The sequence below is a fragment of the Ranitomeya imitator genome, chromosome 1, assembly GCF_032444005.1.
Source record: "Ranitomeya imitator isolate aRanImi1 chromosome 1, aRanImi1.pri, whole genome shotgun sequence".
In the NCBI taxonomy this organism is placed as follows: domain Eukaryota; kingdom Metazoa; phylum Chordata; class Amphibia; order Anura; family Dendrobatidae; genus Ranitomeya; species Ranitomeya imitator.
Genome location: NC_091282.1, coordinates 447,327,922 through 447,857,529, shown reverse-complemented (window position 1 = coordinate 447,857,529; position 529,608 = coordinate 447,327,922). Strand labels below are relative to the sequence as shown.

The window sequence follows — 529,608 nt, the reverse complement described above, 5'->3', positions numbered from 1 at the left end:
GTTTAGACAAATTACCACCTCTGATGTTAATATTAAGGGCATCCATACTGCGTACTCGCACCAATGTACCATCACAGTGATGGAAATCTTTAAAATTACGTATTGTTTTGAAGGTGGAAGTGTCCGTGTGGGTAGCAGCAGCCTGAATGCCCAATACATGCTCTCTTATGCGGACTTTCAGTTGCTACGTAGTCAAGCTAACATATATCAGTCAGCATGGGCGGGTGGCATAATATACCACATACCTAGTGGTGCATGTGATCCGTTGCTTGATCTTAAACGTCTTTGTGCCACTAGAGTTAGTAAAAGAATCAGAGCGTTCTACATTGGGACAGGCCACACATCTACCACACGGAACACAACCACCCTCACATGGGAAGTTGTCCAAGAAGGTTCTTGTTTGTTGTGCAGTTTAATGGCTCCGGGTAAGGTAATCTCGTAAATTTTGAGCACATCTATAGGTGATGAAAGGTCTATCTGGAAGGAACTTACTAATAACGGGGTCAACTTTCAATATAGGCCATGTTTTTTCCAGTGCTTGATGCACTCTATCAGAGTAGGAAAAATAGGATGTAATGAACCTCAATTGTCTATCAATTTTGGGTTTGGTATGGGACCTAATTTTTTAAAGCAGGTCATTATGGGAAGAGAATTTGGCCCTATGATAGGCTTTTTTAATTAAACGCCTGCTGTATCCGTGTGCCAAAAAAACGTGCCTTCAGTTCCTCAGCCCTAATCTCAAAGTCACTGTCAGTTGAACAGATGCGACGCAGGCGGAGGAACTGCCAAACAGGGATTGACTTGATCATGTGCTTTGGAACAGAATCTAGATTACTACATTGATACAGCACCAGAACCAAGGTTACTGCTTACATATGGTACCATAACGGAGCTTACTTACAAACATACATACATCTCCAGAAACACGGACATGTAAATACACAGTACGGCAGGGACATTGCTAGGGTCATAAAAGATCAGGGGCCCATGCCCCAAAGTGCATGTCTCCCCATACGACCCCCTATAGCTATTTAAAATAGCATCTATACATGTATAATTATAGTATACCACTGTTGCTAACCAAAAACACACAATGCAATGACCAATATTATAAAATTATTGCTAAAGGCCCAAATAATATGGCTACACAATGTCCACTACCATCACCACTACACAGCGAATACATAATATTATATGTTACAATTACCTCTACATAACAAAACACTTTATACAAAGACCAATGATACCACCATACACCTTCTACTACATAAAGACTGAAATACATTAAACTGTAACTAAAGAAATTTAAAAAAAAAAAAGCGCTACTAAAGAGCAATAATACCGCCTTATAGTAATGGTATATAGATACCAGCCCTGCACATACATATGATTACAGTACAGTCATATATAGTAACTTACAGATGACGTTCTTTCTGATTCGCGTGCCCCTATGAAAACTAATAATGTCCTCATTTATAACAAATAATGTCCTCTGAGTGCCCACCCAGCTCTGTATACAGTGGGTACGGAAAGTATTCAGACCCCTATAAATTTTTCACTCTTTGTTTCATTGCAGCCATTTGGTAAATTCAAAAAAGTTTATTTTTTTTCTCATTAATGTACACTCTGCACCCCATCTTGACTGAAAAAAAAATAGAAATATTAAGATTTTTGCAAATTTGTTAAAAAATAAAAACTGAAATATCACATTGTCATAAGTATTCACACCCTTTGCTCAGTATTGAGTAGAAGCACCCTTTTAAGCTAGTACAGTCATGAGTCTTCTTGGGAACGATGCAAAAAGTTCTTCACACCTGGATTTGGGGATCCTCTGCCATTCTTCCTTGCAGATCCTCTCTAGGTCCATCAGGTTGGATGGTGAGCGTTGGTAGACAGCCATTTTCAGGTCTCCAGAGATGCTCAATTTGGTTTAGGTCAGGACTCTGGCTGGGACAGTCAAGGAATGGTCACAGAGTTGTTCTGAAGCCACTCCTTTGTTATTTTAGTGTGTGCTTAGGGGTCATTGTGTTGTTGGAAGGTAAACCAAGTCTGAGGTCCAGAGCACTCTGGAAGAGGTTTTCATCTAGGATATCTCTGTACTTCTATTCATGTTTCCTTCAATGACAACCAGTCGTCCTGTCCCTGCAGCTGAAAAACACCCTCATAGCATGATGCTGCCACCACCATGTTTCACTGTTGGGATTGTATTGGGCAGGTGATGAGCAGTGCCTGGTTTTCTCCACACATACCACTTAGAATTATCACCAAAAAGGTCTATCTTGGTCTCATCAGACCAGAGAATCTCATGTCTCATAGTTTGGGAGTCCTTCATGTGTTTTTTAGCAAACTCTATGCGGGCTTGTACTGAGGAGAGGCTTCCGTCGGGCCACTCTGCCATAAAGGCCCAACTGGTGGAGGGATGCAGTGATAGTTGACTTTGTGGAACTTTCTCCCATCTCCCTACTGCATCTCTGGAGCTCAGCCACAGTGATCTTGGGGTTCTTTACCTCTCTCACCAAGGCTCTTCTTCCACGATTGCTCAGATTGGCTTGACGGCCATGTCTAGGAAGACTTCTGGTGGTCCCAAACTTCTTACATTTAAGGATTATGGAGGCCACTGTGCTCTTGGGAACCTTGAGTACTGCAGAAATTCTTTTGTGACCTTGGCCAGATCTGTGACTTGCCACAATTCTGTCTCTGAGCTCCTTGGCCAGTTCCTTTGACCTCATGATTCTCATTTGGTCTGACATTCTCTGTGAGCTGTGAGGTCTTCTATAGACAGATCAGTTTAAACACAGCTGGACTCCAGTGAAGGAGTGGAACCATCTCAAGAAGTATCACAAGGAAATGGACAGCATGTGACTTAAATATGAGTGTCTGAGCAAAGGGTCTGAATACTTATGACCATGTTATATTTCAGTTTTCCCTATTTAATAAATTTGCAAAAATTTCTACATTTCTGTTTTTTTTCAGTCAAGATGGGGTGCAGAGTGTACATTAAAGAGGAAAAAATGAACTTTTTTGAATTTACCAAATGGCTGCAACGAAACAAAGAGTGGAAAATTTAAAGAGGTCTGAATGCTTTCCGTATCCACTGTATATACAGGATAATATGTGACTGGTGTATATTATACAACGACTACAGACATCAGATATTACACCAGTAACATATCCAATATATAACATCAGATATCTGTGCATGTAGTATATTACATACAGTATACAGGATATGTGACTGGTGTGTGATATGTCTACAAACATCAGATGTCATATACAGTATAGTATGTGACTGGTATATATTATACTATGAGTACAGACGTCAGGTATTAGACCATCACATACGGTATTATCTACTAAATAACATCTGATGTCTGTACACACAGTATAACACATACAGGAGAATATATTACTTGCATATCAAACACTGTTATACAAACATCAGATGTTATACAGTATACACATGTGTATGTGTGTATATACGTATACATGACAGTGTGTATACTGTATAACATCTCGTGTCTGTACACAAAGTATAAGTCCGTGTTCACACTTGCGCGTTTTTGCCATGTTTTTTTCTGTGCGGATTAGTTAACAAAACCTGAAGCAAAACCTGATGCCAGCAAAGTGAACGAGAAACCTGAAGTGTCATGCAGATGTTGAGTATTTTTGACTTGGGCTAAGCTCACACTAGGCGTTTTTGCAGCGTATTTTGATGTGGTTTTTTTATGCAAGTTTTCAGCTGTGTTTTACAGTACCAGCAAAGTCAATGAGATTTCAGAAATCTCATGCACACACATTGGTTTTTTTTGTCATCAGGATTTTGTGCCTTGCATGTTTTTTTGCACAATGGAGCATGTCACTTCTCTCAGCGTTTGTTCACCCACTGAAATGAATTGGTGGTGAAAAAACACTGACAAAACACAACAAAAACTCAAGAATCAGGTTTTGCTGTTTTTTTTTTTTTGCCAAACCCTGATTCTACAGAATAGGGCATTTTTTCAACACTAAACTTTATCAGCATGCACGAGAGAGAAATCCAGCATGCCAAAACCACAGCAAAAACCTCATAAAAAACACAGCAAAAAATGCAAGAAAGACATGCTTTTTTCTGCAGCTTCTTTCCTGCCAAAAGATCAGGTTTTGCTGCAGAAAAAAACACCTAGTGAGAACTTAACCTTTTAGACTTCAGGCAGAGAATAATCGGCAGCATGTCAATTCTCCGTGCATTTTTCCCTGCGTTTTTCACCATTGACTTCACTCAAATCAGTCAAAAACGCAGGGAAAAAAATTACCGATTTTGTAGCGGCATTTTTCCTGCCGAGAAAGGCAGAAATGGTGCAGAAGTTTGGGGGGGGGGGTGTCGTCCTCTGACAAACAGGACCGGCCCTGGACTTATCAGCGTCCACCTCCTCACCGCACAGAGAGCTCAAGCTCTACAGTACTCACTGCATATCCATATGGGGTATCGGTGAACTCAGGAGAAATTGCACAACAAATTTTGGGGTACATTTTTTCTTGTTACCCTTGTGAAAATACAAAATTTTGGGCTAATAAACATTTTTGTAGGTAAAATGTGATTTTTTTAATTTTCATAGCTCAACGTTATAAACTTCTGTGAAGTACCTGGGGTTTCAAGGTGCTCAGTACACATCAAGATAAGTTCCCTGAGGGGTCTAGTTTCCAAAATGGTGTCACTTGTGGGGGGTTCCTCAGTTTAGGCACATCAGGGGCTCTCCAAACACGACATGGCATCCGCTAAATATGACAGCAAATTTTACATTCAAAAAGTCAAATGGCACTCTTTCCCTTCCAAGCCCTGCCGTGCACCCAAATAGTGTTTTTCCCCCACATATGGGGTATCGGAATGCTCTGGAGAAATTGTATAACAAATTGTGTGGTCCATTTTCTCCTGTTACCCTTGTGAAAGTAAAAAATCTCTCATGGAAAACGTTTGTGAAAAAAGTTAAAGGTTTATTTTTTCCTACCACATTTCATTAATTCATGTGAAGCACCTGAAGGGTCCATAAACTCCTTGAATATGGTTTTGAGCACCTTGAGGGGTGCAGTTTTTAGAATGGTGTCACTTTTGGGTATTTTCTGTCATACAGGCCCCTCAAAATCACTTCAAATGTAATGTGGTCCCTAAAAAAAAGTGGTTTTGTAAATGTTGTTGTAAAAATGAGAAATCACTGGTCAACTTTTTGTTCATAAACTAGTTACAACATTTCTAAATACAACCAAATAGGAAGTTTTTATCATAGTGGTACAGACTAGAGTTGAGCGACCTTGACCTTTTTAGAGTCGAGCCGGGTTTCGCGAAACCCGACTATCTCAAAAGTCGGGTCGAGTGAAATCGGCCGATTATGACGTAAAGTCGGGATCGACCGAAACACGAAACCCAATGCAAGTCAATGGGGCAGCATAGTCGGCAGTGAGTGGGGGCCAGGAAAACACCTAGAGTGCCCATTTTAATGTCAAAACCATCCATTCTTCTTAATGAAGCTTGTCAAGCGTAATTTACCTTATAATAATTGGAAGGCATTTGAAATTGGGGGTCATTTGGCTAAAGTTGTGGTGGGTAGGGCTGGTTCAAGTAATTAGTGGGCCCAGGAAATCTGGACCACGTCACGGCAGTGGAGCAGGGAGAGGTAAGTATTTCAACTTTGCAAGTGCTGTGAACCTGAGCAAGCAGGGGGGGCCCACTCGTTGGCATTGGCACTGGCACAGGGCCCCTCAAAGTACAGCGGTGTGTTTGCACGGCGGGGGCGCCTCCCACCGGCAGCAACACTTTTGCGTACTATGAGAGGCCCTGTGCCAGTGACGTCGCCAACTAGTATTCCTCCCCCCACCTGATGAAGGAACCTGCACTTTCATCTGCACCTTCCTCTTTGTCCCCGTGTAAGGTGGTATGGTATGCGGGAAGAGCAACCTGACTTTCAGCAGGGTCACAATGTTGTTGTGTAGCGTGCACGGGGAATGTTGCGTTATGGGTCAATGTACCAGCAGACTCATCTATCACTGGCTGGGCAATGGGCAGGATGAGGAGGAAACACAGATATAGGCCCAAATAATAAAGTGGGCTAAATGCAGTTCAAAATTGGTAACACAGGAATAACCAGGGGGCATTGCAGTGGAGGACAACTGGAATGAGAGGCTGACACAGAGAGTAGGCCCAAATCAGTAAGTAGTCGAAATGCAGTTCAAAATTGGCAACCGTAGTAAACAGGAGGCACAGCTTTGTTCAGTGGAGGAGAACAGCAAGGAGTGGCAGACACCGATAGTAGGCCCCAACCCAACTAGTAGGCCAAATGCAGTCTAACATTAACAACTACTTAACGAGCGCCTGAAAATGGAATTTCAGGACAGGAAACCAGGAGAACAGCAAGGAGCGGCAGACACTGTTAGTAGGCCCCAAACCAACTAGTACGCCAAATGCAGTTGTTCAATTTAACCACAATTTAACGAGAGCCTGAAGATAGAAGCTCAGGAAAGGCAACCTGGAGAACACCTTGGAGTGGAACACACCATCTCTCTCCACCCCATACCCATTTTGTAGGCCTAATGCTGTGTAGTTTTCTACAACTACTAAACGAGAGTCGGAAGACCGAAGCAATGGCAAGGCAACCTGGGGAACACCTTGGAGTGTAACACACCATCTCTCTCCACCCGATACCCATTTTGTAGGCCTAATGCAGTGTAGTTTTCTACAACTACTAAACGAGAGTCGGAAGATCGAAGCAATGGCGAGGAAACCTGGAGAACACCTTGGAGTGTAACACACCATCTCTCTCCACCCCATACCCATTTTGTAGGCCTAATGCTGTGTAGTTTTCTACAACTACTAAACGAGAGTCGGAAGACCGAAGCAATGGCAAGGCAACCTGGGGAACACCTTGGAGTGTAACACACCATCTCTCTCCACCCGATACCCATTTTGTAGGCCTAATGCAGTGTAGTTTTCTACAACTACTAAACGAGAGTCGGAAGACCGAAGCAATGGCAAGGCAACCTGGGGAACACCTTGGAGTGTAACACACCATCTCTCTCCACCCGATACCCATTTTGTAGGCCTAATGCAGCCTACTTTCCGACAACTACTAAACGAGAGCATGAAGATCGAAGCTCAGGAAAGGCAACCTGGGGAACACCTTGGAGTGTAACACACCCTCTCTCTACACCACGGAAGGGCTGATTCTTAGGAAGGAAGGCTGTCGGAAAGAAGCAGGGCGCGTCCGAGGGTGATTATATTCTTATTAGGTATATACTCACCCTCGGACGCGCCCTGCTTCTTTATTTGTAATGAATGTTTATTTGCAATGTGGTTTTGACTTACTCTATTTTTTTGGTAAATAATGATTTTATTATTTTCATTGTTTTGCATCTTCTTGGCAATAATATAAAGAAGACGCGACAGGACAACACTCGGTGGATGCCATATCTGTGTTTTAAATTGAAAAAAACTTTCAGTTAACTACTTGCAGGAGAAAATTATTGTAGCTGGTGGCCATTTTTAGTACTGTACCAGATTTTTGTTGTATGTGTTTGTTTTTAATGTTAAAATGTCTGCATTTGATATCTCTCCAGTATTTTCTTTTTTATAAGCAAAATACTTATTTTTATATTTTCTGATGTTGGTTCAAGGGGTACACGGGCAGCAGTAGACAGGTCAGTGGAGGCCTAGTGGAAGGAGGGACCGCAGACAGGCTTCGAAGCCCTAACATAATAAATTGGGCTGGCTGTAGGCAATTTAAAATTGGTTCCAGGGGAACCCGGGCAGCAGTAGACAGGTCAGTGGAGGCCTAGTGGAAGGAGGGACCGCAGACAGGCTTCGAAGCCCTAACATAATAAATTGGGCTGGCTGTAGGCAATTTAAAATTGGTTCCAGGGGAACCCGGGCAGCAGTAGACAGGTCAGTGGAGGCCTAGTGGAAGGAGGGACCGCAGACAGGCTTCGAAGCCCTAACATAATAAATTGGGCTGGCTGTAGGCAATTTAAAATTGGTTCCAGGGGAACCCGGGCAGCAGTAGACAGGTCAGTGGAGGCCTAGTGGAAGGAGGGACCGCAGACAGGCTTCGAAGCCCTAACATAATAAATTGGGCTGGCTGTAGGCAATTTAAAATTGGTTCCAGGGGAACCCGGGCAGCAGTAGACAGGTCAGTGGAGGCCTAGTGGAAGGAGGGACCGCAGACAGGCTTCGAAGCCCTAACATAATAAATTGGCCTGGCTATAGGCAATTTACAATTGGTTCCAGGGGAACACGGGCGGCAGTAGACAGGTCAGTGGAGGCCTAGTGGAAGGAGGGACCGCAGACAGGCTTCGAAGCCCTAACATAATAAATTGGGCTGGCTGTAGGCAATTTAAAATTGGTTCCAGGGGAACCCGGGCAGCAGTAGACAGGTCAGTGGAGGCCTAGTGGAAGGAGGGACCGCAGACAGGCTTCGAAGCCCTAACATAATAAATTGGGCTGGCTGTAGGCAATTTAAAATTGGTTCCAGGGGAACCCGGGCATCAGTAGACAGGTCAGTGGAGGCCTAGTGGAAGGAGGGACCGCAGACAGGCTTCGAAGCCCTAACATAATAAATTGGGCTGGCTGTAGGCAATTTAAAATTGGTTCCAGGGGAACCCGGGCAGCAGTAGACAGGTCAGTGGAGGCCTAGTGGAAGGAGGGACCGCAGACAGGCTTCGAAGCCCTAACATAATAAATTGGCCTGGCTGTAGGCAATTTACAATTGGTTCCAGGGGAACACGGGCGGCAGTAGACAGGTCAGTGGAGGCCTAGTGGAAGGAGGGACCGCAGACAGGCTTCGAAGCCCTAATATAATAAATTGGGCTGGCTGTAGGCAATTTAAAATTGGTTCCAGGGGAGCCCGGGCAGCAGTAGACAGGTCAGTGGAGGCCTAGTGGAAGGAGGGACCGCAGACAGGCTTCGAAGCCCTAACATAATAAATTGGGCTGGCTGTAGGCAATTTAAAATTGGTTCCAGGGGAACCCGGGCAGCAGTAGACAGGTCAGTGGAGGCCTAGTGGAAGGAGGGACCGCAGACAGGCTTCGAAGCCCTAACATAATAAATTGGGCTGGCTGTAGGCAATTTAAAATTGGTTCCAGGGGAACCCGGGCAGCAGTAGACAGGTCAGTGGAGGCCTAGTGGAAGGAGGGACCGCAGACAGGCTTCGAAGCCCTAACATAATAAATTGGGCGGGCTGTAGGCAATTTAAAATTGGTTCCAGGGGAACCCGGGCAGCAGTAGACAGGTCAGTGGAGGCCTAGTGGAAGGAGGGACCGCAGACAGGCTTCGAAGCCCTAACATAATAAATTGGGCGGGCTGTAGGCAATTTACAATTGGTTCCAGGGGAACCCGGGCAGCAGTAGACAGGTCAGTGGAGGCCTAGTGGAAGGAGGGACCGCAGACAGGCTTCGAAGCCCTAACATAATAAATTGGGCTGGCTGTAGGCAATTTAAAATTGGTTCCAGGGGAACCCGGGCAGCAGTAGACAGGTCAGTGGAGGCCTAGTGGAAGGAGGGACCGCAGACAGGCTTCGAAGCCCTAACATAATAAATTGGGCGGGCTGTAGGCAATTTAAAATTGGTTCCAGGGGAACCCGGGCAGCAGTAGACAGGTCAGTGGAGGCCTAGTGGAAGGAGGGACCGCAGACAGGCTTCGAAGCCCTAACATAATAAATTGGGCTGGCTGTAGGCAATTTAAAATTGGTTCCAGGGGAACCCGGGCAGCAGTAGACAGGTCAGTGGAGGCCTAGTGGAAGGAGTGACCGCAGACAGGCTTCGAAGGCCTAACTTAAGAAAAATGTCAATACAATGGTATTGACAGTGCCAGGCATTGAAGGATGTCAGCGCATAGACTAAACATTGGTGGAGCTGTGAGAGAAAATTTTGCAAGTGGTAGAGCACTGTTTGACCTGGGGGGGGACTGTCTTGTGGCCGGCGGTACAGGCCCAGGGCCCCTCATATTACAACGGTGTGTCTGACGTTGGGTGCGCACCACCACCGCCAGACACTTTATTGTACTATGAGGGACCTAGTGGCAGTGCCGTCGACCAAAAGCGGGAACACCCACCTCTTCAGACAAACAGTACTCTCACGGGTGCTGGCGCCAAGTGGCGATACCACGGCCCCGTGTGGGGACTTTGGCCATTTAGGGAGGTGTTAACATGTCGGATGCTGGACAATCAGGTGCTGCAAATTACGAGATTGGAAAAGTCGTTCAGAATAGTCCACAGGCAAGACCTTTACATAGGAAAGCTAGGTGTCAGCCGGGCAAGGTGGGGCAAAAGATTTCGAAATCCAGTTGTGGTTCATTTTAATGAAGGTTAGATCATCTACATTTTGGGTAGCCAGACGAGTCCTTTTTTCTGTTAGTATTGAACCTGCAGCACTGAATACTCTTTCTGATAGGACACTAGCTGCCGGGCAAGCAAGCTCCTGCAATGCATATTCTGCCAATTCTGGCCAGGTGTCTAATTTTGATGCCCAGTAATCAAATGGGAATGACGGTTGAGGGAGAACGTCGATAAGGGATGAAAAATAGTTAGTAACCATACTGGACAAATGTTGTCTCCTGTCACTTTGAATTGATGCTGCAGTACCTGTCCTGTCTGCGGTCATAGCAAAATCACTCCACAACCTGGTCAGAAAACCCCTCTGGCCAACGACACTTCTGATTTCTGCCCCTCTAACACCTCTGGTCTGTTGGCCCCTGCAGCTCGTGTTAGAACGATCACGGGCGCTGTGTGCAGGGAATGCCAGAAGCAAACGGTCAACAAGAGTTGATTGTTTGGTTGCTAATATTAGTTCCAAGTTCTCATGTGGCATTATATTTTGCAATTTGCCTTTATAGCGAGGATCAAGGAGGCAGGCCAACCAGTAATCGTCATCGTTCATCATTTTTGTTATGCGTGTGTCCCTTTTGAGGATACGTAAGGCATAATCCGCCATGTGGGCCAAAGTTCCAGTTCTCAAATCTGTGGTTGTGCTTGGTTGAGGGGCAGTTTCAGGCAAATCCACGTCACTTGTGTCCCTCCAAAAACCAGAACCCGGCCTTGCCGCGCCAACAATTTCCACTGGCCCCGGAAAAGCTTCCTCATTAAAAATATAGTCATCCCCATCATCCTCCTCGTCCTCCTCCTCCTCTTCGCCCGCTACCTCGTCCTGTACACTGCCCTGGCCAGACAATGGCTGACTGTCATCAAGGTTTTCCTCTTCCTCAGCTGCAGACGCCTGATCCTTTATGTGCGTCAAACTTTGCATCAGCAGACGCATTAGGGGGATGCTCATGCTTATTATGGCGTTGTCTGCACTAACCAGCCGTGTGCATTCCTCAAAACACTGAAGGACTTGACACATGTCTTGAATCTTCGACCACTGCACACCTGACAACTCCATGTCTGCCATCCTACTGCCTGCCCGTGTATGTGTATCCTCCCACAAAAACATAACAGCCCGCCTCTGTTCACACAGTCTCTGAAGCATGTGCAGTGTTGAGTTCCACCTTGTTGCAACGTCTATGATTAGGCGATGCTGGGGAAGGTTCAAAGAACGCTGATAGGTCTGCATACGGCTGGAGTGTACGGGCGAACGGCGGATATGTGAGCAAAGTCCACGCACTTTGAGGAGCAGGTCGGATAACCCCGGATAACTTTTCAGGAAGCACTGCACCACCAGGTTTAAGGTGTGAGCCAGGCAAGGAATGTGTTTCAGTTGGGAAATGGAGATGGCAGCCATGAAATTCCTTCCGTTATCACTCACTACCTTGCCTGCCTCAAGATCTACAGTGCCCAGCCACGACTGCGTTTCTTTCTGCAAGAACTCGGACAGAACTTCAGCGGTGTGTCTGTTGTCGCCCAAACACTTCATAGCCAATACAGCCTGCTGACGTTTGCCAGTAGCTGCCCCATAATGGGAGACCTGGTGTGCAACAGTGGCAGCTGCGGATGGAGTGGTTGTGCGACTGCGGTCTGTGGACGAGGTCTCGCTTCTGCAGGAGGACGAGGAGGAGGGGGTGCGAATGGCTACAGCCAACTGTTTCCTAGACCGTGGGCTAGGCAGAACTGTCCCAAACTTGCTGTCCCCTGTGGACCCTGCATCCACCACATTTACCCAGTGTGCCGTGATGGACACGTAACGTCCCTGGCCATGCCTACTGGTCCATGCATCTGTTGTCAGGTGCACCTTTGTGCTCACAGATTGCCTGAGTGCATGGACGATGCGCTCTTTAACATGCTGGTGGAGGGCTAGGATGGCTTTTCTGGAAAAAAAAGTGTCGACTGGGTAGCTCGTAGCGTGGTACAGCGTAGTCCATCAGGGCTTTGAAAGCTTCGCTTTCAACTAACCGGTAGGGCATCATCTCTAACGAGATTAGTCTAGCTATGTGGGCGTTCAAACCCTGTGTACGCGGATGCGAGGCTAAGTACTTCCTTTTTCTAACCATAGTCTCATGTAGGGTGAGCTGGACTGGAGAGCTGGAGATCGTGGAACTAGCGGGGGTGCCGGTGGACATGGCAGACTGAGAGACGGTGGGAGATGGTATTGTTGCCGCCGGTGCCCTAGATGCAGTGTTTCCTACTACGAAACTGGTGATTCCCTGACCCTAACTTCTTTGGCCTGGCAAAGAAACCTGCACAGATACTGCAGGTGGTGCAGAAAATGGTGGCCCTACACTGCCGGAAGGGATGTTGCGTTGATGACTAGCTTAATTGGCCGAGGGTGCTACAACCTTAAGGGACGTTTGGTAGTTAGTCCAAGCTTGCAAATGCATGGTGGTTAAATGTCTATGCATGCAACTTGTATTGAGACTTTTCAGATTCTGCCCTCTGCTTAAGGTAGTTGAACATTTTTGACAGATGACTTTGCGCTGATCAATTGGATGTTGTTTAAAAAAATGCCAGACTGCACTCTTTCTAGCATCGGATACCTTTTCAGGCATTGCAGACTGAGCTTTAACCGGATGGCCACGCTGTCCTCCAACAGGTTTTGACTTTGCCACGCGTTTTGGGCAAGATACGGGCCCGGCAGATGGAACCTGTTGCGATGTTGATGCCTGCTGCGGCCCCTCCTCCGCCGCTTCAGAACTGCTGCCGCCTGCACCCTGTTCCCCCAATGGCTGCCAATCGGGGTCAAGAACTGGGTCATCTATTACCTCTTCTTGTAGCTCGTGTGCAACTTCGTCTGTGTCACCTTGTCGGTCGGTGGTATAGCGTTCGTGATGGGGCAACATAGTCTCATCAGGGTCTGATTCTTGATCAGCACCCTGCGAGGGCAATGTTGTGGTCTGAGTCAAAGGACCAGCGTAGTAGTCTGGCTGTGGCTGTGCATCAGTGCACTCCATGTCAGATTCAACTTGTAATGGGCATGGACTGTTAACTGCTTCACTTTCTAAGCCAGGGACGGTATGTGTAAAGAGCTCCATGGAGTAACCCGTTGTGTCGCCTGCTGCATTCTTCTCTGTTGTTGTTTTTGCTGAAGAGGACAAGGAAGCGACTTGTCCCTGACCGTGAACATCCACTAACGACGCGCTGCTTTTACTTTTACCAGTTTCACGAGAGGAGGCAAAAGAGCTAGAGGCAGAGTCAGCAAGATAAGCCAAAACTTGCTCTTGCTGCTCCGGCTTTAAAAGCGGTTTTCCTACTCCCAGAAAAGGGAGCGTTCGAGGCCTTGTGTAGCCAGACGACGAACCTGGCTCCACAGCTCCAGACTTAGGTGCAATATTTTTTTTCCCACGACCACCTGATGCTCCACCACTACCACTACCCTCATTACCAGCTGACAATGAACGCCCGCGGCCACGACCTCTTCCACCAGACTTCCTCATTGTTTTAAAAACGTTACCAAACTAACGGTATTTGTTGCAGTCACACAACTTACACGGTGAGCTATAACTTCAGTATGATTTAGCTACCCCTTTACAGGTGGGTGAGACCACAACGAAAATCAGGCACAATGTTACACACTCTGTTGTTGGTGGCAACAAATGAGAGAGATGCCACACGCAGGACTGTCACTGAAGCGCAAATGTAAATATTAATCTCCCACTGATTTGTGTTTTTTTTTTTTTTAAAAAGGAGACTTTAGAAAAAAAAAAAAAAATGATTTTTTAAGGAAGAATTTATAAACCAAATAAAACATAAAATAGCCTTTCTAGGGCCCAGTGAGTGAGAGAGGACGCACACAGGAGTCAGGAGTGGCACACAAGCCCAGAGGCCAATATTTATCTCCCACTGATTGATTTAGTGATTTTTTCAGGTAGATTTTGGAACCCAAATCAAGCAAAAAAAATTAATAGGCTTTCTATGGCCCACAATTGGAGAGAGAGAGATGGCACACCCAGGAGTCAAGACTGGCACACAAGCAGAAAGGGCAATATTAATCTCCCACTGATTTGATTTTTTTTTTTTTTTTCAGGGAGACTTTAGAAAAAAAAAAATACAAAAAAAATGATTTTTTTCAGGAATAATTTAGAAACCAAATAAAATAAAATGATTTTTTCAGGGAGAATTTAGAAAACAAATAAAACAAAAAATAGGCTTTCTAGGGCCCACTGAGTGAGAGAGGACGCACACAGGAGTCAGGAGTGGCACACAAGCCCAGAGGCCAATATTTATCTCCCACTGATTGATTAAGTGATTTTTTCAGGTAGATTTTGGAACCCAAATCAAGCAAAAAAATTAATAGGCTTTCTACGGCCCACAATTGGAGAGAGAGAGATGGCACACCCAGGAGTCAAGACTGGCACACAAGCAGAAAGGGCAATATTAATCTCCCACTAATTTGTTTTTTTTTTTGTTTTTTTTCAGGGAGACTTTAGAAAAAAAAAATACAAAAAAAATGATTTTTTTCAGGAATAATTTAGAAACCAAATAAAATAAAATGATTTTTTTCAGGGAGAATTTAGAAAACAAATAAAACAAAAAATAGGCTTTCTAGGGCCCACTGAGTGAGAGAGGACGCACACAGGAGTCAGGAGTGGCACACAAGCCCAGAGGCCAATATTTATCTCCCACTGATTGATTTAGTGATTTTTTCAGGTAGATTTTGGAACCCAAATCAAGCAAAAAAATTAATAGGCTTTCTATGGCCCACAATTGGAGAGAGAGAGATGGCACACCCAGGAGTCAAGACTGGCACACAAGCAGAAAGGGCAATATTAATCTCCCACTGATTTGATTTTTTTTTTTTTTTTCAGGGAGACTTTAGAAAAAAAAAATACAAAAAAAATGATTTTTTTCAGGAATAATTTAGAAACCAAATAAAATAAAATGATTTTTTCAGGGAGAATTTAGAAAACAAATAAAACAAAAAATAGGCTTTCTAGGGCCCACTGAGTGAGAGAGGACGCACACAGGAGTCAGGAGTGGCACACAAGCCCAGAGGCCAATATTTATCTCCCACTGATTGATTAAGTGATTTTTTCAGGTAGATTTTGGAACCCAAATCAAGCAAAAAAATTAATAGGCTTTCTATGGCCCACAATTGGAGAGAGAGAGATGGCACACCCAGGAGTCAAGACTGGCACACAAGCAGAAAGGGCAATATTAATCTCCCACTGATTTGGTTTTTTTTTTTTTTTTTCAGGGAGACTTTAGAAAAAAAAAATACAAAAAAAATGATTTTTTTCAGGAATAATTTAGAAACCAAATAAAATAAAATGATTTTTTCAGGGAGAATTTAGAAAACAAATAAAACAAAAAATAGGCTTTCTAGGGCCCACTGAGTGAGAGAGGACGCACACAGGAGTCAGGAGTGGCACACAAGCCCAGAGGCCAATATTTATCTCCCACTGATTGATTTATTGATTTTTTCAGGTAGAATTTAGAACCCAAATCAACCAAAAAAATAAATAGGCTTTCTATGGCCCACTATTTGTGAGAGAGATGGCACGCTCAGGACTGGCACACAAGCCCAGAGGCCAATATTAATCTCCCACTTTTTTTTTTTTTTCCAGGAAAAATTTATAAACCCAATAAAAAAAATAATAAATAGGCTTTCTATGGCCCACTATCTGAGAGAGAGAGATGGCACGCTTAGGACTAGCACACAAGCCCAAAGGCCAATATTAATCTCCCACTGATTGATTTATTGATTTTTTCAGGTAGATTTTGGAACCCAAATCAAGCAAAAAAATAAATAGGCTTTCTATGGCCCACTGAGAGATGGCACACACAGGAGTAAGGAGTGGCACACAAGCCCTGAGGCCAATATTTTTCTCCCACTGATTGATGTAGTGATTTTTTCAGGTAGATTTTAGAACCCAAATCAAGCAAAAAAATAAATAGGCTTTCTATGGCCCACTGAGTGAGAGATGACACAGACAGGGATGGCACTCTAGCAGAAATGCCAATCTTAATCTCCCACAAAAAAAAAAAAAAAAAAAGGAACTGTCCTTCAATTACTATCTCCCTGCAGTAATCTCAGCCAGGTATGGCAGGCAGCAATAAGGAGTGGACTGATGCACAAATTAAATAAAAAGTGTGGACAAACAAACAAGATAGCTGTGCAGAAAGGAAGGAACAAGAGGATTTGTGCTTTGAAAAAAGCAGTTGGTTTGCACAGCGGCGTACACACAGCAATGCAGCTATCAGGGAGCCTTCTAGGGCAGCCCAATGAGCTACAGCGCTGAGGGGAAAAAAAAAAAAATGTAGCTTCCACTGTCACTGCACACCGAAGGTGGTGTTGGGCAGTGGAAATCGCTACAGCACAAGCGGTTTGGTGGTTAATGGACCCTGCCTAACGCTATCCCTGCTTCTGACGAAGCGGCAGCAACCTCTCCCTAGGCTCAGATCAGCAGCAGTAACATGGCGGTCGGCGGGAACGCCCCTTTATAGCCCCTGTGACGCCGCGGACAGCAAGCCAATCACTGCAATGCCCTTCTCTAAGATGGTGGGGACCAGCACCTATGTCATCACGCTGCCCACACTCTGCGTTTACCTTCATTGGCTGAGAAATGGCGCTTTTCGCGTCATTGAATCGCGACTTTGGCGCGAAAGTCGCGTACCGCATGGCCGACCCCGCACAGGGGTTGGATCGGGTTTCATGAAACCCGACTTTGTCAAAAGTCGGCGACTTTTGAAAATGTTCGACCCGTTTCGCTCAACCCTAGTACAGACCATAGTGATACTGTCAAAAGTTTTCAAAAATATCAAGATAATATGTTAACGTCAAATCACATATCAGAATAGCCAACTTTGAGGAATTGAAGCACCTGATGGTGAAGAACAAAGTTCTGCATCTTTGCCCTGTGGAGGTCCAACATTTCGTGATGGACTGGGAACTAAAGTAGGCTGCCACAGCAGCACAAATTGCCGATTATCTATGAGGCCAACCATGAACCGACAACTTCCTCCACTTTATCTGGCAGTCGATCCACAGGCCATCTTGCTCCATCTTCCATCATCTAACCTGCTTCTGATTCCGGCAGTGCTTTACCTACAACCAAACTGACCACATCAGCAATGAATGCCCAGAGAGACAAAAAAAGAACTCCAGTGGTGAGAAAGTGTCACCCCCAGCCTGTCAGGATGTTGGGAAAGTGGTGCCCACATACTGTCGGGATGGTGGAAAAGTGTCACCCACAGCCTTTCAGGATGGTGGGAAAGTGTTATCCCCAGCCTGTCAGGATGGCAGGAAACTGTTATACCCAGCCTGTCATGATGCTGGGAAAGTGTTATCGACAGACTGTCAGGATAGCTGGAAAGTGATAACCACAGCCTTTCAAAATAGCAGGAAAGTGTTATCCGAAGCTTGTCAGTCTGATGGGAAAGTATTACCCACTTTCAGTCAGGACGATGGAAAAGTGTTACACACAGCCTGTCAGGATGGTGGGAAAGTGTTATCCACAGCCTGTCGGGATGATAGGAAAGTTTTGATATTCCCAAGAATACAGCCTACATAGCCCTTGCATGTAATGTGCCACCTTATGGACCCTCATTATCCACAGGGATAACTGGAACAGTTACAGACACGGAACAGGTCCCAGGGGGTTCTAGTGAGGTTGAGGCCTTAACGTTGCTTCTGGCTACTTCTAACCAGGAATTTCAGGCGGCATTACACACATAACCAGTCTAGAGGCATTGAGCGACCTCGAGCAGAAGCGCACCATCGAGTCCAAGAAGGAGAGGGTATTGTAGGATCCAAGAAGTTTCTGGAGGAAGATGGGCTTGGGAGGCAATCGGTAAATCAGTCTCCCATGCCATCTCTAAAAATGGGGGATTGTCATAGATGTAATAGTAAAATCTATAAAGCCATCTCTTTAGAGGGGACATGTCACCGTCATATTGAAAATATTCAATTACCGGTAATTATACAACCCCTGGCGAAAATTATGGAATCACCTTGGAGGATGTTCATTCAGTTGTTTAATTTTGTAGAAAATAAAGTAGATCACAGACATGGCACAAAACGAAAGTCATTTCAAATGGCAACTTTCTGACTTTAAGAAACACTAAAAGAAATCAAGAACAAAAAGTGTGGTAGTCAGTAATGGTTACTTTTTTTAACCAAGCATAGCGGAAAAATTATGGAATCACTCAATTCTGAGGAAAAAATCATGGAATCACCCTGTAAATTTTCATACCCAAAAATAACACCTGCATCAAATTAGATCTGCTCGTTAGTCTGCATCTAAAAAGGAGTAATCACACCTTGGAGAGCTGTTGCATCAAGTGGACTGACATGAATCATGGCTCCAACACAATAGATGTCAATTGAAACAAAGGAGAGGATTATCAAACTCTTAAAAGAGGGTAAATCATCACGCAATGTTGCAAAAGAGTTTGGTTGTTCACAGTCAGCGGTGTCTAAAATCTGGACCAAATACAAACAACATGGGAAGGATGTTAAAGGCAAACATACTGGTTGACCAAGGAAGACATCAAAGTGTCATGGCCTGCAAATAGTCCGGATCTCAAACCAATTGAAAATCTTTGGTGGAAGTTGAAGAAAATGGTCCATGACAAGGCTCCAACCTGCAAAGCTGATCTGGCAACAGCAATCAGAGAAAGATGGAGCCACATTGATGAAGAGTACTGTTTGACACTCATTAAGTCCACGCCTCAGAGACTGCAAGCTGTTATAAGAGCCAGAGGTGGTGCAACAAAATGCTACTGATGTGTTGGGAGTGTTTTTTTGTTTGTTTGTTTTTCATGATTACATAATTTTTTCCTCAGAATTTAGTGATTCCATAATTTTTTCCCTATGCTTGGTTAAAAAAGTAACCATTACTGACTACCACATTTTTTTGTTCTTGATTTCTTTTAGTGTTTGTTAAAACCAGAAAGTTTCCATTTGAAATGACTTTAGTCTGTGATCTGCTTTTTTTCTACAAAATTAAACAACTGAATGAACATCCTCCAAGGCTGGTGATTCCATAATTTTTGCCAGGGGTTGTAACTTGGGAAGTGAAGAAGAGCTTGCACTTAACTCCAATCCTTATTGAACTAGGACCTCCTGCCATGAATAGGTAATTAATAGTGATGAGCGAATATACTCGTTACTCGAGATTTCCCGACCACGCTTGGGTGACCTCCAAGTATTTTTTAATGCTCGGAGATTTAGTTTTCGCTGCCACAGCTGAATGATTTACATATCTGCCCTTCCACCTAGTCGCAAGCCGATGACAATCACGCCTCACAATCCTGGGCCCCAACAGTTCCGACCACGACCTGGGGGTACCACAGAGACAAGATGTTATGGGTGTGGGCAACCTGGACATTTGCAGTCTTGCTGTTCCTCAAGGATTCTGATTGTGCACTCTATGTTGCCTGAGGAAGAGCTACCACCAACGCCACCTGAGTGGACCACCGACCACAGCACAATAGATACCCCTCCTGGAGTGTACGGACTCTGGCCTTTGTCCTTTAGCTACCCAGAGCAACGGCAACGCCACCTGCAGGATGTCTTAATTGATGGATACAAAGTGTCAGGATTTAGAGACACGGGAGCATTCCTGACTATCGCTGCCCCCCGTGTGGTTCGACCCGAGACAATTCACCAGGGTCTGGGAATTCCCATTGTCCTTGCGGAGGGTGCCCGCAAATTTACAACGAGCTTCTGTGCGTTTGCATTATGGTTGTGGAGAAAAACTGTTGGATTGGAGTTATGGGAGGACTTCCTGCAGATATCCTCCTTGGAAACGACATTGGGGAGTTACAGTGCCAATTTGTTGGAGCAGTCACCCGACTACAGGCACTTCAAGCACTACGTCATCCGGACCTCACCGGGGAGCAACCACAACGAACCGCATCAGAGTTGGTAAGCAATACGTTTGCTGCTACTACATTGGGAGAGTCTTGGGAGACAGAGGAGTTTAGGAGAGAAATGGAGGGTGACACTACCTTAGCAGCCCTTAGGCTAAGGGCAGAAACTGGGCACATGGGAGATAATGGGGATGGCTTCACTGGAGAAAACGGACTGTATTATTGTGTAACAAAGGTCAGTGAGAAGGGTAACCCTGAGGCAAAGACCAGGCAACTCATTGTCCCTCAGAAGTACAGGGCACAGCTACTCCAACTGGCTCATGACATCCCCTTGGTTGGGCATCAAGGGAGGAAAAGGACTGAAAAGAGACTCGCCCAAAGTTTTTACTGGCCTGGCATCTCGCAGTCGGTAACCCATTAGTGCCGCACCTGCGATGTGTGCCAGCGAATGTGGCATCCAGTAGCTCGACATAAGGTACACCTGCAATCCCTGCCCATAATTGAAGAACCATTTCAATGGGTAGCTGTCAACATCATAGGTCCTCTGGCCCACCCCAGCCGGTCGGGGAAAAAATATATTCTGACAGTGGTGGGCTATGCCATTCGGTATCCTGAAGCTGTGGCCCTGTCCAGTATTACAGCAAGAAAGGTAGCCGAGGCCCTTGTTACCATCTTTACCCGGATAGGGTTTCCTAGTGAAATATTATCGGATCAAGGCACTCAGTTCATGTCAGATCTGGTCCAGTCCCTATGGCATACCTGTGGTGTTCGAGCCATTTGCACAACCCCATACCACCCGCAGACCAACGGTCTATGTGAACGCTTTAATGGAATCCTAAAAAATAAGCTGAGGGCTTTTGTTGACGTTGAAAAAGACTGGGGAAAATACCTGCTACATCTCCTCCTCGCCTATTGGAAGGTTCCCCAAGAGTCCACAGGGTTCTCTCCCTTTGAACTACTGTTTAGCTGGAAAGTCCGTGGGCCTCTCACTCTTCTGATAGAACATTTGGAGGGAGATATCTCAGACACCGGAATGCCCATCATTCGCTATGTTCTAGAGATCAGAGACCGTCTCGCCCAGCTAGCTACCTTGGCTAAAGAACATCAGCGAATGGCCCAGTCAAGAGAAAAAACCGGGTAAGACGGTAATGCCAGGACCTGGGAATTTATGAAAGGACAATAAGTGCTCATGCTTACTGCTTTCCCTGCTAACAAGCTTCAAGCAGTGTGGGAAGGCCCTTATCAGGTTGTCAAGAAAATTAATGACACTAATTACGTTATTGCCCTGAACTATTGTGGTCGACGACAGAAAACTGTCCACATTAACATGCTGAAAGACTACCACGACCGATCTCTGCCTGGTCTAGCCGTCTGCCACCCCCCCTAGTGATACCGCCGATGACGAGTATCTCCCCAATCTTCTCCAGGTCGCCCAAGCGGGAAGATCACTGGAATAAGTGCCCCTGGGCTCCCATTTATGGGATATACAAAAGGACTATATTTTTGCTGTTCTAAGGTCGAGGGCTGCTGCTTTCTCCTCAAAGCCGGGGAAGACTACTCTCACCAGCCACCATGTGGAAAACCCTGGACAGTGCCCCATCCAGCAGGCTGCCTACCGGGTTCCAGAGGCTGTTCAAGGCATGATAAAGAATGAACTGGAGGAGATGAAACGACTGGGAGTTGTTCAGCCATCTCACAGTTCTTGGGCCTCTGCTGTCGTCCTGGTCCCCAAGAAGGATGGTACAACAGGATTCTGCCTTGATTACTGACGATTAAATGATGCCACCAAGAGTGATGCTTACCCCATGCCCAGGTTTGATGATCTATTGGATCATCTGACCAGTGCCCAATTTGTGACCACGATAGACTTGAGCGAGGGGTACTGGTAGATACCCCTAACGGAGAACGCTCGGGAGCGCTCGGCCTTCAGTTGGGATTAGGGTTAGAAGTGTGTTGGGGTTAGGGTTGGGATAAAGGCTGTGTTAGGGTTGGAGTTAGAATTGGGGGGTTTCCACTGTTTAGGTACATCAGGGGGTCTCCAAACGTGACATGGTGCCCGCCATTGATTCCAGACAATTTTGTGTTCAAAAAGTCAAATGTGCTCCCTCCCTTCTGAGCCCTGCCATGTGCCCAAACAGAGGCTTTCCCCCATATACAGGGTATTTCCGTACTCAGGAGACATAGCACAACAAATTTTTTGGTCCATTTTCTCCTGATACCCTTGTAAAAATAAAAAAGTTTTGTTCCAAAGTAATTTTTTTGTGAAAAAAGTGCAATATACAAATTGCCTCTTCAAAGAAAAAGAGGACTTGAACTCTATAGCGCCACCTGTTGGAAGTAGCGATCCTACAAGTCACCATCAACCCTTTAACGAGTCTTGCAATATGACTTAAGATAAGAGCCAAATCAGTATCTCAATTCGCAGACACAGTGTTTCGGGCTGTTGGCCATCGTCAGTGCAAAGCATGAGAACTGATTTGGCTAGGTGAGAGGCTCTGGACTGACATCTAAGGGTAAGCTTTCTCCTTATGGAAAGTGACATACCAGCTCTGGCTTGTCAAGGCTAGGTTCACATTACGTTATGTGAACCCGTTAAACGGTCTACGTTACACCGCGGCATAACGTGGTGTAACGTAGTACGTTGACGCCGCCATTGCTTGTAATGGTGAACGCAACGCTAGCGCACGCCCACATTGGGCGTGCGCTAGCGATGTGCCATCATTTGAGTGACGGACCTCGAACGCTGCTTGCAGTGTTCGCGGTCCGTTCCTCGCTAGCGCAGATCGGACATCTGCGCTAGCGGGATCGGCAAACGCGATCCCTTTTGGGACATTGCGTTAGCGGAGTCCGTAGCGCTATGCACTAAGCGGACTGCCCTAACGCAATGTGAACCTAGCCTAAGGAGGCTTATTCGCCGTGCAATGCTCCTCTGGGAAATTTAATTTGCAAATTGCCCCTTCAGAGAAAAAGAGGACTTGACCTCTATCGCGCCACCTGTTGGAAGTAGCGATCCTACAAGTCACAATTAACCCTTTAACGAGTCTTGCAATATGACTTAGGATAAGAGCCAAATCAGTATCTCAATTCGCAGACACGGTGTTTCGGCTGTTGGTCCTCGTCAGTGTGAAGCATGAGAACTGATTTTACTAGGTGAGAGGCTATGGACTGAGGTCTAAAGGATTCAGTTTCTCCTTGTGGAGAGTGACATACCAGCCACAAGGAGAAACCTTACCCCTTAAACCTTTGTGAAAAAAGTAAAATGTTCATTTTTTCCTTCCACATTGCTTTAGTTCTCGTGAAGCACCTGAAGGGTTAATAAAGTTCTTGAATGTGGTTTTGCACACCTTGAAGGGTGCAGTTTTTAGAATGGTGTCACTTTTGGGTATTTTCTGTTATATTGACCCCCAAACTCACTTCAAACGTTATGTGAATCGCTGGTCAACTTTTAACCCTTTTAACTTCCTAATGAAAAAAAGTTGTTTTAAAAAATTGTGCTGATGTAAAGTAGACATGCGGGAAATGTTATTTATTAAGTATTTTGTGTGACATATCACTCTGAATTAAGGGCATAAAAAATCAGTTTGAACATTTCAAAATTTTCTAAATTTTTGCCAAATTTCAATTTTTTACACAAATAAACGTAAGTCATATCGAAGAAATTTTATCAGTCTTGAAGTACAATATGTCATGAAAAAACAATCTCAGAATCAGCAGGATGCCTTACAGCTTTCCAGAGTTATAACCACATAAAGTGACAGTGGTCAGAATTATAAAAATTGGCATGGTAATTAAGTACCAAATTGGCTCTGTCACTAAGGGGTTAAGAACTTTCTTAGTAACTGCCTGGAAACAGGAACTCAGTTCCTAATGCCCACTGAACTCCTCCCCACCTGGGTTGTCACAAATAGATAACCCTGTCAAAAAAAGATCAAAAAGACAGCGCCTCACAAAATGGTGAAAGATCAATCTTACATTTTATTCTACCCCTTGTGGCGATGTTTCGGTCAGGAGACCTTTTTCAAGCAGGTCTCCTGACCGAAACGTCGCCACAAGGGGCAGAATAAAATGTAAGACTGATGTTTCACCATTTTGTGAGGAGCTGTCTTTTTGATCTTTTTTTGACATGGAATACACTCTGGCATGGACTCCCTGGTTTTGACGTGCGCTTTTTGTCCTTTAAAGGATATGGCTTTATTGTGGGATGCGGTTTAACTGTTTTTTTTGGACATAATAGATAAGACTGTCATGTCATTTGTTATTGGCAAGGAAAACTGCAGCTCACAAAAAAATCAGACAAGTAAAAGCAGCAGGTCAGACACCCATACATAAAAAGTCTTCAGACAAGATATCGAGGCGAGTTCTCCACCTTTACATAACTACAATATACACAAACTACAAACTGGATTTGTGTAGTAGAGAAGGCATGGTTATTGTGCTGCATGAATGGTGGCTGCTTTATCAAGGGCATAGTCTTGCTTTGTTCAGTAATTTGTACTATATTGCAAATACTGGTGTTTGCTTTGTGGGGAAATACTGAGAACCATAACATTACTAATAGATTATAGGATTAGTAAATGAGCCCCAATTAACAAAGAATCAGGTTTTGGTGTAGTGACAATATAACCAGTACGCCATGTTTTTACCACTCATAACATGACTGGCACCAGCCATCAAAAAACCTAATAAAACACATCACGTCTTTACAAGGCAAAAACTGCCAGTGACTGAAACAGTAGTGTTTGCCATGTGGGGTAATACTGAGCACCCTACATTACTAATGTATGAGAGGATTAGTAAATGAGCCGCAACTAAAAAGGCAACAGGTCTATAGGTGTTGTGACAATCTATGACCAGTGCATAACATATACGCCATTACTTAACAGACTGCAAAGAGAATTTCAGGGACATTTCAAGAGGAGCTAGTTATTGGGACATAAAGGGCTGGCTATGGGGAAATTTCAAGAGGGGCTGGCAATGGGGACATAAGGGACTGTGGGGACATTCAAGAGGGCCTGGCTATGGGGACAATTCAAGAGAGGCTGGCTGTGGGGACACTACAAGAGGGACTGAATGTGGGGACATTACAAGATAGGGTTGACAATGCGGACAGTACAAGAAGGGTTTTCTATGGGAAAATAAGGGGCTGGCTATGGGGACCAGGGCTGTAGATTTGGTAAGCCAAACCTCCGACTCCAAAATTTCCCTGGCTCCCGTCTGACTCCACAGCACTGCGTCACTACTTAGCATGTACATAAAGTGCACAGATTCATCTCAACTAAAAGCCGAGATCCTTAAATCAGGAACAGAACAGACATTTTTAAAACATTTCATAACTTTCCCAAATTCTTATGAAAAAATTCACAGCACATCCTGCATTGTACTACTGTACCCAGAGTATTATATATTTTAGGAGTTGGTCCATTTGATACCAACTCCGACTCCACCAGAATGCACACCGACTCCTTGATGACTCCACAGCCCTAATGAGGACAATTCAAGAGAGACTGGCAATGGGGACATAAGCGGCTGGCTATTGGGACATTGCAAGAGAGGATAGCTGTTGTCATGATCCAGTCTGGGTTTTTGAGTCCTGTCTGCCCTTTTCCCAGACTGATCATGTTAAGGGTTAACTTTGCTCAGCCTCATTCTGGGTTCAGGTTTGCTATTTAGCCCCGCTGCATCCTGTAGGCAGTGTCAGTTATATTTTCTGCCTATAGCATGTGTATCTAACTCTGGTAGCACCCTGATTGGTCCTGCTGCGCTTTCTGACCTTGACCGTGTCTATTCCTCCTTCCCTGCACATCCTGTCTTAGTGTTTCCTGATTGCTGTTGGTTTTCCCGGTGTTTGACTGAGCTTTGACTCTGACTTGACTTTGTCTCTGGTCCCTGGTACTTCTGCTTTTTGTCTGCTATTGACCCTTTGGCTCTCCACTGACTGTGCTTGTTTTTCCCCTTTGTACTGCGTGACGGTCTAAGTTTTGAGTCGGCTTGTTTGACTATTCTGCTGCCACCTGGTGGTAGCTTTGCTACAGCACGGCAGGTCTGCTCTTGCAGACTTGTTACTATCCTTTCACTCTATTGCCACCTAGTGGAAATTGCAGTTACCCGCATAGCTGCAGCGTGACGTTATAACTGACCATTGACAGTTTTTTTTTTTTTTTCTCCTCTCTATGGATCCGCTTCGCACACTGGCGGATCAGATGTCTAGCCTAACTCAAATGATGCAGGATTTGTCTGTTGAACAATTTCCCAATCTGCCTGTAGGCATTCTGACCCCATAGATGTCTCGTTCCACGCTCCTGAACCTACAGTCAGACTCCCTGACACTTTTTCTGCAGAGGTGAAATTCCATACATTCAGGGAGAGTTGTCAGTTACTTTTCTCCCTGAGACCCCGATCCTCTGGGGATGAGTCAACGGGTGGGGATAATTATTTTGTTGGTCTGGCAGGGTCCCCAGACATGGGCTTTTTCGTTTTAATCCAACAAGGAAAATATCCCAAAGTAATAGCAAATAAGCTTCAAGCAGATAAACAACCTATTAACCAATCAAAAAACTACTTGAAATAAATAATTAGAAAAGATCATATCAAAATTCAAAATATTTTATTTGACACCAATAGAACAATACACAAAATAAGTTTAAAAACAAGAGGAGCAGTTTTTAACACTCATAATATCACCAAATATATATGGATTTGTAAAGATATGTTTCTTCCGTGATATTTAGGTACTGGTAGTAAGAGAAGAAAATTTATAGCTGCAATACCACATTGGTATACATCCACAATGGGACACAAGTGAGGAAAAGTACACACCAATATATATGCCAGAAAAAAATAAATATAAATGGCATTTCATGTGTAACACATGAAATGCCATTTATATTTATTTACTACCAGTACTTAAATATCACGGAAGACCTTATCACTGGGAGGAGAAGGAGCATGCTTTTTCATACTAATGCAAGACCTCTCAAGCGCATCCTTGGTCTCTTCCCAAATGTTAGAAAATTCCAAGGACAGGGAGTCGGCAGCAGGCACACCCGAAACGGGAAAAAGGAAGAGGAAGGTTGGGATGTTGCCCAGAGGCAATGAAGAATGGGGACTTAGTAGATGACTCCCCGGAGTGATTGTTATATGCAAACTCGGCCCAAGGGAGGAGGTCAACCCAATCTTCCTGGTGGGCATTAGAAAAATGTCGGAGATACGAGGTCAAGACCTGGTTAATCCGCTCTACCTGACTGTTGGACTGGGGATGATAGGCGGAAGAGAAGTCTAGAGTCACGTTCGAAAGTTTGCAGAGAACTCTCCAAAACTGGGAGATGAATTGGACTCCCCTGTCTGACACGATGTGTTGCAGGAAACCATGGAATTTGAAGGCGTGATGGATAAACATTCTTGCCAACTCGGGAGCTGAAAGCAAGCCAGGCAGCGGGACAAAGTGGGCTATTTTAGAAAATTGATCCACAACCACCAGAATAGTTGTGCAACCCAAGAAGCAAGGAAGATCGGTCACAAAGTCCATGGCAATATGCTGCCAGGGAACCGAAGGCACAGAAGGAGGATGCAGGGCCCCTGAGGGCAGTTATCTTGAAATCTTGTTCCATGTACAGGAAGGACAGGAGGCTGAAAATTCTTTGACGTCCTGGAGCAGTGGCAGCCACCAGTAGTGGCGAGAGATAAGGAAGTAAGTCTTCTTAGTTCCAGCATGACCGGCAATTTTAGAAGAGTGTCCCCAGCGCAGCACCCTCTCCCTGTCATTTTCTGAGACGAATGTAAGGTAGTAAACCTCAGGGGTGCCACCATGATGATCTTGTAGGGATCAATAATGTGGGATGGTTCCTCTTCTATATCAGCCAACTGGAAGGACCTTGATAGCGCATCAGCCTTAACATTCTTTTTGCCAGGCTGGAAGTGAAGCTCAAAATCAAAACGGGTGAAAAACAGGGACCACCGTGCTTGCCGAGGTTTGATTCTTTGGGTCGACTGAATGTAAGCCAGATTCTTGTGGTCGGTGAAAATTATGAAGGGATGTACTGCGACTTCCAGAAGATACCGCCACTCCTCCAACGCTAACTTAATGGCCAGTAGTTCTCTGTCACCGATGGAATAATTGCGTTCCGAAGTAGAGAATGCCTTGCAGAAGAATCCACAAGTGATCAATTGACTGGACAATGACCTTTGGGAGAGCAAAGCCCCCGTGGAGAAGGCATCCACCTCGAGAATGAATGGTCTATTAGCGTCTGGGCAATGAAGTACCGGCGGCACTCGTGCAAAGGCTTGCTTCAGAGCCAGAAAGGCGTCCTGGGCCTCCATAGACCAAACACTGGGATCAGCTCCCTTGTGGATAAGTGACGAGAGGTGCATGGTCAATGAGAAGTGGGGCACGAACTGCCTGTAATAGTTTGCGAAACCAAGGAATCTTTGGATGGCCTTCACCCCGAGGGGTCGCAGCCAGTTGAGGATGGTGGACACCTTCTCTGGTTCCATCTTTAAACTGGAGTAAGAGATGACGTACCCCAAAAAAGGCAGGGATGTCTGCTCGAAGATACACTTTTCGAACTTGGCATAGAGACGGTTCTCTCTCAGACGAAGTAACACTTGATGAACGTTCCATCTATGGGAAGGCAGATCCGGAGAAAAAAACGAGAATGTCATCGAGGTACACCACGCAGGAATACAAAAGATCCTGCAAGATGTCATTTATGAACTCCCGAAACACTGTAGGAGCATTGCAGAGACCGAAGGGCATGACCAAATATTCATAGTGCCCATCCCGCGTGTTGAATGCGGTCTTCCACTCATCTACGGCATGGATGCGGGCCAAGTTGTAGGCCCCACGGAGGACAAGCTTAGTAAAGACTCTTGCTCCTCGGAGGTGATCAAAGAGCTCAGGGATGAGCGGCAGTGGGTACCTGTTCTTGATGGTAATTTCATTGAGCCCTTTGTAGTCAATGCAAGGACGAAGTGAGCCATCTTTCTTTTTGACAAAGAAGAATCCAGTGCCTGCGTGAGAAGAGGACTTTCATATAAAGCCTTTGACTAGATTCTCCTTAATATACTCCGACATGGCTTGCGACTCAACTGGAGAGAGCAGATAGATTCTACCCCTGGGAGGAGTAGAGCCAGGAATGAGTTTAATCGGGCAGTCATATGGCCAATGCGGGGTAAGACTCTCCGCCTCCCTCTTGCGAAAGACATCTGTGAAGGACCAATAAGCAACTGGTAATCCGGCCAGAGCGAAGATGGGTCGATAAATTTTGACAGGGCGAACTGATAACAGGCATCGATCATGGCAGTGCTGACCCCAACAAAGAACATTCTCCGAGCGCCAGTCAAGGATAGGTTCATGCGCCCTCAGCCAAGGTAGTCCGAGAAGAATTGCATGGGACAAATTGGGCAGGACGTAGAACGCAATTCTCTTGTGATGCAGAGCCCCAACCTGCAACTCCACCTCTTCTGTAACCCTTCTGATGGTCTCTTGTAAAGGCCTTCCATCCACAGACAAAGAATCTGATGCTTCTTGACCTCCTCAAGACTAATGAAGTTGCCTGCCGTGGCCGAATCCAAATACGCCAACTCCGAGTAGCGACTTTTCACATAAATTATCTGGACAGACATAGTTAAGGCTAGAGAGGAGTCACACACACACCCAGAGATGCCTCTCCTTCCTGACCTAGGTGGAGGAGTTTTCACGGGGCAGGAAAGAAGTAAATGAGAGGCACTACCACAATAAAAACAAAGCTCTTGTGCAACCCTCTCTCTCCGACGCTGATCCACCATCTTGACCAGATCCACCTGCATAGGTTCAGGCATGGGAACAGAAGAGGATGCCATAGACAGCGGGCTGAGAGATCTATTGATGGATGAAATCGGACGATTGTACCTCCTCTCCCGGACTCCCGGGAGCATTCCTGGAAGTGTAGGTCAATACGTGTAGCCAGAGAGATTAAATCCTCTAGGGAGGTTGGAGTATCCCACCCCACCAGTTCGTCCTTAATTCGACTCGACAACCCACACCAGAATTCCAACCAGTACCTCATTATTCCACCTCAGCTCCGAGGACAGAGTACGAAAACGAAAAGCATATTGCCCACCCGTAAGAGAGCCTAGGTGGAGATTAAAGAGAGCCTTCGTGACCTGGCTTGTCAAACACTTTGCGGAAGGTCTCCAAAAAGGTTGACAATTGAGAGGTTATTGGATCATCACGTTCCCACAAAGGATTTACCCAGGTCAGAGCCTCGCCCTCCAAATGTGAAACCACGAACACCACTTTAACCCAATCGGTGGGATATTGGTGCGGCAATAATTCAAAGTGTAGGCGGCATTGATTCAAAACACCCCGACACAGCTTGGGGTCACCATTATACTGGGGTGGTTTACCAAAGCAGGGTGGGGGGTGCAGAGTGGGATCAGAGTTACGAGACTGAGCTTGTGCAGAGGCTGCGACGGCAGACTGAAGAGAGAGCAGATGGTCATCCACTGAAGCCATATAGCTTAATATGTGTGCCTGAGTGCCACGCTGCTGAACAAGCTCCAGTTGAAGACTGGCGAGCTGGCAGGTATTCCCTGAGTCTGAGGCCTGTAAAGCGGACAACCGAGACTCCATGGACTTCATGAATGACATTATACGAGTCTGATTCTCCTGCAAGTACACCAACTCCTTGTGAGCAGCAGCTGAGGCACCAGCAAGGTCCATGGCCTGATTATTCTGTTATGATTCCTGGAGTGGACCCACTGGATCACGGTGACGACCAATCCCAGGCGAGCTGGCCAGGTGGAACCGGCCCCTATACAGGGACCATTAGGCACAGGCCTAGGAGGATGGTCAGACTGAGTATGAAATTGAACGGATTGTCGATTCTTGGAGGGTTCGCAGTTCGCTTCAGTACTTGGTCCATTGGAGGGGTTACGGTCCTGAGGAGCGATCTTGGGTTCCGGCGCTTTCTGTCCATACTGAGCGTCTGGTACGGACGTTTCACACATGATATCCTGGAAAACCTGGGGGTCCTGTAGCTCCCCTTGAGAGGAGAGTACTGTCTTGATCCAGTCTGGGTTTTTGAGTCCTGTCTGCCCTATTCCCAGACTGGTCATGTCAAGGGTTAACTTTGCTCTGCCTCATTCTGGGTTCAAGTTTACTATTTAGCCCCGCTGCATCGTGCAGGCAGTGTTATATTTTCTGCCTAAGGCGTGTGTATCTGACCTTGCCTGTGTCTATTCCTCCTTACCTGCCCGTCCTGTCTTAGTGATTGCTGCTGGATTTCCCAGTATATGACTCGGCTTTGACTCTGACTTGGCTTTGTCTCTGGTCCCTGGTACTTCTGCCGTTTGTCTGGTATTGACCCTTTGGCTCTCCACTGACTCTGTGCTTGTTTTTCCCCTTTGTACTGCATGACGGTCTAGGTTTTGACTCGGCTTGTTTGACTATTCTGCGGCCGCATGGTGGTAGCTTCGCTGCAGCAGGCAGGTCTGCTCTTGCAGACTTGTTACTATCCTTTAACTCTATTGCCATCCATCTAGTAGAAGTTGCAGTTACCTGTATATCTGCAGCGTGACAGCTGTGAGGACATTACAAAAGGGTGACCATACTGTATAGGGGGCTGTGCGGGACATTATACTGTTTATTGGGTGCCTGTGATGGATATCATACTGTGTGGGGTGCTGTGGGGTATACTATATTGCATATAAGAGGCTGTGTGGCCATTATAGTGTATTGTGACTGGGGGGCCATAATACTTTGTAGGGTGCTGTGGGGACCATCATACTATATAATTCTTTGACCACTACACCACCTGGCTACTTCATTTCCTTTCCACGGACATCCCCACTATCATCATGGGGACTTCAACATTCCCACTGACACTTCCCTCTCAGCTGCCACTAAACTTCTATCTCTCACTTCCTCCTTCAGCCTCGCTCAATGGTCTTCTACAGCCACTCACAAAGATGGCCACACATTGGACCTCATCTTCACCCGCCTCTGCTCCCTACCTAACCTCTCTAACTCGCCTCTCCCTCTTTCGGACCACAACCTACTCACATTCTCTTCCCTCTCCACTCCTTGTCCACAATCCCCACCCCACACTCGCACACCCTTGCAGAAATCTTAAACACCTCAATCTACACTCACTGTCTGAATCCCTTCTCCCTCTTACAGGCATAAGTTCGCTACACAGTGTGGATGTCGCTGCCGCTTTGTATAACACCACAATAGCTGTAGCTCTGGAATCGGTTGCCCCTCTCACACATATCAAAGCTCGCAAAATCAACAGACAGCCTTGGCACACCAGCTTGAACAAAGAACTGAGGCGAGCTTCCAGGGCTGCTGAGCGGAGATGGAAAAGATCCCACACTACTTTCAAGGCCTCACTCGCTGCAGCAAAAAAAACCTACTTCTCATCTCTCATATCCTCCCTGTCTCACAACCCTAAACAGTTATTCAACACTTTCAATTCTCTCCTCCGTCCCCCAGCACCTCCTCCTTCCCCACTCATCTCAGCTGAAGACTTTGCCTCATTTTTCAAGCAGAAGATTGATAACATCACAGACAGTTTTGGTCAACAACTCCCAGAGTCATTTTTCCTAACTGCCCAGCCCTCCTCCTCCAAAACCAACTTCTCCACCATTACAGAAGATCGACTGTCCACTCTACTCTCAAGATTGCTTCTCACCACCTGTGCATTTGACCCAATCCCATCCCACTTCATCTCAAACCTCACCACAGTCTTCATCCCAACCCATCTCTTCAACCTATCACTAACAACTGTTGTCTTCCCCTCAAGTTTTAAACATGCCTCAATCACACCTATCCTCAAAAAGCCCTATCTTGACCCATCCTCTGTATTTAGCTATCGCCCTATATCACTTCTCCCCTATGCCTCAAAACTAATGGAACAACACGTCCATATTGAGCTGTCCTCCCACTTCTCTTCTTGCTGCCTCTTCGACAGCTTACAATCTGGCTTCCGGTCACACCACTCCACTGAAACTGCCTTAACTTAGGTCACCAGATGACCTATTAACTGCCAAGGCCAAGCAACACTACTCTGTCCTCCTCCTCCTGGAACTGTCCTCTGCCTTTGACACAGTGGACCATTCCCTATTACTACAGACACTCTCATCTCTTGACATCACTGACTTGGCCCTATCTTGGATTTCATCATACCTAACAGACCGGACATTCAGCGTCTCCCACTCACATATCACCTCCTCACCTCGCCCCCTATCTGTCGGAGTCCCGCAAGTTTTAGTTCTAGGGCCCCTGCTCTTAGAATCTCACGGCTTTCAGTATCATCTCTATGACGACGACACACAGATCTACAACTCTGGACCAAATATCACCACCCTGCTAACCAGAATCCCACAATGTGTGTTGCTATTTTGTCCTTCTTCTCCGCTAGATTTCTAAAACTTAACATGGACAAAACAGAATTCATCATCTTCCCCCATCTCACTTGACTCCCCCAACAGACTTATCCATTAAAGTAACATAGTAACATAGTTAGTAAGGCCGAAAAAAGACATTTGTCCATCCAGTTCAGCCTATATTCCATCATAATAAATCGGAAACAGCTAGAAGAGTATAACCCAATAAATATTTGGGGGAGAAGATACTATACTATTGTGGTGGGGGGAGTCCATAGTAGGGTATATTTGGGCCTGTCCTTGTAAGGACAGGAGTTATTGCTGGGGCACGACAGGGGTGTAGTAAGAAGGTCCCCCGTCCCTCTTGTTGTTACACCCTACATCTATTGGACCCTCCCAGGGACCTTTCTTCATCGGTATGGTACCCGGTGTCCATAATTGGTGAGATCAAACCAGTTTTTTAATAGAGCACAGTTTTCGGCGTGAGCACTATTGTTTGTTGTATTGTTTTGTCCATGTTTTATTAGTATTAGTAAAAGTTACGTTTTATTTTATTGGGTTATACTCTTCTAGCTGTTTCCTATTACCTACCTCAAGAGTTGTGCAACAGCTTGGTATTCTAAGCTGTAGCTGCTATATTATTATTATTATTATTATTATTTATTGTTATAGCGCCATTTATTCCATGGCGCTTTACATGTGAGGAGGGGTATACATAATGAAAACAAGTACAATAATCTTAAACAATACAAGTCATAACTGGTACAGGAGGAATGAGGACCCTGCCCGCGAGGGCTCACAATCTACAAGGGATGGGTGAGAATACAGTAGGTCAGGGTAGAGATGGTCATGCAGCGGTTTGGTCGATCGGTGGTAGCTGCAGGTTGTAGGCTTGTCTGAAGAGGTGGGTCTTCAGGTTCTTTTTGAAGGTTTCGATGGTAGGCGAGAGTCTGATGTGTTGTGGTAGAGGGTTCCAGAGTAGGGGTGATACGCGAGAGAAATCTTGTATACGATTGTGGGAAGAGGAGATAAGAGGGGAGTAGAGTAGGAGATCTTGTGAGGATCGGAGGTTGCGGGTAGGTAAGTAACGGGAGACGAGGTCACAGATGTATGGAGGAGACAGGTTGTGGATGGCTTTGTACGTCATGGTTAGGGTTTTGTAGTGGAGTCTCTGGGCAATGGGGAGCCAGTGAAGGGATTGACAGAGGGGAGAGGCCGGGGAATAGCGGGGGGACAGGTGGATTAGTCGGGCAGCAGAGTTTAGAATAGATTGGAGGGGTGCGAGAGTGTTAGCGGGGAGGCCACAGAGCAGGAGGTTGCAGTAGTCAAGGCGAGAGATGATGAGGGCATGGACTAGGGTTTTTGCAGATTCATGGTTGAGGAATGAACGGATTCGTGAAATATTTTTGAGTTGCAGTCGGCAGGAAGTGGAAAGGGCTTGGATATGTGGTTTGAAGGAGAGATCAGCGTCAAGGATTACCCCGAGGCAGCGAGCTTGTGGGACTGGGGAGAGTGGGCAGCCATTTACTGTAATTGATAGGTTCGTTGGGGGGGTCGCGTGAGATGGGGGAAAGATGATGAATTCTGTTTTGTCCATGTTAAGTTTCAAAAATCTAGCGGAGAAGAAGGATGAAATAGTGGACAGACATTGAGGGATTCTGGTTAGAAGGGAGGTGATATCTGGTCCAGAGATGTAGATCTGTGTGTCGTCAGCATAGAGGTGATACTGAAAGCCATGAGATTCTATGAGCTGTCCCAGGCCAAAGGTGTAAATGGAGAAGAGCAAGGGCCCAAGGACTGAACCTTGTGGGACTCCGACAGATAGAGGGCGAGGTGAGGAGGTGGTGTGTGAGTGGGAGACGCTGAATGTCCGGTCTGTTAGGTATGATGAGATCCAGGATAGGGCCAAGTCTGCGATGCCAAGGGATGAGAGGGCCTGTAATAATAGGGAATGGTCCACTGTGTCAAAGGCAGCCGACAGGTCGAGGAGGAGGAGGACAGAGTAGTGTCGCTTGCTCTTATATCATCATAATAAATCCCCAGATCTACGTCCTTCTACAGAACCTAATAATTGTATGATACAATATTGTTCTGCTCCAGGAAGACATCCAGGCCTCTCTTGAACCCCTCGACTGAGTTCGCCATCACCACCTCCTCAGGCAAGCAATTCCAGATTCTCACCGCCCTAACAGTAAAGAATCCTCTTCTATGTTGGTGGAAAAACCTTCTATCCTCCAGACGCAAAGAATGCCCCTTTGTGCCCGTCACCTTCCTTGGTATAAACAGATCCTCAGCGAGATATTTGTATTGTCCCCTTATATACTTATACATGGTTATTAGATCGCCCCTCAGTCGTCTTTTTTCGAGACTAAATAATCCTAATTTTGCTAATCTATCTGGGTATTGTAGTTCTCCCATTCCCATGATGGATCAGGCTTGAGAACCACCCTGTCCTGGAATATCATTAAGAAAGGAGGGTCTATGGAGAGAGCTTGGATGTCCCCTACTGTTCTGGCCGAGGTCAAGGCTATCAATAAGGCTACCTTATACGTGAGATTTTTTAGAGGAATAGAATGTAAGGGCTCAAAAGGGGGCACTATAGAAGGCTCCTAAAGCGGACACCTGAACCCTTAACGTATTGACTGATAAACCCAATGCATGGCCTTTTTGTAGAAACTCTAGGATGGCTTTAATAGGAACCTTGCTAGAGAAGGGTTTTGTATAAAAAGTCAGGAACTTTTTCAATACTCTACTGTATATTAAAGTTGTAGATCTCTTTATGCTTAACAGTAAGGTGTTAATTAGTTCTTGAGAAAACCCTCTTAGGGTACCGTCACACAGTGCCATTTTGATCGCTACGACGGTACGATTCGTGACGTTCCAGCGATATCGTTACGATATCGCTGTGTCTGACACGCAGCAGCGATCAGGGATCCTGCTGAGAATCGTACGTCATAGCAGATCGTTTGGAACATTCTTTCGTCGCTGGATCTCCCGCTGTCATCGCTAGATCGGTGTGTGTGACACCGATCTAGAGATGCGTTCGCTTGTAACCAGGGTAAACATCGGGTTACTAAGCGCAGGGCCGCGCTTAGTAACCCGATGTTTACCCTGGTTACCAGCTTAAATGTAAAAAAAAACAAACAGTACATACTTACATTCCGGTGTCCGTCAGGTCCCTTGCCGTCTGCTTCCCGCACTGTGACTGCCGGCCGTAAAGTGAAAGCAGAGCACAGCGGTGACGTCACCGCTGTGCTGTGCTTTCACTTTACGGCCGGCAGTCAGTGAGTGTGGGAAGCAGACGGCAAGGGACCTGATGGACACCGGAATGTAAGTATGTACTGTTTTTTTTTTTTACATTTACGCTGGTAACCAGGGTAAACATCGGGTTACTAAGCGCGGCCCTGCGCTTAATAACCCGATGTTTACCCTGGTTACCCGGGGACCTCGGCATCGTTGGTCGCTGGAGAGCTGTCTGTGTGACAGCTCTCCAGCGACCACACTACGACTTACCAACGATCACGGCCAGGTCGTATCGCTGGTCGTGATCGTTGGTAAATCGTATAGTGTGACGGTACCCTTAATGTCAGTATTTGCCTCTCCAGTTCCACGCCGTTAGGTGAAGACCTTTCACTTGTGGATGGTAAAACGGACCCTGATACACTAGGTCTGGGATCACTGGCAGAATCCAGGGATCGCAAACTGACATCGCTCGAAGACAAGAGAACCAAGGCCTTTTTGGCCAGAATGGTGCTATCAGAATGATCCTGGCCTTTTCTTCTCTTATCTTCTTGATGACCAACGGAATCAGCATCATTGGAGGAAAGGCATAGGCTAGGTCGTAGTTCCACGGGTACTGGAGCGAGTCTATTATGTCTGGATGATCTACTACATTTAAGGAGGCGAACATCTGCACTTGTCTGTTTTTTCTGGTGGTGAACAAGTCTATTTGTGGAAGACCCCATATTTTCACTATGCTCCTGAATATTTGAGGATTGAGAGTCCATTCTCCTTGGCGGAGTGCATGGCGACTTAGGAAGTCGGCTTTTAAATTTTCTACTCCTCTGATATGGAGAGCTGTGACAGAAAATTGGGTTCTGCTAGGTTGAAAATGTTTGCCGCTGAAGACATTAGACTTCCCGATCGCGTTCCGCCTTTACGATTTAATTATGCGACGGTTGTTGTGTTTTCTGATAGTATCCTGATATGGGATCCTTGGAGCTGAGGAAGGAAAGCATTTAAGGCATAATTAATCGCTTTAAGTTCCTTCCAGTTGGAGGACTGCTGAATCTCTAACGTATTGCAGCGACCCCGAGCTATATTTTTACCAAAATGGGCTCCCCACCCCTCTGGGCCTGCGTCAGTGGTGACTATTTTAGAGGGGATTATTGTCCATGAGACACCTCTGGACAAATGATTTTTATCTAACCACCAATGCAGTGAATTAATGACGTCTTTTGATAGGGTAATTTTTGTATTTAAATGACCCTGACAATGTGATTGTGCATACAGAATCTCATGTTGCAAGGCCGTAGTATGATATTGGGCCCATTGAACCGCAGGGATGCAGGAGGAGAGTGAGCCTAAGGGTACCGTCACACTATACGATTTACCTACGATCACGACCAGCGATATGACCTGGCCGTGATCGTAGGTAAATCGTAGTGTGGTCGCTGGGGAGCTGTCACACAGACAGCTCTCCAGCGACCAACGATGCCGAGGTCCCCGGGTAACCAGGGTAAACATCGGGTAACTAAGCGCAGGACCGCGCTTAGTTACCCGATGTTTACCCTGGTTACAAGCGTTAAACTAAAAAAAAACAAACAGCACATACTTACATTCTGGTGTCCGTCAGGTCCCTTGCAGTCTGCTTCCCGCATTCACTGACTGCCGGCCGTAAAGTGAAAGTGAAAGCACAGCCGTTGTGCTCTGCTTTCACTTTACGGCCGGCAGTCACAGTGCGGGAAGCAGACTGCAAGGGACCTGACGGACACCAGAATGTAAGTATGTGCTGTTTGTTTTTTTTTAGTTTAACGCTTGTAACCAGGGTAAACATCGGGTAACTAAGCGCGGTCCTGCGCTTAGTTACCCGATGTTTACCCTGGTTACAAGCGAACGCATCGCTGGATCGCATCGCTAGATCGGTGTCACACACACCGATCTAGCGATGACAGCGGGAGATCCAGCGATGAAAGAAAGTTCTAAACGATCTGCTACGACGTACGATTCTCAGCAGGATCCCTGATCGCTGCTGCGTGTCAGACACAGCGATATTGTAACGATATCGCTGGAACGTCACGAATCGTACCGTCGTAGCGATCGAAATGTTATAGTGTGACGGTACCCTAAAAGAGACATGGCATCTCTTAGGGACATTTGAGGATTAGACCTTGCCATAGTGACTTTTGAAGCTATGGTTAATTTTTTGGATTCTGGTAAGAAACATTTTTGACTTACAGAGTCCAAGATTAGTCCTAGAAAGGACTGAAGTGTTTCTGGATGAAGCCTGGATTTTTTGAAGTTCACAATCCAACCTAAAACCTGTAAAGATTAAATGGTATTAGCCAAACGTTCTTTACATTGCGAGGCTGAATTTCCAATTATTAAAAAATCATCTAGGTAAGGTACGATTAACGTGTCCTGATGACGCAGATAAGCCATCACCTCAAGCATGACTTTTGTGAAAACCCGAGGAGCCATGGAAAGGCCGAATGGCATAGCCGTAAATTGGAAGTGACAGATCCGGCCCTGTAGGTTGACCACCACTCTGAGGTATTGTTGATACATAGATCATAGATGGGAAGATGATAGTACGCATCCTTCAAATCAAGACCCGTCATGAAACATCTAGGAAAAAAAAGTTTAATAGTGGACCTTATTGACTCCATCTTGAAGGTGTGGTCATGCAAAAAGGAATTTAATATTTTTAGGTTAATTATAGTATGAAAAGAACCATCTGGTTTAGGCACCAGAAACAAAGAGGAATAAAATCCTCTCCCTTCCTGATCCTTTGGTACTTCTATAAGAATGTTTAAAGCAGGGTGTGACCAATAAAAATAAAAGATAACCTTTAATAAATTTTAGCTAAAAAATTGGTATAACCAACTACATAAGAACATGAAAGACTCACAAGAAAAATTCCCATACAAGGGGAATAACCCAATAATCAGATCCCCGAGACCTTCTGGACCACACAAATATGTCGGTCTCTTCAGGGGAAAACAAAAAATGCACTCCTATCAGGGAGTATTTAACACATATACATCACAAACCGCATATCATCTATCCCCATCAATCATATGGAGATGCAGTAGTTGCGATTAATGCATAATAATTGGAACGATTTCACCTCGGGACTTCCTTTTTGATGTGGGTAAGACCGCTCATATCCACAGCATCTGGAGGGGGAAGCCTACGATTCTGGCCACACACATGCCCATCCACCTGGATTCAGGTATAGAAACTCTAGCTTGAGCGAGCAGTGGGAAAAGGAAGCCACTTTAAGCTCCCTAAGGTTTATGAACCTTCTCCTGGAGGAAGAGAAAAAAACACTAACTAATTTGAATGAGAGTCTCAGAGAACAAATAAATATCACCAAAAAGTTCTCTGCTGAACCAGATTTTGCCTCCAAGGAGACAGTTCTACAAAATTCCGTGGAACGATACCAGTTCCATTTAAAAGAGAGGAAGCACCGGAATTTTGTGAGGGACTTACAAGAGTTCAAAGATAATAAGACATACCAACTCCCACAAAATAGACAACCGATCAGGACATTTGAAACTGACATTTCATCCACGGACACAGATTTGTCACCGAAACACGAGAGGTAGACATAGGGGAAGAGGTAACCAAAGGGGGCATCCTAACGACAGATCAGGAGGGGCTCATTTTTTAGACCGAGAATACTTCCTGAGGAACCGGTCCAACCCCAACGGGAACTAACTCAACCCCTAGCCCCACAAGTGATTAACCTCTCAGCTAGGAGCCTTAATGATTTAGAAGTTGGGGTCCTGAATAAAGGTTTAAATTTCATACCCACATCCAATTTTCAAACGTTTTTCAAACTTTTTTTTGTTTTCCCCTGAAGAGACCGACATATTTGTGTGGTCCAGAAGGTTTCGGGGATCTGATTATTGGGTTATTCCCCTTGTATGGGAATTTTTCTTGTGAGTCTTTCATGTTCTTATGTAGTTGGTTATACCAATTTTTTAGCTAAAATTTATTAAAGGTTATCTTTTATTTTTATTGGTCACACCCTGCTTTAAACATTGTTTCGGACTGGTATATATCACGTTTGATTGTTACTTCTATAACAACATTCTTAGCCAAAAGACTCAGAATTTCTGACTGAAGCGCTTCTTGCTGTTCCGGCGTTCTCAGTGATGTTACAATAAAATTATCCCTTGGTAGTTGGGAAAATTCTAATTTTAGTCCGGATTTTACTAGACAGAGGATCCACTGGTTTGAAGTTATGTGTTCCCATTTGTGGTGAAAATATTTCAGTCTTCCACCCACTGGGATTACTGATGGTATCTACCACATCTGGATGTTTCGGGATTACTAAATAAGGCACCTTTCTGTTTTGTTTCCTTTGTTTCCCAGCGATCCCTTTGTGGCTCATACGGCTTTCTCCTGTTAAATGGCCGTCTCCTAAACGCTCTCCTATAAGAAGGAAGAAACTGTTTAGGAAATCCCTTCCTTCTTTCTCCTGCTTTATTGAGTAGGTCGTCAAGAACTTTTCCAAACAGGAACTCACCCTGGCACGGGATTGAACATAGTCTGGATTTTGACTGTGCATCCCCCTTCCATCCTTTCAGTCAGAGGGCTCGACGAGCCGCGTTGACCAGACCTGCTGATCTCGCTGCCAGACGGAGAGAATCCGCTGAAGCGTCCGCTAAAAATGCCACAGCACTTCTGATCAGTGGATCTGTCTGGAGAATTTTTTCTCTTGTGATCTTGCCTTTTACCTGTTGCTCCAGCTGGTCTATCCAAACTAATAGTGACGTAGCTGTGCATGTGCCTGATATGGCCGGTTTAAAGGCTCCTGTGTTCGTCTCTCAAGATCTTTTAAGGAGAGCTTCAGTCTTACAATCTAGTGGATCTAGTAAGATTCCTGCGTCTTCTACCAGAAGGGAAGATTGCTTTGAGGTGGATGCTACCGCCGCATCCACCTTAGGGACTTTAGACCACACTGCTAATTCCTCATCACTAAAAGGGTAACGCCTTTGCCCTGTTTGTCCCATTTTTTTTTTTTTTGACAAAGTCTTTAATAGCGGAAATCACTGGGAAGGCACGCCGTTTTTTCTGGCCTAGTCCTGCAAACATGATATCCTGAGCCGACCTGAGCTCCTTAGTATCTGGACACCCCTTAAGGTACCGTCACACTGAACGATATCGTTAACGATATCGTTGCTTTTTGTGACGTAGCAACGATATTGTTAACTAAATCGTTATGTGTGACAGCGACCAACGATCAGGCCCCTACGGGGAGATCGTTGGTCGCTGGGGAAAGTCCAGCACTTTATTTTGTCGCTGGATCACCCGCTGACATCACTGAATCGGCGTGTGTGACGCCGATTCAGCGATGTCTTCACTGGTAACCAGGGTAAATACCGGGTTACTAAGCGCAGGGCCGCGCTTAGTAACCCGATGTTTACCCTGGTTACCGTTGTAAATGTAAAAAAACAAACACTACATACTTACATTCCGGTGTCTGGTCAGGTCCCTCGCTCTCAGCTTCCCGCACTGGTGAGCGCCGGCCAGCCGTAAAGCAAAGCACAGCGGTGACGTCACCGCTGTACTTTACGGCCGGCGCTCAGTCAGTGCTGGAAGCTGAAGGCGAGGGACCTGACCAGACACCGGGAATGTAAGTATGTAGTGTTTGTTTTTTTACATTTACAATGGTAACCAGGGTAAACATCGGGTTACTAAGCGCGGCCCTGCGCTTAGTAACCCGATGTTTACCCTGGTTACCCGGGGACTTCAGGATCGTTGGTCGCTGGAGAGCTGTCTGTGTGACAGCTCTCCAGCGTCCAAACAGCGACGCTGCAGCGATCGACATCGTTGTCAGTATCGCTGCAGCGTCGCTTAGTGTGACGGTACCTATAGTGTTCCTAACGGATTTTATAAGGTTGTCTATACTGTCGACTGGAAAACATGCTCCACCTTCATCCTCAGAAGAGCTGGGAGATGATCCTGAGGTTTTGGAGGATCGGATTAAGCCCTCTTCAGACTCTGAACTGGGGACGGGAGAAAGGCGCTTACTTCCATGTTTCTTTAGGGATTTTGATCCCAGAGACTGGATCTCCTGCCTTATTATGGCTCAGATATTTGTGGGCGTAACAGCCGCCTCATCTTGTAAGGTCTGATTTATACAGCTTTGACACAACCTTTTAAGATATGTGTCGGGCAGGGGTTGCATACACAGGGCACACTGCTTTTGCTTAGATTTACTGGTCTTCTTAGCCTAAGGGGAGAGGCAGAGAAGGAAGGGATCAGCTTATAGGTAGAGGATCATAAGCTCTCACCCAGTGAAGCTATCATCATCATCATACCGGTTTTGGAGGTGGAGACGCTGTGTGGGGTCTGAGTAGATGTGCATTTCTACTCCTTGTTTTACTTCTCATGTGAGTGTCAGATCCTTCCATGGAACGACCACTCCTTTTTGCCAATGATTTTGAGCAATTAGCACTGCTTTTGTCAGCGCTATCATGCTCCACAGCTGGTGGATGCTCGTCATGCGCCGGGGACAGCATACTGAGCGATTAGCTCTGTGCCTGCCATTTGAATTGCGCAGTCATCTTCAGCACACCGCCCGCCGTGAACCGGAAGTGCTCCGACCATTTCCGGTTCAATGAAGCAGTGCGGACTTACCCGCGCGACGCAGCAGCCGCTGCCTCCTAGCAGCGCACTCCACCATTGGTAACCGGAATATCGGGCCCACACACATGGCTCCTCCATAGGCCGGGCTTTGTCACCCGGAACCTGCGGATGGTGACTAGACGAGGGGGGAGGCTGCATGCAGTGGCTCCCCCACCGCTGCTACTGATGCCACAGCCCCTGCTGTCATCGAGAGGATCACACAGGCGGGTGCACAGGCTCAGGTAATCTGGAGGTGCTCCAACCACCTCCATCTGTAGGAATCCCGGGAATTCCGATAGGAACAGGAAACCAACTGAGGAGGAGAGGGGGACCGCCCTTTTTATCTCTGTAGGTTTCCTGTTCCTATGGGCGGGGCCCTCTCTCAAGTGGGTGCTGTCGTGGCGAAGGATAAAAAAAAAGTTATGACTGTGGGAAGAAAGGGAGCAAAAAACGAAAAAGCAAAAACGAAAATACCTCTTGTCGTGAAAGGGTTAATTCAGCACCAGAACAACCATCACAAGAAGGTGTCACTATAACCACCATCAGTACATGAATATACCAACAGAACCACTATCCCTACAGGTATATGGCACCAGAACCACCATCAGTTTTGTTGAAAACTGTATTTGACGGTATTTGTTGGTATGAAACAGGTAACAATTCTAGTGGAAGTGGTCATCCGAGCTTGTTACCTGACCCTTTGAAGGGGCATGGGGGATGTGTTAGGTGTCCTGTCGCCTTAGTCTCTGATCCATTCCTTTACATGGGGGCTGAGGGTTCATGTGGTAGGGCGCCATTGGCTTCATCTGCCTAGGGTATCAAAATACATTGTCCTGGCCCTGATTACATGACTGGAACCAGCCATTGCTAAAACTAAGAATATACCTCACGGCATTACACAACTAAAACTGATGAAGTATGTCATTACATTACTAAAGCCGGCCATATCTAAGGCTGCTTCCACATATCAGTTTTTTGCAGTCAGGCTCAATCTGGCGAATTCTGAAAAAAACAGATCAGGCAAAAGTTGCTGCCGGATCCGTTTTTTTCTCATAGACTTGTATTATTATTATTATTATTATTTATTTATATAGAACAATTGATTCCATGGTGCTGTACATGAGAAGGGGTTACATACAAATTACAGATATCACTTACAGTAAGCAAACTAACAATTACAGACTGATACAGAGGGGTGACGACCCTGCCCTTGCGGGCTTACATTCTACAGGATGGTGGGGATAGAGACAATAGGTTGAGGGTTGTAGGAGCTCTGGTGTTGGTGAGGCGGTAGCTTCGGTAGTGGTGAGGAGGCAGCAGGGTCAGTGCAGGCTGTAGGCTTGTTGGAAGAGGAGAGTCTTCAGGTTCTTTTTGAAGGATTCTATGGTAGGTGAGAGTCTGATGTGTTGGGGTAGAGAGTTTCAGAGTAAGGGGGAAGCATGGGAGAAGTCTTGGATGCGGTTGTGGGAAGAAGAGATGAGAGGGGAGTAGAGAAGGAGCTCTTGAGAGGATCAGAGGTTGCGTGTAGGTAGGTACCGGAAGACTATGTCACAGATGTATGGAGGAGATAGGTTGTAGATGGCTTTGTATGTCATCGTGAGGGTTCTGAACTGGAGTCTCTGGGCGATAGGAAGCCAGTGAAGGGCTTGGCATAGGGGAGAGGCTGGAGAATAGCGGGGAGACAGGTAGATTAGTCGGCAGGCAGAGTGTAGGATGGATTGGAGTGGTGCCAGAGTGCTAGAGGGGAGTCCAGAGAGTAGGAGATTGCAGTAGTCAAGGCTGGAGATGATAAGGGAATGCACTGTGGAGGTCAAGGAATGCGCGGATTTGGGAAATATTTTTGAGTTTGAGACGGCAGGAAGAGGCAAGGGCTTGGATATTTGGCTTAAAAGAGAGGGCAGAGTCGAGGATCACCCCGAGGCACCGGGCGTGTGGGACTGTGGAAAGTGAGCAGCTATTGACATTGATGGATAGGTCTGGTGGAGGGGTAGAGTGAGATGGGGGAAAGATGAATTCTGTTTTGTCCATGTTCAGTTTTAGAAAGCGAGCAGAAAAGAAGGCCGAGATAGCAGACAGTGCGGGATTTTGGTAAGGAGGTGAGGTCAGGTCCGGATAGGTAGATCTGTGTGTCATCGGCGTAGAGATGGTACTGCATACCGTGGGATTCTATGAGCTGTCCAAGGCCGAAGGTGTAGATGGAGAAGAGTAGGGGTCCTAGAACAGAGCCTTGAGGAACACCGACTGACAAGGGGCGAAGTGAGGAGGTGGTATGGGGGTGGGAGACACTGAGTATTGGTCTGTCAGATATGACGAGATCCAGGATAGGGCCAAGTCTGTGATGCCAAGAGATGAGAGGATCTGTAGCAGAAGCAGGGCCGGATTTAAGAGGTGGGTGGCCCAGGGCCCATTTTGGAGGGAGGCCCATTTTTCAAGGTGCTGCAATATGTAATGCAAAAACACAAAATGAAACGAACGCTAGTTTATTTACAAAAATCATTTACACTGAGTAATTCAAGTAAAACCATTCATTTTTTACAATTCGGGCACTTTCCTTGATTTTCGTCCTACAAAATCACTAATGATGTCACTAAAGTCCAATTCACGTAGTATATCTGACCTTGTCAACCCTTGAAGTCTTGAAAGGGCGTTAGAGATTAAAATATGTACATATGTATGTACAGTATGTATGTATATTGTAGAAATTTGGGCTGTCTATATCAAAGACTGCTGCTGGGCTCTATATGTCTGAATGTGTATGAGAGGCTTCTGCTGGACTGAATATGTATGAGAGGCTTCTGCTGGTCTGTATATATATGAGAGGCTTCTGCTGAGCTGTATATATATGAGGGGTTTCTGCTGGGCTGTATATATATGAGGGGCTACTGCTGAGCTGTGTATATATATGAGGGGCTTCTGCTGGGCTGTATATATATATATATATATATATGAGGGGCCTCTGCTGGGCTGTATATATATGAGGGGTTTCTGCTGGGCTGTATATATATATATGAGGGGCTTCTGCTGGGCTGTGTGTATATATATATATATATATATATATATAGATTCAAGATTCAAAGAAGCTTTATTGGCAGGACCAAATACACATCAGTTTTGCCAAAGCAAGTGTATAGAGGCAATAGGGATAGGGACTGAGGGGATGTTGGGTAGGAGCTGTGGGGGGAGGTGGATGGGGCAGATCCAGGGTGGGGGCTATAGTCCATGGCATAGGGGAGATGGATGGGGCAGATCCAGGGTGGGGGCTATAGTCCATGGCATAGGGGAGGTGGATGGGGCAGGTCCAGGTTGGGGGCTATAGTCCATGGCATCATAGTTCTCTTTCTCGTAGTCTATGACATTCGCTCACATACCGCGCTGCTATCTCCACCGCTCTCTCTTCTTCTCCCAGCAAGATATAGGTTTTCTCTTCCTCCTTCATGGTGATGAAGTCTGGGAAGAGATGTGAGAGTCTCCTGAAGTGAGTGTCCCTCACTGCTGAGTATTTGGAGCAGTGTAGCAGGAAGTGGGTTTCGTCCTCTATGGCCTCCTGATCACAGTGTTGGCACAGTCTTTCCTCCCTGGGCTTGTAGCTCTGCCTGTGTCGGCCACATTCGATGGCCAGACTGTGGGCACTGAGTCTATATCGGCTCAGGATCTGGCGGTCTCTGGGGTCCGGGAGTTTCTCCAGATATGGGGCCAGTCTGTAGTCTCTCTGTAGGCTCCGGTACATGGTCAGTTTCTGTGAGCTGATGATATAATTCTTCCAGTCACTGACATACCTCTCCTGGCCTTCATCTGCCATCTTCCTAATTCCGGCTTTTGTCAGGTTGTTGTGATTGGTGTTCTGCTCCGGTTGGGTTTGGCTGGGCTGTTCCGGGGGTTTTGGTTTTTCTGTTTCACCTTCATGTATCAGGGCTTTATGGTGGTGGGAGCTTGGATTGCTCCTATGCAGGTGAGCCCGGAATGACAGCGCCCTCTTTAGAACTGTTAGGTGTAGAGGGAATCTGCCCAGCTCGGCCCGACAAGCACTGTTGGAGGTGCTCCGATGGACCTGGAGAAGGTGCTTGCAGAATTCCAGGTGGAATATTTCTGTTGGACTGGAGTCCCACTTTGACCAGTCTGGGTAGGTGTGAGGACCCCAGACTTCGCTGCCATACAGGAGGATTGGGGCGATGATGGAGTCGAAGATTTTTAGCCAGACCCTCACTGGTGGCTTCAGATGGTAGAGTGTCCTTCGGATGGCATAGAAGGTTTTGCAGGCCTTGTCTTTCAGGGTCTCTATGGCTTGTTTGAAGTTCCCTGACCGGTGAATCTCTAGGCCCAGGTAGGTATATTTGTCCGTTCCTGTGAGGTCGCAGTTGTTGAGGATAAATGATGGGTGTTGGTCTGATCTTCTCTTTCTCCTCTGGAACACCATGGTGTTGGTTTTCTTTAGGTTGACCGGTAGGGCCCAGGTGGAGCTGAATTTCTCTAGGATTTTCAGGTTCTCCTGGAGGCCTTTCTCGGTTGGTGACAGCAGCAGCAGGTCATCTGCATACAGCAGGAATTTCACCTGGGCGTCGTGGAGGGTGAGACCTGGTGCTGAGGAGGATTCCAGGGCGGTAGCCAGCTCGTTGATGTAGATGTTGAAGAGCGTTGGGCTTAGGCTGCAGCCTTGTCTTACTCCGCGGCTCTGCTGGAAAAAAGCCGTTCTTTTGCCGCTCACACTCACGCTGCAGCTGTTCTCGGTGTAGGAGCTTTTGATGACATCGTAGGTCTTTCCTCCTATTCCACTCTCCAGCAGTTTCAGGAATAAGCCCGGGTACCACACTGAATCAAAAGCCTTTTTAAAGTCCACAAAGCAGGCGTATATCTTCCCATTCTTTGTATTGTAGACGTGTCTCTGAATGAGGCTGTGCAAAGTATAGATGTGGTCAGTGGTGCGGTGGTTCGGCATGAACCCTGCTTGGCTCTTGTTGAGGACGTTGTGCTCGGTGAGGAAGGTGAGGATCCTCTTGTTCAGGATACTGTTGAACAGTTTTCCCAGGTTGCTGCTGACGCATATGCCTCTGTAGTTAGCTGGGTCATACCTGTCCCCACTCTTGTGGATGGGTGTGATGAGGCCTTGGTTCCAGGTACGAGGGAAGTAGCCGGCACTCAGTACAATATTGAAGAGTTTAACCATTGCAGCCTGTATTTCTGGTGGGCTGTACTTCAGCATTTCTGGTAGGATTCCATCTAGGCCACCGGCTTTTCTACATCTTATGGAGGAGAGTCTCTCGGTTACTTCCTGTAGTGTTATAGGTGTATCCACCGGGTTTTGGAAGTTTTTGATTTTTTCCTCCATTGCTTTTAGTTTCGCCATTATGTTTTCCTGTTCTTGGCTTAGTCCTTCCTTTGGAATGTCTTTATAGAGGTCTCTGAAGTATTGGAGCCAGAGGTTGCCATTTTGGATATGGTTGTTGTTTTTCTTGTCTTTGGTGCCCATGTGGTTCCATAGTTCCCAGAAGGAGTTGTCTTGGAGGGCGTCTTGGAGTTGATTGAGCTTGGTAGAGATGTAACTCTGCTTCTTCCTCCTGAGGATGGTTTTGTACTGCTTTTGTATGGAGTCATAGGCTTCCCTCAGACCCAGGTGGTTGGGGTCTCTGTGTTTCTTGTTGGAGGCTGTTCTCAGGGTCTTCCGTACAGCTTTACATTCTCTGTCAAACCAGCCATTGACCTGTGTTTCTTTTGGTCTCTTGTAGTCAACTTTTTTAAGGTCAGACAGTCTGGCCATTGCGTAGAATATATTGTTGAGGTCCTTTGCTGCTTGGTTCACTCCCTCTGGGTTTGGCATGTACTCAAGGTTGTAGAAGTGTTGGAGCATCCGCTGTATTTCAGGTCTGCTGGAAGCTTCTTTATATCTTGGTGCCGACATTTTGGACCATTTATAGGATGGAGGCCGGGTGAAGAGGCCGCTCTGCTGTGGCTTCTGAGTGGATGGTTTCTCTGTAGATTTTATGTACAGAAGAAGTTGGCTGTGGTCTGACAGGTGCGTTTGTGGGGTGACTATGAAGGCGCTGACATCTGCCAGGTTCAGGTCTGTAATGGCGTAATCAACTACACTCCTCCCTACATGGGAGTTTAGTGTATACCTTCCTAAGGAGTCACCCTTGCTTCGTCCATTAAGGATATGAAGTCCTAAACTTTTACATACGTTCAGGAGCTTTCTGCCACTTTTGTTGACTGTACTGTCATAGCTGTTTCTCTCAGTGTGTACAGGGTCTTGGCCGTCATTCTCTGCTCCAAGTATGTAGATGTTTCCATCCGTGGTCAGGAAGTCTCTCTCTCTCCCTGTTCTTGCATTGAGGTCTCCAAAGATGAGAACTTTGCCCAGGGCCTGATAATGGGCGGCTTCTCTTTGTAAGATCTCGAAGCAGTCTGGATTGAAGTAGGGGGACTCTGGCGGTGGTATATAGGTGGCACAGAGGTGGACATCAGACTGGCAGGTGAGGATGGAGCTGCTGATTCTGATCCATATGTGGCTGTCTCCTTTCTTCACCGGTTTGATGTACTGGTGGAGCTCCTCTTTATACCAGATCGCTACTCCTCCTGAGCCCCGGCCCTGTTTGATGTTTTTATTTTTCTGGGCATGGACCAAGAATTCCTTGTATCCAATAGGCACCAGGGATTCGTTTTCGGCTCTGGTCCATGTTTCCAGGAGGATCTGAATGTCTATATTTTTCATACTTTGTATAAAATCAGGGTCCTTTGTTTTAGATCAAAAGGTTGAGGCGTTGAGACCCTGGATATTCCAGCTGCTGATTGTAAGTGAAGACATTCTTCTGTGTGGTTTGTGTGTATATATCTTGTAATGAGTATGGCTGTGTGGGACAAACTGGATTTCTGACAGTTTTATAGCGGTGCTTGGTTCCATCCAGTCACATTATTATTCTGCGCAGTGCATTGAGCAGGTTTATTATCTCATCCCTATCTCTGCTCTGCATGTATCTGTGTGGGCTTGGTGGTCTCCTCGGTGGAGGTCTCCACCTCCGATGGTCTGACACTGGGTGAAGAGCTTTGTTTCCAGCTTCAGGAGGTAGCCTTGGGGTTTTCTGCTTTATCGTTCTCGGGGGTCTTTCAGTGTGATTATGGCCACTGTTGAATCCAGGCCCGGGGTCTCTGTTTAGCACGATGTCCTTCAGCTCTTTGGCCAGGAGGCTGACCCCTTGTTTGTTGAGGTGTTTATCATCGTGCAGGTGACTGTTGTTTATGGAGAGGTGTTGTGCCAGGGTCACGTTTGGCACAGTCTTGATCTTTTCAGTCAGTTCTGCATTGATGGCTTGGGTGGTTTGCCTGGGTATGTCCTTTCTTGGAAGCAGCGATGACAGAATGATTTTACTGTCCCGGAATTTTAGTTTTGCCATCTTTGCCAGGTTGATCAGTTGTTCTGCGATCTGCTGGTCTGGCCGATTGTTTGTACCCGTGTGTATAATAATGTGCTTTGGGTTGGTAAACCGTGGTCTACTGATGACCTCTGTCACCTGTTCAATACTTGCACAGCGGATTGTACGGACCTGTTTTCCTGGGAATAGCCGCTGTGTATTTAGGTACTTCCCATTTGAGTCCATTATTAGGACAATATCAGGACTTTGTGATGTCTTGGGTGGGCTACGGTGCTGCTGACGAGGGTCTGTGGTGCTGGCTTTGCTGGTGGCTGGTTCTGTTCTCTCTTCCATCTCTCTGGTTTCAGGATTTGAGTCCATTATTAGGACAGTATCAGGACTTTGTGATGTCTTGGGTGGGCTACGGTGCTGCTGACGAGGGTCTGTGGTGCTGGCTTTGCTGGTGGCTGGTTCTGTTCTCTCTTCCATCTCTCTGGTTTCAGGATTTGAGTCCATTATTAGGACAGTATCAGGACTTTGTGATGTCTTGGGTGGGCTACGGTGCTGCTGATGGGGGTCTGTGGTGCTGGCTTTGCTGGTGGCTGGTTCTTTTCTCTCTTCCATCATATTGTTGGTTATTATTTTAATGCTGTTTGGTGTCTCTACATTCTGTTCAGTGGTGGCCATGTTGTCTGTTCTCTGGCTTGTTTTCGTTGCCCCCTGCTGGTTCAGATGACCAGGGCTATGGGCTTTTAATTCTCTAATCTCCTTTCGGAGTTGATCATTGTCTTTTTTCAGTTCCCCCATTTCCTGTAGTGCTGCCTTGTATTTACACTTCATTTCACATATTTCCTCCCTTATTTTCTGTGTGGCTGTGTCATTTGCTGCTTGGTAATTTGCGTTGCTTTGTGAGTTTCTTTCACATGCTAATTTCAGTTGGACCAAGTCTCTTTCTAGTTGAGATAAGAAGTCTCTGATGTTATCGGGCGAGAGGTGTGAAGTGTCGGGGGTTAGGCGGCTCTGTCTGGGAATCCCTATGTGAGCATTAGAGGTAGCTGCTGGGGCTTGTAGTCCTTTATAGGTTTGTGCCTGCTCTTTGATATCGGAGAAACAATTTTCAAATTGCTGCAGAATCTCCTCCGTGCCCTGCGCCATGACTGTGCCATTTTTGTATAGGAGTATGGTGAGCGCATTGGTGTCCTCTGCTTGGCTGGTAATTTTAATCTGCTGGACACCTTTATCGTTGGTTTTAGATACATGTTTGTATCGTTTGCACAGCGCAGTGCGCCAGGCTGAGGGTTGTTCTGTATAGAATAATACGTTGGTTTTTCTTTTTGGTTCTTTCTTTGTGAAATCTGCATAAAGAGTCTCTGGATTCTCTCTAACGTAGTCCATCTTGGATTTATTGCCCCCCTGTGTTATCTCCTGATCTGGCCCCCAGCATTCCTGTGTCTCTGGCTCTGGGCTTTGTTCATTTACATGTTCTAAATTTGTGTTTTCCATTTTGTAGTTATATGTTAATTATAATCCTTGTTTCTAAGAAGATTAATTTGTAGCACGTCTATAGGTTGTGTTGTAGTTAAAGAATTCTCCTACCTTCTATAGGTCCAGGTATCAGGATGTCAGATGTATGATGTCGGCTGCTTCCAGTCTGTGTCCTCCAGGAGATTCTTGTTTTGTCCTTTAAATCCTCCAATTCTTCCTTTTTTCATAAAATGTAAAGTCCAGTTCAGTCCAGATCACTTTTATGTTCCACGGAGTTGAGTTTTTCCAGGTTTTGTCTTACAGTTGACTCATTACAAGGTATAAAGTGATGGAAATTCAGGAGCTCATGTTCATTGCTTCTTACTCCTAGGAATGGTGGTATATATATATATATATATATATATATATATATATATACAGTGGGGCAAAAAAGTATTTAGTCAGTCAGCAATAGTGCAAGTTCCACCACTTAAAAAGATGAGAGGCGTCTGTAATTTACATCATAGGTAGACCTCAACTATGGGAGACAAACTGAGAAAAAAAAATCCACAAAATCACATTGTCTGTTTTTTGAACATTTTATTTGCATATTATGGTGGAAAATAAGTATTTGGTCAGAAACAAAATTTCATCTCAATACTTTGTAATATATCCTTTGTTGGAAATGACAGAGGTCAAACGTTTTCTGTAAGTCTTCACAAGGTTGCCACACACGGTTGTTGGTATGTTGGCCCATTCCTCCATGCAGATCTCCTCTAGAGCAGTGATGTTTTTGGCTTTTCGCTTGGCAACACGGACTTTCAACTCTCTCCAAAGGTTTTCTATAGGGTTGAGATCTGGAGACTGGCTAGGCCACTCCAGGACCTTGAAATGCTTCTTATGAAGCCACTCCTTCGTTGCCCTGGCGGTGTGCTTTGGATCATTGTCATGTTGAAAGACCCAGCCACGTTTCATCTTCAATGCCCTTGCTGATGGAAGGAGGTTTGCACTCAAAATCCCACGATACATGGCCCCATTCATTCTTTCATGTACCCGGATCAGTTGTCCTGGCCCCTTTGCAGAGAAACAGCCCCAAAGCATGATGTTTCCACCACCATGCTTTACAGTAGGTATGGTGTTTGATGGATGCAACTCAGTATTCTTTTTCCTCCAAACACGACAAGTTGTGTTTCTACCAAACAGTTCTAGTTTGGTTTCATCAGACCATAGGACATTCTCCCAAAACTCCTCTGGATCATCCAAATGCTCTCTAGCAAACTTCAGACGGGCCCGGACATGTACTGGCTTAAGCAGTGGGACACGTCTGGCACTGCAGGATCTGAGTCCATGGTGGTGTAGTGTGTTACTTATGGTAGGCCTTGTTACATTGGTCCCAGCTCTCTGCAGTTCATTCACTAGGTCCCCCCGCGTGGTTCTGGGATTTTTGCTCACCGTTCTTGTGATCATTCTGACCCCACGGGGTGGGATTTTGCGTGGAGCCCCAGATCGAGGGAGATTATCAGTGGTCTTGTATGTCTTCCATTTTCTAATTATTGCTCCCACTGTTGATTTCTTCACTCCAAGCTGGTTGGCTATTGCATATTCAGTCTTCCCAGCCTGTGCAGGGCTACAATTTTGTTTCTGGTGTCCTTTGACAGCTCTTTGGTCTTCACCATAGTGGAGTTTGGAGTCAGACTGTTTGAGGGTGTGCACAGGTGTCTTTTTATACTGATAACAAGTTTAAACAGGTGCCATTACTACAGGTAATGAGTGGAGGAAAGAGGAGACTCTTAAAGAAGAAGTTACAGGTCTGTGAGAGCCAGAAATCTTGATTGTTTGTTTCTGACCAAATACTTATTTTCCACCATAAAATGCAAAAAAATGATAAAAAAACAGACAATGTGATTTTCTGGATTTTTTTTTCTCAGTTTGTCTCCCATAGTTGAGGTCTACCTATGATGTAAATTACAGACGCCTCTCATCTTTTTAAGTGGTGGAACTTGCACTATTGCTGACTGACTAAATACTTTTTTGCCCCACTGTATATATATATATATATATATCTATAATATAACGCTGGGAGCGTCACTCTGTCCGAAGCCTTTATAGACTGCGCAGGCGCGACGCTCCTAGCGTTACATTACAGAGTGTCAGGAAAAAAAAAATGTCGCCGGAAGGCGCGGACTGCCGGGAGCAGGGGGTCGGGAGCAGGGGGACACCGTGCACATATTTGCACCCTGATTACGCTGTGGCACTTCATGCCACAGCAATTTGTTACTTACGCCATTCCTCTCCGCCGGCATTTTCTTCGTCCTCCTGCTGCCGGAATCGGCGCCTGCGCAGTCCGCGCTTTCCGGCGCCATTTTCTTGAACACACACTGCAGTGTGTCTTCAAGAAAATGGCGCCGGAAAGCGCGGACTGCGCATGCGCCGATCCCGGGAGCAGGAGGACGAAGAAAATGGCGGCGGAAAGGAATCAGGTGGCGCAAGTAACAAATTGCTGTGGCATGAAGCTGTGGCACTTCATGCCACAGCTATTTATTACTTACGCCACCTGATTCCTTTCCGCTGCCATTTTCTTGGTCCTGCTCCCGGAATCGGCGCCATGAATTTCTCCCTGCTCCTGCAATCGGCGCATGCGCAGTCCACGCTTTCCAGCGCCATTTTGTTGGAAACCTCAGTGTGTCTTCAAGAAAATGGCGCCGGAAAGCGCAGACTGCGCAGGCGCCGATTCCTGCAGTGTGTCTTCAAGAAAATGGCGCCGGAAAGCGCGGACTGCGCATGCGCCGATTGCAGGAGCAGGGAGAAATTCATGGCCCGGAGTCAGGGGGCCTAAAAGTAAGAAATCGCTGTGGCATGAAGTGCCACAGCATAATGAGGGCGGGATCCTGTACACACGCTACCTGATTCCGTTCCGCCGCCATTTTCGTGGTCCTCCTGCTGCCGGAATCGGCGCCTGCGCAGTCCGTGCTTTCCGGCGCCATTTTCTTGAAGACACAGTGCAGTGTGTGCAGGAGGACCAAGTAAATGGCGGCGGAAAGGAATCAGAATCTTTCCAAAAATTGTATGTAGATGGGCTTCTATTGCAAAAAAACATCATATATACCCAGGAGAAATCTTTATTGAGTTAGATTAAAAATGCCACCAACCTGTGGCTGCACCAAGAAAAATTCAAAAACAAAAACACACAAAAATACACCGTGGTATGGTCTAGGGATTTGTTTTTTTCACGGTGTATTTTTGTGTGTTTTTGAATTTTTCTTGGTGCAGCCACAGGTTGGTGGCATTTTTAATCTAACTCAATAAAGATTTCTCCTGGGTATAACGGAAAGGAATCAGGTAGCGTGTGCACAGGATCCGCACATGACAGGATGGGGATGCAGGATGGAGCAGCACATGACAGGATGGGGACGCAGGATGGAGCAGCACATGACAGGATGGGGACGCAGGATGGAGCAGCACATGACAGGATGGGGACGCAGGATGGAGCAGCACATGACAGGATGGGGACGCAGGATGGAGCAGCACATGACAGGATGGGGACGCAGGATGGAGCAGCACATGACAGGATGGGGGCGCATGATGGAGCAGCACATGACAGGATGGGGGATGCAGGATGGAGCAGCACATGACAGGATGGGGACGCAGGATGGAGCAGCACATAACAGGATGGGGGCGCATGATGGAGCAGCACATAACAGGATGGGGGCGCATGATGGAGCAGCACATGACAGGATGGGGGCGCAGGATGGAGCAACTCATGACAGGATGGGGACGCAGGATGGAGCAGCTCCTGGCAGGATGGGGATGCAGGATGGAGCAGTTCATGACAGGATGGGGACGCAGGATGGAGCAGCTCATGACAGGATGGAGACCATATACCAATGTAAATGCTCGCCACCCGGGCGTAGAACGGGTTCAATAGCTAGTATATATATATGAGGGGCTGCTGCTGGGCTGTATATATCAGAGGCTGTTTACCTGTATATATCAGAGGCTGTTGCTGTGCTGGTTTCTATATGTCAGAGGCTTCTGCTGGGCTGTTTATGTATGAGAGGCTTCTGCTGGGCTGTATATGTATGAGAGGCTTCTGCTGGGCTGTATATGTATGAGAGGCTTCTGCTGGGCTGCATATGCATGAGAGGCTTCTGCTGGGCTGTATATATGAGGGGCTTCTGCTGGGCTGTATATGTATGAGAGGCTTCTGCTGGGCTGTATATGTATGAGAAGCTTCTGCTGGGCTGTATATATATGAGGGGCTTCTGCTGGGCTCTATATGTCAGAGGCTTCTGCTGGGCTGTATATGTATGAGAGGCTTCTGCTGGGCTGTGTTTATATTAGGGGCTTCTGCTGGGCTGTATATATCAGAGGCTGTTTACCTGTATATATCAGAGGCTGTTGCTGTGCTGGCTGTATATGTATGAGAGGCTTCTGCTGGGCTGTATATGTATGAGAGGCTTCTGCTGGGCTGTATATATATGAGGGGCTTCTGCTGAGCTGTATATATATATGAGGGGCTGCTGCTGGGCTGTATATATCAGAGGCTGTTGCTGTGCTGGCTGTATATAGAATAGAGGCTGAGGGGCTGTATAAAGTGTATACACAGCACTATACTGTAAACAGGTCCACACTATATACATACAGTATACACAGACACTGTAATGCAGGATATAGTGTGGACTTGTATATACAGTATGGTACTGTGTAGGACAGGAGCTGCAAGAAAGGTACACAGACAGACAGGCACACATAGACACACGCACAGACAGACACACAGACAGACAGAGATCATACTCACCCACCACGACACTGTGAAGACTGAACCACTTCACTTCTGGATCTTCAGTGACTGAAGATCCAGAGTGAAGTCCTGCCGCGCTCCGCGGTGGAGAATCCTCTTCTCGCGCCGACATCGTGGCTCCACCTCCTTCTTCAAAGGTAGCTCAGCAAACTCTCATCTGGTCTAATCTGAGGGAGCGATCATATAGTTGAATAGGTAGCGCCTAGAAGCTTCTGTTGGGATCGGAGAAGGCTGCCACATGCCATAAGCTAAGCATTAGGTACAGGGAGGGTACTGGAAGTCTGGCTAGGCTAGCGAGGTCAGTGGATGCTGACGCAGGTCAGGTGCCATGACTCTGCCGCTCTGCGCCAGCCACTGAGATGTAGGACTGTAGCCAGGTCCCTACACTTTCAATAGTTTCTCTTTTGTTAAATGTTCCTTATCATTAGAAACGGTTCACAGCAAAGAGACGTGTATTTTACATGTTTTGAGATATTTATCCCTATATTGGTGGGAGGCCCCCCACTCCTGAGCAGAAGGGAGTGGTCCAGTGTCGAAGGCAGAAGACAGGTCCAGGAGAAGAAGGACAGAGTAGTGTCGCTTGCTCCTTACAGTTAGTAGGTCGTTGGTGACTTTTGTTAGGGCAGTTTCAGTTGAGTGATGGGGTTGGAAGCCAGATTGTAACCGATCAAAGAGGGAGCAGGAGGAGAGGTGGGAGGACAGTTCAAGATGGACGTGTTGCTCCAGTAATTTGGAGGCATAAGGGAGAAGAGATATGGGGCGATAGCTAGACACAGAGGATGGGTCGAGGGAGGGCTTTTTGAGGATGGGGGTGATCTTGGCATGCTTGAAGGATGAGGGGAAGACACCTGTTGTGAGTGAGAGGTTGAAGAGGTGCGTTAGGGTTGGGATGAAGACATTGGAAATGTTAGGGATGAGGTGGGACGAGAGCATGCTCCGATTTTTTTTGGATCCAATTAGCTGGATCAGCTAGTCGGATCCGTCGAAAAAACGGATCCATCGCATCAGTTTTTCACAATCTGTGCCGGATCCATTTTTGTGAACATTCAACGAATTGTGACTGATGGCAAAAAACTGATGTGTGAAAGCAGCCTAAGGCTACTTTCACACTTGCGTCCTGTGATGTCCATTGCAATGCGTCGTTTTGGGGAAAAAACGGATCCTGCAAATGTGCCCGCAGGATGCGTTTTTTGCCCATAGACTTGTATTGCCGACGGATCGCGATGTATGGCCATACATTGCGTCCGTTGTGCACTGGATGCGTCGTGTTTTGGCGAACCGTCGGCACGGAAAAACGTTCAAGGAAACGTTTTTTCGTACGTCGCAGCCGGAACTCCGCCCCCTCCTCCCCGGACTTTAGAATGGGCAGTGGATGCGTTGAAAAACTGCATCTGCTGCCCACGTCGTGCCAAATTTTCACAATATAAACTACCATAGAAAACAAACGATCAAACACCCAAACACTGTATAGTAGAAAATAATACTTTATTAAATACACATAAAACAGGGTATTCAGGAAAGGCCAGGGAGGGAAGAATGAAAACACTCAGGTCACAATGTGCAACATGAAACGGCCAGGGGTACAGGCATGTGGACCATGTAAAATAGAGCTAATCAACGACTAGGCTCCAAAAGAGGACTCCTAAGAATCGCCATGGCAGGAATAATAATCTCAAATGAAGAAAAAACATAGTTACCTGCACAGGCACAAAAATCGACCACGGTCCACAGCGTGCACCCACCCCAACGCACGTTTCGGCGTAATGAGCCTTTTTCAAGAGGTGATGGGTAAGGGGAAATGGGAGACATAAAATAGCAAACACCCACCAATTACCGCTCAGGGTATCAGCTGAATATCATCATCACAATCAGAAGATGCCGGAAAAGTGATGTAATAGAGGCGCACATTAAAGTCATAGTAGTCACTCATACTACACTGCGCTGCCATTACCACATGTCAGGGTATCGCCGCCATGATAATATCACGTCACCAGCCCAACTCAAATGGTAACCGCCCACCTCTAGTGACGCATGCGTCACCGTAGCAACCTGGGACGCCAAGTGGTGCCGGCGTCTAGCGTCAGAAGGGAGGAGGCACGTGGGCATGTCGTAACCAGCCCATAACCACTAATACCCGCCCACCTCTAGTGACGTGTACGTCACTGAGGCAACCCAGGACGCCGAGCGGCGCCGGCGTCTAAAGCTGGGAGGGAGGAAAAACTCATCACTCCACGACATACAAGACGCCGGAAGCCGGACGGCGGACCAGGCGCCGCAGTGCGCACGCGTCTAGGTGACAGGCAGTGGGGGCAGAAACATGACAACGGCAGCGCAGGAAGTGTGTAAAGCATACATAAGCGTGCCATCTATTGAAGCCAAACTATAAAAATACATACATAAGCATGCCATATATAAGAGCCAAACTGTAGAAATACAAAAAAGAGAGAGACCACCTCCAAAATACAGTTAGGGCCAGAAATATTTGGACAGTGACACAAGTTTTGTTATTTTAGCTGTTTACAAAAACATGTTCAGAAATACAATTATATATATAATATGGGCTGAAAGTGCACACTCCCAGCTGCAATATGATAGTTTCCACATCCAAATCGGAGAAAGGGTTTAGGAATCATAGCTCTGTAATGCATAGCGTTCTCTTTTTCAAGGGACCAAAAGTAATTGGACAATGGACTCTAAGGGCTGCAATTAACTCTGAAGGCGTCTCCCTCGTTAACCTGTAATCAATGAAGTAGTTAAAAGGTCAGGGGTGGATTCCAGGTGTGTGGTTTTGCATTTGGAAGCTGTTGCTGTGAGCAGACAACATGCGGTCAAAGGAACTCTCAATTGAGGTGAAGCAGAACATCCTGAGGCTAAAAAAAAAGAAAAAATCCATCAGAGAGATAGCAGACATGCTTGGAGTAGCAAAATCAACAGTTGGGTACATTCTGAGAAAAAAGGAATTGACTGGTGAGCTTGGGAACTCAAAAAGGCCTGGGCGTCCACGGATGACAACAGTGGTGGATGATCGCCGCATACTTAATTTGGTGAAGAAGAACCCGTTCACAACATCAACTGAAGTCCAGAACACTCTCAGTGAAGTAGGTGTATCTGTCTCTAAGTCAACAGTAAAGAGAAGACTCCATGACAGTAAATACAAAGGGTTCACATCTAGATGCAAACCATTCATCAATACCAAAAATAGACAGGCCAGAGTTAAATTTGCAGAAAAACACCTCAAGAAGCCAGCTCAGTTCTGGAAAAGTATTCTATGGACAGATGAGACAAAGATCAACCTGTACCAGAATGATGGGAAGAAAAAAGTTTGGAGAAGAAAGGGAACGGCACATGATCCAAGGCACACCACATCCTCTGTAAAACATGGTGGAGGCAACGTGATGGCATGGGCATGCATGGCTTTCAATGGCACTGGGTCACTTGTGTTTATTGATGACATAAGAGCAGACAAGAGTAGCCGGATGAATTCTGAAGTGTACCGGGATATACTTTCAGCCCAGATTCAGCCAAATGCTGCAAACTTGATTGGACGGCGCTTCATAGTACAGATGGACAATGACCCCAAGCATACATCCGAAGCTACCCAGGAGTTCATGAGTGCCAAAAAGTGGGACATTCTGCAATGGCCAAGTCAATCTCCAGATCTAAACCCAATTGAGCATGCATTTCACTTGCTCAAATCCAGACTTAAGACGGAAAGACCCACAAACAAGCAAGACCTGAAGGCTGCGGCTGTAAAGGCCTGGCAAAGCATTAAGAAGGAGGAAACCCAGCGTTTGGTGATGTCCATGGGTTCCAGACTTAAGGCAGTGATTGCCTCCAAAGGATTTGCAACAAAATATTGAAAATAAAAATATTTTGTTTGGGTTATGTTTATTTGTCCAATTACTTTTGACCTCCTAAAATGTGGAGTGTTTGTAAAGAAATGTGTACAATTCCTACATTTTCTATCAGATATTTTTGTTCAACCCTTCAAATTAAACGTTACAATCTGCACTTGAATTCTGTTGTAGAGGTTTCATTTCAAATCCAATGTGGTGGCATGCAGAGCCCAACTCGCGAAAATTGTGTCACTGTCCAAATATTTCTGGCCCTAACTGTACATATCAATACTGCGAAGTAACATGACTGTTCCCATAAATCACATATATTCCAACTATAATAGTATATGACAAAAAATAAAATATACCAACACATCATGTTAACATACACAAAAAACAATATGGTATGGATATAGAAGATGGTAGGAAGTAAATCCAGATGTTATTACAGCCGCATATGTTCAATCAACGTGATGTCACATCACTCCAGCATAATCCAGAATATCCAGGTATTATCAGCAATACATAAGCTGAGCAGAAGAGAAGCGGATGATTGCTAAATAAAAAGATAAAAAAGTTAAAAACAAAAGAACCGCCTAACTGTGCACAAAACAGAGGAAACCATACATATCATAATATAGTTAAATTTGATTCAGGCCCGGAGAGAGAAGACTACCTCATAGAAAGGAAACAAAACTAATTGTCTCATTTAGCCCCTTGGGCTGGACAGTGTCCAAAGCCCAAATTGTTGTGAATTCTGTGGCAGAGCTCCCTCCTGTGGTCACAAGTGGTACTTCGGCTGATTCTCTCTATGAGCTTCCGTTGGTGGAGGAGAGTGGTACTGCGGCTTCTGAGTTTCCTTCCTCAGGTGATGTGGGGAAGTCGTTAGGTGCTGCTCTATTTAACTCCACCTAGTGCTTTGATCCTGGCTTCCAGTCAATGTTCTAGTATAGGACTTGCTTCCTCCTGGATCGTTCCTGTGGCCTGCTGCTCTGCATAGCTAAGTTCCGCTTTTGTTATTTTGTGTGCTGTTTTTTTCTGTCCAGCTTGCTTATTTGGTTTTTCTTGCTTGCTGGAAGCTCTGGGATGCAGAGGGTGTACCTCCGTGCCGTTAGTCGGTACGGAGGGTCTTTTTGCCCCCTTTGCGTGGTTGTTTGTAGGGTTTTGTGTTGACCGCAAAGTTACCTTTCCTATTCTTGCTCTGTTCAGAAAGTCGGGCCTCACTTTGCTAAATCTATTTCATCTCTACGTTTGTCTTTTCATCTTAACTCACAGTCATTATATGTGGGGGCTGCCTTTTCCTTTGGGGTATTTCTCTGAGGCAAGGTAGGCTTATTTTCTATCTTCAGGCTAGCTAGTTTCTCAGGCTGTGCCGAGTTGCATAGGGAGCGTTAGGCGCAATCCACGGCTGCCTCTAGTGTGGTTGGAGAGGATTAGGGATTGCGGTCAGCAGAGTTCCCACGTCTCAGAGCTCGTTCTATGTTTTTGGGTTATTGTCAGGTCACTGTATGTGCTCTGACTTCTATGTCCATTGTGGTACTGAATTACCAGATCATAACAGTACTGGAGGCCCAAAGTACTAATGATTCTCAATAGAGGGAAAAAAGAAGTTCTGAGACCATTTTTTTTTCTCTGCACTGTGTTTTGCCTTTGTGGTTCAGGACACAGGTGTAGCGATGGACATTAAAGGTCTGTCTTCATGTGTGGATCAGCTCACGGCAAGAGTACAAAATATTCAAGACTTTGTGGTTCAGAATTCTATGTTAGAACCGAGAATTCCTATTCCTGATTTGTTTTTTGGAGATAGAACTAAATTTCTGAGTTTCAAAAATAATTGTAAACTATTTCTGGCTTTGAAAACCTCGCTCCTCTGGTGACCCAGTTCAACAAGTTAGGATCATTATTTCTTTTTTACGTGGCGACCCTCAGGACTGGGCATTTTCTCTTGCACCAGGAGATCCTGCATTAAGTAATATTGATGCGTTTTTCCTGGCGCTCGGATTGCTGTACGATGAACCTAATTCAGTGGATCAGGCAGAGAAAAATTTGCTGGCTCTGTGTCAGGGTCAGGATGAGATAGAGGTATATTGTCAGAAATTTAGAAAGTGGTCCGTACTCACTCAATGGAATGAAGGTGCGCTCGCAGCTATTTTCAGAAAGGGTATCTCTGAAGCCCTTAAGGATGTCATGGTGGGATTTCCTATGCCTGCTGGTCTGAATGAGTCTATGTCTTTGGCCATTCAGATCGGTCGACGCTTGCGTGAGCGTAAATCTGTGCACCATTTGGCGGTATTATCTCAGCATAAACCTGAGCCTATGCAGTGCGATAGGACTTTGACCAGAGTTGAACGGCAAGAACACAGACGTCTGAATGGGCTGTGTTTCTACTGTGGTGATTCCACTCATGCTATCTCTGATTGTCCTAAGCGCACTAAGCGGTTCGCTAGGTCTGCCACCATTGGTACGGTACAGTCAAAATTTCTTTTGTCCGTTACCTTGATCTGCTCTTTGTCATCTTATTCTGTCATGGCATTTGTGGATTCAGGCGCTGCCCTGAATTTGATGGACTTGGAGTATGCTAGGCGTTGTGGGTTTTTCTTGGAGCCCTTGCAGTGTCCTATTCCATTGAAAGGAATTGATGCTACGCCTTTGGCCAAGAATAAGCCTCAGTACTGGACCCAGCTGACCATGTGCATGGCTCCTGCACATCAGGAGGTTATTCGCTTTCTGGTGTTGCATAATCTGCATGATGTGGTCGTGTTGGGGTTGCCATGGCTACAAGGCCATAATCCAGTGTTAGATTGGAAATCCATGTCTGTGTCCAGCTGGGGTTGTCAGGGGGTACATGGTGATGTCCCATTTCTGTCTATTTCGTCATCCACCCCTTCTGAGGTTCCAGAGTTCTTGTCTGATTACCGGGATGTATTTGATGAGCCCAAGTCCGATACACTACCTCCGCATAGGGATTGTGATTGTGCTATCGATTTGATTCCTGGTAGTAAATTCCCAAAAGGTCGACTGTTTAATTTATCTGTGCCTGAGCACGCCGCTATGCGGAGTTACGTGAAGGAGTCCTTGGAGAAGGGGCATATTCGCCCGTCATCGTCGCCATTAGGAGCGGGGTTCTTTTTTGTGGCCAAGAAGGATGGTTCGCTGAGACCTTGTATAGATTACCGCCTTCTAAATAAGATCACGGTTAAATTTCAGTACCCCTTGCCGCTGTTATCTGATTTGTTTGCTCGGATTAAAGGGGCTAGTTGGTTCACCAAGATAGATCTTCGTGGTGCGTATAATCTTGTGCGTATTAAGCGAGGCGATGAATGGAAAACTGCATTTAATACGCCCGAGGGCCATTTTGAGTACCTAGTGATGCCATTCGGACTTGCCAATGCTCCATCAGTGTTTCAGTCCTTTATGCATGACATCTTTCGAGAGTACCTGGATAAATTCCTGATTGTATACTTGGATGATATTTTGATCTTCTCGGATGATTGGGAGTCACATGTGAAGCAGGTCAGAACGGTGTTTCAGGTCATGCGTGCTAATTCTTTGTTTGTGAAGGGATCAAAGTGTCTCTTTGGTGTTCAGAAGGTTTCATTTTTGGGGTTCATTTTTTCCCCTTCTACTATCGAGATGGACCCTGTTAAGGTCCAAGCCATCCATGATTGGACTCAGCCGACATCTCTGAAAAGTCTGCAAAAGTTTCTGGGCTTTGCTAATTTTTATCGTCGCTTCATCTGCAATTTTTCTAGTATTGCTAAACCATTGACCGATTTGACCAAGAAAGGTGCTGATGTGGTCAATTGGTCTTCTGCTGCTGTGGAAGCTTTTCAAGAGTTGAAGCGTCGTTTTTCTTCTGCCCCTGTGTTGTGTCAACCAGATGTTTCGCTTCCATTCCAGGTCGAGGTTGATGCTTCTGAGATTGGAGCAGGGGCTGTTTTGTCGCAGAGAAGTTCTGATTGCTCGGTGATGAAACCATGCGCCTTCTTTTCCAGGAAGTTTTCGCCTACTGAGCGAAATTATGATGTTGGCAATCGAGAGTTGCTGGCCATGAAGTGGGCATTCGAGGAGTGGCGTCATTGGCTTGAAGGAGCTAAGCATCGCGTGGTGGTCTTGACTGATCATAAGAACTTGACTTATCTCGAGTCTGCCAAGCGGTTGAATCCTAGACAGGCTCGTTGGTCGCTGTTTTTTGCCCGTTTTAATTTTGTGGTTTCGTACCTTCCGGGCTCTAAAAATGTGAAGGCGGATGCCCTGTCTAGGAGTTTTGTGCCCGACTCTCCGGGTTTATCTGAGCCGGCGGGTATTCTCAAAGAGGGAGTAATTGTGTCTGCCATCTCCCCTGATTTGCGGCGGGTGCTGCAAAAATTTCAGGCTAATAAACCTGATCGTTGCCCAGCGGAGAAACTGTTTGTCCCTGATAGGTGGACTAATAAAGTTATCTCTGAGGTTCATTGTTCGGTGTTGGCTGGTCATCCTGGAATCTTTGGTACCAGAGAGTTAGTGGCTAGATCCTTTTGGTGGCCATCTCTGTCGCGGGATGTGCGTTCTTTTGTGCAGTCCTGTGGGATTTGTGCTCGGGCTAAGCCCTGCTGTTCTCGTGCCAGTGGGTTGCTTTTGCCCTTGCCGGTCCCGAAGAGGCCTTGGACACATATCTCTATGGATTTTATTTCAGATCTTCCCGTCTCTCAAAAAATGTCAGTCATTTGGGTGGTTTGTGATCGCTTCTCTAAGATGGTCCATTTGGTGCCCTTGTCTAAATTACCTTCCTCCTCTGATTTGGTGCCATTGTTCTTCCAGCATGTGGTTCGTTTACATGGCATTCCAGAGAATATCGTTTCTGACAGAGGTTCCCAGTTTGTTTCGAGGTTTTGGCGAGCCTTTTGTGCTAGGATGGGCATTGACTTGTCTTTTTCCTCGGCTTTCCATCCTCAGACTAATGGCCAGACCGAACGAACCAATCAGACCTTGGAAACATATCTGAGATGCTTTGTTTCTGCTGATCAGGATGACTGGGTGTCCTTTTTGCCTTTGGCTGAGTTCGCCCTTAATAATCGGGCCAGCTCGGCTACCTTGGTTTCGCCGTTTTTCTGCAACTCTGGGTTCCATCCTCGTTTCTCTTCAGGGCAGGTTGAGTCTTCGGACTGTCCTGGTGTGGATACTGTGGTGGACAGGTTGCAGCAGATTTGGACTCATGTGGTGGACAATTTGACCTTGTCCCAGGAGAAGGCTCAACGTTTCGCTAATCGCAGACGCTGTGTGGGTCCCCGACTTCGTGTTGGGGATTTGGTTTGGTTGTCTTCTCGTCATATTCCTATGAAGGTTTCCTCTCCTAAGTTTAAACCTCGTTTCATTGGTCCGTATAGGATTTCTGAGGTTCTTAATCCTGTGTCTTTTCGTTTGACCCTTCCAGATTCTTTTTCCATCCATAACGTATTTCATAGGTCATTGTTGCGGAGATACGTGGCACCTATGGTTCCATCTGTTGATCCTCCTGCCCCGGTTTTGGTGGAGGGGGAGTTGGAGTATATTGTGGAGAAGATTTTGGATTCTCGTGTTTCAAGACGGAAACTCAGTATCTGGTTAAGTGGAAGGGTTATGCTCAGGAAGATCATTCCTGGGTCTTTGCCTCTGATGTCCATGCTCCCGATCTTGTTCGTGCCTTTCATATGGCTCATCCTGGTCGTCCTGGGGGCTCTGGTGAGGGTTCGGTGACCCCTCCTCAAGGGGAGGGGGTACTGTTGTGAATTCTGTGGCAGAGCTCCCTCCTGTGGTCACAAGTGGTACTTCGGCTGATTCTCTCTATGAGCTTCCGTTGGTGGAGGAGAGTGGTACTGCGGCTTCTGAGTTTCCTTCCTCAGGTGATGTGGGGAAGTCGTTAGGTGCTGCTCTATTTAACTCCACCTAGTGCTTTGATCCTGGCTTCCAGTCAATGTTCTAGTATAGGACTTGCTTCCTCCTGGATCGTTCCTGTGGCCTGCTGCTCTGCATAGCTAAGTTCCGCTTTTGTTATTTTGTTTGCTGTTTTTTTCTGTCCAGCTTGCTTATTTGGTTTTTCTTGCTTGGTGGAAGCTCTGGGACGCAGAGGGTGTACCTCCGTGCCGTTAGTCGGTACGGGGGGTCTTTTTGCCCCTTTGCGTGGTTGTTTGTAGGGTTTTGTGTTGACCGCAAAGTTACCTTTCCTATCCTCGCTCTGTTCAGAAAGTCGGGCCTCACTTTGCTAAATCTATTTCATCTCTACGTTTGTCTTTTCATCTTAACTCACAGTCATTATATGTGGGGGCTGCCTTTTCCTTTGGGGTATTTCTCTGAGGCAAGGTAGGCTTATTTTCTATCTTCAGGCTAGCTAGTTTCTCAGGCTGTGCCGAGTTGCATAGGGAGCGTTAGGCGCAATCCACGGCTGCCTCTAGTGTGGTTGGAGAGGATTAGGGATTGCGGTCAGCAGAGTTCCCACGTCTCAGAGCTCGTTCTATGTTTTTGGGTTATTGTCAGGTCACTGTATGTGCTCTGACTTCTATGTCCATTGTGGTACTGAATTACCTTATCATAACACCAAATCCACCTCGTCTCACAGCGGGCCAATTTCTGGCTCAAGTTACCACCACGGATTCCAGGAATAATAGTATCAATACCCCTAACCCTAAGGAGGGAACTGTCACAATCATGATGGAGTTTAAAATGACGTGGTAACGTCCTGAGCGTGGCTATGTCATCATGGCCGGCCGCCGCCCGTATCCCCAAAACATGCTCGAGCACCCGCACTTTAAGTTGGCGAGTAGTCATACCGACATAAATGAAATTACAAGGGCACGTAGCAAAGTACACCACATAACGTGAGGTACACGAGATGTGCCTCCTGATCTCATATGTCCTAGTACCAGCGGAATTAACAAAAGTGCGGATGCGCTCCACATTCGGGCAGGCGACGCACCGGCCACAAGGAACACAGCCACACACAGGGCGACCCACATCAAGAAACGTAGATTTAATTTCACCCTGATAGTGGCTGTGCACAAGGTGGTCTCTCAGATTACGTGAACGTCTCACCGTGATGCTAGGGGCAGCGGGCAGTAATTGGTTTAAAACCGGATCGGTTTGTAGGATCGGCCATGCTTTTTGGAGACAACTCCGCATCCGCGAAAATTGAGCGTGATAGTTCGTGATGAACCTGATCTTTTGGTTACTCTTCGGGGTTTTGTTCTTATAAAGCAAGGATTGCCTGGTTGTATGTAAAGCTCTATTGTATGCTCTCTTTATAGAGCGTCCACTATAGCCCCTTTCACAGACTCTCACGCTCAACTCATGAGCTTTAATTTTGAAATCACTCTCGTCAGAACAAATCCTGCGAAGACGCAGGAATTATCCGACCGGAATAGAATTGATGAGAGGCTTGGGGTGGGCAGAGGAAGCATGCAGCAACATGTTGGATGCAGTTTCTTTTCTAAAAATTGTAGTTTGCAAAGTATCCTCCAAATCCCTCCATACCTTAACATCAAGGAAATCAATGCTGGTAACATCATGATGATAGGTGATGTGGATGTTTTTATAATTTCGATTGACTGCCTCCATAAATTCTGATAATTGAATGTGATTCCCCTGCCAGATCAGGAAAATGTTGTCGATGTACCGTACCCAAAATGGGATACGGTCCATCGACACCCCCCGATCTGACAGGGGGAGGTCCCTCTCCCACAGCCCCAGGAACAGATTTGCATATGCCGGGGCAAAAGCCGCACCCATGGCAGTGCCCTGGAGCTGTAGGAAGAAGGACCCCTTAAAAATAAAAAAATTGTGAGTAAGAGCAAAATGGACGAGTTCCATAATCAGATGGATGATCCCCATATGTAAATTAGACATATCCAGAAAAAATTTGGTTGCGGCCAGACCATCCTCATGTTTAATATTTGTATACAGGGATTCAACATCACCTGTTACAAGTATGGTTTCTGGCCCAATATGGAGACCATCCACCCTTTTAAGGAACTCCCCAGTATCTAACAGGAATGAAGGGAGGCTTTCAACGAGAGGTTGAAGTTTAGAACCCAACCATACATTAACCTTTTCGAGGTAATTCCCTGAACCTGAGATGATCGGACGTCCAGGGGGAGCCTCACAGTTCTTGTGTATCTTTGGTAACAGATACATGGTGGAGATGGTTGGTTCATCCACCAGTAGTGCCAAAGCCAGCTCTTTCGTAATAACCTCCTTGTTGACAGCAGTTTTAAGAATCTTCTTAAGCTGGTCAGTAAAGGACAACAGAGGATTGAATGTCAACCGCCTGTAACATGTCCTATTCCCCAACTGGCGAAAGGCCTCAGCTTCATAGGAGGATTTGGGCCAAATAACAACATTACCGCCTTTATCGGCTGGCTTCAGCACTACGTCCGGAAGCTCTCGCAGGACCTCCAATCTCTCACGTTCAGTATGAGTAAGATTATCTCTACCAACCCCTCTAGGAATCCTATTAAATTCCCTTGTAACAACCTGCACAAATAGATCTATTGCTGCACATGTGGATAAAGGAGGGAATTTCTTAGACTTGACTCTGATGGATGGCGGGATCTTACCTCCTTCCCCGGTATGATGTTCCAAGGCCAATTCCTCTAGATCTTGTAGTGCTATTTGTTCCTTCTCTGTAGGAAACAAAGATTGCAAATGGGGATCAAAAAAGTGTCTTTTAAATATCAATGTTCTAGTGAACAAGTGCAAATCCTTGATTGCTGTGAACATATCAAACCTTGATTTTGGCGAGAAGGTAAGACCCCTACCCAACAAAGTCAAGTCAGTATCGGTAAGTAGGTGGGAACTAAGATTGATTACCTGGTTGTTATTCTTTTTACGTTCAGGCGATCTGTGTTGTATCCGTTTATATGGATGAAAATCCACATCTCTAGTTCTTTTATTTCTAGGCCCCGAGCGTGTCAACATAGAAGAAGTAGACCATTCTGATGAATCACTAATGTTAGACAGTGAGCTCTCAGATGGAGCGCCTGTCAAACGCGGGATATGAGAATTAGCCTTCCTCCAATGATAGATATTATTTGATGTAAAATCTCTTGTATCCCTCTGAAATTTGGAGGCTTGCAAGTCAAGAATCTTCTTGACACATGCATCCAGGCTTTTCTCAATCTTAGATTCATATCCGTTGATTTTATCAACAGGGCATGTTTTTTTTAAATTACCTTCAGCCTCATCAATAATCTTGTCAAGGCTAGAAATCGATTTCGTGTTCAACTCCACTAATAGTTGCATGAAGGTTAGTGAACATGTGCCGCATGCTTCCTCCCATTTGGTAACAAAGTCATCATCCTCCACAGGGAATGAAGGGATGACCCGCACCCGCAAGCCTCTCAGAAGAAGTTTGTTAGAAATATAGCGTTCCAAAAATACACGGTTCCACCAAATCTTTGTCCTTTTAACCCCTTAAGCCCCGAGGGTGGTTTGCACGTTAATGACCGGGCCAATTTTTACAATTCTGACCACTGTCCCTTTATGAGGTTATAACTCTGGAACGCTTCAACGGATCTTGGCGATTCTGACATTGTTTTCTCGTGACATATTGTACTTCATTTTAGTAGTAACATTTATTCGATATAACTTGCGTTTATTTGTGAAAAAAACGGAAATTTGGCGAAAATTTTGAAAATTTCGCAATTTTCCAACTTTAAATTTTTATGCCCTTAAATCACAGAGATACAGTGGGGCAAAAAAGTATTTAGTCAGTCAGTAATAGTGCAAGTTCCACCACTTAAAAACATGAGAGGCATCTGTAATTTACATCATAGGTAGACCTCAACTATGGGAGACAAACTGAGAAAAAAAAATCCAGAAAATCACATTGTCTGGTTTTTTTAACATTTTATTTGCATATTATGGTGGAAAATAAGTATTTGGTCAGAAACAAACAGTCAAGATTTCAGGCTCTCACAGACCTGTAACTTCTTCTTTAAGAGTCTCCTCTTTCCTCCACTCATTACCTGTAGTAATGGCACCTGTTTAAACTTGTTATCAGTATAAAAAGATACCTGTGCACACCCTCAAACAGTCTGACTCCAAACTCCACTATGGTGAAGACCAAAGAGCTGTCAAAGGACACCAGAAACAAAATTGTAGCCCTGCACCAGGCTGGGAAGACTGAATCTGCAATAGCCAACCAGCTTGGAGTGAAAAAATCAACAGTGGGAGCAATAATTAGAAAATGGAAGACATACAAGACCACTGATAATCTCCCTCGATCTGGGGCTCCACGCAAAATCCCACCCCGTGGGGTCAGAATGATCACAAGAACGGTGAGCAAAAATCCCAGAACCACGCGGGGGGACCTAGTGAATGAACTGCAGAGAGCTGGGACCAATGTAACAAGGCCTACCATAAGTAACACACTACGCCACCATGGACTCAGATCCTGCAGTGCCAGACGTGTCCCACTGCTTAAGCCAGTACATGTCCGGGCCCGTCTGAGGTTTGCTAGAGAGCATTTGGATGGTCCAGAGGAGTTTGGGGAGAATGTCCTATGGTCTGATGAAACCAAACTGGAACTGTTTGGTAGAAACACAACTTGTCGTGTTTGGAGGAAAAAGAATACTGAGTTGCATCCATCAAACACCATACCTACTGTAAAGCATGGTGGTGGAAACATCATGCTTTGGGGCTGTTTCTCTGCAAAGGGGCCAGGACGACTGATCCGGGTACATTAAAGAATGAATGGGGCCATGTATCGTGAGATTTTGAGTGCAAACCTCCTTCCATCAGCAAGGGCATTGAAGATGAAACGTGGCTGGGTCTTTCAACATGACAATGATCCAAAGCACACCGCCAGGACAACGAAGAAGTGGCTTCGTAAGAAGCATTTCAAGGTCCTGGAGTGGCCTAGCCAGTCTCCAGATCTCAACCCTATAGAAAACCTTTGGAGGGAGTTGAAAGTCCGTGTTGCCAAGCGAAAAGCCAAAAACATCACTGCTCTAGAGGAGATCTGCATGGAGGAATGGGCCAACATACCAACAACAGTGTGTGGCAACCTTGTGAAGACTTACAGAAAACGTTTGACCTCTGTCATTGCCAACAAAGGATATATTACAAAGTATTGAGATGAAATTTTGTTTCTGACCAAATACTTATTTTCCACCATAATATGCAAATAAAATGTTAAAAAAACAGACAATGTGATTTTCTGGATTTTTTTTTCTCAGTTTGTCTCCCATAGTTGAGGTCTACCTATGATGTAAATTACAGACGCCTCTCATCTTTTTAAGTGGTGGATCTTGCACTATTGCTGACTGACTAAATACTTTTTTGCCCCACTGTATGTCACGCAAAATACTTAATAAGTAACATTTCCCACATGTCTCCTTTACATCAGCACAATTTTGGAACCAAAATTTTTTTTTGTTAGGGAGTTATAAGGGTTCAAAGTTGACCAGCAATTTCTCATTTTTACAACACCATTTTTTTTTTAGGGACCACATCTCATTTGATGTCATTTTGAGGGGTCTATATGATAGAAAATACCCAAGTGTGACACCATTCTAAAAACTGCACCCCTCAAGGTGCTCAAAACCACATTCAAGAAGTTTATTAACCCTTCAGGGGTTTCACAGGAATTTTTGGAATGTTTAAATAAAAATGAATATTTAACTTTTTTTCACACAAAATTTATTTCAGCTCCAATTTGTTTTATTTTACCAAGGGTAACAGGATAAAATGGATGCCAAACATTGTTGTACAATCTGTACTGAGTACGCTGATACCCCATATGTGGGGGTAAACCACTGTTTGGGCGCATGGCAGAGCTCGGAAGGGAAGGAGCGCCATTTGACTTTTAAATGCAAAATTGACAGGAATTGAGATGGGACACCATGTTGCGTTTGGAGAGCCACTGATGTGCCTAAACATTGAAACCCCCCACAAGTGACACCATTTTGGAAAGTAGACACCCTAAGGAACTTATCTAGATGTGTGGTGACCACTTTGACCCACCAATTGCTTCACAGAAGTTTATAATGCAGAGCCGTAAAAATAAAAAATCATATTTTTTCACAAAAATGATCTTTTCGCCCCCAATTTTTTATTTTCCCAAGAGTAAGAGAAGAAATTGAACCTCAAAAATTGTTGGCCAATTTGTCCTGAGTACGCTGATACCCCGTATATGGGTGTAAACCATTGTTTGGGCGTATGGCAGAGCTCGGAAGGGAAGGAGCGCCATTTTACTTTTCAATGCAAAATTGACTGGAATTGAGATGGGATGCCATGTTGCGTTTGGAGAGCCCCTGATGTGCCTAAACATTGAAATCCCCACAAGTGACACCATTTTGGAAAGTAGACCCCTTAAGGAACTTATCTAGAGGTGTGGTGAGCACTTTGACCCAACAAGTGCTTCACAGAAGTTTATAATGCAGAGCCGTAAAAATAAAAAATCATATTTTTTCACAAAAATAATCTTTTCGCCACCAATTTTTTATTTTCCCAAGGGTAAGAGAAGAAATTAGACCACAAAAGTTGTTGTGCAATTTGTCCTGAGTGCGACGATACCCCATATGTGGGGGTAAACCACTGTTTGGGCGCATGGCAGAGCTCGGAAGGAAAGGAGCGCCATTTGACTTTTCAATGCAAAATTGACTGGAATTGAGATGGGACGCCATGTTGCGTTTGGAGAGCCCCTGATGTGCCTAAACATTGGAACCCCTCACAAGTGACACCATTTTGAAAAGTAGACCCCTTAAGGAACTTATCTAGATGTGTGGTGAGCACTTTGACCCAACAAGTGCTTCACAGAAGTTTATAATGCAGAGCCGTAAAAATAAAAAATCTTATTTTTTCACAAAAATGATCTTTTCGCCCCCAATTTTTTATTTTCCCAAGGGTAAGAGAAGAAATTAGACCACAAAAGTTGTTGTGCAATTTGTCCTGAGTGCGACGATACCCCATATGTGGGGGTAAACCACTTTTTGGGTGCATAGCAGAGCTCGGAAGGGAAGGAGCGCCATTTGACTTTTCAATGCAAAATTGACTGGAATTAAGATGGGACGCCATGTTGGTTTGGAGAGCCCCTGATGTGCCTAAACATTAAAAACCCCCACAAGTGACACCATTTTGGAAACTAGACCCTCTAAGGAACTTATCTAGATGTGTTTTGAGAGCTTTGAACCCCCAAGTGTTTCACTACAGTTTATAACGCAGAGCCGTTAAAATAAATTTATTTTTTTTTCGCAAAAATTTTTTAGCCCCCAGTTTTGTATTTTCACAAGGGTAACATAATAAATTGGACCCCAAAAGTTGTTGTCCAATTTGTCCTGAGTACGCTGATACCCCATATGTGGGGGGGAACCACTGTTTGGGCGCATGGCAGAGCTCGGAAGGGAAGGAGCGCCATTTGGAATGCAGACTTAGATGGATTGGTCTGCAGGAGTCACGTTGCATTTGCAGAGCCCCTGATGTACCCAAACAGTACAAACCCCCCACAAGTGACCCCATATTAGAAACTAGACCTCCCATGGAACTTATCTAGATGTGTTGTGAGAACTTTGAACCCCTAAGTGTTTCACTACAGTTTATAACGCAGACCCGTGAAAATAAAAATTCTTTTTTTTTTCACAAAAATGATTTTTTAGCCCCCAGCTTTGTATTTTTACAAGGGTAACAGAATAAATTGGACCCCAAAAGTTGTTGTTCAATTTGTCCTGAGTACGCTGATACCCCATATGTGGGGGGGAACCACTGTTTGGGCTCATGGCAGAGCTCGGAAGGGAAGGAGCGCCATTTGGAATGCAGACTTAGATGGATTGGTCTGCAGGCGTCACGGTGCATTTGCAGAGCCCCTGATGTACCCAAACAGTAGAAACCACCCACAAGTGACCCCATATTGGAAACTAGACCTCCCATGGAACTTATCTAGATGTGTTGTGAAAACTTTGAACCCCCAAGTGTTTCACTACAGTTTACAACGCAGAGCCGTGAAAATAAAAATCCTTTTTTTTCCCACAAAAATGATTTTTAGCCCCCCAAATTTTTATTTTCCCAAGGATAACAAGAGAACTTGGACCCAAAAAGTTGTTGTCCAATTTGTCTCGAGTACGCTGATACCCCATATGTTGGGGTAAACCCCTGTTTGGGCGCACGGGAGAGCTCGGAAGTGAAGGAGCACTGTTTTACTTTTTCAATGCAGAATTGGCTGGAATTGAGATCGGACGCCATGTCGCGTTTGGAGAGCCCCTGATGTGTCTAAACAGTGGAAACCCCCCAATTATAAATGAAACCCTAATCCAAACGCACCACTAACCCTAATCCCAACTGTAACCCTAACCACACACCTAACCCAGACACACCCCTAATTCTAATCCCAACCCTAATCCCAACCGTAAATGTAATCCAAACCCTAACCCTAGCCCCAACCCTAGCCCTAACCCTAACCCTAACCGGAAAATGGAAATAAATACATTTTTTTTAATTTTATTATTTTTCCCTAAGGCTAGGTTCACATTGCGTTAGGGAAATCCGTTTAGCACTAGCGGATTGCGCTAACACAATGTCTTTTTAGGTGTCGTGTTTAGTGGTCGCGTTAACGTCCCCGCTCTGGAAGATCGGGGATCGGACCTCGGGCGCGCCGCGGACGCTGCAAGCAGCGTCTGAGGCGCGCCACAAAAGAATGGCACCTTGCTAGCGCGAGCCGAAAATGGCACGCTCTAGCGATGCGCTACACCTGAAAATCACATTGCTGTCAATGGTTGTGCTAACGGACCCGTTGCACGGCGTTAATTGTGACATTTTCGCCGTGCAACGCTGTCCGTTAGCGTTAACCCATTAACGCAATGTGAACCTAGCCTAACTAAGGGGGTGATGAAGGGGGGTTTGATTTACTTTTATAGCGAGTTTTTTAGCGGATTTTTATGATTGGCAGCCGTCACACACTAAAAGACGCTTTTTATAGCAAAAAAGTTTTTGCGTCTCCACATTTTGAGACCTATAATTTTTCCATATTTTGGTCCACAGAGTCATGTGAGGTCTTGTTTTTTGCGGGACGAGTTGACGTTTTTATCGGTTACATTTTCGGACACGTGACAGTTTTTGATCGCTTTTTATTCCGATTTTTTTGTGAGGCAGAATGACCAAAAACCAGCTATTCATGAATTTCTTTTGGGGGAGGCGTTTATACCGTTCCGCGTTTGGTAAAATTGATGAAGCAGTTTTATTCTTCGGGTCAGTACGATTACAGCGACACCTCATTTATATCATTTTTTTTATGTTTTGGCGCTTTTATACGATAAAAGCTATTTTATAGAAAAAATAATTATTTTGGCATCGCTTTATTCAGAGGACTATAACTTTTTTATTTTTTTGGTTATGATGCTATATGGCGGCTCGTTTTTTGCGGGACAAGATGACGTTTTCAGAGGTAACATGGTTATTTATATCCGTCTTTTTGATCGCGTGTTATTCCACTCTTTGTTCAGCGTTATGATAATAAAGCGTTGTTTTTTGGCTCGTTTTTTTTTTTTTTTTCTTACGGTGTTCACTGAAGGGGTTAACTAGTGGGCCAGTTTTATAGGTCGGGTCGTTACGGACGCGGCGATACTAAATATGTGTACTTTATTTGTTTTTTTGTTTTTTTTTTATGTAAAGAAATGTATTTATGGGAATAATATTTTTTTTTTTCTGCTTTATTTAGGAATTTTTTTTTTATTTTTTTTTTTACAAGTGTGGAAATTTTTTTTTTTACTTTTTCACTTTGTCCCAGGGGGGGACATCACAGATCACCGATCTGACAGTGTGCACAGCACTCTATCAGATCGGTGATCTGACATACAGCCGGGCAGGATTAGAGCTGCAGCTGCAGCCTGATCCTGACCCGGAAGTGCTCCCTGCAGGACCCGGATGCAGCCCGGCGGCCATTTTGGATCCGGGGACTGCAGGGAGAAGACGCTCGGTACACGGTGAGCACATCACCGTGTACCGATCGTCTCAGGGAAGCCCGCAGGGAGCCCCCTCCCTGCGCGATGCTTCCCTGCACCGCCGGCACACCGCGATCATCTTTGATCGCGGTGTGCCGGGGGTTAATGTGCCGGGAGCGGTCCGTGACCGCTCCTGGCACATAGTGCCGGATGTCAGCTGCGATAGGCAGCTGACACCCGGCCGCGATCGGCCGCGCTCCCCCCGTGAGCGCGGCCGATCGCATATGACGTACTATCCCGTCCATGGGAATTAAGTCCCAGGTCACCTGGACGGGATAGTACGTCATATGGGATTAAGGGGTTAATAAGTAGTCTCTCAATCTCACGGGCCTGATTTTCCACTGATTGATCCAATGGTGGCTGAGGATCCACACCACTGGCCCCGAATACCTGATCAATTTGGCCAAGCCAGGTCTTATCTTTGGCTCGGAAATCCATATCCCAGAAGGATAAAGCACCTGTGCAAAACACAGCAACAAAACATGAGAACCACAACTTCATGAGAAGCATGCCCATATAACAGTAATAACAAAGTTAAATGTAATCAAAATTAATAATGGGCCATAGAGGATAAACTATGGGATAATCGTTATCCGAAGATAAACTACCATAGAAAACAAACGATCAAACACCCAAACACTGTGTAGTAGAAAATAATACTTTATTAAATACACATAAAACAGGGTATTCAGAAAAGGCCAGGGAGGGAAGAATGAAAACACTCAGGTCACAATGTGCAACATGAAACGGCCAGGGGTACAGGCATGTGGACCATGTAAAATAGAGCTAATCAACGACTAGGTTCCAAAAGAGGACTCCTAAGAATCGCCATGGCAGGAATAATAATCTCAAATGAAGAAAAAAAGTTTTTTTTAACAAAGTACACCATCAGCAATAGCTGCTATATACGTGAAACATAGTTACCTGCACAGGCACAAAAATCGACCACGGTCCACAGCGTGCACCCACCCCAACGAACGTTTCGGCGTAATGAGCCTTTTTCAAGGGGTGATGGGTAAGGGGAAATGGGAGACATAAAATAGCAAACACCCACCAATCACCGCTCAGGGTATCAGCTGAATATCATCATCACAATCAGAAGATGCCGGAAAAGTGATGTAATAGAGGCGCACATTAAAGTCATAGTAGTCACTCACACTACACTGCGCCGCCATTACCACATGTCAGGGTATCGCCGCCATGATAATATCACGTCACCAGCCCAACTCAAATGGTAACCGCCCACCTCTAGTGACGCATGCGTCACCGTAGCAACCTGGGACGCCAAGCGGTGCCGGCGTCTATTGTCAGAAGGGAGGAGGCACGTGGGCATGTCGTAACCAGCCCATAACCACTAATACCCGCCCACCTCTAGTGACGCGTACGTCACTGAGGCAACCCAGGACGCCGAGCGGCGCCGGCATCTAAAGCCGGGAGGGAGGAAAAACTCCTCACTCCACGACATACAAGACGCCGGAAGCCGGACGGCGGACCAGGCGCCGCAGTGCGCACGCGTCTAGGTGACAGGCAGTGGGGGCAGAAACATGACAACGGCAGCGCAGGAAGTGTGTAAAGGATACATAAGCGTGCCATCTAATGAAGCCAAACTATAAAAATACATACATAAGCATGCCATGTATAAGAGCCAAACTGTAGAAATACAAAAAAGAGAGACCACCTCCAAAATACATATCAATACTGCGAAGTAACATGACTGTTCCCATAAATCACATATATTCCAACTATAATAGTATATGACAAAAAATAAAATATACAAACACATCATGTTAACATACACAGAAAACAATATGGTATGGATATAGAAGATGGTAGGAAGTAAATCCAGATGTTATTACAGCCGCATATGTTCAATCAACGTGATGTCACATCACTCCAGCATAATCCAGAATATCCAGGTATTATCAGCAATACATAAGCTGAGCAGAAGAGAAGCAGATGATTGCTAAATAAAAAGATAAAAAAAGTTAAATACAAAAGAACCGCCTAACTGTGCACAAAACAGAGGAAACCATACGTATCATAATATAGTTAAATTTGATTCAGGCCCGGAGAGAGAAGACTACCTCATAGAAAGGAAACAAAACTAATTGTCTCATTTAGCCCCTTGGGCTGGACAGTGTCATAGCCACGCTCAGGACGTTACCACGTCATTTTAAACTCCATCATGATTGTGACAGTTCCCTCCTTAGGGTTAGGGGTATTGATACTATTATTCCTGGAATCCGTGGTGGTAATTTGAGCCAGAAATTGGCCCGCTGTGAGACGAGGTGGATTTGGGCTTTGGACACTGTCCAGCCCAAGGGGCTAAATGAGACAATTAGTTTTGTTTCCTTTCTATGAGGTAGTCTTCTCTCTCCGGGCCTGAATCAAATTTAACTGTATTATGATATGTATGGTTTCCTCTGTTTTGTGCACAGTTAGGCGGTTCTTTTGTTTTTAACTTTTTTATCTTTTTATTTAGCAATCATCCGCTTCTCTTCTGCTCAGCTTATGTATTGCTGATAATACCTGGATATTCTGGATTATGCTGGAGTGATGTGACATCACGTTGATTGAACATATGCGGCTGTAATAACATCTGGATTTACTTCCTACCATCTTCTATATCCATACCATATTGTTTTCTGTGTATGTTAACATGATGTGTTTGTATATTTTATTTTTTGCCATATACTATTATAGTTGGAATATATGTGATTTATGGGAACAGTAATGTTACTTCGCAGTATTGATATATATTTTGGAGGTGGTCTCTCTTTTTTGTATTTCTACAGTTTGGCTCTTATATATGGCATGCTTATGTATGTATTTTTATAGTTTGGCTTCATTAGATGGCACGCTTATGTATGCTTTACACACTTCCTGCGCTGCCGTTGTCATGTTTCTGCCCCCACTGCCTGTCACCTAGACGCGTGCGGACTGCGGCGCCTGGTCCGCCGTCTTGTATGTCGTGGAGTGAGTTTTTCCTCCCTCCCGGCTTTAGACGCCGGCGCCGCTCGGCATCCTGGGTTGCCTCAGTGACGTACACGTCACTAGAGGTGGGCGGGTATTAGTGGTTATGGGCTGGTTACGACATGCCCACGTGCCTCCTCCCTTCTGACGATAGACGCCGGCACCGCTTGGCGTCCCAGGTTGCTACGGTGATGCATGCGTCACTAGAGGTGGGCGGTTACCATTTGAGTTGGGCTGGTGACGTGATATTATCATGGCGGCGATACCCCGACATGTGGTAATGGCGGCGCAGTGTAGTGTGAGTGACTACTATGACTTTAATGTGCGCCTCTATTACATCACTTTTCCGGCATCTTCTGATTGTGATGTTGATATTCAGCTGATACCCTGAGCGGTGATTGGTGGGTGTTTGCTATTTTATGTCTCCCATTTCCCCTTACCCATCATCCCTTGAAATAGGCTCATTACGCCGAAACGTGCGTTGGGGTGGGTGCACGCTGTGGACCGTGGTCGATTTTTGTGCCTGTGCAGGTAACTATGTTTCACGTATATAGCAGCTATTGCTGATGGTGTACTTTGTTAAAAAAAACTTTTTTTCTTCATTTGAGATTATTATTCCTGCCATGGCGATTCTTAGGAGTCCTCTTTTGGAACCTAGTCGTTGATTAGCTCTATTTTACATGGTCCACATGCCTGTACCCCTGGCCGTTTCATGTTGCACATTGTGACTTGAGTGTTTTCATTCTTCCCTCCCTGGCCTTTTCTGAATACCCTGTTTTATGTGTATTTAATAAAGTATTATTTTCTACTATACAGTGTTTGGGTGTTTGATAGTTTGTTTTCTATGGTAGTTTATCTTCGGATAGCGATTATCCCATAGTTTATCCTCTATGGCCCATTATTAATTTTGATTACATTTAACTTTGTTATTACTGTCATATGGGCATGCTTCTCATGAAGTTGTGGTTCTCAAATTTTCACAATGTGCCTCGGTACGTTGCGCCGATGCATAGCGACTGCCCCGTACCGACGGCCCCGTACCGACGCAAGTGTGAAATTAGCCTAAGGCTGCAGTCACACTAGCAGTATTAGGTCAGTATTTTACATCAGTATTTGTAAGCCAAAACTAGGAGTGGAACAAACAGAGGAAAAGTATAATAGAAACATATGCACCACTTCTGTATTTATCACCCACTCCTGGTTTTGGCTTACAAATACTGATGGAAAATACTGACCAAATAGTGCTAGTGTGACGGCAGCCTAACACTGATAAAACATATTACGGCATCATTGCATGGATGGACGCAGCCAGGGGCGGAACTACCGCGGTCGCAGTGGTCGCATTACAGAACGCTGCCTATCCTGCACAGGAATTATGTCATCGGGGTGGGCGGGGTTACCGGGTGGGCGGAGTTACCGCCCAATGCTCTCCTGTCCCGAAATAGGAAACTGCAGCCCGACAGAGAGACTCCAGAGCGATCTGTGTGCTGGCAGCTTTGTGCCTCTCTGCAGGTGATCTGTGGCCCTCAGCTCTGTGCCACCCCCAACTGTTTGCCCCAATATGATCTCTGTGCCCCAATATGATCTCTGCCCCCCCACGCTGTGTGCCCCAAGATGATCTCTGTGCCCCCCCGTTGAGTGTCCCAATATGATCTCTGCCCCCCACGCTGTGTGCCCCAATATGATCTCGGTGCCCCCCGCTGTGTGCCCCAATATGATCTCTGTGCCCCCCCCTATGTGCCCCAATATGATCTCTGTGCCCCCCCGCTGTGTGCCCCAATATGATCTCTGTACCCCCCCGCTGTGTGCCCCAATATGATCTCTGTGCCCCCCCGCTGTGTTCCCCACTGTGATCTCTGTGCCCCCCGCTGAGTGCTCCAATATGATCTCTGTGCCCCCCCCCCCGCTGTGCAAAAATGCAATCCCACACTTGTTTTTTGATTGGCTTTTTTGCTAGGTTCACTAAATGCTAAAACTGACTCGCCATTATGATTCTCCAGGTCAGTACGAGTTCATAGACACCTAACATGACTAGGTTATTTTTTATCTAAGTGGTGAAAAAAAATTCCAAACTTTGCTAAAAAAAAAATAAAATAAAAATTGCGCAATTTTCCGATACTCGTAGCGTCTCCATTTTTCGTGATCTGGGGTCGGTTGAGGGCTTATTTTTTGCGTGCCGAGATGATGTTTTTAATGATAGCATTTTGGTGCAGATACGTTCTTTTGATCGCCCGTTATTGCATTTTAATGCAATGTTGCGGCGACCTAAAAAACATAATTCTGGCGTTTCGAATTTTTTTCTCGCTACGCCGTTTAGCGATCAGGTTAATGCTTTTTTTTAATTGATAGATCGGGCGATTCTGAGCGCGGCGATACCAAATATGTGTAGATTTGATTTTTTTTTTTATTGATTTATTTTGATTGGGGCGAAAGGGGGGTGATTTAAACTTTTATATTTTTTTATTTTTTTCACATTTTTTTTAACTTTTTTTTTTACTTTTGCCATGCTTCAATAGCCTCCATGGGAGGCTAGAAGCAGGCACAACGCGATCGGCTCTGCTACATAGCAGCGATCTGCTGATCGCTGCTATGTAGCAGAATTGCACGTGTGCTGTGAGCGCCGACCACAGGGTGGCGCTCACAGCCACTGGTGATCAGTAACCATAGAGGTCTCAAGGACCTCTATGGTTACAATGGAGACGTATCGCCGACCCCCGATCATGTGACGGGGGTCGGCAATGACGTCATTTCCGGCCGCCCGGCTGGATGCGGTAGTTAAATGCATTTAACTAGTTAATAGGTGCGGGCAGATCGCGATTCTGCCCGCGCCTATTACGGGCACATGTCAGCTGTTCAAAACAGCTGACATGTCCCGGCTTTGATGCGGGCTCACCGCGGAGCCCGGCATCAAAGCAGGGGATCTGACCTCGGACGTACTATCCCGTCCGAGGTCAGATAGGGGATACACACACACACACATACACACTGCAGCTGGCCTATATGAGCTATACACAGAGGTCGCAGTATATTACGCACAGTGGTATAACCTATATAAGGTAAATACCTTGGTTTTTACTTTTTTGTATGCTGATGTTTTGTCCTTTCACTATATTTTGAAGTGAAATAAACGATGGATTTTTCACTACATCGTTGAGCTGGATCTCCTTCTCTTTCCTGTAAGCACTGAACGCATACCGCGATCTCCACCTGCTGCCAGAATCGGCGCCTGCGCAGTCCGCGCTTTCCGGCGCCATTTTCTTGAAGACACACCTGCAGTGGAGCCAGACGATAGGTGAGTATGGTATTTTTTTTTTTTTTTATATGGCAGCAGCATACGGGGGCATACACACTGGAGCGTCTTATGGGGGGCATATAATACAATAGTGGCGCAGGATGGGAGCAGCACATGACAGAACGGGCGCAGGATGGCAGCAGCGCATGACATAACGGGCGCAGGATGGGAGCAGCACATGACAGAACGGGCGCAGGATGGCAGCAGCGCATGACAGAACGGGGGCGCAGGATGGGAGCAGCACATGACAGAACGGGCGCAGGATGGGAGCAGCACATGACAGAACGGGCGCAGGATGGCAGCAGCGCATGACAGAACGGGCACAGGATGGCAGCAGCGCATGACAGAACGGGCGCAGGATGGCAGCAGCACATGACAGAACGGGCGCAGGATGGCAGCAGCACATGATGGAGACCATATACCAATATAAATGCTCGCCACCCGGGCGTAGAACGGGTTCAATAGCTAGTATATATATATATTTATACACACACAGCACTCTGATTGATTGTGATAAAAGTGTCGGACTCTTTATTGGCCCATGTGGCAACGTTTCAGATCAATAACTGAACAATTTTCTGATATGAAACTGAAATGTTGCCACATGGGCTAATAAAGAGTCCACTGTTTAAATTGTCTCCCACTAGAACAACCTCATCTTAAACTAAATGTTCAGCCCTGATAAATAATAAAACCTATACTCACCTCCTGTGCAGTGGCTGTGATGACCCCTCGGGGCTGTGATGTGCTGTTGTGATTCCCGGCACCAATCAGTGCTGGTGTCACTGTCTCCATCTGAAGAGGACCAGGGTGTGAGTTTGGATCGGGACACCCTCCACGAGCCTGGAGGTTGTGGTCTGTATACAGACCGTGAACTTCACTCTTGTGAACACAGCCTACAACTACTTCTGTAATGGTGCATGTATACTAATGCAGATCGTGTTTGTTTGTGCGTGTCGCTATTTCTAATTCACCTATATATTTTGGTATGGGGGGGCCCCATTTGAAAGTTCGCACGGGGCCCATAACTTTGTAGTTACGCCACTGGACGCAGCCATCACTAAGGCTGATGAAACACAACTTCTGAATTTTCCTCACACCATAAAAATCATTGTGTCTGCTAGCATCCGGCCATTTACTACAATGTACACCACTGAGCTCATAGACTGTTTGTTACATTTTCATGTCTTTACAGTATTTCTTGTCAAAACCTGCTTGTTCCTGTGAACACAACCCAAATATTAGTACATGAAGTTCTCTAGAAACCCGGAGAGAACAAGGAGAGACTATAGCGAAAAGTTGCCGCGATAGTGGCTGCAGTGAGGTGATGGAGGACGCAGGCGGGGGGGGGGCACGGTGACTCACGCTCCGTCTGGGGTATATAAGGGGCAGCTTGGCGCAGGGAACAGTGACGAGAACTGGCCGCTCTGCAATATTACAGCCATCCCCTGAAGTTCCCTGTCCGGTCCGGCAGAGCAGTGCTCCTCACCTGGCCACACATGGCGCTTCTCCTCAGGGGCTCGGTGCTGTTCGCAGCGCTGCTGATGCTCGTGTCTGCGCTGCCCGGGGAGCTGAGAGGAAAGAGGAGTCCGGCTACGGCTTCCGAGTACGGGGTGAAGTTATGTGGCCGCGAGTTTATCAGGGCGGTCATCTTCGCCTGTGGAGGGTCCCGGTGGAAGCGGCTGCAGCAGGAGGATGGGATGAGCCCCGGGTACCGAAGTACAGGTGAGCATGGAGGGGCTGCGGCCGGGGGGGGCAGGGGGAGACAGCGGGCTGGGGAGACTGGGGGCAGGGGGAGACAGCGGGCTGGGGAGACTGAGGGCTGGGGGAGACAGAGGGCAGGGGGAGACAGAGGGCGGGGGAGACTGGGGGCAGGGGGAGACAGCGGGCTGGGGAGACTGAGGGCTGGGGGAGACAGAGGGCAGGGGGAGACAGAGGGCGGGGGAGACTGGGGGCAGGGGGAGACAGCGGGCTGGGGAGACTGAGGGCTGGGGGAGACAGAGGGCAGGGGGAGACAGAGGGCGGGGGAGATTGGGGGCAGGGGGAGACAGCGGGCTGGGGAGACTGAGGGCTGGGGGAGACAGAGGGCAGGGGGAGACAGAGGGCGGGGGAGACTGGGGGCAGGGGGAGACAGCGGGCTGGGGAGACTGAGGGCTGGGGGAGACAGAGGGCAGGGGGAGACAGAGGGCGGGGGAGACTGGGGGCAGGGGGAGACAGCGGGCTGGGGAGACTGAGGGCTGGGGGAGACAGAGGGCAGGGGGAGACAGAGGGCGGGGGAGACTGGGGGCAGGGGGAGACAGCGGGCTGGGGAGACTGCGGGCAGGGGGAGATAGAGGGGAGACAATGGGCAAGGGGAGACAGCAGGTATGGGAGAATACAGTCAGGGGGAGATAGCGGGCAGGGGGAGACAGGGGGCAGGGGTAGACAGCGGGCTGGGGAGACAGCGAGCTGGGGAGACTGGGGGCAGGGGGAGACAGCGAGCTGGGGAGACTGGGGGCAGGGGGAGATAGAGGGGAGGGGGAGACAATGGGCAAGGGGAGACAGACAGCAGGTAGGGGAGAATACAGTCAGGGGGAGACAGCGGGCAGGGGGAGACGGGGCAGGGGTAGACAGCGGGCTGGGGAGACAGCGAGCTGGGGAGATTGGGGGCAGGGGGAGACAGCGAGCTGGGGAGACTGGGGGCAGGGGGAGATAGAGGGGAGGGGGAGACAATGGGCAAGGGGAGACAGCAGGTAGGGGAGAATACAGTCAGGGGGAGACAGCCGGCAGGGGGAGACAGGGAGCAGGGGTAGACAGCGGGCTGGGGAGACTGGGGGCAGGGGGAGACAGCGAGCTGGGGGCAGGGGGAGACAGCGAGCTGGGGAGACTGGGGGCAGGGGGAGATAGAGGGGAGGGGGAGACAATGGGCAAGGGGAGACAGACAGCAGGTAGGGGAGAATACAGTCAGGGGGAGACAGCGGGCAGGGAGAGACAGCGGGCTGGGGAGACTGTGGGCAGGGGGAGACAGCAGGCTGCGGAGACTGGGGGCAGGGGAGACAGCAGGCTAGGGGAGACAGACAGCAGGTAGAGGAGAATACAGTCGGGGAGAAAGGCAGCGGGCAGGGGGAGACAGATAGCAAGCAGGGGGAGACAATGGGCAAGGGGAGAATGTGGGCAGGTGGAGACAGCGGGGGGGGGGACAATGGGCAAGGGGAGACAGCAGTCTGGGAAGCACCTGCCACTTGTCTCCCCCTACCCCCTGTCTCCCCCTAGCCCATCTCCCCCTGCCCGCTGTCTCCCTCTACCTCCAGTCTCCCCCTACCTTCAGTCTCCCCTACCTTCATATATAAGGTTCCATATGATTATAACATGTCTTTTATAATCATACTAGATGGTGGCCCGATTCTAACGCATCGGGTATTCTAGAATATGCATGTCCACGTAGTATATTGCCTAACCACGTAGTATATTGCCCAACCACGTAGTATATTGCCCAGCCACGTAGTATATTGCCCAGTCACGTAGTATATTGCCCAGCCACGTAGTATATTGCCCAGTTACGTAGTATATTGCCCAGTGACCTAGTATACTGCACAGAGCCACGTAGTATATTGCCCAGTGACGTAGTATACAGCACAGAGCCACGTAGTATATTGCCCAGTCACGTAGTATATTGCACAGCGACGTAGTATACAGCACAGAGCCACGTACTATATTGCCCAGCCACGTAGTATATTGGCCAGTCACATAGTATATTCCCCAGTGACGTAGTATATTGCCCAGTGACGTAGTATACAGCACAGAGCCACATAGTATATTGGCCAGCCACGTAGTATATTGGCCAGCCACATAGTATATTGCCCAGCCACGTAGTATATTGCCCAACCACGTAGTATATTGCCCAGCCACGTAGTATATTGCCTAGTCACTTAGTATATTGCCCAGTCACATAGTATATTGCCCAGTCACATAGTATATTGCCCAGTCACGTAGTATATTGCCCAGTCACATAGTATATTGCCCAGCCACGTAGTATATTGCCCAGCCACGTAGTATATTGCCTAGCCACGTAGTATATTGCCCAGCCAAGTAGTATATTGCCCAGCCAAGTAGTATATTGCCCAGCCACGTAGTATATTGCCCAGCCACGTAGTATATTGCCCAGCCACGTAGTTTATTGCCCAGCCAAGTAGTATATTGCCCAGCCACGTAGTATATTGCCCAGCCAAGTAGTATATTGCCCAGCCACATAGTATATTGCCCAGCCAAGTAGTATATTGCCCAGCCACGTAGTATATTGCCCAGCCAAGTAGTATATTGCCCAGCCACGTAGTATATTGCCCAGCCACGTAGTATATTGGCCAGTCACATAGTATATTGCCCAGTGACGTAGTATATTGCCCAGTGATATAGTATACAGCAGAGCCATGTAGTATATTGCACAACGACGTAGTATATTGCCCAGTGACGTAGTATACAGCACAGAGCCATGTAGTATATTGCACAGCGACATAGTATACAGCACAGAGCCACGTAGTATATTGCCCAGCCACGTAGTATATTGACCAGCCACGTAGTATATTGCCCAGCCACGTAGTATATTGCCCAGTCACGTAGTATATTGCCCAGTCACGTAGTATATTGCCCAGCCACGTAGTATATTGCCCAACCACGTAGTATATTGCCCAGCCAAGTAGTATATTGCCCAGCCACGTAGTATATTGCCCAGCCAAGTAGTATATTGCCCAGCCACGTAGTATATTGCCCAGCCATGTAGTATATTGCCCAGTCACGTAGTATATTGCCCAGTCACGTAGTATATTGCCCATTTACGTAGTATATTGCCCATTTACGTAGTATATTGCCCAGCCACGTAGTATATTGGCCAGTCACATAGTATATTGCCCAGTGACGTAGTATATTGCCCAGTGATATAGTATACAGCAGAGCCATGTAGTATATTGCACAACGACGTAGTATATTGCCCAGTGACGTAGTATACAGCACAGAGCCATGTAGTATATTGCACAGCGGCATAGTATACAGCACAGAGCCACGTAGTATATTGCCCAGCCACGTAGTATATTGACCAGCCACGTAGTATATTGCCCAGCCACGTAGTATATTGCCCAGTCACGTAGTATATTGCCCAGTCACGTAGTATATTGCCCAGCCACGTAGTATATTGCCCAGCCACGTAGTATATTGCCCAGCCAAGTAGTATATTGCCCAGCCACGTAGTATATTGCCCAGCCACTTAGTAAATTGCCCAGCCACGTAGTATATTGCCCAGCCAAGTAGTATATTGCCCAGCCACGTAGTATATTGCCCAGCCACTTAGTATATTGCCCAGTCACGTAGTATATTGCCCAGCCAAGTAGTATATTGCCCAGCCAAGTAGTATATTGCCCAGCCAAGTAGTATATTGCCCAGCCAAGTAGTATATTGCCCAGCCACTTAGTATATTGCCCAGTCACGTAGTATATTGCACAGCCACGTAGTATATTGCACAGCCACATAGTATATTGCCCAGCCAAGTAGTATATTGCCCAGCCACGTAGTATATTGCCCAGCCAAGTAGTATATTGCCCAGCCAAGTAGTATATTGCCCAGCCAAGTAGTATATTGCCCAGCCACGTAGTATATTGCCCAGCCAAGTAGTATATTGCCCAGCCACGTAGTAAATTGCCCAGTCACATAGTATATTGCCCAGCCACGTAGTATATTGCCCAGCCACGTAGTATATTGCCCAGCCAAGTAGTATATTGCACAGTCACATAGTATATTGCCCAGCCAAGTAGTATATTGCCCAGCCAAGTAGTATATTGCACAGCCAAGTAGTATATTGCCCAGTCACATAGTATATTGCCCAGCCAAGTAGTATATTGCCCAGCCACGTAGTATATTGCCCAGCCAAGTAGTATATTGCCCAGCCAAGTAGTATATTGCCCAGCCAAGTAGTATATTGCCCAGCCACGTAGTATATTGCCCAGCCACTTAGTATATTGCCCAGTCACGTAGTATATTGCACAGCCACGTAGTATATTGCCCAGCCAAGTAGTATATTGCCCAGCCACGTAGTATATTGCCCAGTCACGTAGTATATTGCCCAGCCACGTAGTATATTGCACAGCCACGTAGTATATTGCCCAGCCAAGTAGTATATTGCCCAGCCACGTAGTATATTGCCCAGCCAAGTAGTATATTGCCCAGCCAAGTAGTATATTGCCCAGCCACGTAGTATATTGCCCAGCCACGTAGTATATTGCCCAGCCAAGTAGTATATTGCCCAGCCACGTAGTATATTGCCCAGCCACTTAGTATATTGCCCAGTCACGTAGTATATTGCCCAGCCAAGTAGTATATTGCCCAGCCAAGTAGTATATTGCCCAGCCAAGTAGTATATTGCCCAGCCAAGTAGTATATTGCCCAGCCACTTAGTATATTGCCCAGTCACGTAGTATATTGCACAGCCACGTAGTATATTGCACAGCCACATAGTATATTGCCCAGCCAAGTAGTATATTGCCCAGCCACGTAGTATATTGCCCAGCCAAGTAGTATATTGCCCAGCCAAGTAGTATATTGCCCAGCCAAGTAGTATATTGCCCAGCCACGTAGTATATTGCCCAGCCAAGTAGTATATTGCCCAGCCACGTAGTAAATTGCCCAGTCACATAGTATATTGCCCAGCCACGTAGTATATTGCCCAGCCACGTAGTATATTGCCCAGCCAAGTAGTATATTGCACAGTCACATAGTATATTGCCCAGCCAAGTAGTATATTGCCCAGCCAAGTAGTATATTGCACAGCCAAGTAGTATATTGCCCAGTCACATAGTATATTGCCCAGCCAAGTAGTATATTGCCCAGCCACTTAGTATATTGCCCAGTCACGTAGTATATTGCACAGCCACGTAGTATATTGCACAGCCACATAGTATATTGCCCAGCCAAGTAGTATATTGCCCAGCCACGTAGTATATTGCCCAGCCAAGTAGTATATTGCCCAGCCAAGTAGTATATTGCCCAGCCAAGTAGTATATTGCCCAGCCACGTAGTATATTGCCCAGCCAAGTAGTATATTGCCCAGCCACGTAGTAAATTGCCCAGTCACATAGTATATTGCCCAGCCACGTAGTATATTGCCCAGCCACGTAGTATATTGCCCAGCCAAGTAGTATATTGCCCAGTCACATAGTATATTGCATAGAACTCAGGAAAGTATCATGTAGAATGTTTGTAAATTTTAGGTTTTCTCTGCCATGTCCCCTTCTATGAACAGACATTATCTAATATATTTTATCTATAGATTTCTTTATAGTGTGTAGTGCAGTGACGGGTCACTTGGTTGGATATATTGGATTTGTAGTTTTTCTGTGATAGTGCCCAGGCCTGTATTGATAAGTAATATAGATTACTGTACCTTCAGATCATTTCCCCAGCATTGCTCAGAACACACAATTCAATAGTCACTGTAGACTTATTTCCACAAGAAGACCCAGATTTAGATATTTAGATGTGACTCAGAATATTTCAATGTTTAGGTGTTGACATATTTGAAACAAAAACACAGCCATAAAAGCATGGATCAATAATAACTAGCCTGCTCGTTGACAGTTTCCAGGTAGCAACAGGTGATAAAAGGTAGCGCTTTACTGTAATACAGTAGCATGAAAGACCATTTGTCGTATTTCATTATCATAGTACATAGAGGATGGTCCTTCAGTATAAAATCATATGGTCGCAGTACATAAAGCTATACTGTACCAGTCTAAATCAATCGGTCCCATTGTGTTTGTATGTACCAGTGTCATTAATGTACCCCTTATTTTACATGTTGACAAATTTACAAATTTATTTTTGGAGTTTATGTAAATCTTAGAGGGACATGCTATTATTTCCTCCCTAATAGACTTGCTTGTTTTAGAGCCAGTCAGAAAAGTCATATCATTTTCCAATAAGATAAATGAAGATTTCTACAAAACATCTTTAATGGGAATGAAAGAAAATCACTGTGTAAACTCTGAGATGCTCAAGCAAACAAGACTGGAAGTATGGTCATTTATCTATCTAATCACCACAAAATAAAAGCTCATAGAAAACAACGCAAAAGTTAATTGCCTGTAAAGAATTTCTTAGCATACAGGCAACTTGGTACCAACCGGCCATAGATTATTTCACTACATATGTAAAATGCAGAATTCGACTTTGGCAACCCCACCAATCTGCTATAGCAGCAGCCATGTTTAAGCACTAAACATGCCAGACAGCTCTCTTCAGCCCATTGATTTTTATACAGCAGTTAGCTGCTCACCATCCTCCTCCTCCCTCTCAGCTACTGACAAGCTGCTGTTATAAGTCTTGCTCTTAACAATCCTGTAGAGTCCCAATCCCCAACAGCTAGCATCATGGCTCTTATGGTACAGAGCTGCCTTGCTATGTCTATATGTAAATATAATGATAACCGTGTATACGCTAGAACAAACCACTGATAGCTGAATGTGTTACTGCAGAACTTGGGCTGACATTTATCGTATACTAATACTTAAAGGGACTCTGTCACCTCAAATTGGAGGGATATTTAAATGACTTTTTACCTGTCCGATGGGCGGCGTTTCATTTTTATTTCTCCACCCCGTCCGTACCTGTTGTACACAATATGTTAGTGAATTAGAGTACTTGTGCTCCATAGTTGGTGCGTGCGCAATGCAATCTTCGGTTGCGTACGCACAGTAAACTTTGCCCAACTGCGGGCAAAGCCGAAAAGCATTACTGCGCATGCGCTGACGCACTATGTCCCGCAACACAGCAAAATACTTCCGGGACATAGTGCGCGGGCTCATGCGCAGTAATCCTTTTCGGCTTTGCCCGCAGTTGGGCAAAGCATACTGCGTGTGTGCGACCGAAGATTGCATTGCGCACGCGCCAACTATGGAGGACAAGTACTCTAATTCACTAACATATTGCGGACAACAGGGACGGACGGGGTGGAGAAATGAACATGAAACCCCGCCCATCGGACAGGTAAAAAGTCATTTAAATATCCCTCCAATTTGAGGTGACAGAGTCCCTTTAAGATCTGTCACTCAAGGAGAATTGCCCGTTCTGACAGAAACCAGGAAGTAAGGAGACTGCATAGCTCTAAGCTACTCAAGAGAACTTGAGAATACCCCTTTAATAGCTTGATTTTATCAATTAACAAAATACAAAGTGAATGAACAACAAGGAAATCTAAATCAAATCAATATTTGGTTTGACCGCCCCTCGCCATTCAAATAATTATCAACTTTTCTCCCTACACATGCTTATAGTATTTGAAGGAATAGGGCATTGCAGCTTATTCTTCAAAGAAGCGGAGGTGTGCACGCCCAATCTCTGCTCCATTCATTGTCTATGGTGATGATCGCTGCTGTTCGCTATTTCTGGTAGTCCTATAACTTGGTTTTTTGGGGGGGGGAATATCACTTTAACTACGGTAGTTTCTAAATTAACCTAAAGGCTAATTCTTGTGTCAAGATCATTATTACCATTATTTTACTTATTAATCATTGTTATTATCGCTTATTATCATTCATGTCAAATCAGTATTTTTTTAGGAAATGTGATTTTGTATGTAAAAGGTGATTTGACTAAATTGCTTTGATTGTTCTGCTGTAATTTTTTTAATTGTGTCTTTTTTTTCATTTGTTTCTTAAGATACTTTACAGGACTCTGCAAACCAAGAACTACATCAGTTAAAGATGCAGTCACTTTTTGGATCTCACCTGGAACAGCTTCTAAAGCCAAACATACCATTAAAACAGCAGCCACTGAAGAATACTTTTCATTCCTATGATGATTACAGTTACACACCAGTAGACGATTTCAGTGAATATATAAGGCAGGTGGATGATACCAGTGAATTAGAAAACAGTGCAGGTTCCGATGGCTTTCCGTGGATTAATACCTCCAGAAGGAGGAGGGAACTGTCTATTGGAGTGGCAGGCATTTGTTGCAAATGGGGCTGCACCAAAGCCGAGATCAGCACTCTTTGCTAAAGTACTGTAGTGATGTACTTCTAGAATTCGTATACAGTGTACACAGACTAAGCAGTAATGTGATCTACATGAGTATTTCACATGCTTTGACTATACAGAATATTTTGGTTGATCGTTATTTGTACTTTAACCAAAGGCCTTTTTGTGGCTTGCATATGTCAATGTGACTATTAATAGTTTTGTCAATAAATAATTTTTCGGTTTTGCTGTGGAATATTTCTTGGTTATTTAGTAACTCTATAGGATATAATGCTTATGCATATAGAAGTTCCTAGGTCAAAACACTTCTAGCATACAATAGTCTTTTCAGACCATTGTATCTTAAAAAAAATAATAACATGAATTGCCAAAGAACTTTTTTACCTGTGGTAGGTTGGTATGTGTACATTTTGTTTCTTTGTTTTCGTTCTTTCGTTTGTTCCTCCTCTTATTGCAAGATTCATAACTTTTTTATTTTTCTGTCGATCTAGCCATGTAATGCTTGGTTTTGCTGGATGAGTTGTACTTTTGAATGACACCATCTATTGTATCATATGATGTAATGAAAAGCGGGGGGGGGAAAGGGGGGAATTTCAAGTGTGGCGAAAAAGCAAAAAAAAGTGCTAGCAAATACCAACATGTATAGTTTTTGTTTTATTTAAGTGATGAGAAAAATTCAGAAATTTCTAAAAAAAAAATAAAAAGTAATAGCGACTTTTTTGTTGCGACTTTCTGAGATCTGTAACTTTTTAAATTTTCAGGATATGGACCTGTGTGAGGACTTCTTTTTTGAGCCCCAAGTCGATGTTCTTATTGCTATCACATTGGGGTAGATATGATGTTTTGATCATTGTTATTACATTTTTCCTGTTGCGGTGGCCAAAAAACCCCATAATTTTAGCGTTTTTATTCTGATTTTTCATTACGCTGTTTACCGATTACGGTAGATTGATTTATATTTTGATAAATCAGACTTTTATGAGGTTAGCGATTCCAAAAATGTGTTTTTGCTTTGTTTTCTTTTTATTTCTTCATTTTTAATAGGGGAACAGTGGGGATATTTGAACTTTTTTTTTATATTTTTAAAACATTTTTTCTATTACTCACTGTATTTGTTAGTCCCCATAGGGGACATGAACTTGCGATCATCTGACCACTTGTGCTATAGGCAGCAATGCCACAGCATTGGTGCATATAGAAAAAATCACGGTCTCCTATAAATGCCAGCCACAGGTTTTCACAGGAGTACCATTATGACAGACACAGGGGTCTTCAGTATGACAATCTATTGGTGTCGTATATGGCGTGCCAATGAGTGGTTAGAACAGCGTGCATTAAATGCTGCTATCACAAATTGAGAGTAACATTTAAAAGGCTTTGCTTGCTTTGCTCCGGTTGTTAAGAGGCAGATGATGGATGAATAACACAGCAATCATCCGCTGGGAAAAATGCGCGCTGATCGTGTGAGCTCGCATCACAGGCAGGGAGAAGACTTATGACTGACATAGCACGCCATAAATAGTTAAGGGGTTTAATTGTAAAATGCCTGCATATATACACTCATTGCCTGTCTAGTGTCTCTCTATAGTGCAGTACAATATTTCATAGTCTGTAATGCTTTCTTCTAGTGATGGGCGAAACCGTGGACGTTCAGGTCCGGCAGCACATGTAAAAACAAGTTTGGTTCTGGTACCAGAACAGTAGCGGATCCCATTCAGAGGAATTGAGGACTTGAACATCTATTGTTTGCCACACTGTCATCTGCATGACAGTGCGGCAAATACGGGCTCTGAACGGCGGTAAGATCATTACCGGTCAGAGATTTGCAGTTCCTAAGCTGTCATCTGCTGCCTCACACTGTCAACTGTGTCCGGCAGGAAAAAGGTTACCGCTGTTCACAGGCGTTGGCTGATGAGAGTACTATTTTCATCAGCGTATGCCTCCTGTTGCTGATAACAGCAAGAGCAGGTGCCGCTGATGGGAGAATTCATCAGCCTATGCAATAAATAAATTAAAAAAAAATTACATGGGGTCTCTTCTATTTTTGATAACTAACACAGGCAAAATCGATAGCTGTGGGCTGCAACCCTCAGCTGTCGGCTTTATCATAGCTAGTTATCAAGAATATAGGGGACCCACGTATTTTTTTATACATTATTTAAATAAATTTTAAAAAATTGCATTTTTGACAACTAAGCCAAGCTAAATCAGGCAGCTGGGGGCTGGTATTTTCATACTGGTAAGGGGCCGTGGATATTTGCCCCCACTAGACTAAACATGGCATCCCGTAGTCGTCCCAGAAAAGGCGCATATATTAAATGCACCAATTCTTGCACTTTGCCCAGCTCGTCCCACTTGCCCTAGTGCGATGTCAAGTGGGGTAATAGGTTTGACGTTGATATCAGTTGTTTTATGGCCGCTGACTTCAAGCCCAGAGGTTAGTAATGGAGAGGCATCTATAAGACACCCCAACTACTAATCCCATAGTTAGATTGTAACACAGAAAAACAGCCAGAATAAAGTCCTTTAATTGAAATATGACACAGACTCCTTTATTTGAAATAAAAAAAGCACAGTAATACTCCCCTTTACACCTAATCAATTGAAGCCCATGTCCCCTGTAAATGAATTCAAATAACAAACAACCATACAACATATTCTCACCCGTCCGAATTGAAGATAATCCTCAGATGCCCATGTCAACTGTAATAGACCGAAAAGAATAACCATATTTCAAACCTGTCCGACATGAAGATAATCCATATCTGTCCCGTGAAGATCCGGATGACTTGGATAGCTGGCTCACACTGAGACAGGCCTGCAGTGTGCCGTCCTGAGCATCTATGAGAATGGTCGCCGGAGTTCATAGCGGATGAACCCCTGTGATATTACGGCACCTCTCACTACGTGAGGAAGTTCAACTCGGCGTTGCACACTGCAGGAGCTTGATTACGCTCTTGTCTCAGTGTGAGTCAGCTGGCATGGATAGCGGTTGCATCCCTGATGTGACCGCTATCCAAATAATTTGGATCTTCATAGGACAAATATGGATTATCTTCACATCGGACAGGTGAAGAATATGGTTGTTTATTTTCTGTTTTTTTACAGGTGACATGGGGTTCTGAGGATTATCTTCACTTCGGACAGGTGAGGAATATGTTGTTTATTATTTTTATTGTTTTACAGGGGACATGGACTTCAATAGATTAGTCGTAAAAAGGTGAGTATAACTGCTTTTTTAATTCAAATAAAGGTGTCAGTGTGCTTATTTCAATTAAAGGACTTTATTCTGGCTGTGTGTTTTCTACAATCTAAGGAATTACTAATGGGGGTGTCTTATAGACACCTCTCTATTACTAACCCCTGGGCTTGATGTCAACGGCGGTAAAACAGCTGACATCAGCCCCACAAATATTACCCCACTTTCCACCGCACCAGGGCAAGTGGGAAGAGCTGGGCAAAGTGTCCAGGACGGCTGTGGGCTGCTATTTTTTGGCTGGAGGGGGGTAATATCCATGGTCCCTACCAGTTTGAGAATACCAGGTCCCTGCTTTAGCTTGGCTAGTTGTCAAAAATGGGGGGGACCCCAGGCTGTTTTTTTAAATTATTTAAATAAAAAAAAGACGTGGGACCCCTCTATTCTTAATAACCAGCTGAGATACAGCTGAGGGATGCAGCCCACTACTGTCGGTTTTGCCTGCGCTGGTTAGCAAAAATAGAAGAGACTCCATTATTTTTATTTATAGCACAGACACCGGCTGATGAACACTACCATCAGCGGCACCTGCTCTAGCTGTTAGCAGTGACAGTGGGCATATGGTGATGAGTAGTGTTCATGAGCCAACGCCTATGACCGGCAGTAATCTTTTTACTGCCGGTCACAGCTGCTAGCTCACGCTGGCATATGACAGGGTGGGAACCGCAGCTCTCTAACTGGCAGTAACTAACCACCGATCAGAGCTGCTGGTGTTTCTTGCGCTGTCCCACAGATGACGGCGTGGGAAATAGCCGATGTTGGGCGTGCCAAATCCGAACAGTAACACGGACTTCCTGGAGAAGTCCATGTTCAGAGTCCGCGCCAGGCACTAGGTGTTCGGTACGGACCCCGAATTTTACTCTTCAGGTTTGCCCATCTCTACCCATCCCAGAATATCCTGCGCCACTGAAAAACAAGTGGGGGGATTAATTTTACTGTCTATTGTACAAGATTCACAATAAGGCCGGGATCACTCATACGTGAGATATGGCTGAGTCTCGCAGGTGAAAACCCAGCTATGGCGCCGGCACTCCAGAGCGGAGCGTGCAGCCGCACAGCAACACATGGAGCTGTACGCTCCGCTCCCAAGTGCCGGCGCCAGAGGAGGGATTTCACCTGGGAGACTCAGCCGTATCTCACGTATGTGTGATCCCGGCCTAACACTCATCATAAATAGTGATCTAAAACTTCCAGCAGATACTTCTGTCTTTTATTTGTAAATACTTGTTCTGATTATTTTTCTTAGATCATCATTTTTTTTTTCTGTTTTGGATTAATGTTTTAGGTTATTTTGAATCCATTACTAGTTTTCCATATTGTTATGGTTTCATGTTACAATATTTTCATCTTACAATACTAATCCCAGAAAAAATTACAGGGATTATCCAGTACTTTTATATTGATGATGGATCTTTAGGATAGGACATCAATATGAGATTATGGATGTCTTGACTCCCTGGATATTCCACTCCATTCAGCTGTTATCCTCCTGTGGCTGGATGGAAACAGTGTATGGAGAAGAACAGCCCAGTCCCGTACCCTGTTTAGTGGTTACTCCAGGCTACTGCATATAAGCTGTTTTCAATGGAGGCTGATCGGCAGTATCCTGCAATGACCACCAAACATAGCGCGGAGTTGCACTTTGTACATTATTTACGGGCAATCATACAGAGCTAATAACAGCTAAACGGTGTGGTATATCAAGGATGTCTGATCCCCACCAAACTTGTATTGGTGACCTCTACTAAAAATAGGTCATCATTATAAAAGCAATGCAAAAACCCTTAGGGCTCACTCACATGAGCGTATAAATCGTGTGAGTGCAATGTGAGAAAACATTGCATTGCACTCAGACCAATGTTAGTAAATGAGTCAGCACTCGGCTGCAAGCTTTTCCTCAGCTCTAATCGGACTGAGGAAAAAAACTCGCAGCATGCCGCAAGTGGATGCGAGAATCGGATGGCACTTGCCAATGTAAGTCAATGGGTGCGAGAAAAGAAAATGTGAAAAAAGTCAGCTCACCTGGTAGATGTATAGATTCCTGAAGTCCAGGACTCGCACTGATGGAGGCTGAGCATCCGGTGTAGGAACAATGGAAGGTAAGATGAATCCAGCGAGAGACTGTGACTTTGTTATAAATATAGCTTTTAATGAGCCATGTAAAATAAGAACATCACCAGTGCTCCACTGAATATAACTGCACATAACGGCATCGTACACACAGTGCAGCATTAGGACCAACGCAATTTCGACACGGGAGCTGTTACAGGGACAGCTGCATAAAAATCAAGAGAACATATACTGTACATACACAAAACACACATTATACTGTATATACATATATATATGAGTGGGTGTGTGTATCAGCCACGCCCACTCCACATAGCCCCAACCAATCACTAAGCATCTTTCATTTCACCAGAGCTGTTTAAAAGAAGCTGAGCTGTGACTGGTTGCTATGAGCAACAGTTTTCCTTGTAGACACTTGTGGTAACTGAGGCCTGTTGTTCTTATCATTTCTATGGTGTTATCGTCCTTCTGTAAAGCTGGAAATAACACAATTTATTACCGTGCCGACACAGACCACCCTCTGCCACAGACTGCAGGGGAGCCCAGAATCAGGAACTTCTCTTTGTCTGGCATGAAAAATCTAATTAACTTAAAAATTCAAACACAGATTAAAAATGACAAATTTCTCCAACACAGGTATCATTTTAATCAGTGTAACAGCGCCAACCTGACAATGTTGGCTGACGGGATGATGTGGGATATTAGGGGTAGTAGTCCGGTGGCTCTGGTTGACGGGATGAGGTGGGATATTAGGGGTAGTAATCCGGTGGCTGTGATGGGATGATGTGGGATATTAGGGGTAGTAGTCCGGTGGCTCTGGCTGATGGGATGATGTGGGATATTAGGGGTAGTAGTCCGGTGGCTCTGGCTGATGGGATGATGTGGGATATTAGGGGTAGTAGTCCGGTGGCTCTGGCTGATGGGATGATGTGGGATATTAGGGGTAGTACGGTGGCTCTGGCTGATGGGATGATGTGGGATATTAGGGGTAGTAGTCCGGTGGCTCTGGCTGATGGGATGATGTGGGATATTAGGGGTAGTAGTCCGGTGGCTCTGGCTGATGGGATGATGTGGGATATTAGGGGTAGTAGTCCGGTGGCTCTGGCTGATGGGATGATGTGGGATATTAGGGGTAGTACGGTGGCTCTGGCTGATGGGATGATGTGGGATATTAGGGGTATTAATCCAGTGGCTCTAACGGGATGATGTGGGATATTAGTGGTAGTTGGTGGCTCTGGCTGATGGGATGATGTGGGATATTAGGTGTAGTAATCTGGTGGCTCTGCCAGATAAGATGATTGGCATATTAGGGGTAGTGGTCCAGTGGCTCTGCCAGATAAGATGATTGGCATATTAGGGGTAGTGGTCCAGTGGCTCTGGCTGTTGAGATGATGTGGGATATTAGGGGTAGTAGTCCGGTGGCTCTGGCTGACGAGATGATGTGGAATATTAGGGGTAGTAGTGTGGTGGCTCTGGCTGATGGGATGTTTGGGATATTAGGGGTAGTAGTCCGGTGGCTCTGGCTGATGGGATGATGTGGGAAATCTGTTCATCCTTGCACCGGAAGGAAAAACTAAAAATGTTTACCAAAAGGCTCTTGAATGAGTTGAAAATAAAATACTATCAATATTTGGGTAATCACTTAGTTAATTTGTGTTGCAAATCTGTAGTGTTGAATATATAATGTGATATGTTTTTATGTGCAATACAATCATAATTTTATGTAACTAACCACGGTTTGTTACAATGCCCAGGCAACTCCAGGCTCTTCAGCTAGTATAAATAATATATATATATATACAGTGCAGACCAAAAGTTTGGACACCTCATTTAAAGATTTTTCTGTATTTTCATGACTATGAAAATGGTACATTCACACTGAAGGCATCAAAACTATGAATCACTATGAACATGTGGAATTATATACTTTAAAAAAAGTGTGAAACAACTGAAATGATGTCTTATATTCTAGGATCTTCAAAGTAGCCACCTTTTGCTTTGAAGACTGCTTTGCACACTCTTGGCATTCTCTTGATGAGCTTCAAGAGGTAGTCTCCGGGAATGGTTTTCACTTCACAGGTGTGCCCTATCAGGTTTAATAAGTGGAATTTCTTGCCTTATAAATGGGGTTGGGACCATCAGTTGTGTTGTGCAGAAGTCTGGTGGATACACAGCTGATAGTCCTACTGAATAGACTGTTAGAATTTGTGTTATGGCAAGAAAAAAGCAGCTAAGTAAAGAAAAATGAGTGGCCATCATTACTTTAAGAAATGAAGGTCAGTCAGTCCGAAAATTTGGGAAAACTTTGAAAGTGTCCCCAAGTGCAGTGGCAAAAACCATCAAGCACTACAAAGAAACTGTCTCACATGAGGACCGCCCCAGGAACGGAAGACCAAGAGTCACCTCTGCTTCTGAGGATAAGTTTATCCGAGTCACCAGCCTCAGAAATCACAGGTTAACAGCAGCTCAGATTAGAGACCAGGTCAATGCCATACAGAGTTCTAGCAGCAGACACATCTCTAAAACAACTGTTAAGAGGAGACTTTGTGTAGCAGGCCTTCATGGTAAAATAGCTGCTACGAAACTACTGCTAAGAACAGGCAACAAGCAGAGGAGACTTGTTTGGGCTAAAGAACACAAGGAATGGGCATTAGACCAGTGGAAATCTGTGCTTTGGTCTGATGAGTCCAAATTTAAGATCTTTGGTTCCAACCACCATGTCTTTGTGTGACGCAGAAAAGGTGAACGGATGGACTCTACGTGCCTGGTTCCCACCGTGAAGCATGGAGGAGGAGGTGTGATGGTGTTGGGGTGCTTTGCTGGTGACACTGTTGGGGATTTATTCAAAATTGAAGGCATACTGAACCAGCATGGCTACCACAGCATCTTGCAGTGGCATGCTATTCCATCCAGTTTGTGTTTAGCTGGACCATCATTTATTTTTCAACAGGACAATGACCCCAAACACACCTCCAGGCTGTGTAAGGGCTATTTGACCAAGAAGGAGAGTAATGGGGTGCTACGCCAGATGACCTGGCCTCCACAGTCACCAGACCTGAACCCAATCGAGATGGTTTGGGGTGAGCTGGACCGCAGAGTGAAGGCAAAAGGGCCAACAAGTGCTAAGCATCTCTGGGAACTCCTTCAAGATTGTTGGAAGACCATTCCCGGTGACTACCTCTTGAAGCTCATCAAGAGAATGCCAAGAGTGTGCAAAGCAGTCATCAAAGCAAAAGGTGGCTACTTTGAAGAACCTAGAATATAAGACATAATCTCAGTTGTTTCACACTTTTTTGTTAAGTATATAATTCCACATGTGTTAATTCATAGTTTTGATGCCTTCAGTGTGAATGTACAATTTTCATAGTCATGAAAATACAGAAAAATCTTTAAATGAGGTGTGTCCAAACTTTTGGTCTGTACTGTATATATATATATATATATATATATATATATATATATATATTAGTAGGAGTCTGTACTCACTTGGTTGAGGTAGGCACAGGATGCAGTATTGTGGAAATGTCCAAGCCAGTTTATTAAAGTTGCATAAACCGCTCTGGATACTAAAACCAAATGAACAGCCTTTTTCGGCACAAGATGAAAGGCAAACAGGACCAAATACACAATCTATATAATCGGGTCCGCCCGCTCTGATCAGCGTCTAGCACACACACGGGAGGTCTCCACACCTCCAGCCACAGACACTGAGGCAATTGGCCTCCATTTTATTATCCAAGCCACGCCCCTGGGGTGGAGATATGTGAACTGGCTTTCCCACCCATCTCTTATGACCGCTCGTAAAACCTGGCCCTGGAGCAGCCCAAACAACTCTCAGCACTATATGTGCTGGAGCATACTTCCGAGCTCACATCACCGCAGATAATGGCTGTGATGATGCATATCTCCCCTCCAGGGCTTGTCCTGCGGCCATCTTACATAACCTCCCCCTCTGCTCATAGCCGTGGGGCTTGGCACCTTCTGCCACTAAACAATGAATCCTAGACAGTGTCAACATTGCCATGCAGTTTACTGGCCTATGCTTCATATGGTAGTTAAAATCCTGAAGGGCTAGGAACCACCTGGTCACTCGGGCATTGTTCCCTTTCTTTTCCCTCATCACTTCAGTGGGGCATGGTCTGACACTAGTCTGAACCTCCTGCCTAAGGCTACTTTCACACTAGCGTTAACTGCAATCCGTCACAATGCATCGTTTTGCAGAAAAAACGCATCCTGCAAAAGTGCTTGCAGGATGCGTTTTTCCCCATAGACTTGTATTGACGACGCATTGCGATGGATTGCCACACGTCGCATGCGTCGTGCTTTGGCGGACCGTCGGGAGCAAAAAACGCTACATGTAACGTTTTTTGCTCCTGACAGACCGCTTTTCCCGACCGCGCATGTGCGGCCGGAACTCCGCCCCCACCTCCCCGCACCTCACAATGGGGCAGCAGATGCGCCGGAGAAATGCATCCGCTGCCTCCGTTGTGCAGTGCGTTAAATGCTAGCGTCGGAATCTCTGCCCGACGCATTGCGATGGGGAGATTCCGATGCTAGTGTGAAAGTAGCCTAAGAGATAGTACCTTAGTGAGTCTAAGGCCAACTTGATGGCTAAACATTCCTTTTTCTCTATGGAATAGTTTTTTTCGCAAGATGACAACTTCCGGCTAAGATACATTATAGGGTGCTGTTCCCCATTCACCTCTTGAGATAACACAGTGCCCAGCCCGACATCCGATGCGTCCATCTGGACCACAAACTCCTTGGAAAAATCGGGTGCTACCAGCACCGGCTGTTTACATTGGGCAAGATTCAGTTCCTGGAAGGCCGTCTCAGCTTCTGGAGACCACTTAGCCATAGCCGACTTTGTCCCTTTAAGGAGATCCATCAGAGAGGCGGTTACCATAGCGAAGTTCGCGATGAACCGGCGGTAGTATCACACAATGCCCAGGAACGCACTGACCTGTTTCTTTGAGAGGGGTTGTGGCTAGCCCTGGATCGCCTCCACTTTATTTATCTGGGGCTTTATTTTGCCCCTTCCTACAACATAGCCCAAGTATCTTGCTTCCTCCATTCCCAAGGCACACTTCTTCGGGTTTATGGAAAACCCCACCTTCCGTAGAGTATCAAATACCGCCTGGACCTTGCTTAGATGGCTTCCCCAATCCTGGCTGAATATAACAGTATTGTCTAGGTAGGCTGCTGTATACCTCTTGTGGGGAGCTAGGATCTGGTCCATGGCTCTCTGGAACATTGCTGGTGCGCTTTGCAACCCAAATGGCATCCTTTTGTATTGGAAGCATCCAGTGTTGAGAACGCAGTCTTTTTTTGGCACCGTGGAACATGGGAATTTGCCAATACCCTTTTGTGAGGTCAAAGGTACCGAGTACCGAGCCGGCCCTAGCCTCGGGTAGGCATCAGTCTTAGAAACCTCGTTCAGCTTCTGATAGTCATTGCAGAATTGCCATTCCCAATCTGGTTTTGGCACTAGGACTATTGGGCTGGACCAGCCACTCTTGGATTCCTCGATGACTCCCAAGCTCAGCATCCGTTTTACCTCCCTGGAGATCAGCTCTTGGCGTGCTTTGGGAATCTAGTATGGCTTTAAGTTGACCCAGACATGAGGCTCTGTCAGGACGTCATGCTCTATGACCTTTGTACATCCTGTAAGATCTGAGAACAGGTCTCTGTTGCACCATAGCAACTCTCGGCACTGCTGCTTCTGCGAGTGAGACAAGGTGTCTGCCACCTTAACATCTTCCACACCGCCATCTGAATTGGCCATCAGACTAGGAGCTTCCATGGGTTCTCTTTCCTGCCATGGCTTGATCAGGTTCACTTGGTACACTTGGTAGGGCTTCCACTTCCCCGGTTGGTGGATTTTGTAGTTGACCTCACCAACTTTCTTCACCACCTCATTGGGACCCTGCCACTTGGCTAGGAATTTGGTCTCCACCATGGGTACCAGCACAAGTACTCAATCACCTTGGTTGAACTGTCTTACCCTGGCTAACCTATTATACACCCTGGACTGGGCTTCCTGAGTCTTGAGGAGGTGTTCCTTCACAATGGGCATCACGTTGGCAATCCTCTCTTGCATCTGGGTGACATGCTCTACTACGCCTCTATAGGGGTTGGTTTCAGCCTCCCAGGATTCCTTTGCCACATCCAGGAGCCCTCAAGGGTGTCGTCCATAGACAAGTTCAAATGGGGAGAAGCCAGTGGAAGCTTGGGGAACTTCCCGGATGGAGAACAACAGGTAAGGAAGCAGACAGTCCCAGTTTCGGCCATCCTTCACTGCTTTCTTCAGCATAACCTTCAAGGTTTTGTTAAACCTCTCCACCAGTCCATCAGTCTGGGGATGGTACACTGAGCTGGGAGATTTGCAGGGTCTTGCACTACTCCTTCATGACCTGCAACATGAAGGGGGTCCCTTGGTCCGTCAGTATCTTCTTTGGCAGCTCGGTTCTGGAGAAGATATGGATCAGCTCCTTAGAGATACATTTAGCAGAGGCATTTCTTAAGTGTACCACCTCTGGGTACCGGGTAGTATAATCCAGGACCACCAGTATGTATTGCTGTCCTCTTGCAGACTTTACCAGGGGTCCCACAAGGTCCATGGCTATCCGCTTGAATGGTACCTCGATGATGGGCAATGGTACCAGAGGACTGCGGAAGTGAGCTCCTGGGGAGGTCAGCTGGCACATGGGGCAGGAACGAGAGTAGTTCAGGATTTCTCTGTAACACCCAGGCCAGTAGAATCTCTGAATGCGCTCCTTATTCTTATCTGCCCCCAGGTGACCACCCAACACATGGGAATGAGCCATGTCTAGCACTCTGTGTCTATAGAGCCCTGGTACCATTAATTGTTCTATCACCTCACCTCTTGGCTTGGTTACCCTGTAAAGCAGATCCCCAATCACAGAAAAATGAGGGAACCGACTGTCGACCCCCAGCTCCTGAGGCACACCATTTAACACAGTATTGTTTTCAAATGCCCCTTTAAGAGTTAGGTCTCTGAGTTGGGTGGTTCCAAAGTTTCCCCCAGACACCTCCAGCTTAGGGATGTTGGCCTCAGTGGATGATGCTTCATCCTCATCGCCAACCAATACACACAACGGAAACCTGTCATCTGCAGCCTGCGATAAGCTTTCTTCGGGAGCAACCTGGCTGTTTTCCGGACAACCAGATGTTCTCCCTTTCCCCCACAAGTCCCAAAATAATTAAAAGGCTATAAAGGCACAGATGATTGGCCTCGGGGAGACCAAAACATCCAACACCGCGGAGACACCATCACGTGTTTCTCAACGCAGTGATTCCAGAACACTGCCCCCATCCCTTATGGGAAATATGCAGATGCATGTAAAGAAGCTGCAGAGACACCATCACGTGTTTCTCGACGCAAGCAGTGAATAGCCAGGCCTTTCCCCGGGAACGTGATGGTGTCTCCGCGGTGTTGGATGTTTTGGTCTCCCCGAGGCCAATCATCTGTGCCTTTATAGCCTTTTTACTAGGCACTGCTCCTAATAGCCAGATTCCTACTCCACACTGATGAGGGGCAAAAACCCCGAAACAGCTGTCTGTGGATGGATACCATGCTTGGCATAGGTGGCTTTCCTTCATAGGATGCTGCCCTTCCCGTGGTTGTTCCTTCCCGGGGAAAGGCCTGGCTATTCACTGCTTGCGTCGAGAAACACGTGATGGTGTCTCCGCAGCTTCTTTACATCCAAAATAATTAAAAGTCCTGCCCTAGTATTTTCGAGTGCAATAGGTCCTTAACCACGCTGACCTCATGGGACTCTATGCCACAGTTTGTGTTAAAGACCACTTGAGCCACAGAATAGTCCTTAGCGTCACCATGGATACAGAGGACGCCCACCATTTTTCCAGGAATTAGCCGATGGGAAATGGTAGCATGCACTAGGGTTACCAAACTCCCCGAGTCCAGCACACCAGTCACTTGCACCCCATTTACTGTTACGGGACATGCTTGCGGCCCCTCCCCCGTCTGAGGAACAGCACTGCAGGCAGGGTTTGCAAAAAATGAGCAGCGCCATCCTGTGCTGCGGTCCATTGTCTTTGTTGGTCATGGGACAACGGGCTGCTATGTGGCCAGGGGTATGACATCTCCAACAAATTACACTATGGGAAGGGACCGTGGGCACTATCTCCGGTACTCTTGGCTGCCCCCCAGGTTTGGCCCTAGCTCCCCTCTTTTGGGTGTCATCCCCACTTTGGGAATCCCAGTACAAGGAGGCTCCACCCCCTTGCTTCCCCATGGAACTCTCAACCGGCTGGTACCTCTCCACCAGGCTCACTAGGTCATCAGCATTACAGGGTTCTCCCTGGGCAACCCAGGATTGCATCGGCCTCGGCAGGGAGTGTATTAACCTGTCCATAATGAGCCTCTCCACCATCTGTGCTGGGGAGGAAGATTCATGTTGCAACCACTTTTGGACCAGGTGTAGAAGGTCAAACATGTGGGAGGTTTGTCACTGCGATAAGCCAACTGGTGCAGTCGCTGCACCCTGGCAGTCGGAGTCACTCCTAAGCATGCCAAGATCTCAGCTTTCAGCTTCCTATACTCTTTAGCATCCTGCAACGACAGGTCATAGTAGGCCTTCTGCGGTTCACCTGTTAAATATGGTGCCAGAACCTCCGCCCACCTGTCCAGAGGCAATTTCTCGCGTTCCGCCACCCTCTCAAAGACCATCAGGAACAACGTCATCCCCTGAGGCAATCTTTTGCAACACTATTTTTACCGCCTTCCGGACGTGGGCATCATCAGCCGGATCTAGGGTTGGGGCGCTCGTCCTGCCCTGAATGGCAGTTGCCAGAAGCTGCATCTGCTGACGTTGCTCCTGCTCAGTAGCGTAGCTACCAGGGGGGCAGGGGGTGCGGCCGCCCCGGGCCCACAGCTCACAGGGGCCCACCTGGAGCTACACTTAATTAGCTTGGTGATAGAGCAGGGAGATAGGATCTCCCTGCTCTACCTCGGGCAGGGGCTGGAGACAGGCAGTGAAGCTTTGCCCCCTCCCCCCAGTGCTGACACTGTACCTGTGTCCAGCAGACACGCCCACATTGCACGCTCAGTGAAGTGAACGTGTCTGTGGCAGAGCAGTCAGGACCATGGCGCTGGGGCTTCCCTCATATGGGTGCGGGCCCCTGAACATATACTCAGTCTAGACAACAAGACCCCAAAGGGGGAGAAGGGAAAAAGAGGGGAGTAGACGAGCCAGGGGGTGTACTTTCTTCTTTAGAAGTAATATTCTACCTCCCCTCTTTCTTCTGGTTGGCTCCTTTCCTTTTCCCTCTTTGGGATCTTGTCCAGACAACAGTATTTTTTTAGGGTTAGGCTACTTTCACACTTGTGTTATTAGGCGTACATCGCAATGCGTCGTTTTGGAGAAAAAACGCATCCTGCAAAGTTGCCCGCAGGATGCGTTTTTTCTCTATTGACTTGCATTAGCAACGCATTGCGACATATGGCCACACATCGCATCCGTCGTGCAATGGATGCGTAGTGTTTTTGGCGGACGCGACGCACAAAAAAAGTTCAATGTAACTTTTTTTGTGCGTCGTGACCGCCATTTTCGACCGCGCATGCATGGCCGAAACTCTGCCCCCTCCTTCCCACTAATCGCAATGGGCAGCGGATGCGTTGTAAAACTGCATCCGCCGCCCACGTTGTGCTACATTTAACACACTGTCCAGCGGTACATCGGGCTGACGCATGGCGATGGCCCCGTACCGATGCAAGTGTGAAAGTAGCCTTACCTGGATAAATTCTGGAAGCTATACCAATACACTGGCCTCTATACGCACCCACTGGCTGTTTCTATTTTCTTCTATTTAGCTCTTTGTTAAGTATATCAGGCCTGTAAAAGTAGCAGCCCACAGACAGGGACAGACAGTGACCAGATTCTAAAGAGTGGGAACTATTGCAAGTTCCATTATACAGCATGGGAGCTACTGCGGGGGTCATTATACAGTGTGAGAGATAATGCAAGGGCCGTTATACAGTTTGGAAGCTGCTGTCGGGCCATCATACAGTGTAGGGACGCATATACAGTGTTGGGACCACTGTGGGGGCTGTAAAGGGTTTGGGGCTACTGTGAAGGCACATAGACATTTTAGTATGTAAGAGCACAATGGTGGCATTACTATGTGAAGCAGTATGAGGAACAATGCTTTTGTACCACACAGCAGGTGCAGTAATACGGACCTATATGGAGCAGCCGCTCAGTATTGGGGTATCAGGTGCAGTAATAGGGACACATACGGCAGCAGAGGCTCAGTATTGGGGCATCAGGTGCAGTAATAGGGACACATACGGCAGCAGAGGCTCAGTATTGGGGCATCAGGTGCAGTAATAGGGGAACATATGGCAGAGGCTCAGTATTGGGGCATCAGGTGCAGTAATAGGGACACATACGGCAGCAGTGGCTCAGTATTGGGGTATCAGGTGCAGTAATAGGGACACATACGGCAGCAGCGGCTCAGTATTGGGGTATCAGGTGCAGTAATAGGGACACATACGGCAGCAGTGGCCCAGTATTGGGGCATCAGGTGCAGTAATAGGGACACATACGGCAGCAGCGGCTCAGTATTGGGGTATCAGGTGCAGTAATAGGGACACATATGGCAGCAGAGGCTCAGTATTGGGGCATCAGATGCAGTAATAGGGACACATACGGCAGAGGCTCAGTATTGGGGCATCAGGTGCAGTAATAGGGACACATACGGCAGCAGTGGCTCAGTATTGGGGTATCAGGTGCAGTAATTGGGACACATACGGCAGCAGCGGCTCAGTATTGGGGTATCAGGTGCAGTATTAGGGACACATACGGCAGCAGCGGCTCAGTATTGGGGTATCAGGTGCAGTAATAGGGACACACACGGCAGCAGCGGCTCAGTATTGGGGTATCAGGTGCAGTAATAGGGACACACACGGCAGCAGCGGCTCAGTATTGGGGTATCAGGTGCAGTATTAGGGACACATACGGCAGCAGCGGCTCAGTATTGGGGTATCAGGTGCAGTAATAGGGACACATACGGCAGCAGCGGCTCAGTATTGGGGTATCAGGTGCAGTAATAGGGACACATACGGCAGCAGCGGCTCAGTATTGGGGCATCAGGTGCAGTAATAGGGACACATACGGCAGCAGAGGCTCAGTATTGGGGTATCAGGTGCAGTAATAGGGACACATACGCAGAGGCTCAGTATTGGGGCATCAGGTGCAGTAATAGGGACACATACGGCAGCAGTGGCTCAGTATTGGGGTATCAGGTGCAGTAATAGGGACACATACGGCAGCAGCGGCTCAGTATTGGGGTATCAGGTGCAGTAATAGGGACACATACGGCAGCAGTGGCTCAGTATTGGGGTATCAGGTGCAGTAATAGGGACACATACGGCAGCAGCGGCTCAGTATTGGGGTATCAGGTGCAGTAATAGGGACACATACAGCAGCAGCGGCTCAGTATTGGGGTATCAGGTGCAGTAATAGGGACACATACGGCAGCAGAGGCTCAGTATTGGGGTATCAGGTGCAGTAATAGGGACACATACGGCAGCAGTGGCTCAGTATTGGGGTATCAGGGGCAGTAATAAGGACACATACGGCAGCAGCGGCTCAGTAGATGGTGATGGGGCTGGAATATGAGAAGTGAAATGTGTCTTTGTTGTATTCTCTGTAGCCGAGTCGTTGCTGGAAGAAGTTGTCATGTCGGTCTGGGTCAGTTGGAAAAGACGGGAAAAGTGACGACTCCATCAGAAAGAACGTCAGTGGTAAGTCACCATCTGTAACTGTGCAGTGATCTATGTTCCGTAGAACTGGTAGTGATGGTCTTTGTGGAGTTTTTTTTAGTTACAGGGGGATCATCGGCTGAGGTTCTTATACACGCAATTACAGTGCCACACCGTAGTTGTAGTCAGGGGTTAGGGGCCCACTCAGATATCTCGCCCCCCCTGAGCTGAACCCCTAGCTACGCCTCTGCTCCTGCTGGATCTGCTGTAACAGCCTGATGGTCTCTTGCTGCTGCTGCTGCGACTGGACCAAGTTTTTCAGCAGGTACTCAATTTTGTCTGGCGATGCTTGATAGCTTGCAACAGACTTAACCCCTAACAAGTTGTATCGGCAGTCACACTGCCTCTTGGGATTCATGCCCATGCTTCTAGCGCCAATTGTAGGAGTCTGTACTCACTTGGTTGCGATTGAGGTAGGCACAGGATGCGTTATTGTGGAAATGTCCAAGCCAGTTTATTAAAGTTTCATAAACCTCTCTGGATACTGAAAACAAATGAACAACCTTTTCCGGCACAAGATGAAAGGCAAACAGGAACAAATACACAGTCCATATAATATTGTGGGTCCTCCTGTTCCGGTCAGTGTCTTTAGCACACACACGGGAGGTCTACACACCTCCAGCCACAGACACTGAATAAGGCAATTGGCCTCCATTTTATTAACCAAACCAATCCCCTGTGGTGGGGATATGTGAGCAGCCATTCCCACCCATCTGTTATGACCGTTCGTAAAACTCGTCCCTGGAGCGGCCCAAACAACTCTCTCAGCACTATATGTGTTGGAGCATATTTCCAAGCTCACATCACAACAATTAATAGCCACTATGACACATATCTCCCCTCCAGGACTCATCCGGCAGCCATCTTACATTACATACAATAAGATAATAGAATAATGTGCATATAAAAACAATCGTAGAAAAACCTAAAAAGGATAAAAAATGTAAGAGGACTTAATATTGTAAAATAAGATCTTGTCTGTGGTTGAGACCATGCGGTATTCTGGTTTCTAGTATGAATATCCAGAATGATTCTCTGTTGAGTAGTTTTCATCTATGGTCTCCACCTCTGCATGGTCTATATAATTTTTCTATACCACAGAATTTAAGACCGCTTACATCACTTTTATGAACATGGGCAAAATGTTTGGATACCGCAGAAGAAGATAAAGCCAGGGGATTAACAGAGTCAGAAATGTTCCGTCTGATTCTTATTTTAAGGGGACATGTAGTACATCCTATATACTTAAGTTTACAGGTAATACATTCTAAGAGATAAATAACAAATATGTGATTACAATTTTTGAAATCATGTCTATGATAAATGGTAGAATTATGTAGGGATTGGTATTTATTGGTTTTGAATACATGATGACAGGCTATGCAGCACTTACTGCCACATCCAAAAATCCCTGTACGTCTAGCCAGGTTTTTTTACCCCTTGAATGTGAACTGGAATGATTACTACAAAATAGACTAGGTGACAGTAGGGACCCTAAAGTAGGGGCTTTTTTCGCTACATACCGTATGTTGTTCCTAAGTACATGTTTAAGTTTGTAATCTTGGCTTAATATTGGAATGTATTTTTTGATAATTCCCATGATATCATTAAATTGTGCACTATACTCAGTTGAGATTGTAATGTATCTAGAAGAATTTCTGTCTATAGTTTTATCTTTATATAGGAGTGTTTTTCTATCAATTTTATTAATATTGGCTTTAGCTTTGGTTAAGGACTATTCCGGATATCCCCTCCTAGATACTCTATCACATGTATTTTTACATTCTTGTTAAAAGATGTCATGATATGAGCAATTACGTTTAATCCTAATTAGCTCACCATATAGAATATTGTGTTTAATGTGTGGTGGGTGATTTAAATGGGCTGCTAATGTAGTATTACTAGCCGTAGGCTTTCTGAAGGGAACAATATGCACCCTATGTTTTTCACTGTCTGCCATCAACTTCAAATCTAAAAAAAATAACACTATGTGAAACAAAAGATGAGTAAATTTGAGATTAAAATTATTGAACTGAATGTACTTTATAAAATCCATAGCTTCCAATTGGGTACATCCCCCCCCCCCTAATATGAAGAGGAGGTCATCAACATATCTTCCATACCAAACTATGTGTCTGCTGTGTGGGTTGTTATCACTGTAGAGATACAATTTCTCCCATCTTGACATCACTAAATTAGCTGGAACTGGGGAATTTGGCTCCCATAGTCACTCTGATTTTTTGTAAAAAAATAACAACCATCAAAGCTAAAATAATTATCTTTCAAAAGGAAGTTGATGGCAGAGAGTAAGAAATCTTTGGTTGCAATATCATACGAACTAAATGTATCCAGATGACATGATAGGCAGATGACTATATTGTGTGGAATTGATGGATAAAAACCCACCACATCGCAAGACAACCAGTTGAAATCTTTTTTCTACTTGTATTCATCAAAGACCCCAGCCACAAATTTGGTGTCTCTGATGAAACTAGGTGTATCAGAAACCAAGGGTTGTAGATGGTGGTCTACCCATACTCCTATTATCTCTCCCAATAAGCCTATACCAGCTAGTTTTGGCCTTAATGGTGGTGGAAAGGTGACTTTGTGGACTTTATGGAAAGCATGGTATATCGGTATTGTGGGATGTTCCAAATATAAGTATTCAGATATCTTTTTATTTAATAGCCCCAGTGAATAAACCCACTTAGATCAAATCAAACACTAATATATTATACTCATTGGTAGGGTCTCTCAACAATTCTTTATAGTTATTTGTATTTTCTAAGTCATTTAAGTTGAGTTTCTTGTATAGACCTGCGTTTAGTAATACGATTGCCTCGCCTTAATCCGCCTGGCGAGCTAAAAGGGCCTAGTTATTTTTGATAACGCTTTTCTTTCTGCCTGTGTTAGGTTACCATTAGGATTGTTACTCTGAGAAATATCCTTGTTACGTTTGACCAATTCCTGTTCCACCATTTCCTGAAATTGATCCAAGGGTGCAGAATGTAATTGTAGTGGATAAAAAAACAGGTTTCCCATCATAAAGTCATCATTGAGATTAGTGGTAACATCTTGGGATTCAGATTCCATAGGTTTCAGATATAATAGAGTTTGTTGTTCCTCAAAACTCTTGAAACATGTAGGCACATTTGATGTGGTGTTACTAGTTTAAGTAGTATGTGTAGTCTGATGATCACCATCTAGACTGAAAAAAATTGCATTTTAATGTTAAGTTGCGTGCCAGTCTATTAACATTCAGAATAGTTTGAAATATGTCAAATTCATTCGTGGGTGAGAATCCTAGTCCCTTGCTTAGTAGAGAGATTTGTTGTGTGGAGATGATATAACTCGACAGGTTGGATAGCGATTTGCATCTATGTTTTGGCCCGTAAGTTTAGTCTGGTTTTTTATGTATTACCCACAGAATTACTGAAGTCATTTCTTCCTTGTGGTAGTATTTGTGTGTCATTGTTTGACCCCAATGATGAAACCGAGTAATTATCAGTATTCTTAAAGCTAACTTGGTAGGGGTGCGTTTGTTGTAACGTTTTTTAAGGATCGAGTATGCTTTTTTTATTCCAATCATAGACTCGATTAGAAGAATAATCATCTGAATCTATCTTAAATTTCCCTTTTTTTATGTCCATTGTGGTGTTCTCTAGTTTAAAAAGATTAGATTTAAGTCTTTCATTAAGAGAATTAAAGTCTTTAGAATGTGTGTATTTCACCAATGATATTTGCAAAGTTTTGATTTCCTCTTTAGTTTTATTCAATTCACCCTCTTCGTATTTTATAATCAATTGTATCAGTTTTAATGAACATTGACTGAGTATAGTGTTCCATTCAATTTAGAACTCCTCTTTATATACAGTGATTGCAAACTTCTTGATGCATAAACCTCTCGGTATTATTTCTTTATTCTCATATGTTTTTAGGGTTGTATAGTTCCACCAGATTCTGATTTCTTTGGACACTTTATTTTCTAATTGCAACATGAGGTCTTTGAGTTCATCTGATCCTGCAGTATCAGGAGGCATATCACCGCTGAATATAGAAGCTAGTTTACTAAGGCTACTTTCACACTAGCGTCGGTACGGGCCGTCGCAGTGCGTCGGGCCGACACATGCTGTGAAGTAAAAGCACAATGGGGGCAGCGGATGCAGTTTTACAACGCATCCGCTGCCCCATTGTAAGGTCCGGGGAGGAGGGGGCGGAGTTCCGGCCGCGCATGCGCGGTCGGAAAAAGCAGACCTGACGGACAAAAAAACACGTTGCATCCGTCACACAACAGATGCAACGTGTGGCAATCCGTCGCTAATGAAAGTCTATGGAGAAAAAACGCATCCTGCAGGCAACTTTGCAGGATGCGTTTTTCTTCAAAATGACGCATTGTGACGTGCGTCGAACGACGCTAGTGTGAAAGTAGCCTTAGTCTAGTTGAACATCTATGCCATTAAAATATTGGGTGAAGAGTTCATGATGATTGTTGGAGAAGACAAAAAAAAGTGCTGAGTGCTCAGTTATGGTGGTCACAAAAATAGGAATAGGAATCTAACCAGGATAAGCAATACAAAAAAGATCCATGGATAAACAGAAAAAAAATGGGGAAGAAAGTCAGCTCACCTGGTAGACATATAGATTTCCTTAAGTCCAGAATTCTCACGAATGGAGGTTGAGCAGCCGTTGTGGAAACAATGGAAGATAGATTGAATCCAGGGAGAGACTGACTTTCTAACAAAATATAGCTTTTAATGAGCCATTTATTATTATTATTTATTTATTTATTTATTTATATAGCACCATTAATTCCATGGTGCTATACATGAGAAGGGGTTACGTACAAAGTTATAGATATCGTTTACAGTAAACAAATTTATCATGACAGACTGGTACAGAGGGGAGAGGACCCTGTCCTTGCAGCCTACATTCTACTGGATAATGGGGAAGAGACAAAAGGTCTGGGGTGCAGCAGCTCGGGTGGTGGTGAGGCGGCAGCTTGGGTGGTGATGAGGTGGCAGAATGGTTATTGCAGGCTGTAAGCTTTCCTGAAGAGATGGGTTTTCAGGTTCCGTCTGAAGGATCTGAGGGTGGTGGATAATCGGACGTGTTGAAGCATGGAATTCCAGAGGATGGGGGATATTCCGGAAAAATCTTGGAGGCGGTTATGTGTGGATCGTATAAGTGTGGAGGAGAAAAGCAGGTCTTGGGAGGATGGAAGATTACGTGAGGGAAGATATTGGGAGATTAATTCAGAGATATAGGGAGGGGACAGGTTGTGGATGGCTTTGTAGGTCAGTGTTAGTAGTTTGAACTGGATTCGTCAGGGAATTGGGAGCCAGTGGAGGGATTTGCAGAGGGGGGAATCAGGGGAGTAGCGAGGAGAGAGGTGGATTAGTTGAGGACAGATGGGAGTGGTGCAAGAAGGTTAGCGGGGATGCCACAGAGGAGGGTGTTGCAGTAATCGAGGCGGGAGATGATGAGGGCATGCACAACAGTTTTAGTAGATTGAGGGCTGAGGAAGGCACGGATTCTGGAAATATTTTTGAGTTGGAGGTGACAGGAGGTGACAAGAGTTTGGACGTGCAGTGTGAAGGACAGGGCAGAGTCGAGAGTTACTCTGAGGCAGCGGATTTCAGGTGCGGGAGAGAGATTGTGATGCCGTTTACATAATAGATAGGTCGGGTAGGGGAGATACGCGAGATGGAGGAAAGATGATGAGTTCGGTTTTGTCTACATTGAGTTTTAGGAAGAGAAAGGTGAAGAAGGAGGATATGGCTGATAGACACTCCAGGATTCTAGACAGCAGAGAGGTGACATCTGGGCCAGAGAGGGCAATTTAAAATAATAACATCACCAATCGCACTCCATTGAATATAACATTGCACAATAACAGCATTGTACATACAGTGCAGCATTAGGACCAGCGCGTTTTGACTTGCATCTTAAAGGGAACCTGTCACCCCCAAAATCGAAGGTGAGCTAAGCCCACCAGCATCAGGGGCTTATCTACAAAATTCTGTAATGCTGTAGATAAGCCCCCGATGTATCCTGAAAGATGAGAAAAAGAGGTTATATTATACTCACCTGGGCGGGCAGTTCGATCCGATGGGCGTCGCGGTCCGGTCCGGGGCCTCCCATCTTCTTAGGATGACGTCCTCTTGTCTTCAAGCTGCGGCTCCGGCGCAGGCGTACTTTGTCTGCCCTGTTGAAGGCAGAGCAAAGTACTGCAGTGCGCAGGCATCGGGCCTCTCTGACCTTTCCTGGTGGCGGGAACGCCCCTGGGTGAGTATAATATAACCTTTATTTCTCATCTTTCAGGATTCATTGGGGGCTTATCTACAGCATTACAGAATACTGTAGATAAGCCCCTGATGCTGGTGGGCTTAGCTCACCCTCGATTTTGGGGGTGACAGGTTCCCTTTAATCATGGTAATTGAATGGGACTACTGAAGACATTTAAATAGTCTCCTAAGCAGACAGCTTGGAGGGACAGCTACATAGAAATAAAAAGAACATATACATACAAAAAGCACATATATACAGTGGGGCAAAAAAGTATTTAGTCAGTCAGCATTAGTGCAAGTTCCACCACTTAAAAAGATGAGAGGCGTCTGTAATTTACAGCATAGGTAGACCTCAACTACGGCAGACAAACTGAGAAAAAAAAATCCAGAAAATCACATTGCCTGTTTTTTTATCATTTTTTTTGCATATTATGGTGGAAAATAAGTATTTGGTCAGAAACAAACAATCAAGATTTCTGGCTCTCACAGACCTGTAACTTCTTCTTTAAGAGTCTCCTCTTTCCTCCACTCATTACCTGTAGTAATGGCACCTGTTTAAACTTGTTATCAGTATAAAAAGACACCTGTGCACACCCTCAAACAGTCTAACTCCAAACTCCACTATGGTGAAGACCAAAGAGTTGTCAAAGGACACCAGAAACAAAATTGTAGCCCTGCACCAGGCTGGGAAGACTGAATCTGCAATAGCCAACCAGCTTGGAGTGAAGAAATCAACAGTGGGAGCAATAATTAGAAAATGGAAGACATACAAGACCACTGATAATCTCCCTCGATCTGGGGCTCCACGCAAAATCCCACCCCGTGGGGTCAGAATGATCACAAGAACGGTGAGCAAAAATCCCAGAACCACGCGGGGGGACCTAGTGAATGAACTGCAGAGAGCTGGGACCAATGTAACAAGGCCTACCATAAGTAACACACTACGCCACCATGGACTCAGATCCTGCAGTGCCAGACGTGTCCCACTACTTAAGCCAGTACATGTCCGGGCCCGTCTGAAGTTTGCTAGAGAGCATTTGGATGATCCAGAGGAGTTTTGGGAGAATGTCCTATGGTCTGATGAAACCAAACTGGAACTGTTTGGTAGAAACACAACTTGTCGTGTTTGGAGGAAAAAGAATACTGAGTTGCATCCATCAAACACCATACCTACTGTAAAGCATGGTGGTGGAAACATCATGCTTTGGGGCTGTTTCTCTGCAAAGGGGCCAGGACGACTGATCCGGGTACATGAAAGAATGAATGGGGCCATGTATCGTGAGATTTTGAGTGCAAGCCTCCTTCCATCAGCAAGGGCATTGAAGATGAAATGTGGATGGGTCTTTCAACATGACAATGATCCAAAGCACACCGCCAGGGCAACGAAGGAGTGGCTTCGTAAGAAGCATTTCAAGGTCCTGGAGTGGCCTAGCCAGTCTCCAGATCTCAACCCTATAGAAAACCTTTGGAGGGAGTTGAAAGTCCGTGTTGTCAAGCGAAAAGCCAAAAACATCACTGCTCTAGAGGAGATCTGCATGGAGGAATGGGCCAACATACCAACAACAGTGTGTGGCAACCTTGTGAAGACTTACAGAAAACGTTTGACCTCTGTCATTGCCAACAAAGGATATATTACAAAGTATTGAGATGAAATTTTGTTTCTGACCAAATACTTATTTTCCACCATAATATGCAAATAAAATGTTAAAAAAAAACAGACAATGTGATTTTCTGGATTTTTTTTTCTCAGTTTGTCTCCCATAGTTGAGGTCTACCTATGATGTAAATTACAGATGCCTCTCATCTTTTTAAGTGGTGGAACTTGCACTATTGCTGACTGACTAAATACTTTTTTGCCCCACTGTATGTATGAACAATAAAATAATGGAATAATATTCACATAATAACAATCGTCGAAAAAGAAGAAAAAACTAAAAAGTAGAAAAACTGTAAGCCGACTTAATATTGTAAAATAAGATCTTGTCTCAACCACAGACAAGATCTTACTTTACCATATTAAGTCCACTTACATTTTTTCTCCTTTTTAGGTTTTTCAACAACTGTTTTTACATGCACATTATTCCATCATTTTATTGTCCATTCATATATATGTGTTTTCTGAATGTATATGTTGAGCAGTCTGCTTGGGAGACTATTTAAATGTCTTCAGTATTCCCATGCACTTACCATGATTAAGACGCAAGTCGAAACTCATTGTTTGAAACTAGAGATGAGCGAATATTTCAATTTTCGGTTCGGATTACGATCCCTGAATTTGCAATATTTGCTGATTAATTTGTCGAATATTCGCCGAACATAGCAAAACACCATTACAGTCAATGCGAGGCAAAAACAAACACATGCACAACACTTTAGAACGGCCCTAAATGCTGCCAAAACATATCAAATTAGGGGCAGACACCAGGAAAGTAGCCTCAATTCACCCACAGTACTAATTGTAGCATGCCAGGCATGAGGTATCAGGGTCTGGGACAGCATTTCTCGTACAGCTTTTAATTGAACACAGTAAGACGTATTTAGAGGAGAGGGAGGGGGAACTGGTGGACGCAGGAAAGAATTGAAAGTACTGAATAGCTGTTTAGGGTTGTGAGAAAGGTATGATATGAGGGATGTGAAGTCGGTTTGTTTTGCTGCAGTCAGAATTTGCGGAGCAGTTTTACAACTTCTGTTACTCCACGGGCAACTCCCCTCCATTTCTTTGGGAGCCGTACAACGGAACGCTTTGTAAATGAGGGCCAGAAAGAACATGTGCTCCAGTAGATAGCAAGCGCTGCATCAAGTGGCTTCTGCTCCTCTTCCTCCACCTTAAAGGGAACCTGTCACCCCCCCCCCAGGTGTTTTTAACTAAAAGAGCCACCTTGTGCAGCAGTAATGCTGCATTCTGACAAGGTGGCTCTTTTAGTTCTGGGTGCTGTAACTGCCAAAATAATCAGTTTTGTAATTTTTCCTAAATACCTTTTCTTCAGTCAAGGAGGCAGGCGTTTCCCCCCTGCTGCAGACGCCACACAGCCGTCACTCAAATCTTCTTGGCGCCGGGCGCCACCTCCTCACTGCTGTTTTGAAATGAGCCGGCGCCTGCGCTCTTTTCTCCTGCCTTGGGCAGGTGCAGTGAGCGCTGCCCGTCAGTCCTCATATGCAGTCCAGCTGACTGCGCCTGTGCGGACGCCCTGCCTGTGAATCCCAGCCCCGTAGTATGAATAAATGAGAAGACACTGCCCCTTGCCTTTATCAGTGGAGGCCTGCTGCATCCTGCTAAGTGTGCATTTGTCATCAGACAGGGTTTTGGGGAAGGCCATATCTATTGGTATGTATTTAGTCCCAAAGGGTTGCAGGCTGCTTGGGGATGGAGAAATAAACCACTATACACCATAAGATGGATAACTAAACTACTAGACAACAGGGGTTGGAGAACTAAACTTCTACACCCCATGTGATGGATAACTAAACTAATAGACAAAAGGGGTTGGAGAACTAAACTACTAAACAGGTATGGTTGCAGAACTAAACAAATTAACACCAGAACATAGAAAACTAAACTAATAGACAACAGGGATTGGAGAACTAAACTACTAAACAGCTTAGGTTGGAGAACTAAACTAGTGCACACCAGGGGATGGAGAACTAAAACAGTTGACTCCAAGGTGTCACTAGACGCCAAGTCTTGGTATCCCCAAGGCTTCCAGAACAAACCTCTGTAGTAACAGTTCCTACAGTGCTTCTGCCTCCTCCACCACCTCTAGGGCCTCCATCTGCACCCTCAACCTCTGCCTTAATTAAATACTCGTTACAACACTGCAAAGAGAATCCCCCCCCTCCGTATTGCACAGCCAGGGCTCACCGTAATCAGGAAGTGTACAGCTATCCATGCCGAGTTTGAGCAATGGCTGTCTACACTCAACCTGGAGCCATGGAAGGCCTTGTGCGATAACAGTGCAAACCTGGTGGCGGACCTAAGCCGGGCCAACCTTGCACATGGGCCTTGGATGGTTCGCATCCTCAACCTAATGGTACAGCAATTCCTTCGCCACTGTCCCAGCCTGGATGCTCTGCTGTAGAAGCCACTGTCATGCTGGCTTCCACCATTCCACTTCAGTTGGTATACAGATCTTTCATACTACCGATTAACCGGTTGATATGCAATATGACCACACCGTGGAATTAAACTCTGCACATGTTGCAGAGACTGTGGCAGTTTGACACCTCAAGAATCCGGTTGTCACAGTGGTATTGTCTGCCTCCTGGGGAGGGTGATGCCATGCCTAGAAGCGAGAAGGAATTCCATTAGCAGGAAACACCAGCATACAACACTTTTCTGACTCCAGGCCAGAAGGGGGAGCTCTAGACCTGGTTTCAGGGTAGCTTCCCTATAAGTTCTGATCTGGAGGAGGAGTTAGAGTTCAGTCTGTGTGAGACAGGAAGCAAGAGGAGAGAGAAACTGGGAGTGGAGCTGCAATTGAGCTCACTCCCAGGATAGAGCGCAAGAAACCGGACACCGGGTCCGAGGTTGTGTGGGAACTGTATGCCCCACAGCAGAAACCAGATGGCAGGAGATTGCAGGTCTTCTAGCTACAACAGACACCTGAAGGCACAGCAGCAGATTAGAGCCCGGAGTCACCACGAGAGAGGGACACCTGTAAAAAAAGGCTCGAGCTGTCTGCCATGCGGGTAGTGTTCCACCTGAGGGACAGATTGAGAGAGGGACTTGAATAGAGCAGAAAGCATCAAGAACCCAGGACTCAGCGCAGAAAGGAAGGCTTCCGACCCCACCTGTCTAGGGGGATTCCAAACAGCTTCCAGGCTGCCCGGATTTCCAAGATCACCTGTAATCTGTGCCCTGGACTGCAATTTCACCAGTAAAAGGTAAAGAGACTGCAAATCCCGTGTCCTCCAATTATTTTCTGCACCCCAACATCTACAACCCCTCATAGACTGTCCTGGTAGCCCTGGGGCCTCCGCTCCACCTGTGGGGAGCAAAACCATCTAAGCTGCATCACCATCCAGTGGATCCCTTTAAGCAGCGTCGGCCATACCTGGCTGAGTACCACAGGTGGCATCACAAACACTTATAGTACCATAAAGTCTATTCCCCTTTTTCATATTTTATTTGATGCCCAGGGCCACGGACCAGGTTAATGTCACTGTGACCACCCCTTTAAGAACAGTGCCAACCTGGTACCAAATATCCCACGGTCCTAGCAGGTGCTCCATTTTGGCATCACAAACAGGATAGACGACCCGAAAAATCATGTCCTGTGCGCCATGGACTTTGCCAAGAATCCCACTGCGCTGCCACCATTATGTCACGGTTCACTGGGAGGATACCTTTATCATCCCCACCGCTCTGCCACCAATATGTCATGAACCAGGGTTGTTTGGTTGCCCCTGGTTCTTTCGGAAGGGGATTTATCTATATCGCACTTCCCAGCTCCGGTTTGGAACTTGCAGCTCTCTGGTGCCCCATTACCCTCAGGTCAGTCAGGGTATTGCACCTAGGGTAATTAGTCACCAGAAAGGCTGCCCGCTATGTACTGGCTACTGGGCACGCTGGAGCGAGGGCGATATATCTACTCCCACTCAGGCGGGAACAATAATTATCAATGCCACCGGTCACTGCAAAGACTCCCAAATGCACAGGACAAATTCTGCTGCCACCAGCTCCGATTTCCTAATTATTAACAGGTCCGGAGCCAACCCAGATTTGTAGTGTAATTTACTTCAGAGGATGTGACAGTTCATTACAGAGCAAGGAGAGACAAGCTAGTAATTTTATATTTTGCTCCAAAAAAGGTAGGCAGTGTTTACAGATGTATAAAAAGATATTATAAAGGAGACAAATATCATATGTACAATACAATTTTAAAAAAATGGGATTAAGGTTGAAAATAAATACTGACATTTCATTATGTCATCTTATCTCATGGCCGACCGTGTGCTGTGGAGGATGCACACAACTAGATGCATAGCACATCTGTATAGCAGCTAGACCCTGGATAAAGACACACTCACAACTCAGCAGGGTTAAGATATGCCCTCTCGTTGTGACATCACTGAATGGACTGAGTTATGAAATGCACTCCTCTTTTCTCAGAGTTATGAAATGCCATTTTTACCCATATTTCAGCGTATGAACCTCGTAGCAGAAAGACACAGTTATCACTATGCTCAACAAGTCCTGAAGGTTAATTTAATTGAAAAATACATCTTGGCTGGGAGCCCCAGTTAAGCTGTGATGCATTTCTCACTTTCGGCTGGGCACTGGGCTCCCCAATCCCACCAGCTAGGAGCCCTGTCCTTGCGGTTTTCGGAAATATGGACAGCCTATTTCTGTGCCTATCCTGTTATGATATATTTGGTCTTATTGGACCAATGTAGCTACACAAAGGAATTGCCATGCTTTTCTACTCTTTACATTTAGCTTCACAGTGGCAAAGATATTCCTGGGGGAGGTAGGAAACCAGTGGTTTGAATTCCACTGTGCTGCAGGCAGAGAAAAGAAGGGGGGGTTGAATCTGCAGCGAGTGTCTGTCCTCTGCTCTTGGATGTAGCAGAGCTCAGTGTGCGTGATAATACACAATCCCATACCTCATGTTCCTGACACCTCCCCCTTTTGGACTGCGCTATGGAGGCAGGACCTCTCAGTACTCCTCCATGCACATCTCAGCAGGTTCTCCCCGCTGGGACAACCCATCTGCCTTGCCTTCCTCTGGCCTCATGGAGTTTCCGCCTACCCGGTGCCCTAGGTAGTGGACCTCTCTCATGCCCATCTGGCACTTTCCCGGCTTGATAGTCAGACCGGCTTGGTGAATTCGCCTGAGCACCTCCTCAAAATGCTGCAAGTGTTCGTCTTAGGAGGAACTGAAGATGGCAATGTCATCCAAGTACACCACTGCGTACTTCTCCAGTCCCTGAAGCAGGTGGTTGACCATCCGCTGGAAAATGGCAGAGGCATTCTTCATACCGATGGGCATGACCGTAGACTCATACAGTCCGAATGGTGTGATAAAGGCGGACTTCTCCTGCGCCTCAGGGCTCAGGGGAATCTGCCAGTATCCTCGACTCAGATCCATTATGGTCAGATATTCTGTGCCAGCTAACCGCTCAAGCAGCTCTTCGATGTGTGGCATTGGGTGCGCATCAGAGGCTGTGATGGCGTTGAGCCCCCTGTAGTCCACGCAGAATCGGGTGGTCCGATCCTTCTTTGGCACAAGAACTACAGATGAGGCCCACGCGCTCTTTGACCGTTGAATCTCCCCCAGCTGTAACATCTCATTGATCTCCTGGCGCATAACCTGCTGCACCTCGTCAGAGATCCGATGGGGTGTTCGCCGTAGAGGGGCATGATTCCCGGTGTCCACCTCGTGGACCGCTAACTCAGTCCTTCCAGTTCAGGTGGAGAACACGGCCTGGAAGAGTTCCAGCTTGGTCCGCAACTGTGACCGCTGGGGTTCGGTTAAGAAGGCGCTTACCTCTACTTCCTCGATGGACCCACCGGCCTTGGTTTGGGCCAGCATGTCCAGGAGGGGGTCTTCTTCCCCATCTTTGGGCAGGCTGCAGACCGGTGGGACGTAGGCTTCATGTTCATGATGAGCCTTCATCATATTAACGTGAAAAGCCTTTAGTCTACCTCGAGCATGGTCAAGTGTGACCACGTAGGTGAATGGTTTGAGCTGTTGGTGGACGACGTATGGGCCTTCCCGGGCTGCCTGAAGCTTATCCTTTGGTACGGGGGCCAGCACCCACACCTTTTGACCCACCTGGTAGGTCCGCTCCCGGGCGTTCTGATTGTACCAGTGCTTCTGATCAGCCTGAGCCTGCATCATGTTGTCATGCACCAACTGCGTCAAGGTCTGCATTTTGTCACAGAAGCGCATGACAATCCACTATGGACACGTCAGAAGGGTTCGGCTCCAGGATTCCCTTATCAACCCAAGGGGTCCCCGGACTCGCCTGCCGTACAGGAGCTTGAAGGGGGAGAGCCCCATGAAGGCCTGCTGAACCTCTCGGTAAGCAAATAGCAGGTGTGGGAGGTACCGCTCCCAGTCGTGTCCTTGGGTCTCAACCAGCATGCGTAGCATCTTTTTTGAGGGTACCATTGAAGTGCTCACACAAGCCATTGGTCTGTGGGTGATACGTACTCGATACCAGACGTTTCACCTGCATTTTCTTACAGAGAGAGCCTCCATTATGTGAGACATGAATTGGGTCCCTTGATCAGTAAGCATCTCCCTGGGAAATCCTACCCATGAAAAGATGGCCAACAGTGCATCCACCACCTTTTCCGCACTAGTTGAGGACAAAGCCACTGCCTCTGGGTACCGGAAAGCGTGGTCTACCACAGTGAGGACGTATTGCTTTCCAGAGCTGCTGAGGATGGCCAGCGGGTCCACAATGTCCACCGCGATCCTCTGGAAAGGCTCCTCTATCACTGGCAAAGGGATCAGGGGAACCTTAAGAGCAGGCCCCGCCTTCCCCACTCTTTGATAGGTGATACAGGTGCGGCAGTAGTTTGTCACATCTGTCCCCATCTTGGGCCAATAGAAGTGTTGAGACAGCCAGGACTTAGTTTTGCCGATACCCAAGTGTCCAGTGAGCCGGATCTCATGGGCAATCCGCAACAATTCACATCTGAATTTGTACGGGGCGACCAGCTGCGTTACCTCAACCACTCCTTTTGGGATTTTCCGGGTACTGTCTCCCGATACAACCTCCGTCATTCCCAGAACACCCTCTCCTTATCAGTCATGGAGGTGGGCGTCTCCATCGCTTGCTCCTGTTAGGGGTTCCTCAGCCATCCCACCCCCACAGAGTGATGTGGCTGAGCACTCCTGCACCTGTGAACACATCATCCTTAGGACATAAATGGTTAGCAGGTAAAACATGCATATTTTCATCATCAGCATCATCAGTATTACCCTTGGCATTTTCAGAAAAATGGTTATCAGGTACATCATTAAGCGGTAAAGCATTGACAGGTAACACATGCATTTTCCCATTGCTATCATCAGTATTCGATCGGGGTATAGTATGCAACCATCCTCCTCAAATCAGTCCCCAATAAAACATCAGTGGGCAAGTTATCGAACAGCCCCACTTCTTTCACCCCGCTCCCAGGACCCCAATCTATATACACCCGGGCCATTTGCAGGGGCAGAGGATTCCTCCAATCCCAGTGACAGTCAGGGTTTTCCCCGGAATAATCTTTTCAGGGGCCACCAGTTTGGATCAGATAAGGGTTCGTTCAGCCCTGATGTCCTTGAGCGACATGGCCCCCCACGGTGATGTGATGCACATTGTCATACACCCTCCCAACTGCCCCACCCACCAAAAGAACTGCTGCATTAGGCCCTGGGGCCTTGGCTGGGGGGTTCTTCTGCTTCTCTGGACAGTGGGTGCTGATGTGACCAGTCCGTTTGCAGAAAAAACACTGGCAAAGGTCGGTGGTAGGTCTGGTGCTGTTGGCAACGGGGACAGGGCATCTGGTGAGTTGGCTGGCAGTGATACTGGTGTTAGTTGCAGGCTTACCCCCTCTCCAGCGAGCGGTGACTGGCTTCCTCACTTCTGATTTACGGTTGGCCTCATAGGCATTGGCAATCTGAGCTGCTTTAGTCACATCTTTGGGCTCTCTGTCCATCACGAACTGTCACGCTTCAGCTGGGGAAAGATGTAAGAACTGGTCTTTGATCATCAGTAGATATGAGCGGTGTTCGAGTTGAACTGTTCGCCAATCTCAAATTCGAGCTGTTTTGGGCGGTGTCCGAGTCATTCGACGAACCCGAACAATTTGCTTAAAATTCGGCTGTTCGAGTTTCTGTTCAATAACTGTTCTTTCAGCAAAAACCTCGCTTGATTTGCACATTAAAACTGTTTATCATTGTTAATAGAATGTTTCAGTGTACAGAGGGCAGGAGGGGGCAGGGGATAGATCTGTGCTGAAATAACGCCGATCTCCATTTTTTTTCTTTCCCGCATTTACAGTGGGGTGGTGCAGTCTCTCAGCCTATCAGCAGTGTGCACACACACAGCAATATGCATGTGATGCACACAAGCAAGGGCATGTGTCATTGGCTGTGTATGTCACATGTCCTTGCCCTATAAGAACCAGCCATTTGCCCCGTCGCCACCGTTTCCTCACTGCTGTAGCTTAGTGTTAGACGGCACCGCTGCTGCTGTGGCCGCTATACAAAGAGTGTTTTTTTGGAGCGAATTGTGAGCGAGATAGGTTTAGGGAGTCGGGAGGAGTCGGGGCTAGTTGTAATATCAGCCCTTTTCAGGGTAGTTTACAGCAGTTCATGGCACTGTTTGCCAGGCAGGTCTGTGCCAGTGCTGTGCAAGTGTTTGTCACAGCATTTGGTGTAATCTAGCTCAGCCAATTCTTTTTGGCTAGTAGCATTGGCTGATAGTCATCTGAGTAGCCCGCCTGTGAAACTAACTACACCGCCTGTGTATCTCTATTTTCACTGCATCTAATCCAGTTATTAGTTTAGGGCCTACAAGCAGTGTCTGCACGTCAGCAGAGTAGCCCGCCTGTGAAACAAACTATACCGCCTGTGTATCTCTATTTTCACTGCATCTAATGTCTGCACATCAGCAGAGTATCGCACCTGTGAAACAAACTATACCGCCTGTGTATCTCTATTTTCACTGCATCTAATCCAGTTAATAGTTTAGGGCCTAGGAGCAGTGTCTGCATGTCAGCAGAGTAGCCCGCCTGTGAAACAAACTATACCGCCTATGTATCTCTATTTTCACTGCATTTAATCCAGTTATTAGTTTAGGGCCTAGGAGCAGTGTCTGCACGTCAGCAGAGTAGCCCGCCTGTGAAACAAACTATACCACCTGTGTATCTCTATTTTCACTGCATCTAATCCAGTTAATAGTTTAGGGCCTAGTAGCAGTGTCTGTCTGCACGTCAGCAGAGTAGCCCGCCTGTGAAACAAACTATACCGCCTGTGTATCTCTATTTTCACTGCATCTAATCCAGTTAATAGTTTAGGGCCTAGGAGCAGTGTCTGCACGTCAGCAGAGTAGCCCGCCTGTGAAACAAACTATACCGCCTATGTATCTCTATTTTCACTGCATTTAATCCAGTTATTAGTTTAGGGCCTAGGAGCAGTGTCTGCACGTCAGCAGAGTAGCCCGCCTGTGAAACAAACTATACCGCCTGTGTATCTCTATTTTCACTGCATCTAATCCAGTTATTAGTTTTGGGCCTAGTACCACTGTTTGGCCACTCAGTTCTGCTCAGTTTTCATCCATCGGTTGTTGTGCCAACAACTACAGATACAGAGTTGCCAATTAGTTAAGCACTAAAATGAGTGGCAAAAGGCCTGCTGCTGGTGGAAAGGGGAAAGCGTGTTGGAAAGGGAACAAAAGGTTGTGTCCGTGGAGTAGGTGGTAAAGCAACAGTAATATCTGCAGAAGAAAGACCATCTTCCAGCCAAAGTAAGATGTCTACTTCTTTTCGTGGACAATCTGATATGATCCCTTTCTTACGACCATCGCTACAAGCATCGCCAAAAATTCCAGATGAGGCACAAAAACAGCAGGTGCTTGAACGGATATCAAGTGCTCGTTCAAGTGGGCTCTCCTCCATGTCAACTTCAACATCACAACTACTCCAGTCCTCAGAGTTGTCACCCCAATCGCACTTGCTTCGTCACAGCTCCCAAGTCTCCAGCTGCCCATCTGAGCATGGGGTAACACACATGGTTGAGTCTGTAGAGCTGTTTACGCATACTATAGCCTGGGAATCAGAGGTCTGCTCCAGAGCTTCTGTGAATCCAGACGAGGAAATGATCTGAACTGATGCCTAGAATCTTTGTGAGTCGGATCCAGGCCAAGATGAAGAAGGTTCTGAGCATAATGTAGACCCTTGTTCCCAAACTGTAACTCCTGTTGGTGGAGACAATGAGGAAGATGATGATGAGACTGAGATACCTGATTGGAACGAAAACTTGACTTTTTGGTCGGGGCAGGAAGAGATTGGCTCTGAGGACGACGGGTGTGAGAACACACAGGATGATGATGATGACGAGGTTGTAGACCCCACTTACTGTCAACCCAAGTCCGCCAGTCCATGAGGTCAGCAGAGGAGGTGGAGAAGGATGCTAGTGACGAGTCTGACGATGAGGTAACGGTGCCCCTTCCTGGACAGAGACGGAGTACTCGAAGCATGTCAACAACTGCATCCTCAACCCCAACTGTGCCTCAGACCAGAAGTCATGGTGGCTCTTCAGGTCGCACGGGCTCTAAGCCTTGCATAGCCTGGGCATTTGTTTGACATCGGAAAGGATGACCCAACTCATGTCTGTAAGATTTGTCAACAAAATCTCAGTAGAGGCCAAAAAATCAATAGCTTGAGTACTTCATGCATGAACTGTCACATGGATATGAGGCATAAGTTGCAGTGGGAAGCTCACTGTGCTACAATGTGGCCTAGTGGACCGGGTCAACCACCGTCTGCCCCATCAAGTGCATCCACGTCCTCTTCATCCTCTGTGACTGTAGGGACAGCAGTCACACATGGTTTTGGATGCAGACCGTCCACCTCTTTACCCGCAACAGCCAGTGTGATTGGCAGGTCGTCAGGACATTTGCTAGTGGAAACACCTGCTGGTGTTGAGCGCTCTCCGACATCGACACCACATTTTGATCAAGGCAACATAACATCTCCGCCTGCACCTTCCTCACAGACCAGCAGTTTGCCGGGGAAACCCTACTCAACTCCGTCTAAGCACGGCAGCCAGCCCTCAGATGTGGACAAGTAAAAGACCATTTCCTCCTAGCCATGACAAAGCTAAGAGGTTGAATTTCTCCATCAGCAAGCTGTTGGCTACAGAAATGCTGCTTTTCCGCCTGGTGGACACAGAGGATTTTCGAGACCTTATGTCTGTCGCGGTGCCCCAGTACCAGATGCCCAGTCGCCACTACTTCTCAAAGAAAGCTGTGCCTGCGCTACACCAGCATGTCACACACAAAATCACCGCTTCCTTGAGAAACTCTATGCGTGACAGGGTGCGTTTCACCAGACACTTGGACGAGTAGACATGGACAGGGGCGTTACATGTTGGTGACTGGGCACTGGGTAACTACGGTGACATCAGGAGAAGGGGCTGCTGTCCAAGTCTTGCCGTCGCCACGAGTTGCTCGTCGATACTCTGTATCTAGAAGTTCCTCCACTGCTTCTGCCTCCTCTTGGTCCTCCACCTGCACTCAAAGCCTGTTTGGTAATGCCACCCGCGTTGCAACTGCGCAGAAGGAATCCTGCACACCTCCTCACAATGCTGTCACCAGGGCTCAATGGCATCAGGCAGTGTTTACATTGAAATGTCTGGGAAATGTGAGTCACACAGCAGAGGAGTTGTGGTCAGCTCTTGAGACCGAGTTCCATCAATGGTTGTCTCCACTCAACCTGCAGCCAGGGAAGGCTGTGTGCGACAGTGCTGCAAACCTGGGTGCGGCCCTTCGCTGGGGCAATGTCACACATGTGCTCACTTCCACCGTTCGCATCCCGCAGCTCGACGACTTGCATCTCTACAGAAGTCATTGGGCCTGCCAGTTCACCGGCTGAAATGCGATGTGCCCACACGGTGGAATTCAACTCTGCACATGTTGCATTGACTGTGGCAGCACCGACAAACCCTGGTGCAATACGTTATGACGTATAGCCTGGGCCAACGAGATCAAGAGGTGGGGCAAATCATGCTGCAGGAGTGGTCTCAAATCAGGGACCTATGCACACTTCTGCAGTTTTGAAAAAGCAACGAAGATGTTTAGTGCTGACGATGCCATTATCAGCATGACCATTCCGGTGATTTACATGCTGGAGCACACCTTACACAGTGTTCGGAGTCAGGTGGTGGAACAAGAGGAGGAGGAACAGGAGGAGTCGTATGCGGAAGGGATCATATCTCCAAGGTCAAGAAGGTTGGCAGCACCAAGGCGGCTGGCATTCGAGGCTGGGGGAGAGGGGTTACCGAGGGAGCATGGTAGCAGCCAAACTGTTGAGGAAGGTGCAGGAGGCGAGCACGAACTGGCGCTGGGCATGGAAGACTCATCAGATGAGGGAGACCTTGATCAAATTTCTGTTGTGCGAGGTTAGGAGGAGAGGGCAGACAAAGGAAGCATGATTCTCACCTCGCCACCACCAAGACAACAAGGACTTGGTTCTCCCGGATGTGCAAGACACATGAGTGCCTTCTTGCTGCACTACCTGCAACATGACCCTCGGATTGTCAGAATCCGAAGTAATGCCGACTATTGGGTTGCCACACTCAGATCCACGGTACAAAAGCAAATTTGGCGAAATAATTCCTGCCATAGAAAGGGATTCACGCATGCAGGAGTATCTGTTACAGAATCTAACATCTGCTTTTCCACAAAACACCAGTGGTGCACTTAGTCAATCTCTGAGTTCTAACTTGCCAACCGTGGGACTATTCGAGTCATCACTCAAACCGTAACAGTAACATCGTATCTGGTGGTAACAGCAATTTTTTCCAATCGTTTCAAGATTTTTTAGACCATCCGGCATTTGGCCCAGGAAATCATATTGGGCCTAATAGAATTTGGTGCTACTCAGCAGAGGACCCCACCCATGAAGCAAGCTACACCGCCTGTTGATCTAATTACTAATTTTTAACTGCATCTAGCCCAGGAAATCGTTTTGTACCTAATAGCATTTTGTGCTACTCAGCAGAGTACCCCACCCATGAAGCAAGCTACACCGCCTGTTTACCTAACTACTATTTTGTAACGGCATCGAGCCCAGGAAATCCATTTGGGCCTAGTAGAATTTAGTGATACTCAGCAGCGTACCCCACCCATAAAGCAAGCTACACCGCCTGTTTACCTAACTACTATTTTGTAACGGCATCTAGCCCAGGAAATCCGATTGGGCCTAGTAGAATTTAGTGCTACTGAGCAGCGTACCCCACCCATGAAGCAAGTTACACCACCTGTTTACCTAAGTACTATTTTGTAACGGCATCTAGCCCAGGAAATCCATTTGGGTCTAGTAGAATTTAGTGATACTCAGCAGCGTACCCCACCCATAAAGCAAGCTACACCGCCTGTTTACCTAACTACTATTTTGTAACGGCATCTAGCCCAGGAAATCCGATTGGGCCTAGTAGAATTTAGTGCTACTGAGCAGCGTACCCCACCCATGAAGCAAGTTACACCACCTGTTTACCTAAGTACTATTTTTTAACGGCATCTGGCCCAGGAAATCCTTTTGGGCCTAGTAGAAATTTCTGCTACTCAGCAGAGTACCCCACCCATGAAGCAAGCTACACCGCCTTCTTTCTTTCTCAATCTAACCCCTCGGCTCTGGGGTGTCTGCTCTCCCTCCAGCTCTCTCCTTCTCACAGGTGGACCATTGCGTGTATTCACACTGTGGCGAATCTTTTGAGCCCAGGCATAAGAAGTCATCGAGGTAATGGATAATATATGCCCCCTTAGAAACGTCCATGACGACCCATTCGAGGAAGCAACTAAACGCCTCAAATAGTGAGCAGGATATGGAGCACCCCATGGGCAAACAGTGATCTATGTAGTATGCTCCTTCACAGAAGCAGCCCAATGGGAGGACACTATTCGGAGGCACAAGTAGCAACCGAAACGCCCCCTCAATGTCTGTTTTGGCCATTAGGGTGCCCCTTACCAACTTCTTGACCCGCCTGATTGCCTCGTCAAATGAGGTACAGTACATAGTACTGTACTTTGTTCCGCGTCAATGTTGTCGTTTACTGACCTGCCCCTTGGATATGACAAATGGTGGATTAGTCTGAATGTATTGGGTTCATTTTTTGGCACAACTCCCAACGGGGGTACCACTACGTCTTCTAAGGAAAGTGTTCTGAATGGACCCGTCGCCATTCTACCTAAAGATATTTTTTTTTTTTTCAAGACATCTGGGTGTTGGTAGAGTGAGTTTAGATTTTTACTCCAGCCTTTCTTGATTTTAGAAGGGCATGACATGCCTATATCTGTGTCTCCTCCTCCTTTTACTCCTCCACATCTTTTCTTTTTGCATGACTATATGTAGTTGTGACTTTTCCATGTTTGTTGTGTCTTCTGAGCAGTTTGTCAGCTTTTGGACACCTTTTAAGGTGTTTTCTATGTGTTTTCCATGTGTTTGTATGTTTGTGTTTGCCTGCCATTGGTTTCAATGGGGTTCGACCGTGTTCGTCGAACATTCGACGAACAGTTCGGCAAACACCTCCCTGTTCGACGAACCGAACCCGAACACTAGGGAGGTGGCTCAACACTAATCATCAGGTCTCGCAGCTGTGCAAAGGTGGTCACTGACAGTCCTTGGGTTCACTGGTCAAAGCGGGTGCCAAGTCCATGCACCACATCGCTATAACTGTTGTGTGGGCCACGTTGGAGGTTCCAGAACTTTCTACGGTAACCTTCAGGTGTAAGCTGGTACTTGGTTATCAGGGCCTACTTGATGGCCTCATAATCTTCATCTTGCTCTGGAGGGAGAGCAGCAAATGCCTCCAGAGCTTTGCTTCTTAGCCCTGGGGTCAGGTATTGGGCCCATTCGTTCCCAGGCAGCGGGTATTGTCTGCAGGCTTTCTCAAAGGCCCGCAGGAAAGTGTCCAAGTCCCCGTCCTTTTTCCATCACAGCAAAGTGCTCTGGCCGAGGTCTAGGGGTCTGAGCGCTGTTGGGCTCGCCGCTGGATTGGGAAGACCTCGGCATCTGGAGTCGGGCTAACTCCAGCTGGTGCTTCCGCACCGCTTGCCGCTCGGCTCTCTCCACCTCCCGCTGGGCCTTCCGCTCAGCTCGGCTTGGGCCTCCTGTTGGTATTGCTGGATCAGCCTCAGACGTCCATCACGATCGTCAGCAGGGAGTTGTTCCAAGGCCGCCTGCAGGTGGTGGTCCAATCCGCCCTGGTTGCAAGTAGGGCCGGCATTCAGTGGTTGGATCTCAGCCGCAGCACCACCTGCGCTGGTGCTGGCTTCTGCATCCACTGTGCTCTGAGACCGGACTTGGTCCACTTCAAATTGCACCAGTTCCTTGACCAATTGAGCCTTGGTTTTGCCCTGAGGGTTGAGGCCATGGTATGTGCATACTCACACAAGAGTGTCCTTCTTCTGCTGGGTGTACCAGCCTTCTCCTTTTGCAGCCATCATTGCCAAATAAAAGATAAGTTAGAAAAACAAAGAGAAAGGGAGGGGGTAATCGCAAGTACACACAATTGTCTCAGGACTAGTAAATACTGAGCTTGTTCTCCAAAACTTTTTGTCTTGCACCTAGCAAGAACGGTGCAAGTTTTTAGTGAGAGGAATGATTGCTCAAACCCTATCACTAATGCTCTATGATCCCACCGCTCTGCCACCAATATTTCATAGTTCATGGGGAGGATACCTTTATCATCCCCACCACTCACACCAATTTGTCATGAATTGGGGTTGTTTAGTTGCCCCTAGTTCTTTCTGAAGGGGATTTATCTATATCCCACTTCCCAGTTCCGGTTTGGAACTTGCAGCTCTCTGGCGCCCCTCACCCTCAGGTCAATCAGGGTACTGCACCTAGGGTAATTAGTCACCAGAAAGGCTGCCTTCCTTTGTACTGGCTAATGGGCACACTGCAGCAAGGGCAGTATAACTACTCCCTTTCAGGTGAGACAATAATTAGCAATGCCGCCAGTCGCTACAAAGACTCCCAACCGTACAGGACAAATCTGCTGCCACCAGCTCCGCTTTCTTAATTATTAATGGGTCCAGAGCCAACCCAGATTAGTAGCATAATTCACTTCAGAGGACGTGACCGTACGTTATAGAGCAAGGGGAGACAAGCTAGTAATTTTATATTTTACTCCAAAAAAGTTAGGCAGTGTTTACCGAAGTATAAAAAGATATTATAAAGAAGATAAATATCATATGTGCAATACAATTACAAATAAAGTTGAAAAAAACTTACATTTCACTACGTCATATCATCTCATGGCTGACCGTGTGCTGTGGGAGAAGGGCGAGCATATATCCAGATGCATCACCCCTGTATAGCAGCTAGACCCCAGACAAAGACATGTGAAGACTGCGGCTTCACTCACTTATTTCCTAGCCTAAAACCAAAGCCCCCCTGTGGTGACCTTACTTAGGGGCTGAATCTTCCCCTTTTCTTAGAGTTATGGCACCCATTTTTATGCCTAGCTAGCTGTGCGAACCTCGTATATGAAAGACACAATGATCAGGAGGTGTACCACGTCGGGGCGATTCTTTTAAGGGAAGGGGAAATGAGGGGTTTAGGATTATACATACAGGCAAAGAAGGAGTCGAATCAGCAGCGGGTGTCCTCCGCTCATGGATGTAGCAGAGCTCAGTGTGTGCGATAAGAGACAATCAAATACCTCATGTTCTTGACAGTAATACTGTTAATCCAGGAAAAATCTTCAACAATGTTTTGGAGTGTTATATAAAAAAAAAGTAATACAAAGCACGTAATACTCGATGGATCAAAATATATTAAATTCCCCCTGATAAAAGGCTGCAGCTATATATTTTGCAAGGGAATGCAGTCCTAATCCCTGTCTACAGACTGTATTCTTCCATTCTCCCTGCTCTTGCAACTCTATTTCCCTCCCTACACTAAATCCCCTTACAAGGACTGTTAGTATGATGGCTTAGCTTCAGCACCAGTATCAACACTACAGGTGTCATGATCCATGTTTAGATCTGTGGCAGATCTGGTTTCCCTCTGATTAAAACCTTTTTTCCCTTCTGGTCATCAGGGTTAATGCAGTTTCCCCTGGTGGCCACTGGTGTTATTGCATTGCACTGCTGCTGGGTCAGCTGATATTGGTGGTGACCACTCCCAACATCCTTCATAAGGTCATCTGATGCATCAACTGACTGTTGGTTACACAGGTCCTTCAGGAGAAGGAGTTTGCTTAGTGCAGTGGTTCTTCTGCTGAATATTCATACCTGGTGCATTACTCTGCTGTACTGTGCATTGCAGCAGAGAAAGCTAAGTGTTGTTTACTTATACCTTGTTTGTCTAAACTTTCCCTTTGTGTTTCTCATGTACAGCACCATGGAATTAATGGTGCTATATAAATAAATAATATTAGTGCAGCGGTGCGACCAGTGCTCTCACTATCCAATTGCCTACCCAGGGATAGGTGCAGGGCGAGCGGGGGCTAATGTATACAGCTTGGCGACAGGTTGAAAGAACCTGGATAGGGACATTAGGAAGATTAGGGCACATCCTTAGGAGAGTGCAGGAGGTGTCCATTTCCCTGTTCCCTATCGCAGGGCCCACCGTTGTTATTGTGTCCACGGTGTTCCCTTGTGAGTTCCGCCGTTTTGTGACCGACCACCCGTTGGGTCGTGTCATGCTTTGTGACAATAGGCCTCTGATTCGTTATGTTGTGCACACACAGGCCTAGACAAGCACTCTCTTCTCTTCCTCCAATACGAAGGGTCACAGAGCTGTGCAATGGCGTCAGGGTGCCGAGTCAGGCAGCACCTATTCTTTTATCACCCCTGATGATGTCATATGGCTAGCCAATCACAGTACTGCCACTACCAAGATGTCTACAGCATTACAGTGATGCGCAGGCAATCCCTGCATGCTTGTTGGCTATGTAACAGGCGCCGGGGGCTTGGATTCGGGTTTCACACTGAGCACCGCCCAATATTTGCCAAGTAAGGGCTCCTTTCCACTTGCGAGATAAATGTCTGTGTCTCGCATGTGAAAACCAAGCTGTGGCGCCGGCACTCCAGGGTGGAGAGTTCGGCTGCATAGCAATACATGGAGCCGCACGCTCCGCTCCCAAGTACATCAGAGCACCATGATACTAGATTGATAACCGAGTATCACGGCGTATGTTCGCACATCCCTAAATGGCACTAAATAATAACAATCGGCGTTAACTGTTTTATACATGTTTACAGTGCCACCATGTGGCCATACATAAGCATGGTTTTTTTTCTTCTGCTAAATGTTCAATATTTATTTTTTGTCTAGCACTTTTCTCAGTTTATAATTGCTCTCAATTGGTCAAAGTATATGCTTCAATGAAATGATATCCGAGTGCAGTCCGATGTTTCACATGCACACAGACTTATATGGGTGCGTGAAATCCGATTCAAGAATGCAACTGCCGCATGCTGCAATTGTTTTGCATGGCGAATCGGCATGAGAAAATAATCTCTTTTGTGCACTGCCCCGATGGTTAACATTCGACCAAGTGCAGTTCGATTTTTATTTTTTAATCGGATTGCATTCGTCTAATTACATTGCAAGGGGGAGTGTGCCCTAACAAGCATAAAAATGTGACTAAAGTTGTTGGTGTGATCCGCATTTCCATTTGGAGAGGTCCTTAATGTACTCCAGTTTAATTTCCAACTTCCCTCTCTACTTTCATATATCTATAAATTGGAGAATTCATGTTGACCTTAAAGGGTTAACTTTAAAATGGAACAGATGCATGATGCCTTTGGATCCTGTGGATCCCAGCAAGTATCACTAGACGTGACATTACCTGCCACACTCACCTCTTGATGTGTACCATAGCACCCCCGTTCACAGTACTTACCTGAAAAAATATAGTTTGAAAGACTGGCTGTGGACTATGCATCTTGAATGACTAGTCCAAGACAGGTCCCCGCAGTTGCACTGGCAGCATGAATCTCATATAAAGCCCTCTAAGAAAACCGTGGCAGCTTTAGACAGGTGAACTCACAGAGCTGAACTGTGGTAAACTCAGTGACTTTTTCCCATGGTGCTGAGGTCACTGCAGTTCAGACTGGCTAGGAACGCATCCTCAGTGACTGGCGGTAACCTTGATGAAGTCACCACCAGTCACTGATGCTGCGCTCCCAGCAGCTCATTCACCAGTGGTTCTCAGCCTGGACGATAGCATTTTGGCACCGTCCAGGTTTAAAACTGTTTATTCCCCAGACATGGATAACGGCGCAGGACAAAATGACGGACAGGTGAGAGATATTGGTTTTTTTTTTGTTTTACTACAGGAGATGAGGGCTTCAGTGAAATAGGAGTTTGGTGAGTATAACTATGTTTGTTATTTTAAAATAAAAGTTGGTAAGTGTATTTTGTTTTATTTTTAATAATGGACTTTATACTTGCTGTGTGTGTATCTGCAATATAACTATAGGATTCGTATAGGATTGGTGTCTTATAGACGCCTCTAAATTACTAAGCTGTGGGCTTCATGTCACCAGACTATGTAAAAAGTGACATCAACCTCACAAATATCAACCCCACTTTCCACCACTACAGGGCAAGTGGGAAGAGTTAGGCAAAGCGCCCGAATTGGCACATCTAAAAGATGCGTCTTTTCTGGGCTGCGGCAGGCTGCTACTTTTAGGCTGGGGGGTTCAATATCCATGGCCCTTTACCAGCCTAAGAATATCAGCCCCCAGCTGTCAGTTTTAGCAAGGCTGGTTGCAAGAAAAAAACAGTATGGGAACCCCTCTATTCTTAATAACCAGCCTTGCTGAAGTGGACAGCCGAGGGTTGCAGCCCACAGCTGTCAGCTTTGCCTGGCTGGTTATGAAAATTACAGGGGAACGCAGGTGTTTGTAACTAAAAGAGCCATCTTGTGCAGCACTAATGATGCATTCTGACAAGGTGGCTCTTTTAGTTGTTGTTTGTTGCACTGCAGAAATAATCACTTTTGAATTTGGTCCCTCATACCTGTGAAATCGCCAGGGAGGCAGGTCTTTTCCCCCTCATCCAAACGCCTCCCAGTCGTCACTCTGCGAGAGGGGCGCCGCCTCATCAGCGTTATTCAGTTTTCCAGGCACCTGCGCGGTCATATTCTGCCTTGGGCATGCGCAGTTCGCGCTGCCTGACAACTGACATCACTTGATGTCTTGTTTACTGCGCCTACAACCTCGGTCTTCCGGCTACTTTTATCTGCGCTTCAGAGTGGAGGAAGCTCAGTCGCACCTTCTCTCTCCAGCTCTTCACTCTCCTTCGCTCCACTTCCCCTCTCCGTCTCTTTACAGACTGCCCTGCTTTCCTCTTTGTTCTTCCCAGGAGCTGCAGCACCTCACGTGGCTGCATGGCCCCAGAACTCCTTCGTCAGTCCTCTCTCTCCTCTCACAAACTCTTCTCTCTGTCTCTCCCTCCGACAGACTAACTCCTCCTCCAGACCAGAGTATATATTTAGTGGAGCCACCCACAAGCTGGATCAGAGCTCCCCCTTCTGGCCTGGAGTAAGAACATGTTGCATGTTTGTGAAAACCTGCTAAAGAAACCCTTCTTCGCTTCCAAGTATGACATCACTCTCCCCGCGAGGAAAGCAATGCCACTGTAACAACCAGGAACCTGGGGACAACCCTTGAGATATTTGCAGACAGCTATTAAGTCTCCTCTGTCTTCTTTTTTGCAAGCTAAAAATTCCCAAATCCTGTAACCATTCCTCATAGCACATGGTCTGCAGACCGGTCACCATTCTGGTCGCTCTTCTCTGAACTTGCTCCATTTTGTTGATGTCTTTTTTAAAATGTGGTGCCCAAAACTGGACACAGTATTCCAGATGAGGTCTGACCAAAGAGTAGAGGGCAATAATGACTTCGTGTGATCTAGAATGTATGCTTCTGTTAATACCTCCCAGAATGCATTTGCTTTTTTGCTGCTGCATCACACTGTTGACTCATGTTCAGTTTATGATCTATTAGTATACCCACACAGCAGTGCCACAAGTGAGAGTAGGGACTATATCTCACTGTTTTGTTACGGTTCAAAAGAATTGTGATGAATAAATAAATGCTCACATGAAAATTGAATAGACAAAAAATGAATTTACTTCAGTCAAAATAGCAAATTATCAATAATCATAAGTACATTACATTGGAAATGGTAGGAGTCAAAATCAGCCTTCTCTCTGTGTCCTCGCTCATCCAAATCTGTCTGTACTCTGTGTCCTTGTGTCTCCCCACTGTGTCCCAGGCAAACCTCATTTATATGTTAAAGGGTTTTGATCTATACCCTGTTATCTGAGGCTTTGTCATAGTATGTGTACTGAAGCCTTCAGGCCAAATAGATAAGAACACCACCTAGCATCCCGGGGCTTAACAAGTATCTGCTTTGAAGATAAATGTAAAGGTACCTTCACACATAACGATTTCGTTAACGATATCGTTGCTTTTTGTGACATAGCAACGATATCGTTAACGAAATCGTTATGTGTGACAGCGACCAACGATCAGGCCCCTGCTGGGAGATCGTTGGTCACTGGGAATGATCAGGACCTTTTTTGGGTCGCTGATCACCCGTTGTCATCACTGAATCGGCGTGTGTGACGCCGATCCAGCGATGTGTTCACTGCTAACCAGGGTAAATATCAGGTTACTAAGCGCAGGGCCGCGCTTAGTAACCCGATATTTACCCTGGTTACCATTGTAAAAGTAAAAAAAAATAAACAGTACATACTCACATTCCTGTCACGTCCCCCGGCGTCAGCTTCCCGCACTGACTGTGTCAGCGCCGGCCGGCCGTAAAGCAGAGCACAGCGGTGACGTCACCGCTCTGCTTTACGGCCGGCGCTTACACAGTGCAGGGAAGCTGACGCTGGGGGACGTGACAGGAATGTAAGTATGTAGTGTTTTGTTTTTTTTACTTTTATAATGGTAACCAGGGTAAACATCGGGTTACTAAGCGCGGCCCTGCGCTTAGTAACCCGATGTTTACCCTGGTTACCCGGGAACTTTGGCATCGTTGGTCGCTGGAGAGCTGTCTGTGTGACAGCTCTCCAGCGACCACACGACTTACCAACGATCACGGCCAGGTCGTATCGCTGGTCGTGATCATTGGTAAATCGTTAAGTGTAACGGTACCTTAAAGTGTACTCTAAAATGTAAATTACTGGGTCATTTACATTTACTTTGCTTAGACTGACCATTTGGAACAATTGACGTATGGCTGGACAAGTTTTCAATTAGTTTTTCTGTGGACTCCATTGAAAATACATATATGTATATATATATATATATATATATATATATATATATATATATATATATATATATATACTAGATGGTGGCCCGATTCTAATGCATCGGGTATTCTAGAATAGAATATGTATGTATGTATATAGCAGGCATATAGTATATAGCACAGGCCACGTAGTATATAGGAGCCATGTAGTATATATCAGACACGCAGTATATAACACAGCCACGTAGTATATAACACAGTCCACGTAATATATAGCACAGCCCACGCAGTATATAACACAGCCCACATAGTATATAACACAGCCCACGTAATATATAGCACAGCCCACGTAATATATAGCACAGCCCACGCAGTATATAGCACAGCCCACGCAGTATATAGCACAGCCCACGCAGTATATAATACAGGCCACGCAGTATATTACAGTGGCCACGCAGTATATAACAGTGGCCACGCAGTATATAACACAGCCCACGCAGTATATAACACAGCCCACGCAGTATATAACACTGCCCACATAGTATATAACACAGCCCACGTAATATATAGCACAGATCATGCAGTATACAACACAGCCCACATAGTATATAACACGGCCCATGCAGTATATGACACAGGCCACGCAGTATATAACACGGGGCACGCAGTATATAATGCAGGCCACGCAGTATATAACACTGCCCACGTAGTATATAACACTACCCACGTAGTATATAACACTGCCCACGTAGTATATAGCAGCCACGCAGTATTTAACAGCCCACGTAATGTATAGCACAGCCCAGGCAGTATATAACACAGCCCGCATAGTATATAACACAGTCCACGCAGTATATAACATAGCCCGCGCAGTATATAACAGCCCACATAGTATATAGCAGTGTGGGCACCATATCCCTGTTAAAAAAAATAATTAAAATAAAAAATAGTTATATACTCACCCACCGGCCTCCAGCAAAGCTGTCCCGATGCACGCGCTGCTGCCGCCAGCTTCCGTTCCCAGAGATGCATTGCGAAATTACCCAGATGACTTAGCGGTCTCGTGAGACTGCTAAGTCTTCTGGGTAATTTCGCAATGCATCTCTGGGAACGGAAGCTGGCGGCAGCCGCGCACGCATCGGCGGACGACGGAAGGTGAGGATAGCAGGTTTTTTGTTTTTTTATTATTTTTAACATTAGATCTTTTTACTATTGATGCTGCATAGTTGGTCACACAGGGTTAATAGCAGCGTTAACGGAGTGTGTTACACGTGGCATAACGCGGTCACTCAAAAGTTAATTGTGGATCTCTGAATGATCCAATGTTGTCCTAAATGCCTAATGATGATAAATATAATCCACCTGTGTGTAATCAAGTCTCTGTATAAATGCACCTGCTCTGTGATAGTCTCAGGATTGTGTTTGAAGCACAGAGAGCATCATGAAGACCAAGGAACACAACAGGCAGGTCCGTGATACTGTTGTGGAGAAGTTTAAAGCCGGATTTGGATACAAAATAATTTCCAAAACTTTAAACATCCCAAGCATTGTGCAAACAATCATATTGAAATGGAAGAGTATCATACCACTGCAAATCTACCAAGACCCGGCTGTCCTTCTAAACTTTCATCTCAAACAAGGAGAAGACTGATCAGAGATGCAGCCAAAAGGCCCATGATCACTCTGGATGAACTGCAGAGATCTACAGCTGAAGTGGGACAGTCTGCCCATAGAACAACAATCAGTCGTACACTGCACAAATCTGGCCTTTATGGAACAGTGGCAAGAAGAAAGCCATTTCTCAAAGATATCCATAAAAACGTGTTGTTTAAAGTTTGCAATAAGCCACCTGGGAGACACCAAACATGTGGAATAAGGTGCTCTGGTCAGATGAAACCAAAATCGAAGTTTTTGGCAAAAATGCCAAATGATATGTTTGGCATAAAGGCAACACTGCTCATCACCCTGAACACACCATCCCCACTGTCAAACACGGTGGTGGCAGAATCATGGTTTGGGCCTGCTTTTCTTCAGCAGGGACAGGGAAGATGGTTAAAATTGATGGGAAGATGGATGGAGCCAAATACAGGACCATTCTTGAAGAAAACCTGTTGTCGTCTGCAAAAGACCTGAGACTGGGACGGAGATTTGTCTTCCAACAAGACAATGATCCCAAACACGAAGCAAAATCTTCAATTAAAGGGTTCACAAATAAACATATCCAGGTGTTAGAATGGCAAAGTCAAAGTCCAGACCTCAATCCAATGGAGAATCTGTGGAAAGTGCTGAAAACTGTTGTTCACAAACTATCTCCATCAAGCCTCACTGAGCTCGAGCTGTTTGCCAAGGAAGAATGGGCAAGAATTTCAGTCTCTCGATGTACAAAACTGATAGAGACATACCCCAAGCGACTTGCAGCTGTAATCGCAGCAAAAGGTGGCGCAACAAAGTATTAAGTTTAAAGGGGCCGAATAATATTGCACGCCCCACTTTTCAGTTTATGAATTTCCACAAAAATTTAAAATAACCAATAAATTTCGTTCAACTTGTTGTTGACTCTTCACCAAAAATTTACATTTGGTATCTTTATGTTTGAAGCATGATATGTGGGAAAAGGATGAAAAGTTCCAGGGAGCCGAATACTTTCGCAAGGCACTGTACTTACCTTCCCTGTGCGCCCTCTCAGCATCTGGTTCCGGTGCCAGCAGCTCCTGCCACCGAGCAATCATGTGTCACCGCTCATTAAGGGAATGAATATTCACTTCTCTCCACGCCTACGGGAGTGGAGAGAGGTGAACATTCATTACTTTAATGAGCAGACACACATGAAAGCCCGGCAGCTGCTGGAAGCTGCGGCTGTAACTGTGCGCTTAATAAGAGAAATTAATATTCATTGCCAGTGCAGTGAATATTCATTTCGCTGTTGCAGTGGATATTACTAAGCAAAACATAGCAATTTACAGCCCCATAGATGGAGGTTGCACATAGATTTAAAATATATACTCGTAATTTCTTAAAAAATCTTTTTATTAAAAGGCGTAAAGGTCTTTTATTTATACAGTCCCAAATAAAGTGATCAATAGCTGTGCCATTAAAAAAAATAATAAAAAATAAATCACAATACAAGACTCAATCAATAGTGACCTCTGCGTTCAGAAATAGGCACACAACATAAAAAGCATTTTTTACTTGAGCGCAAATGAGAAAAAAAAATTCACCACATTTTGCTTAATTTTATGAAGAAAACAAGCCACTTGATATTCCTCATTGTCTTCTGGAAGATCTCAAATTACATATAGATATTTACATGTCCCTGAGAAATATTATACAGAAATAAAGCAAGTTTTACAAATCCATTCTTTACACGGTTTTACATAAAATTGCTTTTTCACCTTAAGAAGCAAAGAGAAGCAGGTTAGATTAGGCATGGAAACGTGATATTTGTAGAAAAGGCCACGCTATGTACAAGCAGCGGTAAGAACACAATGGAACATAACAATGGAGTTCTCGAACGCTTGGTCATCAGAGCGTTGGTGCTGGGACCTTCACGGTCACGACAACAGTTGGGTCTCAGCTCTGGACTCGCACTAATGTAACTGATAAAAGTCGGACTTATCAGAAGATCCCATTGTGGGGGGACTCAAAAGTAAGACACAAGGCAATCAGAACAACATACACAAAAGTAAAACCTGCTAAAGACACAAATACTGGCACCTCTAACAACTTAAATATAACATTAGCAATATTTTGAGGTAATCGATGATATCAGTACACGTGAATATACTGAATCGTTCTGTCATTTTCAGAAAACTACTGCAAAAGTAAATGCCCTTCATAGTAAGAGATAAAGTGTGCTGTGTAGATGATCGGCTTTCACCGATAGCTATGAATTAATTTTGAGACGTTTATTTTCGGGATGAAATTGTACTGTGCGTCTGCGTTCATTTTTAGAGCCTTTAAATTGATGTGCTACATTCATAAACCACAGATGTCGAGCTAAACAATGAGGGCTTAGTTCAAGGATAAATACAAACTAATACAAATCTGCTAAGGGTAGAATAATGGAACATGAAAAGGAGGATTTCTAGTGATGCCACCTTCCTGGCAGATTAGGAAATCCAATAAATTATTCAGCAATAGTTTAGTTCATGTGTACCTATCTGGGACAAGACTTCTATTGGGGTCCTGATAAATCTATTTCAGCAGACATGATGTGATGAAAGAAGAGTAGTAAAACTAATTAGACAGCAAAGTGTGATTAACAATGACCAACAAGCTAAAGGTACCGTCACACATAACGATATCGTTGCTTTTTGTGACGTAGCAACGATATTGTTAACGAAATCGTTATGTGTGACAGCGACCAACGATCAGGCCCCTGCTGGGAGATCGTTGGTCGCTGGGGAAAGTCCAGGACTTTATTTTGTCGCTGGATCTCCCGCTGACTTCGCTGAATCAGCGTGTGTGACGCAGATTCAGCGATGTCTTCACTGGTAACCAGGGTAAACATCGGGTTACTAAGCGCAGGGCCGCGCTTAGTAACCCGATGTTTACCCTGGTTACCATTTTAATTGTAAAAAAAAACAAACACTACATACTTACATTCCGGTGTCTGGTCACGTCCCTCGCCTTCAGCTTCCCGCACTGACTGTGAGCGTCGGCCGGCCGTAAAGCAAAGCACAGCGGTGACGTCACCGCTGTGCTTTACGGCCGGCGCTCAGTCAGTGCGGGAAGCTAAAGGCGAGGGACGTGACCAGACACCGGAATATAAGTATGTAGTGTTTGTTTTTTTTACATTTACAATGGTAACCAGGGTAAACATCGAGTTACTAAACGCGGCCCTGTGCTTAGTAACCCGATGTTTACCCTGGTTACCCGGGGACTTCGGGATCGTTGGTCGCTGGAGAGCTGTCTGTGTGACAGCTCTCCAGTGACCAAACAGCGACGCTGCAGCGATCGACATTGTTGTCTAGATCGCTGCAGCGTCGCTAAATGTGACGGTACCTTAAGTAGTTTCAATTTGCGCCATCTTCCTACTGTCTCGCCTATTAACGACAAGCAAATATCAGTTTACTTGGGGTGGCATAGTGAATTTATGCGATAACGTTTAGGTTTTCATAAAAGTTTCCGACAGACAACTAAATTTCTGCTGACTAAGCATGTTTTTGCAAAAATCATTTGACACGGCATACAGACTAAAAGGGAACCTGATGCATTAAACATGCAGTCCAACCTGTGGACAGCATGATATAAAAAAGGAGAAGCTGAGCTGAATGATGTATTGGTTTGTGGGAAAATATGCAGTATTTTATCCATTGAAATCCCTGTAGTCTCTATACAAATGAGTCCAGTGGGCGGTCCTACTGAGTGATTGACCGCTAACTCCGCACGCAGTGTCATACAGGGAAGACTGCATTCAGATGCATACAAACTCCAGGGATGTTCATGAATAAAATGCAGGGTTTACTGAAATTTTTCCTTAAAAAAATGTTAATTAATATGATCAGCTTCTGCTGCCTATAATATCCTGCCTGCAGGTGAGATACCGCTTTCATTATGACAAGTTCCCTTTAACCCCCATAGCACAAAATGACGGTCAGCGCTGTGCTCTGATCACTGGTTTTAACCATTTAGATGCCCCTGTCAATATTTGACAGCAGTATTTAAATAGAGCGATTGCCACTGCTCATACACACTGCACCATTGGTGTCAATGAAAAAATCAGCTCATCATGAAAAAAAATTAGCCCTCAAACAGCTCCATCAATGGAAAAATAAGTGTTACAGGTCTTGGAAAATTACAACAAACTCAAATTATTTCTTTCATAATCTTCCGAATTTTTTTTACCACTTACATATAAAAAAAAATCTATACAAATTTTGCTTCGCCATATTTGTACTAATCTGGAGAATTGCAAGAAGAAATGAATGGTGTCATTCAAAACTACAACTTTTCCTGCAAAAAATAAAGAAAAAACAAGCCTTTATGGATGGGAAAATGAAAAAAAAAAGTTATGGAAAAAATGTAAATGTTAAAGCAAACTGGCTGGGTAGTCTAAGAAATTAGTTACATACAACAAAAAAAACATTTTGCATTACTAAAGCTTTTGGACTCAAATATGAGGAAAAAAAATTGTAAAGCCATTTTCATATTTAGAGAAAAACACAAACCTGTAAGCACAGATTCTACGTCCAACATAACCAGGTTTGTATCGGGGATAACAGTTGAAAACATTTACGGGTTATTAGAACTATTTCAATCTTTTTTTACTAATTATTTTTACTAAAATTACATGGTCACGGGCTACTGGTATTTTGTTTTAAAGCATTTTAAACTTTTTTTTTTTTAAAGTTATTTACTATTTAAATTAAAGAGACATGCTGAGATGAAAGGTTTGTTTTATACTTTTGTATACAGTTAAAAACTGTATAGAGCAATATGTCGGTTAGAATTCAGACGGCAACAAATAGGACACTCTTTGGGGATCTGTCTGGTGAATTGGGGATTATGAAAAAGTTAACATGTACGATGGGAGCTTTTATCATGAAGTACATGTTGAACGAGTGCAGGAACGCAGTGTGCACTTTGTCTAAAAAACAAAGACTCTTCCAACATACAAGTAGAGTCAGGCTGTAAAATGTCTTCCATTAGGACTAAGAAAAGCCAGTTGAATAGTTATGTAAAAGCCTAGAAACCATAGATATCTCCAATTGGTCTATATTAAGCAGAGAAATTTTGCTACATTTTCAATACATTGGATTTGGCTCCTGTGACCAAACAGAACAAAAAAAAAACCGAGGCCAATGTGAATTCAAAATACAGCCATGAAAAAAAAAAGAAAGAAAACAGACCTTTATTCTAGTTTCATATAACTCCTGAAACCTTCTTGTGTTAAAAACAAACCAGAAAAAAAATTAATCTCCAGTGACTAAAAAAGATAATAAATAAAGCAAGGCTTTTTTTTTGGTGGTGGGGGGTGATTTATAACACTAATATGTGAGTTATCCACTCATAGGATATGATAGACCCAAGTCTATTTCACTAGCTGCGCTCTTGAACTTAAAAAGGTCTGAAGAAAAAATACACAGAATTTTTAGTTGAGGTTAAAAGTCAAAGTGTCTGCAAACGGCAAAAACAACTTCATTGCAATCTTCAGAATAATAAAACATGATGATCGGTCCATCACAGTCTGTGCCATAACATTGCTGATATCACTGCAGCTTCCTTATGGCTAGGTCAAAGATAATAAACCCCCCACAAAACTGTACAAAGGCGAATCGCTAAACAGTGGGCATATCAGACAAGAGTGTGACTAAATGTATTATTTCTTTCAAAGCACTTGTGTAAAATGGTGATGCTTGTTCCCATTAATATGACTCATAGAAACAAAATTCTTGTTGGTTTAGATTTCATATTGCTAGAAAATTGGTATCATAGTTATATACCAAGATCTGTTCAAAAGTGTATTAAATATATATTATTCAGCAAATGTACAGAAAATGTCTAATATACATATTCAAAAGTTCAATGTGTGCTAGATTCAACAGAAGCCCTTTAAAAGGTCAAGTCTGCAACTGTACAAATATCCTGTGCATGTGACAACTTCATAGATAAAGACGACGCACTAATCTCTGGGCAGCATTGTCCATTCGCAACGGTTTGCAACGTCTTGAAGAACTGAACATGACGCCTCAGCCAAGTGCATTTGTTTGTTGTCTTCAAGCAATCGTGGCTAGCACAAAAGCTGAACATGTCACTGATGTGTCCATCCCAAAGTAAAGAAGACTTGCCCATGCCAGAAGAGGTCTGCAATGATGCATTACATTCTGTAATAATACAGCTTCTGTCCACAAATGAATCAAGTAACCTTCATGCTCCCATACAATCTCGTGTTCTTTCAACTTTTACAGTCAGCTCCTTAAAAGAAGGACGTTGGCCAATATTGCTGTTCCAGCACTCGATCATGATGAGATAAATCTGGGGGGAAAAAATAAAAATGGACTTTTAAAGATCAAAAACCCTCTCAGTCACCTTTATGAAATCGTCATTTTTTTTCACACTGCAATATTTAAGTGTTGGCTTAGCCGAAGCAGCTAAAAATATGTGTTCTGTATTGCAGACAGTAAGACCCTTATTTCCTATACAGTAATAGTGGGGAACAAAGGGGACCAAAATGATTATTTATGATATTTCTGAATTAGTGTCCTGTTAAATACCTTTAATACATTTTTGAGATACTGGAGTCCCTCTTAAGAACTGGAGTGTGGAGGTTCTGGTCCTTAGACCCCCCCCCCAATTATTGTCCAATAAGGGCCAAAGTGCTCAACCTACGACCGGAGCACATGTAAAGTGTAGTATAGAGACACAAACTTTCTCGTACACCACTCTGTGCTCATAGGTTGAGCGTTTCTGCAAGGGGCTTTGAGCAATTGGTGGAGATCTCCGAACCCCGACATACAACAATGAACAATTTCTGGGGGTTGTAATATATCAAAACTGCTTCTATAAAAAGAAAAATATACGTTGTATGCAATGCTGACATAGGCATTGATCACACACAAAACTACAGCCGTAGCAGCTGTTATGGGGACCAGAAGCCGAGGAGGCCACTCAGGTGTGGAAGGTCATTCCTTTGGTGCGGGGTAAAAAGGTTAGATTACTACAGTTCTATTTACGGTCAACCATGTGAAGGGGGGCGCTAACCATAAAAGGCTGAGGATCATGCATGTCTTCACTATGGAGACCTATGACTTCTACTTAACCCCTGAATGTGTACCTGTCAGGACATGTACAGTGAGGAAAAAAAGTATTTAGTCAGCCACCAATTGTGGTTCTCCCACTTAAAGATGAGAGAGGCCTGTAATTTACATCATAGGTAGACCACAACTATGAGAGTCAAAATTGAGAAAACAAATCCAGAAAATCACATTGTCTGATTTGGCAAGAATTATTTTGCAAATTATGGTGGAAAATAAATATTTGGTCATGAACAAAAGTTCATCTCAATATTTTGTTATATATCTTTTGTTGGCATTGACAGAGGTCAAACGTTTTCTGTAAGTCTTCACAAGGTTGGCACACACTGTTGGTGGTATGTTGGCCCATTCCTCCATGCAGATCTCCTCTAGAGCAGTGATGTTTTGGGTCTGTTGCTGGGCAACACGGACTTTCAACTCCCTTCAAAGGTTTTCTATGGGGTTGAGATCTGGAGACTGGCTAGGCCACTCCAGGACCTTCACATGCTTCTTACTAAGCCACTCCTTTGTTGCCCTGGCGGTGTGCTTGGGATCATTATCATGCTGAAAGACCCATCCACATTTCATCTTCAATGCCCTTGCTGATGGAAGGAGGTTTGCACTCAAAATCTCACGATACATGGCCCCACTCATTCTTTCATGTACACAGATCAGTAATCCTGGTCCCTTTGCAGAGAAATAGCCCCAAAGCATGATGTTTCCACCCCTATGCTTCACAGTAGGTACGGTGTTCTTTGGATGTATCTCAGCATTCTGTCTCCTCCAAACACGACGAGTTTTGTTTCTACCAAACAGTTATACTTTGGTTTCATCGGACCATATGATATTCTCCCAAAACTCCTCTGGATCATCCAAATGCTCTCTAGCAAACTTCAGACGGGCCCGGACATGTACTGGCTTAAGCAGGGGGACAAGTCTGGCACTGCAGGATCTGAGTCCATGGTGGCGTAGTGTGTTACTTATGGTAGGCCTTGTTACATTGGTCCCAGCTCTCTGCAGTTCATTCACTAGGTCCCCCCGCGTGGTTCTGGGATTTTTGCTCACTGTTCTTGTGATCATTTTGACCCCACGGGGTGAGCTCTTGCGTGGAGCCCCAGATCGAGGGAGATTATCAGTGGTCTTGTATGTCTTCCATTTTCTTATTATTGCTCCCACAGTTGATTTCATTACACAAGCTGCTTGCCTATTGCAGATTCAGTCTTCCCAGCCTGGTGCAGGGCTACAATTTTGTTTTTGGTGTCCTTCGACAGCTCTTTTGTCTTCACCATAGTGGAGTTTGGAGTGTGACTGTTTGTGATTGTGGACAGATGTCTTTTATACTGATAAGTTCAAAAAGGTGCCATTACTACAGGCCATGAGTGGAGGACAGAGAAGCCTCTTAAAGAAGAAGTTACAGGTCTGTGAGAGCCAGAAATCTTGCATGTTTTTAGGTGACCAAATACTTATTTTCCATCGTAATTTGAAAAATAAATCTTGCCAAATCAGACAAGGTTTTTTCTGGATTTGTTTTCTCAATTTTGACTCTCATAGTTGTGGTCTACCTATTATGTCAATTACAGGGCTCTCTCATCTTTTTAAGTGGGAGAATTTGCACAACTGGTGGCTGACTAAATACTTTTTTTCCCCTCTGTATATACAGGGACATAGAAAAGGGCATAGAGCATGTGAACGCTAATAGGGACCCCCGGTCTAGCAGGTTATATTGATCTGGTGAGCATATGATCATGTAGATATTTATATATGGGAAACAACTACAGTACCTCACTAGGACACCCATCTGGTTGCGGCAGTCTTCCATTATTCTTCAGCAGCTCTATTAGGTGGAAAACAATCATTTGCCCCTGTTTATCATTTCCAATCATCCTCATGAATTCCTGTAAATGACCAAAACATGTTGGTTGGCAAGTCACTCAGTTAGGTAAAGTCTAACAAAGGAATTTATACATGTTACTCCCCATTGGTTTATCTACCGTATTTTATGAATCCATGCAGCCTTTTTTACAGGTAGACACCCATCTAAGTACACATACTCATACACTCATAGTAGGAAGGAAAAAAAATATTTAAGTATTTGAACAACGTGCTTTATTTAATCCATCCTAAACACAAACCTAACCAAAATGAAAGGGTTATCCAGGCTTGGGATGGAAGTCTGTGGATACTCTATATGACTGCAGTCTTCAGAATCCTGATAGCATGTGGTGTGCATACTGTCAGTATTCCCCGGTATTGTGCAGACATTCTTATCCTTGCTCAATAAAAGTGCACTGAAAGAAGATATGCACATCTACCTAGTCGGCATGTGAGCAGAAGTATGCAAACTGCAGACATGCAGTCATTTCACCACCCTGTCACGCTGTCAATACCGAATAATCCTAACAGTGTGTGCACAACAAGTGTCTGCAGACTTTCATTCCCAATACGGACCCCTTTAAGGATATAGTATGCAACTTGTAATCAATGAAGAGGAGGAATGTTTGAATTTCTAAAGCACCACAATTTAATTGTTTATTTTGCCCTGGATGAACAGTGAAGAATGTATATTGCTAACTATTCTCCTAAGTAGTGCTTGTGTAACATTGTCATGTCAGAATATTACATAATATTAACTAAAGAAAATGGTACATGACATGGGGTCTTTAGTGAAAAGTAACATTAATAGGGTAAATATTCTATATAATTATATCTGTTTATAGCTGATTTTTTTCTATTTAGCATCCATATTCATCAGAGCAGAATTTATTGTACCAAAACAGAACATCCCCTTCATGCACATACATGCACATACATTTTGGCAGCATTATTATTTAAGTGTTTGAGGAGCTTTTTTTTCTTCTATATGGTAAAGTCTATGGTAAAATGCATGAAAAAAGCTAAAGAAAAAAAACAAAACACTGTTTTGTGTTGACCATTCTCTTCATTTTCTTACAGCAAAACACAGCAACACTACAAAAAAGTGGGGCATTTGGTAAAAAAAACATGGGAATATGAACCTAAATGTGACTAAAGGCACATATTGTCTCAGATTGCTAAGGAGGTGTGATAAAATGAAGAAAACTGACAGTAAAAAATGACAGTAAGGGCTCATGCACATGACATCTTCGGTCAGAGTGCTATCAGTTAAAAGAAAACTTATTGCTCTAGGACCAATGTTACTCAATGAGGCAGTGGTAATGAGCGATTGTTTTCACTGACCGAACTGGCGTAAAAAAAAAAAAAGAAATCACATATTTCAGCAGTAAAACTATATAATAGAAAAATATAATTCTTACTGATGGCGGGCTTTTATTTTTTTCACTATATGTAAACAGCTCATAAAGAACAACACCAAAACTCCAGACATCTGAGCCCACAGAGAACTTGCTTTCAGTCAAACTTTCTGGTGAATACCTAAATGCATAAATATAATAAAGAAAAAAAAAATTACACAGGTATAAAAAAGTACTCTCTACTGCGGAATACAAAATAAATATATACCGTATTTTTCGAACTATAAGACGCACCTAGGTTTTAAAGGAGGACAATAAGAAAAAAATTGAAAGTAAAAATGTGATCAATTCTCATTCTGGTAGTATATGTCCCCAATCCAGGTACACATAACCCCATCATCACCATCCTGGCATACATGATCCCCACATCCTGATATGCATGGGCACCTCATTCTCTATCCTGATATGCATGGTCCCCCCTCATCCCTATTCTGGCATGCATGGCCCCCATCATCCCTATCCTGGTATGCAAGGCCCCCATCATCCCTATCCTGGTATGCAAGGCCCCCTATCATCCCTATCCTGGTATGCATAGCCACATCATCCCTATCCTGGTGTGCATGGCCCCCTATCATCCCTATCCTGGTGTGCATGGCCCCCTATCATCCCTACCCTATTATGCATAGCCCCATCATCCCTATCCTGGTATGCATGGCCCCAGCATCCCTATCCTGGTATGCATAGCCTCCATTATCCCTATCCTGGTGTGCATGGCCCCCTATCATCCCTATCCTGTTATGCATAGCCCCATCATTCCTATCCTGGTATGCATGGCCCCCATCATCCCTATCCTGGTGTGCATGGACCCCTCATCCCTATCCTGGTGTGCATGGCCCCCATTAATCCTTATCCTGGTATCCATGGCCCCCTCATCCCCATCCTGGTATGCATGGCCCCCTCATCCTTATCCTGGTATGCATGGCCCCCTCATCCTTATCCTGGTATGCATGGCTCCCATCATCCCTATCCTGGTGTGCATGGCCCCCATCATCCCTATCCTGTTATGCATAGCCCCCATCATCCCTATCCTGTTATGCATAGCCCCCATCATCCCTATCCTGGTATGCATGACCCCCATCATCCCTATCCTGGTATGCATGGCCCCCATCATCCCTATCCTGGTATGCGTGGACCCCTCATCCCTATCCTGGTATGCATGGCCCCCATAATCCCTATCCTGGTATGCATGGCCCCCTCATCCTTCCCCTGGTATGCATGGCCTCCTCATCCCTATCCTGGTATGCATGGCCCCCTTATCCCTATCCTGGTATGCATGGCCCCCTCATCCTTATCCTGGTATGCATGGCCCCCTCATCCCTATCTTGGTATGCATGGCCCCATCATAAAAACATTTTACTTACCTTCCCTGCGTTCTGTCGCAGCATCCTGTTCCGATGTCAGCAGCTGATTTAAGCTTGTAAACAGAAATTGTCAGTGACATCATGCACTGCTTACAAGCCAAGGACAGCTGTCGGAATACTATCTGCTCCCAACACCTAGTACTATGGGCATGTGAAGCAGTGAATATTCATCTTCCCGCTACTAAACAGAATGAATATTCACTGCTCTCCACTCCCATGGGTGTGGGGAACAGTGATTATTCATTCTCTTTAGTAGAGGGTACACGTGAACGCCCAGCCGCTGCAGGAAGCCGGCAGATGCGGCTGACACTGTGCCTATTAAAGATGAATATTCACGCTCCACACACCCATGAGAATGGAGAGCAGTAAATATTAATTCTCTTTAGTATTGGGCACACGTGATCACCCAAGTTGCTGCAGGAAGCTGGCGGCTGTGACTAAGAGTGTGCCCACTACTAAAGAGAAATGACTATTCACTGCTCTCCACGCCCTTAGTCCCTCCCACCTCTCATCGCTGGCTTCAATGTATAGAGTTGGGAAGGACTATGGGCACAGAAAGTAGTGAATATTCATTTATCTTTAGTAGTGGCCACAGGGGTTAGCCACAGCAGCTGGCTCCTGCCTCCTGCCTCCTGTGACCCGCTGCTGCTCACCCACCTCCCCATTCACAGCCTCAGCAAGTACAGTCGGACTATAAGACAACCCCCATTTTTCTCTGGATTTTTGAAGGAAAAAAGTGTATATTATTGTCCATAAAATACGGTATATACAATTATTAGTCCAAGAAAAAAGCTAGAATATATAAATAACTTTTTGATTTCAAATACAGCAAGGGCTCACTTATGTCACTGAATATGAGACTTACACTTTTTGGGGATACCCATACAGTATCCTGATGTTGTGGCCATAATTATGAGTTGCAAAAAACATGGTCTTTCATTCAACCTACCAGAATATAGGACTTTCACCCGGCTCTTTAACCTTGTAATACTCTTTGTCTTGGGGTAGCATTTTTGTCAGTCCAAAATCCCCAATTTTCACTCGATTTTCATTTTCAACTAAAATATTCCGAGTCGCCAAATCTCTATGAATGTACCTCTTAATTGTTAGATATTCCATGCCCTGTAAAATAATAAAAATAAAAACAATTTAAGCAAAACATGTTTTGCATTAACATTTTAAAAAAAAAAGGAGTCTGTGAGCAGCAAAAGTAAAATTGGACTATTTAGACATTCTTATAAGGTGCTTAGCGCCAGGGTCGACTCCAGGTTTTTGTGGGCCCCGGGCGAAGGAGTCTCAGTGGACCCCTTTAAAACATATCTAAAATTCATGATACGGCAGAGAAATATAGGTATCGTACAATGCCAACGATTTCACTTTTTACATTACATGAGTGATATCTATTGTAAATGCTACAATAGGTCGGTATAGTCCTCCATACAGTATTATGGGGACCACATAGTGCTTCATACAGAATGAGCCCCATATATTGCTCCATACAGTATTATGGGCAACACCCAGGAAAACATACTCAGAAGGGAGGTAAGAACATTTCTAAAACAATCCACAGCGAGGAGATTGGAACAAAACAAAATCCTCTAAACTGCATGCTCGCAAACGCCAGAAACCTGAGAAACAAGATGGAAGAACTAGAAGCAGAAATATCTAAAGGTAACTTTGACATAGTGGGAATAACCGAGACATGGTTAGATGAAAGCTATGACTGGGCAGTTAACTTACAGGGTTACAGTCTGTTTAGAAAGGATCGTAAAAATCGGAGAGGAGGAGGGGTTTGTCTCTATGTAAAGTCTTGTTTAAAGTCCACTTTAAGGGAGGATATTAGCGAAGGGAATGAGGATGTCGAGTCCATATGGGTCGAAATTCATGGAGGGAAAAATGGTAACAAAATTCTCATTGGGGTCTGTTACAAACCCCCAAATATAACAGAAATCATGGAAAGTCTACTTCTAAAGCAGATAGATGAAGCTGCAACCCATAATGAGGTCCTGGTTATGGGGGACTTTAACTACCCGGATATTAACTGGGAAACAGAAACCTGTGAAACCCATAAAGGCAACAGGTTTCTGCTAATAACCAAGAAAAATTATCTTTCACAATTGGTGCAGAATCCAACCAGAGGAGCAGCACTTTTTGACCTAATACTATCTAATAGACCTGACACTAACAAATCTGCAGGTGGTCGGGCATCTAGGAAATAGCGACCACAATATTGTACAGTTTCACCTGTCTTTCACTAGGGGGACTTGTCAGGGAGTCACAAAAACACTGAACTTTAGGAAGGCAAAGTTTGACCAGCTTAGAGATGCCCTTAATCTGGTAGACTGGGACAATAACCTCAGAAATAAGAATACAGATAATAAATGGAAAATGTTTAAGAACATCCTAAATAGGCACTGTAAGCGGTTTATACCTTGTGGGAATAAAAGGACTAGAAATAGGAAAAACCCAATGTGGCTAAAAAAAGAAGTAAGACACGCAATTAACAGTAAAAAGAAAGCATTTGCACTACTAAAGCAGGATGGCACCATTGAAGCTCTAAAAAACTATAGGGAGAAAAATACTTTATCTAAAAAACTAATTAAAGCTGCCAAAAAGGAAACAGAGAAGCACATTGCTAAGGAGAGTAAAACTAATCCCAAACTGTTCTTCAACTATATCAATAGTAAAAGAATAAAAACTGAAAATGTAGGCCCCTTAAAAAATTGTGAGGAAAGAATGGTTGTAGATGAAGAAAAAGCTAACATATTAAACACCTTCTTCTCCACGGTATTCACGGTGGAAAATGAAATGCTAGGTGAAATCCCAAGAAACAATGAAAACCCTATATTAAGGGTCACCAATCTAACCCAAGAAGAGGTGCGAAACCGGCTAAATAAGATTAAAATAGATAAATCTCCGGGTCCGGATGGCATACACCCACGAGTACTAAGAGAACTAAGTAATGTAATAGATAAACCATTATTTCTTATTTTTAGGGACTCTATAGCGACGGGGTCTGTTCCGCAGGACTGGCACATAGCAAATGTGGTGCCAATATTCAAAAAGGGCTCTAAAAGTGAACCTGGAAATTATAGGCCAGTAAGTCTAACCTCTATTGTTGGTAAAATATTTGAAGGGTTTCTGAGGGATGTTATTCTGGATTATCTCAATGAGAATAACTGTTTAACTCCATATCAGCATGGGTTTATGAGAAATCGCTCCTGTCAAACCAATCTAATCAGTTTTTATGAAGAGGTAAGCTATAGGCTGGACCACGGTGAGTCATTGGACGTGGTATATCTCGATTTTTCCAAAGCATTTGATACCGTGCCACACAAAAGGTTGGTACACAAAATGAGAATGCTTGGTCTGGGGGAAAATGTGTGTAAATGGGTTAGTAACTGGCTCAGTGATAGAAAGCAGAGGGTGGTTATAAATGGTATAGTCTCTAACTGGGTCGCTGTGACCAGTGGGGTACCGCAGGGGTCGGTATTGGGACCTATTCTCTTCAACATATTCATTAATGATTTGGTAGAAGGTTTACACAGTAAAATATCGATATTTGCAGATGATAAAAAACTATGTAAAGCAATTAATACAAGAGAAGATAGTATTCTGCTACAGATGGATCTGGATAAGTTGGAAACTTGGGCTGAAAGATGGCAGATGAGGTTTAACAATGATAAATGCAAGGCTATACACATGGGAAGAAGGAATCAATATCACCATTACACACTGAACGGGAAACCACTGGGTAAATCTGACAGGGAGAAGGACTTGGGGATCCTAGTTAATGATAAACTTACCTGGAGCAGCCAGTGCCAGGCAGCAGCTGCCAAGGCAAACAGGATCATGGGGTGCATTAAAAGAGGTCTGGATACACATGATGAGAGCATTATACTGCCTCTGTACAAATCCCTAGTTAGACCGCACATGGAGTACTGTGTCCAGTTTTGGGCACCGATGCTCAGGAAGGATATAATGGAACTAGAGAGTACAAAGGAGGGCAACAAAATTAATAAAGGGGATGGGAGATCTACAATACCCAGATAGATTAGCGAAATTAGGATTATTTAGTCTAGAAAAAAGACGACTGAGGGGCGATCTAATAACCATGTATAAGTATATAAGGGGACAATACAAATATCTCGCTGAGGATCTGTTTATACCAAGGAAGGTGACGGGCACAAGGGGGCATTCTTTGCGTCTGGAGGAGAGAAGGTTTTTCCACCAACATAGAAGAGGATTCTTTACTGTTAGAGCAGTGAGAATCTGGAATTGCTTGCCTGAGGAGGTGGTGATGGCGAACTCAGTCGAGGGGTTCAAGAGAGGTCTGGATGTCTTCCTGGAGCAGAACAATATTGTATCATACAATTATTAGGTTCTATAGAAGGACGTAGATCTGGGGATTTATTATGATGGAATATAGGCTGAACTGGATGGACAAATGTCTTTTTTCGGCCTTACTAACTATGTTACTATGTTACTTACTAACTATGTTACATAGTGCTCCATACAGAATAATGAGCCCATATAATGCTCCATACAGTATATTGAGCTACATATAATGCTCCATATAGTATGAGCTCCATATAATGTTCCATACAGTACAATGAGCCACATATAATGCACCATATAGTATAATTAGCCCATATAATGTTCCATACAGTATAATGAGCTACATATTTCGCTCCATACAGCATTATGGGCATCATATATTGCTCAATATAGAATAATGAGCCTCATATAATGCTTCAAACAGTATAATGAGCCAAATATAATGCTCAATTACTGTATAATGAGCCCATATAATGCTCTATACAGTACAATGAGCCACATATTGCTGCATATAGTATTATTGGCACCATCTATGGCTCCATACAGAATAATGGACCCAATATATTGCTCCATACTGTATAAAGGGTCCCAAATAATGATCCAAAAAAAATAATGAGCCTCATATATCGCTCCATACATAATGGGTCCCATATAATGTTACATGCAGTATATGATGAGCTCCATATAATGCTCCTGCATTTAATGGGCCCCATATATTGCTCCATATATAATGAGCCCCATATAATGTTCCATATATAATGGTCCCCATATATAATGAGCTCCACGTGATGCTCCACGATGAGGCTCATATAATGCTCCAAATATAATGGGCTCATATATGATGTTCCAGTGTATAATTGGGCCCATATATGATGTTCCAGTTCTCCCCACTCATGTACCATCTCACGGGGCACCTCTCCATCCATCATCCAAAAATGGAAAGAGTATGGCACGACTGCAAACTTACCCGGACATGGCCTTCCACCTAAACTGACATACCAATCAAGACGATCACTAATCAGAAAAAGCAGCCAAGAGGCCCATGGAGGAGCTGAAGAGATCCAGAGTTCAGATGGGAAAATCTGTGCACGGGACAACTATTAGTCGTATACTCCACAAATCTGTCCTTTATGTCAAAGTGGCAAGAAGAAAGCCAATTTTCAAAGCAAGCCATAAGAAATCTGTTTGCAGTTTGCAAAAAGCCATGAAAAAGGGACACAGCAAACATGTGGAAGTGCTCTGGTCAACTCACAGCTGGGGGCTGCAACCCTCAGCAGTCATCTTCAGCAATGCTGGTTATCAAGAATAGGGGGACCCCACGCCGTTTTTTTAAATTATTTAAATAAATAAAAAAAAACAGTGTGGGGTCCCCCTATTCTTGACAACCAGCCAAGCTAAACCAGACCGCTGTGGATGGTATTCTTAGGCTGGTAAGGGACCATGTATATTGGACCCCCAGCTTAAAAATATCAGCCTGCAGCTGCCCAGAAAATCTGACACTTTGCCCGGCTCTTCGCACTTGCTCTGTAGCGTTGGCAAGAGGGGTTCATATTTTTGAGATTGATGTCACCTTTGTATTGTGACATGAAGCCCACAGTTAGTAATGGAGAGGCAGCTATAAGACACCTATCCATTACTAATCCTATAGTTGCATGGTAAATAAAGACACAGCCAGAATAAAGTTGTTTATTCGAAATAAACAAAACACACTTTTCCATTTTTATTTAAAAATAAAACACAGTTATACTCACATAATGCCTATTTCATGAATCCCTGGTCTCCTGTAATAAAACAAAAATAAAAAAACAACAATATCCCTCAACTGCCCGTTGATCTGTCTCACTCCATAATCCATATCTGGGGGGATAATCAGTTTTCAACCTAGACAGTGCCAAGATGCAACCATCCAAGCTGAGAAACACTGGTGAATGACCTGCTGAGAGCGCAGCATCAGTGACGTCATCAAGGTTACTGCTGGTCACTGATGCGGCGTTCCCAGTCGAGCTGAACTGCGGTGACCTCTGTGAGGTCCCTGCTAGCACTGTGAGAAAGTCTCATGGTGCAGAGGCGAGTTGACAGCATTGAAATTCTCCCACTCGCAACAGCTCATCCATCAGTGGTTCTCAGCCTGGACCCTTGCATCTTGGCTCCGTCCAAGTTGAAAACTGTTTATCCCTCAGACTTTGATTACGGCATGGGACAGCAAGAAGGACAAGTGAGGGATATGGTTGTTTTATATTTTTGTTTTATTACAGGAGAAGAGGCATTCAATGGAATGGGTGTTGACATAAGTATGGTTTAATTTAGAATCATTAAAGGAGTCTGTGTCATTCTTTCAATTAAAGGGAACCTGTCACCCCGAAAATCGCGGGTGAGGTAAGCCCACCGGCATCAGGGGCTTATCTGCAGCATTCTGTAATGCTGTAGATAAGCCCCCGATGTAACCTGAAATAGGAGAAAAAGACGTTATATTATACTCACCCAGGGGCGGTCCCGCTGCTGGTCAGGTCGGATGGGCGTCTCTGGTCCGCTGCGGCGCCTCCCATCTTCATTACATGACGTCCTCTTCTGATCTTCAGCCACGGCTCCGGCGCAGGCGTACTTTGCTCTGCCCTGCTGAGGGCAGACAAAGTACTGCAGTGCGCAGGCGCCGGGCCTCTGACCTTTCCGGCGCCTGCGCACTGCAGTACTATCCTCTGCCCTCAACAGGGCAGAGCAAAGTACGCCTGCGCCGAAGCCGTGGCTGAAGATCAGAAGAGGACGTCTTGTAATGAAGATGGGAGGTGCCGCAGCGGACCGGAGACGCCCATCCGACCTGACCAGCAGCGGGACCGCCCCTGGGTGAGTATAATATAACGTCTTTTTCTCCTCTTTCAGGTTACATTGGGGGCTTATCTACAGCATTACAGAATGCTGTAGATAAGCCCCTGATGCTGGTGAGCTTAGCTCACCTTCGATATTGGGGGTGACAGGTTCCCTTTAAAAAACTTTTTCCGGCTGTGTGTTTATTTACAATATAACTATAGGATTAGTAATGGATACACGTGTCTTATAGACTCTTTTCCATTACTAATCCGTAGGCTTTATGTCATCCGACAACACAAAAGCGATCTTAACCCCACAAATATGACCCCACTTGCCACTGTTACAGGGCAAGTGGGAATAGCTGGGCAAAGCCCCAGAATTGGTGCAACTAATAGACGTAACTTTTATGGGTGCCTGCGGGCTGCAATTTTTAGGCTAGGGGCCGGATATCCATGGCCCCTTATCAGAATGAGAATAGCAGCCCCCAGATGTCTGCTTTAGCTTTGCTGGTTGTCAAAAATAGGGGGGAACCCCAACCTTTTTGTAAATTATTTAAATAATTTAAAAAAATACAGCGTGGGGACACCTCTATTCTTGATAACCAGCATTGCTGAAGCTGACAGCTGAGGGTTGCAGCCCCCAACTGTCAGTTTTGTCTTGCTGGTTATAAAAATACATGGGAACTCATGCCGTCTTTTTTAACCCCTTTACCCCCAAAGGGTGGTTTGCACGCTAATGACCGGGCCAATTTTTACAATTCTGACCACGGTCCCTTTATGAGGTTATAACTCTGGAACGCTGCAACGGATCCCAGTGATTCTGACACTGTTTTCTCGTGACATATTGTACTTCATGATAGTGGTAAGATTTCTTTGATATTACCTGCGTTTATTTGTGAAAAAAAATGGAAATTTGGCAAACATTTTGAAAATTTAGCAATTTTCCAACTTTGAATTTTTATGCAATTAAATCACAGAGATATGTCACACAAAATACTTAATAAGTAACATTTCCCACATGTCTACTTTACATCAGTAAAATTTTGGAACCAATTTTTTTTTTGTTAGGGAGTTATAAGGGTTAAAAGTTGACCAGCATTTTCTCATTTTTACAAAACCATTTTTTTTTAGGGACCACATCTCATTTGAAGTAATTTTTAGTGGTCTATATAATAGAAAATAACCAAGTGTGACACCATTCTAAAAACTGCACCCCTCAAGGTGCTCAAAACCACATTCAAAAAGTTTATTAACCCTTCAGGTGTTTCACAGGAATTTTGGAATGTTTAAATAAAAATGAACATTTAACTTCTTTTTCACAAAAAATTTACTTCAGCTCCAATTTGTTTTATTTTACCAAGGGTAAAAGGAGAAAATGGACCCCAAAAGTTGTTGTACAATTTGTCCTGAGTACGCTGATACCCCATATGTGGGGGTAAACCACTGTTTGGGCGCAAGGGAGAGCTCGGAAGGGAAGGAGTGCCGTTTGACTTTTCAATGCAAAATTTACAAGAATTGAGATGGAACACCATGTTGCATTTGGAGAGCCACTGATCTGCCTAAACATTGAAACCCCCCACAAGTGACACCATTTTGGAAAGTAGACCCCCTAAGCAACTTATCTAGATGTGTGGTGAGCACTTTGACCCATTAAGTGATTCACAGAAGTTTATAATGCAGAGCTGTAAAAATAAAGAATCATATTTTTTCACAAAAATGATCTTTTTGCCCCCAATTTTTTATTTTCCCAAGGGTAAGAGAAGAAATTGGACCCCAAAAGTTGTTGTACAATTTGTCCTGAGTATGCTGATACCCCATATGTGGGGGTAAACCACTGTTTGGGCACATGGCAGAGCTCGGAAGGGAAGGAGCGCCATTTGACTTTTCAATGCAAAATTAACTGGAATTGAGATGGGACGCCATGTTGCGTTTGGAGAGCCACTGATGTGCCTAAACATTGAAACACCCCACAAGTGACACCATTTTGGAAAGTAGACCCCCTAAGGAACTCATATGTGTTGTGAGAGCTTTGAGCCCCCAAGTGTTTCACTACAGTATATAACGCAGAGCCGTGAAAATAAAAAAAAATTTTTTTCCCACAAAAATTATTTTTTAGCCCCCAGTTTTGTATTTTCCCAAGGGTAACAGGAGAAATTGGACCCCAAAAGTTGTTGTCCAATTTGTCCTGAGTACGCTGATACCCAATATGTGGGGGGGAGGGGGACCACCGTTTGGGCGCATGGCAGAGCTCAGAAGGGAGGGAGCGCCATTTGGAATGCAGACTTAGATGGATTGGCCTGCAGGCATCACGTTGCATTTGCAGAGCCCCTGATGTACCCAAATAGTAGAAACCCCATATTCGAAACTAGACCCCCCAAGGAACTTATCTAGATGTGTTGTGAGAACTTTGAGGCTATATGCACATGTCAGGATTTCTGGCAGAAATTTTCCTGACAAAAACTGGACATTTCTGCCAGAAATCCGCATGCTTTTTTTTGCGTTTTTGATGCATTTTTTGTGCGTTTTTTCCAAATGCACATAATAGAGGGAAAAACGCGAAAAAAACACAAAATTAATAAACATGCTGCTTTTTTTTACCGCGATGCGTTTTTTCCGCGGAAAAAAACGCATCATGTGCACAAAAATTGCAGAATGCATTCTAAATGATAGGATGCATAATTCATGCGTTTTTAATGAGTTTTTATAGCGTTTTTATCACGAAAAAACGCAAAAACAACGCGAAAAAACCTGAACATGTGCACATACACTGAACCCCCAAGTGTTTCACTACAGTTTATAACGCAGAGCCGTGAAAATAAAAAATCCTTTTTTTTTTCCACAAAAATTATATTTTTGCCCCCAGTTTTGTATTTTTCAAGGGTAACAGTTGAAATTGAACGCCAAAAGTTGTCCAATTTCTCCTGAGTACGCTGATACCCAGTATGTGGGGGGGAACCACCGTTTGGGTGCATGGCAGAGCTCGGAAGGGAAGGAGCGCTATTTAGAATGCAGACATAGATAGATGGATTGGTCTGCAGGCGTCACGTTGCATTTGCAGAGCCCCTCATGTACCTAAACAGAAGAAACCCCCCACAAGTGACCCCATATTGGAAACTAGACCCCCCCAAGGAACTTTTCTAGATGTGTTGTGAGAACTTTGAACCCCCAAGTGTTTCACTACAGTTTATAACGCAGAGCCGTGAAAATAAAAAATCTTTTTTTTTCCACAAAAATTATTTTTTAGCCCCCAGTTTGGTATTTTCCCGAGAGTAACAGGAGAAATTTGACCCCAAAAATTGTTGTCCAATGTGTCCTGAGTATGCGGATACCCCATATGTTGGGGTAAACCCCTGTTTGGGCGCACGGGAGAGCTCGGAAGGGAAGGAGCACTGTTTTACTTTTTCAACGCAGAATTGGCTGAAATTGAGATCGGACGCCATGTCGCGTTTGGAGAGCCCCTGATGTGCCTAAACAGTGGAAACCCCCGAATTATAACTGAAACCCTAATCCAAACACACCCCTAACCTTAATCTCAACGGTAACCCTAACCACACCCCTAACCCTGACACACCCCTAACCCTAATCCCAACCCTATTCCCAACCGTAAATGTAATCCAAACCCTAACTTTAGCCCCAACACTAACTGTAGCCCAAACCCTAACCCTAACATTAAAATGGAAATAAATACATTTTTTTAATTTTCCCCAAACTAAAGGGGTGATGAAGTGGGGTTTGATTTATTATTTATAGCAGGTTTTTTATCGGATTTTTATGACTGGCAGCCGTCACACACTAAAAGACGCTTTTTATTTAAAAAAATATTTTTTGCGTTACCACATTTTGAGAGCTATAATCTTTCCATATTTTGGTCCACAGAGTCATGTGAAGTCTTGTTTTTTCGGGACGAGTTGACGTTTTTATTGGTAACATTTTCGGGCACGTGACATTTTTTGATCGCCTTGTATTCCGATTTTTGTGAAGCAGAATGACCAAAAAACAGCCATTCATGAATTTATACCGTTCTGCGTTTTGTAGAACGGATAAAGCAGTTTTATTCTTCGGGTCAGTACGATTACAGTGATACCTCATTTATATTATTTTTATGTTTTGGCACTTTTATACGATAAAAACTATTTTATAGAAAAATAATTATTTTGGCATCACTTTATTCTGAGGACTATAACTTTTTTATTGTTTCGCTGATGATGCTGTATGGCAGCTCGTTTATTGCGGGACAAGATGACGTTTTCAGCGGTACCATGTTTATTTATATCCGTCTTTGTGATCGCTTGTTATTCCACTTCTTGTTCGGCGGTATGATAATAAAGCGTTGTTTTTTGCCTTTTTTTTTACGGTGTTCACTGAAGGGTTTAACTAGTGGAACAGTTTTATAGGTCGGGTCGTTACAGACGCGGCGATACTAAATATGTGTACTTTTATTGTTTTTTTATTCAGATAAAGGAATATATTTATTGGAACAATATATATATATTTTGAATTACCGTATTTATTTAGGAATTATTATTTTTTTCACACATGTAAACATTTTTTTTTTTTTTACTTTTTTACTTTGCCCTGGGGGAGGGGCATCACATTTTATTGACAGATCACTGATCTGACCCTTTGCTGTGCACGGTGTCAGATCAGCGATCACACAGGCACAGCAGGGACGCTTACCAGCGTTTGCTCTGAGCAGGCGCTGGTAAGCCACCTCCCTGCAGGACCCGGATGCAGCCCCGCGTCCATTTTGGATCCGGGCGTGCAGGGAGGAGGAGGTAAGAAACCCTCGCAGCAACGCGATCACATCGTGTTGCTCCGAGGGTCTCAGGGAAGCATGCAGGGAGCCCCCTCCCTGCGCGATGCTTCCCTATACCGCCGGAACACTGCGATCATGTTTGATCGCAGTGTGCCGGGGTTAATGTGCCGGGGGCGGTCCGTGACCGTTCCTGGCACATAGTGCCAGATGTCAGCTGCGATAGTCAGCTGACACCCAGCCACGATCGGCCGCCCTTCCCCCCCGTGAGCGCGGCTGATCGCTCTGGACGTACTATTCCGTCCTTGGGAAGTAAGGCCCACCCCACATGGACGGAATAGTACGTCCAATGGCAGTAAGGGGTTAAATTACCGTATATACGCGAGTATAAGCCGAGATTTTCAGCCCATTTTTTAGGCTGAAAGTGTCCCTCTCGGCTTATACTGGAGTCATTGTCCCAGGGGGTCAGCAGGGGAGCAACAGGAGTGGTGGCTGTCACACAACACTCACCCTTCCGGCGTGGTCTCTGCACGTCCCTGCTTCTTAGATGGTCTCGGCGCCGGTAGCTCTGTGTTCAGCGGTCACGTGGTACCGCTCATTAAAGTAATAAATATGGACGCGACTCCACTCCCATAGGCGTGGAGCGCATATTCATACTCCCATCAGCTGCCGCCTGCTCACACTGTAAACTTTATACCTCCGATCATAGCTGTGGGCTCATTCCGTCATTTGACAGGGTGGGAACAGTGGCTGTCTGACCGGTGATGATGATTTTAGCGCCAATCCTAAGCGATGTTTGCCACGCTGTCATGCACATGACTGCGTGACAAGCACCCGGTGTTCGGGAGGCTGAACCCAAACAGTAACAGGGACTGCCTGGCGAAGTCCATGTTCGACATCCGTGCCCGAGCAGTAGGTGTTCGGTTCGGACACCTAACTTTACTGTTCGGGTTTGCCCATCTCTACTCAAAAGCCTTGCGCAGTAATTGAAGTGAAGGTGGTCCTACAAAGTAAGGACTCACGGGGACTTAATACAAATGCACACCACAATTTTCAGATTTATATTTTTTAAATATTTAATAAGCCATGTATAATTTCCTTTACACTTCACAAATACTTGCTACTGCTTGTGTTGATATATCACATAAAATACTAATAAAAACATTTGTTAGTTTGTGAGTGCATTGTGGAAAAGTAGAGTGCATATATTTTTTATCAGATACAGTGCCTTGAAAAAGTATAATAAAATTGTTTCTATATAAAAATAAGTTACTAAAATCTACACTACAAGTATGATTTTGATTTTACAGGGGCCAAGTCCTTCCATATGAATGAGAGTACATCAACGGGCTTCCATTGTGTATATTTTGAGCATATTTGTGGAAAGTATCAATACAGGCAATTTACATTTTTTAAGTTTACCCTATCAGTGTTTATTGGCTTGCAAAAGATTGGAACTATGCCGATTTAGTAAATTCATTTACCACATAATATGCAACGGTGATGCACATTCTAGTTTATCCACATACCAATCAATTTGCCACCATATCTTGTCCAAACTCCTCTATCTATATTATACCACTTTCATGTATCAATTATCTTCTTTGCATCATCTATAACTATGGAAATCCAGTTGTGGCACCGTTTTAATAGCATTGAATAGCCCATACATTTATTTAATAGCCCAAATACATTCATCTATAAGTTGACCTCTCATCATACATTCAGTCACATTTATTTATTTATTTTTTTAAAGAGATGAAAAAATAATCATATTACATAACACAGACACGTTAAAACCACCCTTGAATACTTGGCTGCACAACCTTTGGAAACAATGACTACCTCCAAAAGTTTTGGTAGCCATCTGGGCCAGTTGCACCTATCTGCTAGTAGTTTATGTTAACGTAAATAAGGTCAGGCATCTTATACTCAAGAAGAAGCTGTGAATGCGAATCCCAGGGTTAGGTTTGTGCAAGGTAACATAGTAACATAGTTAGTAAGGCCGAAAAAAGACATTTGTCCATCCAGTTCAGCCTATATTCCATCATAATAAATCCCCAGATTTACGTCTTTTTACAGAACCTAATAATTGTATGATACAATATTATTCTGCTCCAGGAAGACATCCAGGCCTCTCTTGAACCCCTCGACTGAGTTCGCCATCACCACCTCCTCAGGCAAGCAATTCCAGATTCTCACTGCCCTAACAGTAAAGAATCCTCTTCTATGTTGGTGGAAAAACCTTCTCTCCTCCAGACGCAAAGAATGCCCCTTTGTGCCCGTCACCTTCCTTGGTATAAACAAATCCTCAGCGAGATATTTGTATTGTCCCCTTATATACTTATACATGGTTATTAGATCGCCCCTCAGTCGTCTTTTTTCTAGACTAAATAATCCTAATTTCGCTAATCTATCTAGGTATTGTAGTTCTCCCATCCCCTTTATTAATTTTGTTGCCCTCCTTTGTACTCTCTCTAGTTCCATTATATCCTTCCTGAGCATCGGTGCCCAAAACTGGACACAGTACTCCATGTGCGGTCTAACTAGGGATTTGTACAGAGGCAGTATAATGCTCTCATCATGTGTATCCAGACCTCTTTTAATGCACCCCATGATCCTGTTTGCCTTGGCAGCTGCTGCCTGGCACTGGCTGCTCCAGGTAAGTTTATCATTAACTAGGATCCCCAAGTCCTTCTCCCTGTCAGATTTACCCAGTGGTTTCCCGTTCAGTGTGTAATGGTGATATTGATTCCTTCTTCCCATGTGTATAGCCTTACATTTATCATTGTTAAACCTCATCTGCCACCTTTCAGCCCAAGTTTCCAACCTATCCAGATCCATCTGTAGCAGAATACTATCTTCTCTTGTATTAACTGCTTTACATAGTTTTGTATCATCTGCAAATATCGATATTTTACTGTGTAAACCTTCTACCAGATCATTAATGAATATGTTGAAGAGAATAGGTCCCAATACCGACCCCTGCGGTACCCCACTGGTCACAGCAACCCAGTTAGAGACTATACCATTTATAACCACCCTCTGCTTTCTATCACTAAGCCAGTTACTAACCCATTTACACACATTTTCCCCCAGACCAAGCATTCTAGTTTTGTGTACCAACCTCTTGTGCGGCACGGTATCAAACGCTTTGGAAAAATCGAGATATTCCACGTCCAATGACTCACCGTTGTCCAGCCTATAGCTTACCTCTTCATAAAAACTAATTAGATTGGTTTGACAGGAGCGATTTCTCATAAACCCATGCTGAAACAGTTATTCTCATTGAGATAATCCAGAATAACATCCCTCAGAAACCCTTCAAATATTTTACCAACAATAGAGGTTAGACTTACTGGCCTATAATTTCCAGGTTCACTTTTAGAGCATTTTTTGAATATTGGCACCACATTTGCTATGCGCCAGTCCTGTGGAACAGACCCCGTCGCTATAGAGTCCCTAAAAATAAGAAATAATGGTTTATCTATTACATTACTTAGTTCTCTTAGTACTTGTGGGTGTATGCCATCCGGACCGGGAGATTTATCTATTTTGATCTTATTTAGCCGGTTTCGCACCTCTTCTTGGGTTAGATTGGTGACCCTTAATATAGGGTTTTCATTGTTTCTTGGGATTTCACCTAGCATTTCATTTTCCACCGTGAATACCGTGGAGAAGAAGGTGTTTAATATGTTAGCTTTTTCCTCGTCATCTACAACCATTCTTTCCTCACAATTTTTTAAGGGGCCTACATTTTCAGTTTTTATTCTTTTACTATTGATATAGTTGAAGAACAGTTTGGGATTAGTTTTACTCTCCTTAGCAATGTGCTTCTCTGTTTCCTTTTTGGCAGCTTTAATTAGTTTTTTAGATAAAGTATTTTTCTCCCTATAGTTTTTTAGAGCTTCAATGGTGCCATCCTGCTTTAGTAGTGCAAATGCTTTCTTTTTACTGTTAATTGCCTGTCTTACTTCTTTGTTTAGCCACATTGGGTTTTTCCTATTTCTAGTCCTTTTATTCCCACAAGGTATAAACCGCTTACAGTGCCTATTTAGGATGTTCTTAAACATTTTCCATTTAATATCTGTATTCTTATTTCTGAGGATATTGTCCCAGTCTACCAGATTAAGGGCATCTCTAAGCTGGTCAAACTTTGCCTTCCTAAAGTTCAGTGTTTTTGTGACTCCCTGACAAGTCCCCCTAGTGAAAGACAGGTGAGCCATTATTTTTAAGGTTTTATGCTGTATTTGGATTTCAGCTTTGTGAGTATACTGAATAAACCTTGGTGGAATTAGGATATGAAATAGTTTCACACTAGGTACCACTTTCTCTCTTAGATTTAGAATAACTAAGGTTTGCACAAGTGGATTCAATTGCACAAGTGCTTGTAGCTAAAGGAAGACAAAAGACCGCAAAATTGTCCAAGAATAGTCTATAAAAGATGAGCAATTAATTTTCTCAATGGGCCACATATCGTGGAGGGCCAGACCAATATGCTGAACTTAATTTTGCGTACTACTACTTCTACTAACAGTAATAACACATTTAATATTGACCTAATAATAGTAATATTAATTTTATAGTCCAATATTGAGTAGAATCTTTCACCTCTTCCTCCCAGTTGTTGCAAATCACAGCTCAGACTCTGCCAAACTGTATTTGACTCACTGATACTGATAATACATGTTATAATAGAGCTTTACTGTAAGATACTAATAATACATGTTATAATAGAGTTTTATTGTAACATTTCTTACCAGTAGGGGGTAATCAAAACCAAATAATTTACTGCATTTTACAAACTTTATAAAAACCTGTATATTACCGTATAAGGCTATGTGCACACGTTCAGGAATTCATGCAGAAAATTCCTGTGAAAATCCGGACATTTCTGCCAGATTTCCGCATGAAATCCGCATGCAGTTTTTTTGCGCGTTTTTTACGCGTTTTTTGCGCATTTTTTTCCGGACATTTCCAAATGCATTAGACAGTGGGAAAACCCTGAAAAAAACGCAAAATTAGTGAGCAGGTTCATTATTTTTCCGCAATGCGTTTTTCATGAGGAAAAACGCACATCATGTGCACAGAAGTTGCGGATTTCATTAAAAATGATAGGATGCTTAATGTATGCAGATTATTTGCGGCTTTATAGCGTTTTTTAGCACAAAAACGCTAAAAAAACGCAAATAATCTGCAACGTGTGCACATAGCCTAACACTTATTATTCAGCCTTAAAGCGAATTTGTCACTTACTCAAAAAATGTAGTTAAATGCCAGGTAAAATACCTGAGCTTCACCGATTCTGTCACTCTTTTTTGTTTTGGGCCGTGTCACTTCATTGCAGAGATATTCAAATTTGTTACTTTTGGAGCCCAGTATGCAAAATCTTTGTTTTGCAATTCAACAGGGTGCTTCTTCAGTTTTATCCGGAGTCGTGCACTTTCACCCCTCTCTTCCAGATGCTGCTAAATACCGCAACAACTGGGAGGAAGAGGTGAAAGATTATGGCTCCAGAGAAGACTCCAAAGAAACGCCCAGTTGGACTGCAAACAGAGATTTCACATAATACGCTATAAATTATTTAATTGAATTTTTCTGAGCACATGACAGGTCCTCCAAGTATATATAATAACAACAGATGTTCCTTGACCAGTAACAATCCATGCTATGATCTGTCCCCCATGGTCTCTTATCCTTGTCCTGGTCTGTACCTTTGTTTTTATCATAATCTCACACTCGCTTCCTGCTTTTACCACTCTTTGTCTTGTTCCTGTACTCGCTCTCTTCTGTCGCTCACACTCCTGTTTTTCCATTGGTTCTCAAATGTCATGTGTGCACCTGACCCGCATCTAAGGGTGATGTCTACATAGTCAGGTGCGCACTGCAATGCTGTTGGCATGTCACTGACGTGTTGCCTTTGATTTCCAACACTTTGGCTGTTTCAGTCCGCAACCAAACAAGAACAACCGAAGGGCCAGATGTGGCCTACTGTCCATCGTTTGCACAGGTCTATTCTAGAAGAATTTTTTTCCAGTTGAAGGAAATAAAAATCCACATTATACAGGGAAGCCTCACTAAAGTTTCATGTATCAATGTAGTGCAGTGAAGTGTCTTATATTTTTTGTTATTATTTTGTGATATAACCTCGCACTCAGGTTTCCCAATCCCTATCTGCTGAGGACAGGGATCAGGCAGACTTTATCTGTATTCAGTTAGTAAGGATTACCTTGCATATCTGGGTGGCATACTGCAATAGTTTTTTGAAATCCAGCCTCTCTTTGTTTTTTTGCAGATAGTCTCTAAGACTTCCATATGGTAGATACTCCATAATCAATCTCAGGTTTCGACGTCCTGAAAATTAAAAATATTGTGAATTAAAAAAACTGATATGCAAGATCAAACAAGTTACTTTTTCAGTAGAAAAAAAATTATTGTGGCTCTGTCATGACCTGCTACGTATGATGAGTATGCTCTACTTCTACTATCATACACCGTATTTGAAGGCTATTTTACTTTAGAAGTACCATATATTGACACACAAAGTGGCTATGACTCTATAATACGGAACCATATGGTGTCTCTGAGCTGCCATACAAGGTCTCATGAAGGTATGCTAGTAAAGGCCCATGCGTGCTACTCTTCTGTATGCATGTGGGCTTAGGTCATCATCAAATTTTAATTTAAGAACAAATGCTTTATTGCCCCTAAGAGTTCTTCAGAGATAATCTTGTTCTAAAACTTTTTAAGCAACCATTGAATTGTAAAGAAAGATACTGTGGTATTATTTTGAAATATGACCAATGAATGTCCAATTTTATCCAAGTATGAGCTTTGCTTTTGAAGCTGTGCAAACAAATTCAGAGAATTGTTAACCAGTTTTTGGGTATGTTCTACCTTTGTGCTTACCTGCACTATAACAAACTCCCTTGTATTTGACAATATTTTCATGCTGCAGGGATTTCAAAATTTCGATCTCCCTTTCAAAATCCCTCAGGTATTCTTCAGTGCTATGCTGGAGCTTCTTAACTGCCACAACTTCACCAGTGTTATCTTGTAATGGGTCATATCTGCACAGTTCAACACTTCCAAAGTTCCCCTGAAAAAGTAAAAGTATTTTACTAACAAAATAGTGGAACAAGGTATTTTTTTCTTCAATAATGCTATTATTAAAGCATCATTGCAGAGGTTTTGTTTATTGCAGCGCTGGAGTGGTGCCACTAACGTAAGATCCCTGCTCCTAGTATTATACTTACCACCTGCGGTCATCAGCTCTTCCAGACACCACTCCGTATTGCATCACCATCTTGAGACTGCACCTCCTGACTATCCCGAAGTCAGATATAATGGCCACAAGCTCTCACTGCAAGTCTATAAGAGCCAGAACAAGTCTCTCAAAGACTTGCATTGAAACGTAATCTCTGGCTTGCCCAGCAAACACTGGTGCGATCTGGCAAGTCTCAAACTTCTGGAGACTGACCAGAGTGGTGCAGAGAACAGATGAAGACAGCAGCTGGTAAGTATAACACTAAGTATAGGGAACTTGCTTTACCAGCACCATTCCTGCGCTGCAAGAAAAGAAAATTCTGGAGCGGTGCTTTAAATAAATAAATATATATATATATATATATATATATATACACACATATATATATATATATATATATATATATATACTATATAATTGTCTAAGGGTCACTTCCGTCTGTCTGTCCTTCTGTCACGGTTATTCATTCGCTGATTGGTCTCGGCAGCTGCCTGTCATGGCTGCCGCGACCAATCAGCGACGGGCACAGTCCGGAAGAAAATGGCCGCTCCTTACTCCCCGTGGTGCCCCCGGCGATCCGCTCCATTATCTCTACTCCCCGCAGTCAGTGTCCCCGGCGCTCCACTCCATACTCCCCGCAGTGTCCCCGGCGCCCGCTCCATGGTCCCCGCAGTCACTGTCCCCGGCGCTCGCTCCATGCTCCCCGCAGTCACTGTCCCCGGTGCCCCCTCCGGTCACCGCTAACACAGGGTTAATGCCAGCGGTAACGGACTGCGTTATGCCGCGGGTAACGCACTCTGTTACCGCCGCTATTCACCCTGTATATCCCCAACCTTTTACTATTGATGCTGCCTATGCGGCATCAATAGTAAAAAAAAGTAATGTTAAAAATAGTTAAAAAAAAAAAAAAAAAAACCTGCTATACTCACCCTCCGTTGTCCGCTCGCACCTACCGCCATCTTCCTTTCCCAGCGATGCTTTGCAAAATCACCCAGAAGACCTAGCGGTCTCGCGAGACCGCTAAGTCATCAGGGTAATTTCGCAAAGCATCCTGGGAACGGAAGATGGCGCCAGCCGCGCGCCCATTGGCACAGCGCCGTTGGATCCCAGGAGGCGGAGAGACGAGACCCTGAGGAGCAGCGATCAGAATGGTATGTTAGAACTACAAGGGGCCCTCGCATCGTTAGGTGAGTATGTTTATTTTTTAACCTGTGACATACGTGACTGAGCAATATACTACGTCGCTGTGCAATATACTACGTGGCTCTGTGCTGTATACTATGTCACTGGCTGTATACTACGTCACTGGGCAATATACTACGTGGCTCCGTGCTGTATACTACGTCACTGGGCAATATACTACGTGGCTGCGCAATATACTTCGTGACTGGGCAATATACTACGTGGCTCTGTGCTGTATACTACGTCGCTGTGCAATATACTACGTGACTGGGCAATATACTACGTGACTGGGCAATATACTACGTCGCTGGGCAATATACTACTTGGCTCCGTGCTGTATACTACGTCACTGGGCAATATACTACGTGGCTCTGTGCTGTATACTACGTCGCTGAGCAACATACTACGGGACTGGGCAATATACTACGTGACTGGGCAATATACTACAAAACTGGGCAACATACTACAAAACTGGGCAATATACTACGTGACTGGGCAATATACTACGTCGCTGTGCAATATACTATGTGACTGGGCAATATACTACGTCGCTGGGCAATATACTACGTGACTGGGCAATATACTACGTGACTGGGCAATATACTACGTGACTGGGCAATATACCACGTGGCTGGGCAATATACTACGTGGCTGGGCAATATACTACGTCACTGGGCAATATACTATGTGGCTGGGTAATATACTATGTGGCTGGGCAATATACTACGTGGCTGGGCAATATACTACGTGGACATACATATTCTAGAATACCCGATGCGTTAGAATCGGGCCACCATCTAGTATATCTATCTATCTATATACACTAGCTGAAGAGCCCGGCGTTGCCTGGGCATAGTAAATATCTATGGTTAGTTATAGCACCTCACTTCTCTTATTTTCCCATCACCCCTCTCATTTTCCCCCTCACATCTCTCATTTTCTCCTTTACACCTCTCATTTTCCCCCTCACTCCTCTTATTTTCCCCCCCCTAACACTTGTCATTTCGACCTCACATCTGTTATTTTCCGATCACTCCACTATTTTCCCTCACTCCTCTCATTTTGCACTCACACCTTTTCATTTTCACCTCACACCCCTCATTTTCACCTCACACCTCTCATTTTCCCCTCAGTATATACATGTTTGTCATCTCCCTTATATATAGTATACACCTGTATGTCATCTCCTGTATATAGTATATACCTGTATGTCATCTCCCCTGTAAATAGTATATACCTGCTGTAGGTTATCTCCTCCTGTATATACCTGTGTCATTTCCTCCTGTATATAGTATATACCTGTATGTCATCTCTTCTGTATATACTATATACCTGTATGTCATATCCTGTATATAGTATATACCTGTATGTCATCTCCCCTGTATATAGTATATACCTGCTGTATGTCATCTTCTCCTCTATATACCTATGTGTCATCTCCTTTTTTATATAGTATATACCTGTATGTCATCTAGTATATAGTGTGTCATGTCCTCCTGTATATAGTATATACCTGTATGTCATCTCCTCCTGTATATAGTATATACCTGTGTGTCATCTCCCATGTATATAGTATATATATATATGTGTGTCATCTCCTCCTGTATATAGTATATACCTGTGTGTCATCTCCTGCTGTATATAGTATATACCTGTGTGTCATCTCTCCTGTATATAGTATATACCTGTGTGTCATCTCCCCTGTATATATCTGTATATCATCTCCTCCTGTATTAGACCGCTTTCACACGTTATTTGGTCAGTATTTTTACCTCAGTATTTGTAAGCTAAATTGGCAGCCTGATAAATCCCCAGCCAACAGGAAGCCCTCCCCCCTGGCAGTATACATTAGCTCACACATACTCATAATAGACAGGTCATGTGACTGACAGCTGCCGTATTTCCTATATGGTACATTTGTTGCTCTTGTAGTTTGTCTGCTTATTAATCAGATTTTAATTTTTGAAGGATAATACCAGACTTGTGTGTGTTTTAGGGCGAGTTTCATTTGTCAAGTTGTGTGTGTTGAGTTGCGTGTGGCGACATGCATGTAGCGACTTTTGTGAGATGAGTTTTGTGTGGCGACATGCGTGTAGCAACTTTTTGTGTGTCGAGTTGCATGTGACAGGTTAGTGTAGCAAGTTGTGTGCAGCAAGTTTTGCGCATGGCGAGTTTTATGTGTGGTGCGTTTTGAGGATGTGCAAGTTTTGTGTGAGGCAACTTTTGCATGTGTTGCAACTTTTGTGCATGTGGCAATTTTTCCACGTGTGCAAGTTTTGCATGTGGCGAGTTTTCCATGAGGTGAGTTTTACACGTGTGGCGAGTTTTGCGTGAGCCTAGTTTTGCATGTAGCGAGTTTTGCGCGTGGCGAGTTTTGAGCGGCGACTTTTGTGTTTCGACTTTTATGTGGCAAGGTGGATGTATGTGTGGTGAAATGTGTGCTGAGGGTGGTATATGTGTTCAAGCACGTTGTAGTGTGTGGCGCATTTTGTGTGTGTGTTCATATTCCCATGTGTGGTGAGTATCCCATGTCGGGGCCACACCTTAGCAACTGTACGGTATATACTCTTTGGCGCCATCGCTCTCACTCTAAGTCCCCCTTGTTCACATCTGGCAGCTGTCAATTTGCCTCCAACACTTTTCCTTTCACTTTTTCACCATTATGTAGATAGGGGCAAAATTGTTTGGTGAATTGGAACGCGCGGGTTTAAAATTTCGCCTCACAACATAGCCTATGACGCTCTCGGGGTCCAGACGTGTGACTGTAAAAAATTTTGTGGCTGTAAAGGTGTAGATGCCAATCCCAGACATACACACACACACATTCAGCTTTATATATTAGATAAAACTATCCATTAACTAGCTACAATAACTTAACTTAAATCACTAAACAATATAAAAGGATGAACCATAACTTTATAGGTATATCTGGGTAACAATTGGCAGGGCTCTCAAAAGTTGGACCACCACGATCTAGAATGTATCATTTTGAGATTGGTGGAGGCTCGACATCTGAGAACTCCACCGATCACCAGAACAGGGTACCGTTCTTTCTTTCCCTATGGGACTGACTAAGATAGCAGAAAACAGCATTCATCTTTTTTACAGCAGATCCAGTCAAACACATGTTCTGCTGGTTCTTACAGACAAGAGACAAACGGGTCCAAATACTAGCCACTAGTGTGGGTCTTAGCAGTCCACATCCCACCAAGGTAGACGAGATCACCGAACCTGTGGACAGGCCATTTCTTCTTATGGCTAGAATACAGTTCTGACCCGTCAAGGCATGTACACCACAAGACCTCAGATTGTGTTCTGTAGTGTCTGGCACCAAGACCTTAGCAGCAGAGCAGTTAAGTCAGGTAATTTGTGAATTGGGGCACCCATGGATTGGACTTGTGTTTCAAGCACATCGAAGAGATTGAGATCTTTGTAATTTGGAGGCAAAGTGAGTGTTTAGGTAACTGGTATGTGCCAGTATAGCATCAATAAGTAAACCAGGATTCTATATTACCCAGCAGAACTTTGCACAAAGTATCAAAGGCACTCTGACCACTTTGTGGTTATGCAGCACATACGCAGCCAGTTGTGTGTACTGGGTGTTCTGACATATTTCTATCAAGACTGGCATTCCATTCTCAATCTAACTCCACTTGAAAGCAAAGCTTTGGCATATCAGTTGCCTATTTGGGAGTGGAGTTAGGCTGAGACTAAAGCTGGGAGATGAGGCAGTAGAAGTGCTTCATCCCACCCAAAGCACTTCCAGCCTCATTTGTATATCACCTCTAAAGTGTACCTCCATGCAATAAAGCAACATTTTTGTTTTATAAAAGGTATTGATTCACTTGTGCTCTTATAACCCCGCACACAAATAATTGGTTTGGGGGGAGGAATGAGCAGACAGATTTTCTTTGACAAACCTGACTGTTTACAGATGCCCAAAATATCCATTATCATAGTCCTAATTTGTATTTGTGGCTCAAAAGTCACTCCAAAGGATATACAACAACCATAATCCTCTAAGGGGTATACCGAGCAGAGGATAAGAAGTGAAATGAACAAAAGTAAACGTTAAAATAACTATTTATTAATACATAAATTAAAAAACAAGGGGGACACAAAAATGTATAACACAAAAAAGACACAAAATGGGACCTCCAAGTGATAAAGGGAGAGAAGAGCCAACAAAATAAATAAATAAAGGATGTTACAGAATGGTATATATGCCGCATGGAATAGATCCCCCTCCAAAGCAGGGTATTAATTTTCAATGGAATACAAGTGTGGCTACAAAAATATGGCTAGCTGAACTAACAGGTAAATTAAACCACCTTACAGAGCCATCACATACATAGTGTATATAATAACGAAACCAAAAAGCTGGGCGGTGGTAAGGGGTATTTCCAAAGTACAGAGAACCACTGGTGCTTAAAAAGCTACTCAAGAGGCTAATACTGGAATCCCTATATAATCACAGCATCAGTGGTTGGAAGAGGTAGATGGCGTTTTATAGAGTGGATATTATTACCTGTGCAGAGCCGCGGAGGAGATAGGGGCCAGTGCCCTGGGATCAAGCAGGCATATAGCGGTGAGTGGCTGCGCTCTCCCGACGCCCGACAGGTAATAATATCTGTTACCTGTTAGTTCAGCTAGCCATATTTTTGTAGCCACACTTGTATTCCATTGAATATTAATACCCTGCTTCGGAGGGGGATCTATTCCATGCGGCATATATACCATTCTGTAACATCCTTTATTTATTTATTTTGTTGGCTCTTCTCTCCCTTTATCACTTGGAGGTCCCATTTTGTGTCTTTATTGTGTTATACATTTTTGTGTCCCCATTGTTTTTTAATTTATGTATTAATAAATAGTTATTTTAACGTTTACTTTTGTTCATTTCACTTCTTATCCTCTGCTCGGTATACCCCTTAGAGGATTATGGTTGTTGTAGATGCCCAAAATATACCATATGTACCAAGGTAATTATGTTTATATAATTCATTTGTCAGTGGGTTTTAATGTTGTTTTATATAGTACATTTGTCAGTGGGTTTTAATGTGGTTTTATATAGTACATTTGTCAGTAGGTTTTAATGTGGTTTTATATAGTACATTTGTCAGTGGGTTTTAATGTGGTTTTAATAATTGTATATAAAGAAAAAATTACCTTGCCAAGTTGCTGCAAGAATTTAAGATGTCTTTCCTCAAAATAAGTTGGAGCACGGTCTTCAAAGCCTCCAGAAAAGCCAAATGGCCCAACTCTCACATTCGGAAGTAAATCACTTTCTGCCAGTAGTTCGTAGTCTGGCAAAAAGAACATAAAACACATCACATATATTTGTTGTATACACTAACAGGAATGGAAACTGTCAAATTGAAAAGACTGAGAATGTACTTTATTGCATTTTCTTCAAAGGAGTCCTACCTGGAGTGAACAAGCTGTTAAGCTCCCTTATAACTGCACGAAATGATGGCCGGAAATCTGGCTCATAGTCCATGCAACCGTTGATGAGATTTGCAAGCTCAATCCATTTGGGTGTGGGGAGTTGATGCCGATCTTCATAAAACTGCAATTTCTAGACGACAGGTAAAATACATATAATCCTGAAATTAATTCTGAAATTCTTAAAGGGAACCTGTCACCCCCAAAATAGCTGGTGGGCTAATGATGTAGATAAGCCCCCGATGTATCCTGAAAGATGAGAAAAAGAGGTTAGATTATACTCATCCAGGGGCGGTCCCGCTGCGGTCCGGGGCCTCCCATCTTCTTACGATGATGTTCTCTTCTTGTCTTCATGCTGCGGCTCCGGTGCAGGCGTACTTTGTCCTGTTGAGGGCAGAGCAAAGTACTGAAGTGCACAGGCTGAAAGGTCAGAGAGGCCCGGCGCCTGCGCACTGCAGTACTTTGCTCTGCCAGACAAACTACACCTGCGCCGGAGCATGAAGTCAAGAAGAGGACGTCATCCTATGAAGATGGGCTGCCCCGGACCGCAACGCCCATCGGATCGGACCGCCCGCCCAGGTGAGTATAAACTAACCTCTCTTTCTCATCTTTCAGGATACATCGGGGGCTTATCTACAGCATTACAGAATTTTGTAGATAAGCCCCTGATGCCGGTGGGCTTAGCTCACCTTCGATTTTAGGGGTGACAGGTTCCCTTTAAAAGGGTTTTCCAGTTTCTGAAAACCCCTGCCTCCCAGCAGCAGTTTATTTAAAAAACAAAACTAAAAAAAACCTAAGAGCCTTACTCACCCTTCCCAGGTCCAGCAGCATGTCTCCACCATTGCTCCTGGCGTTTGTTATTGTCTGCAGCGCTGACGTCATGACGATAGCACTGCAACCAATGACTGAGCTCAGCAATAGTGCCAAACGTGAAGCACGGAGCTGCTGAGCTTACCGATTAGCTGCAGTGCTGTCAACGTGACATCAGCACTGCACACAATAACAGGCTGAGAGCAGCGACTGACATGTAGCGATGGACTTGAAATGGGTTAATAAAGAATTAAAAAAAATAAAAATAAAAAAAATAAAAACCAACCAACCTGGGGAACGGGTGATTCTGAAAACTTGACTAATTTATTGAAAGGTAAACAGAAACTACAGACCCCAAGAAGCTGACATTTTACCTTACAATACCATAGCGGGGACTGAATGATGGCGGACCTTACATAGCCTAGCAATATTAGTGCTCTGAGCAGTTAGGCAACCTTTACCATACCGACTGCTGAACTTTATCTGCTATCGCTGCTCTGCCAACTGGAGTCTGATGGAATATTATGTAAGGAGCATGTTGCTGCAGTATATATCTACAAGTCACCCAGATATTCTTGGTGGATTTTACAACTGATGTTAGAAAGCTTTGTAACATAAAATAATATTTTTTTTTTCTATTGCCACACATATTACTATTTTTTTTCTGGATGTAGAAAATACAGATTATAAATTGTATAATGAAAAATTAAAAGGGGATTTCTGAGCTCTTGACAAATTTTTCCCAATGGGTGAAATGTGATAAAATAAAACAATGTATTTTGTCTGTTTCTTGCACCTGCATTCATTTTGTAATGATTCTGCAATAAAAGCAGTTTTTAGTGGAACTCTTTGAAGTTTCATAAAAATCTTGCATTTGGTGAAGCACTCAGAGTTCCCGAGTAATTGTGAGACGTGTGCCGCTATCCTTTCAAGTTGTGTGAATGATTAGTGACTTTTTTCTCTTTTTTTTTTTGTACATTAAAAGAATGTGTACTCTCACTGCTGTGCCAGCTCTGTAGCGGTGGTCCTCCCCACTGGTCCATGTTTACTTGTTTGCAGTGATAACGTGCTGTGTACCACATGTGACCACTGCAGCCAATCTGTGACTTCAGGGCAGAGCAGAAACGTATTCAGCTTGTTAAAAGACAAACACAGAGCTATGCAGCTTTGTATCCATCACATGAGCAGGAAAGATTTGTAGCCATAAGAAGTCAACAATGAAGGTTACCATTTGATGACTACAAGCAGAGTTCTTCAAGGCCAGAAGGGAATTCACACCAAGTATATTAGAAAAATATATATCATGGCTATAAAATCACGTTTACATATAAAAATACATTTTTTCATTTATAGATACAGGAAAGTGCCTCAATGGGGTCTGAATCTACACCAGATGATGTCACCATAGCGCAGTAGTAGATATTTTACAAGGAGAATCTAGACTCTTTCCATTCATCATAAGCAGACTTACTCTTTGAGAATCCAGTGCACTGAGCGGTTTATCACCACCACTACATATTTCCCATAGGGTGGTACCAAAACTCCACTTGTCTACCATTGGGCTGAGATTTTTGGGATTGTCGATACACTCAGGAGCAACCCATGGAATCCTTTCCAAAAGAACTAAAAGGGGGAAAAGTGACAGGAGCAGTGAGATATATAGTTTCACAGAATGCTGGCTGCAATACTTACCTTACATGACAATCTCTGGATACAGCACCGAGTGAAAACAGACTCCCCAATGGAAAAGTAACAAATTGTGAATATTACAAGTAAACATCTTTTTACAAGATAAAGGGTGCAAATGTAAGGCCGAGAGTATGCACTAGATAAACACACCAGACCATATAAAAACATCTGCCTGTAATCACCTTTAATAAATCTTTAAATATTTTATATCATTTACTTCTATAGTAAGTTCATATTTTTTTTGCATTCTCTAAGACAGGGGTGTCAAACTGCATTCCTCGAGGGCTGCAAACAGGTCATGTTTTCAGGATTTCCTTGCATTGCACAGGTGATAATTTAATCACCTGCAGAGAATGATTCCAGCACCTTGTGCAATGCTAAGGAAATCTTGAAAACACGCGTGGTTTGAGGCCCTCGAGGAATGCAGTTTGACACCCCTGCTCTAAGAGACATATTTTGGGAGTAAACCACTGTTGAAACATTCAATGGCATAGTGGCAAAGGCTAATGACTCCTTATAGGGAAAAAAAAACCTATACCATATGGAATACTGTTTTTTACTCTACATAAGAAAGAAAAGAAAATCCAAAATTACAACCTTTTCACATATGCTGGGTACATTGGGTCCTATGTATATATTTGGTATGTTCACCAGTAGCTTTTCCAGCATATACTAAATGTAATGAAAAAAAGAATGATAGACAGTGCAAGCTTACCTTTTCTATCTGCCGCCATTCGCTTCCCATCTCTGATCTTCTATTATCTAGTTTGCTGCTTGTGTCTAGGATACTGCTCTGAACCTGGCTAGGATGGCTGGAGAACACAGTTTACTCCCGATCTGGACAGTTTCAGTGTCACTGTGCTCCGCCAATGCTACAGAGGCAACGCACTTTCATATAGCAACACTGGAGAGAGGACCATTCAGGCCAGCAGCACAACAAAGCTCCTGGCCTGAATGGTCACTCAAGCTTGAGTCTCGCCACTCAGTAAGCAGGAAATTGGGAGTCAGGGGAGCAGTGTGCTCATGAAGACATAGCATGAGACAACCCCTTTTAGTATTCGACAAGCATTATGGTCCCAATTAAAAACTATTATGACAGGTCAATGTGAAATTAATTGAGAAGGCCCTGCTCTTTTACTGGTCTGACCTTAATGGGGTTGTCCGGTCCAAATCAATAAGTCTGCAGTGACTTATGAATCCCCCCAGTGCACGAACTGTGTGCTGCCAGTTTGTGATCTGGCACCGCTGTATGTATGACTTCTACATACTCCCGGCCAGGGCCCATCTAGTGAGCGTGGCCTCACAACTTACAACTTTATAGAGCGAGGCCACATCCTCTAGTCGACCACACTACTAGACGACACTGGCCAGGAGTATGTATAACTCATACATATCTTCCAGTCCATGGTCAGAAATCGGCGTATGCCTGCAGCACATAGTGCGTGCAATGGGGGTTCATAACTCTGCATTCACACAGAGTGACTGCAGACTTATTGATTTGGACAGGACAACCCCTTTAAAACAAATTTAGTAAATGCCATATCTTTGCTGAGAACTACAAAGCATACATTATGGTCCGCCAAAACCAACTGAACAACTGCCAACTGACCAACTTACTTTCTCTTGGTAGAACAGAAATGCTGATTCCTGGATCACTGAGCTTAATGAAAGCAGGATTTCCGGTCTTACGGTCTTCTTCTCTGATGAGCAGAATGTTCTTAAGACACACATTACCGTGTACTAGATTTCGATCTTCCTAAAATATGAAAAATGTGAAAAAGGGTCACAGTGGATCCAAAATAATAAATGAGATTAATGAGAGCAAGAACTTGTAAAATAACTTTTTGTTAGTTAACTACCAGCACCAAAATGTTTATACAATGCACATAAATTAAATCAGAAATGAGATCATAAAAACATTATTCCATTATATAATTGTGAAAGCATTATTAGCTGTCTAGCGGACATCCAACCAATCATAATTGCCAAATGAAAAGATGAAAAGATAGAAAACAACTGTGTCCTTACGGTTAAATGTAATGGTTTGTTCATGAAACATTGTATATCAACAAGTAGGTGAATTTGCAAAATTGTCTATTTTATCCTATAACAGTACAATTGTGTCTCGATCTTATAAAACACTATTAGAGTCCAATGGACAAACTGTTACACCAGAAGCTGTGTGACAGCAATTTCATAAACGGTGACATGTCAGTGACCTCAGAAAGTACAGATCTGACAGTCCATAGTATATAAAGCACTTCTTTCTCAAATCTGCCTTCAGATGCACTCAAAAGTACAAGTCTTTCAAATGAAAAAAAATGAATTGCGAAAAATTACACTAGACTTGGAGTTTCTAAGAAATGAGTAACCTTTATATTCTGGGAAAAGATCGTGACGTTATGTGAGGACACGCCAGGTCAAGTAAGGGCACCAAACCTGGACACCAATAAAACCACATAAGCAGGGAAGGGTTTTCAGTCAATAAACGAACCCTTGATAGGCATTTTTAGTCTGGTGTTTGAAAACATCTGCTCACTTACTGATAAAACAAGTGAAGCGCCGGCCTCTTCCGAAATGTAAGTAAACATGCAGATTTTGTTTTTTGAAGTTCTACCAAATACTTATTTAACCAATATATAAAGTGAAAGTTGCACTGGGCAGCAAAGTGACCAGTTTCTCTCACATATACTCTTTATCAGCATTTCCACCATAAAAAGTTACATGGGTCCAGATGCTGCACTATGGAGCTATTCATCGAAGCTTTTTTGCCATGAACTGGCGTAAAACACTCTTTAAAAACTCTAAAATGTATATTGATGGTGGCGCGAAAGTGTTAAAAAGCTGTTAATCCTTGCTGCGGTACCAAACCAACTTCCACACCAAGTTGGTGAAAAATGTGTAATCTAATAAAAACATGTACCTAAGTAATATCCAGCGCGTACCTACATGTACTTAGGTACATATTTTTATTAGATTACTCTTTGAAAACTACACTCTTTCAGAATTTTGCAACTTTTGGCATCTTCACACAGTTTCAAGCAGCTCCAGCAAAATGGGTGGAACTGGGATCGGGCATTACTTGCCCACAACATTTATTAAACGTTCTGGCTTTTTTTTTTTACCAGTAACATTTCCGTTGAGGAGCACGCCACTAATAAAATGTGCTGACTTCATTGTTGTGACACGTGATGCCCAGTGCCCAATCAGCACTGGCGTCACTGTCTCTGCCTTCGTATGAACTGAACATAAAGAGGAAGCCAGAGCTATAGCTGAACCCTGGTTTCCTCTTCATGTTCAGTTTTTTCAAGGCGGTGACAGTGACACCGGCGCTGAATGGGCGTCAGGCATCACGGGTCATTCCACCGCATCACAGCCCCTGGACCAATGGATAGTATAGGCTTTATTATTTTACCGGGGCCAGACATTTAGATTAAGAAGGGGTTGTCCTAGGAGTGGGCAACCCATTTAATAAATGTGAAGCATATTAGTCATGCAAGGTCCTCATTAAAACTGGTATATGACACCCCAGTTACTGAATCAAGGCCTATGAGTTATTGTGTTACTATGTTTTCAGAGACCATGAGGGTAAGTTTTCATTCCCTCTGTACTAGTTTCCTGGCAGCACAAAGCTTTTTGCTCTTTGGTGTTGACCTTAATTTTCTTTAAAAAAAAAAAAGTGGGCAGGCTTAGTAAGGCAAAGTATAAAAGTAAATTATATCATAAATCTACACGCGTGGATGGCCAAGAGATGTGCCAAATTCATTAACAGGTGTGCATCTTAATAAATTTGGTACACAATACCTCAGTGGGTATTTGGCATAAGACTGATGTATAAAACACCACACTTGATACATTCCAAGCAAACCCAAGTAAATCTCCTGAAAAATGTGAAATCAAATAGGAAAATTGTGAGGAGGGAGGAGCTATACACTAGTTAAAACAGGAATTTCTCATTTTACAGATCTGCCATTTTGTGACAAACCTGAACGCTTCGTATAGTAGGCACTAAAAGTGTGACTGTGTCAGCCAAAAGGGGATTTCATTTCAATACTTAGTAGTTAAAATGTATTAATTTATCCTGTGCACCTAAATGTACAACCTGGAAAAAGGTTAATGGTGTCAGGTTCAAAGTCCTCTAGAAGTACGGCATGGTTTCCTTGACGAAGAAGTTATGTACAAAGTTTATTTGAAAGAAATATAAAAAAATATGGTTCAATCCCCAAATGAAAAATCAGCAATATTATATGATATAACGGCCCTGATGACAGGTTCCTTCATCGGTTTAGCACATACAACAAAAAAAGCAATGCGTTCTAACCACAAAAAAAAATAGTAAATACTCACAAGAAAGTGCATGGCCCACGCCAGCTGTTTTGAAACTTCCAATTTCCACATAATATTCACCAAGTTTTTGTTTTTCTTCAAGTATATGTCCAATGAGCCAAATTTTGCATATTCCTGTACAAGAATACCTAACAGAATTTTTTTTATATAAAGGTTACATAATGCTATATATTTCTTTATTAACGCATGATTCATTTCAAAAGACTAACTTCAACCTCAAAATACAGTGCCCAATCTTAAAGTACAAATACTAGAGTAGGTGGTCATTTATAGAATTAATTATGCCAATAATTGTCCAGCAACAACCATTTAAACAACAAAGAGGGCACTTCTACATGAAATATATAAACCTGTGAACAAAAAAAAATGGGGTGGATAATACTCTAAAAGGGTTTTTCATTTGTTCCAATCAAAAAAACTATACACAAATTTAACATAACCAAACCCATCAAAATCAAAGCCAGTGCACAAAAATAAAATAAAATGCCTCCCTAAAATATATCTACACGAGCCATATAAAAATACAATGACACTAAATTCTCCTTACCTTCCGCTCTATTACATTTCAACATGAAAACCCTATTGGGAATGTTGGTACAGAAGCACCAAATAAGTAACACACAGGCATAACGTGCATACAGGGTACAGTGAGCAGTAGATGGAGATATAGCGGCTCAGCGCCCCAGTAGATCGCCATCTGTAGGAAGTGAGCCCGCTGTTCACTTGTAATACACTGGCACACTATGGGCACTTTATGTTTTGCTTATGTGTTACTCATGTACCACTATTTCTTTTAGAATGTTCATATTTAAACATACTAAATTGTCTTTATTTTCTGCTCTATTTAGTATCATTTGTATCTTTATATGGTTTGTGATCTATATTTTAGGGAGGACCACTGTTTTGGCTATTTATACATGAGCTCATATGGAGTTTTAGTCTGTTTTTTTTTTAATCATCATGTCTTTGTGATTTTACTAAATTGACAAAATAAAAGCACTTTTTAGCGCATGTTTAGCTGTTTTTGTTAAATGGGTCAAACATAGGTAAAAGCGGAAAATCACTACTTTTAGATACCAGAGCTAAGTATCGGAACATACAAGCACATTTCCCAGGGAAATGTAGCATGGAATATCCAAAATGGCAAATCATAGTAGCAATCTGTGTGGTCAACTGCAGCTGATAAGTGTAACTTTAGCCGTGTTCATAATTGTTTTCAGGGGTCCGGCCTCCTGCAATTTTTGATCACAAGTAAAATGCAGTCTGTAGTGTTATCTTCATCTTCCAAAATAACTCCCCAAGGATTTACCCAAATCTTTTTGAAAACGAAGCCATTACAGATGTGACTATAATAAGGAAGTGTGAACAGAGCCTTATAGTAAGTGCCGTCATCAATGAAAATTAATGTTTCTTTGTCATAGCTTGAAGGAATAAACTTCATGTTATGGATATCCTGAATCCATGTAATCTGGGAAATATCATATACAGGACATGTGGATTAAAGGGAACCAATCATGATTCATGCTGCCTAAACCACAGGCAGAATGATTAAGAGACCAGCTCCTTCATTACAAACAAGCAGATTTTGCTCTGAAACAGCTGAAATTGGCAGCTAGTCTCAGCGGTACGTTCCTGCCGGCTTCTCCCTGCCCCACTTACTTAGATTGACAGGTTAAAGGATATATTCATATGCTATCTATGCCAGATATTTGAAAACTACCGTACAGCTCCACATATTAGAGAAATGCATGAATAGCCATAATCCAATACATTCAATGGCATTGTCCCTTTCTGACAATATAGGGAGGTGCCAATAAAAACAATCATTTTAACAGCAGTTTGTGTCACATGTCAAAAACCACATTATTGGAATGTTCTTGCTTCTATGCTGCTACTTCGTGTCGTAGTGCACACATGTAGCCATATTGGTACCTGTGCTAGGACAGCCGAGCCAATAAACATTCTACTTACTCTCATCGCCACATACACAGACTCCGTAATTCAGAATCAAATGTCTGTACGACAGCTGGCTCATCATGCTTGCTGCTTCAAAGAAAGACTGCAGATCAATGGAAAAGAAAAAGAGTAAAATATCAATGATAAAGAAATTAGTACACCTTTTGTAGTAAGGATAACAAGACCATTGCTAAGTATTAAAATCAATGAATTCCATTTCATCATTATTTAGTCATGAGAAAATCAAATGTTAAACCTGTATGAATTCTACAACCTCAGATAAAAAACACCACAAAATAAATTGCAGTGTTATTTATTTACCCCAAACTAGGCCAAAATATAGAAGCAATGAGTGAATCATTAATTACACCCTTTGAATCAATAGCTTGTAGATTCAATGACTTGAAGCCTTGTGGTTAGTTCAGATGCAACTTTTCAAACTTAAGTCATGATATCATGTCCCTTCCAAAGAAGCCATACTTCTTCAGTCTTCTAAGTGTACTATCATTTACATTTAAATTGAGCCCTTTATAGTCTGAGCTGTATGTCTTGGGCATTTTGCTGGGATGACTTTCCACGTTCTTGAATGTTTTCCACTTTGAGTAATCTCTCACACTCTAGAATGATGAACTTCAGATTGTTTGGAAATTGCCTTATAACTAGAGATGAGCGAACCCCGAACTTTAACGTCCAGGGTTTATACCGAACAGCTTGTGTCCAGAGAGGGTAAGCGATAGAGAGGATGAGAGAGAGAAAGAGGATGAGAGAGAGAAAGAGGATGAGAGAGAGAGGGGGTGAGAGCGAGAGACTTTCACAATGTCTTTCCCCTTGGCATTGTGTTAACACACGTCCGAATGCTCCAAACCAACAAAAAGAAAAAAAATTCTGCTTTTAATAGATGTGGCCATAATCCTTAATAAACAATTAGTCAGGGACATTTGATTAGAAGCACCTGGCTACAACTTTCCCTCTTAATACTTATGAAACAGTGTGTCTTTAAAGAAAGAAGGCTCTTTCAGAGCAGAAACGCGTTGTGTTTTTATATACCGTATTTTTCGGACCATAAGACGCACCCCAAATTTTCAGAAGAAAAATACGGGGAAAAAAAAAGTGTCAAATGGGGTTCTTACAGTCCGAAATTCTGCTTACTGGGGGAAGGGGGGATGGGGGAGGGCTTCGTCCCAGGTGGAGGAGTGGTCACAAGCGCAAAGTACTGAAGTGAAGTGCGTAGGAGGCCGGGAAAGGTCCAAGAAGCACAGCACCTGCGAACTGCAGTATTTTGCGCTGCCCTCAACAGGGCAGATAAAGTAAGCCTGCACTGGAGCTGCAACAGGATGCAAGGAAGAGGACATCATCGCGTGAAGATGGGAGGCGCCAGACCCGGACCGCAACGCCCATTGGACCAGGCCACATCAGACCGCTCCCCAGGTGAGTACAGTTGTGGCCAAAAGTATTGACACCCCTGCAATTCTGTCAGATAATACGCAGTTTCTTCCTGAAAATGATTGCAAACACAAATTCTTTTTTATTATTATCTTCGCTTAATTTGTCTTAAATGAAAAAAGACAAAAAGAATTGTCCTAAAGCCAAACTGGATATAATTCCACACCAAACATAAAAAGGGGGTGGACAAAAGTATTGGCACTGTTTGAAAAATCATATGATGCTTCTCTAATTTGTGTAATTAATAGCACCTGTAACTTACCTATGGCACCTAACAGGTGTTGGCAATAACTAAATCACACTTGCAGCCAGTTGACATGGATTAAAGTTGACTCAACCTCTGTCCTGTGTCCTTGTGTGTACCACATTGAGCATGGAAAAAAGAAAGAAGACCAAAGAACTGTCTGAGGACTTGAGAAACCAAATTGTGAGGAAGCATGAGCAATCTCAAGGCTACAAGTCCATCTCCAAAGACCTGAATGTTCCTGTGTCTACCGTGCGCAGTGTCATCAAGAAGTTTAAAGCCCATGGCACTGTGGCTAACCTCCCTAGATGTGGACGGAAAAGAAAAATTGACAAGAGATTTCAACGCAAGATTGTGCGGATGTTGGATAAAGAACCTCGACTAACATCCAAACAAGTTCAAGCTGCCCTGCAGTCCGAGCGTACAACAGTGTCAACCCATACTATCCGTCGGCATCTGAATGAAAAGGGACTGTATGGTAGGAGACTCAGGAAGACCCCACTTCTTACCCCGAGACATAAGAAAGCCAGGTTGGAGTTTGCCAAAACTTACCTGAAAAAGCCTAAAATGTTTTGGAAGAATGTTCTCTGGTCAGATGAGACAAAAGTAGAGCTTTTGGGGCAAAGGCATCAACATAGAGTTTACAGGAGGAAAAAAAGAGGCATTCAAAGAAAAGAACATGGTCCCTACAATCAAACATGGCAGAGGTTCCCTGATGTTTTGGGGTTGCTTTGCTGCCTCTGGCATTGGACTGCTTGACCGTGTGCATGGCATTATGAAGTCTGAAGACTACCAACAAATTTTGCAGCATAATGTAGGGCCCAGCCTGAGAAAGCTTGGTCTCCCCCAGAGGTCATGGGTCTACCAGCAGGACAATGACCCAAAACACACTTCAAAAAGCACTAGAAAATGGTTTGAGAGAAAGCACTGGAGACTTCTAAGGTGGCCAGTAATGAGTCCAGACCTGAATCCCATAGAACACCTGTCGAGAGATCTAAAAATGGCAGTTTGGAGAAGGCACCCTTCAAATATCAGGGACTTGGAGCAGTTTGCCAAAGAAGAATGGTCTAAAATTCCAGCAGAGCATTGTAAGAAACTCATTGATGGTTACCGGAAGCGGTTGGTCGTAGTTATTTTGGCTAAAGGTTGTGCAACCAAGTATTAGGCTGAGGGTGCCAATACTTTTGTCTGGCCCATTTTTGGAGTTTTGTGTGAAATGATCAATGTTTTGCTTTTTGCTTCATTCTTTTTTGTGTTTTTTTCATTAAAGACAAATTAAATGAAGATAATAATACCAAAGAATTTGTGTTTGCAATCATTTTCAGGAAGAAACGGAGTATTATCTGACAGAATTGCAGAGGTGTCAATACTTTTGGCCATAACTGTATAATCTAACTTGTTTTTCTTATCCATCAGGTTACATCGGGGGTTTATCTACAGAATTACAGAATGCTGTAGATAAGCCCCTGATGGCAGTGGCCGAAGCTTATATACGAAAAAGTAGGTGACATTCCATTTAAGGGTTTGTTTTTTTTGTTTGTTTTTTTCTTACACACTGTTCCTACATTTTGATCTAGTTTTTGTCAACTAATAACACGGAGTAATTTATCACGTGTTTATCTGAAGTTGCGTTTACCCTATTAGAATAGGAAGGTTAAACAGATGAGAGGGAATATCCTTCAGGTGATTCCATAAAGCATGACTTAATACATCACAAGAAGAAGTACTGAAAATATACAATTTAATGTACACTGCTCAAAAAAAAAAAAAAAATGGAACACTAAAATCCCACATTCTAGATATCACTGAGCGAAATATTCCAATTGCAAATCTTTATTCATTACATAGTGGAATGTGTTGACAACAATGAAACATAAAAATGATCAATGTAAATCAAGATTAATATCCTATGGAGGTATGGATTTTGAATGACACTGAAAATCAAAATGGAAAATCAAACTACAGGCTCATCCCACCTTTAGTGGAAATGCCTCAAGACATGGAAATGATGCTCAGTAGAGTGTGTGGCCTCCACGTTCCTACATGACCTCCCTACAATGCCTGGGCATGCTCATGATGAGGTGGCGGATGTTCTCCTGAGGGATCTCCTCCCAGACCTGGATTAAAGTATCTGCCAACTCCTGGACAGTCTGTGGTGCAACGTGCCATTGGTGGATGGGACGAGACTTGACGTACCATACGTGCTCGATTGTATTCAGGTCTGGGGAATGGGCAGGCCAATCCATAACATCAGTGCCTTCATCAAGCAGGAACTGCTGACACACTTCAACCACATGAGGCCTAGCATTGTCATGCATCAGAAGGAACCCAGGGCCAACTGCATCTGCATATGGTCTCACAATGGGTCTGAGGCTCTCATCCTGGTACCTAATGGCAGTCAGGGTACTTCTGGCTAGCACATGGAGGGCTGTGTTACCCTGAAAAGAAATGTCTGGGTGTTCTCTGGCAAATGCCAATCACCTTGCATGGTGTTTGGCTGTGATCACACCTCCCACTTATGGACATTGGGCTCTCATACCACCCTCATGAAGTCTGTTTCTGACAGTTTGAGTAGACACATACATGTTCGTGGCCCACTGGAGGTCATTTTGCAGGGCTCTGGCACTGCTCCTCCTGTTCCTTCTTTGTACAAGAGAGGAGGTAGTGGTTCTGCTGCTGGGTTGTTGCCCTCCAACGGACCCCTCCACGACTCCTGGTGTCAACTTCATGCTCTGGACACTGTGCTGACAGAGACACAGCTACCCTTTTTGCCTCAGCTCGAATTTATGTGCCATCCTGGAGGAGCTGCACTACCTGAGCAACTTCTGTGGGTTGTAGACATCGCCTTATGCTGCTGTACAGTACCTCTACGGGTGAGAACAATGACAAAATGCAAAAGTAACCAAAACAACAGCCAAAAAGGATGAGAACAGAGAATGGTCTGTGGTCATCCCCTGCAGAAGCACTCCTTTATAGGGGTTGTCTTGCTAATTGACTATCATTTCTACCTGTTGTCTGTTCCATTTGCACAACAACACGAGAAACTGATTCACAATCTCTAATGCTTCATAACTGGTCAAGTTCATTTCACAGAAGTGTGATTGATTTGGAGTTACTGTGTTGTTTAGGTATTCCCGTTATTTTTTGGACCAGTGTATTTTATGTGTTAGTTGTACCTCAGAATAGTTCCGATGTGACTTATCCAAGACTTTGAGAAGAACTTCTGTTTCATGCATCTGATTGTAGTCTCCAATTTCCTCCCGCTTTCCTCGAAAAATTTTAGTAAAAGTACCCTGCCCAAGATTTTCTACCTATAATGGGGAAAATGTAAATGTAAATGTTGAAATGCCTACAAAAATGTCAAAATCAATTTCTCAACCCTACTGGGCACTATTATCTATAAACTAACACAACATCTCCAAATTTGTGATTTGTGCTAACATGCAACTCCTAAAGCTACCCATAGACTTAAAGGGGTTGTCCCACGAACAAAGTTAATTTTAATCTCTAGATCATGGAATAATAAGTTCCACAACTGGATGCGCTTAAAAAAAATGTTCCTGTGCGGAGATAATCTTCTAAATGTGCCCCTGTTATGTATTGTGTAATGGCCGTGTCTGACCGTACAGGGACATGGTATGATCACACCACATCTACTGGGCAGGGGAGGATGCAAAAGAGTAAACAGACAGAACAGCACAGGATTGCATATAATTCTTTGCCATAAAACTTTTTTAAAGCAGGCAGAGAAATGCTTTATCTCACAAAGAGTATCAGCTGCGATCCCCTGCTGTCCTATCTGTATCCTCTCTTTTGCTCTCCCCCTGCCCAGGATATGTTGTACGTATGATCAGACCACATTTCTGCACAGTCAGACACGGCCATTACACAGCACACAGCAGGGGCACATTATAAGATTATCTCAGCACTGGAACATTTTTTTAAACACATCCAATTGTGTAAATTATTATTATTCAAATATGTATTGCTTAAAATCAATTTAAAAATTAAGTTTCTTATTGGGAAATCTCCTTTAAAAAGGTTTACTCTTTTTGTACATTTATGACCTATACATAAACGTATACATAAATGTATAGTAGATGTGGGTCGTAATAAAATTCTGATTATTTCAAGAATGGGATCTATCAGTGGAGAAGTAATTAGAATTCCCATACAAATTAACAGGAATTCCGAAGACCTCCACACTGACAGCAGCGGGCATCAGAGACACATTTTAGAGATTGATGCATGCCCTACACTATATATATATATATATATATATATATATATATATATATATATATATATATATATATATATATATATATATATATATATATATATATATATATAAAAATATATATATGTATATATATACATTTACTTAATACCCCGCAGATATGCTACAGGTATATCAGATGGGCATACCCAAATAGAGTACTCTAGAGGACTATACAAGTATTTCCTTCTACCGTATTTTTCGCTTTATAAGACGCACCTGATTATAAGACCCACCCCCAAATTTGGTGAAGAAAAAGAGAAAAAAATTAAATTAAATTATTTTTTATGTTAGTATAAACGAATAAAGAGTACTGCGCTACAAGTGACTAGGGCTAAGTGCCGTCCGTGATCCCAGCGTAACGACTCAAAAACTCCCTATGGTCGCAGATGGCAACTAATACTAACTGACCAATTTGCCAATTTGCATATACTTAGAAGAGGAGAGGTGTATTGACCTTCTGTGTGCGTAGTGCAACTAGTTGTGGCTCTCCTGCTGAGCTTGTAATATTATACTGGTACACCGCATTAGTAGATGGTAACTAGTAATATTCCGTTACCTACTGCGTGCCGCCGTATGGGGATCCCGGAGCTGCTGGGCTACTTGCGTCGGATTCAGCTGGCTGGTCAGTACATCTAGAGGTCCGCACTGTTGGAAGGCTGATTCCGTCTGCTTGGAAGGTAAGTATGCGGGTGCTAGCCGCGGTCGATATCGGCGGCTTTGGGTACTGCAGGTGAGGACTGTGGTAGCTACGTGTAGCGCCAGAGAAGTCCCGGCCGGAGGCGTCCCTGGATACACGTGAGAAAATGGCCGACACTGCGAAGCAGTGAGTGACGTCACTGGCCTATGGAGCCTCAATGGGGTCAAATATAACCTACGCGTTTCAAAGTGACACGCACTCCTTCATCAGGGAGTTGAAGGGATCCTGATAAAGGAGTGCGTGTCACTTTGAAACGCGTAGGTTAGATTTGACCCCATTGAGGCACCATAGGCCAGTGACGTCACTCACTGCTTCGCAGTGTCGGCCATTTTCTCACGTGTATCCAGGGACGCCTCCGGCCGGAACGTCTCTGGCGCTACACGTAGCTACCACAGTCCTCACCTGCAGTACCCAAAGCCGCCGATATCGACCGCGGCTAGCACCCGCATACTTACCTTCCAAGCAGACGGAATCAGCCTTCCAACAGAGCGGACCTCTAGATGTACTGACCAGCCAGCTGAATCCGACGCAAGTAGCCCAGCAGCTCCGGGATCCCCATACGGCGGCACGCAGTAGGTAACGGAATATTACTAGTTACCATCTACTAATACGGTGTACCAGTATAATATTACAAGCTCAGCAGGAGAGCCACAACTAGTTGCACTACGCACACAGAAGGTCAATACACCTCTCCTCTTCTAAGTATATGCAAATTGGCAAATTGGTCAGTTAGTATTAGTTGCCATCTGCGACCATAGGGAGTTTTTGAGTCGTTACGCTGGGATCACGGACGGCACTTAGCCCTAGTCACTTGTAGCGCGGTACTCTTTATTCGTTTATACTGGTCTTTTATTCTTGTTTGTCGGATTGGGCACATCATCTGACAGGAGTACCAGCGGCACTTGTGTAGCTCACATCTACAGTTATAGCGCCAGTGTATATTCTTTCATTTACTATTTTTTATGTTAAATGGGGGTCTGTCTTATAATGCCAGTGCCTGTCTTACAAATCATATGTATGTCCTTCATCCTGGTATCTATATAACCCCCATCCTTGTGGATGGCACATGGCCCCCTCAATCATCCTTGCTTTTCCAATATAGTCATAGGATGACAAAGACTGAAGGTAACCAAATAAAATGTCATTTAGGGAAGAAACACAAATACAAAACAAGGCAGCTTTCTTGATATGTATGACATGCGGTACTGCAGCTCAGCTCTACTAAGCTAAATGGGGCTGAGTTTCAGTAACACAAACCGTGGACAAGCGTTTTGCTGTTTTTAGAAGAAACGCCTTTAGTAGTGGTATTCATATCTCTAATAGCCTATCCCAATATGTAGTAGGTGTAATAATAATATTAGCAAATATCTCTAATTACAAATGTAGTACAGTTCTTATGATTCACTACGTCGCTTACCCCATGTGCAGGGCATTGCAGTAGCTATCTAAGTAGTTATCTAACAACTAAACAACTGTTACTATGTCAATGATTGTAACCATGGATATCTAAGCTACTGCAAAGCACTGCACTTGGTCAGCAACACAGCAAATCAGAAGAACTATACTACATTTCTAATTGGAGGTATTTGCTAATATTATCAGTTACTACAGAGTAGGATACGATCTTAGAGATGGGAATACCACTAAGTCGTATTTAAATAAATGCATTTAACAATGAACAGGATAGCATTCACTGTATAATGGTGTCTCTACAGAGTAACATACATAGGTCAAGTCTTCGCTCCTAATCTTGTGAAAGACCATCTGATTGACATTATTGTGTCGATGTAAGGAGGGTGATGTAGCCACGTCTGAATCCTTGTTGCTCCTGAAGATAATCAAGTTTGATTTTTCTATAAAAGGCAAAAGTTATACAAGGTAAATATGTTGTACTAAAATACATATAAAAAACCTATATATTCATTTTCTTAAAGAAGTCGTGTTTATGTGACAACTCTACTGCATATCTGCAATACGGCATCTGATTGCGGAGGTCAGTGCTCATGAGAACAAGTGCTCAGTGTCCCCTATTTGAATGCCGCGCCATTCATTGTCTGTGATACTGAATGATAGAGAACACGGCCATCTTTTAAAGTTTAAAACACAATACTCATCATCAATGAGCATGCCTGAGTACCTGTTCTTGTGATTATGGTCGTACTGATCAACCAATATTTTTCACATAATGAATCTATTTGCAGTATTAAAGCCAAACGGTCAGGTCTTCCTAGTGCTAGCAGGAATTTTCAGCCTTTTTGGAGAAGGCTTGAAATATAAGATCTACTTCGGTATCACTCAGCTCTCACCAACTCCACTCGAGTGATACTGCTTCCAGCCAGCAGGGGGAGCCAACCGCTGTGGAATGAAGCGATGCAGATTTATGCCCGAGATCCCATTCACTTGCCAACGCTTTTGTTTAGGGTTTGGTAAGTGCAATTCTTTTGGTGGGTGTCTGCTTTATTTTGGAGGTAAACAGTAGACAGAGTATAACAAATGTAAAAATTAAAATATAAATATTGCATATATTTATTCAGTGGATGGCACCTTATACAATGTTGAAGAAGTGGGAATAAATGCCCACCTCAAAATCCATAGGATGTTACAATGTCAAGTACAATACAGCAAAATGTTAGAGTTTATATTAAAATGTAACCTTAACTAGATCACTAACATGAAAAAGAAGTGCTGCTTAAAAAAGGGAAAAGGAGCTCCAACTATGGTATATGACCTTTGGCATAAGTTGGAGGCCCAGAATCCTCCAGGATTAGACAGTCAGGAGAGACCCATTTTACTCTGCACTAACTACCATAGAGACCCTACTTGTGCTACAGGTTCCCTGAAGACTTAATCGAGGGAAGGAATGCGTCGAGATGCAGAGGGAGAGTGCAGGGCCTCCTTATTAGGTAGGACTAGCTGTGGACTGCCGATGTCAGGGTGGTAGCTTTTGCAGTCCCTATAGGGATATATATGGCCATACTATATCCCGTATCTCTTGGATTGATTCTCACCTGGATGGACATAGTTTCCCCCTACGTGAATGAACATCAATTTGGTGAGGAGGTTCCTATTTTTTCATTGCTTGGTTGTGTTACATGCCATAAACGGTTTATCTCCTTACCGACCAATACTGTCATTGGACGCCTCCCACTGTTTGGTGCGGGCTCCGTCAGTGAGCCCGCTACTTTTCCAGTACATCAGCTGTTTTGAACAGCTGAAGTGCTGCTAACAGCCGTGGGAGGAATCGCTAACCTCCCGTGGCTGTTCACCCGTTAAATGCCACTGTCAAACACAGACTGCAGCATTTCTGGGAATCGTGCCGGAAATTCACCCATCGGTGACTCCCATCACGTGATCGCAAGTCACCGATGGATTGGCATGACAACCAGAGGTCTCCTGGAGACCTCTATGGTTGTCACTGCCAGATTGCTATGAGCGCCACCCGGTTGTCGGCACTCATAGTAAGTGAGGTATTCTGCTACAAGCAGACGATCTGATTATCCCTGCATGTAGCAGAGCCAATTGGGTTATGGCAGCTTCTAGTCACCAATGGAGACTATTGAAGCATGCCAAATATTTAAAAAAATAAATAAATAAAAATATAAAAGTTCAAATCACCCCCCTTTTGCCTCATTCAAAATAAAATACTAAAAAAGAAAAATCAAACAAACACATATTTAGTATAGCTGCGTTCAAAATTGCCCGATCTATAAAAAAAAAAAAAAAAAAGGATTAACCGGATTGCTAAATGCCGTAGCGAGAAAAAAGTCAAAAAGACAGAATTATGTTTTTTTTTGGTTGCTGCAACATTGCATTACCTTAACCCCTTTACCCCCAAGAGTGGTTTGCATGTTAATGACCGGGCCAATTTTTCCAATTCTGACCACTGTCCCTTTATGAGGTTATAACTCTGGAACGCTTCAACGGATCCCAGTGATTCTGACACTGTTTTATCGTGACATATTGTACTTCATGACAGTGGTAAAAATTCTTTGCTAGTACCTGCGTTTATTTGTGAAAAAAAACGGAAATTTGGCGAAAATTATGAAAATTTCGCAATTTTCCAACTTTGAATTTTTATGCAATTAAATCACAGAGATATGTCACACAAAATACTTAAGTAACATTTCCCACATGTCTACTTTACATCAGCACAATTTTGGAACCAAAATTTTTTTTTGTTAGGGAGTTATAAGGGTTAAAAGTTGACCAGCAATTTCTCATTTTTACAACACCATTTTTTTTTAGGGACCACATCTCATTTGAAGTCATTTTGAGGGGTCTATATGATAGAAAATACCCAAGTGTGACACCAATCTAAAAACTGCACCCCTCAAGGTGCTCAAAACCATATTCAAGAAGTTTATTAACCCTTCTGGTGCTTCACAGGAATTTTTGGAATGTTTAAATAAAAATGAACATTTAACTTTTTTTCACAAAAAATTTACTTCAGCTCCAATTTGTTTTATTTTACCAAGGGTAACAGGAGAAAATGGACCCCAAAAGTTGTTGTATAATTTGTCCTGAGTACACCGATACCCCATATGTGGGGGTAAACCACTGTTTGGGCGCATGGGAGAGCTCGGAAGGGAAGGAGCGCCGTTTGACTTTTCAATGCAAAATTGACAGGAATTGAGATGGGACGCCATGTTGAGTTTGGAGAGCCCCTGATGTGCCTAAACATTGAAACCCCCCACAAGTGACACCATTTTGGAAAGTAGACCCCCTAAGGAACTTATCTTGAGGTGTGGTGTGTGCTTCACAGAAGTTTATAATGCAGAACCATAAAAATAAAAATCATATTTTTTCACAAAAATTATCTTTTCACCCCCAATTTTTTATTTTCCCAAGGGTAAGAGAAGAAATTGGACCCCAAAGGTTTATGTACAATTTGTCCTGAGTACGCTGATACCCCATATGTGGGGGTAAACCACTGTTTGAGCGCATGGGAGAGCTCGGAAGGGAAGTAGTGCCGTTTGACTTTTCAATGCAAAATTGACAGGAATTGAGATGGGACGCCTGTTATGACCTGGTGGTTAGGACAATAATGGACCTGGTGGTTAAGAGCACACGGAATGACCTGATAGTTACTAATAATATAGGACGAGCTCTGAGACGTGGGAACTCTTCTGACCGCAATCCCTAATCCTATCACACACACTAGAAATAGCCGTGGATTGCTCCTAACGCTCCCTATGCAACTCGTCACAGCCTAAGAAACTAGCTAGCCCTGAAGATAGAAAAATAAAGCCTACCTTGCCTCAGAGAAATTCCCCAAAGGAAAAGGCAGCCCCCCACATATAATGACTGTGAGTAAAGATGAAAATTACAAACACAGAGATGAAATAGATTTAGCAAAGTGAGGCCCGACTTACTGAACAGACTGAGGATAGGAAAGGCAACTTTGCGGTCAGCACAAAAAAACTATAAAAAGACCACGCAGAGGGCGCAAAAAGACCCTCCGCACCGACTCACGGTGCGGAGGCGCTCCCTCTGCGTCCCAGGGCTTCCAGCAAGCAAGACAAAAATCAAAATAGCAAGCTGGACAGAAAAACAACAAACCAGAGATAAACAAGCAGGAACTTAGCTTCTGCTGGGAAGACATGTCACAAGAACGATCCAGGAGTGAACAAGACCAATACTGGAACATTGACAGGTGGCATGGAGCAATGATCTAGGTGGAGTTAAATAGAGCAGCCAGCTAACGAATTAACCTCGTCACCTGTGGAAGGAAACTCAGAAGCCGCAACCCCACTCACAACCACCAGAGGAAGCCCATGGACAGAACCAGCCGAAGTACCATTCACGACCACAGGAGGGAGCTTGACAACAGAATTCACAACAGACGCCATGTTGCATTTGGAGAGCCACTGATGTGCCTAAACATTGAAACCCCCCACAAGTGACACCATTTTGGAAAGTAGACCCCCTAAGGAACTTATCTAGATGTGTTTTGAGCGCTTTGACCCACCAAGGGCTTCACAGAAGTTTATAATGCAGAGCCGTAAAAATAAAACAAAAATTTTTTCCCACAAAAATTATTTTTTTAGCCCTTAGTTTTATATTTTCCCGAGGGTAACAGGAGAAATTGGACTCTAAAATTTGTTGCCCAATTTGTCCTGAGTGCGCTGATACCCCATATGTGGGGGGGAACCACTGTTTGGGAGCATGGGAGGGCTCGGAAGGGAAGGAGCTCCACTTGGAATGCAGACTTAGATGGAATGGTCTGCAGGTGTCACATTGCGTTTGCATAGCCCCTAATGTACCTAAACAGTAGAAACCCCCCACAAGTGACACCATTTTGGAAACTAGACCCCCTAAGGAACTCATCTAGATGTGTTGTGAGAGCTTTGAACCGCCAAATGTTTCACTACAGTTTGTAACGCAGAGCCGTGAAAATAAAAAATCTTTTTTTTCCCCACAAAAATTATTTTTTAGCCCCCAGTTTTGTATTTTCCCAAGGGTAACAGCAGAAATTGGACACCAAAAGTTGTTGTCCTATTTGTCCTGAGTACGCTGATACCCCATATGTTGGGGTAAACCCCTGTTTGGGCACACGGGAGAGCTCGGAAGGGAAGAAGCACTGTTTTACTTTTTCAACGCAGAATTGGCTGGAATTGAGATCGGACGCCATGTCGCGTTTGGAGAGCCCCTGATGTGCCTAAACAGTGGAAACCCCCCAATTATAACTGAAACCCTAATCCAAACACACCCCTCACCCTAATCCCAACCCTATTCCCAACTGTAAATGTAATCTAAACCCTAATCGTAACTTTAGCCCCAACCCTAACTGTAGCCTTAACCCTAGCCCCAACCCTAACCCTAGCCCTAACCCTAGCCCTGCGCGTGCGCAGATGGTTCTTCTCGGCTTCCAGAAAATGGCCGCGGGATGCCGCGCGTGCGCAGATGGCGATCTCGACGGCCATTTTCCTGAAGCCGAGTTCGCATCTCGGCTGCAGGAAAATGGCCACCGCGATCTCCATCTGCGCACGCACGGCATTCCGCGGCCATTTTCCTGAAGCCCCGGGAAGCCGAGAAGAACCATCTGCGCACGCGCGGCCTCACAAAGACGGCCGCGCCCACCGATAAACGGCTGAATAGCGCAGATCGCGCTATTTTCCTTGAAGTTGCGCAGTGGATTCGCCACTTGGACATGCGCACACCACTACGCCACCAACGGAGATCTGGGGGAGAAACAGCGCTGTCACCACGCCCATATGACCTGACCAGCGTGAGTGACAGCCCAAAACGGCGACTTTACAAAGGTATTTCGGCAGCATAGGTGGGGAATGAAGGCTCCAAAATACACTAATGTAAAGCCCAGCTCTGCCCCTATTTAACGCTATTTTTAGCTCTTCTTGAAAAAACGGGACGACAGGTTCCCTTTAATCATAACCATATCTGTGATCAGTGCAAAAGCATAGGATATGCTAATGATTAAGAACACTTTCGTTCGAAACGCGTAATCCCTCACTCACTATTTTAGTAAAATGACGTTTTTTAACGTCCACTCAATAACCTGACTTTGGATGTCTGTTGCTGGAACTTTTTCGTTTCATATCGAAACACTGTAAAGCTGAGATTTCATTACGATCTTTCAGAATCTTATATCCTGCCATATTTAGCTGGATACCTTTATGTCTAGCTATGATTTGGGAAGGACAGCAAGACATTTTGTTACCCTCAATCAGCCTGGACATATGAAACTGTGTAATTACGGTAGATGTCTCACAGTTTTTCTGTATTGCACCACATACAACAAATAATTAGGGAAAGGTATGAACATGTAGATTACTATAATAACCCTGAGTGGAGAATTCATCAAATGATGTACATCCATGAATAAATTACACATGTGGTCAAAATTGTTGGTACCCCTGTTTAATGACAGAAAAACCCACAATGTCACAGAAATAACATGAATTTGACAAAAGTAATAATAAATAAAAGATCTATGCAAATGAACAAATGAAAGTCAGATATTGCTTTTCAACCATGCTTATACAGAATAAAAAAAAATAAAACTCATGAAATAGGCCGGGACAGAAATGTTGGTACCCCTGAAAATAATGTGACAAAACAGACGTTGCATCAAGGTGTGTCCGCTAACTAGCATCACAGGTGTCTACAGTCTTGGAATCAGTGAGTGGGCCTGTGTATAGGGCTACAGATACTCACTGTGCTGTTTGGTGACATGGTGTGTATCACTGTGGTCATACCGATCTTGGCGAGGGGGCATGTTGGAGACATTCCTGATTCGTTAAGGACATCTGACAAGTGTCATGCGCCTCACAACAAACCTTAGTCCATTTGGGAACTGAAGTAAGATTTCTGGTGTAGGGACTTGAATTAGATGAGCTGTAGCATCACATCCCCACTACACTCCCCGCACCAGCTCCTTCGATTTTGGCAGTAGAAACGCACAAAGCAGTTTAAACCCTTAACGATCACCTATACGCCTTTTAAGGGTACTTATGCCCCCCCCATCCCGAGACGTAATTTCCCCGGGGGTAGCTGAGACCCCAGAGAACATGATTAACGGAATAACAGCGACCACAAAAAAGTCCAATTTCCCATATAATTTCTCCTGATGTAATCGCACATAAGAGGAGAAATGGGGTCCCCTGATCCTCCCCCGGTACCTCCGATGTTCCTGCAACCCTCCCCGTGAAGTCCCCCTGGCAGCCGGCATCTTCTTACCAGAAAAAAATGGCGGGCGCATGCTCAGTGCCTCTGCCGAGTTCTGCCGGACGGCACCCGGCAACAGTAGGAAATATTTCCTATTGGTTCATTTTGATCACTGTGATAGACCCTATAACCGTAATCAAAATAAAAAAATAGTAAATAAAACCCTCCTTTATCAACCGCTTAGTTAGGGAAAAATTATAAAATAAAAAATATATATTTATTTCTATTTTTCCATTAGGATTAGAGTTGGGCTAAAGTTAGAGTTAGGGTTGGGCTAGAGCTGGGGTTAGGGTTGAGTTAGGGTTGCGGTTGAGCTAGGGTTAGGCTAGGGTTGGGGTTGGGCTAGGGTTGGGGCTAAAGTTAGGGTTGGGGGTAAAGTCAGGGTTGGGGGCTAAAGTCAGGGTTGGGGGCTAAAGTCAGGGTTGGGGGCTAAAGTTAGGGTAGGGATTAGGGTTAGGGGGTGTGTTAGGGTTAGGTTTGTGGTTAGGGGTGTGTTGGTGTTAGGGCTGTGGTTAGGGTTGGGATTAGGGTTAGGGGTGTGTTGGGGTTAGGGTTGGAGTTAGAATTGGGGGTTTCCACTGTTTAAGTACATCAGTGGGTCTCCAAACGTGACATGGCGCCCCCAGTGATTCCAGCCAATTTTGGGTAAAAAAAAAAGGTCAATCGGTGCTCCTTCCCTTCTGAGACCTGCCATGCACCTGAACAGTGTCTTTTCCCCACATACGAGGTATCACATACTCAGGAGAAATTGCACAACACATTTTGTGGTTCATTTTCTCCTGATACCCTTGTGAAAATAAAAAAATTGGTTCCAAAGTAAATTTTTTGCTTTAGTTCTTTCTCTTGAAGCACCTGAAGGGTTAATACATTTCTTGAATGTGGTTTTACGCACCTTGAGGGTGCAGTTTTTAGAATGGTGTCACTTTTGGGTATTTTCTGTTATATTGACCCCCCAAACTCACTTCAAATATGAGGTGGTCCCTAAAAATAATGGTTTTGTAAATTTTGTTGGAAAAATGAGAAATTGCTGGTCAAATTTTCACTCTTATAACATCCTAACAAAAAAAATTATGTTTCCAAAATTGTGCTGATGTAAAGTAGACATGTGGGAAATGTTATTTATTAACTATTTTGTGTGACACCACTCTGATATAAGGGTACAAAGATTAAAAGTTTGAAAATTGCAACATTTTAAATTTTTTTGCCAAATTTCCATTTTTTTCCATAAATAAACTCAAGTCCTAGCGAAGTACAATATGTCAAGAAAAAACGGTCTCAGAATCACTGGGATCCGTTGAAGCATTCCAGAGCTATAACCTCATAAAGTGACAGTGGCCAGAATTGTAAAAATTGGCTTGATCATTAAGTACCAAATTGGCTCTGTCACTAAGGGGTTAAAAGCATTGATGTATCCAGGCAGGTTGTTTTAAAATCTCATTTTCTACAAATTGAAAATTCAGCCTAAGGCTACTTTCACACATCAAGTGTTCGCTGTCAGGCTAAATCCGGCTAATTTTCAAAAAAAACGGATCAGGCGAATGTTGCTGCCGGATCAGGTTTTTTTTCCCACAGACTTGTATTAGTGCCGGATTGCACCGGATGACATTGCGTTTCGTCCGGTTTTCGCCGGATCCGGCAATTCTGCCGCTTCCGGTTTCTTGAAAAAACGTCCACTGCAACGTTTTTTTGTCTCCGGCGAAAAAGCCTGAAGCGCCGGCGCTTCCGCCTGTTTCTAGAATGGAAGCCTATGGGAGCCGGAAGGTGCTGAATCCGGAAAAAGGCGGATCCGGCGGCCTGATCCGTTTTTTTAAACTGAGCATGCTCCAATTTTTTTTTTTAGCCAATAATCTAGATAGGCTAGCTGGATCTGTCAAAAAAACAGATCCGTCGCATCAGTTTTTCACAATCTGCTCCGGATCTAGTTTTTCCAACATTCGCCGGATTTAGCCTGACACTGAAAACCTGATGTGTGAAAGTAGCCTAATATTGTAGACTGCAGAAACCAAACCATTAGTAACTGATGGCAGCCTTGTGGAATGTTTAGTATTACATTCTTTTATTGCATTCCATATCTTAAGGAATGTAACGTTCTATTTATTTGCAGTATTTAACTTTGAAACAAAACTAATTAATATTGTCAAAAACTAAATGAATTATTGGCTTATGAGTACAAAACACTATTTTTCACTATCTTGTATTAACTATACAGACCCCTTGTGCTTGAAAAAAAAAACTATTTATAGCCTACAAAAATAACAGTGATCTATTTGATCTATCTTTGACTTATGTTCCAATACGCCTGCCTAATGTTAGATGTTAAGTTTATGAACAAAACATTAATTTCAGACCTTTTGGTTTAGGAGGGCAACATCGAGTAAATTGGAATATTATGCCATCTGACCGGACCGTTTCTTTTTGATAGCAGTTTAACAAATCTTTTAGAGTGCCAAAATTTTTCTTAGCTCCTCTGAGGTTGTATTCTCCATTCGCGGTCTTTGTGATCAAGCAGTGTTTATACTCCGGCACACCAGCATGCTGTACAGAAGGAAGACAGAAATACGCATAAAAAATTTTTTTTTTTTTTTTAAAAAGGAAACATTTGCATTTTTTTTTTTTTTTAGAAAAGTACAGTAGCTTAGGTATAAAATGGTAAAAGGGCAATTGATCAGCATATGAGTAATGTTTGAATTTACTCAATGAAGTGAGCATACTTTGTAAATGCCGCGGGTATATATCTGTGGTGGTGATTCCGTGAAAATGTTACAGTGTTTTGTGTTCCTGTAAATATTAACATCTTAATGACTCTTAAGGTCCCTTTCACACATCAGATTTTTTAGCTGTCAGGCACAATCTGGCGAATTTTGAAAAAAAAACTGATCCGTTGCAAATAGCGAAAAACTGATGCGACGGATCCGACCATTTTTTATTTTTTTTTTTTACCTGGGGATAGAGTTTGGACTTGGAGGAGAAGAGGAGAGACCAGAATGGAAAATGCATGATTCCATAATTTCACCTCGCGTTCAACCGTTTTTCGCTGGACAGAAAATACAGTCCTATGTACGTTTTCTCTGTTGCCGGAAAACTAATTTTCGACGGATCCGGCAAAAAACGGATGAAACGTGAGGCCATCCGTCGCAATCTGGCGAAAATACAAGTCTATGAGAAAAAAAAACAGATCCGGCGGCAACTTTTGCCGGATTCCTTTTTTTTTTTTTTTCAAAATTCACCGAATTGTGCCTGACGGCAAAAACCTGATGTGTGAAAGGGGCCTAAGATGCCCTCTACAGCAGCCATTAAAGGACTTGGTTTAATTTCCAGGGCCATGTTTTCTACACTGTTGAACAGGGAGAAACTGCAGATCCTATCAATCTTTTAATCGTCACAGTAAGGCTGGGTTCACATTGCGTTAATGGGAAAGCGCTAACGGACAGTGTTGCACGGCGAAATTAACGCCGTGCAACGCGTCCGTTAGCGCGCCCATTCACAGCAATGGGAACGCGCAGCACTAGCGCGTGCCATGTTCGGCACGCGCTATGCGACGCGCTGGTGTTTCCTGGCGCGCCGCGGACGCTGCTTGCAGCGTCTGAGGCGCGCCCGCGGTCCGTTCCCCGCTCTCGCAGATCGGGGATCTGCGAGAGCGGGGACGTTACCGCGACCCCGGGACGCGGCCCCATTAAAAACATTGCGTTAGCGCAACCCGCTAGCGCTAAACGGGTTGCACTAACGCAATATGAACCTAGCCTTAGGCCTTACCGTGGCATGATCAAAAGGTACTCCCCCTTGATTGGGTAATTAGGATTCCCGATAATACAAACTTTGATTCGGTACAAGTAGGCAGTCTGGCATAGGGATCTGGAATGTTCCTACTCCCCCAACCTCTCTCTATGAGCTTACTGTTATTTCACACTAGAACTTGCCCTATCAGCAGCTTGTGTCAGTGTGCCACACAGGATAATGTGTTACCGCATGCTAAAACATTATAACCTGAAATAAATGCATGCAAATCAGTAGTCATTCAAAAAAAATACAGAATATAGTAACAAAATGATTGCAAAAATGCAATATATACCGAATATAAAAATACAGTGGGGAAAATAAGTATTTAACACACTGCCGATTTTGCAAGTTTTCACACCTACAAAGAATGGAGAGGGCTGTAATTTTTATCTTAACATAGTAACATAGTAAGGCCGAAAAAAGACATTTGTCCATCCAGTTCAGCCATGGTACACTTCAACCATGAGAGACGGAATCTAAAATTAAAACCCAGGAGAATGCATTGTATAATTTTTAAATAATTAATTTTCATTTTATTGCATGAAAAGTATTTGTTTACCTACCAACCAGTGGTTAGAACAGCAGCCTTGCAGCCCTGGGGTCCTGGGTTCTAATCCCACCCAGGACAACATCTGCAAAGAGTTTGTATGTTCTCTCCATGTTTGCGTGGGTTTCCTCCAGGTTCTCCGGTTTCCTCCCACATTCCAAAGACATACTGATAGGGAATTTAGATTGTGAGCTCCATTTGGGGACAGTGATGATAATGTGTGCAAAACTGTAAAGCGCTGCGGAATATGTTAGCGCTATATAAAAATAAAGATTATTTATTTATTATTATTTAAGAGTTCTGGCTTTCACAGACCTGTTAGTTTTTCTTTAAGAAGCCCTCCTACTCTGCATTCATTACGGGTCTTTAATTGCAGCTTTTTGAACTCGTTACCTGTATAAAAGACACGTGTCCATACACTCAGTCAATCACACTTCAACCTCTCCACCATGGCCAAAACCTAGAGCTGTCTAAGGACACCAGGGACAAAATTGTAGACCTGCACAAGGCTGGGATGGGTTACAGGACAATAGGCAAGCAGCTTGATGAGGATGCAACTGTTGGCACAACTATTAGAAAATGAAAAAAACACATGATGACTGTCAATCTTTCTAATTCTGGGGCTCCATGCAAGATTTCACCTTGTGGGGTAAGGATGATTCTGAGAAAGGTCAGTAATCAGCCCAGAACTACATGGGACGACCTGGTCAATGACCTGAAGAGAGCTGGGACCACAGTCTCAAACATTACCGTTAGTAACACACTACGCCATCATGGATCCAAATTACCCCTTGCTCACACTACCACATGTCTAGGCCCGTTTGAGGTTCACGAATGACCGTCTGGATGATCCAGAGGAGGCATGGGGGTTCATGTGGTCAAATGAGACCAAATTAGAACTTTTTGGCATTAACTGCACTCGCATGTTTGGAGGAAGAAGGATAAGTACAACCCCAAGAACACCGTCCCAACCGTTAAGCATGGTGTGGAAACATCATACTTTGGGGGCTGATGGGGTCATGTATTGTGAGATTTTGGCAACTTTCTTCCCTCAGTAAGAGCATTGAAGATGGGTCATGGCATGACAACGACAGCATGACAATGACCCAAAACCCACAGCCAGGGCAATTCAGGAGTGTCTCTGTAAGAAGCATTTTAAGGTCCTGAAGTGGCCTAGCCAGTCTCCAGAACTGAACCCAATAGAAAATCTTTGGAGGGAGCTGAAACTGAATATTGCCCAGTGACAGTCCCGAAACCTGAAAGATCTGGAGAAGATCTACAGTATATGGAGGAGTGGGCCAAAATCCCTGCTGCAGTGTGTGCAAACTTGGTCAAGAACTACAGGAAACGTCTGACCTCTAATTGAATACAAAGATTTCTGTACCAAATATTAAGTTCTCTTTTTCTATTGTATCATATAATTATTTCAGGCAAAATAATTATGCAAAAATCATACAATGTGATTTTCTGGATTTTTTTCTTCAAGATTCTGTCTTTCACAATTGAAGTGTACCTATGTTACAGACGTATTACAGACTAATTTATTTGTACTCTAAAACAACATATCCTCAAAAATTTTCACTCCATTGAAGAAGAAAGATTAAGAAAGAGTAAGGAATATGGTTACTTTTTATATATGTTTCAAGCTCTTTAATTCTATGCCAGATTGGAGGTATCCGGGTCCCAAGGTCCTCCTCAGATAGGAGCTATGCACTTCTAAGTTTATGTGCACATTCTTTTTTCAGATGGGCTGAATCCAAAGAATGAACATATAATATAATATTATATATATATATATATATACACTATATAATTGTCTAAGGGGTACTTCCGTCTGTCCTTCTGTCTGTCTGTCACGGATATTCATTGGTCGTGGCCTCTGTCTATCATGGAAATCCAAGTCGCTGATTGGTCGCCGCAAAACAGCCACGAGCAATCAGCGACGGCCACAGTCCGGAAGAAAATGGCCGCTCCTTGCTCCCCGCAGTCAGTGGCCGGCGCCCGCTCCATACTCCTCGCTCCCCACAGTGTCCCTGGCGCCAGCTCCATGCTCCCCGCAGTGTCCCCGGCGCTCCGCTCCATACTCCCCGCAGTGTCCCCGGCGCCCGCTCCATACTCCCCGCAGTGTCCCCGGCGCCAGCTCCATACTCCTCACTCCCTGCAGTGTCCCCGGTGCCCGCTCCATACTCCCTGCAGTGTCCCCGGCGCCCGCTCCATACTCCCCGCAGTCATTCTCCCCGGCGCCCGCTCCATACTCCCCTCCGGTCACCGCTAACAAAGAGTTAATGCCGGCGGTAACGGACCGCGTTATGCCGCGGGTAACACACTCCGTTACCGCCGCTATTAACCCTGTATGTCCCCAACCTTTTACTATTGATGCTGCCCATGCAGCATCAATAGTAAAAAAAGTAATGTTAAAAAAACAAAAAACCTGCTATGCTCACCCTCCGTTGTCCACTGAGGCGCTCGCGCCTGCTGCCTTCTTCCTTTCCCAGCGATGCTTTGCGAAATTACCCAGAAGACCTAGCGGTCTCGCGAGACTGCTAAGTCATCTGGGTAACTTTGCAAAGCATCCTGGGAACGGAAGATGGCGGCAGCCGCGCGCCCATCGACACAGCGCCGTTGGATCCCAGGAGGCCGAGAGACAGGACGCTGAGGAGCAGCGACCAGAATGGTGAGTATGTTAAACTACAAGGGGCCCTCGGATCGTTAGGTGAGTATGTTTATTTTTTAACCTGTGACATACGTGGCTGGCCAATATACTACGTCACTGGGCAATATACTACGTGGCTCTGTGCTGTATACTACGTCACTGGGCAATGTACTATGTGGCTCTGTGCTGTATACTACGTAGCTGGGCAATATACTACGTGGCTCTGTGATGTATACTACGTCACTGGGCAATATACTACGTGACTGGGCAATATACTACGTGACTGGGCAATATACTACGTGGCTCTGTGCTGTATACTATGTCGCTGTGCAATATACTACGTGGCTCTGTGCTGTATACTATGTCGCTGTGCAATATACTACGTAACTGGGAAATATACTATGTCACTGAGCAATATACTACGTGGCTCTGTGCTGTATACTACGTAACTGAGCAATATACTATGTCACTGGGCAATATACTACGTGGCTCTGTGCTGTATACTTTGTAACTGGGCAATATACTAAGTGGCTGGGCAATATACTACGTGGCTGGGCAATATACTACGTGGCTGGGCAATATACTACATGGCTGGGCAATATACTACATGGCCATGCATATTCTAGAATACCCGATGCGTTAGAATCGGGCCACCATATAGTATATATATATGTATACACCGTATTTTCCGGCGTATAAGACGACTGGGCGTATAATACGACCCCCAACTTTTCCAGTTAAAATATAAAATCTTCTCAAAAGTCGGGAGTTGTCTTATATGCCGGGTGTCGTCTTATAGGGTGGGTGCGGAGCAATCTGCGGTCGACGTATATAGTGGGGGGGAGTGGTCCCGATGACGAGTTGAGGGAGCGCCTCACCAGGAAAGTGTAAGTGAAGCAAACTGTCAGCGTCTGGGATGCCAGGGGTATTCAAAAAAGAGAGAGAGCGATGCTGTGCCTAGAAAAACACTCCTCTTTCACTCATCTGGCTCGCCCTTGTATCCTATTATCTCCTTCTCTGCCTCTGCTTCACTTACACCTTCTCGGTGAGGCGCCCCCTCACCTCGTCATTGGGACCGCTCCCCCCACAATATGCGGCGACCGCAGATTACTCCACATCTGCCCTATAAGACGACACCCGGCGTATAAGACGACACCCGACTTTTGAGAAGATTTTCAGGGGTTAAAAAGTAGTCTTATATGCCAGAAAATACAGTGTATGTATATATATATATATATATATATATATATATATATATATATATATATATATATATATATATATATATTGTACATATACCATACATTTCTATGCAAGAATGACTAGCTGTTGATATGTTCAGTCTTTTGGATGTCTTTTAAGCACTTAAGGCTATGTGCGCACGTTTAGGATCTCGTGGAAAATTCCTGAGAAAAACCGGACATTTTCTGCAAGAAATCCGCAAGAAAACCGCATGCGTTTTTGTCGCGATTTTGCCGCGTTTTTTTCCGGACATTTCCCAATGCATTTTGTAGTGGGAAATTCGCAAAAAAAACGCTAAAATAATGAACATGCTGCAGTTTTTACCGCGATGCGTTTTTTTCGCGGAAAAAAACGCATCATGTGCACAAAACATGCGGAATTCAATCTAAATGATGGGATGCTTATTGTATGCGGGTTTTTTTTGCGGTTTTATAGCGTTTTTATAGGGAAAAACCGCGAAAAAAACGCAACGTGTGCACACAGCCTTAGGCTTCCACATACGCCAAGAGGTTAAAATAAGTGAGCTGACCCTTCTTCTGGAATTTTCTGCTCTGACGACACTCTACACTTTCTACTACAAGTCAATGGGGAGGGTCAAAAGACACCTGTAAAACACTTGGGCTTTCTGAGCGTTCAGCCAGCGTTTTTCTAGAAAAACCACTAGTGGTTTCTTCACTGTTGAAGGTAATTAAAAAAACTGCCCAGAAATGCCAGTAAAAAAAAGAAGCCTCCAAAACAATGGGAAAAAAATGGCAACAACCAAATAAGCACTCAGGAGGAGACTAAAAATATTAATAGGTATACTTTAAGGGGGAAAAAAACACTCTGGTGTTTCCTTAATCGTCATCCTCTTGAAAAACGTCACGCGTTCTCCCGCCTGAAAAACGTCATGACTTAATGATTTCTAAAGCGTAAAAACCCATGCAAGTACAAAGGCGTAATTCTTGTATGAGCCATCTACATCGCATTACCTCTAATGCAAATGTCAGGAAGTACTTGTTAAATTCTTTAGGGCTGCAGCGAAGAATGAAAGCTCCCTTTTGGCTTCCTGTTCTTTTCAGCTTATCAATAGAAAATTCCATCCTAGAAATTAGGTAGAAAAAAGGAATATAATCAAGACACATACGTAGTACTAAAATAAAATAAAAAACAACTGTTCAATTAATTTGCAGTCAACATTATTGATTAAATATCAGTGATTATTTCATGCTGCCCAACACAAAAATTAGACACCGGCTCAGTTGTTGCAGCCATGTAAGTTTTACTCAAAAATATTGCAGATTTTCAGTGAAAATATACGGTAATTTAAAAAGTCAGCTGGGGACGAAAAGTCTCAACTAACAAGTTCAAGGCCTATCTCTGGTGGCTTCTCCCTGTCCTGATCCCTTTGACTGATAGTTCTCTCCCTATGCACACACATAGGGAACAGGGTTTGGGAGAAGCCGCAGGGGACCGGTCTTGGACTTCCCAGGTAAGATACATATTCCCTGACTGGCTGCAGCGTTTCAGAGCAAAACATACATAACTGCATTAATGCAGCCTGACTCCAATTCATGCTGTGCATGGTTCAGGCAGCATGAATCAGATGACAGATTCTTTTTAATATTTTAAATAACTAACAATACTTACTGGCTGATTGGCATTTTTTTTTGCTAATAGAACGTACACAACTGTTTATCTCCATTAGACAACTGAATCTTCTATAAGGACATCAGTGTTAGGTGTTATGTGGATTGTTGCACATCATTTAAACCATCATCACTAAAATGTAAACAGATTTTATTTTGGGCCCCTGACTCTACTTTTTTACGTTTTGCAATAAACTACCGTACTGTTAACATAATTGCATTTCTAAGTGGACTTCGAAGTCCCATTTAAGACTAATATTATTGTTTTAAAGAACCAATAATTCAATGGTGCTGCACACCTGACAAGGTGTATAACTCTAGACAAAAATAAAGCACAGGAAACATGAAGGAAATTAGTGACAAAGCACAGAGGCTGAGAGGCCCTGCCTCCTAGGGCTTAGCACCTACAAGAGAAGCAGGAATGATTCGTTCCGCTACCAAGTCCCAGGAAAAGGTGTGGGATTTGAGTGTCTGTTGTGTGTTTGATAGCCTTATAGATCACTGTTAATATTGGAAATTAGGTAGCCAGTACAGATGCTGGCAGAGGTGAAAAGAGCAGCAGAGCCGAGGATGGATTGTTGGCTACAGAGAAGATTGTTGAAGTAACCTAAGCAAGAGATGATGAGAGCACATGCTAGCATATTTGTTGACTCAAGGTTGAGAAAAAGGGCGGGTTTGAGAAATTTCCCGAATACTTCCATGCTGGAGGCTGCAGGAGAAGGTAAAGGACAAGATGGGCAGTTTGAAAGCAGGGGCAGAATTAAAGGTGATCACCAATCAGCAGACTTGTGAGACTAGGGAAAGCTTGAGAACTCCAATTAATAGTTTTGATGATGGGGGTGGTGTTGAGAGACATGCGAGTTGGGAAGGGGGAGGCGAAGGAAGATGCTAAAATCAGTTTTCTTCCTTACAAGACCAATAACCCATTTAGAATCAGCATTTCTTTATAATACTTGTTTCCAACTATTGTCCAGTCTAAACAGGCCAGCAACCACCTAACAAATGAGTAAATTGCATGCTTGTAGGGCACAATGAATTTTAAGCTGGCTTAAAAATCAGCAACGGCACATTGTCCCTTGTAAACATGTGACTTGCTGTCAATATTGTGAAATTCTATGGCCCTAGAACAATCAGAGCAATGATCGCTCTGCACATAGAGTATTTATCCAACTGTCTAAACTGGCCAGTAAACGACTCTAGATATTGACCCATCTCATCTAATATATAAAGCTGAATGTGTGTATGTGTGTGTGTGTATGTATGTCCGGGATTGGCATCTGCACCGTCGCAGCTACAGCCACAAAATTTTGCACGGTCACACGTCTGGACCCCGAGAGCGTCATAGGCTATGTTGTGAGGCGAAATTTTAACCCCGCGCGTTCCAATTCACCAAACAATTTTGCCCCTATCTACATAATGGGGAAAAAATTGAAAGGAAAAGTGTTGGAGGCGTGGCAGCTACAGCCACAAAATTTTGCACAGTCACACGTCTGGACCCCGAGAGTGTCATAGGCTATGTTGTGAGGTGAAATTTTAACCCCGCGCTTTCCAATTCACCAAACAATTTTGCCCTATCTACATAATGGGGAAAAAAGTGAAAGGAAAAGTGTTGGAGGGGTTGCAGCTACAGCCACAAAATTTTGCACAGTCACACGACTGGACCCCGAGAGCGTCACAGGCTATGTTGTGAGGTGAAATTTTAACCCCGCGCTTTCCAATTCACCAATTTTGCCCCTATCTACATAATGGGGAAAAGTGAAAGGAAAAGTGTTGGAGGCAAATTGACAGCTGCCAGATGTGAACAAGGGGGACTTAAAGAATGAGAGCGATGGCGCCAAAGAGTATATACCGGACAGTTGCTAAGGTGGGGCCCCGACATGGGATACTCACCACACACGGGGATATGAACACACACAAAATGCGCCACACACTACCACATGCTTGAACACATATTACCCTCAGCACACATTTCACCACACATACACCAACCTCGCCACATAAAAGTCGAAACACAAAAGTCGCCGCTCAAAACTCGCCATGCGCAAAACTCACCACATGCAAACACTAGACTCACGCAAAACTCGCCACAAGTGCAAAACTCACCTCATGGAAAACTCACCACACGCAAAACTTGCACACGCGCAAAAATTCCCACATGCACAAAAGTTGCAACACATGCAAAAGTTGCCTCACACAAACCTTGCACATACTCAAAAGGCACCACACATAAAACTCGCCACGCGCAAAAACTCGCCATGCGCAAAACTTGCTGCACACAACTTGCTGCACTAACCTGTCACATGCAACTCGACACACAAAAAGTTGCTACACAAAACTCATCTCACAAAAGTCGCTACATGCATGTCGCCACACGCAACTCAACACACACAACTTGACAAATGAAACTCGCCCTAAAACACACACAAGTCTGGTATTATTCTTCAAAAATAAAAATCTGATTAATAAGCAGACAAACTACAAGAGCAACAAATGTACCATATAGGAAATACGGCAGCTGTCAGTCACATGACCTGTCTATTATGTGTATGTGTGAGCTAATATATACTGCCAGGGGGAGGGCTTCCTGTTGGCTGGGGATTTGTCAGGCTGCCAATTTAGCTTACAAATACTGAGGTAAAAATACTGAGTAAACAACGTGTGAACGAGGTCTAATACAGGAGGAGATGACACACAGGTATATACTATATACAGGGGAGATGACACACAGGTATATACTATATAGAGGAGGCGATGACATACAGGTATATACTATATACAGGAGGAGATGACACACAGATATATACTATATACAGGGGAGAAGACACACCGGTATATACAGGAGGAGATGACATACAGGTATATACTATATATAGAAGGAGATGACATACAGGTATATACTATATACAGGAGGAGATGACATACAGGTATATACTATATACAGGGGAGATGACACACAGCAGGTATATACTATATACAGGGGAGATGACATACAGGTATATACTATATACAGGAGATGACATACAGGTGTATACTATATATAAGGGAGATGACAAACATGTATATACTGAGGTGAAAATGAGAGGTGTGAGGTGAAAATGAAAAGGTGTGAGTGCAAAATGAGAGGAGTGAGGGAAAATAGTGGAGTGATCGGAAAATGACAGATGTGAGGTCGAAATGACAAGTGTTAGGGGGGAATGAGAGGAGTGAGGGAGAAAATGAGAGATGTGAGGGGGAAAATGAAAGATGTGATTGGGAAAATGAGAGGCGTGATGGGAAAATAAGAGAAGTGAGGTGCTATAACTAACCACAGATATTTACTATGCCCAGGCAACGCCGGGCTCTTCAGCTAGTTGCTTATAAACATACATGTCAGCTATCCTGGGCAAGAGAGCTAAATTTGTCACCATCACCAATGTGGTACAGAGCTGTCGCAGATCAAATGCGTAGATGAAAGAGACGAGGGGTCCCAGGACAGAGCCTTGAGGGCCACCAATAAAACGAGGGCAAGAAATTCTCAATCAGTGTAAACATGTGCAGTGAGAATTTACTCGCTTGTCATTGATTAAATTGGTAAAGATTGAAAGGATCTGGGAATGTTTAGCTTACAAAAAAGAAGGCCAAGAGAAGACTTAATAGTAGTGATGAGCGAGTATACTCGTTGCTCGGGTGGTCTCCGAGTTTTTGTGAGTGCTCGGAGATTTAGTTTTTGTCTCTGTAGCTGCATGATTTACTGCTACTAGACAGCCTGATTACATGTGGGGGTTGCCTGGTTGTTAGGAAATCCCCACATGTGTTCAGGCTGTCTAGCAGCTGTACATCATGCAGCTACGGAGACAGAAACTAAATTTACGAGCACTAACAAATACTCGGAGACCACCCAGGCATGCTCTGGAAACCCAAGCAACGAGTATACACGCTCATCACTACCTAATAGCTGTCTACAAATATCTGATGGGATTTAACAGTGTAGAGGGTTCAGCCTTATTCTCATTTCCACATAGAAACACGAGGAGCAATGGAATGAAACCGAAAGGGAGAAGATATAGATTAGATATTATAAAAAACTTGTTGACATTGAGGATGATCAATGAGTGGAACAGGCTACACGAGAGGTGGGGAGGAGTTCTCCTTCAATGGAAGTCTTCAAACAGAGGCTGGATAGACATCATGTCTGAGATGATTTAGTGAATCCTGCATTGAGCAGGGGGTTGGACATGATGACCCTGGAGGTCCCTTCCAACCCTTCTATGAAATCTTTTATAATTAATATTGATGAGCGAATATACTCAATACTCGAGATTTCCCAAGGATACTCGGGGGTCCTCCGAGTATTTTTTAGTGCTCGGAGATTTAGTTTTCCTCACCTCAGCTGAATGATTTACATCTCTTAGCCAGCTTGATTACATGTGGGGATTCCCTAGCAACCAGGCAACCCCCACATGTACTTATGCTGGCTAACAGATGTAAATCATTAAGCAGCGGCGATAAAAACTAAATCTCCGAGCACTAAAAAATACTCGGAGGTCACCCGAGCATGCTTGGGTAATCTCGAGTAATGAGTATATTCGCTCATCAATATTAATTATAAAAGATGTCATAGAATATTAGAGTTGGAAGGGACCTCCTGGGTCATCGTGTCCAACCCCCTGCTCAATGCAGGATTCACTAAATCATCTCAGACAGATGTCTGTCCAGCCTCTGTTTGAAGACTTCCATTGAAGAAGAACTCACCATCTCTCGTGGCAGTCTGTTCCACTCATCGATCATACTCACTGTCAAAAACTTGTTTATAATATCTAATCTATATCTTCTCCCTTTCGGTATCATTCCATTGCTCCTCATGTTTCATCATCGCTCATCACTAATAATTTTTGTTGTCACCGTTAAATCAGACTGTGCCAGCAGGCAATTTCTAATTACCGTATCAAAAATGTCAGAATTCAAGTGGAGGCTGTCTACATTTTCACAATGTTATTCTTGAGAAATGTTATTAATTGGAAATTCCCTTACATGCAATATTTCCTCCTCATGAAGTCATACAAAAATAATTCAAATAGTGACTCTGGAGATTTACTGCTGTAAAATACATGGGCGTGTGTATTATTTAGTGCAAAACAGGGCTGTGGAGTCAGTAAGAGAACCTCTGATTCCAACTCCAACACCACAGCACTGCGTCACTACTGAGCATGTACATAAAGTGCAGCACAGATTCATCTCAACTAAAAGCCGAGATCCTTAGATCAGGAACAGAACAGACACTTATAGGACATTTCATAACATTCTCAAATTCTTATGGAAACAGTTACAGCACATCCTGCATTGTACTACTGAACTCAATGTATTATATTTTGTCAGAGTCTGTCCATTTTATACCAACTCCACAGCCCTGGTGTAAAACACTTAAAAAATTGTTAGTTTGACAAACAATAGAAATTTCTGAATTTCTACACATACAGTCAACAGTTAATACTTCTATGTAATAGGAAGCATAAGGGTTCGCTCACATCAGCGTTTAAACTCCGCGAGTGTAATGTAATGTGAGATAACCTAGCATTGCACTCGCTACAATGTTAGGGTACCGTCACACTATACGATTTACCTACGATCACGACCAGCGATATGACCTGGCCGTGATCGTAGGTAAATCGTAGTGTGGTCGCTGGGGAGCTGTCACACAGACAGCTCTCCAGCGACCAACGATGCCGAGGTCCCTGGGTAACCAGGGTAAACATCGGGTAACTAAGCGCAGGATCGCGCTTAGTAACCCGATGTTTACCCTGGTTACAAGCGTAAAACTAAAAAAAAACAAACCGCACATACTTACATTCTGGTGTCCGTCAGGTCCCTTGCCGTCTGCTTCCCGCACTGTGACTGCCGGCCGTAAAGTGAAAGCACAGCCGCTGTGCTCTGCTTTCACTTTACGGCCGGCAGTCACAGTGCGGGAAGCAGACGGCAAGGGACCTGACGGACACCAGAATGTAAGTATGTGCGGTTTGTTTTTTTTTAGTTTTACGCTTGTAACCAGGGTAAAAATCGGGTTACTAAGCGCGGTCCTGCGCTTAGTTACCCGATGTTTACCCTGGTTACAAGCGAACGCATCGCTGGATCGCATCGCTAGATCGGTGTCACACACACCGATCTAGCGATGACAGCGGGAGATCCAGCGATGAAAGAAAGTTCTAAACGATCTGCTACGACGTACGATTCTCAGCAGGATCCCTGATCGCTGCTGCGTGTCAGACACAGCGATATCGTAACGATATCGCTGGAACGTCACGAATCGTACCCTCGTAGCGATCGAAATGGTATAGTGTGACGGTACCCTTAGTCAATTAGGCAGTGCTCATCAGCAAGTTTTTCCTCACCTGAAATTGGGGTGAGGAAAAATTTGCAGCATGCTGTGTATGGCTATGTAAAACAGCCAAGACTCAGCAATGAAAGTCAATGGGTGCGAGAAAAAAAATCACAGCACACGGACCATGTACCGTGTGATTTTTACACACCCATCTCAAAAGGAAACCCGACATTTCATCAGCAAAGTACAGTAAATTCACAGCGTCAACCGTCAGAATAGAATAGATATAAAAATAGAATAAAAGAAAAAAATTCTTATCGCTTGCGGTGATGTCAGCAAGACGACCGTAGATTATTGGCTATGACCTCATGTCACCTTACGGACGTCAGCGCTCAGCACTGAAACTGTATTCTCAAGCTCAGCTCGGTGTCTCCTGGATGCGGAGTGGTCACATTTTATGTAACCGCTCAGCAAAGCATCCAGATATAGCTAAGTTGGGTTTACAGCAGGCCATATGGCTTATTGGCGGACAAGTGAGGAAATCTTTGTGTTTTTTGTTTTTTTCAGGCAGTTTTTATTTCAAATAAAGGACTTCACTCTGTGTTCGACTTTATTACATTTGACTATGGGGTTAGTAAGAGTGGTATATAGACGCCTCTCCATTACTAACCCTTGGGCTTTATGTCATTGGCCATAAAACAGCTGACATCAACCTCAATACTATTACCCCACTTGCCACCCCACCAGGGCAAGTGGGAAGAGCCGAGGCAAAGAGCCAGAATTGGCGCACCTAAAGGAAGCGCCATTTCTGGGGTGCCTGAAGGATAATGTTTTTAATCTGAGAGGGGGCGAAAATCCATGACCTCTTCTTAGGCTATTAATATCAGCCCAAAGCTGTCTGCCTAGCCTTTGCAGGTTATTAATAATAGGTGGGACCCCACATCATTTTTTGGGGGGGAAGTCACCCCTTGTTAATAGCCAATAAACAAACACTAAGTCGACAGATGTGAGCTTATATTAATAGCCTGGGAAGTTCCATGTTTATTACCCCCTTCCCAGACTACAAACATCAGCCTCCAGCTGTTTGCTTTCCCACATCAGGTTAAAGGGAATTGGTCAGCAGGATTGCGCACAGTAACTTACTGGGGGGAGTCTTTATGTGGTTCTCTGCTTAGCTATTCATAATGAAGACCGCTGACAGGTCGCTGCTGATCCCTCAGTGACCTATCCCCTAGTTTACATAATGAATGTTATATATACACACATGTAAAAAAAAACCTTTGCAGGCAGGCACCAGCTGTGTCACCTGTGCTGCAGCATAATCGCATATGTACTGTGTACCGAATTAACCCCTTAACCCCCAAGGGTGGTTTGCACTTTAATGACCAGGCCAATTTTTACAATTCTGATGACTGTCCCTTTATGAGGTTATAACTCTGGAAAGCTTCCATGGATCCCGGTGATTCTGACAATGTCTTCTCGTGACATATTTTACTTCACGTGAGAGGTAAAATTTATTTGATATGACTTGCGTTTATTTGTGAAAAAAATGGAAATCTGGTAAAAACTTTCAAAATTTCGCAATTTTTAAATTTTGAATTTTCATGCCCTTAAATCACAGAGATATGTCACACAAAATACTTAATACGTAATATTTCCCACATGTCTACTTTACATCAGCATCATTTGTTAAGAAACTATAAGGGTTAAAAATTGACCAGCGATTTCTCATTTTTACAACACCATTTTTTTTAGGGACCACATCACATTTGAAGTCACTTTTAGGGGTCTATACGATAGAAAATACCCAAAACTGACACCATTCTAAAAACTGCACCCCTTAGGCTGCCGTCACACTAGCAGTGTTTGGTCAGTATTTTACATCAGTATTTGTAAGCCAAAACCAGGAGTGGAACAATTAGAGGAAAAGTATAATAGAAACACGTCACCACTTCTGCATTTATCACCCACTCCTGGTTTTGGCTTACAAATACTGATGTAAAATACTGACCAAACACTGCTAGTGTGACGGCAGCCTTAAGGTGCTCAAAACCACATTCAAGAAGTTTATTAACCCTTCAGGTGCTTAACAGGAATTTTTGGAATGTCGAAAAAAAACAAAAAACATTTAACTTTTTTTTTTTTTTACAAAAAAATTAATTCAGATCTAATTTTTTTTTTTTACCAAGGGTAGCAGAAGAAATTGGACCCCAAAAGTTGTCCAATTTGTCCTGAGTACATTGATACCCCATATGTGGGGGGGAAACCACTGTTTGGGCGCATGGCAGAGCTCGGAAGGGAAGGAGCACCATTTGACTTTTTCAAACTAAAATTAGCTGGAATTGAGATCGAACGCCATGTCGCATTTGGCGAGCCCCTGATGTGCCTACACAGTGGAAACCCCCCTACAAGTGACCACATTTTGGAAACCAGACCCCCTATGGAACTTATCTAGATGTGTGGTGAGCACTTTAAACCCCCCAAGTGCTTTATAGAAGTTTATAACGAAGAGCCGTAAAAATAAAAAATCTTTTTTTTCCCCCCACAAAAATTATCTTTTCACCCCCCAATTTTTAAATTTCACAAAGATAACAGGAGAAATTGGACCCAAAAGTTGTTGTGCAATTTGTACCGATTACGCCAATACCCTATATGTGGGGGTAAATTACTGTTTGGGCGCACAGCAGCTTGGAAGGGAAGGAGCATCGTTTCACTTTTTCAACACAGAATTGGATGGAATTGAGATCGCACGCCATGTAGCATTTGGAGAGCCCCTGATGTGCCTAAACAGTAGAAACCCCCCACAAGTGACCCCATTTTGGAAACTAGAATTTGGAAGCCCCCCAATTCTAACTCCAACCCTAACCCCAACACACCCCTAACCCTATCCTTAACCATAAACCTAACTCTAACACACCCCTAACCCTAATCCCAACCCTAACTTTAGCCCCAACCCTAACTGTAATGGCAAAATAGACATAAATACATTTTTTTTTTTTTATTATTATTATTTTCCCTATCTAAGGGGGTGATAAAGGGAGGTTTGATTTACTATTTATAGTGGGTTTTTATGTTTGGCAGCTGTCACACGCTAAAAGACGCTTTTTATTGCAAAAAATTGTTTTTACATCACCAGTCAAGTGAGGTCTTGTTTTTTGCGGGACCAGTTCACGATGCTTCCCTCTGTCACCACAACGCTTCGATACTGTTTGATCGCAGTGTCTCAGGAATTAAAGTGCTGGGAGCGGTCCATGACACTCACCTCACCTGCACAGCGGCAGCTATCTAGCAAGCGCCATCTTGCTAGAGAAAGTAAAAAAAAAAAAAATTCCTCCTCCAAGAATGGCACCGCTGTCGCATGCGCAGCAGCAGCTGTCAGAAATCGCCAATAGCTGCTACTGCCACATTCAGTGGCGTTATGTTGGAGGAGGATTGTTTTTTTCTTCTTTAGCAAGATGGTGCTGCTGGCGCCTGCGCAATAGCAGCTATTGGCGACCGCGGAGAGCTGCTACTGTGCAGGCGGCGCCATCTTGGAGGACAACATTTTTTTTCCCTAGCAAGGTAGCGCTGCCGGCGCAGTAGCAGCTATTGGATCACCAATAGCTGCTACTGCTCAGGCGTGGTGGGCACTATTTTCAGATTTTTTTTTTTTTTAATATCAGGATAACATGAAATATATAAATTCTATTACATATGCGATTATTCTAAAACCCAAACAAAAGAAACATGTGTTTCAGGTACGGACCACACCCCGAAGAGCTTCGGACTGTGTCCTTCGTCAGGGTATATCATCCGTAGTGAACCGGAGGGTTTAAAAAGCTTGGTTTTAGAATTGTTTTATTACATATGAATATACTTTCTTATTTTTAAGGTGCGGGCACCTCTTGTATGCGGTGCTACCTTCTACCATTTTGTTAATTAAGGTATTTTATTTTTATATTCTTTCTTGTCCCATATTGCTTTGATCACATGTTCGGTTTCTTTCGTTTGGTTTTCACTAATTTTCTGAATTCTTTATATGCTTTCCAGGAGGTATGTTTATATACCGCTCTGGCAAAAATTAAGAGACCACTGCAAAATGTTCAGTTTTTTTCTGACAAAGAAAAATGGTCAAAAAAAAAACAAAAAAAACCCCAGTGCTTTCAGACTTCAAATAATGCAAAGAAAACAAGTTCATAATCATTTAGAAACAACAGTACTAATGTTTAATTCAGGAAGAGTTCATATTTCAATATTTTGTGGAATAACCATGATTTTTAATCACAGCCTTCATGCGTCTTGGCATGCTTTCCACCAGTCTTTCACACTGCTTCTAGCGGAAAAATGTAAGCAGTTCTTCTTTGTTTGATGGCTTGTGACTATCCATCATCCTCTTGATTACATTCCAAAGGTTTTCAATGGGGTTCAGGTCTGGAGATTGTGCTGCCCATGACAGGGTTTTGATGTGGTGGTCTCTTAATTTTGCCAGAGCTGTAAATCATCTGCCTATCATACTCCCTTGGTAGTAACTGACTGACTATGTTACACCTGACTGGTGTCTAACAGATATATAAGTCCCTGTAGAGAGGTAAAAGACAGACCATGATTAAGACCTCACCATCCTGGGCTTCCAAACCGGGCCTCTCTGACCTTTCCTGGCGCCTGCTCACTGCAGTACTTTGCTCTGCAACAGAGCAGATAAAGTACGCCTGCGCCGAAGCAACAACAGGAAGCAAAGAAGAGGACGACATCGCATGAAGATGGGAGGCGCTAGACCCGGACCTGCGACGCCCATCAGACCGGACCGCAGAGGGAACGCCCCTGGGTGAGTGTAATCTAACCTGTTTTTCTCATCTTTCAGGTTACATCTGGGGCTTATCTACAGCATTACAGCATGCTGTAGGTAAGCCCCTGATGTCTGTGGCCTTAGCTGGTGAATTTTGGGGTGACTGATTCCCTTTAAATAGTTTGATTTTTTTATATGGACTTAAATGGATAATAAAATTCCTATTTAATCTCATTGACTGGTATTGGAGCAAATGGTAGAAACTATTTTGAAACCTAAAATATATAATTCAGCATGTTCATCACAGAATCATACGACCATTTCCTGGAATAGCTCTCTGTGATGGCAAGAGATTGCAGATTTTGTGAGGACACTGAAGCAGAATACATATAGCTTAATTGAAACAATTACAGACTTGTCAAGGTTTTTAACAGCGGCCTCACATTTTGGCTATAACATAACAAGTGATCGGTTTGCAGCGAGAACACTTTGTACAACCATCGCTTTACCATGGTAACCTAGTTACACAGGAACATAGTTTTACCAGGCTGATTAGAAGACACTTTTAGGTTCTGCAACAAAATGTTCTACAAGGAAACAAACCCCACCCAAGTAAGTGATTTCATCTACTTGCATTACTTGTATCTGAAACTGTAGAAATAGAAACTCTTCTGTGGTAACAAACCCCCCACACATGTACCTCCTGTTCAGAAGGTAGTATTACAGCCAGCAGACAAGAAGAGAACAGCAACAGCCATGTGCTAATTAGTAAGAGAACATCGTAATGAAAGTATAATGAATTGCAGACTGAGCACTTTCCACGGACCAAGGATCTTGGCACCAAGTACACCGGCAATGATTTTATGTTGAAAAAACAACTGTAATATGGCTTGTGTTGCTTTTGAGAGGGTACGTTTGGGGGGTCTTGGCCTTCCATAAGGACAGCAGCTGGATATGTAATCCTATTGGGCACTGCTCAATGGGGGAAAAAATTACCCCTCTCCTGTGTTTGTGTTAGTAGGCGATTTTCAGAACACAGGATTCACAGCAATTCTGGACTATTAAGTTGGGGGGCTTCAGGGAGTCTCGTATGAACCAAAATAGACATCTCTTATCAGAGTGGCTCATGTTCTGGGAAATCCTACAAGTCTATGCATTACAAGTTGTGGCATTAATTTAATTTCCCAGCAGGTTATGCTACATTGTATAGACATAGCCACCTGGTTCTCTTTAACCCCTTCAATACCTTGGGATTTTACATTTTTGCATGTCTATTTCTACTCCCAGAAGCATAATGTTTTTATTTTTCTGTCAAAATGGCCAAAGGAGGGCTTGTTTTTATGTGGGATTAGTTGTACATTTGAGTTGCACAATTGATTTTACCATATATCGTACTGGAAAATGGGAATAAAAATTCCAAGTGCGGTCAAGTTGCAAAATAAAAGTGCAATTTCACAATTGTTTTTTTTTTACCTTGTTCACTAAATGCTAAAACTGACCTGTCATTACGATTCTCCAGGTCAATACGAGTTTGCAGATACCAAACATGTCTAGGTTCTTTTTTAAGTGATGAAAAAAATATCTAAAGTTTGTGTGTAGAGAGAGAGAGAGATCTATATCTGTATGTATCTATCTATCTATCTATCTATCTATATATATATATATATATCTACTATATAATTGTCTAAGGGTCACTTCCGTCTGTCCTTCTGTCTGTCACGGATATTCATTGGTTGCGGCCTCTGTCTATCATGGGACTCCAAGTCGCTGATTGGTCACCGCAAAACAGCCACGACCAATCAGCGACGGGCAGAGTCCGGAAGAAAATGGCCGCTCCTTACTCCCCGCAGTCACTGCCTGGCGCCCGCATACTCCCCTCCGGTCACCACTAACACAGGGTTAATGCCGGCGGTAACAGACCGCATTATGCCGCGGGTAACGCACTCCGTTACTGCCGCTATTAACCCTGTGTGTCCCCAACTTTTTACTATTGATGCTGCCTATGCAGCATCAATAGTAAAAAATGTAATGTTAAGAATAATAAAAAAACAAAAAAACCTGCTATAGTCAACCTCTGTTGTCCACTGAGCCGCTCGCGCCGGCCGCCATCTTCCGTTCCCGGCGATCCATTGCGAAATTACCCAGAAGACTTAGCGGCCTCGCAAGACCGCCAAGTCATCTGGGTAATTTCGCCATGCATCCTGGGGACTGAAGATGGCGGCAGCCGAGCGCCTATCGTCGGAGCTCCGCTGGACCCCAAGAGGTGAGTATATAACTTTTTTTTTATTTTAATTATTTTTTTTAACAGGGATATGGTACCCACACTGCTATATACTACGTGGGCTGTGTTACATACCGCGTGGCTCTGTGCTGTATACTACGTAGCTGGGCAATATACTACGTGGCTGGGCAATATACTACGTGACTGGGCAATATACTACGTGGCTAGGCAATATACTACGTGGCTCTGTGCTGTATACTACGTGGCTCTGTGCTGTATACTACGTGGCTCTGTGCTGTATACTATGTCGCTGGGCAATATACTACGTGTCTGTGCTGTATACTACGATTAATAATGCAAACTTGAAAACACGAAATTTGAACTGCATTACTGCACTAGAAATATGAAAAATGAGAGCTTTTAGCGCATAAAAATGGCAGTAATGCAGTTCAAATTTCGTGTTTTCAAGTTTGCATGTTTTAGCGCTGCAGTGTGCTGCCTTATTTTCTTAACTATATATGAGTTGGCGACTCTAGGTTCAGCACTTGTTCACACTGAGTCTGTGTTTGGATGTGCAGGTCAGGTTTTTGAAATGTATTCTCTAGCCTTCTGATCGTGCACTCCGCCTCCTAGCTTCAGGTGTTTTAATTACAGCAGGTCCAATACCCCTCCACAGAGAGAGAGAATTTTAGTCTAAGAAGAGGTTTCACATGTACCCATTCAGATGGAGACGTTTATTCTCAGCGAGGTAAGGCAAGCGTAGGACCTGGTATAAGAGAGATGCCGTAAAGGGGCTACCAGGTACACATAAATTTGGCCATTTTTATGTGCTAAAAGCTCTCATTTTTCATATTTCTAGTGCAGTAATGCAGTTCAAATTTCGTGTTTTCAAGTTTGCATGTTTTAGCGCTGCAGTGTGCTGCCTTATTTTCTTAACTATATACGAGTTGGCGACTCTAGGTTCAGCACCTGTTCACACTGAGTCTGTGTTTGGATGTGCAGGTCAGGTTTTTGAAATGTGTGCTGTATACTACGTCGCTGTGCAATATACCGTATATACTCGAGTATAAGCCGAGATTTTCAGCCCAATTTTTTGGGCTGAAAGTGCCCCTCTCGGCTTATACTCGAGTCACGGTGGTCGGCGGGTGAGGGGGAGAGGGCGCTGAGGCATATTCACCTAGTCCTGGCAATCCTGGCTCTGTCCCTGCAGTCCCACGGTCTTCGGGTGCCGCAGCTCTTCCCCTGTTCAGCGGTCACGTGGGACTGCTCATTAGAGAAATGAATATGGACTCCACTCCTATAGGGGTGGAGCCGCATATTCATTTCTCTAATTAGCGGTAACTGTGACCGCTGATAGAGGAAGAGGCCGCGACACCGAAGACCAGCTGTCCGGGGGAAGGAGCGGGACGCCGGGAGCAGGTAAGTATCGCATATTCACCTATCCCCGTTCCACACGTCGGGCGCCGCTCCATCTTCCCGGCATCTCTCCGCACTGACTGTGCAGGTCAGAGGACGCGATGACGCATATAGTGTGTGCGCCGCCCTCTGCCTGAACAGTCAGAGCGGAGAGACGTCGGGACGGGACGCCGGGAGCTGCAAGCAAGAGAGGTGAGTATGGCATTTTTTTTTTATTGCAGCATTATATATACCGGTAGCACAGCTTTATAAGGAGCATCTATGGGGTACAAATGAACGGTGAAGAGCACTATATGGCAGAGCTTTATAAGGAGCATCTATGGGGCACAAATGAACGGTGCAGAGCACTATATGGCAGAGCTTTATAAGGAGCATCTATGGGGCAATAATGAACGGTGCAGAGCACTATATGGCACAGTTTTATATGGCACATCTATGGGGCAATAATGAACGGTGCAGAGCATATATGTGGCACAGCTTTATATGGAGTTTCTATGGGGCAATAATGAACGGTGCAGAGCATATATGGGGCACAGCTTTACATGGAGCTTCTGTGGGGCAATAATGAACAATATGGAGCATTATATGTGGCACAGCTTTATACAGAGCATCTATGGGGCAATAATGAACGGTATGCAGCATTATATGTGGCACAGCCTTATATGGAGCATCTTATGGGGCAATAATGAACGGTATGGAGCATCTATTTTTATTTTTCAAATTCACTGGTAGCTGCTGCATTTCCTACCCTAGGCTTATACTCGAGTCAATAAGTTTTCCCAGTTTTTTGTGGCAAAAGTAGGGGGGTCGGCTTATACTCGGGTCGGCTTATACTCGAGTATATACGTTACTACGTCGCTGGGCAATATACTACGTGACTGGGCAATATACTACGTCACTGGGCAATATACTACGTGACTGGGCAATATACTACGTGTCTGTGCTGTATACTACGTCGCTGTGCAATATACTACGTGGGCTGTGCAATATACTACGTCGCTGTGCAATGTATTACGTGGATGGGCAATATACTACGTGGCTGGGAAATATACTACGTGGGCTATGCAATATACCACGTGGACATGAATATTCTAGAATACCCGATGCGTTAGAATCAGGCCATATATATATATACATACATATACACACACACACACAGTACAGACCAAAAGTTTGGACACACCTTCTCATTTAAAGATTTTTCTGTATTTTCATGTCTATGAAAATTGTACATTCACACTGAAGGAATCAAAACTATGAATTAACACATATGTAATTATATACTTAACAAAAAAGTGTGAAGCAACTGAAAGTATGTCTTATATTCTAAAGTTCTTCAAAGTAGCCACCTTTTGCTTTGATGACTGCTTTGCACACTCTTGGAATTCCTTTAGATGAGCTTCAAGAGGTAGTCACCGGGAATGGTTTTCAATTCACAGGTGTGCCCTGTGAGGTTTAATAAGTGGGATTTCTTGCCTTATAATCCAATAGCATGCTGCTGCAAGATGCTGTGGTAGCCATGCTGGTTCAATATGCCTTCAATTTTGAATAAATCCCCAACAGTGTCACCAGCAAAGCACCCCCACACCATCACACCTCCTCCTCCAAACGTCACGGTGGGAACCAGGCATGTAGAGTCCATCCGTTCACCTTTTCTGCGTCGCACAAAGACACGGTGGTTGGAACCAAAGATCTCAAATTTGGACTCATCAGACCAAAGCACAGATTTCCACTGGTCTAATGTCCATTCCTTGTGTTCTTTAGCCCAAACAAGTCTCTTCTGTTTGTTGCCTGTCCTTAGCAGTGGTTTCCCAGCAGCTATTTTACCATGAAGGCCTGCTGCACAAAGTCTCCTCTCTGCTGCTAGAACTCTGTGTGGCATTGACCTAGTCACTAATCTGAGCTGCTGTTAACCTGCGATTTCTGAGGCTGGTGACTCGGATAAACTTATCCTCAGAAGCAGAGGTGACTCTTGGTCTTCCTTTCCTGGGGCGGTCCTCATGTGAGCCAGTTTCTTTGTAGCGCTTGATGGCTTTTGCCACTGCACTTGGGGACACTTTCAAAGTTTTCTCAATTTTTCGGACTGACTGACCTTCATTTCTTAAAGTAATGATGGCCACTCGTTTTTCTTTACGTAGCTACTTTTTTCTTGCCATAATACAAATTCTAACAGTCTATTCAGTAGGACTATCAGCTGTGTATTCACCAGACTTCTGCACAACACAATTGATGGTCCCAAACCCATTTATAAGGCAAGAAATCCCACTTATTAAACCTGACAGGGCACACCTGTGAAGTGAAAACCATTCCCGGTGACTACCTCTTGAAGCTCATCAAGAGAATGCCAAGAGTATGCAAAGCAGTCATCAAAGCAAAAGGTGGCTACTTTGAAGAACTTTAGAATATAAGACATAATTTCAGTTGTTTCACACTTTTTTGTTATGTATATAATTCTACATGTGTTAATTCATAGTTTTCTGATGCCTTCAGTGTGAATGTAGAATTTTCATAGTCGTGAAAATACAGAAAAATCTTTAAATGAGAAGGTGTGACCAACTTTTGGTCTGTACTGTATGTATGTATGTATGTATCCCATTTTTCGGGATCTGGGGCTGGGCGAGTTAACTTTTGCGCAACGAGCTGACCTTTTTTTTATACCATTTTTCGATAGATACAATGTTTTGATCGCCTATTATTGCATTTTATCACAATGTTGCGGAGACTCAAAGAGTGTTACACTGGCATTTTGATTTTTATTCTTGTTACGCTGTCTACCAATCAGATTAATTATTTTTCTATTTTGATAGGTCGGGTGATTTTGAACCCAGCAATACCAAATGTGTATTTTTTAAATTATTGTTACATTTTGAATGGGATTAAGTTAGGAGATTTGAACTTCATTGATTTTTTTAATATTTTAAAAAACTATTTTTTCCTACTTTTTACTTGCTTCAATAGTCTCTTTCAATCTAGCATAGGTTGAGCCCTACTATGTGTAGCAAAAATCATCATCCGCTACAACAAGCGCATGGGTCTTCTGTAGATCCCGGTTGTCATGCCAGCCTATCGGCACCCTGCGATCATGTTAAATGTCTCTGTCAGGGACAGTGGCATTTAACATGCTAACAGCCGAAGATGGATTGCGATTCCACCCACGGCTGTTAGGGGCACATGACAGCTGATCAAATCAGCGGTTATGTGCTAGAAAAGTTGCGGGCTCAGTGCTGGAGCCCACATCAAAATGGGATAAAGCAGGTTTACTAGTCCACTAATTATAAAATCACTGCTTTATCAGCAGGAGATATCAGAACTACAGCAAGCTGCCCAGTAAGTGACACATTGCTGGAATCGAGAACCCTGCCTCTATCTCATGCCGCTCTCAGATTAAGGGCACAGTCTGACGCCTTATAACACGGAAGTCGCTTACATCACAGTGCAAGCGTTTACAGCTGCACAGAAATACATGTTGTCACGCTCAGGCCAGGAGAGCGGATGGCCAGTCACAGCATTTCTATGCAATCGTAGTGTTATCCTAATTGTGAAATACCTAGTGACAGATTGCATTTAAAAAGGATTTGTCTTAGAGAATCAATCCCTTTAAAGGGAATCTGTCAGCAGGTTTTTGCTATCTCGTCTCTCGAGAGAAGCATGATGTAGGCAAAGAGACCCTAAATTCAATGATGTATCACTTAGTTTTCTGGGTACAGCGGTTCTGACACAATCAGAGCTTTTAGATTTAGAATAAAGCAGAGCTGAGAGAGCTAACCCCACCCACATCAGGCTCTCAGTGTACAAAATCCATAGACCGTGAGGTACTTATCACAGAAGGGGGCAGAGTCGGACTTGCAAGCTTGCAGCCAGCTAGTCACAGCAATGATAATCACAGTCTAAAGAACACCACTCAGCCGGACATGCGACACATTGCTGAATTTAGTTTTTCTAACCCCTCATGCTGTCCTCAAGTTTACAAAGCAAAACTCTGCTGACAGATTCCAAGCAATATGACAAAATGCCTTTCATAGAACCACTATTCTTGAGTTCATCTTAAAAATGCCATTTAAAAACATTTCTGCATTAAATGCTATGTCCATCTTTATAAACATTTTTTCCAATACACCTAAAGAAACTAGTGATGTGACTGGTTTGAAAACTGTAGGTCTACAATAACTAGGAAGACTATGTGCTTCCATCAAAGCAGACTGTGCATTTGGTTCTGATATTATACTCTTTTTCCACCTGCCCCTTACTTTTTGCTACTATACATATGGTAGGTTAGAAAAGATGGAGAATAAGGCCGGCATCACACTATAAAGTTTTAGGGACGTATGAGAGGCTCAAAAACTACACATTGCACACGGACCAATGATTCTCCATGGGGCAGCTCCTATCTGCCGTATATTATGCATCCGTATTTTACGGGCGTAGAAAATCGCAGCATGCTGCACTTGTCAGCGTATTGCGCAAAAAATCCGTCAATGAAAGTCTATGGGGGTGCGAAAAATACGCTGACCAACAGTGTGACTTGCGAGAAATACGCCAGACATCTCCAGGTGCCAGGAAATGTGCCAAGCCCTCAACCAGGAAACTGAGACATGCTAATTAGCTGAAAAAGCCAGACAGACATCCCGGAAGTCTGGCGCACGCCTCCACGGAGTTGAAACCTCATCAATGTAGATATGCTCCTGGTCCTAGAAAGGCCCGAGATTTGTGACCAGCGTGATGCGAATTATGCAAACCGGGCAAGGAAAGAGGCTGCTTGGAGGAGCATTTGTGGGATCCTTTTCCCAATTTATGAGCAGCGGCCAGGTGAGGGACAGAGGCAACTAAGTACAGTCATGAATATCAAGTCTTTAATATTGCAAACTGCATTAAGAACAATGTTTTGTCACTATTATTATTTATGTTATTCTGATTTTGTATGTATATTGCACCATTTATTTAATGGTGCTGGACATGAGAAAGGGGTTACAACAGCGTTTATAGATGTCGCTTACAGTAAGCAAAAATACAATGACAGACTGGTATACAGGGGAGAGGACCTTGTTCTTGTGTACTTACATTCTATGGTGTCCCCCTTTTATGTAATAGTGGTATTTGTGTGTTTATTTTTATTACTGAAGATATTTATTAAGAAATGCAGCTTACTAGGGCATATTAAAATCTGTAAACTCACCGACACCTTATGTTAGCAATGTGCACAATGGCCTTATACATTATTTTCTTCTCTGTCATTACAGTGGAAGATGTTATGAGACGTTGGAGAAGCATTCGGGATCAGTACCGAAGAGAAAGGCAGCAGCGGGCCAGGAGTGGGTCATCTGCTCCAGCAAAAAGAAAGTATATATACTTTGACCGGCTGTCCTTTCTGGATCCCAGTATGGATCTCAGACCGTAAGTACAAACCTCACACCACATTACACATAAGTTAGAAATGCTCATAGATGATTTTTCAAAATTAATTTTTAAATTTTCCCAACAGAACTTAATCCAACCTCACTGAGAGGGAGACAACAGGGTCCGAATCAGAGCCATTGATAGATCCTGTTGGTGAAGGAGAAGAGGTGGCTAGCTACTCGTGATGAGTCTGAGGAGGCCTATGCGAGGAGCCTGGCCCGGTATCTCCGTCCCATTGCCCGTGAGGTGAGGCTACGTGTGAGAGGGTGCATTCAAATCCTTGATGCATGCACCCCCCCAAATGACCCTAATAATTTGTTTGAGTACATTGAGAGGTGGCAGCTGTCACCATGTAACCTCTTACGTATGCCATGAAATCAACCAGTGCATGCTCAAGAGGGATCTGAAGCACCTCCTCCATGTGTGCCTACACCTCAACCCTTTCCCCAACAGAACCCACCAATGGCTACATCATACGAAATTGCATCCTTCCAACAACCTTACCAATATGGCCACTTGTCTAGACCCAGTGTTGGAGGCTGGTCCCAACCTGGGTTAGGATGACATGGCCATATTGGTGGGGGTTATGACTCCCGTGACTTCTACTATCGTCATGATGCCCATAGTAGCAACCCTTATGGCCAGTACTCAACTGGGCAATCTGAGCAGGGCCACATTTTTGAGCATGCCCAACAGAGATCACAACAACAGGGTGAAGGACAATTGGGCCAACAAAGGCCACAAGAGCAGCAACCCGAACTGCCACTATCACCTCCACCAACATATCAGAATCTTTCAAATTTGTTTTGTTTAGCCTTGCAAAATGTGTGCGATATACACAAATTGTTAATCTGCTGTGATAGCAATGTTTTTTGGGGTTTTTAATGAACTCTAGCCACGTTATAATGGCCTCAAAAGCCATATGATGCCAATATGGTGTTTAAAAACTAAAAATTGCGTTATAATCTCATTTATAAAAAAAGAGTTTAAAAGCCAATTTATTTGTGTTTTCCAATCATTATTACATCATACACAATAATAATATGTTATAAAACATCTATTAATTAAGTCAATACAACACACAGAGTTCAGTAAGTAAAGTAATTTTTTTTAATTTTCAGAAAATATAGTTAAGCAAACAATTACAGCTGAGAAACAGCATAATCTTGCCAGGGAGTAGCACACTGAGGAGAAACAAAATAATTTGTGGAAATATCCCTCACTTTTAGGCCAGAAAGGGGACGCCGCGGAGGAGGGTCATGTGGTGTAGGCCTACCCACATTGGTCAACATGTCTTCACCACAAGCAGCTGAGGAGCAGTCATGAAATCTCGTAAAAGTTGTGTAAAACAACACACGCTTTTATCACTTCATTAACATTAGCCTCACTCAGCTGAATGGCAGACTGGAGGATACGCCATTTGGCACACAGAACGCCGAAGACGCACTCCACCAGTCCCCGCGCCCGGGAAAGCCTCAAATTAAACACCCGCTGCCGGTGGTCCAGGTTGCGCCTGGGATAAGGCCTCATGACATGCCTGGTCAATTGGAAGGCCTCATCTCCCACAAGGACATATGGCACTGCTTCAGCATTGGAGCCTGGGAGTTGTCGTGATGGGGGGAGGTCAAACTGGGTTTCACGTAGCCGCCGACCCATAATGGACACATTGAAGACTCTAGAGTCTCCAGTTCGCCCATAGACCCCAATATCTACAACTATAAACCTGTAGTTACTGTCAACTACAACTAACAGAACTACAGAGAAAAACTGCTTATAATTATAGAATTGAGTGCCAGAGTTCGGCGGCTTACGCACCCTGATGTGCTTCCCATCCAGGGCTCCAATGCAGTGAGGGAAATCGCAAGTGTCATTAAAGCCACAGGCTATTTTGATCCAATCATCCATTTTGGGCTCAGGCATGAGAAGTTTGTGGAGTTTAGCCCATATTTCCATACATGTTGTCCGCACAATGCCAGAAATAGTGGCTCGCCCGATGAGAAACTCCAGATGTAGTCTGGCATAAGACAATCCAGTTGACAGGAAGCTGAAAGCACAAAACAAATAATATTAGCTAGGTAAAAATACTTCACAAAAACCAGAGTAAACACAAGTAAGTTGTAGATGTAAAAAGGCATGATTAACAGTGTAACTTAATCTACACTGGGTATGTAAATTGAACATTTTAACTACTTATTTTGTATCAGCTTTTGTTATAATTTACACATATAATTTAAATGAGCTGCTAAGAAACAACATAAAAAACCATCATCAACATACAGTATGTGAGGATGGTGAATACATACCGTAAGGTAAGAAGACGCTCCTCTGCGGATATGCATTTTCACATCCTGGTGTCCTGAAACGTTATTCCTGGACGCACTGTCTCCATCAAGATCTCAAAGGTTGGTATTGTCATTCGACAGTATAGATAGCATTTTTCAGGATGTGCCCGCAGAGCTGTATAGAGCCTCTGAAAAAGGCCTTGAGTGACGCGTTGTCTCAAAAGCGGATGCACCCATATTCTTCTCCTCCTTCGCGGATCTACTATCACGGGGTATGGCTGGCCAAAGCGACGAGACAAGACCCGGTTAAATGACACCCGCTGAGTTGGGGTGAAATGCAGCAGCTCAGACATGGTGGCAACGTAACAACAATACACCAACAGATGCACACCAACAAAATGGCCAGATGGGAGGGTTCCACCTGTTGTAGAGGCTTTAAATAGGGTTGGTGATGAGGATTTAAATAAATTTCAGGCCAGAAAACCGTTAAATGTTCATTTTGTAAGGTTGCGAGAAAAAAAAAAAACGCATTACGGATGTCATACGGATTACATACGCAGAATTACATACGCAAAATGCGCTGCCACACCCTGCCAACGGATTACCTACGGAACACTGTTTCGGGAACATTTCTGTGTATTGCGCATGTAAAATACAGACCGTATTTCCCTACGCCTAGTGTGACGCCGGCCTAAAAGAGCAGGATCATTACTATTTTTACAGGCTCTTACTATTGGGACAATTATTTTGTGAAATGTGTAATAAAAATTGTTTTCAAAATTGCATTATTTTACATTTTAAATGCATTTGAGAAATAAATACTGTACGAAAAGTATACATAGTTTACGTATGTTGTATGTACTATGAAATTGTACTTACGAAACAGGCCCATGGCAATAACTCTGAATGCTTTCCAGTACTCGGGGAGGCACTACTTCCTTGCAAAGATAATGGTGTGCATCTGCCGTCAATCTGTAATATCCATCAATAAGCGATACAAAGGAAAGAGCTTCCTTCAACGATGTAAATTCAACCTCCTAGAAAAATCAATTAAAAAAACCCAAACATGATCTAAATTTCACAAATTGCAAATTACAGTCTCAATTGCAGTAAGATAATTACACCACTGGTCTTGGGAGATAAAAGTTTATATAACAAATTCATCACAGTGGTGCATGCAATATTATAAATGCTTTTAAAATATGCTTCATACATCCTCATACCCCATTACAAATGACACAATAAAGTGGTTATCCACTACTTAAATATTGATGACTTATCCCATGGATAGGTCATAAACATCAGTTCAAATGGGGATCTGGCACTAGACACCTCCCACAGATCGTCTGCCACCCACACCAATCTAATATTGACCTAACCAATGGAAAAGTCGTCAATATCTAAGCGGTGGAGATCCCGTTTAACCCCTTCCTGACCTGTGACGCCACATAGGCGTCATGAAAGTCGGTGCCACGCAGTGATCAAAATATAAAAAATGGTAAATGAACCCCCCCCCTTTATCACCCCCATAGGTAGGGACAATAGCAAAATAAAGAAAATATATTTACTTTTATTTTTCCACTAGGGTTAGGGTTAGAACTAGTTAGGGTTAAAATTAGGGTTAGAATTAGGGTTAGAACTAGGGTTAGGGTTAGATTTAGGCTATGTGCACACGGTGCGGATTTGGCTGCAGATCCACAGCGGATTGGCCGCTGCGGATTCGTAGCAGTGTTCCATCAGGTTTACAGTACCATGTAAACCTATGGAAAACCAAATCGCTGTGCCCATGGAGCAGAAAATACCGCGTGGAAACGCTGTGTTGTATTTTCCGCAGCATGTCAATTCTTTGAGCGGATTCCGCAGCGTTTTACACCTGTTCCTCAATAGAAATCCGCAAGTGAAATCCGCAAAAAAACCGACTGGAAATCCGTGGTAAATCTGTAGGTAAAACGCAGTGCCTTTTACCTGCGGATTTTTCAAAAAAATGGTGCGGAAAAATCTCACACGAATCCGCAAGGTGGGCACATAGCCTTAGGGTTAGGGTTGGAATTAGAGCTAGGGTTGGAAATAGGGTTAAGATTAAAGTTATGGTTAGGGTTATGGGTGTGTTGGGGTTAAAGTTGTGGTTAGGGTTTGGAATAGGGTTAGGATTAGGGTTGGGATTAGGGTTAGGGGTGTGTTGGGGTTAGGGTCAGGCTCGGACTGGCCCACCGGGGAACCGGAGGATCCTCCGGTGGGCCTTGGCACTGACAGGAACCCCAACCCCCCCCCCCCCCCCGCCTTGAATACTCACCCTGCTCCAGCGATGGTCTCGGCGTCTGCACTGCAGCTCGTCCTGAATGAGCGGTCACGTGACACCGCTCATTAAGATCATGAATATGCGCATATTCATGATCTTAATGAACGGTGTCACATGACCGCTCAAGCAGGAAGAAGGTGCTGCGCCGGCGCCTGGAGTCGGGACAGAGCGCGAGGGATGTCGGCACGGCCGTGTAGTGAGACAGGTGAGTATGAGGGACGGGGCCGGGGGGACGGGGGGGGGGGGGGGGGATGAAGGAGGACATAAGCCGGCGCGCCGAGCGGGTGCAGAGAGATAAGCCGCCATGCAGGGGGGAATATATGAGCCATACAGGGGGGAATATATGAGCCATACAGGGGGGAATATGAGCCATACAGGGGGGAATATAAGCCATACAGGGGGGAATATGAGCCATACAGGGGGGAATATGAGCCATACAGGGGGGAATATATGAGCCATACAGGGGGGAATATATGAGCCATACAGGGGGGAATATATGAGCCATACAGGGGGGAATAGATGAGCCATACAGGGGGGAATATATGAGCCATACAGGGGGGAATATATGAGCCATACAGGGGGGAATATATGAGCCATACAGGGGGGAATATATGAGCCATACAGGGGGGAATATATGAGCCATACAGGGGGGGGGGGGAATATGAGCCATACAGGGGGGAATATATGAGCCATACAGGGGGGAATATATGAGCCATACAGGGGGGAATACATGAGCCATACAGGGGGAATATGAGCCATACAGGGGGGAATATGAGCCATGCATACAGGGGGGAATATAAGCCATGCATACAGGGGGGAATATGAGCCATGCATACAGGGGGGGACTATGAGCCATGCATACAGGGGGGAATATGAGCCATGCATACAGAGGGGGGGGGATATGAGCCATGCATAGGGGGGGTCATTATACAGTATTGAGCATCATGTGTGGCCGTTATACAGTATGGAGCATCATTTGTAGCCATTATACAGTATTGAGCATTATGTGGGATCATTATACAGTATGGAGAACTGTGTGGCCGTTATACACTATGGAGCACTATGTGTGGGTGGCCATTATACAGTATGGAGCACTGTCTGGCCATTATACAGTATGGAGCAATGTGTGGCCATTATACACTATGGAGCATCATGTGTGGCCATTATACACTATGGAGCATCATGTGTGGCCATTATACAGTATGGAGCATCATGTGTGGCCATTATACAGTATGAAGAACTGTGTGTGGCCATTATACAGTATGGAGCATCATGTGTGGCCATTATACAGTATGGAGCATCATGTGTGGCCATTATACAGTAAGGAGCACTGTCTGGCCATTATACAGTATGGAGCAATGTGTGGCCATTATACAGTATGGAGCAATGTGGGGCCATTATACACTATGGAGCATCATGTGTGGCCATTATACAGTATGGAGCATCATGTGTGGCCATTATACAGTATGGAGCACTGTCTGGCCATTATACAGTATGGAGCAATGTGTGGCCATTATACAATATGGAGCAATGTGTGGCCATTATACACTATGGAGCATCATGTGTGGCCATTATACAGTATGGAGCATCATGTGTGGTGGCCGTTATACAGTATTGAGCATCATGTGTGGCCATTATACAGTATGGAGCATCATGTCTGGTGGACATTATACAGTATTGAGCATCATGTGTGGCCATTATACAGTATGGAGCACTGTGTGGCCATATTTTTGTTTGCTTATAATTATCGTATATAAAACAGTGTGATCAGCAGTGCTAAATGGCTGTGGTTGGGACGTGGATATGGGTGTGACTAGTTGTGAAATGGGTCTGGTCAGAGGCGTGGCCTAAAATTTGCCGCGGCGCACTACGCGCGCCGCAAACTTTATACCTCCTTCCCTTCTTCAAAAGTTGGGAGGTATGGTACCACATTTGCAAGATCATGGCAAGTGCCGCAAATCCCATAGGGAATGAATGAGGCCGAACGCAGTGTTGCCGTAAGTGATCTGTTATGCAGCAGATGCAGAAAAACTGCCCGATCTGCTGCAAAAGGCGACTTTCACATCAGCGATTCTTGCCAAAGTCACTGCCGATAGTGTCATACTCACGAATGGGGGAGGCAGCACTAAAAGTGCCTAGGGCAGCAGAAACACTAAATACGGCCCTGGGGGGCTACATTATATTCTGTGGGGGGACTGCATTATACTCAAGGTACTACATTATATTATGGGCGGCTACATCATACTATATGAGGGGTTGCAGTATACTCTATGGGGGGCTGTATTATATTCTGTGGTGGGGCTGCATTATTCTCTCAGGGGACTACATAATATTATGGGGGCTACATCATACTATATGAGGGGGCTACAGAATACTCTATGGGGGGCTGCATTATATTCTGTGGTGGAACTGCATTCTCTCGGGACTACATTATATTCTGTGGTGGGTGGCATTATACTATATGGGGGGGGGCTGCATTATATTCTATGGTGGGGACTGCGTCATACCTGAGAGGGTTGCATTATATTTTGTGGGGTGCTGCATTATATTCTATGAGGGGGGACTGCATTATATTTTATGAGGGGGCTACATTATATTCTGTGAGGGGGCTACCACAACCCTTGCTACATAATTAAGACGTGAACTACCTTATATTATACCCTAATATTAGCGCTTTTTACCGCACAATTGGTGGTCTTGTATCTATTTCTATGTAGCTACATAGTGGGCCCCAAGAATGATTTTCTCTGGTGGGCCCAAGGTGCTCCAGTCCGACGCTGGTTAGGGTTGTGGTTAGGGTTATGGCTAGAGTTGGGATTAGGGTTTGGGGTGTGTTGGGGTTAGTGATGGAGTTAGAATTGAGGGGTTTCTACTGTTTAGGCACATCAGGAGTCTCCAAACGCAACATGGCGTCACCATTGATTCCAGCCAATCTTACGTTCAAAACGTCAAATGGTGCTCCCTCCCTTCCGAGCCCTGACGTGCGCCCAATCAGTGGTTTACCCACACATATGGGGTACCAGCATACTCAGGACAAACTGGGCATCAACTATCGGGGTCCAATTTCTCCTGTTACCCTTGCGAAAATAAAAAATTGCTTGCTAAAACAATTTTTGAGGAAAGAAAAATGATTTTTTATTTTCACGGCTCTGCGTTATAAACTTCTGTGAAGCACTTGGGGGTTCAAAATGCTCACCACACATCTAGATATGTTCCTTGGGAGGTCTAGTTTCCAAAATGGGGTCACTTGTGGGGGGTTTCTACTGTTTTGGCACATCAGGGGCTCTGCAAATGCAACGTGACGCTCGCAGACCATTCCATCAAAGTCTGCATTTCAAAACGTCACTACTTCCCTTTCGAGCCCTGACGTCTGCCCAATCAGTGGTTTACCCCCACATATGGGGTATCAGCGTACTCAGGACAAACTGGACAACAACTTTTGTGGTCCAATTTCTCCTGCTACTCTTGTGAAAATAAAAAATTGCAGGCTAAAACATAGTTTTTGAGGAAAGAAAAATTATTTTTTTTATTTTCACGGCTCTGCGTTATAAACTTCTGTGAAGCACTTGGGGGAGTTTGAAGTGGTCACCGCACATCTAGATTAGTTCCATGAGAGGTCTAGTTTCCAAAATGGGGTCACATGTGGGGGAGCTCCAATGTTTAAGCCCACAGGGGCTCTCCAAACACGACATGGTGTCCGCTAATGATTGGAGCTAATTTTTCATTCAAAAAGTCAAATGGCGCTCCTTCCCTTCGGAGCCCTGTCGTGTGCCCAAAAAGTGGTTTACCCCCACATGTGAGGTATCAGTGTACTCAGGAGGAATTGCCTAATACATTTTAGGATCCATTTTATTCTGCTGCCCATGTGGAAATGAACAAATTGAGGCTAAAAGAAATTTTTTGTGAAAACAAAAAGTACTTTTTCATTTGTGAAGCACCTGGGGGTTCAAAGTGCTCACTATGCATCTAGATAATCTCTTTGGGGGGGTCTAGTTTCCAAAATGGGGTCATTTGTGGGGGAGTGCCAATGTTTAGGCACACGGGCTCTCCAAACGCGACATAGTGTCCGCTAAAGATTGGAGCCAATTTTTCATTGAAAGTCAAATGGCGCTCCTTCCCTTTCGAGCCCTGTCGTGCGCCCAAACAGTGGTTCCCCCCACATATGGGGTATCGGCGTACTCAGGACAAATTGTACAATAACTTTTGGGGTCCAGTTTCTCTTTTTACCCTTGGAAATATAAAAAAAATTGTTGCTAAAAGATCATTTTTGTGACTGAAAAGTTAAATGTTAATTTTTTCCTTCCATGTTGCTTCTGCTGCTGTGAAGCACCTGAGGGGTTAATAAACTTTTTGAATGTGGTTTTGAGCACCTTGAGGGGTGCTGTTTTTAGAATGGTGTCACTTTTGGGTATTTTCAGCCATATAGACCCCTCAAACTGACTTCAAATGTGAGGTGGTCCCTAAAAAAATTGTTTTGTAAATTTTGTTGCAAAAATGAGAAATCGCTGGTCAAATTTTAACCCTTATAACTTCCTAGCAAAAAAAAATGTCTCCAAAATTGTGCTGATGTAAAGTAGACATGTGGGTAATGTTATTTTTTAACTATTTTGTGTCACATAACGCTCTCGTTTAACAGAGTAAAAATTAACAATGTGAAAAATTAAGAAATTTTCCGAATTTTAGCCAAATTTCCATTTTTTCACAAATAAACGCAAAAATTATCGACCTAAATTTACCACTAACATTAAGCCCAATATGTCACGAAAAAAGAATCTCAGAACCACTAGGATCCGTTGAAGCGTTCCTGAGTTATTACCTCATAAAGGGACACTGGTCAGAATTGCAAAAAACGGCCAGGTCATTAAGGTCAAAATAGGCTGGGTCATGAAGGGGTTAATGCTGCAGCAATGTTTTAGACTTTCACTTCTAAGAAAAAAGAGCGGTATAGCTTTAAAAAAAAAAAGAATAAATAAAATGATGTACATTTTATTTTATGAGGAAGGAAATCAAAAGTGTCAAAAACACAACCCTTTTCAGGAAGGACATAAAGTTGTGTTTTGTAGTTTGTGTGTCTCACAATGCAAGATAACCCGCTGATCACTTAAGAACAGTGGCGGACACAGGAAACCTGACTGTGGTGAGATTTGTGAGAAGTCAGTAACCCAGTACACCACATGGTAATCAGTTGCGAAACACAGGCATGAAGTAACACCAGCATGTACACAATGTGTATTTCCCACACTGCACTTCTCTAAGGCTATTTACAATACATCAATTGCATTGTCTAATGAGGAAGCAAATCTGTGTTCATGAGTCGCAGTTACAGTGCCCTGAAAAAGTATTCATACCCCATGAACTATTCCACATTTTTTCACATTACACCCACAAACTTAAATGTGTTTTTTTAGGCTTTTATGTCAAATACCAACATAAAGTAGCAAGTATTTGAAATGTGTAAAGCAAATTGTTTTCCAATTATTTTAAAAATATAAATATGAAAATTGTGACCCGCATTTGTATTCAGACCCTGCAGTCTGATACTCCTAAATAAAATCCTGACTGACCAGTTGCCTCAAAAAGTCAGAAAGCTAGTAAATTAAGTCCACCTATCTGTAATTTATTCTCAGTATAACTACAGCTGTTCTGTGAAGGCCTCAGAGGTTGGTTTGACAACACAAGGGATCAAACAGCATAATGAAAACCAAAGAACTCACCATACAGGTCAGGGTTAAAGTTGTGGAGAAGAGTAAAGCAGGGTTCTGTTATTAAAAAAAAAAAAAAAACAGCCAAAGCTCTGAACATCTCACAGAGCACTGTTCCATCCATCATTCAAAAAAGGAAGGCGTATGGCAATACTACAAACCTACCAAAACGTGGCCATCCACCTGAACGGACAACCCAAGAAAGCAGAGCACTGCTTTAGAAGTCAGGAGGCCCATGGTCACTCTGGAGGAGTAGCAGAGATCCACAGCTCAGGTGGGAGAATCTGTCCAAAAACTATTATTAGTCTACTCCACAAATCTGGCCTTTAAGGGACAGTGACAAGAAGAAAGCCATTGTTGAAAGCAATCCAGAATAAGTCCGGTTTGCAGTTTGTAAAAAGCCATGTAGGGGACATAGCAAACATGTGGAAAATGCTCTTGTCAGATGAGACCAAAGAAGAACTTTTTGGGCTAAATGCAAAACGCTACGTGTCGCAGAAAACTACCACTGCACGTCACCCTGAAAACACCAGCAGCATCTCTGCATTGGGGCTGGCTTACAATCAGGGCTGGGGGCACGGTTATTCTCAGAGCAGTGACAGAACCCGCGCCGGCGTAGCCCGTGATAGAAATCAAATGCCGATGGGGGAAATAAAGTTCATCTTCCCCTGGAGCATTTAGCTGCATACAGGCACCGTGCAGGTTAGTAATGCTCTTAAACTGCAGATAAACCTTACATCTGCAGGTTAATAATGTTTTTTGCTGGAGACAGGTTCCCTTTATCTTTTCACTCGTGTAACTCAAGATACAGCAACATAGTGTTAGGGCTGGCGGAACGCACCGAATAAATATAAAGATAATAAAAGGTACGTTGGTCCACCGTGCAGAGATGGAACCTGCTGCTAGGTAATGGCGGTACTATATGGCGGTACTACACCGGACTAAACTCGGGTTCGGTCACGCGGTATGAACTACTGCGAACTCTGTTGCTTCACAGAGTCACAGGGAAACTAAGGAAACGTTTTGCCCTGTTAGCAGTCACAGGGTGCAGCAGATAGACGCTAGTGGGATCCCTGAAATTCACCCCCACTATGCTGGTCATTGATCCCATTCTGACACTCGGTGGCTTTTGAGCCCGCGCCTGAGGACGCCCTGAGTCAGATGCTGAGATCAACAAGGAATTCCCAACCTACACTGACCGGTTGTCAGGACTAATTATAGATTACTGCACAGAATGCGTACAGCGCCTCTCTGGCGGATGCCACTAACCACCCTTACAAGGATTAGGAAAGCGCACTAATTGCGCATGGCGCCGCACTGGAGGTCACTGCTGGTTTGACGCAGTAAGGATCGTGCTCTTGTGTTTAGGATAGCACTGTCTGGAGCTAGGTAGCTCCAACATTTACAAACATTCAACAACTCTAGGAATGGGAATGATTAAGGAGTAGTCACCAGAACAGGCATACAACCACACACACACACACACACACGATTACAGGTTTATACTAGCGCATGGCCGAGCGGCCATGCAAGCCTTTTATAGATGTAGCCTTCTGGGACCTTCCAAGTGGTCCAATCAGAGCCGCTACAGGACCTGAGCATGTGACCTCCGACCTTCAATGAGAGGATGTCCCATGGGCATGCTCAGTAGATAAAACCGCTGATCAATGCTGGTTACAAAGGCTGAACCTGGGGCAGCAGCCGTAACCAGCCGCACAGTATCAGCCCGAGCGAGACGCTGGGACTGACATCTCTGCTGAGCAGGCTCCACTGCAGCTGGGGAAGAATGGGAGACCGGAAGAGGACATGGTTCGAGATTCCCCCTCAGCAGCGGCGGGAACTCGACACCTTACACATAGTGGTTTAGATCTTCATTTAAATATTGTATTTGAATTTATATACGAGTCTGCGTGTGAATGTATGTATAGTATGTGCGTGCAATCAAGTTTCATATACCCATGCTTACGTGCCATGCAGGGCAGGAATTGCATACATAATTTAATTAAAATAAATTGCTACAAGTAGCAATATACTCCACAGACTACTAGCTGGGAGTGTTCATACAGCCCTTTGTCCAACAATATCTGAATTCTAAAAAAAAGAAAAAAATCAATGTATATTTTTAAAATGTTTAGACAAAGGAGCCACTTACCAGAGACTTGTTGTCCTGTTTGTGGATAGTCACGATTCGGCTTTCACTGGAATCATCTTTGCTGGCTTGTTTAATGCTTACATCAATTATATCTGGAAAATCACAGTAGGTCTGCAGGTCCTGTCATGATAAAACACATTGGACTATACTTCAAAACAAATTACTAAAAGAAACAAATAAGAATTAAGGACTTGGAAAGAAAACTTATTATTGAAGGTTAAAGTGAACTGGTCAACTTAAATAACACTATTAATCTACAGATATAGGCTTATTCGGCAAGTTAATAGCATTGTGAAGGCGCCCGGCCGCTGCACTGAAAGTGCGGCACACAGGAGAAAATTAACTTTATTCCTCCCAGGAGCCACCAGCTTTCAGTCAGGTGTTCAGGCACAGCTAAAGTCATGGCTCACAGCATTGTGATTAGAGGTGGTGAGCACCCCCTGGCACTCTCACTGACAGGAAGCAGCGCAGAACCGGTTGTCAGTAGCCACTAATCACAGTGCTGTGAGTGGCAGAGTACCTTCAAAGCGATATGGGATTAATCTACAGGTTAATATCTAACAAATAAAAGCATTACCTGAGAGTTAACCTATACGTGCACACAAGCAAATATTTGTCAATCCAGGGTAGCGGAGGGCGAGAAGTAGCCGGGGACAAAGCCTGCCCGATTAGTCTACATTGCGGCTCAGTCCCCGGTAGCTTTTAAAGTATGCTTTTCTCTGAAACGCTGCTGAAATCATGCAGCCTATGTCTGATACATGTTGCCTGTGGATTGGGCAACAGGTATCAGCTGTCAGGTCCACGTTACCTTTTTTTTAACTTTTGACAATGTGTTTTTTTCCCCCGTTATCACAATCTGTATAAAAAAATAGCATTCTTGCAATTTTCACACAGACTACTGGAGTTTGCTTTTTTTTTTTGGGACTCTAGCTTCCAGTTACATTAGCCAAAATGGTCAGACCTTGACCTAATCTACGATACGATACACTTTATTGATCCCGTGGGAAATTATGGTATCACAGCAGCACAACTTAAATCATAAAAATCATAAAGGAATTACATAGTTGACATGACAGTTTGTTGACAGAAGAACATTATACATTAGAATAGGACATACACAACGAGTGAACTGAAATGTAGAGAAATAAGTAGACATTCACCTTGGTGGTTTAACCCTAATGTTATTGTTGTACATCCCCATGGCAGTTGGCACAAACGATTTCCTATATTTTTCCTTCTTACACCTCAGAAGTATTAGCCGGTTACTGAAGGTGCTCTTCTGTCTCATGAATAGCTCATATAGTGGATGTGCATTATTGTTCATAATTGTCATACACTTTCTCAGAGTTCTTCTCTCCACTACCTCCTCAAGAGAGTCCAGATTGCAGCCGACAGCACAACTTGCCTTCTTAATAATCTTACTCAGCTTATTAGCATCAGAGGCCCGCACACTACTACCCCAGCACGTGATTGCAAAAAAGATGGCACTTGCCACTACAGATTGGTAGAACATTTCTAACATTTTGCTACACACATTAAAAGACCTCAGTTTCCTTAGGAAATACAATCTGCTCATCCCCTTCTTGTAGACAGTCTCTGAGTGGCATCTCCAGTCCAGTTTGCTATCCAAATGGACCCCCAAATATTTGTAACTCTCCACCTGCACTACCTCCTGACCAGCAATAGTGATCGGTAAGCATTCCATCTTAATCCTGCTATAGTTGGCCACCAACTCCTTAGTTTTCTTAACATTTAGTTGTAGATAGTTACCATTGCACCAATCCACGAAATTCGACACCACCCTTCTGTATTCCTCATCCCCCTGATCTCCCCTAATGCATCCCACAACCACGGAGTCACCCGAAAATTTTTGAAGGTGGCAAAGTTCAGATTTATACTGAAAGTCTGAGGTGTACAGAGTGAATAGAAAGGGCGCAAGCACCGTTCCCTGGGGGGCACCAACACTGCTCAGTAATCTGCTTGACACCACTGCTCCCATCTGTACAAACTGTGGCCGATCTGATAGGTAGTCAGTTATCCAATTTCTCATCCCCTCCTCCACCTTCATATCAGTCATCTTTTTGTGTAGTAAAAGTGGCTGCAGGAAGTTAAATGCACTCGAGAAATCGAAGAACATCGCTCGCACCGTGGTTCCGTCAATCTCCAGAAATGAATGTACACTGTGTAACAGAGAAAGAATAGCATCATCCACCCCCAATCTATGTCGGTAAGCAAACTGAAGGGGATCGATAAAAGCATTGACCCTTGGTCTTAAGTGAGCAAGCACTAATCTTTCCAAGGACTTCATAGCGTGAGATGTTAAGGCTACAGGACGATAGTCATTTAGGGTTGCAGGAGAAGAAGTCTTGGGTACCGGCACCAGACAGGAAGTTTTCCATAACACAGGTACCCTCTGTGTTTGTAGACTTCCATTAAATAGGCGCGTAAAGACAGTACACAGCTGGTCTGCACAAACTTTAAGGACACGTGAGCTGAGTCCATCTGGTCCTGCTGCTTTACCAATGTTAACCCCTTCCCGACCTTTGACGCCACGTAGGCGTCATGAAAGTCGGTGCCATTCCGACCCATGACGCCTATGCGGCGTCATGGAAAGATCGCGTCCCTGCAGATCCGGTGAAAGGGTTAACTCCCATTTCACCCGATCTGCAGGGACAGGGGGAGTGGTAGTTTAGCCCAGGGGGGGTGGCTTCACCCCCTCGTGGCTACGATCGCTCTGATTGGCTGTTGAAAGTGAAACTGCCAATCAGAGCGATTTGTAATATTTCACCCATTATAACGGGTGAAATATTACAATCCAGCCATGGCCGATGCTGAAATATCATCGGCCATGGCTGGAAATACTAGTGTGCCCCCACCCCACCCCTCCGATCGCCCCCCCAGCCCTCCGATCTGGCCGGTACACTGCTCCGGCTCCCTTCCGTCCAGTGCTCCGCTCCCCCCCGTGCTCTTGTCCGCTCCCCCCGTGCTCCAATCACCCCCCCGTGCTCCAATCACCCCCCCCTGCACTCCGATCCACCCTCCCGGTGCTCCGTTCCACCCCCCCGTGCTCCATTCCAGCCCCCCCCGTGCTCCGTTCCACGCCCCCCGTGCTCCGTTCCACCCCTCCCGCACTCCGATTCCCCCCCCCCGTGCTCCGATCCCCCCCCCCCCCGTGGTCCCCCCCCCCCACCCCATCATACTTACCGATCCAGCCGGGGTCCCGTCCGTCTTCTCCCTGGGCGCCGCCATCTTCCAAAATGGCGGGCGCATGCGCAGTGCGCCCGCCGAATCTGCCGGCCGGCAGATTCGTTCCAAAGTGCATTTTGATCACTGAGATATAATCTATCTCAGTGATCAAAATAAAAAAAATAATAAATGACCCCCCCCCTTTGTCACCCCCATAGGTAGGGACAATAAAAAAATAAAGAAATTTTTTTTTCCCACTAATGTTAGAATAGGGTTAGGGTTAGGGTTAGGGGTAGGGTTAGGGTTAGGGGTAGGGTTAGGGCTAGGGTTAGGGTTAGGGCTAGGGGTAGGGGTAGGGCTAGGGTTAGGGTTAGGGCTAGGGTTAGGGTTTCGGTATGTGCACACGTATTCTGGTCCTCTGCGGATTTTTCCGCTGCGGATTTGATAAATCCGCAGTGCTAAACCGCTGCGGATTTATGGCGGATTTACCGCGGTTTTTCTCCGCATTTCACTGCGGTTTTACAACTGCGATTTTCTATTTGAGCAGTTGTAAAACCGCTGCGGAATCCGCACAAAGAAGTGACATGCTGCGGAATGTAAACCGCTGCGTTTCCGTGCAGTTTTCCGCAGCATGGGCACAGCGATTTTTGTTTCCCGTAGGTTTACATTGAACTGTAAACTCATGGGAAACTGCGGCGGATCCGCAGCGTTTTCCGCAGCGTGTGCACATACCTTTAGAATTAGGCTATGTGCACACGGTGCGGATTTGGCTGCGGATTCGCAGCAGTGTTCCATCAGGTTTACAGTACCATGTAAACATATGGAAACCAAATCCGCTGTGCCCATAGTGCAGAAAATACCACGCGGAAACGCTGCGTTGTATTTTCCGCAGCATGTCAATTCTTTGTGCGGATTCCGCAGCGTTTTACACCTGTTCCTCAATAGGAATCCGCAGGTGAAATCCGCACAAAAAACACTGGAAATCCGCGGAAAATCCGCAGGTAAAACGCAGTGCCTTTTACCCGCGGATTTTTCAAAAATGGTGCGAAAATATCTCACACGAATCCGCAACGTGGGCACATAGCCTTAGGGTTAGGGTTGGAATTAGGGTTGTGGTTATGGTTAGGGGTGTGTTGGGGTTAGGGTTGTGGTTAGGGGTGTGTTGCGGTTAGGGTTGTGTTTAGGGTTATGGCTACAGTTGGGATTAGGGTTAGGGGTGTGTTGGGGTTAGTGTTGGAGGTAGAATTGAGGGGTTACCACTGTTTAGGCACATCAGGGGTCTCCAAACGCAACATGGCGCCACCATTGATTCCAGCCAATCTCGTATTCAAAAAGTCAAATGGTGCTCCCTCACTTCCGAGCCCTGACGTGTGCCCAAACAGTGGTTTACCCCCACATATGGGGTACCAGCATACTCAGGACAAACTGCGCAACAATTACTGGGGTCCAATTTCTCCTGTTACCCTTGTGAATCAAAAAAAATGCTTGCTAAAACATAATTTTTGAGGAAAGAAAAATGATTTTTTATTTTCACGGCTCTGCGTTGTAAACGTCTGTGAAGCACTTGGGGGTTCAAAGTGCTCACCACATATCTAGATAAGTTCCTTGGGGGGTCTAATTTCTAAAATGGGGTCACTTGTGGGGGGTTTCTACTGTTTAGGCACATCAGGGGCTCTGCAAACGCAACGTGACGCCCGCAGAGCATTCCATCAAAGTCTGCATTTCAAAACGTCACTACTTCAATTCCAAGCCCCGGCATGTGCCCAAACAGTAGTTTACCCCCACATATGGGGTATCACCATACTCAGGAGAAACTGGACAACAAATATTGGGGTCAAATTTCTCCTGTTACCCTTGGGAAAATTAAAAAATTCTGGGCTAAATAATTATTTTTGAGGAAAGAAAACGTATTTATTATTTTCACGGCTCTGCATTATAAACTTCTATGAAGCGCTTGGGGGTTCAAAGTGCTCACCACACATCTAGATAAGTTCCTTTCGGGGTCTAGTTTCCAAAATGCGGTCACTTGTGGGGGGTTTCTACTGGTAAGCCACATCAGGGGCTCTGCAAACGCAACGTGACGCCCACAGAGCATTCCATCAAAGTCTGCATTTCAAAACGTCACTACTTCACTTCCGAGCCTCGGCATGTGCCCAAACAGTGGTTTACCCCCACATATGGGGTATCAGCGTACTCAGGAGAAACTGGACAACAACTTTTGGGGTCCAGTTTCTTCTGTAACCCTTGGGAAAATAAAAAATTCTGGGCTAAATAATTATTTTTGAGGAAAGAAAACGTATTTATTATTTTCACGGCTCTGCATTATAAACTTCTATGAAGCACTTGGGGGTTCAAAGTGCTCACCACACATCTAGATAAGTTCCTTTGGGGGTCTAGTTTCCAAAATGGGGTCACTTGTGGGGGGTTTCTACTGTTAAGCCACATCAGGGGCTCTGCAAACGCAACGTGACGCCCACAGAGCATTCCATCAAAGTCTGCATTTCAAAACGTCACTACTTCACTTCCGAGCCCCGGCATGTGCCCAAACAGTGATTTACCCCCACATATGGGGTATCAGCGTACTCAGGAGAAACTGGACAACAACTTTTGGGGTCAAATTTCTCCTGTTACCCTTGGGAAAATAAAAAATTGCAGGCTAAAAGATCATTTTTGAGAAAATAATTTTTTTTTTTTTTTCATGGCTCTGCGTTATAAACTTCTGTGAAGCACTTGGGGGTTCAAAGTCCTCACCACACATCTAGATTAGTTCCTTTGGGGGTCTAGTTTCCAAAATGGTGTCATTTCTGGGGGATCTCCAATGTTTAGGCACACAGGGGCTCTCCAAACGTGACATGGTGTCCGCTAATGATTGGAGCTAATTTTCCATTTAAAAAGCCAAATGGCGTGCCATCCCTTCCGAGCCCTGCCGTGCGCCCAAACAGTGGTTTACCCCCACATATTGGGTATCTGCGTACTCAGGACAAACAGGACAACAATATTTGGGGTCCAATTTCTCCTATTATCCTTGGCAAAATAGGAAATTCCAGGCTAAAAAATCATTTTTGAGGAAAGAAAAATTATTTTTTATTTTCATGGCTCTGCGTTATAAACTTCTGTGAAGCACCTGGGGGTTTAAAGTGCTCAATATGCATCTAGATAAGTTCCTTGGGGAGTCTAGTTTCCAAAATGGGGTCACTTGTGGGGGAGCTCCAATGTTTAGGCACACAGGGGCTCTCCAAACGCGACATGGTGTCCGCTAACAATTGGAGCTAATTTTCCATTCAAAAAGTCAAATGGCGCGCCTTCCCTTCCGAGCCCTGCCGAGTGCCCAAACAGTGGTTTACCCCCACATATGAGGTATCGACGTACTCGGGAGAAATTGCCCAACAAATTTTATGATCCATTTTACCCTACTGCCCATGTGAAAATGAAAAAATTGAGGCGAAAAGAATTTTTTTGTGAAAAAAAAGTACTTTTTCATTTTTACAGATCAATTTGTGAAGCACCTGAGGGTTTAAAGTGCTCACTAGGCATCTAAATAAGTTCCTTGGGGGGTCTAGTTTCCAAAATGGGGTCACTTGTGGGGGAGCGCCAATGTTTAGGCACACAGGAGCTCTCCAAACGCGACATGGTGTCCGCTAACGATGGAAATAATTTTTCATTCAAAAAGTCAAATGGCGCTCCTTCCCTTCCGAGCCTTACCATGTGCCCAAACAGTGGTTTACCCCCACATGTGAGGTATTGGTGTACTCAGGAGAAATTGCCCAACACATTTTAGGATCCATTTTATCCTGTTGCCCATGTGAAAATGAAAAAATTGAGGCTAAAATAATGTTTTTGTGAAAAAAAAGTACTTTTTCATTTTTACGGATTAATTTGTGAAGCACCTGGGGGTTCAAAGTGCTCACTATGCATCTAGATAAGTTCCTTGGGGCGTCTAGTTTCCAAAATGGGGTCACTTGTGGGGTAGCTCCAATTTTTAGGCACACGGGGGCTCTCCAAACGTGACATGGTGTCCGCTAAAGAGTGGAGCCAATTTTTGATTCAAAAAGTCAAATGGCGCTCCTTCCCTTCCAAGCCCTGCCGTGCGCCCAAACAGTGGTTTACCCCCACATATGAGGTATCAGCGTACTCAGGACAAATTGGACAACAACTTTCGTGGTTCAGTTTCTCCTTTTACCATTGGGAAAATAAAAAAATTGTTGCTAAAAGATAATTTTTGTGACTAAAAAGTTAAATGTTCATTTTTTCCTTCCATGTTGCTTCTGCTGCTGTGAAGCACCTGAACTGTTAATAAACTTCTTGAATGTGGTTTTGAGTACCTTGAGGGGTGCAGTTTTTAGAATGGTGTCACTTTTGGGTATTTTCAGCCATATAGACCCCTCAAACTGACTTCAAATGTGAGGTGGTCCCTAAAAAAAATGGTTTTGTAAATTTCGTTGTAAAAATGACAAATCGCTGGTCAAATTTTAACCCTTATAACTTCCTAACAAAAAAAAATTTTGTTTCCAAAATTGTGCTGATGTAAAGTAAACATGTGGGAAATGTTATTTATTAACTATTTTGTGTCACATATCTCTCTGGTTTAACAGAATAAAAATTCAAAATGTGAAAATTGCGAAATTTTCAAAATTTTCGCCAAATTTCCGTTTTTATCACAAATAAACGCAGAATTTATTGACCTAAATTTACCACTAACATGAAGCCCAATATGTCACGAAAAAACAATCTCAGAACCGCTAGGATCCGTTGAAGCGTTCCTGAGTTATTACCTCATAAAGGGACACTGGTCAGAATTGCAAAAAACGGCAAGGTCTTTAAGGTCAAAATAGGCTGGGTCATGAAGGGGTTAAGTGACTTAAACTGCCTCCTCACATCATTTTCGGATACTCTAAAATTAGTCTGCTCATCCTCCAATATCGATGTTGCAGAATTTGCACCCAATTCCCATCCACTATCAGTTGGCAGTACACATGTACTGCTAAATCTATTGAAATACTCATTCATCTCATTAGCCTTGTCCATTGTTCCTGGACAATCTTTTGTATTGAAGAATCTGATGAGCATGTGCAAAGCTCATTGTGAAGGGACGGGGAGCAGGCCAGTTGTGACACCACCTATTGTGATAGGTGGATCTTGCATTATCAGCTGTGTATAAAGCTGTTACCTGCCATTGTAATGATGTTTCTGCTGATAAGGAACCTTCCTGACCACTCTTCCTGAAAGAACAGGAAGTATTGGTTCTAAAAAAGCACCAGTGGCAAGTGTGAAAATTACAAGATTATTAATTTTGTTAATTATTCATTTTTCTGATCATGTCCAGAGCATTTCAGGGTCATTTGCATTTGAATTAAATCACAATTGTTTACAGTTATGGACTGGAGGGTTTTTTCGTTTTCATAAATAAAAGGAATCGATTGGCTTATCTTTCAAAGAGCTACGTTACAATACAAGCAGTTTGGGGAGGGTTGATCATCAATTGATCATTTTTATGCTGAATTTTGAAAAAAAATATTACAATATCAGGGGGAAAAAAAACCTTGCGTTTTACCTTCATTTTAGAAAACTGCACCAAAATCACAGAGCGATTCTATTGTGTGAACACGCCCTAAGGATATGTTTTTCCTTCTTTTAGCTGGGCTTAACACTGTTCTTTTGTTCTAGACACATACACCCAAAAATCAGATGGATTAATCATTACCTGCTCATCAAATGGATCTTTGTCTCTAGATCTGCCTCTTGAAAAGCGAATACCTTCATTTGCAGTGACCACAATAGTTGCAAAAATCTCTCCTCCTGAAGGATCTCGGCAAGATTCCTTAACTTCAAATTGTTCAGAGTAAAACGCTGACTGCAAGTTTTCCAGGTTTATGAGATATTTCAGTTTTAAGTCCCTGGCAGTAGCTTTGCATTGGCTAAATTGTTGAATGAAACTTCGGAATCTGTATCTGATTCTCTTGCGGGTCAGAATATGATAGTCTTGGATTTTGGCACGAATGCACTTCGGCAAAAATGTCTTATAGCTGCACAAAAATAAGAGAGCATTAATTTACAATAAAGAATCGGAGATATCTTGTGAATACGAGATTTCAAAGTCCCATTCCACCCAAAACAATTTTTTTTTATAAATCAAATGGTAATTTAAAAACATCTACAAAGTTTGATACCTCTATTCGTGTTATTGTAGTAGACTAAAGTGACCAAAAAATAGAGAGAACAAATACTTAAATTTGTTGTCTCAAGTTGGCTTTACAGGTGTAAAAAGGGAAGCAGGGAAGCAGATTGCTCCCGAATGACTGACAGTTCCGACCGACTGACAGTGTTCTGCTGCTGGCCCAAACTGACCGCTCTCGCATTCTGCTTGCAGAGGCAGCTTTGCATCTATCATTTTGTGGGGCATAGAGCACTAAAGCTTCAGAGCAGCCCTTACAAGTTCTACAGTAAAGAGCTTGTAACCGCTGAGCTGGGTGACTGGCCACCACTGATTGATTGCAGATGGCTAGTAACCTAGGCAATGAAAACTATACAAAATTAAAAATATAATCTAAATTGTAAAGCTGCTTGTATTCTCAAGCCCTTTCCAATTTTATCCATTTAAGAACAACTCTAAATAAAAGGTGTGGACCACAGTAGATAACGCTATTGGACTTTTGTCACTATTCAGAGATTCTTCGTTTATAATGGATGTTACATTAATTATAGACCATAAGATAAAAATGTGTCCTCTGATAGAGTAAATACCTGTGAGCATTGTATATTGCAATTGGGCTTTCCTCTTTTTCACTGGCCAAACGCATCATGTCAAGGACAGCCATACCGAGGCATTCCTCTTGTGTTTCATGTGTTATGGGTACTGTCATCCAGCCATTCAGAAAGTCATCTCGCCACTTTAAATAAAAGAAAAAAAATATATATATATATTTTATCAGAATTTTGGCATTTTTCTATGGAATCTAAACTGAAATAATCAGAAATTATAAACTATATTTATATATTTTACTCATTTATATAGCGCCATTAATTCCACAGCGCTTTACAGCCATTATTAGCACGGTCCCCAATGGGGCTCACAATCTAAATTCCCTACCGGTATGTCTTTGGAGTGTGGGAGGAAATCGGAGAACCCAGAAAAAACCCACGCAAACACAGGGAGAACATACAAACTCATGCAGATGTTGTCCTTGGTGGGATTTGAACCCAGAACCCCAGGGCTGCAAAGCAACAGTGCTAACGACTCAGCCACTGTGCCGCCCTTTGTATTATACAAAAAAAATGGGCACTAAGTCGCCTGCATATAAACAAAACACATACACTCCACTACAAAGTCCCAACTAACCCCCTCGCTTCCTCTTCCGGCCACTGATTGGATGCAGCGGTTACATAGGTTGAAAAAGACCTAGGTCAATCAAGTTCAACCCTCCTCCACCTATTGTTCATTTTGTCACCAATTTAACTATAAGCCACAGCAGCGATGTGTTCGAGCAGGGAGAGCAAGCTAAGAAGTTCATCTGCTCAATGCTAAGCTGTATTTTGTCTGGAAATCTAAGGCCAGTTTTACATATCCAACATTCATGGACTGAACTGCCCATGGGTCTCCAGACCCAAACTCATAATTCTCCCTTCATATATGTTGCTGAGGCTATAGAGTTCAGGTAAGGAGATCCATAGGTGGTCAGACATGTGAAACCAGCCTAAATGTTTTGTTTTTCTGAAACCTCGTTTTCCGGATAATGAAGAATTTCATAAGTGCCAAAAAAAAACAACAACGATGGGCTGTCTCTTACAAAGCTAGACAAGATAGATCTTCCATATGATGCTTTCCACTATAGCCAAGAGGTGAGGATTTTGAACTACTCTCTATTAAATGAAAATACCGCAATAGTGACTTGACTGGTTATTTCCATATTCCCAGCCACCTGAGGCTACTGGCCATGAATAACTGAGATGGACATACCTGTGGAGAAAAACTCTGCACAGAAAAATAATCATCATGAATAGCTTTCTAGAGTCCATTTTAAGGTTTTACAGACCAAGTACAGGCTACATCCCCATTACATAGTAACCGCGAAACAACTGTCTACAAGGAAATGTAATGTCATAATATGGCTGAAATTTGTATCAAGACACACTTTGCTTATTTCTAAATGACGGAAACCAAACATATTATGGATACATACTTACAGTGCTTGCATAAAATGCAACCAAGGAAAAATATACACTTTGATAATTTGGGGGTAAATTATCTCATGGGACAGCCATTTTCTGGTTAACATGTTTGGTAGAAACAGAAATTTAAATATGGAGGATTAGGTTTAAACTGTATCTTTATACAGTCATGATCTTTAAGTCATATGTTTTCATGGTTACTGAACTACAATTATAAGCATTTCATAAGTTTTTACACTTTTCTTGACCAATACATCAAGTATAAAGAGAGGATGAATATTTACAGCTTTGTCACTTATTTTTCAAGACTTCTGAAATTTGCCCAGGCATAAAGAATATCAGCTTCCGGGCCAAATCTTGACTGATGCCAACCCATTCTTAACTAAACAGTCCTTAGAGTTCATCACAATTTCCCTGGTTATGTTTGTTTAGGAGGACTGACCACTGGTTCTCAAATCACATTGAGTTCCGTGGTATTTCTGGTCATGGAGCCAAACTTCCAATTTTACCCTTCGCCATGACAGCACCCACTGGAGAGATAGGGATCCGCCCCAAGGAACAGGAAACCTACAGAGACATAAAAGGGGGCGGTCCCCCTCTCCTCCTCAGTTTAGGTTTCCTGTTCCCAGGGGACAGGATCGCTGGATTCTCCAAGGAAAATCTACAACCATACCTGGGCCTCAAGCATCCGCCTGTGCAGTCTCTGCGGGAACGGCAGGGGATGCGGTCCTGAAGCAGCGTCGGGGGAGACTCCGTTAGACGGCTCCCCCCTCGTCTGGCCGGCATGTGGGATGGCTGGGTCCATAGGGGCTGGCCGACGCGACGCTGCAGGAGTGCGGCCGAAGGAGGCGCCAGACGCGGACCGGCTTATAGGAGGTCTGCGATTTGTGGCTCTGCAGCAGCGGCAGCCGGCACACCGCTCCCAGCTGCAGCCGCCGCACATGCGCGGAGCGGTGGAAGATTCCCCTGGCTAACCCGGAGGTAATGGTATACTTCCGGGTCACTCACACAGCGGTGAGGGGAAGCGTGGTTCGCGCAGGCGCAGTACACAGCTGTGTGGGGCTGAATGAAAGAAAAAAAAAAAAAGAATCCGGATCTTGGCTTATAAAAAGGGGATGGTTGCAAACGCACAGGCGATGCAACATGTTGTCCCCAGGCAAGACGGTGGACGCAGCAGGGGAGCCACCCAGCAGGAGGTCCTCGGATGCCAGCCGCAGAAGCGAAGCCTCAGGTTCCAGATCCAGGAAGGCGCTTCAGCAACCTGATCCGGTACCGTACAGCTTCACTGGGTGAGTGTTAAAACCCCTCTGCCTATAAAGCTGACACTCTTTCCCTCAAATCTTTTTCACCCAGGCCAATAAGAGACAAAAATCTAAGCACAAACAGTGTGCATTATGTGACGAGCCTCTCCCAGATGCCCACCCCAAAAAACTCTGCAACCAGTGTATCACCGAAACAATGCAGAGTCCATCTATGTCAGTTACGGATATACGGGCCATAATTAGGGAAGAGTTGCAGGCCATTACACAGGCCAGTGCACCCCCTAAAAAATCCAGTAAAGACAAGGCTGTATTCAGCTCTGAGTCCGATGAGGAAGGCGTCATCCACTCAGATTCCTCACATTCATCATCCTCTTCCTCCACACAATCTGACATTGGAGGTCGAGCTTGTTTCCCCCTTGATGGGGTTGACAATCTGGTAAAATCCATCAGGAATACGATAGGTTGTGAGGATACAAAAGACGACCAAACTGCACAAGACATCATGTTTGCAGGGTTGGCAGAAAGGAAGAGAAGAGCCTTCCCAGTAATTCCTGCCGTTAAGGCACTAATAAGGAGGGAATGGGAAAAACAGGACCAGAGGGGTTTTCTCCCATCAGCCTCCAAAAGGAAGTACCCCTTTAGTGACGAGGAATTGAATTGAATATATGGACCAAAATTCCTAAAGTGGACGCAGCTGTGGCCTCCACTTCTAAACAGTCAGCCTTACCAGTCGAGGATGCAGGCCTACTTTCTGATCCTCTAGATCGAAAAGCAGAGTCGTCACTGAAAAGGTCATGGGAAGCTTCCACGGGCATATTTAAGCCAACGATTGCCAGCACGTGCACAGCTAGATCCATGCTTGTTTGGATCGACCAGTTAGATCAACAGATTGAGCAGGGGGTCTCCAGAAAAAAATTGCGGGATGCACTGCCATTAATTAGAGGAGCAGCAGCATTCATGGCCGATGCGTCAGCCGACTCTCTACGCCTCGCAGCAAGGTCAGCAGGCCTAGTGAATAATGCCAGACGTGCGTTGTGGATGAAGAGTTGGAAGGGTGATACACATTCGAAAGCTAAGATTTGTGGTATCCCGTGTGAGGGTGAGTTTCTGTTTGGAAAAGCTTTAGATGATATCCTCAAAAAAGCAAAGGAGAGGAAAAAAGCCTTCCCTGACCCCCCGATTCCTTTCTATAGGAAGACCTTTAGGAGAAGACCGTTCGGGAAAAGAACGCAAAATGAAAGACCATCACGGTGGGCCACAAAAGAGGGAAAACAGAGTGGCACTATGTTTAAAGGGCCCCCCTTCCGTAGAGACAACAAATATTAATGTACCAGTTACCCCAGTAGGGGGCAGGTTAAAATTTTTCTTTCCCCAATGGCGAAAGATTACGTCAAATTCCTGGGTTCTGAATATTATTAAAGAAGGAATGAAAATAGAATTCCTCCAAATTCCCCATAATTCTTTTGTTTTAACAGCCCTTTCCTCACCAGTTCAACAAAGGGCTCTTGAACTGGAAATCCAAAATCTCATAGTAAAAAATGTCTTAGTTAGGGTGCCGAAGGGATAAGAGGGTAGAGGGTTCTACTCTCCGTTATTTTTAATCCCTAAACCCGATGGTTCCTTTAGAACAATTATAAATCTTAAAAAACTCAATACGTTTATTAAAAATTATACGTTTAAAATGGAATCTATTAGATCTGCCATTAAACTCCTCTATCCAAATTGTAAAATGGGCGGCATTGATTTAAAAGATGCCTACTACCATCTCCCTATTCACAGCAGATATCAAAAATACTTAAGAGTGGCGGTAACTCTTGAGGGAGAGATTCATCATTTCCAATACACAGCCATGCCCTTTGGTCTCTCCACAGCTCCAAGGATTTTCACCAAAGTTATGTTAGAAGTGATGGCCTACCTCCGCCAAAAAGACACCTTAATCATCCCCTATTTGGATAATTTTTTGGTAGTTGGAAATTCGTCCGTTCAGTGTGCTGAGCGGTTAGCTGACACTGTCTCATCCCTAAAAAACCTGGGCTGGATCATCAACTATGAAAAGTCCAGACTCATCCCACTTTCTCTCCAGACATTCCTAGGTTTCAATTTAGACTCCACAAAACAAAAGTGTCTACTCCCACAAGTAAAGGTATCACTAATAGAGGAGAAAGTAGCGGCGGCCATTCAAAAACCCCAGATGTCCTTGAGGGCAGGAATGTCCTTATTAGGATCCCTTTCCTCCTGTACTCCAGCTGTTCAGTGGGCACAACTTCATACCCGAACACTGCAACACCAGATACTTCGGGAACAGAGGCAATTTTTAGGGCACCTTGAATCAAAAATAACATTATCAGGGAAAGTGTTATCTTCTTTGTCATGGTGGTTGGATAGCAAAAACTTAACGGAAGGTGTCCCTTGGGTGATAACACCATCCCACACGGTAACCACTGATGCTAGTCCCCACGGGTGGGGTGCACACATGGGGGATAAATTCTGCCAGGGAATATGGAATAAGAAGGAGATTTTAGATTCATCAAATTTGAAAGAATTGAAGGCAGTAAACTATGCACTGCGTCAATTTCTCCCACAGTTACGAGGAAACCACGTCAGAGTCTGTTCGGACAACACTACGACAGTGGCGTATTTAAACAAACAAGGCGGCACACGATCAGACGCTCTAATGTCTTCCGCAAAGAATATCTTAACCCTGGCCGAAAATCATCTATTGTCCCTCTCTGCGGTCCACATCAAAGGAGAGAACAATCAACAAGCGGACTTTCTAAGACGACACACTCTACATCAAGGAGAGTGGTGTCTAAATCCTCACATATTCCCCAAAGTGACATTATTATGGGGCAGGCCCCAGATAGACCTGTTTGCTACGGAACAGAACAGACAAGTCCAGAAATTTGCATCTCGGTTCCGTGCAGACCACCCGGACATTCTAGATGCTCTTCAAACACCCTGGCAATTCAAGCTGGCATATGCCTTCCCTCCGATAATTCTGCTTCCACAAGTAATACGGAAGATCAGGGAAGAACAAGCCAGGATAATATTGATCGCACCATTCTGGCCCAAAAGACCATGGTTCTCGTGTCTGCAGTCAATGTCAGGGACAGATCCATGGGTCCTTCCCTCAATCCCAGACCTTCTCTCTCAGGGACCTTTCTTCCACCCTCAGGTGGACAGCCTCCACTTGACGGCCTGGAATTTGAAAGGCAGATACTAAATTCCAGGGGGTTCTCAAAAGGCCTCATTGATACACTCCTGCTTAGCAGGAAACCATCTACAACTAAAATTTATACCAAGATATGGAAAAAGTTTCTTCAGTTCCATACAGGTTCAAACCCCTCTGAAGTTCCAATAAAATCTATCCTAGAGTTTCTACAGAAAGGGAAAGAATTAGGTCTGTCAGTTAACACACTAAAAGTTCAGGTGTCCGCTCTGGGAGCCCTCTATGGCCATAATATTGCGGGTAATAAATGGGTATCCCGATTTATCACGGCTTGTGAGCGAGCTACTCCGGTCCACATACCTAGAATAGCTCCTTGGGACCTAAACCTAGTTCTAGACTCTCTAACGGAACCTCCATTTGAGCCTATAGACACAATATCCCTGAAACACTTATCACTAAAGACAGCCTTCTTAGTAGCCTTAACATCGGCTAGAAGAGTCAGCGACATTCAGGCCTTGTCGATAGATCAACCTTACCTTCTCACATTTCATGACAGACTAGTTTTAAAACCAGACCCCTTATACCTTCCTAAGGTAGCAGGGAAATTCCACAGGTCACAAGAAATACACCTTCCTACTTTCTTTAAAGACCCCTCTACTCCTGAAGAACAAAAATTTCACACTTTAGATGTCAGGAGAATAGTCTTACAATATATTGAAAAAACTAGTAGTTGGAGGCAGAGTAGGGCTCTGTTCATTTCCTTTCAGGGAAGAAGGAAAGGGTATGGAGTCACGAAAGCAACATTGTCCAGGTGGATAAGAGATGCTATCCGGTTGGCCTACTCCATCAAGAATATAGAACCTCCGGAGGGCATTAAAGCACATTCCACTAGAGCCGTGGCTTCCTCCTGGGCCGAAAAAGGGAACGTTCCAATTGAGGACATATGTAAGGCCGCAACCTGGTTGGCTCCTTCCACTTTCTATAATCACTACAGGCTTAATCTTTCATCAGACTCTGACCTACACTTTGGCAGGACTATCCTCAGCACGGTGGTCCCCCCCCTAGGTGTTGGTCTCTGGAAATCTCTCCAGTGGGTGCTGTCATGGCGAAGGGTAAATAGCCGTATTACTTACGGTAATGCTCTTTTAATGAGTCCATGACAGCACCCAGTCACATCCCTCCCTAAATAGATAAAAGCCAATGTAATTACTTCTATGAAGTTTATAACCTGATGATAGGTTGCAATATATGACTAACACTGGCGGTCCTCCGGGTACTCTGAAATTAAACTGAGGAGGAGAGGGGGACCGCCCCCTTTTATGTCTCTGTAGGTTTCCTATTCCTTGGGGCGGATCCCTATCTCTCCAGTGGGTGCTGTCATGGACTCATTAAAAGAGCATTACCGTAAGTAATACGGCTAATTTTGTTCATTGGGTCAGTTAGGCTACGTTCACACTAGCGTTATGCTAGTGTGCGTCGGGTTAGCGTCGGGCGACGCAGCGGCGACGCACGCGTCATGCGCCCCTATATTTAACATGGGGGACGCATGCGTTTTTGTTTGTTGCGTTGTGCGACGCATGCGTCTTTTTTGCCGCAAGCGTCGGACCAAGAAAACGCAACAAGTTGCATTTTTCTTGTGTCCGATTTTCGGCAAAAAACGACGCATGCGTCGCAAAACGCAGCGTTTTTGCGTGCGTTTTGCAGCGTTTTTGCGTGCGTTGTGTCGCCGACGCAGCGGCGCACAACGCTAGTGTGAACGTAGCCTAAGTTATCACTTCCCTTGTGACATGGTGGTCTATCATGCTGGAAAAAGCATTATCAGCAAATTACTCTGGGATTGTTGGTAGAAGTTGCTCTTGAATGATGTCTAGATACCATTCATTATCCGTGGCAGTGTTCTTAGGCACACACGAAGGGTCTCAGGATGCTTTACTGCTTCCATGCCACAGTACTGTTTGCATGTCAAGGCAGTGGACATCTTTTCTTCTTTGTACAATCATTTTTTCAGATTTCCCAGACAGTCTGGTGGGAGCTTCATCAGAGAAAATAACTTTACCACAGTCATCTGCAGTCCATCCCTGTACGTCCTGCAGAACATCAATCTGTCCTTGATCTTTTTCAAGGAGTTTGCCCTTCTTGAACCCAGGCTAGCCTCTAAAAGACTTTGCCTCACAGTACACACAATTTCACTGACACCTGTCTGCTGACGATCCTGAGCAAGTTCTCCTTGGTGTTGAACCAACCCCTTGGCGAATCCTGTCTTGGTACTTGCTGGATTTTCTTGGGTTACCCTGAAGACATTTTTTTTTTTTTTAAGAGCACCAGAAGCACTCTTTCAGAATGGGTTCTTTGTGATTAACCCCTTAATCCCATATGACGTACTATCCCGTCCAGGTGACCTGGGACTTAATTCCCATGGACGGGATAGTACGTCATATGCGATCGGCCGCGCTCACGGGGGGAGCGCGGCCGATCGCGGCCGGGTGTCAGCTGCCTATCGCAGCTGACATCCGGCACTATGTGCCAGGAGCGGTCACGGACCGCTCCCGGCACATTAACCCCCGGCACACCGCGATCAAAGATGATCGCGGTGTGCCGGCGGTGCAGGGAAGCATCGCGCAGGGAGGGGGCTCCCTGCGGGCTTCCCTGAGACGATCGGTACACGGTGATGTGCTCACCGTGTACCGAGCGTCTTCTCCCTGCAGTCCCCGGATCCAAAATGGCCGCCGGGCTGCATCCGGGTCCTGCAGGGAGCACTTCCGGGTCAGGATCAGGCTGCAGCTGCAGCTCTAATCCTGCCCGGCTGTATGTTAGATCACCGATCTAACAGAGTGCTGTGCACACTGTCAGATCGGTGATCTGTGATGTCCCCCCCTGGGACAAAGTGAAAAAGTAAAAAAAAAAATTTCCACACTTGTAAAAAAAAAAATAAAAAAAAAATTCCTAAATAAAGCAGAAAAAAAAAAATATTATTCCCATAAATACATTTCTTTACATAAAAAAAACCAAAAAAAACAATAAAAGTACACATATTTAGTATCGCCGCGTCCGTAACGACCCGACCTATAAAACTGGCCCACTAGTTAACCCCTTCAGTGAACACCGTAAGAAAAAAAAAAAAAAAACGAGCCAAAAAACAACGCTTTATTATCATAACGCTGAACAAAGAGTGGAATAACACGCGATCAAAAAGACGGATATAAATAACCATGTTACCTCTGAAAACGTCATCTTGTCCCGCAAAAAACGAGCCGCCATATAGCATCATAACCAAAAAAATAAAAAAGTTATAGTCCTCTGAATAAAGCGATGCCAAAATAATTATTTTTTCTATAAAATAGCTTTTATCGTATAAAAGCGCCAAAACATAAAAAAAATGATATAAATGAGGTGTCGCTGTAATCGTACTGACCCGAAGAATAAAACTGCTTCATCAATTTTACCAAACGCGGAACGGTATAAACGCCTCCCCCAAAAGAAATTCATGAATAGCTGGTTTTTGGTCATTCTGCCTCACAAAAAAATCGGAATAAAAAGCGATCAAAAACTGTCACGTGTCCGAAAATGTAACCGATAAAAACGTCAACTCGTCCCGCAAAAAACAAGACCTCACATGACTCTGTGGACCAAAATATGGAAAAATTATAGGTCTCAAAATGTGGAGACGCAAAAACTTTTTTGCTATAAAAAGCGTCTTTTAGTGTGTGACGGCTGCCAATCATAAAAATCCGCTAAAAAACTCGCTATAAAAGTAAATCAAACCCCCCTTCATCACCCCCTTAGTTAGGCTAGGTTCACATTGCGTTAATGGGTTAACGCTAACGGACAGCGTTGCACGGCGAAAATGTCACAATTAACGCCGTGCAACGGGTCCGTTAGCACAACCATTGACAGCAATGTGATTTTCAGGTGTAGCGCATCGCTAGAGCGTGCCATTTTCGGCTCGCGCTAGCAAGGTGCCATTCTTTTGTGGCGCGCCTCAGACGCTGCTTGCAGCGTCCGCGGCGCGCCCGAGGTCCGATCCCCGATCTTCCAGAGCGGGGACGTTAACGCGACCACTAAACACGACACCTAAAAAGACATTGTGTTAGCGCAATCCGCTAGTGCTAAACGGATTTCCCTAACGCAATGTGAACCTAGCCTTAGGGAAAAATAATAAAATTAAAAAAAATGTATTTATTTCCATTTTCCGGTTAGGGTTAGGGTTAGGGCTAGGGTTGGGGCTAGGGTTAGGGTTTGGATTACATTTACGGTTGGGATTAGGGTTGGGATTAGAATTAGGGGTGTGTCTGGGTTAGGTGTGTGGTTAGGGTTACAGTTGGGATTAGGGTTAGTGGTGCGTTTGGATTAGGGTTTCATTTATAATTGGGGGGTTTCCACTGTTTAGACACATCAGGGGCTCTCCAAACGCGACATGGCGTCCGATCTCAATTCCAGCCAATTCTGCATTGAAAAAGTAAAACAGTGCTCCTTCACTTCCGAGCTCTCCCGTGCGCCCAAACAGGGGTTTACCCCAACATATGGGGTATCAGCGTACTCGAGACAAATTGGACAACAACTTTTTGGGTCCAAGTTCTCTTGTTATCCTTGGGAAAATAAAAATTTGGGGGGCTAAAAATCATTTTTGTGGGAAAAAAAAGGATTTTTATTTTCACGGCTCTGCGTTGTAAACTGTAGTGAAACACTTGGGGGTTCAAAGTTTTCACAACACATCTAGATAAGTTCCATGGGAGGTCTAGTTTCCAATATGGGGTCACTTGTGGGTGGTTTCTACTGTTTGGGTACATCAGGGGCTCTGCAAATGCAACGTGACGCCTGCAGACCAATCCATCTAAGTCTGCATTCCAAATGGCGCTCCTTCCCTTCCGAGCTCTGCCATGAGCCCAAACAGTGGTTCCCCCCCACATATGGGGTATCAGCGTACTCAGGACAAATTGAACAACAACTTTTGGGGTCCAATTTATTCTGTTACCCTTGTAAAAATACAAAGCTGGGGGCTAAAAAATCATTTTTGTGAAAAAAAAAAGAATTTTTATTTTCACGGGTCTGCGTTATAAACTGTAGTGAAACACTTAGGGGTTCAAAGTTCTCACAACACATCTAGATAAGTTCCATGGGAGGTCTAGTTTCTAATATGGGGTCACTTGTGGGGGGTTTGTACTGTTTGGGTACATCAGGGGCTCTGCAAATGCAACGTGACTCCTGCAGACCAATCCATCTAAGTCTGCATTCCAAATGGCGCTCCTTCCCTTCCGAGCTCTGCCATGCGCCCAAACAGTGGTTCCCCCCCACATATGGGGTATCAGCGTACTCAGGACAAATTGGACAACAACTTTTGGGGTCCAATTTATTATGTTACCCTTGTGAAAATACAAAACTGGGGGCTAAAAAATTTTTGCGAAAAAAAAATAAATTTATTTTAACGGCTCTGCGTTATAAACTGTAGTGAAACACTTGGGGGTTCAAAGCTCTCAAAACACATCTAGATAAGTTCCTTAGAGGGTCTAGTTTCCAAAATGGTGTCACTTGTGGGGGTTTTTAATGTTTAGGCACATCAGGGGCTCTCCAAACCAACATGGCGTCCCATCTTAATTCCAGTCAATTTTGCATTGAAAAGTCAAATGGCGCTCCTTCCCTTCCGAGCTCTGCTATGCACCCAAAAAGTGGTTTACCCCCACATATGGGGTATCGTCGCACTCAGGACAAATTGCACAACAATTTTTGTGGTCTAATTTCTTCTCTTACCCTTGGGAAAATAAAAAATTGGGGGCGAAAAGATCATTTTTGTGAAAAAATAAGATTTTTTATTTTTACGGCTCTGCATTATAAACTTCTGTGAAGCACTTGTTGGGTCAAAGTGCTCACCACACATCTAGATAAGTTCCTTAAGGGGTCTACTTTTCAAAATGGTGTCACTTGTGAGGGGTTCCAATGTTTAGGCACATCAGGGGCTCTCCAAACGCAACATGGCGTCCCATCTCAATTCCAGTCAATTTTGCATTGAAAAGTCAAATGGCGCTCCTTTCCTTCCGAGCTCTGCCATGCGCCCAAACAGTGGTTTACCCCCACATATGGGGTATCGTCGCACTCAGGACAAATTGCACAACAACTTTTGTGGTCTAATTTCTTCTCTTACCCTTGGGAAAATAAAAAATTGGTGGCGAAAAGATTATTTTTGTGAAAAAATATGATTTTTTATTTTTACGGCTCTGCATTATAAACTTCTGTGAAGCACTTGTTGGGTCAAAGTGCTCACCACACCTCTAGATAAGTTCCTTAAGGGGTCTACTTTCCAAAATGGTGTCACTTGTGGGGATTTCAATGTTTAGGCACATCAGGGGCTCTCCAAACGCAACATGGCATCCCATCTCAATTCCAGTCAATTTTGCATTGAAAAGTAAAATGGCGCTCCTTCCCTTCCGAGCTCTGCCATACGCCCAAACAATGGTTTACACCCATATACGGGGTATCAGCGTACTCAGGACAAATTGGCCAACAATTTTTGAGGTTCAATTTCTTCTCTTACTCTTGGGAAAATAAAAAATTGGGGGCGAAAAGATCATTTTTGTGAAAAAATATGATTTTTTATTTTTACGGCTCTGCATTATAAACTTCTGTGAAGCAATTGGTGGGTCAAAGTGGTCACCACACATCTAGATAAGTTCCTTAGGGTGTCTACTTTCCAAAATGGTGTCACTTGTGGGGGGTTTCAATGTTTAGGCACATCAGTGGCTCTCCAAACGCAACATGGTGTCCCATCTCAATTCCTGTCAATTTTGCATTTAAAAGTCAAATGGCGCTCCTTCCCTTCCGAGCTCTGCCATGCGCCCAAACAGTGGTTTACCCCCACATATGGGGTATCAGCGTACTCAGTACAGATTGTACAACAATGTTTGGCATCCATTTTATCCTGTTACCCTTGGTAAAATAAAACAAATTGGAGCTGAAATAAATTTTGTGTGAAAAAAAGTTAAATATTCATTTTTATTTAAACATTCCAAAAATTCCTGTGAAACCCCTGAAGGGTTAATAAACTTCTTGAATGTGGTTTTGAGCACCTTGAGGGGTGCAGTTTTTAGAATGGTGTCACACTTGGGTATTTTCTATCATATAGACCCCTCAAAATGACATCAAATGAGATGTGGTCCCTAAAAAAAAATGGTGTTGTAAAAATGAGAAATTGCTGGTCAACTTTGAACCCTTATAACTCCCTAACAAAAAAAAATTTTGGTTCCAAAATTGTGCTGATGTAAAGGAGACATGTGGGAAATGTTACTTATTAAGTATTTTGCGTGACATATCTCTGTGATTTAAGGGCATAAAAATTTAAAGTTGGAAAATTGCGAAATTTTCAAAATTTTCGCCAAATTTCCGTTTTTTTCACAAATAAACGCAAGTTATATCGAATAAATGTTACTACTAAAATGAAGTACAATATGTCACGAGAAAACAATGTCAGAATCGCCAAGATCCGTTGAAGCGTTCCAGAGTTATAACCTCATAAAGGGACAGTGGTCAGAATTGTAAAAATTGGCCCGGTCATTAACGTGCAAACCACCCTCGGGGCTTAAGGGGTTAACAATTTTCATGGCAAGGAATGTCTTTGCAATTCATCTGATCACTCTTCATAACAATCTGAGTCAACGCAAATTTCCACTATAAAAACTGAAATCTCAAAACTATTGGCCACGACTATATACAGCAAAGCAATAAATCACAGTGCATAAATAAATGTTTAGTCATCGGTCCCACCAACGAAAAAAAAAAAAATTGGAGGTTTTAGTTTTCGATGGTTCATGCGGTGGCAAAAATTTGATGTTAACTTTATCCTGCATGTCAGTGCGATTACAGATATACCAAACCTTATATGTTTTAGTACTTTTTATAATAATAATAATAATAATAATAATAATAATTTTTATTTATATAGCGCCAACATATTCCGCAGCGCTTTACAAATTATGGAGGGGACTTGTACAGACAATAGACATTACAGCATAACAGAAATACAGTTCAAAACAGATACCAGGAGGAATGAGGGCCCTGCTCGCAAGCTTACAAACTATGGGGAAAAGGGGAGACACTTTAAAAAAAAATAAATAAGGCTTAATTTTAATGTAGGTTTAAGGGTGTACATTGTAAAGAAATGGAAATCTATGATGTGCTCAGTTCATAATTTTTACCCTGTCAGACTAACTTGAAAATAACTCGTAAAAGGCCTTTCAGACCTTTGACGTACTCTGTACATCCTGGTGCTTTTGCGCACACAGGAACTGTGCTTGTGCAATCGCCGTTGAGTGTCTAGCTAATATCATATCTGACACCCAACACCGCTCCCGGCAGGTTAACCTCCTAAATGCTGCAATCGATATTAATCGCAGCATTTAGAAGGCAGGCAGAGGGAGGGGGCTTCCTCTGCCCTCAGATCGGCGCCTCCGCGATGTCATCGCAAGGACCAGATCATTCCCATAGTGACCAGATGTTGTCATGATGACATCTGGGTCACTAGAGCATAGTTTAAGGGCTTTATGTCAGTGGAAAACTGACAGTTATAATCCATTGCAATGCTAATGCATTACAATAGTTTGGAACCGCGATCAGGCACATGAAAGTGAAAGTCCCATAAAGGGACTAGGTGAAAAAGTAAAAAAAAAAAAAGTAAAAACAAAATGTTAAATATAAAAAAAAGAAAAAAAATTACAAAATAAAAATAATAAAAATACACATATTTGGAACTGCCAAGTCTGGAACAACCCGCTGCATAAAACAGTCACACTAGTTAACCCCTTCAGCGAGCTTCGTAAAAAAATTAAAAACTGGACAAAATGCTTTATAGCCATACCACCAAAAAAAGTGGAATAAAACGCGATCAAAAAGACAAATGTAAATAAAAATGGTATCTCTGAAAAAAAATCATCTTGTTCCGCAAAAAAAAAAAGCCGCCATACGCTTCCATCAGTGGAATAATAAAGTTATAGCTCTCAGAATAAAGCAAAGCAAAAATAATTATTTTTCTATAAAAGTTTTTGTGTTAAAGCACCAAAACATAAAAAAATATAAATGTGGTATCGCTGTAATCATACTGACTCAAAGAATAAAACTGCCTTGTCAATTTTACCACACATGGAACGACATTTAAAAAACAAAAAAAAACAAAAACAAAAAACAATTCCTGAATTGTTGGTTTTAGTTCTGCCTCCCAAAAATCGGAATAGAAAGTGATCGCAAAATGTTATGTGCCTGAAAATGCTACAACTATAGACATTAACTTCACATAAATCCACAAAAAAAAGCAAGACCCCACTCAGGTCCATCATCTGTTAATTAAAATATAGGGGATTCCATGTTACTGGTAGTAACTGGCACTGCTCAAAAAAAAAGGGAACACTTAACAACAGAATATAACTCCAAGAAAATCAAACTTATGTGAAATCAAACTGTCCACTTAGGAAGCAACACTGTTTGACAATCAATTTCACATGCTGTTGTGCAAATGGAATAGACAACAGATGGAAATTATTGGCAATTATCAAGACACTCAATAAAGGAGTGGTTCTGCAGGTGGGGACCACAGACCACATCTCTGTACCAATGGTTTCTGGCTTATGTTTTGGTCACTTGAATATTGATTGTGCTTTCACACTCGTGGTAGCATGAGATGGACTCTGCAACCTACACAAGTGGCTCAGGTAGTGCAGCTCATCAAGGATGGCACATCAATGCAAGCTGGGGCAAGAAGGTATGCTGTGTCTGTCAGCGTAGTGTCCAGAGGCTGGAAGCGCTACCAGGAGACAGGCCAGTACACCAGGAGACGTTGAGGGGGCAGTAGGAGGGCAACAAAGGCTGAGGCAACAATCCAACAGCAGGACCGCTACCTCAGCTTTTGTGCAAGGAGGAACAGTAGGAGCACTGCCAGAGCCCTGCAAAATGATCTCCAGCAGGCCACAAATGTGCATGTGTCTGCACAAACGGTTAGAAACCAACTCCATGAGGATTGTCTAAGTACTGGAAATCCAAAGATGGGGGTTGTGCTCACAGCCCAACACCATGCAGGACGATTGGCATTTGCTACAGAACACCAGGATTGGCAATTTTGCCACTGGCACCCTGTGCTTTTCATAGATGAAAGTAGCTTCACACTGAACACATGTGACAGAGTCTGGAGACGCCGTGGAGAGCGATCTGCTGCCTGCAACATCCTTCAGCATGACTGGTTTGGCAGTGGGTCAGTAATGGTGTGGGGTGACATTTCTTTGGAGGGCCACACAGCCCTCCATGTGCTCACCAGAGGTAGCCTGACTGCCATTAGGTACCGAGATGAGATCCTCAGACACCCCCTTGTGAGACCATATGCTGGTGCGATTGGCCCTGGGTTCCTAATACAGGACAATGCCAGACCTCATGTGTCTGGAGTGTGTCAGCATTTCCTGCAGGATGAAGGCATTGAAGCTATGGACTGGCCTTCCCGTTCCCCAGACCTGAATCCGATTGAACACATCTAGGACATCAAGTCTTGCACCATCCACCAATATCACGTTGCACCACAGACTGTCCAAGTTTTGGCGGATGCTTTAGTCAAGGTCGAGGAGGAGATCCCTCAGGAGACCATCCGCCTCCTGATCATGTCCAGGTGTTGTAGGGAGGTCATACAGGCACATAGAAATAACACACACAACTGAACATCATTTCCTTGTCTTGAGGCATTTCCACTGAAGTTGGAACAGCCTGTAATTTGATTTTCCACTTTGATTTTGAGTATCATTCCAAATCCAGACCTCCATGGGATATTAATTTTGATTTACATTGATCATTTTTATGTTTTATTGTTTTCAACACATTCCACTATGTAAGGCTACGTTCAAATTTGCGTTGTGCGCTGCTGCGTCGGCGACACAACGCACAACGCAAATAAAAACGCACCAAAAACGCACGCAAAAACGCTGCGTTTTGCAACGCATGCGTCCTTTTTTTGCCGAAATTTGGACGCAAGAAAAATGCAACTTGTTGCGTTTTCTGCGCCCGATGCTTGCGGCAATAAAACCGCATGCGTCGCACAACGCAGCACAAAGCATGTCCATGCGTCCCCCATATTAAATATAGGGGCGCATGACGCATGCGTCGCCGCTGCGTCGCCCGACGCAAACACACAACGCTAATGTGAACGTAGCCTTATTAATAAAGATTTGCAACTGAAATATTTCATTCAGTGATATCTAGAATGTGGTATTTTAGTGTTTCCTTTATTTTTTTGAGCAGTATATAAAGGCTCTGGAAAAGCAAAATGCCTCCTGGCCCCTCAAAAGAAATTCAGCATATTCTGTTCTTCCAAATCCACCCACTCCATTCTGAGCCCCAGTGTACCTAAACCACAATGACCCCCTTGGATTTGAAAGAGAAATTGAGAGTTTCTCATGCTTTTTTTTTATTTTTTTTTATAGTGTATACAGATGTTATTTTCCCCATTTGCGATCTCGGCAACTTTTCATTCAGTTTCATCTCTGGAGTATTTTATAAGTTTTTAATTGGGTATGTTTTTCTTATTTTTTGTCTCCATCAAGTTTTAGTAGTTTTGTGATGATTCCCTATTGGAATGAATGTTCATCTCTCAGGTGTCTGGATTTATTCCGTTGGACAATTATTTCAGGACTTCTTTCGCTTGGGCCCGATTGTAATTACACTGGGTCTCTTTAGGACCGATTGTCCACTTCAAACTGCTTGTGATTTATATTTTGTGCACTTGCAATAATGTTTTTATATAATTAATAAGTGTATATTTACTTGCCATTACATGCGCCCATAACAAATATGGCTGATGCAGTTTCTAATATGATAGGGGCCGCCCTACCATGTGTAATGCATGGGGCTGGTTCTTCCCGATAGCCACCATCCCGGAAGATGTCCGTACGTAGCGATGCGTGCCACTCATGTCACAGGAACACTTGTTCCTGACATGGATCGCGGTCGTGACATCGGAAGTGATGGATCGGCACTGGAAGTCCCGTCCCTATGCGTTCGTCATATGATGAGTACGGATATGCCAGATACTCATGCCAAGGGACATTTGAACTCTGTAGACAGCTTAGAACACACTGCCCAAACCTCCCCCCCCCCCCTGAAGGATGCGAGTGTGAAACGCCCATTGGGGCTTCAATGCAAAACATAATAGGGTAACCATGGGTAAGAGGACTTTGTGAATGTCTTGGCTGAGCCAGTGTTAGGGAACTACTGTAGCCACCATGCCCTGGTGAGTCTATTATGCAGACTATTAGGAAAAACAATTGTCATTTGGATTGTGAATGCAGAATTAAAAACCTGAGAATGTCAAAGAAGCGTCACATTAAATCAGCTGTATTTGAACATTTCACCATCACTCAAGATAGAAAACATTATGTCTGTCAGTGTATGACAAATGATCCAGACGAAAACAAATGCTGTGAAGCCAAGATCAGTGCATATTCAGGCAAAGATAAAAATGCTCCTACCAGAGCTTCTAATCTAAAGAGACATATACAGCGCTTTCATCCAAAAGTACTGAAAGCAGTGGATGATAAAGACTGCGTCCAAACCAATGAACCAGTGCCCAGCTCTTCCAGCCAAACAAAGGAGCAGAGAACTTTGCAGCCATCAGTTGCAAGATATTTTGTCAGTGACAAAGTTACTGTGACAATGACAGTAGATACATTTAAAAAACAGATCATACAGCTTGTTGTAAAGGATAGTGTGCCTATTTCATTATTTTCACGACCAGCTTTTATGTGTCTGAATGGGGAAATGGCCCGCAAGCTTGGTGTTTCTCTAGAGATAGAGAGTATTAGAACATTAGTAATCGAAGAAGCTTTTAAACAAAAGGAAGAACTTAAAAAAACTCTTAAGGGACGCTTTCTGTTTCGTAAAATGCATGCCTGCACACGTCACAGAGTGAACTATTTTGCCATCAATGTCCGATTTGTTTGTGACAAAAATGAAATAGTTACCAAGACATTGGCAGTAAAAGACACCAAAGCTCATCACATCAGTGAGTTTCTCCAGGTCTTGGTGGAAAAGGTGCTGCAAGACTATGAACTTAAAAAAGAGCAAGTTCTTTGTGTCGTAACTGACAATGCTTCAAATATAAGTACTATTAACCCCTTTACCCCCAAGGGTGGTTTGCACGTCAATGACCAGGCCAATTTTTACAATTCTGACCACTGTCCCTTTATGAGGTTATAACTCTGGAACGCTTCAACGGATCCTGGTGATTCTGACAGTTTTCTCTTGACATATTGTACTTCATGATAGTGGTAAAATTTCTTTGATATTACCTGCGTTTATTTGTGAAAAATACGGAAATTTGGCGAAAATTTGGAAAATTTCACAATTTTCCAACTTTGAATTTTTATGCAATTAAATCACAGAGATATGTCACACAAAATACTTAATAAGTAACATATCCCACATGTCTACTTTACATCAGCACAATTTTGGAATCAAATTTTTTTTTTTGTTAAGGAGTTATAAGGGTTAAAAGATGACCAGCAATTTCTCATTTCTACAACACAATTTTTTTTTAGGGACCACATCACATTTGAAGTCATTTTGAGGGGTCAATATCATAGAAAATACCCAAGTGACACCATTCTAAAAACTACACCCCTCAAGGTGCTCAAAACCATATTCAAGAAGTTTATTAACCCTTCTGGTGCTTCACAGGAATTTTTTTGAATGTTTAAATAAAAATGAACATTTAACTTTTTTTCACAAAAAATTTAATTCAGCTCCAATTTGTTTTATTTTACCAACGGTAACAGGAGAAAATGGACCCCAAACGTTGTTGTACAATTTGTCCTGAGTACGCCGATACCCCACATGTGGGGGTAAATCACTGTTTGGGTGCATGGCAGAGCTCGGAAGCGAAGGAGCGCCGTTTGACTTTTCAATGCAAAATTGACTGGAATTGAGATGGGACGCCATGTTTCGTTTGGAGAGCCACTGATGTGCCTAAACATTGAAACCCCCCACAAGTGACACCATTTTGGAAAGTAGACCACCTAAGGAACTTATCTAGCGGTGTGGTGAGCACTTTGACCCACCAAGTGCTTCACAGAAGTTTATAATGTAGAACCGTAAAAATAAAAAATCATATTTTTTCACAAAAATTATCTTTTCTCCCCTAATTTTTTATTTTCCTACGGGTAAGAGAAGAAATTGGACCCCAAAAGTTGTTGTACAATTTGTCCTGAGTACGCTGATACCCCATATGTGGGGGTAAACCACTGTTTGGGCGGATGGGAGAGCTCGGAAGGTAAGGAGCGCCGTTTGACTTTTCAATGCAAAATTGACAGTAATTGAGATGGGACGCCATGTTGCGTTTGGAGAGCCACTGATGTGCCTAAACATTGAAACCCCCAAGTGACACCATTTTGGAAAGTAGACCCCCTAAGGAACTTATCTAGAGGTGTGGTGAGCACTTTGACCCACCAAGTGCTTCACAGAAGTTTATAATGGAGAGCCGTAAAAATAAAACAAAAATTTTTTCCCACAAAAATTATTTTTTAGCCCCCAGTTTTGTATTTTCCCGAGGGTAACAGGAGAAATTGGACCCCAAAATTTGTTGTCCAATTTGTCCTGAGTGCGCCGATACCCCATATGTGGGGGGGGGGGGGGGGGAACCACTGTTTGGGTGCATGGGAGGGCTCGGAAGAGAAGGAGCTCCATTTGGAATGCAGACTTAGATGGAATGGTCTGCAGGTGTCACATTGCATTTGCAGAGCCCCTAATGTACCTAAACAGTAGAAACCCCCCACAAGTGACACCATATTGGAAACTAGACACCCCAAGGAACTTATCTAGATGTGTTGTGAGAACTTTGAACCCAAAGTGTTTCACTACAGTATATAACACAGAGCCGTGAAAATAAAAAATCTTTTTTTCCCCACAAAAATAATTTTTTAGCCCCCAGTTTTGTATTTTTCCAAGGGTAACAGGAGAAATTGGACCCCAAAAGTTGTTGTCCTATTTGTCCTGAGTACGCGGATACCCCATATGTTGGGGTAAACCCCTGTTTGGGCACACGGGAGAGCTCGGAAGGGAAGAAGCACTGTTTTACTTTTTCAACGCAGAATTGGCTGGAATTGAGATCGGACGCCATGTCGCGTTTGGAGAGCCCCTGATGTGCCTAAACAGTGGAAACCCCCCAATTATAACTGAAACCCTAATCCAAACACACCCCTAACCTGTTGTGAATTCTGTGGCTGAATTCACTCCTGTGGTCACAAGTGGTACTGCAGCTTCTGAGCTTCCTCCCTCAGGTGTTCTGGTGAGCTCGTTAACTGCTTCATTACTTAACTCCGCCTGATGCTGCTATCCTTGCTCCTTGTCAATGTTTCAGTGTTGGATCTGAGCTTCTCCTGATTGTTCCTGTGACCTGCTGCTCTGTATAGCTAAGTGCTTTTTGTTTTTTTGTTGCTTTTTTTCTGTCCAGCTTGTCTTTTGTTTTGCTGGAAGCTCTGAGACGCAAAGGGTGTACCGCCGTGCCGTTAGTTCGGCACGGTGGGTTTTTTTTTGCCCCCTTTGCGTGGTTTTGCTTTAGGGTTTTTTGTAGACTGCAAAGTTCGCTTTACTATCCTCGCTCTGTCCTAGAATATCGGGCCCCACTTTGCTGAATCTATTTCATCCCTACGTTTTGTCTTTTCATCTTACTCACAGTCATTATATGTGGGGGGCTGCCTTTTCCTTTGGGGAATTTCTCTGGGGCAAGTCAGGCCTATTTTTCTATCTTCAGGCTAGCTAGTTTCTTAGGCTGTGCCGAGTTGCCTAGGTAGTTGTTAGGCGCAATCCACAGCCGCTTTTAGTTGTGTTTAGGATAGGATCAGGTGTGCAGTCTACAGAGTTTCCACGTCTCAGAGCTCGTTCTTGTATTTTTGGGTATTTGTCAGATCACTGTGTGCACTCTGATCGCTATGCACACTGTGTTTCTGGATTGCCTTCATAACACCTGTCATTAGCAAACATAACACTAACCCTAATCCCAACAGTAACCCTAACCACACCTCTAACCCTGACACACCCCTAACCCTAATCCCAACCCTATTCCCAACTGTAAATGTAATCTAAACCCTAACCCTAACTTTAGCCCCAACCCTATCCATAACTTTAGCCCCAACCCAAACTGTAGCCCTAACCCTAACCCTAATGGGAAAATGGAAATAAATACATTTTTTTAATTTTTCCCTAACTAAGGGGGTGATGAAGGGGGGTTTTATTTACTTTTATAGCGGGATTTTTAGCGGATTTTTATGATTGGCAGCCGTCACACACTGAAAGAAGCTTTTTATTGCAAAAAATATTTTTTGCGTTACCACATTTTGAGAGCTATAATTTTTCCATAGTCTCGAAAAAAATCCGGCACACTGTTTTTCCAAACACGGTGAAATTTATTAGAAATGTAAATTTATTTCATTTCGTATTCAAGCAAAATGCGCAGCTTACGGGGAGAGCGCGGCAGGGGGGAGGCCGTGGAGGACCGTCCCGACGCCGCACCCGGGACCCCGGATTGGTTTTGGTCTGATAAATGCACGCATCCCTGGCGGTCAGCGCTCGTTTGCACGTATTAGCTCTAGAATTACCACAGTTGTCCGAGTCAACGGTTTGGAGCGATCAAAGGAACCATAACTGATTTAATGAGCCATTCACAGTTTCACTGTACCGTCCGTGTGTACTTACACGTGCATGGCTTAATCTTTGAGACAAGCATATGCTACTGGCAGGATCAACCAGGTCCAAACCGTTGACTCGGACAACTGTGGTAATTCTAGAGCTAATACGTGCAAACGAGCGCTGACCGCCAGGGATGCGTGCATTTATCAGACCAAAACAAACCCGGGGTCCCGGGTGCGGCGTCGGGACGGTCCTCCGCGGCCTCCCCCCTGCCGCGCTCTCCCCGTAGGCTGTGCATTTTGCTTGAATACGAAATGAAATAAATTTACATTTCTAATAAATTTCACCGTGTTTGGAAAAACAGTGTGCCGGATTTTTTTCGAGACTATTAAGATATTTTTCCTGAGCACCTGTATATAACAGTCTGAGCCACTCCTTATCTGCTCTGCATCTATAATTTTTCCATATTTGAGTCCACAGAGTCATGTGAGGTCTTGTTTTTTGCGGGACGAGTTGACGTTTTTATTGGTAACATTTTCGGGCACGTGACATTTTTTGATTGCTTTTTATTCCGATTTTTGTGAGGCAGAATGATCAAAAACCAGCTATTCATGAATTTCTTTTGGGGGAGGCGTTTATACCGTTCCGCGTTTGGTAAAATTGATAAAGCAGTTTTATTCTTCGGGTCAGTACGATTACAGCGACTCCTCATTTATATCTTTTTTTATGTTTTGGCGCTTTTATATGATAAAAACTATTTTATAGAAAAAATAATTGTTTTTGCATTGCTTTATTCTCAGGACTATAACTTTTTAATTTTTTTACTGATGATGCTGTATGGCGGCTCGTTTTATGCGGGACAAGATGACGTTTTCAGCGGTACCATGGTTATTTATATCTGTCTTTTTGATCGCGTGTTATTCCACTTTTTGTTCGGCGGTATGATAATAAACCGTTGTTTTTTGCCTCTTTTTTTCTTACGGTGTTTACTGAAGGGGTTAACTAGTGGGCCAGTTTTATAGGTCGGGCCGTTACGGACGCGGCAATACTAAATATGTGTACTTTTATTGTTTTTTTTTAATTTAGATAAAGAAATGTATTTATGGGAATAATATTTTTTTTTTCATAATTTAGGAATATTTTTTTTTTTTTTTTTTACACATTTGGAAAAATTTTTTTAAACTTTTTTACTTTGTCCCAGGGGGGGGGACATCACAGATCGGTGATCTGACAGTTTGCACAGCACTCTGTCAGATCACCGATCTGACTTACAGTGCTGCAGGCTTCACAGTGCCTGCTCTGAGCAGGCTCTGTGAAGCCACCTCCCTCCCTGCAGGACCCGGATGCCGCGGCCATCTTGGATCCGGGCCTGGAGCAGGGAGGGAGGTATGCACACCCTTGCAGCAACGCGATCACATCGCGTTGCTGCGGGGGGCTCAGGGAAGCCCGCAGGGAGCCCCCTCCCTGCGCGATGCTTCCCTGCACCGCCGGCACATCGCGATCATGTTTGATCACGATGTGCCGGGGGTTAATGCACCGGGGGCGGTCCGTGACTGTTCCTGGCACATAGTGCCGGATGTCAGCTGCGATAGGCAGCTGACACCCGGCCGCGATCGGCCGCGCTCTCCCCGTGAGCGCCGCCGATCGCGCTGGACGTACTATCCCGTCGGTGGTCATAGGGGCCCACCCCACCTCGACGGAATAGTACGTCCGATGTCAGAAAGGAGTTAACTGAGGAGCAAACTGAAGTTGCTTCAGATGAACAGCAACATGATAGTTTAGATGATCTTGTTGAAACTTTGTCAATACGCTCTTTCATTCATCACATGCGCTGTGTTGTGCATAAGCTACAGCTGGCTATAAGAGACAGTCTGCAAGAAGGACATGCTGCTGCACTGATTTGCAAGGTGAGAAAATTGGCTACTGTTGCCAGAACCCCTAAAGTTGACTCAATTTTGAAGAGACGTGCTGGAAAAGGGGCAATTATTGATCAAGCCACACGATGGGGCAGTACTTACTTAATGATTCAGCGCTTGGTTGAACTGAAAACCTTTCTTGTAGACATGGCTAACCCTCAACGGACACTAAATGAAAGTCAGTGGAATCAGGTGACTGAGCTGGAAAAATTGCTAGAGCACCCATTTACAGTGACTAAAAAATTACAAGCAGAGGACTCCAGGTATTTTCTTAAAGGAGTGGAAGAACCTGATGTTTCGCCTGTCCCAAAGAGGCGGGTTAACTTCAAGTGGCATTGCTACATCAATGAAACGGAGAGAGGAGCTACTATTACAAAATAACATTCTTTTGACAGCTGTTTATGTAGACCCAATGCATCGGATTCTTCAAGATGATCAACAGCTAACTAAATGAAAAGAAGCTCTGTTTGAAATAGCAGTAAGGATGACAGGGTTGCAGAACAGTCAGGAGGAACAAGAAGAATTTGGTCGTCCTGCCACATCTTCACCCTCATCAACTGATGAAGATTTTAATTTCGAAAAATATTTGGATCACAGGGACCGTGCAAAGCGTTCCCGCATAGAGGAGTCAGCCCCATCAAAGAACACAGCCAGTGCATTTCAGCAGAATTTTTCATGTGCACCAAAAGAAATTGAGAAATTTGACCATTCATCGAAAATAACAGTGCAACAAGCGATTCCTCTGTATCCTGACATTGTCAGAGATGTTGCCCGAGTGGTTACTGCTTTGCCACCAACTAAAGTTAGTGTAGAGAGGTTGTTCTGTGCTCTCAAAATAATTAGATCAGATTTGAGGGCATCCATGAAGGAAGATCTGACAGAGGCAATACTTTTTCTGAGGACAAATTTATAGATTTCTTCTTATTAACTGCATAACAGTGTTTATTGCATATTTACTTACAAGAGAAAAAGAAAAGTTTATAAAAGTTATTTGCTATATTCTAATTGTATTCTAATAAATATAGTTTTTGCTCTAAGTGGTCTGATTACTTATATGATGGTGAGAATAAGCACAATGTTAATATTTGACAACAGTAAATTTATTGTTACGAATTGGCCATTTATGAAGGAGCCAGAGTCGGAAGCTGATAAAATCCAGGAGTTGGAGTCGCAACTGTGGCTTACCGATTCCACAGCCCTGCTGTTTTTTTTTTATTATTTCTTTACAGCGCAGGAGCCGGCAAATGAATACTCCCATCCGCGGCTCCTGCTCTCACTGTTATTAGCGGCAGCACGTGTCGAATGATGGGAGCAGTTGTCCCATCAGCTGACAGCAGTGACTGAAGGTAAACTTTATACCGCCAATCACAGCTGAGCGCTCATGCTGTCTTGACAGCGTAGGAACCACATCACTTTGACCGGCGGGGATGGTTTCAGAAGCAGTGTTTGCTGCGCCCATCTCTAGTCTTTTATGTGTATGGATTTCTATACAAATAAAGTTCTGTATATACCGTATATACTCGAGTATAAGCCGAGATTTTCAGCCCACTTTTTTGGGCTGAAAGTATCCCTCTCGGCTTATACTTGAGTCATATCCAGGGGTCAGCAGGGGAGGGGGAGCAGCAGCTGTCTAATAATACTCACCTGCTCCTGGCGCGGTCCCTGCACGTCTGTTCCCGGCAGCCTCTTCCTGTAGTGAGGAGTCACATGGTACCGCTCATTACAGTAATGAATATGGACTCAACTCCACTCCCATAGGGGTGGAGCTGCATATTCATTACTGTAATGAGCGGTACCATGTGACCGCTCAGTACAGGAAGAAGCTGCCGGGGAACAGACATGCAGCGACGCGCCAGGAGCAGGTGAGTATGGCGGGGGTAGTGTGCGATATTCACCTGCGCCCCGTTCCACCGTCGGCGCCGCTGCGTCTTCCGCGTCCTCTGCAGTGACGCTCAGGTCAAAGGGCGCAATGACGCGATTAGTGCTCACCGCCCTCTGCCTGAACAGTCAGTGCAGAGGACGGGGAAGACACAGCGGCGGTCGGTGGTGGAACGGGAAAGGTGAGTATAGCAAGTGCCGGGTGCCTGAGAGGTGAGAATGTCATTTATTTTTTTTAATCGCAGCAACAGCATATGGGGCAAATATCAGTATGGAGCATCTTATGGGGCCATGTGCAGCGTTATATGGGGCAAATATCTCTATGGAGCATCTTATGGGGCAATAATCAGCATTATATGGGGCAAATATCTATGGGGCCATGTGCAGCATTATATGGGGCAAATATCTATGGGCCATGTGCAGCATTATATGGGGCAAATATCTGTATGGAGCATCCTATAGGGCCATGTGCAGCGTTATATGGGGCAAATATCTACATGGAGCATCTTATGAGGCCATGTGCTGCATTATATGGGGCAATTATCTGTATGGAACATCTTATATGGTCATGTGCAACATTATATGGGGCAAATATCTTGTATGGGGCCATGTGCAGCATTATATGGGGCAAATATCTGTATGGGGCCATGTGCAGCATTATATGGGGCAAATATCTGTATGGAGCATCTTATAGGGCCATGTGCAGCATTATATGGGGCAAATATCTGTGTGGGGCCATGTGCAGCGTTATATGGGGCAAATATCTGTATGGGGCCATGTGCAGCATTATATTGGGCAAATATCTATATGGAGCATCTTATGGGGCCATGTGCAGCATTAAATAGGGCAAATATCTGTATGTAGCATCTTATAGGGTCATGTGCAGCGTTATATGGGGCAAATATCTGTATGGGGCCATGTGCAGCATTATATGGGGCAAATATCTGTATGGAGCATCTTATGGGGCCATGTGCAGCATTATATGGGACAAATATCTGTATAGAGCATCTTATGGGGCTATGTGCAGCATTATACGGGGCAAATAACTGTATGGAGCATCTAATGGGGTCATAATCAACATTTGTGCAGCATTATATGGGGCATATTTTAATATGGAGCATCTTATGAAGCCCATCATAAACTGTATGGAGCATTATATGGGGCTTATTTTGTATGGAGCATCTTATGGGGCCATCGTGAACTGTATGGAGCATTATATGGGGCTCCTGATTCAATATGGATATTCAAAAACACTTAAACTACTGATGTCTCAATTAATTTTTTATTTTATTGGTATCTATTTTTAACCTCCAACCTAGGCTTATACTTGAATCATTAAGTTTTCCCAGTTTTTGAGGCAAAATTAGGGGGGTCGGCTTATACTTGAGTATATACGGTAATTTTTACTAGATGTGGAGTCTTAACACTTATATTTCTTTGTCTTCTCTTGGATATTTCATCAGTGTAAATATACACATAAGTAATTATATTTTGCCGCAATAAAACAGCTTCCCTTTTTATGTCTGCTGAGAGAACTAAGACACACTGTTGCTGAAAAAGGTAACCATTGTCTAAGAAGAATAAATAAAAGGAAACAGGAAAAAATACTGTCATCAATTTGTTTATTGCATATGTGAACACAACACAGTGGGTTATAGGTTATATTTAGTGTAGCAGCCAGGGTTGTGGAGTTGGAATAAAATGGAGCCACTCAAATTTCTAAAATATATAATACATTGGGTACAGTAGCACAATGCAGGATGTGCTGTAAATGATTTCATAAGAATTTGGGAAAATTATGAAATGTCCTATTAATGTCTGTTCGAAGGATCAGTTTAGATGAATCTGAGCTGCACTTTATGTACATGTTCAATAGTGACGCAGTACAGTGGGGTCGGAGTAAAGGTACCGTCACACTGGACGATATCGCTAGCGATCCGTGACGTTGCAGCGTCCTGGCTAGCGATATCGTCCAGTGTGACACACAGCAGCGATCACGCCCCTGCTGTGATATCGCTGGTCGGGGCAGAAAGGCCAGCACTGTGTTTCGTCGCTGGACGTCCCGCTGACATCGCTGAATCGGTGTGTGTGACGCCGATTCAGCGATGTCTTCGCTGGTAACCAGGGTAAACATTGGGTTACTAAGCGCAGGGCCGCACTTAGTAACCCGATGTTTACCCTGGTTACCATCGTTAAACTAAAAAAAACAACCACTACATACTTACCTTCCGCTGTCTGTCCCCGGCGCTCTGCTTCTCTGCTCTGGCTGTGAGCGCCGGCCGGCCAGAAAGCACAGCGGTGACGTCACCGCTCTGCTTTCCGGCCGCTGTGCTCACAGCCAGAGCAGAGAAGCAGAGCGCCGAGGACAGACAGCGGAAGGTAAGTATGTAGTGGTTGTTTTTTTTACTTTAACGATGGTAACCAGGGTAAACATCGGGTTACTAAGCGCGGCCCTGCGCTTAGTAACCCGATGTTTACCCTGGTTACCGGCATGGTTGGTCGCTGGAGAGCGGTCTGTGTGACAGCTCTCCAGCAACCAAACAGCGACGCTGCAGCGATCCGGATCGTTGTCGGAATCGCTGCAGCGTCGCTTAGTGTGACGGTACCTTAAGGGAAACGTCGGAGTCGGTGGTTTGGCTTACGGACTCCACAGTCCTGGTAGTGGCATAACCTGATAAGGCTCGGAAGGGAAAGGAAATAAAAATATATATACAAGACACAAAAGCATGGGTAGGTAGGTGACCACAAGGGATACTAAGGAGTGAAAAAAGTATAACAATGTCTGCCTTTTTATTATAAGAATTTATAACCTCTGATATCAAGATCTTTTACCCCAGAGGTAAAAAAAAAAAAAAAAAAAAAGAGTAACCCAAATCTTCCCCTTTTTTCTTAACCCCTTAACGACCGCCAATACGCCTTTTAACGGCACCAGTTAAGGGTACTTATTCCTCAGCGCCGTTTTTTAACAGCGCTAAGAAATTAAGTTTTAGTGCCCCCCAGCGTCGGAAAATCACCGGATCGGTTTTTACCACCCCCAGTGTTGTGACCGCAAAAAAAAAAGCTTATTTCTCTCCTCTGATATGATCAAGCATACCAGAGGATACCTCAAGAATGTGCAGTGCACCAACCGAGATCTGCCAACTGGCACCCGGCAACAATAGAAGATTTTTCCTATTAGTTCATTTTGATCACTTTGATAGACTATCACTCCCTTAGTTAGGTAAAAATAATAACATAAAAAAATGTATTTTTTTTTTCATTTTTCCATTACGGTTAAGGTTGGGGCTAGGGTTAGTGTTGGGGTTAGAGTTAGGGCAACGTTTAGGGTTTGGTTAGAGCTAGGATCAGGGATAGGGCTAGGGCTATGGTTACGGCTGGAGCTAGGGTTGGAGCTAGGGTTAGGATTTGGAGCTAAGGTTAGGATTGGGCTAGTGTTAGGGTTGGGGCTAGGGACAGACTAGAGTTAGGGTGGTGGGGTTAGGGTTAGGATTATGGTTAGGATTAGGGTTAGGGGTGTGTTGGGGTTAGGGCTGTGTTAGGGTTGGAGTTAGAACAGGGGGGTTTCCACTGTTTAGGTACATCAGAGGGTCTCCAAACGCGACATGGCGCCCATCATTGATTCCAGCCAATTTTCATTCAAAAAAGTCAAACAGTGCTCCCTCCTTTTGGAGCCCTGCCTTGTGCCCAAACAGTGGCTTTCTCCCCACATACGGGTATCGGCGTACACTGGAAAACTTGCACAACAAATTTTGTAGACCACTTTCTCCTGACACCCTTGAGAAAATAAAAAAGTTGGTTCCAAAGTATTTTTTTTGTGATAAAAGTAAAATGTTCATTTTTTCCTTCCACATTACTTTAGTTCTTGTGAAGCACCTGAAGGGTTAATAAACTTCTTGAATGTGGTTTTGCGCACCTTGAGGGGTGAAGTTTTTAGAATGGTGTCACTTTTGGGTATTTTCTGTTATGTACACCCCACACACTCACTTCAAATGTGAGGTGGTCCCTAAAAAAACGGTTTTGTAAATTTTGTGGGAAAAATTAGAAATTGCTGGTCAACTTTTAACCGTTATAACGACCTAACAAAATTTTTTTTCTAAAATTGTGCTCATGTGGTAAATGTTATTGTTAACTATTTTGTGCGATATGACTGATTTAAGGGCACAAAAATTAAGTTTAAAAATTGCAAAATTTTCAAAAATTTTCGCCAAATTTCTGCATTTTTCATAAATAAATGCAAGTTATATCGAATAAATGTTACCACTAACATGAAGTACAGTATGTCACAAAAAACAATCAGTGGGATCGGTTGAAGCGTTCCAGAGCTATAACCTCAAAGTGACAGTGGTCAGAATTGTAAAAATTGGCCTGGTCATTAAAGGGAACCTGTCACCTGAATTTAGCGGGACTGGTTTTGGGTCATATGGGCGGAGTTTTCGGGTGTTTGATTCACCCTTTCCTTACCCGCTGGCTGCAATATTGGATTGAAGTTCATTCTCTGTCCTCCGTAGTACATGCCTGCACAAGGCAAGATTGCTTTGCGCAGGCGTGTACTATGGAGGACAGAGAATGAACTTCAATCCAATATTGCAGCCAGCATGCAGCCAGCGGGTAAAGAAAGGGTGAATCAAACACCCGAAAACTCCGCCCATATGACCCAAAACCAGTCCCGCCAAATTCAGGTGACAGAGTCCCTTTAATACAAAATTGGCTCTGTCTCTAAGGCGTTAAACCATTTTGAGTGAAGTATGTAAATAAACATGCATCCTGGGGTTTGCATGTGTGGAGGGGGCTCAGGAGCGGAGCATGCTGTGCACATGGCAGATGCCAGCTGTGTTACATAGCCAGTAGCTGGCATCCGTTCTAACAGGAGCAGCCAGAGCAAAGCTCCGAGCCATGCAGTTAATCAATGAATTGGACCCTCCATGATGCCATCATGGACGTACCGATGGGTTACTTAAGGCAACCGAAGGCCAGCTGAACTCCTGAGATCACCATTTATACTACATACTGAGATCCTCATTAATGGAATAACAAATAGGTGGACCAATTAATCATATAAACATAAAATGCAAATCTTCCCCTTTAACAAAGAAATGGAAAAAAAATGGTATCATCTATCAAAAAATTAAGTTAGAAAAAGTGGTAATTCCTTACCAACACTTTACTTCATCTTTATGTACATGAATCAGCTTTATTTTACAAGTCAGAAGAAAATAACATTAAGTAAAATGTTCTTTGAAATCACATATGCTGTAATGCATTTACTTACAATTCCTGCAAACAAACTACCGTATATACTCGAGTATAAGCCGACCCCCCTAATTTTGCCACAAAAAACTGGGAAAACTTATTGACTCGAGTATAACCTAGGGTGGAAATGCAGCATTTACCGGTGAATTTCAAAAATAAAAATAGATCATTATTTCCCCATAGCTGTGCCATATAGTGCTCTGCACCGTTCATATTTCCCCATAGCTGTGCCCCATATAGTGGTCTGCACCGTTCATTTTGTCCCATAGCTGTGCCCCATACTGTGCTCGGCACCGTTCATTATTGCCCCATATCTGTGCCCCATATACAGTGCTCTGCACCATTCATTTTGTCCCATAGCTATGCCCCATACTGTGCTCGGCACCGTTCATTATTGCCCCATATCTGTGCCCCATATACAGTGCTCTGCACCGTTCAATGTGCCCCATAGCTGTGCCCCATATACAGTGCTCTGCACCGTTCAATGTGCCCCATAGCTGTGCCCCATATACAGTGCTCTGCACCGTTCATTGTGCCCCATAGCTGTGCCCCATATACAGTGCTCTGCACCGTTCATTGTGCCCCATAGCTGTGCCCCATATATAGTGCTCTGCACCATTCAATGTGCCCCATAGCTGTGCCCCATATACAGTGCTCTGCACCGTTCATTGTGCCCCATAGCTGTGCCCCATATACAGTGCTCTGCACCGTTCATTGTGCCCCATATACAGTGCTCTGCACCGTTCATTGTGCCCCATAGCTGTGCCCCATATACAGTGCTCTGCACCGTTCATTGTGCCCCATAGCTGTGCCCCATATACAGTGCTCTGCACCGTTCATATTTCCCCATAGATGCTCTGCCATTGTCGCTGCTGCTGCTGCCATTAAAAAAAACAAAAAAAAACCACATACTTACCTTTCTTGCTTGCAGCTCCCAGCGTCCGGTCCCGGCGCCTCCATCTTCCCGGCGTCTCTGCTCTGACTGTTCAGGCAGAGGGCGCCGCGCACACTATATGCGTCATCGCGCCCTCTGACCTGAACAGTCAGAGCGCAGGCGCCGGGAAGATGGAGCGACGCCCGGCGGCTGGAACGCGGACAGGTGAATATAAAATACTTACCTAGTCCCAGCGATCCTGACGCTCCCTCTGCCTGGTCTTCGGTGCCGCAGCCTCTTTCTCTATCAGCGGTCACCGGCACCGCTGATTAGAGAAATGAATACGCGGCTCCACCCCTATGGGAGGTGGAGCCACCTATTCATTTTTTTAATGAGCGGTCCCACGTGACCGCTGAAGAGGGGAAGACGCTGCAGCACAGAAGACCGTGGGACGGCAGGGGGAGCGCCAGGATCGCCAGGACTAGGTAAGTATATCTCAGCGCCCTCACCCGCCGACCCTGCCACCCACCTTGACTCGAGTATAAGCCGAGAGGGGCACTTTCAGCCCAAAAATTTGGGCTGAAAATCTCGGCTTATACTCGAGTATATACGGTAAATGTAAAAAATGTATCCAAGTCACATATTTACTGTTTTGGATTACAACACTAGGATGATGCATGAATGTTTCCAAGATGACACTGCCAGTATTAATGGGCAAACATCCCAGAAGGGAAACATACACTACTACTTAAAGGGAACCTGTCAGCAGGATTGTACACAGTAACCTACAGACAGTGTCAGGTCAGCGCCGTTATACTGATTACAATGATACCTGGTTGATGAAATCTGTCTTGTGGTTGTTGTGTAATCTTTATTTTCAGTTTTGCAGAAGGGTTTTTTTTTTTCCTTTTTAAGTATGTACATATATTCATTATGTAAACTAGGAGGGAGGTCACTGAGGGATCAGTAACCCGTCAGACGATGTACTGATGAATACCTAATTAGAGCAGCAAATATCGACCCCCTGTCATGATTCCTCTGCTCTGTTAGGGTAAGTTCACACAGGCCGTTTTTGCTGCGTTTTTTTATGCTAATTTTTTGCTGCTTTTTACAGTACCAGCAAAGCCTATGAGATTTGAGAAATCTCATGCACACACATTGGTTTTTTGTGTGATCAGTATTTGGTGCTTTACTGCGTTTTTTGGATATAGGGCATGTCAATTCTTTCAGCATTTTTCCAGCGTTTTCCACCCATTGACTTAAATGGATGGTGAAAAAACGCTGTATATAGACAGGTTTATTTTTCTTGCTGCGTATTTGCTGCAGAAAAGTCAAGGACAGCTGGATGTGAAGTCACACTCGGCTCTGCTACATCTAGATGACAGGCTGCATGATGCAATCATACAGCCTGTCATCCAACAGAGTGGAACCGACCCCCATTCACTTGAATGTGGGGCCCGACATTACAGTGTTTGATGTAAACATACCTGCAAACAGGTATAAACTTTATCTCCAATCACTGGTGTCAGCTGATGGGACTACTGATCCCATCATCTGACACCTGCTAACGCTAATTACAGTGACAGTAGGAGCGGCGGATGAGAGTTTTCATCTGCTGCTCCTGCGCTATAAATAAATAATAATAAAAGGTGTGGGTTCCCCCTATTCTTGATAACCAGCCAGACAAAACTCACAGTCGGGGGCTGCAACCCCCAGCTGTCAGCTTCAGCAAGGCTGGTTATCAAGAATAGAGGGGTCCTCACGCTTTTTTAAAAAAAAATTATTTAAATAATTTTAAAAAACAGCGTGGGGTCCCCCCCATTTTTGACTTTGCTAAAGCTCACAGCTAGGGGCTGGTATTCTCAGGCTGGTAAGGGGCCATTGATATAGGCACTCAGCCTAAAAATAGCGGCCCACAGCTGCCCAGAAAAGGCGCATCAATTATTGATCCTATTGAATGGTGACATAAAACCGGCTTAGTAATGGAGAGGCGTCAATAAGACACCTATCCATTACTAATCCTATAGTAATTAAAGTGTTAAATAAACACACATGCAGAAAAAAAACAGTGTTTTACCATTTTATTATTCCGCCATTCCAAGCGAAGCCATCGATCTTCTGAAATAAACATAAAATAATAAACCAACAGTATACTCCCTGATCCGTCGCAGTCTGATATAACGAGTGCCCCACGCAGTTTCTGGGGGAGATAAATCTTACAATCAGGAACGCTGCTAATGCGACTGCTCCAAGCCGTAAGCTACTGGGGAATGAATGAGACGGAGGGGGCGCAGGCTCAGTAACTAGTGGTGACGTCACTGAGCCTGTGCTCTCTCACTGCCTGACCTCTGCACAGTAGGAAAATGCAGGGAAGAAGATACCACAGGTAATCTATCTATTCTATCAATCTATCTATTCATTCTATCTATTCTATCAATCTATTAATTGTATCTATTCATTCTATCTACAGGAAGTTGTTTTTTTTTCTCTGTTTGCATTCAACTTTATTGGCATGCACAAAGAAAAAAAAATGCATGAAAAAAAAGCACACAAAACGCACCTAAACCTGTGTTTTTGGCGCAGCTTTTCTGCCAACATTTGCTGCAGAAAAAAAACGCAGCAAATGCCCTGTGTGAACTTACCCTTAATGATGGCTATGCTGTTCTATGGAAACTGTATTGCTGAGCTGTCTGTGTCTTGATTGACAGCTTGGCTGTCCAATATTGTGATGGGCTTGCTTGGCTGTCGGTGCCTTGATTGACAGCTCTGCTGCCCAATCTGTGACTGGGACGAGCAGGACTTTCTGCAGGTGTTCAGTGTTCTGGTGAGCGCTTAGCTACTTAACTGAACTATCTGCCCCTGATCCCTGCCAGGCATAGTTTGTGCTTCTTGGTGAGTGATAGCCTGATTCTATTGTTCTGAGTTCTAATCTTCTGCTGCCTGACCCTTGACCTTGTTCTGACTATCCCTTTGTCTTGTCCTTTGGCTGTTGATCCGCTACCTCTTATTATTGACCCTGGACTGTGACCTGACTTACGCTTTAATCTTTTCCCTTGGTTATCTACGTACTCTGTTGGTATTGACCCCGGAACATCTGACTCTTCTGCCTCACGGGCTGTCCGTGAGTGACTAGCATCACATTAGTGACTCGCGTCACACACCCACAAGGGCGGCCCCGGAGCACAAGAATCTCATTAACTCAAAACTAAAAATAAAGATTAATCAACAATCACAAGATGGATTTCATCAACCCAGGTATCATTGTAATCAGTATAATGGCGCCGATCTGACACTGTCTGTAGGTTACTGTGCACAATCCTGATGACAAGTTCCCTTTAATGTACAAAGCTAAATTTATTCCTCTTAAAGTGAATCTGTAACCCCAAAAATCGTATATGAGCTGCAGCCACCGACATCAGGGGCTTATCTACAACATTCTGTAATGCTGTAGAAAAGCCCCCGATGTAACCTGAAAGGTAAGAAAAACAGGTTATATTATACTCACCCAGGGCCGGTCCTGGTTCGGTTCGGGTCCGATGGGCATCGCGGCCAATGTCAGGCGCCTCCTAGCTTCATACGATGACGTCCTCTTCTGGTCTTCACGCTGCAGCTCCAGCGCAGGCGTACTTTGTCTGCGCTGTTGAGGGCAGAGCAAAGTACTGCAGTGCGCAGGTGCTGGGCCTCTCTGACCTTTCTCGGTGCCTGCGCACTGCAGTACTTTGCTCTGCCCTCAACAGGGAAAACAAAGTACGCCTGCGCCGCGGCAGGAAGACAAGAAGAGGACGTGATCGTATGAAGATAGGAGGTGCCGGACCTGGACCCCAGAGGAACCTCTCCTGGGTGAGTATAATATAACCTGTTTTTCTTATATTTCAGGTGACATCGGGGGCTTATCTACAGCATTACAGAATGGCCTTAGCTCATATACGATTTTTGGGATGACAGATTCCCTTTAACATTACACTACCAGTAGATGTTCTCAAACTGGTATATTAATATAGCAGCCTCTGTGTGTAGGAGAGGGTTGCAGAAAGTTACAGGTACAGGAGGTGAAGAGGGGAATGATTTCTGCGGGGACAAAAGCTTTCAGTTTCTACATGGAGCTCAGCACAGGAAAGCTGCAGCGCTGGGACAACGGAGATGCATTGACAAAACAAGTAGGGTGATTAGAACGGGGGGGGAAGTGAGCCATGCATACAACGAGGAGACGGGGGGTGGGGGGGTGGGGGGGAGAGAAGCCATGTGGGACCGGGGGAGCCATGCATACAACAGGGGGAGACACACATACCAGGACAGGATGGGGGAATCCACACAAAGCAGGACAGGATGGGGGAGCCACACATACCAATACAAAACGGGGGGGTGGGGGGGAACATACCAGGACGGCGACGCGGTGAGCCACACGTAGCAGGACAGAGATGAGGGGACAATGCATACCCGGCTTATACTCGAGTCGATAAGCTTACCCAGTTTTCCATGGCAGAATGAGATGCCTCAGCTTCTACTCGGGTCAGAGTATATACAGTAAATATAATCAAAAGATTTAAGGAGAAATTTACAACAAAATGTGCTCCCAAGTGTGAGACAGCTACACATCTTATACCCACATACAGTACTCTGCAAACATTTTAGGTCTGCAAAAAAAGAATACCTTAAAAATGTAACTGCTAATAGTTTATTTGATCAAATCAAGAAAATGCAAAGGAAATTAACAAAATGGAAATTAAATCAAATCAATATCTGGTATGACAATCCTTTGTTCTTCAAACTGTTTCAAAGCATCAATTCTTCTAGGTACACTCACACAAACTTTTTTGTAGGAGCTTTGTAGGGAAGCACAGGTTGTTCCAAACATCTTGGAGAATTAACCACAGATCTTCTATGGATGTCTTGCAAAAATTCTTATGTCTCCTCAGGTAATCCCAGACAAACTTGATGATGTTGAGATCAGGGCTCTGTGGGTTCATATTATCACTTTCAAGACTCCTTATTCTTCTTTACGCTTAAGATTGTTTTTAACGAGCTGGCTGCAGGTTTTGGATGGTTGTCCTGCTGCATAATAATTAGAACCAATCAGACAAATCCCTGATGTCATTGCATGATGGATAAGGTCTGCTTGTACATCTTAGCATCCGATTTATCCCTGACCAAATCCCCAACTACATTTGCTGAAATGCAGCACCAAACTTGCAAGGAACCGCCACCATGTTTCACTGTTGCCTGCAAAACCACATTATTATTATTTATTTATATAGCCCCATTAATTCCATGGTGCTCTACATTAGATGGGGTTACATCAAAATACAGATATAACTTTACACTAAACAAAACTAACAATGGCAGACTGGTACAGAGGGGAGAGGAGCCTGCCCTTGCGGGCTTACATTCTACAGGATTATGGGGAAGGAGATAATAGGTTGAGGGTTGCAGTAGCTCTGATGGTGTTGAGGTGGCCGTGTGGTCATTACAGGTTGTAAGCTTTTTTGAAGAGATGGGTTTTCAGGTTCAGTTTGAAGGATCCAAATGTGGTGAATAACCGGACGTGTTAGGGCATAGAATTCCAGATGATGGGGGATATTCGGGAGAAGTCTTGGAGGTGATTGGGTGAGGAGCGAATAAGCGTGGAGGAGAGAAGGAGAATTTGGGAGGACCAAAGATTACGTAAGGGAAGATATTGAGAGATTAGTACCGAAATATACGGAGGAGAAAGGTTATGGATGGCTTTATAGGTCAGTGTTAGTAATGTAAACTGGATACACTGGGAAATTGGGAGCCAGTGAAGGGATTTGCAAAGAGGGGAAGCAGGAGTGTAGCGAGAGAGATTAATTAGTCGGGCAGCAAAGTTTAGGACGGACTGGTGGGGTGCGAGAATGTTAGAAGGTAGGCCACAAAGAAGGATGTTGCAGTAGTCGAGGAGGGAGATGATAAGGGCATGCACAAGCATTATGGTAGAGTGAGGGCTGAGGAAAGGACAGATTCTGGAAATATTTTTGAGCTGGAGGCGAGAGGAGGTGGCGAGAGCCTGGATGTGCGGTTCGAAAGACAGGGCAGAGTCAAGGGTTACTCCGAGGCAGCGGATTACCGGGACAGGGGAAAGTGTGAATTCATTTATTGTGATAGATAGAGTAGGTAGGGAAGGTGTGCGAGATGGAGGTAAGATAATTATTTCAGATTTGTCTACATTGAGTTTGAGAGGAGAAGAAGGAGGATATGGCTGATAAACACTCTGGGATTCTGGAGCATATAGAAGGTACTGTAAGCCATAGGACTTTATGAGTTGTCCCAGGCCAAGGGTATAGATTGAGAAGAGAAGGGGTCCTAGGATTATGGTACTGCTCTCCAGTCTTTAAGCAAATAAACTACCTTTTGTTAAAGCCAATACGTCCATATCAAATATATGGCTTTTTGGCCACAATTATTCCATCAAAACAGTAACTGGGCCCAACTGGTTTCTGCTAGTTCTGAGTGATAGCATTGTTGGACATCTTCTGATTTCGATGGGAAGTTAGCAAGATGTGTCCACGCTCTCTTGGTAATCATCCTACCTCTATGATATATCATTTGCCAGCTCTTCTTCCCCTTCCCCCTCTTGGTGAGGTTCTTCATAGTTCAGTTTCAGATCAACTTCTCTTTTCTGTGTATACCACCCTTACTGGACAAACCATCAGCAGATTTGGTTTCCAGTATCTTTTTTCTGATGAGAACATCCAATTATACAAATCTTCTAATGACATCACTCCTACATTACTACCGGCTGTGCCATTTTCTGGAAGGAACTACCCTGCACAATCTTGACAATTCCCAGTATCCTCAATTTTAAGCATGCCTGAAAAACCTACTATATAAACTATATAGACTAAGCCATTACCTCACTTCCCTAATCTAACCAACTATTCCCTGTTATCCCTTGCTAAATCTGCCCTATCATCTGTTCCCACACCCTCAGTGCACTCAATAGCACTTTGTACCTGAACTTAAAGAGGTTGTCTACTACTTTTACATTGATAGCCTATCCTTAGAATAGGTCATCAATGTCTGATCGGCCGGTGTCCACCACCTGGGACCCTCAGTGATCAGATGTTATCAGTGTCGGCGGGCCGGAAGTATTCACTTGCTGAGCTACTCCGTCTACTTGTACTACTCTACTCCACATTCAGTCAGCTGGTTGGCTGATGGCCTGCTATGTGTAGCACAAGTGATCCAATGACTGTAGCTTTCAGTCTATTAACCCCTTTCTGCCAGCTGACGGAACAGTACGTCAGCTGGCAGATCCCCTGCTTTGAGGTGGGCTCCGGCGGTGAGCCCACCTCAAAGCCACGACATGTCAGCTGTTTTGTACAGCTGACATGTGCGCGCAATGAGCGCGAGCGGAATCGCGATCTGCCCGCACCCATTAACTAGTTAAATGCCGCCGTCAAGCGCTGACAGCGGCATTTAACTAGCGCTCCCGGCCGCGCGGCCGGAAGTCCTCGCACTGCTGACCCCCGTCACATGATCGGGGGTCAGCAGTGCATTGCCATAACAACCAGAGGTCTCCTTGAGACCTCTATGGTTGTTGATGGCCGATTGCTTTGAGCGCCACCCTGTGGTCGGCGTTCAAAGCAACCCTGCATTTCTGCTACATAGAGGTGATCTGTGCATCACCTCTATGTAGCAGAGGCGATCGAGTTGTGCATGCTTCTAGCCTCACATGGAGGCTATTGAAGCATGCCAAAATTAAAAAAAAAAGTGATTAAAAATATAAAAAAAATAAAAAATCAAAATAAAACAATTAAAAAAAAAAAAGTCAAACATACACATTTTTGGTATTGCCGTGTTCAGAATCGCCCAATCTATCAATAAAAACAAAGGATTAACCTGACCGCTAAATGGCGTAGCGATAAAAAAAATCAAAACGGCAAAATTACGTTTTTTTGGTCGCCGCGACATTGCATTAAAATGCAATAACGGGCGATCAAAAGAACGTATTTACACCAAAACGGTATTGTTAAAAACTCCAGCTCGGCACGCAAAAAATAAGCCCTCACCTGACCCCAGATCACGAAAATTGGAGACACTACGGGTATCGGAAAATCGCGCAATTTTTTTTTTTTTTTTTAAGCAAACTTTGGAATTTTTTTTTACCACTTAGATAAAAAATAACCTAGACATGTTAGGTGTCTATGAACTCGTAATGACCTGGAGAATCATAATGGCAGGTTAGTTTTAGCATTTGGTGAACCTAGCAAAAAGGCCAAACAAAAAACAAGTGTGAGATTGCACTTTTTTTGCAATTTCATCACACTTGGAATTTTTTTCCCGTTTTCTGTTACATGGCATGGTAAAACCAATGGTATTGTTCAAAAGTACAACTCGTCCCGCAAAAAATAAGCCCTCACATGGCCATATTGACGGAAAAATAAAAAAAAGCGGAAAAAGCTCCGGGGGTAAAGGGGTTAAGGGGACTAAGAAGCAAGTAAACAAAAATTATAAAAATTCAACTTACCCCCCCCCCCCCCCCTCCCCAATTTTCTCATTTCAAAATAAAAAAAATACACATATTTGGTATTGCTGTGTTCATAAAAGCCTGATCTATCAAAATCTAAACTAAGTTAATCAGATCGGTAAAAGGAGTATCAAGAAAAAGAAACGAAACGCCATAACTTTTTTTTATTGCTGCAACATTCCTATAAAATGCAATAACAGGCGATCAAAACATCATATCTACCGCAATTATTCCAGTCCCAGGTCATGAAAAATTTAAACGTTTTGGGCCTCGGAAAATGGCCCATTTTTTTTATTTATTTATTTATTTTTTTTTACAAACTTTGGATTTTTTTTTACCGCTTAAATAAAAAAAATAACCTAGATATGTTTGGTGTCTGAACTCGAAATGACTTGGAGAATCATAATGGAGGGTCAGTTTTAGCATTTAGTGAAAATGGTAAATAAAAACCCCAGAAAACAATTTCGGAATTGCATCTTTTTTTTCAATTATCCCACATTTGGAAATTTTGTTTCCCATTTTCCAGAATACTATAAAATGAATGGTATCATTCAAAAGTACAACTCGTCCTGTAAAAAAACAAGCTGTCATATGGCCATATTGACGGAAAGGTAAAAAAAAAAAAAGTTATGGCAGTAGGAATAAGAGTAGCAAGAAATGAAAACGCTAAATTGCAAAGTCATGAAGGGGTTAAAGGAATTCCAGACCAGAAATGTGATTATCACTAAGGCTAAGTTCACATGTTTAGTTATGGTTCGTTAGAATCCAGCAGCAATCAGTTGACAAAAAAAGTTGTGCAGACAACTTTTTTGTTTTCATATAGTATATAAAGAAAGGGTGCACTCTAGCTGTAAAGAGAATCCAAAGTGTGCAGAGCCAAGTCCAATGTAATGGATAACAAACTAAACAAGAAAAAAGAATGGACTATAGAAAGGCTCGCACAACAAAATATAGAAAAGTAACAAAATAATGTTTATTCAAACACCACAACAACAAACATGATAAAAACATCTAAAATACAGAACCATACAATGACACCCCTATACAGTAGAAACTGAGGTATAGGATACCTGTGGCCATAGAGTATATGGATACATGAAAATGGTTTAACAGTAGGTGTAGGATAACAAAACTAGACACTGCTAAAGAAATAATATACAGTGACTATCACGTAAGGCCAGAGTCTCCTAAATAGGAGCCCTGGTCAAAAGATAGAGTACCTACTGACATCCAATACAAAAACAGCTATATAAATAACCAGCTGTATCAACCTAGGTCGAGCAGAAGCCCATACCTGGTCCGGCCATAGGATACCAACCCAGGTCCTTGCCTAAGAATCCGGCATCAGGACACACGATGGGGTGAGCAGAGAAAGCCCCACGCGTATCGCCGCCGCTGCGGCTTCGTCAGGGGAAGTGTGTGCAGTGGTGACAAGTCTACATATATATATACAGACCGTGATTGGCAGGTGTGTAGGCAGCTGGAAACGCCTGGGCGCCGATGGCGGGAGTGCAGAGGACGCGCACCGGCTGTGTAAGGTAAGAGCTAAGCCGGAAGTGTAAGCGATCTCCATGGAGATGTACGGCGGCTGCGCAAAGACGACTCACAACTGAGTCGCATTGCGCAAGCGCCAAAAACAGAGCTACGGCGCGCCAGCCTGATAGTCAGGAGATGAATACAAGAGGACGAGGGAGGAGGGGGAGAGAAGGGGAGGGAAGTTGTGGAAAGGGGGATAGATGGAGCTGGCCAAATAGAAAGAAGTGTATCGCACAGCTCATAATCGTGACAAGACCGTACCTAAAAGGATAAATGAGGGGAACAAATGCATGTCAGTGTGAACATACAAAGAAAATAAACAAATAGGCAGAACATCCCCGAATGTTCATAGAAGTGTATAGAGCAAATCGGTGTACTGATGATAAATACACCGAAAGCTTATATAAGCCACAGTACCCCCAAAGAACACAACAAAGATCATCCACAGTGCCTGGATGTCCAGCAGAGACACTAAATAAAGAGGATTGTTCGTAGTGTCCCCCAAACTTATATGTAAAACAATTCCTCTCTGCTGGGCATCCATACAACAGGATGACATGTAGATACATATCCACCAGCGGTGGTTAACACATCCCGTCACAGGAGATATTACATCCAGGTAGCCGATAAGCATAATTGCAATCAAGTCCCGTACACAAAAAGCCAGGAGAATCCATTTCAGGCAACGTAATGTCCAAGTCCATAGAAAGAATGGGTTCCCATCATGTAGTGGAGAAGAAGAATATCCGGTCCTGCGAAGTGCTCCAAGTAGTGTGCTGAAGAGCTCAAGAGTCCCTAGAGCTCAAGGAATACCGCCAGGTCATGTACAAAAGATACCGATAGAGCCTTGTGTCCGGCCCCGCCCAGGTGCCAGAATGTCCAAAGGGAGAGAATAAATCCCCATAATGAGATGAAGGAAAGAAATATCCAGTTATCTGATAATCCTGCTTCCATCGCCACAAGTACACAAGCAATGAGGAGTCCAATAGCCAGACTACAGTGGAGTAGATGAATTAATTCCATAAACGGCTCCGAAACCCACGAAAACTATAGGAACAACATAGAAAAAATGTTAAGTCCTAATGTTAAGAAATTACGGTGGACATCACATAAGGGAAATATATGCATGGAGATAGGTCCAAAGACTCTCCTCAAAATGTCAGCCTAAAAACCCCGTGAAGAGGAGCTCCTCATTCAATCCAAGAGGAGCCACTGATTGCAACTGGAAAATCCACCTAGATTCCACTTGCAACAAGATCCTACGCCTGTCCCCTCCTCTTTCATTGTAAGCAAGTTTTTGTAGGCCCACTACCCGTAGACCATTTGAAGTACCGCCATGATGTGTCAAGAAATGCTCCGACACTGGAGTGAGGGTCTTGCCCTTTTTGGAGTCTGAAGCCGCTAGATGTATCGTAGAAATATGCTTCTGGACCCGCTTCCTCAACTCCTGTGAGGTTTGTCCTACATATAGTAGTTTGCATGGACAGATAAGGGCATAAATCACATCTTTAGACTTACAATTAATGTAAGCCCTAAGCCGATGTCTACTGGAGCGGATGGGGTGAAGAAAGAAATCCCGTGTGACCTCCATGTGGGGACAGATGTTACAGTCCCCACATGGAAAAGACCCCCTGAGAAATACACCCCTGTTCAACCTAGTCGTGGGTCTATTAAAGTGACTCTTTGTGAGCAAATCTCTTAAATTGGGAGCTCGCCGGGCCACCATGAGTGGTCTCTCACTAATAATGTCTGCTGTTTGTAGGTCAACTTGAAGAATCTGCCAATGTTTGGACAGGATCCCACTAACCTGTCTCCAGCCATTATTAAAGTCCGTGATGAAGCGAGTCTGTGTCTCCTGGCGCTGTCTCCTTGAGGACAACAAAGATCTCTGGTCCTGACTTCTCGCTCTCTGATAGGCCGTAGAGATAATGCGTTTCGGGTAACCCCTCTGATGGAAACGGTCCGTGAGATCACGAGCCTGGGTCAAAAAATCACAATCACGCGTACAGTTACGCCTTACGCGCAGAAACTGTCCTGTGGGGACACCCACCTTTGTATGCCATGGATGGAAGCTTGTAAAGTCCAAAAGCGAATTAGTTGCTGTTGGCTTGCGGTATAAATCAGTTGCTAAGCTCCTCCCTTGAGGGAAAATCCTCAGGTCCAAAAAGGTAATCTCACTGGCAGAAAAAGAATAGGTGAGGTAGATGTTATATGGATTAGAGTTAAGAGTATTAAAAAACTCAGCACACTCTTCCTCAGTCCCATTCCACAGGATGAAAACATCATCTATAAAGCGAAACCAGGCGTGGACGTGGGCAGCGAAGGATGGAAGAGGATAAACAAATACCTCCTCTCACCAGCCAAGAAAGATGTTCGCGTAGGCTGGTGCACACTTCGCGCCCATCGCCACGCCTGATCGCTGTAGATAATACACCCTATCAAAAAGAAAAAAGTTGTGGTGGAGAACAAAAGTTAACAAATCAAGCAGAAAAGAATCGTGGCCTCTATCCATGGAACTGTTCTTGTTAAAAAAATAAGCCACCGCCTCGACCCCCTCTTTATGACCGATATTAGAATATAGTGACTCCACATCACATGTAATTAGAGAGAATCTTTCTGGTAGCTCGATACGACCACAAATGTCGATAAAATGTGAGGAGTCACGGATAAACGAGGGAAGAGACGAGGCAATCGGTTGGAGAAAGAAATCCAGGTACTCACCGGCCTTTTTGCACATGCTGCCGATACTGGAGACAATAGGTCTACCAGGAGTTCTCACACTATCTTTATGAATTTTCGGCAACATGTAGAAAGTTGCTGTGACCGGATTGGCTACCTTCAAATACCGTTTTTCTTGAGGGGTGATGATGGAAAACTGTGCGGCCCTGCAAAGAAGTTGTTCGAATTTAGAGAGAAAAAGAGAGGTAGGGTGAGAGGGAAGCCTTTGGTAGTACTGGGTGTTGTTGAGCTGTCTTTTGGCCTCCGCCTCATAAAGTTGAACTTGCCACAACACCACGTTGCCCCCTTTATCCGCCTCCTTGATGGTAAATTCTTGATTATTTTGTAGAGCTTTTAAAGCCCGTTTCTCTTCCCAATTCAAATTTGGCGGGCCACTTACCCGGGTAGACATGGAGAGGATGTCACGCTTGACCACTTCAAAGAATATTTTGATAGCAGGTACCAAAGAAAAGGATGGTGTCCTAAGCGATTTATTTCTATGTGGGAATCTTCTTCTGTTCGAACCAGACTCATTTTCTTCCAATAAATCTAAGAGATCCTGGAAAGTACGACGTTCATCCACAGGCATTGTCTGTAGGACATCGGGTCTTTTGTACATGACCTAGAAAGTAAGCCTTCTGCAAAATAAATACAGATCTTTAATAAGGGTGAATTTGTCCACCGGATTTGTGGGGACAAATGAAAGACCCCTTTGCAGGACTGATAGCTCAACTGGTGTAAGATTATGATCAGAGAGATTAATTACCTGTAATGTCAACGGACTCGTCTCCTGGCCCGATGTCACCTGGCCGGACCTATCTGACTCCTCTATCTCTGTCTGGTTGGATAGTTGTGGTGAAAGGGGGATGTGTGGCCCCTGTGCCGTGTTAGTCTTCTCCTTACGTTTCTTGTGTTTTCTCCCTCGTCGGGTCCGTGGTCTACCTCGCTCCCGGTGGAGGACAAAAAATCACTACAATTCTCCTGAGAGGGGGCAGTAGCCTCTTAACTCTCTTAACTCTAATCCATATAACATCTACCTCACCTATTCTTTTTCTGCCAGTGAGATTACCTTTTTGGACCTGAGGATTTTCCCTCAAGGGAGGAGCTTAGCAACTGATTTATACCGCAAGCCAACAGCAACTAATTCGCTTTTGGACTTTACAAGCTTCCATCCATGGCATACAAAGGTGGGTGTCCCCACAGGACAGTTTCTGCGCGTAAGGCGTAACTGTACGCGTGATTGTGATTTTTTGACCCAGGCTCGTGATCTCACGGACCGTTTCCATCAGAGGGGTTACCCGAAACGCATTATCTCTACGGCCTATCAGAGAGCGAGAAGTCAGGACCAGAGATCTTTGTTGTCCTCGAGGAGACAGCGCCAGGAGACACAGACTCGCTTCATCACGGACTTTAATAATGGCTGGAGACAGGTTAGTGGGATCCTGTCCAAACATTGGCAGATTCTTCAAGTCGACCTACAAACAGCAGACATTATTAGTGAGAGACCACTCATGGTGGCCCGGCGAGCTCCCAATTTAAGAGATTTGCTCACAAAGAGTCACTTTAATAGACCCACGACTAGGTTGAACAGGGGTGTAATTCTCAGGGGGTCTTTTCCATGTGGGGACTGTAACATCTGTCCCCACATGGAGGTCACACGGGATTTCTTTCTTCACCCCATCCGCTCCAGTAGACATCGGCTTAGGGCTTACATTAATTGTAAGTCTAAAGATGTGATTTATGCCCTTATCTGTCCATGCAAACTACTATATGTAGGACAAACATCACAGGAGTTGAGGAAGCGGGTCCAGAAGCATATTTCTACGATACATCTAGCGGCTTCAGACTCCAAAAAGGGCAAGACCCTCACTCCAGTGTCGGAGCATTTCTTGACACATCATGGCGGTACTTCAAATGGTCTACGGGTAGTGGGCCTACAAAAACTTGCTTACAATGAAAGAGGAGGGGACAGGCGTAGGATCTTGTTGCAAGTGGAATCTAGGTGGATTTTCCAGTTGCAATCAGTGGCTCCTCTTGGATTGAATGAGGAGCTCCTCTTCACTGGGTTTTTAGGCTGACATTTTGAGGAGAGTCTTTGGACCTATCTCCATGCATATATTTCCCTTATGTGATGTCCACCGTAATTTCTTAACATTAGGACTTAACATTTTTTCTATGTTGTTCCTATAGTTTTCGTGGGTTTCGGAGCCGTTTATGGAATTAATTCATCTACTCCACTGTAGTCTGGCTATTGGACTCCTCATTGCTTGTGTACTTGTGGCGATGGAAGCAGGATTATCAGATAACTGGATATTTCTTTCCTTCATCTCATTATGGGGATTTATTCTCTCCCTTTGGACATTCTGGCACCTGGGCGGGGTCGGACACAAGGCTCTATCGGTATCTTTTGTACATGACCTGGCGGTATTCCTTGAGCTCTAGGGACTCTTGAGCTCTTCAGCACACTACTTGGAGCACTTCGCAGGACCGGATATTCTTCTTCTCCACTACATGATGGGAACCCATTCTTTCTATGGACTTGGACATTACGTTGCCTGAAATGGCTTCTCCTGGCTTTTTGTGTACGGGACTTGATTGCAATTATGCTTATCGGCTACCTGGATTTAATATCTCCTGTGACGGGATGTGTTAACCACCGCTGGTGGATATGTATCTACATGTCATCCTGTTGTATGGATGCCCAGCAGAGAGGAATTGTTTTACATATAAGTTTGGGGGACACTACGAACAATCCTCTTTATTTAGTGTCTCTGCTGGACATCCAGGCACTGTGGATGATCTTTGTTGTGTTCTTTGGGGGTACTGTGGCTTATATAAGCTTTCGGTGTATTTATCATCAGTACACCGATTTGCTCTATACACTTCTATGAACATTCGGGGATGTTCTGCCTATTTGTTTATTTTCTTTGTATGTTCACACTGACATGCATTTGTTCCCCTCATTTATCCTTTTAGGTACGGTCTTGTCACGATTATGAGCTGTGCGATACACTTCTTTCTATTTGGCCAGCTCCATCTATCCCCCTTTCCACAACTTCCCTCCCCTTCTCTCCCCCTCCTCCCTCGTCCTCTTGTATTCATCTCCTGACTATCAGGCTGGCGCGCCGTAGCTCTGTTTTTGGCGCTTGCGCAATGCGACTCAGTTATGAGTCGTCTTTGTGCAGCCGCCGTACATCTCCATGGAGATCGCTTACACTTCCGGCTTAGCGCTTACCTTACACAGCCGGTGCGCGTCCTCTGCACTCCCGCCATCGGCGCCCAGGCATTTCCAGCTGCCTACACACCTGCCAATCACGGTCTGTATATATATGTAGACTTGTCACCACTGCACACACTTCCCCTGACGAAGCCGCAGCGGCGGCGATACGCGTGGGGCTTTCTCTGCTCACCCCATCATGTGTCCTGATGCCGGATTCTTAGGCAAGGACCTGGGTTGGTATCCTATGGCCGGACCAGGTATGGGCTTCTGCTCGACCTAGGTTGATACAGCTGGTTATTTATATAGCTGTTTTTGTATTGGATGTCAGTAGGTACTCTATCTTTTGACCAGGGCTCCTATTTAGGAGACTCTGGCCTTACGTGATACAGTCACTGTATATTATTTCTTTAGCAGTGTCTAGTTTTGTTATCCTACACCTACTGTTAAACCATTTTCATGTATCCATATACTCTATGGCCACAGGTATCCTATACCTCAGTTTCTACTGTATAGGGGTGTCATTGTATGGTTCTGTATTTTAGATGTTTTTATCATGTTTGTTGTTGTGGTGTTTGAATAAACATTATTCTGTTACTTTTCTATATTTTGCTGTGCGAGCCTTTCTATAGTCCATTCTTTTTTCTTGTTTAGTTTGTTAACTTTTTTGTTTTCCTGAAAAAACGGACTTCAAGTGGATCTGCATTTTTAACATTGAAGTCTTTGGAAAACGGATCTGTTAAATAGCCACCAGTTTTTCTCCATTTGAAAAGGATCCATTTTTTGCTTATTGGAGTTAGAAAAAGAAATATTCAACATCTATTACTGGACATGTGAACTTTCAAGTAATCATTCATTTGAAACAGATCCAGTATGGGAAAAAAACGGATCCTTTTCAGATGGGAGAAAAACTGATGGCTAATTAACGGATCCGTTTTCCAAAGACTTCAATGTTAAAAAAAAAAAAAAAAAACTGATGCAGCATCCTTTAAGTAAGGCCCTAGATTCATGGCTTTCTTAGTAACTTCATATAACCTCCCCCAGTGACTTAGTGCAATTGGGCATTCCTAACTATTCTTCCCTAGTTGGGCGATTGGACGCCAGAGTCACAACAACAGCAGGAGATCCCCAGGACCGCGACTGCTGACACCACAAGAACGCCACCGGGACAGGAGGGGAGTATTAGCTGTATTATTTTATGGGGGCCAAGAGAGAGGTATGACAAAAGTTGTCCAAATAGTGGACAACTTCTTTAAGGGAACTTTCAACCCAGTTTATGTCATGTCCTACGTTTCTTATTTATTTATTTTTATTGTTTGTAGGGTGACAGGTCTACCTTTTTGTTTAATGTATTTCAACATGCTATTAAAATTTGCCAAAACAGACTCAAAAAGAATCCTTTTTTACAAAAGAAGTCCAATAATGCAAATGACCATACAAATAAGCTCACCTGGAAATATGAGCAATGGTTCAGCTGTTTAACCCCTTAGTGACAGAGCCAATTTGGTACTTAATGACCAGGCCAATTTTTGCAATTCTGACCACTGTCACTTTATGAGGTTATAACTCTGGAACGCTTCAACGGATCCCGCTGATTCTGAGAATGTTTTTTCGTGACATATTGTACTTCATGTTAGTGGTAACATCTCTTCGATATTACTTGCGATTATTTATGAAAAAAACGGAAATATGGCGAAAATTTTTAAAATTTTGCAATTTTCAAACTTTGTATTTTTATGCCCTTAAATCAGAGAGATATGTCACGAAAAAACAGTTAATAAATAACATTTCCCACATGTCTACTTTACATCAGCACAATTTTGGAAACAAAATTTTTTTTTAGTTAGGGAGTTATAAGGGTTAAAAGTTGACCAGCAATTTCTCATTTTTACAACACCATTTTTTTTTAGGGACCACATCACATTTGAAGTCATTTTGAGGGGTCTATATGATAGAAAATAATGAAGTGTGACACCATTCTAAAAACTACACCCCTCAAGGTTCTCAAAACCACATTCAAGAAGTTTATTAACCCTTTACGTGCTTCACAGGAACTGAAACAATGTGGAAGGAAAAAATGAACATTTAACTTTTTTTTGCAAACATCTTAATTCAGAACCATTTTTTTTATTTTCACAAGTGTAAAAACAGAAATGTAACCATAAATTTTGTTATGCAATTTCTCCTGAATACGCCAATACCCCATATGTGGGGGTAAACCACTTTTTGGGCGCACCGCAGAACTTAGAAGTGAAGGAGCACCGTTTGACTTTTTCAATGCAGAATTGGCTGGAATTGAGATTGGACGCCATGTCGCGTTTGGAGAGCCCCTGATGTGCCTAAACAGTGGAAACTCCCCACAAGTGACCCCATTTTGGAAACTAGACCCCTTAAGGAACATATCTAGATGTGTGGTGAGCACTTTGAACCCCCATGTGCTTCACAGAAGTTTATAACGTAGAGCCGTGAAAAAAAAAATTGCATTTTTTCTACAAAAATGATCTTTTTGCCCACAAATTTTTATTTTCACAAGGGTAACAGGAGAAATTAGACCACTAAAGTTGTTGTGCAATTTCTCCTGAGTATGTCGATACCCAATATGTGGGGGTAAACCACTGTTTGGGCGCACCGCAGAGCTTGGAAGAGAAAGAGTGCCGTTTTACTTTTTCAATGTAGAATTGGCTGGAATTGAGATCGGACGCCATGTCGCGTTTGGAGAGCCCCTGATGTGCCTAAACAGTAGAAATCCCCCACAAGTGACCCCATTTTGGAAATTAGACCCCCCATGGAACTTATCTAGATGTGTGGTGAGAACCTTGAATGCCCAAGTGCTTCACAGAAGTTTATAATGCAGAGCCGTGAAAATAAAAAATATTTTTTTTTCCACAAAAGAGATTTTTTAGCCCCCAAGTTTTTATTTTCACAAGGGTAACAAGAGAAATTGGACCCCAAAAGTTGTTGTCCAATTTGTCCTGAATATGCTGGTACCCCATATGTGGGGGTAAACCACTGTTTGGGCGCACGGCAGAGCTCGGAAGGGAAGGAGCGCCTTTTTGGAATGCAGACTTTGATAGAATGGTCTGCGGGTATTATGTTGCGATTGCAGAGCCCCTGATGTACCTAAACTGTAGTAACCCCCCACAAGTGACCCCATTTTGGAAACTAGACCCCCCAAGGAACTTATCTAGATGTGTGGTGAGAACTTTGAATGCCCAAGTGCTTCACAGAAGTTTAGAATGCAGAGTCGTGAAAATAAAAAATATTTTTTTTTCCACAAAAAAGATATTGTAGCCCCAAGTATTTATTTTCACAAGGGTAACAGGAGAAATTGGACTGCAATAGTTGTTGTCCAATTTATCCCGAGTACGCTGATGCGCCATATGTGGGGGTAAACCACTGTTTGGGCGCACGGCAGAGCTCGGAAGGGAAGGAGCGCCTTTTTGGAATGCAGACTTTGATAGAATGGTCTGTGGGCATTATGTTGCGATTGCAGAGCCCCTGATGTACCTAAACTGTAGTAACCCCCCACAAGTGACCCCATTTTGGAAACTAGACCCCCCAAGGAACTTATCTAGATGTGTGGTGAGAACTTTGAATGCCCAAGTGCTTCACAGAAGTTTAGAATGCAGAGTCGTGAAAATAAAAAATATTTTTTTTTTCACAAAAAAGATATTGTAGCCCCCAAGTTTTTATTTTCACAAGGGTAACAATAGAAATTGGACCCCAGAAGTTGTTGTCCAATTTATCCCAAGTACGCTGATGCCCCATATGTGGGGGTAACCCACTGTTTGGGCGCACGGCAGAGCTCAGAAGGGAGGGAGCACCATTTGACTTTTTGAGCGCAAAATTGGCTTTCGTGTTTGGAGACCCCCTGATGTACCTAAACAGTGGAAACCCCCCAATTCTAGCTCCAACCCTAACCCCAACACACCCCTAACCCTAATCCCAACCTGATCCATAATCCTAATCACTAACCCTAACCATAATCACAACCCTTACCTCAAAACAACCCTAATGTCAACCCTAACCATAACCCTAATCAAAACCCTAAATCCAACACACCCCTAATCCTAATCTCAGCCCTAACCTCAAACCTAACCCTAATCCCAATACACCCCTAATCACAACCCTAACCTTAACCCTAATCCCAAACCTAACCCTAATCCCAAGCGTAACCCTAATGCCAACCCTAACCCTAATACCAACCCTAATCCAAACCCTAACCCTAATCCCAGCTCTAACCCTAACTTTAGCCCCAACCCTAGCCCTAACTTTAGCCCCAACCCTAACCCTAGCCCTAAGGCTACTTTCACACTTGCGTCGTTTGGCATTCCGTCGCAATCCGTCGTTTTGGACAAGAAACGGATCCTGCAAATGTGCCCGCAGGATGCGTTTTTTGCCCATAGACTTGTATTGCCGACGGATCGTGACGGATGGCCACAAGTCGCGTCCGTCGTGCACTGGATCAGTTGTGTTTTGGCGGACCGTCGGCACAAAAAAACGTTCAATGAAACGTTTTTTTGTACGTCGCATCTGCCATTTCTGACCGTGCATGCGTGGCCGTAACTCTGCCCCCTCCTCCCCAGGACATAGATTGGGCAGCGGATGCGTTGAAAAACTACAGCTGCTGCCCACGTTGTGCACAATTTTCACAACGTGCGTCGGTATGTCGGGCCGACGCATTGCGACGGCCCCGTACCGACGTAAGTGTGAAAGAAGCCTAACCCTAAATTTAGCCCCAACCCTAACCCTAAATTTAGCCCCAACCCTAACCCTAAATTTAGCCCCAACCCTAGCCCTAACCCTAGCCCTAACCCTACCCCTAACCTAACCCTACCCCTAACCCTACTCCTACCCCTAACCCTAATTTTAGCCCCAACTGCTGTTCTTCTGCCGGCCGGCAGATGGAGACAGATGGCGGGCGCACTGCGCATGCGCCCGCCATGTTCTTCTGCCGGCGGCCAGGAGGAGCAGCAAGAGGATCCAGGGACACAGGTGAGTATTGTAGGGTCCCCGAATCCCCCTATTTCTCTGTCCTCTGATGTGCGATCACATCAGAGGACAGAGAATTACACTTTACTTTTTTTTTTTTTTTTTGCGGTCGCCGGTAAACAGTTAATTACCGGCGATCGCAAAACAGGGGTTGGTAAAACCGACCCCGATCATGCTCTTTGGGGTCTCGGCTACCCCCGGCAGCCGAGACCCCAAAGATTCTCCCGGTGCCCGGAAGATGGCGGCGCCCAACGGGAGACACGAGGAGCATCGGGGGAGCTAGGTGAGTATTGGGGGGCCACCTGGGACCCCTTTTCTCTGTCCTCCGATGTGCGATCACATCGGAGGACAGAGAAATTAAAAAGAGATTGCGGTTTTTTTTTTTGCGATCGCCGGTAAACTGTTAATTACCGGCGATCGCAAATGCGGGGTGGGTTAAAAAAACCCCGAATCATGTTCTCTGGGGTCTCGGCTACCCCCGGCAGCCGAGACCCCGGAGAAAATCGGCCTCTGGAGAGCGCTATTCACTTTTTCCACAGCGCCGTTAATTAACGGCGCTGTGGTTTAAGTACCCTTAGCGGCCGCCGTTAAAAGGCGTATCGGCGGTCGCTAAGGGGTTAATACAGCTGAAAGGGATGTGTTTCTAAACATTTTTTAAATCTTTTTTTTATTATTTTTTTAGGCTCCTTAGGGGGATTTGAGCCTGTGATCCTCCAAGGGCTTATACTCTATACTAGAATGTGGTAGTTTGGGTAACCCATAGGTGCCTTGTGAATATTTTGAGATGGGCTGATGGGAGTCAGTGTGTGCAATCACTCCATTTAAATGCTGCTGTGAGAGACTGACAACCGCATTTTAATGATTTAAAGAAGAGAGCAGAGTTTATCTCTGGTCACAGCTGATAGGCAGTGTCTACTGCGTATAGTGGGAGCTCAGCACTTGAGCCTTCTTCACACACGGGGAGCCAAACAATGTAGTAATGTCAAAGGGGATGTCCGGTCTTAAGGTACCGTCACACTAAGCGACGCTGCAGCGATACCGACGCTGCAGCGATAGCGACAAAGATGTCGATCGCTGCAGCGTCGCTGTTTGGTCGCTGGAGAGCTGTCACACAGACAGCTCTACAGCGACCAACGATCCCGAGGTCCCCGGTAACCAGGATAAACATCGGGTTACTAAGCCCAGGGCCACGCTTAGTAACCCGATGTTTACCCTGGTTACCAGCGTAAACGTTAAAAAAAACAAACACTACATACTTAACTTCAGCTGTCTGTCCTCCGGCACTCTGCTTTCCTCTGCACTGTCAGCGCCGGTCAGCCGGAAAGCAGAGCAGTGACGTCACCACTCTGCTTTCCGGCTGGCCGGCGCTGACACAGGATGCAGGAGGAGTGCAGAGAAGCAGAGCGCCGGGGACAGACAGCTGAAGGTAAGTATGTAGTGTTTGTTTTTTTAACGTTTACGCTGGTAACCAGGGTAAACATCGGGTTACTAAGCGCGGCTCTGCGCTTAGTAACCCGATGTTTACCCTGGTTACCAGTGAAGACACGCCGATCCAGCGATGTCAGCGGGAAGTCCAGCGACGAAATAAAGTTCTGGACTTTCCTCAGCGACCAACGATCTCCCAGCAGGGGCCTGATCGTTGGTCGCTGTCACACATAACGATTTCCTTAACGATATTGTTGCTACGTCACAAAAAGCAACGATATCGTTATGTGTGACGGTACCTTTAAGCTACAAGTCTGCAGTCACAATATGCTATGTGACTGCAGACTTGTGCTTCCTCAAATCTCGCGCACTGTGCGTTGTGAGCACACTCCGGTACCAGTTGATCTGCATACTTCCAGCCACATTCCGACTAGACTGTATCTGGCCATGTTCAATACACTTGCATTGAGCAAGGCCGTGCCTATCTAATCGGGATGTGAGTACATGTATGCAAATCACATACTTGCTGTCACATGCCCACCGCCGACACCAAAGAATCCTCACAGCGCACAGTGGGCGAGATGTGAGAATTCACACATCTGCACTCATATAAAGTGACTGCAGACTCTTAGGTTAAAATTAAACAACCCCTTTAAGTCATACTGTATTAAGGAGTTAAACTATTGGTATGGCTGTGTAGGTTATAGATCATCAATAAAATTGATACCCACTTTGAAATAATCTGATGTGCCACTGCTGAAAAACCACATGCAAATTAGCCAGAAAGTGCACTGGGGCTGTGTCAATACCTGTCCGTTCTGTAAGACAGGGAAGCGAATATGAAGCATTTAGATTGACATCCATGTGCAGCGCCCCAGAGATCTGGTCGTTGCAGTATGACACTCTGCCGCTAAGGGGAGTGATGGTACGTCTGATGGCACTGAAGGAATTCTACTGACCAGGTATCACCAGCACACATTACACTTCACACTCCGGCCACTAGGGGGAGAAAAAGGCTTTATTTATTGGGCCACTCCTCACACTGGTAAAACTAGGGGTTGGATAGGAAGTTAGTCAGAAGCTGACTGGGTGGGATTCAGGCAACATCCCGTGGCAGGGGGTGTTGCAGGGAGAAGATTCAGGGGGGTGCCTGTCAGGCGTGGGAACCTGGCAGGTACCTAGCGAACGGAACGTTACGGAACCGCGCCTGCACTACCTTGCGGCGGTATCCAAAGAAAGAGACACGAAGCGAAGGATATTGTGGAACAGTGAGAAACGAGATCAAGCACAAAGGAGAACCAGTAGGAGTCGTGCCCCGAGAACGGCAACATCCTACTGAGGCGCGTAGCCAGTGGCCGGAACACCGAGGAAGTAACTGACTCCATGCCTTACTTCAAACTCCGCAGGACAGTTAATTATAGGTTGACTGTCTACCTTAAATTTCCTACGAAGACATAGGGGGCAACGCGTGGAGAGGGGCGTCTCTAGGGTCCAGGAAGAGCTCCGAGCCTTCCCGTCATACGGGTGCGTCCTAGCCATAACATACCTGGGGGACGAGAAACTAGTAACATCTGGAACGAAATAGAAAGAAAGAGAAAGAACGAACGAACGAACGAACTAGAACAGAAGTTGTGAGGACTATACCGAATGCTCAGCAGGGTAGCACTACAACACACAGGCGCTATTGGTAGGCAACGATTTCCACCTGTAAAGGGAACTCTGGATGTGCCATCGGACCGGCCGGTCTCAGACAGCCCTGTTAACTGTGCTCTGGATTGCGGATCCTGAAGTCTTCAGTAAAAAGGTAAAGAGACTGCAACCTTGTGTCCTCGTTATTGTCTGCACCTCACACCATCGCCATCTACATCACTGGGAAGCTCTGGGGACATACTTCACCTGTGGGAAGGTATACCATCTAGCTGCCATTCCATCACCCCAGCGGACCCCAAGCAGCGTCGGTCATCCTGACCGAACACCACAGGTGGCATCACGAAACCTTGACAGACTCCTATCACCTTTTATTGGACGCCCCTTAGCAGGGTCACGGACCGGGTCCAGCCACCGTGACAACCCCAGAACTGATACAGAAAGGACCGGTACCGAGTAACCTGTGGCCCTGTGTCTGGGGGCGATCAACATGTTTCACTGATCCACATTGCCTTGTACGGCCGATTCTGAGCCTCAAGCACAGATAGGCTGGTTTCACATTTGCGTTTAAAAACGCAGCGTTTTAAAAGCAAACGCATTTGGTGAAAAAACGCGTTTAAACACTGCGTTTTTTAGACGCATGCGTTTTTACATGTTTTAATACAAACGCGGCGTTTTGACGTGTTTACATGCGTTTTTTCCTGCGTTTGCGTTTTTGAAACGCATGATGAGAAGTGTGTGACAGCTGCCAATCATCAAAATTAACAAGAAAACCCACTATAAACAGAAATAGCTAGGGTTAGGGTTAGGATCCCTAGTAACCCTAGGGATCCTAACCCTAACCCTAACCCTAAGGGATCCTAACCCAACCCTAACCCAAACCCTAAGGGATCCTAACCCTAAGGGATCCTAACCCTAACCCTAAGGGATCCTAACCCTAGCCCTAAGGGATCCTAACCCTAACCCAAACCCTAAGGGATCCTAACCCTTAGGGTTAGGATCCCTTAGGGTTAGGGTTAGGGTTGGGGGTTGGCTTATCAGTGTGTATTCTTGTGTTTTTCTATTAAAACGCATGCGTTTAAAAACGCATGCAAACGCATGTGCTTAAAAACGCATGCGTTTACATAGACAGCAATACGTTTTTTTGCCGCAAAAAAAACGCCGCTAGAAATTACTACATGTTGCATTTCTGCAACCAACCGCATGCATAGAAAAAACGCATGCGTTGTCAAAACCCGGCAAAACGCATGCAAAAAAACGCATGCGTTTTTAATGTTAAGTATAGGGGAAAAAAGCATGCTTTTTTTGCGTTTTTTTGCGCAAAAACGCAACAAAAAAAACCCGCAAATGTGAAACCAGCCATAGCTGACAATGGGATTCAGCATTCTCTGATGTGTGAATAAATGCATCCAACTCTATGGATCAGTGTGACGTCTGTTAGAAATCAGACAGCACACACACCTCTCACATAGATGTGTAAATGTAGCCTAAGTAACGAGTGTGAGATACTCCAGTTGTTCCAAGTAGATGACAATATATTAGAAAGAGCAGATGCACAAAAAAACTTCCCAGAGACTTATTTATGTACAGATGTGTTCTTCCCCAGCTTTCCTCTTGTCTAGACATGCTGAGACGAGTAGTGAAAAATGACAAACTTTGAAAACAAAAAATACATAATTCCAACAACTTTGTTGGGCTAGGTTCCTATATGCAAACCCAAAAATTATAGGCCTAACAAAGGGCACTTCCAATAAATATACTCCTACAAACCACAACGGAAGCAAATGCCAATTAAGGATAAAAAAATATATATTTTATTACACATAGACATATACCCAATCTAAACGGAGAAATACAATACAAAATAGCTCCCACTACAAAGCCATGCCCTCCATGCAAAAGTGCCTATACAGCCTTCTCATAATAATGAATAATAAATAGCTACCAAAGAATGATAACAATACATAGTGTAGTTCACATCAGAAAAAATGCACCTGGACTAATGAATATCTATCCTACGTACATAGTGAGATATATATACTTAACCCCTTCATGACCTTGGGATTTTTCGTTTTTCCGTGTTCGTTTTTCACTCCCCTTCTTCCCAGAGCCATAACTTTTTTATTTTTCCGTGAATTTGGCCATGTGAGGGCTTATTTTTTGCGGGACGAGTTGTACTTTTGAACGACATCATTGGTTTTAGCATGTCGTGTACTAGAAAATGGGAAAAAAATTCCAAGTGCGGTGAAATTGCAAAAAAAGTGCAATCCCACACTTGTTTTTTGTTTGGCTTTTTTGCTAGGTTCACTAAATGCTAAAACTGACCTGACATTATGATTCTCCAGGTCAGTACGAGTTCATAGACACCTAACATGACTAGGTTATTTTTTATCTAAGTGGTGAAAAAAAATTCCAGACTTTGCTAAAAAAAAAAAAAAAAAAAAAATTGCACCATTTTCCGATACCCGTAGCGTCTCCATTTTTCATGATCTGGGGTCGGTTGAGGGCTTATTTTTTGCGTGCCGAGATGACGTTTTTAATGATAGCATGTTGGTGCTGATACGTTCTTTTGATCGCCCGTTATTGTATTTTAATGCAATGTTGCGGCGACCAAAAAAACGTAATTCTGGTGTTTTGCATTTTTTTCTCGCTACGCCGTTTAGTGATCAGGTTAATGCTTTTTTTTAATTGATAGATCGGGCGATTCTGAGCGCGGCGATACCAAATATGTGTAGATTTGATATTTTTTTTATTCATTTATTTTGATTGGGGCGAAAGGGGGGTGATTTAAACTTTTATATTTTTTTTATTTTTTTCACATTTTTTTTAACTTTTTTTTTTTACTTTTGCCATGCTTCAATAGCTTCCATGTGAGGCTAGAAGCTGGCACAACGCGATCGGCTCTGCTACATAGCAGCGATCATCAGATCGCTGCTATGTAGCAGAATTGCAGGTGTGCTGTGAGCGCCGACCACAAGGTGGCGCTCACAGCTGCCGAGGATCAGTAACCATAGAGGTCTCAAGGACCTCTATGGTTACTATTCTGAAGCATCGCCGACCCCCGATCATGTGACTGGGGTCGGCGATGACGTCATTTCCGGCCGCCCGGCCGGAAATGGTAGTTAAATGCCGCTGTCTGCGATTGACAGCGGCATTTAACTAAGTAACATAGTAACATAGTAACATAGTTAGTAAGGCCGAAAAAAGACATTTGTCCATCCAGTTCAGCCTATATTCCATCATAATAAATCCCCAGAACTAGTTAATAGGTGCGGGCAGATCGCGATTCTGCCCGCGCCTATTACGGGCACATGTCAGCTGTTCAAAACAGCTGACATGTCCCGGCTTTGATGCGGGCTCACCACGGAGCCCTGCATCAAAGCAGGGGATCTGACCTCGGACGTACTATCCCGTCCGAGGTCAGAAAGGGGTTAATGTCCAAACTAACAGGTGCATATATGAAGATATATCACATAAGTCTGTATGTCTAAATGCAATAAAAAATGGCAGAGAATATAATAATGTAGTCAATAGCCTAGTGCTGCATATATAGACAGATGTTATTATTACTCATTGGAAGCTAGAGTAAAAATTATTATCCCATAGGGGACAGCGCAAGCCCTGGATAAGGTGCAAGTAAAGTGCCTAGTGACAAAGATTATATTCATGTATAGCCCATATTCATGATATAAAGTGCAAATATAATGGGTAAAAAATATACCGTATATACTCGAGTATAAGCCGACCCGAGTATAAGCCGACCCCCCTAATTTTGCCACAAAAAACTGGGAAAACTTATTGACTCGAGTATAAGCCTAGGGTAGGAAATGCAGCAGCTACCGGTGAATTTCAAAAATAAAAATAGATGCTCCATACCGTTCATTATTGCCCCATAAGATGCTCCATATATAGCTGTGCCACATATAATGCTCCATACTGTTCATTATTGCCCCATAGATGTGCCATATAAAGCTGTGCCATATAGTGCTCTGCACCATTCATCATTGCCCCATAGATGTGCCATATAAAGCTGTGCCATATAGTGCTCTGCACCGTTCATTATTGCCCCATAGCTGTGCCATATAGTGCTCTGCGCCGTTCGTTATTGTCCCATATCTGTGCCATATAGTGCTCTGTGCCGTTCAGTATTGCCCCATAGCTGTGCCATATAGTGCTCTGCGCCGTTTATTATTGCCCCATAGCTGCCATATAGTGCTCTGCGCCGTTCATTATTGCCCCATAGCTGCCATATAGTGCTCTGCGCCGTTCAGTATTGCCCCATAGCTGCCATATAGTGCTCTGCACCGTTCATTATTGCCTCATAGCTGCCATATAGTGCTCTGCACTGTTCATTATTGCTCCATAGCTGCCATATAGTGCTCTGCGCCGTTCATTATTGCCCCATAGCTGCCATATAGTGCTCTGCGCCGTTCAGTATTGCCCCATAGCCGCCATATAGTGCTCTGCGCCGTTCATTATTGCCCCATAGCTGCCATATAGTGCCCTGCGCCGTTCAGTATTGCCCCATAGCTGCCATATAGTGCTCTGCACTGTTCATTATTGCTCCATAGCTGCCATATAGTGCTCTGCGCCGTTCATTATTGCTCCATAGCTGCCATATAGTGCTCTGCGCCGTTCATTATTGCTCCATAGCTGCCATATAGTGCTCTGCGCCGTTCAGTATTGCCCCATAGCAGCCATATAGTGCTCTGCGCCGTTCAGTATTGCCCCATAGCTGACATATAGTGCTCTGCACCGTTCATTATTGCCCCATAGCTGCCATATAGTGCTCTGCGCCGTTCAGTATTGCCCCATAGCTGCCATATAGTGCTCTGCGCCGTTCATTATTGCCCCATAGCTGCCATATAGTGCTCTGCGCCGTTCATTATTGCCCCATAGCTGCCATATAGTGCTCTGCACCGTTCATTATTGCCCCATAGCTGCCATATAGTGCTCTGCGCCGTTCAGTATTGCCCCATAGCTGCCATATAGTGCTCTGCGCCGTTCAGTATTGCCCCATAGCTGCCATATAGTGCTCTGCGCCGTTCAGTATTGCCCCATAGCTGCCATATAGTGCTCTGCGCCGTTCAGTATTGCCCCATAGCTGCCATATAGTGCTCTGCACCGTTCATTATTGCCCCATAGCTGCCATATAGTGCTCTGCGCCGTTCAGTATTGCCCCATAGCTGTGCCATAGAAAGCTCTGCCATTGCTGCTGCTGCAATAAAAAAAACAAAACGCCATACTCACCTCTCTTGCTTGCAGCTCCCGGCGTCCGGTCCCGGTGTCTCCCCGCACTGACTGATCAGGCAGAGGGCGGCGCGCACACTATATGCGTCATCGCGCCCTCTGACCTGCACAGTCAGAGCAAGAGGACGCGAAGACAGAGCGGCGCCGGGAAGATGGAGCGACGCCCAGCGTGTGGAACGCGGACAGGTGAATATGACATACTTACCTGCTCCCGGCATCCAGCTCCCTCTGCCTGTCACACGGTCTTCGGTGCCGCAGCCTCTTCCTCTATCAGCGGTCACTGGCACCGCTGATTAGAGAAATGAATATGCGGTTCCACCCCTATGGGAGGTGGAGCCGCGTATTCATTTCTCTAATGAGCGGTTCCACGTGACCGCTGAAGAGGAGAAGAACTGCAGCACCGAAGACCGTGTGACGGGCAGGGGGAGCGCCAGGATCGCCGGGACTAGGTGAGTATGCCTCAGCGCCCACTCCCCCTCACCCACCGACCCTGCTGCCCACCGTGACTCGAGTATGAGCCGAGAGGGGCACTTTCAGCCCAAAATTTTGGGCTGAAAATCTCAACTTGTACTCGAGTATATACGGTATATGGGGGCTATTTTATCAAAGAGATACCATCCATAAGGGACAACGCTATCCCCAATAAGGGCAAAAAAGTAAAGTGCCAAGTGACAATGATATTAACAGTCAATGTTAGCAATAAAGCATAATGCAGCTATAAATAGATATAACAAGTCTCAGGGAGAGAAATAATACATGACCTGTGTATGCAGCGCAGACCCCGACGCGCGTTTCGCGTTTAGCTTCTTCCTTGGGGGAATTTAGTATGAGTGGGAGTTGTCAGATAGCGTCCTTATATACCTTAAGAATCAGTGGTGGCAGCGGCATGTGTGCGGAATTCCGTTGTCTGAAACCGGACGTGACGTCAACACAGACCGGCGTCTCACGTCACCTGACTTCCCGAGTCTCCGGCCGGTGAGTCTCCATGGCGACGCGTCCTGTTCGTTGCCTGTACCGCCTCCCTTTCTGACGCGTCAATGTGGGATACAGACAGGTGACGCGATACACCGGTCTATGTTGACGTCACGTCCGGTTTCAGACAACGGAAGCGCCGCACACATGCTGCTGCCACCACTGATTTTTAACGTATATAAGGACGCTATCTGAAATCTCCCACTCATACTAAATTCCCCCAAGGAAGAAGCGAAACGCGCGTCGGGGTCTGCGCTGCATACACAGGTCATGTATTATTTCTCTCCCTGAGACTTGTTATATCTATTTATAGCTGCATTATGCTTTATTGCTAACATTGGCTGTTAATATCATTGTCACTTTACTTTTTTGCCCTTATTGGGGATAGCGTTGTCCCTTATGGATGGTATCTCTTTGATAAAATAGCCCCCATATATATTTTTTACCCATTATATTTGCACTTTATATCATGAATATGGGCTATACATGAATATAATCTTTGTCACTAGGCACTTTACTTGCACCTTATCCAGGGCTTGCGCTGTCCCCTATGGGATAATAATTTTTACTCTAGCTTCCAATGAGTAATAATAACATCTGTCTATATATGCAGCACTAGGCTATTGACTACATTATTATATTCTCTGGCATTTTTTATTGCATTTAGACATACAGACTTATGTGATATATCTTCATATATGCACCAGTTAGTTTGGACATTAAGTATATATATCTCACTATTTACGTAGGATATTCATTAGCCCAGGTGCATTTTTTCTGATGTGAACTACACTATGTATTGTTATCATTCTTTGGTAGCTATTTATTATTCATTATTATGAGAAGGCTGTATAGGCACTTTTGCATGGAGGGCATGGCTTTGTAGTGGCAGCTATTTTGTATTGTATTTCTCCGTTTAGATTGTGTACATGTCTATGTGTAATAAAATATATATTTTTTATCCTTAATTGGCATTTGCTTCCGTTGTGGTTTGTAGGAGTATATAGGTTCCTATATGTTGGCAACCAATGGATTTGATATGAATTGCTAGCTTGTCATGATAATGTATAGAATTTGCATTGTGAGATACTGGATTCCTAAATGATATACATGAAAAGAACTGGGTAGATACATCTGTATATATAGCATGGTCTCAGTTTCATTATCCTTCACATGCAAGTAACAAGGACAGGAGATAACAATGATCCATAAAAGCAGAAAACACCATCTGTCAACCTATCCGAGATCTATTATTAGCCAACAAGCCTTCTAGTCCATGACACTGGTCTAGCAGTGTGTATTAAGGAGGATGCTTGTTCAAAACTGATAACAAAATTGCTTTTGCTGCAAAGACGACAAGGAGGTCACAAGCAAGAAATAACAAAAGAAGAATTAGTAGAGATGCTCATTTGCTGCAAAAATCTAAGATTCTTACCTGAGCAAACAAATAAGACATGACAAAGTCATCAAGAATTGGACTTTCAGATCCCCTTGCAACTCCATAACGAAATGCTCTGCTGCTCCCATTACTATACCAGTGTGGAAAATAAAACCTGAATGAAAAAATAGGCACATGGTCAAAGCAATGGTCAAGCAAATAATTCATTTATGCACATTATTTTACCCCCGAAGGTGGTTTGCATGTTAAAAAGAGAACCTGTCAGCAGGATTGTGCACAGTAGCCTTCAGACAGAGTCAGGTGGGCGCCGTTATACTGAATAAAATGATACCTGGGTTGATGAAATCCGTCTTATGGTTGTTTCTCAATCATTATTTTCAGTTTTGTGCTAATGAGATTCTCGTGCCATAATGCGGGGCTGGTGTATGTGGTGCTGATTAGATATTCATAATGCCGACTGCTGACAGGTCACTGATCCCTCACTGACCTGCCCCCTAGTTTACATAATGAATTCCATTACATACTGAATAACAAAAAAAAAAAAAGAAAGCTTCTCTAGGCGGGCGCCATTTTCAAATTGCCGTTTTTTATTTTAACTCTGCTGAATTAAATAATCAGAAGTGATTAAAACATGCGATTATACTGCAGCGCAGGTGCCAAGCCCGGCTTTTTTATGCATTTTTTCTTGTAAATCCATACAGCTAAATAAAGATATTAACCCCTTCACCCCAAAGCCTGTTTTAATCTTCCTGACCAGGCCATTTTAATTCCAATTCTGAACACTGTCACTTTATGAGGTCATAACTCTGGAACGCTTCAACGGATCCTGGTGATTCTGAGACTGTTTTCTCGTGACATATTGTACTTTATGATAGTGGTAAAATTTCTTCGATATGACTTGCGTTTATTTGTGAAAAAAATGGAAATCTGGCAAAAAATTTTGAAAATTTAGCAATTTTTAAACCTTTAGTTTTTATGCCCTTAAATTAGAGAGTCATATAATACAAAATAGTTAATAAATAACATTACCCACATGTCTGCTTTACATTAGCACAATTTTGGAAACAATTTTTTTTGTTAGGAAGTTATAAGTGTTAAAAGTTGACCAGCGATTTCTCATTTTTATAACAAAATTTGGAAAACTATTTTTTAGGCCCCACCAAGTGACTTAGAGGGGCCTATATGACAGAAAATGCCCAAAAGTGACAACATTCTAAAAACTGCACCCCTCGAGGTACTCAAAACCACATACAAAAAGTTTATTAACCCTTCAGGTGCTTCACAGGAATTTTTGGAATGTTTAAAAAAAATTGAACATTTAACTTTTTTTTCACAAAATTTTTACTTCAGATCCAATTTGTTTTATTTTCCCAAGGGAAATTGGACCACAAAAGTTGTTGTGCAATTTGTCCCAAGTACGCTGATACCCCATATGTGGGTGTAAACCACTGTTTGGGCGCATGGCAGAGCTCGGAAGGGAAGGAGCGCCCGTTTAACTTTTCAATGCAAAATTGGCTGGAATTGAGATCGGACACCATGTCGCGTTTCGCCCATCGAAAAACCACTGAATAGCGGCGAGAAAAAGGACACTTTTGTAAGGTATTTCGGCAGCATAGGTAGGGAATCAGGGGACAAAAAATACCCTATTGTAAAGCACAGCTCAGGTCCTATTTAACGGTATTTTTATCTCCTACTGAAAAAACGGGGTGACAGGTTCCCTTTAAATGTATGTCTTGCCCTGCTGTGCTTCTTGTATAAATAAAGTTATATTTTTTTTGAAGGTTGATCCCATTAGTATGCATATCTTTTTTCTTGTTTGATTTTCAATTGTCCTGTATATATGCATTTGGTTGATCCCTGACTTATTTATTTTTGTGGTGCCCGCTACTCTCGTTGTCCTTTTTAGAAGTGCACAAAACTGTGGCCGACGGCACTTTTATGCAATACTAAAAAAAAAAAAAAAAAAGATACTGCCAGATCACAGGTCAGACTGCGTTCACAATGCCTCCATCTGCTTCATTATAGGGAATCTTCTGCCAGAGGTTTCATCTGAATCATGTATTTCAGGATTTACACAGAAACCCTGGTGCTAGCGCTAAAAAAGCGCCGAGCCTTACTGCGATCTTTGGGAGGCAAAATGAAAAAATCAACAACAGGTGAAGAATTGGTTTTATTTTTTACGCCGTTCCTCGTGTGGTATAACTTATTAGGCAACTTTATTCTTCGGGTCGGTGCAGTTACAGCGATACCAGATTTATATCTGGTTTTTATGCTTTGCTTTTAAATGCAAAAAAATACTCTGTGCGTGGTAATATTGATACGGCAGTTTTATTCTTCGGATCAGTGCGATTATACCTCATTTATATCGTTTTTTTTAAATGGTTTGGCGCTTTTATACAATAAAAACTATTTTATAGACAAAATAATTATTTTTGCATCGCTGTATTCTGAGAGCTGTAACTTTTTTATTTTTCCGCTGATATACAGGTCCTTCTCAAAAAATTAGCATATAGTGTTAAATTTCATTATTTACCATAATGTAATGATTACAATTAAACTTTCATATATTATAGATTCATTATCCACCAACTGAAATTTGTCAGGTCTTTTATTGTTTTAATACTGATGATTTTGGCATACAACTCCTGATAACCCAAAAAACCTGTCTCAATAAATTAGCATATTTCACCCATCCAATCAAATAAAAGTGTTTTTTAATAACAAACAAAAAAAACAACAAATAATAATGTTCAGTTATGCACTCAATACTTGGTCGGGAATCCTTTGGCAGAAATGACTGCTTCAATGCGGCGTGGCATGGAGGCAATCAGCCTGTGACACTGCTGAGATGTTATGGAGGCCCAGGATGCTTCAATAGCGGCCTTAAGCTCATCCAGAGTGTTGGGTCTTGCGTCTCTCAACTTTCTCTTCACAATATCCCACAGATTCTCTATGGGGTTCAGGTCAGGAGAGTTGGCAGGCCAATTGAGCACAGTAATACCATGGTCAGTAAACCATTTACCAGTGGTTTTGGCACTGTGAGCAGGTGCCAGGTCGTGCTGAAAAATGAAATCTTCATCTCCATAAAGCATTTCAGCCGATGGAAGCATGAAGTGCTCCAAAATCTCCTAATAGCTAGCTGCATTGACCCTGCCCTTGATGAAACACAGTGGACCAACACCAGCAGCTGACATGGCACCCCACACCATCACTGACTGTGGGTACTTGACACTGGACTTCAGGCATTTTGGCATTTCCTTCTCCCCAGTCTTCCTCCAGACTCTGGCACCTTGATTTCCGAATGACATACAAAATTTGCTTTCATCAGAAAAAAGTACTTGGGACCACTTAGCAACAGTCCAGTGCTGCTTCTCTGTAGCTCAAAAGTGGCTTTACCTGGGGAATGCGGCACCTGTAGCCCATTTCCTGCACACGCCTGTGCACGGTGGCTCTGGATGTTTCCACACCAGACTCAGTCCACTGCTTCCTCAGGTTCCCCAAGGTCTGGAATCGGTCCTTCTCCACAATCTTCCTCAGGGTCCGGTCTCCTCTTCTCGTTGTACAGCGTTTTCTGCCACATTGTTTCCTTCCAACAGACTTACCATTGAGGTGCCTTGATACAGCACTCTAAGAACAGCCTATTTGTTGAGAAATTTCTTTCTGGGTCTTACCCTCTTGCTTGAGGGTGTCAATGATGGCCTTCTTGACATCTGTCAGGTCGCTAGTCTTACCCATGATGGGGGTTTTGAGTAATGAACCAGGCAGGGAGTTTATAAAAGCCTCAGGTATCTTTTGCATGTGTTTAGAGTTAATTAGTTGATTCAGAAGATTAGGGTAATAGGTCGTTTAAAGAACCTTTTCTTGATATGCTAATTTATTGAGACAGGTTTTTTGGGTTATCAGGAGTTGTATGCCAAAATCATCAGTATTAAAACAATAAAAGACCTGACAAATTTCAGTTGGTGGATAATGAATCTATAATATATGAAAGTTTAATTGTAATCATTACATTATGGTAAATAATGAAATTTAACACTATATGCTAATTTTTTGAGAAGGACCTGTATATGGCTTCTTGCGGGACAAGATGACGTTTTCAGCGGTATCCTGTTTATGTTCATCAGTCTTTTTGATCGTGTCTCATTCCACGTTTTGTTCAGTGGCATGATGATAAAGCATTGTTTTTTGTTTATTTTTATGGTGTTCACTAAAGGGGTTAATTAGTGGGACAGATTTATAGGGCGGGTCATACCAAATATGTAGACTTTTATGGTTTATATTTTTTTTAATCAAATATTTATAGATACAGTATCTTGATTTTGATTTTTTTTTTTAAGTATTTTTACAAGTATTTGAAAAAAAAAAAGGTTTTTTTTTTTTGTTTTTTTTCTTAGTCCCATTATGGGACTATCATTTTTTGCAGGCTGATCGCTTCTACAGCATGTGGAAGCTGCATCATCCCCATGCTGTAGAAACTGTCAGCTCCGCACTGACAGGGAAAGTTGCTGGTCATGCACTGAGCATGATCAGCAAGTTTCCTTGCTCTGGTGACCCAGATGTGACGACATCGGGTCCCCATGACATCGATCGGGACCCCATGGGGTCTCCGATCCAAAGGCAGAGGGGCCGTCAGCCCTCTGCCGGCTCCCGGAATGCTGCAATCTCATTCGATCACAGCATTTCAGGGGTTAAAGTGCCAGGAGTGGTACTTGACCACTCCTGTCACTTCTTGCCGGGTGTCAGTTGTCACATGCCCAGATCAAATGGACGGATTATTTAGTCTGATGTCAAAAAAGTGTTAAAGCAGTTGACCACTTGTGTTTTTTGTTATCTAACAAAAATGTTGACGAAAGGATTCTGTGGTCATTGTTTATATGTAGATATTACAGGCTCATGTTTATCCTCTTAATTTATTGCAAACATCATATTATATAGCACTGTGTACTTACAATTGCTCATTTTGCCATTCTACCCAGCTAATTCTTCTCTTTTCCATTAGATCTGACATCACATGATTAATAACGGACTTAATGAATCCCTCTAAGCTGCATGTACAAACAGGAGCTCAATTTTCTCTGCACAAGTCACTGTAAATGTCCCTGACAGAGGGAGGAGGGAATAATAGGGATTTTTTTTAGCTAAAGTATATTAGAAAAAAATTAGATCATGACATTAGAGATTTAGGATTAAAATAAATCTTCGTTTTGGACCATTCCTTTAGGCCTGTTTCACACTTGCGTTTAGGTAGAGTGTGTAGGGCTCTGCCTGCTTCCATATGCATCCTGCATTCATATCTTTAACATTGGGTACGAAGGTAAATGCGTTGTATACGGATGCGTCCACATGCGGCGTTTTTATGTGCCCAACATGTTGCATTTTCTTGCAGTTGGCGGGCACGTCAAAAGTAGTGGAAGTAGACGGAGCAGAGGCGGAGGAAGTATGCAGCCCTACACACACTACCTAAACACAAGTGCGAAACCGGTCTTAAGCTTTAGATAGGGGTGGAGGGGGTGTAAAAAAAAAATAAAAAATTTTTTGCTCCAGTTGCAGGAAGCCCAGCTATGCTTCTGGTCACAAGAGAGCTGTTAATTTTGTTTGTAAGCTCCTACTGACTGACGATGATGGACTCCACTGTCAAATGGCATACTGCAGAGATTTTCAGCTATATTTAGAACGGTAGAAAACAAAAAAGTTTCATATCTAAAATACGTATATGTTGTCGTGTGACATAAACCAAAAAATAAACATGTATAAACACTCCTGAACATTAAAACTGCAATATCAAAATGGAAAAGTCATGGAATTATAAACATCACAGGATCGAAAGACATGTTAAAAGGGGTTGTTGGGGCATAGGTATGCGATGAACTATATACAGAATAGGCCTTCTATAGCCGATAGATATGGGTCCGAAACCTGGGGCCCTTCCAATTAGTTGTTTTTTTGGAATGGTGGTGGCTGGATGTAAAAACTTTGAAGGAAGCTGCTGAGCATTGCTCTATTCAAAGTTTAGCGCCAGTTTCCGGATACAGCAACACAGCTCCTGCTCTTTTGAAAAGAAGACGTACTGCAATTTTTATTATTATTATTATTATTATTTATTTATTTATATAGCACCATTAATTCCATGGTGCTGTACATGAGAAAGGGGTTACATACAAAGTTATAGATATTGTTTACAGTAAACAAGTTTACAGTGACAGACTGGTACAGAGGGGAGAGGACCCTGTCCTTTGCGGACTTACGTTCTATTTTGACAACCGATGACATCCTAGATGTGCTTGATGGGAGAAAAGTATGGAGATACTGCAGACCACGGTAACACGTAAGCAATGTAAGCTGTTCACAGTAATATAAGCAATTTGTGGCCTGGCATTGTCGAGTTGAATAAAGACTCCTGGGACACACTGGAGAATTGGCTGTACCACGGATTCACGATTGATCCATTCTGTACTGCTAGTAAAATTAGTAAAATTGGACGTCACATACCAAGTCTAATGTGTCATACACCAACAATCATAAGGCATTTGCACAACATTTGGCTACAAACCAAACGTACAAACGTACAGCTACAGGTGTTCAATTAACCTCACATCAATACTCTCAAAGACTGTTGCAGGACAAGACCACATTGGAGGTCAGAATGAAGTCTACTGGTCTAGAGATCACACGGGTAACAACAAGAAGGATCCTTCACAAAGGACTATCACACTATCCTACTTCCAGGATTGTGGTGTGGAGTGGTAAAATTTAACTAGATGGACCCTGATGGGGACTAACAGCAGAATTTGGTTGTGCAATCAGTGGTATATGACCATTTGTCCAAAGTGTCCCAGGACATCAGCATATTTGAGCAGCTGCATGGCCTAATCACAATACCATGACCTGCAGGCAGTATCTTCAAACGTATCTGTCATCACGTACATCTGGGATGTCATTGGCTGGCAATTGCAAAGGGAGCTGTCAGGAGAGGATCTTGATGATTTCAGCACATTCAACTTGGCAGAACATTCCTCAGTCAACCATTAATATCCTCATTGATAATATGCCAAGGTGTGTAATTGTGTGTGGTGCTCATACTACATACATAGAGAGGTTTTGAAATTGTTGCATCACTAACAGTCTTAAAGTACTAGTAACAAAGTAGTGCTGTACATGTGAAGTATCCATTATCTTTATCATTTCCATATTATTAACATGCCATTGATTCTCTGACTTCCATAATTCCGTAACTGTTGTGTATATGTGTATGTATGTATATATATATATATATATATATATATATATATATATATATATATATATATAGTACAGAGCAAAAGTTTGGAAACATCCTCTCATTTAAAGATTTCTCTGTATTTTCATGACTATGTAGAGTCATCCGTTCACCTTTTCTGCGTCGCACAAAGACACTGTGGTTGGAACCTAAAGATCTCAAATTTGGACTCATCAGAACAAAGCACAGATTTCCACTGGTCTAATGTCCATTCCTTGTGTTCTTTAGCCCAAACAAGTCTCTTCTGCTTGCTGCCTGTCCTTAGCAGTGGTTTCCTAGCAGCTATTTTACCATGAAGGCCTGCTGCACAAAGTCTCCTCTTAACAGTTGTTGTAGAGATGGGTCTGCTGCTAGAACGCTGTGTGGCATTGAACGGATCTCTAATCTGAGCTGCTGTTAACCTGCGATTTCTGAGGCTGGTGACTCGGATAAACTTATCCTCAGAAGCAGAGGTGACTCTTGGTCTTCCTTTCCTGGAGCGGTCCTCATGTGAGCCAGTTTTTTTGTAGCGCTTGATGGTTTTTGCAACTGCACTTGGGGACACTTTCAAAGTTTTCCCAATTTTTCGGACTGACTGACCTTCATTTCTTAAAGTAATCATGGCCACTCGTTTTTCTTTACTTAGATGCTTTTTTCTTGCCATAATACAAATTCTAACAGTCTATTCAGTAGTACTATCAGCTGTGTATCCACCAGATGTTTGCTCAACACAACTGATGGTCCCAACCCCATTTATAAGGCAAGAAATCCCACTTATTAAACCTGACAGGGCACACCTGTGAAGTGAAAACCATTTCCGGTGACTACCTCTTGAAGCTCATCAATAGAATGCCAAGAGTGTGCAAAGCAGTCATCAAAGCAAAAAGGTGGCTACTTTCAAGAATCTAGAATATAAGACATATTTTCAGTTGCTTCACACTTTTTTGCTAAGTATATAATTCCACATGTGTTAATTCAGAGTTTTGATGCCTTCAGTGAGAAGTTTCAATTTTCATGACAGAAAATTTTCAATACAGAGAAATCTTTACATGAGGTGTGTCAAACTTTCGCTCTGTACTGTATATATATATATATATATATATATATATATATATATATATATATATATATATATATACATATATATATATATATATATTACACACACACATATAGAGTATATGCGAAAAGTTTGGACACACCTTCTCATTTAAAGATTTTTCAAGAAGGCTTGCTGTGTCTGTTAGTGTAGTGTCCAGAGGCTGGAAGCGCTACCAGGAGTCAGGCCAGTACACCAGGAGACGTGGAAGAGGTCGTAGGAGGGCAACAACCCAGCAGCAGGACCGCTACCTCAACCTTTGTGCAAGAAGGAACAGGTGGAGAACTGCCAGAGCACTGCCAGAGCCCTGCAAAATGATCTCCAGCAGGCCACAAATGTGCATGTGTCTGCACAAACGGTTAGAAACCGACTCCATGAGGATGGTCTGAGTGCCCGACGTCCAGAGAAGGGGGTTGTGCTCACAGCCAAATACCCTGCAGAACGCTTGGCATTTGCTACAGAACACTAGGATTGGCGAATTCGCCACTGGCGCACTGTGCTCTTCACAGATGAAAGCAGGTTCACACTGAGCACATGTGACAGATGTGACAGAGTCTGGAGACGCTGTGCAGAACGACCTGCTGCCTGCAACATCCTTCAGCATGACCGGTTTGGCAGTGGGTCAGTAATGGTGTGGGGTGGCATTTCTTTGGAGGGCCGCACAGCCCTCCATGTGCTCGCCAGAGGTAGCCTGACTGCCATTAGGTACCGAGATGAGATCCTCAAACCCCTTGTGAGACCATATGCTGGTGCGGTTTGCTCTGGGATCCTCCTAATGCAGGACAATGCCAGACCTCATGTGGCTGGAGTGTGTCAGCAGTTCCTGCAAGATGAAGGCCTTGAAGCTATGGACAGGCCCACCCGTTCCCCAGACCTGAATCCGATTGAACTCATCTGGGACATCATGTCTTGCACCATCCACCAACGTCATGTTGCACCACAGACTGTCCAGGAGTTGGCGGATGCTTTAGTCCAGGTCTGGGAGGAAATCCCTCAGGAGACCATCCGCCGCCTCATCATGAGCATGCTCAAGCGTTGTAGGGAGGTCATATAGGCACGTGGAGGCCACACACACTGCTGAGCATCATTTCCTTGTCTTGAGGCATTTCCACTGAATTTGGATCAGCCTGTAACTTAATTTTCCACTTTGATTTTGAGCATCATTCCAACTCCAGACCTCCGTGGGATTAGTTGTGATTTACGTCGATAATTTTTAGGCTTTATTGTTTTCAACACATTCCACTATGTAATGAATAAAGATTAACAACTGGAATATTTCATTCAGTGATATCTAGGATGTGGGATGTTAGTGTTCCCTTTATTTTTGAGCAATATCTATATATATATATATATATATATATATATATATATATATACCGTATATACTCGAGTATAAGCCGAGATTTTCAGCCCAAATTTTTGGGCTGAAAGTGCCCCCCTCGGCTTATACTCGAGTCACGGTAGCGGTGGGGTCGGCGGGTGAGGGGGTGAGGGCGCTGAGGTATACTTACCTAGTCCCAGCGATCCTCGCGCTGTCCCTGCCGTCCCACGGGCTTCGGCGCTGCAGCTTCTTCCTCTCTTCAGCGGTCACGTGGGACCGCTCATTACAGAAATGAATAAGCGGCTCCACCTCCCATAGGGGCGGAGCCGCTTATTCATTTCTCTAATCAGCGGTGCCGGTGACCGCTGATAGAGAAAGAAGCTGCGGCACCGAAGACAGGAGGGGACAGCGCGAGGATCGCCAGGACTAGGTGAGTATAGCATATTCACCTGTCCTCGTTCCAGCCGCCGGGCGCCGATCCATCTTCCCGGCCGGCGCCTCCATCTTCCCGGCGTCTCTGCTCTCTGACTGTTCAGGCAGAGGGCGCGATGACGCATACAGTGTGCGCGGCGCCCTCTGCCTGATCAGTCAGAGCAGAGACGCCGGGAAGATGGAGGCGCCGGAACGAGACGCCGGGAGCTGCAATCAAGGGAGGTGAGTATGTGTTTTTTTTTCTTTATTGCGGCAGCGGCGGCACAAATTTATGTGGAACATCTATGGGGCACAGTGAACGGTGCAGGGCACCGTATATGGAGCACATCTATGGGGCACAGTGAACGGTGCAGAGCACCGTATATGGCACAGCACAGCTATGGGGCACAGTGAACGGTGCAGAGCACCGTATATGGCACAGCTAGGGGGGGCACAGTGAACGGTGCAGAGCACCGTATATGGCACAGCTAGGGGGGGCACAGTGAACGGTGCAGAGCACCGTATATGGCACAGCTAGGGGGGGCACAGTGAACGGTGCAGAGCACCGTATATGGCACAGCTAGGGGGGGCACAGTGAACGGTGCAGAGCACCGTATGGGGCACAGTGAACGGTGCAGAGCACCGTATATGGCACAGCACAGCTATGGGGCACAGTGAACGGTGCAGAGCACCGTATATGGCACAGCACAGCTATGGGGCACAGTGAACGGTGCAGAGCACCGTATATGGCACAGCACAGCTATGGGGCACAGTGAACGGTGCAGAGCACCGTATATGGCACAGCACAGCTATGGGGCACAGTGAACGGTGCAGAGCACCGTATATGGCACAGCACAGCTATGTATGGGGCACAGTGAACGGTGCAGAGCACCGTATATGGCACAGCACAGCTATGGGGCACAGTGAACGGTGCAGAGCACCGTATATGGCACATCTATGGGGCACAATGAACGGTGCAGAGCACCGTATATGGCACAGCTAGGGGGCATAATGAACGGTGCAGAGCACTATATGGTTCACACCTATGGGGAAATATGAACGGTGCAGAGCACTATATGGCACAGCTATGGGGAAATAATGATCTATTTTTATTTTTGAAATTCACCGGTAAATGCTGCATTTCCACCCTAGGCTTATACTCGAGTCAATAAGTTTTCCCAGTTTTTTGTGGCAAAATTAGGGGGGTCGGCTTATACTCGGGTCGGCTTATACTCGGGTATATACGGTATATATATATATATAAACACATTTATTTTATTCTAAGTCATATGATCAAGAAAGTTGACATAGGAATTAGCGTAGAACAAAGGGCATGGACAAAGCAACATTAGGGAAAGTGGACAAACATAGGAGGTAAGAAGAAATCCTATCAAGACTGTCTGCCAATTATGCTTTATTTATACTCGGCAATAAGCAATTGCAAAATTGCAGACAAATGCTTGAAAACAGATTGCTCCCCCCAAAAAAACCCAAAAGTGATTTACATGTATGACAGCCTCATTATGGAGTATAGTGTTTCAGTATGCGCAGAAGTGAACAGAGGCCAGCATTCCTTACTTTGCATTTGTACACATTTGCACAGGAGTTGGTAGAAAAGCGCTGGTTGTTCTGTGCCATTTACTAGATCCAGCTGACCTCTCGACTAACAGGCCTGAACAAGGTTCCTTTCTTCTAAACAGAGCGCTCTTATATTCATATACAAAATATGATATCCAATTATGAATACATCCTTAATTCAGCTTGTAAAAATGGTCACTGAGAATGTAGAGCTGCAGAGTACCATCAGTCTGTGGATTTCTGCCCCCTCTTCTGCATACAAATGACTTCACTTTTAGCGCTTCTAAACAAAAACTGTTACACATTCCCAATATCTTTTAATTGCTTTGTATCAGAATTGTCTCTCCCCCCCATTTGAAACCTACTAACAATAGCATGCTGCAATTCTAATCCAATTTTCTGAAAATGGCTAAAGCTTTGAGCTGGAGTCACACATAACGATATCGTTAACGATATCGTTGAAACGTCACGCTTTTGGTGACGTAGCAACGATCCCGCTAACGATCTCGTTATGTGTGACAGCGACCAACGATCAGGCCCCTGCTGGGAGATCGTTGGTCGTGGGGAATGATCAGGACCATTTTTTGGTCGCTTATCACCCGCTGTCATCGCTGGATCGGCGTGTGTGACGCCGATCCAGCAATGTGTTCACTTGCAACCAGGGTAACCCGATATTTACCCTGGTTACCATTGTAAAAGTTAAAAAAAAAACAAAAAAAAACTGTTACTGCCGGCGCTGACACCGTCAGTGCAGGGAAGCTCTCGGCAGCAGCGCGTGCATTAGCAGCGCTCTTGCCGAAAGCAGTTTTAACCCTGTGGACGCCGGCGGGGGACATGACAGACATCATAATGTGAGTATGTAGTGTTTTTTTTTTTTTTTACTTTTACAATTTCACGGTGGAAAATGAAATGCTAGGTGAAATCCCAAGAAACAATGAAAACCCTATATTAAGGGTCACCAATCTAACCCAAGAAGAGGTGCGAAACCGGCAAAATAAGATTAAAATAGATAAATCTCCGGGTCCGGATGGCATACACCCACGAGTACTAAGAGAACTAAGTAATGTAATAGATAAACCATTATTTCTTATTTTTAGGGACTCTATAGCGACAGGGTCTGTTCCACAGGATTGGCGCATAGCAAATGTGGTGCCAATATTCAAAAAGGGCTCTAAAAGTGAACCTGGAAATTATAGGCCAGTAAGTCTAACCTCTATTGTTGGTAAAATATTTGAAGGGTTTCTGAGGGATGTTATTCTGGATTATCTCAATGAGAATAACTGTTTAACTCCATATCAGCATGGGTTTATGAGAAATCGCTCCTGTCAAACCAATCTAATCAGTTTTTATGAAGAGGTAAGCTATAGACTGGACCACGGTGAGTCATTGGACGTGGTATATCTCGATTTTTCCAAAGCGTTTGATACCGTGCCGCACAAGAGGTTGGTACACAAAATGAGAATGCTTGGTCTGGGGGAAAATGTGTGTAAATGGGTTAGTAACTGGCTTAGTGATAGAAAGCAGAGGGTCGTTATAAATGGTATAGTCTCTAACTGGGTCGCTGTGACCAGTGGGGTACCGCAGGGGTCAGTATTGGGACCTGTTCTCTTCAACATATTCATTAATGATCTGGTAGAAGGTTTACACAGTAAAATATCGATATTTGCAGATGATACAAAACTATGTAAAGCAGTTAATACAAGAGAAGATAGTATTCTGCTACAGATGGATCTGGATAAGTTGGAAACTTGGGCTGAAAGGTGGCAGATGAGGTTTAACAATGATAAATGTAAGGTTATACACATGGGAAGAGGGAATCAATATCACCATTACACACTGAACGGGAAACCACTGGGTAAATCTGACAGGGAGAAGGACTTGGGGATCCTAGTTAATGATAAACTTACCTGGAGCAGCCAGTGCCAGGCAGCAGCTGCCAAGGCAAACAGGATCATGGGGTGCATTAAAAGAGGTCTGGATACACATGATGAGAGCATTATACTGCCTCTGTACAAATCCCTAGTTAGACCGCACATGGAGTACTGTGTCCAGTTTTGGGCACCGGTGCTCAGGAAGGATATAATGGAACTAGAGAGAGTACAAAGGAGGGCAACAAAATTAATAAAGGGGATGGGAGAACTACAATACCCAGATAGATTAGCGAAATTAGGATTATTTAGTCTAGAAAAAAGACGACTGAGGGGCGATCTAATAACCATGTATAAGTATATAAGGGGACAATACAAATATCTCGCTGAGGATCTGTTTATACCAAGGAAGGTGACGGGCACAAGGGGGCATTCTTTGCGTCTGGAGGAGAGAAGGTTTTTCCACCAACATAGAAGAGGATTCTTTACTGTTAGGGCAGTGAGAATCTGGAATTGCTTGCCTGAGGAGGTGGTGATGGCGAACTCAGTCGAGGGGTTCAAGAGAGGCCTGGATGTCTTCCTGGAGCAGAACAATATTGTATCATACAATTATTAGGTTCTGTAGAAGGACGTAAATCTGGGTATTTATTATGATGGAATATAGGCTGAACTGGATGGACAAATGTCTTTTTTCGGCCTTACTGACTATGTTACTATGTTACTATGTTACAATGGTAACCAGGGTAAATATCGGGTTACTAAGCGCGGCCCTGCACTTAGTAACCCACTGTTTACCCTGGTTACCCGGGTGCTGCAGGGGGACTTCGGCGCTTAGTAACCCGATATTTACCCTGGTTACAAGTGAACACATCGCTGGATCGGCGTCATACACGCCGATCCAGCGATGACAGCGGGTGATCAGCGACCAAAAAATGGTCCTGATCATTTCCCAACGACCTCCCAGCAGGGGCCTGATCGTTGGTCGCTGTCACACATAACGAGATAGTTAGCGGGATCGTTGCTACGTCACCAAAAGCGTGATGTTGTAACGATATCGTTAACGATATCGTTATGTGTGACTCCAGCTTAAGACTCTTTTCAGACTGCGTTTTTTAATATGCTTTAACCAGTACATGACTGGGAAATTTACTCCCGCTTTCCTTCCTGACCAGAGACATTTTCAAATTTTTATCATAGATGTGCTACTAACCCCTTCCTGATATTTGCAGTATACACGTCATGGTTGGGAAGTACTTTTCTCCTGATACCCTTGTGAAAATAATAAAAATTGGGGGCTAAAAGATCATTTTTGTTGAAAAAAAGTTACTTTTCATTTTCACGGCTCAACTTTATAAATTTCTATGAAGCATCTGGGGATTCAAGGTGCTCACCACACATCTAGATAAGTTCTTTGGGAGGTCTAGCTTCCAAAATGGGGTCACTTGTGGGGTTGTCCACTCATTAGGCACATCAGGGGCTCGCCAAACGCAACATTGCGTGCGCTCTCAATTCAAGACAATTTTCCGTTGGAAAAGTCAAATGGCACTCCTTCCCTTCCGTGCGCTGCCATGCGCCCAAACAATGGTTTTCCCCCACATATGGGATATCGGCAAACTCAGGAGAAATTGCACAACAAATTTTGGGATTTATTTTCTCCTGTTACCCTTGTGAAAATAATAATAATATAAAAAGTAACATTTGGCATGGAGGGATCGCGTCCCTGCAGATCGAGTGAAAGGGTTAACTCCAATTTCACCCTATCTGCAGGGACAGGGGGAGTGGTACTTCAGCCCAGGGGGGCTACGATCGCTCTGATTGGCTGTTGAAAGTGAAACTGCCAATCAGAGCGATTTGTAATATTTCACCTATAAAAACTGGTGAAATATTACAATCCAGCCATGGCCGATGCTGCAATATCATCGGCCATGGCTGAAAACCTTGATGTGCCCCCCACCGTCCTCCGTCCTGTGCTCCGCTCCCCTCCGTCATCCTGTCTGCTCCCCCGTCCTCCTGCCCACACCCCCTGTGCTCCGATGCCACCACCCCTCCTCCGATCCCAATTCCCCCATGCTCCGATCTCCCCCCCCCTTCATACTTACCGAGCCTCCCGGTGTCTGTCCGTCTTCTCCATGGGCGCCGCCATCTTCCAAAATGGCAGGCGCATACGCAGTACGCCCGCCAAATCTGCCGGCCGGCAGATTCGTTCCAGGTATATTTTGATCACTGTGATATAACCTACCACAGCGATCAAAATTAAAAAAAATAGAAAATGACCCCCCCCCCCCTCTTTATCACCCCCATAGGTAGGGACAATAATAAAATAAAGAAAATATATATATTTTTTCCACTAGGGTTAGGGTTAGAACTAGGGCTAGGGTTGGAAATAGGGTTAAGATCGCCTCACACGAATCCGCAACGTGGGTACATAGCCTTAGGGTTAGGGTTGGAATTAGGGCTAGGGTTGGAAATAGGGTTAAGATCAGGCTTGTGGTTAGGGTTATGGATAGGGTTAGGGGTGTGTTGGGGTTAAAGTTGTAGTTAGGGTTGGGATTAGGGTTAGGGTTGGGATTAGGGTTAGGGTTGGGATTAGGGTTAGGATTAGGGTTGGGATTAGGGTTACGGGTGTGTCGGGGGTTAGGGTTGTGATTAGGGTTATGGCTACAGTTGGGATAAGGGTTAGGGGTGTGTTGGGGTTAGTGTTGGGGTTAGAATTGAGGGGTTTCCACTGTTTAGGCACATCAGGGGATCTGCAAATGCAACGTGACGCCCGCAGACCATTCCATCAAAGTCTGCATTTGCAAAGTCACTACTTCCCTTCCGAGCCCCGACATGTGCCCAATCAGTGGTTTACCCCCACATATGGGGTATCAGTGTACTCAGGACAAACTGGGCAACAACTATTGGGGTCTAATTTCTTTTTTTACCCTTGTGAAAATAAAAAATTGCTTGCTAAAACCTAATTTTTGAGGAAAGAAAAATTATTTTTTATTTTCATGGCTCTGCTTTATAAACTTCTGTGAAGCATTTGGTGGTTGAAAGTGCTCACCACACATCTAGATAAGTTCCTTGGGGGGTCTAGTTTCCAAAATGGGGTCACTTGTGGGGGGTTTGTACTGTTTATGCACATCAGGGGCTCTGCAAATGCAATGTGACGCCCGCAGACCATTCCATCAAAGTCTGCATTTGCAAAGTCACTACTTCCCTTCCGAGCCCCGACGTGTGCCCATACAGTGGTTTACCACCACATATGGTGTATCAGTGTACTCAGGACAAACTGGACAACAACTTCTCCTGTTACTCTTGTGAAAATTGCAGGCTAAAAAATAATTTTTGAGGAAAGAAAAATGATTTTTTATTTTCACGGCTCTGCGTTATAAACTTCTATGAAGCACTTGGGGGTTTAAAGTGGTCACCGCACATCTAGATTACCGTAGTTCCATGGGAGGTCTAGTTTCCAAAATGGGGTCCCATGTGGGGGAGCTCCAATGTTTAGGCACACAGGGGCTCTCCAAACGCGACATGGTGTCCGCTAACGATTGGAGCTAATTTTTCATTCAAAAAGTCAAATGGCACTCCTTCCCTTCCGAGCCCTGCCGTGTGCACAAACAGTTGTTTGTGACCACATATGAGGTATCGGTGTACTCCGGAGAAATTGCCCAACACATTTTAGGATCCATTTTATCCTGTTGCCCATGTGAAAATGAAAAAATTGAGGCTAAAATAATTTTTTTGTGAAAAAAAAAAGTACTTTTTTATTTTTACGGATCAATTTGTGAAGCATCTGGGGGTTCAAAGTGCTCACTATGCATCTAGATAAGCTCCTTGGGGGGGGTCTAGTTTCCAAAATGGGGTCACTTGTGGGGGAGCTCCAATATTTAGGCATACAGGGGCTCTCCAAACGTGACATGGTGTCCGCTAAAGATTGGAGCCAATTTTTCATTGAAAAAGTCAAATGGCGCTCCTTCCCTTCAGAGCCCTGTCGTGCGCCCAGACAGTGGTTCCCCCCCACATGAGGTATTGGCGTACTCAGGACAAATTGTACAATAACGTTTGGGGTCCAGTTTCTCTTTTTACCCTTGGGAAAATAAAAAAAATTGTTGCTAAAACATCATTTTTGTGACTAAAAAGTTAAATGTTCATTTTTTCCTTCCATGTTGCTTCTGCTGCTGTGAAGTACCTGAAGGGTTAATTAACTTCTTGAATGTGGTTTTGATTACATTGAGGGGTGCAGTTCTTAGAATGGTGTCACTTTTGGGTATTTTCAGCCATACAGACCCTTCAAACTGACTTCAAATGTGAGGTGGTCCCTAAAAAAAATGGTTTTGTAAATTTCGTTGTAAAAATGAGAAATCGCTGGTCAAATTATAACCCTTATAACTTCCTAGCAAAAAAAAATGTTGTTTCCAAAATTGTGCTGATGTAAAGTAGACATGTAGGTAATGTTATTTATTAACTATTTTGAGTCACTTAACTCTCTGGTTTAACAGAATAAAAATTCAAAATTTGAAAATTGCAAAATATTCAAAATTTTTGCCAAATTTCCATTTTTTTCACAAATAAACGCTAAAATTATTGACCTAAATTTACCACTAACATGAAGCCCAATATGTCACGAAAAAACAATCTCAGAACCGTTACGATCCGTTGAAGCGTTGCCGAGTTATTACCTCATAAAGGGACACTGGTCAGAATTGAAAAAAACGGCCAGGTCATTAAGGTCAAAATAGGCTGAGTCATGAAGGGGTTAAAAAAAATAAACACTCAAAATGCATGTTCCAAATTATTATGCACAGCAGAGTTTTCAACCTTTTTTACTTAATTTTGAACAAAAAAAATGGTCAATTGTGAAGTTATAAGCATTATCAGCTTATTACAAAATGAAATCAAACAGTTTTCAAGTGAAAACTTTATTCTAGGTGATGTTACATTTGCACATAGGACCCCTTGTTCGAAAGAAGCTTCTGAACTCTCTCTTCCATTGAATTTGTATTTGTCAGTTTTTGGATGGTTTCTGCTTCAATTGTTTTGCATGTGGACAGAATACCCTCCCAGAGCTATTGCTTAGAAGTGAACTGCCTCCCGCCATCATAGACACTCCTTTTGATGATGCTCCAGAGGTTCTCAATGGGGTTGAGGTCAGGGGAAGATGGTGGCCACACCATAAGTTTGTCCTCTTTTATGCCCATAGCAGCCAGAGATGCAGATGTGTTTTTTGCAGCATGAGACGGTGCATTATCATGCATGAAAATGATCTTGCTGCGGAAAGCACGGTTCTACCTCTTGAACCATGGCAGGAAGTGTTGTTTTAGATTATGGAGTTCATCTTTACCCCTTCAGGGATCATAAAGGGGCCGACAATCTCTCTCGCCATGATTCCAGCCCAAAACATTACTCCACCTGCTCCTTGATGGCACCTCAGCTACATACTTCTTGATTGTGCGATGATCACGATGAAGTGTCTTGGCAATGTTGATTGTAGTCATGCCTTGACCTAAATACTCCACAATTTGTTGCTTCTCAGCAGCCGACACATCCTTGTTCTTTCCCATTTTGGTCAAAAATGTAGGCTGCTTAATAATGTGGAACAGCCTTCTTAAGTAGTCTTGCCTTTATTTGGACACCTGCCAAACTAATTTGCACCGGTATCTGCAATTGCTTTCAGTGATATAAAGGGCCCTGACACACATCACCATCAATGAATTTAAATGACAAACAAAAAAAATTCTAACCTTATCACTCCTAAACTCTTTGTGCATAATAATTTGGAACACAGTGTAGACCCCTCAAAGTCACTTCAAATGTGATGTGGTCCCTGGTCCCATAGTTTTGCAAATTTTGTTGTAAAAATGAGAAATCGCTGGTCAATTTTTAACCGTTATAACTTCGTAATGAAAAAAAAAATTCTGTTTCCAAAATTGTGCTGATGTAAAGTAAACATGTGGGAAATGTTATTTATTAACTACTTTGTGCAATATGATTCTCTGATTTAAGGGCACTGTGGAGACCAGACTGAACCAAAGGATCCATTTTGTCTCCCAGATGAAATCTGCTTCTGCACAGCAAACTTGACATTTCCTTTTATAGAAGTAATCACGCGCGCATTTCTCCTTGATATTGTAGCCTTTCACCCACATACCAGATATTGTAACTTTTCACTAGTATAGATTTGCTTTGTAGGTGATTATGAAATATGAGCGCTTGTGAGCATGTCTGTAAATGCCTAACTTCTTACTATATAAAGAAGGGACAGCACCCAGTGAGGCAGGCGTGCTCCGGGGCTACCCCTGTTTATGAACACACAACCTTTGTGCTGCGTGTCATTTACTTGGATTCCTCAATCCAGGAAGCCAGGGACGGAAGAGGACTCAACATTTCTTGGCGCCCGAAACAGGGACCCGAGGCGAGAGTATCTGCTCGAGATTCACCTGCGGATACGGACAACGGAGATCTGGGATAATGGACGGCAAATGAACTGAAAAACCTGGCCAGGTAAGAGACATTATTAGTTCTCTTTTATCTGCCCTGTATTATCCGAAAGATCTCTACGAGCCGTGTCACGCTGGGTTAGTCTAGTAGTGAGTAGATACCTATAAAACTCGGGTTACCATATTGTATAGATTTATGAGTCCTGTCCCTGGCAGTGTGTGAACAAGTGTGAAGGTTGTGGCATGTTATGAAAGAAGGATAAAAGTACGTAGAACAATAAGCCGAAATTGTTAGGACAAGTCTTATTAGTGAAGTCAGCCTAACTGGGTCATGTGGTTGCGTCCTTTCGGGGAGACCTCCGCCCATGCTTGACTCTCTTTGAGAAACTTGTTCCTTCATTTTTGGATAAGAGTTTGATAGAATGAGCCCAGGACACGAGTCCATGAGCCTGGGACAAGTATGATAAAAAGAGACGGAGAGTTTGGTGATCTGTTTGGTGTTGCTGATCCTGTTTGCGTGCATTGTAGGAATCAAGTTTATTCTGCACATTAGAAAGAACGGAGCAGATCAGCCCTTCAATATCTTAGCTCCCTAGGAGAGAAGGCAACGAGACATCACTCCAGAGAGGTGGTTGTCCAAACGTCACCTAGGGTAGATACAGCTATTATTGAAAAGAAAAATGGGAAATAAACAGACAAAATCCGTCTTAGGACAAGTAGAAGCAAAAGATATCATACAGGAAAGATGTGGAAAGACAGTCAGAAGGCAGATCAGAAGGGTAAGAGAAAAATTGGGAATTTCAGAAGCACTTATGTTTAGCACTGAATGGGAAAGACTGAGTAAAGAACGAGGTGGAATTATCAAAGACAATGGATGGGAAGAAATCATACACTGTATGATAAAGGTCTCAAAAACAGCTAAAGAGGAGAATTGGAAGTATGATCCAGACACTTCCAAATGGAGTATGGGTACGAGAAAATGTTGTGCTACGACTCATTCAGTTCCTCCTCCTTACCTAGATCCGAATGTTCAACCATTTGTACCTTCTGAAGGAGGACAAACCAAACCAAATTTATATCCTGGGTTAAATGGGGTGGAAGGATGGGTGTGCAAAAATTGTGGCCAGCAGAATCTAGACTGGAGAACTGAATGTTCTGCCTGTGGGGCCCCCAGAGGTCATCAATTGTTAGCTCCTGTTAGGATAGTACCGAAACCCTTCAGAGAAACTGGTGTAGATGGAGCAATGGCAACTAGATATCACCAAACCCGACAATACTTCTCTTGGTCCCCCGCTGAAGGAATGTCTCTTCTACATAATGCACCAGATCCTACCCAGTACCCAGTTAGATTCGCACAGTATATACAGCAAATTATGCAGACTCATGCAGGAGTCTGGGCAGATGGAGAGGAATTATGTAGAATGAAAATGACTCCTGGTCTCTTCCAGGAACTGCTAACACATCTACAGGGACACAGGCCACAGGTGGGACAGGAGCTACAAGAGGGACAAGCGGGACAAGGTGCCTTACAAACGATAGAATCAGGAACACAATTTGTAGACCATTTAATAGTTTTCATGAGGCAGAAACAGAGGCAGAGAGGAACAACGGGAGTGGTGGCTCAGAGACCTGGACAATCGGTAGATGAATATTATCTAGGGGTAGAGAATAATTTTAGAGATGAAGGAATAGATCTAACCGCTCCAGGAATGATGAGGTTAATTACAAAAACCTTTATAGATGGATTGTCTCCAAAAGTAAAGGAAAAACTTAAGGCTGCAACTCCTGATTGGAGAACCTTGGAAGACCCACACTTGGCCAGGCAAAAAGCCGTAGGGATAGAGTTGGATTTAAGAGAAAATCATAAGCCTGTCAGAATAGCGCAAGCAAACACAACAGGTGGAAGGGCAAGACATAATTTTCCCTGTCATTACTGCAAGAAACCAGGACATTTCCAGAGAGAATGTAGAAAGAAGCAGGCAGACATAAAATCAGGAAAATTTGTACCAAAGAATAAGCCCTCAGACACCCAACAGACATCCATAGTGGATGGTCCCATACCAGACTCAGATTGACTCAATGTGTTACAAACTCCCCTACCAGCTAGAAGACCTATAATACAGGTGAATGTGGGGGGAAGAGAGATTCCATTTTTAATAGATACAGGTGCAACTTCCTCAATTTTGAATCAAGATTTTCTTCCAAACCCGGAAGATATTTCACAACAAACAACTTTTGCTGAGGGTTATGATGGGGTAATTCAAACACTACCATACACTGTGCCCCTAGAGGTCTCCTTAGGACCTAAATGTTTTGCATCCAGATTTTTGTATGCCAGAGGTGCCCCAACATGTTTGTTGGGAACTGATGTCTTGAAGAAATTAGAAGCTAACATCAATTTTAGGGAAGATGGCACAGTCATGCTGACTATCCCTGATGATGCGGAAACATTAGAACAATATGTCAGAATTCAGGCTTTTGAGGATTATACTGAAGAAAAAGAGTACACCACAGATATAGACCTCTCAACGGTCCCAGAAACACTGTGGGCACAGGGTGACACTGATGTGGGATTATTGCATATCTCTCCTGTAAAACTATCTGTGCAACCAGGAACTGTTCTCCCACAGCTCAGACAATACCCTGTGAGTGCCCAGCAGGAACTAGCGATTACAAAACAGATAGAGGGATATAGAGAGAAAGGGGTTTTGGTAGAGATACAATCACCTGCTAACACTCCTCTGTATCCAGTCAAGAAGAGAACTCTTGATAAAGGTTCTATGCCCAAATATCGTATGGTACATGATCTAAGAGAAATAAACAAAGTTCTAGATCCAATCACCCCAGTTGTACCCAATCCTCATACGTTACTATCACAGATACCAGTCAGTTCTCAAGTGTTTACTGTAATAGATCTTTCAAATGCATTTTTCTCGGTTCCTTTACACCAAGACAGTTGGCATTTGTTTGGATTTACATTTAAGGGCAAACAGTTGGCGTGGACACGCCTTCCACAGGGAATGATACACTCCCCTACTCTTTATTCAAATACCCTACAAACAGTCCTTCAGAGGTTTGAACCCGAACCACAGGTAGTAATTTTGCAGTATGTGGATGACCTACTACTTTGCTGCCCAGATCTAGAAACTGCAGAAAGGTCCACTGTGAGTTTACTATGTTTTCTAGAAAAAGAAGGGTGTAAAGTGAATAGACAAAAGCTACAAGTTTGTCAGACCAAAGTGGTCTTTCTAGGTCATTGCATTTCTCAAGGTAAAAAGCATCTTACACCTCAAAGAACTGAAGCAATAAGACAGATGAATGAGCCTAGAAATCATAAACAGCTACGAGCATTTTTAGGAATAGTGTCTCATTGTAGACAATGGATTATACATGCCAGTCAACTAATGCAACCACTGTATGACTGTGTAAAAAGTGAACCTTATTTGTTGACAAAAGAAGGTCAGATTTCGTTCCAACAATTAAAAGATGCCCTTGTTTCAGCTCCAGCGTTAGGGCTACCAGACTACACCAAACCATTTCAGCTTATGGCTGCAGAAGTTGATTCCCATGCTACAGGAGTTCTTACCCAGAAGCATGCAGGGAAACAAAGACCAATTGCATATCTTTCAGCAAGGTTAGATCCCGTAGCTAGAGCAGCGCCAACCTGTGTACGTGTAGTTGTTGCTGTCTCACTATTGTTGGACAAAGCATCAGAAATTGTCCTAGAGCATCCACTCACAGTTCAAACTACACATGATGTTTATGGGATATTAAACCAGGTCCAACCAAAACACATTTCCATGGCCAGACATTTGCGGCTGCAGTGTTCTTTGCTGCTCCCCTCTACTATCACATTTGCAAGGCTTCAGACTCTCAATTTAGCTACACTGCTACCTCTCGAGTCTGAAGGGGGGAATAAGGACACTGATCCATACGCAAATTTTTTCCCTACAGATACACATGATTGTACAGAGCTCATTTTACAAGAAACGGTAGGCTTACCCAATGTATCCGAAACACCACTTCAAAATCCAGATTTAGAGCTGTTTATAGATGGTAGTAGGTTTGCAGATGACACAGGTAACTTCCATACAGGGTATGCAGTTGTGTCAGAATCTGAAACTCTCAAAGCAGAACCACTTCCACCGAAACAGTCTGCACAAGAAGCAGAACTAACAGCATTGATTGAAGCTCTTAAAATAGCTGAGAACCAGACAGCTAATATATACACTGATTCTAGGTATGCACATGGTATTGTGTTTGATTTTGGAGTAATCTGGAGAGCTAGAGGTTACATGACAGCGTCAGGACAACCTGTAAAACATGCTTCTCTGATCAAACAGATCTTAGAGGCTGCACAAGAAACAAAAGAAGTAGCAGTAATCAAGGTAGCTGCACATGTGAGACTCGACACTAGGGAATCTAGGGGAAATGATAGGGCTGATAAAGCAGCCAAAGCAGCAGCAGTCAAACCCTTACAACAGGTCCATACTGTAAACCTCACAGAAAATACTGAAGATAGACTGAGACAAGCACAGGAAGATGCAGGAGAAGAGGAGAGGGACAGGTGGAAAAAGGAAGGGGCAGAAGAACAAGAGGGAATTTGGAAGAAAAATGGACTAATATGTCTACCTAGAGCCTGGTACCCGATAGTAGTTGGTGGATTACATCACCCTACGCATGTGTCTGCAAATGCAATGACACTACTGGCAAAGCAAGTCTGGTTGGCTCCAGGTTTTGGCAACTACGCAAGAGACTATTGTGCTGCATGCGCTATATGCCTGACACATAATCCCGGACAGACAGCAAAGACCCCTATGAAGCACCACGTCCGACCTCTCTACCCGTTTCAACGGTTGCAGATAGACTTTATCCAGCTGCCAAAGAGTAATGGGTATGAGTATGTGTTGGTGTGTGTGGACATGTTCTCGGGGTGGCCAGAGGCCTATCCAGTTCGGAAGGCTTCAGCTAAAAACACTGCTGTAAAGCTAGTTACCGAACTGGTGCCCCGTTATGGTCTCCCTGAAGTGATCGAGTCAGATAGGGGTACTCATTTCACTGGAGAAATATTTCAAAATGTACTAAAAATGTTGGGTGTTGAAAGTCAGTTACACACTCCGTATCATCCTCAAAGTTCTGGTAAGGTAGAACGCATGAATGGAACTTTAAAATTAAAAATACAGAAAGCCATGGCTGAAACAGGAAAGCCTTGGACAGAATGCCTTCCACTGGCCCTTTACTCAATACGCAATACCCCAAGGGGTAAGACTAAACTGTCTCCATATGAAATTTTGTTTGGCAGGACTGCCAATTTAGGATGTTATTTTCCACAGCAACTTGTGTTAAATATTGAATCACTGACTTCCTATGTGCAAAATCTTCAGAAACAATTAACTAAGGTGCATGCACAAGTTTTTGCTTCCCTTCCAGATCCTGACAACACTGAAGGAAGTCACAAGTTGGAACCAGGTGATCAAGTCTATATAAAAAGACACACCAGAAAGGCTCTTGAACCAAGATTTGACGGACCCTTCCAAGTCCTGTTGACAACACCTACATCAGTCAAGCTTGAAGGAAAGGCATCATGGATACATGCAAGCCATTGCAAAAAAGCAGTATAAAACTCATGATATTGATGTTAATAATGTTAACCACAACGAAGGCATGGGAAAGACTAAATTCTTTAGCCCCTTTGAACAATAGATTCGTACAACATCATAGAAAATTAGTGCACGACTTGTTAAACAATACACAAACCCTGACAGATTGTTGGATCTGTACCCATTCGCCGGTATCAGCCACAAGTATACCTTTTCTAGCAGTTCCCGTATCAGCAGAAGAAATATTCGCTTGGCCTAATTGTTCAGACAACCTGGCCAACAACCAAACTGGTAATACTAGGCTATGGAATACTACAATCGCCATACCAATTGTGGGATGGGTAGAATTTCCTTGGTGGCAGGGTAATCTCTCAGGGTACAGGTACACATCTACAATATTTGGCCTATAAGGGTGGAGCCTGGGTCCCTAGGAATAAGACTGGATTAACTAATTTAGGACAGGTCCCCACAGAAAATCTACAGCTCAGTTTCAGTACAACCGCCCCTCCCTCTGATGCTTTCAAACCTACAGTATTGGAAAGATACATACATAATAGAAAATGGGAACATTCTGAGTTGTTCCCCCAAGGTGATGATAACAGTTGTACAAGTAAGCCGGGGAACCTGGTTTGTAATGAATCCAATGAGTATGACATTTAAATTAAAAGACGTACAACGACTCAGAAATCAGTATGACAAAGACAATGACCAGAATAAGGATAGCTGGTGGTCAGATACCTTTTCTTTTCTTAACCCAGCCAACTGGTTCAGAGGGATCGGTGGGTGGGTTGCCGGGATTATGCAGAGCGTAATACATATAGTTATGATTATTGTAATCATATATGTGTTATTCAAGATTGTACTCAAGGGTATCTCAGTATGCACAAATAAATTTTGTGTAATAGATGCAAGAGTATAAAGTTTATTATTGCCGTACTAATTTTCTTTTATATTTTAGTATACTGCCGCATAAAGAAGAAAATGCACAAGCTTCATGCAAAAATTTATGACAAATTATAAAAGAATATGTCAAAGGGGGGAATTGTGGAGACCAGACTGAACCAAAGGATCCATTTTGTCTCCCAGATGAAATCTGCTTCTGCACAGCAAACTTGACATTTCCTTTTATAGAAGTAATCACGCGCGCATTTCTCCTTGATATTGTAGCCTTTCACCCACATACCAGATATTGTAACTTTTCACTAGTATAGATTTGCTTTGTAAGTGATTATTAAATATGAGCGCTTGTGCGCATGTCTGTAAATGCCTAACTTCTTACTATATAAAGAAGGGACAGCACCCAGTGAGGCAGGCGTGCTCCGGGGCTACCCCTGTTTATGAACACACAACCTTTGTGCTGCGTGTCATTTACTTGGATTCCTCAATCCAGGAAGCCAGGGACGGAAGAGGACTCAACAGCACAAAAATTAAAAGTTTGATAATAGCGAAATTTTGGCCAAATTTTCGTTTTATTCACAAATAAACGCAAGTCGTATCAAAGAAAATTTAACGCGATCATAAAGTACAATATGTCAGGGTCCTATATGACAGAAAATATGCAAAAAAGACTCCATTCCAAAAACTGCACCCCTCAAGGTACTCAAAACCACATTCAAGAAGTTTATTAACCCTTCAGGTGCTTCACATGAATTTTTGGAATGTGAAAGGAAAAAATACACTTTTTCATTTCCTTCACAAAAATTTTCCTTTAGGGTATGTGCACACGTCAGGATTTCTTGCAGAAATTTTCCTGACAAAAACCGGACATTTCTGCCAGAAATCCGCATGCGTTTTTACCGCGATTTTGACGCGTTTTTGGGGCGTTTTTTCCCAAATGCATAGAATTGCGGGGAAAAAACGCAGAAACTCCGCAAAAATAATGAACATGCTCATTTTTTTACCGCGATGCGTTTTTTTTGCGGAAAAAAAACGCATCCATGTGCACATAACATGCAGAATACATTCTAAATGATAGAATACATAATGTATGCAGTTTTTATAGCGTTTTTACCGCGAAAAACCGCGAAAAAACCTGAACGTGTGCACATAGCCTTAGACCTAATTTTTTTTTTTTACTTTCGCAAGGGTAACAGTAGAAAAGGGACAATATATTATGTTGTGCAATTTCTCCTGAGCATGCCGATGCCCCACGTGTGGGGGAAATCTACTGTTTGGGCACACGGTAGGGCTGGAAGGGAAGGAGAGCCGTTTGACTTTTTGAATGTAAAATTTAATGGAATAATTAGCGGACACCATGTCGTATGAAGAGCCCCTGATGTGCCTAAACAGTGGACATCCCCCACAAGTGACACCATTTTGGAAACTAGACCCTTTTGGAACTTATTTAGATGTGTATTGAGCCGTGGAGAAAAAAAATAAATAATAATTAAAAAAAACACCACATTTTTCCCACATAAATCCCTTTTAGCTCCATATTTTGCATTTTCATAAGATTAACAGGAGAAATTGATGCATCTGCATATAATTTGTTATGCCATGTCTCCTGCGTACGCCGATACCCCATATGTGGGGCAAAACCACTGTTTGGATGCACGGCAGGGCTTGAAGGGAAGGAGAGCCATTTGACTTTTTGAATGCAAAATTTGATGGAATAATTAGCGGGCACCATGTTGCGTTTGAAGAGCCCCTGATGTGCCTAAACTGTGGAAAACCCCCACAAGTGATAACATTTTGGAAACTAGACCCCTTATGGAACTATCTAGATGTGTATCGAGCACCTTGAACCCCCAGGTGCTTCACAGAAGTTTACAACGTTAAGCTGTAAAAAAAAATAAAAAAAAAATAAAAAATTAAAAAAAAAAAAAATAACTTTTTTCCCACAAAAATCTATTTAGCTACAAATTTAGTACTTTCATAAGGGCAAAAGTTGAAAATGGACCTCTAATTTTGTTGTGCAATTTCTCCTGAGTTCATCGATACCCGATATGTGGTCGACAACTACTTTTGAGGCACAGTGCAAAGTTCAGAAGGGAAGTAGCGCAGTTACAGTGCAGATTTTGCTGCACTTGTTTGAGGGTGCTATGTCACATTGACAAAGTCCCTGAGATGTCAGAACAGTAGAACCCCCATAAGTGACCCCATTTTACCATTTAAACCTCTCCATGAATTCATCTAGGGGTGCAGTGATTATATTGACACCACAGGTGTGTCACAAATGTTATACTATTGGGAACTACAGAAAAAATAATTAACATTTTTACCACCAAGATTGTGTGTTAGCCCCAAGTTTTACATTTTCACACTGGGAAATGAGTAAAAATGGCTTCAGAATTTGTTCCAAAATTTCTGCTGAATGTAGAAATACCCTCTATGTGGCTGTACAGTACTACTTTGCCATACGGAGCGACTCAGGAGGGACACAGCGCTATCTGCCTCCTGGAATGCAGATTCTCCTAGACTAGTTTGTAGATTCCATAAAAAGAGCCTCTAAGTGCTAGAAAAGCAGAATCCCCTCTCAAGTGACCCCCATTTTAGAAATTATAACCCTTTGGGAATTTATCTTCAGATGTAGTGATAATTTTGACTCCATGGCTGTATTCCAGAAACAAGCAGCAGTGGAAGGTGCTGAGTGAAAATTGCAAACTTCCATTGTAGTGACCCATACGCTGTAGTGACCAATAATCTGTAGTGACCAGTACGCTATGCCCAGCCTGTGCTTCTGGATACATGCACCTGTAAATTAGGCGGGCTCTCATCACTACAGAAATACTAAACATGAGGGCGCTAAATGTCATTTAGGCACACTGGGGCTCAGAAGGGAAGTAGCATTTGGGAGCGGAGAATTTGCAGAATTTCTTTTGGGAGGCAGAATGAAAAAGTCAACAGCATGTGAACAATTGTTTTTATTTATTTTTTGCGTCATTCCTCGTGCGGTATAGGTGATTAGGCAACTTTAGGCTATGTGCAAATGATGCAGATTTGTAGCTTTTCCGCAGTGTTTCTTCCGCGTGCAAATGCTCCAAAAATGCAATGGATTATATAAGCAATGTTAGTCAATTACATTCCTGAGGTGTTGAGCACATGATCCAGAAATTTGCGTCCTTATTTGCAGCGTTTTATTTTTCGCAGCATGTCAATTCTTTTCGCAGATCTGCAGCGTTTCTGCACCCATTGACTTCCAGTGCAGGTGCAAAAAGGTTTGCGTGTTTGCTGCCAAAAACGCCGCGATATGTCAAACGGAAATGATGTCAGAAGGAGGGAGAATACGCGCGGGTGTCTGCCTGTGTACCCAGGTGTCTAATGGGTCTACTACCACCATCCGGCTATGTCTGCTTTCCCATATAACAGAGACAGCGTGAGCTGATGATGGGAGAATAGTCTCATCCTCCGGCGACTGTGTTCAATTATAAAAAAAAAAAAAATCTAAACACTGACAATCATACAATATACATTCTCACCGAACACCTAATCCCCGATGCCCGTGTCTCCAGCAACCAATCAAAAATAATAAACCAACATATACTCCCTATTCGCCATAGTCCATTTAATATAGAGTGTCCCACTATGATCTCACGTGTAGAACATTATTATTATCTCACGTATAGTCCATTTAATACAGAGTGTCCTACGTCGATCTCACCCGTTGATACAATGACAGGAGGTGATTGCTCCCACAGAGTATTACTGAGCCGCCGTGAGAGTTCACCGGAGTTTATCAGCTGATCAGCACCGGGGCTGATGAACTCCAGTGAACTCTCACGGCAGTGCAGTGATACACTGCGGGAGCGATTACTTCCTGTCATTGTATCAACGGGTGAGATCGACGTAGAACACTCTGTATTAAAATGGACTATACGTGAGATAATAATGTTCTACACTTGAGATCATAGTGGGGCACAGTATTAAATGGACTACATCGGACAGGATAGTATTATATGTTGGTTTATTATTTTTTGATTGTTTGCAGAAGACGAGGGCATCGAGGATTAGGCGTTCAATAAGCATGGTAAATTTAGATTCAATAAAGGAGTCTGTGATTATTTCAAATAAAGGACTTTATTCTGGCCGTGTCTTTATTTACAATTTAACTATAGGGTTAGTAAAGGATAGGTGTCTAATAGACGCCTCTCCATTACTAAGTCATGGGCTTGATGTCACCTGACAATACAAAGGTGACATGAACCCCACAAGTATTAACCCCACTTGCCACCAATACAAGACAAGTGGGAAGAGCGAGGCCAAGTGCCAGAATTGGAGCATCTATAAGAGGTGCCATTTCTGATGTTTTTAGCCTGGGGGGTTGCAAATAACAATGGCCCCTTCCCAAGCTATTAATATCAACCCGCAGCTGTCTGTCTAGCCTTTACTGGTTCGATTTTATAGGGGGACCCCATTTAATTTTTTTCTGGGGTTCCCCTGTAAATTAGCCAGTAAAGGCTAAGCTAACAGATGTGAGCTAATATTAATAGCCTGGGAATCTTTGGCTATTGGCTCCTTCCCAGAATATTATCATCTGCCCTCAGCGGTCGGCTTTCCCTCTGATGGTTATTAAAATTATGCAGGAGCCCACGCAATTTAAAAAAAAAAAATTTGAAAAATAAACAGATTGCATTTCACGCAGATTTCTGACAGTTTCTTTTTTGTTACAGCTTAAGTAGGTTAATTATATTAATGCTCCTACATGGTGTGTGTGTCTTCATTTAATATTAGCTTAAGAGCCCGGCGTTGCTGTGGTTAGTTATAACAAATTATAATGATTATCCTCCATCCCATAGTTCCGTGCCCATATACCCATTATACATATCCTCCATCTCATAGTCCCATGCCCATATACCCATCATACATAACTTCCATCCCATAGTCCCGTGCCCATATACCCATCATACACATCCTCCATCCCATAGTCCCGTGCCCCTATACCCATCATACATATCCTCCTTCTCATAGTCCCGTGCCCATATACCCATCATACATAACTTCCATCCCATAGTCCTGTAACCATATACCCATCGTATACATCCTCCATCCCATAGTCCCATGCACATATACCCATCATACACATCCTCTATCCCTTAGTCCCGTGCCCATATTGTTAGGTGTCGAGTTCCCGCCGCTGCACAGAGGGAATCTCGAACCATCTCTGCTGCGGTTTCCCATTCTTCTTCAGCTGCAGTGGAGCCTGCTCAGCGGAGACGTCGGTCCCAGCATCTGGCTCAGGCAGATACTGTGCGCTTGGTTACTGTTGATCTTCCAGGCTCAGCCATTGCAGCCAGCACTGTTCTGGTCCTGTAGCACTTCCTATTGGACCACTAGGAAGGTCCTGGAGAGCTTCCTCTATAAAAGGTTAGCATAGCCGAACGGCCATGCGCTAGTATCAACTTATGTTCATGCGTGTATGAGCTTCGCTACTTTGTGGTCTGTGTCAGCATGTGCTCAGGGTCGGCTGTATGCCGTTAGAATTCTGGCACCTCCGGAGAGGAGTTTGTGTGTATGAATTTAGGGCTGGCGTATAGCCACTAGAATTCCAGCACCTCCGGAAAGGAGTCTGTTTGTGTGAATTCAGGGCAGACGTACAGCCACTAGAATTCCGGGCACCTCCGGAGAGGAGTTGTTTGAGTGCTGTTGCTGACTGTATGACCACTGTATGCTACCTGCTCTGTTAGTAAGCTTCGATCCTCTGTGAGGTTAACAGAGCACAGGGTTACCTTTAATCCTGGCGACTCTGTGAAGCAACAGAGTTCGCTCCTATACAGACCGGGTGACGGAACCCGTGTACCGCCATATAGTGCCGCCATTTACTAGCTGCAGGTTCCACTCCTGCACGGTGGATCCCGGGCTGCGAACGCACCTATACCAGCTCTATATTTAATCGGTGCGTTCCGCCAGCCCTAACACATATACTCATCATACACATCCTCCATCCCATAGTCCCGTGCACATACCCATCATACACATCTTCCATCTCATAGTCCCGTGCCCATATACCCATCATACATATCCTCCATCCCATAGTCCCGCACCCATATACCCGTCACACATCCTCCATCCCATAGTCATGTGCCCATATACCCATCATACATATCCTCCATCCCATAGTCCTATGCCATATACCCATTATGACATCTTCACCATGGCAACCATTCTGACACCATCGTTGCCATGGCAACTTATTATGACATTACCGTCACCATTACAACCTATTATGACAACATTGCCATAGCAACCATTATGACATCATTGTTGACACACACACGTTTTTATATATATAGATTAATGAGGGTATCTGGCTGAAGAGGATGAACAAGGAAATTACATCAATTATTTTTGTTTCTAATATATCTTTATTTAGCTCTATGGATTTACAAAAACGCATGAAAATCGGCATGAAAAACGGATAAAAAACAAAAAAATCCGCATTAAAAAAGCGCGGAATTTCCACTGCGTTTTCTGCTAAAAGATGCAGAAACAGCGCAGAAATTTCCCCAAGCAAATCCGCCACGTGCGCACATAGCCTTATTCTTCGGGTCGGTGCGATTGCAGCGATACCAGATTTAGATTGGGTTTTTATGTTTGGCTGCTGTCACACACTAAGGCTAAGTGCACACGTTGCAGAATTACCGCGGAAATTTCCGCGCCAATTCTGGACCTCCTGCCGCGGGTATATCGCATGCGGAATTGGCATGCATATTCCCGCAGAAAACTAGCGTTTTGCAAGCATAATTAGCTTGCAGAATACTAGCGTTTTCCAAGCGATCTGTAGCATCGCTTGGAAAACTGATTGACAGGTCGGACACACTTGTCAAACATAGTGTTTGACAAGTGTGACCAACTTTTTACTATTGATGCAACCTATGCCGCATCAATAGTAAAAGCTAGAATGTTAAAAATAATAATAAAAAAATAAAAATGGTTAAACTCACCTACCGCAAACAGCCGATCTCCTCAGCGGCTTCCGTTCCTATAGATGGTGTGTGTGCAGGACCTTCGATGACGTCGCGGTCACGTGACGTCATCGCAGGTCCTTCACACACCATCTACAGGAACGGAAGCGGCCGCGTGCACCGCTGAGGGGCAGGATTTTTTTATTTTAATTTTTTTTTTTAACAATTATATAGTGCCCAGTCCGTGGAGGAGAGACTCCTCTCCTCCACCCTGGGTACCAACCGCACATGATCTGCTTACTTCCCGCATGGTGGGCATAGCCCCATGCGGGAAGTAAGCAGATCAATGCATTCCTAGGTGTGCGGAATCCCCGCGATTCCACAAATTTAATGAACATGCTGCGTTTTTTTCTAGAATGCGAATCCGCTCAGGAAAAAAAATGCAGCATGTGCACGAAAAATGCGGATTGCATTCTATTAAATAGGATGCTTAATGTGAGCGTTTTTTTCGTGGTTTTATAGCGTTTTTATAGCGAAAAACCGCAAAAAAAAACAGCCTAAAAGACGCTTTTTATTGTGAAACTTAGTTTTTGCATCACCATATTTTGAGAGCTATATTTTTTTCATATTTCAGCCAACAGAGTCATGTGAGGTCTTGTTTTTTGCGGGACGAGCTGACGTTTTTATTAGTACCATTTTCGGGCACATGACATTTTTTGATTGCTTTCTAGTTTTTTGGGAGACAGAATGAACAAAAAACAGGAATTCAGGATTTTTTTTTTTCAATACCATTCCACACTTGGTAAAATTGGTAAGACAGCTTTATTCTTTGGGTCGGTACGATTACAGCGATACATCATTTATATCATTTTTTTTATGCTTTGGCGCTTTAACACAATTTGTTCTATAAAAGTTTTTATTTTTGCATCGCTTTATTCTGAGGGCTATAACTTTTATATTTCTGCTGATGACGCTGTATGTCGGCTTGTTTTTGGCGGGACAAGATGATGTTGTTAGCGGTAGCATTTTTATTTACTGTACTGTCTTTTTAATCGTGTTTCATTGAACTTTTTGTTTGGCAGTATGATAAAGTACTGAAGGGGTTAACTAGTGGGACAGTTTTATAGAGCAGCCCATTACGTACGTACGTGGCGATACCAAATGTGTACTTTTATTGTGTTTTTTTTTAAAATGCATGTGGTAAATGTCATAAAATTTTATTTTTTTCTTTATTTGGGGATTTTAAAAAATATATATTTTTTTTAACTTTACTACATTGTCCCAGTATAGGACATTAATATAATGTCAGATTGCTGATTTGACACTTCGCACTGCTGAGTATCAGATCAGCAATCTGACAGGCAGGGAAGGAGGCATGCCAGCGCCTGTTCACTGACAAGTTACCTCCCTGCAGGACATGGAAGGACACTGCTGTCATCTTGGTGCCTGGGGTCTCCATGGAGAACATCAGAACAATGCAAGAATCTCTATGCCCAGAAGGGTTAACCCCTTATTGACGGGGCAACATTTTTGTAATCTGACCAGTGTCCCTTTATGTGGTAATAACTCTGGAATGCTTCAACAGATCCCAATGATTTTGAGGCTGTTTTCTCCTGACATGTTGTACTTTATGTTAATGGTAAATTTATGTCTACATGTTTTGTGTTTCTTTATAAAAAATATCAGAAACGTGACAAAAATGTAAAAAAAAAAAAAATAGCAACTTTCAAATTTTGAATGATTACCGATTAAATCCAGATATACCACACAAAAACATTAATAAATAAAATTTCCCATGTCGGCTTTACATCAGCACCATTTGTAAAATGTTATTTTATTTTGTTAGCTTTTTAGAAGGTTTAACACCTTAACCCCCAAAGCTTTTTTCATTTTTCGCTTCCCTCCTTCCCAGAGCCATAACTTTTTTATTTTTCCGTCAATATGGCCATGTGAGGGCTTGTTTTTTGCGGGACGAGTTGTACTTTTGAATGATACAATTGATTTTATCATGTCGCGTACTAGAAAACGGGAAAAAAATTCCAAGTGCGATGAAATTGCAAAAAAGTGCAATCCCACACTTGTTTTTTGTTTGGCTTTTTTGCTACGTTCACTACATGCTAAAACTGACCTGCCATTATGATACTCCAGGTTATTACGAGTTCATAGGCACCAAACATGTCTAGGTTCTCTTTTATCTAAGTGGTAAAAGAAAATTCCAAATTTTGCTAAAAAGAAAAAAATTGCGCAATTTTCCGATATAGTTAGCGTCTCCATTTTTCGTGATCTGGGGTCGGGTGAGGGCTTATTTTTGGCATGCCGAGCTGACACTTTTAATTATACCACTTTTGTGCAGATACGTTCTTTTGATCACTTGTTATTGTATTTTAATGCAATGTTGCAGCGACCTAAAAAATGTAATTTTGGCATTTGATTTTTTTTCTCGCTACGCCGTTTAGCGATCAAGATTTTTTATTGATAGATCGGGCGATTCTGAACGCAGCGATACCAAATATGTGTAGGTTTGATCTTTTTTATTGTTTTATTTTGATTGGGGAGAAAGGAGAGTGATTTGTAAACAGAGTGTATAGTACAGTGGTAAGGTGTGCAGGCTTGCAACAAACAGAGAGTTGTGAGTTTGAACCCCAGCAATGAAAGTTAATTTTTCTTGTAGATTGTGAATCCTCGCGGGCAGGGTCCTCTCTCCTCCTGTACCAGTTGTGACTTGTATTGTTCAAGATTATTGTACTTGTTTTATTATGTATACCCCTCCTCACATGTAAAGCGCCATGGAATAAATGGCGCTATAATAATAAATAATAATAATAATTTGAACTTTTATATTTTTTTTTATTTTTTTTTTAGATTTTTAAACACTTTTTTAAAAATTTTTTGGCATGCTTCAATATCCTCCATGGGAGGCTAGAAGCATCCACTATTCGATCGCCTCTGCTACATAGAAGTGATGCACAGATCACCTCTACGCAGCAGAATTACAGGCTTGCTATGAGCACCGACCACAAGGTGGCGTACATAGCAATCTGACATCAACAACCATAGAGGTCTGTGATGGTAACGCACCGATAAGCACCGATAAGTGACGGGGGTCAGCGGTGCGCGTACTTCCGGCCGCGCGACATCTAACTAGTTAATGGGAGCCGGCGAATCGCGATTCCGCTCGCGCCCATTGCGTGGACATGTCAGCTGTTGTAAACAGCTGACATGTTTTGGCTTTGAGGTGGGCTCACCGCCGGAGACCACCTCAAAGCAGGGGATACTCCCAGCTGACGTACTATTCCATACCATGGGAGAGAGGCAGGTCGAAGGCACAACTGTATGACCTCGGGTTAATGAAGCTGCACACACACCAAGGATTACGGGTGCCACTTCCAAAGAAAAAGAATCGGTATATCCATTGAGAAGAGAGCGGATAGGCACAAAAAATCCTTTATTGTGGCATCATAATACCAACAGCAGGCAGATAAAACAATGGGGCAAATACAGACGACGATCTTTTAACGCTTACACTGCGCTTCAACAGGTCATATGTAGGAGAGTGCTCACAGAATATTTATAAGCAGCCATTGCCCTTGTCCCACCCACTAAACATCAGGTGGGAGCATCTAATTAATTATGAAACAAGTGAAAAGCAAACAAAAGCAATACAAAAATACTGTTAAAAACAATATATATATATATATATATATATATATATATATATATATATATATACATACATACATACACACACACACATATAAAATTAAACACAAGTTTAATTTTATATGTGTGTGTGTGTATATATATATATATATATATATATATATTGTTTTTAACAGTATTTTTGTATTGCTTTTGTTTGCTTTTCACTTGTTTCATAATTGAAACAAGTGAAAACGAGGTCCATCAGTTTATCATTGAAACCTGATGGACTTTGAGCACGAGTCCGAAGAACCCATCTAGCCTCCTTTCTTAATAATAATTTATTTAATAATTTATTAAGGTCACCTCCTTGTGCAGGCATTTTAACGGTTTCGTTCCCTGCAAACCGCAAAACTTCTGAATTGCCCGCATGTTCTTTTCTGAGGGATGTTATTCTGGATTATCTCAATGAGAATAACTGTTTAACTCCATATCAGCATGGGTTTATGAGAAATCGCTCCTGTCAAACCAATCTAATCAGTTTTTATGAAGAGGTAAGCTATAGGCTGGACCACGGTGAGTCAGTGGACGTGGTATATCTCGATTTTTCCAAAGCGTTTGATACCGTGCCGCACAAGAGGTTGGTACACAAAATGAGAATGCTTGGTCTGGGGGAAAATGTGTGTAAATGGGTTAGTAACTGGCTTAGTGATAGAAAGCAGAGGGTGGTTATAAATGGTATAGTCTCTAACTGGGTCGCTGTGACCAGTGGGGTACCGCAGGGGTCAGTATTGGGACCTGTTCTCTTCAACATATTCATTAATGATCTGGTAGAAGGTTTACACAGTAAAATATCGATATTTGCAGATGATACAAAACTATGTAAAGCAGTTAATACAAGAGAAGATAGTATTCTGCTACAGATGGGCAAAAAAACAACGTATACAACGTAATTTGACTATCCATAGGACCAAATCTAAAATTAAAAATAAATCTTTTTTTCTTTTATTCTGTTGTACCCAGCGTTTATTTTCGTATGAAACCTGAAGGACTTTCCTCAGCTCTCTTTAACGAGGTATCAAGAACAGATTTGAGGTAGCTTCACCCCAATCCGGTGGTCTACTAGCAGGCAGAGCCAATGTGGATGCATTTTCCTTCATTGCGAGCAACAAGATGAATAATCTCTCAGCATGAAAGCCCTGAAGTTCAAAGCAATCAACCTAGCGGAAGGCGAGGTGAGACATTATTGGACAAATAATTCTCTTAAGTCCTATAGTGACTGTGGGAGAGTACCCAGGGGTCTAATAGCATATAAAGAAGGGTAGCAGTTTAATGACATTAAGGAATTTATGGCTGAATGGGACAATATATTTTTGGCATGCTCTAAGAACTTGCTAAATTTGGTGCTAAAATATAATAATCTGAATTACACCGAAGTGAATGTGAATCTTGATAAAATTAAGAAGGAAATACGTTCATGTTTGACTGAGAGTCAATGGTTGGCATCAATAGCAAATTGGAAAAGAGATTAATTCCAAATGGACACAAAGCAATGTAAACGGGAAATTTGTCAGAGATAAAAATGATTTTGATACTACAGGTAATATTTTTACATGGAACAAAAATAAAACAGGAGCCAAAAAGAATAATAAAATAAATGTCGCCCTTGGGTGAAAAACAGAAGACCTAAGAAGGACTATTTGACAAGATTTTATAACATTCCGCACAAATTACGTTGTTTGTTTGCCCATGTGGTTTTCATTATAGCGGAAAGACTATTCGTCCCTTATTTTTACGTTTCCGTGAGCACATTAATTCCATCACCTCAGGTAAAGGGGTCCCTAGACTAATTGAACATATAAGGAAAAAGCATGCGGGCAATTCTGAAGTTTTGCTGTTTGCGGGGATCGAAACCGTTAAAATGCCTGCACAAGGAGGTGACCTTAATAAATTATTATTAAGAAAGGAGGCCGGATGGATTATTCGGACTCGTTCTCGAGGTCATAGTAACATAGTAACATAGTTAGTAAGGCCGAAAAAAGACATTTGTCCATCCAGTTCAGCCTATATTCCATCATAATAAATACCCAGATCTACGTCCTTCTACAGAACCTAATAATTGTATGATACAATATTGTTCTGCTCCAGGAAGACATCCAGGCCTCTCTTGAACCCCTCGACTGAGTTCGCCATCACCACCTCCTCAGGCAAGCAATTCCAGATTCTCACTGCCCTAACAGTAAAGAATCCTCTTCTATGTTGGTGGAAAAACCTTCTCTCCTCCAGACGCAAAGAATGCCCCCTTGTGCCCGTCACCTTCCTTGGTATAAACAGATCCTCAGCGAGATATTTGTATTGTCCCCTTATATACTTATACATGGTTATTAGATCGCCCCTCAGTCGTCTTTTTTCTAGACTAAATAATCCTAATTTCGCTAATCTATCTGGGTATTGTAGTTCTCCCATCCCCTTTATTAATTTTGTTGCCCTCCTTTGTACTCTCTCTGCTTTACATAGTTTTGTATCATCTGCAAATATCGATATTTTACTGTGTAAACCTTCTACCAGATCATTAATGAATATGTTGAAGAGAACAGGTCCCAATACTGACCCCTGCGGTACCCCACTGGTCACAGCGACCCAGTTAGAGACTATACCATTTATAACCACCCTCTGCTTTCTATCACTAAGCCAGTTACTAACCCATTTACACACATTTTCCCCCAGACCAAGCATTCTCATTTTGTGTACCAACCTCTTGTGCGGCACGGTATCAAACGCTTTGGAAAAATCGAGATATACCACGTCCAATGACTCACCGTGGTCCAGTCTATAGCTTACCTCTTCATAAAAACTGATTAGATTGGTTTGACAGGAGCGATTTCTCATAAACCCATGCTGATATGGAGTTAAACAGTTATTCTCATTGAGATAATCCAGAATAACATCCCTCAGAAACCCTTCAAATATTTTACCAACAATAGAGGTTAGACTTACTGGCCTATAATTTCCAGGTTCACTTTTAGAGCCCTTTTTGAATATTGGCACCACATTTGCTATGCGCCAGTCCTGCGGAACAGACCCTGTCGCTATAGAGTCACTAAAAATAAGAAATAATGGTTTATCTATTACATTACTTAGTTCTCTTAGTACTCGTGGGTGTATGCCATCCGGACCCGGAGATTTATCTATTCTAATCTTATTTAGCCGGTTTCGCACCTCTTCTTGGGTTAGATTGGTGACCCTTAATATAGGGTTTTCATTGTTTCTTGGGATTTCACCTAGCATTTCATTTTCCACCGTGAATACCGTGGAGAAGAAGGTGTTTAATATGTTAGCTTTTTCCTCGTCATCTACAACCATTCTTTCCTCACTATTTTTTAAGGGGCCTACATTTTCAGTTTTTATTCTTTTACTATTGATATAGTTGAAGAACAGTTTGGGATTAGTTTTACTCTCCTTAGCAATGTGCTTCTCTGTTTCCTTTTTGGCAGCTTTAATTAGTTTTTTAGATAAAGTATTTTTCTCCCTATAGTTTTTTAGAGCTTCAATGGTGCCATCCTGCTTTAGTAGTGCAAATGCTTTCTTTTTACTGTTAATTGCCTGTCTTACTTCTTTGTTTAGCCACATTGGGTTTTTCCTATTTCTAGTCCTTTTATTCCCACAAGGTATAAACCGCTTACACTGCCTATTTAGGATGTTCTTAAACATTTCCCATTTATTATCTGTATTCTCATTTCTGAGGATATTGTCCCAGTCTACCAGATTAAGGGCATCTCTAAGCTGTTCAAACTTTGCCTTCCTAAAGTTCAATGTTTTTGTGACTCCCTGACAAGTCCCCCTAGTGAAAGACAGGTGAAACTGCACAATATTGTGGTCGCTATTTCCTAAATGCCCAACCACCTGCAGATTTGTTATTCTGTCAGGTCTATTAGATAGTATTAGGTCTAAAAGTGCTGCTCCTTTGGTTGGATTCTGCACCAATTGTGAAAGATAATTTTTCTTGGTTATTAGCAGAAACCTGTTGCCTTTATGGGTTTCACAGGTTTCTGTTTCCCAGTTAATATCCGGGTAGTTAAAGTCCCCCATAACCAGGACCTCATTATGGGTTGCAGCTTCATCTATCTGCTTTAGAAGTAGACTTTCCATGCTTTCTGTTATATTTGGGGGTTTGTAACAGACCCCAATGAGAATTTTGTTACCATTTTTCCCTCCATGAATTTCAACCCATATGGACTCGACATCCTCATTCCCTTCGCTAATATCCTCCCTTAAAGTGGACTTTAGACAAGACTTTACATAGAGACAAACCCCTCCTCCTCTCCGATTTTTACGATCCTTTCTAAACAGACTGTAACCCTGTAAGTTAACTGCCCAGTCATAGCTTTCATCTAACCATGTCTCGGTTATTCCCACTATGTCAAAGTTACCTGTAGATATTTCTGCTTCTAGTTCTTCCATCTTGTTTGTCAGGCTTCTGGCGTTTGCGAGCATGCAGTTTAGAGGATTTTGTTTTGTTCCAATCTCCTCACTGTGGATTGTTTTAGAAATGTTCTTACCTCCCTTCTGAGTATGTTTTCCTGGGTCGTCTTTGTTCGAGTCTAATGTTTTTCTTCCCGTCCCCTCTTCTTCTAGTTTAACGCCCTCCTGATGAGTGTAGCGAGTCTTCTGGCGAATGTGTGTTTCCCAGGTTTGTTGAGGTGTAGTCCGTCTCTGGCGAGGAGTCCATCATACCAGTAATTCACACCGTGGTCCAGGAATCCAAATCCTTGTTGTCTGCACCATCGTCTTAGCCAGTTGTTTGCATCAAGGATCCTGTTCCATCTCCTGGTGCCATGCCCGTCTACTGGAAGGATAGAAGAAAAAACTACCTGTGCATCCAGTTCCTTTACTTTCTTCCCCAACTCTTCAAAGTCCTTGCAGATTGTCGGTAGGTCCTTCCTTGCCGTGTCATTGGTGCCAACATGTATCAGAAGAAATGGGTGGACATCCTTGGAGCTGAAGAGCTTTGGTATCCTATCGGTCACATCCTTGATCATCGCACCTGGAAGGCAGCATACTTCTCTTGCAGTTATGTCCGGTCTGCAGATGGCTGCTTCTGTGCCTCTCAGTAGTGAGTCTCCCACCACCACCACTCTTCGTTGCTTCTTGGCTGTACTTTTTGCTGTCACTTGTTGCTGTGTGCCCTTTTCTTTTTTGCTTGCTGGTATTGCTTCATTCTTAGGTGTGCCATCTTCATCCTCTACAAAGATTTGATATCGGTTCTTCAGTTGTGTGGTTGGTGATTTCTCCATGGTCTTCTTGCTTCTTTTGGTCACATGCTTCCACTCATCTGCTTTTGGAGGTTCTCTGACACTTTTTGCACCTTCTGTGACCAGTAGAGATGCTTCTGTTCTGTCTAGAAAGTCTTCATTCTCTTTGATGAGTTTCAAAGTTGCTATTCTTTCTTCCAGACCCAGCACCTTTTCTTCTAAAAGGGCCACTAGTCTACACTTCTGACAGGTGAAATTGGATTCTTCTTCTGGTCGATCTGTGAACATGTAGCACATGCTGCAGCTCACCATGTAGGTTGTCACATCTGCCATGTTGCTCCTAGATCCTGCTGACTTGCTGTGTGTTTTCCTTCTTGTGTAATCTACTCAGCCAAGCTCTCTTGCAATAATGTCCTACAGGCTTACGGCGCGTGGTTTGGTGATGCTTTCGAAGCAGCTGGTCCCGGCTGTACCCAACGATCTTCTAGCTTAGGGAGACTTCGCTTCTCCCAGAAGGCACCTGGAATATGCAAATTAGCCTCCTGAAGCTTGAATCCCTGGTTTGGTGATGCTTTCGAAGCAGCTGGTCCCGGCTGTACCCAACGATCTTCTAGCTTAGGGAGACTTCGCTTCTCCCAGAAGGCACCTGGAATATGCAAATTAGCCTCCTGAAGCTTGAATCCCTGGTTTGGTGATGCTTTCGAAGCAGCTGGTCCCGGCTGTACCCAACGATCTTCTAGCTTAGGGAGACTTCGCTTCTCCCAGAAGGCACCTGGAATATGCAAATTAGCCTCCTGAAGCTTGAATCCCTGGTTTGGTGATGCTTTCGAAGCAGCTGGTCCCGGCTGTACCCAACGATCTTCTAGCTTAGGGAGACTTCGCTTCTCCCAGAAGGCACCTGGAATATGCAAATTAGCCTCCTGAAGCTTGAATCCCTGGTTTGGTGATGCTTTCGAAGCAGCTGGTCCCGGCTGTACCCAACGATCTTCTAGCTTAGGGAGACTTCGCTTCTCCCAGAAGGCACCTGGAATATGCAAATTAGCCTCCTGAAGCTTGAATCCCTGGTTTCCATCAGGTTTCAATGACAAACTCGACATGGCTGTGTTTTTGTGATTTTTATATATATATATATATATATATATATATATATATATATATATATATATATATATATATTTGTTTTTAACAGTATTTTGTATTGCATTTATTTGCTTTTCACTTGTTTCATAATTAATGAGATGCTTTCCCCTAATGTTTTGTGGGTGGGACAAGGGCAAAAGAATTGAACCTTGGCTCATTACAAACACAACAAGCCCATTTCCAGTTGTCTTCAGCTCTTCTGTTCTGCCCTTCCCCCACACTGGTGGCCTGTGATATGTAAGCTTAAAGAACTGATAGAAGACTGCAGCAGCAAATGTTCTTGTAACGAAACAAACGTCGCCTCTGCTGTACTGTCTTCGTTCTGAGCTCACTGCAGAGTTATGCATGATTATGAGCTAAGTGTCCATTATTACTTGGTTCACAGTGATAACGTCCCTTTAAAAATAAGCTATGTACGGAGAATATCGTGCAGATTTGTGTCAATTAATAGAAAAATGTCAGTCTACTCATGTCCCTTTTTCCTCAGAAATTAAGTGACTGGTAAGATGGTGATGCCATCTTGTCTTAGGCTACTTTGACACTAGCGTCGTACGACGCACGTCACAATGTGTCGTTTTGGAGAAAAAACGCATCCTGCAAAGTTGTCTGCAGGATGCATTTTTTTCCCCCATAGACTAACATTAGCGACGCATTGTCACACGTCGTAACCGTCGTGCAACGGTTGCGTCGTGTTGTGGCGGACCGTCGGAACAAAAAAACCTTCCATGTAACATTTTTTTGTGCGTCGTGTCCACCATTTCCGACCGCGCATGCGGGGACGGAACTCCGCCCCCTCCTCCCCGCAACTCACAATGGGGCAGCGGATGCGTTGTAAAACTGCATCCGCTGCCCCCGTTGTGCTGCGTTGTCACAGGATGCGTCGGTACGTCGGCCTGACGCACTGCGACGGGCCGACGCTAGTGTGAAAGTATGCTTGGGCCTCTTTCACACTTCCGTCCTTGAGCTCCCGTCGAAATCTGTCGATTTTTGAAAAAACAGGATCCAGCAAATTTTTCTGCTGGGTCCTGTTTTTTCCCATAGACTTATATTAGCGATGGATGGCCATCCGTTTCATCCGTCGTGCACTGGATCCGTCAGAAAATCACTGTCCATCGGGCGTAGAAAACGTTCAGAAGAACGTTTTTTCTGCAAGTCGGAAAATCGCTCAGTGACAGGTCCTACGCTGCCCGTCGTTGGCTATAATGGAAGCCTATGGGCGCAGGATCCGTCACTGACAGTCAAAAGCAGGAATCCAGCGACGGGTTCAGTCTTTTGAAACTGAGCATGCGTGGAAGAATTTCCAGTCAGGAAAATTCTCTCTCTTGCTCTCTTTTTACTGCCTATGCTGCATCAATAGTAACAAGATATAATGTTAAAAAAAAAAATATTCTCACCTTCTAGCGTCCCGCGCAGCGTTACCGATGCTCCCGGCAGCTGGTGTTCCCTGTAATGCATTGCAAAATGACCCGATGACATCGCGGTCTCGCTACGTCATCAGAGGTCATTGCACAGAAGGCATTACTGGGAATTCCAGCTGCAGGGAGCATTGGTAACACTGCACGGGATGCCGGGAGGTAAGCATATTGCGATTTTTTTAATTAATTTTTTACCTAGGTTGTGTTGTGTATGCGTTTTCGCAGTGGAAAACCGCTGCGAAGACGCATACACAACAGGTGCACATAGTCTCGACGGGTCGGTCAGAAAAAACGGGCCCAGTGCACCCGTTTTTAACAATCTGCACAGGATCCGTCATTTCAACATTTTGACGGAACCTGTGCTGATTGTAAAAACGAAGTGTGAAAGAGGCCATATCTAGTCCGCCAACAGTATAACAGAGACATCATTCCTTCTCCCTGCTTGCTCTGTCACAGAATACACTGTGGGTTACATAGGTCAGGAAGTACAGTACTATCCTATTGCAACAGCATTAGTGGACAGTGTGAAACCTGGAATATTTTCACTTTTGCTTTAATAAGTAGTTAAAACATAAAAATAGCAGCAGAAATAAATTAAAAACATGTAGAATAATAGACTTAAGGGTGTCATTTTTTTGATAATACGTTATCTTTAAAGTCAGACCACCTTTAGTTTAGTAAATCAAAACAAAAGCCATTTTTCAGGTCCTCGCATTATGGTTTGCTTTATAACAATTCAATATCCCAAGTCTAACAACAACCAAAAACAAAACCTCACCTTAGTCGAAATTTCAATTTTTGCCTGCTCGTCTCATCCACAATAAAGGTATGATTGGGAGGATACCACATTCGGTCAGCCTCATTCATCAAAGCAAACAGGGTATAATACACAGGAGTCACCCCTGAAACCAAAGCAAAGGAGAATTTTTAAGTGTGACATTCGAAGAGTACAGATGTACAACTTCAATATGATAAGCCTTTTCAATAAATCTTTTAGCTATTCACATGATCTACTTTTTATTCTATGGCAGTACAGCAATTGCACATCACCTTGTGTTCGATTAGCACATATGATTCAAAATGCAACACGGTTCCATTGCAAACTGCAGCGTTGAAAGCGGATGCAACCAATAGACCTCACTCTTGTGGATTCTGCTCATATAACTCCCATAGACACTAAACGTATGGGCAGTCCACGCATTGATCTGCACTGAAGTTCTAAAACGTAAAGGGAGTGTAAGTATAATGCATGAGTATGTGGGCTGGGAAGCAGCTGTCAGACACAGCCAGACTCCCCAAAGAGAAAATAAGCAGAATTTATTACAATATTGACGCTTTCTTAATTTTTGTATATGCAGTGCTGAATCATCACTTGCGTATACAGATTCCGTGTATACAGATTAGGACGCACTAAGGGTGCTTTCTCCTCTGGACCCAGCAGTCATGTGATCACGCTGATGTGTGTGTGTGTGTGTGAATGAGTGTGTGTGTGTGTGTGTGTGTGTGTGTGTGTGTGTATATATATATATATATATATGTATATATATATATATATATATATATATATATATATATATATATATATATATATATATATATATATATATATATATATATATATATAAATAACTGTGTGGAATTATAGACTTAGCAAAAAAAGTGTGAAAGGACTAAAATTATGTCTTATATTCTAGGTTCTTCAAAGGAGCCACCTTTTGCTTTGATGACTGCTTTCCACACTCTTGACATTCTCTTGCCTTCACTCTGTGGTCCAGCTCACCCCAAACCATCTCGATTGGGTTCAGGTCTGGTGACTGGAGGCCTGGTCATCTGGTGTAGCACCCTATCACTCTTCTTCTTGGTCAAATAGCCCTTACACAGCCTGGAGGTGTGTTAGGGGTCATTGATCTGTTTGAAAAATAAATGATGGTCCAACTAAACGCAAACCGGATGGAATAGCATGCTGCTGTGGTAGCCATAATGGTTCAGTATGCCTTCAATTTTGAATAAATCCCCAACAGTGTCACCAGCAAAGCACCCCCACGCCATTACACCTCCTCCTCCATGCTTCACGGTGGGAACCAGGCATGTAGAGTCCATCCGTTCACCTTTTCTGCGTCGCACAAAGACACAGTGGTTGGAACCAAAGATCTGAAATTTTGACTCATCAGATCAAAGCACAGATTTCCACTCGTCTAATGTCCATCCCTTGTGTTCTTTAGACCAAACAAGTCTGTTCTGCTTGGCTGCCTGTCCTTAGCAACTATTTTACCATGAAGGCCTGCTGCATAAAGTCTCTTCTTAAGGCCGGGGTCACACTAGGGTATTGCATCCGATGCGAGAGCATCGGATGCAATATGCTAATGACACTCGGCTCCTGCTCGCAGCAGAGCAGGAGCCGAGTGCCATGAGTCTGTGCTCCGATTCTCTCGCACAGGGAGGTACGGAGCACAGCTGCGGAGGAGGCGGAGAAATGAATTTCTCCATCTCCTCCATTGCTGGGGTCCGCTTATAGCGCACATCACTCGGATGAAATCCGAGTGGTGTGCGCTGTCTCACTCGCACCCATAGGCTTATATGGGTGCGAGTGAGCTGAGTTTTCCTCGGTCCGAGACAATCGCAGCATGCTGCGATTGTCTCGGACCGAGGAAAACGGCCGACAAAAAGTCGGCTGGTGGGAGCGGCCCCATATGGTAACATTGGTCCGAGTGCAATGCGATTTTTTATCGCATTGCAATCAGCCGTATTACGGTCTAGTGTGACCCCGGCCCAACAGTTGTTGTAGAGATGTGTCTGCTGCTAGAACTCTGTGTGGCATTGACCTGGTCTCTAATGTGAGCAACTGTTAACCTGCAATTTCTGAGGCTGGTGACTCGGATAAACTTATCCTCAGAAGCAGAGGTGACTCTTGGTCTTCCTTTCCTAGGGCGGTCCTCATGTGAGACAGTTTCTTTGCAGCGCTTGATGGTTTTTCCAACTGCGCTTGGGGACACTTTCAAAGTTTTCCCAAATTTTTGGACTGACTGACCTTCATTTCTTAAAGTAATGATGGCCACTCGTTTTTCTTTACTTACCTGCTTTTCTCTTGCCATAATACAAATTTTAACAGTCTATTCAGTAGGACTATCAGCTGTGTATCCACCAGACATCTGCACAACACAACTGATGGTCCCAACCCCATTTATAAGGAAAGAAATGTCACTTATTAAACCTGACAGGGCACACCTGTGAAGTGAAAACCATTCTCGGTGACTACCTCTTGAAGCTCATCAAGAGAATGCCAAGAGTGTGCAAAGCAGTCATCAAAGCAAAAGGTGGCTACTTTGAAGAACCTAGAATATAAGACATAATTTCAGTTGTTTCACACTTTTTTGTTAAGTATATAATTCCACATGTGTTAATTCATAGTTTTGATGCCTTCAGTGTGAATGTACAATTTTCATAGTCATGAAAATACAGAAAAATCTTTAAATGAGGTTTGTCCAAACTTTTGCTCTGTACTGTATATACGAATCATTGTTTCTAGCTATGCTCCCATTGAAAAAAAACGTCTTTGATTTGCAAATTGCAATGCAATTTAAAAATGTTGTCTTAAGAAAAAAAAAGAAATACTTGTCGTTTTTTTTTTTTTGTTTTTTTTATACATTTTCCCTTATCAGCAAAAAAATATATATACTACTACTACATAAAAACAGACATAAATATTAAGCCCCATGTGTCGCAGAAAAAAAAGACAAACATCTTTATAGCTGTTAAAAGTGCATATACGATAAACCCAGAAAATGTACTGAACCAGTTACGTGCTACAAAGAATGACTCACTTTTCTAAACTCCTGTGCTAGGCTAAGCAGAGTCAGAATTTGTCCAGATCAACTTATGTTGTGCAACATTTCTTGGTGGAAATAAAAGCCAAATAATAGGTAAAAGAAAGTTGTAAGGCTATGTGCACACGATGCAGATTTGCTGCGGATCCACAGCGGATTTTTCCGCGCAGAAACGCTGCAGATCCACACTGTGATGTACAGTAGAATGTAAATCAATGGGATAAAAAAAAGCTGTGCAGATGGTGCGGAAAAATCAGTGTGGAATTGCTGCAGATTTCAAAGATGTGAATGTCACTTCTTTTGTGCGGATCTGCAGCGTTTCTGCACCCTTCCATGATAAAAATTCGCGGTGGCAAAAACCACAGAAAATCTACACAAAATTCGTAACAATTCCGCATAAAAACGGCGGCAAATCCGCAGCTACGGATTCTGCCAGGAGATGCAGATTTTGTGCAGAAAATTCTGCACCACTTTTCCTACGTGTGCATATAGCCTAAAACTTCTGTCTTAATATATCAAATAATACATTGTCCACCAGTGTGATGAATCTGAATCATCTAGCAAATATGGAACCACTTTGTGCGACTGCTAACAAAATTTATATGTACATAGGAAAGTAAAAAATAGCCTACAGAAAATCCAGAACAACACAATACATTAAAAACAGGGCTGATTTTAGACAAAGTGGGGCCCAGTGCAAAAGTTTAATATGGGGCCCCAAAATGCTCACATATTGCGCCATCACACAGAAACATTAAAGTTTTATTTACTTGTACTGAGCTCAGACCGCTAAAGGAGTGTGATCGACAATACTGAAGTTGTTCAATACTTCCCCTTCTCCCATGATGGCACCACCTGAGAGAGGGTATCCGCCCACCAGGACAGGAATCCTACTGAATAAAAAGGCGGTACTTCTCCTCCGCATCAGTTCGGTTTCCCGTCCTCGTGGGAACCTGCAGAATGAAGCGGTACACTTACCCGGGAGGTTGTTTGGGAACGCAGGATGACGTTGGCGGGTGAGGTAACGCCGACCCGGAGGTTGGTGCAGTGCCATGCAGGCAGAGACCTCTTGTGCAAATGTCTCCCAGACGACACGGGTCCCGAGTCTGCACACGCTGGGGATTGCAGGAGTGCCCTAGCGATGTGTGCCGGGACACGCTTCCGTGTCTGTGCGTTGCCATGGATGCTGGAGGAAGCCGGCGTGACCTGGAGTCAAGTGAGCCGTAAATCAAGGCCGTACGGGTCAGCGTACGTGCGGGGCACAGGAGATCCGGCGCTTCCCGGTGACGTAGCGTGTCAGGGATGTCAGCGGCCTTCCGAGGCTGCACATGCGCAGGGCTAGGGGAACCCCTGCACACACCGCGCCGGATTTGACAACGTCAGGAGAAGAGGGGGCGGGGCTACCCGATATTTAAAGGGAAGTGCCTAGGAAGATGGTGGCATTTCCTGCAGCATCCGGATCATGAATGAGCTACAGCAGCCACAGCAACATCGCCCGACGCCACCGCAGCAGCAGCCACCATCATCTTCTTCGCTGCAGTCGACACAGGAGCCTTTTCAGCGCCATCAGCAGCATCGGCAAGGGAACAATGGCAGTCATACAGGCAGCAGGACCAGCCTGAAGAGTAAGACAGGTCACAAGCCTACCGCCAGGGGGAGATGTTCTTCGGAACCAGCTCAGCCTCTGTCTCCGGTACCGTAGATTGATCAGCTGAATGGTGAGTGATCTACGTGAAAGTGCACTGTACTGAAACAGCCCCCTTTCTCTGTGTATTCCTTTACTAGGGAAGGCACCTGAAGCGTAGTTCCAAGCAGGTGCGCAAAGGGGATCTACCCAGCACTTATTATAAGAGACTGCCCTGGGTGTATACAGCAGAAGATCTCAGAGGAAACCCCCGGGTTTGCTATGGACCTAAAAACCATCAGTAGATCGGAGGTACAGGAGTCCTTAAAACACCTGATGGGGCAAAGAGAAGAGAGGAAGCCATAACCAATGTTGTCAGAGTCTGAAGGGTTGGTGGAGTTCAGGGGGGAGAGTTTGGACCCGGTGGAGTCATCCTCCTCGGATGAGGACACGGGGGGGGGGGCTGCTTCCTATCAGAGGATACTGACAGGCTGGTTAGGGCTATAAGGTCCTCTATGAGCATTTCTGATCTCAAGTCAACCAAGACAGTTCAGGACATTTTGTTTGGGGGCTTGAGTCAAAGGAAAAGGCGTTCTTTTCCGGTTAATGAAAACATCAAAATGCTCATTAATATGGAGTGGAAAAGGCTGGAAAGGAAAGGGCCGCTACCATCTTCTTTGAAAAGGAGATATCATTTTGATATGGAATAGGCAGGCATATGGCAAAAGACCCTAAAAATTGACATCATAGTTGCTAAATCAGTTAAAAATCTACGTTGCCCTTTGAAGAGCTAGGGACTCCAAGGGATCCTTTGGACAAGAAGGCCAAAATCGTCCTAAAGCAAGCCTGGGAGTCATCAGCAGGCTTGTTAAAACTGGCGATAGCAGCAACCTGCACAGCAATATCAATGATGGTATGGCTACAGCAGCTAGGCAACCATCTGAGGGACAATACCCCAAAAGAGAAGATCCTAGTGGATCTTCCGCTGCTGCAGGGAGCAGCTTCCTTTTTGGCAGACTCAGATAGGTTAACGGCAAGATCAGCAAACCTCTCTAATGATTTCCATAGAGCCCTCTGGCTCAAAAGCTGCCCGGGAGATGCTCAGTCCAAGACTAGGCTATGCTCTATCCCGTGTGAAGGCAAATATCTTTTTGGGCAAGCTCTGGACGATATTATCGATAAGGCAGCAGACAAGAAGAAGGATTTCCCTAGTGTGTCCCTTCCTCAGTTTAAAAGTTCCTTTCGTAGGAGAAAGTATAACAGGGGTAGACCATCCAAGGAACAGGGCAACTGGAGGGATAAGAAACGAAAGAGCAAGGGTTTCATGTTTGGGGGTTCCTCATCAAGGAGCTGAAAATCCTCCAAGTGATGGGCGGTCCCAGGTAGGAGGAAGGCTGTCCCACTTCCAAAGTGCCTGGGAGAAAATCTCGGCCAATGCTTAGGTGCTTAGTATAATAAAATCAGGCCTGAGACTAGAGTTCACATCCATCCCCAGGCACAGCTTCAAGATCTGGCCCCCCAGATCCTAGAAGGAACAACAAGCCCTGGAAGCAGAAGTGTTGCTCCTACTTCAAAAGAGGGTGCTGGTGGACGTGCCCGTTCAGCAGCAGGGGAGGGGATTGTGTTCTCCCCTGTTTCTGATAAGGATATATAAAAAAAATATTGGAGAGAGTGCAGATTCTAAAGTGCAGCAGTTAGATTTGAATGCATGTTAAACAAGTGCTATATGTACTCACCTTTTTTGATGTCTTTATAAACTTGTTTATAGTTCCACTGGGTGGATAAGTTGTTGCTCCCCATTCACGATTTGCAGCACAATCCTGGGCACTTGTGAAAACACTCAAGGTGTTTAAATAGGAAGCCATATACGTAGTTATTCTCCAGGTGGTGCGAGCTCCCGGAACATAGTGGGTGAGATATAATGATATATTCCAAAACCAAGTTTTATTAGTACAGCATACAACGCGTTTCAACCCTTATGAGTCTTCTTCAAGTATTATATATAAGCTATTACTGTTTTTACATATAAAGGAAGTCAGTGCATATCATTTTTGGGCAGGTGCCTCACCAGGGTTTAGCCCTTTCTAGACACACCCATATCACTCCAACTTTATCCAGAGCGCTACACGAATAAACACAAACATTAACCCCTTAGTGACAGAGCCAATTTGGTACTTAATGACTGAGTCAATTTTTACAATTCTGACCACTGTCACTTTATGAGGTTATAACTCTGGAACGCTTCAGCGGATCCCGCTGATTCTGAGATTGTTTTTTCGTGACATATTGTACTTCATGTTAGTGGTAATATTTTTTCGATATTACTTGCGATTATTTATGAAAAAAACAGAAATATGGCGAAAATTTTCAAAATTTTGCAATTTTCAAACTTTGTATTTTTATGCCCTTAAATCAGAAAGATATGTTACAAAAAATAGTTAATAAATAACATTTCCCACATGTCTACTTTACATCAGCACAATTTTGGAAACAAAATTTTTTTTTTGTTAGGGAGTTATAAGGGTTAAGGCCACATTCACACGTTCCTTTTTATCCTGCGGGTTCTCCCGCAGCGGATTTGATAAATCTGCAGGGCAAACCCGATGCGGTTATCCCTGCAGATTTATCGCGGTTTGTCCTGCGAGTTCCGCTGCGGGTTCCGCTGCGGGATTTACCCCTACTATTGATGCTGCATATGCAGCAATATGCAGCATCAATAGTAGTGTTAAAAATAATAAAATCATGATGATATACTCACCCTCTGACGTCCCGATCTCCTCAGTGCTGCAGACGGCGGTCCGGTTCCAAAGATGCTGTGCAACCAGGACCTTCGTGACGTCATGGTCATGTGACCGCAACGTCACCGAAGGTCCTGGTCGCATAGCAAACCTGAGACCGAACGGCCGCGTGCAGCGCTGAGACTTCAGAGGTGAGTATATTTTTTATTTTAATTCTTTTTTTTTAACACAAATATGGTTCCCGGGGCCTGGAGGAGAGCCTCCTCTCCTCCACCCCGAGTATAACCCGCACATTATCCGCATTACTTCCCGCATGGTGGGCACAGCCCCATGCGGGAAGTAAGCGGATCAATGCATTTCTATGGGTGCAGAATCGCTACGATTCTGCACAAAGAAGTGACATGGTCCTTCTTTTTATCCGCAGCAATTGTTTTTTCCGGGTTTTTCCGCATCATGTGCACTGCGGTTTTTGTTTTCCATAGGGTAACATTGTACTGTACCCTCCATGGAAAACAGCTGCGGACCCGCAGCGGCAAAATCGCCGCGGTTCCGCAGTAAAAACCGCATAGTGTGAACATGGCCTAAAAGTTGACCAGCAATTTCTCATTTTTACAGCACCTTTTTTTTTAGGGACCACATCACATTTGAAGTCATTTTGAGGGGTCTATATGATAGAAAATACCCAAGTGTGACACCATTCTAAAAACTACACCCCTCAAGGTTCTCAAAACCACATTCAAGAAGTTTATTAACCCTTTACGTGCTTCACAGGAACTGAAACAATGTGGAAGGAAAAAATGAACATTTAACTTTTTTTTGCAAACATTTTAATTCAGAACCATTTTTTTTATTTTCACAAGTGTAAAAACAGAAATGTAACCATGAATTTTGTTATGCAATTTCTCCTGAATACGCCGATACCACATAGGTGGGGGTAAACCACTGTTTGGGCGCACCGCAGAACTTGGAATTGAAGGAGTGCCGTTTTACTTTTTGAATGTAGAATTGGCTGGAATTGAGATTGGACGCAACGTCGCGTTTGGAGAGTCCCTGATGAGCCTAAACAGTGGAAACCCCCCACAAGTGACACCATTTTGGAAACTAGACCCCTTAAGGAACTTATCTAGATGTGTGGTGAGCACTTTGAACCCCCATGTGCTTCACAGAAGTTTATAACGTAGAGCCCTGAAAATAAAAATAAAAAAATCGCATTTTTTCTACAAAAATGATCTTTTTGCCCACAAATTTTTATTTTCACATGGGTAAAAGGAGAAATTAGACCACTAAAGTTGTAGTGCAATTTCTCCTGAGTACGTCGATACCCAATATGTGAGGTAAACCACTGTTTGGGCGCACCGCAGAGCTTGGAAGAGAAGGAGTGCCGTTTTACTTTTTCAATGTAGAATTGTCTGGAATTGAGATTGGACGCCATGTCGCCTTTGGAGAGCCCCTGATGCGCCTAAACAGTGGAAACCCCCCACAAGTGACCCCATTTTGGAAACTAGACCCCCCAAGGAACGTATCTAGATGTGTGGTGAGAACTTTGAATGCCCAAGTGCTTCACAGAAATTTAGAATGCAGAGTCGTGAAAATAAAAAATATTTTTTTTCCACAAAAAAGATTTTTGTAGCCCCCAAGTTTTTATTTTCACAAGGGTAACAGGAGAAATTGGACCCCAAGAGCTGTTGTCCAATTTATCCCGAGTATGCTGATGCCCCATATGTGGGGGTAAACCACTGTTTGGGCGCACGGCAGAGCTCGGAAGGGAAGGAGCACCGTTTTGGAATGCAGAACCCTAATCAAAACCCTAAATCCAACACACCCCTAATCCTAATCTCAACCCTACCCTCAAACCTAACCCTAATCCCAATACACCCCTAATCACAACCCTAACCTTAATCCTAATCCCAAACCTAACCCTAATCCCAAGCGTAACCCTAATGCCAACCCTAACCCTAATACCAACTCTAATCCAAACCCTAACTCTAATCCCAAATCTAACCCGAACTTTAGCCCCAACCCTAACCCTAAGGCTACTTTCACATTTGCATCGTTTGGCATCCGTCGCAATCCGTCGTTTTGGACTGAAAACGGATCCTCCAAATGTGCCCGCAGGATGCGTTTTTTTGCCCATAGACTTGTATTGCCGACGGATCGTGACGGATGGCCACACGTCACGTCCGTCGTGCACTGGATCAGTTGTGTTTTGGCGGACCGTCGGCACAAAAAACGTTCAATGTAACGGTTTTTTGTACGTCGCGTCCGCCATTTCTGACCGCACATGCGTGGCCGTAACTCCGCCCCCTCCTCCCCAGGACATAGATTGGGCAGCGGATGCGTTGAAAAACTACATCCGCTGCCCATGTTGTGCACAATTTTCACAAAGTGCGTCGGTATGTCGGGCCGACGCATTGCGAAGGCCCCGTACCGACGTAAGTGTGAAAGAACCCTAACCCTGAATTTAGCCCCAACCCTAACCCTAAATTTGGCCCTAACCCTAGCCCTAACCCTATCCCTAACCCCAGCCCTAACCCTAACCCTAGCCCTAATTTTAGCCCCAACTGCTCTTCTCCTGCCGGCCGGCAGATGGCGACAGATGGCGGGCGCACTGCGCATGCCCCCGCCATTTTCTTTTGCCGGCGGCCAGGAGGAGCAGCAGGAGGACCCAGGGACACAGGTGAGTATGATAGGGTCCCCGAATCCCCCTATTTCTCTGTCCTCTGATGTGCGATCACATCAGAGGACAGAGAATTACACTTTGATTTTTTTTTTTTTTGCGGTCGCCGGTAAACAGTTAATTACCGGCGATCGCAAAACAGGGGTCGGTAAAACCGACCCGATCATGTTCTTTGGGGTCTCGGCTACCCCCGGCAGCCGAGACCCCAAAGATTCTCCCAGGGCTGGCCGGCGGGCGCGCGCACCGCGCATGCGCCCGCCATTTTGAAGATGGCGGCGCCCACCGGGAGACACGAGGAGCACCGGGGGAGATAGGTGAGTATCGGGGGGCTATCTGGGACCCCCTTTCTCTGTCCTCTGATGTGCGATCACATCGGAGGACAGAGAAATTAAAAAGAAATAGCGTTTTGTTTTTTTTTGCGATCGCCGGTTAACGGTTAATTACCGGCGATCGCAAGTGCGGGGTCGGTACAAAACCCCCCGAATCATATTCTCTGGGGTCTCGGCTACCCCTGGCAGCCGAGACCCCAGAGAAAATCCGACTCTGGGGGGCGCTATTTACTTTTTCCACAGCGCCGTTAATTAACGGCGCTGTGGTTTAAGTACCCTTAGCGGCCGCCATTAAAAGGCGTATCGGCGGTCGCTAAGGGGTTAAAAAAACGAATCCAAAAAAATCCAATCCAAATTTTTTTTTTTTTTTAATTGGATTTTATTTGGATTAGTTTTTAATATTTATGTGTTTATGCGTGTAAAGCTCTGGATAAAGTTGGAGTGATATGGGTGTGTCTAGAAAGGGTTAAACCTTGGTATGGCACCCACCCAAAAATAATATGAAACAATATGCACTGACTTTATATATAAAATTCATAAAGCTGTAATAGCTTATATATATATAATAAAAGACTCATAAGAGTTGAAACGCGTTGTATGCTGTACTAATAAAACTTGATTTTGGAATATATCATCGTATCTCACCCACTGTGTTTCGGGAGCGCACACCACCTGGAGAATAACTACATATGCTGTTTCTGATAAGGAAGCTTAACCAGTCGTTCAGGACTTATCAATTTGAAAGCCCTCAACAGGTTCCTAGTCTACAGACCATTCAAAATGGAGTCGATAAAGACAGCAGAGAAGATCTTATTCCCGGGCTGTTATATGAATGTCTTGGATTTAACCCCTTTACCCCCAAGGGTGGTTTGCACGTTAGTGACCAGGCCAATTTTTACAATTCTGACCACTGTCCCTTTATGAGGTTATAACTCTGGAACGCTTCAACGGATCCCGGTGATTATGAGATTGTTTTTTCGTGACATATTGTGCTTCATCATAGTGGTAAAATTTCTTTGATATTACCTGCATTTATTTGTGAAAAAAAATGGAAATTTAGCGAAAATTTTGAAAAGTTCGCAATTTTTATGCAATTAAATCACAGAGATATGTCACACAAAATACTTAATAAGTAACATTTCCCACATGTCTACTTTACATCAGAACAATTTTGGAACCAAAAAATTTTTTGTTAGGGAGTTATAAGGGTTAAAAGTTGACCAGCAATTTCTCATTCTTACAACACCATTTTTTTTTTAGGGACCACATCTCATTTGAAGTCATTTTGAGGGATCTATATGATAGAAAATACCCAAGTGTGACACCATTCTAAAACCTGCACCCCTCAAGGTGCTCAAAACCACATTCAAGAAGTTTATTAACCCTTCGGGTGTTTCACAGGAATTTTTGGAATGTTTAAATAAAAATGAACATTTAACTTTTTTCACAAAAAATTTAATTCAGCTCCAATTTGTTTTATTTTCCCAAGGGTAAGAGGAGAAAATGGACCCCAAAAGTTGTTATACAATTTGTTCCGAGTACTCCGATACCCCAATATGTGGGGGTAATCCACTGTTTGGGCGCATAACTGAGCTCGGAAAGGAAGGAGCGCCATTTGACTTTTCAATGCAAAATTGACTGGAATTGAGATAGGACGCCATGTTGCGTTTGGAGAGCCACTTGAAGTGCCTAAACATTGAAACACCCCACAAGTGACACCATTTTGGAAAGTAGACCCCCTAAGGAACTCATCTAGATGTGATGTGAGAGCTTTGAACCCCCAAGTGTTGCACTGCAGTTTATAATGCAGAGCCGTGAAAATAAAAAATCCTATTTTTTTTTTCCCCACAAAAAATATTTTTTAGCCCCAGTTTTGTATTTTTTCAAAAGGTAACAGTTTCAATTGGACCCTAAAAGTTGTTGTCCAATGTGTCCCGAGTACGCTGATATATGTGGGGGGGGAACCACCGTTTGAGCGCATGGCAGAGCTCGGAATGGAAGGAGCACGGTTTTACTTTTTCAACGCAAAATTGGCTGGAATTGAGATCGGACGTCATGTCGCGTTTGGAGAGCCCCTGATGTGCCTAAACAGTGGAAACCCTCCAATTTTAACTGAAACCCTAATCCAAACACATCCCTAACCCTAATCCCAACGGTAACCCTAACCACACCCCTAACCTTGACACACCCCTAACCCTAATCCCAACCATAAATGTAATCCAAACCCTAACTAACTTTAGCCCCAACCCTAACCTTAGCCCCAACCCTAACCCTAATCCTAACTCTAGCCCTAATCCTAACCCTAATGGGAAAATGAAAATAAATACATTTTTTTAATTTTTTCTTAAAAAACTAAGGGGGTGATGAAGGGGGTTTGATTTACTTTTATAGCGGGTTTTTTAGCAGATTTTTATGATTGGCAGCCGTCACACACTGAAAGACGCTTTTTATTGCAAAAAATATTTTTTGCGTTACCACATTTTGAGAGCTATAATTTTTCCATATTTTTATCCACAGAGTCATGTGAGGTCTTGTTTTTTGCGGGACGAGTTGACGTTTTTATTGGTAACATTTTCGGGCATGTGACGTGTGAGGCAGAATGACCAAAAACCAGCTATTCCTGAATTTCTTTTGGGGGAGGCGTTTATACCGTTCCATGTTTGGCAAAATGGATAAAGCAGTTTTATTCTTCGCGTCAGTACGATTACAGCGATACCTCATTTATATCATTTTTTTATGTTTTGGCGCTTTTATACGATAAAAACTATTTTATAGAAAAAATAATTATTTTTGCATTGCTTTATTCTGAGGAGTATATCTTTCCCCTTCTTGTGTAGGGCCGATATTTGCAGCTGATGTTCCTCCATAACCTGGAGAATTTCCCGAGCTAGCCGCATTAGGGGCCGGGATCTTGTGCGCTCCTGGTGATTGCTATAAGCTACAGAAGTTCAATTGTCAGACATTATTCAAATGTGACTCCCTTCCAAATGGAGAAGAAACTCTGACTGCAGTTCTTTATTGCTAGCAGTTCCCTGTAGTTTGAGGAACCGCCTGCTTCTGCCTCTGACCAGATTCCTTGAATTATATGGTCTCTGAGATGCTCACCTCATCCTTCCGCGCTTGTCAGTCACTATCACAGACGATATTTGGAGGGACCACGGAACGCCCTGCGATAGAGTCCCTGGATCCAGCCACCAGGCCATGGAGTCTACTGCTTCCTGGGAGAGCATAATCTTCCCCTCTAGACGTCCTGCAAGCTTCCTTTCCCCCTCTAGGACATCCTGCTGAAAGGCCGTGGAATGACACTGGGCCCACTACACTGCTGGAATGCATGATGTCATTGATCCTAGAAGGGACATGTGTCACAATCCATTTTTGGATTTGTGGCAGCTCTGGTTCCACTTTGTTTAAAGGTAGCTTTTTTCCTTTCAGTCCATTTGGGGTAATGTGAATCTCCCCCTGCTAGCAATCTGGTGTAACTGCAGTGTTGCTGGGTAGCTGATGTGGTGGTGACCACTCCCACCAACATTTAAATGGTCACCTGATGCATCAGCTGACTGTTGGTGATAGAGTTTACCTTTGGAGACCAGCCTTGCAGGAATAGCTCTCTAGTGTCAGCCACTTCTGGTGTTTGGGGTCCTGTTGCTGTGCTATCTGCGGTGTGGAGCTTGGCAGCGGTGTCTGGAAGCTCAGTGCTGTATTTTCACCATATCCCTTTGGTGTTTGTCATTGTCCCTTGTGTGGTATTATCTGCACTGGTGAGGCTAGTGCTCCTTGCTGGCCAGTGCACTAGCCAGTGCAATATTAGGTGACAGCGAGGGACTTGGGTTCGTGATGGTGGCGGGTGGAAGGACCCACTTAGGGCATTGGGGGAGTTAAGAGATAGGCTCAGGTGGTGTCCAACCCCCATTTCCCTATCTGTATGGGCCTTCCCGTCCCCAATACCATCCGTGTGTGTGTTGCACCGTCCAATGACTGACCACCCGTTGGGTTGCAATATGTATCGTGACAACATGGTTTTTCTCACAGACATGATTAAGTCTTGATTGGGTCATGATTGTCCAAACTGCTGACGCTTTACCTATAATCCTGTCTTTCGTTCCCTCTGGTAGGAGACAGACCTTCTTCTCCGAGTCCAAAATAAGCCCCAAGAAGGATTGAACCTTCATGGGCTGCAGCCTCGACTTTTTGACATTTATCTCCCAACCGAGTTTGGACATAGTGTCTCGGATGTGATTTAGTTGACAACTGCATTCGTGTTCTGTTCTGCTAATCACTAAAAAATTGTCCAGATATGGCACTACTAACATGTTCTTTTCCCGTAAATGTGCCGTCACTTCCAGAACAATCTTGGTGAAGATTCTCGGGGCCATGGACAGACCAGAGGACAGCGCCCTGCACTGGAAATGTCTGAGTTTTGTTTTGTTTACACATATCGCTACCATTAGGAATTGCTGGTCTTCCTGATGAATGGGAACATGGTAATATGCGTTCTTTAACCCCTCTCTGACCTTAGACATACTATCCCGTCGAGGTGACCAGGGCCTATCTGACCCTCGACGGGATAGTACGTCATAGCGATCGGCCGCGCTCACGGGGGTAGCGTGGCCGATCGCGGCCGGGTGTCAGCTGACTATCACAGCTGACATCCAGCACTATGTGCCAGGAGCGGTCATGGACCGCCCCCGGCACATGAACCCCCGGCATACTGCGATCAAACATGATCGCAGTGTTCCGGCGCTATAGGGAAGCATCGCGCAGGGAGGGGGCTCCCTGCATGCTTCCCTGAGACCCCAGAGCAAAATTTCCTAAAAATAAAAATATATATATTGTTCCTATAAATACATTTCTTTAAATAAAAAAAACAATAAAAGTACACATATTTAGTATCGCCGCGTCCGTAACGACCCGACCTGACCTATAAAACTGTCCCACTAGTTAACCCCTTCAGTGAACGCCATAAAAAAAAAAAAGAGGCAAAAAACAACGCTTTATTATCATACCACCAAACAAAAAGTGGAATAACACACGATCAAAAAGACGGATATAAATAACCATGGTACCGCTGAAAACGTCATCTTGTCCCGCAAAAAACGAGCTGCCATACAGCATCATCAGCAAAAAATTAAAGTTATAGTCAGCTGGATAACCTTAAAATAGGGGGAATGGGAACTGGATCAATCTATGTTTCAGCAGATTGTGGGTCTTCGGGGGCAGCCACAGATAGATTTATTTGCCAACAGAAACAACAGGAAGACAAAGATCTTCTGTTCCCTGAACCCAAGTGAAAGACGGTACGCAGTAGATGCACTGCAGATCCCTTGGGATTTCCAACTGGCTAAAGGTACCGTCACACTCAGCGACGCTGCAGCGATATAGACAACAAGCCGATCGCTGCAGCGTCGCTGTTTAGGTCGCTATAGAGACGTCAAACACGGCAACACCAGAACCATGCAGGAGCGATCCAGTGACGTACTTATCGTTCTCGCTGGTTGTTAGCTCCATGTAAAAACATTGCTGGCATCGTTGCTTTTGCTGTAAAACATGACGAATCACGCCGACCTGACGACCAAATAAAGTTCTGGACTTCTAGCTACGACCAGCGATGTCACAGCAGGATCCTAATCGCTGCTGCGTGTCAAACACAACGAGATCGCTATCCAGGACGCTGCAACGTCACGGATCGTTGTCGTTCTCATTGTAAAGTTGCTCAGTGTGAAGGTACCTTTATGCATTTCCCCCATTAATGTTGATCCTGGCAATTCTGAGGTAAATTCTGTAGGAAGACCATGGTTCTCTTGGAGGATGTCCTTGGCAGATCTCTAGTTCTCCTGGATGTTCCAGGTCTCCTCAGGCAGGGCCCAGTGAGTGTCACATCCTCAGAGCTCAGGTATACATTTGACAGTCTGGATTTTGAGATGGCGCTGCTAACACAGAGAGGGTTCTCTCCAGCCTCGGTAGCTACTCTGAAGCAGAGTAGGAAGCCAATAACAACTAGAATTTATGGCAGGATATTGGCTAACTTTTTGGCTTCCTCACAGCGGTCTGTTGGGGGTACGGTCCCAATCAGAGATATTTTAGAGTTCCTTCGGAGGAGTATGGAGATGGGCCTGGCCACCAGCACCCTTAAGGTGCAGGTATCTGCCTTAGCAGCGCTATACTACCATGGCTGGACCATGATTGTAAATACATCATTGTAAATACACACCTGTACTTTGTATCTCCCCCACCTCATTGTAGATTGTAAGCTCTCACGAGCAGGGTCGTCTTATTTTGCTTTAATTATTGTATTGTTAACGTTGTTACTTATGACTTTTGTGTTTGAAACTGTTAAACTGTAAAGCGCTGCGGAATATGTTGGCGCTATATAAATAAAGATTATTATTATTTATTACTATAACCTGGCGGCAGATAGATGAGTGGCTAGGTTCATTAAAGGGAATCTGTCACCCCCAAAATCAACGGTGAGCTAAGCCCACCGGCATCAGGGGCTTATCTACAGCATTCTGTAATGCTGTAGATAAGCCCCCAATGTATCCGAACAGATGAAAAAAAAAAAAGGTTAGATTATACTCACCTGGGCGGGCCGTCCGATCTGATGGGCATCGTGGTCTGAGTCCGGCGCCTCCCATCTTCTTACGATGACGTCCTCTTCTTGTCTTCACGCCGCAGCTCCGGCGCAGGCGTACTTTGTCTGCCCTATTGAGGTCAGCGCAAAGTACTGCAGTGTGCAGGCGCTGGGAAAGGTCAGAGGCCCGGCGCCTGCGCACTGAAGTACTTTGCTCTGCCCTCAACAGCGAAGACAAAGTATGCCTGCGCCGGAGCCGCAGCGTGAAGACCAGAAAAGGACGTCATCTGATGAAGATGGGAGGCGCCGGACCCGGACCAGCAGGTCCTTTCATGCAGATATTAGATGATAGGGTGGTGTTGAGGCCAGATACAGGGTATCTTCCCAAAGTGGCCTTGAAGTTTCATAGGAGCCCAGAGGAAGTTCTTGCCTCCTTGTATAGTGAACCAAGGACTGCAGAGGAACACAAACTTCACACAGACACCAGGAGGGCCCTGATGCAGTACATACACAGAACTAGGCAATGGAGGAAGGAAGAGGCCTTATTTGTGTCATTCCAGCGATTGAGGAAGAGGTGTGGTCTTGCAAAGGGGACCATAGCTAGATGGATAAGGGGTGCTATTAGCTTAGCCTACACCTCTAGTAATAGATCAGTTCCTGGAAATCTAAAAGCCCATTCCACTAGGGCTATGGCGACCTCCTGGGCTGAAAGAGCGGAGGAGTCCATTGACAAGATATGTAAGGCGGACACATGGTCTTCCCTTTCCACCTTTTATAGACACTATCGCCTCAAACTGTACTCCTCTGTTAACCTGTCCTTTGTGAGGAAGGTATTGCAAGAGGAGATCCCTCCCTCCGTAGGGTATTTTGATCTATATAAATCTCTCAGGTGGTGCTGTCATGGGAGAAGGGAAAAAAAATCTCAGTTACTTACCGGTGACAGGATTTTACAAAGCCCATGACAGCACCCTTATATTATCTCCCCGCCTTGTTACTTGTGGTGTGTACTTTTAAGGGTGTTAAGAAAAATGTATTTTGTTATGTTACAGCCTGGAGGTCCTCTCATGCTCTGAAAACAAACTGATTTGGAGGAGAGGTACCGCCTTTTTATTCAGTAGGCTTCTTGTCCTGGTGAGCGGATAACCTGTCTCAGGTGGTGCCATCATGGGCGGTGTAAAATCCCGTTACCGGTAAGTAACAGATTTTTCCCGGCCTTTTTACATGGGCCAAGGAAGAATGATGGGCACAGAACAATCATTAGTAGATCAAGTTGTCCCCATAGTATCATGTTATCAGCAGCATGTCTACTTCAGGGATGCACTGCTGAGAACAATGATTTTTGCTCTGGCATAAACAATCCAATCACTCGAATAGGCATTTTGCTTGTTTAGTATAATACAACCCATAGTCTTCCACATAGTATAATGCACTCCCTAAAGTGCTCCATATTGTATAATGTACTCCACATAATATAATGTGCATCACAGTCCTCCATACAGATGATACAAACCCCATAGTACTCCATACAGTATCATCCACACCCCATAGTGCTTCATATAGTATAAAACACACCCCATAGTACTCCATACAGTATAATACACACCCCATAGTGCCCCATACAGTATAAATAACCCATAGTGCACCATACAGTATAATACACACACCCTAGTCCTCCACATAGTATAATGCACCCTATAGTTCTCCATATAGTATAATGTTCATCACAATTCTCCATACAGTATGATACACACCCCATTGTGTGCCATATAGTAAAATGTGACCCATAGTCTTCTATATAGTATGTGCACCATAGTCCTACATATTGTATAATGCACACCCCATAGTCCTCCATATAGCATGAGGCATTCCCCATAGTCCTAGAGATAAAGCAGGTCCCATATAGTACATATAGTATAATGCACTGCATATAGTCCAATAGAGTAGAATGTAGCCCCCAAATAGTATAATGCTACCTATAGTCCACGAGAGTATAATGCAGCCCCCCAAAAAGTAGAATGCAGCCACCCCATAGAATATAATGCAGCCACCATATAGTGTAATGCAGCCACCATATACAGTATAATGCAGGCCGGAAAGAATATAATGCAGCACCCCATAGAACAATGCAGCCCCCAATAGAATATAATGTAGCCCCCATAGAATAAAATGCAGCCTCCCTATAGACTATAATGCATCCCCCACAAAGAATAGTGTCCCCTCTTATAGAATATAATGTAGCCCCCCATAAAACATAATGCAGCCCAGATAGAGTATAATACAGCCCCACCATAGAACATAATGCAATATATATATATATATATATATATATATATATATATATATATATATATATATATATATATATATATATATATATATATATATATATATATATATATATATATAAACACAATACTCACCTCTCGTTCCCCGCTTAGCCAGGCTCCGCTCTGGTCTAAGCAGCTGCACTGCCCAGCACACAGCGGGTGCGTGATGATGTGATGTCATCGCACACCCACTGCTGTGTCAGAGGCCGAGACGTCTGACGCTCCTTCCTCCATTATTGCTTTGAACTGTATCAGCATCTATGATGTCAATACATTTGAATGCGGAAGGCGGCGTCGGTTCCCCCTGACTCACGCGCTCACTATTAGCGGCATGCCACTGGCTGGGGGCCCCTGGGGGAGCGGAGGCCCTAGACAGCTGTCTAGTCTGCCTGCCTGTAACGCTGGCCATGATTACACATAAGGATACAACAGTGTTTTGCTTTTTGATAACGTCACTTATTTCCACATTTGTATAAAAAAAAAAGGTGGAGATGGCATGGAACAAGCCTCTAAAATTCTGACTCATTTACTTTATTAGGCAGATGCATGCAAGTAAACCGGTTCTGTTTTGAAACCTACGACCTGTGCCCTTGCAGATAAAACTAAAAAAGGTACAAGACTATTTATCAATAGCTGGAAATCAGCAACTAGAGTGTTGCACAATTGGCTCTTCCTGTTTTGACTTGTCCTTTTTGTGAAGTTTTGAAGATGAAAAAAAAATTAAACCACAAAAGCAGTTTGCCCTTTAAAAATGAGTAAATTTGTAGAAGATATTTTCGAACTGGGACAGTCACAAAAATGAGAGAGATCATAAATGTTATTTTGGTATTTTAAAGTCCATGTCTTTTGAACATTTTATCGCTTAGATACAGAATCAAGGTAAATGCTGCAGGTCGGGTGGTGCCTTTCTGTCAGAGAAGGGTTTTTTTTTGGGGGGGGGAGGGGAAGGGGGGGGTAATGTAAACAAAACGCCATCATAGCCATGATTGTGACAAGTGCCATTATTATGGGCCGTTTTCCTCATATATAGTGGGGAAAAAAATGTCCTCCAAAGTATTTTCCGACCTTCTGAGACATGTTAAAGGGAAGAGGTTTTTCCAGTCTTTAAAAATCATGTGTACATGTTTATATGCTACACGAGGAGTCACTTACTAAACTACTGTGGTTGGAGGTGAAATTCCTCTGTAAGCCAGTCCAGGCCATGGCCATACACCTAGTGTTTATCTAATGGTTGTGGGACATTCTGTACTATGAATACACATTTATCTCTCCTCCTCTTTACACTTTGATAGGTCACACAATAGATGCCTCTTACAGTTTTTGGTTAATACTTTGCATGTACATCAGAAAAACTACTGCCATACATGCTGAGGTCTAATTCATACATCTGTGCCCTATTCACAGACTGGCTGTGAGTATCTTGACCGGAACTCAACAGCCTTAAAGTCATGTATGACTGTCAAGATCCTGTAATAAAACCAACAGCCGGTCAGACAGTACTCAGAATACAACTCTGGCTTGAAAAAAACTGTATGCATGCACCAGAGGCCAGGCTGTACTCTATGTTCCTGGAGATATCATATTTCACATGCAGGGAAGCAGTCAGTGAGCAACCAAATACAGTGGACAGGGAGCAAGTAGAGCGCTAACATACACCTTATAAGGAGTCTGTCAGCAGGTTTCTGCTATGTAACCTAAGGGCAGCATAAGTTAAGGGTTTACCCCTTCATGACCCAGCCTATTTTGACCTTAATGACCTGGCCGTTTTTTGCAATTCTGACCAGTGTCCCTTTATGAGGTAATAACTCAGGAACGCTTCAACGAATCCTAGCGGTTCTGAGACTGTTTTTTCGTGACATATTGGGCTTCATGGAAAATTTAGGTCGATAATTTTTGCATTTGTGAAAAAAATGCAAAATTTTCAAAATTTAAGGCAAATTTCCAATTTTCAAATTTTGAATTTTTATTCTGTTAAACGAGAGAGTTACCGTATATACTCGAGTATAAGCCGACCGAGTATAAGCCGACCCCCTAATTTTGCCACAAAAAACTGGGAAAACTTATTGACTCGAGTATAAGCCTAGGGTGGAAATGTAGCATTTACCGGTGAATTTCAAAAATAAAAATAGATCATTATTTCCCCATAGCTGTGCCATATAGTGCTCTGCACCGTTCATATTGCCCCATAGATGCTGCACAGATGCCCCATATAGTGCTGTGTGCCGTTCATACTGCCCCCATAGATGCTGCACAGATGCCTCATATAGTGCTGTGTGCCGTTCATACTGCCCCCATATAGTGCTGTGTGCCGTTCATACTGCCCCCATATAGTGCTGTGTGCCGTTCATACTGCCCCCATATAGTGCTGTGTGCCGTTCATACTGCCCCCATATAGTGCTGTGTGCCGTTCATACTGCCCCCATATAGTGCTGTGTGCCGTTCATACTGCCCCCATATAGTGCTGTGTGCCGTTCATACTGCCCCCATATAGTGCTGTGTGCCGTTCATACTGCCCCCATATAGTGCTGTGTGCCGTTCATACTGCCCCATAGATGCTGCACATAAATCTGTGCTGCCGCTGCTGCTGCTGCAATAAAAAAAAAAAAACACATACTCACCTCCCTTGATTGCAGCTCCCAGCGTCCGGTCCCGGCGCCTCCATCTTCCCGGCGTCTCTGCTCTGACTGATCAGGCAGAGGGCGCCGCGCACACTATATGCGTCATCGCGCCCTCTGCCTGAACAGTCAGAGCGCAGACGCCGGGAAGATGGAGGCGCCGGGAAGATGGAGCGACGCCCGGCGGCTGGAACGCGGACAGGTGAATATAACATACTTACCTAGTCCCAGCGATCCTCGCGCTGTCCCTGCCTTCCTCCCCGTCTTCTGTGCTGCAGCATCTTCCTGTCAGCGGTCACCGGCACCGCTGATTAGAGAAATGAATAGGCGGCTCCGCCCCTATGGGAGGTGGAGCCGCTTATTCATATCTCTAATGAGCGGTCCCACGTGACCGCTGAAGAGGGGAAGACGCTGCAGCACAGAAGACGGGGAGGAAAGCAGGGACAGCGCGAGGATCGCTGGGACTAGGTAAGTATACCTCAGCGCCCTCTCCCCCTCACCCGCCGACCCCACCACTACCGTGACTCGAGTATAAGCCGAGGGGGGCACTTTCAGCCCAAAAATTTGGGCTGAAAATCTCGGCTTATACTCGAGTATATACGGTATGTGACACAAAATAGTTAATGAACAACATTACCCACATGTCTACATCAGCACAATTTTGGAAACAAAATTTTTTTTTGCTAGGAAGTTATAAGGGTTAAAATTTGACCAGCGATTTCTCATTTTTACAACGAAATTTACAAAACCATTTTTTTAGGGACCACCTCACATTTGAAGTCAGTTTGAGGGGTCTATATGGCTGAAAATACCCAAAAGTGACACCGTTCTAAAAACTGCACCCCACAAGGTACTCAAAACCACATTCAAGAAGTTTATTAACCCTTCAGGTGCTTCACAGCAGCAGAAGCAACATGGAAGGAAAAAATGAACATTTAACTTTTTAGTCACAAAAATGATCTTTTAGCAACTATTTTTTTATTTTCCCAAGGGTAAAAGGAGAAACTGGACCCCAAAAGTTGTTGTACAATTGTTGTACAGATTGTCCTGAGTATGCCGATACCCCATATGTGGGGGGGGGGGGGAACCCCTGTTTGAGCGCACAACAGGGCTCAGAAGGGAACGAGCGCCATTTGACTTTTTCAATTAAAAATTGACTCCAATCTTTAGCGGACACCATGTCACGTTTGGAGAGCCCCTGTATGCCTAAATATTGGAGATCCCCCACAAGCGACCCCATTTTGAAAACTAGACCCCCCAAGGAACTTATCTAGATGCATAGTAAGCACTTTGAACCCCAGGTGCTTCACAAATTGATCCGTAAAAATGAAAAAGTTCATTTTTTTTTTTTTTCTTCACAAAAAATTTCTTTTTGCCTCAATTTGTTCATTTCCACATGGGCAACAGGATAAAATGGATCCTAAAATGTATTGGGCAATTTCTCCTGAATACACTGATGCCTCAACATGTGGGAGTACACCACTGTTTGGGCACACGACAGGGCTCGGAAGGGAAGGAGCGCCATTTGACTTTTTGAATGAAAAATTAGCTCCAATCGTTAGCGGACACCATGTCGCGTTTGGAGAGCCCCTGTGTGCCTAAACATTGGAGCTCCCCTACAAGTTACCCCATTTTGGAAACTAGACCTCCCAAGGAACTAATCTAGAAGTGCGGTGACCACTATAAACCCCCAAGTGCTTCACAGAAGTTTATAATGCAGAGCCGTGAAAATAAAAAATCATTTTTCTTTCTTTTCTTTCCCAATAGTTGTAGCCCACTTTGTCCTGAGTATGCCGATACCCCATATGTGGGGGTAAACCACTGTTTGGGCACACGTCAGGGCTTGGAAGGGAAGTAGTGACGTTTTGAAATGCAGACTTTGTTGGAATGGTCTTCGGGCGTCACGTTGCGTTTGCAGAGCCCCTGATGTGCCTAAACAGTAGAAACCCCCCACAAGTGACCCCATTTTGGAAACTAGACCCCCCCAAGGAACTTATCTAGATGTGTGGTGAGCACTTTGAACCCCCAAGTGCTTCACGGAATTTTATAACGCAGAGCTGTGAAAATAAAAAATCATTTTTTTCCCACAAAAATATTTTTTTTGCCCCCATTTTGTTATTTTCCCAAGGGTAACAGGAGCAATTAGACCCCCAAAGTTGTTGTGCAATTTTTCCTGAGTACGCCGATACCCCATATGTTTGGGTAAACCACTGTTTGGGCGCACGTCGAGGCTCGGAAGGGAGGGGGCACCATTTGACTTTTTGAACTCAAGATTAGCTGGAATCAATGGTGGCGTCATGTTGCGTTTGGAGACCCCTGATGTGCCTAAATAGTGGAAACCCCTCAATTCTAACTCCAACACTAACCCCAACACATCCCTAACCCTAATCCCAACTCTAGCCATAACCTTAATCACAACCCTAACCCCAACACACCCCTAACCACAACCCTAACCCCAACACACCCCTAACCACAACCCTAACCCCAACACACCCCTAACCCTAATCCCAACCCTAACCCCAACACATCCCTAACCCTAATCCTAACCATAACCCTAACCACAAGCCTAATCTTAACCCTATTTCCAACCCTAACCCTAAGGCTATGTGCCCACGTTGCGGATTCGTGTGAGATTTTTCCGCACCATTTTTGAAAAATCCGCAGGTAAAAGGCACTGCGTTTTACCTGTGGACTTACCGCGGATTTCCATTGTTTTTTGTGCGGATTTCACCTGCGGATTCCTATTGAGGAACAGGTGTAAAACGCTGCGGAATCCGCACAAAGAATTGACATGCTGCGGAAAACACAACGCAGCATTTCCGCGCGGTATTTTCTGCACCATGGGCACAGCGGATTTGGTTTTCCATAGGTTTACATGGTACTGTAAACCTGATGGAAAACTGCTAAGAATCAGCAGCGGCCAATCCGCTGCGGATCTGCAGGCAAATCTGCACTTTGTGCACATAGCCTAAATCTAACCCTAATTCTAATTCTAACCCTAACCCTAACCCTAGTTCTAACCCTAATTCTAACCCTAACCCTAGTTCTAACCCTAATTCTAACCCTAACCCTAGTTCTAACCCTAACTCTAGTTATAACCCTAACCCTAGTTCTAACCCTAACCCTAGTTCTAACCCTAACCCTAGTGGAAAAATAAAAGTAAATATATTTTCTTTATTTTGTTATTGTCCCTACCTATGGTGGTGATAAATGGGGGGTGGGTAAATTTACTATAATTTTAATTTTGCTCACTGTGATAGGTTTTATCACAGTGATCAAAATGTACCTGGAACAAAGATTCGGCGGGCGCAATGCGCGTGCGCCCGCCATTTTGGAAGATGGTGGCGCCCATGGAGAAAACGGACGGACACTGGGACACCGGAGCTCGGTAAGTATGGGGGGTGGGATCGGAGCACGGGGGGAGTTGACAGGAGGATGGAGGGGAGCAGAGCACATTACAGGACAGGACGGAGGACTGGGGAGGAGATCGGTGGCAGATCAGGGTTTCCAGCCATGGCCGATGATATTGCAGCATCGGCCATGGCTAGATTGTAATATTTCACCACGTTTCATAGGTGAAATATTACAAATTGCTCTGATTGGCTGTTTCACTTTCAACAGCCAATCAGAGCTATCGTAGCCACGGGGGCTGAAGTACCACGCCGTCTGTCCCTGTAGGTCAGGTGAAATTACAGATAACCCTTTCACCCGACCTGCAGGGACACGATTTTTCTGTGACACAACATATGCGTCACAGGTCGGATTGGCACCGACTTTAGTGACGCATAAGCTGTGTCACAGGTCGAGAAGGGGTTAAAACACTGAATTCAGAGATGTGTCACTTAGGCTAGGTTCATATTTGCAGTTGAGTCCGCAGCATCTCGTCCGCAACCACATTGCAAAACACACACAAACGCATGATAACACTGGGTTTTTTATCCGCATCAACTTACGCATGACGGATAAAAAAAACGCAGCATTTTTCAAGGAGAATTTCCTTGAAACACACCACGCCAAATGGGTGTGGCTCATGTGTTTTCTCTATATAAACCCTTGTACAGATGAAATCCTCACATTTTGCTCCTGTATCCGATGTCAAGATGGATCTTCGCGTGGAGAGTTTCTATCGGAATCTGGATTTGGATGTCAACTTGTTTCTTTCCTTTGCATTTGCTAATGAGCAAGAACGGAAAAGAGAAAAACAGAGAAGACGGCGTTGGCGCTTTTGGCTTTTGAACTCCGACAGAGCCGTGGAGCCTACCACTCCTTATTCAGTGAGCTCTGTGAAAACCCAGAGAAACCCAGGAAAACAACACAAATTTATAATAAAAAAAAATAAATTAACTTTTACGAACCAATGAGGGTGTGGAGCTGGGAGGATTGGCTACGGATAAACGATGAAGGGGTTCCAGGGGAACGGGTAACTAAACTTGTAGGGTCTGGGAGGTCAAGGATGGAAGTAGACACATTAGGAGTGGAAGCATGGGACAGGAGAGACACATTGGGAGAGAAAAACTGGACAACACAGACACATTGGGAGGTGAGGGTAGAGGTAGTACGACACTTCTGCTGCCTTTAGTCCTTTTGCCTTTCTGGCCAGTTTTATGCGACATCCTCCATTTTTTGTGTCTCCTTGGAAGGGTGGGAGTGGTGGGGTCAGCAGGGCGTGTATGAAGTGGACCCGGCCTGGTGGTGGTTGGTGGCAGTGTAGTGGTGTGCGGCAGGACTGGGCATGGTGGTGTCCGTACAGTGGTATGCAGCAGAACTCGGTACTGATGTTAAGTGTGTAATTCGTGGCACAAGTGGAAATACCACCTGTGGCTTGTGAAAGTACAGAGTCTGCTGCATAGCCTGAACGTAAGCAGCATTGCAGGCATAAGCTGGAGTCCAGGCGTGAAGTGTTCCGACATGCCCTGCTCTATCTTATTAAAAAAAAAATGGTGTGCTGATCTCCGGAGGTCGGCTTCCAGATGGTTAAGGCATTGGTTTACACCCTGGAAAAGTGTGATAATATGGGCCAGACCACTTTCCAGTCTATCTCCCAGAGCCTTCAGGCCATTCTGGAAGACTAGCTCAAGTGAATAAACTCAGGAATGAGTGACCTGTCTGAGGCCTTCTGCCGCTGGCGGGAAGACCCCCCCATCAAAAAAAAAAAAAATAGGCAGAGGACTGGGACAGGGGAACACCTGAAGCACCAGCTGCCTGTTCTCCAGAATGTGACGCCGGCCCACTTGCTGCTTCGCTGGTGGATGGCTGGGACTGGTCTGTGGCAGTTCGATGAACGAGGGACCCCTCCAGAGGACGATCCAGGTTCGAGGGTGCTGCTACAGGTTCTGTAAAAAAAAAGGAAAACATTACTACCAAAAAAAAAACAATTGTAAAGGAAAACATTACTACCAAAAAAAAAACAATTGTAAAAGCGCCAACTCCTGTGGAATAGAAAAATTCAGATTAGTGCATACAGCACTATGGAATACAACACAAAAATACTTACGTTCTCTGAGCAAGGACAGGCCTCAGGAAAGCCAGCAGCCAGTGGTACTTGTATTTCCCGATCTTAGCTGCAGCACCACTGCGAACTTGGATCTCCTGTCTCAAGTCCATTTTGAAGCGATCCTTCATCGAACACCAACGGGTTTTGACTTTGATCACTGTGAATAGGGAAAAAAAATGTTAAACATTGCACTTTAGGCCGTGATCACAAAACCGTGTGTGATGCGAGAAACTTGCAGGAGTTTATCGCATCACACACGGTTGTGTGATCCCGGCCTTCAGGTTCACTGCTGCATCAGACCACACTACAATACTTACGAAAAGCCTTTCTGACTCATGATAATAATAATATAATAATAATAATTTTTATTTATATAGCGCCAACATATTCCGCAGCACTTTGTGGTGTTGTCACAGTCATCCATCAGCGCTTGGGCCACCTCACTCCACAGCTGCCGAATCACGACAGTGTCTGAGTGTTGCTGCTCCCGGGTGTCCCATAACGCCATTGGCTTCTGCACTAAGGTAATGAGGAGGTGGTAATCAATAAATTCCTTCTGCTGTTGTGGGACCTAGAAATGAAAAAAATACATTAATGTTGGAAAGATAAAACACTTAAAACAAAAACAGTCAAAAAGAAAAAAATAGTCAAGAGTCGCAAAAACAGTCAAGAATAAATAAAAACAGTCAAGAATACTTACACGCCCTCTTGCTACCGGAGCTTGGGCCTGAGTCTGCTGCTCCTGCTCATCTGCACTGGAAGGGTTGTTTAAAAAGAAAAATAAATATTTTGCCACATGTGTAAGGCTATGTTCACACTTTGCAGATTCCACTGCGGATTTTTCCGCAGCAGAATTCCAAAATCCGCAGTGAAAACCCATCGCGGTTTTTACTGCGGATTTATCGCGGTTTTTACTGCGTTTTCTTCTGCGGATTTTCATCTGCAGTTTTCTATTGGAGCAGGTGGAAATCCGCAGAAAAGAAGTGACATGCTGCGGAATGTAATCCGCAGCGTTTCCGCGCGGATTTTTCTGCAGCATGTGCACAGCGGTTTTTGTTTCCCATAGGTTTACATTGTAATGTAAACTCATGGGAAACTGCTGCGGATCCGCAGCGGTCAAATCCGCTGCGGATCCGCAGCAAAATCCGCAAAGTGTGAATATAGCCTAATAGTGACAGTGAATACTTACCAATCAGCAGCCAATGTACTCACTTCAGCTTCCTGTCCACGGTCTGATCTTCAGTGGAGGACATGATGAGGAGTGCTGCAAGAGAGACAGCAATGATTACAGGCTGCAGGGAGAAAAACAGACAGGCAGACATACAGCTTGTATACTTACATTTTGCTAGAGTCTCCCAAACTTGAGGCTGCAAGTCTTGTATCGCTTCCAGAGTCTTGAGAGTACTGGACTTCCACTGCCAACACCTTGTTTTATAACCTTTGTTTGGGGGGTGGCTTAAAACAAGTTCCTAGACATGTTTACTCATAAGAACGCATGCGTACACAAACACAAGTCCTTGCGTACGAATGCGTTCCCATAGACTGTAATGCGTTTAGTTGACACACTCCTTCTGCAAGCGTCTGCATGCGTATGGCGGCAGAAATTTGCCGTCACAAAAATTCTAACATGGTGCACTAGCCGCATGCACTAGCCGCATGCACCTGCGTCTACAATGCAATAGATAGGAAATCAAGACGCATGCGGATGTATGTGTCCAAAAACACTGCGGACACAACCGCAAATGTAAAACCAGCCTTACCAAGATGTGTGCTGTTTACTTACAATGAAGGTTTTAGCACTAGAACATTATCATTACTCTGACAAGCTGCCTCTTGCCATGTTGTCTGACTCTGGTCTCTCCTCTGATAAACCAGTCCCTGTCAATAGACCATGTACATAGAGAGTCTGGTGGGCACGGGGTCAGCTTTCTGAGTTCTGCTACATCTAGGAATTCTGATATTTTACTGGGTGCAGCCGTTGTGACACAGTGATTCATCATTGGAATCAGGGTCTCTTTTCCAACATTATGCTGCTATAAGATGAGGTAGCTGCTTGTTCTGAACCTGTGCTGCCAGCCCCAACCTCGGCCAATCTGACTACACTTCTGTCTTGTCCTCCTGTACCTCATATACCTTCTCTGACTTGTGGGCTAGCTGCTGCAGGTCCAGAGACTGCCCTGAAGTGACACCTAACGGCTACCTGCAGCCAAGACTATCCTAACCACCAGAGGCCCTGGCGAAAACTAGGTAGTTGCTCAGTCACAATCCTCCAACGCAAACGCATATTGCCGCCTCCACCAGGCTTCATTACGGGTATTTTCCTCTTTTAGTGACATGCAATGTTTACTTTGCACCAAAAATACCTTTTATATTTCTGACAAAGTTGAATCTTCATCACATTAAACAAAAACATGTTTTCCCTCTTGTAAGTTCTGGGCTTGGATGCTTTTCTTTTTAAGAATAGGCTTCCATCTTTCCACCCTACTCCACAGTCCAGACAAAGAATATGGGAGAATATGGGAGATTTTTGTCACATACAGTACACAACCAGTATGTGGCAAACATTACTGCAACTCCTTTAACGTGGCTCTGGGCTTCTTGGCAGCTTCCAGGATCAATTTTCTTGTAATCAATTTTTGAGGACATCCAGTGGTAGGTAATAAAGGTAACTGAATTGGAAGTGTTACTGCTCTCTGGAATTATGACACGAGTTATAGTAGATAAAATTGCAGGTTTAAAGGCGACGCATTTCAGAGTCCACCGACTCCTTCCTCAGGATGACCAAACCAAAATAGTTAACTCGGAAACGCGTCGACATTAAACCTGCAATTTTACCTACTACAACTCGTGTCGTAACTCCAGAGAGCGCAGAAACACTTCCAATCCAGTTACCTTTATTGATATTCTATGGAAGCTGCTTAATCTGGTCTTTAGGCTCTTTAAAGGGAACCGGTGACACCCCCCAGCGCGTTTTTAAGTAAAAGAGCCATCTTCTGGAGCACTAAGGCTGCATTCTGTGAAGGTGGCTCTTATGTTTTTGCTCCTAAAAACACAGAAATATTCAGTTTTATAAATTGCGCGCCATACCTGTATTGAGTTCGGGGGGTTCGCGTTTTTCCCCTGAATTCAACCACCTCACAGCTGTCCATCATCCCCTCAGTGCACCGGGCGCCACCTCCTCTGTTTGTACTCACGTCACCAGCACCTGAGCTGTGCTTTCATTTTTCGGGCATGCGCCATGTGCACATGCTGTCCCCATCTCCCACTGCCTCTTTCCTCCAGCATTATACGACTCGTCTGCAGCATCAGAGTGATCACAAGCTGTGAGTCGTTTAACGCTGGAGGAAAGAGGCAGAGGGAGATGGGGACGGCCACAGAGACTAGCTGCGCATGCGACAGATTCCCAGGTGGGATCTTGGGCATCTGCTACACGCAGACGCGATATCAGTAGATCAGCTGATGTGAGTTCCAAGGCAGCCCACACGGCGCATGCCCGAAAAATAAGACTGCACAGCACAGGCGCCGGTGACGTGAATACAAACAGGTATGGGGCGCAATTTTTAAAACTGAATATTTCTGCGTTATTAGGGAGCAAAAATATAAGAGCCACCTTCACAGAATGCAGTCTTAGTGCTGCAGAAGTTGGCGCTTTTACTTAAAAACGCCCTGGGGGGGTGACAGGTTCCCTTTAAGTATTCTGTCTCACACAAACTTACAAGGTGAGCAGTTTTATCTTTCATTCATCAAACTTTTAACCTGGATAAGACCCTATTGCACTCTTGTATTTTTTTACAGTAATATCTCTGCTGTGTCAAATTTAAGCCACCGTACTTCTTGATAACTATCTGAAACCGAATGCTGCGGGGGAGAATAAAGTTAACTTTCTCCCCGCAGCGTTCGGCTGCCTGCAGGCGCTGGGTAGGTTAGTAATGCTATTGAACTTCAGATTAATCCTATATCTGCAGGTTAATAGCGTTTTTTTGCTGGTGATATATTCCCTTTAAAATAATGTTCTATCTTTTCTCTGACTGGCCACCAAACATAGGCAATAGACAGACTAGATGGAGCTTGAGCCAGACTATCAAGGTCAGTTTCCTACTTCAAGTGATTTGCTTTGGAAGTGATTGATTAAGTTCCCAGCAATTCAATAACTGCAAACTGAGTACGCCACATTGCGGTTGTCATGGAAACACAGCGCTGTCAGCAGGGACTACTGTATAAAGATAGGCCAGCTATGTAACAACAATATATGGTTAATCTGGCCTGAAGACAGCGGCAAAATAGCTAACCACACAAACAAGCACCGCATTGTATCTCACCCTCGATTCTCCCCCAGAAATCTAATATATTATCCATCCATATGTTATACCAATTTTAGACCTACAATTAATATAGCCCAGTGTATTATCACAGCAACATGATGGCGTATTTCTTTCTGTATGCCTATAATTGCCAACTGCTGGACCTCGCAATTGCGGATCTCGAGGACAAATGCATCCTGCCTGCGCATGCTACGAAGACCATGCTGTAATGGAAGCTGAAAAGTGGTGGATAATTTGCAATGACTTGTCCAAGAGAATGATAAGAAAGGACAAGGAATATGGGAACTACAGTGCTTAACATAATTAATCACTCACAGCATATACTCAAATCATAAAAACTGTTCAAGCCATCACTCCGTCATTGACTGGGCTACAAAAAGCTAGTGGATGCTTGGGACACTGCTAAATGTGGGAAAATTGCTCTCCTTAGTATCCCCTATAGTGACCCTTCTTGGCCGCCGAGGTTGCCACCCATATAACAGCACGGCAGAGTGACGCACCAGCTCACAAGTTGTCTGTCTCTATATCCCTTATTAATCCCTAAACAGGGGTAACCAAAACATAAACATTATATAAACAGGTACGTAGGACAGAGATTATTTTGGGAGGGTATCCATAACATCCATTAAGCCAAGAGGTACAATATGGACCAGATGGCAATAACCCAAAAAGTAAGGTCTGTAGAATAAACAAAATTACACACACAAAGAAAAAGCCTCTCATCAGAAATGGCATTTGTGCATTAATGTGCATGATCACATTATCAGAGGTCCATATACAAAAAGTTCAGACCAATCCAACACATTATATATAGGCACACTGAAATGTACAAAATAAATGAGGATAACTATCAGATCAAATGACTGTATATCCTATATAGCTGGAGACAAATTCTATACTGACATGTGGCTAAGATTAAACAAAAATAGATGCGATGAATTTATAGTGTTTGCATTTTATTGCATGCAGTAAGTATTTGATACAATCGAAAAACAGAACTTCGTATTTGGTACAGAAACCTGTGTTTGCAGTTACTGAAGTCAGACTTTTCCTGTAGTTCTTGACCAAGTTTGCACACACTGCAGCAGGGATTTTGGCCCACTCCTCCATACAGACTTTCTCCAGATCTTTCAGGTTTTGTCGCTTGAAAACATGGAGTTTCAGCTCCCTCCAAAGATTTTCTATTGGGTTCAGCTTTTCTATGTGCATGCAATTTTGCTTATTCTACAGACCTTACTTCTTGGGTTATTGCTATATGGTCCATATTGTACCTCTTGACTTAATGGATGTTATGGATACCCTCCCAAGATAATGTTCTGTCCTACATACAGGTTTGTGTAATGCTTATCCTATGGTTACCCCTGTTTAGGTATTAATAGGAAATATACGAACAGATGACTTGTGAGAGGGGGAGCCACTGCCATGCTGTTATTAGGGTGGCAACCTCTGTAGCCAAGAATGTTGATTATAGGGGTCACTAAGAACAGCAATTTTACACATTTACCAGTGTCCCAAGCATCTGCTTGCACTTGGTGGTCCAGTCAATGGAAGAGTCCTCTTATGTAGTGGTCACTGTATTTATCACTTGTCTATATGGACACGTTATACCATTCTATGAGTAATTTAACCCCTTTACCCCCGAGGGTGGTTTGCACGTTCATGACCGGGCCAATTTTTACAATTCTGACCACTGTCCCTTAAGGAGGTTCTAAATCTGGAACACTTCAACGGATCCCAACATTGTTTTCTCGTGACATATTGTACTTCATGATAGTGGTAACATTTCTTTGATATGACTTGCATTTATTTGTAAAAGAAAATGGAAATTTGGCAAAAATGTTAAACATTTCGCAATTTTCCAACTTTAAATTTTCATGCCCTTAACCCCTTTACCCCCAAGGGTGGTTTGCACGTCAATGACCGGGCCAATTTTTACAATTCTGACCACTGTCCCTTTATGATGTTATAACTCTGGAACGCTTCAACGGATCCCGGTGATTCTGACATTGTTTTCTCGTGACATATTGTACTTCATGATAGTGGTAAAATTTCTTTGATATTACCTGCATTTATTGTGGAAAAAACGGAAATTTGGCAAAAAAAATTTAAATTTCACAATTTTCCAACTTTGAATTTTTATGCAATTAAATCACAGAGATATGTCACACAAAATACTTAATAAGTAACATTTCCCACATGTCTACTTTACATCAGCACAATTTTGGAACCAAAAATTTTTCTTGTTAGGGAGTTATAAGGGTTAAAAGTTGACCAGCAATTTCTCATTTTTACAGCACCTTTTTTTTTTTTAGGGACCACATCTCATTTGAAGTCATTTTGAGGGGTCTATATGATAGAAAATATCCAAGTGTGAATCCATTCTAAAAACTGCACATCAAGGTGCTCAAAACCACATTCAAGAAGTTTATTAACCCCTCAGGTGTTTCACAGGAATTTTTGGAACGTTTAAATAAAAATGAACATTTCACTTTTTTTTCACAAAAAATTTACTTCAGCTCCAATTTGTTTATTTTACCAAGGGTAACAGGAGAAAATTGACCCCAAAAGTTGTTGTACAATTTGTCCTGAGTAGGCCGATACCCCATATGTGGGGGTAAACCACTGTTTGGGTGCATAACAGAGCTCGGAAGCGAAGGAGGGCAATTTGACTTTTCAATGCAAAATTGATAGGATTTGAGATGGGATGCCATGTTGCGTTTGGAGAGCCACTGATGTGCCTAAACATTGAAACCCCCCACAAGTGACGCCATTTTGGAAAGTAGACCCCCTAAGGAACTTATCTAGACGTGTGGTGAGCACTTTGACCCACCAAGTGCTTCACAGAAGTTTATAATGCAGAACCGTAAAAATAAAAAATCATATTTTTTCACAAAAATGATTATTTTCGCCCCAATTTTTTATTTTCCCAAGGGTAAGAGAAGAAATTGGACCCCAAAAGTTGTTGTACAATTTATGTGGTGGGGAACCACCGTTTGGGCGCATGGGAGGGCTCAGAAAGGAAGGAGCGCCATTTGGAATGCAGACTTAGATGGAATGGTCTGCAGGCGTCACATTGCGTTTGCAGAACCCCTAATGTGCCTAAACAGTAGAAACCCCCCATAAGTGACACCATTTTGGAAAGTAGACCCCCTAAGGAACTCATCGAGATGTGTTGTGAGAGCTTTGAACCCCCAAGTGTTTCACTACAGTTTATAACGCAGAGCCGTGCAAATAAAAAAATATTTTTTTTCCACAAAAATTATTTTTTAGCCCCCCAGTTTTGTATTTTTCCAAGGATAACAGGAGAAATTGGACCCCAAAAGTTGTTGTCCAATTTGTCCTGAGTACGCTGATACCCCATATCTTGGGGTAAACCCCTGTTTGGGCACACGGGAGAGCTCAGAAGGGAAGGAGCACCGTTTTACTTTTTCAACGCAGAATTGGCTGGAATTGAGATCGGACGCCATGTCGCGTTTGGAGAGCCCCTGATGTGCCTAAACAGTGGAATCCCCCAATTATAACTGAAACCCTAATCCAAACACTCCCCTAACTCTAATCCCAACGGTAACCCTAACCACACCCCTAGCCCTAATCCCAACCCTATTCCCAACAGTAAATGTAATCCAAACCCTAACCCTGACTTTAGCCCCAACCCTGACTTTAGACTGAAAGACGCTTTTTATTGCAAAAAATATTTTTTGCGTTACCACATTTTGAGAGCTATAATTTTTCCATATTTGAGTTTACAGAGTCACGTGAGGTCTTGTTTATTGCGGGACGAGTTGACGTTTTTATTGGTAACATTTTCGGGCACGTGACACTTTTTGATCGCTTTTTATTCCGATTTTTGTGAGGCAGAATGACCAAAAACCAGCTATTCATGAATTTCTTTTGGGGGAGATGTTTATACCGTTCCGCGTTTGGTAAAATGGATAAAGCAGTTTTATTCTTCGGGTCAGTACGATTACAGAGATACCTCATTTATATCTTTTTTATGTTTTGGGGCTTTTATACGATAAAAACTATTTTAAAGAAAAAATAATTATTTTTGCATCGCTTTATTCTGAGGACTATAACTTTTTTATTTTTTCGCTGATGATGCTGTATGGCGGCTCGTTTTTTGCGGGACAAGATGACGTTTTCAGCGGTACCATGGTTATTTATATCCGTCTTTTTGATGCGTATTATTCCACTTTCTGTTTGGCGGTATATGAATAAAGCGTTGTTTTTTGCCTTTTTTTTTTTTTTAAACGGTGTTCACTGAAGGGGTTAACTAGTTATATAGTTTTATAGGTCGGGTCGTTACGGACGCAGCGATACTAAATATGTGTACTTTTATTGTTTGTTGTTTTTTTTTATTTAGATAAAGAAATGTATTTATGGGAATAATTTTTTTTTCTTTATTTAGGAATTCATTTTTTTTTTTTTTTTATGTGAAAAAGTCTTTTTTTTACTTTTTTACTTTGTCCCGGGGGGGACGTCACTCTTTCAGATCAGCGATCTGACTTACAGCACTGCAGGCTTACAAAGCGCCTGCTCTGAGCAGGCACATGGTAAGCCACCTCCCTCCCTGCAGAACCCGGATGCCGCGGCCATTTTGGATCCGGGCCTGATGCAGGGAGGAGAGGTAAGAGACCCTCGCAGCAACGCGATCACATCACGTTGCTGCGGAGGTCTCAGGGAAGCCCGCAGGGAGCCCCCCTCCCTGTGCGATGCTTCCCTATACCACCGGCACACGGTGTGCCGGGGATTAATGTGCTGGGGGCGGTCCGTGACCACTCCTGGCACATAGTGCCGGATGTCAGCTGCGATAGGCAGCTGAAACCCGGCCACGATCGGCCGCGCTCCCCCCGTGAGCGCGGCCGATCGCTATACGTACTATCCAGTCGAGGGTCAGATAGGCCCAGGTCACCTCGACAGGACATTACATCTAAGGTCAGAAAGGGGTTAAAATCACACAGATATGTCACACAAAATACTTAATAAGTAACATTTCCGACATGTCTACTTTACATCAGCACAAGTTTGGAACCAATTTTTTTTTTTGTTAGGGAGTTATAAGGGTTAAAAGTTGACCAGCGATTTCTCATTTTTACAACACCATTTATTTTTGTAGGGACCACATCACATTTGAAGTTACTTTAGGGGGTCTATATGATAAAAAAATAACCAAGTGTGACACCATTCTAAAAACTGCACCCCTCAAGGTGCTCAAAATCACATTCAAGAAGTTTATTAACCCTTCAGGTGCCTCACAGGAATTTTTGGAATGTTTAAAAAAAAAAAAAAAAATGAACATTTAACTTTTTTTTTCCACAACAAATGTACTTCAGGTTGAAATTTTTTTTTTTTTTTTTTAATTTTCCCAAGGGTAACCGGAGAAATTGGACCTCAAAAATTGTTGTCCAATTTGTTCTGAGTACACTGATAACCACTATTTGGGCGCATGGCAGAGCTCGGAAGTGAATAATAATAATAATCTTTATTTTTATATAGCGCTAACATATTCCGCAGCGCTTTACAGGTTGCACACATCATCACCGTCCCCGATGGGGCTCACAATCTAAATTCCCTATCAGTATGTCTTTAGAATGTGGGAGGAAACCGGAGTACCCGGAGGAAACCCACGCAAACACGGAGAGAACATACAAACTCTTTGCAGATGTTTTCCTTGGTGGGATTTGAACCCAGGACTCCAGCGCTGCAAGGCTGCAGTGCTAACCACTGCGCCACCGTGCTGCCCAGTGAAGGAGTGCCGTTTGACTTTTTCAAACTAAAATTGGCTGGAATTGAGATTGGACGCCATGTCGCGTTTGGAGATCCCCTGATGTGCCTAAACAGTGGAAACCCCCCAATTCTAACTTCAACCCTAACCCCAACTCCCCCCTAACCCCAGCCCTAACCATAACCCTAATCACAAACCTATCTCTAACACACCCCTAACCCTAATCCCAACCTTAACTTTAGCCACAACCCTAAACCTAACAGGAAAATTAAAATAAATAAATTTTTTTATTTTATCATTTTTGCCAAACTAAGGGGTGATAAAGGGGGTTTGATTTACTATTTATAGCGGGTTTTTACATCGGGCTTTTATATTTGGCAGCTGTCACACGCTAAAAGACGCTTTTTATTGCAAAAAATAGTTTTTGCGTTACCACATTTTGAGAGATATAATGTTTTCATATTTTGGCCCAAAGAGTCAGGCGAGGACTTGTTTTCTTGCGGGACGAGTTGACGTTTTTATTGGTGCCATTTTCGGGCACATTACATTTTTGAATCGCTTTTAAAGTACGACTTTTGGGAGGCAGAATGAACAAAAAACCAGCAATTCATGAATTTCTTTTGGGGGAGGCGTTTATACAGTTCTCTGTGTGGTAAAATTGATAAGGCAGTTTTATTCTTCAGGTCAGTACGATTACAGCGATACCTCAGTCATAATTTTTTAATGTTTTGATGCTTTTATACAATAAAAACTATTTTATATAAAAAATAATTGTTTTTGCATCGCTTTATTCTGAGATAATATAATTTTTTTGCTGATGATGCTGTATGGCGGCTTGTATTTTGTGGGACAAGATCACATTTTCAGCGGTACCATGTTTATTTATATCCGTCTTTTTGATTGCATGTTATTCCACTTTTTGTTCGGCGGTATGATGATAAAGTATTGTTTTTTTGCCTAATTTTTTATTTTTTTTATGGTGTTCACTGAAGGGGTTAACTAGTGGGACAGTTTTATAGGACGGGTCGTTACAGACACAGCGATACAAAATGTGTACTTTTTTTATTTACATAAAGAAATGTATTTATTGGAACAATATTTATCTTTATTTTTCTTTAGGAATATTTTTTTTAAATATTTTTACACAGTATAATATTTTTAATTTTTTACTTTTTTACATTGTGCCAGGGTAGGAGATCACTGTATAAAGACAGATCACTGATCTGACATTTTACACTGCACTGTATCAGATCAGCGATCTGACAGGCAGTGAAGGAGGCTTGCGGGTCATTCCGTGTCCAGTGAACCAATGATTTTTATCTCTATATTTTTAATTCTTTTGAGATTTTGTTCTTTGGTAATAGTGTGTGAGAGAATGCAAAATGTGAAGAAAAAAAAAATTCTAGATTTTTGTTTTATTGATTTTCAAAGTTCGGAAAAAGTGTGAATTTCGTTGTTGCCTGCCTTTACATTTATCCTCATAACTCAGGCTAGAAAAAAGATAGAGAAAAAAATAAACACCATTCTACTCAGAACTGTACAGGCATTCGCCAGATATGTCACAAGAGTATCTTTGTTAATATTTTACCCATGCGAATGCAAAATTTTAAAACGCGTTTCCGGAAAAAAATGTTTAATTTAAAAAATGTAAAAAATTCATATGTGCCTGCTATACTCCTAGCTAAATATTTACCAAAATTCAAGTTGGGATCGTGATAGGATCAGATTTAAAAAAAATTAAACTATTACAGTGTCAACTTGAAAATCTTGAATTCAGATCTGTTCAGCCTGTGGCTTAAACGTGCGGGATCTATATTTACCAAATAATCCATGATTTTTAGTTATTACTGTATTATTTTATTATGTTACAGCTTAGAAGCAGGAGAGGACAGAGGTGAAAGCTTTGTTAGGGCTCAACCTGAGAATGACCAGGGGTAGACACCAGCCGCTCTGTCAATCATATTAAGTATCTGCCCACAGGAGTCAGGAAGTAAGACAGAGCTACAGAGCTTTTGTGTCCTGACATGCCTGGCATTACATGTGGTGAAACAGAAATAAAAAAAGGAATTTTTCATTCAGCAAAGACAGTGAAGTCCATGAAGTGGTAGAAGGCGGCACAAAACTGGCAATGGATGACATAACTGGTTATGTGACCTGTGAATATGAATGGAACTGGTGGCGGCTACTGTACTACCAAAGATTGTGAAAATGAAGAAGTAGAAGTGACTTTTTTTGCACCTTCTGGTCCAGCGCCATCCTTTGTGTATCCAAGAAAACCAGACATTTTAAAAGTTAACAAAAATCAGATATTACCATATATACGTATATATGTATAAGGCGAGATTTTCAGCCCATTTTTTTAGGCTGAAAGTGCCCCTCTCGGCTTATACTCGAGTCATTGTCCCGGGGGGGGCGGCGGCTGTAACATACTCACCTGCTCCTGGCGTGGTCTCTGCATCTCCGATGGTCTCCGGACGCTGACAGCTCCTTCCAGCATTGAGCGGTCACATGGTACTGCTCACTACAGTAATGAATATGGATGCGACTCCACTCCCATAGGGGTGGAGCCGCATATTCATTACTGTAGTGAGCGGTACCAGTGACCGCTCAACGCTGGAAGGAGCTGTCAGCGTCCGGAGACCATCTGTAAGAAAGAAGCAGGGACTGCTCCGGGAGCATGTGAGTATAACGGGGAGGGTGAGCAGCATTGCGCAATATACATCTGTCCTCGTTCAACCGCCAGGCTCAGTCTTCCGCGTCCTCTGCCGTGACGCTCAGGTCAGAGGGTGCGATGGCGTGGTTAGTGAGCGCCCTCTGCCTGAATGTCAGTGCAGAGGACGCAAAAGACACAGCGGCACTCGGCGGTGGAACGAGGACAAGTGAATATTGCAAGTGCTGGGGGCGAGAGGTAAGTATGTCATTTTTTCTTTTTATTGCAGCAACAGCATATGGGGCAAATATCTCTATGGAGTATCTTATGGGGCCATAATCAGCATTTGTGCAGCATTATATGGGGCAAATATCTCTATGGAGCATCTTATGGGGCCATAATCAGCATTTGTGCAGCATTATATGGGGCAAATATGTCTATGGAGCATCTTATGGGGCCCTTATTAACCTTTATGCAGCAATGTATGGGGCAAATGTGTCTATGGAGCATCTTATGGGGCCCTTATTAACCTTTATGCAGCAATGTATGGGGCAAATGTGTCTATGGAGCATCTTATGGGGCCCATCATGAACTGCATGGAGCATTATATGGGGCTCCTGATTCAATATGGATATTCAAAAACACAACCTACTGATATCTCAATGAATTTTACTTTTATTGGTATCTATTATTTTTTAAATTTACCGGTAGCTGCTGCATTTTCCACCCTAGGCTTATACTCGAGTCATTTAGTTTTCCCAGTTTTTTGTGGCAAAGTTAGGGGGGTCGGCTTATACTCGGGTCGGCTTATACTCGAGTATATACGGTAACTCAGGTGGAGCCGAACACCATGACAGGCAGTACATACTCTTTGACACAAAAGGAAATGGCTATTGCTAGTAAGCGCTTATGGACAAGATTACATTTCACCCACTAGAAGGGACAAATTGATAATAAAAGGCCAGTTTAAAAACGTACTATTAATTGTTTCATTAGTTTATATTTTATAGAAAGAGGATTTAACTACTGTACTATTATTCTTAAACACTTCATAAATGACATGTTTAGTGATATAACAGAAAAAAAATTGTTACATGTATAAATAGGTGGTAAAAATATTGGTTCTTTTAATCTTGCTTTTAACATATAATTAGGATGAGGCTGTATTTAGAAAATAACCTTTTTTTATCTTTTTGTCTGTTCAATGCATTCAGGTTGAAAATGCTGAGCAAGTTATGTTATGATTAAGGCTAGGTTCACATTGCGTTAGGGCATTCCGTTTAACGGATCCGTTAAAAGGATGCACTAACGATGTGTCCAAAATGGTCTTATTTTTTGCGATCGCGTTAACGCATGGTTCCATTGCGTCGGCATGCGTTAGCAATAGAGTTCAATGCACAGCAAACGCTTCCGTTCGCTGTGTGCTCGCCGTAACGTACCCGAAAACGCGGTAGTCCGTGTTCGAAGGTGCGTCACAAAGTAACAGACCATTACTAACGCATGCCGATTTTGACATGCGTTCGGATGCATAACGCTATTAAAGTCTATGGGCGCGTTAAAGAATCCGTTACATAGCGTTAGTGCCGCTTAGAAAAGGGTCCATTAACCCCTTCATGACCCAGCCTATTTTGACCTTAAAGACCTTGCCGTTTTTTGCAATTCTGACCAGTGTCCCTTTATGAGGTAATAACTCAGGAACGCTTCAACGGATCCTAGCGGTTCTGAGATTGTTTTTTCGTGACATATTGGGCTTCATGTTAGTGGTAAATTTAGGTCAATAAATTCTGCGTGTATTTGTGATAAAAACGGAAATTTGGCGAAAATTTCGCAATTTTCACATTTTGAATTTTTATTCTGTTAAACCAGAGAGATATGTGACACAAAATAGTTAATAAATAACATTTCCCACATGTTTACTTTACATCAGCACAATTTTGGAAACAAAATTTTTTTTTGTTAGGAAGTTATAAGGGTTAAAATTTGACCAGCGATTTGTCATTTTTACAACGAAATTTACAAAACCATTTTTTTTTAGGGACCACCTCACATTTGAAGTCAGTTTGAGGGGTCTATATGGCTGAAAATACCCAAAAGTGACACCATTCTAAAAACTGCACCCCTCAAGGTACTCAAAACCACATTCAAGAAGTTTATTAACCCTTCAGGTGCTTCACAGCAGCAGAAGCAACAAGGAAGGAAAAAATGAACATTTAACTTTTTAGTCACAAAAATTATCTTTTAGCAACAATTTTTTTATTTTCCCAATGGTAAAAGGAGAAACTGAACCACGAAAGTTGTTGTCCAATTTGTCCTGAGTACGCTGATACCTCATATGTGGGGGTAAACCACTGTTTGGGCGCACGGCAGAGCTTGGAAGGGAAGGAGCGCCATTTGACTTTTTGAATCAAAAATTGGCTCCACTCTTTAGCGGACACCATGTCACGTTTGGAGAGCACCCGTGTGCCTAAACATTGGCGCTCCCCCACAAGTGACCCCATTTTGGAAACTAGACCCCCCAAGGAACTTATTTAGATGCCTAGTGAGCACTTTAAACCCTCAGATGCTTCACAAATTGATCTGTAAAAATGAAAAAGTACTTTTTTTTCACAAAAAAAATTTTTCGCCTCAATTTTTTCATTTTCACATGGGCAGTAGGATAAAATGGATCATAAAATTTGTTGGGCAATTTCTCCCGAGTACGCCGATACCTCATATGTGGGGGTAAACCACTGTTTGGGCACTCGGCAGGGCTCGGAAGGGAAGGCGCGCCATTTGACTTTTTGAATGGAAAATTAGCTCCAATTGTTAGCGGACACCATGTCGCGTTTGGAGAGCCCCTGTGTGCCTAAACATTGGAGCTCCCCCACAAGTGACCCCATTTTGGAAACTAGACCCCCCAAGGAACTTATCTAGATGCACATTGAGCACTTATAAACTTCTGTGAATCACCTGGGGGTTTAAACGCAGAGCCATGAAAATAAAAAATAATTTTTCTTTCCTCAAAAATGATTTTTTAGCCTGGAATTTCCTATTTTGCCAAGGATAATAGGAGAAATTGGACCCCAAATATTGTTGCCCAGTTTGTCCTGAGTACACTGATACCCCATATGTGGGGGTAAACCACTGTTTGGGCGCACGGCAGGGCTCGGAAGGGATGGCATGCCATTTGGCTTTTTAAATGGAAAATTAGCTCCAATCATTAGCGGACACCATGTCACGTTTGGAGAGCCCCTGTGTGCCTAAACATTGGAGATCCCCCAGAAATGACCCAATTTTGGAAGCTAGACCCCCAAAGGAACTAATCTAGATGTGTGGTGAGGACTTTGAACCCCCAAGTGCTTCACAGAAGTTTATAACGCAGAGCCATGAAAATAAAAAAAAAAATTATTTTCTCAAAAATGATCTTTTAGCCTGCAATTTTTTATTTTCCCAAGGGTAACAGGAGAAATTTGACCCCAAAAGTTGTTGTCCAGTTTCTCCTGAGTACGCTGATACCCCATATGTGGGGGTAAATCACTGTTTGGGCACATGCCGGGGCTCGGAAGTGAAGTAGTGACATTTTGAAATGCAGACTTTGATGGAATGCTCTGTGGGCGTCACGTTGCGTTTGCAGAGCCCCTGATGTGGCTTAACAGTAGAAACCCCCCACAAGTGACCCCATTTTGGAAACTAGACCCCCAAGGGAACTTATCTAGATGTGTGGTGAGCACTTTGAACCCCCAAGTGCTTCATAGAAGTTTATAATGCAGAGCCGTGAAAATAATAAATACGTTTTCTTTCCTCAAAAATAATTATTTAGCCCAGAATTTTTTATTTTCCCAAGGGTAACAGGAGAAATTGGACCCCAATAGTTGTTGTCCAGATTCTCCTGAGTACGCCGATACCCCATGTGTGGGGGTAAACCACTGTTTGGGCACACGTCGGGGCTCAGAAGGGAAGTAGTGACTTTTGAAATGCAGACTTTGATGGAATGGTCTGCGGGCGTCACATTGCGTTTGCAGAGCCCCTGGTGTGCCTAAACAGTAGAAACCCCCCACAAGTGACCCCATTTTAGAAACTAGACCCCCCCAAGGAACTTATCTAGATATGTGGTGAGCACTTTGAACCCCCAAGTGCTTCACAGACGTTTACAACGCAGAGCCGTGAAAATAAAAAATAATTTATCTTTCCTCAAAAATGATGTTTTAGCAAGCATTTTTTTAGATTCACAAGGGTAACAGGAGAAATTGGACCCCAGTAATTGTTGCGCAGTTTATCCTGAGTACACTGATACCCCATATGTGGGGGTAAACCACTGTTTGGGCACACTTCAGGGCTCGGAAGTGAGGGAGCACCATTTGACTTTTTGAATACGAGATTGGCTGGAATCAATGGTGGCGCCATGTTGCGTTTGGAGACCCCTGATGTGCCTAAACAGTGGTAACCCCTCAATTCTACCTCCAACACTAACCCCCCCACACCCCTAACCCTAATCCCAACTGTAGCCATAACCCTAATCACAACCCTAATTCCAACCCTAACCCTAAGGTTATGTGCCCACGTTGCGGATTCGTGTGAGATATTTCCGCACCATTTTTGAAAAATCCGCGGGTAAAAGGCACTGCGTTTTACCTGCGGATTTTCCGCGGATTTCCAGTGTTTTTTGTGCGGATTTCACCTGCGGATTCCTATTGAGGAACAGGTGTAAAAAGACGCGGAATCCGCACAAAGAATTGACATGCTGCGGAAAATACAACGCAGCGTTTCCGCGCGGTATTTTCTGCACCATGGGCACAGCGGATTTGGTTTTTCATGGTACTGTAAACCTGATGGAATACTGCTGCGAATCCGCAGCGGCCAATCCGCAGCCAAATCCGCACCGTGTGAACATAGCCTAATTCTAAAGGTATGTGCACACACTGCGGAAAACGCTGCAGATCCGCAGCAGTTTCCCATGAGTTTACAGTTCAATGTAAACCTACGGGAAACAAAAATCGCTGTACACATGCTGCGGAAAAACTGCACGGAAACGCAGCGGTTTACATTCCGCAGCATGTCACTTCTTTGTGCGGATTCCGCAGCGGTTTTACAACTGCTCAAATAGAAAATCGCAATTGTAAAACCGCAGTGAAATGCGCAGAAAAAAACGCGGTAAATCCGCCATAAATCCGCAGCGGTTTAGCACTGCGGATTTATCAAATCCGCAGCGGAAAAATCCGCAGAGGACCAGAATACGTGTGCACATACTGAAACCCTAACCCTAGCCCTAACCCTACCCCTAACCCTAGCCCTAACCCTAACCCTAACCCTAGCCCTACCCCTAACCCTAACCCTAACCCTAACCCTATTCTAACATTAGTGGAAAAAAAAAATTTCTTTATTTTTTTATTGTCCCTACCTATGGGGGTGACAAAGGGGGGGGGTTATGTATTTTTTTTATTTTGATCACTGAGATATAATCTATCTCAGTGATCAAAATGCACTTTGGAACGAATCTGCCGGCCGGCCGATTCGGCGGGCACACTGCGCATGCGCCCGCCATTTTGGAAGATGGCGGCGCCCAGGGAGAAGACGGACGGGACCCCGGCTGGATCGGTAAGTATGATGGGGTGGGGGGGGGGATCGGAGCACAGGGGGGGGGGAATCGGAGCACGGGGGGGGAATCGGAGCGCGGCAGGCGTGGAACGGAGCACGGGGGCGTGGAACGGAGCACGGGGGGCTGGAACGGAGCATGGGGGGGTGGAACGGAGCACGGGGGGGGTGGATCTGAATGCAGGGGGGGTGATTGGAGCACGGGGGGGTGATTGGAGCACGGGGGGAGCGGACAAGAGCACGGGGGGGAGCGGAGCACTGGATGGAGGGGAGCCGGAGCAGTGTACCGGCCAGATCGGAGGGCTGGGGGGGGCGATCGGTGGGGTGGGGTGGGGGCACACTAGTATTTCCAGCCATGGCCGATGATATTGCAGCATCGGCCATGGCTGGATTGTAATATTTCACCCGTTATAATGGGTGAAATATTACAAATCGCTCTGATTGGCAGTTTCACTTTCAACAGCCAATCAGAGCGATCGTAGCCACGAGGGGGTGAAGCCACCCACCCTGGGCTAAACTACCACTCCCCCTGTCCCTGCAGATCGGGTGAAATGGGAGTTAACCCTTTCACCGGATCTGCAGGGACGCGATCTTTCTGTGACACAGCATATGCGTCACAGGTCGGATTGGCACCGACTTTCATGACGCATACGCTGTGTCACAGGTCGGGAAGGGGTTAAACGGATTGCCCTAACGCAATGTGACCCTAGCCCAAGATGTATTTATTCTGGCACTTACAGTAGTTGTTTTTTGTTTTTCTTTATTGTTGCATATAAATGCTGAATTCAGTAAGTTGTAATTTGAAGAGAAAAAAGGAAGAAACTCACACAAACATAAAATCAGATGATTCAAAGCTTAAAAAAAAAATAACATTTGATAGGTCCCAAGTTGAATCCCTGTACAAATATAAACAAGAACACAAGTAACGCACATGCATTTTTTTCCACAATTTTAAAACATACGTTTTCACAATTGCGCATCAAAATTTTGAATTTAATTTCTCCAAAACAAAATATAAAGAAACAGTCTTGTAACATATCAAATGAAAGCCTGTACCGTTGTGAGAAAAATGATGCCTCTCCCACCTATCTCTTAATTCTAGCCCGAGATATGATAAAAAATGTAAAGCCATACCAGGCCAAAATTTGCGCTCTTTCAGAACTTTAGAAATCTGTAAAAAATTAACTGATGAAGAAAAATTCTAATCTTTTAATTTGCAATTAAATAAAGTTGTACTTCATAAAAAAAAGGAAAAAAAAGAAAAATCTAAAGACGTCAGGTAAAATAAAAATTCATAATTGGATCACCTTGCTGGTGCCTGCTCTCAGCAGGTACTGAGAAGCCACCTCCCTGCAGGACCCAAAAGGACCCCGCGGCCATCTTGGATCCGGGGGTCTGCAGGAAGGGAGAACCTCAGGATAACTCGATCACATGACTTTTTTCTGAGGGTCTAAAGGAAGCACGCAGGGAGCCCCCTCCCTGCGCGATGCTATTCTATGCCACCGGAACGCTGCAATCTTGTTTGATTGCAGTGTTCCCGGGGTTAAAGTGGCACTTAGTACTGGGTGTCAGCTGACACCCAGCTGCGATTGGCCGTGGCTTCTACCCCCTCCCCCCCCCCCCCCCCCACATTCTACTTAATGTGCTTCTGATTAGGTGATCACCTTAAACAAATCTTATTTAACGAAGGAAAGTATAAAAAAACATTGGTATGGCGTTCACAATCCTCTTGCAATAGGACAAGCTGGATGGCAAAACAAGTGCTAATAATATACCAAAAGTAATAGGAATTAAAAAATAAACTTTTAACCATGCCAAAGTTAACCATGCCAAAGGAGTTAAAAAGAAAAGTCTTGAGTGAGGAAAAAAAGGGCTCAATTCTGGCTTTACTAGCAGAGGTACACAGCGAGCGTCTTGCTGCCTCCATCCTTAAAATTTCTAAGACGGCAGTCCATTACAACAAGGTCAAGCAGGAGACATTGGGGACATCAATGCTACAGACTGGCAGCAGACGAAAATGACCCTCCACTGACCGGGATGATCTTATTCGAATGCCACTCAGCAACCGCAGGATAACATCAAGTGACCTACAAAGGAATGGCAAATTGCAGCTGGGGTGAAGTGCACGGCCAGCACAGTTCGTAACAGGCTCCTAGAGGCAGGACTCAAGTCATGTTAAGCTAGAAAAAAAAAGCCTTTCATCAAGGAGAAACAAAGGAGAGTCAGGCTGAAGTTTGCCAAAGACCATAAGGAATGGACCATAGGGAACTGGAGTAAGGTAATCTTCTCTGAGGAGTCTAATTTTAAACTTTGCCCAACACCTGGTCGTCTAATGGTTAGACGGAGACCTGGAGAGACATACAAGCCATAGTGTTTTGCATCCACTGTGGAATTTGGTGGAGGATCGGTGATAATCTAGGGATGCTTCAGCAAGGCTGGAATTGAGCAGGTTGTTCTTTGTGAAGGACGTATGAATCAAGCCGCATACAAGGTAATCCTGGAAAAACAGTTGATTCCTTCTGGTCAGGCAATGTTCCCCAACTCTGAGGGCTGTTTTTCCAGCAGGACAATGCGCCATGCCACACAGCTAGGTCAATCAAGGTGTGGATGAAGGACCACCACATCAAATCTCTGTCATGACCAGCCCAATCTCCAGACCTGAACCCCATTGAAATCTTCTGGAATGTAATCAAGAGGAAGACGGATAGTCACAAGCCATCAAACAAAGAAGAACTGCTTAAATTTTTGTACCAGTAGTGGCATAAGGTCACCCAAAAGCAGTGTGAAAGACTGGTGTAAAGCATGAATCTGCAGACAATCTAATATATAGGGTTGTCTTCCGACTCTCCCCCGACAGATGTGACGGGAGAAAAAAAAAAAATACAGCACATCGGAATTCCAGAGGTTGATCCTATTGTTGCCTGGGGGGAAGGGCCATTACCAGAGGACTCTGACATATAAAGAACACAAGATGGGTCATCCGATAGGTATCCAATGTGTATGGAAGGTCTTTGCAGAGTGTACTATGGAACAGAGGGTTTTTTTAGTACATTTTTAGTACATAATCTGCTTCAAAAACTGCCTTACTGTTGAACTAGTATCTAATCCCGTTATGTTTGTTTGTTAGTAAGCCAATTATATTTTGACTGTACTCTTTATAAAGTGCATCTAGACATGTGATAAATAATATGGTCGGCAAAGCCACTTTAACCTAGCTCATGTGTGATATTGCATTTCTGAGTCTAGGAATCTATACCGACCCTTAAGGCCCCTTCACATTAAGCGACGCTGCAGCGATACCGACAACGATCCGGATCGCTGCAGCGTCGCTGTTTGGTCGCTGGAGAGCTGTCACACAGACCGCTCTCCAGCGACCAACGATGCCGGTAACCAGGGTAAACATCGGGTAACTAAGCGCAGGGCCGCGCTTAGTAACCCGATGTTTACCCTGGTTACCATGCTAAAAGTAAAAAAAAAAAAAAAAACACTAGATACTTACCTACCGCTGTCTGTCCTCCAGCGCTGCGCTCTGCTTCTCTGCTCTCCTCCTGTACTGGCTGTGAGCCGGAAGCAGAGCGGTGACGTCACCGCTCTGCTTTCCGGCTCACAGCCAGTACAGGAGGAGTGCAGAGCACAGCGCTGGAGGACAGACAGCGGTAGGTAAGTATCTAGTGTTTGTTTTTTTTTACTTTTAGCATGGTAACCAGGGTAAACATCGGGTTACTAAGCGCGGCCCTGCGCTTAGTTACCCGATGTTTACCCTGGTTACCAGTGAAGACATCGCTGGATCGGTGTCACACACGCCGATCCAGCGATGTCAGCAGGAGATCCAGCGACGAAATAAAGTTCTGGACTTTATTCAGCGACCAACGATCTCCCAGCAGGGGCCTGATCGTTGGTCGCTGTCACACATAACGATTTCATTAACGATATCGTTGCTACGTCACAAATAGCAACGATATCGTTAACAATATCGTTGTGTGTGAAGGTACCTTAAGTGAAGACCAGTTTGTATACAATATTGTTTTCCAGGTTGTTTTTCGGCATGTCTAGGCAGCTGTAAACTTTCCAAGCATAGTGAAACTTGGAGTTTTGCAACACCTGGAGAGTCAGTAGTTGTAGGGTAATACTAAATACATATACTAGGCTTTGTTCACATAACTCTCCTAATATACGGTACTTCGGGATAAGTGGTGTAGCAAGGAGAGTTAAAGGGAACCTGTCACCCCGTTTTTTCAGATTGAGATATAAATACTGTTAAATAGGGCCTGCGCTGTGCGTTACAATAGTGTATGTAGTGTACCCCGATTCCCCACCTATGCTGCGAAATACATTACCAAAGTCGCCGTTTTCGCCTGTCAATCAGGCTGGTCTGGTCAGGTGGGCGTGGTGACATCGCTCTTTTCTTCCCCAGCTTTCCGTTGGTGGCGTAGTGGTGTGCGCATCTCGCAGTGACGAATCCACTGCGCGCACGTGAAGAAGCAGCGCGCGATCTGCGCTATTACCCCCTGTCATCGGTGGGGGCGGCCATCTTCCTGGGGCCGCGCGTGCGCAGATGGAGTGCTCTGCTGCACGGGGCTTCAGGAAAATGGCCGCGGGATGCCGCGCGTGCGCAGAAGAGATCGCGGCGGCCATTTTCCCAAAGCCGAGTTTGCATCTCGGCTTTGGTCAAATGGCCACCACGATCTCTTCTGCGCACGCGCGGCATCCCGTGGCCATTTTCCTGAAGCCCCGTGCAGCAGAGCACTCCATCTGCGCACGCGCAGCCCCAGGAAGATGGCCGCCCCCACCGATGACAGGGGGTAATAGCGCAGATCGCGCGCTGCTTCTTCACGTGCGCGCAGTGGATTCGTCACTGCGAGATGCGCACACCACTACGCCACCAACGGAAAGCTGGGGAAGAAAAGAGCGATGTCACCACGCCCACCCGACCTGACCAGCCTGATTGACAGGCGAAAACGGCGACTTTGGTAATGTATTTCGCAGCATAGGTGGGGAATCAGGGTACACTACATACACTATTGTAACGCACAGCGCAGGCCCTATTTAACAGTATTTATATCTCAATCTGAAAAAACGGGGTGACAGGTTCCCTTTAAGCACGTGAGTAAGCCCAGACGAAGGTAGTGTGTGTTTATAACTGTGCAACACTAGTTTTATGTACCTGTACAACATGTTGTCCGCTATTGAACATTACATAAAGGTCTGCACCTACAGTGGATTCTGGAAGTATTCAATGCCTTGGCATTTTTTGTGTTTTGTTACCTCACAACCGGGAATTCACTTTTTTGTTGTTTTTTTTGTGGTTAGGGTTTGCCTCAGTTCATGTAAAGAACATGCCTACAACTGTGAACAATTGGTTTTCTTTTAAATGTGAAGCAAGCAACAAATAGGACAAAATAACTGAAAACTACAGTGTGTATAACTATTCAGTACTTTGTAGAGCCTTCTTTTGCGGCAATTACAGCTGCAAGTCGCTTTGGCTAAGTCTCTATGAGCTTTCCACAACTTGCCACTTGAGTTTTGCCCTTTCCTCAAGGCAAAACTGCTCGAGCTCTTTCAAATTAGATGGTTTCCTCTCATGAATAGCAAGTCTGACCACAGATTGTCAATTGGATTAAGGTCTTGGCTTTGACTAGGCCACTTCAAAACATTTACACGTTTCCCCTTAAACAACTCGAGTGATGCTTTAGCAGTATACTTTGGGTCATTGTATTTTTGGAATATGAACCTTTGTCCCAGTTTTACTGCCACCTATTGGAAGTAGCAATCCTAAAAGTCAATGTCAACCCTTTAAAGAGCCTTATCACATGACTTAGGATAAAAGTCAAACCAGAATCTCAATTTGCAGACACTGTTTCGGGGTACTGCCTCTCATCAGTGCAAAGTGGAGATCTGGTTTGGCTGAGTGAGGCGTCTGACCGGTATCGTTTCTCCTTGCGGAGATTGACATGCTGGCACTAGAGTTCTAGTCCTCTTCCTTTCTGAAGAGACAATTTGCATATTTCCCAGAGGAGCATTGCACTGCGGCTTTAAGTCTCATCTCGGCATGCTTAGCATGTCAATCTCCGCAAGGAGAAACGATACTTCATGGATACCGGTCAGATGCCTCTCACTCAGCCAAACCAGATTTCCACTTTGCACTGACGAGGGGCAGTACCCCGAAACACAGTGTCTGCAAATTGAGATTCTGGTTTGGCTTTTATCCTAAGGCCGATGTCACACTGGCGTTTTAAACGGCCGAGTGCAATGCGATAAAAAAATCGCATTGCACTCGGACCAATGTTAAGCTATGGGGCAGCTCCCAGCAGCCGACTTTTTGTCTGCCGTTTTCCTCGGTCCGAGACAATCGCAGCATGCTGCGATTGTCTCGGACAGAGGAAAATTCTCGGCTCACTCGCACCCATATAAGCCTATGGGTGCGAGTGAGACAGCGCACACGACTCGGATATCATCCGAGTGATGTGCGCTATATGCGGACCCCAGCAATGGAGGAGATGGAGAAATTCATTTCTCCGCCTCCTCCGCAGCTGTGCTCAGATCCTCCCTGTGCGAGAGAATCAAAGCACAGACGCATGACACTCGGCTCCTGCTCGCAGCAGAGCAGGAGCCGAGTGTCATTAGCATATCACATCCGATGATCTCACATCGGATGCAATACGCCAGTGTGACGCCAGTCTAAGTCATGAGACAAGGCTCGTTAAAGGGTCGACATTGACTTTTAGGATTGCTACTTCCAATAGGTGGCACTAGAGTTCTAGTTTTCTTCCTCTCTCATATTTCCTGAGGAACATTGAGGCTCTAAGTCTCCTCATCTCGGCATGATAAACATGTTAATCTCCACAAGGAGAAACGATACTTCTTGGATACCAGTTTTACTGAAACTCAAAACTGTTTTGCTCAAGAATATCCCTGTATTTTGCACCTGCCATCTTCCCCTTGACTAAGAACTTTTTCCCTGTCCCTGCTGCCGAAAAACCTCCCCACAGCATGATGCTGCCACCACGTTTCACTGTGGAGATGGTGTTCTTGAGGTCAAGAGCTGTGTTGGTTTGGCACAAGGCATAGCACCTGCTTCCTCTGTACATTTGGGGGAATATCCCACATGCCTTGTGGCAACCTCATAACGATCTTCACAATTTTTGTGTAAGTAAAAGCTTTCTTCTGACCACTCTCCCATAATGGCCACCTCTAAGGAGTGTATGATTTTGTGGAATTCGAATGGACACATACTCCCAGTCTCTGCATGGGTATTCTGCAACTCTGTCAGGATTACTTTTGGTACCTATGCTGCTTCTCTGATTAATGCCCTCCTTGTCCGGGCTGAGAATTTTGTTAGGCAGCCATCTCTTGGAAGCTTTATTGTGCTACCGTGTTCTTTCCATTTGATGATAATGGATTTCATGGTGCTCCGGGGATCATCAGAGATTGGAATACTATTTATAACCCAGTCCTGACTTGTACGCCTCAATAACTTTGTTCCTGACTTGTTTGGAGATCTCCTTGCTCTGCATAATGTTGTTTGGTTAGTGATGCCTCTTGCTTAATGGTGATGCAGCCTCCGTGGCCTTTCAGAAAAGGTGTGTATATTCTGACAGAACATATGACACTTAGATTGCACACAAGTAGACTTTCACCAAGTATATGACTTAAGGCAATTGCTTGCACCAAAAAGTTTGCTAAACTGGCCATCTGATTGACTGCAGAGCAGTCAATCATAGAAAAAGCAGTAAGCTAATAGAATTAAAAATTCCTGTATTTTTGACAATGGAAATGGTGTTTTGTTAACAGGTAAATTGCACGTTTTCTTGCTTTACCGCGCTTTTTACAATTTTCCAATTCAGAAGCTGAGGCAACCCATTTAATACACACCGATTTGAGAACTATGTTGCCTTTATAGCTTACAGTATTACGCCTTTTTTTTTTTCTTTTTTTCTTTTCAGGAGGCCTTTGCTTCATATTTTATGACCCAACCATTTGTCTTTAACAGGTAAAAACATAAGCAAATGCAATTTATTTAAATAAAAAATTTTTTTTTTAGAAACAGCATAAGACACTTGTCCAAACAGTACAGCATCAAAGCATGCAACCAAAATCGAAATATGGACAAATCTAAAAATAGAGCAACACATCTTAAAACTCCAGCCTGTTAAAAATAAATATATGGGGGGGGGATAATGTGCATTGTGGTCTCATTATTACACTGAATGATCTTATTCATTAGTTTGAATAGTCTTTAAAGGGCCACTGTCACCCCCTTTAGCCGTTATAAACTAAAAGAGCCACCTTTGCAGCATTACTGCTGCACTTCTAACAAGGTGACTCTTTTAGTTTTTTGTTCATGTATTCCCAAAATAAAGCGCTTTGAAACTTATCCAAAATACCTCTCTTTGTCCATGGAGGTGGATCCTCACTCCCCAGCTTGAACCGGTATTCTGCTGTCACTCACATCTTCAGGGGCTTTCGGCGCCGCCCCCTCCGTGCTTTTTTCGCTTCAAAACCGGCGCCTGCGCTGTGTACAACTGTGTGGGCCAGGCACAGTAAGCTCTGGCCGTCTGACATCCCAGCCAGGCTTGCAGACTGTGCTTGTGCGGCCGCCCTGCCTGTGAATCCCAGCCCCGCACTGTGCATAATGCATAACACACTGCGGGGCTGGGATTCTCAAGGTGGGTGGCCGCACTGCCCGCACAGGCGCAGTCTGCAAGCCTGGCTGGGATGTCAGACGGCCAGAGCTTACTGCGCCTGCCCCACACAGTTGTACACAGCGCAGGCGCCGGTTTTGAAGCGAAAAAAGCGCGGAGGGGGCGGCACCGAAAGCCCCTGAAGATGTGAGTGACGGCAGAGTACCGATTCAAGCTGGGGAGTGAAGACCCGCCTCCATGGACAAAGAGAGGTATTTCGGATAAGTTTCAAAGCGCTTTATTTTGGGAATACATGAACAAAAAACTAAAAGAGCCACCTTGTTAGAATGCAGCATTACTGCTGCACAAGGTGGCTCTTTTAGTTTATAACGGCTGGAGGGGGTGACAGTGGCCCTTTAAAAGTAAATTAGGTACCAGCACCATGTACTAGCTTGTGTTTAAGGATTTACATTTGGACTGAGGACAAGACTAGAGCAAAATCCAGACATAGCAACAGAACATTTCTATCATTACTGCCTTTTCTCTAGAAAAGCACTTTTGTGCTAAACTAAAATCAAATAACTCAAGCACACAATTGTGGAAAATGAAATTAAAGTTTGGCGATGCTCAAGTGAAATAAAGGGAGAGAACATTTTTTGTAAACAAAAGAAAAGTAAAAATAGAAAAAAAAAAATTCAGCAAGATCAAAATGTACATTACACTTTTCAAAAAAGGTTCATTGCTAGAACGAGACTCCGTTCACATTATCGTCTTGACTTTCATTCAGAATGTCTCTGCTTAAATCAATCCCAGTGAATCCTAGTCACTTCCATTGAAGTTTTCAATACTTTTAAATCCAAGACTGGTATTATAAACTGCGCTACTTTTGCCATTAAAATATTGGAAACCTTATTGGAAAGAACATAACAGCTTAATAATGTGATATAAAAAAAACGTTTTTTTCCTAGGAATATAAAGGAATACAAATGTAAAATGTGTTCACACAAAACAAAGCTAAGCAAGCTGAATGTGACAATTTCATCAGGACCAGAAGATTACCGTGTAGGAGACTGTCCACACTCTGATCTGACAGTAAATGTTACGGAGGAGGCGGTTCAGGCATGGTGGATTTAAACAAACTTGGTTCCTCGAGGAGATAAGATGCTGCTTGAGGATCTAGAAACAACTTATACCCCTTACAACTATTGAAAATTGGCATGTGGCCAGGTGTATAGGAATAGCTGTTGGCTAAATGGCAGCTGCCTATGCTGTATGGGTTTTCTGGGGCAGGCCACATAAATTTCTAATATGCCATAATCCTTCATGTTTTGTGCCAAGAAACTCTACATTTACCCAAAGGTCTACAAACTCCTCTACTGCCTATAGATAGGATTTTAAACCTTGTAGGAAGTGCTCTTTCCATCCATTGGAATCAAAATTGTGGTGGTCTTGTGACTCTCTTGCTAGCTGACCTCTGGCCCAGTGTTACAGCACTGAATGCATCCAACGCACACATAGGCACGAGCACCATACTTTTCCAACATCTGCAAAGATCCCAGCAGCAATGGAGCTTGCAATGAAAACCAGAATAAGTTTGGAATTATCTGGTGCAAAACAAAGGAAAGTGACATAATTCTGGAGTTTAGATTTTTTTCTCGTTACACTGTATACCTATCAGATTAATTTATTTTATATTTTGATATATCAGAATCTGTAGTTTTTTTGTTTTATTTTTAATGGGACAAAATGGGGGGGATATTAAACTTTTGTATTACGGTACTTTGATATTTTTTAAAACTTTTTTTTTTTTCCCCCACTTTTAACCGCTTTCACCCCTGAGCTTGTTTTCATCTTCAGGACCAGGCCAAATTTTAAAATTCTGACCACTGTCACTTTATGTGGTAATAACTCTGGAACGCTTCAACGGATCCCACTGATTCTGAGACTGTTTTCTTGGGACATATTATACTTCATGATAATGGTAAAATGTCTTCGATATGACTTGCGTTTATTTGTGGAAAAAAAGACGGAGTTACTTACCGGTAACGGGATTTCTCAGAGCCCATAACAGCACCACGGAGAGAGGGGATCCACCCTTCAGGGACAGGAAACCTACAGATAAAAAGGGCGGTACCTCTACCTCGCACCAGTTGGTTTACAGAGTAGTGATGAGTGAGTGTACTCGTTGCTCGGGTGACCTCCGAGTATTTATGACTGCTCGGAGATTTAGTTTTCATCGCCTCAGCTGATTTAAGCTAGTAGCCAGGCTGAGTATATGTGGGGGTTGCCTGGTTGCTAGGGAATCCCCACATGTAATCAAGCAGGCTAGCAGCTGAAAATCATTCAGCTGCCGCGATGAAAACTAAATCTCCGAGCAGTCACAAATACTCGGAGGTCACCCGAGCGTGCTCGGGAAAACCCGAGCAAGAGTACACTCGCTCATCACTATTACAAAGCATAGGAGGACATCCAGGTTATTGTCAAAAGATTAAACATTTTTATTATACTTATAAAAAACACTCTGTCTATACATAAACCATACCACAAATAATGAAAGCGTGCTCACCACACGTGACGGGAAAGAATACAAGGGTGCTGTCATTGGCTCTGAGAAATCTCATTACCGGTAAGTAACAACGTCTTTCTCCTTCCTCCATGACAGCACCACAGAAAGAATTACAGAGAATTGTATCTTAGGGAGAGACCACAGCCTGTAGAACCATTCTCCCAAAGGTTAGCTCAGAAGAAGAGGCTAGGTCCAGCCGATAGCGTTTGAAAAAGGTAGATGGTGATGACCAAGTGGCAGCCTTACAGATCTGCTCTATTGATACCACCAACCTTTCTGCCCAGGAGGTTGACACTGATCTTTTGGAATGATCTTGCAAACACTCCAGGGCGATATTACCACTAGATGAGTAGGCCAACGAGATCACATCTCTTATCCATCTTGCCAAGGTACTTTTGGAGGCCTTGAGTACCTTCCTAGGCCCCTGAAAGCATACAGAGATCCATTCTTCTTACACCCCTGGGTGGACGCTCCATACTGAAGGTTCACCGTCAGGGACAGGAAACCAACTGATGCGAGGGAGAGGTACCGCCCTTTTTATCTGTAGGTTTCCTGTCCCTGAAGGGTGGATCCCATCTCTCCGTGGTGCGGTTGTAAGGGAAGGAGAAAAATAAGAAATGTGGCAAAAATTTTGCAAATTTCAAACTTTTAATTTTTATGCCCTTAAACCAGAGAGTTATGTCACACAAAATAGTTAATAAATAACAATTCCCACATATCTACCTTACATCAGCACAATTTTTTTAAACAGATTTTTTTTGTTAGGAAGCTATAAGGGTTAAAGTTGACTAGTGATTTCTCAATTTTCCAACAAAAAATTTAAAAAAAAAATTATTTTTAGAGACCACATCACATCTGAAGTGACTGAGGGGTCTATATGACAGAAAATACCCAAAAGTGACACCATTCTAAAAACTAAAAAAAACACATTCAAGTTTATTAACCCTTCAGGTGCTGAACAGGACTTAATGGAATGTGGAAGAAAAAAATGAACATTTAACTTTTTCCCAATAATTTCAATTTATCCTCAAATTTTTTTTTTTCATTTTCACAAGGGTAACAGCTGAAAATGGACCAGAAAATGTATTGTGCAATTTCTCCTAAGAACGCCGATACCTCATGTGTGAGGAGAACTACTGTTTGGGCGCACGGTCGGGCTCAGAAGAAAAAGAGAGCCATTTGATTTTTTGAATGCAAAATTTGCTAGAATGATTAGTGGATGCCATGTCGCATTTGGAGAGCCCCTGATGTAACAGGGTTACAGTCTGTTTAGAAAGGATCGTAAAAATCGGAGAGGAGGAGGGGTTTGTCTCTATGTAAAGTCTTGTCTAAAGTCCACTTTAAGGGAGGATATTAGCGAAGGAAATGAGGATGTCGAGTCCATATGGGTCGAAATTCATGGAGGGAAAAATGGTAACAAAATTCTCATTGGGGTCTGTTACAAACCCCCAAATATAACAGAAACCATGGAAAGTCTACTTCTAAAGCAGATAGATGAAGCTGCAACCCATAATGAGGTCCTGGTTATGGGGGACTTTAACTACCCGGATATTAACTGGGAAACAGAAACCTGTGAAACCCATAAAGGCAACAGGTTTCTGCTAATAACCAAGAAAAATTATCTTTCACAATTGGTGCAGAATCCAACCAGAGGAGCAGCACTTTTAGACCTAATACTATCTAATAGACCTGACAGAATAACAAATCTGCAGGTGGTCGGGCATCTAGGAAGTAGCGACCACAATATTGTACAGTTTCACCTGTCTTTCACTAGGGGGACTTGTCAGGGAGTCACAAAAACACTGAACTTTAGGAAGGCAAAGTTTGACCAGCTTAGAGATGCCCTTAATCTGGTAGACTGGGACAATATCCTCAGAAATAAGAATACAGATAATAAATGGGAAATGTTTAAGAACATCCTAAATAGGCAGTGTAAGCGGTTTATACCTTGTGGGAATAAAAGGACTAGAAATAGGAAAAACCCAATGTGGCTAAACAAAGAAGTAAGACAGGCAATTAACAGTAAAAAGAAAGCATTTGCACTACTAAAGCAGGATGGCACCATTGAAGCTCTAAAAAACTATAGGGAGAAAAATACTTTATCTAAAAAACTAATTAAAGCTGCCAAAAAGGAAACAGAGAAGCACATTGCTAAGGAGAGTAAAACTAATCCCAAACTGTTCTTCAACTATATCAATAGTAAAAGAATAAAAACTGAAAATGTAGGCCCCTTAAAAAATAGTGAGGAAAGAATGGTTGTAGATGACGAGGAAAAAGCTAACATATTAAACACCTTCTTCTCCACGGTATTCACGGTGGAAAATGAAATGCTAGGTGAAATCCCAAGAAACAATGAATACCCTATATTAAGGGTCACCAATCTAACCCAAGAAGAGGTGCGAAACTGGCTAAATAAGATTAAAATAGATAAATCTCCGGGTTCGGATGGCATACACCCACGAGTACTAAGAGAACTAAGTAATGTAATAGATAAACCATTATTTCTTATTTTTAGGGACTCTATAGCGACAGGGTCTGTTCCGCAGGATTGGCGCATAGCAAATGTGGTGCCAATATTCAAAAAGGGCTCTAAAAGTGAACCTGGAAATTATAGGCCAGTAAGTCCAACCTCTATTGTTGGTAAAATATTTGAAGGGTTTCTGAGGGATGTTATTCTGAATTATCTCAATGAGAATAACTGTTTAACTCCATATCAGCATGGGTTTATGAGAAATCGCTCCTGTCAAACCAATCTAATCAGTTTTTATGAAGAGGTAAGCTATAGGCTGGACCACGGTGAGTCTTTGGACGTGGTATATCTCGATTTTTCCAAAGCGTTTGATACCGTGCCGCACAAGAGGTTGGTACACAAAATGAGAATGCTTGGTCTGGGGGAAAATGTGTGTAAATGGGTTAGTAACTGGCTTAGTGATAGAAAGCAGAGGGTGGTTATAAATGGTATAGTCTCTAACTGGGTCGCTGTGACCAGTGGGGTACCGCAGGGGTCAGTATTGGGACCTGTTCTCTTCAACATATTCATTAATGATCTGGTAGAAGGTTTACACAGTAAAATATCGATATTTGCAGATGATACAAAACTATGTAAAGCAGTTAATACAAGAGAAGATAGTATTCTGCTACAGATGGATCTGGATAAGTTGGAAACTTGGGCTGAAAGGTGGCAGATGAGGTTTAACAATGATAAATGTAAGGTTATACACATGGGAAGAAGGAATCAATGTCACCATTACACACTGAATGGGAAACCACTGGGTAAATCTGACAGGGAGAAGGACTTGGGGATCCTAGTTAATGATAAACTTACCTGGAGCAGCCAGTGCCAGGCAGCAGCTGCCAAGGCAAACAGGATCATGGGGTGCATTAAAAGAGGTCTGGATACACATGATGAGAGCATTATACTGCCTCTGTACAAATCCCTAGTTAGACCGCACATGGAGTACTGTGTCCAGTTTTGGGCACCGGTGCTCAGGAAGGATATAATGGAACTAGAGAGAGTACAAAGGAGGGCAACAAAATTAATAAAGGGGATGGGAGAACTACAATACCCAGATAGATTAGCGAAATTAGGATTATTTAGTCTAGAAAAAAGACGACTGAGGGGCGATCTAATAACCATGTATAAGTATATAAGGGGACAATACAAATATCTCGCTGAGGATCTGTTTATACCAAGGAAGGTGACGGGCACAAGGGGGCATTCTTTGCGTCTGGAGGAGAGAAGGTTTTTCCACCAACATAGAAGAGGATTCTTTACTGTTAGGGCAGTGAGAATCTGGAATTGCTTGCCTGAGGAGGTGGTGATGGCGAACTCAGTCGAGGGGTTCAAGAGAGGCCTGGATGTCTTCCTGGAGCAGAACAATATTGTATCATACAATTAGGTTCTGTAGAAGGACGTAGATCTGGGGATTTATTATGATGGAATATAGGCTGAACTGGATGGACAAATGTCTTTTTTCGGCCTTACTAACTATGTTACTATGTTACTATGATGTGCCTAAAAAGTGTAAACCCCAACAAGTGACACCATTTTGGAAACTAGACCCATCAGGGAACTTATCTAGATGAGCACCTTGAACCCCCAGGTTATTCACAGAAGTTTAGAAACGTTGAGTCCTGAAAATAAAAAAAGATTTTAAAAAATACATTATTCCCACAATAATGTTTTTTTAGCCCCAAATGTTGCATTTTCACATGTGTAACACAAGAAATTGCACCATATCATTTATTGCGCAAATTCTCCTGAGCATGCTGATACCCCATATGTATGGGAAAACTAATTGTTTGGGCGCAAGGCAGGGCTAGGAAAGGAAGGAGCTCCATTTTACTTGTTGAATGTAAAATTGTCTGGAATAATTAGAGGACATCATGTCACATTTGGAGAGCCCCTAATGTGCCTAAACAGTGGAAACCCCCACATGTGATACTCTTGGAAATTATAACCCTCAGGGAACTTATTTAGAAGCAGGGTGGATTTGATTTAAATCTAACTGATTTAAATCACGATTTAAATAACGATTTAAATCACTAGTCAGTAAGGCTTGATTTAAATCAGTGATTTAAATCAAAGTTTCTACCTAACTAAATTTGACTCCGCAGAGGTCCCAGCCTCTTCTTCAAGGCAAAAATGTTACAACATGAACAGAGTTGAGAAAAAGACCTTAATCCTATTGTTCTACAAACCTATGAATACAGAATCAACCCCTTCAGTGCCAAGTCCAAGAAGTTAGACAATATGTTTCTGATTGTTTGGAGTGGAATAGATCTGCACAACACAAGAAGAATGTGAATCTAAGTGTGAGGAGGAGGAAGGCCAAGCAGACAAGAAAATGAAAGTGAAACTTTGAGCACAATTCTGCAGCATAGCCACAGACAGACAAGTCTGGATCTGTTTGTGTGTACGATCTGAGGTTTATTACATTCTTTCCTTATAATGGCAGCAGGCCGTAAAAGAGACCCAGTTTGGGAATATTTTTAATGAAGCTACTTCGCCTATCGGTAAGGCAGGCATGCGTGCAAAATGCAAACGATGCAACAAAGAGATGCAAGGCCTGGTGGCGCGAATGAGACAACATCATGAGAAGTGCGGTGATGAAGATGACTTCTCATCTCAGAAGATTTACATTCTTCTTGTGTTGTGCAGATCTATTCCACTCCAAACAATCAGAAACATATTGTCTAACTTCTTGGACTTGGCACTGAAGGGGTTGATTCTGTATTCATAGGTTTGTAGAACAATAGGATTAAGGTCTTTTTCTCAACTCTGTTCATGTTGTAACATTTTTGCCGTGAAGAAGAGGCTGGGACCTCTGCGGAGTCAAATTCAGTTTTGAGAACTGCGTAAGTAAAGCGAGCGTCTGTGATAATATAGGAGAGAAACTGCCCACTAATCCTACAGAAACCTCTGGAAGAGCATGGCATTGTGAATGTTACACATATACAGCCTTTATTCTACTGAGTTAAACAACTCAGCTTTATCGCATGATGGAAGAACCTTTGGATGGTAAAATATTTTCCTCAAAAAGCAGTTTATTGAAAAAAATCCGATTTAAATAAAAAAATCTGATTTAAATTAAAAAAATCCGATTTAAATAAAAAAAATCCGATTTTTTTTTTATTTTTTTAAAAAAAAAACATTGATTTTTATCCACCCTGTTTAGAAGTATGGTGAGCACCATGAACCCACAAGTGCTTCAAAGAATTTTATAACGTTAAACTGTGAAAATGGAAAAAAATATTTTTTCATAAAAAAATGTTTTAGCCCCAATATTTTTACTTTTTCACAAGGATAGTATGAGAAAACGGACCCCAATATTTGTTGTGCAATTTCTCCTAAGTACACAGATACCCACTGTGGTCGAAAACTACTTTTGAGGTACAATGCAACGCTCAGAAAGGAAGAAACGCCATATCGGAGTTCACATTTTGCTACAATGGTCTGAGTGTGCCATGTCACACTGACAGAGCCTCTGAGGTGCCAGAAAAGCAGAACCCTCCCATAAGTGACCTCATTTTACAAACTTCACCTCTCAATTAATTTATCTAGGGGTGCAGTAATCATATTGACACCACAAGTGTGTCACAGAATTTTATACCATTGAGCAGTGAAAAATAATAATTACATTTTTAACCACCAAAATTTAGTTTAAGCCTCAGTTTTTACATTTTAACACAGGGAACTTGGTAAAAATGGCACCAAAATTTGTTCCACAATTTCTGCCGAAATATAGAAATACCCCATATGTGGCTGTACAGTACTGCCCAGCTCATGCTTCTAGAGACACGCACCTGTAAATTAGGCGAGTTCTCGTCGATACAGAAATGCCAAACATCTGGACGCTAAATGTGATTTAGGCACACTGGGTATCAAAAAGGAGGGTACATTTGGATTTGGGTGTGCAGAATTTGCTGAATTTCTTTTGGGGAGCGAGGAGCCATTTCGCTTTTCCAGATCCTTTGTACTACAGTAAAATGGAAACCCCCTATATTTCAGTTAACCCCTTCCCGACCTGTGACACAGCGTATGCGTCATGAAAGTCGGTGCCAATCCGACCTGTGACGCATATGCTGTGTCACAGAATGATCGCGTCCCTGCAGATCCGGTGAAAGGGTTAACTCCCATTTCACCCGATCTGCAGGGACAGAGGGAGTGGTAGTTTAGCCCAGGGGGGGTGGCTTCACCCCCCCGTGGCTACGATCGCTCTGATTGGCTGTTGAAAGTGAAACTGCCAATCAGAGCGATTTGTAATATTTCACCTATTATAACTGGTGAAATATTACAATCCAGCCATGGCCGATGCTGCAATATCATCGGCCATGGCTGGAAACATTGATGTGCCCCCACCCCACCGATCGCCCCCCCAGCCCTCCGATCTGTCCTTTACACTGCTCCGCTCCCCTCCGTCCTCCTGTCCGCTCCCCCCCGTGTTCCAATCACCCCCCCCCGCACTCCGATCCACCCCCCCTGCAGTCCGATCCCCCCCCCCCCTGCAGTCCGATCCACCCCCTGATGCTCCAATGCACCCCCCGTGCTCCGATCCACCCCCCGCCCCCATGCTCCGATCCACCCCCCCGTGCTCCCCCCCCCCACCCCACCCCATCATACTTACCGAGCCTCCCGTGGTCCGTGGTCTTCTTTCCTGGGCGCCGCCATCTTCCAAAATGGCGGGCGCATGCGCCCGCCAAATCTGCCGGCCGGCAGATTCGTTTCAAGTGCATTTTGATCACTGCGATAAAACCTATCGCAGTGATCAAAATAAAAAAAATACTGAATGAACCCCTTCCCCCTTGTCACCACCATAGGTAGGGACAATAATAAAATAAAGATTTTTTTTTTTTCTTCCACTAAGGTTGGGGTAAGAATTAGGGTTAGGGGTAGGGTTAGGGTTAGGGTTTCGTTATGTGCACACGTATTCTGGTCCTCTGTGGATTTGATAAATCCGCAGTGCTAAACCACTGCGGATTTATGGCAGATTTACCGCGGTTTTTCTGCGCATTTCACTGCAGTTTTACAACTGCGATTTTCTATTTGAGCAGTTGTAAAACCGCTGTGGAATCCGCAGAAAGAAGCGACATGCTGCGGAATGTAAACCGCTGCGTTTCCGTGCAGTTTTTCTGCAGCATGTGTACAGCGATTTTTGTTTTCCATAGGTTTACATTGAACTGTAAACTCATGGGAAACTGCTGCGGATCCGCAGCGTTTTCCGCAGCGTGTGCACATACCTTTAGAATTAGGTTACGTGCACATGGTGCGGATTTGGCTGCGGATCCGCAGCAGTGTTCCATCAGGTTTACAGTACCAAGTATACCTATGGAAAACCAAATCCGCTGTGCCCATGGTGCGGAAAATACCACGCGGAAACTCTGCGTTGTATTTTCCGCAGCATGTCAATTCTTTGTGCGGATTCCGCGGCGTTTTACACCTGTTCCTCAATAGGAATCCGCAGGTGAAATCCGCACAAAAAACACTGGAAATCCACGGAAAATCCGCAGGTAAAACGCAGTGCCTTTTACCCGCGGATTTTTCAAAAATGATGCTGAAATATCTCACACGAATCCGCAATGTGGGCACATAGCCTTAGGGTTAGGGTTGGAATTAGGGTTGTGGTTAGGGTTAGGGGTGTGTTGGGGTTAGGGTTGTGGTTAGGGGTGTGTTGCGGTTAGGGTTGTGATTAGGGTTATGGCTACAGTTGGGATAAGGGTTAGGGGTGTGTTGGGGTTAGTGTTGGAGGTAGAATTGAGGGGTTTCCACTGTTTAGGCACATCAGGGGTCTCCAAATGCAACATGGCGCCACCATTGATTCCAGCCAATCTTGTATTCAAAAAGTCAAATGGTGCTCCCTCACTTCCGAGCCCCGACGTGTGCCCAAACAGTGGTTTACCCCCACATATGGGGTACCAGCATACTCAGGACAAACTGCGCAACAATTACTGGGGTCCAATTTCTCCTGTTACCCTTGTGAAAATTAAAAAATGCATGCTAAAACATCATTTTTGAGGAAAGAAAAATGATTTTTTATTTTCACGGCTCTGCGTTGTAAACGTCTGTGAAGCACTTGGGGGTTCAAAGTGCTCACCACATATCTAGATAAGTTCCTTTCGGGGTCTAGTTTCCAAAATGGGGTCACTTGTGGGGGGTTTCTACTGTTTAGCCACATCAAGGGCTCTGCAAACGCAACGCGACGCCCGCAGAGCATTCCATTAAAGTCTGCATTTCAAAACGTCACTACTTCACTTCCGAGCCCAGGCATGTGCCCAAACAGTAGTTTACCCCCAAATATGGGGTATCACCGTACTCAGGAGAAACTGGACAACAACTTTTGGGGTCAAATTTCTCCTGTTACCCTTGGGAAAATAAAAAATTGCAGGCTAAAACATCATTTTTGAGAAAATAATTTTTTATTTTATTTTCATGGCTCTGCGTTATAAACTTCTGTGAAGCACTTGGGGGTTCAAAGTCCTCACCACACATCTAGATTAGTTCCTTTGGGGGTCTAGTTTCCAAAATGGGGTCATTTGTGGGGGATCTCCAATGTTTAGGCACACAATGGCTCTCCAAACGTGACATGGTGTCCGCTAATGATTGGAGCTAATTTTCCATTTAAAAAGCCAAATGGCGTGCCTTCCCTTCTGAGCCCTGCCGTGCGCCCAAACAGTGGTTTACCCCCACATATGCGGTATCAGCGTACTCCGGACAAACTGGACAACAACATTTGGGGTCCAATTTCTCCTAATACCCTTGGCAAAATAGGAAATTCCAGGCTAAAAAATCATTTTTGAGGAAAGAAAAGTTATTTTTTATTTTCTTGGCTCTGCGTTATAAACTTCTGTGAAGCAGCTGGGGGTTTAAAGTGCTCAATATGCATCTAGATAAGTTCCTTGGGGGGTCTAGTGTCCAAAATGGGGTCACTTGTGGGGGAGCTCCAATGTTTAGGCACACAGGGGCTCTCCAAACGCGACATGGTGTCCGCTAACGATGGAGATAATTTTTCATTCCAAAAGTCAAATGGCGCTCCTTCCCTTCCGAGCCTTACCATGTGCCCAAACAGTGGTTTACCCCCACATGTGAGGTATCGGTGTACTCAGGAGAAATTGCCCAACAAATTTTAGGATCCATTTTATCCTGTTGCCCATGTGAAAATGAAAAAAATGAGGCTAAAAGAATTTTTTTGTGAAAAAAAAAAAAGTACTTTTTCATTTTTACGGATCAATTTGTGAAGCACCTGGGGGTTCAAAGTGCTCACTATGCATCTAGATAAGTTCCTTGGGGTGTCTAGTTTCCAAAATGGGGTCACTTGTGGGGGAGCTCCAATTTTTAGGCACACGGGGGCTCTCCCAACGTGACATGGTGTCCGCTAAAGAGTGGAGCAAATTTTTCATTCAAAAAGTCAAATGGCGCTCCTTCCCTTCCAAGCCCTGCCGTGCGCCCAAACAGTGGTTTATCCCTACATATGAGGTATCAGCGTACTGAGGACAAATTGGACAACAACTTTCGTGGTTCAGTTTCTCCTTTTACCATTGTTAAATCAAACAAATTGTTGCTAAAAGATAATTTTTGTGACTAAAAAGTTAAATGTTCATTTTTTCCTTCCAGGTTGCTTCTGCTGCTGTGAAGCACCTGAAGGGTTAATAAACTTCTTGAATGTGGTTTTGTGCACCTTGAGGGGTGCAGTTTTTAGAATGGTGTCACCTTTGGGCATTTTCAGCCATATAGACCCCTCAAACTGACTTCAAGTGTGAGGTGGTCCCTAAAAAAAATGGTTTTGTAAATTTCGTTGTAAAAATGAGAAATCGCTGGTCAAATTTTAACCCTTATAACTTCCTAGCAAAAAAAAATTTTGTTTCCAAAATTGTGCTGATGTAAAGTATACATGTGGGAAATGTTATTTATTAACTATTTTGTGTCACATAACTCTCTGGTTTAACAGAATAAAAATTCAAATTGTGAAAATTGCGAAATTTTCAAAATTTTCGCCAAATTTCCGTTTTTATCACAAATAAACGCATAAATTATTGACCTAAATTTACCACTAACATGAAGCCCAATATGTCACGAAAAAACAATCAGAACCGCTAGGATCCGTTGAAGCGTTCCTGAGTTATTACCTCATAAAAAGACACTGGTCAGAATTGCAAAAAACGGCAAGGTCTTTAAGGTCAAAACAGGCTGGGTCATGAAGGGGTTAAATGACAAACCTGAGTGGGGGCTTACTTTTTTTGTGGATTGAGTTGAAGCATTTATTGGGAGCATTTTACATAACGTTTGGGATCACAGTTTTCCTGCACTTTACGCTGAGCACTTACTATCGGGTTTCTATCGAATTACAAGATTCAGATGAAACCCCAGAGGGATCCATTCAATATAATGAGGCAGCAGAGCTACTCTGGACTCCTTCTGGCCTCTGTTCAGCGGTGTCCTACATTTCAGAAGTGCACAAAACTGTGGAGGACCATGCTTTCATGCACACATAAAAAGACAGACAGCGCTGGATCATAGGTAGGACAGAGTCCACAGTACCTCTATCTGCCTCATTATAAGGAACCTTCTGCCGGGGGCTCCGTTAAATCAAGTAATTCAGAGATTTACACAGAAACCCCGGTGTAAGAGCTCAGCATAGAGCACAGGATAAATGTGAGCCGAGCCTTACTGCGATCTTTGGGTGCCAGACTGAAATAAAAATCAACAGCAGCTGAATAATTGGTTTTATTTCTTTTTTTAAGCTGTTCCTTGGGCGGTATAAGTGATGGGACGACTATTCTTCGAGTTGGTGCAATTATAGCGATACCAGATGTTTATTTTTTTATGTTTGGATGCTGTCACACACTACAAGATGTTTTTTTATTGCAAAAACAAGTTTTTGCAATGCCATATTTTGATAGTTATAATTGTAACATATTTCGGCCCCCAGAGTCATGTGAAAGTTTGTTTTTGCAGGACGAGTTGACGTTTATATTGATACCGCATTCGGTCACATGACATTTTTTGATTGCTGTCTTTTCTGATTTTTGGGAGGCAAAATTAACAAAAAACCAGTAATTCAGGAAAAATTATATATATATATATATATATATATATATATATATATATATATATATACACACACACATATACACATACATACATATATTTACACACCGTTCAGTGTGTGGTAAATTTGATAAGGCAGCTTTATTCTTCAGGCCAATACGACTGCAGCGATATCACATTTATATACCTCTTTAATGTTTTAACATCACTTTATTCTCAGAGCTATAATTTATTTTTCTGCTTGTGGAGCTGTATGGTGGCTTGTATTTGCGGGACAAGATGACATTTTTAGACATACCATATTTATTTACACTCATCTTTTTTATTGCGTTATATTCCGCTTTTTCTTTGTCAGTATGATGAAGCATTGTTTTTTGTCGCTTTATTTTTTAAACGGTGTTCACTAAAGGGGTTAGGTAGAGGGACAGTTTTATAGGTCAGGTCATTTCAGATGGGGTGATACTAAATGTGTCCAATTTTATTTTATTTCATTAGTTATTTTTTTAACTTAGTCCATCTATGGGGCTTTCACTTTTTGCAGTCTAATGGCTTATGTTTCATGCCTCCATTCTGTATGGTGAACTATGTGTGGCCCATTACACGAGCATTTCTATGCTTTACAAACTGTCGGCACTGCACCAACACACAAACTTCACATTGGGTCACCATCCGCTCCCTCCACCATAATTTTCTCTATGCGTCTAAGCTTTGACGTCTCAACACAGTGGGCATTTGGAAGACACGCTGAGGAGACCAAAGCAGTGGGGAATGGGGAAAGGAATTTTTTTTTTTTTTTTTTTTACGTGGGGCCATTATTCTGTATGGAGGACTAAGTGGGGCAATTATATCGTATGGAGGACTAAGTGGGGCCATTATACTATACGAAAGGCTGTACTAGCCATTATTCTGTATGGAGGATTATGTGGGGCCATTATTCTCTATGGAGGACTATGCGAGGCCATTATTCTGTATGGAGGACTAAGTGGAGCCATTATGCCATTTGGAGGACTAAGTGAGGCCACTATGCCGTATGAAGGATTAAATGAGGCCACTATGCCATATGGAGGCCTAAGTGGGGCTATTATGCCGTATGGAGGACAAAGTGAGGCCATTATGACATATGGAGGACTATGAGGCAATTATGACATATGGAGGACTATGTGTGGCCATTATGCCATACAGAGGATTGTGTGGGGCCATTATGCCGTATGGAAGACAAAGCATTGTATCTTAACCCCTTCATGACCCAGCCTATTTTGACCTTAACCCCTTCGTGACCGGGGGATTTTTCGTTTTTCCGTGTTCGTTTTTCGCTCCCCTCCTTCCCAGAGCCATAACTTTTTTATTTTTCTGTCAATTTGGCCATGTGAGGGCTTATTTTTTGCGGGACGAGTTGAACTTTTGAACCACATCATTGGTTTTAGCATGTCGTGTACTAGAAAACGGGAAAAAAATTCCAAGTGCGGTGAAATTGCAAAAAAAGTGCAATCCCACATTGGTTTTTTGTTTGGCATTTTTGCTAGGTTCACTAAATGCTAAAACTGACCTGCCATTATGATTCTCCAGGTCATTACGAGTTCATAGACACCAAACATGACTAGGTTATTTTTTATCTAAGTGGTGAAAAAAAATTCCAAACTTTGCTAAAAAAAAAAAAAAAAAATTGCGCCATTTTCCGATACTCGTAGCGTCTGCATTTTTCATCATCTGGGGTCGGTTGAGGGCTTATTTTTTGCGTGCCGAGATGACGTTTTTAATGATAGCATTTCGGTGCAGATACGTTCTTTTGATCGCCCGTTATTGCATTTTAATGCAATGTCGCGGCGACCAAAAAAACGTAATTCTGGCGTTTCGAATTTTTTTCCCGCTACGCTGTTTAGCGATCAGGTTAATACTTTTTTTTAATTGATAGATCGGGCGATTCTGAGCGCGGCGATACCAAATATGCGTAGATTTGATTTTTTTTTTTATTGATTTATTTTGATTGGGGCGAAAGGGGGGTGATTTAAACTTTTATGTTTTTTTTATTTTTTTCACATTTTTTTAAACTTTTTTTTTTAACTTTTGCCATGCTTCAATAGCCTCCATGAGAGGCTAGAAGCAGGCATAGCACGATCGGCTCTGCTACATAGCAGCGATCTGCTGATCGCTGCTATGTAGCAGAATTGCACGTGTGCTGTGAGCGCCGACCACAGGGTGGCGCTCACAGCGACGGGCAATCAGTAACCATAGAGGTCTCAAGGACCTCTATGGTTACCATTCACAAGCATCGCCGACCCCCGATCATGTGACGGGGGTCGGCGATGACGTCATTTCCGGCCGCCCGGCCGGAAGCGGTAGTTAAATGCCGCTGTCTGCGTTTGACAGCGGCATTTAACTAGTTAATAGGTGCGGGCAGATCGCGATTCTGCCCGCGCCTATCACGGGCACATGTCAGCTGTTCAAAACAGCTGACATGTCCCGGCTTTGGTGCGGGCTCACCGCGGAGCCCTGCATCAAAGCAGGGGAGCCGGCATCGGACGGTATAGTACGTCCGATGCCGGTAAGGGGTTAAAGACCTTGCCGTTTTTTGCAATTCTGACCAGTGTCCCTTTATGAGGTAATAACTCAGGAACGCTTCAATGGATCCTAGCGGTTCTGAGATTGTTTTTTCGTGACATATTGGGCTTCATGTTAGTTGTAAATTTGGGCCAATAAATTCTGCGTTTATTTGTGATAAAAACGGAAATTTGGCGAACATTTTGAAAATTTCGCAATTTTCACATTTTGAATTTTTATTCTGTTAAACCAGAGAGTTATGTGACACAAAATAGTTAATAAATAACATTTCCCACATGTATACTTTACATCAGCACAATTTTGGAAACAAAATTTTTTTTTTGCTAGGAAGTTATAAGGGTTAAAATTTGACCAGCGATTTCTCATTTTTACAACGAAATTTACAAAACCATTTTTTTTTAGGGACCACCTCACATTTGAAGTCAGTTTGAGGGGTCTATATGGCTGAAAATACCCAAAAGTGACACCATTCTAAAAACTGCACCCCTCAAGGTACTCAAAACCACATTCAAGAAGTTTATTAACCCTTCAGGTGCTTCACAGCAGCAGAAGCAACATGGAAGGAAAAAATGAAAAAATTGAGGCTAAAAGAATTTTTTTGTGAAAAAAAAGTACTTTTTCATTTTTACGGATCAATTTGTGAAGCACCTGGGGGTTCAAAGTGCTCACTATGCATCTAGTGAATTCTGGGCTAAATAAAACACTTTGAACCCCCAGGTGCTTCACAAATTGATCCGTAAAAATGAAAAAGTACTTTTTTTTCACAAAAAGCCTCAATTTTTTCATTTTCACATGGGCAACAGGATAAAATGGATCCTAAAATTTGTTGTGCAATTTCTCCTGAGTACACCAATACATCACATGTGGGGGTAAACCACTTTTTGGGCACATGGTAAGGCTCGGAAGGGAAGGAGCGCCATTTGACTTTTTGAATGAAAAATTATCTCCATCGTTAGCGGACACCATGTCGCGTTTGGAGAGCCCCTGTGTGCCTAAACATTGGTGCTCCCCCACAAGTGACCCCATTTTGGAAACTAGACCCCCCAAGGAACTTATCTAGATGCCTAGTGAGCACTTTAAACCCTCAGGTGCTTCACAAATTGATCTGTAAAAATGAAAAAGTACTTTTTTTTCACAAAAAAATTCTTTTCGCCTCATTTTTTTCATTTTCACATGGGCAATAGGATAAAATGGATCATAAAATTTGTTGGGCAATTTCTCCCGAGTACGCCGATACCTCATATGTGGGGGTAAACCACTGTTTGGGCACTCGGCAGGGCTCGGAAGGGAAGGCGCGCCATTTGACTTTTTGAATGGAAAATTAGCCCCAATTGTTAGCGGACACCATGTAGCGTTAGGAGAGCCCCTGTGTGCCTAAACATTGGAGCTCCCCCAGAATTGACCCCATTTTGGAAACTAGACCCCCAAAGGAACTAATCTAGATGCATATTGAGCACTTTAAACCCCCAGGTGCTTCACAGAAGTTTATAACGAAGAGACATGAAAATAAAAAATAATTTTTCTTTCCTCAAAAATGATTTTTTTAGCCTGGAATTTCCTATTTTGCCAAGGGTAATAGGAGAAATTGGACCCCAAATGTTGTTGTCCAGTTTGTCCTGAGTACGCTGATACCCCATATGTGGGGGTAAACCACTGTTTGGGCGTACGGCAGGGCTCGGAAGGGAAGGCACGCCATTTGGCTTTTTAAATGGAAAATTAGCTCCAATCATTAGCGGACACTATGTCACGTTTGGAGAGCCCCTGTGTGCCTAAACATTGGAGATCCCCCAGAAATGACCCCATTTTGGAAACTTGACCCCGAAAGGAACTTATCTAGATGTGTGGTGAGCACTTTGAACCCCCAAGTGCTTCACAGAAGTTTATAATGCAGAGCCGTGAAAATAATAAATACGTTTTCTTTCCTCAAAAATATTTATTTAGCCCAGAATTTTTTATTTTCCCAAGGGTTACAGGAGAAATTGGACCCCAAAAGTTGTTGTCCAGTTTCTCCTGAGTACGCTGATACCCCATGTGTGGAGGTAAACCACTGTTTGGGCACACGTCGGGGCTCAGAAGGGAAGTAGTGACTTTTGAAATGCAGACTTTGATGGAATGGTCTGCGGGCGTCACGTTGCGTTTGCAGAGCCCCTGGTGTGCCTAAACAGTAGAAACCCCCCACAAGTGACCCCATTTTAGAAACTAGACCCCCCCAAGGAACTTATCTAGATGTGTGGTGAGCACTTTGAACCCCCAAGTGCTTCACAGACGTTTACAACGCAGAGCCGTGAAAATAAAAAATCATTTATCTTTCCTCAAAAATGATGTTTTAGCAAGCATTTTTTTATTTTCACAAGGGTAACAGGAGAAATTGGACCCCAGTAATTGTTGCGCAGTTTGTCCTGAGTATGCTGGCACCCCATATGTGGGGGTAAACCACTGTTTGGGCACACGTCGGGGCTCGGAAGTGAGGGAGCACCATTTGACTTTTTGAATACGAGATTGGCTGGAATCAATGGTGGCGCCATGTTGCGTTTGGAGACCCCTGATGTGCCTAAACAGTGGTAACCCCTCAATTCTACCTCCAACACTAACCCCAACACACCCCTAACTCTAATCCTAACTGTAGCCATAACCCTAATCACAACCCTAACCACAACACACCCCTAACCACAACCCTAACCCCAACACACCCCTAACCCTAACCACAACCCTAATTCCAACCCTAACCCTAAGGCTATGTGCCCACGTTGCGGATTCGTGTGAGATTTTTCAGCATCATTTTTTAAAAATCCGCGGGTAAAAGGCACTGCGTTTTACCTGCGGATTTTCCGCGGATTTCCAGTGTTTTTTGTGCGGATTTCACCTGCGGATTCCTATTGAGGAACAGGTGTAAAACGCTGCGGAATCCACACAAAGAATTGACATACTGGGGAAAATACAACACAGCGTTTCCGCGCTGTATTTTCCGCACCATGGGCACAGCGGATTTGGTTTTCCATAGGTTTACATGGTACTGTAAACCTGATGGAACACTGCTGCGAATCCGCAGCGGCCAATCCGCTGCGGATCCGCAGCCAAATCCGCACCGTGTGCACATAGCCTAATTCTAAAGGTATGTGCACACGCTGCGGAAAACGCTGCGGATCCGCAGCAGTTTCCCATGAGTTTACAGTTCAATGTAAACCTATGGAAAACAAAAATCGCTGTACACATGCTGCGGAAAAACTGCACGGAAACGCAGCGGTTTACATTCCGCAGCATGTCACTTCTTTATGCGGATTCCGCAGCGGTTTTACAACTGCTCAAATAGAAAATCGCAGTTGTAAAACCGCAGTGAAATGCGCAGAAAAAACGCGGTAAATCCGCCATAAATCCGCAGCGGTTTAGCACTGCGGATTTATCAAATCCGCAGCAGAAAAATCCGCAGAGGACCAGAATACGTGTGCACATACCGAAACCCTAACCCTACCCCTAGCCCTAACCCTAACCCTAGCCCTAACCCTACCCCTTAACCTTAACCCTAACCCTATTCTAACATTAGTGGGAAAAAAAAAAAAAATCTTTATTTTTTTATTGTCCCTACCTATGGGGGTGACAAAGGGGGGGGGGGGGGGTCATTTATTATTTTTTTTCATTTTGATCACTGAGATATAATCTATCTCAGTGATCAAAATGCACTTTGGAACGAATCTGCCGGCCGATTCGGCGGGCGCACTGCGCATGCGCCCACCATTTTGGAAGATGGCGGCGCCCAGGGAGAAGTCGGACGGACACCGGCAGGATCGGTAAGTATGATGGGGTGAAAGGGAGCACGGGGGGGGGGATCGGAGCATGGGGGGGTGGATCGGAGCGCAGGAGGGGTGGAACGGAGCACGGGGGGGTGGAACGGAGCACGGGGGTGGAACGGAGCACGGGGGGTGGATCGGAGTGCAGGGGAGGTGATTGGAGCACGGGGAGGGTGATTGGAGCATGAGGGGAGCGGACAAGAGCACGGGGGGAGCGGAGCACAGGACGGAGGGGAGCCGGAGCAGTGTACCGGACAGATCGGAGGGCTGGGGGGGCGATCGGTGGGGTGGGGTGGGGTGGGGGCACATCAGTGTTTCCAGCCATGGCCGATGATATTGCAGCATCGGCCATGGCTGGATTGTAATATTTCACCAGTTATAATAGGTGAAATATTACAAATCGCTCTGATTGGCAGTTTCACTTTCAACAGCCAATCAGAGCGATCGTAGCCACGGGGGGGTGAAGCCCCCCTGGGCTAAACTACCACTCCCCCTGTCCCTGCAGATCGGGTGAAATGGGAGTTAACCCTTTCACCCGATCTGCAGGGACGCGATCTTTCCATGACACCATATAGGCGTCATGGGTCGGATTGGCACCGACTTTCATGGCGCCTACGTGGCGTCATGGGTCGGGAAGGGGTTAATTAACCAGACATCTATTTTTAGCAAGCCAGGAAGAATAGACTTATCTATATGTTGACTTTTGAATTTATGTGCTTCTTTCTGGTTGGTCAAGAAAAGACTTTTGCTTGTGTAAGCCTGTAATATTGACTTTTAAGTTGACATATTGTGCTCTTATCATTAATGACTATTGATGTTTGCTAATTACTAGTGATAAGTGAGTGTACTCGTTGCTCGGGTGGTCTCCGAGTATTTGTAACTGCTCGGAGATTTAGTTTTCGTTGCCTCAGCTGCATGATTTACAACTGATAGACAGCTTGAATACATGTGAGGATTCCTTAGCAACAGACAACCCCCACATGTACTCAGGCTGGCTAGCAGCCGTAAATCATGCAGCTGCATCAACAAAAACTAAATCTCCGAGCAGTTACAAATACTCAGAGACCACTCGGGCATGCTCGGGAAAACCCGAGCAACGAGTACACTCGCTCATCACTACTAATTACGCTTTGCCTATGCCAGCTAGTTTGTTGACTTTTAAAATAGAGGAAGGAACACTATGCAAAACATTCTCCATTCTTCTCCTTTACCTGTAAATACTGATTGAAGGAGACTTGTTAACCATAAAAAGAGGTTATATGGCTCTTTGAGAGAGAGCCAGAGATTTAACCAAGACATCCAAATTGACAACACAGGACAGCAGCCACAACATCATGTCTCCATCACGAGGGACACAGATTTATCATTCTACAGGATACCAGCTTAGGGGACCTTGGCCCTTGCTGGAAGAATACAGAGCTGCTCCACTGACCATCACTGAACCATGGATACATTTGTGAAAACCAGGTTAGGACCATCCGGTCACCTGGAACCGATGGATATGTTCAGAGAAGCCAGGTTGTGACCCTCCGGTGAACTGGCCTTGTCTCTCAATGGACTGTCATCTTCCTAAGCTTGTCTTTACCTCCTGTGTGTGCCACAGGAGGGGTAGTCGGTCCTTGAAGATGAAGCCAGGTAGTAACCCTCTGGTTAACTAGCCCTTGAACTTGAATGGACTGTTACCTACCTATGCTTGTCATTATTTCCTCTCTGTGACCATGCCTGTAATCGTCCCCGGAAGATCTGAAGTAACAACTACTATTATCCTGGCGAGTCAGCGGAAGAGTGAGACTCTAATGTGCACCGTCTTGGGTACTGTGCTGAGACTGTTCTATATGTTATCTGCCTGTTTTGTGGTTCAATAAAGTATTGCCACACTGTTTTACCCTCACCCTGTGTTGTCTGAGTAGTGTTATGCCCATGGTGAAAGGTGAGCAGGCATGCGGTGAGACGACCCGTTCCATGCGGTTTCGGCTAGAGGACCAAGGCCCACGCCGAACCTCCCCGTGTCTCCACAAAGGACTATGTGGGGCCATTATGCCATAAAGAGGACTATGTGGGGCCATTATGCCATATGAAGGACTATATGGGACAATTATGCCGTATGAAGGACTGTGTGGAGCCCATTATACTGTACACAGGACTATGTGGGGCCAATTATACTGTATGGAGGACTATATGGGGCCCATTATACTTTATGGAATACTATGTGGGGTCCCATTATACTTTATGGAGGGCTGAGTGGGGGATCACAGTTGGGGCATCATAGTGTGTTGGGTAACCATACTCTGTTGGGTGTGTACAGTAGAGTCATCATACAGTGCGTGTGAAGGGTAATGGAGGAATTAACTGTGTGAATATGGAGGCAATTTTATTGGCATCAAATTTTATGAGGGCAAGAAAGGGCAATTTAGGGGCTTCAAAAGGAGAAAAATTACTTTTGAAAGGGCTGCAAATTTGTAAGATGCTTTTCTTTAACATCACGGAATACTAAGGGTTTTTTTTTTTATTGTAAAGCTGCAGCAATTTAAAGTAAAACGTGCACGGTTTTGCATGCCATTGAGCAGATGTGGAAACCTTAATGCTCCTATACCTACCCATATTGTTTCATTTCACCATGTGATCTGTCAGTCTCTGAGGAAGGACAGACTCGCCCAAAGCGTTGCTACCACTGATCTTAAGTGAAACCTAATAACACAGTGCTGAAGTGCTATATATTCTCTAGGGTACACAGAACAGGATCCTTGGGCAGTAAGGAACAGAATCTGCACACAACTACATTCCCCACTCCTAAAGACGACTCTGTCCATAGACGTAGCGTATATTATAGTATCAATATTCTCCCCTTAACAGTAAAAAAGCAAAAAGTCATAGCAATGCTTCAATCACACTGATACCAGTCATGTTGCCATTTCCTTGTCAGGGGTGCCTTTTTCCCTACCAGTCACAGCAAAGTGTACAGTGGTTTAAGTATCCTTTCCCTCAACTTTAATAAAAATGACACAGCAGTTAATATTCATCTATCATACATTTCTGTAATGTACCCTCAGGCATGACACTACACAACTGATATATAAATAGACAGTACCATTAGGTGGATATTCAACACTAGATGGTGGCCCGATTCCAACGCATCGGGTATTCTAGAATATGCATGTCCACGTAGTATATTGCCCAGCGACGTAGTATATTGCCCAGCGACGTAGTATATTGCCCAGCCACGTAGTATATTGCCCAGCCACGTAGTATATTGCCCAGCCACGTAGTATATTGCCCAGCCACGTAGTATATTGCCCAGCCACGTAGTATATTGCCCAGCCACATAGTATATAGCAGAGCCACGTAGTATATTGCCAGCCACGTAGTACATTGCCCAGTCACGTACTATATTGCCCAGTCACGTACTATATTGCCCAGCGATGGAGTATATTGTCCAGGCACATAGTATATTGCCCAGCACAGAGCCACGTAGTATAGAGACTTTAAAAAAAAAATTAAACATATACTCACCTTCCGAAGGCCTGTTGAAGTCCTGCTATACTCACCATCCGCCGCCTTTCCCGCTCCTCGGGACGCTCCCGGGATCGCTCCATTGCAAGCGTCAGCTTCCGGTCCCAGTGCTGGTGTGAGCAGGACCTATGAAGACGTCGCGGTCACATGACCGTGACTTCACGGCAGATCCTTGTCGCACACCAGCCCTGGGACCGGAAGCTGCCGCTTGAAAAGGAGCGATCCCGGGAGCATCGCGAGGAGCGGAAAAGGCGGCGGAGGGTGAGTATAGCAGGTTTTTTTTATTATTATTTTTAACATGACATTTTTACTATTGATGCTGCATAGGCAATGCTCTGCTGGAATTTCAGACCATTTTTCTTTGGCAAACTGTTCCAGGTCCCTTATATTTGAAGGGTGCCTTCTCCAAACTGCCATTTTTAGATCTCTCCACAGGTGTTCTATGGGATTTAGGTCTGGACTCATTGCTGGCCACCTTAGAAGTCTCCAGTGCTTTCTCTCAAACCATTTTCTAGTGCTTTTTGAAGTGTGTTTTGGGTCATTGTCCTGCTGGAAGACCCATGGCCTCTGCTTTACGGCCGGCGCTGACAGTCAGTGCGGGAAGCTGACGCCGGGGGACGTGACAGACACTGGAATGTAAGTATGTATTGTTTGTTTTTTTTTACTTTTACAATGGTAACCAGGGTAAACATCGGGTTATTAAGCGTGGCCCTGCGCTTAGTAACCCGATATTTACCCTGGTTACCAGTGAACACATCGCTGTATCGGCGTCACACACGATGATCCAGCGATGACAGCGGGTGATCAGCGACCAAAAAAAACGTCCTGATCATTCCCAGCGACCAACGATCTCCCAGCAGGGGCCTGATTGTTGGTCACTGTCACACATAACGATTTCGTTAAAAAGCAACGATATCGTTAACGAAATCGTTATGTGTGAAGGTACCTTTAGGTGCCACAGGTAAGTTACAGGTGCTGTTAATTACACAAATTAGAGAAGCATCACATGATTTTTCGAACAGTGCCAATACTTTTGTCCACCCCCTTTTTTATGTTTGGTGTGGAATTATATCCAATTTGGCTTTAGGACAATTCTTTTTGTGTTTTTTCATTTAAGACAAATTAAATGAAGATAATAATAACAAAGAATTTGCGTTTGCAATCATTTTCAGGAAGAAACTGAGTATTATCTGACAGAATTGCCGGGTGTCAATAATTCTGGCCACAACTGACTGTATGTATGTATGATATATATATATGTACGAGATATATGTATGTACGAGATATATGTATGTACGAGATATATGTATGTACGATATATATGTATGTACGATATATATATATATATATATATATATATATATATATATATATATATATATATATATATATATATATATACACACACACATATATATATATACACACATATATATATATACACACACACACACACACACACACAGAGATAACATGAACCAATGAAACAACACAAACTCATTTAAGGCTACTTTCACATTTCCGTCTTTTGCGTCACGTCGCAATCAGTCGATTTTTGAAAATGCCGGATCATGCAAAAAAATTAGCATTTTCCCAAAGACTTGTATTGCCGACGGATCGCGATGTATGGCCACACGTTGCGTCCGTCGTGCACTGGATTAGGTCGGGTTTTGGCGAACCATCGTCACAGAAAAACGTTCAAGGGAACGTTTTTCTGTACGTCGCATCCAGTTTTTCAGTCTGCGCATGCCCGGCAGAAAATGTCGCTCTCACGATCTTTCCTGCCCGGCAACGCAGACGGAAATGTGAAAGCAAACACTTCCATCGGTACGTCGCGCCGACGCTTCATGACGGGCGACTATCGACGGAAGTGTGAAAGAAGCCTAAGCTGTTGCTGAGCCCCCAGATTAACCCCTAATAAACTGAACTCTGATTAATACACTGCCAGGTCTGTGACATCATGCAACCACGACCTTGTGCTATCATTTAGATATGTGTAGGGCAACAAATGGAGCCCACATCGAACTGCACTGAATAGGTATGAAAGTTATCCGAGATGAACTTCCACTTACAGTTTACTTAATTGAGCTCTACAATACCAGAATTGAATGGCTAGTAAGATGAGGGAAATTTTCATCAACATACAAGACTGCTCTTAACATTTATGGCTGTGTGCACACGTTGCGTTTTTTTCGCGTTTTTTCCCGATAAAAACGCTATAAAACCGCAAAAAAAACAAATACAATAAGCATCCCAATGATTTAGAATGAATTCCGCATGTTTTGTGCACGGTAAAAACCGCAGCATGTTCATTAATTTTGCGCTTTTTGCGGATTTCCCACTACAAAATGCATTGGGAAATGTCCGGAAAAAACCGTGGCAAAACCGCGGCAAAACCGCATGCAGATTTCTTGCGGATTTCTTGCAGAAAATGTCCGGTTTTTCTCAGGAATTTTCTGCGAGAAATCCTGAACGTGTGCACATAGCCTTAGTCTAATTTTCTGTCCCATGCTTTAGTTCACAAAATTCCTTACAAACTGCTAAAGGACAGAAGTAAAAAAAAGTGTTTTTGGAACACAGTGATACTCTATATAGATAAGAAATTATAAATAGATTTATCAGCAGGAAGACAAAGCATAGGGTTTAACCCATTCTCTTGGAAACATTCTGGGTCTCAATGATCAGTAGAATATTTTTAATTTTGTGCATGTACTGATCACATGGCTTTAAACATTTTTTTTTTTTTTTTTTTCAGGTCGCTAAAGTTATCTACAATATAATTGTCTAAGGGTCATTTCCGTCTGTCTGTCCTTCTGTCGCGGATATTCATTGGTCGCGGCCTCTGTCTGTCATGGAATCCAAGTCGCTGATTGGTCGTGGCAAAACGCCCACGACCATTGCCACGACCAATCAGCGACGGGCGCAGTCCAGCGGCAACATGCCCGCTCCTTCCTTCCCGCAGTCAGTGCCCGCTTCATTCTCCACGCAGTCACCACTCACACAGGGTTAATGTCAGTGGTAACGGACCGCATTATGCCGCGGATAACTCACTCAGTTACCGCCGCTATTAACCCTGTGTGACCAAGTTTTTACTATTGATGCTGCCTATGCAGCATCAATAGTAAAAGGATCTAATGTTAAAAGTAATAAAAAAATCATTACTCACCTTCCGCCGCCTTTCCCGCTCCTCCGGTAACCGCTCCATGCAAGCGGCAGGTTCCGGGTTCCAGGTTCAAGGATGGTATGCGACAAGGACCTGCCATGACGTCACAGTCATGTGACCGCGACCTCATCACAGGTCTTGCGCGCCTGCGCGAGAAGGACCTGCCATGACGTCACGGTCATGTGACTGCGACGTCATCACGGGTCCTGCGCTACCAACACTGGGACCGGAAGCTGTCGAGTGCACCGCACACAGGCGACATGACTACAAGGGCTCCCTCGGAAGGTGAGTATATGTTTATTTTTTAACCTGTTACATACGTGGCCGGCAGAGGCGTAGCTAGGGGTTCAGCTCAGGGGGGGCGAGATATCTGAGTGGGCCCCTAACCCCTGACTACAACTACGGTGTGGCACTGTAATTGCGTGTATAAGAACCTCAGCCGATGATCCCCCTGTAACTAAAAAAAACTCCACAAAGACCATCACTACCAGTTCTACGGAACATAGATCACTGCACAGTTACAGATGGTGACTTACCACTGACGTTCTTTCTGATGGAGTCGTCACTTTTCCCGTCTTTTCCAACTGACCCAGACCGACATGACAACTTCTTCCAGCAACGACTCGGCTACAGAGAATACAACAAAGACACATTTCACTTCTCATATTCCAGCCCCATCACCATCTACTGAGCCGCTGCTGCCGTATGTGTCCCTATTACTGCCCCTGATACCCCAATACTGAGCCACTGCTGCCGTATGTGTCCCTATTACTGCACCCGATACCCCAATACTGAGCCTCTGCTGCCGTATGTGTCCCTATTACTGCACCTGATACCCCAATACTGAGCCACTGCTGCCGTATGTGTCCCTTTTACTGCACCCGATACCCCAATACTGAGCCGCTGCTGCCGTATGTGTCCCCATTACTGCATCTGATACCCCAATACTGAGCCACTGCTGCCGTATGTGTCCCTATTACTGCACCTGATACCCCAATACTGAGCCGCTGCTGCCATATGTGTCCCTATTATTGCACCTGATACCCCAATACTGAGCCACTGCTGCCGTATGTGTCCCTATTACTGCACCTGATGCCCCAATACTGAGCCTCTGCCGTATGTGTCCCTATTACTGCACCTGATACCCCAATACTGAGCCTCTGCTGCCGTATGTGTCCCTATTACTGCACCTGATACCCCAATACTGAGCCTCTGCCGTATGTGTCCCTATTACTGCACCTGATACCCCAATACTGAGCCTCTGCTGCCGTATGTGTCCCTATTACTGCACCTGATACCCCAATACTGAGCCTCTGCTGCCGTATGTGTCCCTATTACTGCACCCGATACCCCAATACTGAGCCGCTGCTGCCGTATGTGTCCCTATTACTGCACCTGATACCCCAATACTGAGCCGCTGCTGCCGTATGTGTCCCTATTACTGCACCTGATACCCCAATACTGAGCCGCTGCTGCCGTATGTGTCCCTAATGCTGCATCTGATGCCCCAATACTGAGCCTCTGCTGCCATATGTGTCCCTACTACTGCACCTGATGCCCCAATACTGAGCCGCTGCTGCCGTATGTGTCCCTATTACTGCACCTGATGCCCCAATACTGAGCCACTGCTGCCGTATGTGTCCCTATTACTGCACCTGATACCCCAATACTGAGCCGCTGCTGCCGTATGTGTCCCTATTACTGCACCTGATACCCCAATACTGAGCCGCTGCTGCCGTATGTGTCCCTATTACTGCACCTGATACCCCAATACTGAGCCCCTGCTGCCGTATGTGTCCCTATTACTGCACCTGATGCCCCAATACTGAGCCTCTGCCATATGTGCCCCTATTACTGCACCTGATGCCCCAATACTGAGCCTCTGCTGCCGTATGTGTCCCTATTACTGCACCTGATGCCCCAATACTGAGCCTCTGCCCCATGTGTCCCTATTACTGCACCCGATACCCCAATACTGAGCCTCTGCTGCCGTATGTGTCCCTATTACTGCACCTGATACCCCAATACTGAGCCACTGCTGCCGTATGTGTCCCTTTTACTGCACCCGATACCCCAATACTGAGCCGCTGCTGCCGTATGTGTCCCCATTACTGCATCTGATACCCCAATACTGAGCCACTGCTGCCGTATGTGTCCCTATTACTGCACCTGATACCCCAATACTGAGCCGCTGCTGCCGTATGTGTCCCTATTACTGCACCTGATACCCCAATACTGAGCCGCTGCTGCCGTATGTGTCCCTATTACTGCACCTGATACCCCAATACTGAGCCACTGCTGCCGTATGTGTCCCTATTACTGCACCTGATGCCCCAATACTGAGCCTCTGCCATATGTGCCCCTATTACTGCACCTGATGCCCCAATACTGAGCCTCTGCTGCCGTATGTGTCCCTATTACTGCACCTGATGCCCCAATACTGAGCCTCTGCCCCATGTGTCCCTATTACTGCACCCGATACCCCAATACTGAGCCTCTGCTGCCGTATGTGTCCCTATTACTGCACCTGATACCCCAATACTGAGCCACTGCTGCCGTATGTGTCCCTTTTACTGCACCCGATACCCCAATACTGAGCCGCTGCTGCCGTATGTGTCCCCATTACTGCATCTGATACCCCAATACTGAGCCACTGCTGCCGTATGTGTCCCTATTACTGCACCTGATACCCCAATACTGAGCCACTGCTGCCGTATGTGTCCCTATTACTGCACCTGATACCCCAATACTGAGCGGCTGCTCCATATAGGTCCCTATTACTGCACCTGCTGTGTGGTACAAAAGCATTGTTCCTCATACTGCTTCACATAGTAATGCCACCATACATACTAAAATGTCTATGTGCCTTCACAGTAGCCCCAAACCCTTTACAGCCCCCACAGTGGTCCCAACACTGTATATGCGTCCCTACACTGTATGATGGCCCAACAGCAGCTTCCAAACTGTATAACGGCCCTTGCATTATCTCTCACACTGTATAATGACCCCCGCAGTAGCTCCCATGCTGTATAATGGAACTTGCAATAGTTCCCACTCTTTAGAATCTGGTCACTGTCTGTCCCTGTCTGTGGGCTGCTACTTTTACAGGCCTGATATACTTAACAAAGAGCTAAATAGAAGAAAATAGAAACAGCCAGTGGGTGCGTATAGAGGCCAGTGTATTGGTATAGCTTCCAGAATTTATCCAGGTAAGGCTACTTTCACACTTGCATCGGTACGGGGCCATCGCCATGCGTCAGCCCGATGTACCGCTGGACAGTGTGTTAAATGTAGCACAACGTGGGCAGCGGATGCAGTTTTACAACGCATCCGCTGCCCATTGCGATTAGTGGGAAGGAGGGGGCAGAGTTTCGGCCATGCATGCGCGGTCGAAAATGGCGGTCACGACGCACAAAAAAAGTTACATTGAACTTTTTTTGTGCGTCGCGTCCGCCAAAAACACTACGCATCCATTGCACGACGGATGCGATGTGTGGCCATATGTCGCAATGCGTTGCTAATGCAAGTCAATAGAGAAAAAACGCATCCTGCGGGCAACTTTGCAGGATGCGTTTTTTCTCCAAAACGACGCATTGCGATGTACGCCTAATAACGCAAGTGTGAAAGTAGCCTAACCCTAAAAAAATACTGTTGTCTGGACAAGATCCCAAAGAGGGAAAAGGAAAGGAGCCAACCAGAAGAAAGAGGGGGAGGTAGAATATTACTTCTAAAGAAGAAAGTACACCCCCTGGCTCGTCTACTCCCCTCTTTTTCCCTTCTCCCCCTTTGGGGTCTTGTTGTCTAGACTGAGTATATGTTCAGGGGCCCGCACCCATATGTGATTTTCTATACACACTTACTTATGATGCTTTTTTCTTCTGTCTGGCTATTTATCACACTGTATAAACTCACTGAAACTTTTATTTTAATAAAAGGTTTTATAATGTGGTTTTGTGTTTACAACCTTGGATTTACTGATATGAGATCATACAGACACTGGACTGATAGATCCTGACCCCGGCTATAGGACTGCAAAATATATATATATATATATATATATATATATATATAATATATATATATCTACCTCCTATAGCCGGGGTCAGGATCTATCAGTCCAGTGTCTGTATGATCTCATATCAGTAAATCCAAGGTCTATCAGTCCAGTGTCTGTATGATCTCATATCAGTAAATCCAAGGTATATATACTGACAAGACTGGTCAGTGATGTGCACTGATAGACGTGACCCCGACTGCAGGACCCCACAGATGAGGATATGTTTCTTTCCTATATATAAAAAGGAGACGTGTATCCTCATCTGTGTGGTCCTGCAGCCGGGGTCACGTCTATCAGTGCACATTACTGACCAGTCTTGTCTGAGGAACCATTAGATTCAGCTGCTCTCCAGTGTCTCAGAGAGTGCAGATACAGTATGTGGCTGGGTCTTCTGGAGAGAAGCAGCGTCCTGTCACCTCCTCCCTGCACAGTGCAGACACCTCAGGCCACTACGGACAGAAGTGTGAGCGGTTACTTACAGCACTGTGTCCCCTGTCCTGCTCCTCTCTGGAGGGAAGCCCCAGCGCCATGGTCCTGACTGCTCTGCCACAGACACGTTCACTTCACTGAGCGTGCAATGTGGGCGTGTCTGCTGGACACAGGTACAGTGTCAGCACTGGGGGGAGGGGGCAAAGCTTCACTGCCTGTCTCCAGACCCTGCCCGAGGTAGAGCAGGGAGATCCTATCTCCCTGCTCTATCACCAAGCTAATTAAGTGTAGCTCCAGGTGGGCCCCTGTGAGCTGTGGGCCCGGGGCGGCCGCACCCCCTGCCCCCCTGGTAGCTACGCTACTGGTGGCCGGGCAATATACTACGTAGCTGGGCAATATACTATGTGACTGGCCAATATACTACGTGGCTGGGCAATATACTACGTGGCTCTGTGCTGTATACTACGTCACTGGGCAATATACTACGTGGCTGGGCAATATACTACCTGGCTGGGCAATATACTACCTGGCTGGGCAATATACTACATGGGCTGTGCAATATACTACGTGGACATGCATATTCTAGAATACCCGATGTGTTAGAATCGGGCCACCATCTAGTTTTTGCATATTTGTATAAAAGATCAATGCCTTACTCTAATGCTTTATCATAGCTGCGGGATCACAGAACGACTCATCAATACACACAGAATCAACTTTGTTTTATTATGTGAGCTGGCAAATACTTCAGGGGTCCAAGGGTGGTCCTAGTCCCTTCCGAGTAGCTCCGTTCTGCTCACTAAATTCCACCTTGGCATTAATTAATGACTGTATAGTTGTGACAACTCAATGCCAGGGGGAGACAGGATAGTTCATTTAATACACATACACACTCCCATGCAACACAAATCCCAAGCAAGGCTACGTCACCCTAACCATTTTTGGAATAACTATTGGCCACATAAGTTTCTGTAATGACGATGCACATTTTTATCTAAGGCCATGTTGATGAATTCCTCCAAACGGATACACAGAGTGCCAGGAGAACAGTGTTCATCTTGCATAAACCCAACACAAATGCAAATCGTAAATGCACAAATATAAACTGTAGGCTAGTCACAAAGAAAGAAAACGCACTTACCACAAGCTTTAGCGGCAGTGATGCATATCTCTTCTGCAACATATTCCCCTGGGGGTAACACAAGGTAATCCTTACCAGCCGTGCCAGAACCATGGTACAGAAAGATGCTAAATTCTGTTGTGTCACTGGGTCTTGGAGCATTTAACGGAGTATCTCCACTTGACTCAACAGTAGGGACTGTGGTTATGTTCATTTCAGTCATTGTGAGGCAAGCCATTACATTACTCCGCAAATACCTAGGAGCAAAACAACAAAAACAAGAAATGAATGCGTTTCTTTGGGAGTAACATCCGCCAGTTCTTTAACGTCTTCACAGCAAGGTCAGAGACACAGATTTTGTACAGTATTAGGCCATGTTCATACTATGCGTTCTGTCCTGCGGGTTCTCCCGTAGTGGATTTGATAAATCTGCAGGGCAAACCCGCTGCGGTTATCCCTGCAGATTTATCGCGGTTTGTCCTGCGGGTTCCGCTGCGGGACTTACCCCTACTATTGATGCTGCATATGCAGCAATATGCAGCATCAATAGTAGTGTTAAAAATAATAAAATCATGATGATATACTCACCCTCTGACGTCCCGATCTCCTCGGCGCTGCAGGCGGCGGTCCGGTTCCAAAGATGCTGTGCGACCAGGACCTTCGGTGACGTCACGGTAATGTGACCGCGACGTCACCGAAGGTCCTGGTCGCATAGCAAACCTGAGACCGGACGGCCGCGTGCAGCGCTGAGACTTCAGAGGTGAGTATAACATTATTTTTTATTTTAATTCTTTTTTTTTTTTTTTTTAACACAAATATGGTTCCCGGGGCCTGGAGGAGAGTCTCCTCTCCTCCACCCCGGGTATAACCCGCACATTATCCGCATTACTTCCCGCATGGTGGGCACAGCCCCATGCGGGAAGTAAGCGGATCAATGCATTTCTATGGGTTCAGAATCGCTGCGATTCTGCACAAAGAAGTGACCTGGTCCTTCTTTTTTTCCGCAGCAATTCAGCGCGGTTCTTTTCGGGTTTTTCCGCATCATGTGCACTGCGGTTTTTGTTTTCCATAGGGTAACATTGTACTGTACCCTGCATGGAAAACAGTTGGGGACCCGCAGCGGCAAAATCGCCGCGGTTCCGCAGTAAAAACCGCATAGTGTGAACATGGCCTTAGCAGTATAGCAAAATCAAAGCATTTTAACTTGACGGTTCTATACTTCAAGGGTTTTCGGAAAGTTTCGAGTCCACAAATAACACAGGCAATTGCAGTGTTTTAAAGCCAAGTTCTGTAGTACTCCATCATTTAGCTTACTCGCTTACATCACGCCATTGATTTCCACAGTACTTGACAGACATCATCATCACTGTCCAGCCAAGAAGGAAAAAGTCCCACCGCACTGCTGCTATATGCCTGACCCTAAAAATCTTCAACCCTAATAATGTATCTATGGAAGATGCCTTAAGTATAAATCCCCTCCAATACTATTGGGGGTGCTGCTTCAAAAAAAGTCCATAACGATCCATATCATGCACAAGAAAAAGAAAAGAAGCACACTTACCCAAGTACGGTGGTCACAACTTTATTCGGACATGTATTATTATTTTACCAAGGGTAACAGGAGAAAATGGACCCCAAAAGTTGTTGTACGATTTGTCCTGAGTACGCGGATACCCCATATGTGGGGGTAAACCACTGTTTGGGCGCATGGGAGAGCTCGGAAGGGAAGGAGCGCCGTTTGATTTTTCAATGCAAAATTGACAGGAATTGAGATGGGACGCCATGTTGCGTTTGGAGAGCCTCTGATGTGCCTAAACATTGAAACCCCCCGCAGGTGACACCATTTTGGAAAGTAGACCCCCTAAGGAACTTATCTAGATGTGTGGTGAGCGCTTTGACCCACCAAGGGCTTCACAGAAGTTTATAATGCAGAGCCGTAAAAATAAAACAAAAAAATTTTCCCACAAAAATTATTTTTTAGCCCCCAGTTTTGTATTTTCCCGAGGGTAAAAGGAGAAATTGGACCCCAAAATTTGTTGTACAATTTTTCCTGAGTGCGCTGATACCCCATATGTGGGGGGGGGGACCACTGTTTGGCCGCATGGGAGGGCTCGGAAGGGAAGGAGCGCCATTTGGAATGCAGACTTAGATGGAATGGTCTGCAGGTGTCACATTGCGTTTGCAGAGCCCCTAATGTACCTAAACAGTAGAAACCCCCCACAAGTGACACCATTTTGGAAAGTAGACCCCGTAAGGAACTTATCTAGATGTGTGGTGAGCGCTTTGACCCACCAAGGGCTTCACAGAAGTTTATAATGCAGAGCTGTAAAAATAAAACAAAAAATTTTTCCCACAAAAATTATTTTTTAGCCCCCAGTTTTGTATTTTCCCGAGGATAACAGGTGAAATTGGACCCCAAAAGTTGTTGTCCTATTTGTCCGGAGTACGCTGATACCCCATATGTTGGGGTAAAGCCCTGTTTGGGCACACGGGAGAGCTCGGAAGGGAAGGAGCACTGTTTTACTTTTTCAACGAAGAATTGGCTGGAATTGAGATCGGACGCCATGTCGCGTTTGGAGAGCCCCTGATGTGCCTAAACAGTGGAAACCCCTCAATTATAACAAACCCTAATCCAAACACACCCCTAACCCTAATCCCAACAGTAACCCTAACCACACCTCTAACCATGACACACCCCTAACCCTAATCCCAACGCTATTCCCAACTGTAAATGTAATCTAAACCCTAACCGTAACTTTAGCCCCAACCCTAACTTTAGCCCCAACCCTAACCCCAGCCCTAACCCTAGCCCTAACCCTAGCCCTAACCCTAACCATAGCCCTAGCCCTAACGGGAAAATGGAAATACATTTTTTTAATTTTTCCCTAACTAAGGGGGTGATGAAGGGGGGTTTGATTTACTTTTATAGCGGGGTTTTTAGCGGATTTTTATGATTGGCAGCCGTCACACACTGAAAGACGCTTTTTATTGCAAAAAATATTTTTTGCGTTACCACATTTTGAGAGCTATAATTTTTCCATATTTTGTTCCACAGAGTCATGTGAGGTCTTGTTTTTTGCGGGACGAGTTGACGTTTTTATTGGTAACATTTTGGGGCACGTGACATTTTTTGATCGCTATTTATTCCGATTTTTGTGAGGCAGAATGACCAAAAACCAGCTATTCATGAATTTCTTTTGGGGGAGGCGTTTATAACGTTCCGCGTTTGGTAAAATTGATAAAGCAGTTTTAGTCTTCGGGTCAGTACGATTACAGCGATACCTCATTTATATCATTTTTTTATGTTTTGGCGCTTTTATACGATAAAAACTATTTTATAGAAAAAATAATTATTTTTGCATCGCTTTATTCTCAGGACTATAACTTTTTTATTTTTTCGCTGATGATGCTATATGGCGGCTCGTTTTTTGCGGGACAAGATGACGTTTTCAGCTGTATCATGGTTATATATATCTGTCTTTTTGATCGCGTGTTATTCCACTTTTTGTTCGGCGGTATGATAATAAAGCGTTGTTTTTTGCCTCTTTTTTTTTTTTCTTACGGTGTTTACTGAAGGGGTTAACTAGTGGGCCAGTTTTATAGGTGGGGTCGTTACGGACCCAGCGATACTAAATATGTGTACTTTTTATTTTTTATTATTCAGATAAAGAAATGTATTTATGGGAATAATATTTTTTTTTTCATTATTTAGGATTTTTTTTTTTATTTTTTTTTACACATTTGGAAAAAAATTTTTTTTTACTTTTTTTACTTTGTCCCAGGGGGGACATCACAGATCGATGATCTCACAGTTTGCATAGCACTCTGTCAGATCACCGATCTGACATGCAGCACTGCAGGCTTCACAGTGCCTGCTCTGAGCAGGCTCTGTGAAGCCACCTCCCTCCCTGCAGGACCCGCATGCCGCGACCATCTTGGATCCGGGGCCTGCAGCGAGGAAGGAGGTAGGAGACCCTCGCAGCAACGCGATCACATCGCGTTGCTGCGGGGGTCTCAGGGAAGCCCGCAGGGAGCCCCCTCCCTGCGCGATGCTTCCCTATACCGCTGGCACATCGCGATCATGTTTGATCGCGGTGTGCCGGGGGTTAATGTGCCGGGGGCGGTCCGTGACCGCTCCTGGCACATAGTGCCGGATGTCAGCTGCGATAGGCAGCTGACACCCGGCCGCGATCGGCGGCACTCCCCCCGTGAGCGCTGCCGATCGCATATGATGTACTATCCCGTCGAGGGTCGGATAGGCCCAGGGCACCTCGACGGGATAGTATGTCTAAGGTCAGAAAGGGGTTAACTGACCTGAGATATCAGAGAATAGTATCCCCATACAGGTGACAATCCAGCAGCTGTCAGCTGTACACTATAGCTGACAACTTGCTGTATCAGCCACGATCAGTGTTGGCACTGTACATATCTGTTTAACCCCTTAGATGCTGCTGTCAATAGTGACTACATCATTATAAATGGTTAACAGAGTGTGGGGGCTTCCTCTTTATCCCAATTGGTGCCCTCAGATCATGATTGTGTGGTCCTGATGTTTGCGATGGCAATTCATGACCAAATAGCGGCCTTAGAGTCTGTCGGCTGTTGTAACCTGTTCAGAAGTTACTGGCATTTAGGTGGTAAAAATACACTTTTTTATTTCTGTCATACCGCATTTCATTAATTCCTGTAAAGCACCTGAAGGGTTAATAAACTACCTGACAGCAGTTTTCAATATGTCAGGGGGTGCTGTTTTTAAAATGGTATCACGTTTGGGGGTTTCCCAATATATGAGACCCCTAAAGTCAATTCAAACATGGATAGTTCCCTAAAAAAAATAAATGTTGTAAATTTCCTTGAAAAAATGAAAAATTGCTGCTACATTTTTAAACCTCCTAAAATGCTAACAAAATAAAAGAACATTTTACAAATGGTGCTGATGTAAAGCCGACATGTGAAAATTTTATTTATTAATGGTTTGCTGTGGTATGACTATCTGTATTAAAGGGATAATCATTCAAACTTTGAAAATTGCTAATTTTTTAACGTTTTTCTCAAATTTTTGATATTTTCTATAAATAAACACAAAATATATTGACCTAAATTTACCATTATCATAAAGTATAATGTGTCACGAAAAAACTATCTCAAAATCACTGGGATTTGTTGAAGCGTTGCAGAGTTATTACCACAAAGTGGCACTGGTCTGATTTAAAAAATTTGGCTCCGTCACTAAGGGGTTAAATAAAAATGGAAAAGTGTGTTTTGTTTTATTTCAAATAAAGGCGTTTATTCTGGCTGTGTCTTTATTTACCATGTAACTATAGGATTAGTATTGGATAGGTGTCTTTTAGACACTCTCCATTAGTAATCTGTCGACTTGATGTCACCTGACAATATAAAGGTGACATCAACCCCACAAATATGAACCCCACTTGCCACCGCTGCAGGGCAAGTGGGAAGAGTCAGGCAAAGTGACAGAATTAAGTCAGTAAAAGGCAGATTCTTTAGGAGCGCTGGATAGGTAGCCCTAGTGAGGGGCGGGTGCACAGTCTCCCCGCATCTCCAGCCGAACACCTCCGAAGCAGGACAGAAACAGGAAAATGGTGAAACTCAGTCAAAGGAGCGCCAAAAGGAAACTCTTGACACCACAACGGGGTTTAAGCTTAAACCGCATTCTGGTGTCAAAGTGACAGAATTGGCACATCTAATAGATGTGCCTTTTACTGGGCAGCTGGGGGCTGCTATTTTATACTGGTGGGGTTCAATATCCATGGCCCCTTACCAGCCTGAGAATATCATCCTCCAGAGATCAGCTTTAGCAAGACTGGTTGTCAAAATGAAGGGGGGATCCAACGCCGTTTATTTAAATTATTTATTTAAAAATGTTTTTTTTAAAAATATAGTGTGGGGGCCAATGTATTTTTTTGATAACCAGCCTTGGTAACAATGACAGCTGAGGGTTGTAGCCCCAGCTGTCATTATTGGCTGGCTGTTTATGGAAAGTACAGGGGCACACACGTCGCTATTTTTTTTTTTCATTTGTTTATTTAAATATAGCACAGGCGGCAGGTGAGGAATTCTCCCATCAGCTGCTCCTGCTGTCACTGTTATTAGCGGCAGCAGGTGTAGGATGATGGGAGTAATAGTCCCAAAAGCGTCCGCTTGCTGTCATTGTTCTCAATTGAACACAACTCTCATTCTCCCCTGCTCGTGATCAGCACTTACTGTACAGCTGCTTCCCTGGCGCCCGCCGTGTGGTACTGATACGGCACACGGTTGCCACACATATTACACACATGGGCACTGACATCTCCAGTACCGATTTGATGTTAGAGCAAGCGCCGTGGAAAAATTTCTATCAGCGCTTGCAAAGTGAGTTCATTGGCTGTGAGCTCCCAGGACCTTTCTGACGGCACTGGGATTGTGAAAACTTTCTCATGCTCGCGGTGACGTCAGACAGGTCCTATGAGTTCACCATGAGACACTGGGCAGCTGTAGCACACGCTGCTCAGTGTCTCTGCTGGATGGCAGGCTGTATGGTCGCATTGTGCAACCATGCAGCCTGCCATCTAGATGTAGCAGAGCTCGACCAGTCACTGGACAAATGGATTATCTTCTCTGCGGAAAGGTGAAGAATATTGTTGCTTTTTATTTTAATTCTTTTGCAGGAGACACTGGTGTCGGTGGAATGGGCGATTAAAGGAGCCTGTGTCATTCTTTCAATTAAAGGACTTTTTTATGGGTGTCTACTTTTATACAATATAACTATGGGGTAAGTAATGGGGGTGTCTTATTGACGCCTCTCCACAACTAGCCTCTGGGCTTGAGGTCACTTAACAATACAAAGGGTGACATCAACCCCCCAACTATCACCCCATTTGCCTCTACAGGGCAAGTGGGAAGAGCACGGCTAAGTGCCAGAATTGGCACATCTTAGAGATGCACCTATTCTGGTGCAGCCGAGAGCTGATGTTTTCAGCCGGGGGGAGGTGGAGGCAGTATCCATGGCCCCTTTCTGGGCTATTAATATCAGGCCACAACTGTCTGCATAGCCTTTGCTGGTTATTAAATAATGGGGGACCCCAAGTCATTTTCTTGGGGGGGTTCCCCATTTTAAATAGCCAGTAAATGCAAAGTAAATAGTTGTAAGCTGATATTAATAGCATGGGAAGCTCCATCGGAATTACCCACTTCCCAGGCTATAAACATCACCTCCCAGCCGTCGGCTTTCCCTCTGCTGGTTAAGAAAATTATGCGGGAACCCTCAACATTTTTTTCTGAAAAGTAATCTTTTAATAATTAAATATCTGTACAGTAAGCTGCACACACTGCACTAATTGTATTTGTCACTGACATCTCTGTATCTATCTATATACATATATACATACATACATACATATACAGTGGGGCAAAAAAGTATTTAGTCAGTCAGCAATAGTGCAAGTTCCACCACTTAAAAAGATGAGAGGCGTCTGTAATTTACATCATAGGTAGACCTCAACTATGGGAGACAAACTGAGAAAAAAAATCCAGAAAATCACATTGTCTGTTTTTTTAACAATTTATTTGCATATTATGGTGGAAAATAAGTATTTGGTCAGAAACCAACAATCAAGATTTCTGGCTCTCACAGACCTGTAACTTCTTCTTTAAGAGTCTCCTCTTTCCTCCACTCATTACCTGTAGTAATGGCACCTGTTTAAACTTGTTATCAGTATGAAAAGACACCTGTGCACACCCTCAAACAGTCTGACTCCAAACTCCACTATAGTGAAGACCAAAGAGCTGTCAAAGGACACCAGAAACAAAATTGTAGCCCTGCACCAGGCTGGGAAGACTGAATCTGCAATAGCCAACCAGCTTGGAGTGAAGAAATCAACAGTGGGAGCAATAATTAGAAAATGGAAGACATACAAGACCACTTATAATCTCCCTCGATCTGGGGCTCCACACAAAATCCCACCCCGTGGGGTCAGAATGATCACAAGAACGGTGAGCAAAAATCCCAGAACCACGCGGGGGGACCTAGTGAATGAACTGCAGAGAGCTGGGACCAATGTAACAAGGCCTACCATAAGTAACACACTACGCCACCATGGACTCAGATCCTGCAGTGCCAGACGTGTCCCACTGCTTAAGCCAGTATATGTCCGGGCCCGTCTGAAGTTTGCTAGAGAGCATTTGGATGATCCAGAGGAGTTTTGGGAGAATGTCCTATGGTCTGATGAAACCAAACTGGAACTGTTTGGTAGAAACACAACTTGTCGTGTTTGGAGGAAAAAGAATACTGAGTTGCATCCATTAAACACCATACCTACTGTAAAGCATGGTGGTGGAAACATCATGCTTTGGGGCTGTTTCTCTGCAAAGGGGCCAGGACGACTGATCCGGGTACATGAAAGAATGAATGGGGCCATGTATCGTGAGATTTTGAGTGCATACCTCCTTCCATCAGCAAGGGCATTGAAGATGAAACGTGGTTGGGTCTTTCAACATGACAATGATCCAAAGCACACCGCCAGGGCAACGAAGGAGTGGCTTCGTAAGAAGCATTTCAAGGTCCTGGAGTGGCCTAGCCAGTCTCCAGATCTCAACCCTATAGAAAACCTTTGGAGGGACTTCAAAGTCCGTGTTGCCAAGCGAAAAGCCAAAAACATCACTGCTCTAGAGGAGATCTGCATGGAGGAATGGGCCAACATACCAACAACAGTGTGTGGCAACCTTGTGAAGACTTACAGGAAACGTTTGACCTCTGTCATTGCCAACAAAGGATATATTACAAAGTATTGAGATGAAATTTTGTTTCTGACCAAATACTTATTTTCCACCATAATATGCAAATAAATTGTTAAAAAAACAGACAATGTGATTTTCTGGATTTTTTTTTCTCAGTTTGTCTCCCATAGTTGAGGTCTACCTATGATGTAAATTACAGACGCCTCTCATCTTTTTAAGTGGTGGAACTTGCACTATTGCTGACTGACTAAATACTTTTTTGCCCCACTGTACATACACACACACACACACACACAGCTCAAAAAAATAAAGGGAACACTAGAATCCCTCCCACATCCTAGGTATCACTGAATGAAATATTCCAGTTGTAAATCTTTATTCATTACATAGTGGAACGTAAATCAGAACTAATATCCCATGGAGGTCTGGAGTTTGAATAATGCTCAAAATCAAAGTGGAAAATGAAGTTACAGGCTGATCTAACTTCAGTGGAAGTGCCTCAAGACAATGAAATGATGCTCAGTAGTGTGTGGCCTCCACGTGCCTGTATGACCTCCCAACCATGCCTGGGCATGCTCCTGATGAGGCGGCGGATGGTTTCCTAAAGGATCTCCTCCCAGACCTGTACTAAAGCTTCAGCCAACTCCTGGACAGTCTGTGGTGCGTAACGTTGGTGGATGGTGTGAGACATGATGTCCCAGATGTGTTCAATCAGATTCCGGTCTGGGGAACGGGCAGGAAAGTCCATAGCTTCAATGCCTTCATCTTGCAGGAACTGCTGACACACTCCAGCCACATGAGGTCTGGCATTGTCCTGCATTAGGAGGAACCCAGCGCCAACCGCACCAGCATATGGTCTCATAAGGGGTCTGAGGATCTCATCTCGGTACCTAATGGCAGTCAGGCTACCTCTGGCGAGAACATGGAGGGTTGTGCGGCCCTCCAAAGAAATGCCACCCCACACCATTACTGACCCACTGCCAAACCGGTCATGCTGAAGGATGCTGCAGGCAGCAGATAGCTCTCCACAGAAACTACAGACTCTGTCACATGTGCTCAGTGTGAACCTGTTTTCATCTGTGAAGAGCACAGTGCGCCAGTGGCGAATCTGCCAATCCTGGTGTTCTGTGGCAAATGCCAAGCGTCCTGCACAGTGTTGGTCTGTGAGCACAACTCCCATCTGTGGACGTTGGGCACAGACCATCCTCATGGAGTCAGTTTTTAACAGTATGTGCAGACACATGCACATTTGTGGCCTGCTGGAGCTCATTTTGCAGGGCTCTGGCAGTGCTCCTTCTGTTCCTCCTTGCACAAAGGCTGAAGTAGCGGTCCTGCTGCTGAGTTGTTGCCCTCCTAAGGCCCCCTCCACGTCTCCTGGCGTACTGGGCTGTCTCCTGGTAGCGCCTCCAGCCTCTGGACACTACGCTGACAGACATAACAAACCTTCTTGCCACAGCTCACATTGATGTGCCATCCTGGATCAGCTGCACTACCTGAGCCACTCGTGTGCGTTGTAGAGTCCGTCTCATGCTACCGCGAGTGTGAAAGCACAACCAACATTCAAAAGTGACCAAAACTTCAGTCAGAAAGCATTGGTACGAAGATGTGGTCTGTGGTCCCCACCTGCAGAGCCACTCCTTTATTGAGTGTGACTTGATAATTGCCAATAATTTCCATCTGTTGTCTATTCTATTTGCACAACAGCATGTGAAATTGATTGTCAAACAGTGTTGCTTCCTAAGTGGACAGTTTGATTTCACAGAAGTTTGACTTACTTGGGAGGCATATTCTGTTAAGTGTTCCCTTTATTTTTTTTGAGCAGTATATATCAATCAAAGTTATGGAATTATGGAAGTCAGAGAATCAATGACATGTTAATAATATGGAAATGATAAAGAAAATGGATACTTCACATGTACAGCACTACTGAATTACTAGTACTTTAAGAATGTTAGTGATGCAACAAAAAATAAAGAAAAATACCGGTATTCGGCTTTCCCACTGACTTCAATTGGATCCGTTATTCGGTATGCATACACGGATATTAGAAAGTATTTGTGCCGATTTTCCCGAATATTTCACAATTCACTCATCACTACAAATAACCAAACTACACATCATAGTTGATAAATAACTGGACATACAGTTAATGAATGTTAACTGCAGCATCAATTTTTAAATAAATGTCCTTTTATTTTGCTACGATGATAAAATGCTTAAAAATTTAGCAGCAATTTTTCAAAATTACGGGATGTAATATTAAAAAAAAATAAGATTGGGAAAAAATGAACACCACAACAATCATACTTGTATTCTATTTTTTATTTCAAAACCGTTAAAAGGGAACCTGTCACCAGGTTTGTCCCATGTGAGATAAGGCCACCACGTTTCAGCCCTGATATACAGCATTATGATATGCTGTATTTCTGCCCTCAATCCAGCCTTCAAAACAAGAAAAACACTTTTTAGAACACTTACCTACAAGGTGGTCGAGTCCGATGGAGTGTGCTATCTCAGTCTGATGCCTCCCTTCTTCTTTCAATTCTGTCCTCTCTTCTGCTTCATGTAGATGATGCGTCCTACGTCATTCACACAGCGTCCCCGGCACTGCGTTCCTGCGCAGACAAAGTATTGCAGTGTGCATGCGCCAGGGCTCTTTGACCTTTCCCGACGCATGTGCACTGCAGTAATTTGCTTTGCCCTTAACAGGGCAGAGAAAAGTACGCATGCACAAGAGTGCGATGCCAGGAGACACAGTGTGGAAGATCAAAAACACATCAGATTTTTTTAAATACATCAGATAGGGATTATATACATTAGACAGGACTGCTCTATTATGGGTATACCTTGGCGATTGGTGGAGCAGCTTAACATACTTTTCTTTTTTTGCAAAAAAACGTATTAACTAAATACCCTGTATTTTTTCATTTTTTGATTAGCACTTGCTTATTTACTGTGACTTTTTTTACAACAGAGTATTTTTGACCTCTCTGTGCGCTTTTGTGTCTTACAGTGTGGAAGATGTAGGACGCGTCATCCACATGAAGCAGAAGAGAGGACGATGGCATCTCAAGAAAAAGGGAAGCATTGGACTGAGACGCCCATCAGACCAGACCAGTTCTTCTCTCAAAAGTTTGCTAGACCAACCTCTGAGCATGATCTAACAAGCTTGCTAGCCTGGTGACTTAGATACAGTCATGACGACCTCGGGTCACCATGGCAACAATCGGGCACTCGCTCTCCCTGCCTTCTAAATGCAGTGATCTATATCAATCACAGCATTTAGGGGGTTAAAGTCCTGGGAGTGGTTTGGAGTCGGACGTTAGCATAATGTTAGCTGAACACCCGGAGGTGATCAATGTGTGCGCGAAACTGCCAGAACGTATCCCGTATGTCCAAGGTCGGGAAGTCACTCCCTTCTAAGACGTACGGGATGAGTTCAAGGTCGGGAACGTGTTAATGGAGGAAAAGGAGGCTCATTTGAACTTGTGTTTCTTTGTTTGTTTTTCATATTTTTTTATAGTTGCATATACTTACATAGGTTGAAAAAAAGACTCCGGTCCATCAAGCTCAACCTTTCTCCATTTAAACTGTATTAGTCACGGAACCAGGGACTGAACCTGCGATCAACTAATCGCTTGTACTATACACAGCAATACCTCAGTACTGCTGCATATGGTAAAAACCAGTCTCCTTTGAAGCCTAGCTACACTCTCTTCAACAGACCCCCAACTGTCATAGCAACTCATCAGCGCCCTGCAATTGCTCACGTGCAGCACATAGAATGACGTGCTCCCATTCTGTCAAGATGTTAATGACACCATCAGAGTTTGACAGCGGCATTTATCAGGATAACAGTAATGGGCAGAGCTCTGCTCCATCCACGGCTGTTAGAGGCAGGTCCGGGCCGTATGTCACAGCCATTATCTGCCACCTATAGGCTTATGCATGGTGAATGTCGGTAAAGTTTTAAGTCAAGGCACCTCTATAAAGCCAATTTCAAATATCAGAGTACAGACAGTGATACACAGACTGGGTACTGGCCTCTGGACCTTAGCACAACACAACATAGGCAAATACATATGGCGTGTTCAAGAGAACTGCGGCCACTCTATGTAACGTCAATCATGGATGTGTGAAAGTTGCCTAATGGATATAGAGTACAGCACAAAATTACCAATGAACCAAGTTTTGCATTTCAGTATTAATCCACATTACAATGGGAAAGTTGAGAGACTTTGAATGAGGCAGTGTAATTGATGATAGAAAGGCAGGCCAAGTATGACAACCTTGTGAGATTTTCTATGTAACGGTTTCAAGAGTAAACAAAGAGCATCATTATTGAGCATACATAAGCCAACAAAAGGAGATCGAAAACAATTAATCGGAGGTAGATGTCAAAAATTATTCTGATGAACGGTTGGTTTGCAGTCAAGTACGGCAAATTGCAGCCAAATTCAATGGTGGTGCTCCACCTTCTGTGTCTAATGGGGAAAAAGTGAAAGGAAAAGTGTTGGAGGCAAATTGACAGCTGCCAGATTTGAACAAAGGGGACTTAAAGAATGAGAGCGAGGGCGCCAAAGAGTATATACCGTCCAGTTGCTAAGGTGGAGCTCCGACATGGGATACTCACCACACACGGGGATATCAACACACACACAAAATGCGCCACACACTACCACGTGCCTGAACACATATACCACCCTCAGCACACATTTCACCACACATACACCAACCTCGCCACATAAAAGTCGAAACACAAAAGTCGGCACTCAAAACTCGCCACGCGCAAAATTCGCCACATGCCAAACTCGCCACATGCAAAACTAGGCTCACGCAAAAACTAGCCACACGTGTAAAACTCACCTCATGGAAAACTCGCCACACGCAAAACTTGCACGTGTACGTGGAAAAATTGCCACATGCACAAAAGTTGCAACACATGCAAAAGTTGCCTCACACAAAACTTGCACATACTCAAAACGTACTATACATAAAACTCGCCACTCGCAAAACTCGCCATGCGCAAAACTTGCTGCACACAACTTGCTACACTAACCTGTCACATGCAACTCGACACACAAAAAGTTGCTACACGCATGTCCCCACACAAAACTCATCTCACAGAAGTCGCTACATGCATGTCGCCACATGCAACTCAACACACACAACTTGACACATGAATCTCGCCCTAAAACACACACAAGTCTGTTATTATCCTTCAAAAATAAAAATCTGATTAATAAGCAGACAAACTACAAGAGCAACAAATGTACCATCTAGGAAATACGGCAGCTGTCGGTCACATGACCTGTCTATTATTTGTATGTGTGATCTAATATATACTGCCAGGGGGGAGGGCTTCCTGTTGGCTGGGGATTTATCAGGCTGCCAATAGCAACCAATCACAGCTCAGCTTCTATTTTGCTACAGTTAATTAATCTGAGCTCTGATTGGTTAATATAGGCAACAAAGGACATTCTCAGTATAACAAAGCTTGTGTGAGGTAATAGCATGTCAGTTAGGGTGTGTTGGTGGAAAGGCTGAGGTCAGTCACATTACCTCTATGTGAGAGGATATAGAAACTGCCAATTACAGACTATTTTTACCACAATAATGCCTCATATGAAAAGGAATTCCATGGCACGAATGTCAGCTGATGCGAAAAGAAAAGCTGCATTACGGGCCAATGAAAAACGTGAAGACCGAGAAACAAGGCTAACACACATGAGAACAGCAGCTACTTCCTCAAGAGCCAATTAACTTTCTGAGGAGAGGCAAGTGAGGCTTGCAGACATAAAAACAAGAGCTGCTTCCTCAAGGGCCAATGAACTTTCTGAGGAGAGGGAAGCGAGGCTTGCAAATAAGAGAACAAGAACTGCTTCCTCAAGGGCCAATGAGTCATCTCAGCAGAGAGAAGGCCGACTTGCCACTAAGAGAATTGCTATTTCTTCCACCAGGGCACAGGAAATGGTTGGAGATTTGAAACATGCTACCTTTTGTTACCACTCAGACAAACTATCAGTATAATCCTAAAGCTCAGATAGGAGAAATGGATGTGGTCTGCATGTACTGCAGTGCCCGGAAATGGAAAGATGAACAGCTAGGTTTATGCTGTGCAAATGGCTAGATAAGACTTCCACCTCTCTTGTCACCACCAGATCCCCTAAAGTCTCTGATGACAGGTACCAGTGCAATATCAAAGCATTTCTTGGACAACATCAGGAAGTACAACTCCTGTTTCCAAATGACATCATTTGGTGCAACAAAACTCAGGGACAGTCCTTAAAAGTTGTTGGAATCGATTTACAATCAAATGCTTTTCTCATGGTCAACTTTATGTGGCCTTTTCAAGAGTTGGAACAGCCAAAAATCTGTTCGTCTTTGCACCTGAAGGAAAAACTAAGAATATCGTTTATCAAAAGGCTCTCGAACAAGTAGTAGATTACTTCACATTACTTGGCCAATTTAGTTAAATCTGTGTGGAATATCTCTGGTGTTGAAATATATGTTGTGAAATGCTTCTATTAGCTTAGTTTTTGCCTTTTAATAATTACATTTCAATCTATTTGTTTTTTTGTTTTTGTGTACAGAATAAATTTTTGTTAACACATTCTATTTTGCTAAGAGCAGTTATTAACCCAGGCGAAGTCAGGTAGTACAGCTAGAGGGAAATAAAGCACAAAGATTATATCACTGAGCAATAGCAAACCATTGGCTCATCAGATGAATTGAGATTTCTACGGAGCCATGCGGATTTAGAAGTCAGATTTCAGCGCAAGCAGTTATCGCAAATACATTCGAATTTCTGAACTATGTCTTGTAATTTTGGTCAAAAGAATGTAAGTTAAGATTGAACAGTGAAACAATAAAATTGGCCACACTAATTATTGAGAGTGCAAGTGGAAAGCTGCAAGAGAGGAACTGGATTATTCATATGTGTGATGTTTTTGGGGGACAACCCAATTTCTCAAGCAGTACGGTAAGTCAGTTTAGAAAGAAAACGTTTTCCTTTGATGGTGGCAGTTTATCATATTTTTCTTATTTTTTTTTTTAAAGCGAACGTGTCAGCAGGATTTTGCCAAGTAATCTACAGGCAGTTGAGTTGCTGTTGTTATAATTATTTAAATGATACCTGGGGGTGGAAAAAAAAAAAAAAAAATCAGTCTTGTGATTCTTGTGTAATCAATGTTAGAAGTTTTCAGTTAATGATATGCCCGTGCTTCGGGGCGGGATTGTAGGCAGAGTCTTATCTTCCTGCTCTAGGTCAGAGAAACTAAGGAGAGACTTGCCCAAAGGCTGCTCCGAAGCGCCAAAATGTTCCTCATCATAGAGACAGACTGTTTAAGCTTTGGGGCGGCCTGTGGGCAGGTCTTTCCTTGGCTTCTCTGGCCTAGAGCAGGAAAATATGACTCTGCCTACAGTCCCGCCCCAGGAAACGGGCATATCATTACCTGCAAACTTCTAAGGCTGCAGTCACACTAGCAGTATTTGGTCAGTATTTTACATTGGTATTTGTAAGCCAAAACCAGGAGTGGAACAATTAGAGGAAAAGTATAATAGAAACACGTCACCACTTCTGCATTTATCACCCACTCCTGGTTTTGGCTTACAAATACTGATGTAAAATACTGACCAAATACTGCTAGTGTGACGGCAGCCTAACACTGAACACAAGAATCACAAGACGGATTTTAATCCTGCTGACAGGTTTGCTTTAAATTCACACTACAGTCATTACGACAATTAAAGTTTTTATTTTAAAATACAACTTTTACTAATGATATTAGTGAATGATAGCTTCAGGAAAAAGGTTGTTCTATTTGGGCACATTGAAATGCTATGATACTTCTACCACCATTTGGGTCCACTCAACCTATAGGATAAAACACCATCAGCACGGCTAGTGGAGTAGTTCCAGTAACATGACAGCAGGTTTTTCTTGCTTCTCTGGACCTCTCACTACCCACATCTTAATCCCATAGAACAGCTCTGAGCTAAAGTAGAACAGGCTGTTCAGTTCACTTCAGTCAGCACTTCCATCTAAATTGCGGTAATTACTACTCTGTACCCAACCTCTAGTGGAATCTATGTTCCAACAAACTGCTGCAGATCTGAAGGCCAAAGGAGTTCCAACGTACTACATCATGGGTGTCTATAAAGAAAATTAAGTTGCCATTCTGTGCATATGCCAGAAATATGTAAGACCCCCAAATACTAAACAAATGATGGCCTATAACAGAGAGAGATAGAAAGACTTTTTCTATATTTTCCCCTTAATATTCGGAAACCAGAATTGTTGTTTTTTATTACTTGCAAACTAAATGTTTGTGGGTCTCGCGGTATGAATTAGAAAATGCCGTGTTATTAAAGTCAGCATGCTCACTGGTCGTAACGGTAACATCAAGATATAAGTACAAGCCAAAGCAAGCAGTACACATCAATATTGGCTTTACTGACAAAGTCAGGAACCACTAAGAGGCAAGTATATATTCATACCTTGGCAATCAAGTTGTTCATAGAGAAGAGAATTTCTTAAACATGGAAAAATACTTGCATTTGCTCAATAGTGCATGGAAAAGTACAGACTTAAAGCAAACCTGTCGTCAGCATGATTTTGCTAAGTAACCTACAAACACTGTCAGGTTGGTGCTGTTATACTGATTAAAATGATACCTGGGGTGAAGAAATCCGTCTTCTGGTTCTTGTGTATCAGTGTTTGAAGTTTTCAGGTAATGATTATGCCCATGCTTCGGGGCAAGACTGTAGGCAGAGTCTTATCTTCCTGCTCTAAGACTTGCGTTCGGCAGGGCTGGGGATGAAATCCTTCTTCCTCCGTTAAGCTCCGCCCACTTCTGCACCACTTGCATTCAGCTCCGCCTATGTCTGCATGCATCCTGCGTACCCCATCTTCAACATTGGGTACGCAGGCCACGCGGACTTATGTGGATGCCTCCACATGCGTCATTTTGACGCTGAGCTGACCAGCGTCGAACGCAACATGTTGCATTTTGTTGCGGTCGGCGCAGGGTCAAAAATACGCATGTGGAGGTATCCGCATACATCCGCATGGCCTGCGTACCCAATGTTAAAGATTGGAGGTTGGACCTGAAATGTCTATGTCTGGACCTGGTTACCCATTATCTGCGTTTGCCCTTTCTGGCGCCATGGAAGGGATTCAGAAACGCTTCAGGTACAGCTTGCATTTAATGTGGTCTTGCTTTTAATACATTTAGGAGGCCTTGATGACACAGCAAATATAAAAAACGTAGAGTAGGACTGCCCCATTATGAGAATGCCATGACGTGGCGGGGTAGCTCAAAGAATTGATCAATTGTTCGCTAAATGTCTCATTTTGAAATACAGCTAGAAATCTATATGTGCATGTGCACTTTATGTATTGAGTTCTGACAATAAGCAGCGCTGGCTTCTCCCCTCTTTGTATTTTAAATCTTAATTTCCTCTTATCCAAACTTGATGCTCTTTATCTGTATCTTAAATCTGTAGGACATATTTTACCAGTGGTTCAATTGCCAAATTAAAGGCAACCCGTCACCATGAAAATGCAGTCCAATCTGCAGGTGACTTGTTAGGCTATGTGCCCACATTGTATTTTTTTATGCGGTTCAGCCGCCTTTTTTGCCGCAGAGGAAATGCTTAAAAACCGCATTCCAATGCAATCCTATGGAAATCACATAGCGGTAAGATCCGCAGCATGTTCATTATTTCTGCGGAATCGCGGCGATTCCGCAGCCATAGGATTGCATTGAAACGCTCACTTTACGCATGTGGCTATGCCCACCATGCGTAAAGTGAGCGCTTCATGTGGGGATGGTACTCCTCCAGGCCCTTGGGAACCATATTCTGTGAAAAAAAAAAAAAATGTGATGTCACAAAGGTCCTTCGTGCAAAGCATCCCTGGGAACGGAACGTACCGGGAGCACCGCTGAGGAGATCGGGGGCCGCCGGAAGGTGAGAATAACCATTTTTTTTTTTTTTATTATTATTATTTTTAACATTCTTTTACTATTGATGTTGAATAGTAAAAAGTTGGTCACACTTGTCAAGCTCTATGCTTGTGTGACCAACCTGTCAATAACTTTTCCAAGCGATGCTTCAAATCGCTTGGAAAACGCTAGCATTCTGCAAGCTAGAAACGCTTGTGTTTTGTAGGAAAATGCATGCGAATTCCGCATACGTTTTACCCGCAACAGGGAGTTGCAGAAATGCTGCGGACATTTCCGCTGCATTTCTGCAACGTGGGCACATAGCCTTATAGTGCAGGAGGAGCTGAGTAGATTGACGTTTAGTTTCCAAATATGAACTAAAGCCACCATCTTTAGGGTAAGTTCACACCAGATGTTTTTTTCCCTGCAGCAAAACCTGATTGCCTAGCAGGAAAGAAGCATGTTTTCCTTGTTTTTTCGCTGATTTTTTGGTCCGGTTTTAGCACGTTGGACTTGTCTCTTGTGCATTCTGACAAAGATTAGTGTTGAAAAAATGTCCCATTCTATAGAATCAAGTTTTGAACCTAGTTCCCATAGGGAGAAATGATTTACTAGTCCAAAAAAAATTTAACAAATCTTTATTCAACACATTAAAATACATAAAAAGACATAGACCAGGTGCGTGTCAATTAACAACCTGAAACAATTATCACCAAGGGCCCCACCCCCACAAGTAACCCCACCAAAAAGACTCAACTATTACACCCTCTAAACAGAGAATCAGTCTGAATAATAGTGTCAATACACCTATTACCTGTCACAACTGTGACCTGCTGCAATATAACCCACTGTGAGAACCTGTACTAACTATCTATATATCCCCTTGCGTCGGCCCAGGACATATAATAAGTAGTATCATATCTATTTATACCGGTGCAAAGCACACGGTCATGTTAAAGTCCCAGGAGAATATCCCCCAAAGAAATGGGTCCGGTCACAAATGTAACTAATCTTGATGTCCTCCTAACAGGCCTCACATCTAGGAAATAGGCTATACTTACAAAAATGCAAGGAGCGCAGTAAGTGTGGGGAACCAAGGGGGGTGAGTGCCCGCCCCAACGCGCGTTTCGGTCCGTCCTTTGTCAGGAGCCATCCACTAACTCCCATATATATAGGTTAGCCCCAATTAGAGGTACGAGGTCCTAAAGGTACCGTCACACTGAACGATATCGCTAGCGATCCGTGACGTTGCAGCGTCCTGGCTAGCGATATCGTTCAGTTTGACAGGCAGCAGCGATCTGGATCCTGCTGTGCCATCGTTGGTCGGCGCAGAAAGTCCAGAACTTTATTTTGTCGCAGGATCTCCCGCAGACATCGCTGAATCGGCGTGTGTGACGCCGATTCAGCGATGTCTTCACTGGTAACCAGGGTAAACATCGGGTTACTAAGCGCAGGGCCGCGCTTAGTGACCCGATGTTTACCCTGGTTACCACTGTAAATGTAAAAAAAAAAAAAACACTACATACTTACATTCCGGTGTCTGTCTTCTCCGGCGCTCTGCTTCTCTGCACTGTGTAAGCGCAGCGGCCGGAAAGCACAGCTGTGACGTCACCGCTGTGCTCTGCTTTCCGGCCGGCGCTTAGTGCAGGAAGCAGAGCGCCGGAGAGGACAGACGCCGAAATGTAAGTATGTAGTGTTTGTTTTTTTTACATTTACACTGGTAACCAGGGTAAACATCGGGTTACTAAGCGCGGCCCTGCGCTTAGTAACCCGATGTTTACCCTGGTTACCAGGGGACTTCGCATAGTTGGTCGCTGGAGAGCTGTCTGTGTGACAGCTCTCCAACGACCACACAGCGACGCTGCAGCGATCGGGATCATTGTCTAGATCGCTGCAGCGTCGCTTAATGTGACGGTAACTTTACTGCCAATGCTAGATGAGGATCATTTCAGACCTAGAATTTGTCTCCAGAGTGGAGCTTTTCTTATCAAAACAAACATGGAAGTCAAAGCGCACCACTCACTATATTGCAATCCAATTTGTCTTACATGCATAGCAAGCACGATATTTGTGTGGCACATACAGCTAGATAGAGCCAGTGTTTAATACCGCTAGGAGTTACCTCTAGTGCCTTGCTGCACCGGAACTGCTGCCGGCGTGCGTTCCAGCTGGGGCACAGAACACCACGCTTGTGTCAGTGCGCATGACCGGAAATACGTGATGTGCATATTTATGGAAGTGCGAGCGAAGGTAAATGGAACCGGTCAGCCAAATCAGGCTGCCAAACCACAGTGTGACACCGGGACAAGGAAACCCCATGAAAATAAGCAAAGGGAGACCTGACGATAGGGAGAGTGGAGAAGGGAGACCCCTAAACACTCACCTGAGATTGAATTATGTGCTCCCTATCATCACTAGAGGGGTCCTTCTCCCTCATGCGCAATCACATGTCTGAGCCCTGGCTAGCCCTGAGCCAATAATGATATGGAATCCCAAACAAGTTCAAAAATGAACTTTTAATCCCTTCTCCACTAAGTGACAATCAATCCGCTCCACTAAAGTTAATTGACGAGTGGACTCCAGAAACCTGCGAATCGCTGTGACCTTCGGATCCCAGATACCCCAAATGTCTCAGTAGAACATGGAACATTCGTGACAATCCCCCCCCCCCCACTATGTGGGGCCTCCAGACCGTCAGGACCAGTTGTCTCTGGATGAGCTGCATGGAAAGAATTAATCAACCTACTGGCATTTACTTCTGATGCTGGTACTCACATTCTCTCCTCTGGGTTATAACCTTTCCAAAGCACCAGGTACTGAAGAGAACAGCGAACAAAATGAGAATCCACAATTCATGCTACATGAAATTCCAAATTATCATCCACCATGACTGGAGGCGGCGGTAAGGTTAATTGTTCCGATGACGCAACATATTTTTTTAGCAATGAACTATGAAACACATTGTGGATTTTAAGTGCTTGTGGTAACTCAAGGCGAAAAGCCACAGGATTAATGACGGCGATCACCTTATACGGACCAATAAACTAGGGGCCCAGTTTTTAGGAAGGAACTTCTAACTTAATATTTCTGGTAGACAACCACACAGTTATTTATACACAGGTCTGGACCTGACATACGTTTTGTTTTTTTTTTGTTTTTTTATTATTAATCAGCCATGCATTTATATCTGTTCCCCATAACCTTCAGACTGTTCTGTACCCCTTGCCATACTGAAGAGTGTGACGAAGAAAAACTGTACTCCCAAGCAACCCATGAAGACCCTTTCTTGCTGAAAATACAAAACTGAGGGCGAGAACTGTTTGCACCAAAAATGGTGACTTATCTCAGTAGACTTGTGCTGACGATTGTTTAACATAAATTCTGCTAAAGGCAAGTAAGATGACCAATCTTCTTGGTCCTCCGAAACAAAACACCTACGGTATGTCTCTAAGCTTTGATTTATGCGTTTTGTCTGTCCGTTCGACTGAGGATGAAAGGCTGAGGAAAAAGATATATATGCACCCCCAGGCTAGAACAAAACTCTCTCCAAAATTTAGATACAATCTGGGTCCTCCAATTTGAAACCACAATGGAAACAACCCATAGATGATTCATGATCTCACTGATAAACACTTGAGCCCAAAGTTTTGGCATTCGGAAGTGCCAATAAAACAAAGAGGTGTGCCATCTTGCTAAATCTGTCCACCACAACTAAGATCAGTTTTTCCAGTGGATGAAAAACGGTTGCTAATAAAATCCATAGACAGATGTGTCCATGGTCTATCGGGAATAACTAATAGTAGGAGAGACCCAGACGGACGAGTATGTGGGGGTCTTAGAACACAAATATTGCAGGTAGACACAAAATCAACAACATCCAGATGTAATCTTCGCCAACAAAAACGATGTAAAAGAAGGTCTAAAGTTGCTTTGCTACTCAGGTGACCTGCAAGAACTGAGTAATGATGTTCTCCTATAATTTTAAGATGCAAATTCAAAACAGCACAAATAATTTTCCTGAAGAACAGGAAGCAGGGGCATCCCCCTGAGCCTTCAACACCTCCCCCTCAACATCTGACCAAAAAGTGGAAATGACAACATCCTCTTGTAGAATAGTGTAATCCAAACTGTCTCTACCAAGAAAACCCCAAGTCAAGGCATCGGTCTATTGAAAAATTATAGACCACCTAACTTGTCTCGGGCGAGAAATTTAGCCGACTTAACGTACATCAAATTTTTATAGTCGGTAGTCACCATGACAGGGTGAGCTGCCACCTCCAGAAAATGATGCCACTCCTCAAAAGCCAACTTAATAGCCAAAAGTTCTCAATTACCAATTTTAGAGACAAAAAGCGCATGGACGCCACTTATCAAGAGATGACACCTATGATAAAACGTCCCCATCCCCCACCTAAAACGCATCAACCGCAACAATAAATGGATGAGAATCATTGGGCTGAATAAGAACAGGCGCCTAGCTGGTAAGGAAGGCCCAATTAGAAAAATCTATGCTGTTTTTGGTCAGGTTAGTGAGAAGTTTAACAATCAAAGAATAGTCCTGGATAAACTTTCAATTGTAATTGGCCAGCCCCAGAAAAAGCTGTAAGGCTTTCAGATTTCCAAGAGAATCCCATACCAGTACTGCGCAGACTTTATCAGAGGCCATCTGGAACCCCGAAGACGACACCAGGTATCCTAACAATTGCACCTTTTAAGTTTAGCATACAGTTTATGAGCCCCTAATATCTGTATTACCTGCCTAATGTGTACCTGACATGTTTCAAAATGGGGCAAATAAAAATGTTGAAATGACGAAAAATGTAATTGACGAAATGTTGGAAAAGCGGGAGCATTAGTCAGAACAAATGGCATGACGAGATTTTCATAATTACCTCCAGGAGTTTTAAAAGCCGTTTTCCCCTCATCCCCATCTCTGATTCTAATCAGATTATAGGCCCCACTGAAATCCAACTTGGAGAACCATTTACCACCAACAATCTGAATAAAAGAATCAGGAATAAGCAAGAAGGGGCTAAGGGTTTCAGATGGTAATCAGATTTAACTCACGAAAGTCTGAACAAGGACACAGACCCCCATCTTTTTTCTTGCCAAAAAAAGAACCCTGCTACCACAGGGGTAGGCTTTTGGTAATATAACCTACCTTTCAGAGCCAGAAAGATAGTACAATCTAGTTTTTGGACAGAATAGAGGTAAGGTTTTAGTGGAGATGGTATAGAGAAGAGTATTCAGGCAGTTATTCTTGCTGAAATCACTCCACCTAACTATCTACCTGGACTGCCAATCAACAATAGGAATGTGCATAACCAACCAAGGGAGGCCCAGTACAATAGGGGTAGGAATGCCTTCAAGAACATATGAAGAGATTAGCTCATTGTGAATTGTCCCTATGTGAAGGTTTTTAAGTTATGCACAATTTGTGTGCAACACCCCTGACCAAGAGGCGCAGAGTCAATAGCAAATATGGGGATGGGTTTCGCCAGAATACTACAAGAGAGACCATGGGTCTGGGCAATCCGATCATCCACCATATTGGCCCCCCGCCCCACTAGCCAAAAATATTGAAACAATTTTAGTTTTTGCACCTACAACAACCTCTGCAGGTAAGAAAAATCGAGATGCACATGTGGAGGGGATATGTGCGCCCAGGTTGTAATCCTCCACATAACCTGGGGTCAGCGGTTTTCTGACTTTTCTTTTTAGGTACGAAGGGACAGAATCCAATGAAATGACCACTTCAACAGCAAAAGAAACAAACCTCCGTCTTACGGTCAATCACAGGAGGTCAAGACTGACAAAAGGCCCCTCCCAACCGTATGGGTTTATTAGAGCACATGGGAGGGTTTTCACCCACTAAGAGAATTACAGAGGCAGCAATCATCACAGGTCTATTCCTGAGGCCTCCATCAGTCCGAATGCCTAAGGCCATAGCAGCCTTTAAGGACTCATCATTTCATTAAAAAAAAAAAGAGCATCTTTTAACCTTTATGGCAGGCAGGATCATTTCACATGGTGTCAGTAGCCCATCTGAGGAACTCTGAACAAAACTCCTCCACTGGCCAATCCCCTTGTTGAAGCTTAAGTAGTTTGGACTCCACAAGGGAGACTAGGTCAGTATCATCATAGATAAAGTTCAGGGCCGCAAAAAACTCATTCACCGACTGGAGGGAGTGAGTTGGTCGGAAGAGGAAAAAGCCAGGATTGAGAATCCCCTTGAAGGAGAGAAACAACAACCCCAATCCACTGTTCCTCACTCCCAGAGGAAAGCAGACGAAGCCTGAAGAAGGGTATTTAAACATGAAAAATGTATCCCACCCCCAAGAAAACCTGTCCAGGAGGGCCACCTTGGGTTCAGGATGAGTCTGGCTGGCTGGCGAGACCACCAGACCCGAGTACTGCTGTTGCATAACCAATGACCGCAGATCTGTCACTTCCAGAGACAGACTCTGTATCTATTTTACAAGAGCCATGACAGGACCCATTTTAGTATCTTGAGGAAAAAAGGGCAATTATAATGTCAAGACAGGGCAAAGAAATTCCCAGTGTGCGACACAAAGAGGGGTAAAACCCTGGGAAAAAAGGTAAAGGGAGCCCAGACGCTAGGGAGAGGGAGACCCCTAAACACTCACATGATGTTGAGCCCTGCGGTCCCTATAGTCCCTAGATGGGCCCTACCCTCCCATGCGCAATCACATGCCGAAGTCCTGGCTTGACATGAGCTAACCCCGACTAATGGAGAAGGGCATCAAGACACTAGCCTCACTACTATAGTAAAAAAACAAAATAAAAAGAGGAAGCTGGAGGGCAGCATTGCAAGAAGATGGGAGGTGCCAGACCAAGACCAGCGACGCCCACTGGACCAAACCGCCCCGCAGGGGAGTATAATAAACGTAATTTTTCTTCTCTTGCAGCCAGGTTGGGGGCAGATATACAGCATTATAGAATGCTGTATATCAGCCCAGAAAGGTGATGGCCGTATCTCTTAGGCCTCTTTCACACTTCAGTCTTTTGGCGTCAGTCACTACCGACATAGTGACGGATTGACGGATCCGTCACAATTGTTGCGAAAACGGTTCTAACGGATCCGTTTTTTTGACGGATCCGTTACTTGGGGGTTGTCTGGGAGAAGTATCTACTTTTTGGAGCATGCGCAATTGAAAAAACGGATTGGGGCGACGGATCCGCCGAAAAAACGGTTGCGGCGGATCCGTCGCCCATAGGCGCCCATTCTATGGAATGGCGGACGCGACGGATCCGTCGCGATCCGCCATTTCGGCGTTGACAAAAAACGTTCCAATGTCCGTCTATTTTCAGAAAACGTCCGCCAAATGTCGACGGATCCGTCGCATGGCGGATGGAACGGACGACCATCCGTCACAATCCGTCACTAATGCAAGTCTATGGGAAAATAACGGATCCGTCAAAAAAAATAACGGATCCGTTATTTGAGGAAAATGGCGGTTTTAGACTGACGCCAAATAACTGAAGTGTGAAAGAGGCCTTACCGGAGAAACCTGGTGAGAGGTTCACTTTAATCAAAATATGGCTGCATGAATGCAGCATGCTATATTCTCCTATGAAACATTTTGTTTCACAGAAAGCATAGTTTAAAAATCCATCTGGGAACTAGACTTGACTAGACTACCCCGGACAGCTGTAGGAGATTGACAGGTCTCTACCGTGTTTATGTGTAGGGAAAAGTCTGTCAATCACCTGAAGCAGAGAGAAGAGAAGCTGACCAGAACTTCAAACTAGATTCTCTCTGAAACATTCTGGCTACATCTAAAATATTCCCTTGTACCCATCGGGTATGACGTAATAAAAAATAAAAACGATAAATAAAAATATAATTGATCATAAATAACTAAAATGGGTATAAGTAAAAAGTATCTGAAAAAAAAGCACTGTCAAGAGCTGCTCCACAATGTTGTGCAGTCCACAATCCTCACCTTTTCTAGTGGAAAAAATAAATAAATACAAATGAATGAAAGAAAAAATAGCAATAAAATTAAATACCTATGTTGTGGTGATGTAGCCAGTCTCAGTCTAAAGGTCCTTTTGCTTCTAATGGTTATGGTAAAAATACCCAGACGTCTTATCAATAGCTAATTTACTATTTCACTATGACAATGTTTGTTATTTGTCAGCTGGAGAGCAGCCACATAATGATTGCAAACTGATAAAGAAAAACTTTAACCTGCACAGGTCTTTTTTTTTTATTATTATTATTTAGTGAAACTTAAAGGGCTTAAACACCACATTCAGGGCATTCCAGTATCATGTCTTGATGCTTCCTACTGTTCACTTTCGATGCAGTGTTTACGTCCCATCTACCCAACTTGACTGCTGCAGCCTATCACTGACCTCAATTATCTTCCACAGTATATTGCTGAGGCCAGTGATAGTCTGCAGCAGTCATGTGGGGCAGTAGGTAGTTACCAACCTCCTAACGAAACTGCAGGGGCAGTGAAACGCGCGTCGAGGTGCGCTACGGGACCACCCTCCAGGTCTACACTATGACTGCAGGTACCTTATGAGCTCTAATGGTGTATTTCAACCTCTTCATAGGGTGACTGTTTGGCAGGTATTATACCTTTGTGCCATCATATACTAGCTCCATTATGCTTCAAGGTTGAGCACTCTTTAGTAGATACAGGTAACACTGAGATATTGTCTTGCTTTGCTTATATATGTGCTCATCATTGGGCACAATACAATACAATTACAGACTAATACAGAGGGGCGAGGACCCTGCCCTTGCGGGCTTACTTTCTACAGGATGGTGGCGAAGGAGACAGTAGGTTGGGAGGATGCAGCAGCTCTGGTGTTGGTGAGGAGGCAGCGTGGTCAGTGCAGGCTGTAAGCTTTCCTGAAGACGTGGGTTTTCAGGTTCCGTCTGAAGGATCCGTATGTGGTTGATAGTCGGACGTGTTAGGGCAAAGAATTCCAGAGAATGGGGGGTATTCAGAAGAAGTCTTGGAGGCGATTAGGTGAGGAGCAAATAAGTGTGGAGGAGAGAAGGAGGTCTTTGGAGGACCGGAGATTACATAAGGGGAGATATCGGGAGATTAGGTCAGAGATATACGGAGGAGACAGGTTATGGATGGCTTTGTAGGTCAGTATTAGTAATTTGAACTGGATACGCTGCGGGAATGGGACCAGTGAAGAGATTTGCAGAGGGGAGAAGTGAGGAGAGAGATGAATTAGTCGGGCAGCAGAGTTAAGGATGGACTGGAGAGGTGCGAGAGTGTGCCTTTAGTTGAGGCGGGAGATGATGAGGGCATGCACAAGCATGTTAGTAGATTGAGTGTTGAGGAAAGGACGGATTCTGGAAATATTTTTGAGCTGGAGGCGACAGGAGGTGGAAAGAGCTTGGATGTGCGGTTTGAAGGACAGGGCAGAGTCAAGGGTTACTCCGAGGCAGCGGACTTCTGGTATGGGGAAAGCGTGATGTCATTTATTGTGATAGATCAGGTAAGGAAGATCTGCGAGATGGAGGAAAGATGATGAGTTCAGATTTGCCCACATTGAGTTTGAGGAAGCGAGAGGAGAAGAAGGAGGATATGGCTGACAGTCACCGGGATTCTGGACAGCAGAGAGGTGACGTCTGAGCCAGAAAGGGAGACGCTGAATCTGTGGTTTAAAAAGGTATATATTACTTTAGAGCAGGGGTGGGCAATTAATTTTGCCATGGGGCCGCATGAGAAATTGGGATGGTTTTAGAGGGCCGGACTAATATAATTAACTCATTTTCACCCATACTGTAGTATACATATGCTATCTTTTCATAAACAAACAGACAGGGATGGCTCTGTTTTTGGAGTAATGCAGCCATGTTTTCCTAATCTTGGACAACCCCTTTAAGACTGTACTAAAACAGCAAATCCACCCACTGTAACATAAAAGCACTATGGATTTTCCAGTTGGGGTCTGATCACTGCTTAAAAAAGGGAAACCTACCCCCAGTGACTGGATGACAAGGTAAAATGCTTAAGGCCCGTCAGCGCGTCTTTACAGCTGGCAGTAGGAATATTGCTGTGGAGGAGCTTTTTGTCCCCAATAACAATACACCTTTTGTATAGCAATCCAACGGACCAATATTGAGAAATCTAGTATAGACGTCACATGCAAATCAGGCTGGACGTGCACTGGGGGCGTGTCACTGCAGCAGTATTGTCTTTTAAGTGCATTGACATTCCACAGTGCACTTTTTGCATGATTTGCATATGGTTTCTATGCAAGATTTCTCAAGATTAGCACATTGGATCATTACAAAAAAAGTCTCATTTTTTATGGGGGGACAAGCACTGACACATTTACACCACTGCTTCCGTATTTAAAAGAAAAAACATCCAGGAAGTTCCCTTTTAAAGGGGTTGGCCCGTGAAGAGCAATTATGACCCCTCTACAGGAAAAGAGCTGTCTGTCTGATCACAGGAGGGATCGTCTGCTCACAAGATCCTGCGCCCAAGTGGTGGAACACATACTGTATGTGCAATGGCTATGGGGCCCCAAGTGCTGAGGTATCTGTAACAGCCTCATAGTGTCCTGGGGGACCACCCAAACACTGAAATGGGGTCTCCGCACCCCCCGAGATCACACGCAGCACTAGATGTACAGAGTTTGTATCTGTTATATAGAACACACAATGCATGATACAAAGCAGGAGCTTTCTATACAGGTGCACAGGCATGGAGCCCTCCTATCCCCCCACACAGAGACAGCAACTGCCCCCCAGTCACCCCTGCTGGCAGGCTGCCCCGAGCCTTGCATGCACCCCTCCTCTCCCACCTGCAGCCCCCATGACCGGCCCAGGACTCCCCTCTTCTGCAGCTCTTACTTGCTCTTGTGTGCAGACTCGACATGTTGACTTCTGGGATGCGGGGGGAGGGCAGAAGATTGAGAAGGAAACAGGAACCTGGCGGCGCTGCTGCTGCATCCTCCTGCACAAGGGAACATGGCTTCTCATCACCCGCAGCTCTGCTCACACAGCACAGGGGAACATGGCTCCTCATCACCCTCAGCTCTGCAAGCGCAGTTCCGACAGCGTGTCGCCTTCACTCCAGCCGCCAGTGGTCTTCAGAAGCGGCTGGCCGAGCGGTGCCGGGGGCGGCTGTCAGAAGTGACAGCTAGCTGGCGGGCCGTTTAAAATCATCAGGCGGGCCGGATGCGGCCCGCGGGCCGCATCTTGCCCAGGTCTGCTTTAGAGCTTATGCTTAAATGTAGAACATACAGCTGAAGCTTACCATAAACATATGGCCAGGATAACACAGAACTATTAGGACGGAGTCACACTAGAAATACGGACGAGTGCTATGCGATAAAAAAGAAGTCGCATAGCACTCGGACCAACGTTAATCTATGGGGCAGCTCCCATCATCCGTTGTTTTCTCGGCTGTATTATGGGTGCTGAAGAAAATCGCAGCATGCTGAGATCGTCACCGTATTACGCCTGAAATACGCCAATGAAAGTCTCGCACACCACACGGACTATCAGTGAGACTTGTGAGAAATACACACCAGTGTCCTATAGAAAAGCCAGCAATTCATTAATTCATTGCAGTGTACAGTAAAATCACACTGACAGCTTACAATAGAATAGATAAATATCTACACATAGTATAGGTATAATTTTATATATATATATATATATATATATATATATATATATATATATATATATTTATTTATTTATTTATTTTTTCCCCACAAATACATGAATCTACTATATGTCCATTTTGCAAGCCGACGAGAAAATCTCGCCCTACAGATGACACTGATACTTTTTTGAGAGAAAAAAATTGCATCCTCGCATTGCACATCGGAACATTTCTGCGTATCTCGGCCGTAAAAAACGGACCGTATTTTATTAAGTTATGTGTGACGCCGACCTTATGGTTAGTATTTTTCATCAGTATTTGTAATCCAAAACTAGCCCTCAACTATAAACAATTTGTGCGAGGTCCGCAACAAAGGCCTTACAAAAACACACCACTAAACAAAATAAATCCTAGGACAGATTTTTTTTTTTGTGCATCTGATTTGTATTTGTGCCTATATAAACACCACCTGCCAACATTATCTCAACCTTGGGAACACTTGGACAGCAATGCAGACAAAAGGTAAACAACGAAGTAGACAATTGCATAGTTAAATTTGCTAAAGTGCGGCCAGTGAACTAAACTTATCTATGAATATAAAAGTAGCAAGCATAAAAAATTTGCAATTTGTTTATTCAAAAGGAAGTTCAAAGGTCTACATATGAGAAAGAAAAGAGTCAACATTTTGAACAAAAAGATAAAAACTTAAAGCACTGAAAGAGGTGGTTAAGAATTGTCAGTCCACAGATACACAGATCAAAATTATGAATATTATAATAATAAAAAATAAAAAAATCACATACTTAGTGATTGAATGGGCTCAAAAGATTTGCTCCTTTAAATCAGCCGTGCTCCTGCTTCTACAGATAAGATCAGAGACCTCTGTCCTGGGCCATTTATTCCCTTAGATGCCATGGTCAATAGAGTCTGCTCCATATAGGTGGTGAGACAAAGGAAAAGGGCTTTTCTGTCACACCATGGACCCACAGGTTATCATGGCAGCCGGGGACTTAAAGGGAACCTGTCACCCCCGAAATGGAAGTTGAGCTAAGCCCACTGTCATCAGGGGCTTATCTACAGCATTCTGTAATGCTATAGATAAGCCCCCGATGTATCCTGAAAGATGAGAAAAAGAGGTTACATTATACTCACCCAGGGGCGGTCCCGCTGCTGGTCCGGTCCGATGGGCGTAACGGTCCGGTCCGGGGCCTTCTATCTTCATAGGATGACGTCCTTTTTTTGTCTTCACGCTGCGGCTCCAATGCAGGCGCACTTTGTCCTTTTGAGGGCAGAGCAAAGTACTGCAGTGCGCAGGTGCTGGGCCTCTCTGACCTTTCCCGGCGCCTGCGCACTGCAGTACTTTGTTCTTCCCTCAACAGGACAAAGTACGCCTGCGCCGAAGCTGCGGAGTGAAGACAAGAAGAGGACGTGATCATAAGAAGATGGGAGGCCCCGGACCGGACCGCGACGCCAATCGGACCGCCCGCCCAGGTAAGTATAATCTAACCTCTTTTTCTCATCTTTCAGGTTACATCGGGGGCTTATCTACAGCATTACAGAATGCTGTAGATAAGCCCGTGATGTCGGTGGGCTTAGCTAAGCTTCCATTTTGGGGGTGACCGGTTCCCTTTAAGGTCTCTTTAGCTGTACACCTTTCACATTACTATTGTTGAAAGGAAATAATGCTTTAGTATACTATTATAAAATATGATGAGCAGATTGGATTAAGTCCCAAGGTAACACTCAAAAAATAATTGCATGAAGTTTATTTAATTGAAAAAGTGTTTATACTTGATTTTCTTTTGCATAAAGTGTTAAGGGGAACCCGTCACCCCCAAAATGGAAGTTGAGCTAAGCCCACCGGCATCAGGGACTTATCTACAGCATTTTGTAATGCTGTAGATAAGCCCGGGATGTATCCTGAAAGATGAGAAAAAAAAGGTCAGATTATACTCACCCAGGTGCGGTCCCCACTGCGGTCCGATCCGGCGCCTCCTATCTTCATCAGATGACGTCCTCTTCTGGTCTTCACGCTGCGGCTGCGGTGCAGGCGTCCTTTGTCTGCCCTGTTGAGGGCAAAGCAAAGTACTGCAGTGCGCAGGTGCTGGGCCTCTCTGACCTTTCCCGGCACCTGCGCACAGCAGTACTTTGCTCTGCCCTCAACAGGACAGACAAAGGACGCTTGCACCGCAGCGTGAAGACCAGAAGAGGACGTCATCGTAAGAAAATAGGAGGCCCCGGACCGGACCGCGAAGCCCATCGGACCGGACTGCAGCGGGAATGCCCTTGGATGAGTATATTCTAACCTCTTTTTCTCATCTTTCAGGATACATCGGGGGCTTATCTACAGCATTACAGAATGCTGTAGATAAGCCCCTGATGCCGGTGGGCTTAACTCAACTTCCATTTTGGGGGTGACAGGTTCCCTTTAAGACAAATATACACATTACAACGCTGCCGGAAAACTGATGCATTGGCAAATCTTTGAGCTGACAGTCATCTCTGTTAAGTCTCCCATGCATTGGCATGAAGAAAAGCCGCGGAGACACCATCACGTGTCACAGACAGCTGTTTCAGGGTATGTGCCCCTCATCAGTGTGGAGTAGGAAACTGGCTATTAGGAGCAGTGCCTAGTAAAAGGACTATAAAACATAAGGATTCATGACCTTGGGGAGATCAAAACATCCAACACCGCGGAGACACCATCACGTGTTTCTCAACGCAGTGATCCAGAACACTGCTCCCATCCCTTATGGGAAATATGCAAATGCATGTAGAAAAGCCGCGGAAACACCATCACGTGTTTCTCAACGCAAGCAATAAATAGCCAGGTCTTTCACCGGGAAGGAACAAGGAGCAGGTGAATATCGCGCTGCGCTCCCCTTCCCGTTAAACTCACCTGCTCCTGGCGCTGTGCAGTCCCTGCTTCCCCGACGCCGCAGCTTCATCCTGTACTGAGCGGTCACCGTTACCGCTCATTACAGTAATGAATATGCGGCTCCACCCCTATGGGAGCACACTGTTAATATTTCAGCAGTCCTAGGGTCTATATATAGAGATCCCATAATACATGCCCCTCTGTAGACCCATTGGCGGTGTCTGGTTATCTAGATTTTTCTCCTGTAAAATTTTCCACCATGTGCCCCAAAAAACGCAAACGCATGACAAAACACATGATTAAGCATGAAAACGCGGCGTTTTATTAACCGCATGCGTCTAAAAAAGGCTGCGTTTGTACGTGTTTCTATGCGTTTTTTCCTGCACTTGCGGATGCGGATTAAACGCTGCGGATTCGAACGCAAATGTGAAACTATCCTAAGGCTGTCGTCACACTAGCAGTATTTGGTCAGTATTTTACATCAGTATCTGTAAGCCAAAACCAGGAGTGGGTGATAAATGCAGAAGTGGTGACGTGTTTCTATTATACTTTTCCTCTAATTGTTCCACTCCTGGTTTTGGAGTGTGAGGGAAGCCTAACTGTGCAACAAGATGTCAGGGGCAGACATATCTTATATATAATTGCCTAGAATACTACTTCCTGCAATTTGTGCCAACTTCCGTGGCTTTGTCCGGAGCTAATGTCCGGAGCTAATGTCCGGAGATAAGTGACGTCAACAGTGTCCAGTGTCTGATTGGTCGCTCGCAGCAGGCGGCAACCAATCAGAAACGTGCCGTACTGTGACACACTCCGCCCGCCATTTTGGTGTGATTTTTGAATTTTTACCTCACAGCAAGTTTCTACTGCGTGGAGGCGGGCCCAGTGACGTTGCTCTTCAAGCTCCTGCCGAATTTCAAGTATATATGGATTCTAGACTCCCGATTCTTTAGAATCGGGCTGCCATCTAGTAAACAATAAGTGACAAACACCAGCACTGTCCCAGAGCTTCTAACACCGCCCTCTAATGAATAATCATCAGGGGGTGGCACTTGTATCACTCACTCCATTTCTGACCTCTGAGAAAATCTTGGTTAAACAGTTAGAAACAGAGAGCCAGCGCTGCACTTCCTGTGTTCTCTTCCTTTGCAATATTTTTGTTATACCAATCCCAGTTATACCTTTTGGCATTTTCCTTTGGTGCTTATCTTTTACATCATCTTTATTCATACAGGTAGAGCATTGGCTTTTCTTTGGTCTTTGTTATTGCAGTTTGTTGTATCATCACCAGATACATTAAAGTTCCCGAAAAGCAAAAGTGTGTATTATTGTACTTTTTTCAATAAACATTGTATTTTCATGTCTATATATTCCAGTATTTGGTAGTTTTGCTTGTTTTTAGCTTTCAAGATACAATCATATCTGTACTACATAGGTGACCATCTCATGCAGTTTTATGTGGACGACCCTATTTATTACAGAAGATGGCTAAAACAATTCATAAAACAAGTAATGTGTACCTTTCCTTGTAGATTGTAGTACTAGTTAGTTAGTTATTCTGTAATGTCCTGTTTTTATCTACAGTATATATGTACCCTCTAAACTGTAATGTGCTGGTCCTATATTCATAAAGTTTTTGGTGCAGAAGTGGCTGTGCAATCCACATTGACATTATCAGAGTGTTATGGCATACACTTCTGACAAGAGAAAGGTGTTGATTTATTTATACAAGTCCAGGAGGCATAACAGAGGAACAGAGGAAAAAGCAGCTTCACAATTATGCTACTGTTAAGAACATTCATTTAATTGGTATTGTTAAGTATTGGTTACATTGCTAAGCTGATAGTAAAAAGAAAAGGAATCTATCAGATAAGTGGCTGACAGAGCCTCCACATAACGGGCTGGACATATAAGATCAGTGTTTCAAATTACAATTTCATGCCAATGTTAGCAATGATCTAAACAGATGAGACAAAAAAAACAATTTTGTCAAATAAAAGGGACAACAATAGCAGTCTGCTATAGTAGCAAAAGCATGTAAATTCATGGTGAAAGGCTGCCTCCATAATCTCACATCTTATCAGACTGCAATGTAATCTGATGTGAAACTGCTTACATGGCAATGCTGATACCAAGATTAACTGCTACAGAATATGCAGAATATTCTCTACATGGCCCCCCCGTAAAGATTCAGCAAAGCTGCTTTTTTTTTTTTTTTTTTTAACTCTTTTTATTGAAAGATTAAACAAAATAAAAGAACAGGCATGTGACATTGCAGTTTAAAATCTGAGTAATCCAACACATCATCATTCACAATATCAATGATAAAATCTTACTTTCAATAACAACAACAAAAATAAATAAGTAAAATAGAACATTAAACATAACGTAGTCTCAGCGGCATTGCTCCATCAACCAAGAAGTTCTTTATCAAGGTTCTGAGTATATAACAGTTCAGGTTATAATAAGCAAGTATTCCTGAGTCCACATAAAGCATCACGTTCATGCACTAAAAAGGAGAAAGCTCAGGGATTATATCTCGCGGTTGAGGAACTCACAGAGCCAGGGGCTAGGTGTGTCAGCGGTGAATCGCACCACCTTTCCCAAATTCTATGACATTTCTGGGGACATCCTCTGTTCCTGTATAATATGTTCTCATATGGAATTATATCGTTCACTAATTTTTTCCACTGATTGATTGAAGGAGACTTTCCCCCCATCCACCTCAGCGCTATCGCTTTCCTAGCCATAAGCAGAGCCTCTCTGAGAAATATTCTGTCATAATGAGTCCACATTTCTTCATCCACAACAGCCAACAGACACAGCTCTGGACTACATTATACCGGTATCCCAAGTATCCTTTCTAGTGTAAAAATCACATCCTTCCAGTATCTTCTTATAAGTCTACAATCCCAAATGAGATGCCAAAAATCCGCTCCCACATCTATGACATTCATCATTTACTCTTCTACCGAATTTATGTAGTCTACCTGGGGTTAAATAGGATTGGTGGAAAATATATATAACTGAATTACCGTAATTTGTTATTTGCAGCACTGCGCTTCCAGTGCTTCAATCCACTGGTCATCAGTGATAGAGGGGTTTAGGTGCCTCCATTTAACCTCCACAGCCAACTGGGTAAAAGCAATTTTGGAATTTAACAAGAAGGTATACAGGGAGGAAATCCCACCTGTAGGTCCCTGAGTTGACAGTATTCCTATTAGTGGATATCTAGATATTTGCATTCTAGGAAATGGGAATTGGTACATTATGGCATGTCTCAGCGGCAGATATCTATAAAATTCTCTATGAGGGATTCCAAATTTTATATGAAATTGTTCAAATGATAATAAAATTTGATTTTCAAAAATCCGCTTGAGCGTTGTTATATTATATTGTGTCCAGAAACCTGGGTCTTGTAGGTCTTGGAGATGCGAAAATTCAGGATTATCCCATATCCATGTCTCCCCGACCTGGTCAGAAAACTTTAAAATACATTTACTTTCCAGCCAAACCAATATTGCTAAACTATATGCAAACAGCAGGCCCCAAGGTGGTCTGTATGAGCCCTCCAATATTGCCCATGGTGTGCACCCCCCCAGAAAATGAGTGAGATGAGCCCTTGCGTTATTAAGTTTAGCATGAATTAGCCAATATTTCAAGTATCGTAGTTGGCCAGCTAGATATTATAGAAAGATGTCAGGTACCACATATCCACCCTCTATTTTGGGCCTTTGCAAGGAACCAATATTTACTTTAGGCCTAGAGGAGCCCCATATAAACGCTTCCATTAGGCTATGTATTTTCTTAACCCCTTTCTGACATTACACGTACTATCCCGTCGAGGTGGGGTGGGCCCTATGACCACCGACGGGATAGTACGTCATATGCGATCGGCAGCGCTCACGGGGGGAGCGCCACCGATCGCGGCCGGGTGTCAGCTGCCTATCGCAGCTGACATCCGGCACTATGTGCCAGGAGCGGTCACTGACCGCCCCCGGCACATTAACCCCTGGCAAAGCGCGATCAAAGATAATCGCGATGTGCCGGCGGTATAAGGAAGCTTCCCGCAGGGACGGGGCTCCCTGCGGGCTTCCCTGAGCCCCCCGCAGCAACGCGATGTGATCGCGTTGCTGCGAGGGTCTTACCTCCCTCCCTGCTTGCTCCAGGCCCGGATTCAAGATGGCCGCTGATCCGGGTCCTGCAGGGAGGGAGGTGGCTTCACAGAGCCTGCTCAGAGCAGGCACTGTGAAGCCTGCAGTGCAGCATGTCAGATCGGTGATCTGACAGAGTGCTGTGCAAACTGTCAGATCACCGATCTGTGATGTCCCCCCCTGGGACAAAGTAAAAAAGTTTAAAAAAAAAAATTCCAAATGTGTATTAACCCCTTCATGACCCAGCCTATTTTGACCTTAAAGACCTTGCCGTTTTTTGCAATTCTGACCAGTGTCCCTTTATGAGGTAATAACTCAGGAACGCTTCAATGGATCCTAGCGGTTCTGAGATTGTTTTTTCGTGACATATTGGGCTTCATGTTAGTGGTAAATTTAGGTCAATAAATTCTGTGTTTATTTGTGATAAAAACGGAAATTTGGCGAAAATTTTGAAAATTTCGCAATTTTCACATTTAGAATTTTTATTCTGTTAAACCAGAGAGGTATGTGACACAAAATAGTTAATAAATAACATTTCCCACACGTCTACTTTACATCAGCACAATTTTGGAAACAAAATTTTTTTGCTAGGAAGTTATAAGGGTTAAAATTTGACCAGCGATTTCTCATTTTTACAACGAAATTTACAAAACCATTTTTTTTAGGGACCACCTCACATTTGAAGTCAGTTTGAGGGGTCTATATGGCTGAAAATACCCAAAAGTGACACCATTCTAAAAACTGCACCCCTCAAGGTACTCAAAACCACATTCCAGAAGTTTATTAACCCTTCAGGTGCTTCACAGCAGCAGAAGCAACATGGAAGGAAAAAATGAACATTTAACTTTTTAGTCACAAAAATGATTTTTCAGCAACAATTTTTGTATTTTCCCAATGGTAAAAGGAGAAACTGAACCACGAAAGTTGTTGTCCAATTTGTCCTGAGTACGCTGATACCTCATATGTGGGGGTAAACCACTGTTTGGGCGCACAGCAGGGCTTGGAAGGGAAGGAGCGCCATTTGACTTTTTGAATTAAAAATTGGCTGCACTCTTTAGCGGACACCATGTCAAGTTTGGAGAGCCCCCGTGTGCCTAAAAATTGGAGCTCCCCCACAAGTGACCCCATTTTGGAAACTAGACGCCCCAAGGAACTTATCTAGATGCATAGTGAGCCCTTTAAACCCCCAGCTGCTTCACAAATTGATCCGTAAAAATGAAAAAGTACTATTTTTTCACAAAAAAAATTCTTTTAGCCTCAATTTTTTTATTTTCACATGGACAACAGGATAAAATGGATCCTAAAATTTGTTTGGCAATTTCTCCTGAGTACACCGATACCTCACATGTGGGGGTAAACCACTGTTTGGGCACATGGTAAGGCTCGGAAGGGAAGGAGCGCCTTTTGACTTTTTGAATGGAAAATTAGCTCCATTTGTTAGCGGACACCATGTCGCATTTGGAGAGCCCCTGTGTGCCTATGCAATGGAGCTCCCCCACAAGTGACCCCATTTTGGAAACTAGACCCCCCCAAGGAACTTATCTAGATGCATACTGAGCACTTTAAACCCCCAGGTGCTTCACAGAAGTTTATAATGCAGGGCCATGAAAATAAAAAATAATTTTTCTTTTCTCAAAAATGATTTTTTAGCCTGGAATTTCCTATTTTGCCAATGGTAATAGGAGAAATTGGACCACAAATGTTGTTGTCCAGTTTGTCCTGAGTATGCAGATACCCCATATGTGGGGGTAAACCACTGTTTGGGCGCACGGCAGGGCTCAGAAGGGAAGGCACGCCATTTGGCTTTTTAAATGGAAAATTAGCTCCAATCATTAGCGGACACCATGTCGCGTTTGGAGAGCCCCTGTGTGCCTAAACATTAGAGATCCCCCACAAATGACCCCATTTTGGAAACTAGACCCCCAAAGGAACTAATCTAGATGTGTGGTGAGCACTTTGAACCCTCAAGTGCTTCACAGAAGTTTATAACACAGAGCCATGAAAATAAAAATAAAAAATTCTGACGGTCTGCCAAAACACGACGCATCCAGTGCGCGACGGATGGCCATACGACACGATCCGTCGGCAATACACGTCTATGGGGAAAAAACGCATCCTGCAGGCACATTTGCAGGATGCGTTTTTTCCCAAAACGACACATTGCGACGGATCTAAAACGACGCAAGTGTGAAAGAGGCCTAACATCTCTGGGATAAGGCTCTCTGCCCCTACATTATGCTGCTCTCCGATTAAATAGCAAAAACCAGATAACAGATTCCCTTTAAAAAAAAAAAAGTTAAAGTATAACTTCATTATGCACAGATCAATACCACCACCAATAATAATAATAATAATAATAATAATAATAAATATTCTCATCTAAGGTAACACTTTATAAAAGAATAAAAACAATCTAACATTTTAGAAAAGTGTAAGACAAGGAAGATAAAATACCTAATACAGTCCAAACACTTATGCTTCATGTCTGCTAAAATTCATTAGTAATGAAAAATATACTTTATTAAAGTCAAAACTGCTTTTCAGACAACTTTTTTTTTCCACAATTATCAAGAAGGTTTAGTCAGTGGAATTTCTCTTTTTCATTACTAAATTGGGATTCCCCAGTCTAGTCATAATTTTTACATGAATTTAAATTCTCAACAGCCAAAAATCTAGGTACCTACCAAAAAAATGTGTCTCTGGTGATACTTTTCTATCACTGATATGGAAAGTTCTTATTCTGGCTTCTGTTGTGGTATAACGGGCATTAAGGCTATGTGCACACGTTCAGGATTTCTTGCAGAAAATTTCTGAGAAAAACCTGAAATTTTCTGCAAGAAATCTGCATGCGTTTTTTGCGCGTTTTTGCCACGTTTTTGTTGCTTTTTTTCTGGACATTTCCCAATGCATTTTATAGTGGGAAATCCGCAAAAAAAAAAAAAACCGCAAAATTAATGAACATGCTTCGTTTTTTACTGCAATGTGTTTTTTTTGCAGAAAAAAAAACGCATCATGTGCACAAAACATGCGCAATTCATTCTAAATGATGGGATGCATATTGTATGCTTTTTTTTTGCGGTTTTATAGCGTTTTTATCGTGAAAAATCAGCAACGTGTGCACACAGCCTAAAAGTCAATGTAGACCATGTATTTCAAACAACGCAAAACATTTAACTGAAGCGTAGACTTCAACAGGTTGTCTCCTTTCTGGCAGGTTTTTTTCCTGTAAGCTCCATTCGTCTAAAAAATAAAATAAACAAACTGTGCTTTACTTACCCTCCCTGGGTCCAGTGCCAAGTCTCCACCCCTGCTCCCGAAGTCTGTTGATGTCTGCAATGTTGACGTCAAGTCATCAGTGCTGCAGACATCTGAGATTAGGAGCGGTCGATGTACAGGACTCTAGCCACTCAGGCCCGCTGCAAGGGACCTTATAGGACCATAGGTAGTGGCCGATTTGGTAACTCAGCCCAAATTAATTGAATGGAGCTGACCTGCAATACCACAAAGATGCCATGTTTCTAGGTGGGGTCAATTCTGTTCTGATAGAACACAACCATGCTTTTCTAATTCTGGACAACCCCTTTAAATGCAATGGGATTGATAAAAGTGAATTATATATTTACAATAATTTTTCAGTAATTAGTCATTTTTTATATACTAGATGGTGGCCCGATTCTTACGCATCGGGTATTCTAGAATATGCATGTCCACGTAGTACAGGTCCTTCTCAAAAAATTAGCATATAGTGTTAAATTTCATTATTTACCATAATGTAATGATTACAATTAAACTTTCATATATTATAGATTCATTATCCACCAACTGAAATTTGTCAGGTCTTTTATTGTTTTAATACTGATGATTTTGGCATACAACTCCTGATAACCCAAAAAACCTGTCTCAATAAATTAGCATATTTCACCCATCCAATCAAATAAAAGTGTTTTTTTAATAACAAACAAAAAAACCAACAAATAATAATGTTCAGTTATGCACTCAATACTTGGTCGGGAATCCTTTGGCAGAAATGACTGCTTCAATGCGGCGTGGCATGGAGGCAATCAGCCTGTGACACTGCTGAGATGTTATGGAGGCCCAGGATGCTTCAATAGCGGCCTTAAGCTCATCCAGAGTGTTGGGTCTTGCGTCTCTCAACTTTCTCTTCACAATATCCCACAGATTCTCTATGGGGTTCAGGTCAGGAGAGTTGGCAGGCCAATTGAGCACAGTAATACCATGGTCAGTAAACCATTTACCAGTGGTTTTGGCACTGTGAGCAGGTGCCAGGTCGTGCTGAAAAATGAAATCTTCATCTCCATAAAGCATTTCAGCCGATGGAAGCATGAAGTGCTCCAAAATCTCCTGATAGCTAGCTGCATTGACCCTGCCCTTGATGAAACACAGTGGACCAACACCAGCAGCTGACATGGCACCCCACACCATCACTGACTGTGGGTACTTGACACTGGACTTCAGGCATTTTGGCATTTCCTTCTCCCCAGTCTTCCTCCAGACTCTGGCACCTTGATTTCCGAATGACATGCAAAATTTGCTTTCATCAGAAAAAAGTACATGGGACCACTTAGCAACAGTCCAGTGCTGCTTCTCTGTAGCCCAGGTCAGGCGCCTCTGCCGCTGTTTATGGTTCAAAAGTGGCTTTACCTGGGGAATGCGGCACCTGTAGCCCATTTCCTGCACACGCCTGTGCACGGTGGCTCTGGATGTTTCCACACCAGACTCAGTCCACTGCTTCCTCAGGTTCCCCAAGGTCTGGAATCGGTCCTTCTCCACAATCTTCCTCAGGGTCCAGTCTCCTCTTCTCGTTGTACAGCGTTTTCTGCCACATTGTTTCCTTCCAACAGACTTACGATTGAGGTGCCTTGATACAGCACTCTGGGAACAGCCTATTTGTTGAGAAATTTCTTTCTGGGTCTTACCCTCTTGCTTGAGGGTGTCAATGATGGCCTTCTTGACATCTGTCAGGTCGCTAGTCTTACCCATGATGGGGGTTTGAGTAATGAACCAGGCAGGGAGTTTATAAAAGCCTCAGGTATCTTTTGCATGTGTTTAGAGTTAATTAGTTGATTCAGAAGATTAGGGTAATAGGTCGTTTAGAGAACCTTTTCTTGATATGCTAATTTATTGAGACAGGTTTTTTGGGTTATCAGGAGTTGTATGCCAAAATCATCAGTATTAAAACAATAAAAGACCTGACAAATTTCAGTTGGTGGATAATGAATCTATAATATATGAAAGTTTAATTGTAATCATTACATTATGGTAAATAATGAAATTTAACACTAAATGCTAATTTTTTGAGAAGGACCTGTATATTGCCCAGCGACGTAGTATATTGCCCAGCCACGTAGTATATTGCCCAGCCACGTAGTATATTGCCCAGCCACGTAGTATATTACCCAGCGACGTAGTATATTGCCCAGTCACGTAGTATATTGCCCAGCCACGTAGTATATTGCAGTCCACGTAGTATATTGCACAGTCCACGTACTATATTGCCCAGTGACGTAGTATACTGCCCAGTCACGTAGTATATTGCCCAGTCACGTAGTATATTGCCCAGCCACGTAGTATATTGCCCAGCCACGTAGTATATTGCCCAGCTACGTAGTATATTGCCCAGTCACGTAGTATATTGCCCAGTCACGTAGTATATTGCCCAGCCACGTAGTATATTGCCCAGCCACGTAGTATATTGCCCAGCCACGTAGTATATTGCCCAGCTACATAGTATATAGCAGAGCCACGTAGTATATTGCCCAGCCACGTAGAATATTGCCCAGCCACACAGTATATTGCCCAGCCACATAGTATATTGCCCAGCTACGTAGTATATTGCACAGCTACATAGTATATAGCAGAGCCACGTAGTATATTGCCCAGCCACGTAGTATATTGCCCAGCCACGTAGTATATTGCCCAGCTACGTAGTATATTGCCCAGTCACGTAGTATATTGCCCAGTCACGTAGTATATTGCCCAGCCACGTAGTATATTGCCCAGCCACGTAGTATATTGCCCAGCCACGTAGTATATTGCCCAGCTACATAGTATATAGCAGAGCCACGTAGTATATTGCCCAGCCACGTAGAATATTGCCCAGCCACACAGTATATTGCCCAGCCACATAGTATATTGCCCAGCTACGTAGTATATTGCACAGCTACATAGTATATAGCAGAGCCACGTAGTATATTGCCCAGCACAGAGCCACGTAGTATAGAGACTTTAAAAAAAATAAACATATACTCACCTTCCGAAGGCCCGTTGAAGTCCTGCTATACTCACCCTCCGCCGCCTTTCCCGCTCCTCGGGACGCTCCCGGGACCGCTCTATTGCAAGCGGCAGCTTCTGGTTCCAGGGCTGGTGTGAGCAGGACCTATGATGACGTCACCGTCACATGACCGTGACGTGACGGCAGGTCCTTGTCGCACACCAGCCCTGGAACCGGAAGCTGCCACTTGCAATGGAGCAGTCCCGGGAGCGTGGCGAGGAGCGGCAAAGGCAGCGGAGGGTGAGTATACCAGGTTTTTTGTTTTTTTTTATTATTTTTAACATGACATATTTTTACTATTGATACTGCATAGGCAGCATCAATAGTAAATAGTTGGGGACACACAGGGTTAATAGCAGCGGTAACGGAGTGCGTTACACCGCGGGCCGTTACCGCTGCCATTAACCCTGTGTGAGCGGTGAGTGGAGGGGATTGCGGAGCGGGCGCCGGGCAGTGAGTGCAGGGGAGTAGGGGAGGGACTAATCAGACTGTGCCCGTCGCTGTTATGTAGGCAATCCAGTGACACAGTGTGCCAGCAATCAGAGCACATACAGTGATCTGACAATAACCCAAAAACAATAGAACGAGCTCTGAGACGTGGAATCTCTGTAGACCGCAATACCTGAACCTAACCTAAACACAACTAAAGGCAGCTGTGGATTGCGCCTGACACTACCTATGCAACTCGGCACAGCCTGAGGAGCTGACTAGCCTGAAGATAGAAAAACAAGCCTGACTTGCCTCAGAGAAATACCCCAAAGGAAAAGGCAGCCCCCCACATATAATGACTTAGCAAGATGTCTAAAAACAAGAAAAAGAAGCGCACATAGAGTAATACCTTCAGGTGTCGCAATCACGTGGACCCCCACAAAACAGACTCACCTGGTCTGGTTGTGACAGGTCACAACTCCCTTGGATCAGCACGTATGGTCGCAGCAAGCTCCCGGCAAGCAGAACAAATCCACATGGAGAGAAGTAGAACCGGAGAATAGAAGCCGCGCAGACCACAATAAAGGTATCAGAGTTACACACACACTCTGTTTATTAGCCTCCGCGTTTCGTGGCCAACAGGCCACTTCATCAGGGCATCAGGATGCCCTGATGAAGTGGCCTGTTGGCCACGAAACGCGGAGGCTAATAAACAGAGTGTGTGTGTAACTCTGATACCTTTATTGTGGTCTGCGCGGCATCTATTCTCCGGTTCTACTTCTCTCCATGTGGATTTGTTAGCAAGATGAAAAGACAAACGTAGGGATGAAATAGATTCAGCAAAGTGAGGCCCGATATTCTAGATAGAGCGAGGATAGCAAAGAGAACTTTGCAGTCTACAAAAAACCCTAAAGCAAAAAACCACGCAAAGGGGGCAAAAAGACCCACCGTGCCGAACTAACGGCACGGCGGTACACCCTTTGCGTCTCAGAGCTTCCAGCAAAACGAAATGACAAGCTGGACAGAAAAAGTAGCAACAAAAGCAAAAAGCACTTATCTAAGCAGAGCAGCAGGCCACAGGAAAGATCCAGAAGCTCAGATCCAACACTGGAACATTGACAAGGAGCAAGGAAGACAGAATCAGGTGGAGTTAAATAACAAAGCAGCCAACGAGCTCACCAGAACACCTGAGAGAGGAAGCTCAGAAGCTGCAGTACCACTTGTGACCACAGGAGTGAATTCAGCCACAGAATTCACAACAGTACCCCCCCCTTGAGGAGGGGTCACCGAACCCTCACCAGAGCCCCCAGGCCGACCAGGATGAGCCACATGAAAGGCACGAACAAGATCTGGAGCATGGACATCAGAGGCAAAAACCCAGGAATTATCTTCCTGAGCATAACCCTTCCATTTAACCAGATACTGGAGTTTCCGTCTAGAAACACGAGAATCCAAAATTTTCTCCACAATATACTCCAATTCCCCCTCCACCAAAACCGGGGCAGGAGGCTCAACAGATGGAACCATAGGTGCCACGTATCTCCGCAACAACGACCTATGGAATACATTATGTATGGAAAAGGAGTCTGGGAGGGTCAGACGAAAAGACACAGGATTGAGAATCTCAGAAATCCTATACGGACCAATAAAACGAGGTTTAAATTTAGGAGAGGAAACCTTCATAGGAATATGACGAGAAGATAACCAAACCAGATCCCCAACACGAAGTCGGGGACCCACACGGCGTCTGCGATTAGCGAAAAGTTGAGCCTTCTCCTGGGACAAGGTCAAATTGTCCACTACCTGAGTCCAGATCTGCTGCAACCTGTCCACCACAGAATCCACACCAGGACAGTCCGAAGACTCAACCTGTCCTGAAGAGAAACGAGGATGGAACCCAGAATTGCAGAAAAATGGAGAGACCAAGGTAGCCGAGCTGGCCCGATTATTAAGGGCGAACTCAGCCAACGGCAAAAAGGACACCCAATCATCCTGGTCTGCAGAAACAAAACATCTCAGATATGTTTCCAAGGTCTGATTGGTTCGTTCGGTCTGGCCATTAGTCTGAGGATGGAAAGCCGAGGAAAAAGATAGGTCAATGCCCATCCTACCACAAAAGGCTCGCCAAAACCTTGAAACAAACTGGGAACCTCTGTCAGAAACAATATTCTCAGGAATGCCATGCAAACGAACCACGTGCTGGAAGAACAGAGGCACCAAATCAGAGGAGGAAGGCAATTTAACCAAGGGCACCAGATGGACCATTTTAGAAAAGCGATCACAGACCACCCAAATGACTGACATCTTTTGAGAAACGGGAAGGTCAGAAATGAAATCCATCGAAATGTGTCCAAGGCCTCTTTGGGACCGGCAAGGGCAAAAGCAACCCACTGGCACGTGAACAGCAGGGCTTAGCCCTAGCACAAATCCCACAGGACTGCACAAAAGTACGTACATCCCGTGACAGAGATGGCCACCAGAAGGATCTAGCCACTAACTCTCTGGTACCAAAGATTCCAGGATGACCAGCCAACACCGAACAATGAAGTTCAGAGATAACTTTACTAGTCCACCTATCAGGGATGAACAGTTTCTCCGCCGGACAACGATCAGGTTTATTCGCCTGAAATTTTTGCAACACTCGCCGCAAATCAGGGGAGATGGCAGACACAATGACTCCTTCCTTGAGGATACTCGCCGGCTCAGATGAACCCGGAGTCTCGGGCACAAAACTCCTAGACAGAGCATCCGCCTTCACATTTTTAGAGCCCGGAAGGTACGAAATCACAAAATCGAAGCGGGCAAAAAATAACGACCAACGGGCCTGTCTAGGATTCAAGCGCTTGGCAGACTCGAGATAAGTAAGGTTCTTATGATCAGTCAATACCACCACGCGATGCTTAGCTCCTTCAAGCCAATGACGCCACTCCTCGAATGCCCACTTCATGGCCAGCAACTCTCGGTTGCCCACATCATAATTACGCTCAGCAGCCGAAAACTTCCTGGAAAAGAAAGCACATGGTTTCAGCACTGAGCAACCAGAACCTCTCTGTGACAAAACCGCCCCTGCTCCAATCTCAGAAGCATCAACCTCGACCTGGAACGGAAGAGAAACATCTGGTTGACACAACACAGGGGCAGAACAAAAACGATGCTTCAACTCCTGAAAAGCTTCCACAGCAGCAGAAGACCAATTAACCAAATCAGCACCCTTCTTGGTCAAATCGGTCAATGGTTTGGCAATGCTAGAAAAATTACAGATGAAGCGACGATAAAAATTAGCAAAGCCCAGGAATTTTTGCAGACTTTTCAGAGATGTCGGCTGAGTCCAATCCTGGATGGCTTGGACCTTAACCGGATCCATCTCGATAGTAGAAGGGGAAAAGATGAACCACAAAAATGAAACTTTCTGCACACCGAAGAGACACTTTGATCCCTTCACAAACAAAGAATTAGCACGCAGGACCTGGAAAACCATTCTGACCTGCTTCACATGAGAGTCCCAATCATTTGAGAAGATCAAAATGTCATCCAAGTAAACAATCAGGAATTTATCCAGATACTCACGGAAGATGTCATGCATAAAAGACTGAAACACAGATGGAGCATTGGCATGTCCGAACGGCATCACTAGATACTCAAAATGACCCTCGGGCGTATTAAATGCAGTTTTCCATTCATCTCCTTGCCTGATTCTCACCAGATTATACGCACCACGAAGATCTATCTTAGTGAACCAACTAGCCCCCTTAATCCGAGCAAACAAGTCAGATAACAATGGCAAGGGATACTGAAATTTCACAGTGATCTTATTAAGAAGGCGGTAATCAATACACGGTCTCAGCGAACCATCCTTCTTGGCTACAAAAAAGAACCCTGCTCCCAGTGGTGATGACGATGGGCGAATATGTCCCTTCTCCAGGGATTCCTTCACATAACTGCGCATAGCGGCGTGTTCAGGCACGGATAAATTAAATAATCGACCTTTAGGGAATTTACTACCAGGAATCAAATTGATAGCACAATCACAATCCCTATGCGGAGGTAGGGTATCGGACTTGGGCTCTTCAAATACATCCTGATAATCAGACAAGAACTCTGGGACCTCAGAAGGAGTGGATGACGAAATAGACAAAAATGGAACATCACCATGTACCCCCTGACAACCCCAGCTGGATACCGACATAGAGTTCCAATCCAATACTGGATTATGGGTTTGCAGCCATGGCAACCCCAACACGACCACATCATGCAGATTATGTAGCACCAGAAAGCGAATAACTTCCTGATGTGCAGGAGCCATGCACATGGTCAGCTGGGTCCAGTACTGAGGTTTATTCTTGGCCAAAGGTGTAGCATCAATTCTTCTCAACGGAATAGGACACCGCAAAGGCTCCAAGAAAAACCCACAACGTTTAGCATAATCCAAATCCATCAGATTCAGGGCAGCGCCTGAATCCACAAACGCCATGACAGAATACGATGACAAAGAGCATATCAAGGTAATGGACAGAAGGAATTTGGATTGTACAGTACCAATGACGGCAGACCTATCGAACCGCTTAGTGCGCTTAGGACAATCAGAAATAGCATGAGTAGAATCACCACAGTAGAAACACAGACCATTCAGACGTCTGTGTTCTTGCCGTTCAACTCTGGTCATAGTCCTATCGCACTGCATAGGCTCAGGTTTAATCTTAGACAATACCGCCAAATGGTGCACAGATTTACGCTCGCGCAAGCGTCGACCGATCTGAATGGCCAAAGACATAGACTCATTCAAACCAGCAGGCATAGGAAAACCTACCATGACATCCTTAAGAGCCTCAGAGAGACCCTTTCTGAACAAAGCTGCCAGCGCAGATTCATTCCACAGAGTGAGTACTGACCACTTCCTAAATTTCTGACAATATACTTCTATATTATCCTGACCCTGGCACAAAGCCAGCAAATTTTTCTCAGCCTGATCCACTGAATTAGGCTCATCGTAAAGTAATCCGAGCGCCAGGAAAAACGCATTGACATTACTCAACGCAGGGTCTCCTGGCGCAAGAGAAAATGCCCAGTCCTGAGGGTCGCCGCGCAAAAAAGAAATAATAATCAAAACCTGTTGAATAGGATTACCAGAAGAATGAGGTTTCAAGGCCAGAAATAGCTTACAATTATTTTTGAAATTAAGAAACTTAGTTCTATCACCAAAAAACAAATCAGGAATAGGAATTCTTGGTTCTAACATAGATTTCTGATCAATAGTATCTTGAATCCTTTGTACATGTGTAACGAGATTATCCATTGAAGAGCACAGACCCTGAATATCCATGTCCACACCTGTGTCCTGAAACACCCAAATGTCTAGGGGAAAAAAAAAGACTGAACACAGAGCTGAGAAAAAAAAATGATGTCAGAACTTCTTTTTTCCCTCTATTGAGAATCATTAGGTTGGCTCCTTGTACTGTTATGTAGGCAATCCAGTGACACAGTGTGCCAGCAATCAGAGCACATACAGTGATCTGACAATAACCCAAAAACAATAGAACGAGCTCTGAGACGTGGAATCTCTGTAGACCGCAATACCTGAACCTAACCTAAACACAACTAAAGGCAGCTGTGGATTGCGCCTGACACTACCTATGCAACTCGGCACAGCCTGAGGAGCTGACTAGCCTGAAGATAGAAAAACAAGCCTGACTTGCCTCAGAGAAATACCCCAAAGGAAAAGGCAGCCCCCCACATATAATGACTGTTAGCAAGATGAAAAGACAAACGTAGGGATGAAATAGATTCAGCAAAGTGAGGCCCGATATTCTAGATAGAGCGAGGATAGCAAAGAGAACTTTGCAGTCTACAAAAAAACCCTAAAGCAAAAAACCACGCAAAGGGGGCAAAAAGACCCACCGTGCCGAACTAACGGCACGGCGGTACACCCTTTGCGTCTCAGAGCTTCCAGCAAAACGAAATGACAAGCTGGACAGAAAAAGTAGCAACAAAAGCAAAAAGCACTTATCTAAGCAGAGCAGCAGGCCACAGGAAAGATCCAGAAGCTCAGATCCAACACTGGAACATTGACAAGGAGCAAGGAAGACAGAATCAGGTGGAGTTAAATAACAAAGCAGCCAACGAGCTCACCAGAACACCTGAGAGAGGAAGCTCAGAAGCTGCAGTACCACTTGTGACCACAGGAGTGAATTCAGCCACAGAATTCACAACAGTCGCTGATTGGTCGCGGCAGCCATGACAGGCAGCTGCCGAGACCAATCAGCGAATGAATAACCGTGACAGAAGGACAGACAGACAGACGGAAGTGACCCTTAGACAATTATATATATATAGATTGTTTTTGTCAATGTACTATTAGGCTAGGTTCACATCGCATTAGTGCCATGCGCTAAAGTTGGTGCACAAAATCGCTTTTTTGCTACAATCGTGGTAACGTACGGTACCATTGCGTTGGCATGCGTTAGCTGTGCATAGACCTCTATTGCTAACGCGTCCGTTCGCTGTGCGTAGACCTAACGTACCCAAAAACGCGGTAAACCGCGTTTGAGGGTGCATCACAAAGTAACACATCATCGCTAATGCATGCCGATTTTGACATGCGTTAGGATGTGTTATGATTATGTAAGTCTATGGGCGCATTAACGGATCCGTTACACCGTGTTAGTGCCGCTGAGTAACGGATCCGTTAAACGGATCGCCCTAACGCAATGGGAACCTACCCTTATATAGTGCTGATAAGTTATATACAAGTCACTCAGCACTGGTTTACTAATCTGCTTACACAAGCCAAACAAAAACTTGCATAAGGAGGAAATTCTATAAAAACTACAATGCTATATTCAAAAGCAGGCAATAATAGTTTAAAATCACTTTATGAGAACAATAAAACTAAATAACATAAAAGACAAAAGAATATGATTCAAAATGAATAACAAAAAAGGGGAGGGATGTGCCATTATTGAAAAATACAGTACTAGATCAGTAAATATTCTATTAATGATAAAGTGTCGTGCATAAAAATAAATTCATATGAATTGATCACCTAAATTAATAACACATACATTTATAGTGACAGAAATAATGAACAAATGTAAATGTCTAGTGACCTTAGAATAAATTTAATAGATCAGTATGATGATCAATAATTATTGCAGAGTGCCAAAGAAATTCCATAAGGGATCTGATCACCACTAAAATTAATATTTGATTAGTTAGTTGGGTTATCGCCATCACTCTTACGAGTTTGGACAATCAGGAAGGAGACATCCTACAAACACGCGATCCCCAATTTTCTATTGTCTAAAAGCACCAAAAGCCTCTTCATTTTCGCAGTAACTGGACACATAACAAATGCATTGGCTCCTATTTCGATTCCCGAACTAGAGCCACCCTTCTCTTCTTCATTGACAGGTTGTTGACTTATGTATACATGCAGGTAATCACATGCATGCTCCAGTTCTGCACAGCCTGCATGGTGCTTTACCATTAGGTAAGCACAAGCATCGGAGGATCTACTGAACGTGTCATCCACACCAATGACCGGTCAATAAAACAGAAGACGGTGGCAGTAGACCTAGAATGTAGAGGGGAGCCGAAGCACTGGAAGAAGTGCACTGTCACGCCTTCCTGCACTTCCAGCAATATTTGAAAATACCTTCAAAGTAAATTGCTCTTCACTGGGGACATAAAAAGGTATTGACTGTCATATTTTAAAACCTACATGGTCATATAAACGGTTTGGGCTGGTATAAGTTGCTGACAAGATGCAACCCACATCAGATACAGCTGGAAAAGTTACAATATAATTGACTCTATTAGTATCAGGCCGGTTTGACTATTTGGACATTCTTAGTAAAAAACTGTTAAAATCAACAACAAACCACAAAATCCCTTAAAGCAGATGCAATCATTGAAAACTGATGCAGATCTGTTCACATATTGAAACTGGACTGTTGGATTAATTCAGTAAAGTAACTATGAAATTATCTTCGTCTCTGCTCTTTGAGCACATCCATGTTGAACTCGTATGGCAATGCCTGCCGCAAAAGATGTTCATCTCTATGAACTCACACATTGAAATGAAAAAAACATTTAAGAACGTCTGCGTCTTAAAAAGTGGCGCTCCAACTCTGCAATGCCAAATATGTGCTCCAGAATTCTGTCCCCAAGCATACGCATAGAATAGCAATTCTTAAGCCTTATTTCTTCCATTACAAATATACAATGTGGAAAGAAATAAAACAAGGACTAATCCTCTAAAAGACAGAACATTTGCACAAGACATAAATAGGTCGCTGATTTAAATTACAGAGAGAAAGAGATATAGAGACTGATAAGCTATTTGCTCTACTAACAATCAAGTACGGTAACAAAATTTCATTTTCCTAAATGAGCCAGTGTGCAGAATGCCAAAGACCGGAAGCAGCAATGGGTGGGAATTGGCTGGCATGCCTGCTCTTCACTATATGCAGAAATGCTTGTATTGCCCAACACGACCAGATCACAAAAAAGTATACCTGGTGTCATAAGTAGCTTTGCAGTGGCCTAATTGGACTAATCTGACAGGGGGTGCAGAGGAACAATGCAGCAAACTGGGCAGAATAAACGAGGGAACCGTCCAAAGACTGGTACAGTGAAGGAAATAAGTACAGTATTTGATCCCTTGCTGATTTTGTAAGTTTGCCCACTGAAAAGACATGAACAGTCTAAAATTTTAAGGGTAAGTTAATTTTAACATTGAAAGATAGAATATCAAAAATAAAATCCAGAAAATCACATTGTATAAATTATATACATTTATTTGCATTTCTCAGTGAGAACTAAGTACAGTATTTGATCCCTCTGGCAAACAAGACTTAATACTTGGTGACAAAACCCTTGTTGGCAAGCACAGCAGTAAGATGTTTTTTGTAGTTGATGATGAGGTTTGTGCACATGTCAGGAGGAATTTTGATCTACTCCTCTTTGCAGATCATCTCGAAATCATTAAGATTTTGAGGCTGTCGCTTGGCAACTCAGCTTCAACTCCCTCCATAAGTTTTCTATGGGATTAATGTTTGGAGACTGGCTAGGCCACTCCATGACCATACTGTGCTTCAATTTGAGCCACTCCTTTGTTGCCTTGGCTGTATGTTTTGGTTCATTGTCTTGCTGGAAGACCCAACTACAACCCGTTTTTAATGTCCTGGCGGAGGGAAGGAGGTGGTCACTTAGGATTTTACGATACATGGCTCCATCCATTCTCCTACTGATGCAGTGAAGTAGTCCTGTGGTCTTAGCAGAGAAACACCCCCAAAATATAATGTTTCGACCTTCATGCTTGACAGTGGGGACGGTGTTCTTTGGGTCAAACACAGCGAGTTGAGTTAATGCCAAAGACCTCAATTTTTCTTTCCTCTGATCACAACACCTTCTCCCAATCACACACAGAATCATCCAGGTGTTCATTGGCAAACTTCAGATGGGCCTGCACATGTAACTTCTTGAGCAGGGGGACCTTGCGGACACTGCAGGATTTTAAACCTTTACAGCGTAATGTGTTACCAATGGTTTTCTTGGTGACTGTGGTTCCAGCTGCCTTGAAATCATTAACAAGTTCCCCCCTCCCCCGCGTAGTTTTAGGCTGATCTCTCACCTTCCTCATGATCAAGGATACCCCACAAGGTGAGACTTTGCATGGTGCCCCAGATCGATGTTGACTGACAATCATTTTGTATTTCTTCCATGTTCTTACTATTGCACCAACAGATGTCTCCTTCTCACCCAGCATCTTACTTATGGTTTTGCAGCCCATTCCAACTTTGTGCATCCTTATAAAGCTCTTTGGTCTTGCCCATGTTGTAGAGCTTAGAGTCTCGCTGATTAATTTAGTTTGAGGACAGGAGTCTTTTATAAAAGTTGAACATGTAAGAAAGTTACCTTTAATGCAGGTTAATGAGTTATCTAACTGGTGTGTAGGAGCCAGAACTCTTAATGGCTGGTAGGGGATCAAATACTTATTTCTCACTGCAAAATGCAAATAAATCTATATAATTTATACAATGTGATTTTCTGGATTTTATTTTTGATATTCTCTCTCTCAATATTAAATTTAACCTACCCTTAAAATTATAGACTGTTCATGTCTTTGTCAGTGGGTAAACTTACAAAATTAGCAAGGGATCAAATACCGTAATTATTTCCTTCACTGTATATGCACACAGCTGACTATCTTATGGAGCATGTGCGCGATACCTGCTGAGCAATGGACAGCTGACACATTTGTGCTGCCCTGTGTGCAGAAGCACATCTCCATGACTGATTTCAGGTAAGGGAGAAAAGAAAGGTGCTGCATAACCAAAAATGCCAGTACTTTCACGGACATTGTACAAAGACTGTCCATAGGTCTCCCGACCCAAAGTGGACAGCTCCATACATGCCTAAAAAGTTGTGAGGGTCAGGAGTTCCACGGCCAGTCCACGAATCAAAGTCCGTGCATGGACTGTAACTCATAATGTGTGAATATGGCATAAAGAAAAGAGGAAAATAAAAAGCAGGCCTGAGCCACAGAGTTCTGGAGGAGTAGCTCTTTCCTTTAAGATCTGGGATGACCGATAATCCAATTGGGGGCTTTGTGTCTCCATAAGCCTGGTATTAAACACATGGAAGAATTAAAAAAGTTTTGGTGTTTTTACTCCAGCTGCGGCACTTTTCTGAAAGGTGAGTGAATTAATGGAAAGGCCTAATGTGGTCTGATAGATTCACAATTATCTACACCAGAAAGAGGTGAAAATAAGAGCTTTAAGCTCATAAATACAGTTTCTGACTCTAGGGCAGAGGAAACACAAATGAGCCAACTTCATTAAGAGCTGTGAGCCTCAATGAATTTGCTTTTGTTTGTGGCAGTTGTGTATTTTGTTATTTTATTAATTTATTTTACACACACACACTTCAGCAAGATGTTATATTAAAGTTTGTGGCAAAATATAAAATGTAATACATCACAGCTCAGTAGCTAATCTGGCTGACTCAGATGCTGACAATCAGTGATTGGCAGAATCTGGAAGAGAGGGGTTAAAGGCACAAGTTCCCAGAGAAGATTCTGAAGAAATGTGCAGTTGGTCTGCAGGCAAAAATTTCACATGTTGCGCTCCAAAAGCAACAAATGTGAATATCTCTGCAATTAAGTGGCACAGTACAAAAAAAAAAAAAAAAAAAACACAGAAGAGAGCAGCAGAATCTGGGGAGCTCTGAGATTTATTTTTTTTCACAAGGCATTCAAACTCATTCTTTAGCAAGTGACAGGTCATCTTTGATAGCTCCACTGCCCATCAGAAAATAAAAATATGCTATACATTTTTAGGAGACGTGATTGCTGACAGACACAGGGACAGCAAGCAACGGACAGCTGTGCAAGTATGACATGTTGTTGTTCACAGTACAGCCATCAAAAAAGGAGTTGTCCAAAACCATTTCATTCCATCTAGGCGGAAGAAGCAGATATAGACATCTGCTGTCTGTTTTTCACTGCCTGACAGGACAAGCTTGAGAAACCTCTGATGAAACGCTGATGGTAAAAACTAACATACTGACCAAACATTGATGAAAATTTTATTCACCGCACTGATGGAACTCGGACCATGTTTAAAAAAATAAAATATGAATGCATCCATAAAGGGTTCATTAAATCTTCGTGGAACTGCTCTATGATCTACTGACTAATCTATATTAACCCCTCTGTGACCTTAGACGTACTATCCCGTCGAGGTGCCCTGGGCTTATCTGACCCTGGACGGGATAGTACGTCATAGCCGATCGGCCGCGCTCACGGGGGGAGCGCGGCCGATCGCGGCCGGGTGTCAGCTGCTTATCGCAGCTGACATCCGGCACTATGTGCCAGGAGCGGTCACGGACCGCCCCCGGCACATTAACCCCTGGCACACCGCGATCAAAGATGATCGCGATGTGCCGGCGGTACAGGGAAGCACCGCGCAGGGAGGGGGCTCCCTGCGGGCTTCCCTGAGCCCCCCGCAGCAACGCGATGTGATCGCGTTGCTGCGAGGGTCTCCTCACCTCCCTCCCTGCTCGAGCCCCGGATCCAAGATGGCCGCGGATCCGGGTCCTGCAGGGAGGGAGGTGGCTTCACAGAGCCTGCTCAGAGCAGGCACTGTGAAGCAGCCTGCACTCCTATCAGATCAGTGATCTGACAGAGTGCTGTGCAAACTGTCAGATCACTGATCTGTGATGTCCCCCCCTGGGACAAAGTAAAAAAGTAAAAAAAAAAATTTCCAAATGTGTAAAAAAAATTAAAAAAAATATTCCAAAATAATGAAAAAAAAAAAAAATATTATTCCCATAAATACATTTCTTCATCTAAATAAAAAAAAAAAACCAATAAAAGTACACATATTTAGTATCGCCGCGTCCGTAACGGCCCGACCTATAAAACTGGCCCACTAGTTAACCCCTTCAGTAAACACCGTAAGAAAAAAAAAAAAAAAACGAGGCAAAAAACAACGCTTTATTATCATACCGCCGAACAAAAAGTGGAATAACACGCGATCAAAAGGACAGATATAAATAACCATGGTACCGCTGAAAGCGTCATATTGTCCCGCAAAAAAAGAGCCGCCATACAGCATCATCAGCAAAAAAATAAAAAAGTTATAGTCCTGAGAATAAAGCGATGCAAAAATAATTATTTTTTCTGTAAAATAGTTTTTATCGTATAAAAGCACCAAACCATAAAAAAATGATATAAATGAGGTATCGCTGTAATCGTACTGACCCGAAGAATAAAACTGATTTATCAATTTTACCAAACGCGGAACGGTATAAACGCCTCCCCCAATAGAAATTCATGAATAGCTGGCTTTTGGTCATTCTTCCTCACAAAAATCGGAATAAAAAGCGATAAAAAAATGTCACGTGCCCAAAAATGTTTTCAATAAAAACGTCAACTCGTCCCGCAAAAAACAAGACCTCACATGACTCTGTAGACCAAAATATGAAAAAATTATAGCTCTCAAAATGTGGTATTGCAAAAAATATTTTTTGCAATAAAAAGGGTCTTTCAGTGTGTGACGGCTGCCAATCATAAAAATCCGCTAAAAAACTCGCTATAAAAGTAAATCAAACCCCCCTTCATCACCCCCTTAGTTAGGGAAAAATAAAAAAAAATGTATTTATTTCCATTTTCCCATTAGGGCTAGGGTTAGGGCTAGGGTTAGGGCTAGGGCTAGGGTTAGGGCTAGGGTTAGGGCTAGGGTTAGGGCTAGGGTTAGGGTTAGGGCTAGGGTTAGGGCTAGGGTTAGGGCTAGGGTTAGGGCTAGGGTTAGGGCTAGGGCTAGGGCTAGGGTTAGGGCTAGGGTTAGGGCTAGGGTTAGGGCTAGGGTTAGGGCTAGGGTTAGGGTTAGGGCTAGGGTTAGGGCTAGGATTAGGGTTAGGGTTAGGGTTGGGGCTACAGTTAGGGTTGGGGCTAAAGTTAGGGTTAGGGTTTAGATTACATTTACAGTTGGGAATAGGGTTGGGATTAGGGTTAGGGGTGTGTCAGGGTTAGAGGTGTGGTTAGGGTTACCGTTGGAATTAGGGTTAGGGGTGTGTTTAGATTAGAGTTTCAGTTATAATTGGGGGGTTTCCACTGTTTCGGCACATCAGGGGCTCTCCAAACACGACATGGCGTCCGATCTCAATTCCAGCCAATTCTGCGTTGAAAAAGTAAAACAGTGCTCCTTCCCTTCCGAGCTCTCCTGTGTGCCCAAACAGGGGTTTACCCCAACATATGGGGTATCAGCGTACTCAGGACAAATTGGACAACAACTTTTGTGGACCAATTTCTCCTGTTACCCTTGGGAAAATACAAAACTGGGGGCTAAAAAATAATTTTTGTGGGAAAACAAAAAGATTTTTTATTTTCACGGCTCTGCGTTATAAACTGTAGTGAAACACTTGGGGGTTCAAAGTTCTCACAACACATCTAGATAAGTTCATTGAGGGGTCTAGTTTCCAATATGGGGTCACTTGTGGGGGGTTTCTACTGTTTAGGTACATTAGGGGCTCTGCAAACGCAATGTGACGCCTGCAGACCAATCCATCTAAGTCTGCATTCCAAATGATGCTCCTTCCCTTCCGAGCCCTCCCATGCGCCCAAACGGTGGTTCCCCCCCACATATCGGGTATCAGCGTACTCAGGACAAATTGGACAACAACTTTTGTGGACCAATTTCTCCTGTTACCCTTGGGAAAATACAAAACTGGGGGCTAAAAAATAATTTTTGTGGGAAAACAAAAAGATTTTTTATTTTCACGGCTCTGCGTTATAAACTGTAGTGAAACACTTGGGGGTTCAAAGTTCTCACAACACATCTAGATAAGTTCATTGAGGGGTCTAGTTTCCAATATGGGGTCACTTGTGGGGGGTTTCTACTGTTTAGGTACATTAGGGGCTCTGCAAACGCAATGTGACGCCTGCAGACCAATCCATCTAAGTCTGCATTCCAAATGATGCTCCTTCCCTTCCGAGCCCTCCCATGCGCCCAAACGGTGGTTCCCCCCCACATATCGGGTATCAGCGTACTCAGGACAAATTGGACAACAACTTTTGTGGACCAATTTCTCCTGTTACCCTTGGGAAAATACAAAACTGGGGGCTAAAAAATAATTTTTGTGGGAAAACAAAAAGATTTTTTATTTTCACGGCTCTGCGTTATAAACTGTAGTGAAACACTTGGGGGTTCAAAGTTCTCACAACACATCTAGATAAGTTCATTGAGGGGTCTAGTTTCCAATATGGGGTCACTTGTGGGGGGTTTCTACTGTTTAGGTACATTAGGGGCTCTGCAAACGCAATGTGACGCCTGCAGACCAATCCATCTAAGTCTGCATTCCAAATGATGCTCCTTCCCTTCCGAGCCCTCCCATGCGCCCAAACGGTGGTTCCCCCCCACATATCGGGTATCAGCGTACTCAGGACAAATTGGACAACAACATTTAGGGTCCAATTTCTCCTGCTAACCTTGGAAAAATACAAAACTGGGGGCTAAAATATAATTTTTGTGGAAAAAAAAATATTTTTTATTTGCATGGCTCTGCGTTATAAACTGTAGTGAAATACTTGGGGGTTCAAAGCTCTCACAACACATCAAGATGAGTTCCTTAGGGGGTCTACTTTCCAAAATGGTGTCACTTGTGGGGGGTTTCTACTGTTTAGGTACATTAGGGGCTCTGCAAACGCAATGTGACGCCTGCAGACCATTCCATCTAAGTCTGCATTCCAAATGGCGCTCCTTCCCTTCCGAACCCTCCCATGCGCCCAAACGGTGGTTCCCCCCCACATATGGGGTATCAGCGTACTCAGGACAAATTGGACAACAACTTTTGTGGTCCAATTTCTCCTCTTACCCTAGGGAAAATACAAAACTGGGGGCTAAAAAATAATTTTTGTGGGAAAAAAATTTTGTTTTATTTTTATGGCTCTGCATTATAAACTTCTGTGAAGCCCTTGGTGGGTCAAAGTGCTCACCACACATCCAGATAAGTTCCTTAGGGGGTCTACTTTCCAAAATGGTGTCACTTGTGGGGGGTTTCAATGTTTAGGCACATCAGTGGCTCTCCAAACGCAACATGGCGTCCCATCTCAATTCCTGTCAATTTTGCATTGAAAAGTCAAACGGCGCTCCTTCCCTTCCGAGCTCTCCCATGCGCCCAAACAGTGGTTTACTGCCACATATGGGGTATCAGCGTACTCGGGACAAATTGGACAACAACTTTTGAGGTCCAATTTCTTCTCTTACCCTTGGAAAAATAAAAAATTGGGGGCAAAAATATAATTTTTGTGAAAAAATATGATTTTTTATTTTTACGGTTCTGCATTATAAACTTCTGTGAAGCACTTGGTGGGTCAAAGTGCTCACCACACCTCTAGATAAGTTCCTTAGGGGGTCTACTTTCCAAAATGGTGTCACTTGTGGGGGGTTTCAATGTTTAGGCACATCAGTGGCTCTCCAAACGCAACATGGCGTCCCATCTCAATTTCTGTCAATTTTGCATTGAAAAGTCAAACTGCGCTCCTTCCCTTCCGAGCTCTCCCATGCGCCCAAACAGTGGTTTACTGCCACATATGGGGTATCAGCGTACTCAGGACAAATTGGACAACAACTTTTGAGGTCCAATTTCTTCTCTTACCCTTGGAAAAATAAAAAATTGGGGGCAAAAATATAATTTTTGTGAAAAAATATGATTTTTTATTTTTACGGTTCTGCATTATAAACTTCTGTGAAGCACTTGGTGGGTCAAAGTGCTCACCACACATCCAGATAAGTTCCTTAGGGGGTCTACTTTCCAAAATGGTGTCACTTGTGGGGGGTTTCAATGTTTAGGCACATCAGTGGCTCTCCAAACGCAACATGGCGTCCCATCTCAATTCCTGTCAAGTTTGCATTGAAAAGTCAAATAGCGCTCCTTCCCTTCCGAGCTCTCCCATGCGCCCAAACAGTGGTTTACTGCCACATATGGGGTATCAGCGTACTCAGGACAAATTGGACAACAACTTTTTGGGTCCAATTTCTCCTGTTACCCTTGGTAAAATAAAACAAATTGGAGCTGAAGTAAATTTTTTGTGTAAAAAAGTTAAATGTTCATTTTTATTTAAACATTCCAAAAATTCCTATTAAACACCTGAAGGGTTAATAAACTTCTTGAATGTGGTTTTGAGCACCTTGAGGGGTGCAGTTTTTAGAATGGTGTCACACTTGGGCATTTTCTATCATATAGACCCCTCAAAATGACTTCAAATGAGACGTGGTCCCTAAAAAAAAATGGTGTTGTAAAAATGAGAAATTGCTGGTCAACTTTTAACCCTTATAACTCCCTAACAAAAAAAAAAATTGGTTCCAAAATTATGCTGATGTAAAGGAGACATGTGGGAAATGTTACTTATTAAGTATTTTGTGTGACATATCTCTGTGATTTAATTGCATAAAAATTCAAAGTTTGAAAATTGCGAAATTTTCAAAATTTTCGCCAAATTTCCGTTTTTTTCACAAATAAACGCAGGTACTATCAAAGAAATTTTACCACTATCATGAAGTACAATATGTCACGAGAAAACAATGTCAGAATCACCAGGATCCGTTGAAGCGTTTCGGAGTTATAACCTCATAAAGGGACAGTGGTCAGAATTGTAAAAATTGGCCTGGTCATTAACGTGCAAACCACCCTTGGGGGTAAAGGGGTTAAGGGTGGCTGGTGAACTTTCAGAGCATAGAGCCCAAGACACCTCACATGAAAGGAATACCCAAGGAGACAACCAACATGACCCCCATCATTGGTATATTTGCACTGCTCTACCCATAAGCTGGATCTGACCAACCTCAGCGCCCCTGAGCTTCTCTCATGCTGCCTCTGCTAGGAGCCTGGGAGAGAGAGCGGGTAGAACCTATGGCGTAGCCATGCTGCTGCCAAACTGTCAATCTTCAGGAGCAAACTCCCCGTGGCAAAGCAGGAAGCCAGGGATCGGTGCGCTCCTGAAGATAGAACATTAGAACAACCCATCAATCCAGAACTGTGCCGCAAAAACATTTAACAGAGAGTAACTGGTATGACTCACTTGTGTCCTAGGTAACAGTTACATTATGTTGACTTGTCACCAGGAAGAAAACCTAATAAAAGACTTCTTAACCACATCTTGCAGTTCATTCTAAAAAAGGTTAGACGGATTGGTTATAGTGGGAATATCGGTTCACTTATAAGGCTGACCACTGAATATTGCCAAAATACTTTCGATCAATAATATCATATAATACACATGAATAGCAGAAATAACGCAAAAACACCTTTATAAAACAACATGGTATAACACATCTATTCAGCCAAACACTGCATAAATAGCTGGACTGCCAAACATGTCCTGTTAGAATAAAGGGGCTCTTTGGTATATTTATAGTTCCTCTTGGGAAATTCTGCTTTATAGTCATTATGTCTCACACATATACAACCCTGCCCTCTAGTGACTGCATTACCCCAGTGAGCCCCATTCCTGTAGTTCTACAGGACTGCAGGCAGCTCAGGTCATGTCTGTAGAAATCCAATCATAGTGGTTCATACAAATGTTATTTATACAGTACACGTATACTATACAATGGAACCTACTGATCAAAGCAGCGATAGACGAAGACAAAACTTCTGGTTCAGTATATTAGCAGGTATTGGAAAACGATTAGAGCAGAACAGAAAAAAAAAGAGCCAGGTTATTTTACCCCCTCCTCCCCCCCCCCCAAAAAAAAAAACAAAAACCATACACACACACACACACACACACCAAAAACGGTAACACCATAAAAGAAAAACAAATCTCTTTGAAAGCATGTTCTCAAAATGAAAATTTTAGACTGGGGCCGCATCAAAATCTACTTGTTTGCCACTACCAATTACGGTAATCTGAGCCATAGTTCATATGTGGCGTACATAAAATCTGCGCTACAGGAGGGGACAAAAAAAAATTTGACATGTCAATTCTTGGCGTGGATTCAGTGCTGAAACTGCATTGAGCAGCAGTAGGTGGATGAGTCCCAGTGTATGGGGGGGGGAATAGGCAATATCTGGATCTAAGGCATGTCAGACATCAAATTTGTGACAGATTCTGCAATGGATATTTTTTTTATTTTTTTTTTTTTTTGTAAAAACCATCTGTGAGTTGAAAATGTGTAAACGGAAGCAAAAGAAAAGCTCATACTCCTTTTTTACATAAGCAATGCTCCAGTGCTGGTCGTCCACTTGTGGACCACTGCCGTCATGTCAATGTGTTCAGCACTGAAGGCACAGGATTGGGGCAATTTTACATGGGCTGCATTGATGCCATTTTATACAGCAAATTGAGGGAAATCATATAGAAAATATATATTTTTAAAATACACAACTAGTCTTGGCTTCAAATCCACATTGCAAAAATCCACACAGAAAAGCAACTTCAAGTATAGTTATAATACTAGACTGATTTTCCGTTTAGATCCCAATAAGACCTATACGTCAAAATGCCATCAAAGATGCCAGATGGGCAATAGATCCACTGCCTACACATCACATTGTAGATTCTCTACAATAAAACGGATTGCGCCATCAGGACAAACCCAGATAATATGCTCCATTTGCATACAAGGGCATCATTCTGTGCTTGGCATCCTATAAAGTAGCGGGCAAGCAATAGCATTATACAACAGTGGCACACTGATTTCAATGAGTGTAAAAATATTAATTTTGCCCTGCAACATCTCTTCTTGTAAAGTACACTTGCAGGTACCTATACTTTACAAGAAGTGATGCCTCCTGCATGGTTTTTATAAAATACGTATGCCCGCAGCATCCCTTCTCTTATAGTGTAGGTGCTTACAGCAGTCCTTCTTGTAATATACGTGCATCCCTTCTTGTATTGCATGTGCCTGCCCTCACAATACCTACCTGTACTGTATACGCAAATTAACACAGAATCCCTACTTTTACTGTATATGCACCTAAAGTATACAAGCCTGTCTGCAGCACCCCCCATGTGTACTATACATGGGCCTGCAGCTTCCCCTCTTGTATTGTATACGTGCCCGCCTGCAGCTTCCCCTCTTGTATTGTATACGCGCCCGCCTGCAGCTTCCCCTCTTGTATTGTATATGTGCCCGCCTGCAGCTTCCCCTCTTGTATTGTATACGTGCCCGCCTGCAGCTTCCCCTCTTGTATTGTATACGTGCCCGCCTGTAGCTTCCCTTCTTGTATTGTATACGCGCCCGCCTGCAGCTTCCCCTCTTGTATACATGCCCACCTGCACCTACCCCTTTAGTATTGTATACGTGCCCGCCTGCAGCTTCCCCTCTTGTATTGTATACGTGCCCGCCTGCAGCTTCCCCTCTTGTATTGTATACGTGCCCGCCTGCAGCTTCCCGCTAGTATTGTATACGTGCCCGCCTGCAGCTTCCCCTCTTGTATTGTATACGTGCCCGCCTGCAGCTTCCACTCTTGTATTGTATACGTGCCCGCCTGCAGCTTCCCCTCTTGTATACAGCCCACCTGCACCTACCCCTCTAGTATTGTATACGTGCCCGCCTGCAGCTTCCCGCTAGTATTGTATACGTGCCCGCCTGCAGCTTCCCCTCTTGTATTGTATACGTGCCCGCCTGCAGCTTCCCCTCTTGTATACATGCCCACCTGCACCTACCCCTCTAGTATTGTATACGTGCCCGCCTGCAGCTTCCCCTCTTGTATTGTATACGTGTATACGTGTCCGCCTGCAGCTTCCCCTCTTGTATTGTATACGTGCCCGCCTGCAGCTTCCCCTCTTGTATTGTATACGCGCCCGCCTGTAGCTTCCCTTCTTGTATTGTATACGCGCCCGCCTGCAGCTTCCCCTCTTGTATTGTATACTTGCCCGCCTGCAGCTTCCCCTCTTGTATTGTATACGTGCCCGCCTGCAGCTTCCCCCTCTTGTATACATGCCCACCTGCACCTACCCCTCTAGTATTGTATACGTGCCCGCCTGCAGCTTCCCCTCTTGTATTGTATACGTGTCCGCCTGCAGCTTCCCCTCTTGTATTGTATACGTGCCCGCCTGCAGCTTCCCCTCTTGTATTGTATACGCGCCCGCCTGTAGCTTCCCTTCTTGTATTGTATACGCGCCCGCCTGCAGCTTCCCCTCTTGTATTGTATACTTGCCCGCCTGCAGCTTCCCCTCTTGTATTGTATACGTGCCCGCCTGCAGCTTCCCCTCTTGTATACGCGCCCGCCTGCAGCTTCCCCTCTTGTATACGTGCCCGCCTGCAGCTTCCCCTCTTGTATTGTATACATATCCGCCTGCAGCTTCCCCTCTTGTATTGTATACGTGCCCGCCTGCAGCTTCCCCTCTTGTATTGTATACGTGCCTGCCTGCAGCTTCCCCTCTTGTATTGTATACGTGCCCGCCTGCAGCTTCCCCTCTTGTATATGTGCCCGCCTGTAGCTTCCCCTCTTGTATTGTATACGTGCCCGCCTGCAGCTTTCCTTCTTGTATACGCGCCCGCCTGCAGCTTCCCCTCTTGTATTGTATACGTGCCCGCCTGCAGCTTCCCCTCTTGTATTGTATACGCGCCCGCCTGCAGCTTCCCTTCTTGTATTGTATACTTGCCCGCCTGCAGCTTCCCCTCTTGTATTGTATACTTGCCCGCCTGCAGCTTCCCCTCTTGTATTGTATACGTGCCCGCCTGCAGCTTTCCCTCTTGTATACGCGCCCGCCTGCAGCTTCCCCTCTTGTATACGTGCCCGCCTGCAGCTTCCCCTCTTGTATTGTATACATACCCGCCTGCAGCTTCCCCTCTTGTATTGTATACGTGCCCGCCTGCAGCTTCCCCTCTTGTATTGTATACGTGCCCGCCTGCAGCTTCCCCTCTTGTATATGCGCCCGCCTGTAGCTTCCCCTCTTGTATTGTATACGTGCCCGCCTGCAGCTTTCCTTCTTGTATACGCGCCCGCCTGCAGCTTCCCCTCATGTATTGTATAGGTGCCCGCCTGCAGCTTCCCCTCATGTATTGTATAGGTGCCCGCCTGCAGCTTCCCCTCTTGTATTGTATACGTATCCACCTGCAGCTTTCCCTCTTGTATACGCGCCTGCCTGCAGCTTCCCCTCTTGTATTGTATACGCGCCTGCCTGCAGCTTCCCCTCTTGTATTGTATATGTGCCCGCCTGCAGCTTCCCCTCTTGTATTGTATACGTGCCCGCCTGCAGCTTCCCCTCTTGTATTGTATACGTGCCCGCCTGCATCTTCCCCTCTTGTATTGTATACGTATACACGCCCGCCTGCAGCTTCCCCTCTTATATTGTATACGTGCTTGCCTGCAGCTTTCCCTCTTGAACACATGCCTGCCTGCAGCTTCCCCTCTTGCATTTTATATGTGCCCGCCTGCAGCTTCCCCTCTTGTACTGTATACGTGCCCACCTGCAGCTTCCTTGTATATGAGCCAGCCTGCAGCTTCCCCTCTTGTATTGCACACGTGCTTGCCTGCAGCTTTCCCTTTTGTATACACGCCTGCCTGTAGCTTCCCCTCTTGTATTTTATATGTGCCCGCCTGCAGCTTCCCCTCTTGTACTGTATACGTGCCCACCTGCAGCTTCCTTGTATATGAGCCAGCCTGCAGCTTCCCCTCTTGTATTGCACACGTGCTTGCCTGCAGCTTTCCCTTTTGTATACACGCCTGCCTTCAGCTTCCCCTCTTGTATTTTATATGTGCCCGCTTGCAGCTTCCCCTCTTGTATTTTATATGTGCCCGCCTGCAGCTTCCCCTCTTGTATTGTATACGTATACACGCCCGCCTGCAGCTTCCCCTCTTGTATTGTATACGTGCCCGCCTGCAGCTTCCCCTCTTGTATTGTATACGTGCCCTCCTGTAGCTTCCCCTCTTGTATTGTATACGTATACACGCCCGCCTGCAGCTTCCCCTCTTGTGTACGTATACGCGCCCGCCTGCAGCTTCCCCTCTTGTATTGTATACGTGCCCTCCTGTAGCTTCCCCTCTTGTACTGTATACGTGCCCACCTGCAGCTTCCCCTCTTGTACTGTATACGTGCCCACCTGCAGCTTCCTTGTATACGCGCCAGCCTGCAGCTTCCCCTCTTATATTGTATACGTGCCCGCCTGCAGCTTCCCCTCTTGTATTGTATACGTGCCCGCCTGCAGCTTCCCCTCTTGTATTGTAAACGTGCCCACCTGCAGTTTCCCCTCTTGTATTGTATACGTGCCCGCCTGCAGCTTCCCCTCTTGTATTGTATACATGCCCGCTGGCAGCTTCCCCTCATATAAAGAATACGTGCCCGCTGGCAGCTTCCCCTCATATAAAGTATAGGTGCCCGCTGGCAGCTTCCCCTCATATAAGGTATACGTGCCCGCTGCTTCCCATGGCAGTCAGTGACACATCACACCACATAAATGATACAGGAGTGTGGCAGATAGTACAGAATAGGGCACTTAGCCTGGCCAAGGCACTCCAGAGGAGAGGGCACAGTGTGCCCACAATGCCCATGCAGGCTCCCCCAGTCCCTGGGAACTGCTGGGTCCCTGTCTCCACACTGCAGCCATCAATGGCTCCCAGGACAGCACTGTTAGTAAACACTGGTGCTGCTGACTGCTCCCCGTGCACGTCCTGCAGGGCAGCCGAGCAGCAGACAAGCGCAGCCTGCCCCATTATACTGGCCCCGTGTACCGCAGCTCTGCCATAGGAAATATATGCAAATTCCTCACCATGGGGAAAGCCGAGGCACTTCCCGGTCAGTCACACCGGTCCCAGCGCCTCCATCCCTCCGCCGGGCATTCTCCTGGCTGTGCTCTCCTGCCAGTTGAGGGTCAGTTATTCCCCGGCTCTTCCTCTGTGGTGACAGGGTAGCGGCTAGTTCCCCCTTCACCGAAAGGACCTTCTGACGTCGCACCCCACGTGACACGCCCATGTGACTACTAAAGTCACGTGATCGGACTTCTGCGCGGGCTGTGCGTTCCACTGGAGTGTCCGAGCTGAGGAACACGGCGAGCGTCAATAATCACAGGACAGACTACTGCCGGCCCGGGGACAGACTACTGCCGGCCCGGGGACAGACTACTGCCGGCTCGGGGACAGGTTACTGCCGGCTCTGGACAGACTACTGCCGGCTCGGGGACAGGTTACTGCCGGCTCTGGGACAGACTACTGCCGGCTCTGGGACAGACTACTGCCGGCTCTGGGACAGACTACTGCCGGCTCTGGGACAGACTACTGCCGGCTCTGGGACAGACTACTGCCGGCTCTGGGACAGACTACTGCCGGCTCTGGGACAGACTACTGCCGGCTCTGGGACAGACTACTGCCGGCTCTGGGACAGACTACTGCCGGCTCGGGGACAGGTTACTGCCGGCTCTGGACAGACTACTGCCGGCTCGGGGACAGGTTACTGCCGGCTCTGGACAGACTACTGCCGGCTCGGGGACAGACTACTGCCGGCTCTGGGACAGACTACTGCCGGCTCTGGAACAGACTACTGCCGGCTCTGGAACAGACTACTGCCGGCTCTGGACAGACTGCTGCCGGCTCTGGACAGACTACTGCCGGCTCGGGGACAGACTACTGCCGGCTCGGGGACAGACTACTGCCGGATCTGGACAGACTACTGCCGGCTCGGGGACATACTACTGCCGGCTCGGGGACATACTACTGCCGGCTCTGGACAGACTGCTGCCGGCTCTGGACAGACTGCTGCCGGCTCTGGACAGACTGCTGCCGGCTCTGGACAGACTGCTGCCGGCTCTGGACAGACTGCTGCCGGCTCGGGGCTGACTGCTGCCGGCTCTGGACAGGCTGCTGCCGGCTCGGAGCTGACTACTGCCGACTCGGAGCAGAATAGTGCTCACTCGGGGCAGACTACTAGCGTCTCGGGCAGGCTACTACTGGCTCGGGCATGCGAGTGCAACCTCATTGCCAGCTTCACATGCCATATTGATTAGTTTGCATTCTTTTCCTCGAGCTACCTTCTTTATCCGTGTGTGTGTTATTAGAGTGATGCTGCCTCACAATGTGGCCCCTAACTACACATTAGGCAGCCATGGGGCCCCATGCGTCATTTACAAGACTTTTGTCACTTTTTATTGTCTTGTATCCTTTGATGTCGTTTGCTCCACACTCTTCAAAATGGGGCACGTGTTTCATATATTCAAAAAAAAAATGGCGCGTTCTGCTAAAATATCAGAAAATTTATGCAAAATACATTGACGCAAGTATTACAGCTAAAATATAATTGAGCCCATAAAGCTGGTTTCACACTTGCGTTTAGTAACACTGCGTTTGTACCGCATATAAACGCATGCGTCATGTTTTCCTATGTTTAACACTAAAAATGCATGCTTTTTTTTGTACGCGTTTGACGATGCATTCGTTTTTTCGATGCATGCGTCCTGCCGCGGAAATGCAACATGTAATTTTCAGAGGCGTCTATTTGGCGCATGAAAACGCAGCATGCATTCATTTGCGTTTGATTTGCGTCCAAAAAATACATTGCTGTCTATGTAAACGCATGCGTTTTTGCGCACATGCGTTTGGTTGCGTTTTTGAACGCATGCGTTTCAATTGAGATAACCATGTCTAGACACTGATAAACCACCCCCTACCATCAAGGTGATAAAAGGGAGGTTGGGGACAGTTTCAGGACACTTCTCACCAGACTCTCAAGAAGACAAGATACTGGCAGGCCGCATTTTGGAGGACAAGACCCAGATCAATGTGAGTATATCCTAGCCAATGCCTTTATTTTCTATTTTTTGGCTCTACATGTCCTAATTTCTTCAATTTCTTTCTTTCTACATGCGTCAGAAAGTCGTCTTTGGAGTCTTCATCTGATGAGGAATATCAGCCACGTCAGTCGGAAGTGGAGCATGTCAGTGAGGTGAGTATTTGCCTCTTCAGCTTGGTAAGTATTCACTGTCACATCGACACATGTGACAATTTGATTTTTCCTTTTTTTTAGAGCACTTCTACTGAGGCACAGACCGGGCAGGAGCAGCGGAGTCAAGATCCGGTGGGAAGACGGCAGCGGGTACGTATACAAGGCAGACTGTTCTCATTGTAATATTCTTGAATCTTCCTTTTTTACACTCGTATTTCTTTAATTTTTTCTTCTGGAATCCTTTTGTATGTTGACTTTCCTATTCATGCCATTTCTCAGCATCTGTTGTCTTTTTTTTTCCTTATGTAATTGACCAAACTTTAATGACTTTCTTTAATTTTTAGGTTTCACAACGGGACGATGACCTGATCAACAATGACCTCCTAATCACCCTGGTCCAGGAGCGAGTCCCGTTGTGGGACAGCTGGGATCCACTGCATTCGATCAACACCACACTCTGGCGTTTATGGAATGAGGTGGCCCAAGCGATGTGGGATGGCTGGGACAACGCCCCGACACAGGTCCGAACTGCATTTGGTAAGTATTCCAATGCAGTGTGAAGCAGCAGAGATCTTGGCCGTGCTCACTTGACTGTGTGTGATGAAAGAAACTCAGGAGTTTCTCTAATCACACACAGTTGTGTGAGCACGGCAAAAAGTCCATTTCCTGACCATAATGTGTTTTGTTTTTTTAACAGTGGACAAAGTAAAAATACGTTGGCGTTCGATGAAAGACCGCTTCAACAAGGACTTGCTCCAAGAGAGCCGTGTTGCCAGTGGTTCAGGAGCAAGGATCCGAACTTACAAGTATCATCGCGTTCTGTCATTTTTAAGACCGGTCCTTGCCCAGAGAACGTAAGTATTTCTCACATGCTTTCGGTTGTATTGACATAATCTGTATTTTTAAATTCCACAGGATTTAGCGTCTGGTTAATTTTTGGTATTAATTTTCTGTTTCCTTTTTTCACAGCACATACAGCACGACTGTCGGCCCAGGTTCTGGAGCGGTCTTTCATCCGACAGCCACGGACCCGTCCCAGCCATCCAGCAGTGCAGCAGCAGATGGGCCTTCCACACTAACTGGAGACCAGGAAGCTGGCCCATCAGGTCTTCCCCTTTCGCAGTCCTCTTCCACTTCCCAATTTTTTTTTTTATTTTTGGGCTCATCCCGGCAGCGGCAGAGGGCTTCGGACAGGTCACTCATTCCCGAGTTTTTGCACTTGAGCTCAGTTTTACACAAAGCAATCAAGGCTTTAGGTGACTGGATGAATGTTTCTCATAACCTCTTGAATGCCCGTATCCAGGAGGTCACCAAAAGCCTTGATCAAGTGAAAGCTGACCTCCAGAGGCCAGCTCATCTATTATTTTTTTTTTTTTTTTTTTTTTTAACCAAATTGAGCAGGGCATGTCGGAACACCTTACCCCTGATCTCCAGCTCAGTGTGATGCAGGCCTGCAATGCTGCTTACGTGCAGGCTATGCAGCAGAGTCGGTATTTCCAGCAGACAGTGGCGGCATATCCATCTGTGCCGTCACTGTCACGATTAACCTCAATTAAGACCTCTGCTGCATACCACTGCACAGCCACCTCAATTCCTTCCACCGGCGGACTCAACTACAGCGCCAACACCAAGACAAGTGCAGTTGGACATCCCACCGCCACCACCGTGACAACCGCTGCTCCTGCTTGGACCTCCTCCACTGACACCACAATGCAGCAGGACCCTGGCGTGGCTTTTCGGACCGGCCCCACCACGATGCAGCAGGACCCTGGCATGGCTTTCAGGACCGCCCCCACCACGATGCAGCAGGACCCTGGCATGGCTTTCAGGACCGCCCCCACCACGATGCAGCAGGACCCTGGCATGGCTTTCTGGACCGCCCCCACCACGATGCAACAGGACCCTGGCATGGCTTTCAGGACCGCCCCCACCACGATGCAGCAGGACCCTGGCATGCCTTTCCAGACCGCCCCCGCCACGATGCAGCAGGACCCTGGCAGGGCTTTCCAGACCGCCACCACAATGACACAGCAGGACCCTGGCATGGCTTTATGTACCGCCCCCACCACGACGCAGCAGGACACTGGCATGGCCGTTCGCTCGACAAGCGCTATGGACTGTGAGACAGTGCAGCCGGACCCTGACAGGTCACCCGCCACCACGCCACGGCATATGAGCCCACCAAGACGTCCCCCTATCAGGCAAACCCAAAAAAAAACTCAGGGAAAAAAAAAAAAAACTCTTAGTATTCCTCCCCCTTCACCTACCGATGTGGCTGTAATGTCAGTTTTGTCTCACCCTTCCAGTGCGTCTCAAGCCTCTCATGTGTCAAGCCCCATCCCCGAACTTCCAGACCCTTCTAGTTTCATTGCCCCTTCTCCTGCCACCTCTGCGTCGTCCACGGTTAGCCAGGCCTCAGTTCTTCACACCCCCTGTTTACATCACTCTACCCCAAGCCGGCGCAGTAAAAAATAATTTTTTGACTTTGTTAACAAAATAAAACAAGTTTTATCTGCCACAATTATGTTTGGTTTATTGTGTCTATTGCCGCCGGCAACACACACCGTGCGCCAAGAAACGTCGCCACACACTTATTTTTTGGGCCACAACATATCTCCAGTAGTTAAAAATACAAGACTGCAGCTATATGTGTGTCTTTAGTATACAGATATGAGGTGGGCCCAAAAATATAACATGTATTTCCATAATCTCTTTTTGTCTATGCCTAGTGTGGCAGTATGAAGAGAAAATGGTGGAAATACAGTGCAGTCCTCTACTGAACAGGTTAGGTGTCAAAAAACTCATTAGTTATGACACCTGACCTGTTGAGTAGATAACTGCCTTGTATAACCACCATTTTCTCTTCTTTATACATAATCTATTACACACAAATTGAGGGGACAATGGTTGCCGCACGCTACATATCTATGCTCACCTGCCCAGGTGTCAGAAATAGTGAATTCATGAGCCTGTATATGTTTATCATGAATTCATTATTTCTGACACCTGACTTGATGAGTATAGATAGTGTGACAGTGATTGTCTCTTCAGTTTGTGTCCAATGGATACAGGAGAAGACAATCGTGACGCAATGACGTCAACAAGCTTACCAATAAAGCAACATGGCTGCCATTACTAGCAGTATGTGGCCAGTGTTTTATATCAGTATTTGTAAACCAAAACAAGGAGTGGAACAATTAGAGGTAAATTATGACAACATAATAACTAGCACCTCTGCCTGTATCACCCACTCCTGGTTTTGGATTACAAAAAATGATATTAAATACAGATCAAATACTACCAGTTTTTGGACAACCTTGGTTTGGAGAGGAAAAAGATAGGAGACACGGTCAACACAACCAACACTAAAGTTTATTAATGTGAAATATTTTCATTGTAGAAAATTACTGGTACAGATAAAGTTACAACAGGACATTTACACTACATTGTCCTGCCATGACACCCGGCCAATATCTGAATCAAAAAAGGCAGCAAATTGGTCCCGCATGAGACCAACGGCTGCAGTTGACCGCAGCGGGTGATGCTGGAAATCAGGCAGTGGGTGTGCAACTGGTTCATCCAGTTCAATGTTGGGTCGCTCCTTAGTCATTATGTAATTGTGGAGAACCACACAGGCTTTGACCACCTCGTCAACTGTTTCCACTTTTAGATTTATGACTGATGTAAGAATGCGCCATTTAGCGACCAGAATGCCAAAGGTACACTCTACTGTTCTTCGGGCCCTGGTCAGTCTGTAGTTAAAGATCCTTCTAGTGTGGTTCAAGTCCCGACTGGAATAGGGCTTCAGTAGATTTTCACACATCTGGAAGGCCTCATCCCCAACCATAACAAATGGCATCGGTGGACCTTGAGTGTTGGGGAGAGGCTGTGGCGGGGGAAAATTGAAATTGTTGCCATACACACACCAGCCCATATCCGAGTTTTTGAAAGTCTGGGAATCGTTGCCACGGCCAAAAGCTCCAATGTCCACGGCGATGAAGCGACAGTCCGCATCAGCTATTGCCATGAGCACTACAGAAAAATATTTCTTATAGTTAAAAAACTCCAATCCGGTTCTGGCAGGTTTGATAATGCGGATGTGCTTTCCATCCACCGCTCCTAAACAGTTGGGGAAATCACACACATTCCAGAATTTTTCTGCAATTTCACGACACATGGCCGCGGTGGGTAGGGGTATAAACTCATCGCGGAGTACATTCCACAATGCCCGACAGGTGTCCACAACTATTCCGGACAGGGTGGATATTCCAAGCTGGTATTGGAAGTGGAGGGATGATAAACTCTCTCCTGTGGCAGGAAATCTAGAAGAAAAACACAAACAAAAAAAACATTACAATCTATTCTTTTTATGGTGTGGTTACAATAAAAAAAAAAAGGAAAATACACAAAAAATACATGTCAGAATAACCTAAATTTGGACTGTGACATGAGACGGGCCGCATATGAATGCCACTATTTAAAGGGGGACCTGTCTGTTAGAGGCTCACTTTACTTCTCTCTTTGTGAACAAGCCTACGCGAAACGCGCGCCAGGGGGGTTGACTTGGTACCTCGGCACCTTACTTTTTTCCACCATGGGTAAGACAACTTTTTATTAGATTAAGTTAGACTGCTCTGTTTCGCTTTATGTGCCGGTCACCATGACAATTACTAGGGCACATGTTTATATGCAGGCATTCAGTGATCTCCTATACACACGTTGATTTACTTACTGGGTGCTATATGACTATTATTGAGCAGTATACATTTTGTACCTGGGTGCGAATATACATATTTATTGTTGTGCTGAGGCTTTACTTGTCTTCCAACTAGGTTTTTTTGTCCTTTCTTCATTTATATTGTTGTATGTCTTTTGTATGTTTCAATAAAGTTTACTTACTTTTTATTATATCTGTGTATGGAACTCCATTTCTCTTTGTGTTCATACATGTTTTGGGAGTATACACCTACTAGTCCTTTAAATATATGGGTATATACATCTAGTCAAATTCGACTATAATTGATCACTATATGGGACCCATGTTCTTTTCTGTGAGTTTATATATATATCACTAAATTTGGACTGTCATTGGTTTAAATTTTGAACGTACCTTAATGTCACCAGCAGACGTTCCTCGGGTGGAATCGCTCTACGGAGCTGGGTGTCCTGTCGCCGTATGGCTCCTTGGACACGAGAAAGCAAATCCCGGAACGATTCTTGCGACATTCGCGTGTACTCCTGGAATTTCTCCGGGTTGGCATTCAGCTCGGCATAGAGCGTGTGATAGGCTCCACGGCTCTCACGTAGTTCAATAATGGGGTGCCTCTAAAAACGCCTACGTTGTCTCCTCCATCTTTCGCGATTTCGGTCTTGCTCCCAAGCAAAAGCACAGGCAAGAAACAGCTTGAAGCTGAAATCCAGGTTGAAATAAAAGCTCTCCATGCGAAGATCTATCATGACACAGGATACAGTAGCAAACTGTTAAAATTTCAGTAGCCCTAGGGTCTATATATAGAGATCCCATCATATACGCCCTCTCTAGTCCCATTGGTGGTGTCTGGTTATCTTGATTTTTCTCTTGTGAAATTTCTCTTCTTGGGCACCAAAAACGCAAACGCAGGAAAAAACGCATGTAAACGCGTAAAAACGCAGCGTTTTTTAAGCTGCATGCGTTAACGCATGCGTCTAAAAAACGCTGCGTTTACATGCGTTTTTTCCACCACTTGCTGATGCGTTTAAAACGCAAGGGTGAAACCAGCCTAAAACAGGAGGAAAATGGCTGCAAATGGGAAACAGGCAAAAAAGGCACAAATGGTTTTGTAAAAAGGGATCATTGACAATGACGCCACATTCACACATACATGTGTTTCAGTCCAAAGGAGAAGACGGGTTATTCATACAAAGTGTTTCGGAGTTGATTTAACTCCTTCAGGCATAATAAAAGAATGGTTCTTACGCCCCTATAATGGGGTTGGAGGTAACGTATTCGCACTATCAAGTTGAGTAAAAGCGAATTATATATACCGTATATACTCGAGTATAAGCCGAGATTTTCAGCCCAAATTTTTGGGCTGAAAGTGCCCCTCTCGGCTTATACTCAAGTCACGGTGGGCGACAGGGTCGGCGGGTGAGGGGGAGAGGGCGCTGAGGCATACTCACCTAGTCCCGGCGGTCCTGACGCTCCCCCTGCCTGTCACACTGTCTCCGGGTGCTGCTGCTCTTCCCCTGTTCAGCTGTCACATGGAACCACTCATTAGAGAAATGAATATGGACTCCACTCCCATAGGGGTGGAGCCGCATATTCATTTCTCTAATGAGCGGTGCCAGTGACCGAGGAAGAGGCTGCGGCACCGAAGACCAGCTGTTCGGGGGAAGGAGCGGGACGCCGGGAGGAGGTAAGTGTCATATTCACCTGTCCGCGTTCCATACGCCGGGCGCCGCTCCATCTTCCCGGCGTCTCTCCGCACTGACTGTGCAGGTCAGAGGGCGCGATGACGCATATAGTGTGCGTGCCGCCCTCTGCCTGATCAGTCAGTGCGGAGAGACGCCGGGACGGAACGCTGAGGAGGTGCAAGCAAGAGAGGTGAGTATGGCATTTTTTTTTATTGCAGCAGCAGCAATGGCACAGCTTTCTATGGTACATCTATGGGACAATAATGAACGGTGCAGAGCACTATATGGCACAGCTATGGGGCAATAATGAACGGTGCAGAGCACTATAAGGCACAGCTATGGGGCAATAATGAACGGTGCAGAGCACTATATGGCACAGCTATGGGGCAAAAATGAACGGTGCAGAGCACTATATGGCACAGCTATGGGGCAATAATGAACGGTGCAGAGCACTATATGGCACAGCTATGGGGCAATAATGAACGGTGCAGAGCACTATATGGCACAGCTATGGGGCAATAATGAACGGTGCAGATCACTATATGGCACAGCTTTCTATCGTACATCTATGGGGCAATAATAAACGGTGCAGAGCACTATATGGCACAGCTATGGGGCAATAATGAACAGTGCAGAGCACTATATGGCACAGCTTTCTATGGTAGATCTATGGGGCAATAATGAACGGTGCAGAGCACTATGTGGCACAGCTAGGGGGCCATAATGAACGGTATGGAGCATCTATTTTTATTTTTGAAATTCACCGGTAGCTGCTGCATTTTCCACCCTAGGCTTATACTCGAGTCAATAAGTTTTCCCAGTTTTTTGTGGCAAAATTAGGGGGGTCGGCTTATACTCAAGTATATATGGTATATATATAACAGGAACACATGAGCTACTTGCACGGTGAACAAGTCTGTAGGAACATGCTCACACACCACCAAGAAACTTGAAGACACAAAAGAGCATAGTAAAACCAAAAACACTCAGTTTCAAAA

The 529,608-nt window shown here is 44.1% G+C and overlaps 3 protein-coding genes and 1 long non-coding RNA gene across 6 annotated transcripts; 2 read left to right on the top strand and 2 right to left on the bottom strand.

The window, feature by feature from the left end:
• Window positions 1-84,452: 84,452 nt before the first annotated feature.
• Window positions 84,453-93,312, top strand: LOC138657866 (relaxin-3-like). Its single transcript, XM_069745490.1, has 2 exons — window positions 84,453-84,802; window positions 92,756-93,312. The coding sequence occupies exons 1-2, from the start codon at window positions 84,577-84,579 to the stop codon at window positions 93,094-93,096; spliced, it is 567 nt and encodes a 188-aa protein (XP_069601591.1). The 5' UTR covers window positions 84,453-84,576; the 3' UTR covers window positions 93,097-93,312.
• A 50,135-nt stretch (window positions 93,313-143,447) lies between these two features.
• Window positions 143,448-520,243, bottom strand: JAK2 (Janus kinase 2). 2 transcript variants are annotated; one of them, XM_069764276.1, is made up of 24 exons: window positions 520,053-520,243; window positions 452,801-453,036; window positions 365,739-365,862; window positions 320,153-320,270; window positions 256,067-256,212; window positions 255,027-255,348; window positions 246,140-246,259; window positions 236,866-237,023; window positions 212,957-213,068; window positions 206,115-206,301; window positions 196,807-196,934; window positions 193,279-193,413; window positions 188,431-188,518; window positions 186,460-186,587; window positions 183,730-183,868; window positions 181,895-182,046; window positions 179,596-179,746; window positions 179,338-179,474; window positions 172,629-172,818; window positions 171,949-172,073; window positions 154,774-154,946; window positions 152,467-152,584; window positions 150,955-151,068; window positions 143,448-148,415 (listed from the first exon to the last, which is right to left on the bottom strand). In XM_069764276.1, exons 2-24 carry the CDS (start codon window positions 453,015-453,017, stop codon window positions 148,308-148,310), a joined length of 3,390 nt encoding a protein of 1,129 aa, XP_069620377.1. In that variant the 5' UTR covers window positions 453,018-453,036; window positions 520,053-520,243; the 3' UTR covers window positions 143,448-148,307. The 2 variants fall into 2 exon arrangements, with proteins under 2 accessions (XP_069620377.1, XP_069620386.1); XM_069764285.1 differs by lacking the exons at window positions 452,801-453,036; window positions 520,053-520,243 and adding an exon at window positions 372,145-372,224.
• On the bottom strand, window positions 297,146-302,431 carry LOC138675774 (uncharacterized). Its single transcript, XR_011320719.1, has 4 exons — window positions 301,615-302,431; window positions 301,218-301,381; window positions 300,304-300,673; window positions 297,146-299,543 (listed from the first exon to the last, which is right to left on the bottom strand). It is a non-coding gene; the product is annotated as an uncharacterized lncRNA (long non-coding RNA).
• A 918-nt stretch (window positions 520,244-521,161) lies between the features above and the next one.
• LOC138675753 (uncharacterized) lies at window positions 521,162-527,333 on the top strand. 2 transcript variants are annotated; one of them, XM_069764256.1, is made up of 2 exons: window positions 521,162-522,754; window positions 522,915-527,333. In XM_069764256.1, exon 2 carries the CDS (start codon window positions 523,622-523,624, stop codon window positions 524,690-524,692), a length of 1,071 nt encoding a protein of 356 aa, XP_069620357.1. In that variant the 5' UTR covers window positions 521,162-522,754; window positions 522,915-523,621; the 3' UTR covers window positions 524,693-527,333. The 2 variants fall into 2 exon arrangements, with proteins under 2 accessions (XP_069620357.1, XP_069620365.1); XM_069764264.1 differs by having other exon boundaries at window positions 521,162-523,071; window positions 523,187-527,333.
• Window positions 527,334-529,608: the final 2,275 nt, after the last annotated feature.

Excerpts from the sequence above, each read along its gene's own strand:
- LOC138657866 (XM_069745490.1), top strand. The coding sequence starts at position 84,577 with ATGGCGCTTCTCCTCAGGGGCTCGGTGCTGTTCGCAGCGCTGCTGATG. Across the intron at positions 84,803-92,755 it reads CCCCGGGTACCGAAGTACAG|ATACTTTACAGGACTCTGCA; the intron begins GTGAGCATGGAG and ends TTGTTTCTTAAG.
- JAK2 (XM_069764276.1), bottom strand. The coding sequence starts at position 453,017 with ATGGCTTGCCTCACAATGACTGAAATGAACATAACCACAGTCCCTACT. Across the intron at positions 193,414-196,806 it reads GGAGCGAAGACTTGACCTAT|GTAGAAAATCTTGGGCAGGG; the intron begins GTATGTTACTCT and ends TCCCCATTATAG. Across the intron at positions 152,585-154,773 it reads GGTGAAAGTCCTATATTCTG|GTATTCACCAGAAAGTTTGA; the intron begins GTAGGTTGAATG and ends TTATGCATTTAG.
- LOC138675753 (XM_069764256.1), top strand. The coding sequence starts at position 523,622 with ATGTCGGAACACCTTACCCCTGATCTCCAGCTCAGTGTGATGCAGGCC.